Source organism: Colletotrichum tamarilloi, assembly GCF_030869305.1.
Source record: "Colletotrichum tamarilloi strain Tom-12 chromosome Unknown Scaffold_1.1, whole genome shotgun sequence".
Lineage (NCBI taxonomy): Eukaryota > Fungi > Ascomycota > Sordariomycetes > Glomerellales > Glomerellaceae > Colletotrichum > Colletotrichum tamarilloi.
The window spans coordinates 1311036-1851244 of record NW_026849384.1 but is presented as its reverse complement, the minus strand read 5'-3'; the positions used below and the strand labels follow the sequence as shown (position 1 = coordinate 1851244).

General features: G+C 52.2%; 167 protein-coding genes across 167 annotated transcripts in view, besides 1 other annotated feature; 90 read left to right on the top strand and 77 right to left on the bottom strand.

Moving 5' to 3' along the window:
* The window catches only part of CTAM01_00605 (vacuolar protein sorting/targeting protein PEP1), a gene marked incomplete at both ends in the record, with an annotated part of 4589 nt that extends 407 nt beyond the window's left edge, over positions 1-4182 (bottom strand). The window contains 2 exons of the mRNA XM_060516656.1: positions 1-230; positions 290-4182. The exon at positions 1-230 is cut by the window's left edge and continues 407 nt beyond it. Of these exons, the coding sequence (XP_060389282.1) occupies positions 1-230; positions 290-4182 (4123 nt within the window). The remainder of the gene's footprint in view (positions 231-289) is intronic.
* Positions 4183-6596: 2414 nt separating this feature from the next.
* Positions 6597-7205, bottom strand: CTAM01_00604 (uncharacterized protein; the record flags this gene model as incomplete). Its single annotated transcript, XM_060516655.1, has 1 exon — positions 6597-7205. The coding sequence occupies one exon, from the start codon at positions 7203-7205 to the stop codon at positions 6597-6599; it is 609 nt and encodes a 202-aa protein (XP_060389281.1).
* A 2526-nt stretch (positions 7206-9731) lies between these two features.
* On the top strand, positions 9732-13490 carry CTAM01_00603 (calcium-translocating P-type ATPase; the record flags this gene model as incomplete). The annotated part of the gene is made up of 4 exons (XM_060516654.1): positions 9732-10626; positions 10684-12524; positions 12575-12960; positions 13013-13490. The coding sequence occupies 4 exons, from the start codon at positions 9732-9734 to the stop codon at positions 13488-13490; spliced, it is 3600 nt and encodes a 1199-aa protein (XP_060389280.1).
* Positions 13491-13884: 394 nt separating this feature from the next.
* Positions 13885-14109, top strand: CTAM01_00602 (uncharacterized protein; the record flags this gene model as incomplete). The annotated part of the gene is made up of 1 exon (XM_060516653.1): positions 13885-14109. The coding sequence occupies one exon, from the start codon at positions 13885-13887 to the stop codon at positions 14107-14109; it is 225 nt and encodes a 74-aa protein (XP_060389279.1).
* A 219-nt stretch (positions 14110-14328) lies between these two features.
* On the top strand, positions 14329-14700 carry CTAM01_00601 (ubiquinol-cytochrome C reductase; the record flags this gene model as incomplete). Its single annotated transcript, XM_060516652.1, has 3 exons — positions 14329-14369; positions 14505-14553; positions 14641-14700. 3 exons carry the CDS (start codon positions 14329-14331, stop codon positions 14698-14700), a joined length of 150 nt encoding a protein of 49 aa, XP_060389278.1.
* Positions 14701-15342: 642 nt separating this feature from the next.
* CTAM01_00600 (endoribonuclease L-PSP) lies at positions 15343-16108 on the bottom strand (the record flags this gene model as incomplete). Its single annotated transcript, XM_060516651.1, has 4 exons — positions 15343-15459; positions 15574-15813; positions 15857-15870; positions 15952-16108. 4 exons carry the CDS (start codon positions 16106-16108, stop codon positions 15343-15345), a joined length of 528 nt encoding a protein of 175 aa, XP_060389277.1.
* Positions 16109-17744: 1636 nt separating this feature from the next.
* CTAM01_00599 (dolichyl-phosphate-mannose-protein mannosyltransferase) lies at positions 17745-20240 on the top strand (the record flags this gene model as incomplete). The annotated part of the gene is made up of 3 exons (XM_060516650.1): positions 17745-18002; positions 18122-19757; positions 19813-20240. 3 exons carry the CDS (start codon positions 17745-17747, stop codon positions 20238-20240), a joined length of 2322 nt encoding a protein of 773 aa, XP_060389276.1.
* Positions 20241-21164: 924 nt separating this feature from the next.
* CTAM01_00598 (uncharacterized protein) lies at positions 21165-22560 on the top strand (the record flags this gene model as incomplete). Its single annotated transcript, XM_060516649.1, has 2 exons — positions 21165-21758; positions 21868-22560. 2 exons carry the CDS (start codon positions 21165-21167, stop codon positions 22558-22560), a joined length of 1287 nt encoding a protein of 428 aa, XP_060389275.1.
* A 624-nt stretch (positions 22561-23184) lies between these two features.
* CTAM01_00597 (uncharacterized protein) lies at positions 23185-26403 on the bottom strand (the record flags this gene model as incomplete). The annotated part of the gene is made up of 1 exon (XM_060516648.1): positions 23185-26403. One exon carries the CDS (start codon positions 26401-26403, stop codon positions 23185-23187), a length of 3219 nt encoding a protein of 1072 aa, XP_060389274.1.
* Positions 26404-27838: 1435 nt separating this feature from the next.
* CTAM01_00596 (uncharacterized protein) lies at positions 27839-29143 on the top strand (the record flags this gene model as incomplete). Its single annotated transcript, XM_060516647.1, has 1 exon — positions 27839-29143. One exon carries the CDS (start codon positions 27839-27841, stop codon positions 29141-29143), a length of 1305 nt encoding a protein of 434 aa, XP_060389273.1.
* A 2535-nt stretch (positions 29144-31678) lies between these two features.
* CTAM01_00595 (uncharacterized protein) lies at positions 31679-32073 on the bottom strand (the record flags this gene model as incomplete). Its single annotated transcript, XM_060516646.1, has 2 exons — positions 31679-31902; positions 31944-32073. The coding sequence occupies 2 exons, from the start codon at positions 32071-32073 to the stop codon at positions 31679-31681; spliced, it is 354 nt and encodes a 117-aa protein (XP_060389272.1).
* A 27-nt stretch (positions 32074-32100) lies between these two features.
* Positions 32101-32397, top strand: CTAM01_00594 (uncharacterized protein; the record flags this gene model as incomplete). Its single annotated transcript, XM_060516645.1, has 1 exon — positions 32101-32397. One exon carries the CDS (start codon positions 32101-32103, stop codon positions 32395-32397), a length of 297 nt encoding a protein of 98 aa, XP_060389271.1.
* A 1954-nt stretch (positions 32398-34351) lies between these two features.
* CTAM01_00593 (uncharacterized protein) lies at positions 34352-36763 on the top strand (the record flags this gene model as incomplete). Its single annotated transcript, XM_060516644.1, has 3 exons — positions 34352-35095; positions 35156-35382; positions 35434-36763. 3 exons carry the CDS (start codon positions 34352-34354, stop codon positions 36761-36763), a joined length of 2301 nt encoding a protein of 766 aa, XP_060389270.1.
* A 2759-nt stretch (positions 36764-39522) lies between these two features.
* On the bottom strand, positions 39523-42901 carry CTAM01_00592 (type III restriction enzyme; the record flags this gene model as incomplete). Its single annotated transcript, XM_060516643.1, has 2 exons — positions 39523-42639; positions 42698-42901. 2 exons carry the CDS (start codon positions 42899-42901, stop codon positions 39523-39525), a joined length of 3321 nt encoding a protein of 1106 aa, XP_060389269.1.
* Positions 42902-44264: 1363 nt separating this feature from the next.
* Positions 44265-46477, top strand: CTAM01_00591 (TAP domain-containing protein; the record flags this gene model as incomplete). Its single annotated transcript, XM_060516642.1, has 3 exons — positions 44265-44771; positions 44948-46387; positions 46442-46477. The coding sequence occupies 3 exons, from the start codon at positions 44265-44267 to the stop codon at positions 46475-46477; spliced, it is 1983 nt and encodes a 660-aa protein (XP_060389268.1).
* Positions 46478-53700: 7223 nt separating this feature from the next.
* On the top strand, positions 53701-56046 carry CTAM01_00590 (pre-mRNA splicing factor CLF1; the record flags this gene model as incomplete). Its single annotated transcript, XM_060516641.1, has 1 exon — positions 53701-56046. The coding sequence occupies one exon, from the start codon at positions 53701-53703 to the stop codon at positions 56044-56046; it is 2346 nt and encodes a 781-aa protein (XP_060389267.1).
* A 1535-nt stretch (positions 56047-57581) lies between these two features.
* CTAM01_00589 (uncharacterized protein) lies at positions 57582-59523 on the bottom strand (the record flags this gene model as incomplete). The annotated part of the gene is made up of 2 exons (XM_060516640.1): positions 57582-58313; positions 58852-59523. The coding sequence occupies 2 exons, from the start codon at positions 59521-59523 to the stop codon at positions 57582-57584; spliced, it is 1404 nt and encodes a 467-aa protein (XP_060389266.1).
* A 365-nt stretch (positions 59524-59888) lies between these two features.
* Positions 59889-61219, bottom strand: CTAM01_00588 (uncharacterized protein; the record flags this gene model as incomplete). Its single annotated transcript, XM_060516639.1, has 2 exons — positions 59889-60917; positions 60998-61219. 2 exons carry the CDS (start codon positions 61217-61219, stop codon positions 59889-59891), a joined length of 1251 nt encoding a protein of 416 aa, XP_060389265.1.
* Positions 61220-62076: 857 nt separating this feature from the next.
* Positions 62077-62533, top strand: CTAM01_00587 (LSM domain-containing protein; the record flags this gene model as incomplete). Its single annotated transcript, XM_060516638.1, has 2 exons — positions 62077-62104; positions 62178-62533. The coding sequence occupies 2 exons, from the start codon at positions 62077-62079 to the stop codon at positions 62531-62533; spliced, it is 384 nt and encodes a 127-aa protein (XP_060389264.1).
* A 455-nt stretch (positions 62534-62988) lies between these two features.
* On the bottom strand, positions 62989-64481 carry CTAM01_00586 (inosine-uridine preferring nucleoside hydrolase; the record flags this gene model as incomplete). The annotated part of the gene is made up of 4 exons (XM_060516637.1): positions 62989-63980; positions 64039-64208; positions 64270-64372; positions 64442-64481. The coding sequence occupies 4 exons, from the start codon at positions 64479-64481 to the stop codon at positions 62989-62991; spliced, it is 1305 nt and encodes a 434-aa protein (XP_060389263.1).
* Positions 64482-66854: 2373 nt separating this feature from the next.
* On the top strand, positions 66855-68090 carry CTAM01_00585 (uncharacterized protein; the record flags this gene model as incomplete). The annotated part of the gene is made up of 1 exon (XM_060516636.1): positions 66855-68090. One exon carries the CDS (start codon positions 66855-66857, stop codon positions 68088-68090), a length of 1236 nt encoding a protein of 411 aa, XP_060389262.1.
* Positions 68091-72078: 3988 nt separating this feature from the next.
* On the bottom strand, positions 72079-73218 carry CTAM01_00584 (uncharacterized protein; the record flags this gene model as incomplete). Its single annotated transcript, XM_060516635.1, has 1 exon — positions 72079-73218. The coding sequence occupies one exon, from the start codon at positions 73216-73218 to the stop codon at positions 72079-72081; it is 1140 nt and encodes a 379-aa protein (XP_060389261.1).
* Positions 73219-75388: 2170 nt separating this feature from the next.
* CTAM01_00583 (uncharacterized protein) lies at positions 75389-76687 on the top strand (the record flags this gene model as incomplete). The annotated part of the gene is made up of 1 exon (XM_060516634.1): positions 75389-76687. The coding sequence occupies one exon, from the start codon at positions 75389-75391 to the stop codon at positions 76685-76687; it is 1299 nt and encodes a 432-aa protein (XP_060389260.1).
* A 631-nt stretch (positions 76688-77318) lies between these two features.
* Positions 77319-78089, bottom strand: CTAM01_00582 (uncharacterized protein; the record flags this gene model as incomplete). Its single annotated transcript, XM_060516633.1, has 1 exon — positions 77319-78089. One exon carries the CDS (start codon positions 78087-78089, stop codon positions 77319-77321), a length of 771 nt encoding a protein of 256 aa, XP_060389259.1.
* A 979-nt stretch (positions 78090-79068) lies between these two features.
* Positions 79069-80856, top strand: CTAM01_00581 (rhomboid family protein; the record flags this gene model as incomplete). The annotated part of the gene is made up of 1 exon (XM_060516632.1): positions 79069-80856. The coding sequence occupies one exon, from the start codon at positions 79069-79071 to the stop codon at positions 80854-80856; it is 1788 nt and encodes a 595-aa protein (XP_060389258.1).
* A 455-nt stretch (positions 80857-81311) lies between these two features.
* On the bottom strand, positions 81312-84631 carry CTAM01_00580 (mitochondrial protein cyt-4; the record flags this gene model as incomplete). The annotated part of the gene is made up of 2 exons (XM_060516631.1): positions 81312-84413; positions 84491-84631. 2 exons carry the CDS (start codon positions 84629-84631, stop codon positions 81312-81314), a joined length of 3243 nt encoding a protein of 1080 aa, XP_060389257.1.
* Positions 84632-88253: 3622 nt separating this feature from the next.
* On the bottom strand, positions 88254-90188 carry CTAM01_00579 (mucin; the record flags this gene model as incomplete). The annotated part of the gene is made up of 2 exons (XM_060516630.1): positions 88254-89772; positions 90175-90188. The coding sequence occupies 2 exons, from the start codon at positions 90186-90188 to the stop codon at positions 88254-88256; spliced, it is 1533 nt and encodes a 510-aa protein (XP_060389256.1).
* A 1219-nt stretch (positions 90189-91407) lies between these two features.
* On the bottom strand, positions 91408-94313 carry CTAM01_00578 (uncharacterized protein; the record flags this gene model as incomplete). The annotated part of the gene is made up of 5 exons (XM_060516629.1): positions 91408-91446; positions 91831-92073; positions 92792-93232; positions 93677-94013; positions 94180-94313. 5 exons carry the CDS (start codon positions 94311-94313, stop codon positions 91408-91410), a joined length of 1194 nt encoding a protein of 397 aa, XP_060389255.1.
* Positions 94314-99202: 4889 nt separating this feature from the next.
* On the top strand, positions 99203-99871 carry CTAM01_00577 (uncharacterized protein; the record flags this gene model as incomplete). Its single annotated transcript, XM_060516628.1, has 1 exon — positions 99203-99871. A coding segment is annotated over one exon (669 nt), but the record flags the coding sequence as incomplete, so codon positions are not given.
* A 4160-nt stretch (positions 99872-104031) lies between these two features.
* On the bottom strand, positions 104032-105785 carry CTAM01_00576 (L-lysine 2,3-aminomutase; the record flags this gene model as incomplete). The annotated part of the gene is made up of 5 exons (XM_060516627.1): positions 104032-104364; positions 104417-104967; positions 105041-105228; positions 105283-105449; positions 105519-105785. 5 exons carry the CDS (start codon positions 105783-105785, stop codon positions 104032-104034), a joined length of 1506 nt encoding a protein of 501 aa, XP_060389253.1.
* Positions 105786-107486: 1701 nt separating this feature from the next.
* CTAM01_00575 (uncharacterized protein) lies at positions 107487-109518 on the top strand (the record flags this gene model as incomplete). The annotated part of the gene is made up of 6 exons (XM_060516626.1): positions 107487-107590; positions 107710-108185; positions 108252-108560; positions 108625-108724; positions 108800-109067; positions 109375-109518. 6 exons carry the CDS (start codon positions 107487-107489, stop codon positions 109516-109518), a joined length of 1401 nt encoding a protein of 466 aa, XP_060389252.1.
* Positions 109519-109844: 326 nt separating this feature from the next.
* Positions 109845-110045, top strand: CTAM01_00574 (uncharacterized protein; the record flags this gene model as incomplete). Its single annotated transcript, XM_060516625.1, has 1 exon — positions 109845-110045. One exon carries the CDS (start codon positions 109845-109847, stop codon positions 110043-110045), a length of 201 nt encoding a protein of 66 aa, XP_060389251.1.
* A 1613-nt stretch (positions 110046-111658) lies between these two features.
* On the bottom strand, positions 111659-111967 carry CTAM01_00573 (uncharacterized protein; the record flags this gene model as incomplete). Its single annotated transcript, XM_060516624.1, has 1 exon — positions 111659-111967. One exon carries the CDS (start codon positions 111965-111967, stop codon positions 111659-111661), a length of 309 nt encoding a protein of 102 aa, XP_060389250.1.
* A 564-nt stretch (positions 111968-112531) lies between these two features.
* Positions 112532-113188, top strand: CTAM01_00572 (uncharacterized protein; the record flags this gene model as incomplete). Its single annotated transcript, XM_060516623.1, has 1 exon — positions 112532-113188. One exon carries the CDS (start codon positions 112532-112534, stop codon positions 113186-113188), a length of 657 nt encoding a protein of 218 aa, XP_060389249.1.
* A 2429-nt stretch (positions 113189-115617) lies between these two features.
* On the bottom strand, positions 115618-118226 carry CTAM01_00571 (exocyst complex component Sec10; the record flags this gene model as incomplete). The annotated part of the gene is made up of 2 exons (XM_060516622.1): positions 115618-117974; positions 118031-118226. The coding sequence occupies 2 exons, from the start codon at positions 118224-118226 to the stop codon at positions 115618-115620; spliced, it is 2553 nt and encodes an 850-aa protein (XP_060389248.1).
* Positions 118227-119600: 1374 nt separating this feature from the next.
* Positions 119601-121003, top strand: CTAM01_00570 (uncharacterized protein; the record flags this gene model as incomplete). Its single annotated transcript, XM_060516621.1, has 3 exons — positions 119601-119761; positions 119816-120334; positions 120424-121003. The coding sequence occupies 3 exons, from the start codon at positions 119601-119603 to the stop codon at positions 121001-121003; spliced, it is 1260 nt and encodes a 419-aa protein (XP_060389247.1).
* Positions 121004-128707: 7704 nt separating this feature from the next.
* On the top strand, positions 128708-132325 carry CTAM01_00569 (choriogenin Hminor; the record flags this gene model as incomplete). Its single annotated transcript, XM_060516620.1, has 2 exons — positions 128708-130048; positions 130106-132325. The coding sequence occupies 2 exons, from the start codon at positions 128708-128710 to the stop codon at positions 132323-132325; spliced, it is 3561 nt and encodes a 1186-aa protein (XP_060389246.1).
* A 1204-nt stretch (positions 132326-133529) lies between these two features.
* On the bottom strand, positions 133530-135320 carry CTAM01_00568 (uncharacterized protein; the record flags this gene model as incomplete). Its single annotated transcript, XM_060516619.1, has 2 exons — positions 133530-135135; positions 135205-135320. The coding sequence occupies 2 exons, from the start codon at positions 135318-135320 to the stop codon at positions 133530-133532; spliced, it is 1722 nt and encodes a 573-aa protein (XP_060389245.1).
* Positions 135321-137522: 2202 nt separating this feature from the next.
* Positions 137523-139646, top strand: CTAM01_00567 (uncharacterized protein; the record flags this gene model as incomplete). The annotated part of the gene is made up of 1 exon (XM_060516618.1): positions 137523-139646. One exon carries the CDS (start codon positions 137523-137525, stop codon positions 139644-139646), a length of 2124 nt encoding a protein of 707 aa, XP_060389244.1.
* A 1779-nt stretch (positions 139647-141425) lies between these two features.
* Positions 141426-142041, bottom strand: CTAM01_00566 (uncharacterized protein; the record flags this gene model as incomplete). Its single annotated transcript, XM_060516617.1, has 2 exons — positions 141426-141775; positions 141906-142041. The coding sequence occupies 2 exons, from the start codon at positions 142039-142041 to the stop codon at positions 141426-141428; spliced, it is 486 nt and encodes a 161-aa protein (XP_060389243.1).
* Positions 142042-145721: 3680 nt separating this feature from the next.
* CTAM01_00565 (Di-trans,poly-cis-decaprenylcistransferase) lies at positions 145722-146829 on the top strand (the record flags this gene model as incomplete). Its single annotated transcript, XM_060516616.1, has 3 exons — positions 145722-145805; positions 145870-146281; positions 146339-146829. The coding sequence occupies 3 exons, from the start codon at positions 145722-145724 to the stop codon at positions 146827-146829; spliced, it is 987 nt and encodes a 328-aa protein (XP_060389242.1).
* A 37-nt stretch (positions 146830-146866) lies between these two features.
* CTAM01_00564 (2OG-Fe(II)oxygenase superfamily protein) lies at positions 146867-148053 on the bottom strand (the record flags this gene model as incomplete). Its single annotated transcript, XM_060516615.1, has 3 exons — positions 146867-147503; positions 147554-147816; positions 147883-148053. The coding sequence occupies 3 exons, from the start codon at positions 148051-148053 to the stop codon at positions 146867-146869; spliced, it is 1071 nt and encodes a 356-aa protein (XP_060389241.1).
* A 317-nt stretch (positions 148054-148370) lies between these two features.
* Positions 148371-150010, top strand: CTAM01_00563 (Met-10+ like-protein; the record flags this gene model as incomplete). The annotated part of the gene is made up of 5 exons (XM_060516614.1): positions 148371-148406; positions 148476-148731; positions 148791-148892; positions 148947-149024; positions 149073-150010. The coding sequence occupies 5 exons, from the start codon at positions 148371-148373 to the stop codon at positions 150008-150010; spliced, it is 1410 nt and encodes a 469-aa protein (XP_060389240.1).
* A 423-nt stretch (positions 150011-150433) lies between these two features.
* CTAM01_00562 (uncharacterized protein) lies at positions 150434-151087 on the top strand (the record flags this gene model as incomplete). The annotated part of the gene is made up of 1 exon (XM_060516613.1): positions 150434-151087. One exon carries the CDS (start codon positions 150434-150436, stop codon positions 151085-151087), a length of 654 nt encoding a protein of 217 aa, XP_060389239.1.
* A 12417-nt stretch (positions 151088-163504) lies between these two features.
* CTAM01_00561 (uncharacterized protein) lies at positions 163505-164333 on the bottom strand (the record flags this gene model as incomplete). Its single annotated transcript, XM_060516612.1, has 2 exons — positions 163505-163765; positions 163836-164333. Coding segments are annotated over 2 exons (759 nt in total), but the record flags the coding sequence as incomplete, so codon positions are not given.
* Positions 164334-170170: 5837 nt separating this feature from the next.
* CTAM01_00560 (protein phosphatase type 1 complex subunit Hex2/Reg1) lies at positions 170171-171947 on the top strand (the record flags this gene model as incomplete). Its single annotated transcript, XM_060516611.1, has 2 exons — positions 170171-170868; positions 170915-171947. The coding sequence occupies 2 exons, from the start codon at positions 170171-170173 to the stop codon at positions 171945-171947; spliced, it is 1731 nt and encodes a 576-aa protein (XP_060389237.1).
* An 8735-nt stretch (positions 171948-180682) lies between these two features.
* On the bottom strand, positions 180683-183316 carry CTAM01_00559 (Rad17 cell cycle checkpoint protein; the record flags this gene model as incomplete). Its single annotated transcript, XM_060516610.1, has 1 exon — positions 180683-183316. The coding sequence occupies one exon, from the start codon at positions 183314-183316 to the stop codon at positions 180683-180685; it is 2634 nt and encodes an 877-aa protein (XP_060389236.1).
* An 845-nt stretch (positions 183317-184161) lies between these two features.
* CTAM01_00558 (uncharacterized protein) lies at positions 184162-185531 on the bottom strand (the record flags this gene model as incomplete). The annotated part of the gene is made up of 3 exons (XM_060516609.1): positions 184162-184301; positions 184357-184989; positions 185042-185531. 3 exons carry the CDS (start codon positions 185529-185531, stop codon positions 184162-184164), a joined length of 1263 nt encoding a protein of 420 aa, XP_060389235.1.
* Positions 185532-186785: 1254 nt separating this feature from the next.
* Positions 186786-188799, top strand: CTAM01_00557 (uncharacterized protein; the record flags this gene model as incomplete). The annotated part of the gene is made up of 4 exons (XM_060516608.1): positions 186786-187629; positions 187680-188038; positions 188117-188573; positions 188630-188799. Coding segments are annotated over 4 exons (1830 nt in total), but the record flags the coding sequence as incomplete, so codon positions are not given.
* A 113-nt stretch (positions 188800-188912) lies between these two features.
* CTAM01_00556 (extracellular alkaline serine protease) lies at positions 188913-191871 on the bottom strand (the record flags this gene model as incomplete). The annotated part of the gene is made up of 6 exons (XM_060516607.1): positions 188913-189545; positions 189590-189911; positions 189974-190012; positions 190062-190757; positions 191297-191559; positions 191635-191871. 6 exons carry the CDS (start codon positions 191869-191871, stop codon positions 188913-188915), a joined length of 2190 nt encoding a protein of 729 aa, XP_060389233.1.
* An 806-nt stretch (positions 191872-192677) lies between these two features.
* CTAM01_00555 (uncharacterized protein) lies at positions 192678-193232 on the bottom strand (the record flags this gene model as incomplete). Its single annotated transcript, XM_060516606.1, has 1 exon — positions 192678-193232. The coding sequence occupies one exon, from the start codon at positions 193230-193232 to the stop codon at positions 192678-192680; it is 555 nt and encodes a 184-aa protein (XP_060389232.1).
* A 724-nt stretch (positions 193233-193956) lies between these two features.
* CTAM01_00554 (uncharacterized protein) lies at positions 193957-197130 on the top strand (the record flags this gene model as incomplete). Its single annotated transcript, XM_060516605.1, has 5 exons — positions 193957-194792; positions 195761-195978; positions 196053-196408; positions 196483-196951; positions 197030-197130. 5 exons carry the CDS (start codon positions 193957-193959, stop codon positions 197128-197130), a joined length of 1980 nt encoding a protein of 659 aa, XP_060389231.1.
* An 883-nt stretch (positions 197131-198013) lies between these two features.
* CTAM01_00553 (membrane dipeptidase) lies at positions 198014-199489 on the top strand (the record flags this gene model as incomplete). Its single annotated transcript, XM_060516604.1, has 5 exons — positions 198014-198221; positions 198285-198513; positions 198593-198635; positions 198688-198808; positions 198891-199489. The coding sequence occupies 5 exons, from the start codon at positions 198014-198016 to the stop codon at positions 199487-199489; spliced, it is 1200 nt and encodes a 399-aa protein (XP_060389230.1).
* A 583-nt stretch (positions 199490-200072) lies between these two features.
* CTAM01_00552 (major facilitator superfamily transporter) lies at positions 200073-201711 on the top strand (the record flags this gene model as incomplete). Its single annotated transcript, XM_060516603.1, has 4 exons — positions 200073-200951; positions 201004-201107; positions 201160-201649; positions 201700-201711. 4 exons carry the CDS (start codon positions 200073-200075, stop codon positions 201709-201711), a joined length of 1485 nt encoding a protein of 494 aa, XP_060389229.1.
* Positions 201712-201853: 142 nt separating this feature from the next.
* CTAM01_00551 (uncharacterized protein) lies at positions 201854-203798 on the bottom strand (the record flags this gene model as incomplete). The annotated part of the gene is made up of 2 exons (XM_060516602.1): positions 201854-203679; positions 203741-203798. The coding sequence occupies 2 exons, from the start codon at positions 203796-203798 to the stop codon at positions 201854-201856; spliced, it is 1884 nt and encodes a 627-aa protein (XP_060389228.1).
* A 1479-nt stretch (positions 203799-205277) lies between these two features.
* CTAM01_00550 (Ppx/GppA phosphatase) lies at positions 205278-207578 on the bottom strand (the record flags this gene model as incomplete). Its single annotated transcript, XM_060516601.1, has 3 exons — positions 205278-205473; positions 205565-207127; positions 207472-207578. 3 exons carry the CDS (start codon positions 207576-207578, stop codon positions 205278-205280), a joined length of 1866 nt encoding a protein of 621 aa, XP_060389227.1.
* A 2613-nt stretch (positions 207579-210191) lies between these two features.
* On the bottom strand, positions 210192-211581 carry CTAM01_00549 (uncharacterized protein; the record flags this gene model as incomplete). Its single annotated transcript, XM_060516600.1, has 2 exons — positions 210192-211192; positions 211257-211581. 2 exons carry the CDS (start codon positions 211579-211581, stop codon positions 210192-210194), a joined length of 1326 nt encoding a protein of 441 aa, XP_060389226.1.
* A 3700-nt stretch (positions 211582-215281) lies between these two features.
* On the bottom strand, positions 215282-216508 carry CTAM01_00548 (uncharacterized protein; the record flags this gene model as incomplete). Its single annotated transcript, XM_060516599.1, has 4 exons — positions 215282-215549; positions 215664-215691; positions 215850-215988; positions 216209-216508. The coding sequence occupies 4 exons, from the start codon at positions 216506-216508 to the stop codon at positions 215282-215284; spliced, it is 735 nt and encodes a 244-aa protein (XP_060389225.1).
* Positions 216509-217315: 807 nt separating this feature from the next.
* On the top strand, positions 217316-219265 carry CTAM01_00547 (uncharacterized protein; the record flags this gene model as incomplete). Its single annotated transcript, XM_060516598.1, has 1 exon — positions 217316-219265. The coding sequence occupies one exon, from the start codon at positions 217316-217318 to the stop codon at positions 219263-219265; it is 1950 nt and encodes a 649-aa protein (XP_060389224.1).
* Positions 219266-221855: 2590 nt separating this feature from the next.
* On the bottom strand, positions 221856-222407 carry CTAM01_00546 (uncharacterized protein; the record flags this gene model as incomplete). Its single annotated transcript, XM_060516597.1, has 1 exon — positions 221856-222407. One exon carries the CDS (start codon positions 222405-222407, stop codon positions 221856-221858), a length of 552 nt encoding a protein of 183 aa, XP_060389223.1.
* Positions 222408-224786: 2379 nt separating this feature from the next.
* CTAM01_00545 (uncharacterized protein) lies at positions 224787-225046 on the top strand (the record flags this gene model as incomplete). Its single annotated transcript, XM_060516596.1, has 2 exons — positions 224787-224881; positions 224944-225046. The coding sequence occupies 2 exons, from the start codon at positions 224787-224789 to the stop codon at positions 225044-225046; spliced, it is 198 nt and encodes a 65-aa protein (XP_060389222.1).
* A 996-nt stretch (positions 225047-226042) lies between these two features.
* CTAM01_00544 (uncharacterized protein) lies at positions 226043-226838 on the top strand (the record flags this gene model as incomplete). The annotated part of the gene is made up of 2 exons (XM_060516595.1): positions 226043-226283; positions 226429-226838. The coding sequence occupies 2 exons, from the start codon at positions 226043-226045 to the stop codon at positions 226836-226838; spliced, it is 651 nt and encodes a 216-aa protein (XP_060389221.1).
* Positions 226839-226969: 131 nt separating this feature from the next.
* On the bottom strand, positions 226970-228047 carry CTAM01_00543 (uncharacterized protein; the record flags this gene model as incomplete). The annotated part of the gene is made up of 2 exons (XM_060516594.1): positions 226970-227933; positions 227992-228047. The coding sequence occupies 2 exons, from the start codon at positions 228045-228047 to the stop codon at positions 226970-226972; spliced, it is 1020 nt and encodes a 339-aa protein (XP_060389220.1).
* A 1609-nt stretch (positions 228048-229656) lies between these two features.
* On the bottom strand, positions 229657-230067 carry CTAM01_00542 (uncharacterized protein; the record flags this gene model as incomplete). The annotated part of the gene is made up of 1 exon (XM_060516593.1): positions 229657-230067. One exon carries the CDS (start codon positions 230065-230067, stop codon positions 229657-229659), a length of 411 nt encoding a protein of 136 aa, XP_060389219.1.
* Positions 230068-232586: 2519 nt separating this feature from the next.
* Positions 232587-235080, top strand: CTAM01_00541 (5-methyltetrahydropteroyltriglutamate-homocysteine S-methyltransferase; the record flags this gene model as incomplete). The annotated part of the gene is made up of 3 exons (XM_060516592.1): positions 232587-232817; positions 232898-232999; positions 233107-235080. The coding sequence occupies 3 exons, from the start codon at positions 232587-232589 to the stop codon at positions 235078-235080; spliced, it is 2307 nt and encodes a 768-aa protein (XP_060389218.1).
* A 1692-nt stretch (positions 235081-236772) lies between these two features.
* On the top strand, positions 236773-238149 carry CTAM01_00540 (NADH:flavin oxidoreductase/NADH oxidase; the record flags this gene model as incomplete). The annotated part of the gene is made up of 2 exons (XM_060516591.1): positions 236773-237459; positions 237532-238149. The coding sequence occupies 2 exons, from the start codon at positions 236773-236775 to the stop codon at positions 238147-238149; spliced, it is 1305 nt and encodes a 434-aa protein (XP_060389217.1).
* Positions 238150-239424: 1275 nt separating this feature from the next.
* CTAM01_00539 (shikimate/quinate 5-dehydrogenase) lies at positions 239425-240561 on the bottom strand (the record flags this gene model as incomplete). The annotated part of the gene is made up of 1 exon (XM_060516590.1): positions 239425-240561. The coding sequence occupies one exon, from the start codon at positions 240559-240561 to the stop codon at positions 239425-239427; it is 1137 nt and encodes a 378-aa protein (XP_060389216.1).
* A 452-nt stretch (positions 240562-241013) lies between these two features.
* Positions 241014-241532, top strand: CTAM01_00538 (uncharacterized protein; the record flags this gene model as incomplete). The annotated part of the gene is made up of 1 exon (XM_060516589.1): positions 241014-241532. The coding sequence occupies one exon, from the start codon at positions 241014-241016 to the stop codon at positions 241530-241532; it is 519 nt and encodes a 172-aa protein (XP_060389215.1).
* A 355-nt stretch (positions 241533-241887) lies between these two features.
* Positions 241888-242418, top strand: CTAM01_00537 (uncharacterized protein; the record flags this gene model as incomplete). Its single annotated transcript, XM_060516588.1, has 1 exon — positions 241888-242418. The coding sequence occupies one exon, from the start codon at positions 241888-241890 to the stop codon at positions 242416-242418; it is 531 nt and encodes a 176-aa protein (XP_060389214.1).
* A 1174-nt stretch (positions 242419-243592) lies between these two features.
* On the top strand, positions 243593-245357 carry CTAM01_00536 (cytochrome P450; the record flags this gene model as incomplete). The annotated part of the gene is made up of 4 exons (XM_060516587.1): positions 243593-243667; positions 243757-244536; positions 244641-244955; positions 245025-245357. 4 exons carry the CDS (start codon positions 243593-243595, stop codon positions 245355-245357), a joined length of 1503 nt encoding a protein of 500 aa, XP_060389213.1.
* Positions 245358-247519: 2162 nt separating this feature from the next.
* CTAM01_00535 (uncharacterized protein) lies at positions 247520-249645 on the top strand (the record flags this gene model as incomplete). The annotated part of the gene is made up of 4 exons (XM_060516586.1): positions 247520-248197; positions 248260-248987; positions 249044-249380; positions 249445-249645. 4 exons carry the CDS (start codon positions 247520-247522, stop codon positions 249643-249645), a joined length of 1944 nt encoding a protein of 647 aa, XP_060389212.1.
* A 755-nt stretch (positions 249646-250400) lies between these two features.
* CTAM01_00534 (uncharacterized protein) lies at positions 250401-251901 on the top strand (the record flags this gene model as incomplete). The annotated part of the gene is made up of 9 exons (XM_060516585.1): positions 250401-250499; positions 250557-250586; positions 250647-250737; positions 250797-250838; positions 250889-251043; positions 251092-251129; positions 251190-251327; positions 251386-251805; positions 251856-251901. The coding sequence occupies 9 exons, from the start codon at positions 250401-250403 to the stop codon at positions 251899-251901; spliced, it is 1059 nt and encodes a 352-aa protein (XP_060389211.1).
* Positions 251902-253629: 1728 nt separating this feature from the next.
* On the top strand, positions 253630-254744 carry CTAM01_00533 (SURF4 family protein; the record flags this gene model as incomplete). Its single annotated transcript, XM_060516584.1, has 4 exons — positions 253630-253796; positions 253882-253994; positions 254054-254547; positions 254607-254744. 4 exons carry the CDS (start codon positions 253630-253632, stop codon positions 254742-254744), a joined length of 912 nt encoding a protein of 303 aa, XP_060389210.1.
* Positions 254745-255901: 1157 nt separating this feature from the next.
* On the top strand, positions 255902-257945 carry CTAM01_00532 (uncharacterized protein; the record flags this gene model as incomplete). Its single annotated transcript, XM_060516583.1, has 3 exons — positions 255902-256355; positions 256425-256463; positions 256528-257945. 3 exons carry the CDS (start codon positions 255902-255904, stop codon positions 257943-257945), a joined length of 1911 nt encoding a protein of 636 aa, XP_060389209.1.
* Positions 257946-258440: 495 nt separating this feature from the next.
* Positions 258441-259163, bottom strand: CTAM01_00531 (RNA recognition domain-containing protein; the record flags this gene model as incomplete). The annotated part of the gene is made up of 5 exons (XM_060516582.1): positions 258441-258592; positions 258653-258742; positions 258800-258927; positions 258992-259048; positions 259117-259163. 5 exons carry the CDS (start codon positions 259161-259163, stop codon positions 258441-258443), a joined length of 474 nt encoding a protein of 157 aa, XP_060389208.1.
* Positions 259164-261839: 2676 nt separating this feature from the next.
* On the top strand, positions 261840-263635 carry CTAM01_00530 (methyl-CpG binding domain-containing protein 4; the record flags this gene model as incomplete). The annotated part of the gene is made up of 2 exons (XM_060516581.1): positions 261840-262587; positions 262647-263635. 2 exons carry the CDS (start codon positions 261840-261842, stop codon positions 263633-263635), a joined length of 1737 nt encoding a protein of 578 aa, XP_060389207.1.
* Positions 263636-264671: 1036 nt separating this feature from the next.
* Positions 264672-265770, top strand: CTAM01_00529 (uncharacterized protein; the record flags this gene model as incomplete). Its single annotated transcript, XM_060516580.1, has 3 exons — positions 264672-264728; positions 264929-265405; positions 265489-265770. 3 exons carry the CDS (start codon positions 264672-264674, stop codon positions 265768-265770), a joined length of 816 nt encoding a protein of 271 aa, XP_060389206.1.
* A 3618-nt stretch (positions 265771-269388) lies between these two features.
* Positions 269389-269652, bottom strand: CTAM01_00528 (uncharacterized protein; the record flags this gene model as incomplete). The annotated part of the gene is made up of 1 exon (XM_060516579.1): positions 269389-269652. A coding segment is annotated over one exon (264 nt), but the record flags the coding sequence as incomplete, so codon positions are not given.
* An 842-nt stretch (positions 269653-270494) lies between these two features.
* Positions 270495-270629, top strand: CTAM01_00527 (uncharacterized protein; the record flags this gene model as incomplete). Its single annotated transcript, XM_060516578.1, has 1 exon — positions 270495-270629. One exon carries the CDS (start codon positions 270495-270497, stop codon positions 270627-270629), a length of 135 nt encoding a protein of 44 aa, XP_060389204.1.
* A 319-nt stretch (positions 270630-270948) lies between these two features.
* Positions 270949-272052, top strand: CTAM01_00526 (uncharacterized protein; the record flags this gene model as incomplete). The annotated part of the gene is made up of 2 exons (XM_060516577.1): positions 270949-271616; positions 271683-272052. The coding sequence occupies 2 exons, from the start codon at positions 270949-270951 to the stop codon at positions 272050-272052; spliced, it is 1038 nt and encodes a 345-aa protein (XP_060389203.1).
* A 1704-nt stretch (positions 272053-273756) lies between these two features.
* CTAM01_00525 (uncharacterized protein) lies at positions 273757-274410 on the top strand (the record flags this gene model as incomplete). Its single annotated transcript, XM_060516576.1, has 1 exon — positions 273757-274410. The coding sequence occupies one exon, from the start codon at positions 273757-273759 to the stop codon at positions 274408-274410; it is 654 nt and encodes a 217-aa protein (XP_060389202.1).
* A 2117-nt stretch (positions 274411-276527) lies between these two features.
* On the bottom strand, positions 276528-277064 carry CTAM01_00524 (uncharacterized protein; the record flags this gene model as incomplete). The annotated part of the gene is made up of 2 exons (XM_060516575.1): positions 276528-276962; positions 277023-277064. The coding sequence occupies 2 exons, from the start codon at positions 277062-277064 to the stop codon at positions 276528-276530; spliced, it is 477 nt and encodes a 158-aa protein (XP_060389201.1).
* Positions 277065-278039: 975 nt separating this feature from the next.
* Positions 278040-280622, bottom strand: CTAM01_00523 (uncharacterized protein; the record flags this gene model as incomplete). The annotated part of the gene is made up of 2 exons (XM_060516574.1): positions 278040-280059; positions 280114-280622. 2 exons carry the CDS (start codon positions 280620-280622, stop codon positions 278040-278042), a joined length of 2529 nt encoding a protein of 842 aa, XP_060389200.1.
* Positions 280623-281188: 566 nt separating this feature from the next.
* Positions 281189-281765, top strand: CTAM01_00522 (dpy-30 domain-containing protein; the record flags this gene model as incomplete). The annotated part of the gene is made up of 3 exons (XM_060516573.1): positions 281189-281326; positions 281385-281626; positions 281690-281765. The coding sequence occupies 3 exons, from the start codon at positions 281189-281191 to the stop codon at positions 281763-281765; spliced, it is 456 nt and encodes a 151-aa protein (XP_060389199.1).
* Positions 281766-282247: 482 nt separating this feature from the next.
* On the bottom strand, positions 282248-283017 carry CTAM01_00521 (ribosomal S13/S15 domain-containing protein; the record flags this gene model as incomplete). The annotated part of the gene is made up of 4 exons (XM_060516572.1): positions 282248-282421; positions 282505-282551; positions 282694-282726; positions 282816-283017. 4 exons carry the CDS (start codon positions 283015-283017, stop codon positions 282248-282250), a joined length of 456 nt encoding a protein of 151 aa, XP_060389198.1.
* A 1242-nt stretch (positions 283018-284259) lies between these two features.
* On the bottom strand, positions 284260-286209 carry CTAM01_00520 (U2 snRNP auxilliary factor; the record flags this gene model as incomplete). The annotated part of the gene is made up of 6 exons (XM_060516571.1): positions 284260-284286; positions 284339-284550; positions 284604-284865; positions 284919-286022; positions 286080-286108; positions 286185-286209. 6 exons carry the CDS (start codon positions 286207-286209, stop codon positions 284260-284262), a joined length of 1659 nt encoding a protein of 552 aa, XP_060389197.1.
* Positions 286210-287365: 1156 nt separating this feature from the next.
* On the bottom strand, positions 287366-287818 carry CTAM01_00519 (uncharacterized protein; the record flags this gene model as incomplete). The annotated part of the gene is made up of 1 exon (XM_060516570.1): positions 287366-287818. A coding segment is annotated over one exon (453 nt), but the record flags the coding sequence as incomplete, so codon positions are not given.
* Positions 287819-288920: 1102 nt separating this feature from the next.
* CTAM01_00518 (extracellular serine-rich protein) lies at positions 288921-290346 on the top strand (the record flags this gene model as incomplete). Its single annotated transcript, XM_060516569.1, has 5 exons — positions 288921-289109; positions 289164-289355; positions 289408-289512; positions 289568-290073; positions 290133-290346. 5 exons carry the CDS (start codon positions 288921-288923, stop codon positions 290344-290346), a joined length of 1206 nt encoding a protein of 401 aa, XP_060389195.1.
* A 1175-nt stretch (positions 290347-291521) lies between these two features.
* On the bottom strand, positions 291522-293794 carry CTAM01_00517 (uncharacterized protein; the record flags this gene model as incomplete). Its single annotated transcript, XM_060516568.1, has 5 exons — positions 291522-291713; positions 291774-292542; positions 292612-292762; positions 292856-293391; positions 293499-293794. 5 exons carry the CDS (start codon positions 293792-293794, stop codon positions 291522-291524), a joined length of 1944 nt encoding a protein of 647 aa, XP_060389194.1.
* A 659-nt stretch (positions 293795-294453) lies between these two features.
* Positions 294454-297155, bottom strand: CTAM01_00516 (beta-glucosidase; the record flags this gene model as incomplete). Its single annotated transcript, XM_060516567.1, has 3 exons — positions 294454-295089; positions 295152-297046; positions 297095-297155. 3 exons carry the CDS (start codon positions 297153-297155, stop codon positions 294454-294456), a joined length of 2592 nt encoding a protein of 863 aa, XP_060389193.1.
* Positions 297156-297920: 765 nt separating this feature from the next.
* CTAM01_00515 (uncharacterized protein) lies at positions 297921-298100 on the top strand (the record flags this gene model as incomplete). Its single annotated transcript, XM_060516566.1, has 1 exon — positions 297921-298100. One exon carries the CDS (start codon positions 297921-297923, stop codon positions 298098-298100), a length of 180 nt encoding a protein of 59 aa, XP_060389192.1.
* A 201-nt stretch (positions 298101-298301) lies between these two features.
* CTAM01_00514 (sugar transporter) lies at positions 298302-302095 on the top strand (the record flags this gene model as incomplete). Its single annotated transcript, XM_060516565.1, has 6 exons — positions 298302-298413; positions 298471-299262; positions 299392-299668; positions 299764-300133; positions 300687-301760; positions 302078-302095. 6 exons carry the CDS (start codon positions 298302-298304, stop codon positions 302093-302095), a joined length of 2643 nt encoding a protein of 880 aa, XP_060389191.1.
* A 491-nt stretch (positions 302096-302586) lies between these two features.
* Positions 302587-303418, bottom strand: CTAM01_00513 (uncharacterized protein; the record flags this gene model as incomplete). Its single annotated transcript, XM_060516564.1, has 2 exons — positions 302587-302940; positions 303008-303418. 2 exons carry the CDS (start codon positions 303416-303418, stop codon positions 302587-302589), a joined length of 765 nt encoding a protein of 254 aa, XP_060389190.1.
* An 840-nt stretch (positions 303419-304258) lies between these two features.
* CTAM01_00512 (TAM domain methyltransferase) lies at positions 304259-307488 on the top strand (the record flags this gene model as incomplete). Its single annotated transcript, XM_060516563.1, has 9 exons — positions 304259-304438; positions 304537-304576; positions 304785-304894; positions 304973-305220; positions 305285-305415; positions 305494-305820; positions 306249-306638; positions 306765-306969; positions 307029-307488. 9 exons carry the CDS (start codon positions 304259-304261, stop codon positions 307486-307488), a joined length of 2091 nt encoding a protein of 696 aa, XP_060389189.1.
* Positions 307489-309011: 1523 nt separating this feature from the next.
* Positions 309012-309203, top strand: CTAM01_00511 (uncharacterized protein; the record flags this gene model as incomplete). The annotated part of the gene is made up of 1 exon (XM_060516562.1): positions 309012-309203. One exon carries the CDS (start codon positions 309012-309014, stop codon positions 309201-309203), a length of 192 nt encoding a protein of 63 aa, XP_060389188.1.
* A 132-nt stretch (positions 309204-309335) lies between these two features.
* Positions 309336-309566, top strand: CTAM01_00510 (short-chain dehydrogenase; the record flags this gene model as incomplete). Its single annotated transcript, XM_060516561.1, has 1 exon — positions 309336-309566. One exon carries the CDS (start codon positions 309336-309338, stop codon positions 309564-309566), a length of 231 nt encoding a protein of 76 aa, XP_060389187.1.
* Positions 309567-311337: 1771 nt separating this feature from the next.
* On the bottom strand, positions 311338-312210 carry CTAM01_00509 (uncharacterized protein; the record flags this gene model as incomplete). Its single annotated transcript, XM_060516560.1, has 1 exon — positions 311338-312210. The coding sequence occupies one exon, from the start codon at positions 312208-312210 to the stop codon at positions 311338-311340; it is 873 nt and encodes a 290-aa protein (XP_060389186.1).
* A 1183-nt stretch (positions 312211-313393) lies between these two features.
* Positions 313394-315915, bottom strand: CTAM01_00508 (PA domain-containing protein; the record flags this gene model as incomplete). Its single annotated transcript, XM_060516559.1, has 3 exons — positions 313394-314188; positions 314262-314828; positions 314902-315915. The coding sequence occupies 3 exons, from the start codon at positions 315913-315915 to the stop codon at positions 313394-313396; spliced, it is 2376 nt and encodes a 791-aa protein (XP_060389185.1).
* Positions 315916-317116: 1201 nt separating this feature from the next.
* CTAM01_00507 (multicopper oxidase) lies at positions 317117-319778 on the bottom strand (the record flags this gene model as incomplete). Its single annotated transcript, XM_060516558.1, has 6 exons — positions 317117-317301; positions 317357-317540; positions 317676-317852; positions 317912-318709; positions 318761-318850; positions 318945-319778. 6 exons carry the CDS (start codon positions 319776-319778, stop codon positions 317117-317119), a joined length of 2268 nt encoding a protein of 755 aa, XP_060389184.1.
* Positions 319779-321942: 2164 nt separating this feature from the next.
* CTAM01_00506 (beta-lactamase) lies at positions 321943-323127 on the top strand (the record flags this gene model as incomplete). Its single annotated transcript, XM_060516557.1, has 1 exon — positions 321943-323127. One exon carries the CDS (start codon positions 321943-321945, stop codon positions 323125-323127), a length of 1185 nt encoding a protein of 394 aa, XP_060389183.1.
* A 1168-nt stretch (positions 323128-324295) lies between these two features.
* On the top strand, positions 324296-325827 carry CTAM01_00505 (uncharacterized protein; the record flags this gene model as incomplete). Its single annotated transcript, XM_060516556.1, has 6 exons — positions 324296-324531; positions 324602-324764; positions 324815-324901; positions 324956-325385; positions 325455-325502; positions 325562-325827. 6 exons carry the CDS (start codon positions 324296-324298, stop codon positions 325825-325827), a joined length of 1230 nt encoding a protein of 409 aa, XP_060389182.1.
* Positions 325828-326628: 801 nt separating this feature from the next.
* On the top strand, positions 326629-327885 carry CTAM01_00504 (uncharacterized protein; the record flags this gene model as incomplete). Its single annotated transcript, XM_060516555.1, has 1 exon — positions 326629-327885. The coding sequence occupies one exon, from the start codon at positions 326629-326631 to the stop codon at positions 327883-327885; it is 1257 nt and encodes a 418-aa protein (XP_060389181.1).
* Positions 327886-328438: 553 nt separating this feature from the next.
* CTAM01_00503 (acetyltransferase) lies at positions 328439-329146 on the bottom strand (the record flags this gene model as incomplete). The annotated part of the gene is made up of 1 exon (XM_060516554.1): positions 328439-329146. The coding sequence occupies one exon, from the start codon at positions 329144-329146 to the stop codon at positions 328439-328441; it is 708 nt and encodes a 235-aa protein (XP_060389180.1).
* An 891-nt stretch (positions 329147-330037) lies between these two features.
* Positions 330038-331510, bottom strand: CTAM01_00502 (GEgh16 protein; the record flags this gene model as incomplete). The annotated part of the gene is made up of 3 exons (XM_060516553.1): positions 330038-330888; positions 330979-331329; positions 331393-331510. The coding sequence occupies 3 exons, from the start codon at positions 331508-331510 to the stop codon at positions 330038-330040; spliced, it is 1320 nt and encodes a 439-aa protein (XP_060389179.1).
* Positions 331511-337078: 5568 nt separating this feature from the next.
* Positions 337079-338623, bottom strand: CTAM01_00501 (streptomycin biosynthesis protein StrI; the record flags this gene model as incomplete). Its single annotated transcript, XM_060516552.1, has 2 exons — positions 337079-337750; positions 338051-338623. The coding sequence occupies 2 exons, from the start codon at positions 338621-338623 to the stop codon at positions 337079-337081; spliced, it is 1245 nt and encodes a 414-aa protein (XP_060389178.1).
* A 437-nt stretch (positions 338624-339060) lies between these two features.
* Positions 339061-339414, top strand: CTAM01_00500 (uncharacterized protein; the record flags this gene model as incomplete). Its single annotated transcript, XM_060516551.1, has 1 exon — positions 339061-339414. The coding sequence occupies one exon, from the start codon at positions 339061-339063 to the stop codon at positions 339412-339414; it is 354 nt and encodes a 117-aa protein (XP_060389177.1).
* A 292-nt stretch (positions 339415-339706) lies between these two features.
* Positions 339707-341288, top strand: CTAM01_00499 (uncharacterized protein; the record flags this gene model as incomplete). The annotated part of the gene is made up of 3 exons (XM_060516550.1): positions 339707-339733; positions 339773-340838; positions 340885-341288. 3 exons carry the CDS (start codon positions 339707-339709, stop codon positions 341286-341288), a joined length of 1497 nt encoding a protein of 498 aa, XP_060389176.1.
* A 265-nt stretch (positions 341289-341553) lies between these two features.
* Positions 341554-342909, bottom strand: CTAM01_00498 (phosphotransferase enzyme family protein; the record flags this gene model as incomplete). The annotated part of the gene is made up of 3 exons (XM_060516549.1): positions 341554-341977; positions 342067-342686; positions 342811-342909. 3 exons carry the CDS (start codon positions 342907-342909, stop codon positions 341554-341556), a joined length of 1143 nt encoding a protein of 380 aa, XP_060389175.1.
* Positions 342910-344221: 1312 nt separating this feature from the next.
* On the bottom strand, positions 344222-344503 carry CTAM01_00497 (uncharacterized protein; the record flags this gene model as incomplete). The annotated part of the gene is made up of 1 exon (XM_060516548.1): positions 344222-344503. The coding sequence occupies one exon, from the start codon at positions 344501-344503 to the stop codon at positions 344222-344224; it is 282 nt and encodes a 93-aa protein (XP_060389174.1).
* Positions 344504-344667: 164 nt separating this feature from the next.
* Positions 344668-345576, bottom strand: CTAM01_00496 (CCAAT-binding transcription factor subunit B; the record flags this gene model as incomplete). The annotated part of the gene is made up of 1 exon (XM_060516547.1): positions 344668-345576. One exon carries the CDS (start codon positions 345574-345576, stop codon positions 344668-344670), a length of 909 nt encoding a protein of 302 aa, XP_060389173.1.
* A 920-nt stretch (positions 345577-346496) lies between these two features.
* CTAM01_00495 (uncharacterized protein) lies at positions 346497-346868 on the top strand (the record flags this gene model as incomplete). Its single annotated transcript, XM_060516546.1, has 1 exon — positions 346497-346868. The coding sequence occupies one exon, from the start codon at positions 346497-346499 to the stop codon at positions 346866-346868; it is 372 nt and encodes a 123-aa protein (XP_060389172.1).
* A 13756-nt stretch (positions 346869-360624) lies between these two features.
* On the top strand, positions 360625-362070 carry CTAM01_00494 (flavin-containing superfamily Amine oxidase; the record flags this gene model as incomplete). The annotated part of the gene is made up of 1 exon (XM_060516545.1): positions 360625-362070. The coding sequence occupies one exon, from the start codon at positions 360625-360627 to the stop codon at positions 362068-362070; it is 1446 nt and encodes a 481-aa protein (XP_060389171.1).
* Positions 362071-362342: 272 nt separating this feature from the next.
* On the bottom strand, positions 362343-364096 carry CTAM01_00493 (uncharacterized protein; the record flags this gene model as incomplete). The annotated part of the gene is made up of 6 exons (XM_060516544.1): positions 362343-362697; positions 362764-363382; positions 363468-363540; positions 363592-363766; positions 363840-363903; positions 363964-364096. The coding sequence occupies 6 exons, from the start codon at positions 364094-364096 to the stop codon at positions 362343-362345; spliced, it is 1419 nt and encodes a 472-aa protein (XP_060389170.1).
* Positions 364097-364786: 690 nt separating this feature from the next.
* On the bottom strand, positions 364787-366161 carry CTAM01_00492 (uncharacterized protein; the record flags this gene model as incomplete). The annotated part of the gene is made up of 4 exons (XM_060516543.1): positions 364787-365088; positions 365145-365374; positions 365424-365861; positions 365953-366161. The coding sequence occupies 4 exons, from the start codon at positions 366159-366161 to the stop codon at positions 364787-364789; spliced, it is 1179 nt and encodes a 392-aa protein (XP_060389169.1).
* Positions 366162-368484: 2323 nt separating this feature from the next.
* On the top strand, positions 368485-377344 carry CTAM01_00491 (uncharacterized protein; the record flags this gene model as incomplete). Its single annotated transcript, XM_060516542.1, has 5 exons — positions 368485-368676; positions 376539-376723; positions 376774-376842; positions 376897-376923; positions 376978-377344. The coding sequence occupies 5 exons, from the start codon at positions 368485-368487 to the stop codon at positions 377342-377344; spliced, it is 840 nt and encodes a 279-aa protein (XP_060389168.1).
* Positions 377345-377407: 63 nt separating this feature from the next.
* On the bottom strand, positions 377408-378269 carry CTAM01_00490 (short chain dehydrogenase; the record flags this gene model as incomplete). Its single annotated transcript, XM_060516541.1, has 2 exons — positions 377408-378132; positions 378239-378269. 2 exons carry the CDS (start codon positions 378267-378269, stop codon positions 377408-377410), a joined length of 756 nt encoding a protein of 251 aa, XP_060389167.1.
* Positions 378270-380249: 1980 nt separating this feature from the next.
* On the bottom strand, positions 380250-381134 carry CTAM01_00489 (TPR domain-containing protein; the record flags this gene model as incomplete). The annotated part of the gene is made up of 1 exon (XM_060516540.1): positions 380250-381134. One exon carries the CDS (start codon positions 381132-381134, stop codon positions 380250-380252), a length of 885 nt encoding a protein of 294 aa, XP_060389166.1.
* Positions 381135-381600: 466 nt separating this feature from the next.
* On the bottom strand, positions 381601-382068 carry CTAM01_00488 (uncharacterized protein; the record flags this gene model as incomplete). Its single annotated transcript, XM_060516539.1, has 1 exon — positions 381601-382068. One exon carries the CDS (start codon positions 382066-382068, stop codon positions 381601-381603), a length of 468 nt encoding a protein of 155 aa, XP_060389165.1.
* Positions 382069-382411: 343 nt separating this feature from the next.
* CTAM01_00487 (uncharacterized protein) lies at positions 382412-383233 on the top strand (the record flags this gene model as incomplete). The annotated part of the gene is made up of 2 exons (XM_060516538.1): positions 382412-382543; positions 382604-383233. The coding sequence occupies 2 exons, from the start codon at positions 382412-382414 to the stop codon at positions 383231-383233; spliced, it is 762 nt and encodes a 253-aa protein (XP_060389164.1).
* A 40-nt stretch (positions 383234-383273) lies between these two features.
* CTAM01_00486 (uncharacterized protein) lies at positions 383274-384233 on the bottom strand (the record flags this gene model as incomplete). Its single annotated transcript, XM_060516537.1, has 1 exon — positions 383274-384233. One exon carries the CDS (start codon positions 384231-384233, stop codon positions 383274-383276), a length of 960 nt encoding a protein of 319 aa, XP_060389163.1.
* A 730-nt stretch (positions 384234-384963) lies between these two features.
* Positions 384964-386241, bottom strand: CTAM01_00485 (uncharacterized protein; the record flags this gene model as incomplete). Its single annotated transcript, XM_060516536.1, has 1 exon — positions 384964-386241. The coding sequence occupies one exon, from the start codon at positions 386239-386241 to the stop codon at positions 384964-384966; it is 1278 nt and encodes a 425-aa protein (XP_060389162.1).
* A 720-nt stretch (positions 386242-386961) lies between these two features.
* CTAM01_00484 (uncharacterized protein) lies at positions 386962-390715 on the top strand (the record flags this gene model as incomplete). The annotated part of the gene is made up of 3 exons (XM_060516535.1): positions 386962-387963; positions 388060-388501; positions 388557-390715. 3 exons carry the CDS (start codon positions 386962-386964, stop codon positions 390713-390715), a joined length of 3603 nt encoding a protein of 1200 aa, XP_060389161.1.
* An 805-nt stretch (positions 390716-391520) lies between these two features.
* Positions 391521-393055, bottom strand: CTAM01_00483 (apurinic endonuclease; the record flags this gene model as incomplete). The annotated part of the gene is made up of 3 exons (XM_060516534.1): positions 391521-391960; positions 392028-392639; positions 392698-393055. The coding sequence occupies 3 exons, from the start codon at positions 393053-393055 to the stop codon at positions 391521-391523; spliced, it is 1410 nt and encodes a 469-aa protein (XP_060389160.1).
* A 627-nt stretch (positions 393056-393682) lies between these two features.
* On the bottom strand, positions 393683-395301 carry CTAM01_00482 (diacylglycerol acyltransferase; the record flags this gene model as incomplete). Its single annotated transcript, XM_060516533.1, has 2 exons — positions 393683-394993; positions 395056-395301. The coding sequence occupies 2 exons, from the start codon at positions 395299-395301 to the stop codon at positions 393683-393685; spliced, it is 1557 nt and encodes a 518-aa protein (XP_060389159.1).
* A 1650-nt stretch (positions 395302-396951) lies between these two features.
* Positions 396952-399227, top strand: CTAM01_00481 (kelch domain-containing protein; the record flags this gene model as incomplete). The annotated part of the gene is made up of 4 exons (XM_060516532.1): positions 396952-396999; positions 397078-398574; positions 398626-398895; positions 398952-399227. 4 exons carry the CDS (start codon positions 396952-396954, stop codon positions 399225-399227), a joined length of 2091 nt encoding a protein of 696 aa, XP_060389158.1.
* Positions 399228-399618: 391 nt separating this feature from the next.
* On the top strand, positions 399619-401317 carry CTAM01_00480 (WLM domain-containing protein; the record flags this gene model as incomplete). Its single annotated transcript, XM_060516531.1, has 3 exons — positions 399619-399751; positions 399801-399972; positions 400021-401317. The coding sequence occupies 3 exons, from the start codon at positions 399619-399621 to the stop codon at positions 401315-401317; spliced, it is 1602 nt and encodes a 533-aa protein (XP_060389157.1).
* Positions 401318-404152: 2835 nt separating this feature from the next.
* CTAM01_00479 (uncharacterized protein) lies at positions 404153-404716 on the top strand (the record flags this gene model as incomplete). Its single annotated transcript, XM_060516530.1, has 1 exon — positions 404153-404716. One exon carries the CDS (start codon positions 404153-404155, stop codon positions 404714-404716), a length of 564 nt encoding a protein of 187 aa, XP_060389156.1.
* A 280-nt stretch (positions 404717-404996) lies between these two features.
* Positions 404997-405634, top strand: CTAM01_00478 (uncharacterized protein; the record flags this gene model as incomplete). Its single annotated transcript, XM_060516529.1, has 2 exons — positions 404997-405187; positions 405328-405634. The coding sequence occupies 2 exons, from the start codon at positions 404997-404999 to the stop codon at positions 405632-405634; spliced, it is 498 nt and encodes a 165-aa protein (XP_060389155.1).
* A 545-nt stretch (positions 405635-406179) lies between these two features.
* CTAM01_00477 (HIT zinc finger) lies at positions 406180-407160 on the bottom strand (the record flags this gene model as incomplete). The annotated part of the gene is made up of 2 exons (XM_060516528.1): positions 406180-406790; positions 406896-407160. 2 exons carry the CDS (start codon positions 407158-407160, stop codon positions 406180-406182), a joined length of 876 nt encoding a protein of 291 aa, XP_060389154.1.
* A 912-nt stretch (positions 407161-408072) lies between these two features.
* CTAM01_00476 (uncharacterized protein) lies at positions 408073-408849 on the top strand (the record flags this gene model as incomplete). The annotated part of the gene is made up of 3 exons (XM_060516527.1): positions 408073-408221; positions 408378-408483; positions 408763-408849. 3 exons carry the CDS (start codon positions 408073-408075, stop codon positions 408847-408849), a joined length of 342 nt encoding a protein of 113 aa, XP_060389153.1.
* Positions 408850-410940: 2091 nt separating this feature from the next.
* Positions 410941-412663, bottom strand: CTAM01_00475 (protein disulfide-isomerase; the record flags this gene model as incomplete). The annotated part of the gene is made up of 2 exons (XM_060516526.1): positions 410941-412334; positions 412534-412663. The coding sequence occupies 2 exons, from the start codon at positions 412661-412663 to the stop codon at positions 410941-410943; spliced, it is 1524 nt and encodes a 507-aa protein (XP_060389152.1).
* Positions 412664-413768: 1105 nt separating this feature from the next.
* Positions 413769-414849, top strand: CTAM01_00474 (uncharacterized protein; the record flags this gene model as incomplete). The annotated part of the gene is made up of 2 exons (XM_060516525.1): positions 413769-414025; positions 414213-414849. The coding sequence occupies 2 exons, from the start codon at positions 413769-413771 to the stop codon at positions 414847-414849; spliced, it is 894 nt and encodes a 297-aa protein (XP_060389151.1).
* Positions 414850-415992: 1143 nt separating this feature from the next.
* On the top strand, positions 415993-419166 carry CTAM01_00473 (uncharacterized protein; the record flags this gene model as incomplete). Its single annotated transcript, XM_060516524.1, has 2 exons — positions 415993-416670; positions 416752-419166. 2 exons carry the CDS (start codon positions 415993-415995, stop codon positions 419164-419166), a joined length of 3093 nt encoding a protein of 1030 aa, XP_060389150.1.
* A 951-nt stretch (positions 419167-420117) lies between these two features.
* CTAM01_00472 (uncharacterized protein) lies at positions 420118-421386 on the top strand (the record flags this gene model as incomplete). Its single annotated transcript, XM_060516523.1, has 1 exon — positions 420118-421386. One exon carries the CDS (start codon positions 420118-420120, stop codon positions 421384-421386), a length of 1269 nt encoding a protein of 422 aa, XP_060389149.1.
* Positions 421387-421570: 184 nt separating this feature from the next.
* Positions 421571-423364, bottom strand: CTAM01_00471 (vacuolar fusion protein MON1; the record flags this gene model as incomplete). Its single annotated transcript, XM_060516522.1, has 1 exon — positions 421571-423364. The coding sequence occupies one exon, from the start codon at positions 423362-423364 to the stop codon at positions 421571-421573; it is 1794 nt and encodes a 597-aa protein (XP_060389148.1).
* Positions 423365-424572: 1208 nt separating this feature from the next.
* CTAM01_00470 (uncharacterized protein) lies at positions 424573-430492 on the top strand (the record flags this gene model as incomplete). The annotated part of the gene is made up of 6 exons (XM_060516521.1): positions 424573-424672; positions 424729-424856; positions 424923-427309; positions 427365-427609; positions 427658-429120; positions 429176-430492. 6 exons carry the CDS (start codon positions 424573-424575, stop codon positions 430490-430492), a joined length of 5640 nt encoding a protein of 1879 aa, XP_060389147.1.
* A 66-nt stretch (positions 430493-430558) lies between these two features.
* Positions 430559-431378, bottom strand: CTAM01_00469 (RNA cap guanine-N2 methyltransferase; the record flags this gene model as incomplete). The annotated part of the gene is made up of 2 exons (XM_060516520.1): positions 430559-431218; positions 431316-431378. 2 exons carry the CDS (start codon positions 431376-431378, stop codon positions 430559-430561), a joined length of 723 nt encoding a protein of 240 aa, XP_060389146.1.
* Positions 431379-431820: 442 nt separating this feature from the next.
* Positions 431821-432989, top strand: CTAM01_00468 (GRASP55/65 family protein; the record flags this gene model as incomplete). Its single annotated transcript, XM_060516519.1, has 2 exons — positions 431821-431985; positions 432060-432989. The coding sequence occupies 2 exons, from the start codon at positions 431821-431823 to the stop codon at positions 432987-432989; spliced, it is 1095 nt and encodes a 364-aa protein (XP_060389145.1).
* A 345-nt stretch (positions 432990-433334) lies between these two features.
* On the bottom strand, positions 433335-434320 carry CTAM01_00467 (DAD family protein; the record flags this gene model as incomplete). Its single annotated transcript, XM_060516518.1, has 4 exons — positions 433335-433401; positions 433489-433552; positions 433606-433663; positions 433832-434320. Coding segments are annotated over 4 exons (678 nt in total), but the record flags the coding sequence as incomplete, so codon positions are not given.
* Positions 434321-434772: 452 nt separating this feature from the next.
* Positions 434773-435307, top strand: CTAM01_00466 (uncharacterized protein; the record flags this gene model as incomplete). The annotated part of the gene is made up of 3 exons (XM_060516517.1): positions 434773-434775; positions 434836-434959; positions 435114-435307. The coding sequence occupies 3 exons, from the start codon at positions 434773-434775 to the stop codon at positions 435305-435307; spliced, it is 321 nt and encodes a 106-aa protein (XP_060389143.1).
* A 388-nt stretch (positions 435308-435695) lies between these two features.
* On the bottom strand, positions 435696-436122 carry CTAM01_00465 (uncharacterized protein; the record flags this gene model as incomplete). The annotated part of the gene is made up of 2 exons (XM_060516516.1): positions 435696-435913; positions 436089-436122. 2 exons carry the CDS (start codon positions 436120-436122, stop codon positions 435696-435698), a joined length of 252 nt encoding a protein of 83 aa, XP_060389142.1.
* A 521-nt stretch (positions 436123-436643) lies between these two features.
* CTAM01_00464 (prefoldin subunit) lies at positions 436644-437598 on the top strand (the record flags this gene model as incomplete). The annotated part of the gene is made up of 4 exons (XM_060516515.1): positions 436644-436677; positions 436782-436872; positions 437276-437468; positions 437566-437598. The coding sequence occupies 4 exons, from the start codon at positions 436644-436646 to the stop codon at positions 437596-437598; spliced, it is 351 nt and encodes a 116-aa protein (XP_060389141.1).
* Positions 437599-442084: 4486 nt separating this feature from the next.
* On the top strand, positions 442085-443189 carry CTAM01_00463 (histone-like transcription factor and archaeal histone; the record flags this gene model as incomplete). Its single annotated transcript, XM_060516514.1, has 4 exons — positions 442085-442241; positions 442576-442686; positions 442763-442890; positions 442977-443189. The coding sequence occupies 4 exons, from the start codon at positions 442085-442087 to the stop codon at positions 443187-443189; spliced, it is 609 nt and encodes a 202-aa protein (XP_060389140.1).
* A 1268-nt stretch (positions 443190-444457) lies between these two features.
* CTAM01_00462 (RNA polymerase I specific transcription initiation factor RRN3) lies at positions 444458-446518 on the top strand (the record flags this gene model as incomplete). The annotated part of the gene is made up of 1 exon (XM_060516513.1): positions 444458-446518. The coding sequence occupies one exon, from the start codon at positions 444458-444460 to the stop codon at positions 446516-446518; it is 2061 nt and encodes a 686-aa protein (XP_060389139.1).
* A 1351-nt stretch (positions 446519-447869) lies between these two features.
* CTAM01_00461 (uncharacterized protein) lies at positions 447870-450753 on the top strand (the record flags this gene model as incomplete). The annotated part of the gene is made up of 3 exons (XM_060516512.1): positions 447870-448167; positions 449410-450124; positions 450213-450753. 3 exons carry the CDS (start codon positions 447870-447872, stop codon positions 450751-450753), a joined length of 1554 nt encoding a protein of 517 aa, XP_060389138.1.
* Positions 450754-452681: 1928 nt separating this feature from the next.
* Positions 452682-456475, bottom strand: CTAM01_00460 (WSC domain-containing protein; the record flags this gene model as incomplete). Its single annotated transcript, XM_060516511.1, has 4 exons — positions 452682-455713; positions 455772-455908; positions 455965-456276; positions 456336-456475. 4 exons carry the CDS (start codon positions 456473-456475, stop codon positions 452682-452684), a joined length of 3621 nt encoding a protein of 1206 aa, XP_060389137.1.
* Positions 456476-459084: 2609 nt separating this feature from the next.
* On the bottom strand, positions 459085-459545 carry CTAM01_00459 (uncharacterized protein; the record flags this gene model as incomplete). The annotated part of the gene is made up of 2 exons (XM_060516510.1): positions 459085-459196; positions 459274-459545. Coding segments are annotated over 2 exons (384 nt in total), but the record flags the coding sequence as incomplete, so codon positions are not given.
* A 5358-nt stretch (positions 459546-464903) lies between these two features.
* Positions 464904-466135, bottom strand: CTAM01_00458 (uncharacterized protein; the record flags this gene model as incomplete). Its single annotated transcript, XM_060516509.1, has 2 exons — positions 464904-465374; positions 465458-466135. 2 exons carry the CDS (start codon positions 466133-466135, stop codon positions 464904-464906), a joined length of 1149 nt encoding a protein of 382 aa, XP_060389135.1.
* A 1415-nt stretch (positions 466136-467550) lies between these two features.
* Positions 467551-470717, bottom strand: CTAM01_00457 (carbon-nitrogen hydrolase; the record flags this gene model as incomplete). The annotated part of the gene is made up of 12 exons (XM_060516508.1): positions 467551-467678; positions 467752-467799; positions 467860-468103; positions 468258-468385; positions 468619-468632; positions 468686-468708; positions 468775-469250; positions 469316-469388; positions 469448-469957; positions 470032-470424; positions 470494-470571; positions 470664-470717. 12 exons carry the CDS (start codon positions 470715-470717, stop codon positions 467551-467553), a joined length of 2169 nt encoding a protein of 722 aa, XP_060389134.1.
* Positions 470718-471748: 1031 nt separating this feature from the next.
* CTAM01_00456 (Pex2/Pex12 amino terminal region) lies at positions 471749-472954 on the top strand (the record flags this gene model as incomplete). The annotated part of the gene is made up of 1 exon (XM_060516507.1): positions 471749-472954. One exon carries the CDS (start codon positions 471749-471751, stop codon positions 472952-472954), a length of 1206 nt encoding a protein of 401 aa, XP_060389133.1.
* Positions 472955-473846: 892 nt separating this feature from the next.
* CTAM01_00455 (LYAR-type C2HC zinc finger) lies at positions 473847-474983 on the bottom strand (the record flags this gene model as incomplete). The annotated part of the gene is made up of 1 exon (XM_060516506.1): positions 473847-474983. The coding sequence occupies one exon, from the start codon at positions 474981-474983 to the stop codon at positions 473847-473849; it is 1137 nt and encodes a 378-aa protein (XP_060389132.1).
* A 1397-nt stretch (positions 474984-476380) lies between these two features.
* CTAM01_00454 (uncharacterized protein) lies at positions 476381-476593 on the top strand (the record flags this gene model as incomplete). Its single annotated transcript, XM_060516505.1, has 1 exon — positions 476381-476593. The coding sequence occupies one exon, from the start codon at positions 476381-476383 to the stop codon at positions 476591-476593; it is 213 nt and encodes a 70-aa protein (XP_060389131.1).
* A 4990-nt stretch (positions 476594-481583) lies between these two features.
* On the top strand, positions 481584-483009 carry CTAM01_00453 (uncharacterized protein; the record flags this gene model as incomplete). The annotated part of the gene is made up of 4 exons (XM_060516504.1): positions 481584-481799; positions 481858-481901; positions 481995-482633; positions 482832-483009. The coding sequence occupies 4 exons, from the start codon at positions 481584-481586 to the stop codon at positions 483007-483009; spliced, it is 1077 nt and encodes a 358-aa protein (XP_060389130.1).
* Positions 483010-484548: 1539 nt separating this feature from the next.
* CTAM01_00452 (NF-X1 type zinc finger) lies at positions 484549-487981 on the bottom strand (the record flags this gene model as incomplete). The annotated part of the gene is made up of 2 exons (XM_060516503.1): positions 484549-485770; positions 485826-487981. 2 exons carry the CDS (start codon positions 487979-487981, stop codon positions 484549-484551), a joined length of 3378 nt encoding a protein of 1125 aa, XP_060389129.1.
* Positions 487982-490499: 2518 nt separating this feature from the next.
* CTAM01_00451 (TAM domain methyltransferase) lies at positions 490500-491292 on the top strand (the record flags this gene model as incomplete). Its single annotated transcript, XM_060516502.1, has 4 exons — positions 490500-490652; positions 490712-490749; positions 490815-490952; positions 491034-491292. The coding sequence occupies 4 exons, from the start codon at positions 490500-490502 to the stop codon at positions 491290-491292; spliced, it is 588 nt and encodes a 195-aa protein (XP_060389128.1).
* A 1494-nt stretch (positions 491293-492786) lies between these two features.
* CTAM01_00450 (TAM domain methyltransferase) lies at positions 492787-494426 on the top strand (the record flags this gene model as incomplete). The annotated part of the gene is made up of 10 exons (XM_060516501.1): positions 492787-492825; positions 492878-492910; positions 493017-493107; positions 493176-493217; positions 493278-493432; positions 493504-493541; positions 493604-493741; positions 493800-494048; positions 494118-494288; positions 494342-494426. The coding sequence occupies 10 exons, from the start codon at positions 492787-492789 to the stop codon at positions 494424-494426; spliced, it is 1041 nt and encodes a 346-aa protein (XP_060389127.1).
* Positions 494427-495752: 1326 nt separating this feature from the next.
* On the top strand, positions 495753-496874 carry CTAM01_00449 (sphingoid long-chain base transporter RSB1; the record flags this gene model as incomplete). Its single annotated transcript, XM_060516500.1, has 2 exons — positions 495753-496066; positions 496145-496874. 2 exons carry the CDS (start codon positions 495753-495755, stop codon positions 496872-496874), a joined length of 1044 nt encoding a protein of 347 aa, XP_060389126.1.
* A 951-nt stretch (positions 496875-497825) lies between these two features.
* On the top strand, positions 497826-498641 carry CTAM01_00448 (uncharacterized protein; the record flags this gene model as incomplete). Its single annotated transcript, XM_060516499.1, has 2 exons — positions 497826-498236; positions 498297-498641. The coding sequence occupies 2 exons, from the start codon at positions 497826-497828 to the stop codon at positions 498639-498641; spliced, it is 756 nt and encodes a 251-aa protein (XP_060389125.1).
* A 464-nt stretch (positions 498642-499105) lies between these two features.
* On the bottom strand, positions 499106-499435 carry CTAM01_00447 (uncharacterized protein; the record flags this gene model as incomplete). The annotated part of the gene is made up of 1 exon (XM_060516498.1): positions 499106-499435. One exon carries the CDS (start codon positions 499433-499435, stop codon positions 499106-499108), a length of 330 nt encoding a protein of 109 aa, XP_060389124.1.
* A 184-nt stretch (positions 499436-499619) lies between these two features.
* On the top strand, positions 499620-500110 carry CTAM01_00446 (tubulin-specific chaperone Rbl2; the record flags this gene model as incomplete). Its single annotated transcript, XM_060516497.1, has 2 exons — positions 499620-499799; positions 499913-500110. The coding sequence occupies 2 exons, from the start codon at positions 499620-499622 to the stop codon at positions 500108-500110; spliced, it is 378 nt and encodes a 125-aa protein (XP_060389123.1).
* Positions 500111-500277: 167 nt separating this feature from the next.
* CTAM01_00445 (tho complex subunit 7) lies at positions 500278-501342 on the bottom strand (the record flags this gene model as incomplete). The annotated part of the gene is made up of 1 exon (XM_060516496.1): positions 500278-501342. One exon carries the CDS (start codon positions 501340-501342, stop codon positions 500278-500280), a length of 1065 nt encoding a protein of 354 aa, XP_060389122.1.
* Positions 501343-501916: 574 nt separating this feature from the next.
* On the top strand, positions 501917-503563 carry CTAM01_00444 (uncharacterized protein; the record flags this gene model as incomplete). Its single annotated transcript, XM_060516495.1, has 4 exons — positions 501917-501968; positions 502040-502802; positions 502856-502908; positions 503031-503563. The coding sequence occupies 4 exons, from the start codon at positions 501917-501919 to the stop codon at positions 503561-503563; spliced, it is 1401 nt and encodes a 466-aa protein (XP_060389121.1).
* Positions 503564-504793: 1230 nt separating this feature from the next.
* Positions 504794-507197, top strand: CTAM01_00443 (uncharacterized protein; the record flags this gene model as incomplete). The annotated part of the gene is made up of 6 exons (XM_060516494.1): positions 504794-505518; positions 505731-505944; positions 506057-506090; positions 506175-506233; positions 506563-506627; positions 507146-507197. The coding sequence occupies 6 exons, from the start codon at positions 504794-504796 to the stop codon at positions 507195-507197; spliced, it is 1149 nt and encodes a 382-aa protein (XP_060389120.1).
* A 2562-nt stretch (positions 507198-509759) lies between these two features.
* Positions 509760-509825: a sequence feature (Short protein (CTAM01_00442, KAK1513046.1) was converted to a misc_feature.).
* A 3793-nt stretch (positions 509826-513618) lies between these two features.
* On the bottom strand, positions 513619-515501 carry CTAM01_00441 (bZIP transcription factor; the record flags this gene model as incomplete). The annotated part of the gene is made up of 2 exons (XM_060516493.1): positions 513619-514663; positions 514714-515501. The coding sequence occupies 2 exons, from the start codon at positions 515499-515501 to the stop codon at positions 513619-513621; spliced, it is 1833 nt and encodes a 610-aa protein (XP_060389119.1).
* Positions 515502-527592: 12091 nt separating this feature from the next.
* On the bottom strand, positions 527593-528843 carry CTAM01_00440 (Mob1/phocein family protein; the record flags this gene model as incomplete). The annotated part of the gene is made up of 3 exons (XM_060516492.1): positions 527593-528133; positions 528181-528292; positions 528342-528843. 3 exons carry the CDS (start codon positions 528841-528843, stop codon positions 527593-527595), a joined length of 1155 nt encoding a protein of 384 aa, XP_060389118.1.
* Positions 528844-531757: 2914 nt separating this feature from the next.
* Positions 531758-533015, top strand: CTAM01_00439 (uncharacterized protein; the record flags this gene model as incomplete). The annotated part of the gene is made up of 2 exons (XM_060516491.1): positions 531758-532012; positions 532062-533015. The coding sequence occupies 2 exons, from the start codon at positions 531758-531760 to the stop codon at positions 533013-533015; spliced, it is 1209 nt and encodes a 402-aa protein (XP_060389117.1).
* Positions 533016-534714: 1699 nt separating this feature from the next.
* CTAM01_00438 (patatin-like phospholipase) lies at positions 534715-536704 on the top strand (the record flags this gene model as incomplete). Its single annotated transcript, XM_060516490.1, has 4 exons — positions 534715-534774; positions 534910-535040; positions 535110-535926; positions 535982-536704. The coding sequence occupies 4 exons, from the start codon at positions 534715-534717 to the stop codon at positions 536702-536704; spliced, it is 1731 nt and encodes a 576-aa protein (XP_060389116.1).
* Positions 536705-540209: the final 3505 nt, after the last annotated feature.

Genomic DNA, 540209 nt, shown 5'->3' with positions numbered 1-540209 from the left:
TGCGCCGCCTCTCAAACTCCTCTTCCTTACCGGCACAGGCGTGGACGTTGGCCTGCTTGTCGAATTCTTGGCCTCCATCGCAGGTGGTGAGCGGGATTCTACGATAGCCGGTGGGTTCGTAGTATTCAACAGCATCGGGGTTTTCCTTGCACCACTGCTCAGCCGACATGGGAGATTTGCCCTCAACAAGACTGCACTGTTTGTGGCCATCCAACTCAAAGTTGTAGTCGCTGTGAATCAGTTGTTAGCCATAGTGCGTGCGAATACTAAGGTGTGGGGATGTGCTTACCATTCATAGTCGGCCCTGGTGCAAGTGCAGTTCTGGAGTTGGTAGAGATGCTGGACCTTGAGGTCATTGTAGCAGTTCGCTTCGTCTTTCTTGCGCAGGTACTTTGAAACGTGTCCAAAGAGGCAGTCATCGGGCTGCGATGGGTGCTTGGGCGACCACAGGTAGTAGTCAGAGTCACCGTTCTCGTCGTTCTTGCAGGGGCGGTCGCTCAAGCCAGTAAAGTCAACGTTGACAGAGAACATCTCGCCACCATCGTCCTTACACCAGATGAGGAAGTTTCGCGAGGCTCCGGAGCGGAGAGTTGAGATATCCAAGACAGTGACTTCTTTGTCGGTGAAGTCGAACGGTTTCCAGGTCTTGCCCTCATCCGTGGTGTACTGAATAGTCTTCGTCTTGACTGGGTTCTCGCGGCTGGCCCGCTGAACAAGGACAACAATGGATCCTTGGTCACCGTACTGCCAGGTCCAAGCACCCTTCTTGACGTTCTTCCAGGTAATGCCGGCATCAGTCGTCATGAAGGTATCGGCGTCCTTGACAGAGCCCAGATTCGGGCCCACGTTGCCGTAGCCAAACATGAGTCCAACCGCGGTAGCAGCGGAGAAGGTCTTCTTCTTATCCGCTCGCTCGGTATAATGATGAAGATGCAGCGCACACTTCTCATCGCCCTCACTGCTACTGCATGAGTAAGATTTGCCATCAATGTCAGCTTTTGGCGGAGGAAGGAAAGCCCACTGCGAGCCGTCGTTGTGAGAGATTTGGGTTTGGACCTTCTTCGGCTCGTTCTTCTTGTCCTTGTTAGCGACGGTGTTGATAAGTGCGACACCCTCGAGGCCGGTGATCTTCTCGAAATCCACATAGTATTCATCATTGCAGTTGACAGCCTGTGCGCTCATGACGTACGACGTTCCGTTCGAGTTGCTCTTGATGATGCTTCCCTGCCGGCGCCCCTCCGTAGTCTCGGTGGCCACGAACAAGTTCACAGCATGCGTGGAGCTGTCTAGTACTGTGTAGGCATTCTGGTGGCCCGGCTTGAAGTTGACGGGGAAGTGTGCTTCAGCATAGCTGACGCCGTCCAAGCTGGCAAGAGCACGGAGACCATTCTTTTCTTTGTCTTCTGCGGCAACGACGATGAACTCGGCCATGGTGGCAAAGTCCTTCACATCTGACTGATGGAACTGCTTGTCCTCATCGAAGAAGTCCTTGCTGGAGACGATGACCTTTGGGTTGTCCTTCTCATTGTCCTCGCGCTTGTGGGCAAGGCAAACAACTTGGCGCATATCGCGGAACTTGTAGGCCGAGTGACCGGTGAACTCGCACTTCTGAACGTAGCGCATGGCCGTCTTCCAATTATCACCGCGATCCCTGGAGATCGACGCCTCCTTGAAGCACTGGTCCTTGCCATCAATCTTCTCGCACTTCTCGCCTATCCAGATGAGCCAGTCCTTCTTGTCGGGGTGGAAGGAGAGAGGGTTGCTCGTTCCGGGCTTCGTGGGCGCTTCAAAAGAGTGGAAATGCTCCGCGCGATCGATTGTGTACAGGACCTTCTTGGAGTCGGTGGTAAAGAACACGGCGTCCTTGAAGTAGTAGTGGGGGTAGATGCCGCGCACTTCCTCGTCTTCAAGAATCTTGTCCCATGTCTTGCCGTGGTCTTTTGTTCGCCAAATCTGCTTGTCGGCTCGCATGCTGTTGCCGGCGTACTCGACCGGTCGGACGAGAATGGTCTCGTCAGCCTCAGTGCTCGAGTCGCCCCTCTCCAAGTAAATCTTTTCAAAGTCCTTCAGGTCTGTCTTGAAGACGTGCTGAACCGCTTTGATCTTGCCATCAGCAGGCGCACTGGGAGTGCCGCCAATGTCGGAGCACTTTCGCTCAACTTCATCATCCTTTTGCGCGCCGCTCTTACGCTTGCAAGTGTTTCCTGGGATCTTGCGCCAGCCTGATGAGCCCTTAAACGTGTCGTCCGGCTTGGCATTCTTGCAAGCATTGTCAGGCGCGACGATGGGGCCAACCTTCTTACAGTTGTCACCATCCTTGACGAAGTTGTAGTCGCACTCAAAGTCCGCATCCGTACACTCGCAGTCTTCGGTGACGGGAACGGGGTCCTTGAACTCCTGCTTCATGAAACAGTCGGCCGTCTTCTTGCGGCGGCGGTACGTCTGCTTGTGGCCCATCAGGCAGGTAGGCTTGCCATCGGCATCGGGGCGGGCGTGCCAGTCCTCCAGGTCGTCGTCCTTACATGTTCGCTCGTGCAGGCCCTCAAAGTCAATCGCAATGATATGGTACTTGGCATTATCGCCACCGGTCCGGCCAACGAGAAGGAACTTGAGACTAGTCGAGTCTTGTGTTGTTGTGATCAGCTCGGGCTTGATCTTCAGGTCATCCGGGAGCGAGGCTTTCTTCCAATTCTCGCCGTGATCCAAGGAGTATTGAATTTCTCCCACATCTTCCTTGTTGGAGTCCTTGACGGCTACCAGGATGGAGCCCTGGTCACCAAACTCGTACTTGTGAGGGCCATCGAGAGCCTTCTTCCAAGTGACACCCGCATCGTCGGACACGTAAACGTCTCCTTCGCCAAACTTGGTCAAAGCCTTGCCCTTGTTTCCAATTCCGAGAACAAGACCAGGGGCGGGGCTGGAAAACACCCTACCAACGTTGTCGAGATCAGTGACAGAATGCAGCTGCAGCTCATCGTCACCCGCCTTCAGGCCGTGGAAGTTTCGACCATCATCGAATGTGATCTTGGTGACAATTTGCTTCTCCTTTCTGGGGTCCTTCTCAACCTCTTCATAGTTCTTCACAGTGTTGACGATGAAGATGCCCTGCACACCTGTGATCTTCTCAAAGTCGACGTGACCACGGGAATTGCGGTTTGTGTGCTCAAGGTTCTCAATGAAGAAAGTGCCGTTGGAGTTACTTGTGAACATGACACCCATTGGGTTCGAAGGTCTTGTGTTCATGACGTCAATCTGGATACTGTAGTTGGTGCTTTCCAAGACGGTGTAAGCCTCCTGGTTGATCTTGTGCCCATGATCGGTGGGGAACATGGCGCGATGCCACTTGATGGTGTCGTCTGTGACGAAGAGGGCCATTTCATCCGTGTTTAGGGATGAAGTGGCAACCATCAAGTACTTCTTGACCACGGCCAAGTTGACGACACCCTGCACACCTCTGGTTGTATCCATGTTCGGCTCAAATTCTTGAATCTTGTTGTCAATCTTTTCGTAGTAATTGTCCGACGCAAAGAGCCGCTGGTCCTCCTTGAAAGGCGAGAAGCTGTCGCGGACAATGCAGAGAATCCGCTGCTTATCGAGGTCGTCCTTGCCAGTTGTGAAGAGATCCGAAGACTTGGCCCACCAGCATCCCGCAGTGTTGAACCTGAGGGGCTTCGCCTTGGACTTGAAGCCATCCGTTGTGTACATGGAGACTTCTTCGCAAAAGATGCCGGCGCAGTCCATGCCGTTGAAGATGATGCGATCCGGGTCGCCGGCGTGGAAATGGAGAATGTCCTCGCGGAAGGCACTGGTGCCGGCGACACTCTCCCACTTTTGCCATGATTTGCCTTTGTCCGAGGTCTTCCAGTGTTCTTTGCCTTCGGTGATTACGTAGGCGCGGCTCTTGTCGAATTCGTGCATCGTGAGCATGTAGGCCTTTTCGCCAGGAACGTCTGAGACCTTGTTCCACGACACGCCCGCATCGTCGGACCGATAAATGTTTCGTTCGGAGACATCGTGGTAGAGGATAGAGTCGGAGTCTTCGAAGTAATTCAGGTTGATGGGAGGATGCTTGATTGTGGTAACCTTGATTGTCGGCTCGTCCTTTGCTTGGACAGCTGCTGTCAAGGTTAAGACAGACAGCAGGATGCGCCACGGGGCGGCAGCCTGGCCCCTTAGCCTCATGTTCGGAGCTTCGTCTGGATATTGGTGATCATCAAAAAGAACAGGTTGTCAGAGGGAGTAAGGGTCGCCCAAAAGCAATAAGATTCGTCCCGAGACGGACGCGGGAAGACAGCAGGAGGGATCGTACGGGCCAGCCCAGCGGTAATTGACTTGGGTGATTAACGTGTCGGTTGGAAAGTCGTCGAAGTCAAACACATGTCCGGAGGGAAACGTCAGCGTAGGAGGTATGTTTCGCAGCACGCGAGTCGGGTGGCTAAGCTTCAGCTCCACCCTAGCTTTGACGCCACACCAGCGCATCAAAGAGTGTCGCTCGGCCCCCGGGTCCCCCCAATCAGGCAGTCAGGGTGCTCCCGGTGCGATGCCGACAGCTGTCTCCCTGGCCGCGCCCGGCTGCCTCGCCCCGCCACCCCTTGCCTTGTGCCTTTATATAGAATGCTTCCCATCCACCACTGCCAGAAGACAGAGATATCGGCATTACTTCAGCGTCGAATCGTGCTAATCGATATATCAGATAGCGACTTCATCGGTGGCTTCATCAGTTGCCTAATTAGACTTTCAATTGAAGTGTCTAGCTACTGGTATCCTTATTTCCGGCTCATCCGGAGGATGGTATGTGTTTGTACTACCCACTGTCAACAGCATCGATACTCTGCCGTTGGCCAAAAGATGAATGCGTCCCAAGCGTGATCTACAACTATTTCATATGTCTGATTACAGAAACCCCGAGCCAGTAGTCTTCTACTGCCGAATGAAGTCTTCAAGGCGACAGCTGAGGTTCATGAACGGGACTAATTTGCAACTCTCTTTCGAATACCTTGCTTGAAGCTATCCGTAAATGCGGTGGTAAGCCTCATGGGAGATTCTGAGACCAAAATCTGTCGCCTCCGTTCCCACGTATGTTATTATCGACGCGAGGAATGTTTCCATTTCTCCTAGGTTGGTGATAGAAAGCCATAATTACTAAGGTAGCAAATTTGTCTCGTCTGGAGATATTATCGAATGGCGAATCTCAATTTAATCATACACAGTATACAATAGCATCTTCTAAGCATCTTCAGAGACTAGCCGGGATCCACCTACCCGCTCGTCGTCAATATCGGGGCTTTCTTTTCTCGCATCTATCCATATCTTCAACGTAAATTTCGCAAATTCTGCGGGTGCATCGAGAACAAAACAAAGTTAGCAGCATCTTGATTACTAGTCACACCCAGCCTCACTCGTAGTCGAGTCCGGATCATGCACAACATCTCATCACCCTAAGGTAGGTCCAAGAGATTATTGAAAATAGTCTAACTCATTAAGGTACTTATTTGTTCTCGTTTCGAGAACGTTTCTATTCAAGCAAATGCCCTCGGGTGCTTGTCAGTATTGAAGGCTTACATTGCATCTCTCCTGGTGGAACCGAGCACCTGCAAACTCCACTTCTCCCGGAACAAATTACAAAGATGAACCCCCGGCCGAACCCCACGGCGCAAGCCGGATACGATCCGGAACAGATCCCTCTCCACCTGGAAGCCATGGGCTCCGATCGGCCTCCGGGAAAGATGACCGGGGTGATCAGGATCAGCCCCGGGATGAAGAAGAAGGCAAAGAGGCTTGACCTACTCCGTACGAGTCTCTGGTACGAAACACTTGGGCAGGAGATCTGGCCCCATCAATGCAGGTAGGCAATGCAACCTGGAGCCTCTATGCGAGATGGCTGAGACGTTTTGCCCCGCAAGATCAATGCGGTTGGGTTCCCGTTACCTGCATCAGCATTGGATCATGCAGATGGTGGTCAGGCGTGTGTGTTGGCTTGTTGGTGTTACCACTTCCTAGACAAAAATCACGTCCAGGTGCCATAGAAACTTGATTTGTGCGTGATGCAGTAGAGAGTTTTCTTTTCTTGGAAGTAGCGGGGGTTTATATAGGCAACTACCTTATATTCCACAACTCTCAAATCAGCTTTATCCATTTGCTGATGCACCATCGTCTCGCGTTACATGTTGGAAAGCACCTTTATGCCAATGGCCAGACGAAGTTATGCCCTGATTCCATCTCCCAAATTGCACATTCTTTGACTTTTAGAAAGCCCATACAGAGAAATGCAAGATCGGATCCGCCATCGTCACAAGAGGATCGGAGGTGGTCGATTGTCTTGAGACCGTGCATCATGCAACCCCCCGAACCAGGCAATCTCTTGTATCGAGCTTGTTGAAGACCAACTGATCCTATAACCGCTCTGTGGCTGCCGGCCGTTTCGAAAGCCCTATTTGAGAGTTTTCTTAGGGTAAGTGCACATCGTAGTGAGGCAGCCATTCGACGTGGGCGGTGTGCATAGTGCAAAGATGATGGCGGCCTGCCTTGTGCCCTGATTGATCGCATGGCAGAGCTGGTGTCGAGGTAAAAAGACCCCAGAAGCACTGATAAGCTGATTAATCCTTCGCATTGGACTCCCCGTCGGCCCCATTGGCAGTTTTGGGCTCTCCTTCGGCATCGAAACCCAAAGCATCCAGTTCGCGAATAAGCTCGTTGATTTTGATGACCTTGGCGATCTGCTCTGGCAGAAGCGTCCCCCCGCCTTCCTTCTTATCCTTGAGGTCCTTTGCCTGCTTCAGCTTCTTTCTAAGATTCCGAGCCTTCTTTTCTCTCTCGACTTCGGGGTCAACCTCTTCGGCCTTAGCAGCGTTACTATCGCCACCGATCTGCTTCGTATCGTCTCCTTCCTCCTCGCCGGAGGCTTTGGCTTTCTTCCGCGCTTCTCGACGCTTTGCATTCTTATTACTCGCGGCAGAGGAGGCGTCGGGCTTCTCTTCCTTCAGGCCTGTCGCTCCGGGAATTCCACCTCTTGTCGCGCGATCGCGGAACCCAGCGGCAGTGCGGTTCTTGTAGACTTCGACATCTTCAGGAGGGCGGTAGCCGGGGCGCACTTTGATGGCTTTGCGGACGCTGCCGTCTGCTCGCTTCGACTCGGGTATCTGGCGTTCGCCGGCATCATCCGTGATGATACCCGCATTAGAGGGCTTGGTAGGTTCGGAGGGCATGATGTCGAGGAACTCTGACAGCTCAGCAGAGCTGATCGCAGCAAGAAGCTACAAGCTGTCTGGTCGTGTTTGAGAAACTGCTCCAAACGAGAGCTTCGTATGTTCGTCGCAAGGCTGTGCCGTTCAGGCAGGCTTGGGGCGAGTGCTCACCGGCGGCCCAAAGCGTTCGGTGATGGCCTAGCACTTATGCGATGCGGCAGCTGGCAGCTTGAGGTCGGCACAGGGGGATGGCGGGGTATGTGCGTGCAGCCTGGCCGTTTCGCGGAAGGCCGGGGGAGCTGCAGACGTCGGGGCAACGTGATGATCTACCTCTGCGGATCGAGCAGAGATCGAATACAGGGCCGGCCGAAAGCCAGGTTTCGATGCGAAGCTACGGTCGACAGCTTTCACGTCGGGTTTGAATTGACTGGTGGGAGAGAAAGCGAGCGTGGAAGGTGAGGTCGAAACAACCCCTCCTGCGTCGCGCACTGACCATTCTGGGGTCTGAACCTTCTTTTAACAAACAACACGCTGATTGGTTCAAAGCACATGATCCACTCTGACGGATCCAGGAACACCAGACGAGAAGGTAACCAGCAAGGACAGCGCCTCACACACGCTGCCATCTTCCATCCCTACGAATACACTAAGAATACCGATAGTCCCGTCGGAGATCTGCCATTGCAGGCGAGCAAGGAAGAGGAGGTGAGAGGGAGATAGGCACCGGTCGGGCGACCATACACAGATTCCCTCACATTCTCCCGCATCGAGAGGGCTGGCGTAGGTAGGTAGTTGACTGATTTGGTCAGGATGACGCCACGTGTGTCGCATCTTTTGGACTGGTCAGACCTGCAGAAAGCCGGCGTTTCTTTCGGTGAGGAAGATCTGAGGGAGAAGACGGGAAGTACGGTGCTTTCTGTGCCATCCCATGTTAGCGAAAACCGACCCCTGTGCTGCCAGGTTTTTTACACTTCGGTTTGCCTGTCCAGCTGTGTGCTCTGTGCTGTCTCAAAACAATCAGGTCTTGGCAATTGTAATCATTGACAGGGTGGAATGTGGGCGACAGCGCACCAAGCCGTCCCGTCTGGCCATTGTAAGTCAGCTTCCTCATCACCCGTTTCAACCAGATTATCCTCCATTCGGGTTGCACCCGCTTTCTGAGTCTGAGGCGGTGGCTTCTGACCTTTAGCATTTGTTATCAACCGCTATCTAGACGCAAAGTATCAGCACTGCTTGCCCTGCCGACTGTGTGATTCCCATCAAGCCACCTCTCAACGCTCCCGCCGGCATAAAGGCGTGGATGAATGGCGCTTCCCTCATCGGGCAGCATGATGTAGACATACAACCATGGCTGAGAGGGAGTGGCACATGGCGCGCCCTCCCTCCTCATTGGGAAGAGCCAAACTTCAGACCATTCAGAATCAAGAAACGCTTACCGCCAAATTCAGTTGAGGGAGGCAAGGTAACTTTCTGAACCGCAATGCACTGCGCTTTGCGACACTCGCTGACGAAATGAGAGGGAGAATCGATATTAAGGGGAATTCTCTCAGTAACACTCCGTACCAAAATAACGGTCCATCTTCGTCTGTACAGGTGACTTGGCCAAGAAAACACAAGCTTCTTTCGACCAGTCAAGCTTTCTGGACTCAGTCCGCGTTCGCCAAGACTTAGGCGACATATTGGTCTCGCTCTCATCAAACCAGAAACCACTTGAAAGAGCAGCCAGCGAATGCGCTCGCGACAATCGTCAGAGCCCTGCACGCTCGTTCTTGGCATTGACCGTTCCATGGTCAGCTTCCTCCGAGCCTTTTGGTGGTCAACAGCAGCTTTCCATCGTCATTGTTCGTCCGATGATTGGTACAGCTTGCTTGATCTCCGGGGTGCCGCGGTTTATGCAGGGTAAAAGGTAGGCGTCGGGCTTTTATGAAAGATGTTGCGGCAGGTGAAATTGATGATGATGCTGTGGTTGCTTGAGTATAACCAGGTACAAGTTGGTCTTGCCAAGGATGTTGTACTGACCTAGTGGGCAAGGCAGACTGGAGGGACTGAACGTGCATTCATCTCTCTGTCCGTAGGGAGTACGGTAGACAATACCATCATCTCCCGCTCCTCTTTCTTCTGTTCATCTTGTTGCTCCCTCTTCATCTCTCCCCAAATCGCTGTGCACTTCTGTGGTGGTTGCTCCTTCCCTCACGTCTCAGAGGAGGCCTCCCAAAAGCATCACCGCGCCTTCTGTTGACTTTGGTACGCTACTGGTGAACTTCAGAGCTTCCGCACTCCATTCGACTCATTCAGCAAGCGCGACAACATTCACTCCTTCCGTACCTCACATTCACCGGTGCTGGCGAAATCTATTCGTCGCCTCGACTACCTTTTCATTACTAGTTTAGTGACTGTTGGGGTCAAACATCAACACCCTGCTTGGCCCAACACATCTTGTTTCGAGAGACAATTCTAGAATAATACCCGGCAGAAATCAACTCAAGCATCTGGATACTGCATCAATTCGAAGACCTCTCGCCATATCGCTTAGTCTTCATTGCCAATATGGCGGCCACCAACAAAGATGCCGAGAAAGGCGTCAATGTCTCGGATCAGGACGAAAAGAGTCAGCAACAACCACTTGATATCGAGACCAAGACAGCCAAGGATGAGAACCACCATGGATCCCGCAAGTTCTCACTGGATACGACAGATGCTCTGACTCCTGATCGCGGCACCGAAGACATGTTTAACACGAAAGATAACAACAAATTCGCTTTCGCCCCCGGTCATTTGAGCAAGCTCTTGAACCCAAAAAGTCACAACGCCTTTTATGCTCTCGGGGGCCTTGCTGGTCTAGAGAAGGGTCTGCAAACCAATCGCAAGACCGGCTTGGGTGTTGATGAAGACAAATTGGATCACGCCGTTTCGTTCGAAGAGGTGGCCCTCAAAGGCGTGCCCAAGTACGGAGCAGCTGGAAACACAGTCCCCCAGCCTGACCCAAAAGCGAAGAATGATATCCCCATCCCACCTCCACCAAGCGAGTACACCGGTGGCTTTTCGGATCGTAAGCATGCGTTTCGAGATAACAAGCTACCTGACAAGAAGCAAAAGTCATTTCTACAGATGGTGTGGATCGCCTACAACGACAAGGTGTTGATTTTGTTGTCGATTGCCGCCATTGTCTCTCTTGCGCTTGGCTTATACGAGACTTTTGGACAAAGCCATGCACCGGGCGAAGCTCGAGTCGAGTGGGTTGAGGGTGTTGCCATTATGGTTGCCATTGTTATCGTTGTCATGGTTGGCTCGATCAACGATTGGCGAATGCAGCAAAAGTTCAACACTCTCAACAAAAAGAATGACGATCGCACTGTCAAGGTCATCCGTTCTGGCAAGTCGGTGGAAATATCTGTCTACGACATTGTGGTTGGCGATGTCGTTCATCTCTCAACAGGCGACAGTAAGTGTTTATCGTTGAGACATCTGGTCGATCCCTGGCTAACGCATAGTTCTTTAGTGGTACCAGTTGACGGCATCTTCATTGAAGGTCATGGGGTCAAGTGCGACGAGTCATCGGCTACAGGCGAGTCTGATCTGCTCAAAAAGGTCGGCGCCGACGAAGTCTACGAGGCTCTTGACAAGATGGCAAAAGACAATGTCGATCATCCTGATATCGAGAAAATGGACCCCTTCATCATCTCCGGCAGCAAGATTCAAGAAGGCACTGGTACTTTCTTGGCCACTGCAGTTGGCGTCAATTCTTCATATGGCCGTATCACCATGTCTCTCAGAACCGAGCAAGAAGATACCCCATTGCAGAGAAAGCTCAACATTCTTGCAGATTGGATTGCGAAAGCTGGTTTTGCCGCAGCTTTGCTGTTGTTCATTGTCCTTTTCATCAAGTTCTGCGTTGGACTTCCCACAAACAATGGTACTCCTGAGCAGAAGGGTCAGCAATTCCTAAAGCTCTTCATCGTCTCTGTTACCGTTGTCGTTGTGGCTGTTCCCGAGGGACTGCCTCTAGCTGTTACTTTAGCGCTATCTTTTGCAACATCACGTATGATGAAAGACAATAATTTGGTGAGAGTTCTCAAGGCTTGCGAGACAATGGGCAACGCAACCACCATTTGCTCAGACAAGACGGGAACCCTCACGCAAAACAAGATGTCAGTTGTTGCCACGACCCTAGGTAAGAGTATCAGTTTTGGCGGTACCGATGCTCCTCTTGAGTCCTCAAGAGAAGAGAAGCCCAAGAACAGTACGTCGCCTTCCGACGAAACCCACGTCAACTCGGTTCGCAATGTTTCAGCTGGAGATTTTGCCAAAGACCTGAGCTCCGAGACAAAGCAACTCCTCATTCAAGGCAATGCTGTCAACTCCACTGCGTTCGAGGGAGACCAAGAAGGAGAGCACACTTTCATCGGGTCCAAGACTGAAGTTGCCCTTCTCACTTTCAGCCGGGATCAACTAGGAGCCGGACCTGTCGAAGAGGAGCGATCAAACGCAAACGTGGTTCAAGTTGTCCCCTTCGATTCGGCAGTCAAGTACATGGCTACTGTTGTCAAACTCTCGAACGGTAAATATAGGGCTTACGTCAAGGGAGCCTCTGAGATTCTCCTCGGAAAATGCACCAAGGTGTTGGACAACCCAAGTGGTTCCGAGCTCAACGTGGTCGACTTGACTTCGGAGGACAAGGATATGTTCGCGCAAACAATTGACTCGTACGCTGGCCAAACCCTTCGCACAATTGGCTCTTCCTTCCGAGACTTCGACTCCTGGCCACCAAAGGAAGCCGTCTCCGAGGAGGACTCGAGGAGTGCAGATTTTGAGAAGATTCACCAAGACATGACCCTCATTGCGATTTACGGTATCAAAGATCCCTTGAGACCTTCCGTCATCGATGCTATCAAGGACTGCAATCGCGCCGGTGTAGTGGTCCGCATGGTCACTGGAGACAACATCTTGACGGCAAGAGCAATCGCCAATGAATGTGGCATCTATCACCCCGAAGATGGTGGCATTGCCATGGAAGGTCCGACTTTCCGCAGGAAGACTGAGGAAGAGCTCAAGGACATTGTTCCCAAACTACAAGTTCTTGCGCGTTCCAGTCCAGAAGACAAGAGAATTCTTGTCCGAACTCTCAAAGATCTTGGTGAGACGGTTGCTGTGACTGGAGATGGCACGAATGACGCACCCGCGCTGAAGCTGTCAGATATTGGTTTTTCCATGGGCATTGCTGGCACCGAAGTTGCGAAAGAAGCATCTGGTATCATTCTGATGGATGACAACTTTGCTTCAATCGTCAAGGCCCTGATGTGGGGAAGAGCTGTGAATGACTCTGTAAAGAAGTTCTTGCAGGTAAGTTGCATGAGTGAAGTGATTAGACGGAATCCGCTAATAAGTCAAAGTTCCAACTGACCGTGAACGTTACCGCTGTTGTTTTGACATTTGTCTCTGCAGTCGCCAGCCCTACACAGGAGTCGGTTCTCAACGCCGTCCAACTGCTCTGGGTCAACTTGATCATGGACACATTTGCCGCGCTCGCGCTTGCCACGGACCCGCCGACTCGCAGTGTCCTGGACCGCAAGCCTGACCGAAAGTCTGCTTCACTTATCACGCTGAGGATGGCCAAGATGATTATGGGACAAGCAATTTTGCAGCTCGTGATCACCTTTGTCTTGAACTTTGCTGGACGCAGCCTTTTGGGCTATGGCACATCCGAAGATGATACCAAGAGTCTGAATACCCTCGTTTTCAACACATTTGTTTGGTTGCAGATTTTCAACGAACTGAAGTACGTAATTTATGGTGAAAAAGTTATGAATGATCAGCTAACTCTCTACTAGCAATCGCCGCCTAGATAACAGGTTCAACATTTTCGAAAACATCACCAAGAACTACTTCTTCATCGGAATCAACCTGATCATGATTGGTGGTCAGGTTCTCATCATTTTCAAGGGAGGTGAGGCATTCCAGATCCATGCTCTAAATGGCAAAGAATGGGGTCTCTCTATCGGCCTCGGCGCCATCTCTCTTCCTTGGGGAGCTTTCATCCGTCTCATTCCCGACGCGTGGGTGGCTTCATGTCTGCCATGGTTCATCCGCAAGAAGTGGGCGCCTGATACGATTTCGGAGAAGCGTCTCGAGGAGCATCGCAAGTTTACTGGCGGTCTCGAACCTCCTCTGCGGACACACACTGGACTCAGAGGCCGCAGAGCGCAGGAGCACATGCCGTTCCGCCAGCGGATGCACAATGTGAAGGTCCATGCCAAGGCGAAGATTGGCGGCCATGATCACAGCGTTTCGCCTATCAAGGAGGGTTAAGAATCAAGAATTTAGCAACAGCAGGCTCGTAATCATGTAATAGTAGTAATTAGTAACAACAACTCTTTTGATCGAGCTTCCGCGACTGGTCGTTTATCACTGCCAAACGTGTTTGGACGACCTACTTCAAATTTGTGTCGTATCAACTTAACAGTACCATAAAAACAGTTAAGGGGCAAACAAAATGAGCGTCAAATTTGTCGCACCGGAACGTCATATGAGTGCTCAAGGTAGATGTACAACAAAGCCGCAACTTGCAAGTGAATCGCAGTGTGGAAGGAGACCTGTGGCGTTTGGCGAATGTGGCTGGTGATGACAGCTGCGACATTCGATCCTTAGTCATCCAGCCTTTGATGGTTAAAGGGAAGGTGGATCGCAGAGCCAATCAGAGCCCATGTATTTCGGCAAAGCTAAGTGCTTCCCGGAACATCGCGAATTTCGTCAAGACTCCCAACACCATCCGATTCAACCCACTCTCCCCCCGAACGATCCATCGCCTCGCCGACCGCAACGAAGCACCACTTGTCACTACACGAGACGTGCGAACTTGACAGACGATAATTCACAATGGTATGTGCAACGGCCTGCGGGCACCTGTCGCGCTACCACAATTGGCTAATCGCTCACTTTTTTTTGTTTCTCTATAGGCCGCCGCTCGCCCCTTCTACACGCAAGTCTTTCCCTCTCTCTGCTTCCTGCAGCTTTCACCGACGACCGAGACCGAATATACTCAGCTTGAATGCTTGCGCGAATTGGATCTGGGACCTGAATGAGTAGACGAAGGGACGTATGTGCTAACTAGTGGTGGTACAGCGCTATCTTCAAGAACAACTTCTCCATGCTTGGCTTTGTCTTTGCGACGGGCTTCGCTTTCGAAATGTGAGATCACTCCCCTGCGATAATCCGTCTTGCTGGTGCCTTGGGCGAGGCCTCGGGGAGAGAAGAGGCCGATGGGTCCGGAGGTATCGGGGTAGTTGAGAGGGAATTACATGTGGGCTGACATTTGCGCTCTAGGGGCTTCAACGGCGCGATGAACAAGTACTGGGACTACCTTAACCGCGGCGTAAGTACTTCAATGGGCACAATTTAGGTGCAGGGTCACTATATGGTAGGCTGGGACTGTTCGCTGACAAGAGATTGAAACATGTAGCGCCAATGGAAGGACATCCGCCACAAGTACGTTGAGGCTGCCGATGACGACGAGGAATAGACGACGAAATCTACGACTGTACTGGGAGATCGAAATAGAGTGAACGAGGGGCCTTTTTTTCCTCTTTTCACAGCTTTGGCTTGGTGGAGGAGGGGGAAGTCCCTAGGTGGGCGTGTATTTTGTACCGATAGACGGAAGGGCGTGTAGAACATCAAGCTACCTTTCTGCATATTACTTGCATTCGAGGCTCTCCTTTTTGCTTTTTGTGAGGGATGACGTGAGGAGGATCTAGGAGGGTTAAGCGGATTGCAGGCTAATAATCCTGGCAGGTGTTGAGGTTTGATTGGGATGAGCTCTCCTGAGAGGTTCTGTATTGCAGCTGAGGTTCAGGGTGGTTTATGTAGCTACGAAGCTGCTTTTCCGGTAGGAGGTTCATCCAGCGTGTGAAGATATCACGGTCCACGGATCACGTATAGGTACTGCAAGGGAGAACTTACATACAGAACCATACTTTAAGCAATCATATGGGCAATTCTACAAGTCTCGTGCTCTTGTACACTCCATTGGGTACCTTGGGCGGTCACTCGAGCTGAACACGTCTAGATGGATGTTTCACTTGTTTTTTGTATTCATTATGATCTATAGAGACTGCTCACTTCCTTCACGGGCCGAGCTTTCTCCCGGAAAGGTACATCTTGCCATTCAAGGAAGGGCAATGCACTCAATCTCAACGTCAACGTTCTTGGGCAGAGTCTTGACGGCGACGCAGCTGCGGGCGGGCTTGTGGGTGAACCACTTCTCGTACTCGCCGTTCATCTCCTGTTCGTGATTGTTAGGGGCGGATTAAGATGGACAAACCAAGAGAAACAGCACAGAAAATTTTAAAGGTCAGGGGAAAATGGGGGAAGGGTAGGAGTGATGGAGGGAACTTACGGCAAAGTCGCCCATGTCAGCGAGGAAGATGTTGACCTTGACGACCTTCTCAATGGAGGAGCCGGCCTCAACGAGGACGGCCTTGAGGTTGGAGATGCACTGCTTGGTCTTGTCGGCGATGGAGCCCTCGACGAAGGTGCCCTCGGGGGTGAGGGGGATCTGGCCGGAGCAGTAGATGGCGGTGGGGGTCTTGATGGCCTGGGACTGTTGGGGGTTGATGATGGTTAGATTAGACTTTTTCTTCAAAAGAGTCCCATGATGGGAGAGTGTGGTGTTTCCATACGTAGGGGCCAAGAGCTATTCGAGTTGGTTTGTTAGCTAGTGTTACTTGGAGTCACCAGCTGGAGGTGAATAGGATGAGACTGAGAGAATACTCACCGGCCGGGGCGTTCTTAGTGAAGACGATGGATTGCTCAGACATCTTTGCTGTGTTGACGCTAAAGGGCTGAATATGGAATCTTGTGATGATGCGTGGTGTTGAGCGGACGGCGGCGCGGGATGAAAGTCTTGTGACGGATCTGAGGAGTGAGGACATTGGGAAGGGAAGGGGAAATGGACGAGAGAACTATCTATCGCGGGGTTATGAGCAATTGGGCAATTGGAGCAAAGCAGAGACGTAGCACTACGGAGTACACAGGTAAAGGTAGGGCGGACTGCGGCGAATTGAGGGTCTACATATAAAGTTGGAGCTTCACGATTGGATGGGCGGGCTTCGGGCGGGGTGCCGTTGGTGGCATGTGTGGTGCGGCACGCCCTCCGTTCTTCGGCGCTGGGCCCGGTGCGCGGATGGAGGGGTGGGTTCGTCGGCGCGGCCAGTTGCAGGTTGTGGCTTTCCAGCGCCCTGGATTGACAAGTCGACATGACATTGCATTGGTGCCTGTAAGCTTTGTTGAATACCATGTCTGTGGGATCTTGTTATTGGATATCTATCTGTAGTGTATCCGCCGCTGGCATATTCTTGAAGTTGTATTTCGACTAGGTATCTAGCATCTGTACATTCAGATACCTGGGCCAGGAATTATGGCATTGGCCACTGGCTAGGAAAGATTTCGAAGATATTGAATAGTTCCTGTCATACAGGACGATACTTGTTCCTGGGGAGCAGCTTGTTCTGCCTACGCGTACAATGTATCTCTTAAAGTGATTTTGTGTCGGAGATTCAGAGGCTCCACGAAGCATCATGGGATACTTATCTTATCGCAGCGGAAGGTGGGAAGAGGTGAGATGAGGTGAGGTGGGCTGGAGCTGCCCTTGCTCTCTACCGATTCTAAGGAGTCCACTTGTACTCCGTAGTCTCCCCAAGCCGCCCTTGGAACACTACTCCGAAATTGTTAGCGCAGCTCCATCCAATGGAATGAATTGAATGCCCAGCAAGAAACCAGAATGAGTGCGTGAATGCCTAGATGATTTTATTGATAGCTCTGTCACTTTGGCCAAGTGTCCAGTCCTCTTGGTGATCCCTGGAGAAAGAGATCAATCCCTGCCCCAAAAATTATCCCGTCCCCTAAGGTACCTTAGCCTCTGAGACTACGGATACTACCTACGGATAGGGCCATCTGGTCTTCGGGAAGGTTCAGTGTCAGTCTGCAGTCTGCACGTCGTCAGGGGGTCTCCCAAGTTTTTCCGCTCAAGTTCCCGGGGAAGACAATTAATCTTCCTTGTCCCTTTTTCTGCCGTCTCTCAATCTTCTTCTCCATTATCGTGAGAAGTCAATTCGGGCCCTCTCTTTTTCTCTTCCCTAGGCAACTTCTTCGCCTTCTTCTTCTTCTTCAAGTCATTCCTTAACGCGTCACCTTTTTATATTGCGTTCCCTTCCTTCTCTTCAACTTTTGACCAAACGTGACGTGAGGGCTGACGCGCTCCACTTTTCCTCATAGCGTGTAAGTTAGCTACAAGCCCCTGAGCTCGCTCCCTTACAGCTCCAAAGTACCGTACCTAGTGCGATACGTACCACTCATCGATTGGATCCAATCCAATCCCCTAGGGTCCCTCCAGTTGGAGCTATCTGTCCTTCTTCTGTGGTGAACCTGCCTGCCCCCCGAGGGATCAAATATTCCCAGCTCGCAAACATCTGGAACCCAAAACTTTTCAGCCTCAAGGCTTGGACTGACAAACCTTTTCCATCGCCGAGCAGCTCCTTCATCGAATCCCCCACGTCCACACCCCCCATCATGGCGTCGACGACTGCCACCCCGCAGGGCAGCGTTCGCCAGCGCAACAATGCGAAGCGGCCTACCACGCCCGCTGCCGGTGCAGCTGACGCCGTCGTCGAGTCGTTGAACAAGGCCGGTGCAAAGACCAAGCGCTCCGTCTCCCAGCCCGAGTACGGCGTCGGACTTCTCATCACCACCATTCTCGCCTTCGTCACCCGTTTCTGGGGCATTAGCCATCCCAATGAGGTCGTCTTTGACGAAGTTCACTTTGGCAAGGTACGTCGGATACTCATCTCCCAATGGAGGAAAGAAGAAAAGGGAAGAGAGGAAAACCCAGTACAGAATTAGAATCACCAGAACACATGATAGCTAACGAAGACTTCCCTCTACCACAGTTTGCCTCTTATTACCTCGAGAGAACCTACTTCTTCGATGTCCACCCTCCGTTCGGAAAGCTCCTCTTTGCCTTTATGGGATGGCTCGTTGGCTATGACGGACACTTCCACTTCGAGAATATTGGCGACTCTTACATCTCCAACAAGGTGCCCTATGTCGCCTTCCGAGCTCTGCCCGCCATTCTCGGCGCATTGACCGTCTCTGTCACCTACCTCATCATGTGGGAGTCTGGCTACAGCTTGCCCGCCTGCCTTTTGGCCGCCGGTCTTGTCTTGCTCGACAACGCTCACATTGGACAGACGCGTCTGATTCTTCTCGATGCTACCCTCGTCTTCGCCATGGCCTGCAGCTTGTTGTGCTATATCAAGTTCTACAAGCTGCGCCACGAGCCCTTCTCGCGCAAGTGGTGGAAGTGGCTGATCCTCACCGGATTCGCCCTGTCTGCCGATATCTCGACAAAGTACGTTGGACTCTTCGCCTTCGTCACCATTGGCTCCGCTGTGATTATCGATCTCTGGGGCCTGTTGGACATCAAGAGACCCGGCAGTGCCTTGAGTCTTCCCGACTTTGGCAAGCACTTTGCTGCTCGCGCCTTTGGCCTGATCATCATGCCCTTCCTCTTCTACCTCTTCTGGTTCCAGGTCCACTTCGCCGTCCTGACCCGATCCGGTCCTGGCGACGACTTCATGACTCCCGAGTTCCAGGAGACGCTGAGCGACAATGTCATGTTGGCCAACTCCTTGACCGTGGAGTACTACGACACCATCAGCATCCGCCACAAGGAGACCAAGACCTATCTGCACAGCCACGAGGACCACTACCCTCTGCGCTACGATGACGGCCGTGTTTCCAGTCAGGGCCAGCAGGTTACCGGCTACCCTTACAACGACACCAACAACTACTGGCAGATCATCCCCTTGGTTGACGACCAGAAGACAGGCAAGGCCGTCAAGAACAACGATGTTGTGCGCCTCAGGCACTTGGGTACCGATACCATGCTGCTGTCCCACGACGTCGCCTCGCCCTACTACCCTACGAACCAGGAGTTCACTACGGTGCCTTTGGCTGATGCGTACGGCGACCGTCTCAACGACACCCTCTTTGAGATCCGCGTCGAGAACGGCAAGCCTGGTCAGGAGTTCAAGAGTATCTCGAGTCACTTCAAGTTCATCCACAACCCCAGCAAGGTTGCCATGTGGACGCACACCACTCCTCTGCCCGAATGGGGCCACAAGCAGCAGGAAATCAACGGCAACAAGCAGTTGGCGCCGAGCTCCAATATCTGGTTTGTTGAGGACCTTCCCGCGATCCCCCTCGACTCTAAGAGACGCGAGAAGCCGGAGAAGGAGGTTAAGACCCTGCCCTTCTTCCGCAAGTGGTTCGAGCTTCAGCGCTCCATGTTCTGGCACAACAACCAGTTGACCAGCAGCCACCCGTACGCCAGCCACCCCTACCAGTGGCCCTTCCTGCTCCGCGGTGTCAGCTTCTGGACTCAGAACGACACCCGCCAGCAAATCTACTTCCTTGGTAACCCCATCGGCTGGTGGCTCGCCAGCAGTCTTTTGGCAGTCTTTGCCGGTATCATCGGCGCGGACCAGGTGTCACTTAGACGAGGCATTGACGCTCTTGACCACCGTAAGTACCGTGCGTATCCTTTTCTGTCTAGGACACCGTCGCTAATCATCAGCAGGTACCCGTTCGCGTCTGTACAACTCGACCGGCTTCTTCTTCCTTGCCTGGGCTACTCACTACTTCCCCTTCTATCTGATGGGCCGTCAACTCTTCCTTCACCACTACCTGCCGGCGCATTTGGCTTCCTGCTTGGTTGCTGGTGCTTTGTTGGAGTTCATCTTCACCGCCGAGCCCGCTCCCGAGGAGGGCTACGAAGTCATCAAGGGCAACAAGAAGGCCGAGGGACCTAAGAGACACATTTCGGCCCGCGAGCGATTCGCTGGTCAGAGTCTCGCTGGCGCCTGGATCGCTTGTGGCGTCATCCTTCTCATTGCCCTCGCCGGCTGGTACTTCTTCCTGCCCTTGACGTACGGATACCCTGGCCTCACGGTTGAGGAGGTTGTCCGTCGCAAGTGGCTCGGATACGACCTGCACTTTGCCAAATAAATGGCAAGCCGTTCACATCAAGACCCAACGCGGGATTGATGATACAGATACCTTTTTAGAAGATGTTGCCCCAGAAGTCAGACGGGCTCTCACATCCAACGACCCAGAGTGAACAGGTCAAGGGAACACAATGACCATAGAGTCCAGCAGAGGATTAAAATGGGGATGATTGGGGACGTCGAGTGTATTAGTAGTTTTCTTGAGTCCAAAGATATACTCCAGAGGACCTTTCTTCATGTGAAGCTGTGATGTTCCCGAGGTACAGATACCTATTGATGGCATTTCTATGCATAATCAGAGGAAAGCATCATTCAAGCTATGATATGCCTTGGTCAATGTTCCCTCATACTTGAGGTCGTGTCGGTCATCGTCCTTTGCAGGGGTGAGCTGTGTCGCAGCGACCAATCGCGTGGCTCCCCGTCTTCTCCAGGCTTCCAAAACGGACCCTGTCAGCCCTGCCGGGGCCCAATGACACCGGGCAAAATCAACTGCAGTAGTGACAGTACATAGTGACGGGACCCTTAGCTGATCCCTGCGGGAAAGCTACTTCGTATTACTGAGCACCTAGAGGTCCCCGCGGCCTCCAGGTGTTGCCTTACGTATTATCTTACGGATGATAATACAAGACTCTCGCTCGCCCGTCTTGGCCAGTGCAGGAAGGAGGGAGATCGACTTCCTACATCCGGGGGATTCCCTTTTTCTCTTCTCTTATATCGTTGAAGCTGGTTCAATGGCGTCCACGATACATCTCGCATTTTCGGTCTTTGCTCACTGACTTTATCGTGTACATCCTCTCGTCCTTCGGCCTCGTCTCCCGACGCCGATTCGCCCTCCGCTCGAACCACGACCCGAACCAACGACCACCGACGGTTAAGCTCGAGCGCAACGCCGCCGCTGAGCTCACCCCGAAAGAAAGAAAAAGCCATGGGCCTCCTCAACGGCATCCGCCTGAGCGCCCGCCGCCTCCTCCGCTCCCGCCCCTTCCGCAACCTCGCCCTCCTCGTAACCCTCTACGTCCTCCTCGACGCCCTCCGCTACCAGCGCCGCGTCACCTCGGCCCCGCGCCACGACCCCTCCCGCCCGCGGCGCGCGGAGCGCATCTACATTGCAGGAATGCACTACAACGACGCCTCCGTGATCCGGACACACTGGAATAAAGCTGTGCTAGACCTCGTCGAGGCGCTTGGGCGCGAGAATGTCTATGTGTCGGTGTACGAGAGCGGGAGCTGGGACGATACCAAGGCGGCGCTGAGGGAGCTGGACGGGGTGTTGGAGAAGAGGGGGGTCAGGAGGAATGTGGTGCTTGACGAGAGGACGCATGCGCAGGAGGTGGAAGATGTTCCTGCGGAGGGGGAGGAGAGGGAAGGGTGGATTACGACGCCGAGGGGGAAGAGGGAGATGAGGAGGATACCGTTTCTTGCGAGGCTGAGGAATTTGACGTTGCGGGATTTGTGGAAGTTGGGGGAGGAGGGGGAGATGTTTGATACGGTGCTCTTTTTGAATGATGTTGTGTTTACGGTAAGACTTGCGTCTCTCTTCCTTTTTGAATATGGGCAGCGAGCGGTAACACTGCGCATGTGAATCACCTCAAAGGCAAGAGCGGGGGAGCTAACATGGAAGACTCTAGACCGAAGACGTCCTCGCGCTGCTCGACACCAACGGCGGCATCTACGCCGCAGCCTGCTCCCTCGACTTCGCCCACCCGCCCTCCTACTACGACACCTTTGCGCTGCGCGACTCGGCGGGCCAAGCGACGCTGATGCAGCGGTGGCCGTACTTCCGCTCCGAGGCGAGCCGCGCCGCCATGATGGCCTACTCGGACGCCGTGCCCGTGCGGAGCTGCTGGAACGGGATCGTGGCGATGCCGGCGGCGCCGTTTTTGGCGAATCGGCGGGGCGCGGCTGGGGGTATCAAGAGGCTTGCGTTCCGCGGGGTGGACGATTCGTTGGCTGAGGAGGCGCATCTCGAGGCGAGCGAGTGTTGTCTCGTTCATGTGGACAATCCGTTGTCGGAGCAGTTGGGGGTGTTTGTGAATCCGAGGGTGAGGGTCGGGTATTCGCCTGCTGCGTACGAGGCTGTGAATCCGGGTGGTGGCAGGGGTTGTTGGCTTTCTGTGTGGAGGATTGTGGTTGGGGTTTGGGAGGGACGGGTGAGGCGGGTGTTGACGAGCGAGAGGGTTAAGGAGTGGGTTGTGAGGAAGAGGTTGAAGGAGTGGGAAGCTCGCGGTGGTGGTGACCAAAAGATGAGGAGCGAGAAGGGGGTTGATTGTTTGATAAATGAGGGGCAGGTGCTTGTGTACAATGGATGGGCTCACGTATGAAGTAAAGGATGGAGAGGATGGTGAGAAAGATAGAGAAGGAGAAAAAGATACCCATTGGATGTGTTATTTTCTGTAGATATATCATACCTTGTGACGTACAAAAATCAGTTACGCTCATGTCCCCTCCTGTTGGTTTTCTGGTCCGACTATTTTACACATATCAAATGAAGTGTTCTCAAAGACTGATTAAAGAAAAAGAGTTCACCACCGGTGTGGCTACATCTCTTGGTGCTCATGCTGGGATTCGAACTCGGATACTCTCGCTAAGCCTGTCGTCGAGTAGGCTGCTTGGCGTATAAATTGACTGTCGACCTTTAACCATTTCCACCACCCAGCCAGTTTGTCCTGACCTCCCGACCTAGAGAGGCGCCTGCTGTTGCTGGTGACGGGATTGGGATTGAGGCGGGGTATATACCTTTGGTCCTGTTGTATATTCAGAGTATTCCTATTTTCATTCTAAGATAGGTTAAGTAGGTATTATCGCCAAACCAACAAATGTTCCACCTGTGTTTATATTCGTATCCCTCCTTCCTTTCCTGTGGACTATAAGAAGATATCTCGCTTGAATTTCTCGATATAGGATGTGACAAGGTTTCGTCAATTTCTTGTTGGTCCCTCCTAACCTCACTCAATGATAACGTCCGACGTGCGAGCAACTACAGGCATCGCCCCAATCTCGGCGAAGAACCGTCGCAACTCGGGGTCCTCGTCTGTCTCTTTATTGACCAGAACAGCCGTCTTTGTCTCTTCGTCAGAGGCCTGGATTTCTCGAAAGTGATGGGACCTCTTGAGTGCGGGTTTCCTTTTGGGTATATTCAGCGGCTTCACGTGGAGCTCCGCTTCCGATTGTTCAAAAGTACAGTCCGTAGGTGGACCGTAGTTGTCATCCTCATCTTCTTCCTCGTCATCGTCAGAGAAGGTCATGAGGTCCTCGAAGGGTTGAGATGTCGTCGGTGCTGAGGCTACACCACCCTGGTCCTCCCAGGTCTGGTCTGCGGTGAATGCTTCGGGAGATAAGGGGCTAACGAGGTACGCCCCATCATCATCAACGACATTCTCTGTTCCCACCTCGTCTACAAGGCCGTCGATGTACGTTCCCTCTCCATACCCCTCATCCTCATCATCGTTCATCTGGTCGTCGCTATCCGCCCCGTTCTCTTCGTCGCCTATCTCACCTTCGTCATCAACACCAACACAACACCTCAATCCGCTCTCCCTTCCACTACGTCTGCCCTGGTCCCGAGTTCTCAACCTCGAGCCAAATTCCTCCTCCGGATCAGCAAGCAACTCCAGCAACGCCCCCTCCTCGTCGAGCAGATTACACTCCCTCGCGATACCCAACGCCCCAGACGCCGCAGCAGCAACGAGGCGCCCGCCTAACCCAGAGCTTACGACCCGCGGGACGTCGTTCATCTGCAGCACGTCGAGGAGCGAGATACCGTGCATGCTTAGCTCGTGAAGCTGCGTGGAGGTAAGGTACCCCCGCCGCTCTGCGTCCGCGGCGCGGAGTTTTCGAAAGGCGGGTAGGGCCGTGGAGGTTCGTCTGTGCGAAGGGTCCGTCGAGAATGACGGAGATGAAGGGGACGGGAGAGGGGAGTGAAGGTCTACCACGGCCAGCATGTCGTTGATAGCGTCTGCTGACCACTGTACGGAGCGGATGGCTTGTAGGAGGCGTGTGTACTCGCGCCTGCGCGGGTGGGAGGGGAAGTTTCGAGCGTAGTCTCCTGATCTGGGGGTTAGGGGTAGGGGCAGGATGGGTTCGACGAGGTCGGTTTGGGGTTCGAGGGGGTTTATGGAGGGGGAGGGGATGCAGTGGAGGACGAGGTAGCGGAGGATGTTTGCGTTGCGGGCAAGGTGGGTTTGGAGGGTGCTATAGGGGGTCGTTTGGGGGAGGGAGAGGCCGCGAGCGATTGTGGTGAGAGGGATGAGGGCGGATGGTGAGGAAGGGTGGTAAGGGGGAAGGAGGTCTTTGTCGGTTGTGGGAGAGAGGGGGGATCCGTGGTCGGGGTGGGATGTGGTTGCGTAGATGTCGAGGAGGTCATCTATCTCTTCTTCGTCTTCTTCGCCCTCGCTCGGGGAGGCTGGGGATGCCTTAGAGATCGGGGAGAGAGAGCCTGCGTTATCCGAGGAGTCTGAGGAGTAGACGGAGGAAGAGCGTCGCGGGGATGCAGGTGACTTTGGCTTTGATATCCAGTGTTCGTCTTCCACGGTGGTTGACTTGAAGAACTGGCTCGTACTCTCAAAGACTGTCCTCATGGGTGTGCTATCGAATTCACCAGCTTTCGTTGTCGTGAACCCATCTCCTTTCTCGGCCGCGTAGGATACCTCGGAAAAGGTGAGGGCTCTGGGGCTATGTTCCAACGAGTCTTTGCGGAGGGGGAACGTCAGCGGACTCTCTGATGCCGCGTTGAACTCTGCATTTGCCCTGGTAATGCTCATGACCAAAGCCTGGGGACAAACATCGGAGTAACTCGATCTCTCATTGTCGTCATACCAACCCAGTCCGGCGACGGGGCGAATAATCTCATGAGCAGGAGTCGGAGGGAGGTTCTCCTCTTCATCAGCATCGGCCTGCCACCCTTCAAATTCTCTAGAGAAGGAGCCCAGCATATCCCCAATCGAACGCTCATGTCCCTTGGAATACTCAGAGAAATCAAACAACACCTCCGCATCCGGCGTGGAGTTCGATTCTGCCTCGTTCGTCTGGTCATCACCAGTCCCATCGACGACATCCGCCCCCGAGATCAAGGGGTCCGGAACCGCCGCCTCTTCGACCATACTTCTCAAATCCTCAAAGTACAGCGACGGCAGATGAGGCTCACTGCCCTCGCCGTCAGAGGGGTCTTCTTCCGCGGTGGATGTCCCATCGCTGGAGTAGTCGACCAAAGTCATCTCCAATCCCTCCTCTCCCGCCGTCAAGGATCCTCCAGGCCCCTGGACCGTCGTCAAAGAGCCCGAGGCCGCGCCGTTCGTCGGATGCAACCGCAGTCCGTCTCTCATTACCACACCACACACTTCGAACGCAGGCATATCCTCTCCTATCTCCTTCTTTTGCGCCTCCGACCTGTGACGTTGAGCATTAGCACCTTCTTCTGCCTCGTGACCACACGGACGTGAAGACTCATCAACAGCCCATGACCAGCGCCGGCTGTGATCGTGGCGAATTACCTCTTCCGCTTCATCGCACTCCTCTTCAAGCTTCTCATCCTCTTCATCACGTCCGCCGCGCCCGCACTCGCACTCACGTCCACCGTCCCTCCAATCCCCAAACTCCTGCTCGTCGAAGTCGTCGTCATACTCCTCCCGAACCGCCGCCTTGTCCCGGCGACGGTCCTCTTCGGCGGCAGAGAGAACCCAGCCATCGTCGTATCGAGCGGTTCCTTTCCCCCCACTCCCGTAGACCGTCGTCGTGGTTCCGAACCGAACGTGTAGCGCGTCGTCGTCTGCGCTGAGGTACTTGAACTTCTGACTTGGCCTCACCCGCCGTTCAGCGTCTTCCGTCCGCCGGATGAGCTCGATGAGCGCCGCGGGGGACTCACCTCTGAGCAACAACTCCGTCTCCCTGACGCCCTGGGCCGGAGGGGCCGAGGGACGGTGTGTGGGTGACTGGGCGCCGCCGTATACGGAAGAATCGGGTGCGTCGTAGCTGTATGTGTCCTGTGGACAGTTGCGCTTGGACTCTCTATCTTCGTCTTCGTGGGTTTGATCGGTGGTGGGAGAGTAACACTCCGACGTCTTGGTCGTCGACGTCGTAGGGCGGTGACGGTATGGTTCGCGGGATGATCTCGAGGGCCTTCTTCTGTTGGACGTCCAGCGTCCAAGGGATGGCCATGTGAAGCCCATTGTTCCTCGAGATTCGGAAACTTAAATTATTCTCCCTAGCGATTGTTTTTGCGCGCCCAAAGGAAATGGAAATCTAGATAAGAAGTAGGAAAGAAGTCGAAGAAGGAAGCAATGGACTAGTCGACAAATGTAAGATGAAGCTGGGCTGACTCCTTTTTGACCTAGATGGAACTTAAGGAAGGGCCACTTTCTCTCCTTTTGGCCGCTACCTGATGCTCGAAAGAATGGTATCTGCCCTATAAAGAAGTAGCCTTTGACTGGCCCCTTGCTCGTCAGGCAAGGGGAGGAAGAAGCACCAGAGGCTGTCATGTCAAAGAAAAGGAGGCTTCCTCATGGTATTCTTTGACTTTTCCTTGTTCCTAAATGGGGACCTGTAAAACATCATTGGCCGTTGATTCGAGGGCCTGGAACAGCATGCAACGAACATGACAATGATGTTGTTGATTCTAATTCGATTCAGTATGATTTTGACGTCTGTCTTTGAAGAGTTAACAGTTTTGAAACATTCAGTTCTTCAGGAGAAAAGATGTCTTCTGGATTCCTCAATAATGATCCTCATAGTCATGGAAAGGGAGGGGAAAATATTGAATCCTAGCAAACATCAACGCCCGGACGTCCTTATCCGAGAACCCTTCTTGAACGGAGCAGAGTTTCCAGAAACAGAACAAGAAAAGTTTCCGGATGAAGATATCCCTTGTTTCGACAATTGGATGTAGACCGCACTGTCTTGACTGTTCTCGACGACGACGCCCAGCCAGTTGGCTACCTCGACGTATCTGCCTTATCTCCTTCGTATGTTGATTACCCTCAAAGAAACAAAAACCACTGAGGACGAGCGGGACCGCTTGCTCGTCTTCACCAGATGGGCCAGCATTAGAAACAAGGTGATGTGAGAAAGATGCCGCCGTCTAGCTCGGGATCATTACGAGTGCCTCTGTCTATCCAGAAGGAACCAATCCCAGCTGTCTGCCGAATTTTAGGGAAAGTGAACAACCTGGTTGTCGAGCATCACGAATGAGAAAACTGCAGCATTAGTTCCAAGACAAAGTCCTCATAAAAGCCACCTTCAAACTGTGTACCTAGCAGGGAAGAATAACATGAAAAAAAAACACGAGGCATTGTATTGTCCCGCCCTCTTTGTCCACAGCCCGAAATACCTCTCCTCGTCGATACAAAAGGCTCAAGTCGAAACCTCTCAAGAAGAGAGACAGACCGAGAGATAGAGAGTCTCTCAAGAAGCCAGTCGTATCAACCAGCCACGAATCGAAACCCAAAACCCCGTTTCCAGCCTCCAGGGGCTAAACCCTCAAAACTCAAGCAACCCAACCCCCCGAGATCGATTAAGACAGAGGTCTAGATGACATACGGTAGAGGTACGTCAAATTTCGAAATATCACCGGGGGTGGTTTCGTGCCCCAGAAGTCGAACGAGAAAGATGTGCTGGGAAAAGCAAATAATCTACACAGACTGCCACCACAGCGTCTTCGAAGACATAGACTGCGCAGACTACAAGACGCAACAGGCGCGCAAGCTCAACCCACACGACTCCAGCTTCACCTCCTCCTCCTCCGTCAACTCTGCCGGCTCTGCCCGCAATCATCATCATCATCAGCTCAACACCAGCAGCGCCAACAACGCCAAAAGAGCACGACGAACCCGCAACCCCCGCTCCCCGTGGATGTTCCTCCTCTGTCCCTGCTTTCCCTGCCCCTCCACCCCCTCCACGCCGCCACCGCCGCAAGCCCACGAAGAGCCCGGTGTCTGCCGCGGAAGGAAACGCTGCATGAGTCCCGTTGGGGGAAAGTGTCCCCGTTGCGTCCAGGACAAGGCCGTTGCGGCGATGCAGGCCGTTCCTCCGTCGACGCCGACGCTGGCGAGGACGCGGTATCAGCAGCAGAGGCGTCCGGAGTTGGGGGGGAATAATGGTATGAATGATACTTACGGTGTTCCAGGTGCTTCAGGAGATCGAAATCGGGGGCAGAAGGCCCCGCGGCGGGGGGATAATGTGCGTCGATATCAAGACTCCGGCGCTCCGGGCCAGCCGACGGGTGGTCACGAGGGGAACGGCACGAGGAGAGATGGGGGGAACGCTGACGGTAGAAGTGGCGGAGGAGGTGTTGCTGGTGCAGTTGAACATAGTTCAAGGGGTGGTAGATCTCCGACGTCGCCGTGGTTCAATAAGCGATTTCACGACGCTCGCGGGGAGGAAGCCAGCCAGCAGCAGCAGCATCGTCGAGGAGAGCAGCAAGGTGCCCAGCAAGCACATCTTCACCAGCGGCCTCAAGAGCAGCGGATCCCGGTAAGTCACGATGGACAACGACAGCAGCAACAGCAACATCAAGTGCAAAAGAGACCAAGTGGTCTTACATCGCCCCTTCCCACGCAGCCCGAGCCAATACCCTCATACGTCCGTGGATCTACTTTCCACCTCCTCCCCGCGCCCCTGAAAATCAAAAAGAAGAAAAGCAAACAAGAGACGTCCCCTCGTGCGGTAGAGGGGACGGCCGATATGTCCGAAGGGCTAACCCGTAGTTCGGCGAGCGTAGGCCGTCCTCTACAAGTGAACGCCACCCATCAAACAGGAGAACAACGGAGCAGCCGGGATCAGCAACAGGGAGACCACCGCGCAGTAGTCAGCAGCTCGGAGCCACGCATCACAGAAGCGAAATGTACCCCCGAGTTGCCACTGGAGGAGCTGATGGATGAGGTTGAGATGCTGTGGCGGAGGGTCCCCAATTAGGAGTAATGGTGAGCTTTAGCCGCGTGGCTGGTGAAGAGGGGGATGGGAAGCATTCCTCTGGTTGCAAAGTAGAGAAATAGAGTAGGTCATGTTTCCAGCGATCTGGCCATCCTTGTCCCAGCCGGCCATCGCCTCCCAAAGCAATCATACCTTAGTGTACCATGTCTGAGGGCCGCTGAGAGAAGGTTCAATTTGGGAGCCCATTGGGAATCTGACGTGCATAACTTGGGGACGAGTAAACTTTCAAAGGGTCTAGCGGAAGGAAACAAGCTCAAGGCAGAGAGAATAAACAACAACAATGTCACAACCCTCTTTCTTTTCATGTTGATACAGATTCGTGGCCTCTGTGTTAGTTCAATCAATGACTGGCTTGTCTGTTGTGCGTCAGGTGGAACGAACATGGTCTCAGGGAACGGGTGTGCCTGTCTGGTGTAGAACTGCATCGGTTCAAAGAAGCGAGTAACCGGTACGTATCGTATTGGCCTAACAAAGAAGAAGAAATGCTGATGCCTTGTTACGACGCGGTCGAAAGTCCTAGGAAGAAAAAAAGAGGTGGCCGCAATTAATCGGCGAAGCGGAGTTTGGTGATAGGCTGCTCTATTTCCGCAAAGCTGATTGGTGACGGAGGGACACCCATAGGGCTGACCGACGGGCAGACAGTTGGGGTCGGGATCGCTGATTCGTGACCGCCTACGTGTCGTCGATACACGACGGGCTTCTTGAGCCAATGGGATGGCGGCATAGGCTTTGCGGATGAACCGATACCCGTTGGAATGAGGGGGGTTCCTAACGAGTCCTAACTCTTGCGTTCTTTTTAGGGCCCCGGAATACGATACGGGGTACGGGATTCGGCGTGTTCAGGAACGGTCATGTAACGTGTAAGTGACGAGGCGGCTAAGTTATTGAGTAGGTACACAGGACGATGTGACGCCGCCTCTCTCCTGCGTTCGGGGTAAGTCATAGTGTGGACGGTGAGCCGGGAACCGATTTTGAGTCAAAAAGCTTGCTTGCTTTGAGTTTCTTGCTTCTTTCATCTGTCGGTATACAGCTTGGATTGGCTTGCGTTAAAGTTACTGGGACAGGTGGACAGCCACGCCAGCCCTATGTGTGGAGAGGAACCGGGAGGGTTGTGCGAGTGCGAGTGATGATGGTGGTGAGCAATTGGTTGACCAAGGTTCGTTTGAATGTGTTCCTGCGAGCAGACGCGCATCCGTCATGCGACTTTCCCTGCGCCAAAGTCCTGTGCAGCAAACAAGCATACACGACTGAGTACGAATCCCTGGGTACGGATTCGTTGGTGATATGCGCAACCGCGCAATCCAGCACCGTCAGAGCAACACGCCAAGCTTCAATCAACGCAAGCTAGGTGACGACTGACGGACGAGTCAAGACATGCAGGTCCATGTTATTGCTGTTCGTGCCCTAGATTTCCAGACTCCGACTGTCCCTGAACCCCGATTAGGTGAAATGCGAACGGTCGCTCGTGCGAAGCTGCGGGTTACGAGCTGTCAATGGCTCAGAATCCTCAACCTTCAAACTGTAACCCTGGTACCGCGTGCTCTGTACCGAACGTCATTCGGCCGACCCAGACCAGACTGGTGGGTGGGCTTTGCTTGGCTAATCAGACTGGGTGTGTAATCTTGGTGGGTGGGATGGAGAATCAGAGCGCCCGCTGGCCATTCCGACCCCTGCCTGTCCCGTGGTCTCTAGTGACAGGCCGGACGAAAATGCCGACCTTGACCGGAAGTTGAAGCAAAGCTTTTTGCCTGCTCCAGCGTTTTCTTCTCTCCTGGTCTGTGGATGCGCTGGCTTGATCGGCCCCCAACAGTAAGCAGAGGCCATGGCAGTTGGTCCGCAGTGGACCGTTTTCAATAAACTCCACATATCACGGACCACGAGTTGATGGAGACTGGTGATATCAGCAACGCGCGAGAAATGGTATCCGTACGGGCGCCAAGGGCGTCATTGGTCAATTTCCGCGTTGAGAGGTGACATAATGAAGAGGGTTGGTGTTGGTCTCAATTCAAACTGGACCCCGTCTGCCGTTTTGGGCAAACGCAAGGGGAGCCCTGATCTGCTGGTCGTTGAGAAGGCCTATCGCAAAGACGTAGGTACGCATCACAGTGGATGGCAGCATGGCATTGCTGCGACCTTGAGGGCCTGCGGAGGAGGCTGAGGGCCCTTTGAGACTCTGAGTGACAGAGGAGCGGAATTTGGAGTATGTAAGACAGCCAACAGTTCGCTTGGGAATGGTCCCAGGTTGGCGGAGAATGAAACGACCCAGTGGAAAGTCATGGATCGGGCTGGCGGGTGGAGATTGATGAGCGGGTTAGCTTTGGGACTTTGGTTCTGATGGGCTGATTTTGACGGGGGTAAGCGAGAGAGACTCAGAGCGAGGCCAAATTAAGTCTAATCCCTGACCCAGTTTCCGAGTGTAAAAAAGGTACCGTGCATGAGACTATGAGTCTTGTCCAGTCTTGCTCATGTCTTGGTTCTCATGAGGACTCTTAGCTTGCCGCCCTACCGTTAGCGGCCTCAAAGCCACGACCGGTGCAACAGGTGTGCAGGAGAGAGGGCCATAATAAGGTAGGTAGATAGCGAGCTATGCTGTGCTGTGGTGACTGGCGAGCTTGGCTGTGCAGATGCGTTTCTGGTCACTCGTATGTTAATCTGGACGAAAGCGTCCCGACTCCAAGGGCGCTGGTGAGGCTGGACAGCCAAATCGTTCCCTACATAGAGGTTTCGAGTGTATCCGTAGTCCGTACAGAGTACGAAGTACTGCGTAGGGAGGCACTGTCACCTGTGGACAACGGCGAGAGATGAGGATGCCCAATAGCCCACTTCAGCCCATCTTCAGCGGTGCATGTTGAAACTTGATCGAACCTTGCGATACGCCCCCATCTGTGGTCACGCCTTGCTGCCGTCTCCATTTGTGAAGTGACTCTGTGCAGAGGGAGATGTTCTGGCGCCCGTCCGGCTGGCGCACCCTGCTTTCGAATACAGTACCGGACCAGACCCTTGCGTTTCCCGCTTCTCGGGACCCATCAAGATTTGCGAGCTGGAGAAGGCAGCCGTCAATCCGATACATCGTTCTGACGGGTTGTACTTTGTACTATTTGGGGTTGGCAATGGGTTTGCGTTTCCCGCCCCTCGAATGGAGCATTCAGGGACGAGAGAATTCGTCTGCCTCCTGTGAGGTGCGCGGCGGTATGGAAGTTGGATGGGTGCAATGCACCATGGTGAGCTGTGCTTGAACTCCCAAGCTGGACCGCAATGACAAACAGCAGTAAATGTGACAAGCAGCAGCAGCAGCAGCAGCAACAACAACAACAACAACAGACACGGAGTCGGAGTCGGGGCCAAAGGCTGGTTGAGGTTCCATTGTTTTGCTGACAGCAGCGTCATTGGTAGCATAGGAATTGAGACGTCAAGTTGCAGTGCAAGGTGTTCATTTCTGACACCCAGTGACCCAGGGTAGCGAGGACAACTAGCATCTGGTGTTCCGGGTTGCCGTTACTCTGGCGGCTGGGTGTCTCTTAATGGGGCAGAGTATTGGTGATGGTATCATTGCTTCGAGGGAAGTGATGCGAGGTGATGAGAGGTAGTCGGTGCTAATCGTGTACTTTGATGCTTGATTCGGGGGGGCTGTGCTCATGGGGTTGTCCACCGCCGTGCAGTTTGAGCAGCGGGCAGCATAGCTGCGGTGACCCTAACAGCGGGTCTTTCCAATGTTCAGGTGGCCCGGATTGAGGTGCAGCCAACATTGTTTGGAACGAGTGGAGTTTTGGCTTGTTGCCGGCGGGCGGGCTTAACGGAAAATACTGGCGAGAAATCTTCATTTCCATGTTGGACGAATGATTGCTGGTGAAAAGGCGAGTCGATGGGACTCTGGGAGGTTGAGACCGAGGAGACCGAGGATGGGACTGTGGTGGAAGATGGCAGAATTGAGGACAGGATGTGGTTGATGGTACGAAGTACGTACCTAAGGTAGGGTAGGTACCTAGGTACATACCTACAGGTAAAGTGGTGGTGGTGGGGTTCAAGGTTGAAGGGCACCCTCGGTACGTATCTTTTTTGGTGACCGGGGGTTGGATCCTTCCTGATCCGCAAAGCCCAGACTCCGCCTCCACTGGGCCACGGCGACGATCTCCCATTGGCTAGTCGATTAGGCAGCAGCCTTTCGCCCCGGACGCTCTCTTCAGAGTTCTGGTCCGCTCAATTGTCGCTCCCGTTCAGCGCAGCGGCGCTCTCTCTCTCTCCACCGGTGCTCGTCTGGCTGCTGGACTTTCTCTCACTCTACTGCGTAAGGTGCTCAGTGCTGGGCTGCTTTTCTAATCAAACCTCGATGACCTTCGACCCCCGGTACACCAACAACCGCCTCTTCCTCGCTCACGACCACCACGCGCCTCTTCTCTCTCCTTCCACCCACCCTCAATCCTCGACCGAATCCTCTTCCTCCTCCTGCTTCTCTTCCTCCTTTTTTTGCTCTCCTCGATTTCTAGGATATCCAAGCCGCTTCCTCGACACCAAACCCAATCCCGTCTTGTCCCACTGAGGCCGCCGCACTTCAGTCCGCTTCTTCCTCGTCTCTTGCTCTTCCTCCCGGATACACATCATCCTCAAAGAATATCGCCCACGGCAAGCAGCTCAGACTATCTACGTCTGCTTTCTTCCATCCTCTGTGTGCATACGCCGACGCGTACGACAGCTGGGACGAAAAGGCGCATCATACTACATTGTCTTGCTCCTCTACCCGCAGACAGGACCCCTCAAAATCAGGCAGACTTCAACGGCCTCGCCTTAAATCCACTACTCGCCTGCTCTGCTCGCCTTTCGCCTCGTCTGGCCTTCCGTTGCCATCTCCCCATACCATCGACGTTATCGCCTTCGATACCATCTTTCATCTCGACGTAAGGCCCCGTCTCGTCCTATTCTTCCTCTTCCTCTCTCTCTCTCTCTCTCTCCCTCTTCATCCACTTTGTCCACACGATATCCGTCTCAAACATTTCCCGCCACCTCATCACATTGGCCAATCCTAAACCTTGGGCTTGCTCAAGAGGCTAGGACTACTACATCAGACCTACCAGTGAGGTCCTGGTCGTGACTCACACTCCGTGTCCTATTCAGCCCTACAACTCCATGAACCCTCAAGAGATCTAACACAACCTAGCCGACAGAGTTCTGGACACCCGTGTCATCACCGTCACCATGTCCGTCTCCGTCAACCCTCGACGCAGGACTCCGGTGACTCGCCCGGAGTCTCCTGCCGGCACTGGCCTCACTCTTAAGACCAACAGCCTCCGCAAGGGCGCTACCTTCCACTCTCCCACCAGTCCTACCTCTTCTATGGATGATGCCTTGACTGCTGCCCCTCCAAGCCTTCGACGCTCCCAGACCAACCTGGACGACGTTGTCGACGCCCACTGCCGCCGCATGGCCTTGATCGTCGACGACATTGACAAGTCCCTTGCCAACATCAACCTGGTCTCCCCCAAGACCAAGTCTTTCCGCGACGATAGTCTTCCCGTTCCCAGAGGCTTCCTCAACCTGCCCGTTGTCGACCCCGCCATGGCAAAGGAAAAGTCAAAGGAGACGGAACGTCGCATTCTGCGTCCCAGAACCCGCCGTTCCTCGAGACATCATGAATCAGACAGCGGACTCGGAACCTCTGTCGCCCCCACCACCGAGACAGAGCCTGCAACCACCGCATCAAAGAAGGCATCCGCCATCACAAGGTCCGCTGCCAACACTTCTTCTGCCACCATGGAGAAGCTTCCCGCCCTCAGCTCCAAGGCTGTCAACCGCATTCACGAGCACGTCCTCCGCCCACTCCGGGCCAAGCCTGCTCTCAAGGACTTTGAGCCGATTGTTCTTGACATCCCCAGACGCATTAGGGAGAAGGAGATCATCTGCCTGAGAGATCTCGAAAAGACCCTTATTTTCATGGCACCCGTAAGTCATTCACTAACTGAAACTGGAGTTTGGGCAATTACTTATCGATCGTTGATGAAGGAGAGGACCAAGACCGCCGCCTTGTACCTCGATTTCTGCCTGACGTCGATCCACTGCATTCAAGCAACCGTGGAATACCTAAGCGACCGAGAACAGACTCGACCAAACGACCGCCCTTACACTAACGGATACTTCATCGATCTCGTGGAACAGATTCGCCAGTACGCAGGACAACTTGCTGCCGCCAAGGAGACTGGATCAGACGCCGCTGAGATGGACGTCGACCCGTACGATATTCGTTCCCAATTGATCCCTCACTCAACTAACTTGTTCCGTAGGACCGACGAGATCAAGCTCTTCGGAGGCATCGCTGACAACGGCCGCCCTGCCGAGCTCATCCGTATTCGCAAGGATGGCAAGGCCATTTCAATGGCCACCGGCTTGGAGGTCGATTTGGATGACCCCAAGAGCCCCATTCAGATGAAGCGCTCATTGAGCCAGCAGTTGGAGGATGACGAGGAGATTATGCGTTCCATGGCTCGCCGCAAGAAGAACGCCAGCCCTGAGGAGCTTGCCCCCAAGAAGTGCCGTGAGCCCGGCTGCAACAAGGAGTTCAAGCGTCCTTGTGACCTGACCAAGCACGAGAAGACTCACTCTCGTCCTTGGAAGTGCCCCGTCACTTCATGCAAATACCACAACTATGGCTGGCCGACCGAGAAGGAGATGGATCGCCACCACAACGACAAGCACTCGTCGGCCCCGCCCATGTACGAGTGCTTGTACAAGCCCTGCCCATACAAGTCTAAGCGGGAGTCCAACTGCAAACAGCACATGGAGAAAGCCCATGGCTGGCAATACGTTCGCACCAAGACCAACGGCAAGAAGCCCTCGAGCGTTGCCGGCAGTGTCGCCCAATCCACCCCTCTTCTCAACCAAATGCCCACTCCCTCTACGAGCAGCGCCGCTACCCCGCCTGCTCCTTTGGACCAGGCTCAGCAGTTCAACTTCAACGACCCTCTCCTCGCTCCAATGCACCCCATCGGTCCTGTTGGCGACTTTGCTTCCCACATTGACGGCATGGAGTTCCCTTCCTACATCTCGGACGAGGAGTTTGACCAAATGGTTGGTCAGGGTGGGTTCGATGGACAGATGGATTTGGAGATGTCCCTGTCTCCTTCCGACCACAACACCCCTGCCACCGAAATCTCGACTGGGCCATACATTTACCAGGACGGCCCCGACTTCACGGTGAACGAGGATATCTACGGCGCACACGCCCAGATCCCCACCCCAGACAGAGCCGTCTTCGCTCAGAAGGAGCTGGACATGGCTTTCCCTATCTACCAGCCTGTTCCTGCTTGCCAGCCTCAGATTGTTCCTGCCCAGACTGCACCACATATCTCTCCTATTGGTCAGGGCAACGCAATGCTCTTTACGCCAAACTCGTTGGCCGAGGTTGACGAGGGTTTTGAGGACAACTACACCGGTGGTGGAAATGAATTCTGCGGCAACGACTTCCAGCTGTTCCCTGCCAACAACGTGACCAAGATGTACGAGCCACTCTTCGGCGAAGTGCCAAGTGCTGGCTTGGGTTACTCGCAAGCGTCACAGGATCCTTTCCAATCCATCGACTGGAACTTGGATTACCAAAACTTTCAAAGCCAGTAAATGTGTACTTGGGCTTGGTGCGTTGGAAACTTGTGACAAAAACGTTGATCTGGCACGGGGCCAGCTAATGATTTGATGACTGGATGGGATGGGCCTCACAAGAGGTTCGAGGAAGTCGGACGTTCGACTTTTCCTCTTTTGCGTACTTTGTATTATTGATCTCGCACATCTACGCTGCTTGCTCCAGGACTTGTCTTGTTTCTCATTTTTGATTCACATGAGATTGACGATAGAGAAGATGGTTTGGTGTAGTGGGATACGTGGTGGATGAGCAGCCAGACTTGAGAGTCTATGGTTTGAAACTCCGCGATTTGAGGATGAGGGTCTAGAGACATATCTCGCTCAATTTGATATGGCATTTTTGAAGCCACAAAAACAAAACCGTTTCCGAGTGCCCGTTGAGCAATGCCCTGAGATGACACACTGACTTGACTACCATTAGGTAGTCTCGTGTTCGCTGATGGATAGTTTGCTCTGGGTTCTCAGAGGCACAGAAAAAAAGACACCAACACCAAACACCAATAACAACGGCAAAAACATGGAGCAAAGGCACAGCAGCTCTACCTTGGGGAGTGAGACTTGGAAACGCAGTGTCCCGAAACTAATTCGGGCCTCCGCGGGGAGAGGGACATGAATGACGTGGTGGTTGTGGGAGTAGCTATGAGTCTTTGCGGCAAAGCCAAGTGTTGTCTCACCTACTTTCCTTTCCTCAACGTCAGAGGGGCGGGCATACGGGGGAAAGAGCCGGTTGTGGTATATTTGGCCTCGCCCCGGGGATCGGCTGGGAGACATTGACTACGAAGGAGGGATCTGAGGATGGATCTGCAATCTGAACACGAGGAAGGGCTCTGTTTTCCGGCTGAGTTATTTTGGAAAAGTATAGTTTGAGTCAATCTTTCCCTTGCACGGGGTTTGATGCTTGGTTGTTTGGAGGGACATCTTTGAAGGACATTTTGGAGGAACATTAGGTAGTTAGATAGATACCCCCCCATTTCCCCCCAAAAGTAGATAGGATCGAATCTCATTACTTATTGTGTGAGACATATGTGCTAGGTTCAGCTTTGATTGTGACTTTTTGAATGCAGTGAAATGTAGCGTAGGTAGGTAGGTGTGCTCTTGTCAGCATTGTGGCCGTTTGTGCCGTGTCCGTTGCCCGTTGGGCCGAATTCCGTCCGAGTCGGGGGGACTCTGGATTTAGTCCATGTGTCGAACGACGTAACAGCACTCAAGCTCTCCCGGGAGCACTATGCATACATGAAATGGTGCGAAGATCGCCTTTAGTATGCTGGCTTCTGAGAGTGTGTATACTGTCGTGAGCATAAGGTAGTTCCGGGGTGAAAGTAGTCGTTTCTGGAGCATGTTGCTGCCTTAGGTAAGCCGACCTTTCCCTGTGCGGTCCTCGCTCCAGCTCTCCACTGGCAGCTGCTGCCGCCGTTCAAGAGCTCCCGTCCCCGTGCCCCACCTCGTCACCTTCCATTTTCTCCCCCCCCCAAAAAACGCGGCTGCGAATTTTTCTTTCCAACAACTTCAACCTTCACCTTACCTCAACCTCGTGGTACCGTCGCCGGCCCGACAACTCAGCACCGACCTCGACGCGAGCGATACTTTTCTTTTCTCCTTTTTTAGACTATCATGCTGAATATGCAGTTTACCGTAAGTCTAACAGGTAAAAAGGTAAGCTCCATTCCCATTCCCTATTTCTTTCGAAATATCTCCTTCCCCCCCAAAGCAACCAAGCTTGGGGAGAGAGGGAACACGACCATGATATGATGAATCCATCAAAACCTTTTATACTCATAGGAAGAGCCGTCTGAGACGCCCCGAGCATCCCAAACAAAATCAGGAGGAGGGATTCCGGGGTGGGGAAGAAGAAGGGGGAGAAGAAAAAAGGAAGAGAGAAAGACGGGAAAGGAGAAGGAAGAACAGGAAGACCATGACGCAAATCTTTCGATCTTGAACTCGCCTCCATGCAAGCGCTGCCCGCCGGAACCAAATACTCCCCGACCAAAAGTACACCCTCCTTATTCCAAACCTTTGAGGCGCACTCTCCACTGGGAGCTCTGCGCCTTGTGGGGAGAAGTGGTCGTGCTGTTGGGTGTTTGTAGGAAAGGGGATGGTCGGGCAGCGTGGAGTGTTTCGTTTGGATTGGAAGAGTCGTGGTTTTTTTTCCCTCAGTATTCTTTCCTTTTCCTCTATTTCTCTTTTTCGGACTTTGGATTCCCTTGACTTTCCTCTTTCCTGGGTACTTTTTTTCTGGTTTTGGCTCCTCGGCTTCGCCTCTCGTGAGAACCTCCTATCTTAAAACTCCGGCGTTATTGGGGCCTGGGGAAGATTGCATCGTCACGTGCTGTCCTTGGGTTCTTGTCGGGGGGTTAGGGGGCGGCGGGGGGTGAGGTGGGAACGTTGTGCTTTTAAATCGGGTTTCTGACATTTACTGGTCCAAATTTGTCTTATTTTGCATTTGGCTTGCTTCTCAAGGGATTGCGTTACTGACTTGGCATCGTTAGGAAAGTTACGCGAGCGTCGTTGTTTAGACGTTGGATTGCAGGGTTGGGTATAGGATGTATGAGGGGTGTAGAGGTGGTATTATGGTCTGCAGAGGACCGAGGTAGGTCAGAGCGAGATCAATATATCTTCATTGAATCGTTATCCGTCCCTTGTGCTTGTGTCCTTGAGCTAGTGATGTCCCCTTACCGTCTTTGATACATTATGATCCGTACTCCGAGCATGAACAACTCTCAAGTGACCTAATGGCCACATCACTCGTCGCTATCACTGTCAAACACCGGCCGCCTCCTCTGCAGCCGTCCACCGCCCTGCGCTCGCGGAGTAGCATCCACTTCAGACCCATCATCCTCTGGATCCACGAAACCCAACATCTTCTTTCCCTTGCTGCTCATCAGCACGCCATCAAGGTCCGGCAACGAATCCACAGACTCCTGCGTCCCTGGAAACTCAGTCGGTACATAAAACGGCTGAGCAACTCCTTTGGGCTGTGGCCTTGCGGAAGAGATCACGATGGGACTCGTCGCGAGCGTCGATGACGTCGGCTGGATACTGGAGACGGGGTGGTCGTCCGAGACGACAAAGTCGAGCAGGTCGCCTCCGCTGTCTGAGCCGTCTGTCTCCATCGCGTCGCTGTCCCTGTCGCAGGCGTCGCCTAGTTCGTCGCTGTTGATGCCGCGGGCGACTCTCTTTGAAGCCTTCCTGCCTCGTCCTCTTCCTGCGGTCTTCTTTGGCGGGCGGCGGGGAGGCGATTCCTCGTCCATGGTCTCATCCATCTCGTCGTCGACTAGGGCTGAAGCGGATGCGAATGCTGCGGCGCGCTTTGTGGTCCCGGTCGATCGGCGTTTCTTTGGCGGTGACTCCTCGATAGGCTCGTCTTCGTCGGACGACACTGCCGTCGTGGCTTGCCCCAGAGGCCCAGGACCCGACGCTCCATCTTCTGTATCGCTCGCAAACGATGGCACGGGAATCTCCTCGTACCGGGTCGTGTCTTCCTCCCCGAAACGGCGCACCCAACGGTTTCTCTCATCTTGATTCTTGGCAAACTTCTGACATAACTTAACGTATCTTTTGGTACGCTGGCTGTGCTGAACCTTGCTGACCGGTCGAAGTCGGCGCTGGAGCAAGGGGTACGACGTCAGCTCCGGCATCTCTGTTTCTTCAATCTTTGTCCGACTGGCAGGTAGCGACCGGTACACCTTATCCAACTCGACCAGTTGCGCTTCTGTGAGCATGACCGAATCGAGCGAGGGCACGTCGGTGATGAAGTCAGCCTCCGCCGGCTGTTGCTCTTGCTCTTGCTTTTTGGGGCGGCCTCTTTTGGGCGCCGCACCGGGTTTGCCGATGGCAGACGCCTTCACGAAGCCCATCTCGACACCGTCGGGCATGTGGAACTTCTTGGGCGGCAGTTTCTTCCTCGCTCTTCCCTTCTTGGGCTCTGGGAGCGACGGGTTCTGCGTATTCTCGATGGGGATCTCAATATTCTGCATGTCCACCTCCGGGCGGATCTCCCGAGGTACGATGCGAGTGGAAAGGTCGTGACGGAAGTTAAACTTGCTCCCTTCGCAGATCAACTTTTGCATCTCCGCATAGTTGTCTTTCGACCTGGCAAAGGCATCCTCTTCCTTGCCCCTCATCAACAGTAGCACGATATTTCCAGCCCTCTTTCGGCCCGTTCTACCCATTCGTTGTAGCATACGAATAGGCGAGGACGAGGCGTCGTAGCAAACAATCAAATCGACTTGGCCAATGTCCAGTCCCTCTTCTCCGATGGACGTTGCGACCAGAACGTTGTATTCGCCATCTTTGAACTTTTGTATTGTCGCAATCTGTTCGGCCTGCTTCATGCCTGCGGATCGCTTCGAGTCGGCTTGTCCCACGAAGACAGTGGCTTTAATCAGCGGTTTGTGCACATTCAGTACCTTGACGATATCTTCGGCACTGTCTCTGTACTCGCTGAACACTATAATTCGAGTGGAAGTCGCACCGGCATCCATGAAATGATTTAGGACGGTGTCCTGGAGAGCGGCAAGCTTTGGGTGCCCGACGAAGCCGTCTAGGCGAAGCCACTTTTCCACCCTGGTCATCATCTCCTGGAAGCTCGAGTCGTTAACAATTTGCTTCTTGTATTTGGAGCCCTTTTCTCCCTTGTCCTCAATCTCGCTTCGAAATTCTTTGAGGTTTTCGTAAAAAGGCCTGATGCCATGAAAGTTGAGTAGTTTGATCGCGTGAGCCAAGCTTTGCAAGATACTGAAGATAGCCCTCATCATGAACTGTACCCCAGGGTTGGCTCTTCTGCCGACGTTGGCGAACCAATCTTGTTGCTGCTTCACCAGACCATATGTCGTAATCGCCATTGGATCTCTTCCGTAGTATATGTTTTGCTGGGTCAGCTTATCCATCAGCGGTTTCAGGGCTTTCGTAAATAGCTCCTTGATCTCGCACATCTCATCCGAGGGGTCGAGTACTACTTGCTCGACATTCCTCGAATGAACGTATTGACGAATATCGATCGAATCCTCTGTGCGGATCTCGATGTGGGATATTCCGAGATTGTCTATAATCTCTTGCACAGTCTCGACCTTGGACCCTGGTGTTGCTGTTAAGGCAAGTAGACGGAAGTATGGGTTGTATTGGCGTATCCTCTTCACCACTTTTGCGTACGCGTACTCGCCCGTTGCTCGATGAGCCTCATCAATTACCAAAAGTACAATGGATTTCGGATCTGCGTAGCCGTGTGAAATGTCGTTTTGAAGAGTTTGCGGCGTCATGAAAAACACCCGCTTTGACGCCCACTCGTCTACCCTGAGAGTGGGCGCCGTGTCGCCAGTGAGAAGAGTAGTCTCTGACCGGGGTATGCCCACAATATTGAAGCAAGCGTCGACTTGTTGAGCTACGAGAGGTTTCGTAGGCGCAACAAACACGATCTTTGCGTCCTTTGTCCAACGGTAGTAGTTGAGCATCACCGTTGCAGCAATAAACGTTTTGCCGAGACCTGTAGGTAGCGCGACGAGTGTATTGTTGAACAGACCGTTTTTGACGATACTGAACTGGTAATCTCTCGTGGCTCCTAGGTTGGTGGGATATATCCATGTCTTCATGGCCTCACGATTTATGGCGTGTTGAGAAGGGGCCTCCACTGGCTTGTCTCCTCGGTAGACACGACCAAAGCCTGGCTGCTGCGCCTGAGTTGAGGCATCATCTGCCACTCTGCCGCCTAGTAAAGTTGTCTGGCGAAAGTTTGATGATGAAGTGCGTGTTAGTCCGTTTCTGGCGAGTGGTGCAACAGGCTCCGGTGAAGAGGAGAATGCGTCTGAAGGCAAATCATCCAACTCGGTCCCGAGAGGCTGAACCACTGTCTTTGCCGTGTTCTGAAGTGATTATTAGCACATGCTTTTCTCGTGAAAGTCATTAAGCAAGCCAACTTACTCTTGGTCCCATATTTAGACCAGATGGTTGCGCATAACGTCCAGCGTTGGCCCGGCTATAAGATGGTGCCAGAGCTTGGGCAACAGACGAAGTTGTGCCATTATGTACATTGATGCCCGAGCTCGCAGGTATGACTTGGCTCTGACTGAGTGCCTCAACCAAATCCTCGTCTGCGAGATCGTCATCGTATTCGTCTGAAACCATTTCGCGAAAGAATGATTGGTACTCAATCAATCAGTCACTGAATCACCTTTGAGATGCGATCATAGTGCGGTCTATTTGTGAAATGGCGATCTCACGATGCTTGGGACTTTGGCGAGGATGTTCGTGAGATAGTCGATGCAGTAATCAAAGGCGCGGTGGCAACCTCTTTACGCCTAGTACATCACTTTCCGCCGTAGACGCGTCGTCGCGCGAAAGCGTATCTGAGTCACATGATCAAATGTGCTTATGTAATTGCAAATAGAGTTGAGAACTCAAGCTCCCCAGGGTCTCAGGCGGGGCAGAGGATGAGGTACCTGAGGTACTTTGGTGCCCGCCCTCCCCTGAGACCAATTCACAATGCTTTGTATTTATTCCCTCCCAGGTAAAGCTTCAACGAAGTGACACTCAGGCGTCATTCATTTTACTCCCATGAACTTTTGTCTTTATGATTGCCGTAGACTCATCAAAGGCTTCCTCTCGCTTATTCGCAATACTGCTGTGCCAATCATCGGCGGTGGGTAGCTGACACATGGGTGACCAAACAAGGAAAACCAGGTAGGCATGTTCGTCTACTTCCTGAAAGGAGCTTTCCCAAGGTCTCACTGAGTGACCGTTCCTTTGCGAAGCCGTACCTTACCACAGCTTCATAAGGTAGACCGGATAGGCAGCCGTGGAAAAGAAATCGACATCCAATGACTGCCTTGACATCCTGCTTGCCTAGGTGCCTGCCTTTCAATGATTATGTAAGGAGGTAAAGTATAAAGAGTGAGGCGCGTGGCTGGCCAAAACGTAAATCGGCTAGTCCGATTTGAGGGAGGTCGCATGCGACCGGAGCGTTCCTGCCTGTGTGCCTGCTGGAGGAGGTCTGTAGTGGGGCTGACCCAAACGTCACTGCTCTTCGCGACCGACGAATTTCTTCACTGCTTTCTCCGTCACCTCATCACTCACCCATAACCTGCGACACCACCCCTAAAACCGCGCATTCTTTGCAGAGACCCGCATCGACGGTTTTCTTACATTATTCTCTGTCGAGGGCTCAAAGCGATACCGATTTTACATACTCTATTTACGGCGGTCCACGAGTCTGCGCCTTGGCCCATCCGGCCTTTGTCTTCTGAAGCTGTCCGCGACACAGCGAAACACAACCGTCTTTCGCTTGACACCAATTCAGAGAAACCTTTGAGGCTTCGACAGGCTTTATTTGACTTCTCCGGAAGCGCGCTGTCATCTCGCTCTCGCTCAAACGTGTACCCTTCAGCGGAAAAAAAACAAGCGAAAACAACCTACGAACACTCTCTACCCTCGAACGTCCTCGACCTACAATCACCTCTAGCTACATCTTATTCATTGCACCACTCCAAAGATGGCGCCTCCAAGAGCTCCTCGCGGCACTCCATCGGGACCAGCACGCGAGGGTCGCAACTCCACATTGGGTGCCAAAACCTCGCGCGGCGGTGGAATCCAGAAGCGCAAAGGTGGCAGAACCCAAACCGACAGGGATGGAGATCTCGACATGGGAAGCGGCGCTGGAGCCAGCAGCACTCGCCGTTCAAACAACGTCAACAGAGGACCGTCGGACGATTCCAACAATTCGAGACCTCAACGATCGGCGAGATCCAACGGTCCGCCCACTAAACCCGGCTCGAAAGTACACCAGGCGATTGCTCGACACTTGGATACTGGCGATGGAAATGACCTGGTATCGAGAAGGAAAGGACAGGGACCTGGTCTCGTCTGGCTCAGTGTCAAGGGTTTGAAGGAGAGCAAAGCTGCGAGCAACAACGACGGTGGACTGCGGGATCTGATCATGTTTCTGGAGCGGAAAGCCACAACTCTGTCCGGTCGCAATAAAACGGTGCACATCAAGAAGGTATGTCGCGTTGCTGTGAGGCTTGGGGGAACTACATAGGGACGCCGAATGATCCAGCCTCGTTGAAACGCCAGTTACTCCGCGAAACGAGAAACAAATAGCTCATACCGGCTGCTTATGCCCCCTCCTAGTTGGGGTGAAGTTTATAAGCTACGAAAATCGCTAACATTCAATAGTCAAGTCTGAAGGGGGATTTGGTCAGCGTTGCGGCAAGCAAGGAAGATGCGGAAGAAATCTTGAAGGTCAACTCGTTTACATTTGCCGGTACTCAGCTGGAGATCACCGATAGTGACGGATCAATGGCCAAAGCAAATGAGGCATCTGCTGCCGCACAGGAAACAAAGCAAAAACTCCAAGGCATCATGTCACTCAGATACGATATGGAGAACAAGCTTCTGCGGCTTGACGCTCTGAACCAAGATGAAGGCTTGATCCAAATGGGAATGCTGGAATCCAAGGATAGAGCTGAGAAGCTCTTCAAGGTCATGATGAGAATCTGCGACGAACTGTTCAAAACAGCACAGGAAAAGATTGATGCAATTCACAGCATCAGCTTGGCCAACAACAACATCGACACAGTCGCGCAAGTCGAAGAGATGGCGGATACCTTCCCTGATCTCAAGAATCTTGATCTTAGCGGGAACCAGATCGACAACATCGCAGGCCTGTCAAGATGGAGATCGAAGCTCAAGAAGCTTGAGACTCTGTATCTGACAGGCAATCCGATTCCGATCGCGGATCCCAAAGTCGTGCTCGAGCTGTTGCACTTCTTCCCAAAGTTGCAAGTTCTGAACGGTGAGCAATTGACACCGGAACGAATTGCGGAACTCAAGGCAGCTGGCCGCCCGAAACCGATCCCTCAACGTGGGCCCGATTTCCGGGACGCCAACGGCATTGGAGAAGCCTTCCTGTTGGAATTCTTCCTTGGTTTCGACACCGACCGCACTGCTCTCCTTGCCAAGTACTACGACGACAACAGCCAATTTTCTCTCGCGGTCGACACGCGCGCCATTCGAGACGAGAACCAGCCGCAGCCGATGCCCTGGTCATCCTACATCAAGCAGTCTCGCAATCTGATGAAGATTACGACGCCGGCCGCCCGAGCTGCCAGGCTGATCACAGGCAGGGAGGCGATCTGGAATCTGTGGAACGACCTCCCGAAGACACAGCACCCAGACATCAAGACGGACATCAGCAAATACATCATGGACTGCCATCTCCTGCCTGGTCTTGCCGACCCTTCTGGCCAAACCCAAAGCGGCGTGGACGGCATGATCATCTCAGTACATGGTCAATTCGAAGAGTGCGACAAAGCTGGCAAGACAGGACTGAGAAGCTTCTCGCGCACATTCGTTCTGGGACCCGGACGCCCCAACACCAACCCGATCCGCGTCGTCAGCGACATGATTTCCCTCAGAGCCTTCAATCCCCTTCCGAACGTCTTTGTTGCCGAAGCCCAAGCACCGGCTCCGTCTGCTCAGGAGCAAGAACAGCGACAGGCCATGATCGTCGAGCTATCGAAGCAGACGACAATGACACCCACCTACTCGGAAATGTGCCTGTCCGATGTCGCATGGGATTTCACCAGAGCCTTGGCAGTCTTCCACGAGAAAAAGGTAAGAAACCCCGAAACCTGGAACATTCGAAAACCAATACTAAGCCTCGCGTAGTCTCAATTACCACCAGATGCCTTTGCCAGCGTTTAGAAAATGCTTTGCTCGTCCCCGTCATTCTGGGGGCCTTGAGGGGCCCGGAGGACATGGATGGATTAGGCAAGATCACGATGGGGCCGTACTAGTTGTGTACGACATCGGCCGTCTGGCCCACACGGGGCGAAATATTGAATAGAGAAAACCAAAAAGGAAGGGGGAAGAGAGGATAAAACTCCACACTCTTGTTGAAATGGCGAACAATATTGGGAAGGGGTCCTGGACAATCGTCCATGCTCGGAGGAAAGGAGGAATAGTCATTTACCCCAGGCGCGAGGTGGAACTAGATGGGAAAAATCCAGAGATCGACTTGGCGATGGATTTTGGGGACGTTCCCGAACGGCATTCGTACCAATATACACTTGGCCGCGAAAGAAGAAGCGAAGCGCATCATAGAGGCAGCGGCTTTTTGTTTTGGAGTTTAAGGAGATGATTGCCATTACAGTCGTAGGGTGGTGGAACTTGAGAAATACCATTGAGATTGCTCGCCTACCTAAATCGTTCAGCAAATCGCCTAGTTACAGTAACCGTGCTAACATTGTCGATTCGAGAGCAACGCGATTTGCAACTTGAATTCACTTTGCCAGTCGAAGACTAAACGTGGAGTAAAGAAAGGAATCACCTAGGCACACAGCATCAAAGACAAACGTCATTGATGGATTCCCTGGGCTATGGTGACATTTCGCACATAACAGATTCAGCATAGACCATACACCAAGAAAATGCATATTTAATTACAAGGCTGAAAGACTAATGATCAAAAGAAGACATCTTCCGAGTAAACCAATAGGAGCGACGGGGTATGAGGCGATAAAGGGCCGAGTGGGAATTCCCGCAGGCGCGCGCTGGCTATAATGACGGTCACGAGATGACGGAGGTGACGAGGAAGAGACATTCTGCCCTTTTGTTTTTTTTGAGTTTAATGAAGAGCGGCAAGGAAAGGTCAAGGGCAGGAAGATTTTGGTGATTAGTTCCAGTTGCGTTCGCCAGTGATGGCAGCGAGTGACATTCATGTTCATCTTTTGGGGTGGATAAGAACGAATCGGATCCGAAGAAGGAGTGAGTGTACGGATATGGAGTGAGACTTTCAATGAATGTGTGTGTCCGGAGTAGCACCGTTGTGTGTGGCTTGATGAATCGGTTCGTAGATGTGATCCCAATGTCCATATCTCGGGCGCTTACGCAGTGCCGATGGCATCTTTTTCGGTCGGCGCGAAGATCACATGCCCAAGGTCGTTCGTATTTCGGTCCACCGACGAGAGAGCGAGTGGATGGACAGAAGTGCTGGGCGTGCGCGAATCACAATTCGATCCTCGTGTCTTGGGGTCTGTGGCGATCCAGAAAGAGACGATTGATTGATTTGATTGATTGGGGGGCGTGTTCATGCTGGGAAGAGGCCGCTTTCTGAATGATGATGTGCATTCGCCCGTTTCCCGCTGCAGAGTTGACGTTGATGACTAAGGACAGGTGAAGTACTGTACGCAGTTAAGAGCAGTGCAGAATACCTACCTACCTTGGGGAGGAGGAAAGGAGAGTATCCGATTCGATGTCATGCAGCGTGCCGGGTGATCCCTTTCCACACCACAACTTTAGAAAGGGTGGTCCTGTCGTGCTGTTTGTGTGGCTGCCTGGGTGCTTCGTAATTACCACGGTAGAATCGCAGACGTACCACGGTGGGATGTGTAGCGCTTGGAGAGAGGCTCATTTGGATAGATTAGCTCAGCGTGCATGCAATTCGTGATGGGGAGACTATTTTTGCGCAGCCGCCCGGGAGGTGGAAATCGTTCACACTCTTTTGGCGCCTCGCGATTACCTATGAATACACTGGATATGGGAAAGCCTAGTTCTGCGATAGCGCCGGCCGAGACGTTGGCCGTTGAGCAGAAGAATGATAAGATGTCTTATTATTATGATTTTTGTCGGCATCTTCGGTTGTCACTGGTATGCGTAGTTTGGCGCACAATGTCTTGCATTTTTGCAAAGCATCGCCCGGGTCTCCACGCCGAACCAAGGAAGAAAGGCAAAAAGCCTGATTCAAGGATTTTAGAGTATTTGCCGGGCGGGAAGAAAGGGTTGAACGGGATAGGTCATTTACTGCGGTAGAAGGAGCACGTAAACGACAAGACTTGAGATGATTTATGCGGTAAGGTAGGTAATACGAGAAGCGAACTTCTGTGCGGGGTTTTGGCATGATGAGTGACAAGAGACGAGATGAGAGGAGGAGGGGTCGTTCATCGGATCGACTGTTTAGAAGACTTCAGACCGGTTCATCGTTGCCGGAAGGAAGGGCTGGCTTGTCTTGTCTTGTCTTGTCATTCTTTGCAGCAGCTGTCAGCGTGCTCGGATGCTTGGTGACAACTGCTGGCACTAACAAGCAAGTTCGAGTTTGGATGTTCCCGGGAGCAAGCGCCCGCGAGTACGGACGATTCGGAAAAGCCTGAGATGGGGAGCTGCGTACTGACAGGCACGCAGGCACGTTCCTTGGGTGATTGAGGGATGGATGGACCGGCAAAACCGTTGGAAGTTGATGAGATTTTTCTGAGAGAGCAGGAGGGGAGCCGTGGATTCGAGATTGATGAGTTTAACAACGCCCCCTTGCTCAGCCATTCTCTACGATACGCGTCCTCGCTAAACCAGGAGGTGCTTGGGTGGGGATGACCCGAGAAGGGCAGCTTCATCCTTCAAAGGTTTAAGCTGAATTTTGGGTTTTTTTTTTCAGTTCTTCTGGACCTGATGCGGCGAAGGCCTACCTTACTCGGTAGTCGGGCGCCCGGTTGGCCCCTCATTGAACATTCTTAGTCCTTCCTGCTAGGCTCCTTCCTCGAACGTTCCACAGAGACATCGTCTTGTGTCGCGTACAGTGGAATGGGCGAGGATCGTGGTCGGGTATGAGAAGAGATGGGGCCGGCGAAAATAGGGGAGGGGGAAGGAGTCACAGAGGGGAATTACAGAAACGAAGATTTTGATGTTTGGGAGGATCGTGAACCTACATCTCGTTGACGCATAGCTACGCACAAGAAGGGTTGATGTCATTGCCCCAAGCTGTGTGGACTCTCTGTCTTTATGCGACTCCCGCTTTGATCAAGATGAAGTCTTGCCTCTGATCGAGAGTGCGAACAGCGGATGGCTCCGGATGCTCGGGCGCCCGAGTCTATGGCACTCTGCTGCGTGGCGTTGGAGCCCAACCCAACGCGATTCGAGACTTTTCCTCCTCCCGATAATGCCGTGCCGGCTCGACGGTGGGCCGCGGACCTACCTCCATGGAATCTGGATGTAAGTAAGGGATGAGGATGGTGCATCGAAGCGAATAAGAAGGGCTCGAGCGATTCGGCCAGTGTGCCGTCCTCGCCTTTCCATTTTCTCTCAAATGCCTCGTGCCTTCCCGAATAGATACAGATATAAATTACAATAACGGCTTACCATGTGTACTAGAATGTGACCGATGCAGGTGGATGGGGTTCATTGGATATGCGGACATGCACACGGGGATGGATATATCGAGAAATGTTCCTAAAAAGGACACAGGCACTCTACTTGAGAGCAGGTCCCCCATGCCCCCATACCGGAATTGCCCCCTGGAAGACACAATTACAGGCGTCAAGCCTCACCTCAGCGCTGCAGTCTGCATCTGATAAGCTGAGAAGGCACACCGCAAGCAGGTGCTCGAAGCTCAGGCAGGGTGCTGAGCGAGCAAGTGAGTGGTGGCATTTCATCACCTCAACCAGAATGGAAAGGGTCGACATTTTGGTCCCCCCAATGAACTGGCTGCGGTTGCATCGTCAGCTGGTGGGCACTTGACGGGTTTTGGTCATGGTGGCTCAGGGGCATCGTCGGTTGCTGCAGGGGCTGACTTGCCTAGCGCGTTTCAGCCAGAATGCCATTGGACAGGCAGTACGTACTTTGCATCCGTCACCCGCAGCCGTTTCTCTGTACGTACCTTGCTGTATGTACCTTGCTGTACGTACTGCGCTGTACGTGGGCACCTACCTGAGGTACTCACCTTCTTCCACCTTACCTACCTACCTTATCCATCCATCTCTCTCTTTCGCGGACAATCTGGTAGTCTCGAATACCTCATCAATCTCAACTCCATCTCGAGCATGACAGAGTCAAAAAGATGCCAAGCCAGCCAAGACGGGGCATGGAAACGCCCACGTTTGCCCAGTGCAGCAACGGAAAAGACCAGAGGCCTGGCCATCCAGGCCCTACCCTGACGAGCATTCACCTACCGCGGCTTGCTGGCCTCCCCCCGGCCATCGGTAGCAGTGGGAATGGGAACTGAGGATTCCCTCTCCCACTCTCCTTGAAGGCGGCTTGGCGACCATGCCCGTTTGCTCATGTTATCGCCCTCTTTTCGGTCTTGCACTGCGTTTTTCGACTCCCCCAATCTCGGTGGACTGTCCCACGAGGTGCAAAACGGTAAGACGCAACATCAACGTGTGGCTATCTAGACTCTTTTTTCCAAGTTATTCTCTCGTCCTGGACGCCGGACCTGCTCGGATGCGGTGCCACGCTAGACCTCAATCTGGATGACCCGGGTAGTCACCGCGTCAATCTCCCTCGTCCACGGGCCCCAAAAGATCCAACAGCGGACGACATGCCGTTTTTTTATTGCTCCCAATTTGCGCTGCCGGCGTTCTCCCGTTGACTTTCAAGTTTCCCCAGCTTTCCCGGCCCATCCATCCACCGGACGGCGGAATAATCATTCAATTTGATGAAGGTTGTGCAGACAGAGACTGCTGTATGACGCCAGGCAGTCGGCCAGTTTTGTCCAAAATCTCGAACTTTCTGCCCACTGACAGTCTGCTACGGGCCTCTTATCCAAGTCACTCTTTTCTTTTTTGCTGCTGGTCTCTTTCCCGGTGGCCCTCCAGGGCTCCATCTCGCCGTGCCGTAGCAGGGCCGCAGGCGTCTCAATATGATTATTGAAGGCCGAGAACCGGGAGTAGGCGTCCACCTGGCGGCCCCTCGACCCATTTGGGGGCTCTCGGATCTGACAGTGCTTGTCGTCAATCGATGGTCTATTAGAAGGGGAAAGATCTTGATTGGGCCCATCTGGCATCATTGGGGCCTTCGACTCCTCCAAGGGATGGGCTGATGCCTCGTCTAGACAAGTAACGGGAGAACAGGCACATGGCATGAGAGATATCAATCTGAAGGAGCCAAGCCAACCAACGAAGCAACGAACGGACCGCTGTCAGTCAGCCGTCGTCTGGTGTGATCTGTCCGTCACTGCCAGTGCCCGTCCGTCCTCCCTCCCACTCAATCCTTGGACGCAAAGTCAAAGTCTGTCGAACCCCGGACGGACCACGGACCACGGACCACAAGCCTACGAGTGACGAGCAGCTTTGAAGTTTGAACATCCGGCACGAGGCCGAGGAAGAAGAAAACGAAGAGAGACAAACGACTGACTGCGGATGATTGACTGGCAGTTACAAGTTGCAACGGCTGACCTTTCTCTCCTTGCTTTACACTCACCGACGCGCGCGCGGCGTGCCTCTCTACTTGCTTTTACACCTGCACAACACAGGCTCGCATCAGCACACTCAGCAACGAGCATACTCAAGGCCCAGCACTAGTCACAGTTCAGGACTAGAGCGAGAGTAGGCTGGACGAGGTCCGCCCGTTGTCAACGTAGCGATTGACTGCTGGCCGTTCAACCGTTTGGCTGCTACCGGTCCATGTGTCTTAAAAGAGGACGAGACTTTCTGACTGAGAGTAGTAGAGTACCACCCGACTGGCGTCAAAGCCCCCTTCTCACCCAGGGCCACCCTCCACCTGTGTCCAGGAACGATGAAATTGGGCTTGCTGATAGGCTCGTCACCCGGCACCCCCTTTTCCCAATCTCGCGCTGGACCGCAAAAAAAGGGCACTAGGATCCAGCCTCAAGGGTAGCTGCGTCGTCGGCCTGTACCTGGGCGGCACCGCAGTGTCTCACCACCTGTCCAAGTATTCTTGGCTCGTCCTCTACTTTGGCGCTGGTGCCCGTGGATGTCCAGGAACCCCCTGGTCTGTCCTCCATTAGGTGGTTCCAATACCGTCTGATTCGTCCGTCGTCAGTCCAAGCCACCCCGGACCAAGGACCAGGACGTTCCTGGCAACCCCCGGTCACGATTTCCCAAATCCCTGCCTCGTGTTTCCTTCGCCTGCAACTTGGGCTGTACCTGGTCGACTCCTGCTGCGGGTTGCGGGTGCTGGTGCTGCTATTGCTGCTGGTGCTGCGCTCGACTGCTCTGAGAGAGAGAGTCGGACGAGGGTGAGCGAGGGTACCACTCTTTTCCATTCGCCTCTCTTCCTCTCTGGCTCTGCTGGTCTCTCCCTTGGTCTCCGTTTTCCTCTCTTCCTTCTCTCCTTCTGGTGCCGTGTGTGCATTTTTCGCTCTTTCGAGGTGGAATTGCTACTCATCGTCTGGAACGTTGAATCTCGCGAGATCGAAAGAACAGAAACAACACAGAGTCGCTCATTGCAATATCCTCTTCGATTCCTAGACGCGGCAATTTGCCCATCTTATCCCTCTTCCACCGAAATTCCCGACCCGACCGACACGAGCTGCAGTAATAGCCCGAGAGCGATACGACATCCACGACACACTCGCACACACACACAAACGAATCCGACCAACGACTACGAGCCACCCGCTTGGCCACACCCAAAACCTGCGACACCAAGGCCTTCAGGACTCGGGAGAACTAACAGCTTCTTGTTTCCCTTCTACCCAACCGTCCGACCTTTTTGTCCTGGCCTTCTTGTTTGTCTGGAACTAGCCGTCTGTCGAGAAACACCAGAAACTTTGTTCTGCAGATCAAACTCCGAGACAAGGGAACCACTTCCCGTCCACCTCGACCTCGACGGCTCAGTCTCTTCCTCCCTTAGGATCTCCGCTCAATTTTCATCTTCGCCTTCCCGTCGCGCGAGCTAAGGATCAGCCGACCGGACTCACTTCGATATTTCGACCGTTTGGAAGCCTCGAGGGCGCTGGCTGTTGCGTGTGGATTATTGGACCGTTGCTGAGTAGACCATCTGCCAGCAGTCATCTCACCGTCTGCGTCGGACCATCTTTTTTTCATTGTGAGGAACCGCATCAAAACCCAACAATTCTACAGGCATTTTAACGATATGCTGTAGACTACACGCAATCTACCCACTCAACCCCGAAACCCAGTTTATCTCGACGACAACATTCACTATTCATAAAAAACACAGCACAGGGCACGATCACGATGAAGCTCCCCGAGCCCAAAGTCGCTTTGGACAACATCTGTTCGGTCATTTACAACAACGTTCTTTACACATATTCCTCCGGTGCTTTCCAGTCGCTTTCGCTCGAAGAAGGAGCCCAATGGAAGACCTTGGCGCAAGGTGAGGCAGTGACAGGTGCTGTCTGCGTCGGCTCCAACCCCACCGATGCTAGCAAGGCCGGCTTGTACATTGTAGGAGGCAAGGGCACGTCAACAGATTATCATGGACTTCAAAAGTTCACCTACGCGACAGGAAAATGGGAGTCCATCTCACCACAGGACCACGTCACGCAGGACCGTCTTCTCCACGGAGCAACATACCTCCCTGGAACTGACCAGATTATCATGTACGGTGGCAGTCAGGATGGTTACTCTGGTCCTTCGACACAGACTTTTGTTGTCGGAGCATCCGCGCCTTACAGCACCCGAGCCTACGAATCATCAGCACCGCCTGTCGTAAATCCCATTGTTCTGACATGGTCCGACACACAAGCAGTTGTCATTGGAGGCAGCACGACAAACAGCAAGGTTATGCTCTTCAACCCCGATACGAAATGGACCGACTCGGGTGCCACCCTCGGGGAACCCTTGCTGAAGGACACGACTGCAATTCGCGCAATTATCATGAACGGAGACGACGGAAGCAAGAGTTTGTACACATTTGACCTTTCCGTTGCGCCAAACGTGGTCAAGCGCATGGTCCTCATCGACGCGGCGGGCGCACCTGTGACCAACTCCCAGGCAGTCTCGAAGGCGAAGGCGCGCAGCGTGGAGGGCGAGATTGAGAAGCGCGCATCTTTGACCCTGAGCGACTGGCCCGCTTACAACAGCACCCTGGCGCCTACAGGCACGCGATCCAACTACGCTGTTGCTCAGGGTTCTGATGGAACCGTCGTTTTCTCAGGAGGATCAGGTGCCGTCGACGATGTTCTCTGCATCTTCAACGCGCGCCAAAACAGCTGGGAGGATGCTGCCCAAAAGTTGAACGAGCAGGAGGTTCTCGCTACAAGCGAATCGACGAGCAGCACCACTGCGAGCTCAACCGCAACGAGCTCCAGCTCCAAATCTAGCACTTCGGCCAGCTCCATCTCTACACTTCCTGCGTCGGCGTCAGCCTCTGCCTCTGCGTCTGCCGCCGCGACTCTCTCCGCCTCTGCATCTTCATCTGCCAGCACCGAGACAGCTGCTGCTGCTGGGGCCCCCGCCGCAGTCAGTGCCAACGCTATACTTGGCATTGTCCTTGGTACCATTACCGGTATCATGATTCTCCTCGGCCTGATCCTCTTCTGCATCCGAAAGCGTCGTGGAAAGAACCAGCAAAACGTGGAGGGCGGCCAGGACCCGAGGGGCATGAGCCCTAGGGGCTTCCCCGATGAGAAGGCTGGACTTGGATACGGCAACGACGATTTCAACTCTGCTCCTCACTTCCGTGGTCATCAGCAACAAGACTCGGCCGGATCATTCTCCTCCATGGCGATTTTGATGGGCAAGGTCAATGGCAACGCACCCAAGTCTGCCGGTGTTGCTCGCAGTGGAAGCAAGCGTGATACATCCAACAGCTTCTTCAAGAGCACCATCGGTAAGCCCCTTCCCCAGATGAATGAGGCACCAGGCCTCGCACCCCCTTCCCGCGATGAAAAGGGTGTTTCGTTCGCCGCCGACGTGGTCGAGCCTCGCCCTACGCCGCGAGGAGCTCCGGTTGGTCGTGCTGGCGAGACGCGCAGAAGCTCTGGCTGGAACCGTTACTGGTCCGGCGGCAGCGCGCTCAACATTCTCGGATTCGGCAACTCTAAGCGTACAACCGTCGATTCCGAGACCTCTCACTACTCCAACACACCCAAAAACCGCATCACGCAAGACTCCGCTACCGTCCCTCCTCTGCACCTAATTACCCAGGACTTGTCCACTGTTCCGCCTATTCAGCACGATGGTCGGCCAGAACTGAGCCGTGTCGTCTCTGGCAGCCCGACGGTGTCAAACTACTCGAACCAGATTCCCTTCCGCGATGGAGTCTCTGGCAAGATCGAATCCCCCCGAAGACCCACGTCGAACGCATCTTCAGGGTACTCGAGCGGTATACCCGAGAGTGTTCGGGACACATGGGATCCTACCGGCCCCTCAAGGCCCTGGGGAGCGGACCGCGCTCCAAGCAGTGTTTATGCCGAGAGCCTTTACCCTACGTCACTAGCTCCAAGCCTCCCGCAAAGGCAAACGCAGACCAGTGCTCCCAACGGTGTTAGCCAACAGCCGCCCCTCGCCCTGGCAGCCACCTCTTCAGACATGAGCTGGTTGAACCTTGGCGAGATCAACAAACAAAATCGTCTCTAGGTTCAATCGACAAAAATGCCTTGAAGCCATGGCGGTGATGAGACACTAATGGCCATTGTGCGACACCTGCGAGCTCCGCTCACATCCATGGCGCTTCACGACACTCAAAATCATGATCCGTCCTTTTTTATACCCAGGTCTTTTCCGGAGCATCGTTTTCGGCGGGGGCCTCTGCATTCCAGCATAGACGGCTTAGAGCACTCAAAAGTCCACTCGTTACATCCCTCACACTTATCACCAAATCTCTCTCGCTACACACTCACAAACACGCACACCCACGTACTATCCCGCGCAAACTCACTCTCGATCCATCTCACTATCCGACGCGCACACTATTTTCATTACTCCAAAACACCTCATACGACCGCAGACATGGCATGTCTCCCGGGCGGCGTAATCACCTTCATCCGCTCGTGAACATGGTTTTCCGTTATCTCACGCTGTCTTTCGTTCTCTCAAATCTATCTCCTTTTCCTTTTCCATTCTCAGCATCATCTCTTCTGTACATTCCTCTTTTAGAGCGAGACCCGGGACAGGTCGTTCCCTTCGCAGTCAGTCATTTCCGTGATACCAATATCGCAGAGAACTCAAACACCAACAACACAACGCGCATGCCACGCTGTCTGGGTTGAATATGTAATTATCAATTTTTTGTTTACCATATCCAAAGGGGGTTAGGGGAGGCATTTCCATGGTGTTGAAGGGTTGTCAAACCAGGAGGGCAACTTGGTGAAATTTTGGCAGTGGTAGTTGTCTCTTCTTTTTCTGTTCGCCAGCTGTCGCCATTTCACATGTTTCCCCTTTCCCATACAGAGGGGATTGATGGCTGATGAATGGGAAATGGAAAAGAGGAGAATTAAGGAGCAATGGAGGGCGGCGGGGGGAGGAATGTTGTCGATTTAACCTGTTTTTATCTTTTTTTTGATGAAAAAGATGAAGGGAAAAAATGGCGGCGCGGAGGATTTATTGTATTATTCACATTGCAACTTGTAGGCTGTTGCACCAATTGATGGCTTGCCAAGTTACGAACAATGATGTTCCCCTTTTGCCTGTTTTGCATCGTGAGATGAGGATGTGCTTTGCTTGCCAACGGCCACTTGGTAAAATGCGATACGTTGGCTAAGGCAGGCGGACGGTGGTAATGAATGAACCATGCGGTTTGATTGAATCTTGGTTATTGAATAGCATAGATGGCATCGGGGGCCTGGTGAGGCTTGCGATGCGAACCTCATACAGCCTCCTTTGACGGGACGTATGATCGTTATACGGAGGGGTGGCCTCAGTTTGAGTTATGTCATTGGTTAAGCTATGTAAGAGAGTCTCAACTCTGGGCGGACGTTTCGTGGCCAAAATCTCGTAATTGGATGAGGTATCATTTGTGCCATGTTTGTTCGTAGCTTCAATTTCCATTTCTCTCTCTGGCTCCCTCTCTCGAGTACCTCACTCTCAAGTTCCAACGGCCATACCCCTACACCTCTGCCCTCGGCTCGACTCCCTGCCCCGAGCTCTACATCATCACGAGCTCACCACCGTGTCTATGAAAGGCTGGCTGGCTCCCACTTATCCAACAAGCCCACATTCCACCCTTTAAACACCCGCTCACTCGGTGGTAATAACCGACTACTCTGCTTCAACCCCTCCGCTGCGGCGACGATGGCCGGAAGAGGGAGGTTGACCTCTTGCACGTCGGACGTCATGGACTCGAGCATGTCGTCTGCTTCGGCTTGGGAGATTTCTTTGTACAGCAGTTTTATGGCTGCGCGTTTTGCGCGTTGGTGAGGAGAAGAAGAAGAAGAAGAAGAGGGGAAAGAAGAGGAGGCGTAGGTGATGTTGCTGTTGAGGATCCAGAGGTGCAGGGCAGGCGGTACGGCGTCGCCGCCATCGCCGGAGGAAGAAGAAGCCAGGTTCTGGGTGGATTGGAAGGCCGGGACGACGACTGATTTGGAGGAGCCTGAGCGGGAGAGGGTCGCGATGAGGGTCGCGGCTAGGCAGTCTGTGCTGGAGGGCAGTGCTGTCGCCGTGGCCGTGGGGTGTGATGTGCTTGTCTGGCATGACACTTGCCATTTTAGCAGAACGACGGAGGAGATGGCTACGTTGAAGAAGCCTAGGTGGGAGGCGCAGGCGGAGCAGGCAATGTTGAGCATCCGAGGGGGTGGTTCTGTGGGATCAGACGCAGAATCAGAGTCAGAGTCTCCTGCTCCTCCTCCAGCTAGGACTTCTGAGCTGGAGGATGCCGGGGGTGCGGCAGCTGATGATGGGAGAGAGAACTGGAGTGGAGAGAAGAAGTGTAAGTAAGGAGAGAAGAGTGAAGACGAAGAAGAAGAAGAGTGAAGACGAAGAAGAAGAAGAGTATACGGAACGGATCGTGACTGTATACGCGAAATGGATAAGGTATTCGTTCAATGTCCCTCGCTGTTTATCCCGGTGTCTCCGAGGCTCTGGACAACCCCAGTGAAAGCAAGAGGGCCAACCGTCTTTTGCGAACCCAAGCACAAGACCCGGAAACCATCTTACACACACGAGGGGGTGTAGAGGCTTCGGAGTTTTGCACTTTTGAAAGCACCCCCTGCGCAAGGGCAGGGACGACGGCGTACGTTTTGGATAGTTCATATAGGGGCGGAGTATCGGTGACCAGATCACTGAGTTGGTAGCGTGTTGCTGCCGACATGGCCTCCTTCTTGATGCCCCCGTGTTTTGAGGATACACGGTTATACGTATCGAATAGACGAATCCCAACATGATGTGTTGAAGATGCGAGTGACAAAACAGAGATGAAGAAAGAGAGAGAGAAAGATAGCCGCTTACCTTGAGACCAACACAATCAGCCTCGCAAAACAGAAACGACGTCAAATCTACCATGCCGACGCCAGGCTGCGCGGCAATGGACGAGTTGGCTCCGTACCCGCGCCTAGTCAGATGCTCGTGGTCATCCTTCTCCTTGCCCTCTCCGTTCACGCCGCCGTGCTCATGCTCATCCTCGCGATCCGTGCTAGGCTTATGACAGTGCCAGAAGTCCATCATCTCCGCCCAGTTCTCGCTCGGCAGATCCTTCCACTCCCCCGCTTTCCCGCCGGGTACGACGACCGCGGCGCAGCGTCTGCACGCGACGGCCGAGCCGGGGAGGAGGTCCCGCGCCGTCCAGGGGACGGGGTCATCTGCGAGGCTGGTACTGCCGCTGCGCGCCGCTGGGGAGTCTGCTAGCGGGAGACGCCATGATAGCGTTTGCGAGGCTGATGATGATGCTGACGGTGGTGGTGTGGGTAAGGCTGTGGGAGCTCCTGCGTGGGGGAGAACTTTCCCGGGCAGCGGGAATGAGGTTTCTGTGCCTGCGTGGTGGATGTGCAGCGTCTCGCCGTTGGGGGCGATGAGGGCTCTTGTTTGTCCTCCTGCTGGTGAGGAGAGGGTCACTGCGATGGAGAGCTGACGGATGTTTGTGAGGAGTTCTGCGTAGATGGTTGGTGTGTCGTGAGACGACATCGTGGGCAGCGGGAGGTGTGGTTGGGTCAAGGAAGTTTGGGGACGAGTTGGTTGGGTGAGGTCAGATTTAAGATGTGCTGGACTCGGAGTTGTCGCGCTAGGATTTTTGGCTCGCGACCCTGGCGGGGTGGAACTTAGTGCAGCTGGTGCCGGTTCAGCGGCCCCGTCCGTTTGAATTGGACAGCTCCCGCCACGGCATGACTTTTTGACTAATTACACACTTGTGATGCAGCTGAGTAGACTGTGTAACATCGAATTCCAGCAATGTACACTAACATGGGTATAACAAAGATTTTCTCATCGTATATTACATAAAAACACATCGCTATCCGGAACCCTTGAATCCCATCTACCTACAGAGTACTTCACGGGCGGCGAGATGATGCAGTTTGATACCGCTCATAGGCCGGCGCTGGCTCGTCCACCACATTGCCCGCGCGAGATTGACCACCCGTAGCCGCGCTCGCATCCGGTATTCCAATAGACGGACCGGTCACAACGTTTGGCTTTACCGGTGCACGCGTCGCGATCGGATCGGCCCTCGAGTAAACCGGCAACCAGATATCGCCATTCGCATCTGTCCTCCGGTAGTCTCCGCTATTGCGGTTCATGCGAAAGGAATTTAGTTCTGATCTTCGTCTCTGACCGCGCACGCGCATGAATGCCTCGAGACGCCTCATATAAGAATGATCTCTGTCGACTTGCGCTGGCACTTCCGCCTCCCTCGCTCTGCGTGCGTCATTAGTCCGCCCCATGTCTGACGGCTCCGACTCTGGCGGGTATCGGTCTGGCTTCCGTAGTCGTTTGCCAATTGCCGCTGCAACCGTATACATCGTAACCGCGAGGAAATGACTTACCGAGGCGATCCACGTGACGACGAGTGTCGAAGTACCGGCGCTGTGGTACTCGAAGACGCTCTCATATTGGGCGAGGATGCCGTCCGCCTCAAGGGCCGCACGGGTTGTGTTGGCCGAGGCGAAGAGCAGCGCCGCCCCCGCTAAAGTAAACGACACGGCCAGGAATCGATCACAGTTGGGTGCGCCCGGAACCGTGCTGACGAAGAAGTGCCAGGACCAGAGGCACGCTACAGCCACCATGAAAATGATGTAGGCGATGAACGCGTTCTTGGACGAAGTGACTTCGGACGCCGTCCCGAGGTCAATGCCTTGCGATTCCAGAGCCGGGAAGGTGCCCCTGCTTGACGAATAAGTCGAACCACCTCCTATTGCAAGAGCGACGTCGTCCATAATGTCATCGAGGTCGAAGGGGGCACCGGGAGCCCGGCGGATACATGCCTCTCGCCCTAGGTGCGAGTAGCAGTAGCTGCTTAGGTGCCAACTGAAGACCACCGTGGTCTCGTCGGCTGGCCATCGCCGGACATATGCCGCCGACCACTGTCATCCATTGTCAGTACAGGCATATGGAGACGGGAGTGGAAGAGAGGGCGGTCCTCCCGTCCTCGAGTGCGACTCACAGTAGCGAGGTGAGCCTCTCTGTTATTTAGACCTTTTGACGATCTCAAACCACTCGACTTATTCCATGCGCCGACGCATAGAAAGACGACGAGCGTCACTGTGAGTGCATCAAAGACCAATGCGCACAGAAATAGTAAGCGCCGTACCGCTCTCTCTTGAGTCTGGTTGAGCGTGTACTTCTTGCCCTGGCTAGGACTGTCATCTTGAGCAGATACGTTCATATCGAGGAAACGCGGTGATGCTGCTATACATCCTGACTCGGGAGGAAAGAGAATCGGACCGTCGCCTCTGCGAATAGTGAGATATATCTTTCGTCTGGAGACATGATTGAAAGTTTCCACTACACAGCGGTGAAGAGGCAATCACAGAGTCTTTAAGAGCGCAAAAACGAAATTCAGCCCAGTGCCACACCCGATTGAGCAGGTGATGTCGCTGCCGGGGTTCGTCGCCCAGTGAGTATGGCAGGCCGAGTAGGTTCATGCGGCACAGCAGTCTACCGAGCTTGATATTTCAGCCTGGGATCTTGGCAGCCATCCCCTTTTGAGGCCAGCAATCTCGGTACCATGGCGAATTGCCTTGACTTGTGAGGGCTGAGTGAGCGCCTGCTCGGCACTGGCGCCAACGGTGTGTTTCTGGACCATCATTGAGTAGGAGAAGGCGACCTGTTACGGGTTTCCATTGTTGCAGGTGGCAAGGAAACAATTCGATCACCCATGTTGGGCTGATTTGTAGCAATGAGCTGCGATGGCTTTGGTGCCAGCTAAGAGCTCGAGTGACATCTAACGGCTTGTTGAAAGGAAAGGACGAACGACCGGGAGTGCACAGACCAGACCTTGTCGTGCTTACCTTGGCCCAAAGTGGGCTAGCTTGAGAGCTCCAAGGTCCCTCTTCTCAGAATTCCCGAATTTCACCAGCCAAACTTCTGGATCCAACACTGCGATAATACCACTGGCGACAGTTCCGAGCACCCTCTGGTCAAATAAATCCAAGCAGCCGACGATCCAATTCTCCACACGAATACCTACCTCATCTCCATACAGAGTCTTCTGCACCTTCAGACCTCGACATCTCCGCAGCTATGGCAACCCTCGGAGGCTACCTCAACAGTACATCCCCCCAAAACCACCAACCTTGAGTGCTGCTTTCCCGATGACATACTGACCATCCTCTCCCTAACAGAGAAAGTCCTCATTGTGACGTCGGACTCACGAATCTTGGTGGGCACATTGGAAGCTGCGGATCAGTCCACGAACCTCGTAATACCCCTTCCCCTGCCCCCTTCACAACCCTCTCTCGAGTCTTCTGAGCTGCACCCAGCTAACACACATCTTGCGCCCCAGGTTCTCAGCAGTGCCCAAGAGCGAGTCATCCAAACCCCCGAGAGTGGCGAACCCTCTGTCGAAGTGCCCCTCGGCCTCTATCTCGTCCGAGGCGACAATGTCTGCACGATCGGCCTGGTAGACGAGGCGCTAGACGAGAGCATTGACTGGACCCAAGTCAAGGGTTCTGCTATTGGAGGAATCAAGCACGTATGAAAGCCACGCATACATACAGGAAAAGCAAAACAAGAGCAGAGAGATGGTTCTCGAGAATGAGAGTGACACACCGAGTCACGGGATGTTTGATTACGAGCGGGATACCCGAATGTTGGGAAGGACATGAGATTGCACTGCTGCCATTGAGACAGGCAGGCAGGCAGACAGGCGTGCGCGCATTTTCATGCACATATGCACATGCGCATGATCACACACCTACACACACAAAGAACAACGGCGTTTGCACATATTTGGGGGTTGCTATAGAATGATATTGGGTTTTCCTACGGGGTATGCGCCTGCCTTTCTTCTTCTATCCAGATCTCTCCTCTATGCTGCTACAGTCTCAAAACCATGTTTGTGCTGACACGAGACATCAACAACAAAAGAGCCCTCACGCCTACACACATAGAGAAGGTGGTGGCTGAAAATATACGTCCCTTGTCTCCTTATCTTTATCCGAAAACTCTCTTCATCAGGTCTGGGGCAAACAATTCCTCGCCGGGGGACTCAACCATCCTGTTGACCCTGTTGCCCCTGCTGGTGCTGAGCCAGCCGCCAGTGTCGCCGGGGACCTCGGCCAGGGTCAGGACGTCGACGGCATCGCCCGTCTCGCTGGCCTCGAGGGCGGCCTCGTTGTACTTGACGCGGAGTCTCCGGTCAATGACGTGCATACCGCGCGTCCACTGGCCCGTGGTCTCGATGCGGATGTCCTCCGGCTCCACGCTGGCCTTCCACTTGGGGTCGGACTGCGTCAGAAGGTACCAGACCGTCAAGGGGTCGTGCAAGGAGAGACCGGGCTCCTGTCCGTCGCCCTCCATCTCGATGATCTTGTCAAAGCACTTTGACATGAAGTGGTTGACCCACTGGCCGAGGGGGCTTCCGGACGCCACAATAGGCTTGATGGTCTCGGTGAAGTAGTTCTTGCGGAGCAGGTGCGGAGTCGTGATGTCGAGGGGAAACAGCGTCAGCTTGAGCTTCTTGGACAGCCTGGTCGGGTAAGGGGGCAGGGACGACTTCTTGTCCGAGATGGGCGGCATAGTGGAGCGCGGGGTCGGGGAGGTCAGGGCGAAGACGCGCGCGGCGGCGACGGCGTCGGCAACGGTGTTGAACTCGCCGTGCGGGGTGATGTTGCCCTCGACGTGGACGGCGCCGCCCATGACGCAGAGCTCCTTGACGCGGAGGAAGGTTTCCGGGTCCTCGGCGGCGGCGAGGGCGACGTTGGTCATGGGGCCGACGACGCAGATGGAGATGGTGTTGGGCTCGTTCTCCTTGAGGATGCGCAGGATCTCCTTGTGGGCGACCTGCTTGGCCGGGGTGAAGTACTGGTTAAAGGGCGAGGGGTCGTGGTCCACGTTCTTCTCGGTGTGGAAGAGGGACTGCCAGCGGTCGTCCGGGGAGAGGTGGGGGTGCTTCTCGTGGACGCCGTGAAGGCCGTCGAGTCCGTCTGGAGGAGAGTCAGGAGACGGAAGTTGGGAGAGGTTGAACCGAGGAGTGTGTCTTACGGAAGTAGTCGGCGGCCAGCTCGTCGTCTTCCAGAGCGTGCTCGGCACCGACTGATACGATGGGCTTGTAGGCCTTGAGGGACTCGAAGCCCTCGGGCTTTCCATTCTCCTTGCGCCATGCAATCTCCTTTTCCAAGACGTGGAAGAGGGCAACGACGTTCTTCAGGCAGCTTCATCGTAAACGATTAGACCAAGGGTTTCTTATGTTTATTTGCGCAGCATGAAACTCACCTCTGGAGAGGCACGTTGCCGTAGGTAACTGAGATCATCATGACCTCGAGCTCTTCAGGAGAGGCTGAAAGGGCCAGGAGCATGGCCATGACATCGTCAATGCCTGGCAAAGATGTGTAAGCTTACTTGCACATCACAGTACTTTTGGGGGGTTCGCTCATTGATATCTCACCTGGGTCGGAATCGATAATGACGCGGTTCTTGGGAGCCATGGCTGCGATGTTTGATTCAGAAGAAATCTCTTGAAATTGGGTTGAAAAGTGTTCAATGAAGACGAGAATGACTTCGTCTCAAATTACACAGTTGATTAAATCACTTAAGAAAGCTGGGGAAAACATTAGTGATATAGGAAACCAAATGTTGATGGGGGAGTGGTGGGGGGAAGCGGACATCTGCGGGCACGTGAGCTAAGCTTGAACGGAGGTGTCCGGTCTCCGCCTGTCTCCGGTGTAGATACCTTGAAATAAGCAACCCGGCGCCCCGGGAGATGTGATGTGGCCTTGACGGTGTGACTCCGTCGTTCCTGCCTTCTCGACGGGTCTTTTTTGTGTCAATAGGAAGGGCGTCGGTGTCGCATTGAGAAGTTGCCATAGTTGAGACGGGCGGGCGACCGAGCGGCCGAACCCCTCATCGTTAGAAGCGTCAAATGCGCCGCCGTCGAGGGGGATCGATGGTGGGGTTGTGGTTGTTGCGGTGCAAATGATGGAGAGAGACATGACACGCTAAGCCGTTTTGAGCCACCGAGATCCAGTTGTTGTCGATAAGCTTGAGGCAGGTCGCTGCGGGAAACCTTGGAAAATAGGGACTTTGGGGGACTTTGGGGGCATTGGGCACCTGAGGTAAGGTAGGCGGGTAAGCTGCCCCCAGCTCTTATCGGGAAAGCCAAGGGAAAGGAATCTGACATGCGGCAAGTTGCAACTCTGGACCTTGCAAACATTAGATGAGACGTGGGAAACGGAAGGGCCTCGGGAAGTTTACTTGGAGGGTACCTTACTCACGTGAACCTACCTAAGGAAAGCTGTCTGCAAAAAACCTATTTTTAATTCTACAATTTTTGCTTTTCGGTTCAACAGGCCGGGCCCGCGGGATATCAAGGTAACCTCCGAGTCCGACAAGTCTCCAATGACATTGTTTGGCAGTTGTCAATTGACTTGATGCCCTGACAGCAAGCACTGTGACCTTGACATCGTTCCGCCCAATCACGGAGAGTTCTTATGGAGGGAAGTCATCACAGTCACGTGTAAGTGACACCTTCCAGGTTGGTGATTGCTCCCTTGTCTTCCATCAGTCGTTGCCTCGCAAGCACGTGACCTGTCCCCAATTTTCAAGTTCTCCCGAGTCCGTGCTGACAGCCGAGCCCCAAAAGAAAAGGCGGGTCCACGTCCCTCAACCCCGTGGAAACGCGAAGCTGTCACTTTGGAGATGCAGGAAATTACCTAACAGCACCCTGGAGATAACCTCATCTACCTCCATTACCTACCCTTACCTCACCTACCTCCCTTGCTTAACTCAAGGAAAGAAACGTCAGATTGCTGAGAAGAGCAGCCGTACAGCAAGTAAGTACAATTTTCTCCTCAATTGTTCTTCTTCCTCGTCGCATCTCACATCACACACTCCCTCGTCTTGCCTTTCATCTTGCTGCTTCATCTGAGCTCGGCCAGCCAGAAACACATCCCTGGGGACCTGCGGCAAAAGAGGACACCAATCCTCATACGCAATACCCACTCCTGGAGACTCGGTCCCGACGCAGGTCAGGGTTTGGTGCAGTACCTTACAGATTGGATACCTGGAGCACATAGCAACACCGAGCAGCCGCAGCAGTAGCAGCAGGTTACCCGTGGGACCTCTCCAGCGGTCCAACCTATTCCCTAGGTCGGCTTTTGCATCCGTGGCATGAACCTCGGGCGCTTGCCTCAGCCAAAAACCCCCATTTGCTACTGGATCTAGCCTCTACACCTTGGACCTGCCCTGGACCACTGGCGGTACCGCAGGCACAGTTTGCTGAGAAGCCACCTGGTAACTTTTTTTTTTCGGCCTGTCTCTCCTTGCCAAGCTACCTGCATCTGAACACGACATCCAAGCCGTCTTTCAACCGCGTGGTCGAAACGCCTCCTCAATCGCCCTTCTTCCTTCTTCACTTTTACCCAATTCTTGTTGTTTCTCCCCTTCAACAAACCCACCAACCCCCCGAGCATCACCGCTCTCACCTTGCCTTTCATCCTCAAGCAACCCATCCATTGTTGCGTCCACATCTCCCCTTGCGCACCTTCCACCTGTATGTTCTCCGATCGGCGCTTGCCCCAGACATCTCGGATCATCTGCTCCCGTGTGCAGAGCTCAGCACAAATTGGACTCCATTGCTAACTTGTCCATTATCCAGTCATCCGAATCTCTCTCTCTCCACAACTTCTCCATCAGTGAGGCATCGAAGATACACCGTGACCCTCAACGGCACCCTGAGCACTTGCGGCCCTTGATCCGACAAACCGTGGTCTTTGCTGTTCTCAACTGCACCAAGTTGCATAATCTATCATACCCCTTAATACCCATCTGGTAGCGTTTCTGCGCCATCCACAATCGCAACAATGACAGTCTCCGACTTTCTCAACACCCAGACCGTGGGCGGTTACCTTGTCTGCTTCCTCGTCGCTGGTGGCTTGATCTACAACTACTCTGGCAACAAGAAGCCTGCGCAGATTGCCAAGACTGCCAAGGCATATGTTGAGCCCAAGAAGGACACCAACGCAAAGAAGCAGCGAAAGGCTGCCTTTGCTTCACAAAAGCCCGAGGAGAAGGCTTCCACGAGCGCAGTCGATCCCTCTAGCACATGGCTGAGCAATGACCCTAAGGAGGAAGTTGATAATGCCGATTTCGCCAAGAGGATGGCCAGTGTCAAGGAGGGCAAGAAGTTTGATGGCAAGTCTGCTGCTGATGCCAAGAAGAAGAAGACCAAGTCCGTCAAGCAATCGCGTGCTGCCGAGAAGAAGCCTGTCGAGGTCACCGAGGAGGAGGAGGAGCCCGCCGCTTCCTCTGCCCCCGCCGTCGAGGCTGTTGAGGAAGAGGAGGAGAGCTCCCCTGCCGCTTCCCCCGAGGTCACCCCTGCCGACCCCAGCGGCGTCAATGACATGCTCGAGCCCACCGCATCCGGCCCCTCCGTCCTCCGCCTGACCGGCACCGATAAGGAGAAGCCCAAGGCCAAGAAGCAGAAGGCCCCCGAGCAGGCTGAGACCAAGAAGCAGCGCCAGAACCGCCAAAAGGTTGAGGCCAAGAGAGCCGCCCGCGAGGAGGAGGAGAAGGAGCGCAAGGTCAAGCTCGAGAAGCAGCGCCGTACCGCTCGCGAGGCCGCCGGCATCCCCGCCAAGGATGGCTCCCAATTCATGGCCAGCGTCAACGGCAACAAGTCCGCCTGGACCGCCGGCTCCCCTAACGGTGCCTCTGCTACCAACGGCACCTCCACTGCTGTTCAGCCTCTCGACACCTTCGATGCTCCGGCTCAGAACGGCACCTCTGCTGCCGCTCCCGCCCAGACCTCCAACAACTGGATCTCTTCCCTTCCCTCTGAGGAGGAGCAGATCCAGCGCCTCAAGGAGGAGGACGAGTGGAACACTGTTCCCGCCAAGTCCAAGAAGTCCAAGAAGGAGAACCGCTCCCCTTCTCCCGAGGCTGCCAAGCCTGCCGCTGCCGCCGCTCCGGCTCCGGCTCGCCCCATCGCCCAGGCCGTTCAGAAGCCTGCCTCCAATGGCAAGGTTGCAAAGCCCGTCACGTCCAACTTTGGATCCTTCTCCGCCCTCAGCACCGAGGAGGAGGAGTGGGATGTCTAAGCGGTCACTACACCTACGATTGTCATTCTCCAGGATATTCCGCCCTCCCCAGATGCGCTCTTCTCAACTACACCATCGTCTCCGCGCCGTCTGGATGTCACTTGTTATTTTAACTGTACAATACTTCTTCCTGGAGTGCGGCACACCTCAAAAAACTCTCTCTCACACACATGCAATCCTTTTGACGCCATGAAGAAGACGCCAGCATTGGTTCGATCACGCTTCCGCGAGACGGCGGCCTCATCGAGTAAAGGCGACATGGCTTTGCTATCGCATACACGCAAACAAAAACGACCTCGGCCACGGCATGAGATCTTGGAGTTGGGGGATTACATTGGCCAGCGGGCTGAGTGATTTGCACATGCTTTTCTTTTTTTCTTCTTCTTCCTTTTCGGCCTCGAGACCAGCCAGCTATTGATGGAGGGGGGAAACGAAGGAGAGAGTGACGCAGGATCACGATGTATACGAGGAAGTTGAACAAAAGAGAGAATGGGTCTTGAGCGGGAAGAGGAACCAACAAAATATGAAACCTTTCCTTTAGGGCAGATTGGTTGGATCACATGGGAAATGGCCATGCCCCTACAGTCGTTGTGTGCTTTTTTCAGCACAGGTTCCCGCCAGATAACTTTTCAATGAGTCTTCTTTCCCACCAGTAAAAAAAAAAAAGACCACGTCCGTTTCCCAGGCAGTCGTGACTTGTCTATGACTTGTTTTGTTGTCATGTTACCGGGATGGTGCTGGATCAAGTGATGACATGGTAATGTGCATCATGTTATTTCTCCGCGTTTTTTTTTTTTTATGTTTTCTGCAGTGCACATGCTGGCGCTCCCCCACCTCGCTATTTCGTCACGATCTCTGCCCACTAAGAGGAGCCTTTATGCGTTGTAGTAGTTGGATCGTCCTTTGATCGAAGCTAGGAGGGTTGATCGTGGCCGGGGGTGTTGGTCGGGGGGCAGCATGTGAGAAGAGAAGTTGGAGTCGAGCGGGCTTTCCGTGTATTCCCCCGCTGGCTGACGATACCCACCGCCCGCGACCGCGACCCAAGGTACAGCGCATCTTTTGCTAGCGTTGGCGGAGGGATGGGAGAAGGTGATTTTGGGTTTTCTCTGGTACTTTTTTTTTTTTTTTTTTTTTTTTTTTTTTTTTTTTTTTTTTTTCCAAAAAATGGTGAAGGGGGGAACGAACGGTCGACAGATCTCGGGTGGTGGTGCACCTGAGTTTGTCGGGTTTGTGGAGTTGGGTTTTGGGGCCTTGACCGCTCTGTGGCTTACGATGTATCTGGTGGAGGAGAAGGAGGAAGAGGAGGGGGCGTGTGTGCGAGGGATGGCTTAGCTGCGATTCGGGTTCTAGACATGCATTCGCGTGAGTAGATAGGATGCTGGCAAGTGAGATGCGTGTTCTAGATAACGTGATGATCAAGAGCTCCCCATGTGGCCAGCTGGTTAGTTTGAAGCGGGATGTTGTTCCCGAGGCGGTGGGAAGGGGACATCGCGGCATCACGGGTTGACGGATAGACTCTGAACTTTCCAAGGACTTTGAGCTACTAATGTCGGGTAGCGAGTGCAGTGTAGTTGAGACCTTGGTACAGGTATGCTCGTGGGGGCGACTTGCTCTGCAGGACGAGACGACACGCAGAGGTGAGACATGCAGTTTTCACATGTTTTGTTCATGGCTACAAGTGGACGATGGGAAGAGAGGTTTGTTGGATCCCATCAAGAGGGAGAGAAACGGAGTAACGAAGCGATGGGGAGAACGGGAGGAGGCGCTTATGTCTCTTACGGTCTCCTGTCAGAATACGCTGCGAGTACAGCCCGGGTATGGAGAGTTGCTTGGATCAAAGTGTGCGAGAAGAGTAGAGGGCAGAGGATTGTGTGATGCGGATTCCGGCCCAGTTGACGTTTACGACTTGTGTGAGGCGTTATCCGTGTTGCTTACAATGGCCCGTTTTGTTGGCTGTGTGCGTTTCTCTGTCCTGATGTGTTATGGACCATAGTATTCAATAAGTCAAGCCGAGACGGATTGGGCTGGCGTCTTTACAAAGTCTTTAAGAGGAGGTTCTCTTTCTTCGGCGGAGGTGCTAGCAGAATGTCATGTTTCCCTAGCCGACCTTGGTGCGTGCCGTATGTGATCCAGACGAGGAAATATCAGTTGGTATTGTTAACGTGTTGGGATCGAATCGGACCTCTTCACACCCTCTTGGACAAGATCCGATAATCAAGGGAGTTTATTCGAAAGCCTTTCCCTACGAGAGAACACGAAAGTTACTCACGTTTATGCTGGTGGGGGTCTTCTTGCCTTGGTTGCTAGCTAGCCATTTGGAGGGCCGCCTCGAAAGGTTGATTTGACTTTTTCGAGGAGATGGTTGTCGTTCTGCCACATGATAGCTCCCGACGTCGGTGAAGTGGCATGGGAACGTATCCATGTCCGGTTGCCCATTGTGGAGGGGAGCACGGGTAACATTTACCTGATGGTTTTGCAGCACTGACAGTGGCAGTTCATCCGCGGGAATACTTACATCTCTGGCGGGATCTACTCCCTGCGGCCACGCTTGCGCATCCGCAGGCGATCAAAACAGTGGAGATTTCCCTATATCCTATAAAAGGACTCGGGTGTATCATACCGTAGTATTGTGGCGGACGGACGGTCGATCAAAAAGAAGCTACCGAGCGTTCGTTGCGCGTTTGCGTACGCATTGAAAGCAAATCAAGGGTCCAGCTGCCGTGCAACTCGTTGCACCCGTAGAAACCGGGTACGCGAGGAGAGTATCCGCAGTGGTAGGAGCTGGAGGGGCTGAGTCGAGTGAGGTGGAACATGAGAGGGGGACAACGGAGCATGATTATCGATAGGCGCAGTTGTTCGATAATATCCCTCTCAGCAAGGGACCCTCGACGAAATGCATTGGTAGTAACCACCGACACTGACGGTTAGGTTAGGTAGTTAGGTTAGGCTAGAAAGCGTGGCAGACATGAAGTAATCAACCATTGGCAGTCCACCAGACCTGTCAATCGGATCAAAAGCGGATCATCAGTAATGCCCAAAACCTCAAAGGGAGCCGGCCAAAGCTTGAGTTGCAAATGGCATTGAGAGCTGAGAAATCTATCAGACCATTGGCACTGCCCATGGATCAGGGAGTGCTACAGGCGGAGCCGACGGCGGCGACGGCGCGCGCGCAAGGAAAGGAGGTGAGAGCCGTCGAGGTTAAACCTCACCTAGCGCGCGAAACGCTGAGGCGTTTTGTGGTGTAGCCTGCCTCACAATGGTGCAGCGAGTGAGACAAGACTTGACAGAAGGATACGGAAGGCAGCGTGCGCAGGCAAACGTGCGCTAGGGACACCGACTCCCGAGGCTTAGCAGAGAGGGTTTAGACCGCCGCCCGTGGCCTTACGCCATGGTCAAGTTGAGAACAACCAGTGATCATTGCGGATTGGTCGTAGGAGGGGGGCTTGAGACATCAACGGTGCTGGCTGGACGAGGTGCCAGTCGCAAGTTGCCAATTTAGGGGATGCGGCGTCCGCGGCGTTGTTGGGCGGCGGAGGCCGTCTTGTCGGACTTTTCTGGTGGAAATGGGAGAACAAGATTGAACAATTTCGTTTTACGGGATATCGTGTTGTGGCAGTCCGGTTGATGGTTCGGGGTCCGGGTTACTGAGCTGAGCAGAAAAGTGAAATTAAGGCCGGACACTTCGACGCTTCCGGGTCAATTGTCCATGACTAAGTTGAAGTCGGTGGTAAATGATGACATATGGATCATGAACTGATTGCTCGCGCGATGGGCGCCATGGAGAAGAAATCCCCCTCTAGGAACCAATCCGTCATGACCAAAGGCGCGACGCGGCGCAGATTGGCCGAGTTGCAGATTCATGGAGCTCCGTCCCGCTTCCGGGCCCCCATAGCCTGTAGGCCGTGGTAGTACGGCGTAGGGTCGGGCTGGCAAGACTTGCGCGGCATTGGGCAATTGTTTGTCGGAGGGAGGGTTGCGGTAAATGGGTTCATAGTCGTGGTGTGTGGTGCATGTGCAGGTGCATGGTATTCAAGTTCGAACACTGGTCAATCTGGTTCCCCGAGCCTAGCACTCTCCCATTCCTTGAGGGGTCGGGTTGTCGTGGAGAGGGAGGGGAGCTCAACAGGGTCCATAGATGATAGTGGCATAGAGGGAGCGAATGATCCGACCTAGGTACCAGGTACATCGGCTCTCCCACCTCAGATAGCGTAGTGCGTAAAACAAGTGAAAGTCTTGGCCGATTGAGATCTTCCGTCCTTTCCTTGCGCCGCCCCGATATGAACGGACCTTTGCTGGTTGTTTGCAGTGCTCGTGGAGGACGATTTATCAAGAGGAATGACGAACAAGCCAGTTGCAGATGTTGAAGGCGCGCGACAAGACGGATCATCGGCCAAGATGGGACTGGCAGGCTTGAGGTGGTGCGTTGCGTTGGCAAGTCTACCTCGGTCCACGCGCGTCTTGGACAGAGACAGTCTGACTGACTGACATACTCAGAATTCGAGGATTCGGGCGAGAGGCGGTGGGAAACAGAGCACGTTGGACGAGGAATCGTTGCGGTGCAATGCAATGCGCTCCGTGGGGCAGCGGCACCTTTGTCTGTCCGACTTCCAAGGTTGTCCGTCTTGACCTTTGACTTGGCCGCCAGTGACGCGAGGTCGGGTAACCATGCGCAGCAAACAGGCACACTCGATTCGCATTTTGATTCGACTTGCATCGCGTGGGACAGCGGGCGATGGATGAACCAAACAGCGCACAGCAGCCAGACGCAGGCACGAGGCACAGAGCTGCCCCGGATTGGCGTTTCCTGGGTACTTGGCGTTTCCGGAGGGGGAAGGCGTACTAAGTACCTTGTTCTCGTTCTGGTCTGTTCAATTGCAGCCTTTGCAGGACGAGACGCAGCTTGGAACTGTGTAACCGTAGTGTGTACGTGTACAGCAGACGACGACGACGGTTCGCAGTGTTGTGAGTGTTGTGGAATGGAGGCGCATTTAGATGCATGGAGACGACGACGGGTCCGCCCAGGCGCCTCAGACAGGTCCAACTTCACACCATTGATTGCAATGATTGGCATGCCCAACTTAGATTGAGCCATATCTGGTAGGCCGGGCTGCGTGCGTGCTCGATCCATAGTCGGGGGTGTCACGGTGTCCAGGACCCATCCGCAGGCCGTGGAGCGCAATTTCTCGCGATCATCTGGCGTAAAGTGGACGTTCGTAAAGCGTCTGATGAAGATGCGCTCTGCAATCAAGCCAACGACTCAGGCGTTGGAATGAGATATGGTTGATACATTTTCCGACGCGTATCCAATGTTCCAAATAGCAGGGAGAAGGGTGACAGATAGGTCAGTAGAGTTTGAGGGATCCGAACTGTCGGATCCGATCAATTTGGATATCGGAGGTGGACTCAAAAGAGGAAGATGAGGAGAAGACGAAGAAGAATAGGGAAGAAGAGGACAGAGGGAGGCAGACAGAGGGAGGGGGTGTATGAGGTAGAGGTAGAGGTACATGCACCAGGTACGGAGTACACAGTACTTGTCTTGGCTTCGTGGCTTCCTCTTCCTCTCCCCTTACCCTTCTTTCGCAGGCTTGCCAGGCCCCCATGCCCCCCGTGTCCCTCTCTCAAATCGCTTCCCCCGGTTGCCGTCGAGAAACCCACAATTTCCCCCCAGTCCACGCCTCTAAACTAGTACACTGTACCTTGGACTCTCGGCCTCCATGCGACTGGTACCTCCACCCACTCCCCCCTTCATTGATTGCCCGATGGGAAAGAAGGAGGGAGAGGGAGGCCGAGGAGGAGGAACCTGCCCACCTGTATAGAGGAGAGACTGGGCGAGTGTGAAAGTAGGCGCTACTTACCTTGTCGTCCTTACCTTGCGCCTCCCTTTTTCGAAACGTCGTCTCTCTAAGCACCTCACTCACTTCAACTCCATTTCGCCTTCAATTCACCCGTCCAATTTTCCCTCACTTCTTTCCGCTCTCTTTCTTGTCTTTCCCCCCCCCCCCCCCCCCCCCCCCCCCCCCCCCCCCCCCCCCCCCCTCCCCCCTCTCCTCTTTCCCTCCCCCCCACCCCCCCCCCTCTCCCCCCTTTTCCCCCCCCCCCCCCCCCCCCTCTTTTCCCCCCCCCCCCCCCCCCCCCCTTCCCCCTCTTCTCCCTCTTGAATGTCCAGTGTGTCCGTGTCTCAATTCCTCGTCCCAAACCCGCCCGATACCGCCAATCGAATCCATCGTCATCCTTCCATGTGGTAGCGCAATAGCAAGAAACAGAGAGACAACCAGCACCCGATACACACTCTCGAGAGGAATATACCGCCATAGGCCAACGTCTTTTCGCCCACGCGACCCAAGCCTCCGAGCCACCCTCATCTTCAACCTCAATCATCTGGTCCTCCCTACTTTCTAAACAGTTCCGTCCGAGCCCGCCCGTCCATCCATCTTCATCCGCCACTCCGACCGCCGTCTTGCGCTACGGTCCTATTATCTCACCCCAAGGCCCAAGGTACTCTGCAACCTCTGCCTTTACTCGCCTACTGAGGTGCATTGCAAGTTTCTTTTTTAGTTCCTGCCAGCTGGATTGGACTGCAGACTGCACCGGTTGCTGTCACGCCTGCGCCTGTGCTTCTTCCTCTTACACGCACCCCCTTCGAGAATAGCACCCGCCCAGGACATCACTCAACCTTGAAACCTCACTCTGTCCTCCGTCCTCCCAACACCAAACGTCGATACTCCCAGTACCTCGAGGGGTCGCACAGGCCGAGCCGCTTTTAAAGCATTTCGCGCCCCCGTACCGAAACTGTGTCTTGGGCTCTGCGCCGGTGATTCACTTCAATGGCGCTTTAGACTTCCCAAGCTCCCTCTGGCGCTGGCACGCGGTCTTTTCCCTTCCCTGAGCAACTCATCTTAGGTTCAAAGGCGCCGTATCCTACCTTACCGTCCCGTTCCCGTACCTCACCTTATCCTCGCTACCTTGAACATCCGCTTGGCCTGTTTGGACCACCTTTCCTCCTCGTGGTCCCTGTCACTTTCCTCCCACTTGGACACTTATTTCCTCCCCGCGAACCACTCGATCCAACAAGTCGACACTCCGTCTATATCACCCCCTCGACACCCACAATCAACACACACACACACACACACACACACACACACACACACACACACACACACACACACACACACACCACCTACCTCTTCGAACACTCCCCGAATATATTCTTTGCCTTCCATGTGTGCTAGAAATACCGGGCACCGAATACACTCCAGACCCTCTCCCCACGCCGGGGTTACGGCCATACCGCAAACATGTCATTACCAGTCGCCATCCAGTCGGCGATTTTCTACTACCTCGCATGTACACCATGTAACGAGATGAAGGCTTTCCGAAAGGCCAAGAAGAAGGCCAAGGAGGATAGGGAGGTGAAGAGGAAAATAGAGATGGAGCAACCTGGACTGTACCGTCATCCGGACCCCTTTCACACAAACCCATTTTGGGCCGAAGAGATGGCAGCAGGACCACACCTACCCAAAAAGTCAACCAACAAGAATTCGAGCCAGAGAGGTCTGGCGAGTGCAGGCCGGACGAGCACAGCCGCGAGTTTTGGCGGAGCAAGCACCGTTGCCGAGAGTACTAGCCCTGCGACTCCGACAATAAGTGCCTCAACGGCTGGTCGAAAGCTGTCCGGCGAGGGTTGGAATAGAGAGCTGTACCAACGAGAGGATGAGGAGCTTTGGGGTCACAACTTCACCGGCATGGGTCACAAGCTGATGGACAACATCGCAAAGGCCGGAAACACGGCCGGACGCTACATGGAGGAGAAGTTGGGGCTGGAGAAGCCCATCACCGATGAGGACCGCGAGAACTTTTACCGTACACCGAGTAACCCGCCCGTCAACGAGTACCACCCGCCGATAGTAGGAAGCAAGCCCTCCCGTCCGGACGCTCTCAAGTGGATGCTACAGCCGCCGCCCCCTGCCAAGCTTATGGAGGGCCGCATCCCCGTCGCCAGAACCCAGAGCACCAGCACAGTTGGAAGCAGGAGAACAATGGCGTCTGAGGACACTCCTTTGGACAGGTTGGTCCGTGAAAAGGCGTTGAAGAAGAAATTGCGGCAACAGGGAGAGAAGCTGCCCTTGGAGGAGACACCTTCGGAATCGGAGTTGATCGACTCACTTATCGGCAGGCGGTCACGGCGGACAACGGTATCGAGCAGGGGAATGTCTAACCGTAGCCGCAGCCTTTCGCTAGATTCCGAAGTATCTTCAGACGGCGAGTTGGTGGAACGTCGGCGCATCGCCCGTGCTCGACGTGTTCCCATGACGCCCGAGGAGACCTCTTCAGACGAGGACGACTTTGTCCAGCACCGCACATGGGATTCGTTGGGAAAGTCGAGTCCTCCCCGACGGCCCAAGCTGGAGACCATTAAGAGCTCCCGCTCCAACTCCAGGCAGGCATTAAAGGCACGTCCCAACGGCACGAAGCCAGATGTTGCATCTAAGGACAACTCTGACGTCACGCCCAAAGCGTCTGCCAACCCTATCATCAACCGCACCGCGGATGAGAACACACCTACCACTGTCACCGCTACCACAACGGTATCATGATGTTGGACACCTGCCACGAACTAGGTCGAACAGACAGCCGACCAGAACACACTTTCTCTAGTTGTCTCTGGAATTCCCCGTCATCATTTGACGAGGGTTATTTACTGCATTATTTACTCCCAGAGAGGGGCATAGCGTTCATGGGAAGGAGCATTTGCATTTTTCGGAAATGGGATTCGGCATTGAGGCGTTAAGAGGCGTGCTGCCACAAAAGCAAGAGAGCAAGCATACGGTGGGCAATGGGATGTTTTCAAAAAATAGGGTCTGGGGTCTTTGGGTTGGTTTTGTTCAAAAGAGGACGAGATCCATGGCTTGTTTGATATTTCTTCATTTCATCTCTTCGTTTCCACATTTAACACATTTGGCCGCACACCAAGATGCGATGAAGCCTTTACTTCTTTGCTTTTACGCCCCTTTTTCTTTCCTTTCTTATTTTCCCTTTGTCATGGCATTACTGGCAAGTAGCACTAGGAACATGACGGGTATTATTGCTCTGTCCGAATTCTTGTGTGCCCCAACGTTGAATGATCTGATCCGTTTTCCTTTTCGTTTGATTCAACTCCATCGACGGTGACCAACGCCCCATATAACTGCGAACCTCGTATGCCATCCAGCCTCTTCTATCGTGCTCCTACAGATGCATTCCGCCGTCCTCGTCGTCATCGCCGAGACCTCTCATGCGCTCCTCCATGGCCCGCCGCAGTTCATCGTCTGTTAGGCGTCCACCTGTGCCGTTTGCTTGCTGAGTAGATTGGGTGGATTGCGTGGGGGGACCATCCATCGTGATGACACCGTTGCGTATCGTGCCCATCTGGAATGTACCGTCCATCCAAGCAGGGTGTGACGAGCTCGCCGCAGTAGTCGACGAGCCACCACCGCCACCACCGTTGGTCGCCGGCGCACCCTGACGTCCAGAGGCAATCCTATCCTCCTCCGCAGCCGCCGCACCAAGCCCGTTAGTCGCTGGGATCCCATTCCCATTAACACCGTTCGCGCCGGCGACCGACTCGCTCGTGATCCCCCTCCGATCCGCCGCCCCCTGGCCCGCCTCCTCCTCCTCGATCTCCTCTTTACTCTTAAACTCGTTCCACGAGTGTCCCCTGCCCTCGACCTCGTCGCGGATAATCTGGACGCGGTCGCGCATGCGGGCGATGACGACGTCGTTTTCGCGAATGGCTTCGACGCAGGTCGGGTCCGGGCCGTGCCCCGCCGAGGCGTCGGTTGCCGAGTCGAGGGTGGTGGCGTCACCTGCTGCGTAGGGGGCGAGCTGGGCGTTTGAGTATTCGAGGTGAAGGATGGAGTTGCGGATCTCGAGGGCTTTGAGGTGGAGGGTTGGGAGGGAGAGGTCGCGGAGGGCGGAGGCGAATTGGGTTGGGGATATTGGGCGGGTGTCTGCTGACATTTTGGGCGGTGTGTTGGTTTGACGGGTCGGGAAGGTTGAGTAATTTGGTTTTGGCGAGGTTTGGTATCCGGTTGTTTGCTGGCGAGTTTGCGACTTGGGTGTTTGGTCTCGTTGAGAAAGAGACTGAAGGTATCGGTGTGTGAACAAGAAAGGTAGATGAAGTTCTTGGGCAGCGGAAGAGACGGGAAGAAGGTGAAAGCGAATGAGAAACGACGCTGTTCACGAGTGGGGGATTGGACAGAAGGATGGACGGAGGGGGGACGATGACGATGTGCAGGCTTGGTGTTTGTAGAAGAAAGAGACGTCCTCCCAGGTAGATGCCGTGCAACGTCACCGCAGGTTTTCTGCCAGCTGGAGAGGTGAGGTAGCTTCCTTCCGAAGCTGAGCGCGGGGTGGGAAGGTGGTGGAAGGTGCAGTAGAAGGTTCCGGCGGTGGGGAATGAGCAGGGGGCGGTCAGGTACGGATACCTTGATGGAAAATGACGAAAGGGGGGAGTGCACTGGCAGGTAGGTAAGTTAGGTACTCCGTACCTTCCATTAGGTCTTACCGCCGACGGAGTTATCCGCTCGCCTCGTTATCGATTACGTGCCTTAGTTTCTGCGTGCTTACCAAAGCCCCGGGGATGGGCCGGAAACTGCCCTTCGCCGGCTGCCGCGGTCCCGATCCCCGTGGTCGGAACAGGTACCAAAGAATTTACGGGCTTCGATTGCGTCTTGGAGATTGAGCCACTGCGACAACGCCGCCCGCGCGCGACGACGACGAACGACCACCACCACTACCTCTACGAACCAGCGACAAAAGTGCGACGACAGCACTCACATTACGAGAGGTGGCATACGCCTACAGCATTTGCTAAAGGGAAACCTCTTCGTTGACAAGCAGCCGGCGCATTCATGAGTCTCTAGCTTTTTGGTGCGCTCCCGCGAAACGAGCAAAAAGAGACGGTTGCGTCGCCCACCCAGGGCGGCTCTAGGAAGCCATGAACGCCTCATTCGGCCTCGTTTCCTCGAGATCGTTCCTACACCTCGGCCTGCGCGCCGCGTGCCGTTCCGCGCCGAATACGACGAGCTGTTCGCCCGGGTCACGACTTCTTTCAATATGCACCATCACCTCCTGGCAGACGCCCGCCGCTACCCGGACGTACATATCGGGCCCCTCGCCCCTCCGCCGAAGACAATGGCCGTCGCTCAGCCTCGCCGCCACAACGGCCGGTAAGTCAACACAAAGATGGGCTTCCTCCTCCTCCGCATCATCATCATCACCACCCAAAACCGACTACAAGAACGAACCCCTGCTCCGCGAATACGTAGACCTCCCGCTCGACTACAAGGACAAACACGGCCTGCGGTTCAGGGAAGAGAACAAGGACCTCTCGGCGGCAGAAGTCAGAGCCGTCTTCGGCGCCTCACTCAAGCCCGCCGCCGCGAACCGGCTGCTGCGCATCATGCACGGCCGCCGCGTCGCCGGCACCCTCGAGGACCCCGCCTTCGCCATCAACACCGCCGCCTTCACCGCGCAGCAGCGCGACGCCGCGCTGGCGTACCTCCGCGAGAAGACGCCCGTCGACGAGGTCCTCAACGCGGGACTCCGGGCCGAGGACGAGCTTGCCGCGCTGGAGAAGGACCTCGCGGAGGAGGAGAGCAGTGCTGACGAGGGTGATGCTGCCTCGTCGACCGCCGGTTCTAAAACACCGTCCCTCCGCAAAGAAACGCCCGTCGTCAAACCGGACCCCGTATACGGCTACAGCGCCTTCGACGCCATCCGCGCAAAGAACCAAGCCAAAGCCGCCGAGGAAGAGGCCCGGCTCATCGCCGAGGCCGAGGCAAAGGGCATCGAGTACAACCCGGGCACGCTCTCCATCCCCATCAAGCGCCCGCCCATGACGCCGCGCATGGCGAAGTGGACGGAACAAGGCGCCGCCTCGGACCTCGCCGCTCCGCCCCCCCTCACGTTCGCCGAGCGCATTCTCCCCTCCGCGGCCGTCGTCTTGCTGCTCGTGGCTTCGCTGTCGGCGTTCGCGGCGGTGTACACCCCGCCCCGCGACGCCGACCGCCTGTTCCCCGAGGTGAGCGCCTCGACGGCAACGGTGGGCGCGCTGATCGCGCTCAACGTCCTCGTCTCGGTCGCGTGGCGCGTGCCGCCGCTGTGGCGGTTCCTGAACCGGTATTTCGTGCTCGTGCACGGCATGCCGCGGGCCGTGACGATGATTACGGCGAATTTCTCACACAGTTCCCTGGGCCATTTGGCGACGAACATGGTGGGGCTGTGGTTCATGGGCACCGCTTTGCACGACGAGGTCGGGCGGGCGAACTTCCTGGCGATTTACCTCGCCTCCGGCGCCGTCGGGTTCCTGGGCAGCTTGACGGCGTTTACGCTCCGCGGCTTGTTGACCGTCTCGACTGTGGGTGCGTCGGGCGCCGTGTTTGGCGTCGCGACGGCGTACTTTTGGATGCACCGGTTCGATTCGTTCAAGGTGCTGGGCTTCCCGCCGGATCCGATGAATGGGCCCCAAGGGTTGGGGTTCATTGCGCTGATTTTGGGTTTCCACATTTATGCGTTTTTCAGGCGGGGCAAGCAGACGATTGATCTGACGTCGCATCTGTTTGGTATGCTGGCCGGGTTGGTCGGGATTGAGTATGTGACGAGACGGAAGGCGGAGGGGGCGAGGGTGGATGGGTTGGAGAAGAAGAAGGCGAGGGGTGATCTTGTTGCTGATGCGCCGCCTCGCGATGGACAGGGTGACGGCGGGAATGATGCCAAGGCTTAAGAGAGAGTTAGGAGATACGTCTAGATGTTTTGCTCTCCGAGGAGGAACGGGAGGGTGAACTGTGTATAGTTACAGTCCTTTGTAGAACTCATGGGATATTAGATGGTTGACCCCTATTATCACCCCCTTTGTTGGGATATTCGAATTTTGAAAATTTGCATCGCGCTCGCAGACGAGTGGAGGGAACGTTCTTCTCGGGGTCTGAAATGAGACTAAATTTTCGTGTTGAGACCATGGCAATGTTATGCAGGTAGCCAACCTATTTCTATTTTCGATGGCCTGCTTCCCGACCCCATATGTCGGTCCAGTGTGTTCATGATTCCCAGCGTCATACTATCTTACAAAACTAAATCAAGTCCACGCCATGTTGTACAGTCGTTTTTGTCCTTCTTACAAGAGGAGAGTCCTCTCTAGGTGATGTTACAGGTTTTGCAAGGTTGTGCTGCCCGAGGCAATCAAGCAGGCATAGGAGTAGCCGCCGCCGCATCCCGAGCAGGCGTAGCATCCTTCTTAGCTGCCTTCTTCTTGTCGACCCGTCGTCGTCCCACGGGCTGACACCAAATCTGCATCGTCACGACATTGATGTCGGCAATCTCAACATCAATCACATCGTCAGCCTGCACGTCCGCGAGCCTACTATAGCCCTCCAGCCTAATCAGGTCCACCGAGGCGCCCAGGTTGTAGAAGGTGCTCAGCCGGCCCCTCAGTCCAAACGCGTAGACAGCATCAACGACGAATTTGAACGTCTTTGGCAGCGGCGCCTCGCCGAAGCGCCACGCGCGCAGTAGTGCCTGCGCCACCCAGTGCGTCGGGGCGTTCTTGTTGTCGACCTGCTTGATCTGGCGCTGGAGGGCGTGGAGCATCGGCAGCGCGTCGGAGAGGGAGCGGTGCGTCCAGGGAAGGATGGCGGCGGCATTCTCGTCGGACAAGAGCTCCTCACCGACGAGGGAGCGGCCCGTCTTGCGCTCGTGGGCGAGGGCGGCGTGGATCTGCCAGTGGACGACGAGGTCGTTGAAGCGGCGGATGGGACTGGTCGACTTTGCGTAAGCGTCGACGCCGACGGCGTAAAAGGGCGCCGGGCTGACCGAGAGCTCCGAGTTGCCGACGTAGACGAGGAGCCGGTGGATGTGCTCCGCGGGGATGGGTTTTCCTTCCGCCGACAGGGGATCGATGTGCTCACGGCGGTAGGCGGCGAGACCCTTTGCGTTTGTGACCGCGTCCGGCTGGGTGCTGTAGGGGACGGGGATGGCGCGGGCCTGGCACCACTTTGCGGCGACCTCGCCAGCCGTGTGCATGAGAGTCTCGACGAGGCGGTCGGCCTTGCTGTACGTGGACGTGTTGAACTCGATGAACGGATCACCCTGCCACGCCATCGACCTGGTCAGGTCATCGGCGTCGCCTTTGACGATGATATGGTTGAGAGACACCTTGGGGGAGTCGAACCTGGTCTCGAAAGGCGGCAGCTGTCCCTTCTCCACGCGGCGGTGCTTAAGGGCTTTGCACAGGCGATTGATGAGGAGAAGGTCATCCCTATCTTCCGGGGACAAATCCGCAGCAGTAGTGATACGCTTCACAGGCTTGGGCGGCGGGGGCGGCTTGCCCACGACAAAGGTCTTGCTGACGGTCTGTGTTTCAAGACCGGGCAGGATACCGGTGACTTCATGCTTGGGGATGTGCAAGATATTTTGCACAATGCCTGGTTCGACCTTGTAATCTAGGATGTTTCCTATCTCGTTGACTCTAGCGCTGAACGTCAAAGACGGTCGGCCGGGGTTTAGCGAGAACTCCTGCTCGAGATCCCGCGGCAGCATCTTTTGGTTGTACCCAGGCATGTACAAACTCGATGGCGCCTTTTCAAGTTGATGAGCGAGCGCGGACTTGGGGTCGATACGGGAGGCGGGGTCGGCAATGTGAATGTGAATCCAATATTCCCCCGGCTTCTCGGCCGCCTCGACAGAGAAGCCGTCATCCACATCGGCCGTCTGCTCAGGGTCCACACAAAAGATTGTCGTCTTTCCCCAGTCTCGCCTGTGACCCTCAGCGATATCAGGTCGGAGTGATTCGTTGACGTCCACGAGGGGTGTCTCCATGGTGGCGCCTCGCTGGACCGTAGTGCCCGCGAGCTTGTACTCGTAACGAGCTGGAATATCCCAGGGCGGAATCCAGCCGATCTCCTGAAGGAAAGTGAAGGCTGTCCAGTGCGCCACCCACTCAGAATCCTTGTAGCAGTCCGTCAGCTTGAGAATGGTGGAGCCCAGACTCTCGAGCTGTGATGGCTTCGGTACAATGCGATGGCACGCCCACAGCTCCATGAAGCGGATGTATTCGAGATCCTGCTTGCTCCATGTCGCGAGATTTGCCACCTCGTCGTTGCTGGGTCCGATCATGCCATGGGGCGTCCACTCTCGCCTCAGCCGGCTCGCCTGGATGACCCCACGGGCCTTGAGGATAAAAGAACCGAGACTATTCTGGCGGAGGAGGGAGAGGGATTGCGCCGGGTTTTCGCGCAGCGCGGCGCCCTCCACCAGTTCGCGGACCTGGTTCTCAACCTTGTTCAAAAGTTTGAGGTCGGATATGGACCTGACCTCGTAGATGTAGTTGCGCCTATGCCACTTCATATTGAGCGGGCGGAACCCCCATCCATCGCGGTTCAGGGCGGTATGCACAGCATACAGCTGATGAGGGAGGAACATGTCGCCCGCCTTTACGTGCTGAGGCAGAAGCTTATCCGCGATCTCCTCGAGGCTGAGGTACTGCCGCTCGTCCGTGGCCAAGTGTTTGCTCGCGAGGTCCAGGGTGAGCTGGGACTGGTAGAACGAGACGGAGTCCTGGTAGAATTTGATCAAGTCTCTCTGCAAATCGGCGGCGGTCCTGAGAGCGGCCGGCGTATGGTTGTGAAACAGCGCGTTGCGCCGCTCCTCCGTTTCGGGTTCCGCAGGCAAAATATCGGCAAGGGGCTTGAGTCTGTACGGGTCGATAAAGTTTTTGAGGATGAAGAGGGTGACAATATTGCGCTCTGGGACGAGTTCACCGGTGCTCATGTAAAAGTACTGTGAATTGTTGTGACGGCCAATACAGACCGCCAGGATGGGCAAGCGGCCGCTGTTGTATCTTGTCTCGACCAGGTCACCGGGTTTGAGAGCGAATGTAGATCCTCGCAGGTCCTGGAGATCATCGCTTTTGGACAAGTCGCGGTTTGTCTTGGTCTTGTCGTGCAGCTCGCCCTCTCGACCATTCATGAGTCCCAAAGCGCCAGGGAGCAGGTCAGGTCTGGTGAGGTAGTTCAACAGCGGCGTGTCCTGCGCGGGTAGGTCTTGAAGCAGACGCTTTGAGGGTGAGTAATTTGCGCTCTCCCATTCTCGGAGCCGCATTCTGATGTCCGACTTTTGGCGAATGTATTTCAATTCTTCTTTCGTGGCTGTGGTCGTAGGCTTGCGATACCCACCTCTGCCATTGCCATAGTTTCCACCACGAGCGTTTCCGCCCTGGTGGTCATAGTTCCCGCGATGATTACCGCCCTGGTTGCCGCTGTAGTAGGACCTTATACCCGCATATGACTGTAGATGAGTTCAGTGAGACTGAAAGATCCTGAGAAACATTTCATGAGGAAGCCCTCATCATGAGTAAGACGTACCCTTCTGGACTCTGTGGATGAGCCTGTCCCCAGCTGCTGGAGTGTTAGGGTGGATGGCAAGCCGCTGACGACTGATGATGATGACGGCCTAGATGAAAGACATCTCCAGCACACATATGGTCTGCCCGAGTTTCGCAACATTGCGGGCAATATTATGGCAATGCTGTGAGGGCATAGTGTTGAGCAACGTACCTCGCCACGACGTTCTGTTGCAGCGGCTCACCCAAAATTTCTGGTCCGCGCCACGAGGTGTCCACTTTTCGATCCACTTTCGCGCTATCACGTGACCGATCACCTTCAACTTGGTCTTCATTTAGCTTTGAAGAGTAAATTAAAGTAAGGTAAGTAACCCTAGCATGAACTATGAGTATTATCAACACATTAACGACGCTTTGGATCATAGAGAACCTGGAAGTTCAACTTGAACAAACATGAACAAGTAAAGCACCAGATGTCAATGGCGCAACGCACCGTCTCGTGGGCATAGATACATAAGGATATCGTCTTGGGGGGAATAGTGAGTTTATGCCCTTCATCGATAGTGACAGCAGTTTTGGGAAGCTGTTGGCAGAGGACATTCGGTATGGTCAGTGGATCCCTTCATAAACGGTATGCCCAAATGAGTAGTGGATCCCACCGATGGCTGTCTTCCGGCGCCGGTACCGGGATGCCCCACATCGGTACTTTCTCATCCGGTCATTTCATCCGGAGTGAGGCGGCATACTTGTGTTGCCTTGCCATGTTTGCCCTATTGTCCTTTCAACGACAAACTCATGCAGCGGCCGTAGATTTACACAATTCAGTCTTTGTCTCTCTGACTCATCGAAGAATCTAGGGATTGCCGTCCACCCGCGAGATCAACATTTGTCTAGGTCCTGACACAAATGATTAGAAACGGGGCCCTACGGAGTACATGCAGCTCACCATGTCCTTCTCGCCGTCCATTTCCATCCGTCTCGCCCACACGCAGGGTAATTAGGTTTACATCCTAGAAACTTGTACACAGCAGTGAGATCATCCTCCGAAAGTCCCTTTCATCGAACAATGTTTCAACCCGCAAAACTCCACATTACTCAAATCCTCGCCTGTTTCGATTTCCAAATCTCAACCCCCCACCCACCCACGAACCCCGAAACACATGAAGCCAGCAAGAAACAAAAACCGGAGAATCGTCGGAGAGGCGCACGTGGCTGGCTCATATGATTTACACATACAATGAGCATGTATTTCGGGTGTCCAAGCTGGACATTCAAATTTCGTCCAAAATCCATCCCTCATAAGGTACCTGCCTGCCTTAGGTAGTACGCTATGACTTCTTTCCCCAATCCTCGGCCCGAGCTCTCGTCTCAAAAGCTGCAGCAAAAAGCAACGTTATTTTCACCCAGTCTCTACGTACCGGGCACGTAGGTATCCGCTCAGCAGGGCCCTCGCTTTCTTCCTTGCTTTCTTCTTCATCTGAACCATTCGACGCGCTTGCACATAGTTTGCAAGTAATGGCTTTCCCCCCTCGGCTTGCACCTTCCTAACCACGAAATGAAGCCTGAACATCTAATCCCCTTCTAAAACGTCTTCTAGTGCCAAAAGCGTCTCTGAACTAATAATCAAGATTATGAGTTTATCAAACGGTGTTTCTAGCTTCGGTCATGGACCTCACCCAATCTCCCCCCTCCCGCTACTTTCCCAAACAAGGAAACAGAGCACAAGATGTGAATAAAAGTGCCGAGACAAGACAACATACCTAGTAGGGGGGCCTAACACAAACGCCCACCACGAACGGGTTTCAAGCCTCCACCTCACGCGCCAATCCCAACTTTACAAGAACCAGTGGGCGGGCTGACTCTGTGGCTCCGTGGCTGATCACCCAAATGGTACTCCCCCGCGGGAAATTTCACTCAAGGCGGGAAGGGGTGAAAGAGGTCTCAACGGAACACAACCTTCCCGAAGCCACCCTTTCCCCTCCTTGGAAAACGCAAACACACTGTGGTTTATTTCCAGAGAGTACGGAGTACGGAGTAGGCAGGGAAGACTTTGACATCATGCCATCCCGCGCGTGCTAGAGACCCAACGACAACACCATAGCCATACCAATGATACCATCCCTTTGCGCACAGTCCCCTCTCTCTCTGCCTGCCGCTTCCCTTTCCCCCTCCCTCTGACCAGCCTTTCCATATACGCGGTACGAAAGCACAAACCCCCCATTCACGCACATCGTCCATCTATCCGTACCACAGTATCCAACATCAAGGACGGCACTAACGTAGTGTGAAAAAAAATTGCCCCCGCCCCCTCTCTCCCGTAAACGTTTTTCCAACGAATGTTTGTAGCAATGATTGAAGCAAGGGACCAGACTAGAGAGGAAGAATCAGGGAAGGACAAGACAAAAAAAAAAGATCCGAGCGGCTCGCCATGACAACAAAGTGATCCCAGGGTTCATCCCATCATGACTCAACCACACTGACAACTTCAAAGTGCCAAGACGTCCAAACTCTTCCGTCAAAGTTCAATCCCGTTCCAAGTCTCCGGGGCCCCTTCAAAGTTCTGGAATCAATGTTCCAAAATGAAAATGGGCTGCTTGCCTTATCCTGCGTATCACTACGTCTGGTAATGAACTTCAGGTACCCTGTTATCAAGGAAAATCCAGACCTCGGCACTCCGTTCCAGAACATGCAATCCATATCACCACTATTCCCTGCTACGCCAGCCTACGCAGTAACCGCCTGTTTCGTTTCAAATGGCCCTATAACGACCACCATATTACTGTAATCCAAACCTCGGAACATCCGACGAAGGAAGGGAAGGAGGGGGTCCGACCGTTAGTAGGGCTTAAAAGCTAGTTGGCTATCAACCAGGTTCCTGGGTCAAGTCAGACTCTTGTCAGAGGCTCAGAGCCACGTTGACTGTTCACATAATCCGTATTCCCTAGGTACTACGTTTCCTACTCTACTCGATAGTGTACCAACCTTCACTTTGTAGTCATGATTTAGACGATCCATCAATCTGGTTCGAGACTCGTCCACTGTGCCGGTTGAGTGCCTATCATGCCCGTCAGAGTGACTGACACTTGGCACCTAGTCCCCCCTTCATCGTGCCGTGCTCACAGTAGGTAACACTGCATCCCCTCCCTTTGTGACACAAGGTGCATGTCACCAATGCAGCCCATCACTCCCTCGTGGCCATGCACCCACCACATGGGGAATCACTGGAGAGTTTGAGCGGACGTCGATTCTTTATGATTTCTTTTTTTTAATTGATTTGGCCTATTCTGTTGACGCTTTGCGCGTGAGTGCCTCCTCCCTTCTCCCACTTGACGATGCTACCCTATGCAACTCTTTGCTTCCCCCCCCCTTTTTAGGTAAAAGATCTGCCATCTCTCTAGACCTTTCTCTCCTCCAACGTATCCGTAATACTGAGTCAAATGTGACAGGCGGAAAGGGCGGTTAAAGGCCCTGATTCCTCTCCGACTACCACATTACCCCTTCCCCCCGGCCCCCATATGCTTCTTCTAACAGTGACTCCCAGCTCTAATACAATTACCCCAGAAAAGGTCGCTTTGGAAGAATTTTGTTGAGATAGGAAATAATAGACACTATGGAATTTCGGCAGTATACAGATTGAATGGGGGTATAAGAAACAGTGCTGTTTTCTAAGTTCATTATGCAGGTGTTGTTGTTTGCAATCTTGCTGCCTGTGTCTAACGGGCGTTTGGTAAGATTTGCGATTCGAGAGCATCGGGTCCGAGCATGGTCGAAAGGAATGGTGAGCGCTATGCCGGTCCTCGACGGACCTTATTCCAAAAGCGCTTCATGACGCCTCGGTCGTTGGCCTGAGCGTTTTCCTGGTCCATGGCCGCGAACTGACGTTCTATGCTCTCCTTTGACGACGCATCTCGGACGTACGTCGACGTCGGAAATTCGTCTCGTAGGCCGTTCGATTGGGATTTCCTGGGCGGTAATGGCTTCTGTTGCCAGCCGTACATTTGATCTTCGTGGGCTCGGAGGTCGGGTCGGGTGAGGGTCATGCGCAGTGTCATTTCTCTCGCCTCTGCCGGCATCCGTGCGTATTCCGTTGATGGTTTGGGTGAATGAAGCTGATCATTCTTGATGGGCGGCGGCCGAAGCGCTGTCATCTCCACTGTATGGGGTGTCTTGGGAGAATCCGAATCAAGGGATCCATCATCGCTGAAGATCGACGACCGATCGTCGGCGAGAAAGGTGCGGAGATTTTCTGACTCGTCCACCAACGCTGCCCTAGATTGTCGATGTTTCAATGGCTTGACGTCCTTGCTAGGCTTGGTGGTGATCATGGCTTCTTTTGAAGGAAACCCGAACTCGATGGCTTCGTCAAACTTTTGAGGGGAGGCCAGATATACTCGCAGCTTCAGCCGGGCCTCGGGATCTTGGTAGTGTGCAGCCTCCGGATCAAAGGCAGCTACAGTATCCTGGGGACTATGCTTTGGTGAAATCAGAGACAGCGCCCGTGATCTTCGCCGGCCGTGTCCCGGAGAGCTTGTCTGAGGGCTGACTGGAGAACTCGAAAACAATGGGGTCGTGGGATGGCTTGCGCCGGCGGGTGTCGTACCGGGGCGGTTGGTGGAGAGCGAGTTGCGGCCGAACGGTATCTTTGATATGGACAGGTGCCTACGAAACGACGGCCTGCGCTGTTTCGAGTTGGCTGGTAGATCCTCTCGCAAATTGGCATGGTAATCGTCGAGATGTAAACGCAGGTCTAGGTCGTCATCCTCCTCCAACCAACGGAAGCTGTCGTAAAAGGAGTCCCGCTTCTTCTGAGCTTCAAGGGGCTTCTTCTCTTCCGACTTGGGCATTTGTTTCCTCGTATCTTGGCTCGGCCGCCGAGACTCCATCGTCGAAGGTCTCACCGATAGAGTCGGACTCCACAACTCGTCTTGAACAATTAGGCTAGAGGCTCGTCTTCGAACTTTGTAGATGGCCTCATCAGCCGGGTCAAGGATGATGTCGTGTCTCCGGTTTCGAGAAGCAACAATCTGCTCTTCGGTAGTCAAGTGCCTCTTCCGAATCTTGTCGGGCAGTCGTACGTAGACGGAGGAGCTCGTCGAAGCGCGGAAGTTGGCACGTCGGGAAGGCCGTCTCTTGACACGGTCGGACACTTGGTCGGATGCAAGTCTGGCTTGACGTTCTTTACGGCGCTGCTTTAATGTCTTTGGTGTGGGTGCGGTGTCTGGACGATCAAAGTAGATGTCGATATGTGTGGATGGCGGAGTAGGGGCCGGAGCAAGACTGGCAAAGTGAAGACGTTCGAGGGAACTAAAGTACTGAAGAAGGATTTAGTAAGAGTTGTGAGTGAGATGAGGAAGAAAAAAAAGATACAAAGGCGTGGTCGGGAATGTAGATGGGGGCAAGAATGGAATTGAGAAACAAGGAGGATATGTAGTGTCTTAATGCAGGAACGAGCAGAGGGAGGGAGACGTCGTGTTTCCTCCACTTGCACTACTAAAAGTAGAGTATGGAGTATGGGACTGGAGCCAGAGACTGTGCTCGTCCGCACCGCACCGCACCTATGTCGTGTTGCGTCGTGTTGCGGTGGTGCTTATGAGCGGGACCTGCATTGCATCTGCTGAGGTGCATGACGGATGGAGCAGCTGCCGTACCATACTGAGGACAGGATGTACGAAGGTACAGAGACACGCAGACACAGGAAGGAATCACTTTGGAATGGACATTGGCTGGCCTGGAGCGGGTGCGATACCGCAGTCATCAAGCTGCAGTACCCATAGGCAGAGATACTTTGAGAGAGAGAGGAGCACTTGCTCGAATCAACTTTGAACGCCATCCCAATACATCGAGATCAGCGACGCTCGAACTCAATTCAGCCCCCCGGCCTTCAAGGGACAAGCTCGGGGTTCTGGGATTGGGATTGCTTCTACAGGCAATCTAGGAACAGCCCGGGAGCCGACCCATGACTTTGGACGCAAAGCTCCAAACCGTCAATTGAGACAGGAGGGGCGGCTGGGTGCCAGGGGGGGAGAAGACCGGAAGGCAAAGACAAGTACGTAGGAGGGAGCTATGGCGGTAGTTCCTTGACTTGCGTGGGAGAGTGAGTGAGGGAAAGTGAGGGAGAGAGCGTGAGAGAGTCCGTGATGCATGTCAAGTCAGGTCAGTGCATCAGCACCATGCTCAGCGTCAGTGCGGGTGCATGTGCCGTGCGTGCATAGTGACTATTCTCAAGGAGAGACGACAGACAAGACGACGCAGACACGGACGGCACACGCCATGCGGGAATAGCTCTAGAGTCCACGCCGCACCAAGTTCACCAAGAGCATTTGCGGCTTAGCTCGCTTGTCCGTTCAGCCAGCGGCACCACTTGGTGGCCCGGGTGGGTTCCATAGAATGTGGGAATTGGGATGTGCTGCCGACCAAAAGAGATAGGCCCGCCGTTGCAAATATGAGCAATGATGGGTGAGGAGGGAGTCCGAGGAGGATCGGGGGTTTGGACTGAGTGGACGAACGAGGGAATGGGGAGAGACATGACGGATGGTTGGGCCCAGTTTCTGCACTCGAGTGAGACATGTCGTTCGGGCTTGGGTTGCACAACGGCACGGGAACTGTTCATGGCTGAACTGGCAGGCCGGGGTACGTTGTGTGTGTGAAAGCGAGAGTGAGTGTAAGAGTGAGAGAGAGAGAGACATGAGAGAGACACGCCTCATGTTGTGCTGATAGTGCAACATCGAACTGTGCAGCACGTATGGGGGGAAGGCAAGCCGAATGAGACCCGACGGTGTAAAGACCAGACTTGACGAGCAACGAGTGATGAGATGATGAGATTGGACGACTTGGTCTTGGTGTTGATGATGGTGTTGTTGATGTTGTGATGACAATACACTCAACAACACGATGCGATTCGTCATATGCGAGTTCGTGAACGACTGCCGCCGCGTCGGTCTACATCGTGGCCTGCGCCCCCAATTCGCTCATCTTCAGCTATGTGCGGAAGGGGAGAACGCTCTCTTCAGCGGTTGGCAGCTATGCATATGCATGAGCATGAACGCAGATATGGACAGAAGAGGGAACCTTGTGCCACCCGCGCCTATGCCTTGTGCCTGACGCCAATGCTGACTGGCCGCCCCCCCCCCCCCCCGAGCGAATGAAGGTGATATTGGGAGCCGAGTGCATGAGGGTGTGGGGACGAAGATGCGAGTTGGGGGCAGAGAGAGATTGAAGAACGAGATGTGCTGGGTGTTGGTTGGACGGAAAGGTGATGATTGTGAGCTGCTTCCCGGGGGAGAGGGCCCGAAGCAGGCTGTTCTTTTCTCGGGTGCATGTCTCAGTGGACAGTTCACTTTCACTCTCGCTCTCCTCACTCACTCTCACTCGCTGTAAGTGTATCCTCTCCGCGGCGCCGATGCTGCAGTTGGGCAACGACTCGGCGAGCCAACCTGCATCGATGGGTACCTGAACGGCCCCCCAGCCGCGAGTCCCCGCTGCAGCTATACGGCGGAACTCGGGCGGCTGTGGTTGGCGAGGTGAAGGTACCCTGGACTTGGGTCGGAGACTCATTGGAGGAGACGAATAGCTCTGTCCAGGGTCGGTCTGGACCTTTCCAGCCAGCTAGCCAGCAGAAGAGCGAGCGGTGATGAGTGTGAGGTCAGACGGGCAGACAAAACTCTCGTCTCTCATCCTCATCCTCATCTCATTTCACTCCCTCGACTCGAACGCTCAGGAATCCGAAAAGAAGGCGGAGAGAAGGCGCCTCGACTCGCCTCGCCTCGCCCTCGTCTCCTTGTGACCGGCCGAGCGCACTTTCATCCGTGTCCCTGACAACTCTCCCTACTGCAGTCTGTGCCTCTATTTCTGCCCAGGGCTGGGCCAAATGGCCACGGGAAATACGCCCGTGCAGAGCAGAACAGGGCCGAGGACGAGAAAGAAACAAAATGAAGTGGAATAAAACAAAAACGGGCGCCGTAGTTCCGTCCTCAAATTTGAAGAGATGGCGTGTCTCTCGGCTCAAACTTCCTCGGCTGGGGGGAGGGGGGCTGGCTAGCTGGCTGCGCTAAGTAAAGCAACGAGAGACTCGGCACTTGCGAATAAAGGAATGCTGCCCATTGGGACGGCATATGGGAATGGCAGATATTTGGGGTTGATAGAAAAGTGCTCGAGCGAGGAGCCGTAAAGAGAAAGAGACAAAGTGCAAAGGCGGACAATTAGGAACGAAATAATCAGAAATAGAGAGCACCAGAGAAGACAAAGCGAAGTCTCGGTTGGGGATAAATCAGGTCCACAAAGAAAGGGGAAAACAAGATCACACAAATAAAATGTCTTTGCTCACCTTTCGCTGAATAGCTTCCGGCAACGCCTCGAATTCTTGCTTCGTCATCTGCGCCCCAAAGGGCCCTGACGATGAAGGCGACACCGGCGGAGGCGGCACAGTAATTGTTGCTGATCCGGTGGTATTGACCTTTGCCGGCTTCACAGCCATCGTCGCCGAGTTTGCGGCAGACACCGTCGTCGCCGTGGTCTTCTTGCTGCCGCTGCTGTTGCTCTTCTCGTGACTTTTGCCGCTCCTCAGTGTCGACGTCGTCGAGTTGGCGGTCGCGGTCGCGGTAGAGCCAGTGCCAGAGCGGGAACCCGACTCGGAGCTCGTCCGGGGAAAGTGAAAGTGCTGGTGGCTCCTCGACGAGTCGGGCCGCAAGTAGAGGTTATGATATGACGATGACGAAGGGGACTGTTTATGCTGTTGCTGGCTCTGTTGCTGTTGCTGCTGGTTGTGCTGGAGCAAACGCAGATCGGGCGAGCTGTACCCGTCGAGTCCGTGATGCAAATAGTTCCAGAGGCCGTGAGACCGGTCCACGCTATCTTCGCTGGTCCGTCCACCGGCCGCCGTCTCCGCTGTTGCTACTGCTGTCTTCTTGCCATTGCTCTTAGCGGCGTTGTTGTCACCTCCCCCAATGCTGAGGAAGCTGTTGGTAATGGTCGTTGGCGCCATTGTCGCCGTTGTCGTGGTGGCTGTCGATACCGATGTCGTTGTAAAAGTCAAATTTGTTGCTGTTGTCGTTGTCGATGACGAAAAGCTCGAGCGTGCGGAAGAGTAAAACGAAGTATTATTACGGATACTATTGGAAATAATGTCGGTGCTGGTGCTTCTGGTGGTTCTTGTTGATGAAAGATCTCTGTCGATCTCGTTCTCGTCGATCGGAAAGTGCGCAATGGGAACAGAAGAAGGAGACGAGTTATTAGACGAGCAAAGGATAAACTCGTCCGCGTCCGTATCCGTGTCGTCAAGGAAACTTATGAGCTCATGCTGGTCCACGCTGGCAACGCTCCCCATGTCCTTATCCATCGTTGCCGCCGCCCAGGGACGAGGGCGGTGCTGGCATAACTTGTCCTCCTCCATCTCCCCTGGTCCAAACCTACCAGTCGATGGTGACAATCGTGATGGGTCCCACGGCAGCGCACCCATCACGCCAGGTACGCGCGCCGGGGCAGCGAGAGCAATGCCAGCAAAGGCCTTCATTCGTCCACTTGCCCGCTCTTCTTGCTCTGCCCAGGACCTGGACGAGGTCGTCGATGACATCCACAAACTTTCCCCCAATCGCCTTGGATCCTGCTGGCTAATCCCCAGCAGCGCAGTCATGGTTGCTACACTTTGTACTCCGCTGTGAGGCACCAAGTCACCAAGGTCCAACGAGATACTGCCGGATCTGGTATTGAGCTGACCTCACAAAGTCCGGGAGTCCCTGCCAGCTGATGGGGGCCTTGTGCCTGTGCCTGGGATGCGTGAAGAGGGTCTTCCTCTTCCTGTTGGTTCCGGATCCACTGGGTGAAGAGGGAACCAGGGAGCAGGGGAACATGCAGCCGAACGGCGAATAGAGTGGTAGCGTAAAGGTAAGGTAAGAAAAAAGTATGGCTCAATCCACCAGCAGGGCTCCAGAGTCTGAGAGCTCAAGAGTCCAAAAAGAGGGTCGCTCTAAGGGACCGGGGTGAAACTCTCGAGAATGGTAGTGATAATGTTGATCACCAACACATTCGGGCATGACTTTGCAATAAAGGAAACATGAAGCATTGCCAACTTGGAGGACCTAGAAAGGGTTCATCCTGTATTTAGATGTCAATAGCACACATCGAGGACTTCGGCCAGACAGACACAGAGAGATTTGAGGTGTGACCTACATCATATATCTCGTATCCCAATGGTTGCTGCTGACCCGGAACGCCCGTCTCTTGGTTGACGAGACAAGGCCAGCACAGCAAATGAGCTTACAAGAGCTGCATGTAGCGAATTTCGCAAGCGCTTCGCGAAGCACACCAAACGCAATTTTAGCAGCAACCGGAAATCTTCAGCGGTTCTGCAGCTTGTCGAGACGGCAGCCAGTCCAAGAAAGTAAAATGCCTCGAGAGGGAGGGCTGCGTCGGTTTGTCATACGTTCGGGCTGTAGCACAACATTTCCGCTTCTCTGCATGTCTCGCCGTCCCGTGTCCCGAAGCAGTCAAGACCGTCGGTTCGTCAAGCTTTCACAATCATACCATTGTACAGTGATAGACAGCGTGACGGCTTCATCTCCTTACCCCGAGACTTTGTTTTATGGTGTGGTTGCACATGGATGCGGCGCCCGCAGATTGCCAGCCCTCCATCTCACTCTTGCAGGAACACACTCTACTGTGGTAGTCTCGGTCTCTGTCGAGTAACGGAAGCAAAACCAAACCACACATCCATCTTGTGAGTCTGTGCTACCTCGTCACTCTGCCCCCCTGCTTGTGTGCCTGAACATCATCATCCACCCCCGAATTTCACATCGTCCCATGTTCAGCCCCAATGCCGTATCGCGGAGTCCAGCCAAACCTTTTCCTATCTACCTCTTCCGCGACGTTAAGTTCAGACGGTCTTCTCTCGCATTCATCCTAGGAACTCTCTTTCTTTGATGGGGCAAATTGTAACCCTGTCAACACGGTACAGATAGACTCGCTGGAAAGTTACATTCACGAGAAATGTCGGGAGTCTCGAGAACGGGATTATGCCACCATCGGCGGCCCTGTTGTTTCCCTGCTGACGGGCGATCATTGGATAAGGTCGTTTAGTCGGTCGACAGAGCCTTATCAGCATGAACACATAAAGGCAGAGCTCCACGGGACAGCAAAGAAATATGGAATAAGAGAAAAGCATTGTGTATTTTTGTTTCACGGTTTCACCGACGTCGCGGAGGGGACAACCTTGGTTTGCGTAGCGGGAGCACTGATCAGAACCTGAACCTCAGCCCCTTTACGACTAGCTCGAACTTCGGGAAGCACAGAAAGTTTTTGCTTTTTCCTTCTTCCACTCTCGCATCTCTTTCCCTGTCGTGAGAATACGAAACCGGAGAAAAAAACACACAGCAGAGAGCCTGTAATTTATTCGAGGCAAGCCTTGCGCGACGTTGGACGCTTGAGTTAGTAAAGATGAGGAGGACCTTAGGGGAAAAGCCAAGACCAGCCGCACTGCACACTACATGAGGCTACGGACGTATGAAGGCAAGCTCTCGAGTGTCCGAGATGAACCGTCAGCAGAGGGCATTCTCGTGGCTTTCCGTCCAACAAGGCTGCGTGGCTACTTGAATCTAGACTTCTAGCCTTCTCTCTCGATTATCGCGGCCCCCACACTACGAGCCGTTGAATGGCTGTGCCCCCTTGCCGTGTTTGGTCACAAATGTCGTAGTCAGCTTCCAGATGCTTGCCTTTTCATCAGCAACACCCGACGGGCCAACGGCCGCCGCTCAGGTATATTATGTTCTAAGGACATTAAGTGATTGTCAGCTATGAGCGCTTACGGAGTTCATGCTCGACGCGAATGTGCCAGTAGGCATTGCGCGTTGCCGTTATAGAGCCCGCATGATATGGAGTGATGTGACGAGGTCCGTAAAGAAAAAGGGGAGCAACTAAGCAAGAAAGCAACCCTACTCCCTGGGGAGGGTTCCTCCGGGAAATACGGACGCAATGAAACCTTCCCTTTGGGCGATGATATCCTGCCACCACCTACCGCTATTCTACTACTAATTATAGCTATAGCTACTATATAACCGCTAGTCTTAAGTATATATATAAGCTAGGCTTTATATAATTAGTATTTAAACGGATTAAGCTAATTAGAGACTATTAATTAACTTATAGTTAATTAAATTATTTTAGTAAAAAGTATAATAATTAATAAATTAGCCTAATTAATTATTAATTACTTTATATAGCCCATAGCTTATAATTTAGTAACTTCTTTTACTTTAATCTTGTATTTTATTTTAACTTCGTATTTATTAATAAGTTTATTTATTTTACTTTTTATTATAAGATTAATATCGTAAAAATAATCCTTATTAGCTAGATCCTATAATATATTTAACTATATAAAATTATTAATTAATTAGGATTATAACTTTATAAGTATTAATAGCTAAGGAGCCCTTATAAAATTAATTATATTATTATTAACTATATTAATTATTATATTAATAATAGCTTATTAATACCCCTATTATATCTTTATACTAAGCTCGTATATATTAAAATTATATATAATCTCAAGGCCTTATTAAGTAAAAATAGCCTTACTTAGTACTAAAAGTATTATTAATAGTAATAGTATTAATATAAGTATTACTTTTATACGTTTAATAGCTTTTTTATACTTAAATATAAAGGGCTCTCGTTTAAAAAAAGTACTTAGATCGACCGCTAGCTTTTTTAATTTAAGTATTATAATACTTACTATAACTATTATAATACTTATTATAAAGCCTTATAAACGACCCTTACTTCGGATTTATAAAAAATTAAATAGGGGGGTAGAAATACTATTATTAATAATAAGCTCTAAGCATTACTAAAACTAATATAAGTAGATCTCTTTTAGTAATATTAAAATACTATTTTTAATATATTATTAAAGGATATAGTAATAAAGTAGCCTATAAGTAGTTTAAATTAAGTAGGGTATGTACTTTTTTAACGGCTTTTTATATAAACCTAAATTTAGTTATTTATTTAGTATACGGAGTTCTTATAAAAAGTACCTAAGAGTATCGTAATATATATATATACGTACCTTTTTTTAAAATAATTTTATAATAGTACTTAATACTTTAGCTTAGTAACGGGTTTAATAAGCGCTAATTATAGCTACTTAACTTATTTAAAAAATAACTAATTTATTAAATACGACTTTAAAATTACTTATATAGTAATAAATTCGTATTTTAATATTTATATATAAAGATTTAATAATTAACGTAATTAAGTAACTAAAATACCTAATTCGGTTAACCTAAATAAGTATAATTTTCTTATACTATAGCTTAAGCTAAGTATTAATAGTATAATTAACTACTATTATAAAGTACTTAGTAATCTTAAATTTAAATAATCGGTCGTAGTATATAGCTATTAATTTATTACGGAGGAGATTACCTTAATTTATAAGGAATTACTAAAAATAAGGGTTACGTATAACTATATTAGTCTTATTTTTTATAACCGGGCTAAAGTAGTACTAGGTCTTAGTTAATATATTAAAATTAATATACTAATAATAGAGTACGTATAGTACTACTTTAAATTAAGTATTATTATTAAAAGCGTTAAGTAAAATAATCTCGTAATCTATATACGTAACTTATAAAAGGGGAATATTATAGGCCTAGAATAATACTAATAACTAGTTAATAACCTAATAATAATTAGTTTTTTTCTTATTAAATAAAAAGTAGTTCGTAATTTAAAAAGTATAATTATTATTCGTAGCTCCGTAAATATTAAATAGTAGTATATTAAATCGATTAGTTTTATATATAAAATTTATTAATAAAATATCTAAATATTATTAAAATAGGGAAATCGTAGTAATAAATATAATAAATAAGCTCGTAATATAGCCCGCGTTATTACGTTAGAAACGGTACTAATACTTTATAAAATTATATAATTAGTTAAATAACTATTTAATAAAGGATCTACTATTTAATTTATTATAATAATAAGTAAATAGTATATTAAGTATATTATAAGCGATAATACTACTATAATCGCTACTTTTTAACTAAAAGCTTAAAAAAATTTAAATAAGTTAAATACCCTTATTTTATTAATTAATAATTTAGCCCTTCTTATTATATAATAGTACGTAATAATAATATATAAAAGTATTAGTATAGCTAAATAAGTAGTTATAATAGTTATAGAAGTTATTAATAACGGGATAGAAGAGCTAGTTATTATTTAAAAAGCTAGTAGCGATTTATTAATAATAGTTTATAAACGAGGTTAAGGATTTATAACGCTTATTTAAATAGGTTAACTTTACGAAGTATTATTATTTTTAATTATAATACGGGCTATAAATATAATAATAAGTAATAGTAATTAGTACTCTAATAGAGGGTTTATATTAAATAATTTAGATTATAAAGCTAGCTTTATAAGTAGCTTCGTTAAGTATTACTTTAGTTTTAAATAAGTTAAAAAAGCACTAATTATAAAATAAGTAATTATATTTTACGTAACTATATTTATTATAATTAATAGTATATTAATAAATAAAAAGATCGTTAATTTTATAATTATTCTCTTTTTATAGTATATTAACGTTAGGAATAGTTTTAATTAGTAATAGTAGTAGTAATAGTAACGGTAAGGTTAATAAAGTAGTAGTAGGTAAGTAGGTAGGTAGGTAGGTAAGTAGGTAGGTAAGTAAGTAGGTATAGGCAGCTGGGCTCCGTGGTCGGAGGTAGGGGCGGTCGTAGCCATAATTGGGGGCAGGATATCGGCAGGTGCTGGCAGGATATCATCGCCCTTCCCTTTCTCTCCTGCGTACCGATCGGCACCTCATTTTGGGGCTCTGAGGTCACAGTCACACCGACACGCCGGGCACAACTCCACGAGGGGAGGAGCCATACGGGTACAGAGGAATAGAGAACTAGAGTCTGGAGGGATACAAAACTTGCAAGATGCAATACGCGCCAAAAGGATGTGCGCCCCTCATTTCACCATCCGACGGAATTCGGCACTTCAGCAACGGTGGCAGAGACTCGAGAGAGGTTATGACGACGCCAGTCTTGCCTTGAACAAGCAACCATACGGGGGGACCTTCGACAGGCTCTTTTCGTACGATAGTTTGCATTGCCGGTGCAACCCCATCCGTGAGTCGCTTGGCTCTTCCGCCTGTGCGATCCCCCGATTCCACTTTTCCCGTCAACAGAACGCCTCCATTCTGGCTCATGAATCGTCCCTTCTTTTTTTGCCTTTTCTGCCTTTCGTCCCGCCGTTGGGTATTGACTCAAGGGGCTTTTTGAGACGAAATAGGATGGCTATATCGCAGATCTTATGGCTCTGGCTCATCCCAAACAGGACATGGCCAGCAGGCTCAGCAGCACACCGGATGAACCGTTGAAAAGCCCCACGCATAAGGTGAAAGTGGGAATATACCAAATGGAATAGCATAAAGTTGCTGGAGCCCACTGGTATGCAACTTTGAACCGCGAATCCTTCGCAATCAAGGAGACAAAGAAGAACTCCACGCCCATTACGACGCCGATCCCCGAAACAGTGGAGGCCCGTGATTCGCTTTTATGCAGCTACGAGCATCTCCTCGCGTTCCAGCAGTCTGGAAACAAGACTTATCTCGAGTATCGTCAATCTTTGCACATCATCGTCATCGGTGTAAAACCCTACTGTGCTTTCCACGATCCTAGCAGTTGAAGATGAACAGAGAAGGTTCAGGGTTGTCGAGAGCTAAATTTGGAGGGTTTCTTACAGCAAATATCGAGCAGGTTTTCTCTTCGTTGAAACACCAATTTACAACCTGGCCCCGGGGCTCGCAAAGGCCACGCACGACTCGGATTGTGAAGATTGGCGGGGCCCCTCGGCCGAGAACGAGTCAACGTCACCCTGTGCATCATCAATTTGACTCCTTTTTCTTCCCGTTTTTGGAAGTCTTTTTCTTCCCTTGCCTGCAGCCATGGCCCCCGTACGAGTACGGAATCATATGCTTTCTCCGTATATCGTCTCTCGGGTCCATCCTTTGACAAACACGTTGTCGCTTCGTCCATGATCACGAAACACACACAAAAAAATCAAAACATCGCTTTATTCCTCGCCCATGTTTCCGCGCGCAAGAGAGAGCCGAAAGACCCGATGAGGCCCCGTTGCTATCCTCATCCTAGCTCTGTTCTTCCTCCCAGACTCCTCCACAGCGCTAGACCCCCAGAGAATCGCGGGACCTATTCGCTTCCTGGGTTCTCCGTTTCAGCATCTAATTGTCGATAATTTGGGTTACTAGGTTGTTCGTAGGTCATCATCGAACGGAGCCTCATCTCTCCATGGCTGGCCTCCATCAGTCCCTGCAGAAATTCTTAGCGTGAAGGAGGAACGAGAGGCGAGTCTGGACCTTGGCGACGAAAGCAACGCTTGACCGCTTTCGTGATCGAAGCCTGTCTGTTCATCAACTGTTGATACAACGACAGAAGAACTGACAGAGATTCGCAATGTCCACACCGCAGGTTCGGCATCTTCCAGAATACCCACTGATGATCATGTCAACTCATCTGATCGATTGGCACTCGATTCGAAGAGAAACGATTCCCCTTCCCCCCTCGTTGCCCACCCGTTCCGCTATTTTCTCCAACTTCGGGTCTCCCGCACCGACGGTATGCCCGAGGGGAGGGCCTCACCGCATGCCTCGCTTGTCGACGAAGCCCGAAAAAACAAGCAAACATGCCCTCGCTGGCAAAGCAGGGTTCTTCAAGCAGGGTCTTCGGCACAAGTTGAATGATATCCTACTTTACTGGTCCCAGGGTGGTCGAGGGAAGGGGGGTTCCCTCGGTGTGTGCGCCTGTCTGACAGTCTGTACCGGCGGGCCTTTCGAAACCTGGCAAACTGCTTTTTTCTACGCGGCTTCTTCCCTGCCTATAAACGTGTGTTTCTTTACTTCTTCGCACCTGCTACGCGCATGCGGCATGTTTCGCGACTCTAACGGAAAAGCAACTGCGCAACGGGTCTATTCTTCACCGCCTACTCTCATTTTCAACGTGAGCTGCTCCCTCGAAGTTTGTCCTGTGGGTTCGTCCGTACGAGTGAAAATCCGCGTGGTACGAGATTGTCGCCATTCCACACGAAGTTCTTTGCCATGCTGCCTCGACGCGGAATAAGACATGTACACGGAAGTAATTAGCGCTTGAGTCGCACATATCTCTATTCTCTTTACGAATATTGTACTCCGTACTCTTCCGTTCCTTTTGGGAAAGAAAGCAATCAATGGCGAGTCATTGTGATGTCTGGTCGTACGAGGGCTTGAGCGCAGCTTCAGCCTTTTTCTTCAAACTAAGCTTCTCTCCGTTCCTAAAAGGGGCATCATTCGTTCGAAAAAGGCAATTGGTCCCCTTTCCTGTGGATTCGGAACATCGAAGTCAAAAAAAAGTGTCCGGTGGTCAGATGGATTGAAAATGTAGTAACCGAGGGGAGTCTGAGGAGGAGGTGAAGTTATCGACGAAACTGAGTCAAGTTTCTATGTGGCTTGTCGTCTTCCCCGTTGTCAAAGCCACTGCCACTCTCCAACGAAAACGTTCGGGATCTTTTCTGCTTCCCTCCTCTTTCTTAGCTCGCCGCCACGCGCCGATATTGCCTTCTTCGTCTTCCAAGATGCATGCGACTGGTCCATTTCGCTCAACGGCCGAGTTCCCGCCTAAAATATTGCAGCCAGAGAGAAGTCTAGAAACTAACAAAAGATCCAATGACCGTGGTTCTCGGCAGATCAGCAAGAAAATAAGATTCGCTGCGCTCGATTGTGCTCACAATGCTAAAGTCCCAGAACGGTGAGCGTGCATGTTCGTGCCAAACTCCATCCCACGAGCATAGTACTTTGTGCAATGGCCCTCTACCGTACCCATCGCCACTATGAACAGAGCTGGGGGCTTCCAGAACTATGCCAATGCAACGTCGCTAAAGGAAAAAAGAACACGACGAGTGAAGACGGAGAAAAGCCAATCTTAACCTCATCTCAGCTAACACCCCCGCCTTTTCTCATAGCCTCCGGGAATGTTACATCAGACATGGAACACAAATCTTTTGTTTGGGAGGGGGGGGACCGTTGGCGAACCATGGAAACCAATCTTCTGGGAAACGAGAAGACGGAAATAAACGTCAGGTGAGTGGGAAAAGTCCCGAGAGAAACCTCATTTCGTATATCCCTCCTCCAGGCTCCTTCACTGTCGACGGGTGCGAGTTCAGGGGGGGGGGGGGGCGGGGTGGCAATCCACGCGCCGCGACTAGACGTTACTATCCGTAGGACAACCCGGCCTACCAATGAAATTGCATTATTACTCCGTTCACTTTGAATCTGATTCTACGCCCTTGTAGGATGGAAGAGGAGCTGCACGTCATTTGTTGACGTTGTCTTGGTATGTCTCTCAGTCTGTCACCGTGTGGGCTGTTCTTGCGTGTTTGGAATGCAGCAGGAGAGGGGGTGACATGCCAGGAGGCTGTTTCACGCAGGCAGCAAACAAATCGAAGGTGTCTACTAGAATATTGAGAGAAAACTTCATTCTGCAGGGGTGTAGTAGAAGGTCTCAAGACATGAGAAACTCGCGATACACTAAAGTAGTTACGTAGTACTACTCCTCGAACATGACTGTTATCTCTTCCGCTGCTCCCTTCCTTCCTTGAGAAATATCTCTGAATAAAAGAGAGATAGTTTCCAGGCTGCCGTACCCGTCTTTCCTGCTCTTCTACCCATCTGATATGAAGTCGCAACACTTTACCCCTCTTTCATCACACCGATTGCCCATCATGGCAATGAGGCTGCAGGACAAACCAACAGCATATGCTTGACGTCCTATTAGGAAATCTCACCTTGGCAGCCTTCAGCCGCCAAACAACAGCTTAGACTGAGAGGGTGTGAGGCCCCTGACAAGCAAACATCAATGTTGCCCTTCTCTCTCCAGACACTGTGTCCGGCTCAGTTCAGATCGTCCTTCAGGAGCGCATGATATGACTGTCATCGTACCGGGCGGTTCCTTTCTACACAATAGCAAAACTTCCGAATGGAACGATATCAAGGTTTCACAACATGAGACTATCAGATCAGCTCTGGGCACTCTGCTCTTTATATATATATATAGACGTATGAGATGGTTGAAACCTCTCCCATCAGAAAACTTTTCACCTCTCCATGGTCATTATAGCACTGCCCAGCCATCAACATCCGTCTCTCGTCACACACGGTGATCACACTGGCCTTACATAAGCCTATACGCGGTCTGCAACCAATCGCCGGCTTCTTTGTAACCACAACCAACAGTGGCAGTCACCAGCCATGCAGTTGAAGACCAGAACGGCCATTGGGTCTGGTGCCGGGATTTGATACGTTGTATGAACAAGGAAAGGAACGCCTCAATCCCGCCAAGCTGTGGACAAGGGCCCTCATCCGTATCCCGCGTATGCCACCTCTTTCCCACTCATAAGATGTCGTAGCAGAGCTGATAGATACTCTAGATGACCGTCATGTCCATAGTTTCGGAAGTTATATTGAGCCGACTCGCAGAGTCTGGACCGGACTCAACCAATGTGTCGGGACGCCCCATCCAGAAAATCGGTTGGTTGGGTCTCGGGAAGAGAGTCGACAGGGTCGTAGTACTCGTACACCTTGTTTTCCTTGTCACGGCCCGTCACTGCAGGTGCCACATACGTTGATATACCCGTCTTGCGGTCGTATGATCTATGAGTGCTTGCCAAGCGCTTGCCACCGCCTCCAGGGAGATCCACTACAAACTGCGGCATCACGAAACCAGCAATCGAACCCCTGATCTTGGACTCCAAGTCGAGAATCGTTTGCAGAGGCGTTCGCAAGTGCTCCACCATCTTGACCATATCACACTGATAGACATAGTACTAGTCCCGTCAGTCCTGCACAACAGGCATCTCAGGGAGGGGGTTACCTTACCGGGAGTATGTTATTATTCGCCAACTTGCGGATGAGCATTGACATGGTGCCTGCATCATCGTTGACCCCGCGGAGTAGCACGGTCTGGTTTCGCACCACGACCCCGGCTTCGAAGAGCTTCTGGCTAGCTTCCTCACTGACCCAGGAGATCTCATTGGGGTGGTTGAAGTGGGTGTGCAGCGCCACCGCCTTGCCAGCCCTCCTTGCCTTGTTGGACACCGAGACAAGGGCATCTACCCAAGTATCGTTGGGATCAAGAATGCGAGTCGGGCAAACGGCAAGTCCCTTTGAGGCAAACCGGAAGCGACGTATGTTGGGCATCGAGATCAGTCTGTCACCAATCAGTTCGATTTGGTGAGGCGCCAAGTAATACGAGTCGCCTCCAGAGACTACAATGTCCTGTAGATCCGGTGTATTCTCGATGTACTGGAACACCTTCTCCCATCTGGCAAGGATGGGCTTGAACGAATGCTTGTCGACGGTTTCGGTGTTGGCTCCTACTGCGTAGGAGCGAGTGCAAAACATGCAGTATGTCGGACAGACGGACACGGCTTCGGAGAGATTGATGTTAGCCAATACATCAAGGAGGGTCGTGCTTGGCATATGTCTGTTGGTAGAGCTTACGGAGAAACAAAGCCTTATCTGGGTACCGATGGACCAGACCAGGGACTGGTGAATCGGCCTCTTCGTGCAGAGAATCAAGTGTCAGCCGCGGATGATCCGGTACCATCGATGACTGAGTCGGGATGAACTGGCGAAAGATGGGATCGTTGCGAGGGTCAGTCCAGTCGATACGACTGAGAACATACGGGCTGTGGCAACTCGAATTAGCACCTCCGCCTGATATCGACTAATATTCAACCCACGTAAGCCGAACAGACATGGTTGCCTTCTTGATTCCTGCGAGGACGTCGTTGACAAGCTCGTTCCGAGGCTCCATTTCACTGCTGGAACCACGGACAGGGATGTAATCGGGCAAGGTCGCATCAAGAAAGCCTCGCAGCTTCGGAAGTCTTTCGACCATGTTTCTACTCTGAACATGGGGGCGGTGTCAGAATGCAATAGGAAACTCAATTGAGGAGGGAGAGACCTGTCAACTTACGCTCCAACGATAACTCAGGAAGTCCTCTGTGGATATATCTTGCCACCATGGGATCCTGCGCCAGAACTCGTCTCGTCTGCCTCGGTCTGATGTTGATACGTCTTCAACATGATCGTGGTACATTGGTTCTTCGATAACCGTTTCAGAGGCCGCGGCTTGAGCTGCCTGCAAACGAGATGGAGTGGCAATCCAGCGAGCTCCTTGGCCACGCTGTGTTGCCTGGATAAAGCGAGCCGCTGCCCGAACCGGTATACACAACGACAACATTATTGTGTTAAAGTTTTCCTAGTCTTGGGGGCACGTTGGGCAGCCAAAGCCCCAGGGAACGGTCGCCGTTCCGTGGGCGTTGCGGAAATATTCGGCCGTGCCTAACAGCAAGCCGTAACGAGACGGTTGAAATGACCTAGGCTTGGCCAATATGCGGGTTATCACTGCCAGCGTCTTGTCGTATGACTACGGTCAGCACGAGAGGTTGTGGAATAGTGCGTTGGTGGAAGTTCGATGCAGCGAGTCGGAACTGACAGATGGAAAAAGGTGTTGTAATCATCAGATAAGAAATCTCTGAGAGATATCCCGATGCAGGACGGGACGAGGGAGGGGGAGGTAGTGGAGGTGTTGGCATATTTCACTCCTGCAAGAACTGTCTCGACATATGGCCAGATTGGAAAGAACAGAGGGCGTTTCGATCTACCGCCGTCCATAACCGTTGGTGAACAACCAACAGTGTGGCAGGGGGCGGAAGGCAAACACCAAGATCAGCCTTCAGCAAACAGGTTACACGGAGAATTTTCCTTCAACGGAATGGGTATCTACCAGCTCAACGGAAAGTCACGGCCAGGTCCTCCTTCTTTTGATGAACTTCCTGTTCAGCCAACTAAAGGCGACTCGGAAGGTAGGTACTGTACCCAGGAGTAAGCAGACTGTTTGCTATGACTTCTCGGAAAGCGCAACACAACCTCGTCTTGTGTAACCTTCCTCTACTTCGCCATAACTCGGGGTATCTTTTACTAACGGTTTTACTTCCGATGACTAGGAAGTTGCTACGCAGGGTGGCAGTCTAGCTGTGCATTCAGTCACAGTAGCTCGAGGCATGATGGCGGCAACCCCTTACTACACTTCCCCGCGGCGCTTGAGGCGAGAGGTACCACCACTACCTTGCATTATTGCCACGTCTCGCGCAAGTGATATGCCCATGAAATCACGCCTATACACGCATTCATCTGCGCAATATCCAAATCGAGCTGCATTTGCATATATCCTGGCTTGGTCCACTCTCCCTCATCGTCAAACGCTGACTTCCTATTAGCTACCGAGTGTCTGGTCACACATGCTAGTCCTTTGTCTAGCATCTCACCTCCGAGAAAAATCCCTCGAGAGCCAGCGGTTGGCGCCCTAGAAACTCTCCACAAACCCAAGACAATGCAGTGCCGGCTGAGCTGCTGTTGTTGCACACCGACTTCCGTATATCATGCACTCGAAACGAATGTCCTGGCCAAGTACACCATGCTATGATACTGGCCTTTGTCTAACAGCATGAGTCCAGTTACATTGCATGGGATATACCAACTACCTCTCTCAACGAGTCAAGGCTAGGTCTCCTGTGATACTTCTAAACTACAACAAACGTTCGGTTGGACCAGGTGTGGGCCCTTGCCTGGGCTTCCCGCTGATCCAACCTTGGAGTTGCCGGACTTACGCCAACAGCAAATTGCATTCCCAAGCTTGGTCTGAGTGAAATCAGGTGGAAAGTGTCCGGGGATTGCCCGTAGCTGTGTTGGTTTACAGCTTACAAAGAAAGAGATGGCACGGCTGAACATAGTGTTAAAGAAGCCCGTTACCCTTGATCCAACCCTCATGAAGCTTATGTGCCAGACTGGTGTATCTACTGTTGTCGTCTCTCTCTGAAGAACAGGAGGGAAAAAAAGACAGAAAAGAACCATCAGATATTATCAAGTACCTACCACAGCCATGGCCGTGTCTAGACCAAGTCAGCTCGATCAGCGTACAGCATCAGTGTCTCAGGTAGCGGCCGGTCCAAACATGGATGTCGAGGAAACCACACGCTCCAGGGCGTGTGGCATGCCGTCACTCCGCCATAAAACAGGCATAGGGCATGTTCATGGACCCCTCAGCTCTCCTCCTTGTTTCTTCTAGCGGACCTGACTGACCTGACTTACGTCCCTTTGAGCAGATTGCCGTCGCTGCGACCCGTTTCTCACTCCAGCCCCGTTGCCATAACCCGACGCCCGACGTTGCCCCAGACTCAGCAGCCTTCGACGGTACATCATGCCTCTAACGACCAGGTCAAGGTGCTATCAAGAGAGCCCGTAGACGGTGGATGGAGGGCTTGGTCCGTTCTTGTAGGATCAACGGCGTTTATGATCCCGACGTTCGGTCTAATGACAACCGTGGGCATCTTTCAGGTGTATTGGAAGGAAAACCAGCTTGCTCCGTGGTCTAACACGGACATATCCTGGATTATATCCATCTTTGGGTTTCTATCTGTTCTACTCTGCGGCCCCTTTGGCATCCTGTTCGACACGTTCGGGCCCCGATGGCTCGTGACCCCCGCAACAATTGTGTACAGCGCGGCCTTCCTGGGCGTCGCCTTCAGCAGTCAATACTGGCAATTCATGGTCTGCTTCTGTGCTGCCGGTATAAGTGCAGGTAGGTTCTTTGTCCATCTCGGGCAAAGCGTAACTGTCAAGAATTATCCTAACATTACGGACGTAGCGGCTTTGACCACCACTGCGCTAGCCGTTATTAATCATTGGTTCGACGACAAGAAGGGACTGGCCATGGGCATTTGCACCATGGGTGGAGGACTGGGTGGGGTGATCTTCTCCGTGGTGCTTCGGTTCACCACGAAGAACTTCGAGTGGACGACGGCAAGCCTCATCCACTTTGCCATAATTTGCGCCTTTTTATCCCTCGGGTGCGCCTTGACGAGGCCCAGAGTACTCAAGGCTCGCAAAGGAAAGATGTGGGACTTTGCCTGCTTCAGGCGTTGGAAGTTTGTCCTCTTCACCTTCAGCGTATGCGGTATGGCAGCTGTACCACACCAACTTTATCAAGTATCAGTAGCCCTAATGCAATGTGATGGCAGGCTTCGAGTTGGTGCTGTTCGTAGCGTGGGGTCTCCTGCCCACGTATGCCAGAATAGTCAAGCTCGGCGATGTATTCTACTTGATCCTTGTCTTCAGTGTGTAAGTTCACCACCCCCTTTAATCGCCGTGGAATCTCAGGGCCGGCGCTTGGTTCTTCAGCTTATGCTTTCTCAGGGGGTCTTCCTTCGGCAGGATTGTTCCTGGATATTTCACCGATAAAATAGGCCCCTTCAATGTGACTATACTCATGACAATATTCACAGAGGCGGTCATGCTTGTGTTGTGGCTAGCGTTCGGAGACACATCCGCGCCTACGCTCTATGCCGTGGCCTTTTGTCTTGGATTCGGTACCGGTAGCTTTGTGTCGACGGCTGCTACATGTCTCGGACGACTCTGCGACCCGCAAGACAGTGGCACATACATCGGCTGCTGCTATGCTGTTGTGAGTCTGGCAACCTTGGTCGGCAACCCAGCCAGTCAGGCTGTCCTAGGAGACGGTGAGGGCAGCCGCCCTCGCTTGATGATTGTCTTTCTTGCGATAGTCCTCGCAATGGCGCTTGCGAGTTGCTGCTTTGTCCGGTGGTTGTGTACGAAACGCAGCTGGAAATGGTTGGCAAAGGTGTGATTCGAAAAAAAATTGTTGACACCATACAACCGTCCACGAGCACGAGGGCCGAAAATTCCTTTCTTATTTATAACTGGGGTCGGCAAGGATCTCCTCAGACTGACGATGGAGGATGACTGGGTAGACCGGCAGTCTTGGCTATCCCGGTGAGGCACTGTTCCAACGTGGTTGGCTGACGACAGCGTTGACTATCTGGCTCAAGGAGCGCCTCATGCAGCCCTCGTCGAAAATGACTTGCAGGATCGGACCAAAGGTTGCAGGACGATGACCGCCCAACGCAAAGCGGTTACGAGATCGTATGATAACAGAAGAGTGAAGCTGGTCAGAGCCAACGGAATGACATACACCGCAACTTGAACTGTTTTGGGACACTTTCATGTTTTACTCCCTTAGTAACCTTGATTTCATATACTTACTTACCTTATTTGACCCAAGGGGTTTAGCCAAACTTTCACATCATAGGAATGTGTCCTCGAATCATGTTCGCGCAATGGCTTGATAGTACATTAGGCCCAAGCATGGCGGCCTCCCCTGCTTGTCATCGACTTACCCGGCTGGCAACGGCACAGTGCCTTTCTTGACATACTTACCGTGATGACCATTTCGCCTACATGGGTCGAAGATCTGAATATGCAAGTTATCAGACGTGCGTATCCACAATCCCACGGGGAAAGTGTCCGGAATATCCGCCACGCCTTCCAAGGCCAAGGAGACATTGTACAACCAACGGGGCTCGACGGGCCAAGACCGGGTATAAGCCAGCTTACCCCGTTTTTTCACAGTTTGACAACTTGAAAACTATCATTAGGGACTTTGTGAGCGTCGTGGATGAGTGCGGCGAGGAGTCGAATTGGCTGTAGGTGGTTGAGGCTGCTGGTCGATACAAAGGGTAAGATTTCCAGTGGAACGGGTGGATTCCATTACAGTATAGAACGTCCTACTGCGCAAATCACTTGTGAGTCCAACTAAAACCGAAACTGTAGCTCGAGGTCCAACTAGGAGCCGTTGGGGAGTCCCGTCGCCATGGCTCTTGGAACGAGCCTTGACCAGTTGTGGTCTGCCATGGAGACCGCGAGACGAGGTCCGCATCAAGAAATCCGGTAAAATCAGACTCACAACCACTGAAAGTTATCCAAAGGGAAGTTAACGCGACTACAGATTTAGACTAACGTAAGACTAAGGTACGCTTCACCAACAACCGGGGTTTGAGTAAGACTATCGAAAAGATTCGGCCAGTCGCGGAAAATGTGTCCCGCCTTTGAGGTGAATAGGGTGGGAAAGAAGGATTTTGTGAGGGCATGGGAAGACCCAGGGGTGGCAGACTAGTGAGTGAACCCAGTCGCGGACACGGGGTTTTCCGTTGTTGACTTGAGGAGTCCATGCCGGAGTCGGCAGCCTTGGACAATGAAAGTACAGATAGGTTTCGAAGACGTCAACGCCGACTCCTATCTGCCGTTGCCATTCCTGGGCATTTTTCCCAAAAAGAAAGCAGATCGTCACTGCTACGTTCCCGTTCGGGCGCTTATTCCCATGCCCGCTGCGCCGCGAGCTTGCGAGGTGGGACATACGACCCATCCGTTCTCCGGACGCTGTGTGACATTGTACGACGTGGCAACTTGTGGGGGATCAATGGGCGAGACAAAGGTCATATATTCGTACCGTCGATAGGCCCCCGTATGAAGGCGGAATTTGCACTTCGTCGCTTACATCACAACGAAGTGGACCGCCGAGAAGGCTGCTGGCCGTCAGTTGATGTTCCATTGAGATAACACTGGGCCGGCTTGGAATAGGAAGTTCGGTGAGCGGTCCGAGTCATTGTTGTAGGTATGTCTTGCACCAAAAAAGAGCCCTCGGTGGGATGATACATAGGGGGGGCCTGGCTCGAGATTGGGATTGACGAAAGGAACACAGGGGCGCGAGGCGTTCGGACGAGACCAGATCCGCGAGACGCGGTTCCTCTGCAAACGGCCAAGCCACACCCGTTGGAATGGAAAGAAAAGCAATCCCAGGGCTTTGCACCGGCTCGATTTCTTGATCCTGCCAGGGCGGTGGTTTCGGCGCGGCCCGTTAGCCCAAGTTTTTTGGGGAGGGGGAAACGACGTGATCGACTGTCCTTGTTATTCTGGATCAGAAATGTCACGATCGAGAAACTAGTCAAAACCTTAAACAGCGGTCGACGTTTTTGACTCTGACGCTCCGTCATGACATTTCTGATTCTATTTGGGATAACAAGGTACTCAGAGAGCGCCACTTTGCTATACCGAATCCGCTTCGATATGGAGACCGGGTGTCCAAGCTCGAAGACATGCTGGATTCCGCCCTCTGGCCCCCCCTTTGGAAAGTGGACAAATACCTGTTGCTTATCTCGCGTGCCAAGGCGAGATGAATGTCTGATTTGAAGTGTAAACTTACAAGGGGGGCAGAAGAGCCGAGACGGTGACGCAGAGGTTAACGGATCGGGAAGACCTGGTCGAAGCCCCTATTGTGAATATTGAGATGTGAGCACCACGAAGGCCCGGGGAAGATCTCGGAGGGTCCTCGGTGTGCTCTCCCGTCCACGAAGATGGGACACGTTTTCTTGGTCTCACTACGTGCTCACCGTCAGACTGCGTCCTGCAGGCCAGAGACATCAGATCAGGTCGGCGGGCGGGCGCCGACGTGACATCTCGAGCATCGTAGCGCGACTTCTGTAGTCTAGCCCCGGAGATCATAGTCATTGTTTCGGCCGTAAGGGCCCTGGAGAAGTTCGAGAGTGTTGTAATAGCGTTCAAGGGTGGTCGACAGCTAGACCAAAACCATCTTGACCGAGGGAGGAGACAAACAAGGCCCGAGAAAGCCCTGTGGGGGTCGCTCAGCTGCCACGTTCAGGTCGCTACGAACCGCGGCATTTATACACGGATGTTTCACTGGGTAGCTGTTTATGGACACATTCGCGTGTGAGGATAGCTACATATAGTATGCCTCCTCCGTCACCAATCGCGGCTAGAGGTTCTGCAACAATGTGTAGGAAGGGCCATTGCCATGCTCGAGTGCCTTTGCCGAAACATGTTTCTCCGCCTTGTTGGACTGTTTCCTTCCGTTTACTTGTCTCTGTCAGAAAAGATCTTTTATGAGTCGCCGGGATGTATGTGGAGGATGCTACTGGCACAAAGGAACGCAGCTATATTGGTCTGCATTCCCCGAGATGGATGCCAATTACGTCCTAAGTTCAAACCAACCTATCCGGCAGGCGACAATGCTAGCGCAATACGACCGAAATCCTGTTCCTCTCCTCGGGGTACATGAAAGAAAGTAATCACGATGCTCGTCACTTATGGTATCTTAGCACACGCGTTGGAGGCATGCCCCCTGAAGTGCTCTCTGTTGTGTGCCTGGGTTCCGCCACCACCCAAGGCGGCCAAAATGAGGGGTTCGAACTCAACCATCCAATACACATGAGGAGCACCAGCTGGATCTTCTGCAAAGTCATCATTAGAATCTGGAGGTGTGCGTTACCACCCCTGTCATGCCGCCTGTCACATTCATGGCACTTGTCGGCTCGGCGAGCCTTGTCACGGCGCCCTCCTCATCGCTGGCCGTACCCCCGATTCTCTCGACAGGATAGGAGAAGAGCTGGAAATGCCATAATTGAACTGTCCCGTCCCCAGCACCCTTATGTCCCTTGGACACGACTCTTAGCAGTGAAGCTAAATGAAAAGGAAACAGTGAAGGATCTTCTTCAGAGGGGTCACTTCTCCGCTAAACCGGTCTGCTGGGCGACAGCAAGGATCACGTTCCCTCCCGAAGCTCTTTCCCTTTCGCAAAAATTCCGAGACTCTGTCTCTCGAATATGTTCTGGGTGTGTTACACATGGTCCCGAGTCCCTGGGTAAGGCCCGTGGGAGGTTTGGCTTCGTTTGTGAACCTTCAACCTCAGGAGGTAAGAAGCCTCCGAGTTGAATAAACAGGGCTTTCGGACCACGACCTATCTGAAGTTGACTTCTTGTGCATCGTAGCCTCCAGTCGTTTCTCGTCGTTATAGAAGTTGGCCAACGCTGCATTTACACTACCACGTAGCGCCTGGGAACTACGTAGAACGCCTCCTTCTATCCGCATAGCCCGGGCTTTCACAATACCGGTACTCCTTTGGCATTATATCCGCTGCATATAGTCGCTAGGTAGTCTCGGGTGTAAGCAGTGCCGTATGTACCTTTCGTGATACTGGACATTTGTGTACTTTATGGCAATGCTTTGATGACCGCTCACCCAACCGCCTGAAAGGCAGTTGCCTCTCTGACTCTTAGCATTCTGCCCTGATTCAAACACACTAGAGCCATGCTTCGGCCTTGTTTAGCTACTTCTTCAACATATTTCACATGTTTCGTCAGTAGCCAGAGGAGGTATCTCATATAATATACGAATACGGAGCTTTCACTAGGTCATACATGGGTTCCTGCTCGAGTAAGGCCTGCCCGACTCTCCGCTAGCCCCCTTCAAAGACCTCCTCAGGCTGAGAATGACACTTGCCAAACGAGTATCCAGGCACCTCTTTAGCTTTCCCATACCCTGAGACGGCTCCCCTACAACTAAACTACTTGCTTCTTTCGCGCCCCGAAATTGCGCTTCCACATTCCCTTTATATTCCTCAACCCAGATTCTCAGGATGCTAAATCGGATTCTTCGGGTTCCAAAAGAGTTCCTCTACTGTAATCATCAAACCAGACCCTCGGATCGTTGGGGTAGATTCTCAAACTCTTATACCAGAGTACTGTCAGTCAAACCTTCACTATAACCGAACGCTACTCCGTGAACTCGCCAACAGTGTCCTCAAGCGCAGTCATGACCTATGACACGGTGATTCAGCAGTAGGTAGAGCGCTACCTTCGACGTGGTAATTGGAGACACTGACACTCTGACGGGGCAATTGCAAAGGATTTAGGCTGCGCCAGTCGGACTGCCACTTTCAGATGTACGTAGGTGACGGATCTCAGAGTAAGCATCGGCTTCCAATTCCTAAACACACCTGTGAGATGCATCACAGTACTGCTACAACGACTAGCTGCCCGTCGACCGTCTGCGAATGTCGATCTTCCTTGAGTTCACAGGCTCCAAGTACCAGGAGAACCGGGCTGACGGCCACGCAAAGCCTGTGTTGGGCAAATTATCAACTTAGTAGTCAATGCAGGTGGATGATGAACTATGGAAGTTTATTTCCAGGCTATGGAACTCAACTTTGCCACGAAGTCACCATGAAGAAAGATACTATCAATCTACTGGAGATGCTCGTGGGTTGTCTACGCTTAGGACTCAGTCGAACCCTACGACAAGCTGCATCGTGGCACTATAAGCGGCACTGTAGAGGACTTTAAGATTTGAGACAACTGAACATAGTTCAGTGAGCGTCTACTTGACGTTGTCAGAGTTCAAAGATCCCCTTCTTCCCCTGAAACGTACTCTGGCCCGGGATATTAACCACCTAGCCTCGGCCCGGGGGGAAGCCTTACGAGCCCCCCACAAACGACCACCAGTACTATGCACAAAACCCCCGATTGTATTGCATGGTCCCTGATGGCGACTGGCTTTTGTGAACTATCCCTGGTTCTCATAGCGAATGCAAGGCAGACAATGCCTCTTCCGGCTTTGGAATACAAATTTCCTCAAATGCAGTACAAACCCCAAACTCTCCCCCCTGCGATATCCTCAGAGAAACCATCACCACCCCTAATCGACGGCAACAAACAGACACCACATGTTCGACGATATAACATCATCAAAAAAACCGTTGTGAAACCAAACGGCCCAAAAAAACGGCGCCACACCGTTGGCGCTTACGGCCGTAGACTCCTGTCCGTGTGGGCGCGCAAAGCTTAAAAGTCGCAAGTGCGACGACGCCGTCCAAGTCTCGAGACGACGCTAGACTGCCGGCCTAATGGCAGCATATTGGTCAGTGAACGAACAGGAAGATTTTTTTTTTTCTTTTAAAAAAAAAGCACCTGCCTAAATCCAAACTTGTGAGCACTTAGCTCGACTAAAGGTGCTCTTAGACTCTTCCTGGCCCCAAGCTAACAACGGAGAATTATTTGTCAATTCCTTAGCTTGACTAACGGGTATCTCCGTAAGATCGGGCAGGTTGTCATGGCGCGCGCGCTTGCGAGATCTCGCTGCCTTTTCCATAGTCGGCGATTCTTGCGCTCGCGTTCCCGAGTCTGTAGGTACGTGACCTCGGACCGGCGGTCGGTGACAACAAGTCAAGATCGTTCAGCAGGGCTTGTGCACATTGAAACCTGGTATCATATTCGATCATTAATAAGACAGCACATGCGTCAATCTCCCCAACTACCCCGGCAATGCCCCTTTTCCCAAACCTTGACCACTAAACCCCCTATTTCTCAAAGCCCAGCCAATACACTTTGGATGCCAACGCTACTAGCATCGTCGCGACGTTGCACAAATGCCTTGAAGTCGGCCTTGGTAAGCTTCTTGCCCTGGCCAGAGGGGCCCGCCGCGAGCGTGCGAGACTTCTCCCTTAGCGCCTCGGGTCCGACAATGAAGAGGGAGCCAATATCAGTGAGAAGCTCGGCCGAGGTTTCTACGTCCGGTGCGAGCGACCACTCCTTGAGAGTGGAAGAGTACTTGGACAGATCCTGCGCGACCATGAGTCCACCCGTAGCATTGACCTGGAACTTTTTGAAGTGGTCAAAGAGCAGAGCCAGGACGGCGAGTGCGACCTCGGAGCTCCAGACCTCCAAGTTCTGGCCGTCCACAGCCTGGGCGGCGTGCTTGGAGACGCGGGAGAGAAACTGGCTCATTTGTAAACAGGTGGGCGTCTGAAGTGAATCCAGATCTGCGTCGCGAGGACGGAAGTCAAACTTCTTCTGACTGGAAAGAGAGCGCGTGACCCAGTTGGTAACGACATCGATGGAGCTGCGCATCACGGCGTTCGTCTTGCGCTCAATGCCGTCAATGGCGGATTTTGTCTGCGTGGACATGCTGCGGCGGACTGTCGTGTTGGATTCGGCCAGCTTGATCAGCACAGTAGTAATGAAGCGTTCCATGATACTAGTGATGGTCACCGCGGGACGGATTGAAGGGAGGTAGCTCAAGTCTGGTTCCGACTTGATATTTTCCTGAGAAGTCGCCTGGTCGAGCGCGGCGTCCAAAGCCGTCTCCACATAGACGCGACCCATTGTTGTGAGCAAAAGGTTTAGGAGAACGTTGACGTCCTTTGGTGTATCGGCGGGAGAGCCAAGTTCTAGGGTTCTTCGGACGGATTCCGCGAGCCACTTCATCATTCTCTTGGCATTCGCTATGCTCAGAATGCCGTCTTCTTCTGACACCTCAACGTCGTTTTTGTTGTCATTGTTGTCTTGTATTCCTGCAACACGAAGCATCATAGCCTTCTGAGTGGCTGTTAACTCAGAGGAGTCGAGGCGCTCGAGATATGCATCCTTGGCCGACGATAGCATTTGTGAACTCTGTTGTGCAAGTGAGGCCATGAAGCCAGTCGGTGCCTTCTTTCTCTTGGAGTGGTATGTTGTGAATTTGAAGAGCAACGAGTTGTACGTTTCCTCGAGACTCTTCCTCTCTCGGTCAATGTATGAATTACCAACAAGGTAGGGAACGAAAAGCTCCTCCATCTGCTGGTCCAGTGTCTGGGAGATTTGGGGGGAAGCCGGTTCCGGATGTTCGGTAAGGCCGTGTGATTTGAGGTCTTCGATCAAAGAACTGATGTATGTCCTCGATGAGTGCAGTGATCTGAGGAACGCCAAGGAAGAGATTTCGTTGGCCTTGTCCAGCACCATCTCGAGCCTTTGTTGAACAGACTGCTGGAACACTCGCTGAATGAATTTGATCAAAACAGTCTCGTAAAAAGGGAAGGCGCGCTTGATGATGAAGGATTCCTCCTGCATGACGAGTTTGACCTCGTCAACGAGAGATTGTAGGCTGGCTTCGACGCCAGGTGGTTCAGAATCGGGATCTGCAATCTGTTCCCATGTGTCGCCGTCCAACATAACTTCATCCGAAATCAATTGGTCTCTGTCGATGAAGAACTGGTGCTGATTTACAAAGGTCGCGATGACGCTGGAGCCACCGTTGAAGTCGTACAGGACCTTGGAGCACTCCATCATGTCGTCGAAGTTTTGCCGTCGGTAACTGCTGTTGAACTGCTTGAGAAGCTCCTGCTCCAAAGACTCGGAGAACTTCTCGAGTAGTTCTCTCGTGTTGTGCACGCGATTTGTTCCCGTGACGCCGTTCGTAACGCCGTTTCCTCGGAACCCGTTTGTACCATTCGTCTGACCCCAAGAGGTCGGGTCTAGCCGCTGACTGATTCGCATGAGCTGTCGGGAGATTACTGCGCATCGTACCTTGTTCTCGGCTCCTCCCTGTCTCTGGATCTCCTCTAATGACGTGAGCTGGCCCGTCTCGCTAACCTCAATCCAGCATTGGATGAGGAAGTTGGCATCCTGGGCTCGCCTCCGTTTTCTGTCCAGCTCTTCAAGCTTCTCTCCAATCTGCACAGCAATATTACCGCCTGCTTCTTGTCTCGCACTTCTGTCGCCGTTTGTCGCGGATTGGTTTAATGATAGATCGAGTGCTTCGAAGGAGGCCATGGACTGGTCGAGCTTTCGACCGAGGGTATCGAGTGTTTGATCATGCTGGGCTTCGGCCCTTCGTACATTGGACTGGAGTTCCGATTCCTTCTCCTGGAGTTCTTCGGACAACGATCCAAGCTGCGACAGCGCATCTGCAGAGAGGGGTTAGTGAGGAAGGCACGAGACGAAGGGAACGAAGCTGCCATACTCTCAAAGGTGCGAATGAGTGGCTTGGGGTCAAAGGCGGGTTGCGATGGACCTGATCGGCGGTTCGCAGGCACGGCATTCTCGGCAAGAGTGTCGACGAATTCGCGGACCACGAAGTCCTGGTTCGAGAAGTCCTCGAGGGTGAAGCTGGGCCCTTGAGGGAAGAGGGACTTGGCCCCAGAAGGGGCCCGTTCCATGTTGGCGGTCGGGCAGAAAGCGAATTTACTTGTGCAGGTTCAATAGAATGGCAATTTGCTACATGGCTCTTGAGTCTTGGTATTGTGTAATCGGATTGTCGTCGGCAGCTTGTCGCTCAATGTGTGGTATCGCGGTCGAGGTTGTGTGTTTCGGGAGCACGGGTATCCGCGTTGCTGCTCCCAGCGAGTGACGAACTGTCTGTCCCTTGCTTGAGCTTGGGCCACTGCAAGTCACTGCCCCGCCTTTGTTGGTCTGTGTGTACTTGAACTCGACGGTGTCACGTGATGGAAGTCACCACCAAAAATGGTGATTATCAAGGGTCCTTTCTTTACTACGTAGATATTCAAACGAGCAATTCAACGAGACTGCCCAGGCTAGTTCCTCCCACCGGCTTATTAGGCACATCTGCGGATGTATCCCGAGGCAGAGAAAACATACCTAGTATGAACATCAACTCTCGATATCCTGGGGAGCTGATGCCCTCTTTAACGCAGGACCTCAATCAGTGGCAAGCTGGTAAACCTCTGATTTGATTGCTCCGGCCCTCACGACTCTGTTGGAGGCTTCTATATACTCAATTGGGGCCTTGAAGTGCCTTGTGATACTCCAAAAACTCACTGCCGACTAGGTGTTGTCTAACAATCGCCGTCTCAAGATGACTTGACACAAGACCCTTTGCTAGATTGAAATGCCCATCATCCCTGTACACCTCACTCCCGTCTTCGGGAGGCTCAGAGGCATTTACCAAGATACAGATGGGCTCTACCTCCGCGCAACGTTGCTCTCTACCTGCCTGCCAAGCAAGCAACGGGCAGACATAGGCAGCAGGTGGGGCCCTGTCTAATAGTTCGCCCTTAGTCTCATCGCATAGACATATAAGTCTCCCACGACATCTTCACATCCTTAACTTCGACAGCATCATCTTTTATCTTCCTTATTTCACATATGTAATTTGCCTTCACTCTCTAGTCGCCATGGCCGTGGAACACAAGCCAGTCGAGGAGACAGACCGCCTTAGTCTCCTGCCAACAGAGCTCCTCATAGACATCATCGAGCATGTAGACGTCGCTTCTCACCTGAACTTTGCCTGTACCTGAAAGAAGATCGCCAAGTGTTCAGCCGGAGTTCTTCGCCGTCACAGAGAAACCCATGATAAGTACGGCGTCATCTCAGACCTCCAGCCGGCGACTATACCCACATTGTTGCGAAATGTTGTCATGCACAAGGACCCTTGGATCACATGACACATACGCTCACTCGAGATATGGGGTAGCCGAAGGTTTTGGGAAGACTGGCTTTGGCCGCGAGAACGTTTTGACGAAGATGCGCAGCCGTTGGAGTGGACGCTGGAAGATAAGGAGCGGGCGGAGTACATGCGGCTTTTCAAGGATATACTTCATCCGGATTTTGACGATACGTGTGTGGCCGATCAACAACTCGACGAGGGTTACGATGGAATCCTCAAGATCTTACTTATGGCTATATGCCCTCACCTGAGTAGTGTGAAATACATTCTGCGCGACGAGGGCACCAGGTGAGCCTGAACCTAGGATCTGCACATAGCTACGTTCTAACGCATCTGGTTTAGAGATGACAGCCTCAAATGGCTCACTTCGCTCATCGAAATGAGCCACCTTACCGGATCCTGGGCACCAGGGCTACGCGCTCTTCGTGAGGTCTCCATCGGAGTGCGCTCCGGAACTTGGCTAGACTACGACCGTAAGGTCAATCATCGCCCTGATCTCCTAGCAAGTGTACTTAGGCTCCCCAGCATCGATACCGTCTACTTCCACGGCGTCTACGATCGGGATGGCGATCGTATCAATGACTTAGCCCGCGGCCTGACACGCGGCTGCTCAAGCGTACAGCACCTGTTTATCGACGGCGGAGAGTTTTTGAGTCCAGGGTTCTGCTCAGCCCTCCTCAACGCCCCTCGCTCCCTCAAAACCCTCCGCCTCCGCGGCAACGTTGGAGGTGATCAGGACTGCTGGCACGAGATCGACAGATTCCTGCTCAATGCACGCAACGCCCAGGCTGGATCTCTTGAGAGTATCATGCTCTACGGAGCGTGGGGGATGGAAACTGCTCGCAAATCCGGCTGTGACCTGTATCACCTCCATTTGCTCGAACTCAACACATTCCACACCTCCGGCATGTCTGGCTCGACAACTCCGACCTTCTCAAGCAGGCGGACAGCTACGATATGTACACGATACCAGACCTATGGCAAACGCCCACCGAAGCAGCGCTAGAGTGGATTATCTCCCGCCTCCCCGCGTCGATGGAGGTTCTCTTCTTAGGTAAATCGGCGGAGCAAAGTGACACAGAAAAGACAAAGGATCTCCTCATCGGCCTTCTCAAGTCGGACAGGTTCCCAAACTTCAAGGCACTATTCATTGAGGATGACGTGGTCCGACGAAATCGGTGCGGCCGGGCGCGTTGCTCCAACCACGAGCCGCCCAACAATCTTTACTTCCAGCGCCTCATAGCCGTGGGCGAGAAGCACGGGGTCGACGTGGATTGTACGGCTAGCGGGCCCAGGAAGAGGATTCACAGCGACGAGAATATCGGGTTCCCTGCTGGCCCGGATTACGCGGCCGCGCTGAAGTCTTTGCCCTTGGACTCCTCGATCCATGGTTCCGGCGCGCGAGAGTTCAATGTGTTTGCGGGCGAGTGGCAGCTTAAGGGGTGCGGTAACTGTGGCGAATGCGAGAAGTGTTTCCAGGCGTACTCTGAGGAGAGTTGGAAGGCGAGAGGGAAAGGAATCGAGACATGAATTGAAGATTGAGCTGCATGCTCAAATATGTTGTCTCTCAATTATCCTTCCTTGGGTGTGTAATCATAGTCCTCGTTCTGTCACTTGATCAGCTCTAGAATTCGTCATCTGGCGACTTTGGAGGAATATAAAACCGCGCATCCATCACTGAGTCGAGTTTGGTTCACTCTAACCGTGCCATCCATTAGTTGTTCGATGATCTTTGCAGAGATAGGGAGTTCTCATCGTGTCTTCACATAGCCCTTACAAACGAGCGTCAATACAACCTACATTTTGCCCCTAGCCACTTAGCTTCGCTTTCCTCTGTATATCATGTTCAGCATAAGCGCTCTAGTGCGTTCAGAGAGTGTGTTTGTCTGAGTTCGGTTGAATATGGCTTCTTCCCTCGGATCAAAACGACCTGGTGGTTTCAGGGTACTTTGCTGCTTTCTCGCGGGACTCCTGATCTATTTGGCCTCGGATGACAGCCGAAGACATTATTGCCTGCTCAATCAACTTTTTTCACACAACCATACCATATTTATATCCCTTCGTATGATGACGGAGGCTTAGTTCTCTCGTGGCGGTGTTCCTTAAGCTCTGGTGCGTGTTTGACATCGAGCCATCTAATTGCTTTACCTACTTCGGGTTCTTTCCTATAAACTTAGACTTCCTCAAATAAAAAGACGTCACACTACAAGAACTTGTAGGAGACTTGTCAAGACCACAATTACAGTATACGTAGCTTCCATTGCGCGGACTGGAGTACGACGTCTGTGCTAGACCGGACAGTAACATCAACTCGTTCAAAGCTCCCTGAAGGTGACATACAATGTACGCTTCCTGGGTAACACATGTGAATGTATATATGGCTAATATCCAGTACCTGTCCCTGATAATCCGCTCTTACTACTTCTGCCGTACGCATCGCCACGTCAGCATCACCCCCTGGCCAAGGCGATGACAAACTCATTGTAATGTTATTAAGATGCATCTTGAAAACCCAGAGGCATCGTCTTACCCCAGACATACTTCATCTCATCAAAAGGACACTCTTGGCTTGTCGACAGCCTACAGAGAGACAGCAGCTGTTGTTGCAATTCGCGTTTGTTGACGTATACTGAATTTTGAGGACAATAACTCACTCATGCCTCCATGACTGAAGGCAAGGATCCTCTCCCATCCATATCCCCTCGCAACCAACAGACTACTTCTGGACTGTGTTATAGAAAGACCGTGTACATCATGCTCCTGAATTCAAAACCGACCCCACTGTATAGTCATTAGCTGTGTACTCACGGACTGTCTGTAGAGAGAAACGCGTTTCAAGGAAGCCTTGGTTGAGCTTCAGGGTAACATCGGTATAAGTCAGATTGCAAAAGAGGAAAGCATGTGCCTTACACGCTGGGTATGGCCATTCAGTCTCGCAACCATGGAATTGGCAGAGGGTGCAGTGCAGGCAAGTAGCCCACGCCCACCCTGAGAGGTGAACCTATGAGACTCTGGCAGCACTTCAATAATTCATCCACGGATAGTCGTGACAGTCATGAAGCGGACTTCGCTGGGGTCAAGGCTTGTCACGTCATGCTTAAGCCTCTCTAGGTTTCGCAACCCCTTGGGCCGTATATAGTGCTAAGCCGCGGAATGTAAACATGGTCAACCTCGCCAAGCTCGATACCCACCTGAATAGGAACTCTAACGATGGCTTCCCGTGTGGCCTGAGCCGCAAGCGGGCTGCAGTTTGCTATGTACGGGGGTTGACTGACGCGGCTAGCTATCAATCGCCATCAGCCGAGTTGGGTATGTCTCCAGACTGTATAAGACAAGTCTCGGTGCCGGAAAGCTTCAACGGAGGGGTACCATCCCCACCGGAGAAGGCACGGCCTCGAGCGGGCGGACCCCTTGACTGCAGTACATAGACGATTGCGCAAGTTTCCCTTAACGACATGCCAATGCAACGTACTTGGGCCACTCCCCAAGGGTGACTCAGCGAGACGACAGAAAGAAAAATCTGTCGAGGTCCATTGTAAACATGGCGAAAGCCAGACCGTGCGGATCGGCTCAGCCCTGCGAAGACGACGCAACCGGAGTCGTCAGCGCGGCCGGTGACTAGAGTAGCATTCTGCCTCTCTCTCGCAGGACCCGAGCTCCGACGGCGGGGACGACGTTGGCCGAGTCGCGCCGGAGTGTGGGGATGGCACTGCAATGTTGATCCAAGATTGGAATGGTTCCGGGTTCTACGGCTAGCACCACAACGCGGTCCCTGAAAAAACAGGAGCCACCCCTTTTGAGTGCGAAAAATGAAAAGGGTCACCCCTTGTTCCCATCCACTTTTGCAGAGTAAGGTGAGGATCCAGAAATGCGGCGCCGCATTGAAAGATTTGGAGATGAAGTGATCGGATGTCAAGTCGGATTTGGGGGCTCATGCCCGGAGCCTCATCAAATGCGGCCAACACGCCTCACCGTGTTGTGGTACTTTTTTGAGGCACGACTCGTTGACTTGCCTAGTATGAGCACCAGACGTCAGCTGCCTGCAAGATTCGTTCTAAAAACGTAGGTAGGACGCGATGACGGGCAGCAGAGGAGTTGACCGCCGTCGCGGGGAGCATTAGGGAGCGAAAATGGACCCAAAATATCCGAACTGTAGGACGAAAGGGGTGGCTCGGAATCCCAAGAATGCCGGGATCGGCGCTAGAACAAGTCGCAAAGACGTATTTCTAGATCGACATTGGAAAAAAAAAAAAAAAAAGGCGTGGACTGGCAGACTAGGCTCGTAGACGGTGAGGTGTGCGTTGTTCTGTCTCGGTCTCTCGGAACGGCCTAGCTAGCCGTCAGCTGGTGAGAGCACGTTGCCAAATGGCGAGATCTGAACGGGCCGGTCGTCCTCTTCGCTTTGCTTCTCTTTGTGCCTTTCTCGAATCCCAAGAAGTGTGCAAAGGTGGCTGTGCTAGGTCCGGCTATGAGGGACGAGGCGGGCAAGCGCGGCGGGCAGGTGGGAGGATGAACCGAAAGCGGGTTGATGTGCCGCGGCCTCGGGCTGGAGTGGACCACTGGAATGGAATGGGTGTGGACTGTGGATGAGATGATGCGTGGGACGGGGCGCAACTGGGGAAGGGAGGCGCCGCGAAGCTATTTTTACCCAAAGCTTCTTGTGATTGTTTCTCAGGGTGGTTGTTGGTTGTTGGGTTTTGTTTTGTGGGTAGGACGAAGCCTTCTTTGTGCACTTTGTACGTATGTCCGTAGAGTGCTACAGTTCGGGTTCCCTTCCTGGGCCGTCCTGCTGGGAAGGCCAAAACCTTGTGTCCGGATCGAGTAAGTAGGTTGACTTGTGGGAGTTGCACTGTTGCACGGTCTGATGGGACGCCGCGTATACAGTTTCCCTCTTTGTCGGGCCACCTGCTAGCCTCGACGGCTTTCGTGTTCGATGGCTTGAGCAAGGGGGTCGGTGATGAGTGAAACCCGTCCGGCAAATTGACCGGGCCCGGCCTGTTTGGTCCACGCTGCTGTTGTGGTTGTGATTTTTACTCGTACTATTGTTGCTGTCAGTCAAGAGTAGTTGGTTAGATAGATGCACCAACGTAAAGTTGCGCCGGATGCTAGCGAATGGCGCACGAGAAAGAAAAAAAAAAAGCTGGATGATCCGTGGCCAAAGGGAGGGAGGGTGAAAAGTGCACGTTGCTGCAGGAACTGAGCTGCAAACAGATGCGATGATCGAGAGGGCGTAATCACAATGCTGAGAGACGAGATCCAGGTCAGCAGGATCAGACGGAAGAGCAAGATCGGCACCACGTCGTCCAATGGTTGGTGTCAAAGTACGTAAAGGGTGTTGTGTATGCAGCATGATACATCAAGAAGAAAGCCTCGAAAATCATGTGAGAAACCGGATGACGAGAGACGCTGAACGAGCTGTCCTTCAGCCAGGCGCGATGTTTGTTTAATTCCCATCACGCCACCAGGAGTGCAGGTGCCGACATTGGATGAAGGTGGGAAAGTACCTTAAGTGTTGGATGGCGAACATGTTCCTTTCTAGGCAGAACTTCAGTGCTAGGAACCTGGGAAGGATGAGAAAAGGACGAAAGCCAATTGTACGTATCTGCGTTGATGAGACGGAAGGAACCATCAACGTCAGACGTGGCAGGACCCGAGCTGACCTCTATGCCTTCCCGCTCAAATGTACAGAGTACGTCAGGCTTAGAAGAGAAGGCGTCAGATGCAAAGTGGCAGTTCCAACTTCCAAATCGACTCACGAGTCACATAGCTGCTTTTCGATTTCCAATTCACCCATTCATTTATCCTCAGACATGGAATAAATGACCGTGTTCAATTTGACCTCAGCTGGGAAGAGACAACCCCGCGGCGCGCCTTACCACCAGCTTGCCTGCCCTGCCCTGCCAACCAGACCGTCTAATAGACTTCAGTCAACAGAGAGACAGTCAGCTTGCTGTGGTGAGATCTGGAGTACATGATGTTCCAGAGGGAGAAGAAATGTCTGTCTGATCTTCGGCCTGGCATGCTCGGCTTTACAGCACTTTCCCTTCCAATCAAGCAAATCACAACCTTGGTTGACACGGTTTGGTTGTTTCTTGATCTTCCCCTCCCCTGACTCTCTCCAACATCATACATGGCAGACGGCTAATGGTGATTCAGGTACCTATCTGTAGGCTTGCAGACGCCAATGAGCCATTTGCTTGGGTCCAATAAGCCAAGAGAGCCGCTGTCCGGGGGTCATCCGAGCCCAGTGGCATTAACATTTGGATTGAGGGGAAAGTTTCAAGTACATGCCCCGTCACCAGCAGCAACTAAGAATAAGCAAGGTTGTGGGCAACATGAACACAGCCAACGTCTATCGTTCTGCCTATTCTCCGAGAGTTTGCGATACATTGGAGCATGAGAATAGCGAAACAGAAGCCAGAACAACAGACACACAAAGCATGAGGAAATAGGCTCCGTTTCGTACGCCGCAAAGCACGCGTCCATTCGGCAGTCCGGGCTTTTCATTGCAACGGTATGCGACGCCTGGGAAAGGGCACTGGCAGGACCCCGTGTTTCCGGTTTCTCGGGGTCGGGTCCAATCGCAGGTCTGGCTGCAACCCTGAGCTGGGCCAGCGTAGCACCGGACTTCGACCTCTTGACTTTGGAGAGTCTGGAATCTGCAGGAAGGAAAGAAAACCCCGAAGAGTATGCATCACAAGACGCACACATACACAAACACAACTATTGACACTATTCGTACACAGCAAGTACAAAGAAACGCAGCGCTCATGTGGCCCGACCCGGTTTCGGTATCGCCTCAACTTATACTACTGGATCCCGTACAGATATGTAGGTGCGAATTCATTGCAGCACAGTCCAGTTGTCCCATACGAACTGCCCAATTTCACACACAAGGTGGTACAGATTCGGTCGCACCCACACTCTCACCTGAATAAAGGGAGAGTTTCCAATTCTCGCACACAATCACAGGCGTGCTCCTCCGTATACGAAGTGGAAAGGCAAGGGCTTTCTCCGCCAAAGAGATGGAACCGGGCAAGATGAGTGATGATGCGCGAGGGGCGAAGAAGATCAAAAAAAAATCAACGGGCCCATCGTAATTGCATGGCGCTACCTCCACGACCACCGTCGATGCCGGCGCCCAGCTCGCAGTTCCGGGAGTTGAGGGACCACCCCAGGCTAGCCCATGCTGGGCTAATGCAAGAATGAGCCTGCCCTGGGCTTTGCAGGTTTGCAGGTTTGCAGCTTGGTGAATTGAGATGAGATGAGCCTGAGCTGAGCCGAGCTGGAGGAAGTGAGGGACATGGGGCTTGATGAGATGGAGCAGACGTTCCCCCTTCATTCAGAGAGTCCTGAAAAGTTCTGGATGAGAGAGTCCTGACTCCTGAGTCTGTCGTGAATTCTCATTTGGAGCAAGCCCAGCCTCAAACGGCGACACGTCCTCTTTGCCCGCCGGCCCCAGATCTGTCGATCGAAATTGCGATTACTGTTACATGGCTTTCCGCCGTTGACCCGTCGTAACTGCTTGCGGCCCCTTTTACCCTACCTTACCGTCCAAGGTACTTTACGATGTATTTCTTAGAGACCACCCGACCTCATGTGAGTGGTGACTTTTTATTTTGGTGTGCATTCTTTTCATCCGTCCAAGTCTGCTGTCTCCACCCTAGTCCTCAAAAACGTCATCCCTCAGTCGGATGAGTGACCGTCTCCCTACCTCACACACCAAGAACGCCACGCAAAGGCTGGTCTTGGGGGCCCTCAATACGTGTACCGTGAAATGGAAGGAGGGACCTGGACTCAAGGAGGGAGGGAAGGAGGGATGAAGGTACAAAGGTACAAGATGGAAGTACGTACCGTTTTGGAGGAGGGATGAACGGAGGATGTGAGGTGAGCCAAGTGGGTCCTGCCGCATGCACAGTGCTCCAAAGGGACGAAGAACCGCCAACGTTGCTGCTGCGGATTTACCGCGTGGGACCCATCGCAAAAATCACCAACCTGGAAGGAACTCTGAAAGTGAATGGAAGTGGCACAGCAGAAGAAAGAGAAGGAGAAAGAGGCACTGGTCGGGGCTTCCCTTACCGTCGTGCTGTAGGAATAGGTAGTGTAAGGTACCTTGCGCGGTACGGAGTACGGGATGTGCCATCCACATCCGTCGCCCATGATCAGACTCCCCCAGAAAAAAGAGAAGGAAAGAGAAGAAAGAGGGACTTGAAGAAGGTACCTTCCAACTGCCTTGCTCCGTATGAATAAGGTAAGGTACCTCAAAAATCAGAACGCCTTACGTACCCTGTCCCTACCAGCACCGTTTTCTCTCCTAGCTTTGGCCTTGCGTTCTTGTTCTGTTTTCCTCACCTCACCAACTTACGTACTCTTCACTTTCGACCAGCTCTGCTAAACACGTAACGGCCCCGTTTCCCATCGACCGCCAGCAACAACGGCTGAGGAAAAAGCGCAGCACTTGCACAGCACAACGCGCCATCCCGAGCAAAGCCTCACACGGGCAGACATATCCGTACAGACAGACAACTGGATCTAACCTGACCTGACCTGACTTGACCAGCACCAGGTAAACCTCCACTCTCTCGACACCCCTCCCCTCGTCAACCCGAGCCCGTCGTCCCCTCTTCTCGCCCTCATCCTCGTCGTGTCTCTCTTCCTGGTCCCGTCCTGTCTTGCAATACCGACCTTAACGACCTTAACTCGCTCACTCTGTGTATCCGCACCATCCCAGAAACTTTCTTTCCAGGGATCCGGTGTCTTGTGTCTTACCTCTTACACTAGACCCCGAGCAATGTTCATGGTCTAGGTGGCTCGTACATGGATGGGCTCGTGCACGCCATTCCATTCCATATTCCCACTCTTCTCTCTACGTCTCTCACAAGGAACTAGGTCTCAGTCCCGCAGTCGCCGTCTCTTGGCTTGTCCTCCCGCCCTTTGTTTGTATTCATAATAGCCGCCTCCGCCCGCCGTTTCCTCCTGCTACCTGGAAGTCTGCTTTGCTATTTCTGGTCTGGACTGAACTGTTTGTTTCCATTCCTGCTGCTTGCGCAAAGAAACGGGAGAGAAGAAAAAAAGACTAGCTAGTTGTTGGTTGCGAGATCGCTCCTTCAGCTCCTACCTTACTGTACTACCACCATACGTTTCTCCTACTTGCGCCGCAGCGAGGTGACATTCACGCCAGATCCAGACAAGGACTAGACTTAGCAAGACTGAAAGACGGCTCGGCTACTCATTATGCCCAGCATGACGTCGAGTAAGTTGTCGGTCTCTCGCGCCTCTCTTAAGTCTTCTTTAAGCCATTTCTCCTTCTCTTCTTCACAAGTCAACCTCACCAACCCCGTCTCGCCCAAATCACGTCGCGAAAGGCATCACAGCGTATCCGAGCCTGTACACGACCAAGCTACCCACGGAGACGCCGCCGTCGTCAACGCCAACGGTTACACGTCCTCCCGCCCGCAGCGTCCCGCATCCCCGAAACGATCACAGACCGATACTACCGTCAACTCACCAACGACAGCTGCGAAAATCAATGCCGGAACTCTTAACGTGACGCTTGAAGAGAAGGAGAAGCCCTCCGAGCCAGTGCTCGCTCCCACTCGACCTCCCAACAACAGAAAGTCCCGGTCCTGGGGCAACCGTCTGTCTGCACTGTTTCCCTCGCTCATCATCCAACCCACAGATCAACCTCAGACTCAATCACCGCCTGCCCAGCCTCAGCTGCAGCAACAACACCAAGTACCGATTCACCGCAAGCCGCTGCCCGACGATACTCCTCCCGCCTCGTCTCCCTCCGACAGCGCACCTTCTTACCACACAGCTGAGCATCCCACCGTGAGACCTGTGACGAGCTCCGGCCTGGGTCTGGGAATTGCTCCTACTGCATCTGAATCCCTCGACCCACCTCCTCCGGCTGCTCCCTCTGATGCACCGCCTCCTATTCCTAGAAAAATCGCCCCCGCACCTCTAGACTCTTCAACAATATCATCCCCCGCTGCCGATCAGCCTCTGGTCTCTCCTCCTCAACCTCCAACACCTACAACACCAAATATGATGGCCGCACCGTTGCCGCCTTCTGAGGCGCCTCCGCCAATTCCCGCCAAGCTGCGCAAGGAGAAGAACTTGCCAACGCCTCCTGCAGTATCACACAACAACGATGCTCCTTCGCCAAGAGCTGTCTCCCACCCAGAGGCAACCTCGCCGGCGAAACTCAAGAAAGAAAATGCCACCGAGCCTAGGAAGCGAAGCAGCTCCTTCCTCGAGAATCGCAAATCCGCATTCCCCATGCTGGGCGTTCGCGCGCCTTCACCAGATGCACGGGGCAGAAGCACCTCTGCACACCCACCCGGAGCCAGAACCGACACCGGAAGCTCACATCACACCGGGTCGAACGAGAGCCACAGCCCGACCCGCGACGAGAGACGTGGACGCTTGCGCAGATCTTGGCTGCCAGGTGGCGGAAGATCAAGGTCAAACTCTCACGACGTTTCCGCGGCTATAAAGAACTCACAGGCGTGGGTCTTGTCGCCTGATACGCCTGGCGAGTACAACACTTCATTCTTGCTGAATGCTGAAAAGGTAAGCTTCTTGCCGCGTGCCCCATCACATCGGACGGAGAGACTGATTTACCTGCAGGTCCCGGAGTTGTGGAACGAAAACGGCAATGTCTACGTTTACCTTCAACCCAGAAGCAGTAATGCCGGACCTTCGTTCAAGGTTCCGAGCTTCTCTATCATCAACTCAGTCATCTTCAACGAGCTTATTCAAGCTGAAATGTCTTCGCCATCGGGACGGAGCCGGGGTAGGAGTTTTGGTGGTAGTCTGTCCGTCGATGATGCGCTGGTCCGGGCAACCATTTCCGGGTCCGGCTCTCCTCCTGCAGAGGACCCAGACAGCCCCGGCGAAGGCGAATTGAAGTTGTATCTGCCGGCAACGCCCCCACAGTACACGCAACCCGGAAACGGCCTCGCCGCGCCGGGACCCCAGCTTCGTGCCGAAGTCGACCGCGCAATTGCAATTCGCAACCTCTTTGCGTTCCTGACCGGCCAGCCTCTGGTGGCCACCAAGGCGCACCCCACCACCTTTGCCGCCTTCCTGCAGATCTCCAAGTTGCTGAAGGAGTATGGCTTCACGAACGCGGACGGGCAGTCTTTTGGCGAGGCCGTCGACTTGAGCTTCGGTTTCTTTATGGAACAATTATCGCTTGCAGATGTTCGTCACAGCCGCGAGAAGACGCTCGAGTCGTTGATTCTGGGTGAGAGCATTAAGTCAATGGACTTATACAACGAGGCTTTTGCGCACGCCGTCGGCAAGTACACTGCCATTCTCGACCTGAGCTCTCCTCTGTTCGAGCAGGTATCACTGTACACCAGACAAAGACTGGAGCGCGCACATCTAGATCTCGTCAACCGCCAACACAATGTCAACATCAGACTGGAGCGCTTCGAGTTTCCCTCATTGTTCGCAGGTATCGCCAGCTCTACGTCAGACCCCGGGCTCAAGGCTGTCCGCTTCAAGGTATGGGAGAAGTACTTCAATAAGATGAAGCAGTTCGTCATGGGCTACTACAAGACCAACTTTGGTGCCTGGCCCCCGAAGGCTAGCAGCAAGAAGAACCCGTTCTCTGAGAGCGGTCTCAACCGTTTGGTGTTGAAGGCGCTTTACTCCGACATGACCGCTCTTTACGATCTTTTGGTCGATCGTGAAAACATCACCACCAGAGTGATGGATGGAAATACCGATGAAGGTTCTGCCAAGTCAACGGATCCCCTCTCAATTATCAACCTGCGCAAGATGCTCACCGAGTTCGACAACTCTACGCCTCCCGTACTACCGCCGATTCCTTTCGATGTTCCCAAGTTGCCCACAATGACGTCCATTCTTGCTACTTACGACAACTTGTCAGCCAAGGAGCAGGCCAAGTTTGACAGAAAGATTAAGGAACACGAGTTGACGCTGGTCATTCAGAAAGCGTACAATTGGGACGCCAACAGCGTTAACATTCCCTTCCTCATGGAGTTCAAGGAGTTTGAGCAGCATGAGGCAAAGGGAAAGAATGCGGCAGACCTCGCCGATCAGCGCATCGGCTACTGGCTCTTCCTCTACGTCGTCATCCAGTCGCTGCCCATGCTCGTGGTCGACGCGCCCAACCTCAAGTTCAACGAGGGCGTTGAGTACTTCCTCTGTGAGCCGCCTATGGGTAACCTCCCTTGGGTTGAAGATGCTCGCCAGGTCCGCAAGATGTGGTACGAAGTTTCTGGCGGCAATGGCTATGTCGAGCTCTCGGCCGACAGTGTGTTGTTCAGTGTCGAGGCTGTCTACCACCGCAGCCACTGCTGGCTCGCGGCCAAGGAGTGGGAAGGGCTGTCCGGCGCGGACGCCCCACCCCCACAAGACGCTGGCATGTCTCCTCTGGAACCGCCCCGGCCAGTTTTCCCTGGTCCGGATGGCATTGTCGGCAGCCCCCCGGCCCTCGGAACAAGTGGCACCCCACCCACACCTGGGTCTCCACAGTCCCATCTCCGGCCGCGTAATGCTTCGCCAGGCGGACGTCAGCTTGGCAGCCGCAACGCCGCGCACCGTTCCAGCATGATCTTCGGCCTCGAGCCCGTTCCGTTCGATGAGGGCCTGCCTGGCGACCGTAACTCGCGCGTCGGTAGCGCACGAAGCAGCTCGGCCGGCTCCCGTCCTCTGAGCATGGTTATGCCGCGCTCGCCCTCTGCCACAAACCTGCGCAACATGTCTGTTGACCACACTCACGATCCCGCCACGTCCACCATGACCTTTGACGACATTCTCGGAGGCGGAGGCGAGGATAAGAAGACAACCAAGAAGAAGAAGGGCAAGTTCTTCTAAGCGACTTACTACTTGCGATAAGGTCTTTCATCCTCGTTATATGGGATGAGAGACCTGTATTTATACCCTCATAATACTGTGTGCGTACGCGTTTGGTTAGGCAAGATTTTCTTGGCCTTCACGCACGGTCGATACCTGCATTTCCACCAAGCTATTACGGGTGCTTGTTGATTTGAATCTGCATAAAAAGAAAAGGAGAACACAGCGGCATTTACGATTACGTCCATTAAGGGGAGATTTGGTCGGCTGACTGCCTCGAGAGGCTTTCAGCATCAAAAAAAAAGCAGTTTTGTGTAGTTTGCGTTGGTTGCTTCATGGATATGACACCCCCCTAAAAAAGAGTCTTTCACATTTGGAGATTAGCGGCCTCAACAAGATGATGGCAACCCTCCTTTTTCCATAGATCGATAATGATATCTGCCTCAGTGGATAGAGGCGTGGAGGAGGTTTATGAATACAGAGTCTTTTGACCAAGTCACGTCCTGAAGCTTTGCACTGCGAAATATGTGAGATTCCGGCAGCATCGGTGGGACATGTGGTCGTGAAGTATGACGGCAGTCAACTGGCAATGACGGCTGAGCAGCTCTAACGCTTCTTGACGTATTGCTGCCATGTTGACAGGTCCTCAATATGGAATCCCACCATTGCCGCTGGAGGCTTTTGTTCTAGCAGCACCAGCAACGTATGAAGGAGAGGCCGAATGAGAGTGATATACGCCCGTGATTATTGAGCCGACTGTTGGTTATTGAGAAATTCTTCCATTTCTTTGTAAGACCTCCATCTCTCTTCAACCAGCGGGATCATCTTCTGAGTGTTCTGGTTGGAATATGCGCCGCGTTGGAAGTGGAGAGAAGGGAGGTTCGTCATGTGAGTAGAGTCGGCTTATGTCCTCTTCGTTGTGATAGGAAACCTATTTACTACTGGATCGACAGTTTCTGCGTGAAGGCAGAATGCCTCACTCCCGTTATCTCAGGAGAACCATTCCTGCTGTATCCCATACGAAGAATCAAACCTTTAAGAGCTTGACGGCTTTGACGTCTACCTACTTTTACTTATTTCCTTGAGTCGAGATGGAGTGATTCAAGACGGAGCGAACGCATCTCCTGAAGTCACAGATTACTCACTCGATGTAATACTGGAGACACATCAAGACCAATGAACATCTGGCTGCCACAACATTCATTTAACTCATCTATTACCCCCCTCAAGGGAGATTAATCCTATACTTCAAGTCATCCGGGCTCACGCTCGTAGGATCCTCCACCTGCTTAATCCACACGACAGACTTATCCTCATACACAACCTCGACATCAAACATGTGCTGCGACTCCCGCTCGCCGACCTGCTTGACAATAGTCTGGTTCGCCTCCTTGTAGCTCTCCAGCATGCTCAGCCACGTCTGCGTGTCCCACAGCCCGTCGCGGCGCGGGTACTCCCGGAACAGCCTCATCGCGTCGGCCCGCACCGTCTCGTCCATGCAGAGCATCGTCGCCGCGCCGAGGGGCCACGTTGGGCTGTTGCTGTCCATTGTGAACATCTCGCCCGAGGCGCTGAGTAGGCGCTGCTGGAGCTCGAGGAATTCCTTGCTCAGGTCGACGTAGAGCCGGAAGCTGGGCGTCATGGCCGCGAGCTCGTCCGTGTCGCAGTAGTTTGCCGTCCGGATCGGGATCGATAGGTAGGTGGAGTGGATGCGCAGGCCCAGGACCTTGAGGTACTCTCTCGTATCGCACTTTGCTTCTTCTCCTTCTTTCGCCTGATTCTCCCTCTTCTCCTGCGCTGCTTCGAGGAGGGGCGAGAAGCGCGCGCGCCAGGCTTGGACGTAGCGATCGTGCGCTTTCACTTGCTCCGGGTTGATGGGCAAGCTGACGTTGGGCGGGAAGGACGGCGCTTTGTTGCCCGTGCCCTCGACGCGGAAGCCGATGATGAGGGGCGCGTGGTGGATTACGTGGTGCTGGGTGACCTCCCACCAGCGGTGCGCCTCGTCGAGCGAGTCGAAGGTGTCGGGCATCTCGTCGACGGCGTAGCGCGAGGTACCTTGGCCGCGACAGCACCAGGGCACCTGCTTCTCCGTCTCCTTTGGGTGGTCGCCGTTGTGGCTCCAGGACTGCAGCGTCAGGCGCTGGAAGTTTGTGGCGATGGCGTCGACTAAGGGATCACGACGGGATGACTCCTTCGTCGTCTTCACCTTTTTTGAGCGGCGCTTCTCGTACTGGTCGAGGATGTTGTACCCGTGGTTGAGGTGCGTTAGCGCGGACCTCCTGTCGCCGTGGAGGGCCTCGAACATGACGAAGAGGAGGCACGTCATGAGGACGCTGGGGAAGGTCTCCTCCGTGGGCGGAGATTTGACGGTCAGCTGCAGCGCGCGGTTGTAGTACTCGAGCGCGTCGGCGAAGTAGGGGCCTTTACCCGTGAGACGCTCCTCTCGGGTGCCGCTGCCGAGGGCGGCGGCGCCGATGGCGAAGGCGGCGTTGCGGACGGCCAGGTCGGAGCGGGCTATCTGCGGGATGGTCTCGGTGATGAGCTGGGAGGGGAAGACGAGGGTGTCTGCGGCGAAGGAGAGCCATTGGTCAAAGTGGTCCTTTTGGAGCTGCGTCGTGAAGACGAGGCTCTGGTAGCTCGGCTCGACGGAGAAGGGGGAGGAGGAGGTGGAGCTGCCGTTGGGGCTGGTGGTTGCGATGAGCTGTTTTGAGGCTGCGCCGGGAGGGGAGGAAGCGTTTGGCGATTTGGGTTTGTACCCCTCACATTCCACCCGTCGCTTGAGACAGTTTTGACATGACGGCTTTGTCTCGTCGCATTTTATCCTGCGCCGTCTGGGCGAAATTGTGTCAGTAGGATGAGAGGAGATGAGAATCCGATTCGATGTGCATGAGTTGACTTACTTGCATGTGACGCATCCCGTCCGGACTTTGGGCTTACTAGCCCTGGTAGTAGGCCCGGCGTTGTGAGGCCAGTTCTCGAGCGCAAAGGTGAGAATCTGGGGACCGGGAGAGGGCATCAGGGCCGGAGTTTGGTTTGGGCCTTTGTTGTAAGTAAGAGGCTGAGAAAGTGAGAAGACAAAAGTGCCTTCAGGGAAGGGATTATTGGGGTTTCCGGGTACTCGGGTCTCGGAGACTGTGTGTTTCCCGCTATAATGTTTTTGTACAGATGCGAGGTCGTCGAGTTGTAGTCTCTCGCATTTCTAGAACCGGAACACTTGGCGGGCAGCAGTAGCGGTTATTACACAAGATTTGATGCTGCTGTACTTCTTCTTTCTCTTTCTTTGTTGCAACTTTGTAAGCGCTCAAAGGAAACGAAGGAACGATGTATTATTGCTGCCTAAAAACGCTTTTACATCAATCCGTAGTAACCCTGCTCTATCTCTTAAAAGGAATGGGCAGAAAAAAAAAAGAAGAAGAGAAGAAGAAGGTAGGATGAATCCTTCTGCAAGTCAACAAGTTGAGAGTTGGTCTTGTCAGGCAAGTTGACAGAATGGGAACTTGTCAGGAAGGGGGGGTTCGTGGAGGATAAAACGTGGGGCGTTATCTCCGAGCTATGAAGTCAAAAACAATGTGAGGAGAACTTCGACCAGAAGGAAATCGAGGAATTGGAAACATCGGGAAATGCGCACCGCCACCCGTTAGCACGAGTTGGCGGCATGGCACGCATGGGTGCCAGGAGTTCAGACCCCTTGGCTGGGTGCAACATGGGGGGGTTGTTTGGTTGTCAAAGTCAATCAAAAGCCGCCCTGGGTCCGGGGGGGTTGAGCCAGGCAGCAGTGAATCGTGAATCGATGACGGCTAGATCACGGAATCATAATCATTACATAACATCGGTCAAGGACATCGATGAGTTCACAACATTCTAAGCGCTGGCTGGACAATTGTAGAAACTATCCTATTGAAAGCCTCGAAGCCTTTTGGGGGCCGTGGCTGTGTCGCACATGGTTCCTGACTGCGCCGCCGTTGAAAGACGTGGTCTGGCAAAAGTCTAGAACTACCAGCTAAGGTAAGGTCGGCAAACGTTGATCGGATAACTACGCCGCCCCGCGTGGGTGTCAGATCGCTGGGTGTCTGTGTGACACGTTCAACGTGCAAGTTGCCGCGCGCGGAGGGGGGAAGAAGATGGAGGGGGAGGGGCAGCCCCCCCCCCCCCGGCCGTCCGCGATCCCAGGCTGTCCCCAGCGAACTCCATAACGTCGCCGACTCGGTGACCAGAAACCCTCGTCGGTAGGTTTAAATGGACAGCTCCGGCTCCGAAGTGTGGACGAGGAACGGAAGCTAACAGCCCTGTGGGATTTCCAACCGTTACGGATACAGGGCTGTGGGCTGGTCCTTGGTCGATGGTGTGCTTCCTCATTGGAGGGGAGTGGGTATGCGGTCATCTTAAACCACCCGAAGGATTCTGAACCTTTTCCGTCCTCTTCATGAGAAACCTATCACAACCGCAAGGTTTAAGGCTGAACAGAAGGGCTTGAACCTGATTCCGTGCCCCTTGCCCCGAGTAATATGCCCCTTTTGAGACAGTTGGGCAATCAACGACCTGGCTGTTCTTCGCCAGAACTAACTTGGAATGGATCGGGCTTGTTCGAATGTCAGTTGATCATTGGGCTCCTCCCGAAACTTAGTATCATTCGATGTTGAACAGCCCATGCCCTCGACTCTTGATGCCATCGAGCCCCATTTCATGCTGATTCTTCGAACTAACTCCGCGATAAGGATCTTGATGATTGCCGTCATTTCCATCTTTGAGTGGTAGAAAGTTGGGGAGAAGCCTGAAGTCTGCGGCATTAGGTTTTTGCACCAATGAACCAGTGTGCACCGTGGATAGGGGCCACGTCTGAAAATTTCTCACAATCCTTAAGCGTCGTTGGTCTTAAATGATGTGGACTTTTTCAAGATAAGAATGTCCAGTTTTCCAGGCAGATAAAGTTGAAGAATCCTTTCCTAGCCCAAAGCTGTCTTGGATACACAGATCGGTACATTAAAGGAGGCATGGGTGTGCGGGATACGAAGCGTGACGGGACCTATCTAGTGAAGGGGAATATGTGTTTTTCGGACAATGGGAGAACCTCCAGTTTATTGCCAGTTGGGCACTGGTCAGAAGCAAAGAACTCGTGGAAAATTTAGGCATCGCATCAGTTGTCGACGGAAGAGTGACTTCGTACTGCGAATGCTGCCAAGTCCAGTTATCTTCTCAGTCATACTATTGAGTGCCTAACATGCAACGACAACGAGACAATGAGGCCACGGACCTGCACAATGATCTTGTTCGAAAGTACAAGAAACATGGCACTGTCATCAATGAAATCTGGAGAGATTTTGGTGTAGGCCAGCGTGCGAAGTGTGTGAAGGCCGGAGCAATGGAGGGTGTCTTGCTCAGACACTCGGGGGACACTACCCTGGGCGATAACTACAAGATTTTTCCCGAATGGAATTTACGCGACTTGACTGAACGGCCCGAACATTTTCTGAGCATGCTAGAGCACCGCATCGAGAAAACGCCTATGGAGCAGTACTGTTACGGGCTTAACGGTGGTAAGGGTGATGCTGCTATCGTTCAGGAGAGCATGCGGACGCAAAGTCTACGTCCGCCTGCATCTGAAAAGGACTGGTACATGCTGTTTTCCGACGGAGAATGGTACGGTTGCAGTGTTTATCTGCCCGAAAAAGACGAGAAATCGTTAAGCGGGCTTGTCCCGGCCATCAGAGCGGGACTTGTGCGACCAAGTGATATCGGCCAGCTGATCTTAAAACGTCAAGTCACCTTGCTGCGATCACTCAACATCCTCATTGACGATATCTTGGATCAGGGCTCGAAGACGCGGAGTAACGCCCAGCGCCCTAAGAAGCCAGAGGAGATAACCACTGCGGCATTCTCAAAATTGAGCATCTCACAATCCCCCGCCAGGCTTTCTCTGGCCGATCTCGTCAACGCTGCCTGTGATCAGGCGGCTTTATTCAAGGAACGCATAGAGCTCTGCTCAGAGCCGGCTGTTCTTGCACACGGCGTGAGTTTCTGGTTCTGCAGCCGGCCAGAGATCCTCCCAGACGAGAAAGGACGTCGTTTGCCGGTGGTTTCCGACAAGTATGTCAGTGCCAGCGTCTTCGACGCTGTCCATAACGCCGTCAAGGCGGCTGTCCTGTGGAATTACATGCATCAGCTCCTCGGGCGTTTCGAAAGCTTGAACCAAGACAAAGCCCACCGGACTATCCTGCTACAGGAGATAGCCAACGCCGCCCAGCTCGCTTACGTCTCCGCCCAGGCCTTACTCAAGCGGCATATTCAGTCGCATTCGGGCAGCAAGTGGTACAAGCGAATGTCCAATACGCACGACAGCATTGGGAACGCGCGCGTGACGCTCAAAGGCAACCCAGGCGACTTGACACGAAGCGACCCTCAACTTCACTATATGCTGCGTCTTTGCCATCCTGATACCACTGCAACCAAGGCCGTCGAATGGCTGAAGAAGTTGGGTGATCTTCACCAAGCTCATCCCGAAGAGCGAGAGAAACTGGCCGAGAGCGAGTTCGAGTCTCTTTGTGATCTGGCCACCACAGTCGCCTTCATGCAAGATGTGACCAGTACAATCTCGACGCCAGCTCCATCCCGCAAAAAGGGGCAATTGTTCGTCTCCAGGTCCCAAGAGCTGGAGAAAGAATTGAACGAGCTCAAGACAGGCATTGATCTGAGGGACTTTGCCGTCCCCATCGACAACCTTCTAGAGCCGGGAATGACCGCCGAAGCTCTAGAGAACCTTAACCAGTTTATGATTGACAATGCCGGTGCCAAGCTTGGTGTGCTTTACGAAGATCTTGTTTTCGAATGCTTCTCCGACCTTGAGAATCAGTATGAACAGTACAAGGTCAAGATCGGCCAAGGCCAAAAGGAGTGGACGCCACTTCCGGTGCCTGCCCCCGAGCCGCGAGAAACTTTGGTAGAGCAGCGGAAGCAGAAGGAAAAGACTCGTCCAGCCCACGTATCTGCCTTTGAGGTCGGTCCTGAGGCAAACGTGTCGACTACAGAACCGGTCATTGAAAAACAGACTTTTGAAGTCTCACCGGCGACTGCCGAGGTATTCAACGCCCTCTTCAAGAAGTCAGAGTCCCGAGGTGCGGTGAACTGGACAGGTTTTGAAGGCGCTATGGCCGAGATCGGGTTTTCGGTCCTGCCCAAGTACGGCTCGGTTTTCACTTTCATGCCGCCAGATAGTATGGCAGTAAAGAGGCCGTTCACCATCCACCGGCCTCATAAGTCTCAGATTGAAGGGTACATGACGCTGGTGTACTCTCGGCGGCTCGCGAGGGCGTACGGATGGGATGAGAAGACATTTTCAGTTGCGTGAACAAATTTGCGATGTTCATCGCAAGGAACATGGGAATGTCAAGAGTGCGTAGAACTGGCTGGGTTTGGCTTTTAAAGAATGACTCACTTTCTTGTTTGGCATTACGATGTGAGGCAACTAGTGACGATAATATGATCACTATGGGATGATCCGGGGCACCAGAAAGGATTGGGTGATTGGTACGAGGTCGGATGAAGGTCGAGAAAGCCAAGGGATGTTGACCCTGTGGTTTCCCAGACTCAATGTTCAAAATTGCCAGACTTCGCCTGACATCGTTTTCCCTCTGGCTGCTGCGAGCATGGTGCCTTCGGATTTAAGATAATCTCAGACCCTGTTTCATTCCGCCTGAGTACCAACTGTGAATAAGGGCCGTACCATGCCTGATCAAAAGGTGTCATCGTGGAAGGACAAGGCAGCATTCGCGCCATTTGAGATAGCCACCCAAAACGCAGCAGAGCGATCTAGTATTCGCAAGCGCAAGCAATCATTTTCGAATACCGTCACAAGAGTGGTTAATTCTTGCACCAAGGATGCGAAGTCGACTGATCCACGTCAATTGGTCAATTGCCGGCGTTGCATCGTTGTCGATGTTCAACCCAACCACCAATGGTCGGTGACGTCAATTGAGGTCTGGGTAAAGTCGAGTGTCACGTGCAATATTGATCTAAAATTGGTATAGCGCTGGCGGGCCGCTCACGAAATGCGGGTCTTATGGCCTGTGCGACCGAGCCCGCGTGTGGGGTGCAGGTCTAGCGCCGAGCGCCGATATCCCCGAGCGGCCTCCTTCGGAACTCCGATGCGCACAATGTTGTGAAGTTCACACGTTGTCCAAATTGTGGCCAACGAACATGAAACTTAGCCAGCAGATAGAGCTCGGTCAGGGCTTTATAACCGTCCCATTCCCAACATGGGATTGTACAATTTTCGCTCTGGCGAGTTTACATGCCACCAGCGAGGTTGGTGTTCCGTTTCTTCCTCATGACACTGGACAAGCCAGAGCACACAATGAAAAGAGGTTCGCGTCGCCTGGAGGCAGTGTAATACCAGGGACACTGTGAGAGGAGCCGTGTGCAAGCACAGAGGGCTTCTCTCGAGGTACAAAAATAGGAATAATCACGATTGGTCTCCTTAGAGACCTTTCAGAGATTAAACTGAAAAGAACAGATACTACACTTGATCTAAGCCAAAAGGCAAAGAGAGCTAAAGAAGAAAGAGAGAAAACAAGCAAAGGACGGCGACAGACGGCGCTTATATAGAAATCTGCTGGGCGGTGTTCCGAGGCGCGGCTGGGGCGAGGCGGCAGAATGTGCGGGGACACGAGTCATTTCGGGCGGGGAGAAACCTTAGACCGCGTGGATACGTGCGGAAATTGGCTGCAGATGTGTCCAATGAGCTTGTTGAACCATAGACGGCCACCTGTTTGTCTGGGTCAACTTTCCGGTGAGTTACGTGAAAACATCCACCACGAACAGACGGTGAGGCTCGACGACGACAACCATTGGCTTACTGACTTCTGAGGTCCACTGTCTTTTGGTTTACCTTGTTGACCGACTGGTCCATTGAGGTCTATGGAGTCTGGTAACCAACCAGAGTCTGGTTGGCGGTGGAAAGTGTGACAAACAGACTTCGGGGTTTCACAATGTTATGCCAGCATGGTCTATGCATATATGCAGCAGCTTACTTGTGACTTGCACAAATTATTGTATAACTCAGTTGCCTAGTACTTCACCGAACTCACCGTCGCAAGAACACGACAAGGTGGGCGGGGATGGGTGTTTGTCACGAGATATGGATGTGGTTAATGCTGCCCACATTGAGTGGGCCCGCTTTTTGTGACAGTGTTCGAGTGTATTTCCAACGACCGACCTGCCGGATCCAGTAAGTGCTTCCAAGTCGTGAGATCTCCTTGATCCGGTCAATCGGAATCTTCAACTTGGTCAAGTTCTGCTTCACCACCTTGGTGATGTTGACCGATCCCTGCATCGTGGAGATGACCTTGTCGTGCGCAGTAACCGTCCGCTCCGAAAGGTCCCGGTCGTTCATGAAGCGAACAGACGATCGCACAGTTTCCGCTAGCGCGGTGCCCTCGGCGTCAGGTTCGGAGAAGGAGTCGACTTCGTGTGCACACTCTGGCCCGTTACTCGGTGTCCACCATGCCCATCATCAACCAAAGACTGGACGAATCCTCTAGATGTCTCTCGAAGCTGGGTTTGGCTTCATTCTAGCAATGATATATAGCACGTACCGTCGCGTAATTACCACCGAAACTCTGCGGGACAACTGGCCCGTAACAGCCGTGTTGGCGATCAAGCGGCTGCCTGCCCTCATCCGAGGACCGTCCGTAATCCTCCTTAATAGCTTCCACTCTGTTTACCTGAGTCTCTGGAAAGGACATTGATCTATGAGATGAAGGTGAAGACTAATATTTGTCCGGCTTTGCGTAATCGTTTTGCCGCGCGGGCGCGATCATACGGTCGGTTGCATACTCAACGCCTGCTTCGATGACTTTTTCAAAAATAGTAATACACTCTTGGGATCTAAAGTCTTTAAAGTCTAACACGTTAGCATCTTTAGTCTTTATCTCTCCCCAAGGCCCAGGTATATTATTAAAGGAATACACAGAAAGGGGATAAGAGCAATAGTATTAGTAACGACGATAGTAAGAGAGATAGTAATAATAATACTAAGAGAAATAGTAATAACGATAATAAGAGAAATAATAATAATAGTAGTAATAAGAAAAGTAATAATAATAATTAAAGATATAATAAAAATAATAATAAGAGAAGTAGCGATATAAATATATAAGGTAGTAAATAGTTATTAATTCAATTTATTATATTATATACGTGCTCTAAAATTATATAGAGCCCTATAAGACTAGTTAAGTAAACTAATAGTCCCGATATAACTATAACTCGATATCTTGCTAACTGATAACGAGTTATAGAACAGTCTACTTAAAGATATTATTTGCGTATTGTGTCCTGCGCGAGAACTCGGAATCCTTATAGTCGTCGGGGTAGAAGAGACCGACCACGTAATCGCTACCGCGGTGCCATCACTCGACAGAAGGGTCCTGGTGGGGGCTATAGAGGAGGCGAGTCTTGCTTAGCTCATGCCAAACCGTCCCTGTGACTTCGATCATGTGGCTAACCTCACTGGTCATCAGGTCAAAAGTCAATGCAGGCACACCCTAGAAAGCTGAAGCTTCCCGATCGCATGTCGAGCGGATGTTTCAAATGCGGCCTTGTATAAGTCGAAGGTACCTCGAAAAGAAGGGACTTCTGCTTTCGTATCGAATAACTCAGAGTGCTGTACGCTATCTTCAGTGCTCTTCTGACTTTGACGACTTCCAACTGGCCACCGCACCAACTATCTCTCTTCTACGAACCATCCAAGTTGACGTCCGCCTCACACGCGTAAGTACTTACCTTCACAAGCCAATAATCGCGGCTTGAGTCTACGGGGGCTCTGAAATACGCTTGAGGGAAGGAGATCTCCAGTGTCCCGGAATTCTGTGTCAATCCCCGACCTTGGTCTTCTTCAGACAGATTCCTCCTACAGAGTCCTAGTCAGAGTGGTTGAGAATCGAGTTAGACGTCACTCTCACGATGCCTGTCATGTTCCAACTGTCCTCAATACCACTAATATGATGCCTCTCTCGAGGTTTGTTGGGATTGTCTTGGTCCTTGTGGTTCGGATTATTATTCTCCAGGGGACACAAACTCATCTATATTCACTCGGAAGTCTGTTCAGATGAATGCATTTTGGAAGAGCCCGCGAGGCCTTGACCTTTCAATCTCATATGAACCACCTATGGCTAGCGTTTCTTAACAGGCGCTGTAAGCAGTCTCGACCGTGCCTGCTACGCCAGGTACTCGCAACTTGCATCGAACCATTCGTCCAAGACATGCAGTGTTGTCGATGTTCAGTCTCCCCTAGTGTCTCGGCAAAGGCTACCTCGGAGTCATGGAGTTTGCGAGAGTGACGCTTGTTGACCTGGCTTGGAATCTGGATCTTGTGTTGCCGTTCAAATACTCTTCCTGAACAGATGTGAAACAACTTTGGCGGTGAAACTGGCCTTTATCCACTTCTCCCACTGCACCTATACCAACTGACGCAGAAAGTATCGCCCGATCCGATTGAGAATCAAGAGACGAGATCACCGGCACCGAAAGTCAGTGCCATGAACCCCATGTGGACCGGCCAGTGACGGCCGACAAACACATTGATACTCTTGAGGTTCTTTCCTCTATCTTTTGAAAGGCTTAGATGATGTTTTGCCTGCAGAAATATAAGCCAAAGTCTGCGTTCACCGTAACGTCTGCATCTATTCAGAAACAATCTTTCTAGCAAGCTCGCCCATCTATGTGATAACTGTACAGCTGTCGCCGAGTTCGTCTTAACTGGGTTGGCTTGTCTCCGCCCTCAACCTTTGGCTTCCGTTTGGGTACTTGCAGACCATTGAGTCATCTAAAATGATAAGCATCAATGTGATCTTCTGCAGTTGTGCTATAACCATCCAACATAGCTTGAAGGGATGTCTCTATTCGGCTAATTATCTTTAGGATTTTGGGCCTCTACTTCTACGATATTCCAGACCCATCTGCTTGTAACATCACATCGTAGCGTATTGCTGCGTTTTAAGCATGGGCTGTTGGGTGGTAATATCTCTAGGCGATCTAGAGGTTCTTAGTCGTGGTTATCTATAACTAGAGTAATAAGATAAGTAAAAAGGAACCGAAAAACCAGCTGGCCTTTACGGCTTCGTCTTTACTATCCTCATCCTAACTCCCTATATCTCTACTATACCCTCTTTAATATTTATATTAATAGTAAATTCGTCCTCTAAACTACTTAAAATAGATTAGAATATATAAACACTCGAGACCTTACTATTTAACGCTTTATACTTTTATATTATATTATACTTTTCTTTTTAAATATTATTTATATTATTATCCTCTTTTTCTTTATCGCTAGCCCTTTTACATCTTCCTCTTTTATATATTCCGGAATATATACTATGAAAACACTGAGAGATAAGATAATTAATATCTTATTATAGTGATTAAAAATTTAAGAAATAGACGAACTAGAACTAGAGTAAATTAGGAGAGGACGAGAGATCTTAAGAGGAAAGCAGAACTATTTTTTAGAACGGCTCATTCTCTAAATAATCCAACGGGGATTATATAAAGATTCAATGCTTTGCGCAAGGCCAGGTTAACAACAAGGCTAGTTCTTTTATAAAAATTCATCAAACTGCCCTTCCCTTAAAAAGGGTATTCCCTTCTCAGCGCCTTACGAGGTGAAGCTAATAGCGGTCTGGGATCCTTTATCAGTAGCCAGTGTCGTTATTCTGGATTTCTGGATCATCTTCCACAGCATTTTTACACGTTCATTGAGTCGAGAAAACCATTTCGAGGAGACAGCGATGGCACCGGGATGCCCGTTCAAGAACGGCCCCGGCGTCCCGAAAGTGTGCCCAACTTTTATGGGTCAACCGGAGCTTGTACCGGCCGCTGCCACCGGGTGGCTGGAGTTCCTGGACCTTGCCCAATTCGGACGGGATACGTATCTTTTCTCGCCCTGCCATGTGCACCACGGAAGAGAAAAATTGGGGAAAGAACACCTCAGCTGAGCCCTCAGCCACGGGCAGCTTTGCTGGACGTAGCGGCGCAGCATCCACCAGGAATCCACCAGCCCAACCAATGTGCCAATGTCGTATTACCGCGTTGCATGTCTGTACTCTCTGAGGTGGGAATCCATGGCAGCCGCCGAACCGAACTGACTCTGGGCGACAAGACCAAACTTCGACAAGTTTCCTTCGCCCAAAGCCGTCGTCATCCTGCCAAGAAACGAATGGCAAACTGCGAGCGCACGCCGCGTACGACGTAAACCTATTCATATATTCCACTCAGCGCATAGCTAGTTTCGCGCCAACTTCTACATTGGCCTTTTCCCTCCCTCCGCTCAACAGATTTCCCAAGCATCCCGCCTTGCAGCTACACGCCCACAACCGCGCTTCCCGACTGATCGCGCCGAGAGACACCACCAAGAATCACCAGCATGCCCAGCACGAGGGTCCGCAAGGTCTACAGGACCGACGATGTCGTGGACCTCAAGGATGAAGAAAAGGAGCAACTGCTCGAGGTACGTTGAGCTACTCGCAATTTTTCCAAAGCTTGACCGTTAGCTGACAGCTCTACCCCTCCAGAGCTACCTCCCAGACGGCCCACCCCAAGACGCACGACGACAATGGCGCGACGATGATATTCCTCCCAAGGGCAGGTTCGGCCTGAGACGCGCCCTTCGCTCGAAGGTACACCTTGCGATTTACACAGTTCTCCACGCCATTTTCTCTTTGTACATTCGGATACGACAAGCATGGCATCTCGTGTGCTACCACATATCCTCCATCATGTTCTACCACCACCGAACCCCGGAATATATCGAGCGGGATGTTGTTGGTCTGAAGAAGAAGCCGAAACATCTCAGCGTCATTTTAAAGCGCGAACCAAGTGGGAGACACGGGGCTGAGTTGGAGAGATTGGTCGCTGAAGCGGCCGAGATTGCCGTATGGTGCGTCTGCGCCAAGATTCCCGTCTTGACGGTGTACGAGCGGACAGGTAAGCTGCTGATTCTACGTGTATATCCCATCACCCTGCTGACTTTTCCTCCCCCAGGTCTTCTTAAGCACTACCTTCCTCACCTGCAACAATCGATTATCCAGAAGTCGCGATCCTACTTCGGTAGACACCAGCCAGCTTTGACCGTGGCCATGCCGCACGCCGACGACGTCCTCGAGTCCCCAGCCCATAGAGATTTCGCGCGCAACGACCCACGTCACCTCAAGGTTCTCTTCATCTCCGCCGAGGATGGGCGGGCGTCCATGGTTGATCTCACTCGCACCTTGACCGAGATGTCACAAAAGGGCAAGCTCCACCCCCGTGACATCAGCACAGATCTGATCGATGCGGAGCTGTCGGAGGGAATCATGCCGGAACCCGATCTGCTCATTTCCTTCGGTCCTTACGTCGACCTCGATGGCTACCCGCCTTGGCCCATTCGCCTCACAGAGATCTTCTGCTTGCCGGATAACCAGGGTGTCGGATATCAAGTCTTTTTAAGAGCGCTGCTCAACTTTTCCAGCGCACAGTTCCGCAAAGGCAAATAGAGAGGTGTTTGGGTTGCGTATACCCCCATGAAAGATGTCATGACGTTCCCTTGAGCTGGTCTTTGGCGGAAGATACCCGCATTTCCCGCATCGTTTTGTCCCACCGATAGACAGGTCCGGTTCCGACGTTGTAGTTGTAGTAATTATCAGTTCCTTCCTTCACCATCGCTCGCCTGAATGTGATGTTGATTCTCCCGCCATCCTCCGCATTCTTGCCCGTTCGCTTGGGTATCGAGTGAAGCCAATTCGACTGAGTGCGTCCGCGCATGAGGATCATGTCACCGCTGGCTAATGGCAACTTGATTTGTTTGGGCTGCGGTCTATCCGGATGCTCATTGTCTGGGGGTATCGGCTTGTGCTTCATGAGGAAATCCCTCCTCGCGCCGAGGGAGAAGGAGGCGATGGCTGGATCCGGACCAAGAAACCTCTCATCGTCGCTGTGGAAGGAGATGCTATCCGTGCCTGAAGCATAATAGTTGACGAGACAGAAGTTGAACTTGCAGTCTGTGGCGGTCTCGGCTGAGCGACGGAGGTCATCTAGACATTTGGGGATTGGCCGCGGTGGGTATCTCTGGTACAGTTTGTCAACGACTTTGAAGCCGGACTTCCTGTCTATGACGGAGCCATCGTCGTCGAATCGGGATGTGTCGTCCAAGCCAAATACTGTGGTGTACCTATCCATGTGAGTTGGTTTCATACCTCCAAACATAAACCTTCTGCTTACCGTGGCGTGCGAATGTGGGTTTGGAAGCCGCCTCTCTTAATATCATACTCCACTCGATAGAATGGCAATTCGGACCGAAGAAACTCAAAGAGATCTTTAGCCATGTACGACGGAATGTAAGGCTCAAAGTACACCAGGTCGAGGTCTGGTTGGTCATTCATGTCTTTGCCTGGACGGGCAGGGAGTGACGAGAGCTCTTTACTGATGCTTGTGGGAAGCTCTGAGATAGGTATGGGATAATTGGCGTGAGTGGACTGGCCGACCTGATACTCATGAATTTCTGTTAGTGGTGAATTCTAGAAATGTATTTGAGCCGCAACGAGACATACGTTTTCGCTTGACTCATCTTCCTTACGCGGCTTCTTCACAGATGGCGTGAAGAAGGAGTCCAGAGTTCGCTTCTTCGACATGATATATGAAGGGCTTCCAGACAATGAGAAGTGTCGTGTAAGTTGAGGGCGAGCTTGGATGAACCGGCGCCCGTTGAGCAGTAGCCACATGCAAATGATGGCTCTAACCAATAAGCAGCAGCCGGGATCCCAGTCTGAAAGACCCTTAACTCTGCAAATGAATCTTAACAAGACACATACTCTACAACTAATACGAAAGCTGATGTGACCAGTCCCTCACATTCCTCTCAGACATGCCTGTCGACCAATCATCAATGACGCTTAGATCACGAAGCTCCAGTGACATCATCCTGTGGCGTCCAGGCCCCACTCCAGCACCCGCCGATCCTCAGCCTCGCCAATACGCCACATCTGGGACCCCTGCCCCTCAGCCCTAGACGGAGGTTTTTCCTCAGCCTTGCCCCTCCATGACTGTGCCCGATTATCGACTCATCAACATGGCGGTAAGTCGAGACCCCTGCACGGCCGACCAGCCTTAGTACTTTGAATATTGTACTAATATCATCGTGAAGGACTCGAATTCCGATATGATTAGCCTCCGCGCGCCTCTTGCCCGCGCGGCTACTATCCTTGACCGTTCCCTCTTTTCTAAAAAGTTGGAACTCGCTGCCGCCACGGTCAAGGACCCCCGCAACATCTCAAAGTACCGCAAACAGCTGGAAAAGGGAAATGAGCTTCTTAGACTTGACCGTCTGGATTCATGCAGAACTGATCCCAAGTCATCAAATTTGAAATGCCTTTTGTTGCGACCTGGCGTGAAAGCTGATAGTGTGTACCCCGCTTATGCTTGCTACATGTCTTGAGCCTGTGACTGACCCAGAACTCAGCACCGACGACATGGGGTCCTGTCTTCCAGGAGGGTATCAAGACTGGAGAGCTGGATGTGGTTCCTTACGAGCTGCAGCTCGACTATGACTACTGGAGCTACCGTGAGTGCGGTTTGTACGGAACAAAAAATGTGACTTTGCTAACCCCTGACGAAGTTGATGTGATGACATCCATCTTGCCTGAGGAACTTCACGTAGAGATCCCAGTCGGGTTCAATACGGCTGGACATGTTGGTACGTCGCCCGAAGTGAAGCCGTGAAACCAGCCACTGACCCTCACAGCGCACCTCAACCTTAAGGAACAGTACCTCCCTTATAAAAAGATCATCGCAGAGGTTATCCTCGACAAGAACCCCAAAATCACCACCGTTATCAACAAGGTGGATGATGTCGGCGGCAACTCTGTGTTCAGGACCTTTGCCTACGAGGTTCTCTGTGGACCCGAGGATATGAACGTCGAAGTCAAGGAGAACGATTGTGTCTTCCAATTCGACTATTCCAAGGTGTACTGGAACAGCAAGCTCGAGCCCGAACACACTAGGCTCATTGGCATGTTCAAACCGGGAGAAGTTGTCGTCGATGTTATGGCGGGTATTGGACCGTTCGCCGTGCCGGCAGGAAGGAAGGGTGTTTTCGTCTTCGCCAACGACATGAACCCCGAAAGCTACAAGTACTTGAACGCAGCTGTCCAGAAGAACAAGGTCCAGCAGTATGTCCGTCCATACAACATGGACGGCCGCAAATTCATCCAGGAGGCCGTTCACCAAGTCTACGACGCTTCTAAGAAGGGAGAGGGCGCTGTCATCAAGCCCAAGCAATCGAGAAGCAAACCTCAGAACCCCCCTCCTCAGCCGAAGCACATCCCAATCCCTCCTACAATCTCGCACTTCGTCATGAACCTACCAGCTTCGGCTTACACCTTTGTGAACCACTACAAGGGCATCTACAGTGGACACGAGGAGCTCTTCGAACCTCACACGTCTGCGAAGCTACCCATGGTTCACGTCCACTGCTTCGCCCTCAAGAGCGACGACGAGGTACCCCTGAATGACATCCTCGAACGTATATACGCCGAGATCGGCGTCAGGTTCAAGCTTGGAGACGCGGATAAGCAAGGGGAAATGACCATTTACAACGTGCGGGACGTTGCTCCGAAGAAGCGCATGTTTTGCGCGAGCTTCCGTATTCCTCCTGAGGTCGCCTTCGCGAAGGAAAGCTGAGATTCGCCCGCTCGGTTTACAGAATCGCCGTCCCCGCAGGCATAGTTCGATGTCACTGTCACCGAGATGGACATGTCGATGCCGGCTTGGTGACACAACTTCTCAGTGACACCTTAACCCGGGGGACACCTCTTTCATTCACGCCACACGGGAAGCCTCACCATCCTCCACGACCGTGACCGATATCCCATCCACGCCGTCCAGGCCTTTACCAACCCCGCCTCGCTTCGCCCAACTTGCAGCCGGTGTAAGGCTGACAAAGCTCTCAGCAAAGAGCTTCCCCGGCGCCTCTCGTATATCTGGTGTACCTAGATGGAGGACTTACCTGATCGGCCGTCGTGCATGAGAGGGGGCTGGTCAACAGAGATAACGTACGGCCACCTGACGGTGTCGTGACGGGAAACCTTGGCCATCCTTCATTAAATGCGGAGAGTGAGGAGTCTGCGAAGTGAAGAGAAAAGAAAGAACAACAGGAGATGGCGGAGGAGGAGGAGGAGGAGGATGAGGCAGGTCCACCTTGTCTCGACCCTCTGTGTCGCGGCGACTACAGCTTCGATACCGACCAATACCGATCTCCAATCGCACATTCCTATATCTGCTCCTCGATATACATGCAATCATGACTACTTGCATTCATCCCAGTTGTGCATATGCGCGCCCCATCCCCCTTCATCTATGAACCCTGGTGGTAGTGGTGGGTTGTCGTTGTCGTCGAACGCCGGAAACCACCACAACGTCCAGCATGTGATACCGCCAGCGCAATCCCGCCCAGTCCAAGGGTTCGGCGTGGTCGAACCGTCGAAGGGACAGCCCCTACCTCACCTAGACCGAGCCTCCATCTCGCGACGCCGCGCGACGCCGTGCGACCCCATCTTCGAGACGACCCCAGTCCCGCCCAGCCGAAGGTCAAGGTGCAGCATCCCGTTCGTCCCCCGCCCCGTATCGCCCCCCTTCTTCTTCTTCTTTTTCTTCTTCATCAAGTCAGGGCTTGGTACAGCTACATCCACACGAAACGCGTCTTCATCATCTGTCCTTCTTTTCGCCTGGTTTTCAGGCGTCGCAGCGGCTGCACCATGACATGTAGATGATGACGAGGGGTTTTGCTCCGGTGAAGCGGGGGCGGCGCCCAGAGGAGAGCATGGCAGGGCCTAGAACGCGAAGGGACTCGGCACCTCTGTGGTTGTCCCATCCCGCCGCCACCACCTTCAACCACCTCCTGCAACCTGTCAAAGCTGTATGTGTATGTGCATGTCTTGTGCGTGTGTGCTTCCTCTTGTCGACTTTGCGACAATCCGGGGATATGTCTCAATGGGCTGTTGGTGGTGTGTTTTGCGCACCGCGAATCCAATATCCCGTCAATCCCTCCAATTCCCGCCAAACATCATGAACAACGTCCTCAGTATACACCACATCCCAGCCTTGAGCATCCACATCATACATCTATCACTATTTACTAAATCCCGTCGCAGCGGCAGCGGACCCGCGCCCTGCCGCGGCGCCGCGCCGTTGATGGGCCCAGAGTGCCCCCCCCTTACCCCCAGCCAGCCTCTCGGGGAGCAGGCGGAAGGGGAAGGCAGGGAACCATTCCTGGCTCGGGCGATAGGTATTACTCAGAAGCCAAAATGATGTTGCCATTTCCCGAACCAAGATTCCCGTTGAGTTGTGAGAACGTCATCTAGTCCGGGAAAACCCACACTCCCTATCGCGCTCATCATTGAGCGGCTTCTCTCTCCACGGGCCCCCAGTGTTTGAGCTCTCATCCAACCGTATAATTTCTCGTCGCAATGTCTATATCGGTTTGCATAGATACTGTGGGTACTCCCATCGTATGCATGATATGGGGTAGGGTCTTTGGGAGATAGGGAATAGAGAGACGGCGTTCGTCTCTGCGTGTAAACATATGTAAAAAAGACTGGGAAAATGGAGCATGGGTACGAGGCATGGCGTGCATGCTGTACGTTGTACGCCCGTAGAACGCATGCCGCGACGTTGCAGTATTCCCTGGGGTCAGCAACGCCAGCGAAGCACATGTGCATGTAGATGTATGGGTGTGGATGTTGTGTGAGGTTCAGCATACTCCCCCTCCAAAGATCCCTTACAGTACAGGTATAGATACCCTTCGTGCCTTCGCCAACTCTTACGCCATACAAGGATACCTAAGACGCATGTATTGGCCCAGATAACCTGGACAAGTAACATTCCGGAGCGCCATGAAAGGTTCCAATTGACCAACGTATAGACATGGTTACACAAAGTGAAGAGCTGTGCCTAGAAATGGGAGCTCCGTCTGCGCCAGCTCGCGCAGGAGAGGCACCCTCCCCTCCCCGCTATTTCACCTGCCGTCATGCGAGGCGAGTTTCGGGACTATGGGTGTTGGGCATGATGATGTGCGTAAACGGCTGAATGACACATCTTGAGCTCGGAAAATGAAATTCAACTTCAATATCGCCCTGGATTGTTAGTTCGACCCAGTTCGGTTGTTATGGAGACAGGGCGTGTGTCTACACAAATTACGAGACTATCTCTGCAGAGCCTCTTGAATCCTGGCATCGATCGATAAAGTCGACAAGTAACAACTCCATGTAGCTAGTTCCTCTATGGGTAGACCCTCCTCTACTATGGAGAGATACGTGGTAAAAATTCCCGAAGAGAATTGCCCTGTCAGATTGACACAGTTGGTTGGTTTTGCTGATCTGACTCTTGCAGCAAGTATTGTAGATCAAGTCTTAGTGTACTGTGTACACCACATCACACTCACAAACCAACGAATTGGGCAATCCGAAATCGAAGCAGATGTTCAGAACCCGATAGCTATCTGTAGGTCACTAAAAATCACCTGATCATCTCGCGCTCAATTTTGTTTTCCCACGGGGAAAAAGGCAAGAACTCCGCTTCTGTCTCCATTCCCCAGTCTCTGGGGCGCGGCAGCGGCTCAATCACGTAAAAGCCAAGAAACCCCCCTCCGTCTGCGTCAACCAAGTGAAGTCCGAGTCTCTTTATTCGTGGTTAGTGGAGAAGTACTGGAAGCGGGCGGGGGGATAGAAGAACCACAACTGAAGTTGGTCTCATCCCCCAAACCAAGCCCAGCGTGTAAGCCAAACGCGCGCCGGCGCAAGGTACAAGAATAAAACCACGCATAGAACGAAACATCAACGCCTCAGCGCCTTGATCGACGATCTACTCTTAGACTAAGACTGAAATCTGATTAACTTGAGCCTAGCATCCGCTGTTTCTCTCCGTTTCTCTCTGTATTCGTATGTGTGTGTACGTGTCTTACATTTCTATAGTTCGTACACCCTCAAACGGGCGTACTCGTGGTGTAATTAGCTTAGCGCCTAAAACCTCGCCAGTCCTAAGAATACACACAACACGTTCACGGCGAACCTCCGTTATGATATCCGTATCGGCCCTCCTTTTCCCTCGGGAACAACAAACCAGCGATGGGGATAAAGGAGCAAAACAACTGATCACTGACTGGTCGACGGCCCCCTCGACGGACCACGAAAATAAAACGGGGGCGGCGGCCCGCCTCTCCAATGCGTGCGTCCCCTTGCGCCCTTTTCCTTTGAAATTCGGCCGCCGTACCACCGTGAAAAACTCCGGCTCTCGTGGGAAAAGCTCCGCAAACGGGGGGCGAAAGAGAAACGAACCCGGAGGCGGAGGCGCCATTTTCACGCGCTTCCACTGGATGCTACTGGGCTAGGTTCCGAACTGCTTGGGTATGCTTAGTGAAATGTTCAAGCCCGGACGAAGCCCGTCGCAGAGGGGAGGAAGAAAAATCTCCTCTCTATCGGCCGGGAATACACCTGAGGCTTGTCCGTACCCTGAGGCTTGAGACAGCCAACCCCTTCCCGTGCTACCCACCACATCACGATGCTATCTAGGTATCCATCCTTCGCCTGGCAGAGATGTGAGCCGTCGAATTCGACAAATACGCCCGCCAGAGCCGCCCTTCGCTTGCGGCAGGCACAGATAAGCGTCGTGATCCGCGACAGAGCCGCCGAGAACGAGGAGCAAGCCGATTCAGCACACGCCTCGTTCGCCTCATGCATCCCACCATCTGGGTGCGCTATCACACTATCTGGCAAATACTTTATCCAGCGAGCCTCATTGAGGCTCGGGTGTGTGTGAGTGTGTGTGTGGAAACTAACTAACCTACCTGCCAACCCCCATCCCAAAGACGACATGGCCGGCCTGGCTGGCCGGCCGTACTCATTGACTGACTGATCAAAAGTCCTCGCGATAAACGTCCCGTCACTTGTCAGCTCGCTATTCCTGACGCAAATGACATCTTTTCGCTCTCAGTCCTGCTTTCGTTTTGCCCTCTGCTTTTGCACCCTGCTCCAACCTCCGAATCCTCCTTTCATCGCCCCGATCATGAACCAACAGAAAAAAGTGCTACACCTGTCCAAGCTTTATCAAAAACATAATAATCTATCCGTACCCCCTCCCTCCATCTTCCTCTATCCCGCAGTTGCCTAGCTTCTCCCACCTTATCGGAAGTCCTCCGGTGAAAGCTCCGTAACCTGTTGACGTGGGTAGTTCTAGACCACACCCCTCGCATAACCCAAAACGATCCCAACTTTTCATCACGTCTTGCTCGGTCTACTCTCCGTGCCCTGAGAGTAGGTAGGAGGAGGCGGGGGAAAAGTAAACATGACGTCTGGTTTCCCCTCCTCCTTTCCCTCCTCCTCCTCCTCCAGACCGGAGACAGAAAGACAGAGCCTCATAGCGGTAGGTAGAGACGGTCCCAAAAGGTTGACAAAACCCAATAAGCCCGTCTTCAACCGCACCCGGCCGCCCTGCTCTGCCCCGCGAGGCACGTCCTCTGTCCCAGCATTGCGAACAACATACCGATACCTTACCTTACCTTACCTTACCTTACCTTACCTTACCTACAACACCGGCACCCCTTCCCCGGTTCCCCGGTTTGTAAGCAAAAGCGCACGTACGCCCTTTACCCATCATCTGTTGCAAGATCGTGGGAAAATGGCCCATGCCCTGCTGCAACCCAGGAACAGCACAGATGATCATATACATCATACACACACCCCTTTGACTCTTTTTTCGTCCTTCTCATCGTCTAAAGGAATTGAATTAGGTAAATAGTTGCCCGTAGCTTCCCCCGACCTGTCCGGTCAGCCGCGCTGCCGGTTGTACCTGGCTAGCCCTAGTTCAGACTTGTAGAGTCCAGTTGTAGTTCAGCAAGGCCTTTCCCTGGTCGAGTTGAGTCCAATTCCTATACCGGAAACTCTGTGTCCAATACGATACATAGTACTCAACACACTCCGCGTTCCTTGTTGAGAAGCTATTGGCGACGATAATCCCATCTTCCTCCCTTACCCCGGATGCCGGCCACCGCGGAAGTCTGGATTCATTGCCGGTGGCGCGGGGAAGCAACGGCACCTTGGCAGGGGTAACTCCATGATGATGTACTGTCATGCTGCTGCTGACCTGCCTTCAAAACGCCGTGTTCAACATGGAGACAAGTTTGGGCCTGCGATCACGAACGGGGGCTAGGGTATGCGCGTAGGAGTTATCAAGGCTCATATCACATCGGCGTTTGCGTCGAGGTGCGCATAGCTCTTGGACCTAGACCGAGCCGCAAGCCGCTGGGCAAAACCCATCGTCTCCCGGCCAAGCCTCCTCATACGGAACTTCTGGGTTGGAATGCGAGCTTGCTCACCCTTTGCGAGGCGTCGCGAACGGCCTGGGTCAGTGAACGCCAAAAAAAACAAATTCTGCCCACGTCCCTGAATGAAAGCTGTGTAACGTGTATACCTATGCGAAGGTTCCCCGCGGAGAAGAGAGGAAAAGAAGCTCGACGTCAAATGAAGAGAGCTTCCGCAGCTTAGGTCTTGGCTCGAACTTGAACTCGTTCGTTTTTCTTTTCTTTTTTCTTTTACTGGCTCGTCGTATGAAGTAGGTACACGCATTCAATAAGCCCTTGTCGAATTATACGATGAAAGCTTCCCTTTTCCCCGCGTTTTGCAACTCACATAGTTTTGTGTCTTGTCATCTATAGACTTTCTTCTCTTGCGGAAACGTGGCAAAAAAACCGTTTGGTTCTTGCGCCGTACAGAAGTATCAGACATTTCTTTTTGGTATCTGCACGTCTGCAGGTAAAAGTATGTAAGCTCACCCTCAAAGGCTCAACCCCGCGTCGTCGCGCCACCCCAAGTCGGTGACAAACAGGCATCCGGAAGGGGGAACCTCAGGAACCCCTGTCCCTGCTTGACTTTGTGGTATATCACCGACCCCAGAAAGTATCTTATTGGTTCCAATGAGAACAGATCTCAAACACGTAAGATTCCCCCAACGTCTGGGGAAGAATGGGGAAGAGAAGAAGACCGAAAGACGTATTGGGTCGGGATTGCTCGGGCCAGCGTTGGGGCGTGCGACTGAATTTCCGCTTACCACCACCACAGCCCATCGGATAGGGAACGAACGATGAGACGGGTATGCCCGGAGCAAGATTCCTGCGTGCGAATACGGCGCACAGTCCGAGATGCAATACCTGGAAAGAGAGGAGACGAGAGGGGGTGTGTGTGTGTGTGCAAGTTCCAGATGTTTTGAACCGCCCGGTTCCAGGCTGAGCAAACCTGACGGATGCAAGCTGAAGTAAAGAAACGCGGGGAAGCAGCATCAGCAGTTCCGGTTGAGCTTTGAGCTTCAGCGGCGGCACGCACTGCAGTCAGCAAGCAAAGCATTGTCGTTGTTTGACGACTGCGAATAGCCCGCTTGGGGAATGCTCACTCGAACGGAAAGACTCGGCTCTTGTATGGGGTCTTTCCACCGGCCCGTCCGAGAGTTTACGGTCCGCCTCCGGTCATTCAATCGGCTCTCCTCCGTCCAGAAGCCTAGGTAGCTCCCGTCCATAGGCAACCCTGGTAGTTGGCCTCCCGAACCTCTTTTCGGGCCAGCGGGCTTAGGAGGCCTGCCTCCCCACCTACCGCAAACGCGCTCCTTCCTGGATGGCGAAATTGTAGGCGTCTGCAATAACTTTCTTAGTGTCAGCCGCGAATGAGGCCTACTGAGCGTCACATTTCAGTAAGTTACACTTCAATGTGATGAGCTCCAGCCAATCGTCACTGGCCCGCTTTGTCCAGGTAGCATGCCCCAAGGACCATCGTAATCTTCTCTCTCGGCCGGCACGAGTGGATGCGGATGATATGGCGTAATATCCCAAAGATAAGCCGACTTCGGCCTCGAAGCTCGCAAACAGACCGCAGCCTGTCGACAACCTTTGAGGTATCGTGACGTGCACTCTCGTTGCAACGCAGGATTCTCTCTCCTCTGGGACCAGATGAACGCCCTGCGAGTTGATCACCAAGACTGGATAGCCCGTACGTATTTACGCTATAGACTAGGTTTCTGGGCGGGAGGGGTCCCGGCCATCTCCCGAACACGGTCGAGGCCGTCACACCGCAGATACTTCTCGGGTGTGCGGCAGAAGGGGCTCGGCCTTGGTCCAAACAGGTAGGAGGTAGTGGTGTACTATGGAAGCCTCTTTCGCAGGCAACCAGCCAGGCAGCCAACAGCGATGAGGTTTCCCTGGGCGACTGATATCGGGTTACCAGATGAGGATATTACGGGGCGTGTCAGCTTGCAGCCGGGGAAAGGGCGGGAGTGCAGATCTTCCCCGTACCCAAAGTGACGTGAAGGGATTCGGCGGAGTCAACTTGCATCAACTTTGCCAGGTGGAGAAGGGGCAGGAGTCCAACGTTGTCGCATAGCCCGTGGAAAACTCACCAAGTCGCCGAATCATCAAAATGTTGCGATGGGTATGAGGTGGGCGACGACGTGTGGCCGATGTGTGCGTCAGCCAGTTATCATGGCTTCGGATTGACACTAATATTCAGGAAGTTTGAGGTGAACCTCCTTCGCCCACCAGAGTGCTTAAGCGAGGTAGCCCGTATCTCGCGTCTTCGGGCTGAAAGATACGCATGCCGGATCGTCAGTCTTCGTGGGGGGTGTTGTTGGTTTCGGGATATTTGTGATCTTCACGATAACGATATTGATACACATGAGGGACCCCAGGACTGTGACATGTGTCTGCAGACGGAGCTGCCGCAGGGCTGCGGCGCCTACGTTCTCGTTCTCCCGGACATGTTGCTGAAAACACAAAGAGGCAACAAGGCCTCCAAGGAGGAGGACAACCAACCCCACCCGCGCACGTAAGAAGCCGAGGGCCCTCCGAGCTTTTCACCTCCAGCTGCCTGATCTGATTGTTTGCAGACGTCAGTTCACAGCTTGGTGTTGTTGGCGGTCGCGCAGGTTGCGTGGTTCCAGAGATCCTAGGCATTCCGAAAGACCTCGCGAGGCTATAAGTGACGAGAGCGGAAGTGCACCCCCACCGAGATCCATAGAATGATTGAATCGAGCCACAGTGCTGACCTGTGAACGACTTGCAACGAAGGGGGCGCAGGAGTAGTGGCGTGGCTTGTTCGTGTTTTTCAACGATAGAAACACCATCGCCGACAGATCTAGACTTCGATTGGGTGAACAGTCATCCAGATGGGCGTCTGTAGACTGTAGGTAGCGTGGGAGTGGGGGGCATTCCACACACAGAGAGGCATCTCGTTGCAGACTCTGGATGCAAGAGGCTGTCCTCCCCGACGAGATGGGGGTTGCGGGCAGGGGTGACAGCCCTTGCACGTTTACCAGGATTCTCTGCATCGTGGGTAGCATTCTGTCAAGTCAACAACTTGAGAAGCACCGCATCGAAAGTGCCTCAATGTGACGAGTCACAATATAGAAGACCTAGATCTTTGGGAAGCGCGCACCTAGGTGTGCTAGGCCAAACTCATGAACCACCACTCAACCGTCGTCGAAGACGTGCAGGACGCCTTGGCCGACGAGCGGCGTCAGTTCCAAGCTGCATGTCGTCTCAGGATTCACTTAGCCCTTTTGGTTGCACCAACCTGTTGCAGAGCTGTATCTTCCCACGGACTGTCTTTGCTACAACCATTTGATAACACGACGGACATCGAAATGGAACAAATAGAGGAGTCAATGACGCGAGAGATTTCCGTTGTCTGTACTGCATCAGTCACCTTGCGGAGTTCAGTTCGGCAAGCGTAATAAGATAAACCTCGTCGGCTTGCTCTTTCTTCTATGTGACCCTTTTGCCGGGCGAATGGACAACTGATGATACGAATGAGAACCACCTCATAGGATGGTGATCCGCTGTTCTTTGAGTCTTCCGGAACTAGGTCCTCGGTCTGCTGTCCGGTGCGGGAGGCAAGGCCGGCTTTGGCACGATGCCGGTCAACACCAATTCGTACTTTGGCCCTTGCCAAGCCTAGACTTGTTGGAGGACTTGGCATGGCCTTCACAATGTTCGCATTCGTTCAGCCTCTCTGTGACAATGACTGCGCTCCGTCTGCCACGCGGAGCTGTTACGTCGCGGTCCAGTAAGCACCTTGTCAAAACTCCCAGCATCAATGCCTCGACTCGGATGAAGTTTGGACTCTTGGGTAATTCAAACCCACTGAGCTGTGGTGAGGCATTATACGGTAGACACTCGACCGAGTTACTGCACTTGCGCCGATCAGGGTCCTAACTCTCATGTGCCCTACACCCTGAAGAAAGTTTCGACGAAGCGAACTCTCTCGCCAGTGCGGCTTAGCGGTAGAATCCGGGTCTATTCACTGTGTCCACCGCACGACGGCCGCGCCCGGACCTTGGGCGGTGCGGCTTGGAGGGTCGGCGCGGGCCCTGTCGCCCCGGATCGTACAAGAGAGGAATGCTGAACAAGCTCAGGTTTCTCAAGTACACAGTAGCTGCTTTTACTCGTTGCTGGCGACGTGATCAGTGCTACTTGATCGATGGGGGAGAATTGTGTTTCCGTCCCAATGAGAAAGTTGAAAGTCGTTTACTGGATTGAGGTCCCAGCAGACGGGCACTGCTGAGACGTCTTCTGTGCGAGAGGTGGCTGGCAGTCGTACGGCATGGACCGTTGACTGTTCGAGATGGCTAACAGCATGGGACAGCATAAAAAAGATTGCGAACGGCACTTAGGTACTTCCTGGTTCTGACATCTTGCAGCCGTTTGTTGTCGTCCTTATCTCGTCTCTGGCACCCACACACCCCACTGTTGCCATACTTTCCCAGCCGGGACGAGGTTGGCGACCTGACTCTTAATAAACAGCAACTATGCATATCAGCCGGTTGATAAGGAAAATGGTGGCGGATGGTTTTCTCCGTTGCTAGGTTCGCCTTCGAGTCTCCGGCAGCATCCCGCCATTGCGTCTTTAGTATGGGAATATGAGCTAGTGTGGCTTGCGTCCAACTGCAAGGTCGCATAGCTTCGATTACCTGGCGCTGCCACTGGCTGGGCGGGGCTGATGAGGTGACAGTGCAAGATATTGGCGTCGCTTTGAATGCCCGAGAGACAAAATAGCTTTGCGATGAGGATGCAAAATGACTGGCTGAATAGCTGACTATCCCATTGTCCCGGTCATGCATCGTAGAATGGTTTACTCCGTTCCAAGGTTTTGAACAGAGGCTGTCCGCAAATCTGCATATGCAGTCAAGGTACACGTTGTTAGGATGCCTACAGGCCGGTTCTCAGTAAAGAGAAGAAGCGTCATGTGTCACAGCGGAATATACAGCTGTGTGTAGTCAGGATGTTGTGAACTCTGTCCTCCGTCGCGTCGACCTGCAGCGCTGCATTCTTTCGAGCGCCTGGGCAAGGCCTTGAATGAGGCACGGTTTGAAACATGCGCCTTCGATTGGACGACTCAAGCCGTAGCCGGCGAGGCACGGAGAAGAGAGTGTCTAGCAAGGTATAGTATGGCAAGCCAGGCCAAGGCAGGACAACGACCAGGCAAAACAGGCCAAACAGAGTAGTAAGCTGTACGAATCTGCAGCCGGTATTGCTTCTTCTGTAAGTTTGCGGAGAGAAGGAGGAAAGCCTCGTGGGTTTGATGCGCACGACAAGCAACCGCCATCGAATGGCCTCTGCTCCAAAGGTTCGTGTTTGGCCGACGGGCAATGCTTCTAGTGCGGAGTGTGGGGTTGCTTCAGATGGTGGAGGAAGAAACCGGAGAAGCTGGCAGATGGGGAGGATGAGGAAGACAAGTGTCGGACGATGCCGGGTCGGGTGTGTGCGTAGACAGACCGAGGACAAGGGGAAGAAGTCAAACTGTAATCGTCAACGTATTGGCAACTTGCGTGTTAGTGTTACTCATATAAGATTCGCTATACCTGTGGCAGATGATGCACTGGCTGTTAAGACATGTATGCCCAGATTTACAGCATGGTAGGTTCAACGTAGTCGCTCTCCAGCCCGCGCATTTCATCGCATCATAGGAAATGAATGGATAGGTATTCGGAGAAACGAGGGAACAGACAGCCAGGGTCTCTTCTGTCTGAGCGACTCGTGGTCTAGACCGATCTGCCAAAGCGTCTTAGTAGACTACTGTAGCTGGCACCGTCCCTGCTCTGAAGGGCTACCGTGTTTTCCGACCGAGTTTGAAGGAGCTCCGCCCGCTGTTCAGGGCGGTAATGAGCAGTTCGTCCAGCGAGAAACAGGCGCCAAATAGTTGCTGCTCCATACAGGCCTCCCATCGGTATCTTCAGTGTGCAGCATATTGTTGGAAGGCAGCCTATCCTATCCTGCGAGACACTGAGAGAAAGAGAACGACGGGGCGAAAGAAGCAAATCCAAGGAACTCCAAGGCGAAGCTCCACCGGTTGGCGCTCCAGGAACTGCAACGACCACTTTCATGAGAGCGATACTGAGCTGCATGGCTACAAACGGACGCGTCGAAGGAGAGTGATTAGCTAGGGAAAAGCCTAAGGATACTGGAGATTGAGAAGCCCGTTCAACCCGACGAATGGACTGGCGTGTCTGGTTGATGCCGAAGAGCCGCGGATAGTCTCCTCCAGCTATCAGCTTTGGAATCCTATAGCACTACTACTGTGCGACTGGTAAAACATCTAATATCTGTAAACTGAGCCCGTCAGTTCGTAGTTGTCGAGACCCTCGAGGGTGAACGAGGCATAGATTCTTGGTGTGTGATTTGCTGTCCGCGGGGGATCTTCAAAGCCAAGCCAAGCCGGCTCAACTCTCCCCATCTCTTCCCTGTGGAGTCCGATCCATCCACTGAGAGATAGTCAGGGACCATTGCTTTCAACTGCGTCGAAATGGCGTCTTTCCCATTCGCCCACTATTTCTTTCAGACTCTGGATGCGTCAATTCGTTCTCGCCAGCAGGTTCCGTGGCCGTAACAGTGACACGCGAGATGCTACGACAAGAATAGCCTACGTTTCATGAGACATCTCTTCTGACTCTAACCTCAGCCTAGCTCGGCGTGATTCAGGTCTTGTTGGAGTTGCGATCGAATGAAATACCGTCCCCTATTGGTTAGCAGCTAGTGCATTGTCTGCAATGACCCTGCTTTTGGCTTCAGTCTGGTCTCCTCCTCGCGCCGTGCTCCGTGGTGCTCACAACTTACACCTTCCGTGCATGACATGCCTTTCCCAGGCTCAAGGGGAATGGCTGTTGGTGGCACTGACCAAGTTGACTTTGCGTATACCCCAGAGTGTTCATCCATGTGTTTGCGTGTGCCCAAATCCTGGAGTGCCACTAGACACAGCCAGAGACACAGATAGGCTCGCTGCCTACATGATTGTAGACTTTGTTGAAAACTGGGGAAGCCAAGGTAGGGCGTGTGTTGTCATCCGCAGCAGCACAAAGCACCAACTCGCTGAACCGAGAGTCTCTTATTATGATGCGTCCAGGTCGATATCATTTCATACGACCTTAGGAACCGTGGTTGGAGCAAGCCAATTGCACGTAGCTTAGGCAACGTTAAACCCACGCCTTGTAGTCCTAGTAGGTACTGTATATAGAGTCGCGACTTTCCAAGGGTCAATCTTGCCGCATGGCCCTCGCTCTTTGCCTCTGGCCGCTGTCCGTATTCCGTACTACTACCTACTTCAGCTCCACAACGGCCGCCGGAGGGGCGAGGTATGCGTAAGAAAAGAGCGAAAAGAATGCAATTTCATGGCCAATGATTGGGCTTGTTGAAGGTGAGCGAGGTAAACCAGTTCGCGCCAAGGGGATTGCCTAGCAATCACTACGCTCCCTAGCGGCCGGAAGGAAAAGCAGAGTGCAGTGGTGCGTTGGATGTTGCGCAGCTAACGTCTAGTTGCAGTTCCCTCTTGCGTAAGGTCCCTCCACAAAAGGAACGAAGTTCAAAGAGGCTGGATCTTAGTCTCGCCATTCTTGTGACGAAAGTTAACGCCAGGCCAGGCGGGGTAAAGACTTTGGCGTAACCATGGAGCGTTCCGCCTGTGATAACGATCTAGGTCGAAGCGACTACTATCAGCATAGTGGCCGGCGGATCTGACGTACTGGGAACTGGGGGGAAATCCGGGTTACATTAACCAAGCTTCCAAGTCGTAGGTCGACAGAATTTGTCTGATATGTGCAGAGGTCGCTACTATGCTTGCTTTTGTTGCCTTTTCAGATGTTCCCCAGTTGTTAGTAACTTTGTTTGGTTGGAGACATGGACCCTGAAGTTTGAATAGCCAGCCACCAGGGGGTGGACCAGCCGCTGAGTCCCCAACAAAATGTCGATCGATGTTGACGGTCGGCGAGGGGAAGCCTGAAGTTGGCGCTACCTGTTACCATCGTACATGGCGAACGTCTGATATTGGCAGCCAACGAATTCACATTGGCGGTCAGGGCCCGATGAAGCTGGAGCTGGCGATCAGTGAGCTTGGAGGGATAGCTGACGCACGACTACACGTCAATGGCTAGGAAGGCCATGCTTCCTCGCCTGGTGGCCTGCCATCGCGGCAAAAGAGCATACCAAAACGCAGTTCCGTACGCTCCCCTCACTGCAGGGCTCGAAGCTAGGACCGGGCGTGCTCATAGTGCACAAGGCGTAGTGCATACAGTAGGACCGAGGAATCGAGATAGAGCATCGAGATGACTGTGGTTTATGGCGAGGAGCATTCACTTGGTCGCCGATTCTGAAAGCAATGATGCCACAACCCAACACTGAGGACCATATGATATCACCATACTGGCTGTGTGCGTGTTGTCTTTCCTTCCATGCTGTGGTGGTGTCAGATCGAAAGGCCACGACCAGCTGAGCCGTGACAAGGGAAAGATAAGCAGGGCGGCTACAGTGAGCAGAAGATGCTAAGTAAACGCCCTGGCATGCCTGAAGGGCCGGACCCGACAATGCGTAAGAATACAGCAGAGGTGCATTGCGTTCTTGTGAGCTGGGAGATGCTGATGGCGTAAGGTTAGGAGAAGAAACGAAGCGAGACAGCCAAACTTCCGAGGCCCCAGAAACCGTGGAGCCTATTGATGGGGTCTCCGTGGGGGAACGTATGGAGCCCAGAGGAGAGACGCATTGAACCTGCGGACATTCGGCTGTGATGTACCACCGAGTGTAGTCGCCTGGCTACCTTATGCAACGAGACTCGAGGTGATGCAGCTACTCGGCGGTCGTTCCGAAGCGGATGGATGGACGGTGAAGATGGAAACTTGAAGGTATATGGTTGTTTTCGAGCATTGAGCGATTGCCTACCTTGACATGATGCCTTCCTTGTTGGCTACAGAGTACTTTGTATTAGCAGTTGCAAGTCCCCCGAAAAGCCAGGTACGACCTGTGGCGTCGATGGGGTCTTGCCCACGCGAGTTGACGACATTGTCAATGTGCGTCGCCGCTGGCCCTGTTCAGTGTTGGCTGTTGCCATCTCCCTGGGAAAGAAAGAAAGGGGCCCTGCGCGTAATTGTTAGCGAGGTACGGCTTGCCCCGCAATGTCCAAGTCCATGGCACGCTAAATTACAGAGCCGAGTGACCAGACCGTCAGCCCGGGGAAAGGTTCCGGTCATGCGCAAGTCTCCATCTGTGGCCAGCCACGGCCAGGGCCTTCATCATCCGGCGAAATTGCGGGACAGTTTGGACTTTCTGGTTCCGATACACGCCCCCACGTGATCCGGTACGTTCAGCTTGCCCTCGCCTTACTAAGACCCTGTACGTACCCCTCCTACCTTGGACGGCCTGTCCGAAAGACACACAGCGCAGGAAGGAGGCTCTGGATTTGGATCTTCGCCTGCTCCTTGCTCGACATCAGGGCAGAGTTGCATCTTCTATTCTAATTCAATTCTAATCCAACACCATGCCTTCGAACACGCTGCATGCCGAGCATAGGCACTCTGTCTTGCTCTACTTGCCTGGGGCAATGATCCACGATCGATGCCAGCTAATGTCATTCGTATCCAACATCTCTGCCGCTGACTGGAACCTCCAGGCGGGATCAGCACGAGAAAACCCCCGACTTGCATAGGTATCCGAGCTTTACAAACTGCATCCATAATCCTGGGGCCAAACTTCAAGAGCGAAAGGGAGGAAAAGAAGTATTCCTGCAAACGCGCCCTATGTCTAATACTAGCGCATCATAAAACCCTTGGGGTTTCCTCGCACCATATTTGTCACCTTTGATATCACCTCTCGGCCTCTTCGGTCGTTCCTTTTCCTACTCGCCTGTTGTCGCCAGAGCATCCATTCCAGGCCTGTCTTGGAATCCCCATCTCGGGCCAGATGGTCTTTCGGCCTGAGCGGCCATCCCTCCCGGTAACGACGGCGGCGACTTGATTCTCCCGGGATCGGCACGGACCCTGAAGATTGTTACGCGGACTTGTACGGAAAACGAGAATCATACGGGCGAGACATAAGGACATCAACCATCTTGGCCCCGCCCTTCGGAGAGGTTTCGAGGGTGAGGGCGGGGATCACAGCGTCAGTGGGTGCAGCAACGTGGGATCTGACCGGGGCGAGAGCGCGACAGATGGGGGAAAATTCTTTGCGAAAATAATTTTCGACTCCATTCGCCCTCACGCCTAGGGTCCAGCCGAAGGTCCCCCCTTGCCGTTTGGGACCACAGTCGCCTTGTCAATTTCGAGCCTGCCGAAAGGCAGCCAAGAAGGCCCATTGCTTCCCTCGCTTGAGGCTTGCCTAGCCAGCCCTGGGCCAGACTCGGACTGGTTCGGGGCTTGGGGCTGGGGAGCTGGCCCTGCTCGAACCCTCAGACATTGAGGCGTCCGACCATCCGAGGATCACAACTTGGCCCAGGTCACTGGATATTGCCATTGCCATTATCCCACTTGCGCCATCGTCACTGTAGCGGTTTTTGGCTTCATCACGAGGTCTCACTGTGCTCAGGCCTCGTCAAGACCTAGTGCATTCCAGCCAAGAGAAATTCGAATCAAATGCCTCTGTACTGCTTACTGCAGAGATACACGCTGGTATCCGCCGTTGTAACCTGCAAACCGCTGCCATCGGTCAACCGCCTGGGGCCATGCAGACAGCTATTGGCGTTTGCAATTGCGTTTGTTCCCTCGAGAAAACGAATTTGTGTTATGCACACACAAAAGTCGATGTATCCAACATGGTTCGACAAAACGACAAACGTCCCCACGTTGACGTCTTTGTGCCAGGAGTACAAAAGTGAGACGGGCGTTCATGACCTGAATATGGCTAAAGATCAGAGACCATCAGAGACCCAGAAACCTGAAGATCACTGGGTATATCACTCCTCTGACCGTCATTCCTTCACCCATCGATTCTTGGGTACCCCATTTAGTACCCTTGGCTGGGTAGGTATGTGTCGTCTCGTCACTTGCGCCAGTAATGTTTTATGCTGGCACTGTCGGATGCGAATGCGCCAACACAGTCATGCTCTCATTGGCACAACATCCGCGACGAGCCTGTCTCGCTTTCTCTTCGTCCAATGTATCGTGACATTCCGGGATTAATACAACCTCCACTTCCCCAGGACCGCCAGGACCGCCTTACCTGCCGGACGCATTTCGTATGCTCATCTGTCTGGCTACAGTGTTGGACGAGTGTCCACCACACAGTCTCTCACCTCCTGGCGGTAACGGACAGTCCACGCTCATTCTCAAGTCCGTTCCGGTGGCCTCGTTCACTAGACACTGGCATGCATTCATTTATTGCGTAGGTCTTCGATTTACCTGGTTGTCGTACCTGCGTATCCGTGGCCGGGATGGATTCGTTCTTGCGAGGGCTTTTGTCCCTGCTGAGACCGTCGTCGTCTCTGGAGCATGGTTTACTACCTGAGTGACGTTGGTCCATATCCCTCGAATGGCTTTATCCTGCTTTGCCCCGGATCATCCTCCATGTCTCTTGTTTATTATCCCGGTCGCCGCTACAGACGGCGTGGAGGGGGTGCTCAATCGCTGCTCGCTATCAGTCCGTGCTTGAGGCTTTGAGCTCTGTCTATCCCTTGTGTCCCGGGGAGGGTGAATCCAACTTGAGGCCTATGTCTCTCTATTCCGCCTTTGGAGTGTGCCCTTGAACATCCTGTGTATCTGTAATGAGGAAGCCCCCCATCTTCCCGCCTCCGCATCTACTCACATCGCCTAGTTGGCTCCTTGCGGATTCCATCTCTGCTTCGATGACCTTTTCCGGGTCCTGTTAGCCAATCAATCGAGCACTCGCTGGACGCCGCATTCGCCGCCTCGCCGTTTTGTGTCTTGTTCTCATTCAATTATACATGCCTGAATTTGGATGTAGGAGTTTTGATCCAAGAGACACAGATATTTAGACATTATGCATCCCCCTCACGGCCCCTTTCCGTAGCCAAGTTTCCCCTCCCTTCATTATCATCATCATCACCACCAGTATCACCATCACCAGCATCATCGCATTGCTGGACAAGGCCTGACGAATAGACATTGAGGTAGGTACCGGTGTGTTTATTGCTCGCTGTCTCCTGCACCTTGGATCTCTCTACCCCGATACCCTCCCACTTTCACCCCAGTTGTCGGTCTGGCTGCAAGCTGCCACACTTGCATCTCTGGTGTGTGCATTGGCTTGCAGGGGTCTGATAAACGCTTGCGCAGCGCAGCATAGCGTTGCGCTGCGTTGCGCCCCTACTTTGTTACTGTACACCTGCGCCTCTCTACCTTTCTCTTGCTGTCTCTCTCTCTCTCTTTCTCGCACGGCTTCTGTGCTTTCCATTGCCCTGAATTTCCTCGGTATTATACATACCTGCCTCCTCTACGGGCCCAATATATACCGGTATATTCACTCTGTACTTGCATCCGTCATTCCGGCCACTCTGCCTACCTGACGTAAAGCCTGCGTGCGTACGTCCATTCACTGCTACCCATCCACTTCCATGTATCTCGTCCTTGCTAAGTGGCTACAAGACTGAGAGAGAGAGTCGTTGTCCCACTTGCTCCTACATACCGGTATTCCGAGATAGACCACAGTAGATAGGCACTTTGACGGGATACAAGAGTACGTATCGCTAGGTCCATCTATTTGTAAGGAACTACCTTGTACGTGAAGTACTCGGTGGCGTGCCGGACTATGGCAAAGTACCTCTTTTCGCATCGCAACTGCACCGCACATTCACCTGTTTTGCTTGTTGCTTTCTTGCTGCTAATGGTAGTGCCCTGATCCCTCCTCCCCAGTCCACGTCCACGTCGCAGTCCCATCCACATTGTTCATCCCCGGGCCCCAGAGCATCTCGCAAGTCTCCAGATGTTTCTCCTCAGGTTCCTGCTGCCCATCTCTTCGTCACTTTCCCCAGTTTCCCGGTGTATGTATGTCTGTCTGTTCATATGGTTTAGCAGAGTGAGGTCCAATACCATCTGGTGAAGCCTTCATTCACCTCTCTCGATCAACCATCACTTTACTTTCTATCCGCTCTCTCTCCATCTCCGAGTCTTAACAGTGACTGCTTGCCTTCAAGCCCGGGTCCAGTCCTCGCTACTTCTCCACACAGACGAGGACTGCCCCTGTCACCCCTTGGACTCCTTGCCCACCATCACCCTTGCTTGCACCATCGAGGCCTTTCCCGAATAACCAGACGCAAAGGCAAAAAAAAAACTGTGTCTGCCACACACCCCGGAGCGTCGTCTCCCACGCCCCTCACTCTCAGAGTCCTCTCTTCTCCCTCCTCGCTCTACCTTTCTGCATTCTGACCCCCTCCTCATTGACTTGGACCCCCCCTCATCTTCCATCTTATCAGTACGCAGTACGTCTGCGCCTCTAGCGTACAATACGGATACTGGTACCTACCTACCTACCTCCTCGTCTTCACGCCCCCCTCCCCGGTCCATATCCTGCCCTGACCTGGCGTACGTCTGCGTGAGTGGTGTCCGTACCTATGGACTCCCACTCTTTCTCCTACCTTTTTCCCTCTCTCTCCTCCTAATCCACTGAGAGACTCCACTGGGGCGGGCAAAAGAACGAGACCTGCAATCAGCCTCCGGGGCTCGAACGTGCCGGTTGTCGTTCCAGTTTCTCGATCCGCTTCCCTACCCAGTATTTTACTTTTTTACCTTTTTTTTCTCTTCCCCTACCCTGCCTCTGGCTATCCAGCAGCCCAAACTCTCCATACACCACGGATTACATTTACCTACCCTTTTCCATCCGTCCACCCATCCCTTCTTCCCTTCACACCTCGGGTGTTCTTCTTGTCCTCACTCTCCACCTACCCGACTCGAGACTCGAGCAAATATACAAACCACCTCCCTCCCGCTTCCTCCCGCTGCCGTCCGCGACTCGCCTGGTATTCACGTTCTCGTTTGTGTTTCCAAACTTGCAGCGACATCATCTACTTCAGCCATCGTCTCTTCTCGAAACCGTCGTCACTGACCCTCACGCGTGTGTACCCTCAGTCCAAGCCAGCGCCAGCCAGTTTTGCTCTTCCGTTTCGCCCTACCTGATCCACGACTCCTCCGCCTTTTCCACTGGCGAATCCCCCGCGCATCGCTCCAGTCACCGCCTTTGTTTCTTGGGACGCCACCGCGCTAGGTCCTGAGCCACCAAAAACCTGCACGGTACAACCAACGGCCTGGTGTGGGAGGAATAAGAAAAAGGGACCGTCATCCCCCCGGACAAAACAGCCCCCTCTCCGTCCTGCGTAGCCGTCGCCCCGATTACCGACTCTTTGGTCCACGATCTACGACCTGCTGCTATCACCTCTTTCTCACCCATCTACAACAACAACAACAACAACAACAACAACAACACCAACACCACATCCGACGACCTCAGCTTCTACTTGGATACTTATGATCGATCTTTCTCGCCTTTGTACTGAATTAGCGGCGATCAGGAACTAACGTTCCTCAATTCGCCCAAACACCTCTACGATGGCAGTCGTTTTATCTTCAGAGGAGAATACCTACTTCTCCTCGTCTAACCTGCGACGTTCGCACTCACAACCAAAGTTCGTCACAAAACAAGCAAGCTTCCACTCTGCTCCCGCCCCTAGCCATATCAGCGACGTTTTTGCGGACGCCAAGGTGTATCCCGACTCAGCACCGTCTTCTGCCCCCTCATCTCCCAGGACCATTCACGCCGAGTCTACCGACCTCTCTTGCTCCTCAACACCAGCCAGCAATGTCTCCATTGCATCCGACTGCGACGACACGTTAGAACTTGCGGTGCACGCCAACGACCACTTTGTCATCCCCCACTATGGAGAGTCTGGCTACTTTGACCAGGTTGAAGACCTTGAAGCACCAACAAGTCCCCGGACTGGAGACTCGTACACTGTCTCACCCGTCGACAACGACACCGAAGGAAACACATCAAGGCCCAACACTCCAGAGTTCATTTTGGATGTAGAACACGCTGAGGACGATACCGCTGTCCGAGCACAACCCTCGCGTCACGTTGACTATCTCTCGCACAACTGGAAAGAGGAGGATATTTGGTCATCATGGAAGTTCATTGTGTCCCGAAGATCCGAATACAGCAACGCGGCTCGCTTAGAAAACGCATCTTGGAGGACCTGGATGAAGGCAAAGAACCACCTGAAAACCGTCTCCCCCGAGACCCTGAACTGGTAGGTGCCGTGGAAGCGTAAATCAGTCCAAACTAACTCTTGGCAGGCTCAAGGACTGTGATGTCACCTGGCTTTATGGACCCTTGCAGACAGGTCCAAACACTTTGAACCCCATCACTACCGACCCCAACAGCGCTAGGCTTACTAAGAACAACTCGTTTGTAAACAAAAAGCCAATCCTCAAGAAGAGGAGTATGTCGGAAGTCATGCTGCAGAGGTCATTATCCGCGTCCTCTCTGCTAAAGCAAGCTGCCGCGGCAGTCCAGGCTCAAGAAAAGGACGGACGCAGACGTCTTGCTCGACCAACACTGGAGCGAGCCACCACAGACTACGTCACGTTTCCATTTTCATCGAGGAGGCTGAGCCGTGAGAGCTCCAACCTGTGCCCGTCAAGTACATCATCCGGCATCATCTCGCCGTGCAGTGAAAAGAAGCACATTCATTTCAACGAGCAGGTGTCTCAGTGTATCGCAGTTGACATCAAGGGCGACGATGACGATGATGACGCCGACACCGAGCGCTACGACAACAGCGATTCTGACGAAGGAGCTATCATGATGAAGAGATCACGAACAAAGAAGAAGGCACCCTTGCTCAGAAGGAAGTCGTCCAAGGCTTCCGCAGCTGTTGAGGGCAAGACGATTGCGATGTTGCCATCAACCACTCTCAAGTATCGCGAAGATACTCCCGAGCCACAAGAAACAGCAATGAAGCACAGCACATCGTATAGAAGCCCCATTATGTCGCCATCCTCTTCTCAAGAAACTCTTCGACCCTCCAAGGGCTCCGGCAAGTTTTTCTTTGATGACGATGACGATGAAGAGGAGGAGGCCGTTTCCATGGGTTGGCAGTCACCGACAAAACCCGACGACAAGTCTACGGGCTTACAACGATCATCGTCCACCAACAGTCTGAACGCCGAACCAGCTGGCATGCGTCGGACCTCGTCAGGTATGTTCATGCCATATGAAGAGGGGGAATCATCTTCCAACGAAGGAATCATCGGCCGGGTCATTGATACAGTTAATACAGCCCGGGATATTGCTCATGTCATTTGGAACGTGGGCTGGAGGAAGTAAAGAGCTCAGTCAAGATGGTTGTGAGCTTGGGTTTTTCTTGCTCGACTCCAGCGAAACTCAATCGGCACGTCGTTCTTGGTAGTCGGTGTACGATACGGGGAAAAGCAGATGCATCTATCCTCATGCATCTGCGAGAAGTTTGTGGGATTTCATCTCTTGAAGCATCCACGAGGATGTAATCAGGCCAACGCAGATGGCCCAAGGACGACTTTGGTCCAAATCACATCATCACACACGGGGAGCATCATCATGCAGCGCGTCGACGGCTCCATCACATTTGGTCGCGAGCCCCATGAGGAATGGCACATGGTGGGATACCGGCGCTTAGGCCTGCGAATCATGGTAATGGAATAGTCAATGCTCTCACTATCATGGCAACAAGGAATGTTGCGTGGGGGTTTAATGACGATACACGGAATATGCTTGTAACAATCATTCTTGGGGAAATCTTGGGTACCAGTTGGTCTTCACCAACAAGGCCTGGCACGCGAATTGGGTCCAGGTATTGGGTTTCAGCAATGGCGCAATGGGGGAAAGATGGACGGGAAACAAAAGAAAATGGCTCGTTTCACAATAAGAGTTGGCTGGGTCTCATCAGAGTGTGGTGCAGTCGGGTTTGGCTTGTTTCTGGCACTCATAACTTGCGCCGTGGAGAAAGGTGGAAACTTGGGGGCCGCGGTGTAGCTACGAACTTGGCGTCGACTCCCGCAATGCAGGTCTTGTCCATATCGGGCTCGGCGTGCCTTGCGTGGAGATGTCGAGCATTCTTGGCGGCTTCGGCTTGCAGCAAGCAAAACCCCCCATGGGTATCAAGGGATGAGGCAGTGGGAAAGTGGCGTACAATTGTGTATCGCCGAGGGGAGCGGAACACACATGGATGAGACCTGGATCCAATGTATATAGAAAGGTGGGAAAAGGCTCGAGCAAATGAACTCGCCGTGGCAAAGGTGCCAAAATTTACACGATTTGACACTATTTGCTCTCGTCTCCCGTGATGATTTCCTGCATACTCACATCATGACCACGAGAGTGATTGTACTTGTGCTTGTTCATTTGTATACCTGTCCCAGCCGTTGACCTCGTGGTTTACGTATATCATTCCGCCAAATGTCTCCCAGTCTCTCCAATGTCTCAGTATATTTGCTTTTTCCCATGACCATCTCTGGGAAGCAAGGGATGGGATTGGGATGGATTGGTAGCTAGGTATCGGGCTTGACCGCCATGGAGGCAAGGAACATTAACGCCTCTTGCTGCTGGGGTGTTGTGCGAGGGTGTGTTTATTTGATTCGAATCTGGATGGGAGAGAATAGGTATATTGGATTTTCTTTCTTTTGTTACGGGATGACGTGCTTCTAGATTATTCGTATTTACGGATATAATCGTGGGCTTTTTGTCACTCTAGCTTTCTCTCTACCGTATGCTCTGGACCTCCTCGGCTACTCGTTTGTGTATCTGGGGTCATTTGTCTTGGTATGTATTTGGCTTCCCGCGGCCGGCCGGGTGATGGACCGCGCGGGAAACCCTGAGGAGGACCTCTACGGACGGGACGGGGAGACGGGGAGGACGGGGAGAAGGTAAGCTAGATGGCTAGCTAAGGGCCTAGGTGTGCCTGAGCCTTGGGAAGGGGGAAGCATAAGGCCGAAGTGGGTTTACCTGGGTGAGGTGTTGGAATGCGGCTGATGGGGTCTGGATGATGAGGCTCCCTTGAACCCCTGCGGAGATCCCTATCTCTTCAGTCCACACTTCTATAGATATCGGGGTGTGATAGCCATCTGCTAATTTTACCGCATCTTTTGATATTTGGGAGAAATCTACAGACGTGTTGTGAGATTTGATCCGTTTAGGCTGCTTACGTTGGAACTCAAAGATCCATCGGCTCCTTCCGGGGGTGTTACAAGTGTTGCTTGCTAGGTTAATGGTGGTGATGGTGGTGGTGACGGTGACGAGAGAGGTGTGGGAAGCGTGATATAGGTGGCTGATGATGTAAACGCCATTCTCTGCGCGCTGACCGGGGAGGGGGGAGCTTGAGGAAGGCAGTCACGGTACGGGCCTAAACATCGATACCACATGTTTATTTTTCTTATTTACAAGTTTGTGGCTTTTTTACCCTTCCCGCGTGCAGTAAGATAGGTTTTCTGTAAGCAGAAAAAGATGTTCAGGGTCCAATACGTGGCTCAAAGTTACCTTGCGCCATCTCGTCGTTCGGGGCGTTTTTACCACAGTTTGTGGGCTTTTTCGGTTGCTGTCAGTGTTTTACGTACGACATTGCATATCCTTTGCTTTTTCTTTGATTTTCTTTCACGGTGTTTGCCCCAGCTTCCATTGATTTCCCCCCTTTGGACTTTTGGGGAACATGCAGCGCCCTGAATCGTCGTGTTCATGCAGGCTTATCTGACGATATGCGTGTCACTATACTCCGCGTCTATCTAGCCTTTTCCGCGCCCTTCTTTTTCACTTTCGGTTTCCGTTCAGTTTTGTGCTGAAGTGTGTAAAGTGGGAAACGGGAAAGTTCACGTCTTATCTCATGAATCGGGGTGTTTGAGTAAGGGTCCATCTCAGATTACGCGCGGAGAATCCTGGGGAGAGGGGGGGGAATGGGGGCAGGGGAGGTAGCCAATGCTACATTGATCGGACGATTCCATCTACCCTCTCTTGTCTTCTTTCTTTTTTTACCTCGGTGATTTTGAACGATTTTAGGTTGCGGGTTGCACCGATATTTGAGGGACCAACGCGGAGCGGCGATCCGCAGTGGTACTCTCACACTCAAGGTCACCGGGCAGGCTCGCGGCAGGCCGTGGCGAGGTGAATGGAGGAAAAAGCGAGGATCCATGTGGCGAGTTGGCGATGATATGCACGATGAGAGCATGATACCGAAACGGAACGGTAATCGGGAGGACGCGGAGTTTTTGGCACCCACCCACCAACACCCCCACCGAAAATCAGGGTCCTGGAGCGCAGGGGACTGCAAGGTCAGAATGCACACACGTAACAGGGGGAAACAAACAGGGGATAGGACTGGAGTTATTGTCTGGAGACGTGTTTCTGTTTCTGGTGGAAGAGGATGAGCTTCGTGCGGAGGTGGAGGTGGCAAAAAAAAAACGGAACCTGGAAATCGAGGAAGAAGAGGGCGAATACCCAACTCGCATTGGCAGTGGTTCCGCTTGTCAAGTTGGACCCGTGTCGATCACCCCCTTCGAGGCCGGAGAGAAACCCGCTTTTTGGGCGTGGGTTTTTTTTTTACTTACATGCCGCGTATGCTGCTTCTGCTTACGTACATGTTGCAGCGACGATCTCGGGAGTTCCAGAAGAGGTGATTGTGGTAGGTACACTTAAGTGGCTAGATAGGTGGAGGCCTGGACAGAGGCTTCTCGTACGCCCTTCTTACAGCGCATTGAGTATCGTGGTCCTAGGTATCTTACTGCGGTGCCCTGAGATACCCTTCCCTCGGTGAATGGATGCCGAGCAAAAGGGCTCGGACTAGGCAACTCAACTGACTACTTACCACCCCCGTGCCGATCACCCTCCGCGGTGCCGAGTCTAGTCAGCGAAGCGTGGTTGGGGAAAAAAAGGCCGTCTGCCGGACCGCATGGTGGTAAGTGGCTGAGCCGGGAAACGGGGTGCGTACTCGCGCTGTGTGCAGTGTTAGTCTTATCCCGCTGGCGAGATGCATCAAGAACACGTATGTTGGTGTAACGAGGCACGGAGCTAGTTTGAATTATCGATGGAAAGGAGGCAAGTATAGCGAGCCAAGCGAGTGAATGAGATAGCTGCGTATCAGCTACGGATAGACGGGTCCGAGATATGTGCGCTGACGCAGAAGGGCTGGAGGCCGACGGGCGAGCAATGGAGGGTATGTTCACCTACATTGGAGAGATAGTCAATGGCGCAGCCAGGCGTGGGGGCCCCCATGGGGCCGTGCTACGGTTCCATGGCGGCTAGGCGGCTCTGGAAGGGCTTGGAGAATTCCTTGGTGGAAAGGGGTGGGTGTGAGAAGTGGCTGTTTATAACTCTGGGCGATTCCAAGTACACCTGGGCGATTCAGCTATGTGTAGGTCTAGCAAAGCAGCTAGGGGAAAGTTTCTCACATCTAGAGCGACCTGAGGAGGGAGACCTGGAAGGAGTCTGAGGGTGTGGTTGAGACGACGGGATGGCGTGTGCTTGTGTGGTGGTGGTTTCTGTTATCATGGTCCTTCTGGGGAATTCGAGTGTGTAACACATACGCCCGTAGCTTTATCTTGGACAATAGGGATTGGACGAGGTGAGCCATTGGCCAATGAGAGTACTGAGAAGGAAAGCGTGCCCGTTCGGTGCGTCGTACACACTCTGTCGGGACGGATGGTGTGCTGTTCGAAGTTGGATGACCTAGTAGGAGGGAGCCGCAATGTTCTAAGACTTGGTTTGGTTTCGATGGCATCGGCGCCGGGCGTGTGGACATCAAGAGACACCTTGTTTCCCTGGTTGTGGAGAATGACCTGGATTGTTTACTTCATATCTTGGGGAAATGGGGCGTGAGGATGGGTTCTGGATGAAGACATGGCTTGACGCCCCTCAAAGTTTGGGGGCCCTTATCTCACGGATACGCTACGTTACCATGCCCTATGTCTGAGCTTGCAAATGTCTCCCACTCCCTTGCTTGACCCTTCTCCACGGGGAGAGGCGGAGAGAACGTGGAGATGGGAAGAAGTTTGGGGGTGGGTGGGATCAGTGAGACATTGATCTGGGTTTGGGCTTTTGGTGGCTAATCGCGTGTTCCACCCGTTTGTCCAGCGACGTCTGTGATTGTGTTTCTGTGCAACCCAACACGAGGGGTGAAAGGGGTGTGTGGCGTGAATTTGTGACGGTCTTTCGTAATTATAAGGGATGATGATGGAATCTGCGTGAACTTGATTTTCTGCCCTGAGCAGAGAGACTCGAGGAGTCAAGATTGACGACAGGCGTGTTTGTGTTGATCATCAATCTTGAGTGTTTATCCGTCAGTAATGTCTGTGTGAAACAACGCCCTTTAGGCGGTGATAAGGTGGTGGTATCTAGTGGTGCTTGCATAGCTGTATGCATCGATGCCGACGGAGTTCGACCTTGGGAGAAAGGGCGCAACCTGGAAGTGGATAGGAGATTCCCATCCTGTAACAGTCGACGGCGTGTGAGGTTCGGTGACTGACTAGACGCTCGCATGTGTTCCCAAGTCATGGCTTACAAAGTGGTTGTCGTGTCGTACTTGCCTTTGATAGAAAATTGTTAGAGACACCGACAGTTTCGAGTAGGCATTTCTCACATGCGATTGAGAGTTGAGAGAACCCTGCAATCTTGATATAGAGGTTGGTATATGTAGCACTACTGACTCGAGGCTAACTAACGCTCCTGCCGCCGCGCGAGCGGAACCGTTGCATCAGTTACCCGGGATGCAGAGCATTTACGAGATGGAGGGCTACTTGATAAGTAGCCGCAGCTAAGGATGATGGAGCCTCACTAGGGTTGACGAGGCCAAGGAGGTAATGCTCTCCATTGGAGATGGAGACGATAAGACCGATTTCATAGCGTCTTGGGGGTCCAAGTCTGGAACTCAATGACGCTACTTTCTACCAGGAAATTTGTGGGCAAAATGGTAATATGTGATGTCGAACTTCGATGTTCAAGACTTTGACGTTCCAGGCTTGAGTCTTCACATACAGGGAGTGTTTGTGTTGGTGAGATGGCAACTATCTACTCTTGATTTTGGACACGCCTGGCCAGGCAGCAATCCAAACCTTCGTCCGGATTCTTATTTAGACTGCGTCAGAACGTAAACAAGAAACTAGGGCAATTGGTTGAAGAGATTGTGTGTGGTGCTCAAGCAGCAACTCAAGCTAATGGCCCGTCCCTGTTAAGGCTACCTACTTGGCGTTGAATGTGCCTGCCACAGTACGTAGTGGGATTAATCTCACGACATTTTGGTATTCAACGCCATTGTAATTAGTACTGTTGCTTGTACGTTCATTACCAGGGATATTCAACGTTGGTAACAAGGTTTAAACGGTAGGCTCCTCGGTGACCCGAATTGAAGAGAGTGGTTGCTTCAACCACTCGCTTTTGTCTTGTTCAAACAACAGGAAACTAATAATTGAGTCGAACAATCAGATATTGTAAGGTTCTCATTGTACTTGGTAGACTCAAATCCATAGTCACTTACCGATCCACAGGACACAGATGCGGGCGCGGTTGTTTGGAAATGACTTGCGATTCCTCTGATCTGAGAATAGAAGGATCTGGCTACATTTCTTCGGCCATCACGCAAGCTAGCCCTCACATAATACAGGGAGTACTTGGGGCCAACTGCTGGGTTGACTAGGACATATTGGAATTTACAAATACCACAAGGCCCTTACGTACTTTGTAGTAGAGCTCGAGGACGATATCTCAAGACAGGAAACTCAACAGTGCTTTAAAAGTATATCATTAGTGCTGAAAACACATGAAAACTCCGCCCCCCCCCCCCCTGAACGCTATTCGAGACGCGTCGCGAAGAAAACCCGGCTTATCATGGTGTTGGATCTAAAGATGTCGTGTGCTAAGTATTTATATATAAAGGAGCAAGAGCTACATTAGGAAGTCGAGCCTTTGGTATTACGAGGCGCAACAGACGCAGAAACCTATGATTCTTCCACGCCTTGTCATTAGAAACTTGTCGTGAGAAACATGCTAGAGACTAAACAGAGGAGTCAACGGGTAGCGACTCTGGTGTCTTCATACCAAACAGCCTGTCCAATTCTAGCCTATCACCTTTGCTAGAGTATTCTAATTGTAATAAACTTAAGAAAACAAGAATCAGGGTACTCTGACAGTGGCCGTTTGAGGAGAAATAGAGAAGAAAGAAATCTCCAGAGGAGAACTGAGGGGGATTCTGCTTGTGACAATGGGCATTCGAGCAGCAATGAGTTGCCTTTTTTGGCAAGCATAAGGGGGCCGATATAGAGGCCTCCAGTTTTAGCTTGAACTTACAACTATTTTATAATGTGGTACTCTGGGAACATATTTGTCTCGTACACGTCATAACGTGGGGTTGGAGCAGGGCTCACAACCAAGTTTCATCAAACGTGGTTTGAAGGCGCCCGTTGAGTAGTAGCCAGCCGTATGCAACTGAAAGCTCTGACCATAATCGCTTCGCGACATGCACGTCTCTTGGACCTACAAGAACCGAGAATGCGGTCGGTGGTGGATTTGATATCTTGAGGCCGTTATTGCGATAATTATACTGCCAGTGCTGGCATTCCTGTCTTCGATACCTCAGTTTGAGGGTCAAACACAGGCGTACACTGTTTAACCGAGTACGAGATGCAACGTGGGTAGTTTCCTTCTGAATGATACGAGACGATGGAGTGCTGTTCATTACTCTGAACCTCCTAACCAACGCTACCTCAAGAATAGCCATGTCCTCCTCCATGCGCGGCAGAGGCGGATATGATCCAGAGGAAGGGATCAGGAGGATGTACACGGCATGCAACCCAAGACGTGGCTTTTGCATGGCAAATGCTTTCGCTTCATTCTACGAATATCTTTATGCTATCAAGACGGTTTCCGAGCGCCATAGCTGGAGCCGGCTATGTATCGACACATTTTGGCGGCAGTACAACTAAGGAGCTCCACGTTGATGTCTCGAAGAATCTGGAGCACTAGTGTTCACATGAGCACGCCTACCAATCATGAACTGAGGGGATCATTATAAGCAGAGTGGCGAGCTATTTAACAGCATTAACTCGTTCTTGACTCACAAGTTCGAGTGCAGTCACAAACAACGACGGCCTCACAAGACACGGATACACCATCACCGTCATGGGGCGAGTCCAGCTCAAAAGAGCATCTTCATTAGTCTGATCGTCGGCAACTGGCTCCTTCTGCCTTGGCTATTTACGTTATCTAGTAGCACTTACGAGATGCCATTTATGGCAGAACTTGTACTTCTTACTCCCACAGGCCATTGGGCTGGTTGTGGCAGAGGCACCATATGTTTCCGAATATTCACTGGATTCCATTGCCTTCGAATTAGCGGTGGGCAACATGAAATACATCTCGCACCTACACATCTGCCCCAGATCACCTCCTTCTAACTCCGTTCTCTCTTTCTAAGTATTCCAGCCTGAATACTATCAACGAGCGAAGCTAAGTTAAGGGATGAGGGTCTATGTAGGTAGGTGGGAGATGCTGAGGTATCGATGTAGACTTGTTTCCTTGGCGGAAAACCCGTTAAACAGACATTTCATCCTGCTTCAAAACAGGGACAACTATGTACCGAAACGTCCACAAGATGACACTGGCTTGCCCCCCTTCACTAGAAGAGCAGTCAGCAGCCGCCTTTTAAAGGAGTTCCTTGGGCACTACGGTCTTACCTCTCAGAATCGGTGCAGTCAGCAGCCCGTTGGCTAAACAGTAGTCTCGAACAAGAAAGAGCCTGGCGGTTGTGGAGGGACACTGACCACACATTGTGGAAAGACCAGTCTCTCGGCCACAACATTGCATAGGCGAGAACGTGATGATCGAGACATGGTTCAACCTTTATAGTTTCCTCTACAGAGACACCATTTCCCTATAGTGTCCCCATCCCACGTAGAAGCCTCATTCTCTCAAAACCATTACACGCAACCCCTGTTTTCCCACACCAAGAAGAACTCCTCGCCAGCCCAGCCAGAAACACTCTTTGTCCCCGGAGCGTATTTGTACAAATCTAGAACCATCTCTCTTCCTCCACCTCGCACAGACAACCGTTAATCATCCTCAATATCGTCATCACTAATGACCAAATTCTGCACCGCCAACCCAGCCACAGACCCGTCGCCCTTATGCCGGAACGCAGACCCCTTCTTTCGAGGTGAAGCCTCCTCCGAAGGCATATCAGTAGCCCACGCGTCACCCGTCATCACGCCATCATTCTCCTGCGCGTCCTCAGCCTCAGCTTCATCATCGTCTCCCGTCTGCGGACCAATGCCCTGGAACGACACAACCTTTTCAAGATCCTTGAGCTTGAATGAATGCAGCGTCGACTTGCGCCCGCGGACGATGGAAGCCATGTACGGCAGACGCTCGAGTAGCATCTCCCTACGAGCCGAGCTGCCGAGAGAAAGCAACGGCACCGATGTCGCGCTCCCGTCCGTCTTTGACAAAGTTTCCCGGGTTGACTTGGGCTTCGACTGGTGATTGGCCATCCAGCTACCCATATCCGCCTGCTTAGGTCTTCGAAACGCGCTGGCGCCCTCCGTGAGACTCTTGCGCGGCGCACTTTCTTCACCCTTCATGAGCTTCGTCGACCAGACGTCAACAAGGCCCTCAAACTCCTCCTTCGTCCGCCACAGCTTGAGACTGGTCGGGTAAAACATCTTGAAGGCGTCCGCGCCCTTTGCACCGGTCGAGGCCTTGCGCTTGACGGGCGACGGTAACGAGAAGAGCATCCCACGGACGGCGACGTGGAAGGCAATTTCATCCTGCCGAAGGACATGGCTTCCCGAGTCCTTGCCAAAGTTGGAAACGCCCCTGCCGCCGAAGAAGGAGTCCCATGACGGGAGGAGCAAGTCGCTCTCGGATAGGTATTCTATACATCCGTTGACGTAATCCAGGGGTGTCGACGCGTCGAAGGGGGGCACATTCTCGCAGGAGAACATGTAGTTCTCGTGAAGAGCAGAGATGAAGGTCTGTGTATCTGTACCGGTTTCATCCACCAACGTATCAACCGATACCTCCGATGGCTTCGGGCGGGAGTGATGCGCGAGGTAGCTCGGTAAGTGTTCAGCTGGGTTCGTCGTTGAGGGCGCTTCCTCCCTCTTGTTGTAGACCACTTTTCCAACCGCGTGAAAAATACCAAGACTCGCCTCGCGCTGAGAAATGAGCTCCAAGGTATCTTCTTCTCCTTTTGTAAGAGAGATGCCCGCCTTGGCGCCCTTGGACTGCTTGCTCAAGGCAACCTTGGCTCCCCAATCCGCGTCTTGATCACCCTTCAAACACATGAATTCCAGAGAAGAGATTGCACTGCGGATATCCCCTATCTCGCCCAGGCGTTTCAGCACTTGAGGTCCTGGCGTGCGCTTCCTCCCGGATTTGCGTGCTTCTTTCATCACGGTCAAATCCAGGGCTTTCGCGAGCAGGGTTGGCGCAACGGCATTGAACTCGATGACCCGTGTCCCAGGGTGCCGCAAGATCTCGGGGCCAAGCAGTCGGTGGGCAGTGAAGCTATCTGCCGAGGCTGATGTTGTGGTCAGTAGTGTCTCTGAGATGACCAAGACGACAGGCGTGATGGGCTCATTGGCAGATCGCCGCCCGTAATTTGAGAGCGAGGGCATGTTCGACGCCAAATACTCCACGAGGGTGTTTCGAAAGGAGGTCAAGGCTGTCGAAGACCTTGAAAAAGTGTTGGGAAACTCTTCCACGAGGATGATCTTCCCTGACAAGTCGGATTTCGTGCTTGCAGGACGTGGTGCCTCGGTCATCAGATCAGTATCCAGCTGGCCAAACTTCCCGCCTCTGCCCAGAAATTCCTGGAACTGCGCGGAAGCTGATGTGTACCCAAGATGTGCGCCAAGTGCACCAGTTGGATTCCTCCACTCCAGGAGCTCGTAGCCCATGTCCCTAGCCAGAAGTCGCATGGTGGTAGTCTTTCCCGAACCCGCAGCACCCTTGAGAATCAGAAGCCGCTGGCGCATCCGTCCGGCGAGGACATCTTCTAACCACTTCCTCACGTCCGAGACCTTCCTCTTGTGTACCGCCAGCTCGTCCAAATTTATAGGCCCAAAGCGTTCCGACCAAGGTCGCAAATCGTCGTCGAGAGCAGCCGGTTTATTCGGGCGCGGAGGCTTGAGAAACCTCTGGCTTGATGCCAGACCTGCTGATGACGAGACAGGAGTATTATCTCGAAAGCGTTTTCGTGCATTCTGCCCGACAATGCTAGAGGTGCTAGCTTTCTGCTCTGCAACATCATCGTCCTCGGATATCGGGTCGCTTATTATGTCGTCGATAGGTATCGTCCTCGACGAAGCAGCTGGCCTTGCACTGGATTTCGATGCCTGCTTGGAGAACAACGTCATGAGGTTTCCATTGCGGCCCTTCTCTTCCACCTTGACGCGCTTCGTTGGCTTGCCCTTGGCCTTCTCGGGGCTGGTACTCGGGCTCTTTGTGTTCTTATTTGCTGGACCATTGCGTGATTGGAGCATAGCTGGCGCCGCGGTGGTTCGACGCTTATCGGGTATACGACTTTGTGGTTTCGTTGGACTGGGAGATGCAGTCGTGCCTCGCGTATCTGATTTGGAGGGTGAGGAAAGGAGGAAATTCGTGAGCGTATTCGTCTTGGGTAGGTCTTCCTCATCGTCCGACTCGACGACGTTGCGCCTTCTTCGTTTGGCTGGCGGAGCCATTGGGCGAGATAGTGGTAAAGAAGCTCAACATGAGCGCATGTTCTCTGCAGGTTTGCAGGCCGACTGACGCGTCCGAGGGTTTCCCTTCGCAATTCGGGGATGTTGAGGGCGCGGGCAGGCTGTGAATAATCTGCAAGAAAGAATGACCAAGCATGCAACCTACCTCTCTGCCTACCTTTTGGTGGGCGGCTAAAGCACAGCTGCATCCTCGTCATTTCGGAGCCTCGCCAATCTGGATCTGGCCCCCACTTTGATGCACTTTACAGCGGGTGGACACTGACTTGTCGCTAACTCACCTGGTCTTGTCGGTACCTGGCGGGAGCCATGCCTGCCACCTTTAGTGGCAGGCTTACACCTCAAAGCTCATATCCGATGCTCTCACCTAGGCTTAGGATACGAAAAGCAAAAGGCAGACACGTTTCGGCGAATTCGATATGGCTAGAATGAGTATTATACATCACTCAAGCTTGCTTCCTGACCACCATCCTTCAACTGATGACAGAACTAGCTAATCTTTGGAAATATAATTATAGTGAGTGCGGAAGGCCTCAGGAACTGAGACCGGATGCCTCACTAAATGGAGCGAGACCTTCGCCTACGAACAATGAGGCTCCCACACGACGGCGTCAATCGAGGAGGAAAAGTAGATAGACACACAACAAGTCTGAGTTGAAAGATTTGACATATTGACAATTTCATTACACATTCAAAGTCATTTCCATGCTATATACCCACATGTTGTACAGTAGAGCTAGATTAAAGACAGTCCAAGCTAAGTGAATCCAGCTTGTTCCCAGTTATGTGCCACGCATCAGGACAATTTCGTTTCCCAAAGCATGTTTGCTTCAATAGTAACCTCCAGACTTCAGGTCAGCAGCTCCAAATTTCCACCCACGGAAGTTGTCGACAAATGTTAGAGCAGCCGCCAGGTACCGCTCGTGTACGTCACCCCAGGTCCTAGAAGCCTCTTTCATGGCGCGAATCGCTGAGAAGCTGTCAGTCCCTGCATACTAGAGCTTGAGCGTAGTGACAGTACTGACCTTTAACATAGTGGGCGTCGGTGGCCCATTGAGAGTTCAGAGCTTCGTGCTCAACATGCCCCCAGTGACGTTGCTTTAAATCCGTCTCTACATTGTCGGGGTCGATCTTTGGCCGCGACAGGGAAATATAAACACCGAGTACGAGCAACCACCACTCCCTTACTAAGCTTATGTGAAACTTGGCCGGAATGACCGGGAGGAGAATTCGGACGGCGTGGCTCGTTGTGAGGAGATGCACTGTGAAGAAGTTGTATCCGTGGGTGCCGCGGGGTATGGTTGCGACGAGAAGCGCAACCGCGAGCTCCTGTGACTCTTCGAACTGCTTCACCGGATCTGTGATGGTCCAGGCATTCCAGTATTCCAGGACAACGTCTTCATGCTTTGCAAACAAGACGTCGAGGTTGCCCAAGGATGGTTCCTTGAACAGTCCATCGAGTCGCTTGTCATCTGCGACCTTGTGAATCAGCTCGAACGTCGACTTTGAGCTGAATGGCGACGGCTTCGTGTATTTCTTTTCGTCGAGGTATTGGTGGAAGAAATTGTACTGCGTGGCAGCCAATGCTAGTGCCTCAATTGCGATCTCCTTGGAATTCATCTCGTAAGCGTATCCGAGGTGGATGAGGGGGTGGCCAACTACATGAGGGGTCAGCAAATGTACTTCGTCATTCCTCCATGCAATACGCACGACCACCAATAAGCCCATGGACCAGAGGCTCGTCGCCCGTGAACATGAACTCGTCGACGACCTTCTTCCACTCGTAGGAGTTATTCGCCAAAGAGTCCTCAAAGAAGTCGACATAAGCCCTCTGGTATGTCTTGTCGCCGAGGAGGTCTCTCCAGTCATCGTCGGTGACCTCGGCGGGAGACTCCTTCCATGGCTCGAGCTCCTTCGCTTCGGCTTCGTAGATATTCTGGAGCTGGCGGTCGTTCGCACCCAGCAGATACGCAGACGAAAGGACGTGTGCTGTGTGGTTGTCGAACTGGAGGTTGTGGTAGATTATGGAGTGGTTGACGTGGTTGGCCCTCAACAGGTGCTTGAGGCATCTCGCTCGCCGGTCGTGGTCAGTCTCGACATCGTGAACTTCGACAGGGGGGATGTTGATGGTTTGCGCCTTTTCGCCGTCTGAGACGAAGAGGTTGACGATTGGAACGTAAGAGAGAAGACTGGGCGCCATTTTTGCAAGTGAGACCTTCAAGAAGTTCCCATTGTTGGAGGAGGGAGAAGTATTGCGACAGAGCTGCAGATGCAAATTGCCGTTAAAGACATGGCGCGACCCTCCGAGAAGCGTTGGGAAAGTGACGTTTGATGGGTTTGACTGAGTGGGGCCATTGTATGCAGGGAAGTGCGGGCACGTCCTCTTTTTGCAGGGACCGTCCCACCTCGGCGCACTTTAAAGTGCCCACCGCGCCCACGCCCAAGCCGCTGGACACTGGCACCTTCAACTTCTCAACCCCGCCATTCCCGGGCGGCTGCCCCGCTAATTATCGGTCGTCCGGGAACGGAACGCCAGCAAAGGCATTCCTTCCGAGGGCCCTTTCCGGAGCTGCCTCTTCAGTATATCAATTTTCTCAGTGATCCTCCTGATACCTATTGAGACACAAGTTAGTCTCGTACAGAGCTGTTCAAACCTTGTTCTATAAGAATTGCTGAGCTTTAGAACCCTGCCTCAAAGCTCAACACAAGTATAGTGCTCTCGTCACTCGTCGTTGCCATCACCATCAAGAAGGAGGATAGAGCAACGTTCGTAAGTCCTAAGTCAGAAGCTACCATGGTGAGAGAATAAAACACACAGTTCACAATCTTCGTCTGAGATGACAGAAAGCCCTGTGACATCGCCAAGTGTGCTGCATGCCGGGCAATACACAGGGGGGGTGTAGCTGAAGGTAGCACGCGGCTGCCATCGTTCCATGTAGAGACACAGAGAGTCTTGCAAATGAAACCTATCGAGACAAGATAAATAATCACATATCCCTCATGGTCTAGGTAATTGGTTCTCACATGGTCGACCTCGACATGGTCTTCCTCCATATTTCATCCCAGTTTGTCAAAACAAAGGCTCGAGGTCATCCATGCTCTTGGGTGAACATGAACTGCACCATCCTCCAGACACGCATTCACGCTGTCCGGCGCTTACTGGTCATCTTCAGCTGCGATTCCCGGCTTATGTAACGCCGGCCGGGGAGCCATAGGTAGACCAGTCTACGCTGCGCGCATGAACGGTTGCAATTCTCGGTCAAACATGGGTGTCTGATTGGTATTCCGTTTTTACGGGGCTTATGTGAATTGGCCAATAGCGTGTACAGTTGTCACCGAAATCTACAACACCATGGCTCGCGATACATGGGATTGAAGAGCCTCAGCACGAGATGGTCTATAAACTATTGAGGATGTAGCAAAACCCCTCACAAAACTTAGAAACAACACATCCCGGGGATCACATTACAGCTGTCAAATCCTGCAATCCTTGCCAAACACTGGGTCTCTGAAATTACCCTTCTGCAAGACCTATCCAGTCACATCGACTTACATGACCGAAATGGAGGTTGGGAGTGATATCCACATCTTCTTGGGCACCTACCCGAGGAGGTCGGCAAACAGCCCAGCATCTTTCTATGTCACACCTAGGCTTGCTCGAGGCGGTCAAGAAGTCTTTTCAAATGAACAAAGGCCTCAAGAGACCTACTTCGAGGAGGCGACCTGGGCCCAGTACATTGGGGACACTTCCAGCTCTTCAGGACTCTCCTCAGATGACGGCCGAGTGTCCGAGATGTTCCCTACCTATCCAGCCTCCGTTGGCACCCGCTCCATTACGGACGACTCTTCCTCTGTTCACACCCCGGAACCTGTAACGCCCAACGATGAACCGGCTTCCATTCTATCCAGCTCCCCATCCTCTCTCGAGGTTCAACTACATGGTCAGGGATCCTACGGCGACCTTAGCCGGCTGCGTGGATACGACGACAAGTTGACTACGCCGCACTACGATCCAACTCAGAATCCTCCCAGATCTCTGACTCTTCAGGTCGATGCCCCTACACGCGTTACCAAGAAGTCAGCAGCCTCCAGACAACGGGTTGTCAAAGATGTCAGAAAGGTTAATCAAGTGAGAGGGACTGGAGCTTGCCTGAAATGCCGAATCCAGAAGGTACCCTGCTCGACTACTGATCCGTGTGGTACATGCACAACCTTCAGCAACAAGGAACAATCTGCTGAGGTCTGTTGTATCCGGGGAGATTTGAGCACCGTTGCCAAGGAGTGTTCCTCCAGGAGATGTGAGCCGTGGTACTTCCAGCTTGATATACTCAAACCTGACCTATTCTAGTCACTTGCTTGGCTCAAAAGGAAGACCGCGCTGTTAATGATACACTGAGACAAGCACGGCCTGAGTTCCGAGGGCCGGTCTTTCACGGGCAGATTCTCTTTGAGAAGGACTACAGTAAAGCTTCGATCCCTGCAGCCTTGAGGAATTACTATTGCACAGCACCTAATCACGGCGGTTGCACCTTTTCGAGAGATCATCCCAATCCCGCATTGTCGCAGGAACAGCTCGTCAAGTGGGCCGAACGCCAGGTTTTGCCAGAAGATCATAGGACATTCGAAGGTGGCATTGAATCGTTCATCAGACACTACTCCAAGCCTTCCCAATGCAGCCGCTACAGCGTTGTTAGTCATCGGCCCCAGGTATGAACTGAATGTTTGCATGAACGTCTCCTTACTATATGCAGGCGTCCGAGAGTGGCCACCTCTAACAGCTTCCAGATGCAGCTTTTGCAAAAGGTACATACCTTCAAGTCAATGTACAAAGTATATCGGACGCCAAATTTCTACTTCGCGCCATCGGACAATAGTCCAATTACCGAGCTGTCATTCTCAGCACAAGCTCAGATGAGAGGCGTCGCCAAGTCCGCTCTGGAAGCATCTGAACGAGATATTCTCGCCGAATTAGACAAGTATCTGAAGAACAAAATGGAGATCAACGACAGGCCAGCTGTCTGGGCTGCGTTGTGGCAAATGATGCTCATCTATCGAGACTTGCTCAAGAACATACGGTCATGGCATACCGCCAATAATGCCGAGTCTCTTCTTAATGCCATGGCGGTCTTCTACGGAAGTTCTTTTCGCACATCAGCAGCGTTAAGAATGACTCTGGATAAGACCAGTTACGGAGAGATTGCCAATTCATTTGAAAATGCCTTGAGCCTCCGCGATACCTTCTGTGAGCATACTCAGATTACCTGTCACCGTTGAGTCAACAAGTCTAATCTCCACCAGATCGACAGATTACTGCAGGCGTGAACGTTATTGATCAGCGTCTCAAGACTCTAGTTGTAGATCCAGAGATGAAGGTTCTCAAACGAAGGCAACCCAAAAAGTCGGTCGGTGGTAAACGCTCCGCTGCTGGAGAACAAGACGATGAAGACGATGTTATGGGAGGTTGTTGATAATGGCTTTAGTTTCTTTATCACCACCTATGGCTATCGGAATGCTGTCTTTACTGAAATTTGACTAGCGAGCGTAACACGATTGAAGTTTATGGACATTGAATCCACCTCGTCTAACAAGATTCCAATGCTCGGATGATTGTGATGCGAAGGTCTTCCCGTGCTTCAACTTTATCGACTGTCTCATGACGCAATCTCTGAGAAAGAATTTTCCATGGTGCTATGCAGTGATAGCCATTGTCCTTATCTTGCGCCATGGCCGAGAAGACTGCAGACATACCCTCTACTGTGCGGATCTTGTCAGCGCAGGAAATCAATCCACTAGCATGTTCGTGGCGAACAAACTCGAGGATCTGCCCTGCGATTGCTGCCGCAATCATGGCAGAAAAAGATGTTCCACTGAGCTTGAAAGGTTCATTAGATAAAGCAGGTATTGGTAGCTCGACATCTTCGCCGAGTACTGCAAAGTTGTGTTTTGCGTGCGGCGATGGCGAAGGGTTGAAGTCGCAATTTGCTCGGATACCAGCTGTCGTAGAAAACATACAGAATAGTTTCAGACTGGTGTAAAGACGGGCTGGAAAGGCAATATCCCTGATGTTGCCAAAGTTGGATGCTGCTGCAAAGATGAGAACTTTTGCATTGCGAGCATCATTGATGGCAAGCTCCAGATCTGTGTTTGCCGCGTCGAAACCCGAAGGCATAACGATGATGTCGGCTTTCCAGATAGTTCGAGCATGATCAATCGCCTTCTTCGTCAGCCACGAGCATTCGAAAGTTAGGCTTTACTCACCTGTGCCATTAGACTGGCTGTATTGTCGGAAGCATTTTGTCCCTCAAATACTCTTCCAACATAGATATCTGCGGACGTGTATATCCTTTTAATCAAGGCAACCGCGCAGGTCCCATGATTCGTGTTGTCCTGGTAATTGAACCCGTTGACCGAAATGAAGTCTTTGTAACTCGTGGTGAGGCTACTTAGTTCACTTCGAACTCCAGTGTCCAGTATTACAATCCTCGATGGCTGAGAACTAGAATTCTGGGATATAGGACTCCGAATAACTCGGTCGAATATGTCGAACTCTTCGAACCAATGATTTGATGACAAAGTACCGCTACATCACCAGCTGTTAGCTTCTACTTCATTATTTCATCGGCCAGGGCATCATACCTTGACATAGGACCGTAGGCGAGCGATGAAGGCAGAGAGGAAGCACTAGCTCGTTAGCTCCTTAAGACAATCGAACTCGGGAAAAACAACGAACCTGAGATGAGGTATGTTGGGATAACCTTGCGGTGAATCCCAATTGGCCTGACTGCTCGAAACAATGAGCCTTGCGCCATGCCGGTCATCAGATGCTCTGCCAAGAGACATCAGTGTTCGACTTGACGTAGGAGGATTCAGAATGACTGGATTTATGTCATCAAAGTCGGGATCTTTGAGCCAACAGTCATTGTAACAAGAATGGAGAACGTTGACGATGCGCTCCTCTATTGCGTGGCGGAGGCCCTCGTCATCATCTTCATATTCCCGAAAACTGTGTATGTCAAGACAACGCTCTACTACGTCTGCAAAGGGAGGAAAGAACTCGTTCTCCGCTCTCTTCTCTGCAAGTACTCTTGTTCCAACAATAAGATCCGTATTCGCGTGTGGTCTGCCGTCAATTTGCACATCACTGGGTAGTCTGAGGGTCTCTATACCAACACCGAGCCCTATTTCGAGAAGCATAGTGCCTAGAGCAAGAATCTTGGGGAAACGATGCGCCATCGCGGGGTTCTTTGGCATCGTGCGGCCGTTGAATTGTGTTGAGAGGAAAGGCTCATTGACGTAGATGCCAGCGAGTTTTGCCGCCCGCTCTTCGAACATGAAATGGACATCGCTCTTGGTCCATGGGTTACGCATCCAGTCGGACCCATATAGTTGCCAGAAAGACTGTGCTAGCACGTAAGATAGCAAGACTCTACGTGATAGATTCAGCTTTGCCCCATGACAGGTCACCAGGTCGTGGAGAGAGATGCTGGACTCGTGGAGAAGGAACCCATTAGAGAACTGCTGCATAGGCTGCATGAACAAACGTCCATCGCCTAGTGCTTCAAACCTCAACTGGCATTGGTTTCTGCATGTTATGAGTTGACAGAAGGTTTGCTTAGAAACCGCTATAGCATTTTGCACCTTGGGTGTAGAAGATGGATCATCCGCAAGTCTAGCTCCACTGCAAATAATGTCAACACATGGCGACTACGATCTTAAGTCAATAGTCAAGGCATTGCGCACCTGGTTCTCGGGATTAAAATTTGCACATCCTGCCATTGGGACAGGGTGAGATGGTCCTGTCGATGCGGGTGGTCCAAAAAGAAAAGTCGGAATTTCATAGCATCAGGGGGTTCGCCATGTGAGCCACACCGCCGAAGCTGAAGATTTGCCGTAATATGGCCCGCTGTATTGTCCTGAGAACACAGACATATAGGGGATAGCGTTCTGTGTAGCGCCCTGATGTACCCTTGACAGTCCCATCGTTGTTGCACCTTCAATTCCTTCCCGTCAGGCTTGACCTTGAGAAACTCGATCACCCGACTTGGTTGTTTTGATTTATGGATTCGGGCCAAACTTGAAAGGAACTTGTTTTGTCTTCGAAGGTTCTTGTACGCGGCCAAGTCGCACATAGCCTTGCGGAAGTCATGTCTGGCTTCCTCCCAATCTTGCAGGATCTTGTATTGGCTGAGATCGTCTGTTTCGACGGAAACCTGGAAACTCCTAGGGTACTAGAGCGCAAGTCTTCGTCAGTCCCTTGGGTGTTACGTAAATGGTTCAAGTCAAGCTCAGCACTATGAACTTACTCTGCCCAGTTTCTCTAGGATCGCTAAAAGCTTCAGAACGCGGTCGACGTTCTTTGGCTCCTCGAGTCCTCTCGCCTCCTTGAGCCACTCAGCCACGGAAACGAGCTCAGCACTCAAATTGCTCAGGAATGCTTTCGGAGCCTTGCTACCCTTTATGAGTTCTGAAACTGTATCGTAGACATTTCGCAGGCCGCGGTGTGCGAGTTGATTCGCATCGTATTCCGGTGTAGAGACCATTACTGCTATTGCGGTGAGTGGTGACTGCGATCATGACATGTTGAGAAAGTCGGGCAAGCGGTGACTAGACAAATGATCCCCCAAGGACCTCCTTCAAACCTCGTGATTTGAGGTGACCAAATTCTGATTGGTGCATGCATGTTCATTGGCGAATGAGGTGACTGTATGTTGTGCGGGCACAGGATAGATATCGAGGCTGACAATGACTAGCGAGGTCTGCAAATTTTCGAGACATGAGAGACGGAGGCTTCTTCGGGCTCTCGGAAATACACTAGGAACACTTAAGACGCTCTTCCCGAGGTATGTACAGGCGCCCCATGGCAGGGCGAGGCAAAGCGAGTAAATGAGTAGATATGACGAGAGTTCTGAAGCATATCTAGTACAGCCAGTTTCCCAACATAGACTTCCAGCACCTCAATCACCGGACGTTAGCAGACCATCATGGTTAAGAACAAAAACGTCGTCGTTAATGTTCACGAGGCATGGACGCATGTCAAGCCCTTCGTCTCGCAATGCTTGGGTGACCTCATCGCCAATGTCCCCTCCATTGTTCCGTCTTCCAAATGTCGCGCCACGTGAAAGTGTTTCAAATGACCACTTCCGATCAATAAAACCTTTGGATATTTTCGCTAAGCGAACTGCCCATACGAAGTCGGTCGATCTGTGTGTCGACGATAGCATGGCGTTGTCCTTTGAGCAGCCAACTTGAAAGCCCACTTCAGCGATTCCAAGTGGAGCCTCGCTATTCGTACGTAAGGTCAGTCCTGAGCCGATTTGCTGCTCAAGATAGGCTGTCTGGCAACTACTCACATCCCTGGCCCCCCAACTATCTTCTTGGTTGCAGTTTGAGAAACCCCGATAGAGGCGCCTCGCGCTATGGCAATCCCTGTAATCATGAACAGCGTCGATGTCTTCAGCCAACCTTGCTTCTTGAGATGGTCGAGAACTTCGGTTGTACCGACGCTTTCCTCGACGAAATTATTGGTTGGTTGAACAATGAACGTCTCGAGAGCCTCGAATTCCCAGTGTTTTCTGACACTCATCTCGAAAGCAAGCCCGGCATCCAGCTTAATCGTCACCCCGGCAGCCGCAGCGATGGGCGCGCCGGCTGTCGCGGAAACCTCTGCACCGCGGCCAGTGTGTATCTGCCAGTTTAGTCCCCACCCCTTGCTCGAGTGGATCGGCATGTTCGGCGGGATGTCGAGCGGCCCGTCCCGGTTGATGACATTGTCGAGATGTCGGAGGTCAGTTATCAGGTGTCCTAGACAAACCGGGCCTCGTGAAGGGCCGAATCCGTTCTTGGGGATTTCCGGTGGGGGATAGTGCGTCTGTGAGAGGACGAACCAACATTTCGACCCCATCCTGATCAAAGTGTACCGACATAGATTCACGCTCCCAGATCTTGGCCAAACTTTGAAATAGTATTACCAGGCAGGACCCTCCTCTCTGACTTTACGACTATTTGCCAAGAACAACAATGTGTTACACCATGCAGCCTCGAAGTCACGTTACAGGTCTATCAATCTCACGCTATTCGCTCAATTAGCGAGCAGCCTGATACGTCTCTCTGCCACTGAGCTGCCGGGCATGGACATCAGCTGCCTACTCTATCTTTAAGACAACATCTTTCTGACATTGTAGCTCTCGAGACTTGTTAGCAAAGCAAGAAAACACTGCCAAGTCATCGCCGAGATTGAGAGTCTTGCCTTCGCGTTCTCTTTATCATGACATCCGACCATAGCCCGTCCCCTTTCTCTCTCCACGATTCAGACATTCGTTGTCGTACAGTCTCATGTCGGGAATTATTCGCCAGCCGTCGTTCTTCAATACCAGATGTGTCAGACGTGGACTGGTTCGAATATCGCGAGGCCGAATTCAACCTCTGGTGTAAAGTAATGAAAGCGGACCAGATGGGCAAATCATCGCTAGAACATCGGGTCCGCGATCACGCCAATGTTCGTCAGTTGTATCAGGATCTGTTGGACGGCTTGTTTGAATCGCTCAGTGATCTCTTGAAATTGGGTGCGTCGATATACTTTGTAGGCAGCTTTCTTACTGATCTTGCTAGCTCGCTTGAAGCCATCAATGATTGCTGAATGTGCTGGTATGCGCGAGCATGGCGAGGCAGACGACGAAGCTAGCTCCTCCAGCGGCGATTCCGAAGATGGCAGTGAGATAGTTTGCCAACAGAACGACATAGATAAGCATGAAGTTGAGTACCACATGTTCTATGTCAAAGCCACAATAGCACGGCTCATCGACTTATCGACCAAAATTCGGCAATCTGGCAACAAGTATCGCTATCACAAGGCTGATGCATCACTCAAAGAAGGGGACTTCATTGAATACGTACAATCTTGGAAGAGCAGTATACTTGGCAGTAGCTTGGAAAAAGCGACTGCTGCCGTGCCTTACCAGACAGGAGCAATCGCCGACTTCCTTCACGAAAGTAGATTGACGACAGTACAACGACGCTTGATACGTGCAAACCTCCTTCGTCGGAATAGAATACAATTTATTCGGGAGTCTACCGAAGACCACGAGGCCACCATTGAGGCAAGTATTGCGGAAACGGCAATGGAGTTTGAACCGCAGCCTACACAACTGGAGACCGTGGATCGCGAGTTTGAGGCCGAGTCTCAGGCTTTACCCGACAACGACATGCCCGTCCAAGCAAGTTCTAAGATTGTCCCTTCGGCATCGCATACAGCCACGCACATAGGTTCGCAATTTGACCTATCAATCTTTCTCGAAGAGGAAACATCGCCGTCTGTTGTGACCCGGGCCACTCGGATAGGCGGTCGAGATGACTTAGAGTACCCGAAATGTCCCAAGCCATCCACCGTCAGCAGTCTCCTGACTTGTCCTTACTGCGCCAATGTACTGCCAGAGAAATGCCTCATGAGTCAGTCACTCTGGAGGTAAGTAAGACTCAAGTCTGGAAACCTTACGATTCCCGGAACTTCGCCATCGAAGTCCTGACTTTTTCCAGAAACCATGTAGCCAACGATATTCTACCCTACTCCTGTTACTACGAGAATTGCGCCATGCCCGATCTCATGTGGTCTAATTCTGACGAGCTGATGGAACATCTGAATGAATACCACTCTCAAGTCGAATGGACGTGCCCATGGTGTACTTCGGATCTCAACAGCAAACATCTCACTAATTTCAGCAGTGGGGAAGCTTGGGAAACGCACGCGATTGAACAACACCAAACCGTTGCAGCTTCCATCGACCTATCGTCTCTTTCTGAGATCTGTCAGCGAAGAACGCTGAAGCCTGTATCGTGTCCTTTGTGTACACATGGCAATGACCACACTCAGCTAGCCGACGACGATCATATCCTCTGGCATATACATGAGTTCGCGCTCAAATGTTTTCCATGGGAAGACACTACTGAAGAAGATGGTGACGACCAAAGCATGATTGATGTTGACTTGGAACTAGTCAAAGGAAGAACTGACGACTTAGTGCTCTCTTCCCTAGAAGACGGCAATGCATCATTGCTGGATAAGCCGATATGTCACTCCGACAGTTCAGACTCAGATGTGCCACATCTCCACACCGACAAGAGCATAAGACAAACGGAAAACGCAGCTGAGTCCACAATTCGAAGGACTGGTCCAGAAATCTTCGAGTTTCGCTATGGAGCTTGCCCTCCTACTGGAGCCGAACCAACCCCTTCATCCCCTAGTGGAAGACAACCTCCGTCTGTTTCTGGAGGTCAGCCTCCGTCCCCTCTATATCGAGGACAACAAAACTATCTTGAATCAGAGCTTGGGTTTGCCACGGAAATCAGGAGTTTCATAGACAACTTCTCAGGGAAACTACCAGTACCATCATTGCCAAATGTGAGCTCCTTTTCTAACGGGGCCTCTTGGTACAGGCATCCCCTATTCCGGTCATCGAGCCAAAACTCGGACAATTCGACAGCCAACCGGATCCGGACCGTCGGGCCTTGCATGAGATGCCGTATTCAAAGGATTCCATGTACTGCGGAGGGCGTTTGTGATCGGTGTGTCAAGGCCCATCCGCAGAAACCTGAGAGCTCCTGCTTTAGGGACGACTTGATCGTGATCGCAAACAACTTGGCCCATCTGCGCTGTGAGTTCACGACCATCATTAATGGAATACCTTCAGCGTGAATCTCCTCTAGTCCACAAGCTAATTCGCCTCAGTCAGTGGGCTAGACAGGAATGAGGAGATTGAGGTCAAGAAGTTTCTCAGAACCATCCGACCTCAATACTTAGAGGAAATCTTCAAGGGAGCAGTAGTCTTTACCCCTGGACCGCCCTTTCAGCTTCCCACCACATTGCGAAACTACCAATGTCTAGACGACATGTCTCGACAGATTCAGTCAGGTTGTATGTTTTCCAGAGAGCATGGTGGTGTTCCCTCATATCAGGACCTCGTCAGATGGACAGAGCAAATGATTCTGCCCGAGGACCGCGATACCTTCGAAGGGAGCATCGAAAACTTCATCAATATGTACTCCTCGCCTATGAGGTCGAGTTCATACATCAGACGGCCACAGGTATGGCGCAGCATATATTGAACTCTAGGTTGTTCCCAGTGCTGACTGTATTGCAGATACAACTCCTGGATCAGGTCCACAGCATGAAATGCATGTACAAGATCTGTTGTCAAGACGACTTCATTTTCATTCGCGAAGATACTGGAGCGGTGGAACGTCTTCCCTTGCCTGCCAAGGCAGAATTGAGAGTCATCGCCCGCATGGCTCTCGAGGCAGCCGAGAGAGATACCCTCAATGCACTCGACAACCTCAAAGCCGCTGCGACTAGAGTTCCCGAACAAGATTTGCCTGCTCTCTGGGCCACCTTGTGGCAGCTGATGTTCATCTACCGAGACCTCCTCAGGAACAGGGCACCGCGAGACAACGACGCGGGAGCTCTCCTCAACGCGGTGGCCATCTTTTACGCAGCCCACTTCAGGACTTCAGCCTCACTTGGCAAGCTGTCTTTGGACAGCCTGCAACGTCATTGGGGACCTGGCGAGACTCAGCAGGCGCAGCTGTCTGGTGCGTTTGACCATGCTCTGAGTCTTCGCGATACTCTCCGTAGGTCTACTACCCATGCTTTTTGAGTCTGCGAGCTGTCACTAATAGAATGGCGGCTAGACCGAACAATCGCAGCAGGTATTGACGAGATCGACCATCGCCTCAAGGCATTGGTTGTTGATCCCGAGATGAAAGTGCTGGGACGACGTACGAATAAGAAAACGAGCGGTGGCAAGTGACTTGCTGCACCGCTCAAGTGAAGTGTGAAAGTGAGACTGTGGAAGCCCGAGGGGCCCTGTCTTCTGATGACGTTATGAATACCCACGAAGATTATGATGTACGACACGAATGATTGATTCTCCTTTATTTCTCTCGATTATAGCGCACCTTTATGCTGGCCTTTTTCTTTAATATGTAGGATTGGCTGGTGCCTTGGTTCATGGGAGTTTTGCGTTCATACGATGCCAGGGACCTGGTCTCTGAAGTGCGATGGCGTTCAGCTGGTCTTTTGAATCTGACGTTTGGATTCCTCCCCTTCAAAGGCCTTGCTAGGAAACAAGCCAATAATCAATCCATTGGTCTGAAATAGAAATGATTCTCAATCCGAGAACCAGAAGCTTATTTCGTCCCATTTTAGCACGCGAAGCTATTCTCTTTCACAGTCTGGATGGCAAGTGACGTGGGCTCACGATCATTCGTCGACCCGGGATCTTGGAGCCCAGAAGTCAGCTTCATTGGCATCAGCGGGTTCCATTCTCAAGATAAGCCCCAACTTAGCTCTTATCTGGGTCCGAACCAGCGGGGTCAAGGAAGACCCTGGGTCTTATTATCCGAGCATTCAAACGTGACTCCCCGCGATGGTATGGCGGCCAAATCAAACGTCGGGGTCATATCTATGGGTCCCTTCCTTTTGCGCGGCAAACCCACACTCTGAGTCTCTAGCAATAGTTGACCGAGGAAACGCAGGCACCAAGACTAAACTGAAACGAACCTCACCTTAATGAGCTCCGCGCATAACTTGTTTCTCAACTACTAGTACCTTATCGAATCCTCTCATCAGATCAATCGCGTGTTGGGGTTGGCAACAATTCCTAATTGACCACCAAACCTAGCATTAACACAATGGCATCGTCAGACCATCCCTATCAGAAGCTTGACATTGACGAGCGAGTTAAGCGTGTTCTTCTCAGGACGCCGCTCATCGATGGCCACAATGACCTGCCTCAGCAACCGCGGGCATGCTTTCACGGCAAGATTCACAACAATCCGAAATTCGACTTCGCAAATGGATTTGAGAGGGGAATGACGGATATCCCCCGACTGAGAGAGGGTGAGTTGCTAGATCCTGTCTCGTTTTACCCCCGTAGATCTATATGACTTACACGACATAAAGGTGCCGTCGGAGGCCAATTCTGGTCTATTTGCGTCCCTTGTCTCAGGTCCGCGGAGAACTTTTCGACAGCAGAGTACTCGGACATGGCGCGCGACGCCATTGAGCAGATTGATATGACGCTTCGGCTTGTTGAGTCGTACCCGGAGACGTTTGAATTGGTGAATGGACCAAATGATGTGAAGAAGATTTACGAGTCTGGGAGGATAGCTTGCTCCATCGGTATTGAAGGGTGCGTGTTCAATTTGAGGAGTTGAGAGAGGCTCACGAGAGACTGACCAGATTGGTAGATTACACATGGCTGGCAACAGTATTGGTATTATCAGAGCATTTTACCGCCTGGGCGTCAGATATGTAAGTTGGAAATGCTTAGAGATGCTGGTAGTTTTGGTACTGATTTTGCTAGTGCACTTTCACTCATGTCTGCAACAATGCATTCGCCGATAGCTCAACATCCAAAGTCGGCGCTGTGCACGGCGGACTCTCTAAGCTGGGACGTGCTGCATTGATCGAGATGAACAGATTAGGTGAGCAAGACAGTTCGGTCAAACAAGCAGCCCGCTCACCAGCCCTTCGCAGGAATGATTGTAGACATCTCCCACGTCTCAGAAGACTGCGCCAAGCAAGTCCTCGAGCAGACCCGCGCACCAATCATGTTCTCCCACTCCAACGTCAAGGGCGTCTTTGACTGTCCCCGCAACGTCCCGGACCACATCCTAGACATGGTCCCAGCCAACGGTGGTATCGTGATGGTAACCTTTGTCCCGGAGCACGTCACTACACGTCGACGGGACGCCAAGATGGACATGGTTCTCGACCACTTGTTCTACATTGCCGAGCGTATCGGCTGGGATCACGTTGGTCTCGGCTCCGACTTTGACGGTATCGCATCTGTCATCCCCGGCTTGGAAGACGTCAAGTGCTACCCGAGACTCCTCAAGGCTATTCTTGATAGGGGCGCGACTGAGGAGCAGCTTGCTAAGGTCGCTGGTGAAAATATCTTGAGAGTGTGGCGTGGTGTTGAGAAGGTTAGGGATGAGATGAAGGCTGAAGGGGTCTTGCCGGTTGAGGATGTGTGGGAAGATCGGACTTGGTGGAGGTATGATGGGTACTACCAGATGCCGGATCCTGATCCTGAGGATAAGCTGGGCTTGGACTGGTATGGTGTTCCGCCTCCGGATGAGGGCTTGTATCTGGACGACAAATAGGACTAAAAACTATCCAATGAAATTTCATGAAATGATCCTCTTGAATTGAAAAATTGCATGATTACTGCTTCGCAAGTATACTGTACGGATGATGCGAGTAATCCATGTAAGGTTCACGGTTCATCATATCGCCCCAAATTCTGAGCTTATAATCCCACTGAAGCCGACTCCTGGTGACTGATACCTGATACTGTCTTGATACCTAGTTGGACTGTCTCGACGCCTCCGGAAAAAAAAAAAGGTCTATAAAATCGCAAACTACCCATTCTCGGAAGCACGGCTGGTCGCTGCAACATTATGCGCGGGGTAGCATCTGCACAAGTCATGGCCGCGGATGACTTCAACCGTGATAAGACTTTTCCGCGGGAAGCAATAACACCCCCCCAGTGGTGCCACCGGCTCTTATCTGCTGCGTCTCGGAGGCATACCGAATCATTAACAACATATCTGTAGATCCGGCACTCACGTCGCCGATGATCCTATATAGCTAGATGTTCTTTAGATTTAGATGCAGTCTGGCGACCTGCAGTGCAGCGGCCGAAACACCCTCTCTTCTCTCTCCCAAGATCCGACTCAGCGAACCATGAAGACGGAAATGACTCCCAAAGAGGAGCTCATGGCCTCCGAGCCAACAAAGCCCCTCGACCTCCTCGACGCAGCCGAAGGTGAAGTAATCGACCCGGAAGAGAGCTCCGCGCTCCTCCGACGCCTCGACTTTCGCCTCATGCCGCTCCTTTGCATCACCTACGCCCTGCAGTCCATCGACCGCACGACACTGAGCTACGCCGCCGTCTTTGGCATCCGCGAGGACATTGGCCTCACCGGTTCCGAGTTCTCCTGGGCCGGCGCGCTGCTGTACCTGGGCTACCTCTTCTGGGAGTTCCCTACAAACGTGCTGCTGCAGAAACTGCCCATAAACACCTTCATGTCGGCCACCGTGGTGTTGTGGGGCGCCGTGCTCATGTGCCACGCCGCGTCGCATAATTTTGCTGGGCTTGCGGCGACGCGGACATTTCTGGGTGCGTTCGAGGCTTCGATCAACCCGGGTACGATGTTGCTTTTCTCTATGTACTATTCGAGAAAGGAGCAACCTGTTCGTATGGGCATCTGGATCGGGTCTGCGGGTCTGGGGTACATCACGGCCGGTATCGTGACGTTCGGGATTGGGCATGTGCAGGGGTCTATCGCGAGCTGGCGGATTCTGTTTCTGTTTTGGGGCGCCATTACGGTGGCGTGGGGGATTCTCATGCTCATCTTTCTTCCTGGCTCGCCATTGACGACGAAGTTTCTATCAGAAAAGGAGAAAGCGATGGTTATTAGTCGCGTCAAGGCGAACGGTACGGGAGTCGAGAACAAGAAGTTCAAGTGGCCCCAGTTCAGGGAGGCCATGATGGACTTGAAGACATGGCTTCTGTTTTTGTTTGCTGTGGCGAGTAACACTCCCAATGGCGGATTGACGACGGTGAGTTGTGGTCAGATATTACCTTGGAGACTGTAAACTGACATAACGATAGTTCCAAGGTCTTGTAATCAGGGGCATGGGCTTCTCGACGCTTCAGACTACTCTCATCCAGATGCCTTCGGGAGCGGTCCAGCTCATTCTGTGTCCCCTGGCATGGTGAGCAAGCCGTAAATCTTCAGCTTCCTGATTCCCAGCTAACGTAACGCAGCTTCTTCGCTTCCTACTACCCAAACGCTCGCATAGCCATCATGCTTACCTGTCTCGCCCCCTTCCTTGCTGGTATCCTCGGCCTCTGGCTCATTGATCAATCCAACCCCTATGGCCGCCTCGCCTGTCTCTGGATCTCCTTCGCCTACACGGCGACCTGGACGCTGTCCATGTCTGTCGCCACGGCCAACACCGCGGGCCACACCAAGAAGATAACAACAAACGCAATGCTTCTGATCGGGTACTGTCTCGGGAACTTTGTCGGTCCCTTCTTCTTCAAGGCAGAGCAGGCGCCGCGGTACCCCCTGGGCGTCGCGATGATGATCTTCTGCGTTGGTATGCAGATCGCATGCCTGTGTGGCCTCTGGTGTCTGTTGTGGGTTAGAAATCGGTCTAGGAGGGCGGAACACGCGACGTCGGAGGAGAATGAGCAGCAGGCTTATGAGCGTGGGCTCCTGGACGAGACAGACTTGCAGAACAAGTACTTCAAGGTTCGTTGGCATCCCTTTGTTGAACCTGAGCCTTCACTAACATATTCTAGTACGTGTATTGATATCTGTGGCACCTCGAGAAACACGTGCTATGTAAGAGTCCCGCTCTCCCTATGAGAAAAACACTAGATTTGATGAAATAGACTGAGGTACAGTTATGAACGATCCCAACTCTCGCGAGTTTAGTAAAGTGACAACATCAGCTTAACATAAGTCGATAGTCCGTAAACAGTGATTTGATCCGATTGAGAGCTCGCCATGCATTACCCCCTGCACATAGCATTCACTCACTAGACGATATCTGTCATACCTCCCTGATAGAGCGAAGGTGGCTGAATCGTCAACGTCGCCATTGTTATTCCCCTGCTCACTGTTATTTTTCATTGGTCGTAAAACGAGCGGCATGAATCCTGAGCAGAGGATCCAGACCTCGTCTCCCTCTTTCGTGTCGTGTGTTCCGACGCCAAAGCGACCTCCACACGTGAGAAAGATGTTCATGACTCTGGATTGCAGCCACATTAGCATCGTTACTTTCTTCTTCATGCCAAACTCTTCGGGCGCTGATAGATCGAGCAGATACTCCCTAGCTTTCTCCATGCCATTCCACATCTCAGAAAACTCTGCGATGGCTGCTTTTGTAAACAATGGCCTATCCAGCCTTCGGAACTCACTGAAAGCATCTTCTTCCACGTGCCGTTTCCATGTCTTGATGAGATTTCGGAGGGTGTAAGAATAATCAAAGCGGTGGCCAGGGCCCGAGGAGACTTCGGCTGGTGACATGATTGTTCTCACAAGCGTACCGACGAAATATCCACGTAGTCTGAGGCGCCGCCCGTCGCGCGAAACGAGGTCTTGATAGTGTAGTTTAGGAACGCCGCGTGAGGCATTGAATTGGAAGCTTAAGCCGATAATCTGGATAAATGGACGTGACTTTCTGTGTTGTGCCGCCTCTTGGCGACGCCAATCCAGAACCCAAGATGGTTCTTCCAACGGCATCTCGCTCTGCCGGCGTCCCATGAGTGGGAGTAATGACCGACAAGATTGGATAAGATCCACCGTGACGCGGCTGTATACCTCAACGCAGTCAATATTGTAGTTACTTGAATTCGTGTTCGTTAAAGCTGCTGTAATGAACGGTAGTAGAGCGAAGATCTTGTCGCGTGGGTCTAAAGCTTGGTGGTCGCAGGTCATCCAAAGGAAGCTAAGACTAGCTACACCACCCATCGTTGTCTGTGGCCTTGATTTGGATAGTGTTCTCGCCATCGAGAGTAGTTGTGCTGTTGACAATAGCGTGAACATTGCCTCGGCATTACCCTTGTAACTGTAAGTTGTCCATTCACGTCCTGCTGGTTTCACGTTCCAAAAGTTTTCACGGAACTTTATCAGAGACGACCGAGAGATCGTGAGGGGGCCCCAGAGAAACATTGCCGTGTGAGGAGCGACGCACTCTTGGACTGTCCATATTCGCCGCCACCACTGACATTTGGCCAGGCTTCGAAAGGTGAGATCAATTTTCATCAACCCTTCAGCCGTCGAAAAGCCGTTGTCTTCCCTTTCCAAGTCTGTATCGTCGAAGAATTCGATGTAGTTCAAGCCGTAGCGAGCAATGTCTAAGCTCAGTTCCCCGTCGAGGAGGTCAACCTCACCCAACCAGAGAAAGCAATTATTGCATTTGCTGTAGATATCGAACATCATGTCGACCTGCACGCGCTTCTCTTCGTGATCGTCCTGATTGATGCATAACGCGTCGGCCCACACAGCAAGGTATTCTTGCTCGGATCTGATGCGCCATAGGACCGAGAACAGCGATGTCGTGATTTTGAAGTCTTTCCCGTCCACTGTGATGACCTTTGTATCCGAGGCATCGCCCCAAACGTATGATATACACTGATAATCAGGCCCGTCGTCGAGAGTAGCCACACTGAATACCCCTTGGATCGGACTCTCTTGTGTCCCTGGCCAGAGGGTGAACAGTCGTACTTGTCTTGCTGGGTCCTGGAGGAGCGGGCGCGCACCCGGTTCGTTTTTGTCTATAGGTCACGCAAAAAGTTAGCCAATGTGCCATGTAGAAAAGGGTTTAACTCATATTACCTAGGTGATGGATAGCATCCTGAACCCCGGATAGAGAGAGCTGGCCCGGATCCGCCATGATGTCCAAATCATCTGCTTCTCGCGAGATGTGTGAAGGCTGGAGATTTGGTTGCTCTACACAAGTGAGGGGGGACTATCTAAGGTAGGGTACCTGCTAGGCAGCAGGTGTGGTGAAATGGTACTGCCCAGTCATGTTCTTCATTTCAGATATTATTGCCACTGCTCATTGGCCCTCTTCGCGCCGTTGAGTTGGAGGGCGCTTCGCCGTCAGTTACATGGAATCGCAAGGCTGTGCCGAACCTCTGCATACGGCCGCGGAGCGGGTCGCGGTGGAAGTGGACACCTCGGCTTCCCCGTCTTGTCCGGCACCACCACAACCGGCACCGGAACCAGCACGGACGGCGGTCGCCGCGCTTCCCACCCCATCCCTCCGCATCCTCCCATTATGACATCGCCGTCCATGTCAAACACCCAGCTACTGCGCATTTCCACGTTCAGTATGTCTATCATGATCACATCCCCGTCTGCATCAATCCACCACGGCGGCACGGGCGGCACTACTGCCACCGCCCTCGGTCGTGGTTTTGGGTGTACTGGTCTACTCTGTACTACCGCTGTGGGCGGTGGAGGGCGAGGTTCGGGCAGTCTTTCAGTTGAAGCTTTGGGGTGAGGTTTGGTTTCGATTTGGTGGCGGAGCAGTTCCGTCCTGAGAGAGGGGTTGTGTACCATTGATTATGCCGCAGATAGAAGAGAAATCTGTGCATCGTTGAGGAGTCTTTGCGATAACTGAGATGCCTGCTCTTAAGGGAGTGAAAATCTTTCTGGCAGCCTTGGTGAATGGAACAGACGCTCGACGCCGATACATATCATCAAAAACAACCCGGCCTTGACTTGAATGAGAATGTTGGGGGTTGAGGTTAAAAGGTGCACTGAATCACTGGTAACAAAGGAACGAGTTCATGAACAGCTGCTCCAAATGCTTGGAACATTTCTCAAAGGAAGGAAACATAGAACTCGACCAGAAACACTTGTATTTATGGCACTCTTCTTTATGACTGCAACCAAGTTGACTGGGCTGTGTGGCCAAAATGATTGCGTGCTACTGCCAGCCAGGCGTACGGCACCACTACAACCGCCGGCGTTACACAGATAACGTAGAAGCCATTGTGAAATCACTAGCATTTAATCAGGAGAAAAACCAGGGCTGATCAACAAAATTAGAATGGGTGGTTAAGTCAAGACAATTGGGCTCTCCTCAGAAAGAGCAGATGTTTCGTTAACCCCCTTTTACTGCACCAGCCTAGAAACGAAACGTCATGGCCACATACGGAGAAGTCATCATGCTCAGAGATCATAAGTAGAAGTCCCATCATCGACGTGATATAAACGGTGCCATTAGCAAGGCCTTAAATGGGAGCGATATCAGTTGCCAGGAGCGAGGTGAAGTCAACGGCCAAGTTGAGGGGGGTATCTTTCATAAGATTCATCGACTCGTCAAAAACAACCCAAAACAACGGACAAACAACACTATTAACTACTACTTCATTTCCACAATCTTGACCGAAACCTTCTTGTCCGGCTTCGTCCCGTCCTTGCGCTTCTTGCCAACATTCGCCAACCGACCCATGACATCCGCAGGATCGATGCCGACTGCCGCGCCGGGTGCAACGTGGACGGTCAAATCGATGCTCGCCCTCTTTTTCTCGGGGTCCGACGTCTGCGTAGCTTCGAATCTATGTGATAATGTCAGTATTGTTCCACTTATTAGTCGATGGCTCTCGACATGCTCCAATATCGAGGAAGGAGGGGTCGTAACACACATACCTCAAAGTCGACTCAAGCTCCTCGACACTGGTAGGCCACGCCGGCACAAGATCAACCATGACAGCCGCCACAGCACCAAGATACTCTGCCCAAAACACGCTCTCCAGCTTCGCCTCCGCGACGAGACCCCTCAGGTTCCCGTACAGCTGCGCATCAATCGGGCCCAAGTTCGACCCCCACCGCGCGCACACCGTCAGGCCAAGCACCGCTCTCGCGAGGTGCGTCAGCCCAGGCGCGCTAGGGTCCCGCGTAACAGCCTCGTGGAGCGCATACGACGCATTCGCATCGTCGTCCTCGCCCTGGTGAATCCAAACCTGCCTCGCAAAAAGCGGTCCCAGGCCCAGCGAGAAGACCGTCGGCGTCCGCGATACGTCAACATTCTTCGGCACGGCGCCGTATAGCGTCCTCAGGATTGCCTGCGCAACAGCCAAGTCCCCACCACTACCTGCGCCCCCGCTCTCCTCGTGGCCCTGGATCGGAAAGCCGGCGAGCGCCTCGAGCGGGTTGCTCTCCCGCACGCTCTTGGGCAGCTTCATCAGCAGCGCGCCGTCGCGGTTGGAGCCGCCGCAGAAGGTGACGGTGCGCAGGTGCGGTACCGTGCGGATGAAGGCCTCGACGACCTCGATGATGGCGGGGAACTGCTGCCGCCTGCGCTTCGACATGCCGTAGATTTTCCCCTCGTGCTCGCGGTTGACACGCCGCATCTTGTCCGTCTGCTTGAAGAAGTCGCCCGTGACGGTGTAGGTGCCCACCGAGGGGATCGGGTACGGCTGGATCGGGTCGTTGTGCTGGAGCATGCAGCCGTAGCCGCGGAAGCCGCCGCCGCAGAGGTAGGCGTCAATGCCGCCGAGTACCACGCTGCTGCCGTTCGTGGTGGCGGCGGTGGTGGTGGAGGAGGAGTGGGCGGCCTCGTGATCCGCCTTTGCTTGCGCGAGCGCGGGGAACTTGTCGCACAACTTTGCAAAGGCGCCCTGCATGCTCGCGTTGAGTTTCTGCTTCTCCTGGATGCGTACTTCCTCCGACTGCCCCTCGAGGATGCGAATCAGCCTCGCGGCGCCGAACGGCATGCTCTCACCCGCCTTGGCGGCGGCGACCTCGTAGTCTGGTAGCCGCGTGTCGACCCAGGTCATCTGCACGGAGCCACCGCCGAGGTCAAGGAACAGGCCGCCGCGGGCAACGTCGACGAAGGCAGACCGCGATCCCATGACGGCGCCGAAGAGAGTCTCGACCTCGGGGGCCAAGACATGGACGCCAATGTCGGCGGCCTCGCGGATGGCTGTCAGCATGTCGCGGGCGTTTGCGGCGCGGCGCATGGCCTCCGTGGCGAGTACGGAGAAGTGGGCGGGCGGAACGCCATAGGAGACGGCGATGCGACGGAAGCGGGCTAGGGTCTTTGCGACCTGGGTGATTGTTTCCGGGGGGAAGGTGAGGGGCTCAGAGGCGGCGGTGGAGGCGGAGTTGAGGGCGTCAAAGAGGGAGATGCCGGCGCGTTCGCGGTAGATGGGCCGGAGGAGGCGGGTTTGTGGAGGAGTGAGGTCCGAGATGGAGAAGCGGATGCCGTTGCTATTTGGTGGGGCCGGTGGCTCGGGTCAGTATTTGAGACCGGTGTTTTGTTCTTGTCATGGTGCATTTATTTTTAGGAGAAGCGGGAACTAAAGACGTGGTCCGGCTGACGTTGCCCGCCGCCATGGTGTGTCAATGAGAAAGAGATGTGTGCTCCTTGAGAATTGAGGCTCAAAAGCACAGGCAGAGACAGACAAGACAGGCTTTCCCCAGATTTTGCTCATCGGCGAGGCAATCCTGGAGGGCGATCCGGCAGAAACAGAAGGAAAAAGAAATTCTCGACATAAACGAATCTGTGCGGATAGTTGCACCGAAGAGGGAAACAAAAAAGCTTAGGTACTGACCTGCCCATATCAACAATCGCATATAGGTGATTGGAGCCTGCGGGGTCCCATCTTGGCAGCAGCTCCTCAAAGTTGTCAAGCGTGATGATGTCAGCGCTGGTAGCCATGGCCGGCAGCGGGAGGCGCGAAGCCGATAGTCTTTTGATCGGAGGGGAGGGGGAGGGGGAGGGGGAGGGGAGCTGGGGGCGGAAAAGGGTAGAGTGAGTGAGGTAAGGTAACGTAGAGTAAGAGAAAAGAGAGCGGATGGTTGGGTGGTATCTTTGCTCAAAGTAGGCGCTGTGCAGAGGGATTTCCGCGGATGTCGGCAACCAAAATTTGCCTTTATTGCTTTTTTTCTTCTCGGTACGAAAGGTGTGTGTACGGAGTACAGAGTATGTATCAGAAAGGATTCGAACGCTCTTTTCTCGGTTCTTGTCTGTGGGGGGGAGAGAGAGGAGTGCCGAGCCGGGGCGAGAAGGATTATATAATGTAGCAGGTAGGTAAGTTTGCAAAAGTACCAAAAGATGCGAACGGCTGGCTGAGTGACGGAAGGCGAGACACGGAGAGACAGAGAGCTGAGAGTGGTTCAGTGTGTCCGTACGGTAAGGTAGGTCGTCAGTCTGCTGGAATTCGGGGAGAGTGAGGTGAGGATGAGTGAGTATTAAGAGTGAAGGTGAGAGTGACTGAGTGAGAGAAAGGATTGGAAGAGGAGAGAGGCGCATGTGAGGGGGGGGGGGGGGGGAAGGGGGGGAAGGGGGGGGGGGGAGGGGGGGGGGGGTGGGAGAGGAGGGGGGGGGGGGGGGGGGGGGGGGGGGGGGGAGGGGGGGGGGGGGGGGGGGGGGGGGGGGGGGGGGGGGGGGGGGGGGGAACGACGGGGAAGGCAGCGATGAAAACGGAGCGTGTTGCGCGTGTGGATTTATTGCCATGGGCAGCGGCACATTTCTCTCACTTCCCGTCTCTCACTCTCTCATTCAGTGAGGTGAGTGAGTGAGTGGCATGCGTTTTGGAATTGGAGCCCCGGAAACCTGGAAAACCTCAGCTGCGAGTCTGACCAGAAGACGCAGCCTGTGTCTCTAGACTAACCTACTGTGTAGTAATGCGTAATATTCATACCTGGTCCGTATCATGCAGCTCACGACAGCTACTTACAGTGCTACGTTAGTTTGAGGCGGCCACGTGAAGATGAGCAACGCAAGGGGACGATCCAGAAAGCAACTTCACTCACTTTGTGCCTTCACAGAAGCAAGCAGCAAAAAAAAAAAAAAAGCCCGCAAGGATCCATGGATCTCCTTGAGATGGATACCAAGCTCTGGGTCTACACGGAGCTAGCAACGCTGAGCCTACATCCGCGAGAAGACCCCCCTGGGCACGCTGCGCAACTAATACACAGTAGTAGGAACCATTTCGTCCCATTTTGACTTCACCCCTCATCTTTCTCCCCCTCCCCCACCTGCCTCATCCATCTCACGACATATCCTCAACCAGGTTTACGCAAAATACGAACCAACAATCAACGCAACTGGAACGAAGTCATGTTTTCTTTCACTAATGGCCCAATTCGTGCTCCTCCATCATGATATTTCACACATCTAGAACGGTCCTGGCCCCAGAGCCGAGAAGCGTCAGGCGGGTCACGTAGTCGCGTGACGGCGGGGGTTACCACTGCCTTGACTGACATGACGGGGGTCTGGAGCACTGGGCTACGCAAGAGGGACGCACCTCTACTGCAGTTGGATGCATCGCTTCATGCGGGTCAGCAGCCGTGGTCGCCGCTTGCCTGCCGTTTCCTTGCCTGTCTTTTTCACCTGTCAGTCATTGACGGCTCGCTTGACGAACGTCGAACGAGGGGTAATAGGTGATGTGAGGTCGCGTGGCGGGGTCCCTCGCGAATAATTGGCACGGGGGCGGCTTGTCTGCTCTGCTTCATACCATGGCAAGTATGGTTACACAAACATTGCCGTGTCCCTTCACACGAGTCAATGAGTGAACTGAACAAGCCAATACGTTTGCCTGGACAACCTGAACTCTAGCAGCCGTCTTTTCCCTCTCCCTTTTCAAGCAGACCCTGCTCATGCTATCTAGCAGTCGACATTTATCCTTACCGTACTATGCAATCATCGGCATGAGAAGGACAAGTATTTGACCGAAATGAGGGGTTCAAACCCGGACCCGAAGCGACTCGTCGTTTGCAGTTTGGATGCACCGGACGGAAAATCGAGATGGCTCGGCCAACGTCGGGTTGAAAAAAAAAAAAAAAGCCTGGGTAGGTGAAGCTCACCACACTAAAGCCGGATATGCAGGTGAACCAACACCTAATGATGCCATCCAACCATTGATCAAACTTGACAATAACGACCTCTTGACAACTTACAAAAGCAGTCGTTCGCCGAATATTAATGAAGAGCTGTAAGGACCATATGATATCGGGCTGCGAGAAGGAACCAACGGCGTGATTTGAGACGAAGAACATCACAGTGTAGCGGGCTTGTAGACATGTGCACACACATCCCAAGACGACATCTGACATGAGACTGATATGATATCCCTTGCATTGTAGATGGGGTAAATGACAGAAACGCCCGTAGACCACCACTATCCATAAGCGTCCAGACATCTTTGTTTAGATGTTCGCGAGCTGCCGCCATATTGTTTGTTAAAATCCTCGTTTCCATTGGTCCCCTTCACGTCCCGCCAAAACGCACTTAGCATTAATGCTTTCCCCTCCCTTGTCCGTCAACACCTCACGGCCATACCGTCGCCCTCATGGCGTACGCGTTCTCGTGCCGTCCGTACAGCGTGGTATACTCGTCCTTCCACGAAATCGTCTCGCCAGGCTCAAGCGGCACGCCAATGGGACCCTGCCCAAAGGCGTACGACCGCCGCAGCGCAAGGTTCCACGCGAAGCTGCTCGCGCTGACGCCCGCCACCATGCCGGCGCGCAGCATGATCTCGTAGTCGACCAGTCCACGCTGGTCCCACGTCAGCGCCTCCAGCGCCTCCTGCTCCTCGTCGTCTAAGATATCCGTCTTGGTGACGACCGTGACGTTGAAGTCCTCGGCACGGTTGACAAACGCCGTGATGTTGGTCTCGGTGGCGCCCGAGGCCAGGAACGCGACGCTCGACTCCGACTCGGAGAGGTAGTGCAGGTAGTTGGCTGCCTGCGTCGTGTAGTCTGGGAACCTCTCGTTGACGTCCTCTTCGGTGCGTAGATGGACGCCCACGAAGCTCGACGGGTGGTACCGCGTCCGCGGGTCGAGATTAAGTTGGAAGCGGGACTCGAGGCTGAAGAGCGCCGAGGCCGCGAGGCACCGGGCATCCGGGCGGATGCGAAGCATGCGTCCGAACGAAGAGGCCACGGGCGCTTTGTCACGTGCCGTCGGCCACGTCCACAGGGTATGTTTGAGATGGGTGCGGAAGGGGTATACCCTTTCTGCGGGGGGTGACTTCTCGTTGATGAAGTCGTGGAATTGCTTGTTCCAGTCCGAGGGCTCGGCTAGGACGGTGCCGTTGACCCAGTTGCTGTTCGTATCCGCGATACTAAACTGGAGGGCCTCGAAAACTTCCGGCACGTCGTACAGGTCGTTCATCGACCCGTGTACTCTCATCTGAGGACAATACGTCTGGAGAACGTGGTTGAGGTGGGCTGCGTCGAAGTAGTAGTCGAGAGGCACGGCGGGCCGTCCATTAATGTTCTTGATGTCGTCTTCTGAACGAGGTATGATCTCGGGTAGGATCAACTCCGCTGGCATCGATTAGTTTGAAATCATCATCCAGAAACCCGCATTCTATCCAAGGGACATGCTTACCTCCTGCCTCGATCGCAAAGCGAATGCAGTGCAAGTGGGCATTCCGCACTTCACCAATCCCTCCTGGTGCTGCATCGCAGCCCATCATCAATCCCTTTGTCCATTTCTTGCTGGCACACAGGCCTTGGATAGCCGCGCCGTCAAAGCGTCCGTCAACTTCGTGCTCAAGGAAATCTTTGATGAATAGCTCCCTTTGATTGCGGAACTTGCGGGTGATTGTCTGTACATGCTGCCGTGATATTCCCAAGTACCATACTGACCAGAGAATAAGGAGCATCGGCCCCACGAGCTTCATGAGCTGGGATAAAGATGTCGAGCCGAGCATGATGGGCTAATCGATGCAGTTGGAGCTGCTGCCGTGATGAGAAGAGTTGAGGAAACCATCTCGCTGATGAAGAGGCGGAAGAGGCGACTCTCTCAAAGGAAAGACGCCCAGCCAGCTATCGAGGGCGAAACGAGTGGAATGGAAAGCTTCGCGCCTGGCTGAACGAGCCAGAAATGTGGCGTTTCTCAGTCGTTCTCGGAATGGCATGGCGTTGATCGACAGCTATTAAAGGGATAGAATTGGCGATAGCGCGCTCGACAGGCTGCTAGTCCGAGATGCCATCTTTACCGACGTTCTTCAGCAGTCTCGCAATGCCCCTGGATCTTCTGTCCCTTTCTGAGCGTCATGGTATTTTGTAAGATGCCGAATAAGTGAGAACTCTGGCAATCGCAGGTTGCAGAGAGGTACTGATTCGACATGTCCTTTATCGAGCGATGAACACAGAGTATCGTGGGATTCGCGTTCGGCGCACGCTAACAGGAACATGCGACGAGAAACGCTATTTCTCTGTGGCGGTAGTGAGGTCTGTAGTCGAGTTTAAGTGAATAATGGCTGCCGCCTGACCAGCTTTGAGGCTGAAATAGAATAGGCCGCGAACTTTCATGGCTTAGTTTTCCTACTGCCGCTGATCTCAAGTGTTGCCCCTTGTCGGTTCGTCTCACGACCAGGAATCACTACCTACATAGTCTTGAGGGTCAATGAGACAGCCTGGCGACTTAGTCGTACCTGTTTCATCATCACGGGCACCGAAGCGTGATTTCGGATGGCAGATAGTAGTGAAGACACGGCCCAGGCACAACCCGTTGTGCATTGGTGGCCAAGCTTACACTGAATGTTTCCGTCTGATCACGTCGTTGAATTATCGCAATGCTCGCGACGTCGGCCTAGACCAGGGGATTTGGCGCACCACAACACAGCATCCCCGGGTTCGTGCTGCTTGGATCTCGCAGCGGACAACCGAACCGGTGCCACGCAGAGTGCCAAGACTGTCTGGTAGACTATGTTTTGATTGGGCCAGCGCAAAGTCCAAGGTCTTCTAGCCTCTAGGTTTGACGTTGCACCGAAGCCGTTGACAGTTGTTCAGTTCCCTCTGGGGTCGCCGTTTCGTTTGACTCGGACGGTTTGATCGTCTGGACGGGAACGACTTTAGCCTGACCTTTTCTGTGCATGCCGCGGTACACCACCTACTGCACACAGAACTCGGATGAAAGTCAAGATTTTGAGCCGCGGTGAACTTGAATACTGGTGATCAAGGTATATGAACTCATCTTGTCTTGCCGTAGTGTCTTCGAAAGCCAATGTCCCCAGACATAGGACGAGAGAGAAAACATGGACACTGCATGAAAAGCCCGCCGTTCTTGCAATAACGCACCTCTGCGGATCCCGAAGCGTTCAGCTGCAGCGTCGCAGTAGACTCGCTGATCCCGGGGCGGGCCTCCTGTCATTTCTCCGGCCAGAGATTGGTGGCCCATGGTTTTGAGCTCATGAAGGGTGCAGAGCCCATGATACTCGGCGCACTAGAAGAAGCCTTGCTTGCAGTTGACCATGCCCTGCCCATAGGTATGTATGATAAGAGTGTTGGAGAGTATCGACCAGGCCATAGATACCCGTGCTGATACTCTTGCCGCCCCTAAGAACCTTACCTAGACGGGCTCACCGCATCCCAAACCCCATCGTCGTGCAGGGCCAGGCAGGCATTCGCAGCTGTCGAACGCGCCATGTTGTGCTTCGATTGGCTCGAGGGCCAAGTGTAGCGATTGCAAGCTTTAGGGGCAGAAGTATAGCAGCACAGTACAACAAAACACAACACACAACGCGACGCAGCATACGGTGATGCTATTCGTGTGTTTCGCGCCAGCCGCGGGACTTGTTCGTATCATCCATCAGTGGCCACCCCTACCCAGCATCGTACATGGATTTGGGTACAATAGACTTGGGAGAGAGCCTGTTCCCCAGCCTCTGCTTCTATGCCGGCGCCGTTGTAAGAGTGTGTGCAAGCTGATGTTAGTCTCGGCCAGGATTCATTTGCCTCAGGTATCTGTAATCGTCCGTCGTATTGCAGCTTGGACATTGGTGAAAAAGTCATGGAATGAAAAGTCTTTCCCGAGTAGCTCCCAGCTAACGATTGCCCCTGGCACAAAGGATGGGAGTCAGAGCCGACGGCGAAGAGCGACGGAGTACGGAGGAGAGATCGGGCCCCTTATTCATGATTCAGTCAATGGGTCAAGAGTTGGCGGTAGTTGTTGGCCCTTGGAAAGTTGTAATTAGGTAGCATGGAAGTGAGCAAAGTTGGGAACTCTCGTCTGTTCGTGTTCTGTTCCCCGCTCCTCCCGCACAGCCGCTTTCTGCTCGGTGATCCTGGCATCGCATCTTCATGCACTTTGTGGTGCGGCAGGTCCAGACTCTGGGACTTCAGCTGGCAGATTCCCGTTCATGGATGATGGAGCAAGGAAAGACCGATCGGGGGGAGGAACAGACGAGGAGGTGCCTTCTCCTTCCAGGTGGTGGTGGACCAAGAGGCAAGTGCCAACCATAACTGCCAAGAGCACATCGAGCAGGCCCAGCAGATGGTGCCCTGGTGGGTCTGACTGGCCAATGAAAATTCATACATACCAGGCGAGTATCCACTTTAGCGAGTGAGTTGACCCACTCAACGCGAAAAGACGCGTTTAGCCGCGTCTTGAACGCGTCGCTTCCGCACTTCACAAGTTCACATCTGGGCCGTCGACCATCGGCCATCGGATGTCTGATTTTTTTCCTCCCCTTCCTCTCAGCACTCCAAGTCGTGAAAGTTCCCACAGCTCTCGCACGGATCGCACTCAAATCAGTTTCATCCGTCGTCTCTTTTTTCTTGGAACACTCCACGCACTCCTCGCCCCCACCCATGCGCCGCCGCTTCTCTCTCTCTCTCAACTTGGGTTGGACGGACGTCACCGCCCACAATTGTCAATTTGTGATGCCAATGAGTCGCTTCCCGCCCGTCACACTCACCTTGATTTTCACCGGCCAAATCCAACGCTTTACCTCGTGCTCACCTACTATCCGTACGCCGTACTCAAACTCCTAATTACCGGCTCAACCAAGGTTGACAGCCCATCTAAGAATATTACTTCAACAACACGACCAGGCCGTGTGTTCGCTCACTTATCCGACTTTCGTCACGTCTTACACTCTCCTCCGTCATCGTTGCCACATTCGAGCCAACTAGCACTCTTTTGAGGACGCTTTCTCGTTCATTGGCCATCATCCAGTCTTCATCTTCGACCATCCCCAACACTCGTTATCCACTTTGTGGCTTGCTCAACGCTCAATCGCTGCACTTCGAGGTTCTGTTCGTCCCAAGAACGACACTCCCGGCAGACATTAATTAAGCCTGCTGGCTGCAGACGCAGAAACCAGCCTCCCTTCTTTCCCTGCCCCGGTCGCAGACGACCAAGCGCAAACCGCCGCACAGGCTGTGGCCAGGAGAACCACCATCCGCAAGTTCGCACCAACAAGCACCGCAGACGCAGGGCAAACGCGCCCTACCCAAGACGAGATAGCGAGCACGAAGCTTCTGCACGCACATCCAGCTTCGGCAGCATCGTCTGGTTTCTTGTCTCACTGCCCCACAAACCGAGCGGCCTGATCGTCTCGACCGTCTCTCTGTGAGTCTCTTTGAGGCTTGCCATTGTCTATCCGGACTCCCAGTCTGCTTTGTTCATTCGACTGTCGTCTCGTCCGTTGCATCAGCCCGTCTACGATTGAGCCCTGCTAGTCGTGGCTTGAGCTTTTCGTTCGCGGCATCTGCTACATCCTCTGCGTCGTCCGACACCCAAGAAAGACCAGTCGTCTCGTTGGTGTTATTGAGTTCTCCGTCACCAAGCATACCTACTACGGTGACCTGCATCGGCTGCTTGTCTTGGCCAACCCAATACCTAGTCCGGCGCGCTTCCCAGACTTCACGCGCGGCGTACCTTGCTTTGCAGCTGGCGAACGAACGAATCGACCAACGGGAGCCCGATGCTATTGCTTTGCTTTGCTTCCATCGCTCCTTTCGGACTCTGCACCCTCGTCGTTCGCTGCTCCATCATTCGCCGTACCTGCACTCCTGTCGTGTCCATCGAATAGCTACACCAAACGAACGACACAGTGTATCTGGAGTACATACGACTACTGCAGTCGCCAAACCCCATTTCATACGCCGCCACCCATTTCGCTCAAACTTCAAAGTAGCTTCTTCTCCAGGATTCCTTGCGAAGAAGAGAGATCGAGTTTGGACAACTTACAAGCCACGACTTCAACCGGGCCCAGTCCCAGTGGCAGACGGGGCAGGCGATCCTCAGTCTCCTCCTTCAACAAGGCGCTTCCTACCTTGCGCATCTCACCGCACATTGCATCCTCAGGGTCTCTCGGCGCAAAACGAGACTACGCTCACCCTAGACTCCACTCTGCCACATGCGCTGGCGAGCTTCTGGACCTGTCTCGAGCCGCTACTGGTGTGTCCGTCAGTCACAAACGCTCCACTGTCACTCGCCTTGGACGGCTTGACTAGGTTCCCTTGGGTTTAGCCTAGGTGGGGGATTCTAGCGTGCTCAACCGCTGTGCGACTGCAACCCGTGGACCTTGGACGCCCTCCCCCGGTCACCACGCTCTGCTGCTGCACCGACTGCAACTGCAGGACTGCACGGGGGTTCAAGCGAGCAGTGTGTGAAGTTTGGTTCACCTCAACTTTGGCTTGGTGAGGTACTTTTCGGTGTTCGAGGGCCTGTGGACCTTTTTCACTGCAACCCTCAGGCACGAGCACAGGCTCAGGCGCAGGCACAGGTCTCTTCCCATTCGTACCTATCCTGCCAGGACCAGAGGTGTTCTCTGTTCTCCCGCCCTGTCCCGGCTCCTCGAGCAAGGTTCGCGCCACCCGCTCTTTCTTCTCCACCCCGCCCACCATCGCTGGACCTTGCCATACATACCACACCGGTCCGCCTCAGCCCAAGCCTGTCCGAACTTCCTCCTCCCACCTTTCTCTTCAACCACAGTCGTTCCTTTTCGCAAACACCAGCCGTCCTCCGGTGGTGGGGGTTGCGCGCTTTCGATTTTCCCCCGATAAGCCCATACCTAATCACGAGCCATTCACCAGTAAACAAGACGAAGAATTATTACGTCCGTCTGGCTCGTCGCGACGACCTATTTCCTTGACCCTACCTATCTACAGTATTGCGACGACGATTCCCGGACGTCCAGACGATCCATCCACGAATATCATAACACGAAGCGACACTTGCGACGACATTTACCACGATTACCAAGACAACGTTTTCTTTTTCTCTATTCCATTCGACCAATGTTTTGACGAGAAAGCGGTGTTGAATCGCACGATCCTCGAATCCAGCCGAGGCCGTCGCATACCTGATTGCAATTGACTGAGCGCTCCATACCAGCTACAGGATCTACATTGGTTGAGCAGTACACGACCTAGGTAGTGTGTTGGACATATTTTGTGTTGCACACTAAATATCGCGCCCATTCTGTGCGACAGCCGTTGAGGTCAATCAAAGCCCTTTGAGGCTCAGGGACGTTACCACGCGCTCAAATACCACTTTATCTCAAATTTGCCACCACAAGAACAATTGGAGGACCACGTCGCCTTTGTTCTCGGAGAGACGTTCACCAAACGGCTTAGAAATCGCGAGGCCTACCTGCCGCCAGCATTTTTCCAAGAGGTCGCGACATTCCTCGCCTCCTTAACTCCGCTAACATGAACCCTCAACATTCCGGAGCGGCGACACTGCCCAAAGGCTTTCGTTTCCATGACCCGGATCAGCAAAACCCCAAAACACCGGAGCCTTCCGCTATGGACGAGGAGCTTCAGCCTCCATCGCCGCCGCGTCCGCGATTGAGACTGAAAAGGCGCGTCGCATCCAACTTGAACGCTCCAACGACGCACTTCCTCGCGTCAGTTGCTGCCGCCGACGTTCCGATTCCCAGCATCGAAGAGCCCGAGTCGGCTGGGCCGGACACGCAAACACGATTTTCCAGCATGACGTACCCGGTTATTCACAATCTCAATGACTTGAACGAGCTCGCCTTACATAAACTTCGCGGAAGGCGTTTTTCTCCACCCAAGACGCCAGCACCTGGCGCCGCTCCCTCACTATCCCCTAGACGGTATCCAAACTGGTCCATCGACTCTGCCTTCAGTAGCGGCGAGTCTACCCCGGAGTGCGAGTCCAGCCGGCCATCTACCGCACGGTCCACGCAAACCAGCGCTTCCCTCTTCAGTCGCTTCTCCCTAGCATCAGAAGACCTGCAGTGCATCAGCCCAGAGACTGACGCGTCGGATCACGTCAAACACTCATTCTTCGACGCAGTTGAAGAACCTACCGAACCCTCATCCAAACCAAAGGCAAAGAGGAGAAAGGCCCCGTGGACGAAGGCAATGAGTGACCACCTCTGGGCTACCTACCTTACTTATTTACAGGACCCCAAGGTCACGCCGTTCCGTACCGCTAAAAGTGGCGTGCCGCCTCACGGGGTTTGTCTTCGCGTTGCGAGGGAAGCGAAGCGAAGCTGGAGAGGCCCCAAGGGGGGAAGAAAGTCTCTCAACCCCAAGAGCGGAAGCAGCACTCCTACTATCGAGACCTGCACCTTTCTCCAGTGGCCGCACACTTGCGCTTCCACCCGAGCTCACTTGAGAGATTTGTGTAAGCTCAAAGCCGCTTCATCATCGGCCCGCACCAGCAAGTTCCTCGCCAACAGCCCGACACCTTTCGGCAGAACGGCGGCGCGTTTCTGGAACCGAAGATCCACACCGGCCCGTTCCCCGTCCGTCTTCTCAGCTCACGATATGTCCATGTCGCTTACTCTGAGCACTTCAGAAGCCATGCAACCACTGGGTCCTCTGGCGCAACTTACCAAGTCGGAACCCGAACCTCCTGCTCAAGAATCAATGACTGAGCCGTTCCCACTATTCCCCATGGAGTTTTCTAAGGTGGATGCTCCTCTCGAAGACCGCCCACGACTGGGGACACCTTTCATGGCCAACAGCTACGGGCCCAGCTCAACTGGTGCGCTGGCTGCTGCTGTCTCTTCAGTACCTCAAAGACAGAACCAAAGTCTTGGCCACAGGCGCACGTTGCAGTCGCCGGCGCGTCTGACCAGAAGTCGATCGAACACGCAAAAGCGAGTTGGACGACCCAGACAAGCATCTCATGAACCGCGCAAGACCAAACGACCTAGTCTCGTTTCCGACCTCTGGACTGAGCCGATGCCTTCTGAGACCCTACCCAAGACACCGGTTAAACCAGAAGTCGAATTTAGTTCCACGGATAGGAACTCACACGACGACCTTTTTGTACCTCGTACAAGTCTCAGTGGGCTCTTCACAGCCCCAATGCAGATACCTGCGTCCAGGCTTCCCAACCTGCCTGATCCCTTTTTGGCTGCGCCAACCGCACCTCCTGCGAGGCTCGGATCACCGTTCCCTGGAACCAAGACTAGCTTTTCTTTCCCGAATCGTTTCACACAGCCAGAAGAGTTTGATCATGACACTATTCGCCCGTTTGCCACGATCCAGCAACAAGCCAGCGGGGATGGTGGCTCTGCTCCTCCTCGTAAGCTGGCTGACCGCTTGGCTTACATTGACGAACGCCTTCGCAACTTTAGACGCCGAGACAGCAATCGCCGCCGGTCTGAATCACCTTTCTAGTGAAACATTTTCTTTGTACATGTTGCTACGCCCGTTACTCTCACGACTTATGAGTCCATGCGAGTTATCTGCTCGATACCCCTGTGGAGATACTCCTGCAAGGACATACCCTTCGACTGGTACATAGACGACAGCACGCTTTGATGATGGCCCCGATATTTCCTTACTTCACTTCTTACGGACACATTTGCTTCACATATCGAGAGGAAGATACCCTTCCTGGCTTGGAGGACTACTTAATGGCCACTTTGCTTGAGATGGTTTGCGATGTGGATGACATCTCCTTTGTCTTTGTTCACAGCTGTCGGTTCTCCGCAGCCCGGCTTCTTATTGACGATGGACATGATGAAACGACATTCGGCAAGGACGTCGGATATTTTATGTACGTATTGACGACCGGGCCTCGTATGGGGTTCCGGGGCGTTGCTTGGGTGAGAAACTCACTTCGAAGATGAGGCATTCAATTGGAACAGAAAAGTAAAAAAAAAAAAAACTCGGTGAAGAGGAAGACAAAATAGTCGTTTCTAGACAAATGGATGTGAGGCATTACTCTCTTTCCACAGTATTGCGCCTGACGTCAGGTGACGCGAGTTCTTACCGAAGCTGCCTTGCTTTTTGACGTATCTTTGATTGATGATCTCGAATAGCTTCCCATACGACATGGAGACGTTTTCGAAACTGACCCTATGCGGGGGAGGCGGGGGAAATACGAGATGTCTTGTCCCTCACCTCGAGCCAAGACGCCAGAGGAGTGATGGATTGACGCTATGTGAAGTGGGCGACGCCCCTGGAGTGACTGAAAGCAGCCAGACATTTTGACGAACGCAATGTTGGATCCGTAAGAAGTCCATTGCGCTGTTTGGCTGTCTGAAGGACTGGAGGGTGGAGATATTCTTGGCCTCTATACCTTGTGATTTGAAGACAGTAGAGAATGAGTTCAGAAGTAGAGGGAGGAGGGAGACAAGCGATGGACGGAATGGTGTCTGTTGCCTTGCAATTTGATGAGGAGGTTTGTTGGTGAGAGGAAACGGACATCATGACTGGCGGGGTGGAAGGATTTTGGCCAAAGTTTCGAGAATGCTTCTCGGGGCCGAATTATCCAGCCGAGATTCACGTGCCGTTCGTGTCTGGGCGGTACCTGGAGCATGCGTGAGTCGGGGAATGTGCGTTCGGATTGAGGTACGGGATATGGTGCGGGTGCTCGGTGATGAGATGCCGATGTTTCGTTTCAAGGGGGGCTTGATGATACATACTGGGCCGATTTCCGAAGGTATCGTGAGAGGCACTCACTCGATTGGAGGAGATTTGATATTGGGACGCGAACTAGGAGCTGTACATGAAATTTGATATCGGACTCTTGTGAGATTTCGATGGTCGGTTGAGGAATGTGGATTGAGAAACGGTGTGGTTCTACACGAGGAAGAGGATGGTCATTTGCGTTCCTTCAATGTCGGGGATTGACCATGGCACATCTTGCAAAGGAGAAGGTGCTTGCTTCACTGCGTCTCGGCCGGGTGTCCCGTGCTGGAATTCCCCAATGGTTCATCGTGAGAGCTGCCCAGTCCCCTGCGTGCTTTAGGCATGTCCCGGCGTCCCGATGTCCCGGGGAATGTGAAAGGGAAACGAGTGCATTCGGATCTCCGGCGAGCCTTTATTTTCCTTGGATACTTTTCAACGAGTCTCTCTTACCTTTGGGGGTTTTCGAGGCTATGCCTTGCAGAAAGCCTGCGTTGGTCGCGGAAAATCTGGTGGCAATCATCTCATCGCCTTCGCTTTCGCATTTGGAAAAAGTAGTGTCTTCCCCTCCCTCGTGGAGGAAAGTTGTTGGAATGTCGGTAAACTTTGAAAGGGCCGTTCCTATAGCTCCTCCACGTGTTCGGGCTGGCTGTGTGGCTGCCTCCAAAGGCCTCCTCCCCCTTCGTCTCGGCTTGCTTCAATAAGGCCCTTGGTTTCATTTCGTACAATCCTGGGCTGGAGGAATTTCGTAGGAACGAGGGAGTGCGCTCTGGAGATACTCATGTAATGATATTGCTGCTCATTATTAACATGGCCGCAGTCTGTGGCAGATGAAGAATTTGAACCACTACTTTCAGAGGTCGTAAGTGTACCGAGTGGAAAGGAATACACCGCCTGCGCTTACAATGCGGGACCCGAACGATCCGGACTATGCGAGCGCCCCGGCGTCCGAGGCTCGGGTCCCAAATGGTCCTGACGGCCCAAGTACCCTCCGACATTTTGCTACTCCTTTTAAGAGCTCCAAGGTATCTATCTGCAGTGCCCCGCGCGCGCGCGCGCGTCCAAACACGCCTGACAAACGTCTTCAATGGGAAATGGCGTCGGTGATGGGATACCTCCCCCTCTCATAGGCTTTTAAGCTTCGAGACAGACAGGTCCGCCAGGCTGGCATTGGCAGCTCCGGGGGAACAAGAAGAAACGCACCGTCTTGGGCGCTAGCTCACACGCACCGGCGACGGACTCGATCCTCGCTCGTGAAATGTGTAAATGAGCGATGGTATGCTTTTCTCAGAGCACGGCTTGCTTCTTTTGGCCCCAGTTGCTTAAGTTGTGTTTGCTCGATCTGTCCATTTGGTCACTTGGCCGCCACGATCAAGTCAAGGATGTGATTATTACGTGCTGCCTGGTCTTGAGAGATGGTCAGAGAGCGCGCTAGAGCTCTTCCTCTTTCCCCAGACTTTGCATTGGCACATGATGTCGAGATCTGCAGAGCTTTAGTGTCATGGTTTGATGTACCCAGCCAACTAGCCGCACGCGTGAGACTAACTGAGAGCTGCATGATTTCTACTCTTCTCGCTAAATTCTGACAGGGCAGATCACTGCATTGCTTATTGGATCCCCAAAGATGCTTTCGTCGGGCGGGTTTACATGCCGTCTGTCTCTCTCGATCGGTGCCAGCGTCACAATGTCCCGGCCGCAGCCAGACGGATCTCTTGCAAGAGACTGCGCCGCTTCTCCAATTCACACTTTCCATGCTCAAGTCCTTTTCTTGACTCCACTCCCCGGATGCCACCGGAGAGGCCCAGCAACGTTGTCCTCCAAGTGGTACGCCCGGCTTTGGTGCTGCTGACGGCGGCGGCGTGGACCACGCGAGGAGGCAGAGGATTGGGGAACGGAAGACGGACATATCGGCCGGTGACTAGGTATGCAGTGCGTTCATACCGGCAACAATGGACTTTGTCTCTCTTCCGATCCCCTGTTGCTACCTGACGGATCTCCCTGGGTTTGGATCGAGTCGCGGCTCGGCGCAGCAGTCGGGCGAAGAGAAAGATGTCATTGGCGTTCCGAGACTATGTTCCGTCGCGCATCTGTCTGGCCTGTCTGCTACTTGCTCTTCCTTCATCCAATCCAAAGACTTGCATTATCCGAGGCCTACTCCGGAATGGAAGAGTCGCGCTTTAAAACAGGACGTTAGACTGGCGGGGCTAACATTCCGAACCACTCAGGCGCAAACGCTCCCTAGCACTTGCGCATGCGCTGGTTCCATAGAATGCTGGCCGATGAGGTAACCTAGCCTCCAAGATATCCCGTCGTAAACATCGCGGTGTCAAACATTCTTGTACCCAAAATCTCACGACCTTTTGGACACAACACCCAATTCTTAAGAATACCCGCCTTCAAACGAGGGGCATAATTGGGACATGGGCCGGAAGAGAGACGGGGGGCTTCAGGTCCAGGGAATACGAAAATAAAATGATCTCCGTGCTATTTTAGCTCGGGATTCCCACAACTCTCTCTGCCTGTCCACTCTGACATGGAATGAAGGAATCCGCCATCCCGCGTAAACTACCCTAACTCCAAGGGCTAAAGAAGTGAAGAAGAAAGATCGTCCCTACTTTCGCACGCTATGCTCGTATTTACCGCTGAGAAATGCCCACCGTCTAGCCCCATAAGGCCAACGAAAAGCTCATTTCCCAATGCCCGAAAAAGGCCTCCCAAAAAGTTGGGGAAGACCTCTTTCTACGGATGGATACTAGGGCCTTTTCAGCTAGGTAAGGGGACTCTGCGTTTGCAAGCGAACCAGCGTCCGTTCAGATCCAGGCAATTTCGCAGAATAAGGTGAATCCATACGGCACGCGACGTAAGTTCCCAACTTGGGCGGTCCTATCTTCGTCCGGACGGAAAGCCTCTGCGCCGGCGGAGGACGATGGGGGATGAGAGAGGAGAGACGTGAAGGGCCCGGCGGGTCAATGTACGCAGACGGCCGACGGAGACAGGGGACTAGCGCAAGCGCATCTTCTCCGTTCGTCAAAGTGCTTACTGCGTGAGGAGCCGACTGATCTGCCAGACATTGCGATGCGTCTTCCAGTCTTGATAATTCAATTGACGCTGTGAAACTTCCCCCGATAGATTTGTTGTAAATGGTTCATGCATCAACACGTCTGTAGCCCTTGTCGAGTGCTTAAGAGGATGGGCGCACCCAAGATCCCCGACCCCAGGAGGATGGGAAGACGTGTGGGTTCATCCAACCTACAGCTCGGGTCTGTCGCGTGCGCGCAACCCGGCGCGCGCGTGTAAGTGCGCCGTCCGCGCATGCAAGCCAGAACCCTGCGCTGACAGTCACCCAGTCCCGAGGGAAACACAAAAAGGGAAACGAACGTAGGGGCAGGGAGGACGGGTAGGATCCGTCATGACGGTATTGACCCGGCGAAAGCCAAGACTCTCTCTCCCCAAGAAAAGATATCCCACGAGCTACCCTAATTTGGCACCTTAATTCAAATTCAGGCTCTGCCCTTGTCTGCACGCGTCGAAGCTGGGATTAGGGGCTGATGGGGGGCCCTGGAGCTTTCGCTGCGCAAAAGGAACAAGAAGACGATTTTCTTGGCTCGGAATGGCTCCAGGGCTGAGCCTCTCTCTGTGTCTTCCTAATTCCTGTGTTCCTCTCGTGCTGCTTTCTCCTTCGATCGTCAGTCAGCCTAGCTTTTTGGTCATCCCTTGCCTGATAATGTAGCATTCATCCGGGGGTGATTCAAGGTACCCATAAATGCACCACCGCATCCGTCGACAGGTTTATCTCTTCCGGTACGACGACCAATATGTATTCAAGTTCCTGTATCGAATACAAAGTCGTCCAATGTCTGTCAGAGACATTTCATAGTCCCACCGGTGTAAAACCAAAACCAAAACCAAACCAAACACTGGCAGTAATACCACGAACCTTCCACGAACTTGACACAACCCGTGGTCCGAACGAGCCAAAAACCTTGTCCTAAACAGGAAAATTGAGAACAAGAAACTGGAAACGGCCAGCACCGAGCAAGCTGGGTGTGAATCCGAAGAAACCACTCTATCCGTACAGCTCCAATCCCGGCAGGTAACAATCGCGGGCTAATACCTAGGTAATACCTCTCGATCCAAAGGTCTGCCTTACACCGCACTAAAACAAAAAGTGTCGTCTGCCTAAAAAGCTGTGCACCCGCGCCTCTCCGTCCCCCGACTCCCCCGGGCACCCCCTTGCTCGCCGGGCCTTAACATTCTGACATTGTACCGCAATAAGGTCAGTCCAATGTCACTTTTTCCCTGGGCTCTTTGCCCCATGCCCCCTCCCCTCCGTGGCACGAACCGAACCACGCCTCGTTCGTTTCTTTCCTACTTAGGTAAGGGATATCGAACACAAATGTTCCGGGAACGGGGGGAATTCACTAGGTATTCAGTAATCCCATCATCATCTGCATCATCGCCCCTTGCGTACCTTACAGAAAGAAAATAAGGAAGGAGGGGGGTCATCGGGGGTTAGGAAGGGGGGGAAACTGCAAGGGATGCTGATGACGGACGGTGGAACCTGAGCTTGCGCCTGGGAGGTACGGGAACCAAAACAGGGGATACACAGCAAAGGAGACAGACATGCGGATACAAGAGATAGAAACACAATCGAAAGCAAAGTCGCTAAAACTCGCTCTACCAGCGTCAGCGCCGTCGCGGGGGAAGCACCAAAACGCAAACCAAAGAGAAGCCCAAAGCGGCGCCAGACCCGGGTGTCACAAGCCCGCTCGGGAATTGGGGGGGGGGGGGGGAAGGGGGAAGAGAAACGTATAATACCTCGCTAACTTGGACACTTTAAACACCGTAGAGTCCAGTGTGTACGGAGTACTTCGTACCTCAGAGGTCTGATGACCCGGACAAGCAGAAAAACAAGAGCGAGACCAAGCTTTTTTGCAACCAGAGGGTTCTGAGCAGCACCAAAAAGCTTCCCTTTCTACCTAACCCCTGTACCACACCACCACCACCACCACCACCACCAAGAACGCCCGGCTGCCTACATGGTACCTAACCCAGATCAGAGCACAAAAGTCAAAGTCGGGATTGGGTACGTCCAGAGTATAATATCGTGTCAGACCGCACCACCCGTTCCCCTCCTTCCCCTTCCTCCCGTCCTTTTGAACCTGAATCTTGGCTTTATTCTTATCCTTCTCGTCATCCTCTTGAACTGCTCTTGTGCTCCCTTCCATAACACGACATAACGACGACGACGGTTGTGTTTCCACTGGTGCTCGGATAGTGTGTACTCGACTTACATCCCACCTCCACGGATAACCTGGATCCCTTCCTCAGATCACCGCCGATCATCCAACCAACCGATACTCTCTCACCTACTCGGTACACCGGTTTAACTTTCTATTACCGGCTCGTCGGAAACAGTCACAGCTTAAAATAGGGAATCGAAAGAAGAAAAAAAGTCCAGCAAAAAGACATCTAGTGTCTTCTTTTTATTTGGAAAAAAGTAATCCAGGATATTCATCCCCCCCTACTGGGTAGTTGAATATGTACATTCAAAAAAATATGGCTCGTCCCAGCATCATCGTCTCCATGCTTGTCCTCTCGCTCTCCGGAACCGCGTTCGGCAGACCGAGCTTCTTCGGCAAACAGCAACAACACGACGCAATGACGGATTGCGCGCGCGTCGATGCCCCGACCTCCTTGACCTGGCTTTTGCAAGATCAACCCTTCGAACAGGAGGATCCGTCCGCCTTTTTCTACGTCAACCAAGATATTGACGCGTCAGGTAGGACTTCTTCTTTTTTTGGTGCTTTTTTTGAAATTTCTTGTCTTTTTTGGGTTGGCAACTATGCCTCTCTGGTGTATAGTTTCCCTGACAAAGGAGATTCTCAATGAATGAATGAATGTACTCAAACGGTTCTCTTTTATAGGAAACAAGGCGAACAGAGTCGCACAACTCGTCACCTTTGGCGGCGTCCAGGGACAACAGGAATCGACAGAGTGCCGCCTCCTCTTCACCATGCCCGAGGACTCGGAGAGCTGGGAGCTGATCCAGCGCGAGGGCGCCACCACGATGCGCGTCTTCCGCGTCCCCAGCTACGAAGGGGACGATTCCGTACGACAGAAGCAGAATCTTCTGGGCACCGTCCTGGTCAAGCCTGGAACGCAGTCCATCGACCTCGGCCAGTGCGACGGCAGCGGTAGTTTCGTTTTCGAGCTTGCCGACGCGGGACGCAGTCGCGTCGCTTTCCGCCAGGCATCGAAGCCGAAAGACGGCTTTGGGGTCTTCATGGCTCATGGATGCCCGGTCCCTAGAAGGACCGAGTCCGAGGACTTGTGAAGAGGAAGAGGTGATTTCGAATGACGAGTTGAAGAATTAGAATTTTGGTGTGTGTCTTTGATGAGTTTGGTTTTCCGCCGAACTAGACGGGCACCCTCCACCCGTGGAGGTTGGCGATGTTCACGGTCCCTCTAAAACACCTGCGCGGTGTAAGGCATCCGTTCTCGGCGGAAAGGTGGTTGTGGTATCCGCATGTCGCGACGGGAATGGCCACGGCTTGGTTCTGGGGCGACCTCCATCACCAACGGCACAAGTAGAAAGTTATCCAGCTCCCTGCTGGCCGTGGTGTGAGGACATCTACGCTCGCCGACGGCAGCCCGATGGCTGTGGAACGAACATTGCCGGAAACCGAACTGGCGCTCTTCGTTACGAAGCTTATTAGCCGGGATGCGCAGTTGAGGGTTCTTGATGCGTGTGTCCAGCTTGCTCGACTTCATCTTGCGCAGGTGCGAGGTGAACTCGGTTGCGAAGTCGGGAAAGCGCTCAAACATTTCCTGAAACCTTTCGAGCCCGCCATCGTCCTTCACGATCGATGACGAACCTCCAGCAACGGACCAGGCCACCATCGCTACGGTCCACCTCCGAATTCGCATCGAAGACTCGGCATCGCACTGGCCGTAAACGTATTGGACGAAGCGAGGTGTGACATCCCAGTCGCAGCGGAGGTAGATGTCTTGCAAGGCATCAATCGCAAGATCTTGCAGGTGATGCAGATCGAGCCGAGCAGCGAAGATGTGAAGGCGAACCAGAGCCCAGTGAAGTCGTTGGCACGGTACGCCAGGGGCATCACTGACGAGAGTGATCATCTCGTCGAGGTGTCTGCGGAAGCCGTCTCTTTGATGCAGCCAAACTACGAAGAGCTCGAACATGGAGGCGGATTCGTTGGGAAGGCGGATAGTCGACTTTTGTTGCGGTAACCATACCGGCACTGGTGTCTGGTTCGGCGTCACCTTGACGCCGGCTGGTGTAGCGTCCAGCTGATCCTCGAAGAAAGGGGCAGCGTTGCTGAGCTTCTGCTTGTTGATACGGAACTCCTTCATCTTCTCGCCTCGACCGACGAATACGCGCGCTAGGTTATCATCTTCGTGTGATGATCTGTGAAAGAGAAGATTAGATCAGGTTGAGGGACATTGACGTATTGCAGGAGACGTACATATTAGACGCTGATGGTCTGTGGAAGATGCCCTGTGGTCTAGTCATGGGTGCCATTGTGAAGATAGTGTTCCAGCACTTGGTATAAGAGCCAGCTCTGGATGAGAAAGTAAAGTAGATGAAAGTACTAAAGAATTTGAAGAATCCAGAAAACCCAGAGCACACGAATAATGAAAGGCCGTTGACTTCGTTTGTTACTTTCACTCTCCCAGAGAGCTTGAGAAGAGAAAAGAGAGAGCACACCAGAACTAGTCCTAGATGGATCTGAGGACGCTCTTCATTATCAATTGCTCCAAGTCTGGATGCAACTTTGGCAGGGTAGAGGCGCCGCAGATATGGGGAACTACACGGTCACACACGAGCTTCCCTAACACCATGGCCCCTGTGTCGTCTGCCAAGTGCAGTGTATGAATAAGCTTATACGTGATAATCGATGTTAAGCCAGTTTCAGAAAGGAGGGTATAAGGGTGTGGCTGGCTTGGTGCTCAGCCGGGGCTTTGCTGGGGCTTGTCGGGAGTTGCTGGGACTCTTGCTGCATCCTCAGCTTAACAGAACGCTGATATGGGGCAGCGATTCACGTCAAAGACGAGATGATGCTGCTTGGGATGGTAGGGGTGTTGGTTTCAAACGTCATTGTCAAACGCACTGAGTGCATTGGTGTGGGAGTCGTGCCGCGCGAAGTGCTCCCTCAACTGCCTCAGGCGACAGGGTTGTTGGCTGTGTTCTCGTGGGACACGGCTGTAGCGGAAGCTTGGGGCATCTTAGCCGTGGCTGATATAGGACCGGGGTGCGGTGCTTGGATGCAGTTCTTGACGTTCCCGCCGAGCCCTGTCATGAACTGTCTCGTCTGTGCAGGCGATCTCCTGCTCCCACCTGGTTCGGAGTTGCAATCAAAGGTTTGGCGAGATTTTTTTTTGGTAAGTCAAGGTGCTCGATAATCTCTCAATCTACCCTCAGACAGTGCAACGATGGTTTCTTGATCTCCTATTTCTGGTGGCGTCGTCCTTTTTTTATATACACGGCAAAAAAAGGCAGTTCAACTGATGCCTTGGGATGAGCGTCTTGTGTCGGATGAAAACATGAGGCGTCTTGAATCGTCGTTTCCTTGTCGGTTGTGGCCAGTAAACAAGCTAGACAAGCCCACAAGAAGGATCATGCTTCGGTGCCACCCACTATCCCGGACTGTCGCGCGGGGAATACTCGCTCTGGCAGGCTCATCGCGATTGCTTAAACCTGTTGAACTCGGCTAGTGATCATGGCTGAAGGCATCGCCAGCCAGCGTCATTGCGAAGGGGGACACTTCAATGCTCTAAAGCACTAGCTCTCGTAGCTGGCATTGACGGCATTCCAAGCTCGAGGAATCAAAAGATGACTGCGCCGCCGCGTTGTTGCATTCCAAGACCCAAGTGTCCGTCTGATGCTGCTTGGATCGTCGAGGCAGTGCAACGCGGGCGGGAAAATCCTGCTGCTCATGGAGGAGAAAGACGGGATGCTAAGGTCCGGGCACCTATATCGCTACCATGGGACGTTTGGTTTCAGTCGTGGAGTTGAGAGTCTGGAAGAGGTTATGGAAAAAGTGAAGGCCCGTATAATACGAGGTGCAGAGTCGGAGACTTGAAACTGGGTCTCGGCCGGATTCGACGCTAGGCGACCCGCGAAAAAGAGTCTAAAAAGTCTCCTTGAGCCCGCTGCCCTTGGTAAGGGGGCCAAGGAGGCTTGCTTGGTCGAGCACAGGGCATATTGTGGCCGGGCCGGGCGGCAGCGTTGGAGGCGGTGCCCATTGAAAAGCCCGGTCATTCTCAACCTGCAATATCGGCGCGTGCTGGCTCCGATGTACGGGTATGGAGAGGTGGGGTTGGCGGTAGGGGTTTGAGAACTCGAGATTCGAGAATGAGACCCCGACCCGTAACAAGAGGAAGAACCGGGAGCCAGGGTTGTTTGCTGGGAAGGTTTTGCGCGGATTTTTCTGCGTGCTCCATGCTTCCAGTCTCCTACTCCAGTGTGCTCCAACCTGCTCCAGTGAAAAGAGTCTATTGTGTAGAGGCAGGCCGTAGACCCCGTTGGCAGTCGGTGCCATTCGTGCCAGTCACCCAGAGGTCCCAGACTGACTAACGGGATCCTGGATCTTTTTTTGCCGCCGATCACGCCATTGCGGACTGCCCCAGAATCGAAAAATGCGTTTATGGCGGCCGTGTGAAGGCCCCACGCCGCTCTGATGTTAGCGGATGAGCAGTGTTGGTGATCACGAAAGAGTCGACGTCGGAAGCTTCAACTGCTTCCACGACTATCAAGCGAGCGACATGACTGTTGGTCCAGACTGGCATAGTCTGTCTTGAATCTTGGTGCATCGAGGGAGGCCATTATAAGAAGCGGTGACGAGTGGCGGCTGATTCACTATTGGCTACCGTTGTCGAGAAAAAAGAAACAATGCGAGAGCTAGAACGGCTTCGAGGCGGTCTCGACGTTTGACCTGCAATTGCCGTCATGGCCTCAGTTGAAGGAGGAAAGGCTCGTCCAATCGAGGGAGACAGTTGACGCGTGAGAGTGAGACATTGATTGACAGAAGCAGACGACTCAGGAATGCAACCTGCATCAGTTTCTCAACAGAGCAAGACAAGGTGACAACTCAGCGCAGCTAGTGAAGCCGCGAGAGTCAAGAAGGGGTCGTCAACAACGGTGAGGATGTCCATGGAATCCGAGGCGGAGGTTCCTGAAGCGCGCAGAGCTCAACACGCTTGAGTAAGGTCACCCTAGCACGTCTCCGACAAGCAGCTTCAAGCAAGGGGAAGAAAAAAAAGGTGCGGCGGCTCCAGTAAGGCGGTGGATTGAGCAAATGAAAAGAGAAGCTAGCGACAGAAATGGGACCAGGCAAGCTCGAGTGGGTTACTTTCGTACCTGAGGCAAAGCGTCGAGCGCGCACGTGCCGCGGGCAGCATCGAGCACGATAAGCCCAAGGCGTTACTTGTAAGGTAAGAAGATGAGAAAACGTTCTTTCCCTCAGGCTCGAATTCCTATACGTACCTACGAATATTCTCAACTTCTCACGACAGATAGGCAGGCACGCAGGCTGGAGGTGCATTCCCCGACTGCCCACACCGCCCTTCCATATCGAGGCAGGTCCCCTGCGTTCCTGCCGCACTCAAGTAGGATTCATCCAATAGGGAAACGTCTGCCCCTCCTTCTTGAGTTTCCTTTCCTCGCAGGTTCCCGTCTGTTGTTTTGACTTTGGGTTGCTACCTATTCTCACATTTGCCAAACTCGTCATGCACATGGACAATCTCAAGTTGCCTTTTGCCCTGCCCTAAAGCGCCTACCTTACCTTAGGCAATGTTGGAGTTGTCGTGTCATGCATCAACAGGCACGTACAGCCAGTAGTCTCAGATTCTAGACCATTCGGGCCATTATCCTCAGGCACACCGACGCAGTGGGTGAACAAGCGAGGGAGGCACGGCACGTCACGTCAGCTTGCAAAATGGAAGGCAGAAGAAGATGATAATCATTCAACGCAACGCAAAGTGACGGTGACAACTCGGGTCCATCTTACTGTGTACGTTGCCTCTCAGGTGTGGAACTGAGGGGCACTAACAGAGAACAATGGGTGGCTCGTGTGTTTCCGCCGGGAACTCCCAGTCAAAAACGATAGCTACTGATAGCTCACGGTAGGGTAGTGACATTGTTCAATTGTTGTACCCCGCCATCAGCAGCCCAGAAATGTTTCTTGCTTGGGTGGATGCGTCCAAAGACCTTTCCCCAATCGAGTCTCCAGCTTCACGCCACGCTGCATTCTCAGGGCGTGTCAGAGGGCAGTATCTCAAGGGCAATCTGCGACAACCCCTCCTTCCCTTCCAAAACTACCCCACCTTAACGCTAAGGGACCATGGTGGGAAAAGAATTCTCGCCTCATTTTTTTTTCTTTCCTGGGCAAGCACCAGGCATACGCAATGGAGGGGTAGGTAGGAACGACCATGATACCACCATTGACCGTACTAGGAAGAGGAGGGAGGAGCTTAGGAACTTAGGAAGGAAGGAAATCGAGGGAGAGGCATAAGCAGAAAATTCGTAAACCAAGCAGATAGAGACAAAATCACCGGGTCAATGGCTGGTCGTAGGGTATCCGTAGTGTACCTTATGTCTCCGTAAGGTCTCCGTATGGTGGGAAAAGGGAAATGGGAAATCCCAAAGGGAACCAAAGGGAAACAGAAGATCCAAAGCCGACTTCGCTCTCAATTGACTGGACCCGGGACCCGTCACCCCAGCCACTGAGCTTCCATTGCTGTGCTGTTGCTCCCCTCCTCATCTTCCGCGTACCTTCGCACGCAATTGCCCAATTCACCGACCGACTCGGCCACCTACCTGGTAGAGTTTTTTTTTTTTTTTCTCACCCTCCTCGCCTGTCCGTCCGACTACTTCTATTAACCCCTCCTCCGCCTTCTTCCCATCCGTTTCACTCTTCCCTTCTTCCTCCTCCCCTCCTCAACCGACCTGTCTTCCAAATTCTTTCTTCCTTACCTTGCTTCTTGTCGGCGAGGTAATTTTACACAACGCACATTTCAGTCACATTTGAATACTTTGCACAGACAAGCAACAGCATTCAAGATGGTTCAGTCATCGGTCCTTGGTTTCCCCCGCATGGGTGTGAACCGTGACCTCAAGAAGGCCAACGAGGCCTACTGGGGCGGCAAGCTCTCCCGCGATGAGCTCCTCGCTGAGGGCAAGAGACTTCGTCTTGCTCACTGGCAGATCCAGAAGGATGCCGGTGTCGACATCATCCCCAGCAACGACTTTGCTCACTACGACCACGTCCTCGACCACATTCAGCTCTTCAACGTACGTGACTCACGTCCCCCCCCTCCCCCCTCCATCCATGACCAATACCACATAGAATCACAAGCTTACGAAACAAACAGGCTGTCCCTCCCCGTTATGCCGAGACCAAGCTCGAGCCCATTGACGAGTACTTCGCCATGGGCCGTGGCCACCAGAAGGATGGCATCGACGTTCCCTCTCTGGTAAGCCCCGCCCCCGCCCCCGCTCAAACAATTGAGCTGTTGGCAAAAACCGACACAGAAAAAAATCCAAAAAAGCTTGGACCATGTGCTAATGGGTCCATCAACAGGAAATGGTCAAGTGGTTTGACTCCAACTACCACTACGTTAAGCCTACCCTTCAGGATGGCCAGACCTTCAAGCTCGCTTCCGACCCCAAGCCCGTTCGCGAGTTCAACGAGGCCAAGGCCGCTGGCATCACCACCCGCCCCGTCCTTCTCGGACCCGTCTCCTTCCTCCACCTCGGCAAGCCCGACCGTGGCCAGTCCGTTGACCCCATCTCCCTCCTCGACAAGCTCGTCCCCGTCTACGTCGAGCTCCTGAAGCAGCTCAAGGCTGCCGGTGCCGAGACCGTCCAGATTGACGAGCCTATCCTGGTCTACGACCTTCCCCAGAAGTCCAAGGACGCCTTCAAGCCCGCCTACGAGCAGCTTGTTGGTGCTGGCCTCCCCAACCTTGTCCTGGCCACCTACTTCGGTGACATCGTCCACAACTTCGATGTTCTCCCCGCTATCAGCAATGTCTACGGTCTCCACGTCGACCTTGTCCGCAACCCCGAGCAGCTCGGCCCCGTCCTCGAGAAGCTCGGCCCCAAGCAGATCTTCTCTGCCGGTGTCGTCGACGGCCGTAACATCTGGAAGACCAACTTCCAGCGTGCCATTGACACCGTCAAGCAGGCCATCGCCAAGGTTGGCGAGGACCGTGTCATCGTCTCCACCTCCAGCTCCCTCCTCCACACCCCCCACACTCTCGCCTCCGAGAAGAAGCTCCCCGAGGAGGTCTACCGCTGGTTCTCCTTCGCCTCCGAGAAGGCCTCTGAGGTTGCCACCATTGCCAAGGCCATCACCGATGCTGCCTCTGTCCAGGCCAAGCTCGATGAGAACGCCAAGGACATCCAGTCCCGCGCCACCTCAGCCCGCACCAACGACCCCAACGTCAAGAAGCGCCAGTCTGAGGTCACTGAGGCCATGCACAACCGCAAGTCTGAGTTCCCTACCCGTATTGAGGCTCAGCGCAAGCACCTGAAGCTTCCCCTCTTCCCCACCACCACCATCGGCTCCTTCCCCCAGACCAAGGAGATCCGTATCCAGCGCAACAAGTTCACCAAGGGCGAGATCACTGCCCAGGAGTACGAGAAGTTCATCGAGAAGGAGATTGAGGAGACCATCAAGATCCAGAACGAGCTTGACCTGGACGTCCTCGTCCACGGTGAGCCCGAGCGTAACGACATGGTTCAGTACTTCGGTGAGCGCATGGACGGTTACGTCTTCACCACCCACGCCTGGGTCCAGTCTTACGGCTCTCGCTGCGTCCGTCCCCCCATCGTTGTTGGTGATATCTCTCGCCGCAACAACGAGCCCATGACCGTCAAGGAGTCCAAGTACGCCGCTGCCAACTCTGCTCGCCCCATGAAGGGCATGCTTACTGGCCCCATCACCTGCTTGCGCTGGTCTTTCCCCCGTGACGACGTTCACCAGTCCGTCCAGGCCCAGCAGCTTGCTCTGGCCCTCCGTGACGAGGTCGTCGACCTTGAGGCCGCTGGCATCTACGTCATCCAGGTCGATGAGCCCGCCCTCCGTGAGGGTCTCCCCCTCCGCACCGGCTCCGAGCGTGAGGCTTACCTCAAGTGGGCCGTCGACTCCTTCAAGCTGTCGACCGCCGGTGTTGAGGACTCCACCCAGATCCACTCCCACTTCTGCTACTCCGAGTTCCAGGACTTCTTCCACGCCATTGCCGCGCTGGATGCCGATGTCCTGTCCATCGAGAACAGCAAGTCTGACGCCAAGCTCCTCCGTGTCTTCGAGGACAAGGCCTACCCCCGCCACATTGGACCTGGTGTCTACGACATCCACTCCCCCCGTGTTCCCTCAGAGGAGGAGATCAAGACCCGCATCGAGGAGATGCTTAACAACGGTCTTCGCCCTGAGCAGCTCTGGATTAACCCCGACTGCGGTCTGAAGACCCGCCAGTGGGCTGAGACCAAGGCCGCCCTGGTCAACATGGTCAACGCTGCCAAGTACTTCCGCCAGAAGTACTCCAACTAAGTTTGGGCAGTTGATGCGGTGTACATGAGTGTGATTTAGGTGTTGGGTGGGATCGATAAGTCTTTTCAACAGACAATGACGTGGCAATACCCGCGGGGATGACCGGAAAAACAGGGGAAGGTTACGGGCAAATTCAACATAGGCGTTCTTTTTTCAACACATCTCCACGGCGTTTTGCAAGCGGGTTTGGGACTCAGGGAAAAGTAAGGAATTCAACAGATACCGCTTTCAGGGATGGGTCCTGAACGGATATAGACTCAAAGAGCCCCTTAACGGGCCATGGTCTAATGTAGTATGTTCATGAATACATGAAATTGCAAGGTTCAAACACTTGGTCTCGTCGCACTCTCGTGTTTGGTGATTGTGTAAGACAGCAGAAGGAATGTGGTACAATTGAAGCCATTCCAACGGATGAACACTGTGCTACCGAGTTTTGGGGTCGTTGACCGGTTGGTGGGTGACATGAGCAAGGGACGTCGGTTTTACCTACAGGCATAAGCATTCGGATGCGACCTGGGGCGCCGTACTCGGTCGCGTGTCCTAGTCAATAGTGACACTTAACCAAGTTGAAACCCCCGCTGCCGGGTGAGCTAGTCTTTGCAGAAGGCTTCGAGAAAGAAACGGCGCTTCATTAACTAGAAACTCGGTTCGCAACTTGGCGAGGACCGGTAAAGGGAGAGGAATAGAGGGGTAGGTAGGTTGGACCATTGGGGTGGTGTTGGACGGCTGCCGATTCGGTGCCACGGAGAGGAAGGCGGGGGGGGGGGGGGGGGGGGGGGGGGGGGGGGGGGGGGGGGGGGGGGGGGGGGGGGGGGGGGGGGGGGGGGGGGGGGGGGGGGGGGGGGGGGGGGGGGGGGGGGGGGGGGGGGGGGGGGGGGGGGGTGGGCAAGTCGGAATGACGCCACTCGGGGTGGACCCACTCCGAACAGAGGCCGTTTTCAATTCAAACTTATTCCCGTTCAACAGGAAGGAGCGAGGTAAGGACCTGCAGAGTGCAACAGGACTGACGCATGGCATTCTGCAATTACTCAGCAAGCATAAGATGGCTTCATTGAGGAAAGAGCAATCTACCTACTAAATTTCAATCGCCGTTCAGAAGGTGGGCTTTAGGGCGTCTTGATAGGGCGTTTCGTCGGATAAGGTAGGAAGCACCGCAGGCTTTGAGATGGACGCACTTTAGACCGCGCTGATAAATCGACTTTGTTGCTAAACGTATTGCTTCGATAGACACCCCCACTGTCCTGGAGCATTGAGCCTAGAGATAGAGGTTTCGATCCAATAGCCGTTTGATTTGTTGCTCGCCATGCTCCATTTCGCCTTCTAGATGCCGAGGTGTTTGTTACCAACCGACCTTACCCTGCCCACTACCCGCATCGACAGCTTTACAAATCAGGACAAGTCTCACTCGACTGCTGTGACGACACGGAATATAGGTTCCCGGGGTTCGATCCGGCGCTTTTAGCCTTGTAGATAAAACCCCTTGACGACCCTTCTCAGATCTATCTTCCTGCCCGCTTGCCTGTCAACAGTTCATCAACTCGAAACCACTGGCCAAACGTCCCACCCCCTCCGCTTCAAACGAAGCATCGCCAGAAAACGCCGCAAAACACGGCACCTTATCCCCGCATAATCACCCTCGTCTCTGGTCTCCTCTACGCAGGCAAAAGAACATTAACCCCCCGGACGACAACCATGACCGGCACCGCCAACAAGGCCGCCCCAGGCGTGCCGTTTTACACCCCGGCCCAGGAGCCCCCCGCCGGCACCCCCGTCGACGCCCCCGCCGCCCCGACGCTCTTCCAACCCCTCCAGATCCGCGACCTGACCCTCAACAACCGCATCTGGGTCTCGCCCATGTGCCAGTACTCCGCGGACAATGGCCACATGACGGACTACCACCTCGTCCACCTGGGCCAGTTCGCCCTGCACGGCGCGGCGCTGACCATCATCGAGGCCACGGGTGTCGAGGCCCGCGGCCGCATCTCCCCCGAGGACGTCGGTTTGTGGCAGGACTCCCAGGTCGCGCCGCTGAAGCGCGTGGTTGATTTTATTCACTCGCAGAACCAGGCTGTGGGTATTCAGCTTGCTCACGCCGGTCGCAAGGCGAGCACGTTGGCGCCGTGGATTACGGAGACCAAGGGCAAAGCTCTTGCGCTGGAGAGCGAGGGCGGGTGGCCCGATGACTGTGTTGCGCCGAGCTCGATTCCGTTTACCGAAGGATGGGCTACGCCGCGGGAGTTGACTCTCGAGGAAATTCAGGGTGTGGTGAAAGCCTTTGCTGAGTCTGCTAAGAGGGCTGTCGAGGCGGGTGTCGATGTCATTGAGATTCACGGCGCGCACGGCTACCTGATTACGCAGTTCCTCTCTCCTCTGACCAACGTAAGTTCTGACCCCCTCTTGACCCTCCCATAATGATACAATGCGTCGCAGAAAATCCTAACATAACTCCAGCAACGCACCGACAAGTACGGTGGCAGCTTCGAGAACCGCACCCGCATCCTCTTCGAAGTCATCAAGGCCGTCCGCGACGTCATCCCATCCGGCATGCCGCTCTTCCTGCGCATCTCGGCGACAGAATGGATGGAGTACGACGGCAAGCCCTCGTGGGTGGTAGAGGACTCCATCAAGCTCGCCAAGCTCCTCCCCGAAGCCGGCGTCGACTTGCTGGACGTCTCCTCCGGCGGCAACAACGAGGCGCAAAAGATTGAGATCTCGCCGTATTACCAGGTCAGCATCGCGGGCAAGATCCGCGAGGCGCTGGCCGCGGAGGGTAAGAAGCTGTTCATCGGCGCCGTGGGCATGATTTCGAGTGGCGAGATGGCGCGGAGCATCGTGCAGGCCCGGGGCTCTGGTTCTGCGGAGGCGAATGGGCATAACGGTGTTGATCAGGGCAACGCGGCGACGTTGGAGGTTGACGAGGAGCATGGGCAGGTGACGCAGGCGGACGCGGTGTTTGTGGCGAGGCAGTTTTTGCGGGAGCCGAATTTCGTGTACAAGATTGCGGACGAGATTGGGGTGAGGATCAAGTGGGCGAATCAGTACCACCGGGCGCCGCGGAGGAAGCATTGACTACATGGTCGGAAGAAGGAGGGCGCGAGGCTCTGATACGAAAAGGAGATGGTGATGATGATGCAAGTGGGTGTAGAAAAGAGACGAAGATGAAGCGATAGTAGTCTGCGTAGAACCCAGATGAAGACAGACAGATAGATCACAACCTCGGGGTGGAAAGAGAAGCATCCAGTAGATGGATGCTGAGTGTCAAAGATGGCCAGACTTTTCAGAGTCCTGGAATAGATTTTGAGTAATGTATATGTTTCCACGTGCTTGACTCTGACACGTCTGATGAATCTTGGGCCCATCTCCCTCTGACATTTTTATCCTAGCGGTTGATAAACAGATTACCCGTGCGAGGGAGATTCGACACGTGGATAGAATCTTGTTAGAGTATTAAGAAGTCGGAGTTGATTTGATCTACTTGATCAGAGTGGCGGGCATTTTGAGACGACCTTGTTCCGACGGCTAATGGCGACGAAAAAATCATCTCTGTTGATACAGTGACTATTTCTGGCATAAGAACCTCTTTTCGTCAAGATATCATATCGTACGTTCATCTTCTTTCACGGGTTATCATATTGCCTTTGTTCGGTTACGAATACGTGACTAATGATCGTCCGTATTTAATAAAGACGACTAGTATAAATATATCTTATTTATTCTTATAGCTCTTTAATTTCAGCATGTGTTTACTCATCTCGCCTACACGATTCATTAACGAATACGTTGACGAGAACCGCTTATGCCTAATAGAGAGGAGAGGGTGTAGCTAAGTGAACAACCAGGTACATTATGTAAGAGGCTTTCTCCCTTTGGTCACCAGGGGAATCAAAAATAATCAGGAGGCCCATTCGTGGATGGTCACATCGCAGACGCGATTGTGGCACTCTCGGTATCTGAGCCGTCGGTGGTTCCGATCTGGACTCAAAATTATGTGATAGTCTAGGACGTTGTATGATGGACTCTGGTACCTTCCTTATGCCCGGCAATTGAAGAAGCATTGTCTCCAATGAGTTGTGGCTGGCTTTTACGTTCGCTCGTTGACCAATAGGCTTTTTCTTGTATAGTTACTTGGCCCACACCTCTGGCTTCTCATTATCTTGACTCCTTGGTAGGAGAGCCGATTGATAGCCTGGACGAGATGAGCAAAACATGGCAAGAACGTATCTAACGTCACGGAGGGGGTCAGGTAGTTGGAGACTGAAGCTCACCACCACGATTACAGTAGCGGAACTTGAAGTGCACTACGGAGTATTTGAGACTCTATTGTATTTGATATCTGAAAACAACTTAGAACTCTGGCAATATCGTGCCAACCTTGTGCTTCGCCGCCAACTCGAGAATGACCTTGCCCAGAGACAAGTCCATGATGCCAATACCGACACTCTTGTACACAATCAACCCTTTCTCAAGCCACTCCCGCAGCAACCCCGCCTCACCCTCATCCGCCTTGCGAAGCTTATCAGTAAACTCACCCACCTCGACAATCTTCTCAGCGGGGATCTTGGCCTCCACCAGCTCGCCAGCCTCCAAGAAACACGCCTCGCGACTGTCCACGAAGATGACGCCGTCCTTCTTGGCCCCGCCTTCCGTAGAAGTGAAGGCTCCGAGGGACGTGTCAACAACAGCGCGGAGGAAATCCGGGTCGAGCTCCTTCATGTTGAGCTTGTACGATCCGATGGCCGAGATGTACCGCGTCTTGGCCGAGCCGCGCTCCGAGGTCAACCACTCGGCCGGGAATATGCGCTGCGTAGACGGCGTGGTGCAGAAGATGACGTCGCTTTCCTCGACGGCGGATCGCAGTTCGGCGTTGCCTGACGCGCTGTCCGGTGTCGCTTCGATGACGGTGAAGGTCACCGAGTCGGTGTTGCCCACTCCGCTGGCCTTGCTCATGGCCTGGAGCCGCTGAATGAGCTTCGCCGGGCGCTCCTTTGAGCGGTTCACGATGGTGATGGTCTTGATGTCCTGCCCGCGGAGGACGAGTGCTAGTCGAAGATGCCACAGCGCCTGCTTACCTGCGCCAAAGACTACGATGTTTGCCGTCGCCTGGCGGTACCTGTACAGCAGGATAGAGCCGAGCGAGGTGCGGAACGCCGTGAGTTCTTCGGCGTTGATGATCCCTACAGCTTTTCCGGTGCCGTCGCAGATCGTGAGGACGCAGCGGAGGTCGGTGGTCGCAGAGTTGGGCGGCGGGAGGCCCACGATCTTGACGGACATGCCGCCTTCCATTGTGGCCGGCATGAAGAGGCCGGTGGTGCCGTCGGGCCTGACGACCGCGGCGCGGTGGGGCTGGTACTGCGCTTCGGGGCCGACGGAGTAGGAGAGGAATGCGTCGGTGAGAACGTCTGACATGAGAGCCACGTCTTCTGGGCCGAAGCCCTGGAAGAGCTGCTTCACGTTGTTGTCTGACAAGACTGTGAAGGCCATGTTGGTTGCGGATGCGATGAACTGTCAATGAGTGATGGCTTGAGAATTCGAGAAGAGAGTAACTCTTTCTGATGGTCCTCTGTTCGAACGAAATCTCTGAACTATTTCCTGTTAGAAAGAAAGAACTGAAAAGGCCTTGGGTGAAGTGGTACGAGTCTCGGTGCGGACGGAAGTAAGCCGGTGACGCTCCGATAGTTTTGTACTGTGGGGATCCCGATCGGTCCCCTGTCTCCGTGGCCCGATCTCGGATGCCTCGCCTCGGCGCCTCGGCGTGGCCCCCTTTCGGGATGACTTGCCGGTTCGAATGAATAAGGTAAGCCGCTTCTGCCCGCAAGTTGCAGCATCGCGTTCAATGCGAAAAGTCTGTGAAAATAAGCACCATCGGACAAACCATCCGACGTAATCATTCCCTCGTCTTTGCGTCTCGAGAATAGTCACTCAGGCGTTTCTTAATGTCTTGCTGTCGAACTCTCCGTCATGCAAGCCACCCGATGAGGCAAAAAGCCACAGGAGTGCATGTGAGTTACACAACAACGGTTTTCGATCAGGCCGTCTTTCCAGTAACAGAACAGGGAGCTGCCAAGCCTATAAACTACGCCGAGCTCTTGACAGAAGAGGGCAACACTTCGCTGTATGTAGGGCATCGTCATAGTCAGGTCATTTTATATCTCATCGAATCAAGCTGGCTTCAAGCCGCACTTGCTTCGCCGTGCCGGCAGGTGGGGGTATCATTCGGAGCCGACTTGCGCCAGGGCCGATGCAAGATGGACGATCAGTTGACAGGCTTAGGCTGGCTGGCATTGACATCTTGCATCGTGTCGGTTATCGCAGACCCCCTTCCCTCGCGCGTTACTCACGAGTTCCTGCCCAAGAGAAGGAATAAAGGAGCTCTTCGGCAGGATATTGCGAGGTTGTTTGAGAGCTCAGCAAAGATGGCTGTGTTTATTCCGGCAGCAGTCAGGTTGTATTAAGATATGCTGGCTTCAACGGAAGAAATCAAATGTGAGTTGGGCATTCTCTATTCAATGGGCCAGGTGCCTTCTGTTACATTGAGACTTCGAGTCAGGAATGTGTGAAGTTCCTCGGCGTCAAGTATGTTGGACGAAGCAAAATCTCATACTAGAACACCGAAGTGTAGTTCGGCCGCTTTGAGAGTTCTTTGGCAGATGAAACGAACGTCCCTATGTTGAGCCCAATGATCGGACCACTAATTACTGCCCATTCAACCCTCCCACACCCTCACGTTGATGAGGGGGGAACAATACGCGACCACCACACCATCTCGCAAAGCGTCAGAAAAAGCTGCCTTTGCCTAACACTCCGCCGATGGTACGGAGATATAGCTATCCTCCACCGGTTCGGGGGAATGAAATTGTCAGCAGATTAGCATTTGTCACATCCGCCGTCCGCCTTCTGATGATATCTGACTGTACAATCGCTCCGGAGAAGGCATCCAAAAGCCGGCGCCGAAACAGTAAGCAAAAGCAGCCGTGCCCTCGCCGCCCATCCGGCGGCGCAGCAAAGAGAAACGGCGGACTTCCAGAGACCAAGGTTCAAGAAAAAGTCGGGGGACCGCGAGGTCTTCGGCAGGTTTTTGGCCCCCAACCCCACCAAAATCTCAGAGAAGATATCCGCCTTCTGTGTCACCGTGCCATGGTTTGCAAGTTCATCCCCGCCCGTTGCGGACTTGAGGCGGGCCAAGACGCGGACAATGGACGAAGAGCGAAAACGGGCGAGCAGCAGGGATGCCGCTTCTCGGGGCCCGGGACAACGCCATATGCCCGCTCATCTGCCCGTTCGAACCAGAGAGCGCAGAGGTGCATAGGCGGGACTGCGCGTGCGTGTTGTCGCTTCTGAGACAATCTCTGCACTCTTGGAAACAATGGAAACACTACTGCGGTGCAACGTCCAACGTCGAAGCATGGCAACGTCGTGCATATCCGTGTCGCTGTATGTCAACTTGTCAAGAGAAAAAAAACCTGTCAGTGCCTCGAAAAGTTCTTGGACGGTCGACTAACATCTTAGACTGACTTCATACCCCGGCAAACGCTGCCGGTCCAGATCCCCGTGCCAAGATGAACTTGGTGGCCCACAGACCATTGACTCCAGTAACTCAACTTGAGCCCCAGTGCCCCAGAATTGTCAGTGTCATAGAGTTTACGAGTCTCGGAGCCGAACTGCCCTCTTCAGAAAGAGACGACTTGTCATGACACTCATCGTAAAACCATGGGGGGCAACAGTAACACGATGCGGGAAGGATCAGGCATACCCGTTTCTCACCCGCCCCTCCCTGCAACACGTCGACTGCCGACAGGTTCCCTGGCGGGAACGACATGGCCTTCCAAGCCTCTTCTCGTCCTCAAAAAGAGTGGACGAATAATAAGTTCCGACGAGTAAGGTTGGCTTCCCAGTGGTAGATTGTAGATGGGCACTAGTCGATCACCCATGCCGGGGAACTATGACGCGCGGCGGGCCGTGGTCGCTGGCGCTGATATTAGCCTGCCTCGCATTCGTGTGAGTGCGTAGCGAAGATGGCCCTCTCGCGTACTGACAGGCGCGGAGGTTGCCCATTCACCATTGTACATTGAGCGTCTCGTTGCATTATGCAAGACGGTCTCTTGACGGCTCCGCGTGGGGAGGGAGGGGGAAGGGGGAAAAAGAAAGAACCTGCGCCTTGTTTGAAGTTTTGCCTGCCAATGGCCTGGCCTGCGGATACCATGCACTGCCAATGACCGGTAAGTGTATAGTAAACATTGTGACGTTGTAATCTGTAGGGATTTGAGGGCCATACTGTCATGTCGTACTCCCATACTTTGGAGTCCATATCGATGAAGACGGTCCGAGTGGCATATAAGAATCCCCACTGCCCTCCGCGTTTGAGACCTTGAGAAGACTCTATCACCATACTCTACTACTATTCTTGCAGAAATCTCCTATAGAAAGCAGCGGCTAAAACCGATTCGTTCTCGGCAGGTTGCGTGCCGACGTCTCTTCTCTTCTAGACACACAACATAGAAACAGCGCACCCAAGATGCTGTCAGATATTCAACCCGGGAGCTCCAGGCTCTCGCCTTTTATCCTATGGCCTCTAGTAGTAATCTCACTCGTAAGTCGACATATCCTTGAGTATGCTAATCTCATAGCCTATCTTTTCCTCTACCACCACAGAGTTGAGCAGGTTCCTAACAGTCTCAGGTTGTCATCGGCCTCCTCCTTCAAATCATCTACAACGTAACATTCCACCCTCTCTGCAAATACCCAGGCCCCAAATTATGGGCCGCTACCCGTATCCCCTACGCATTGATGGGCGCCCGCGGCCAGACGCACAAGGAGATTCTCGCTCTCCATCAGTACTACGATGCCGAGATCATACGCGTCTCGCCTAACGAGCTCTCCTTCCAGCACCCAGACGCGATGAAGGAGATTATGGGCCACCGCAAGGGCAAGACCGAAGAGAACGCCAAAGACCCGGACTTCACCGACAAGAACCACATGGACATCATCTCGGCCAACCGCGAGGACCACTCCCGCTACCGCCGCATCCTGTCGAACGGCTTCTCCGCCAAGAGCATGCAGGAGCAGCAGCCTATCATCAAGAGCTACATTGACCTCCTGATCGAGCGACTCCACGGTATCTGCAGCAAGGGCCCTGTTGATGTCGTGGCGTGGTACAACTACACCACCTTTGACATTATTGGTGATCTCGCTTTTGGACAGTCTTTCGGATGCCTTGACAAGTCTGACTACCACCCCTGGGTCAAGCTGATTTTCACCAACATCAAGATGATTTGTTATGTCAACATTGCCAGGGGCTTCAAGGTCCTTGAACCTATCCTCAAGGCCTTTATCCCCAAGGAAGTCATGAAGAAAGGCATGTCTCACAGGTTGTTCGTCCGTGAAAAGGTCGACCAGAGAGTATCTCTCGGCACATCGCGGCCTGACTTTGCGGAAACCATGCTGAAGAAGGGAGCTCAGGTGAGTGCATACTCCATTAATTGTCTCTGGATACATACCTTGGCACAGACGAGCAAGCGATTCCACCTTATTCGGTTCTCGAAAGCTGACCCGACATCTTCTAGCCAATGAACATGCCAGAGATGTACGAGAACGCAAATGTTCTCATCGTCGCCGGCTCCGAGACAACAGCGACAGCCCTGTCTGGCTGCACATACCTCCTTCTCACCAACCCGGACAAGCTGGCTAAGCTGCAAAAGGAGATCAGGACCTCGTTCCAGAACGAAGATGAGATTGACCTCCTCAGCACCGCCAAGCTCGAGTACCTCCACGCCGTCCTCGAGGAGACTCTGCGGTCTTACCCTCCTGTTCCCGTCGCTCTGCCGCGTATCACGCCGCCCTCCGGACAAGAGATTCTTGGGCAATGGATCCCTGGAAATGTGCGTTCCCAGAAGCACCCTCCTCCTTTCCCCTCCTCAACCAAGCTAACACCCACATCTCCCCTCCAGACCACAATCGGCGTCGCTCATTGGGCCCTCTACCACAACGAAAAGATATTCTCTAAGCCTTTTGAATTCCACCCGGAGCGCTGGCTCGGAGACCCGGCCTTCGCCGAAGACCACCTCGAGGCCCTCAAGCCCTTCCACATCGGGCCCCGCAACTGCCTGGGCATGAACCTCGCCTACGCGGAGATGAAGATGATTCTCGCCAAGGTCATGTGGAACTTTGACCTCCAGCTGGCTGCTCAGAGCAAAAATTGGATCGACCACGACGTCTACCTTCTCTACAACAAGCCGCCACTGATGGTGCACTTGACGCCGGCGGTTAAGGCTGCAGAGTAAGCGGGGGCGAAGGATGGTTGATGGGTGCGTGATTTTGTGTGTGGCATTTGGAAGCCTTGCTTTTTCCTTTTACCTTGTTGAAGGCCCAAGACATGGTGTTTGGTTTGGAGGCTGTTTTGGGTCGGTTAAACTCAGATATAGACCAGGTCAAGTAGCAAACTACTTTCCTTCTTTCGGGTCTTTCCAACGTAATATGTGACAGATGATCTCAGTAGCTACAAGTTGTTTCCACTTACCTTACGTTTCTCTGCCTTCTTAGAAAAAGGCCAGATATTGTGCCGGAGCCCTCTCATGGACCAGACGCATCGTCTGGGACTTTCAGGAGTTCGCACCGCATTGTTTATAAAGACCTTCACCCTGGAGAGAACTCATAGCCCTGGCATAAAGTCCGGAAGAAGCACGACCAGAGGTATGCAAGACGGCTGAAAGTCGATAAATCGTAACTGAATACTGCCACCTCTTCCTTCCATACCTGAGTAATCTACAAGATGCAATACCCCGAAAGTCACGGAGTACTTAATACACCAATGGGCTTTGCCCTTGGACAGAGAATATCATCAAGGTGATGGAAGATCTGAAGTCTGAAGCCTGAGGGCCAAAACTGGTCGCGGTTATCCTCATCGCCGCGTCTCAGTGGAATATTTGAATTCCGTTACTTTGCGCCAGCGAAACATCACATGCCGGGAGTTGGTGCATGCTAGTGAAGCTCGCTCCCAACATGAATAGTCTTATCAGAACGACATCGTTCAACCTTAAGGATACGCCCAATTGATACAAGATATCTACCGCACCGTCTCAAAGACACTGTACCAATTACTTGATAGTAGACTGCCATTTATTCTAACCATATTAAGCTGTGAAGTTGCCAGGCCTATGGGGAGCAATCTCCTGCCCAAAAACATTTCGTGGACTTTGCCGGAGACCTTGAACTTGATCTCATCACAATCACACGGCCGCTTCGAAGGAGTGCGATCAACAAACTGCATGCATACAGTGAAAATCTAGGCCGAGACAACCAATGGCCAAAAGGTCGAAATGCCTCAGACTTATATGATAGATTTGTCGATGCTGTCTACCACCAATTAAAGCTCACTTCGAGAAGCGGTCTGCGCGCCATCAGTGCTTGGCTTGCTTCAGCCGCTGCCGGTACCCCGCAACGCGACGCATGCGACAGGACGGCCCGTCCCGTATCCAAAAAGAGCTTCAAGCTGGAGGAATTGCTGCTTCCTAGATCCTCTATACGTTGGAATGCCCTTATTTCTCGAGCCTCTCCCGTTTCTTCCACGAGTGGCTGAGCTGATGTGAGACGGGTCTCACTTCTCTGGCAGGAGGAAAACTTCTATCTACGTTAACCCCTCGTCCCCTTCACCCTTGCGGCCGGCAGTTGAGAAAACTGGTAAGTCGGGATATATTCTCTCATAGTATGTTGATATACAGTATCTCCCGGGGGCAGACATGCAAATACCACGTTATCGTCTTGAGGCTACATTAAACCTAGCCCTGGATCAGTTCATTCGCCTGTGTACAACCAGAGATTATGAATCATCTGCGATGGAGGATCTAGAAGAGGAAAAAAAGGCAGGCCGAGGAGTCAAGGCGTGTTTTGTGAGAAGAGCCTGGGTCCTCAACAGCCAGGAGCAGAGCAAGGGAATGGCTACTGACCGCCACTCGTTTCTCAGCTCACATCGCCTGTTCCAGGTCATATCTTCTAGGCCTCTTCACTTGCCCAAACACGGCAAATTCGTTCCTCACCACTTCAGCCGTAAACTTGACTGACGATCATCTGCAAAGAGATACCTTACTCCGAAGGTCTCGCTCTTCTACCCTTACCACCGTTGACACAAAAGAGAAGACAGGAATCAAGTGCTGGAGTCGCTGACGCGTGTCTCTCCTGTTAGCACATGGGAGCGGTGAGTTGGCCATGATTGTACCTCATTAGAAGAAGGCTATCTCAAGTGATGAATGATGAATCAAAAATCGTGAGGGGTAACAAGACACTCCGAGCCTGGAGTACATATAGAGACGGCGTTGAGGGTATAAACATGCCTTTCTCTCCCAGTATCGTAAGTCACAAACATCGAACCTCACATCCTCATCTTCTACTCCAAACTTCGTCTTCAAATCGGAACATCAAGTCAAATCTTGGCCCAATCTCATTCATCATGGCACCTGGAACCTATCCCATCACTGGACTTCCTGTACCGTCTGGTCAAGAACCGCCGCAACGGCAAGAGATCACGGCCTGGAGTAACAAGCTTGAAAACGCCATCCAAGTGTCGCTGTTCATACAAGCTCTGAACATCTTTCAATCCATGGACCCGTCTGACAAGTTATCCTACTACCAAGTGGCCGGCATTCATGGTTTACCAGCCCAGTCATGGGATACTGACCCAGCCCCAAACAAGAAGCAGAAGTTACCCATCACCACCACGCCCCAGTTCTACTGCCCACATGGATCTCTGATTTTCCCTACCTGGCACCGGGCCTACCTCGCCCTATACGAACAACTACTCAGCGGGATCATGACAGACAAAATTCTCCCACTTATTGCGGACAAGACCGTGCAAGACATATGGGCCCTCGAGATCACGCGCTGGCGCCTGCCATACTGGGACTGGGCCATGCCTCAGACATATATTGGAACATGCGGGGTGCCTGAAATTGTTTCCCTTCAGGAGATCGAAATTGTCTCTCCAAATGGCATTGCGAAGCAGAAGGTACAGAATCCATTGTACATGTTTACAACCGGAGTCATCAGCGCCCTCAAGGGAATACCGACTGCCATGGACGACGAGACGGCGTTTGGCATCTGGAGAATTAGGGGCAAACAGTCTAAACCGGTAAGTCGAACATACTCATCGATATTTGGAAATGATAACATGAGACTTATTGGGATGTTCAGTTTGATGCTTGCTCGGGGACTAGTCGTTATGGAATCACCAATAAGCACACCCCGACAACGCAAGAAGCTCTGGGCATTGAGAACAACGCCTCAGTCGCCGAGGCTCTACAGACACCCGATTGGAACTCTATGGAGGAACACAAGCTCGATCCCAACATGACGGGCTCTCTTCAGGACCAAGTTCATCGTCTCTTGACTGCGGGGTACTTCCCGGACTACGCCACTTTCGCTACTACAGAATACGGCAACCCCAAGCTCTCACCCCCGCCTGCTACTGGCTGGTTGTCTCTCGAGTTCCTTCACAATTGCATCCACGTCTGGACCGGCGGAGATGACGCGAAAACAGGCATGGGTCACATGGCTTTCCTCGCGGTTGCCGCCTTCGACCCTATCTTTTGGTTGCATCATTCCAACGTTGACCGACAGCTGGCAATTTTCCAGGCACTCAACCCGACTCATTGGTTTGATGGGGGCTCTCCAACTAAGGACGAAACGTCGACAGGTCCTCTTCACCCATTCCATTCTGATACCAACGGCACCCTCATTACCTCCGAAAACGTGAAGGCCACCACAACCTACGGCTATACTTACGATGATCTCAGCGCCCCCCCTGCTACATTGCAGAAGACCATCAACGAGAAGTACGGCGTTCTCCGGAAGCATCTTCACGCGAACCGAACACTGGCAGGGAAAACAAATGACTATGTCATCAATGTCCAGTACGACAGGTAAGCGCTCCAGACATCTTTCGCATCACGGCCGCTACTAAGCATTTTGTGACAAGATTTGCCCTTAATGGCCGAAGCTACGCAGTTCATTTTTTCGTTAAAGGAGATGTACCAAGCAGTCCCTCCGAGTATCGGGCCGCTCTCAACCATGTTGGTAGCATTCACACTTTCTCGACGGACTACTGGACTGCCGGCAACACCAATGGGGTGGATTGCCAGAATTGCCAGGGTCAGCAGGCTGAGGGGGTCGTGGCAAAGGCTCAAGTTCCCATCACCTTGGAACTATTGTTCCGGGCCGTGAGTGATGGCAACGCGTGGGCGGACCTAACATCTCTCGAGCCCGACCATATCGAGAAGTATCTCGAGCAGCACCTGAAATGGGTTGTTGTTGCTGTAAGTCCTTCCATCTTCGAGACCCCGGGCATCACACCTTGTTGCTTACCAAATTTCGGCACAGGTGCCAGGAGAAGTTATTCAGACGGAGAACCTTCCGGGTCTCAAAGTCGTGGTTCACGCAGGACAGTCCGAACACCCGGAGGACACGACTCAACCGTCCAAGTTCCATAGCTATAGGCCCATGTGGAGCGTCACGCATGGCAAGACCGGTGGAGCTCGCCGAGAGGACAATGTCGTGCATGCTGATGAGGCCCGAAACTAGATCCGGGGAGGCCGGAGAAGTCAGGACGGGAGTGTGGCGCGGAAGCAGTCATGCTTCGTCATGCTTGCTACAGCGGTCACACAATCGGCACGGTGATCTGGGATTCCGTAATGATTGTCTCCGGTTCGGTCGTCTGAGATCCACCATCCGAAGCGGAAGCCGGAGCGGCTCCGGCACTTGAGGTATCGTGAGGCGTGGCTTCCGACACCGGGCAATAAAGCAGCATTATTCTTCATTATTTACTGAAATAAATGAAGCATTTATTAACCCAGGGTTTTCGTAAATTGAAAACCAGGTCTTCGGCCTATGAAATGATAACCAATCCAATAGCAGTTTCTCTTCCTTGGTGCATACTCAGACACGTGAGGTACACCGGCAGTTGGTCGTAAATCAAGAACTAACTTCTGTCTATTTTTGCTGATCTGTCTGAAGAAAATCCACTTGGTTCGTATCGTCCCGCGAGCGGATTGGTAGGACCGTTCAAGGACAGGGTCTCGAGTCATGGAGTCGGGCACTGCGACAGTGGCATCCGGGGTAAGGATTCGCTGTTGCTTACGGGTTGTTGGTCACCGACTTCTCGCTGTCACATTGATACGAATAGTCTTGAGTTGAAAATAAAGAGGGGTATTTGAAAGCTACGGAGAGTCTCTGTTGCGGTTTGATGTATTTACTCAATGAATCAAACTTTATTCCTGGGCATGAAAACTGCGTGAGTGAGCGAAAAGCAAACCTGAAACCTTCACAGAATCGTTGTCATGCCTTCGCCCAGAAGGAGCCCTGCGTCATCGAGTCCCGCTCAGCCTCAGTCGCCTCAAGACCATACTGAGAATGAAGCGGTACTGGCTGCAGAGGAGGTGATGAGATCCAACCTGTTGTTGGCAGTGTAGATATACTGATATGAGAACCTGCAGGCTGCCGATGATGCCACATCGGATTACGGAGTACGATGACTTGGCACTGCCTCAAATATCTGTCAGACATGCTGATGATAGATAATGTAGGGTACCGCATCGTCAACGACGAGTGTGAGCGCCTCCATCCTCGACTATAGGAAGGAGAACGGCAGGACATATCATCGGTACAAAGATGGGAGTAAGAGCCTTGCTCCGTCGAGACACCTTACAGTGTACAGGCTTCTGACGGACGTCTAGAATATAGCTATCCTAACGACGAGAGAGAGAACGACAGACTGGGTGAGTCTTCATCGCTGTGAAACGTCCAGAGCGGCTTCTCACGTAGGTAGACTTGCAGCACAAACTGTGGCTCCTTACCTTCGACAACCGCCTGGGTACCGCACCGCCAAATGACCCAGATTTTCCCGTCAATCGAGTTCTTGACGTCGGTACTGGAACCGGATTGTGGGCTATCGAGTTTGGCGATGAACACCCGGAAGCTGAAGTAAGCCCAAAACAGTCTTTGATCAAAACACCAACTGACGCATTCCAGGTTCTGGGCATCGATCTTTCAGCTGCTCAACCGGAGTTGTGAGTGTTCCCTGATCTACGCCGTTAGGTGAAGCTGTGATTATGAATTGACCATCTCAGCGTACCCCCGAATGTGAAGTTCGAGATTGACGATATCGAAGAACCATGGACGTTTTCGAGGCCGTTCGACTATATTCATAGTCGTCTAATGACATCCAGTCTCGCAGACTGGAAGAAATATCTGCAAAACTGTTACGAGTGAGCGGAACAGTGTCCGTATAGTCAGGAGATCAGACCAGTCAACTAACGCCTTCAGTAACCTCGCACCCGGCGGCTACCTCGAGCTGAACGAGATGGACCTAATCCCAACCTCGGACGACGGAACCCTCACCGACGATCTCGCTTTCACCAAGTCCCTGAGACTCCTAGGTGAAGCCATGGGGAAGCTGGGTCGTCCGTATCAGGACATACCGGAACTCAAAGACATGATGGTCGAGATCGGGTTCCGCGACGTCGTCCTAGAGAGGTACAAGTGGCCGACCAACTCCTGGCCGCGGCATCACAAGTACAAGGAGCTCGGCGTCTGGCAGAACGAGAACTTGACTGCAGGTATGGAGGGCTTCATCATGGCGCCCTTCACGCGGATCCACGGGTGGTCGAGAGAGGCGATCCTCGTTTTTCTCGTCGATGTGCGGAAGGACATCAACGATCGAAATATTCACGCGTACTTTTCAGTGTGAGTTTGACGGCTCTGAAGCTCCGAGGGGATTCGCTGACTGAAATTAGGTATTCTGTATGGGGAAGGAAGCCGGCGGTGAATGAGGGAGGTTGAGTTTTGATGGAGGTTCTCATGACTTGCAGTTTCGTTCAGTTTCGGCAGGCTTTGTGCGAATGGCACTCACCCATCAGAAGTGGGTGAGCTGTTTGGATGGTTCCCCGTGCCTTTCAGTCCGCCTTGTTCTCAGAACATCTCATTCCGCGTGTAAATACCTCGCAGTATCTTCTGCCCATCATTTCTCAATTGCAAACTGGCCAGGTCATGTGTTCTGCTGAGAAACGAAGCCCGGGCGTGGTTTAAGATTCATGCTTGACTGACTCGCCTCACTATGCCATTAAGATGTGCGCCCTCTTCTAACCGAAAGATCCGACGAACCTCCGGCTCGATTGTAGTTCGAATATTAACAAGTATACGGACACTGGCATGAAGATGAAGAGGGCAGTTGGTGAGAACATGCAGCTAAGGCTCTAAGCTGTGATCGTTGATAACAGCTTTCCGCGAGAAGCCACCAACCAGTAAAGGAAGGTTGCAAGTGAGGCAAGGGATGGCCTGCCAATCAGGTGATGGAAGCTCAGAGCTTCAAGCAAGGTAAAAGTTGACAACTCACCACCTTCAAGTCCCTTGCCTGAGAGCTCTTTGGTCTGTATTGTGTCTCGTGCAGTATCAAGATATGAAGCCACCACTCACTCTTTGCAGGAAGTTGAGGGTTCGTATTCACCATGAACGGAATCCACGCTCGCAACCAATGTAAAACACACGGAGGCTAAAAGCGGGTTGAAGCTGGAGCTACCCAGGTACTCAGAGAAAAGAGGGAAAAAAAGAATTAGGCGTTCGTGCCGAATTCAGGGACAAAGCCGTGCAGGGGCCAACCGCCCACACGCAGTAGTTTAGAACGGGCAAGCGGCAAGGCCTCAGTGGCTCAAACGGATGGATGGTTGCAGTCCACCGCCTGCGGATACGTACCTCGAACCGTAAACTCGTGGGCGGGCACATTGAAGCTTGAAGGTGAGGTGGCTGTTAATAAGGTGCAAATATAGTGGAGGTTACTGCTGGTGCCGCTGGAGACGGAGGCTCTCAATTGTGTGTGAGATGTGTGTGACCGGTACTTCTTCCCCTCTTGAGTACCTGCCCGGGAGCGGGCGAGCACGGCAAATATCCATGTACCGAAGAGAGGTGCAGGTACATCCCAGCGACCTACCCGTTCTGGGTGCTCTGGTCTAAAAAGTGGGTACCTCGGACCTCTGAGCACTGAGCAGCCATCGCGGGAGGCTCGAAAGGACACATTGTACCAAATCTGAAGTCATCCACGCCATTCAGGCCAGCTTGCCCTCCGGTTTCTCCATTTCGTTCCCTTCGACACTCAAAAGTCGCTCCCCTTCTTTTTCGACACACCAAACCAAAGACCCTCCACAGCTTACGGCTCTGCCACGACAACTCTTCTCCCAAGAGCGCCAACGGTCTACCTTTGTCAATCCTTTCCTCTACCTCTCTGTCTTTCTCCTTCGTCGCAAACCCTCCCACCCCCAATTACCTTTGCCGAAACGTCAAGGTCAAGGCCAGCCCTCGGATCTCAACTGCGGTCAACCCTCTTTTTTTTCGCCTCACGGTTTAGAACCTCGTCTCTCCACCAGCAAACTCCGTCATCTTCAACGACCACAACGACGACTCGAAAGAAATAAAGTCGCCAGATCGAACAGCTGGTCTGTCTGTACCTTTTTGTGCAACAGCCACATCTACCTCTCCCACGACCTCACTCCCTCCGTCGATCTCCCGCTCCCCACGATGGCTCAACAGAGAGGCCCTTCCTACGGCTTGGGTGCCGGTGGCCCCTCCGCCTCTTTCGGCGGTCCCAGTGGTGACAGCTCCGAGTCCAGCCCCTTGGATATGATCCGTCAACAGACAAGCAAGATTGAAGACATGTTGGACACTCTCAGCGAGCCAATCAAGCCGTGAGTTGGAACCTCGGCATCTTGACAGGGAGCTGTCGGATCGCTCGCCATCGCGTGAGCCATGTTGGCTAACATTGCTCGACAGTTACCTGCCCGCCATTGGTCGCTTCCTGATCGTCGTCACCTTCCTCGAAGATGCTCTAAGAATCATTACGCAATGGAGCGACCAGCTCCTGTACCTTCACGATTACCGCCACAGTATGTCTGCAATGCTAACAATATCTGCGCCAAGAATTGGATATGCTAACCTTGTACAGTTCCCTCGGGCATCACCCACCTGTTCCTCATCGTTAACGTTCTCGCCATGGTCGCATGCTCCACTCTCGTCATTATCCGCAAGTACTCCGACTACGCGGTCGCCGGCCTTATGGGCGTCGTCGTCACGCAGGCTCTGGGATACGGCCTGATCTTCGACCTTAACTTCTTCCTTCGCAACCTGTCAGTCATTGGTGGTCTTCTCATGGTCCTCTCCGATTCGTGGGTTCGCAAGACCAAGGCTTTTGCTGGTTTGCCCCAGCTTGACGAGAAGGACCGCAAGATGTACTTCCAGCTTGCTGGCCGTGTCCTGCTCATCTTCCTTTTCGTCGGCTTTGTCTTCAGCGGCTCCTGGTCCGTCTGGCGCATCATCACCTCCCTGGTTGGCTTCGTTGCTTGCGTCATGGTTGTTGTCGGTTTCAAGGCCAAGTTCAGCGCCACTCTCCTGGTCCTGATTCTCAGCATTTTCAACATCCTTGTGAACAACTTCTGGACTGTAAGCTTTTCCAAACGCCAACTTCCAATGCCCTACGTGTGTATGCTAATGATTTGTAGCTCCACGAGCACCACCCCCACAAGGATTTCGCCAAGTACGATTTCTTCCAGATCCTCTCTATTGTCGGCGGTCTTCTGCTGCTCGTCAACGCTGGACCTGGACAGTTCTCCATCGACGAGAAGAAGAAGGTCTACTAGGAGAAGAACTCCTGAGGAGGAAAAACACAAAAGCCCAGTTTCGGAAGGGCTGATCTCATACCTTTGGGGAAAAGAAAGACAGAAGACGATCAATATCATCTAGTCGCTTTCTTGGCATTACGAACGGCATTCAAAAGGCTTGCAACCTTGTTCCCGCACTGCAGTTGCATTTTTTTGGGCGTTGGGTCAACGGGATCCCATCGCCGCATATATGATGGGTAGACACAGAAAGGATTCAATAGTGGGAAAAGGACAGTTTAAGCAGCGCGCTTAGGAAATGGAGAAGATATATTCAAGTTCATACAAGTCTCTGCATCCGCTTTCACCTCGTGTCTACTGCTCAATGTCTTGCTGAAGGTCTGTCAAATAGTCTACCAGCTGGAGCTTGAGAACTTGTGGACTGTTGACCCCTAATCCTGGTCGAAGGCGTCCTCCAAGCTCCGGCACTAAGGCGAAGAAGGGGGCTGGAATTGGCTACTCGGTCGAAGTGACTTGCATCAAAGGGTGGCTACAACAATGAGGGGAACACAACCGTTCGGGTAGACTCTTTGCGATTGGGTGAGATTTGATGTGGATCATATGCAGGTCTTCAACGACCCCTCTAGGAACCCGTATGCAGGATGTCGAGGGACTGGCTTCATATGTTCCCGTTGCTTACCTTGTTCCTTTTCAACTATCCTCATTTGTTTTTCATGACCATCCAAATCTTTGTTTGTCAAGCCTCGGTTTGGATGGGTCCAGCTGAAATTTAGGACTCACTCGGTTTGCCTTGGATTTTGCTCATTTCAGCTCCAGATTGGACCACGCCGTGGGATACCTCGATACCGTACCTTCGTTGAAGAAAGCGGTGTAACCTCACTCTGACCCCTCCTCTCCGTGTTCCCACGTTGAGAGATCGTTGGCCCATTCTCAACGTAATACGACGATTTCGACTTCAACAATCGTATGCAGGAATTCGGAAATAACCTACCTCAGAGACGACACCCAAAGTCCTTTCTTTTACATTCGAAAACTCAGGAAAGATCACCTAGCACCAAAAGAAAAAAAGACACAAACCAACCCCTTCACCCAGAAAAAAAGCAGAGAACTATTACCCAATATCTGACGGGGGGGAAACCCAAGGAAAATCTCCAACAACTTCCTATTCCCTCGCAAACATGGCCGAGGCAATAGGCACAGCAATAGGCGTGGTAGGTTTCCTAGGCCAGCTCTTTGACGGCTGCGTCAAGGCCTACGGCTACTTCTCCGCGGCCGCCAACCTCGACGCCGACTCGCAGCGGCTGCTGTGTAAAGTGCGCATCGAGGAGATGCGCCTCGTCGTCTGGGGCCGCGGGTGGGGCGTCGCCGAGGGCCGGCTGGAGGCGCACCTGAACGGGTTCAGTCGCGAGGCGGGCGATCCGCGGATGGCTGGGTTGGCGGAGGGGATTATGAGGGAGTTGCACGCTACTGTTACGGACTTTGGGAGGTTGAGGGAGAGGTATGGGTTTGTGGAGGATGGTAGTGAGCGGGGGAAGATCGGGACGAGTAATGGTGATGGTGAGAAGGGAGGGGAGGGGAAGAAGAGGGATTGGAGGAGGGAGATTTCGAGGAGGGCGAAGTGGGTTATTGCTGGTATGTTTATCCCTATTGATATCTTGTTGTGTGCATGTTTCCAGGTCGCTAATCAATGTGTGACGAAAGACAAGGAAAAGTTCACAAACCTATTGACGGACTTGAAATGTGAGCTCCTAATATCTACACTATCCACGCCACACTCATTCCCAACTAACACCCAAAACACCAGACTTCAACGACGGCCTAGAACAACTCTTCCCGCCCCGCCTCCTCCCCTCCCTCCACCGCTCCTGGCGCCACTCCCTCCTCGACTCGGCCCGCCGCGACGTAGCCCAGCTCGCCCTCCTCGAGTCCTCCTCCGCAGACTCCTACCCGCAGCTCACCGCCTCCGCCAACCTCAAAAAGCTGCGCATCAACCTCGACGCCGAACCCCAGGCCTCCTTCCGCCCGACCTTCGCCTTCCGCATCCCCCGTACGGACCTCGATCTCAGCTCGTCCTCGCCAACGACGACGCCGTTGCTCTCGCCGCCGTTACCAACATCCCCCACCCCCGGAGCCGGTACCAAACGCCGCAACTCCTCCACCGCAAAACAAGCCTCATCACCCTCCTCATCCTCCCTGAACCTCCTCTCCCTAACATCAACAAACACAACCCGCACCCACGCAACACACACAACCCACGGCCCAGTCCTCGTGGAATGGGTCGAATACGACCCCTCCTCGCCCGACGAACGCTTCCTCCACCTCCGCCGCCTCGACGACCTTGCCCGCATGATGCACTCGGCCTCCTCCAACCACCCGGACCTACACACGATAGACTGCGTAGGCTATACCGACGACACGAATAACGCCCGCTACGGCCTCGTCTACCGCTGTCCCATGCTCGCTCAACCATCTTTACCTTCGGACTCCCTGCCCACAAAGACCAAACCCAGGACCAAGGCCACCACCGACACCGGAGCAGCAGCAGCAGCAGAGTCACCACAGCCACAACCAGCAACATCCCACTCAACCCTCCACACCCTAATCTCCTCCCCAGACCTCAAAACTCCAGACCTAGACGACCGCATAACCCTCGCATCAACCCTCGCCTGCGCCCTCTGGTCCCTCCACTCCCTAGACTGGCTCCACAAGTCCCTCTGCAGCGCAAACATCCTCTTCTTCCCCTCCGCCGCCTCCCTCGCAGCAACCCGCGCCACCATCGTCTCCGCCGCCGTCGTCCCAGATATCGGATCACCGTACCTTGCCGGTTTCGATGCCTCACGCCCAGACTTTGACGCCGAGATGAGCGTCAATCCGCGGAACCCTAGCATCCTCGACCTCCACAGAGATCCGCGTTCGCTGGGCACTGGCCTCGGGAGGAAGCAGTACTGCAAGAGCTATGATGTGTACAGCCTGGGCCTAGTGCTGTTGGAGATTGGGCTGTGGAAGGTGCTGCAAACATACTACAAGCCGCATTACTCAGCGGAGAAGTGGAGGGATAGGGTCATTTTGCCAGTCTTGGTTCCAGGATTGGGTAGCAAGACCGGAAAGCTGTACAAGCAGGTGGTTGAAACGTGTCTGACAGCCAATGATGACATGTCCAGCAGTGAGGCTGGGCAACTCATGGAATGGGTGGTCACAACGTTGGAAAGCATACGCACATAGGACCCTAGATATTGACTATGACATCAGCGAAAGTCAGCTCGTGTAGTCCAATGGTGCCAGGACACAAGGGGAGGAGGAACACGAGGCCGGCGCCTCGGTTGTCATGCATTCTTTGATAGCAACTTGTAGTGTGTGAAGAGTGTCGAAGGATGGTGATCCACAAGCAAAGGTGATACGCCCCCCTCCGTTTCCCAAATCAGCAAAAAGGAAAGAAAAAATGATATAAAACAACACCGCCAAGGACCGTCGAGTTGTTTGACTGACTTCGTCCACGGACGGCTCAATCCGGTTTCCTGTCCCCTAATCGCCCCTGCCATCGCACAAGATTCATATCAGGTCGTGATACTCTCCAGGAGAGGTTGAGTGAGTTTTCGGGCGTTTGCCAAGCCAAAACCAGCGAACAAGAAAAGTTGCGCGTCTCTGCACCGTAAGAACCCCCGACCAGAACAAGGCTTGAAATTTTTGACGGGTCATGTTTTACAACGACCCACCACCTCAAGCGCAAGTCTGGGCCTTGGGGAGCACTCCGTCGGCGAATCGTACACCGGTTCTGGGTGCGCGCCCGGTGATGGTCGGCTTGCCCTTTCTGAGGATCGTCTTCTGATCCGGAGAAGTGGTTCGTTTAGATGAAGAAGAAATAGACGGGCCTGCAGACGAGGTAGGTGTCTGGAGGCGTGCCGCAGACCCGTCGGATTGTCAATCGATACCGTGCTGTGTCTTGAGCTGCGCTAAACGAGCCTGGCGAGCCTCGAGGTCCTCTTTTGACTTGAGCATCTTCTCTGGCTGGTGATACAGAACTAGTCATCGAGTTAGTATGGATCCACAATTGTTGAAGATGATCGACAAAGACATACCGATGAGGTATCGGTTCTGGAAGTTGAAGCCGTTTAGCTTGTCGCAAGCTTGCTTCGCATCCATTACGTCTTCATAGACAACGAAGGCGGTACCCTTGGTGCCGCTTGCAATGCCCTGACGGACCTGTCTGTAGTAGGGGTCAGTAATGATGTCGAGGAAGGCGGTGTTTGTCATCGACGGGAGGTGCGTACCGAATTGGGCCGAATTTTCCGAACAGGTCGAACAACTCCTCTGGAGTTACGTTGTAGCTATGTCGGTGTCAGTCATTGATGCTGACCGTCGCGTGGGTCATTGTCGAAGGATTGGTAAGGCTTACCTCAAGTTCTTCACGAACAGAGCTCTGTACGACAACCAGTCAGCCATGTCTGTCCCATCAAGTGGCACGCCGACCAGGGTAGGTAGATATCAATCGAACGGAGCACGGAATAGTAGGATCGAGGTAGGTAGTAGGCGAGGCCGGACGGAGGTGGTCGGCATGGGCCGTGGGGTGACCTTGGCCGGCGGCCGGAAGTCGTGTGCGGCCAAGGCAGGGAAAAGATGCAAAGATATACCAGCCTAGCAAGTAGGCAGATTCGCGACTGGAAGAAATCGGACTTACCGGTTGACTTCTGGGGCTAATTTACCGCCGCGACTACTCATCTCTCGATGCTCGGATGACGCTGAGAGTGTTCGATTCGGGTTGGTGAACGCTCGTGAAAAGGACAAGGACGCGCTGGGGGGGTGTGTGGTGAGGGATGGACGGATGTTGGGATAGGATCTGGAAGTTCTTAGGAACAGCGAAAATGGGGAGTAGGCAGTAAATGAGGCGACCGGCTGGCGGGAGGCAAGGATTGGGCGAATGCGTCCACGTGACATGGTTGGCCCCACAGACCGTCACGCGGTGGACCACTCATCATGCGTTCCCCGTCATGGAAGGAGTGGACGCACCAAGACACTTTGTACTGGGACAGTGCAGCAGGCACGGCAGGCCACACCTGCACGCAGATAGGTTGCGCTGGGGAACGGCACACTGCACACCGTAGGTACTGGGTACGTACCCGCTTCGGCTTTCCGCAGACGTGGCACCCGGCGAGCAGACACGCAGAGTGCGAAAGACGAAAGGCGCACCCGGGGCACCGAACGCCTATCTCGGTCTCCGCTCACTAAAACAACGCTCGCCGGATAGACTTTGGCTGGCTCATGTCACTGCCACCCTCGATGTCACTAGGGTAATTGAGTAAATCTGGAGGAAAACTCGCGCACTTTTGCCATCTCGATAATGTCTCCGCTGATGGTGGCCAGGCACCTCAAAAGATTGGAATGCCATTTGCTGGTATGCTGGCAAGCTTGGTGGTGTAGGTGCCGCATGCTAACGTCTTGATGTTTCCAGCGGGAATGGTTGCCGGCCTCGACTGGACTTGCCCAGTTTGAGGCACCTCTGCATTCCCCGAGAACTTACAGGAAGTCAAAATACCTTGGAGACGGACGTTGGATTCGTCCAAAGCAACACCTTGGATACCAGTACCTACCACCACCACCACCACTCCGAGGAGACACCTTGACACCGCACCGCTGGGCACCGTTTGGAAAAGCTACCGGAGCTTGAGCACGCCATACACTTACTGTAATCAATGCGAATATTTACGCTCACCATGGAACACGCTCGAGCAGACGATTCTCATGCACTGGTTCCTGAGGATCGCCGTCGCCCATTCCAAGTAAATCAGTCACTCCAGCAAAAAAGGTCGATGAGTGGACCTTTGTACAAGTCACAAGACTGGGTCCCAGATTGCGTAACTTGATCAATGCGATAACAGTCTGCCAACCAGGTTATCTCTGCTATCGCAAAATCTGGGGAAAGCGAGGAGGCTCTGGGTGAGGCACCCCTGTGGACAACCAACTGTTCGAGAAGGGGGACTTGGAACTTGGACAATTGCTGCTAGCATTGCTAGGCGTCTTGGCTGAGCCATGTATCCGTGCCTGATTGTGGTGGGCGATCTCCAATAAGCTGGGCCGACCTGGTTTATCACCAAGGCCCTCTGCAGCAATGACAGGCCACGAACACTCCCCTTCATGTTATGCCCAGCACCACGGCACCCAGGTACCTACCACATGGTACCTAAGGTAAGGTAAGGTAAGGTAAGGTAAGGTAGTATGTAACTCTATGTATATGAGGCCGGGTGTTGTTGGTCAGCGATCTGGATAAATCCAGACAATAAGACCGTCATCAAGCATTCAAGTCCATGGCTTTCACGCGGATGCCGCCGTTTTATGAGCTCCCGTTTCTTTCATCGGCAGCCCAATTGTTTCAATCCATTCGCCTTCAGCCAGCGGCCGGTTGGTGTTTCTATTTTCCTACCCAAGGTACGGAGTAGACTCAGCGTCAAAGCCAACCAAGCCTCCCGGGTGGCAGGCTATGACGCTGAAAGGGAAAAAAGGGGACCTGGCACGCCAGGGGATCCGCATGAGGCTAAACAACCACACCTCCAGCAGGTTTTTGTTCTGCGTTGTAGAAACGCTCTCCTGAAAACAGACCCGACTTCACCTCATCAGCGCCGTTGCTGTTGCAAAGGTATTCCTTAACGACAGACGGAATAGTCACCCCTCCTTCGCACCTGCCTTGCCGTGTTTCTTCCCCTGCACCTGCCGCAATCAATTGTTTTGTCCTTTGACGCTGCAGTTGAATGCCATTGACCACCCGCAGCACACACAAAATGGCGTCCTCAACGGTCCCTAGGCCTCACTTCAAAGGCAACTGAAGAAATTCAACCCCTTTAGATCACCATTGACGTCGGCCCCCGGACTCTCAAGTCAACCTCAGGTGCTTCTTCCTCAACTTTAGTCCACTGCCCTCTACCTCAGACCTTTCTCCGGAACAATTCACTTCCTTCCCAAAATACATCTCGCAACCTCGAAAAAAACCCCATTTCTTCTCACTCCATCACTCAATCTATCACTCACACCACTCGCCCACCCACCCAAACTTTCACACCTACACACAAACCTCACATCACAATATCCGGTTCATTCGTCTGCGTCAGTCCATCCACATCATCAGCAATGGCGCATGCACTAGCAGACGACGTTCCCGAAACCGACAAGCCATTCTTGCTTGATGTCCTTGCTGCACCCGGCACCCCCTGGGACGAGAAGCTGGCCATCTACGACGTCGGTCTGTTCAGCGGATACGAGGATTGGAACCTGATGCTCGAGAGTGCGGCCTCATTGAAGGAGCAGAGCCCGGCTAGATCCCCTCTCGATGCACAAGATCTCCTAGCCTTCGTCCCGCGGGTGAAAGAAGCCACGCTAGCCGCCGACAAGCTGCGTCAGGGTTGGGCAGCGACTGACCAGTCCATCAAAAAATTAGCCACGCTTCTGCTGGTTCATCGATCAGGCACCGTTGCTGCTCCCCAACCTGCTGTCATCAAACGAGAGCGAGTGATCAAGCGAGAGGGCGTCTCCAGGCGCGGACGGGACGATGAGGAGGAGATCGAAGATGAGGATGCCCAACCCAACAACCAACGAGTCAAGCGACGCAAAGTCGCATCCAAATCATCCACATCCCACTATTTCGCGCCACCCGCGGCCGAACAATCGCCACGCATCCAGCCAGAACAGCCATCTTCATCTTCATCTCCATCACCGCTCGCTTCCGACGAAGCTCGAGCCTACACACCGGCAGTCCTCCGTAACGGAATTGCCACACCTAATATCACGCCTCGCAAACAGTCTCTTGAGAATGAGGCCCCGAATGACACCACCGGGAATTCTCCGAAGGAATCGATCAGCGAGGCCCAGAACGCCGCTTGTGCGGCTAGCGGAGTGAATGGTGACGATGCCGGCGATTTAAAAGCCAGCGGCCCGCAGACAGCCAGGGATCTTCGGGCAGAGGCACCATCCTGGCCATCCCCGCCAAGCAGTCCGTCTCCGATGAACTCGTCCGAATTATTGTCCCCCGAGGACTTGAGCCGGATCAAGTCGGAGAATTAGGTCTTTCCGGCCCATCGCCGAGGCGGAAGACGGCCGTCAAATCTCCCTTCTTCAATCTGCCATCACCAGCCAAACAGTCTCCTAAGTCGAAACGCGGCGCTGGTCTTGTATCAACGGTCCCCTTTCCGCGACTGACGGCACCAAAGTTTGGTCTCATTCAAGAAGAGTTTGCTCACGAGCCGTTTTGGCTGCTTGTGGTAGTGACCTTCCTTGTCAAAACAGCTGGGACGCTGGCCATCCCAACGTTTTACAAGGTCAAGGAACGCTTCCCAACACCCGAGGCCTTGGCCGATCCAGAGGCGACACCGACCATCATGAGCATGATTCGCCATCTGGGGCTTTCAGTTGTGCGAACAGCAGCGATACAGAGGTATGCTCGAGTTTGGCTCGAAACTCCCCCGACAAGGGGTATCGTTTATAGAGTGAAGAATTACGACAAGAGAGATATTGAGGCGAGCGCACTTCGACCCGACAGCGATTCTGAGCAATGCTTGACTGAGCTTCCTACGACGGAAGATGCCGACGATGCCTGGGAAATGGGTCGTTTCACGCAAGGCAAATACGCCTTGGACAGCTGGCGAATATTCTGTCGGGATGAGCTTTTGGGACGGGCCGACGACTGGAACGGCAAAGGCGTAGCGCCCAATTTTCAACCCGAGTGGATGAGAGTGCGACCCGATGACAAGGAGCTTCGGGCGTGTCTCCGATGGATGTGGATGCGTGAAGGATGGGAATGGGATCCTGTCACGGGCGAGAAGACAGTTCTTCGAGATGAGATGCGAAGGGCTGTGGATGAAGAGCGCGTGGGATATGATGATACGGGAGGTTTGAAGATTCTTGACGAGCCGCGATTAGCTTCGAGATGAGGCGTCTTTTGATTATATTCGTCGAGGATCTCATGATGGGGTTCAGCCGTGGGCTGGAAATGATGATATTTGGCTTGATACCCGCACCGCAGAGGGTGCAGCGCTTACAGCATAGGATTGCGACCATACATGCCCGCCAGAAGACGGGCCTTTTCAGTATATCATAGTGGCTATGGGCATTAGATTCCAGACCCAACGGGCTATAATGAAGTTTCTGAATACTACTCCAGTCATGACTTGTGCAACATCCAATGTTTACGCCACCATCCCAGCTCCTCACCGTTGAGTTACCTTTTTTCAGCTGTGTCAGTCTGACTGTCAGCCTATCAAGATTTATGTTTGTCCCCCAGGCGGTCCTCTTCGTGGCATGACATTGCTGAGTTTTCCCGATCGCCTTGCGAAGCCAAAATCTTGTCTTACACGTCGTTGCAACCACACGTTGCCTGAACGCGCACCTGAGAGGATGCCACGTTTATCATCTCCCTCGATTCGCCGACGTGGCCGGTGGATATCCACGACGAGTTCGCGGGCTCTGTGCATGAAGTCAGAACATCATGAGGATCAGAAGTGAATGTCAAAACATCTCATGTGGTTGGCACGTCGTCCAACAAGGCAGGCGTACCTCGGTGAAACTGGAAGGCGCCCACAGGTGAGGTGCAAGGTGCCCCGCATCGCCCTTGCTGAGGTTGCTGCAGGCGAGCGCGGGCCCTGTACGGCTTCTGCACCGGGTGCCTTAGCGCTGAGACCCCACCCTCTCACAGCGCATCCAGCACCGGAGCGGATGTCACCCGCATCAGAGCAGTGGAGGGGGAGCGCTCGGCAGGAATGGGGGAGGGGACCTAGGATTGCCCGTGAAAGTGGAGGGTACAAAAGGCAATCGCGAGACTGGATCGTACCTCCCCCCTCCTTCCCCACGTCTTGAGCGATCGCGTGGTTTTGTTCTTGAAGCCACCTTCGTTTCGTCAACGCATTTCTTCTTCTTCTCGCATCATCCTCACTTCCACGACATCTTGTCGGAGGTTCAGTCTATCTCGCGATGGGGTCACAAATTGATTCACAAGACGAGTTCACGGTGCTCGTCACTGGCTTCGGCGTACGTTTTTCTACATCTCCACCAGGCTCCCGTTCTATTCCCCGACTGCCCCTCCTTTCCTACCCCGCCATGCCCGCCACGCCGTAACTACTGTCCATCGCATCACAACCGACGACGGACGACGCGCATGGCTCCGCGAGAACAAGCATCCTCATTTCACGAAAGTAGTACCTTCTCAGCTAACAATCCCTTCATCGCAGCCTTTCAAAGCCCAATACCCCGTAAATCCCTCCTGGGAAATCGCCCACTCTCTACCAGCATACCTCCCGCCCCTCCGCGCCAAGAACCCAAAAGATCACCACTCTTCAACCTCCCCCTCCACTTCGTCCTCCTCTCGGCCCCTCCCACCCGTCCGCATCCTCGTCCACCCGGAAGCCATTCGCGTAAACTACCAAAACGTCCGCCGCCTGGTACCCCAGCTATGGGACCCGGCAGTTCATCCGCGCATAGACGCGACCGTACACATCGGCATGGCGGGACCGCGGCTGTTCTACTCGATTGAGCGCCGCGGTCACCGGGACGGCTACGCTTTCCCTGACGTGGACGGGAAGAAGCTCGAGGACGAGGATCGGCGAAGGGAGGAGGGCGAGAATTGGGTGTGGTACGGCATGCCGTCTGAGATTGAGACGGGATTGGATCTGGCTGATGTGTTGGAGCGGTGGAAGGATCATAGCCCGGTAAGTCTCCGTCCACGACTACGAATTGGTGCAGTCCAGAGGTGAGGTGGGGACTGGAAGACGAGTGCTAATCTCTTGCGCAGGAAGGATCCGATCTCCGTATATCCGAAGACGCGGGACACTACCTCTGCGACTTCATCTACTTTTCCAGCCTAGCGCATCTGTGGAAGGCACAGAAGCACCGCAGAGTGACGTTCCTCCACGTCCCGTCCGACGCATCCGAGGCGTCCGTATCCAGAGGTACCGAATTGGCGATACAGCTGATCCGGTCTATTGCCGAGAGCGAGCTGAGTCGCAGACGTAAAGGAGGCGAGGAGGAAGTCGTGGGTAAGGATGATAAGATTGCGGTTGAGCTACGGGTATGATATTTGTGATCGGCAACTATGATTTCTAACGAGCATTATGAACCACGGTTGGGCAGGATACACATGTCGAGTACCTAGGCAGGCGGCAGGGCACCAGGGATAAGAGGGGGGCATTGGGATGCATGACGGATCTAGCCTGGAGTTCTTTGTGCTATTTACGTCTATATGATTCAGCTGATTCAGTAAGATCTGACACGTATCACAGCAGCGTGGTTGCATAGCTCTTGATCGCTGTTCCATCTCCTCGTGACCGGTATCGGTTCAAGATGCAGGACGACACGCCCGCTTGATTTCTTATTGGGTCAAAATCGAAATACCTGAGCGCTGTTATACCAGAGGGTACTCACTTGTATAGAATAGGCGTGAATGTAAGCACGTCTTTCTAGATCTCGCTCGTCAACTCCTACGATGAAGACGGAATGATCTTGTATGGCTTAACGATACACTCCATCATAGACAGCAGCTTGACGTCGAGCTTGTCCCTGAGTACGAGGGCCTACCTTCTGCCCTGGAAAGCACTTCATTAGCTAAAGTTGATAACCAGAAGGCATTTTTCCACGGTTGACGGAAATGTTTGTCGTAATAGCTTGGAGACGTTCTAATAGAGTATTAAGCAATCAAGATAGGGAGGTAATGTTAGTCAGATGGAAGGTGATATGGGCTGGGTATGCGGTACTTCCTTGCCCGGCCCATACCACCTATCTCCTTCCACTTCGGAGATGTGGATGGCCGCCTACTTCCTCCTTCTCCTACAATCTCAGGTACAGAAACAGCATAATGTAAAACATTACGTTTTGCCTCGGCCTACAGGATACCCTGCTAATATATACACTAATATCGTGGAACGGTATAAGCTACTCTACACAGTGACATAAGAAGTTATCGACACTTGAAGTTAGTAGAACATGTTAAAAGGGACAAAAAAGCAAAAGCTCAGGTGCTCAGTCCGTAAATCGAACTGAGACCCTACGAAACCCTCCATTCGTTGACTTCTCGAGATTTCATACCAAGTTCTGTTACTAACGGACCAGGGCGTTATACCGCTCGACCATAGGGATCGATTGGGCTTGGTTGAGGTAGGAGCGACCTCAACCTGGATGTAAAGCATGCGCCCTGCCTGGAGGTCGCATGGAATCGTCAGTTGTGCCAGAATGTTGAACAATACTCTCACCCACGCACGGTATAAGTGCGCCTCGTTCCTTCCATATTAATCACACCTCCCTGGCTCAGATTGTAGCCTGCGCCTCGCGTCCCCCAGACGAGAACCGATGCACCTTCATATCCATAACACCGACAACGCATAATTAGATCCTGTAAGTGAAGATATAATACACCTGATCAATCCCAAAACGGCTTCCTCGGAGCCATATTACTAATATATCCAGACTTCTGCATACTAGCCGCCGCCTATGTTAGCTCCGACACGGCCTCTAGTGGCCACTCAATGTCAACACCACCCAATGGAAGACCGAGGACTACCGTCACGCCGCCAGCTTCACAACAGCCTGTAGACTAGACGACAGCACTCTGAACATTGCCCACAGTCGCGACAACGCGTAGCCGAGAAATCACAAGGGTGCCATTCAAGGGGCCGTCGCCTACTGACGTAGCATCGGCGTCGGGGAGGCGCATGGAGGGATGTTGTGCGCGTGTAATTTCCAGGCCAATGTTGATGGATTCCACCCAGGAAAGTATCTCACCTCACGAAGACGCATTGGTGGGGATAGGAGTCGCTGTTGGGAGGGTTTGACCTCTGCATCGTCGGCGAGGACGTTTTGTAGGAAATATATGGTGAAATGTAAAGAGATACTGACCCGCGAGATCAAGATGGAAAGGCTCCAGTAGGTTAGAAAGAAAATAGTGGCGAGGATGATGAACGAGATCGATACCAATGCCGCTTATGTGCCCCCATTATACCTGCTTTGATGTAAAGTGTTTTTGGCGTCTCCACGATGAACAGTCTCGAAAGCCATCTCACAAGATGAAGTAGATATTCCACGATCACGAAGACATCACAGAGATACCAAAAGTAGCTTGCAGCTTAATGACCAAGATATTATAGTGTTTGACGAGGCCTCACATCTCACGACAACCTCATGCGAACCTTAGCTCCATCACAATCTAGTGCTGAACCACACATGTGAACGCCTAAGGATGTTCTAAACGAAGATTTTACCATTTCCCAATCATCAAGTTATTGCATCGAAAGCGGGAATGTCAGCACTCGGCCTCGCGTCGCGCAAAAGACACGTATCTCAACCCTCCGTTCACAGCGACGCCAGAAAATGGCATGATGGTGGACACCTGAACCTGCTACTTCCGGGTTCTTCATATTCATTCAGCAATCAGGAGAAAGGCCCATCCCGTGATCAGACCACACCCCCTAAGTTTCATTAAAGAAGGTCCGCAAGAATGAGTGAGATTATTCCTCGCCTGTGTTTGTGGACGTTCTTCAAAGACTGAGCTCAGTCGAGCTGAACAATTCATGTCCACGCCCTAGGGTGGTAGCGTACGAAGAGAGGCCATTTTTCGTACGATACTGGCCAGAAGGCACCCTGGCCAGTTCCAAAATGCAAGGGATCCTGCGGTAGGTTCATTCTGCTCCCAGTCTGGCAGAGGTGATTCGCCAATAACCAGTGCCAGACTTCGTCGCTTATATAAAACAGGCATTGTAGGGAACGGAAAGACACTCCTCAACCAGAGCACCAAATCAGCAGATTCCGTTGACCACCATGGGCCCGGAGTTTGTTGATCTTGGCAGACCAAAGCCTTTGAGGGAATCTTCGGTCTTCATTATTATCTAGCCTAGGAAGCATGATTCAGTCTCCGCAGACTATATACTGCCTGGCTCTAGATGCACTTCAGGGCGTATTCTGACACGTAACAACAGGCGGTTGAAGAAGGAAGGGCGGGAAGAGTGTAAATTTATGTGACGGAACTGACACGCGATTTATTCTTATAATTAAGTATTATGGCCGATTCCCATGTCTTACGGTGAGACTGAAATTTCCGGGGACATTGCGGTGGCTTGCTGCTTCGGTTCATTGCTTTTGGACATATAGGTCGACGTTTATATATGCGTACACATCACGGAGATGAATCAAACAGAGCCCCTAAGTCCAAGCAAATAATGAACTCGCGCTCAATCAAAGTAGAATCCACAAGATCTCGGCCAGAAGCATTACAATCACCTTGGTCGCAAGCTCGGGGGTGTAGCTAGTCCCTAGCCACGTCTCTTTCGCACCGCTTACTCGCACCGCTTGTGTCTCAGGAGCGACCGAGGTCGCTATGAGAACAAACTGGCTGGGTGGTGGAATGGTCCAAGGTCAACAATATCACGCTCACAGCCTACTCGACGACAGGCTACGAGTTCGAGTTCGATTTCCAGCATGAGCACCAAGAAATGTGGCCTGCCAAGGTGAACTCATTTTTTTCTCTCTCTTGAGCCTGGCTGCCTCGCTAGGTAAGGGGAATCCTCCGCGATACTGATGAGTCCGTTCAATGCCATACACAGATAGCACTTAGATATGAATAGTCCCGGCCAGCAAAACAGGCCAGCGGCTCACGATGGCATCACGTCCTATCGAGGAACAAGGCCAGCCAATCCCGTGACGCTTGTTATTGCATCTGAGGCGCGAATGCTGCTCTGATCTGTTTGATGAGCGTCGCGACGTTGGAGATGGCGACTAAGGTAGACTCTGGTGCGCGAGGACGTACCTTGATCAACGTGCCTTCGAGGATATCAGAGGAATCATTGGCTTTTGAAGGAACTAGAAAACCTGATTCAATCTCTGGCTCTGCTGTCTGAAATTTTCGATGCTGAATTATCGCGCGGCAAATGAACGGATTACTAGCAACGCCGAGGGCGTGGCAAGAGAAGAGCTTGATCGTCGTCTTCAGGGGCGTCTACGCAGTCTTACAAGGCAAGTGAACAGTCTCTTTCGATCGATTGCATAACATATTAAGCGCGATCCTTCAGGCCGAGGGCCCTGAGATGGACGACCCAGGGCACACAGGAGCGACAAGTCAGAGAGCAATTGGTCTTTCAAGATCAAGATTCAACCTGTTTGGATCCTCCACGTCGCGTCTATCATCGAAGCCCAACGGAAGGATTCGCAAGACGCCATAGACGCACAAACACAACACACCGCTTGCGTGGACCAACACGAGTTGAATGTGCCTCAGGGCAGCAGTTGACGAGATTGTGTGGCTGCATAGTGAGCATGGGCGGCGAGATAAAAAACTGACTCCAAAAGTTTGCGGCGCGCAAGCTGGCGTGGATCTGGCAAATGAGACGCCGGGGAGCTTGCAGGAAACAGGCGCGAAGGATTCGATCTCCTTTGAGCCAGCGAATAGAACAGGCCACGGACTGGCGCTTATCACCAGAATTATGAATCTAGACCATCCACAAACAGGGAGTCTAGAGTCGGCAGATGATGAAGTGGGCAAAATGGTCGGCGAGCAGGATGGCAGACGGAATCGGGGTCTGGGAGGTTGGGAGAGGTGACCCGGTCCATGATGTCTTGACACGGAGACGGTGGTGGTGAGGGTCGACGACCGGGCCGCGGCCCAAAATTGTACTGGCTGGAGGCGCGCGCTGTATGACAGCCGGGTACGGACTGGGGCCGGAGCAGAGCCCCCCCAAGTGTATCGGAGACAGGTAGAAGAGATGGCCGGCCACGTACCCGCTCCTCACAGTTGATGCTTGGGGGTAAATTGCGTGCATGGGTCTGCAATTCTCCGGGTCGCTGACGGCCAACGGCGTGGTGGCAGCCAGGTCCAATGGCCGGCATGCTTCATATGGCGCGCGCTCTGGGATCTGGCGAGATCTGGTTGCTGGGCCATGTGGCTGGAAATAGGACGTATGGTGGTCCTTTGATGGAGAGCGCTTGAGAAGAGAGGGAAAGATAGGCTCAAATCGATCGAGGGAGTGTCGAGAGTCGAGACGCCGAACGGTGCCGCGCGCGGAGTGAAGCAGGAATTGAACTTCAAAAAACGAATTTCAATTATTTGTTTTTGTTTTCGTCTTGACTTTGGGCGACCAAGTCGATGTCAAGCAGGTCGCGAATGGAGGCAGGCGCTTGACAGATGGATCGTGAGGCCGAGTACCTTAGACAAGAAACTCGTATGGATGGACTGCCCGCTGGATAAAACGGTGGCTCAATCCGGTCGACAGTGATGCTGAAAAAAAAAAAAAGAAGGAAGCTCGTGATCATTCAGCTCTTCCTTCCCTTTCCCTTCTCATCACTCGAAAGCCCCCAAACCAAGAAGTCGAGAGCCAAGCGCTTTCCTTCCTTCCTTCCAACACCAACCAACACCGACACCAGAACCAACAAGGCAATCACACTCGGCTCACACCCTTGTTTCCTTCCTCATTGCAAAATTCTTGTCCTCCTCTCGGGTCCAGGTCTCTTGCCTCACACCACAGACCGAGGCATCTTCACCTTGACATCCACCTCATCTCAGATCATCAGGTGCACTCATCATCCACTGGTTGCATCCTGCTTCCCCTGTTCAGCTGTCACTCCCGTCCGTATTCATTGCGGCATCAATCAGCTCCGGCGCCTTCTCTCGGCCCCACTGTCATCACGAGGTCTGACGACGCTTGACGACGTCTGTTTGTCGTCTTTGCCTCTCGATTCCTCTCTTGCCCACCCCGGCTTCATCGTCATCGGACCGAGACGTCTTTTCTTGTGTCCCGTCTTTGTTAGCTTCGAATCTTCCGGACCATCCAACGAGATTCTTGCTCCGCCTCGCCACTCATCACTATCGGGACCGGTTCTCGACACATCTTCCCGGCAGAAGACTCATCTGCAAGATCTGGTGGACGACGTGGGGATTTACAGGTGAGAAAGCGCCCTCGGCCAGCGTCCAATCACCAGTCATAGACACACAGCACTAAGAATAGCCAGCTCGACCGCGGAACACCCTCCGGACGGCTGCCCCGGCCGACTCTTGTCTTCCCACTGCAATTCCACCTCTTTGACTGGCTACAGTGCTTCTCTGCTAGCGCCCATAAGCAGCCCCGTTGGACCCAGCGACGGACAGCCCGCAACTGCACGACACCTCACCGCGAGCCTCCTCCGAGAGCCAATCACGCCTCTGTATCAGCCTTTCAGACCAGAAATCGAGGCCTCTCCACGCCGGGTCACTGCCTTCTTGATTCTTGCTAGCTCAGGTAGCTTCGCATTCGAGTTACTCGCGCTCTACGATCGCTTGTCTCTGCTTCTCTACGGCATTCTGTCTCTGTCCCTGTTGCCTCTCCTACCATCCACCGCCTGAGCTGGCTTTGCATCCCTCTCTCCACTTACACGGCGCATCACCTCCACCCAGTGCTGCGAGTCTTTGTAGCCTCCGCTTTTGGGACGATACTAGATACCTATCTACTGGACGACTACGAGTTACAGGTGCCGGTTACCTTTGATAGCCAACCAATCCCAATCGACGAGACATCCGTACAAAGCAACATCGTCATTGCACTACGCCACTACCTGAGCCTGCCTTAGCTGACTTGCTACCCGACACCCGACTAATACCTTGGACCAAGGCTCATCCAATAATCACACATTCATCACATTTACCGGGCGAGAGGCCACGAGGCATCCACGATCGCGCGACGGGACAAACGGTGATCCCAGCCATCCGCCGAACGCCAACCGCTTCCTCAAACCAAGCCACTCCCATTGGCTTGTCGTCTTTAGACGCAAACAACCGGAACAAAAAAAAAAAAGACCAGCCAGTCTACCTTATTCCATCACAGCCAACGGCAGCTTCGGGCACCGCAGCAAAGCACGGGACGAAGGCCAACCGCTGTGTAGGTCACAACCCAGAACAAAATTTGCCCGCTTTCTTTTGGCGTGCAACGAGCCGGTTCGTCCCAAGAAGGGACGCCAATAGAGGCAAATTAATTGCTGCGGCAGCAGTTCATCGACCCCTTGTCCGCTTTGGCTCTTTCACTGCCCTGACAGGCCCCGTTCCCGTCTCTGTCCAGTCTCTCTGTTTCGCTGTCTCCTGCAGCAGGCTCAGCACGCACTAAGGCAGTGAACACCACACACCACACGCGCCCGCGCAACGAATCAGACCGTCGTCTGTTGAAGCTCCACGACCAATCCCAGCTCATCCACCCACTGCTTCCCTGCCGCTTTAGAGAGACCCCGGTCAACCTCAGTCTCTCTCGACTCCCGCGTCCGCTCCTCTCGATTACTGTCCCGTCCTCCCCACCACCACGCTCTCGCTCTTGTTCGTGTCAACCGCTCTCCTCGACGCTCCCGCCGCGCGCCACTGCTTTCCTCTCGTTGGACCATCTGTATCCGCTGTCACCAACACATCACGACTCCTCTTCACCTCACAGAATCCTTCACGCGCTACCGCAGCCTTTTGGTGCAGGCTCTACATCCTCTCTGTTGTTTGTTTCTCTTCAGGCCATCCACCCCTCCCCCTCGTCCGCGGCATCTCATCACCAGACGCCCCCTTCTTCACCCCTCTCACAACTCTGCCCCTCCCTTGTCCAGCCTGCCGACCTGGAAAGACTGACATTTTGTCTGCCTGCTTGTCTTCCCGCCCAAACTCGAAACCCATTCCTGGCGAATAGCACTGGCTTGTTATTGCCCACCTATTCAAGCCCCCAGCAACCCCAGACCAGACTTCCGGGAGCACATCAGCTTCCTAAAACCTTCCATTCTCCTTGCCGCCGTCAGAGCTTGACCTCGCACTGCATCTTTCCGGCTCACTTACACTACGACCGCACACATACACAAGCGCCCACCGCATTCTCTTCGAAATAATATAACGTCCACCCACCCTCGCAACTACCGGTCTCCTCTCTCCCTTCTCTCCCCAGGCGACTTGTCTCTGCAGCTCGTAGGCAGCCTGACTTCCTCCTCTCTCACCACGTCAGAGTCATTTAGTTGACTGGACATATCTCTCCACGCACACATTCGCTACTACCTCACTCTTCTCCCGCCTCTCCTTCCGCCTCAAGCCATCATGCCCGTCAACAGACCCAAGTTAGCCCAGCTGGCCACGCCCGTCACCAGCACTTTCCCCTCGGAAAATATGTTCTCGGCTTCGACTCCGCTCTCTGCCAGACCCATGTCTTGCAAGGACCTTCCCATCAAGACACCCATTAGCCCGCCAACCGCCTACACGGATTTCCTCAAGGCCATGTCTCTCAACTCACCGGCTGCTTTCAAGCCATCAACCTCTGGCGAGACTACTCCCGAGTCCACGCCGGACTCGTTGCCTTCCACCGCCACCAGCGAGCAGACCGATATCTCTTGCAAGTGTGAACACGAGCATAAAGCTCCGGCTACGGCACCGGCCATCCCGCCAAGCCCATTCACACATCTGCCAATGTCAGCACCTCCCACCGGTGCGAATTCTTTTCCGAGCCTCAAGATCCCGCCCTCTCCAGCAGTATCGCACCTGGACTCACCAATGAGCGCACGGTCACCCTTCAGCGCCAGATCGGTTCACTCAGTATTCGATTGGGACGCAGCACTCAAGGCCAAGAGGTTGAATGATTCAAAGAAGCCCTCGAGAACTAGCGTGCGTCACATCCGCGAGGTGGTCACGCGGACAGTAACTTACACGCCGAGGATGAACCCCGCGCCAAAGGGGAAGAGGAGGAAGGTGGAATGAACAACTGGACCAAAGCAAACGCATCCACTTTAACCTAACACAACATCGGCACTACATATCGCGATCTATCTTCTTTTTTGTTCCACCTACCTTCACCATCACCATCACCTCAACAACGTTACCTTCAGCAAAAACGCAGTACCATTTGACGACCTAGGCCTAGCGCCACAAAAAAGAGAAGCAAGACATGTGATGAAGCAGGCTCTTCCCACGCAGGGACTTAACCACGATATGACTTAACGGAAGCAACTTGGCGCACACAAGCTGGCGCATACCATGATATGGAGGCAAACATGAGGGTGAAATCACTGATTGGTTCATCTCAAGGAATATGTTGCGAAAGAGAGAAGGGAAATGGTTGGTCTTTTGTTTCGAATCATCTACCGGTCCTCGATTGGGACCGGGCCAAACGGAGTTCTTTGGCGTCTCTACGATGCTCATGTTCGATACCAGAAACTATTTGGGTGGGCGGACTTGATTATCTGAATGGGGGAGAAAGTTTGAATGCGTCTTGGAATTTTTGGAAGACGATGAAGGAGATCTCCCTGGGGTGGGCAAGATACCTACTATACAGCGAGCCAGGTAGCCTAATATCAGCATCCTGTGTATATCTTAACCTTACTAAATTGCGTCTCTCGAGGACAACTCTCGCACCGCAAGAGCGATTGTGACGAATCATTGTGTATGTGTCTGTGTTTATTTGTTTATCGTTGCACCGTGGGCATCCTCGTGCAGCGCGGCCGCATCAGCGGCCGCCAGCATCGTGGGTTTGTTATGGTCCCGCGCTTTAGCGGGGAGGGGGAGAAGAGGTCGCGATGGCCGGCCGGGTGGAGTTGACGAGGAAACGGGTAGATTTCTTATGATCTTCAGAGGTAAAAATATCTTGTTCCAAGATCTTGCTCCAGTTCCTCGCGGACATGGCGTCGAACCCACGTATGGTGATTCCAAGTAAAGAGCCGTGACCACGTTCTCGGAGATCCACTCATCGAATATTTGCTCTCAATCGTGTGACTGGGCGTCATAATTGACCATCTGACCGTAGTTTGTCTTCAATTTCAGCTGGCTGGCCGCTGTACCCTTCTTTCCCCCCGCCTCGGTTTCCGCTGAGGAGATGGGGGATGCCATCCCGTCCGCCTTATCCTGCCCTTCACCTCATCATACCCATACAATCCCGTCACACTTTGGGTTTGGTACGCTCTCTCTTGAACAGCCGAGTTGTATACCCCTCCCCATCAGATGGGAAACCACGCCAAGCAGGGGGATGCGATGACGGATCGATGTAATAGCCGTCGATCTTCAGTGATCCAATATGAGGGAAAACATTGGAAAGCGGTGCAATCGAACCGGAGGGGAGGGGGGCAACCACCCGGCAGAAGGTAGGCTAGATGGGGTTGGAATGGGGGGTGATGGTTCGGCGGTGATGCGTCAAGTCCCGGCCGGAGAGCGGGCATCACATCACAGCACTATAGATGCTGCTCCTGCCACCGTCGCTGCTGATGTTGCTGGCGCCGGGGCGTCATCATCCTCCTCCCGCTGCTAGTCGTGGCTTGGTGTTGCAGTCGTGATGGGCAATGCGGTGATGACTGAAGTGTAGAAAGGCGCACCCATGTCTTCCCAAATTCGTTTCTTACTGCCCCCTCCCCTCCTCCGTGGTCCGCTTAACCTTTTCGTCGCCTTTTGGGGAATAGACCACGGCTGATGAGGTCCATGATTGCCTCACACTCACACAGATACGCACATGCACTCCCCAAGGTGTGCATGTTGCGTGTGTGATTTTGTTTCCTTTCTTTTAGTTGGCTTTTGTCCCAGAAGGCATCTCTTGCAGGTTCGCGGTTGAGATCCAAGGAACACTGCGTTTCGGAGACCGCCAAGGGACAGAGTCAACAGCTCAGACGCAGTCAAGGGCTTGTCGTCAAGCCAAAGAAAAGTACCAAGCAGGCGAAACGTCCAGTCAGAAAGAAGTCGAGAAAAGGACCAGTAAAAGCGGCCTGAGGCGCCTTGCCAGATCCGGCCATGGTACGACCCAGCATCCCGGGCACTGCATGGGGGTGGGTGGTCGCGTACGGAGCGAAGCCGTGGAGGACCCCCAGTCACCTCACTTTGCTAAGCGCCTGTCCTCAGAATGGCCGGGGTCTTGATTGGTTCGACGGCGGGAATGACAGGGGTTCCGCGGTGTCCCGGTTCCCGTCAGGACCATCACCAACGGTCGGCGGGGAGGCAGCGGATTGGTCGAGGTTTAAGCGCCGGCGTGCTGGTGTGGGGATCATGGTGGGCGCGGCCAGACGAAGCGTCTGTGACTTTTGGTTTTTTGACCCTTGACGCAGAGTCACTCGTCGCAAAGAGCTCGGTCGCAAGTCAAGCTGCTCCCACAGAGCTGGAACCTTCTGACCTTCTGCTTCGAAAATGGGCATGGGTGGTTCAGCAGTGAGGTTCAGCAATGAGCAGAGACGAAAAGAATTGGGATGGGGGTTTGCGCTCTCTCGAGGGAAGATGCCGGTAATGTTCCGTTGCTGGGAACAGTGAATCCCATATTGGTTGGTTGCTATCGACTTCTGTCATCTGGCGGTGAAGAAGGTCGATAAATCATAGAGACATGAAATGGCACTACGTACGGAGTCGTCGTCCCGTACATTAGCAGCATGTTTAGGACGCATGTCTGGACCACATTAGCACACGCACGCAGTAAACGAGACGCCAGACCAACCGCGAGTGTGACGACCTCCACCCCCAAAGATGCGACATCAGTAGCGCGAGGAGGGGCAAAGATCGAGACTGCTGCAAGCCTTGGGAAAGAGTGCCTGTGGTGCTGCGTCTTCCAATCTCGGTGAGAATGTGAAATTTCATTGCCTGTCTGGCCTCCGATGACCCAGTACAACGCAGGGTTCCGTTCAACCTCGTCAACCAAAGTACTGACCTTTGACGATTTTGCGTGATTGGCTGCATGTGATTCATAAAAATCTCCGACCCAAAACGAGCCCTGCCTGCCGGTTGTCGCCTCTGACTGGATGTCTCGAATTCTGATACCAGATTTAGCCTCCCCCCGGCGCCACGACTTGAAAACCCTGGTAATGCTGAAACTGGAGCCAAGTCTTTCAACAGTTTGTCAAATGATCAGATTGAAACAGGACTGTAAATCACCAATCATGGATAAGCGATTGGTTGTTCGAGGTGCTGTAGTTCCTTGACTGGTGATCAGAAAACAGCTTAGGTGCAGCTTTTAGTGGCAACTCGGCCGTTTCATAATCTTCTTTCGTCGTTCTTTGCTTCCATGGGTTCAAAGTGATTGCGGATCGCTGAAGATCAAAATCCTATTTTTGGCCTCGCCATATGTCGTACTTCGGCTCCCCGCCCTTGAGATGAGCTCGGCTGATCCGGCGCATAGGAACCAGGCACCGCGAGCCATTTCCAATTTCAAGTAATCTTGACCTCGAAGCTGGCATGTTTTGCTCATGGACTGGCACCCAGCGTGGTCGAAGATATTGCCATATCTCCCGGGTTCGGGAAGCGCTGAGATTTCAGAGCAATCTCCACTCCCTGTAACACCACGCCATATCCTAGAAGGATACCCATAAGAGCGAATCAAGAAATCTTTCGACATGGAGGGATCCTCGAGAACTCTGAAGGCGTCTTCAGTCAACAGTTTTGACTTCCTTGGCCACGGCGTTACAAAGGACAACCTTCACACCTGCACCCGTGAGAACATGGATCCATAGTCTCTGAGTGTCACTGAGACGGTCATTGGCGCTTTTGACCTCGGCGAACATACATTCCTTTTTCGGCTCCGTCCGCCAGAGGATCAAGTCGGGCAGACCTCCGCCCCGCTGTCGGTACTCCTGTGCCATCACCTTGCAGAGAGTGGCCAGTGCGCTACCATCGAAGCACCTGACCAGCTCCACAAGATCCTCAACGTCGTAGTCCCAATTGAGGCCGATAACACAAGTTCGTCGTTCGCGCTCTCTGGCATCGACCTTGCGGATGATGGTTTCCGCACCGCCGTTGCCTATCTCGACTAGTCGGTGATTAATCTCGGACAGCCGCGTCGGATAGAATGAATCCGTATGGAGGTCCAAGGGGCAAGTCTGATAAGCTGTCTGAAATACATTTGAGATGTAGAGGAACAGAATGTCGTAGAAAAGATAGGCGAAAAGTGTGCGAACGATGCCTCCCTCGGCGTGGTATCCTTTATAGCCCTTGCTTCGGTACCAACTCAGGCACATCTCTTCGACGCTGCATTCGCCACCTTCCTCTAGTTCATCGACCCAAATCGTCTTCGTACTTGCTTGTCGGCCATTTCTGCCTTGGCGGTCTTCTTTGATCACCTGGATGCCCTCAACAGTATGCTCTAGTGGCTTTTGGAGACGAACGTGGCCAAAGTCGTGCTGAAGTCGTCGTGGGATGCGGAGCTGTTTCTCGAGCTTGAGCAGACGCTTCTGCAAATCGTAATGGTAGATCAGATGGCACTCATTGTCCTCTAGCGCTGTCTCGCAAGTCGTCGCTGCAATTCGTTTCCAATGCTTCTTCTGAATATCGGGATCGGGAGACACTGCGTTGGCATCTAGTGCATACATGTAGTGTTCCTCTAAGAGAGCCTTTCGTTGATACCAACTGCCTCGCCTAGCAGGATGGAACAGGTGCTGGTAGAGAAGTTCAGTGAGAATAGAGTGTTCGCGTTCGTAATCCTTTAACTTCCCAAACACATATGCTGCCTTGTGGACAATGCGCGTGTAGGAATGAACAGGGGTGAACCTTCTCAAGTAGGCGCCTTCACCTTCTTCGTATAATCGCTTTTCCTTGTCTTGCTCTTCTGTTAAAAGTGTTTTCCACCGAGGGTAGACACGATCAAAGACATCCACAACCTTGCGAAGACCTGCCTCACCCGGCGAGCCATTGAACTCCAGGATCTGATCGACCTCGGCTTCGACACGAACTGCTGACTCGAACTCGAGAACATGTCTTCGAGAAGCAAAAATGTTCGTACTTCGGCAGACAATGTACTCTGGGTAATTCCGGCGTGCGATGCTAGCAAGAATAATGGCCGTCAGAGACTTCTCAGTCCATTCTGTCGACCGGTAGAAGACCAGGTGCACCCTCTCGAAGAGTTTATATGTCAGTGGCGATAGCCTGATGCAAGGGCCTGTGATGATCCTGATCTTTTCTAGAAAGTGTTGCGTCTGGTTCGAGTCTTGCCTGCTGAGAAGCGGTGGAGTATCGTGGCGATCTCGCATTAGACCTCGAGCAGTCTGGGACTCGCCGCTGCCAGACCGTTGTAGCCCATGAGCAAAGAGCCCGGTCTGCTGATAGCCTGTTCGGCACAGCGCTTTCACCAAGTCGGCTTTGTTGCGTCCCTGGAATTTGGCCTCTTTAGCAAGATCCTTTAGTTCGTCTAGGCTTAGCAATGAAGACGCCTCTTCGATGGTCGTGATGTGTTCCTCAGAAGCATCGGCAAATGTGAAAGTGCCGTCTAAACTAAACTCTTCCAGGTCAATGCCTTCGACAGGATTGCTGCATGCGGGAGCATCAGGCTCGGGAAGATCTCTGACTTTCTGCAGAGACGCAATGGCAGCTTCAGGATCCGAAACATCACTGTAGTATCCCAGCCGGTCTTGACGGTGCCAAGCGGAAGTCTTGCGCAAGAACAAGCGCACATATCTACGCAAGCCATCAGTCCAGAAGAGCAATGCGATGGAATTAGGACAAACTCACAGGTACTGGGCTTCGTAGCCCAACGATTTCCATTGCTCGAATACGTTACACTCCTTGGCGTCAAACAAATGGGATTCATCTGCCAAGACAGTATCCAAGGCGAGGTTGAACGCATCCACGTAGATGGAGCTCTTGCCCCTTACCCACTTTCGTTCAGGCGCGACGGCTGTTTCGTCTTCAGGGGCGCTGACTTGAGAGCTCCTCATCAATTCATATTCCTCGATCGCCTCTTTGTCCAACTGGATGGGTGGCAAAGTGCTCTCGATGTCAGTCTGCCGTGTGTGGTGCTTGACGTCGTCGTCTGCGTCAGATACATCATTGACTGTCAGGCCTGAGGTATCAGCCTCATCGGTTTCAGACTTGATATTGTCATCATCGTCACAATCGCTGTCCTGAATTTCGACCTTGGCCTTCTTTGCGGGCCTCTCACCGAGCGGCGAGGGTCTCGTTGGAGATCTTGAAGAAGGCTGTGATCTCGGGCGTGGGAGCCGCTGTACGAAGGCGTCCATAGTGCGAATTGATCAATAGTGACATCGTAGAGAGACGGCTCTTGATGAGGTCAACCAGCGTAGTTTGTAAAGATCATCAATGGGGTTTGCCTTGGTGGCGTCATGTGCAATGGAGACGCGAAGGAAACAGGCTGCCGTAGGAGGGAAAGCGCCTTTGAACGCGAGATCAGGTGACCCCGCGTAAATGAGCTCTGATTCTTCTGGCCCACCACAACCACAGCTTCTTCGTCAGACCCTCCCGACTGTCGCAACTTCCCCCGCAGTCAATTGACAACTTCCTCGACCTCAAAATACTATTGGAGCTCCGGAACGATCGTTCTTTCTCCAATCGATTCACTCCAATAGTTCATCGCCTTGGTGTGTCTTGTTGCTTTGAAAACTTCGTCTTTGCGCACCTTGCCTTTGCCGTCGCAAACTTCACAACTTCCGATAACCAACAAATCGCAAGTACCTATCCTTACTAGTTAACGAATCTTGCCTTCGACACCTGCTCTATTTCCAATCGGGCGTTTGCGCCATAGCACAAAATCAACCAATCGTCTTTATCGCATCTTCCATCCTTCACAATGTCCAACCCAGCAGAGCCTGTTACCCAGGAAGCCACTGCGCCTGCAGATTCTACGTTTGCTCCTGCGCCTGCTACCACGATGGCCGATGCTGCTAGCCTCGACATCCCTATGGCTGATGCTGGCGAACCTGCTTCAGTATGATCTTGAGAATGTCATGCGCTCGTCTCAGGCTTCGCTAATCTCAATATTACAGTCCCCCGTCCCGATCCCGCAGGCCGCCCCGAGCGCCCCCAGTCCTGCTCCTGGCCGAACCGGTACTCCCAACCGCAATGTCAATGGTGAGGCTAGCTCTCGTGCTGGCTCAGTTCATCCCGACACCAATGCGACGAACTTCCCCAACCGCGCGGTAGAGCATGGCGACAATGCCCGCATGTACATCAACAACCACGTCACCGCTGCTCTGCTCGAGGGCATGAAGATTATCAGCAAGAACCAGTAAGGACTGCTCCTACTATGGTCATAACCTATGGTACGAAGGCTAATCGCGCTGTGTTCTAGGCCTGCTAATCCTCTTCACGTCTTGGGCAACTTCCTTCTCGAGGAGTCCCGTCGTAGAAACGAGCCTTCTGCCTGAGCTGCTGGGCGAGCTTTCTTTTGCTATCACACCACAAGGCGATATACAGGCTTGGATGGCATAATCATTTGGGACAATGGGCTCTTGATTTGGTTGGCATGAAGCTGGGCGTTTAGGAAGCAGAAAAGTCTTTGCAATAGCTACTTTGGGCATTATGCTTCAAGGTCATGACGATATGAATGATACCCAGTTCATAAAACTTTTGATTCCTCGTAGTAGCCCTTTAAACACTCATAGACGTTGGTGTTGCCTTGGAAGAATTTCCTCATTTTTGTTTGGTTTATGTCTACTTCTTTCGAGTGACATGCAGGGAAACTTTTACTCCTCCTCCGCGGCGTGAGAAATCCCCGCGCGGCCACCGGGCCTAGAGAGCTGGCATCAGAGCTCTAAATGCACTTTCCTAATACCCCAACTCCATGACCAGAATCCACCGCGTCATGCGACGACCAATCCATTCGTTCGTGATAGCGGTTAAAGGGCGCTTAAGAGACGATGGTGGAGGCGGTGGCGGACTCGTATCTCCAGGTAGGGGGGAGGACACCGACGGTCTTGTAGTAGCGGGCGAGACGGTGGATACGGGACTCGATGAGAATGAGGCGGAACTTGGAGTCCTTGTCCTTGCGGTTGCGCTCAAGGTGCTTGCGGACGGCAACAGCCTGTATCACCCAATTGGTTAGCTATTCACCCGCGTCTTCCTCCGAACAGATAGAGACGACCGTCTCCGGCGCCAACGGCTTACCTTCTTGATGAGCATGTAAAGGTCCTCAGGGATATCGGGAGCGAGGCCTGTTCATCATATCTCTCTGTCAGCCTAGACCAAGCAGAGGCGCATTAAATGCAGTAAAGAGGATTGCTCCTCGCGGACAGTTTTGATAATCTTTCGACATCGAAGTCGCCGCTTGGTGTGTTCATATAACTGGGATCGTACCGCTGGACTTAAGGATGCGAAGGATACGGTTGCCTGTAGTGAGCGAAAATAGTCAGTTGCGGAATTCTCCTTCTTTTGTGATTCTCCTGCAGAGACTTTGGGAGATTTCGATTTCGACATACCGGTGACAACGCGGACCTGGGCAACGCCGTGGGAGTCACGGAGAATGACACCGATCTGGGAAGGGGTAGCGCCCTTCTTGGCCAGCTTGCAGATCTGGTCAACGACCTGCTCGGGGGTGGTCTTGAGCCACGAAGGGGGGTTGCGGCTGTAGGGAATCGCCGAGGCGGAGATACCCTTTCCCTTGGAGTGAAGACGGCCCATTTTGACGGTGGTTTGTGGTGTTGTCGGCTGGAGTCGAGGGGGTCAGTCGGTCGGTCGCTGGTCGGATTTGAAAAGGGAAGGGAAAAAAGTTCACGATCAATTGCGATATGTTTGAGCGGGCTGCCGGTCGGCGTGGACGGGGTGGATTGTGCGGGCGGGAGAACCTCGCTTAATTAGGGCAGCTGCTTGAGTGCAGTGCTCCTTCCTCCTGCTGGGCCCAGCTGGCTTCAACGACGAGCTCGCAGCCTACCATCCTTGTCCCGTCTGGGCTTGGTCTGGAAAATTTTGGAGGACCCGCTACTGGGCCGGATTTACGGGGCCAAGCAGCCTCACCTTGGTCCGTGCACTCTTTTGCTTACCTCAAGCTTCGTGAGCTCAAGATTTTTCTTCTTGCTCCCTCAATCTCAACTCTTTGAGAGATGGACAGATCAGATACATCGCCGCTGAGTGCTGCTTCGCGGTGCCTCTCTACATCCTTCCCCCCAGGTAAGAATCGCTCACGTATGCTCCTCGTTTACCCCCTATGCATCAAATGATGATCCTCCATTATTACTTTTTTCTGGTACCTCTTATTTTAAAGTCTTCGGGCTTAATGAATGAACAGGACTTCTGATACTGCACCTTTTCTCTCTCAATTTCAATCATTCGAATTCTGAACGGAAAGCTAACAAGCTGTAAAGGTCTACACTTGGAACAGATTCTGGTCTTCATTGACGCCTCAAGTGAAGCGCATCAGAATATCATACACACAGAGTCAACCTTGATAACGCGTAACCCCTGGATAGATAGCAAATCAAAACATGAGCAAAAGAATGGTTCCAACTCCTGTGACTCGAAGTGACTGAAGAACGCTGTAGGCCTAGACGTTTTGGAGTCGAAAATAACACAACCTCTGAACTTCGACACCTACCAAACATATGGAAGTGTTCCATTGATGCAAATACAATTACGCAGGTATAATCAACGCCTTTAACCATGGTTTTCAGTCGAAAGTTTTTATAGAACACCCCTAATTTTCCTCCACCGCGCCGGCTTGAAGCCGCCACAAGTCATCTGCAATTTTGCGACTTGGTGGGTGCTCCCGTCCCTGTCGCCTGAGGCCCGCATCGCGGAATTATGATACAGCATTTTCGATGGTTACAAGGCTGTCAGAATATGATCGGCCTAAATTTCCCTTTTCCGCCGAGCCTTGCCTTTTTGGTGATGTTATCTCGCTGTTCCTTGTGCCCAATGTGAAAATGGTTACCAGGCACCGACTTCGAAGTTTTCCTGCAGCAGAGTCAGTAATTGTCTCGCAATGCCATCCTGGGGCTCTTCTTACCTCGGGGAAGTAGGTGGTAACAACAGTACGATCCGCAAACTTGCGTCCTGCGAGTGCTTGGAGCGCTTTCTTGGATGACTCCTTGGTCTCGAACTTGACGAAAATCTTGCCAACACCAGCAGATTGTCTGCTGCCTCCCACGGGACGAGGAATCTTGATATCCAGCACGTTACCAAACTTTGCACACTCTTCCTGAACGTCCTCTTTGATTTCTGCAGACTGTCAGTATGTGTGCACAAGACCAGAACTAGATGTTGACGCCTACCCTCATAATCGTCAGGGTCCATCAACTCCTCTGGAGTAACCATGTTCAGAAGTTGCAGAACACGGGTTTCCTCAGAGTCAGTTGAGGTCGTTCCAGCCAGCATAGACATAGCTGCAACTCCCATTTCCACCCCAGCAACTTGAGTTACGCCGACACTGGCCTTCTGAACCTTGAGCTTCTTGTCTCCAAGATCCATACCGTTGAGGCCTTGAATGGCGACGTCCGTAGCTGCTGGATCAACGTACTCGCAGAAAGCAATTCCCTGCAAGGATAGTTAGTATGGTACGTATGATGGCCAAATGCGACTCAGCTTACCCGAGACTCTTCTGTGCTTCTATCACGAACAAGCACAAACGCCTTGAGCTCGCCAAACGATACCAAAAGCTCCGATACTTGCTCGTCTGACAGGTAAGGAGGCATGTTCACAACGCTAATCTTGTTAGGGGTGTCGATCACCGTGTTGGAAACGACACCCGGCTCATATGGGACGTCGTCAACCACCGCGGGAACGATGTAATCCTTCGGGCGACGAATCACAAGGCCTTGGCTACCGGCGGCGCCATTCGTGGCATCGTCGGCCTCCATCGAAATGCCATCGAGAGCGAGGGCTACGGTGGCCTCGGAAGCGTTTCTGAACTCAACTACGGCGAAGGAGTTGTCCTTCGAAACTTGGCAGCTGGTGCAGGGGTCGGTGCTCTCAATGATGTTAAGGCCGTTCAGCTGCAAATTGAAGAAGTTCTGGAGGGTTTCTTCGGTTGTGGATGGGGGAAGGTTGTTGATGAGCAGACGCTTGGCCTGGCGCGAGTTGCTCGGCTTCAGCGCAGCGCTGTTAACTTGGCCACCTGGCTGGTTCATGATGGCTTGAAGCTTGCTGGGATCCATGGGTTGCTGGCGAGGAGCCCCGGGCAGAGGGAACATGCCTGACAGCTTGGCTTGTTCAGCAGTGACATTCTCATAGCCGGGGGGTTTGATATCCCACTGAGTCAAACGTCGCTTGCGCTCCAATACTGATGTGATGTTTGTCAGATCAGGTGTAGGCTCTCTCTTCTTGGGAGGTGGCGTCGCGCTGCGTTGGCGTTGCTGTTGTTGTTCACGGCGGCCAAATCCGGCATCCTCATTTCTGTCTCGTCCGCCTCGGCGTCGGTCGTCGTACGGGTCGCGATCTCTCCGCGGGCGATCGTCGTCGTCTCTTCTGGCATCGCGTCTGGAGGATCCGCGGTCGCGATCCCACTCTCGATCTCCACCGCGCCTCTCGCGCCCAGAGTATCTATCCTCACGCTCACGCTCACGATGGCTGCGACTTGTCGCGTAACTGTCCTCATCCTCGCGACGTCTGGAGCTTCGGTCGTAGGGGGAACGGGAACGTCTTCGGTCTCTGTGTCTGTCTCTATCGCCACCGCGTCTATCATCGCGCTCTCTCTGTATCAAGCGTCAGCTTTGGGTGCAGGTACTTCATCATGACTGATGGACACATACCGGATAGTCGCGAGATCCCTTTCCTCGACCTTTTCCCCCAAAAGGCGTTTGTTAGACACAGAGGCACCGGTACAGACGGGTCTGTTAGACATCGTGCAGACTTACCACGGGAATAGCCGTCGCCGTTCATGATTGCGATTGCACGTGGCGTGTTAAGGCTAATCGTAAATGATGGTCAACCCAGGCTAGAGAAGGCAATTGGCGATGGAGTTGAAGATTGCCGCGTGAGGCAGAGGCGCAGTCGTCCAGTCCACAGGCGCGAGGCTGGAACTTTTTTCCCTGAAGAGGTCAAGCTCTGAAACTGTACTATGATTGGCCAAGAGCTTTGATCAAAGTGGATCTGTCCAGACCTCTGGGCCCGCTTGAGGTGCTTCCTTCCGCGCTAAGGTGATCCCTGGTCGAAGTGCGTTAGTCAGCAGATACTATCCAGTATCAACAGCCTCGGACACTGGTGATTTCTTTTCGTCGATTTTGATCTTCAGGATGTAACATGATCTGGCCTGGATATTCTCAGAGGATTAGACTATTGGTCTCAGTACGTTTCAAAATATCTCCTTTCTAGACACCGCTCCGCGCATACTGCATCTACTTCCGAGATTCATCTCCGCAGATGACCTGGATCTTATCAGTCGCTATCAACTCCTGATGGAAATCGACTCCTGAGAGCGAATCCACTCGATCGTTTTTCTTCGACGTCTGCTTCTCTTCATGGGAAGCCTGCTCACCAACCTCCTGACTCGCTTCTTCCGCTCTCATTGCCCACGCCTGGTGTAAGAGTTAATGAAGAAGCAACCACCATTTAACCATTGCATTACCTTCAAATTTCTTCTCGAAGATTCACTGCGCATGCGACTGATCTCAAACTTTGCTACCTCCGGTCCCTACGCACCCAAGTTGCGCGTACCAAAGAGTCTCGGAATACCGTCAGCCGCTGCGCGTCAGGGAGCTGGTCTGTGCGGCAGCTGTGCTCTCGCCCAAGCAAAGTCCTTTACGCGCTTTGCCTCCAACAGCTTCTATGTCAAGGAGCCAGAAACTAAGGCATGGCTTTGGTATCGAATTTGCTATCAGTCACGGACATGGTTTGTTGAAATCGGGAAGCTCTTTTGGAAATATGCTTCACCGTGCCGAGCCCAGCGTTACTAGGGTTTCTCACAGTGAGATGACCCCAACCATGCGAGTTCTCCATCTCGACACTCCTCAAGTATAGACTCAGTCAAAAGTTTGTTCTTCAGCTTGGTGTCTGCTTCCAGGCTTCATAACACGGCTCAGCCATGCAGTCAGCAATTTCAAACATCACAAGCCACCACTTCTGATTTTGAGTCTGGTTGTCCCGCACCTCGGCTCGCGGCTTTCACCTTGGACATCGTGTTAGTGTCTATGGAAGACACCCGCTCAAAGAGAATCCGAAACCAAGGGAGGATGGCCAGCTGTTCTTCCAAACATTGTCTCGTTCTCAGCCCTGGATGTGTTCCCCAGAGCCCGATGCTCGCCGCTAGTGCAACACTAGGACCCTGACAATGTCTTAGCGCCTGCATTGTCCGGACACAACTCGTCTTAATCGGTACGTCAGTTGTGTCTTCGGTCTCTTTCCAGGATAAATCTTGCTGTATCACCGCAGCAAAGCCGTTTGACTGGTAGTCTTTGAGATGGGCGCTGCACCAAGTTTCATCGACAGTCAAGGGATATTGGTATGTGGATGTTATAAAGGTGAGCAGCGCAGCCACTCCAGCAGCCTCTTTTCAGATATCTATTCATAGTGCAAAGTTTCAGACCTTCTTCGTCTAGTCCAGCTTATTGCGTCCTACCACATAAGTCACTAGACCAGACTCACAGCAAGTAGCTCGGCGAGGAACCTCACTTATGCGTGGTTCTGCTTTCCCAAACGGCTCTCCCTGTAGGACAAACGCCACCAAACATTGCCCAGGTGAGAGCCGGTCGAGCGCATTCAGAGTCTGGGCTAGGGCAGCAAACATGTATGAAGCCGCCGGCTCCCATAGTGTGATAAATGACCTTCATGTTCTTCAAGTGGTCTTTTACGACAGTTCGCCTCATTCATCCTTTCTTCTAGCGATAGCTGTCCTTTGCGTATGATCGTCTATGACACTGGCTCAAGCCAATCCAGCTCGGCCATCTGCCCCGTATCACATCCTGAAATCGAGTATTTCTCTGGGTTTCGTCAAATGATTTATCTGCCGTGTTGGTCTGAATACTTCAAGTATCACAAGGAAATCGCACATTACATTTTCACTCATGGGTATGCCATATTCGGCACTTCGCACGTGTGCCTCACGATGGCAAACGTCTCAATATCCTTGCGAGTCTTTGTCTCCTCTCTGTTTCCTCTCAGTCCGTTAGCGACGATAGAAGGGCGTAGTGAGGGAGCCCCTTGCTCTGAAGACTCGTCTCGTCGATCGACATTCAATAAAGGCTGTTTTGAAGGCGCGACCATTATTCAAGACTCATGGCTGCATAGATATCCGCCACTTTCCTTTCTTCCGGTTACCAGGCCTGGAGCATAGTCAAACCGAGAGCTGTAAAGCAGCCTCTGCCATGTGGGCACCAAACCAACGGGTCTTTCATGCATGCTTTGGGCGGAGTTCTCGAGCAGGATGCAGACTGATGGTCTCAGCCATCGGGCCCGAGTCCTCCGCTCCAGCCCCATCGTCAGCCCGGCCCGGCGTGTACATGGGGATGTTTGCCGCAATAAGTATTGCCATTGGGCCTTCACACGTTACATTCCCCCTCTTCCTTCGAGCTGTCCTCTCTTCTGGTATCATTCCCGTTACCATTGCTTGGTCCCAATCTCAATCCTGTGATTGAACAACATAGCTTCCTGATAAAATGCGGTATTTCACGTTGGGAGTAGCCGCTCTAGCGGGCCTGGTGAATGCTCAGGTGCTGCCGACAATAACTATCTCGCCTTTCCTCACCTCTACAACATCTAGCTCCACGACTACTGGGACACCAGTGGTAGCCTCCGCAACGGCTTCTGCTGCCGCTGCGCAAACGCATACTATTGCCGTCGGAGCGGTAAGTGACTGGATCCCCCCAAAAACCGCTTCAAATTAGCTGAGCTCTTGGTAGTCTGGATTTGCATTTTCACCCGCGAAGACGGAAGCCAACGTCGGCGATACCATCGAATGGATCTTCTATCCCGATGCTCACTCGGTTATCCGCGCCGAGTTTGGATTTCCTTGCACGCCATACGAGTACATCGACATTGGCCGCGAGGGCTTCTACAGCGGAAACCAGTCGGTCAAGGCCATCACGAATGATGTCAGTATGGCCCATGGGAATCAGGCGGGCCATGGGGAATAACATGATTCAGATGCCACGATACAGAGTTCGCGTCAATGACACCCTTCCGATCTTCTACTACTGTGGTGCTCCCGGTTCATGCTACAAAGAGAAGATGATCGGTGTAATCAACGAGGTAAGGCACACCAACAAGAATGCCAAAAGATTCATGTATACTCACAAAGTCTCAGAACTCGACCCAGACCCTCGACAAACAGCTCGAGGCAGCCCTCCCACTGACCACCCAGATTCTCCCTGGTGAACCCTTCCCGACTGAATCAGATGCACCAAAGGCAACCAGCGGCGGCTCCAACAACGGCGCCGTCATCAACAACTACCATCACAGTGTGAGCGGCGGCCAAATTGCCGGTATCGTGATCGGCTCTCTAGCTTTCCTCTTCCTGGGAGGCCTATTGGTATACCTGTGCGGCCGACGAGGCGGCATCAACCGCGCGTATAAGAGAACCTCTACCGCATACCAGGCACCTCCCACTGCTCCATCCCAGCCCGTGGTGGCGGAGCTCAATTACTCGATGCAAACCAAGAGTCCATCAACTCAAGGATGGAGAAATAGTCACTACAGCAACTTCAGCGGCCCCTACCGTGACCACGCCACTCCGACGGCCCAATTCTCCCCTCAACTGAGCCCCCAACCTACCGGATTCACACATCCTGTTAACGGCATGCAGACCTACTAGTAAGTATCTTCGAATCTTGCTGCTGTTTTAGTATTTTGCTAACCTAGGCCGGTCCCAGCGATCACCGGATCTCGTCTGTAGCTCCTAGCGTCGTCGTCGAAGCCCCAGATAACCAGGCGACGACTCCTGCTGCGGCCCCTCCTGCACCCGCCGCTGCGCCAGTCGAGCTGCCAACGGCGAGGGACTTGGGTAATTCTCCGCCACCCAGATACATGCCACGTTTCTCATTCGCAGAGCAGGAAAGTGAATATCGACCATCGATAAAGGAGTGATCTGTTGAAGAGGAGGAGGGCCGGGAAGTTAGTAGAAAATGATGAGCGGCAAGCTCGCTCAGTAAGGCGTTGGTGGTATGATGACTTGATATATGTCTTGTATTCGTTGGAAGGATGAGCCCTGGCCCTTGTTTAATCAGCCAGCTCTCCATTTTCGTACTAAATGGTTTGAATAGCGTCTATCGAGGATGAACGATATCCAGACCACGAACCCAATGTTTCTTCCCAAATTTTAGTCTTCTCAGTCCACAGTCGTTGTGATTCAAGTGACGAAGTCCCAACGGGTCTGGAAGCGCAGTTCGACAACGTATAAAGAAGCCGAGGTTGCCAAGTTGTGGCTTATTGACATGGCGATTCAGATAGCTCAAGCCAGAGGGGCCAGGGACTTAGATCAAGCCATTTCATTGGTGGCAGAGCCCACTTGGTCTCTTCGGGAAAAACTTGGGGAAAAGGAAAAATTCCCTTCAAAGTTTCATACTTCCCAGGCTTTCAACCCAAGTCCTCGATTGCACTCAGAAACTTTCCACTTTCATTGTATAATTTGTTTCGAGCATACTCTCGCGCCTTTGTTCCGAGCAAAGCTGTGGCGCCAAGCTGGCAAACCGCCCACCACAACAAACATTGCTTCCGCCTGGGCGCCCGGAAACTCGAGCAAACACGGAGGAAACAGGGAGACACGCAAGATAGACCCGCAACCGAGCGGTTTCCGGCGCAACCCAGGACCCGTAACTCAGTTGGTTAGAGTGTGATGCTTATACTTCGTGATCACCACGGCAGTATGCTTCTTCAAAGTCGAGAGTTCGAACCTCTCCGGGTTCAAATCTTTTGATTGTTTTGCCTTTATTCAAGACATACTCACTCCTTGTGAATGGGCTATTTACTTTTGGCCTCAAGGAATCGTGCCGGCAAGTTTTGGGCCTGTTTTGCTGCGTTGAAGGTGTAGCGATGCACCATGCAACACTGTAAGCCGCTAAGGTACTGTCGCTTGAGGAAGCCAACTACCAGTGACGCATAACATCACCACATACGATCTGATCATTTCAATACGATTCTGCTTTGAAACAGGATTAATGCCGTTTATATGCGACCCTCATTGGTAATTCGTGGCAGCGTTCCATAATCCGACACAGTCATCATTTTGACTTGTCGATGCCGAAATGCTGTAGACCACCCTGTCAAATTGCAGGCTCCCGGTCTATGTCGATCCAGCTTTTAAGACTATTTGTGTTCACAATTTCACTTCGATCGAGCCGTGATAATGCGCGAGTGAAGTCCCGCATGTACTCCACCGCACGACGGGCAGGCCGTTCATGGGCTTCGAACGGACAGTTGAGTAGTGTTACAGCCACATCGCGGACCTTGTACGCCTGGAGAGATGTGATTAGAGACTGAACTTTGCACAAGCTGGGATCGAGCGTTGAGCATACCAGGTAGAGTCCGTTTGGTTCCAGGTGAACATATGGAATACTGTGTAGCAAGTGCAGCATTTGACGGCAAATGTCCTCACGCTCAGCCCAGTTCGCTTTCAGGGCGGTCGACACTTCCTCACGTCCAGTTGTCGAGGGGTTGGCAATCGCGCTCTCTTGAGTGACACCGTCGACTTGTTCCAGCAGCAAGCTCTGCAACCACAGATGCGTGACATGGATGTTAGCTCTCATGATCTCGGCTTGGCCCTGAAGCACTTGTGAGTAGGATCCGGCCTCCGGGACACGGCTATAGTCTGCCGGGCTGCCATAGCTCGACGCGGCAGCTGTAGCTCTTTCATCGTCAAACCGCGGCGTGCTGGGGGCCGCATCGGTACCCCTATCGTTGGAAGCCCATTGCCGCATGGGGCCCGGAACGTCGTCGAGCATGTATCTCATCTCTTGGAGAAGATCGCGCATGCGTGCGAGACGGGCGGCGGGGGTGCGACGGAGCTCACATTCGCAGCCCAATGTGGCTATGGCTTCTTGGAGACCCTTGTGGAACACCCTGGAATGGATGATGAAGCCGCTGGTGAGTGTGAACATGGCTCGGGGTTCCTGCGCATGTGCGGATGGTGTTCCATGCGATGCCATTGGAGAGACGGGGTCTAGGATCCTGTCTCTGAAGATATGTTCATCGTCGATGTCGAGGGGCATGAGAGCGTCGTAGTTGACCTCGCGTAGCTCACCAGGCCCAAAGTATGTCAGCCGTTCCCAGCGTCCTGCTTGAACTCTGGTATGCCTGGTAGTTGTTAGTCTTTCATGATCGAAGTGGTATACTAGGGATGAGACTTTGGCTTACGCGTAGCCATAGAAGAGCATCCAGAAGGCCTTCTTCCGTAACTGGGTCTCGATGCAGTTGAGACCCTCATACTCGGAAATGCGATGCAGCCCAAGAAGTCGCGAAACTTGCAAGTACTCTACATCGAACATCCGGCTCCGGTTGACCTGACCTGTTTGAAAGCAGGCGACGGAAAGGACATAACACACCGCCCATTTCCGATGGTTAATGTGGTCCCAGTAGTTTGCAGTCCGTTGTCGAGTACATATCTCCGCGCAACAATTGATCATTGCAGTTCTATTTTCAAAGCGCATCGCAGCTTCGGGGTCAACTGCCCTATAGTCGCGGAAGCGCGACGGCAACAACCCGACAGTGAGCGCGGCTAAACTCATGAGGACAGCAAAGAAGTCCGGATCGGTTATGTCCCGATTTGTGGCCAGATCATGACGGAAACTGGGCCGATGGACCACAGGCACCAGCGGGTAGACCAAGTCGAGGTAATCTGCCATCAAGATGTGTATAAGTGCTCTTGAGCACAACTCATCTGTTGGGAACCCAACGCCGGCTACCGAGGGCGATTCCGTCTGGGCCGGAGCTGCGGCACGCGGAGATGGGCCATGAAGGGCAGAATGAGGCGGGCCATAGGGAGACCTGGCTTGTGAAGGTCTTGATGGAGGAGTCTGACCTGACAAGACGAGGACAGGCTCAATGCTCACTGCAGGCTCAGGAACTTGTTGAGATTGCTGCTCGACAGTCTCTACATGATGAGTCTCCGCTTCATTGGGAAGCTCACTCTCGCTCCTATCAGACATTGATGGGAGACGTTTCCTGCCAAGCCAGTAAGTGAGTGACTCTGGGTAGAATTTACACACAGAACGAAAACCCCCTGCTACCCCGGATCTTCATACCTTCGTTTAGGTCCCCGCGGCCTCGTGGGCACCAGGAAGCTGCATGGTATGCCGAGTCTGCAGCAATCACGACACTGCGTCGGAGACGGCCCCTCAGCATGGGGCGAAGACCCGTCAAAGTGGCATTTTCTTCTCCGAGCACGACAAGCGTCGCACGCTCTGCTGGCGATGCTCGATCTCACCGCTGCCGTCGACGATAAGCCTGTAGTCTCATCTGGCGTTTTGCTAGCAGCCCTTCGAATCGCAGTTGGCGAGACGCTGACGGACGCAGCCTGAGTGCTCGAGCGACGGCGCATGCTGGTGGAATTCGGACCGATAGGGATGGTGGTGCCGCACCCATCCTGCCGGGATTTCTGGAAAACGTGGAGAGGGAAAATGAGGGGGAGAAATGTGAAGAATGCGGAGAAATGGGATGAAAGGGGGTTGACATGCTCCCTTTTAGTGTTATTTGATCCCAACGCTAATTCATGGTAAATGGGACTTGATGGAGGCGCGTTGTGGCCCCGGCCGATAAATCCCGGGGTCCCCAGCGGATTTCCCACTCTCGAATGGGGTTAGACATGGGATGGCAGCTTTGCGCGTGATCGGAAGATGTTTTACCACCAGGGATGACTCGGGCAACGCCCGAAGTTTGTTGATGGGTGATCGCGGCGAAAGGCCGACAATTTCTGAGATTAGATCCGTCAAGTGGGATGGCACGACTCAAATTAGCATACGGAGGTTCTCGAGTGGAACCTTTAACGTGAAGTTCTACGAAGAAATCTGCAAATCACCAAGATTACTCAGAAGGCACATCCCCCTGCCAACTGCTTTGATCGTCACCAGTTATATTCAACATTGAAATGTGCTCTCATGAGCAGAACATGCGTTATGAGGCGTTTCTAATCATCGTCTCAACGCACGATGTCTAATATCCCATCCACTTATGTACAAATGCATATCTAAGTCTATTCGTCTACGCCCGCAATCCCTTCCATGTCCTCGACTTCTCCACCTTGACTGTCTTCTCGAGGAACTCTCCACGGCTGCTGGTTCCCACGAGAATGCCGTAAGAGCCGGCATCGCTACGCCAACAGTCTTCCATCTCGCTCCAGTAGCTCGTCGCACGCAGAACATCCAAAGAGATCTCTGCCGTGGCGCTGGCTCCAGCTTCCAGCGTGACCTTTGCGAAGCCCTTCATCTCCTTCTTGGGACGGGTTATGGTATCGCGAGTTGTGCTGGTCAATGGCGTGCGCGCCGCCGGTGTGACGTAGACCTGAACGACCTCAGAGCCGGCACGAGAGCCAGTGTTGGCAACCTTGACGCGGACGGTGAGGCTATCCGCCTCTTGAACCGTGATTGTGTTGTTGCCATTGGCGTGGCCATTCGTCTGGGCCGACGCATCAGACACCTCGAGATCGGAAACCTCGAATGTCGTGTAGGAAAGGCCATGTCCGAAGGGGAACAGGGGCTCAATGTCGAGCGTGTCATACCAGCGGTAGCCGACGTAAACATCTTCACTATACAAGCAACGGCCATTATCTGAGCGGAAGCTTAGTGCTGCGGGGTTGTCTTGTACTCGGCGCGGCATTGTAAGGGGAAGCTTTCCGGCCTGCGATGTAGCTTGTTAGTAGGGTAACTTCACGCTCTCCGATAGTACCTGAGATAACTTACCGGGTTGACCTCTCCAAAGAGTACATCCGCAATGCCGTTACCAGACTCGTTGCCACCAAACCAAGCATGCAGGACGGCACCGGCCTGGTCGATCCAAGGCATGGAGACCGGCGTACCGCTCTGAACGACAACAGCCGTGTTAGGGTTCGCCGCCAGCACAGCAGCAACAAGCTCGTCGGTGCCAGGAGGCAGAGCCATCGTCGTCCGATCGAATCCTTCAGACTCCCATTCGCCGCTCAGACCGGTGCACACAACGACCTGGTCGACGCTCTTGGCGACCTCCACGGCCTCTTGGATCGCGGTAGCAGGCTCGAGCTTAGGGCAGCCGCTGAAGCGGACGCCGACCTGGCCAAAGTCAACGGTGCCGGAGGCCTTGACCTTGCTGGTGGCCGAGCAGCCGAAGCGCACCAAGACGCGGTAGCTTCGTCCGGCTTCCAGGTGCATAGTGCCCGTCTCCTCGACCGTACCGCAGCCGAGGAAACTGCTGCCCAGGCGCTGGTTCTCCACATTGGAGACGACCAGCTTGCCGTCGATGAAGAGTTCGCCGGTGCCATGAACTGACAGGCCAAAGTCCCACTCTCCTGATCGCTCGGGGACGAGTGTGCCCTCAGTCTCGGCCCACCAGATGGGGTTGAGGTCGGCATTCTCGTAGTCGACGAACCAGATGTTGGCATCGTCGAGGACGCGCTCCTCGAGGGGTGTCCGGCTGTCGGCTGAGCTGGCGGTGTCCTTGGGTGGGGGGTCGTTGTAGATGCGGAGCACGAAACCCCTTTGCTTCCCGTTTGGTGTTTTGAGAGCCTTGCCAAGGAGAGGCAGAGACTGATGACCGTAGGCACCTTGTGAGAAAACGACGTCGCTTGCGAGGGACTTCACGCCCTCCAGAGGAGTGACGGTGTTATAGGCTCTGAGTCCGGCGCTACCACCGCCGCAGTAGGTCGCAATGTTCGCGTTGGGCCCGATGACGGCGATCTTCTTGTTCTTGTCAAAAGGAAGGATGCTTCTCTCATTCTTCAGGAGTACCAAGGACTTAGCGGCTGCTTCGCGCAGGAGCGCAATGTGCTCTGGTGTGTTCGCCTCGGTTTCCGGAGCGCTGGGTGGGATGGAGGTGTTCTCGAGGCCCTGCTTGACCAGCTTCAGGACGTTTCGCACCGCCGAGTCGAGCTCTGATCGCTTGACCTTGTTAGACATGATGGCGTGGGAGAGGGCTCCGGCGCGCCATCTGCTAGGGCCTGGCATCTCGAGGTCGAGGCCTGCCTTGATGGCCTCAGATGTGCTGTAGGTACCGAACCAGTCGCTCATGACCAGTCCGTCCCATTTCCACTCGTCCCGCAGGATATCCTGCAAGATCTTCTTGCTCTCCGCCGCATGGACACCGTTGACCTGGTTGTAGGCGGTCATGATCGCGCGGGGCTTGCCCATCTCAATGGCGATCATGAAGGGAAGCAGGTAGATCTCGCGCATGGCACGGTCGGTCACAATGGCGTTGACAGCCATACGCTCGCTTTCGAGATCGTTGCACACAAAGTGCTTCAGCGTGGCTGACACGCCTGACTCTTGGACTCCATTAACGTAGTTGCCGGCGAGGATGCCAGACAATACCGGATCCTCGGAGTAGGACTCGAAACCACGTCCGCCCAGGGGCCCACGCTGGGTGTTGATTGTAGGGCCAAGCAGGACATGGGCGCCCTTTGCGTGAGCTTCGTCCGACAGTAGGCGGCCGAGCCTTTGGACCAGCTCGACATCGAATGTTGCGCCAATGGCAGTTCCGCACGGAAGGCACGCGGAAGGTGTGCTGTCGAAGAAATGTGTACCGCGAACGCCGTTGGGGCCGTCAGAGAGACGGATCGGCTTGATTCCCAAGCGCTCGACTGTTGCAGTGTGCCACCAGCCAACGCCTTTTTCTAGTTAGAATTGAGCTCGAGTGATAGTTTTTGGTAACTGACCAGCCGTGAGTGAGATCTTCTCCTCCAGCGTGAGCTGTTCAAGAAGTGCTTCGACATCCATGATGAGACGTGTGACAGGAAGCTGGTCTTTGGAAACAGTTCAGACGGCGAAGAGACAGGTAAATTCCAACAACAAGATCCGAAATTCGTCTGAAAAAGAACAGAGTAGACACCAGCAATTGATCAAGGGAGAAACTGAGCCGATCGACGGGCGCTTCTCTTTATTCCGAGAGTCCAGAGCCAACGCGGGGAGCCCCAGGTCTCCAGCATGGTCTCTGTGTCTCCCCTCGACCGCGGGGTTCTGATCCACACGTCGGGCATAAAGAATCGCATTCCGAAGACCATGACGTAGTCACACTTGAATCAGTGAGTATTCTGGGTCTTTACCGTCCACTTTACTGCTTCAGAGTCGCGTGGATGGTGAGCCGACGCGCCGGCAATCTGGTCACGATGGGGAAACGGTTTCGAAGGCGGAGAAATAGAAGAGATGGTCTGAAAGCCGGCCTCAACTGCCACGGCTTAGTGGGGTGAGGCACAGGGCATTGTTTGGTCTAAGCAGCTTCAGCTATGGAAAGGCCAACGTTAGCCAAGACCACATTTCTCCGCCTCAGTGTTAATCCCCTTAGTCTCCTGACTCTTGAAGACCTCAACTCTGACTATTCCCGTCACATCAAAGCATGAACTGACTCAATTCTCCGCCCCCGTGTCCTCCTTTCTCCAGACCAACCTTACGACCTTACGACTACTTCGTAAACCACTTTTACCATTGTTTGTCAAGTGGGTCGTATGGGCCCCCGCGACGGCCTGCATTGGAAGCGTTTTCTCCATGGGGCGTGACACTGGAGAGTTCTGGCCCCTCCCCAATCCCCCATCCGACCCAAATCTGCGTTCCGGACGAACACGCGACGACCGGGGCATCGGGATGCCATGCTCCACCTCCTCGGTTTTTTTTCGTATGCAAATCGCAAGCCAGATTCCGACTTGCTTCCCCTGTTGTCACTTGTGAAGGGAGTATCGATTGTATATAGACCTTGCTTGCTTCCCCCCCGGACTGTGTGATGTGACCCTGCTTCACGGCGCTCGCAGGCTCTAAAGAGTCCAGACAACTTGACGACAACATCTTTGAGAGTTTCTCTTTGTATCCGGAAACTTCTGCCTCTGATCCTTTTGCCAGCCTCTCTTGCGACCCTGATAACCCAACGTCAACATGGGTAAACCTGTCGAGGACCTGGCCGTGATCCCCGGCGATGACCTCCCTTGGTGGAAGCACGCCCACTTGCGGAAGCTCAATTTCATCACCTTGTCTATGGTGTTGTTCTGTGTGTAAACTCGGCTCAACAAACAGTGGCCTGTTGTAGCTAACTTTGACTTTCCAGCTTCTGCCAACGGTTACGATGGATCCATCATGGGCGGTCTCCTCGCCCTTCCTCGATGGAACGCCTTTACGCACAACCCCTCCGGCGCATACCTTGGTTGGATTACAGGTATCTACTGGCTCGGGAACGGTATAGCTTTCCCCATCGCCGCCATGTGCTCCAACCGTTGGGGTCGCAAGCCTGGCATCTATGTCGGATACTTGTTCCTGGTTCTCGGTGTCGTCATGCAAACGGCAGCCCAAAACGAAGCAACCTTCACCTACTCCCGTCTCTTCATCGGTATCGCCGCCTCGTGGCTCGGAAACTCGGCTCCTCTCTTGATCAACGAGATCGCCCACCCGAAGCAACGATCCATCGCCAATGCCCTATTCATGGTCGGCTGGTACTTTGGCGGTACGCTCTGCGGTTGGGTCACTTTTGCCTGCCGTGACATTGCCTCGGACTGGTGCTGGCGTATTCCCGTCGTTCTTCAGATTGTCCTTCCCTTCGTTGCCTTGCCCGGCTTCCTCTTGTCGCCTGAGAGTCCTCGTTGGCTGATTAGTGTTGGACGCGTCGAGGAGGCCACCGAGATTCTGGCTACTCACCATGCAGGTGGTAACAGAAACGATCCCTTGGTAACCTACCAGGTTGTTGAGATCCAGGCCACCATTACCGCAGAAAAGGAGGCTTCTTCCAGCGCTTCGTATATGGATATGATCAAGACACCAGGAAACCGTCATCGCCTCTTTATCTCTGTTACTCTCGGTATCTACGCCCAATGGGCTGGTAATGGCGTGGTGTCATACTATCTCCGTGAGTTTTGACCGATAACATCGCATTCCTTGTCTCGATAGCTAACATCTGCCTAGCTCGTACGATATCCCACCCTTTCGACACCTTTCTATAGGTTGTGTCAATCTGACTTTGCTAACATTTGTCTAGTCATCCTGAACTCGATTGGAGTCACATCAGTCACGAACCAGACCTTGATTTCGGCTTGCCTGAACGTCTGGAACCTGCTGTGGGCAATCGCTGCCGCCACCAGCGTCGACAAGCTGGGTCGCCGTTTCCTGTTCTTGACTTCTGCCAGCGTCATGTTGGTGAGCTTCATCATCATTACTGGCCTCAGTGGTTCTTTCGCCACGACCCAGTCATCGGCCATCGGATCCTCGGTCATCCCATTCTTGTTCATCTTCTTTGCTGGATACGACATCGCCATGTAAGTCTATGTCTTCTGAGCCCCTATAGGGCGATTCCCGAACTCGCAAGAACTGGGCGGTCTTCTCATGAGAACACTCACTTACATGAAACTAGGACCCCCTTCCTCACGGCCTACCCTTGCGAGATTTGGCAGTTCAGCCTTCGATCCCGAGGTCTCACCGTCACCTGGTGCTCAACCGTCATCGCTATCTTCATCAACACCTTTGTGAACCCCATTGCACTGGAGGCTATTCACTGGAAGTACTACATTGTATTCATCGTGATGCTTGCTCTTCTTTGGATCACCGTCTTCTTCGCCTACCCCGAGACTCGCGGACACACCCTGGAGCAAATGGCTGTCATCTTTGACGGTGATGATGCTGCGGTTCCTCCTGCGGCTGCTGTGAGCGAGAAGACTGAGGCTTTGGTTACTCATGGAGATGATGAGGATAAGAGACAGTACCAGAGCGATGCTGAACACAGAGTTTGAGGCATTGCAATTCGCAAAGCAAGGAGCGTTGAAGCTTCCAAGTAAATACCCATTTCGCATTAAGTATCGTAAAAGTACTATGTAATGCATCTAATCCAAAGATTCACCGTCACATTTGTCTCTCATAGGCAGCTTTGCAATGTGTTTTGGTGTTACCCCCTGATATTGGTTCATGGTGTAAGTTCGATATTGGGTTCCCGGCCCATATTCTGATCTTCACCCTGTTGACGAGTAGAGAGCAAGTAGCTGTGACAGTCAGAAAGAATGGAGAACACACAAGCTATTGTGCCAATTATGGTAAGTGACTATTGGCTTGGATGCAGCGTGACAAGCGACGCTATTGGTGCATCATGCATGTTACCTGCATGACTAGGATTCACGACAATCAGCTAGGCCCTCAAAGTCAGGCACCCGGCCCAAGCGGCATGACCGTTGATTATCGTACGTGTTCCACGTACTTTCCAGGGCTACTCTGCTACTCTTTGACAGAAAGCTCTACGACGAACACGATATCTAAAGCATACTTACAGGTCACCAAAAATTCCAGGTAGCAGATTCACCACGCAGCATGTCAATCCGGCTCATCGAAACGGAGACTCTCCAGTTGAGGCTCTTTACCGCCAATTTAGCACCAGCTTATGCTATTCTCTCGCATACATGGGTCGACAATGAGGAGGTCTGCTTCCAGGAATTCACGCAAATTAGTGAAACACCAGATCACAAGGCATCGCGAAAGTCTGGCTATAAGAAGATCGTGGCAACATGCCTCGAAGCCAAGGCCAACGGCATATCGTACGCATGGATCGACACCTGCTGCATCGACAAGACGAGTAGCGCCGAGCTCGGCGAGGCGATTAACTCCATGTTCGGCTGGTATCGTGATGCCAAGGTATGCTACGCCTTTCTCTCAGACTGGCCAGCCGCCGGTGATAGGGGGGAGTCTACCGACGATGCTTTGAAGGACTGCAGATGGTTCACCCGCGGCTGGTGTCTCCAGGAACTCATTGCGCCCAAGGTCCTCCGATTCTACGACGAGAAGTGGAACTTCCGAGGACACAGGTCAGACTTCAGGGGCGCCATCTCTAGAATCACGCGGGTGGATGCGGACGTGCTAGGGGACTGCACACTACTTGATTCGAAGCCGGTGGCGCGCAGGATGTCATGGGCATCGAGACGGACTACAACGATGGTTGAGGATATTGCCTACTGTCTCATTGGAATCTTCGACGTCAACATGCCGATGCTATATGGCGAGGGCGACAGGGCATTCCTTCGCCTGCAGGAGGAGATCATCCGGCGTTCAAACGACATTTCCATATTCTGCCACGCGCCGCTGCGCCCTGAATCAACGACAAAATTTGATGGGGAAGAAAAGATGCCGCAAGATCTTTCAGACCTTTATTTCTGCGGCATGCTCGCCAAGTCTCCAGAAGCATTTTCTGAATCCAACAGTATCTCGCGTATTAGAGGGACGTTGCTGGACGGACGAGAGTTTTCCATGACCAATCGCGGGATCCGATTCGGCCGGCGACGGTTTTTCGAGGTTCCGGAGATTAACTGCCTGGGAATGAAGCTTGACTACGCTGCTTCGCCAAATTGCAAGAACCCAGAGATATTCAATGTTTTTCTTCGAAAAGTCGGCCCGAATCTATTCTCAAGGGTACTGCCTATGGCAGCAAAGTATCGATACACGCGTGTGGAATTGGATGACGCCCGGAGAACTATGTTGGTAGAGGAAGACGCCTGCGTGATCTCCAGAGTGACACCGTCTATTCAGAGGCAGATACAAGAGTCCGTCACCAGGAGAGTAGATGTATATCTACAGATATTACAGAATCACGAAGAGCATCTCAAGTTGCAAGTTGTGGAGGGCTTTCCCCGAGATCGTTGGGATAGTCTGAACAGCAAGTTTCTAATTCCTAAGGACGCGCCATATAGAACGAGCCTGCGGCTTAGAATAACTTTGGGGCAAAACCACACTGATGTGTATCTCACCTGTGGTATTCCAAGCACCGGTGGAAGGGACGGACGCAAACAGCCATGGACTGCATTCTCTACCTCTGATTGTAGACAGTTGTGGTACAGCGGCAACTGGGGAGATGATGATGAAAGTCAGATGGCACAAGAAACTGCCCAGTACCTTACAAGCAACATGAAGGCATTACTCAAGGCTCGGATCTGTCAGGAACCTAGGAACATATGGGGTTCCATGCCATTCACGTGCAAAATAGACGCTTATCTGGCGCTGTAATTTGGCCGAGGGCAAGTTCGACTTCTTCTTGCATCTTCCACCTGGGAAGTAGCGAAGTTGACTTGCCGGATGAATATCTGCTGTCTGATAGCATCGATAAAACAGTCTTCCTGGCATCTGATTCATAGTCCACATGAAGTCCGGCTACTTGCATGCATCACTACTCACTTTTAACTTGCAAGATGTACTATTTCAACTATCTCAAGCCCTCTGTCTTTGCGACAGCCGTTTTAGCAGCTTGCTGCAGAGCATCCCCAAGGTCCTTGGGCATACTGAGGAACGGTGAGTGGCTGGCCGAAAGGCTAGCTGTGAAGGAGCTGGGAGAAAATTGAGAAGCCATCATGATCTGCAGATCAAGCGGTATGGCTTGGTCATCCTCAGCAAAGATGTAACCCATCTCAAATCCTTCGTTCCAAGGTTCGAAGCCGGATTTGTCTTGAAAGGTCTTGAAAGGCTGAGGACGCAGGGCCTCGACGGCCTTGGCGGCGAGAGCGGGCTCGACATCGGCATAGAATACGGAGATCGGATCGAGAGGTGAGATAAAGCCGTCCTAAGAGGTAAGAGTGATGAGCTATTGTCTCTGACTTTCCGGAACCTGCATATGAATGTTGTCCCACCTTGACGTCCCACCAGGGCACTGAGCCCGCGCCGTCGGAAAGAGCTGACCCGGCACCGATGGCAAAAGAGGTCATGTACACGACCATGAGAACGCCGCCAGTCTTGCTCTGCGCAACTCGATCTTTGTAGTTAAAACCCTCTACCGCGTTCGCAGTAGGGACACCGCCATAGGAATGCGCAACCACGACAACCTCACGCCCGTCGTCGATGAGCTTCTGCAGCTCGGTGCGGACGGCTGCCGTGTCTTGTTCCAATCCCACGTTCACATCGGTGCTACCCACGCCGGCCAGTGCAACCGTTTCAGTACTGAACCCCCGGCCGTGGAGGTCATCGCGCAAAAGGTCGAAAGACCATGGACGATGCCAGGCGCCCGGTACCAGAAGGAAAGTGGGAGGCGTACGAGAACTCATTGCGTCGATGATAGTTGCGGTCTCGAGGAGTTGATTCAGATTGAAGAGGGTCCCGCTGAAGTTGATGGTGAGTGAGAGTGAGAACTGAGATGAGGAAGCTTGATCGGGTAAGAGACCTTGATCAGGGGAACACCATGTTACTTATTATTTCATTGAGCCGGGAATCGAATTTGGAAGGTGTTCATCCCCTGTTTCTTTAGCAGGCGGGATATGAACCAGAGACCGGCGATATTGGGGCGCATTTACGTCCAGATGGGCCCTATTTCGTGGGAATTGAGCTAGGGCACCTGGTAAGTCTTAGCTTGGTTGTGTTGGTTGGTGACTTGGAGTGGATATCGCACGACTCAAGCAAGCTACAGTGACATTTCCAGGGCAGCCCAAAACATGCCATTTTTTCGCACTACGGCCGACTCTTAGGGCCCTTGTCACAATTCCCTTCAAGTCCAATTGGTGATACTTGACGAGTAAGACGAATGCCAACCAGTCGTTATGTGGACCGGTGGGTTGATGTTCCAACGGATAGTGTAATAGGTAATCGGTGGTCCCAGGTTATGCCCGGATCGTGGAGAAATCAATCTCGATTTTGTACCTGGCGGCCCCAGTTTCCGGGCGCAAGAACCAGGGCCAAGAGCCTAGTTCTGTTGCATCTTACTGTTATGAATCGAAACGAGTTATTGGCCAGCATGGAACGGCAAGTCTCGGTTTCCGGCTGGTCACACATAAACATGGCCATTGTCTGGCTCAGGCGCCCAAAAAAAAAGTCTGAAAGTCTAACCTGACAGATGTCTGTTCTTTCTTTTCCAGCCCAAGCACGGAATTCTTCAAAGAGCCGAAGGCAAGATGGCCTCTCTGCCAGTTCCGGATGGCATAGATCTCAGCGAGTCCAGAGTTGCCAGCATCATTGGTGCTCTCAGTTGCACGTGGGCACTCGCAGCCATCGCAGTTGCGCTTCGGTTTCTTGCCCGACGAATACAATCCAATAAGCTTTGGTTGGAGGACTGGCTGATCACTGTTTCCTTGGTATGCAACGAAAATCCGTGCCTTTTGGAATTTTTAATTTCTATTTTGCGATAAAAGTGCACGAAGGCAACGCATGTTCGCTGACAATTCAATTTTAGACCGCAGCAGCTGTGCACGTTTTTATAAGCATAGGATACAGTAAGTCAACTCCATGAAGTTTGAAATCACAGTCCAATCATTAAGAGCCTGAATTCTACTACATTCCAATACTGGTAATCTGATTCTTTTGTAGTGATACCGAATGGTACCGGTAAACACATTTGGGTAGCGCCAACCTCGGCGACAAGAGCGTGGGCAATTGGTCTTTTCGTATCAGAAGTAGCGTACACAGTGACGTTATCAACAGTCAAGTGGTCGACATTGGCGCTCTACTGGCGAATATTCAATGCCCGTAAAAGCATCAGGTATTACATCTGGGCTATGGCCGGCATCGTCTTAGCTTGGTTCATTGCTGTTGTATGTTGAAAGACCTCGACTCCGAATGCAGTCTAGGTGTTTGAAGATCTCTGGGAACTTCACTAACAAAGCTCGCAGATTCTCGTTACGATCTTCCAATGTCTCCCTGTTCATGCCTTTTGGGCACGCTACGACACAGTCAACCCCCTGTCGTCTGATCAGTACACATGCGGTGTTGATGTCAAGATGTTCTTCAAGGGAAACTCTATTCCCAATATTATAACGGATGCACTAGTTGTATTGTTACCTATCCCCTATGTGTGGAAGCTACAGCTGCACAAAGCACAGAAGTTCGCCCTTGCAGGTATTTTTGCGCTCGGCACTTTGTGAGTAAATTAGCAGTCTGCAAAATCTTCAGGAGAAACAACAGCTGCTGACGAATTTGAACAGCGTTACTGTCGTCTCCATGGCCCGGTTAAATGTGATTCTTTCAGTTGACCTCACGTCACCTGACATTACTTGGAATTTCATCGACACCATTATCTGGACTAATGTCGAAGCTAACACAGCTATCATCTGCGGTAGGTCCTCTCGCCTCACAGTCAGCCCAAAAAACTTTACAATGGGATTCAGCTAATACATAATTTGTCATGAACTAGCCTGTCTCCCATGCCTGAAACCGATCCTCAACCTCGCGCTGAATGGCAGACTGAAATCTTCGATCAGACGAAGTGGCCAGAACTCTGGCGGACAATACATACTCAATGACCGTACGAAGCCCAGCACTACAAATGGAAGCAGTTACCTAGGAGGCTCTGGTACTGGGGCGATGCGGAAAGGGGTTGGCGGCGGCGGTGCCGAGGACGAGCGCCCCTTTACTCGACTGAGTGAACGTGACTCTGAGCCAAGTATCGATATCGCCAATGATGACGGTGGCAGTGGACATGGAAGTTTGAGCAAAGCGGGAGTAACGATAAATACTCAAGGTGCGAGCGGGAAGCCAGCTTCATAATTATCGTCACATTCAGCTTCAGTTGAAATTTTTAGTAAAGATTTGCATGGCAAGCCTGTTTCCTGAGAGAAATGCTACTACGTGTAAGACGAGTTGCTCAATCAATGTCTCACAACGTATGTCCAACGAACTTCATTTGGTCTGGTGGGTTCGATGTCATCCCCATACCAGATGGATACAGGGTATTGGTCATGATCCTTGCTCTGATGTGAGCCCCAGTAGGAGGACCCAATCGAAGTTATCGAACGACAAAAATGGGGCGATAATGTTCCAGGCATGTCTGTTGGTTTGCATGCTGGACATTATTCCCCTCACTTCAACATCCCTTGCGTTGAGCGAGATATCCTGAACAGACTCTATGTCTGAACCCTTTCCCACAACCCACAACTCACAATATGGCAGAAGGGCGCGTCGGCGAGGCAGCCGCTGTGGAAGCGACCCCTGAAGTTCCCCCGACAACTGAAAATGCCGGAAATGCTACTCAACCAATAGCACCGGTATCACCGGCTGCTGTCGCATCGTCACCGGCCGCGCCAGTGTCACCAGCTGCAGCGATTGTGGCTGAAGAAGATCCAGACCCATCCACTGATGGATACGAGACTGGCAGCGACGGCAGTTCCAATGCCTCGACTTCACTGTCTTCGAGCGTTCGTGACTATGAATGGGAGAATAAGCGTCGCTACCACAAATTCAAGCAAGGCCGATACCTGTGTCCAAACGATGAGCCTGAGCAGGATCGCGAGGACATGAAGCACGCTTTGGTGGTTCACATATGCGACGGAGATCTACACAGTGCGCCTCTAGATAATCCGCAAAAAATTCTTGATATTGGTACTGGTACTGGCATTTGGGCGATCGATAGTACGTGAAGAGACTTCTCTACTGTATACAGAACCGCATTACCTGACTAGATGAAAGTGGGCGACAACTATCCAGAAGCAGATATCGACGGGATCGACCTGAGCCCTATCCAACCCGGCTTTGTACCACCGAATGTCAGGTTCCTGGTCGACGATGCGGAGGCAGACTGGCTGTATCCGGACAACTCAGTTGATTTAATTCACCTGCGGCACATGGCTCCTTTCATCAAAGACTGGCCTAGGCTTCTGCGTCAGGCATATAGGTTAGTAACCATCCGTCATAGAGACAAGTTATTACAAGAAATTGTGCTCATAATAGCAGGGTACTAAAGCCGGGCGGGTGGATCGAGCTGCAAGAGCTGAGATGGAGATTCGCTTGCGACGATGACACGATGGGTCCTGACTACACCCCAACCAAGATGGCGAACCTTATCGAAGAAGGTCTCGGTAAGTTCGGCTTCGAGCTCTACGCATCGGAGACCAACCCGGAGCGTCTCAGGGCTGGTGGTTTCGTGACGCAGGTTCACGATATTAAGAAGGTGCCATTGGGGAGGTGGCCCAAAGATGACAACCTGAAAACCATTGGCTTGTATTCTCAGGCGGTGTTGTTCGACGGACTACAGGCTATTACGATGGGTCCCCTGACGAGAGGGCTGGGCTGGACTCCAGAGGAGGTCGAAGTGTTACTGATGCAGGTACGGAAAGACCTCAGGAATGCGGCTTTCCATACTTATGTTTACTATCACGCTTTGTCTGGACAGAAGCCGGTGGAAGGAGCCTGAGAGTTGAGAGACTCTCAGTGAAGGGTCTGTGGTTCAATTCACATATTTGTATTTACTTCGAACTCAGCGCTGTATCGCCTACAGCCAGATCGAAACTTCGAAAGTGATGGTAACTGAGAGCGCCGGAACCATCGGCTGTTGCCCCTGCCGGGATTAAGCGTTCACTAATGACCAAACCGCAGACACAAGATTCATTGATATAGTATTGATCTTACATGCATCATTCGTCATGAGTCTGATCAAAATTGTGCTTCGCAGCTCAAGCTATTTCAACATATTTTTGATGGTATATAAAAACAGACTAAGTACCTTACGTATTGAACGTTCTGCATGTCTAGCCTTACCTCTTAGAGGCGAAATTATGAATTCCTTTCGCCCATCACTGCATCGAATTCAAGTAAGTACCGGCCTTATTCAAATGCAAAAAAACAGATTCAGTGTAAGGTAAGTGAAGTCAAGTCGTGCTTTGACTTCAACAAAGCGACAGCTAAGGTACTAGCTAAAGTAGCCATACTCCACGACTTCACCCATGTTCAGGAAGAACTGTAGAAGTGCACCAAATCGTAATGACTGAACATCCAGGTCATATTTTCTCGCTTCCAGCTGCCCCAGCTCTTCACAAGAATACAACATTGAGTGCTGAGATGCGGACCGCAAGTCGTTCCAATTGGTGTAAGTGCTTACACCCTTGCCAAAACTAGGTATTTAGCTGTGCTGGACCCTGTCGTGATAGTGTCCATGTGGAGTGCTTACACTCTTTTCAAACACTTATTGGAACATTGAACCACTAGGAATCAATTTCATTTGCGTTTACAACTCGTTCGACATTACTTCCCGCCCCTGGAGTAGGGCTAGACCCGACTTCCCGATCTTAGAGGGGATGGATCGTAATTAAGTACAAACCCCGAAAGCATCAAGAGAGGATATATTTCCAATTGTCCACGTGTAGACGCGTTGCTTCGGCGAGTTGTAGTCCATTGAGTACCTCGAGTGTCCCTATTTTGATGTATGGGATTCCGTTTAGCTTTTGATCCGAGAATTGCCTTCTAGCTAAGTATATAAGGTAAGAGAGGTCTCCCCACCAAAAGCAGAATTTCCAAGTTGGTCATCGTCATACCGATTTGAAATTCTAGTCCAAACTGATTCACCGTCATCAATATCGGCACCATGCCCTCCAAAGCTGGCTTCGACGGGTTGACCTCAGCCACATGAATTGCTGATGCGTACTCTAGAAGCATCACAGGCAAGACTGTTATCGTTACCATCGTCTCACCGGATGGTCTTGCTCTGGCTACTGCTTCTGCCTTTGCTTCGCAGCGTCCGGAGCGCCTCATTCTGGCGGGCCGATCACCGGAAAGGGTCAGGCCTCAATCGCCACTTTGAAAGCATCCTACGCAGACGTCCAGTATGATGCTCTCATCATGAAACTGTCGTCTGTAGCACCAGTACGCGCTGCTGCCATCAAGACCAATAAAGACAGGAGAGTTCCTACGGCTGGAATTGTTGTCAATAACGCGGGAGTGATGGCCCTTCCGGACCTTCAACTTTTCAAAGTTGGCATCGAAATGACATTTGCCACCAATCACGTCGGCCACTTCCCCCTCACGTACCGCATCCTGCCAAAGATTATAAAGGCAGTAGAGATATCTCCCATACCTACTAAAGATATCAATATCAGCTCCTACGGACACCAAGTCTCGCCGGTTCAGTTCTAAGACATCAACTCAGCAAGATTCCTGAAGAAATTTCCGAAGAAGAACTTCTGATCTTAAGAAGGAAGCTTCTTGACGGGCCAAGATTGGTCCGACAAGTCTTACGTTGGTTTCCTGTCATACGGCCAGTCCAAGATGGCCAACATTCTATACTCGATGTCACTTACTCAGACGCTGGATGCCAAGTATTGCATCGGATCCTACGCTATCCATCCCGGCGCAGTCACCACAAACATCAATCGTCACGCCAAACCGGAGGAGATTGAGCAGGCACTTAAGAGGGTCAGGGAACTTGGATTCGAGGCTCCTGCTAAGACACCAGATCAAAGCGCCAACTCCTCAGTTCTCTCTGCCGTAAATCCTTAATTACCGAGCGCGGACCTTTCGAGCCTTGGATCAAAGGGCTTTTACATGACTGACTACAAGCTTGATGACGAGCACTGCGCTGGATTTGCGAGAAACCTAGAGTATGCTGACAAGCTCCGGGCGCTGAGTGAAGAATTCAATGTTGATCAAAGAAAAGTTTGATGTCTGGATACTTTACTTAAGGGAGGATACTTGCGCTACGCGTGTCGAACGAGATCTCTTAGTCAACTTCTCAAATTACCAGGCGACTTAGGGATATCAACAAACGCTATCTTTGAATGGTTCATCCCGTTCCAGGGCATGCAACTTTTACATGTGGGGAGAGCAGCATCGATCAAGGCGGCGGATTCAGCAGAGGCCCATGGAATTAGCAATCTATCAATTAGGTTATGGCTTGAAAGTCAAGCTACGTTGCCGTGTAGAACCATTAGTGCACGCAGTTAAACACGAGATTCTGGATGTTGCTTGATATAACTTGGTACTCATGAATGGAGTCAATGCTCTTAACGTGGGCTTGACAGCCCATCCAGATTAGCATCGGATTGACTTTTTACCGACTGCTTAGGAAGGTCTCAAAATATATAAACATCTTGTTGCCACAATTTCAGGTTCAAGTGGACGCCATCGAATACGATCAATGACGATATTTTCAATTCAGAAAGGCCTCGTCAGTATTGCCCACCTGAAGTGGATCATGAATAAGTACCCTTCTCATGAACAGGCCTGAAACAAGATTGAATAATCTGTTGTTCGGTCGGATGAGAGAGGGTCCAACATATTTGCGAAGCTTTCATGGCATTTTGTGCAATTTCAACTATATAGGGATTTGTTATGAGTTTTGCTATTGGGGCAGTACTATTTGGCTATTGGGGCAGTAACCCACTTTTTACACCAATGAGGGCCTGCTATCTAAACTCTAAATGTTTTGGCCCCGCTACACCTACCCACGGGCTACCCAGCAGATGTGCGCCGTAATTACATAAGGCAGCTACGGGCACGTACGGTCGCAATTACCTACGGTCGCAATTACCCACGGTCGCAATTTCCTATAGTCGTAATTACCTACTTAATTACCTATTTAATTATCTTTTTTAATAAGCAAACGTAATCGTGGGCAATTGTAACCGTACGTGCCCGCAGCTACCTTACGTAATTACGACCGTGGGCATTCGCAACCGTGGGCAATTACAACCGTGGGCATTCGCAACCATGGGCAATTACAACCGTAAGCAATTACGACCGTAGGTAATTACGCTAGGTAGCCCGTGGGCACGTATAGCGGGTACGGGTATGGAGTGATGGCCCGAGCTCTGTAGCTGTAAGCCCTCATTGGTGTAAAAAGTGGGTTACTGCCCCAATAGCCAAATAGTACTGCCCCAATAGCAAAACTCTTTGTTATAGGCTTATTGATTTTATGTACCTGAATGAGATAGGTTCCGAATAAATTCCCAACGAGACAAAGCGGATTTATATGTACATTTTGAATGGAAGTCAATTCTACTGAACCGTGAAGATAAATAATCCAACCACCACCGGCGAAAGGCTCATCTCGCGTACAAGCAACTCCCAAACTCCCTCTGTCTAGAATGGTATCTCTTAGCCCAACCGCTATACAAATATGTACAAAATGAAAAAAGAATTTAAGTTTCAGAAATGCCAAAGGTTGGCTAAAACAACGCTGTTGCCGAGCTGAAAAGCCGCCACATTTGATGACGGCATTTCAGCCCAGGTAGAATGTATAAATGTGTGTGTGTGGGGCAACGCCGGACCCTCAGACTATTGCCCAAGATGCGGCCAAGATCAACACGAGCGCCGAGGACTTGGTGACAAGGCCGCCGAGCAACTTGGCACCCGCATCGCTGGTCTTGACCGCATTGCAAGATAACGCTGAAAGCTTTCCCTCGGGGTCAGGCCAGGTCCCGTTCTGGCAATTTGCACGAGTGAGCATCGCCGCCTTGACCTGCGTCTCTAGAGCCGCGTCCATCTTGATTTCACAGGCCTCAGAAGTGGGCTCCTTGTCCGATACCACGGGGCAGATATCGCCATAGTCATGGCTGTTGCCTGTAATTTGGAAACTACCGACAAAGTCGGGACAGGAAGTCGTGTCGACAAGAGAGGGGATCTGTCCGTTGGGATCAGTTGTGAAGAAGGCGGTGCCGTTGTACGAGACGTCGTAGACTTTTGATGACGGGCCCTCGCCAGTGACGTTCTTTGGACAAGCGCTGAACATGGTCGCCGTGTATCGTAGGCGAAACTCCCGCTGCGTCGCGTTGACAAGGTCTCTCCGGGAAGCGTCGATGATGGTATACGTGTCAGCGGTTTTGTTCTTGGCCTCGGTTTGCCAGACGCCCGAACTGAAGAGCTGCCCTGTGTCCGCATCGTTGATATCGGTGTACCCCGTGAGATCCCACTTCACCCAAAAGTTGTAAAAGTTCTTTTCGTCGGACTCTGGCCAGAGCTTCGAGGCGTTTTGAACGGCGAAGACGAAGGGAAAAGGCCAGACGGGCTTGTAGGTGCTGCCATTGCGCGGGAAGATAAGGTCTACTTCGACGGAGGTCGTGGGCGTCGTTGTTATCGTCGCCGCAGAGCTGAAACCCGTTAAAAACGTCAGCAGCTGCAGCGAGCGGCTGAGTGAGACGTGCATGGCCAATTCTTTTGATGTGTGATGTGATTTGTCTTTCAGCTTTCAAAGAAAAAGTGACATGCCGTTGGGGGAACACAAGTTCAGATAAGGGACCCAAAAACGCGGGAATGTCGTCCTTCGGGAAGTAAATATAGATCGTCCAGGCACCCCGAGTTGCCCAAGGGGGCTGATCGTCATTTACATGACATGTCACCACCGGGCTGCGGCACGGCCGCACCGGGGGTGGAAACTGGGGCCAGGGTTACCCGGGATGGGTTGCTGAAGTTTACGAAGCCAACCTTTCCGATTTTCCGTGTCAAGAAAACTTAATTGAGAAGCGGAGTGATTATGAGTGGACAAGACCGCCGTGTTTGCGGGTTTTCGAACAAAGATCCAATTTCAAACTAGAGACTCGGCGAAGAGCCTCTGGCGCCATCAGCTAAAGCCCAAAGTACCTAGTTTAGTGTTAAATAACTCGTTTTTGGCTTTTTTATCGCAAAGCTTGGTCACGATATCAAGAGAGTGAGTAAGGCAGAGCTTTTTTATTGGTTGCGATTGCATCACCAGTAAGCCTACGCAGGGGTCGCAAGCCACGCGTAGTTAGCGTGTAAGTCGGTGCTCGTATCGGGCGTTCGATATGTCCATCTTACCCTTGACGGTTCGTTCCTTTTGCCTATCCGTCATTTGTCTAAAGCTGATCCCGCGAATCCTTCACTCCGTTGACAGCCTTCACAATAGTGACAATACTGAAGTTGATCCTTCAATTATCGCTAGCGCCAAGGCGTACATGGTCTAGTGCTGACCCTACCAAGCAACACGGCCACACTTGATGTGGCCAAGATACGGGACTTTGGCTCGTGTGCCTGACGGTTTGGCGGAATTCCATTGCCAGCCTAGAGGAAAAGAAATCACAAAGTGTCGAATACCAGATTACGTCAACAACGAAGGATTTTGGGTTTGAGATTAACAAAATGAATTGAGTTCAGCTACAGGCATTGTGCCTGAATGCGGCTCTACAAAGCCCCGCGAGCAATCTTCTCGCTTTTCTCGCTTTTCCCAAAGACCCACAGCTCGAAAAGATAACTCGACCGCCCACAAGGCTACTTCCTCCAGATTTGAAGAAAACATACAAACAAAGAAAGCTAAAAAGGCTTCGACGAAGGTTCTGCAACGGCGCGACAACAATGTCTCACGTCTACAGGAATTAAGCGGCATCTGGAGCCGGAATGCCCCACACAAACGACAGTGCGCTGCCCACAACGTGGGTTCCGTCAGACCACGCGAGTCTGCCCCAGGAAGTAGCGTCGGCGGTGGGCGGGGAGCTCATCGTGACGGTGAGCTCGAACGTCTTCTTCTCTCCAGCCGCCTCAAAAGTGAGAGTCTCGGGCGTCACAAAGGCCTTGACCAAGTCAGCGTCGTTGAGAGAAATGTCGGCCTTGTACGTGCCGGCACCTCCGACGTTGGTCACGGTGCGCTTGAAGGTGGCGGTGTAGGATCCGCCCGAGGCAGCTGCGCTATCATAAAGAGCAGAAAAGGAGGGGTAGTTGAGGTCGTAGACGCTGTAGGTCTGGTTGGATGCGCAGGTGAAGTTGCTTCTGGTGATAGCGGTCGTGAAGGCGACGGTCGAGTTGACGGCGCAGAGCCAAGGGAGGTAGTCGGTGGGCGCGATGTCGTAAACGAGACCCGGGTTCAGGGCGGCGACGGGGTCCACGTGGCCGTTTCCGTAGAGGAAAGGGGTCGCGGCCTTGGAGTCGGAGGAGTCCAGGAGAGGGGTCTTGGCACCCTTGGTGTTGGTGTAGGCGGTTGTCATCATGGCTGAGCGGATGGCGGCCGGGCTCCATTCCGGACGGCGGGCCATGATCCAGGTTGCCAGACCGCTCAGGTGAGGGCACGACATGCTCGTACCCGAGATGACGTTCTGGTCGACTTTGCGGGTATCAATGTCAAGACCGGTAGGTCCAGTGCCGGCCCAGGCTGCCAGGATGGAAACACCAGGTCCCTGTCATTGTGTTAGTCTATTGACAATCATACACAGCCTCCCTCACAACTTGACGTTGTTGCTCGTAACGTACCGTGATATCCGGCTTCAGGAGCTGCGGGACGATGTAGTTCGGGCCGCGCGAGCTGAAAGCCGCCATAAGCGGAGCCGGGACTCCGAGTCTAGTGCCCTCAAAGTCCAAAATAGCCGTGCCGTTACCGGTCTTTGCGTAGGCCTCCACCTCGGCTCCATCTGAGGCAGTAAGGTGCAGGGCAGGCAGGATATGGGCGTCGGCAATCAGCTCGTCACCGTTAGCGGGTGCATTCACGAGGACCATACCGCGACCACCGGCAGCCTTGACGACGCCACCCTTCTCGGTTCTGCCGTTGTTTCCGCGCACGCAGACGACGACCTTGCCAGCAACCTTGGCGGGGTCAAGGCTGTCTGCCAGGCATAGGTTGGCGTTGGTGACGTTACCCTTGCCCGCCTGGCTTGCGTGGACGAGAGGAAGTAACTCGCCAGCCTGGAGAGGCGTGATATCCGTGACGGAACCATTGCTGTAGAGAGAGAAGCCGGTGTAGTTCTTGCCGTTGCCGAGGGTAACATGAGCAGGGAAGTCACGGTCAAGCGTGCTTGCGGCGACGGTCAGAGCCCAAGGGGCCTACCAGAGTGTTAACAAACCACACCAATGGAGTGAAGCGAGAAAGGAGAATGGAAGCGCGAGAGATACTTACAAGGTTGGCAACAGTGCCTGCTCCCGGACCAGAGTTACCGGCAGACATGGCGACGAAGATACCCTTCTGGACGGCAGCGAACGCACCGAGTGCTGAACCATCATCCTCGCTGAAGGAGGGCTGATCGGGGCCAAGAGAAAGAGACATGACGTTGACGCCATCCTCAATGGCCTTATCCATGGCCGCGAGGATGTCAGAGTTGAAGCAGCCCTCCTTCCAGCAGACCTTGTACATGGCGACACGGGCGAACTCGGCCATACCTCGAGCTGTACCGGAGGCCTGACCGAAAAGGCTAGCGTTCGGTACGGCGGCTCCGGCTGAGGTGGACGAAGTGTGCGTACCATGTCCGTCGTCGTCTCGGGGGGATTGGTACTCTCCGGTCCAGTTGAAGGAGCCCGTGTCGTTGGTGACGGCGGCGACGTATCCCTTGTAAAAGGCCCTCGCGCCAACGAGCTTCTTGTTGCAGCTGGTGGCCGGGAAGTCCTCGCTGATCTCACACTCGCCCTTCCAGTTGGCAGGGATGGGCGGCATGCCGTCATCCTTGTAGCTGGGGTTCTCGGGCCAGACGCCCGTATCGAAGATGCCGACGATGAGGTTGGACTCTGGGTTGGTGCCGTTGTAGTCGTCTCTCTCGTCCAGGTAGTTGCCGACGTCGAGCCCGCGCCCAAGGAGCGAGGCATCGTCGATGCCTAGAAAGTTCGGGGTTCTGCTGGTGTGAAGGCGGTAGGCCTTGTCAAGAGTGACAGACAGGACGTCGTCCCGGTCTCTCAGGGCGTCAGCTTGGCCATCTGTGATCTTGGCGGCGTATCCGTTGACCGTGTTCTCATAGTGGTAGAGCACGTTGGCAGGATCGGCGGAAACGGAGATGAGGGAAGAGTCGAACAGATCTCTGCGTCGGAGACCGGAGGCCCCGGTGTGCTTCATCTGGACGATAAACGTCTTGCGAAGCTCAGCACCATAGGCGGCCCCCGCGAAGAGGGTGCCCAAGAGGAGGGTGAGAGAAGTCTTTGCCATTGCTGCGGTATTGTCAACTCAATCTGGAGTTGAGTCCTTGGCGTATGGAGGAGATCTTGACGCTGGAGACAGGACGTCGTTGCATTCCACATGCCAACCGAACAGCTCTATATACTCCAATGTGACATAGCTCCCACGGACGGTGAATTGCTTCCCCATGTCAGGGGCGGAATGAACAAGACCGTGGCACCACATCGGCGGGATCTAGCCCTTGAGGGTCTCGCAATCTGCACCAGTAAACTTCTCGTACCTGACGATCTCGCAAATAAGCGAAGCCGACATGCAGTGACCAGTCCCAGGAACACTGTTCGTCTGCACGTGTATCCGTTAGCGACCTACCCTTTGCGACCTAAGGGCCGGGATAAGAAAGCTTGAGATAATGTAACCCAGGGGTTTATTATTGTTCTGATTGGCTAGAGACTCCGCAACTTGCGGCAGTCTACCAACACTCAAATAGAGTGCCAGGCAACCTTAATCCTAGGAACTAATGTTCGTCCGACGTTGCCGACTGTTGAAGATTTGCGCTAATCAACCAAGAAAGTTTAGCATAACGTTGCCCACCCCGGCTGGGAAATTGCCATGTAGCATCCCGCAGAAACCGGTCCATTGTCACACCCGAATCTCGGTGCTTGGTACAAGACCGCAGAGCTCCAGGTGGTAGGACGGGCGCTGCAGCCTGGAGTCAATGCAAAGGTTCCGTCGGCATACGTGATTTCTAGATGCGGGGGAGTCCTTTTACTTCACGATCGATCCAACGACGAGCGGAATTTCACTAGCGGCGGTTATTCTGTCGTGTTTTTGGTTATTTTAACACACAAGTCCACTCAGTAAAGTTCAGGTCAACTTCTTCCGGTAGCTTTTCGCTAACCAAATGCCATCATATCTGATAAATTGAAAAGTGCTCAGTCTCACTGGCCTTCCTCTTCTGGCATTACGTTTTTGATGACTGTCGGAACGATTACTGATTGGTCGCAAATGGCAATTATCATGCGGCTCTGCCGGCGCCGAAGACCTACGACGGGGCCGCCATTTAATGAAGCTATCTTGAATTGGTAAAATCATCGTTACGCTGGACGATAGCCTTTCAAAACCTCAGTAGCTGCACAAGTGTATCGGGTTCAGTACATCCAGTGTCTAAATGTGTACTCAAGTATTTACTTCTATCAACAGCTCTTGTCACAACCAATCTAATTTACATACATCAAAGGGTCCGAGGCGGTTTAGGCGCCCCAGTCTTAACGGGCTGTGCGAGAGGAGCACCAGATTGTGCCTTGGCCATGGGGCAGAATTTCTTCTTGATGGCACCGGCATCACCGTTGGCGTCCAATGTGCCCAGCATGCCCGCGAGCTCGCCCATTCGCTGAGCGATGGAAACGAACATACCAGCTGCGGCAATGTTAGTTCATATTTTGAGCTATGGGAAAGTAAGTGGATGACCGACCTTCAGCGTGCCACAGATAATGGCAATGGAACGCCCAAACACCCGGATTGTCTGCTGTTATGCGGATTACCAGGTGTGAGTATCCTGGGATTGTGATCGTGTCACGGCGCATTGGGTTGTCAAAGTTCCATGTAGTCTTGCTGGCTCCGAAAAGGCCATTGCCCCAACCAATGACTTGGAAGTTCTGGCCTGTCTATAGATTAGCACGTTGGCGGAGAGTAGAGGGAAGTTTGTAAGTAAGTACCACTAAATAAACGGTCAGTCATAGGTTCAGAGTGGATGGTCGTGAAGCAACTTACTGCAAATGCCAAGGATGAACCATCATAGCGTCTGAGTTGACTACGATTTGGGCAGCTTTATCGTCTCGGGACACCAAGACGAACTGATCCTTTCCGAAGTCTAGTTTCGGCTGCGGCGAGTTCAGGTTCTCTGGTGTGATGTCCTGCTGCATGACCTTCCATAGCGAGGCATCGTCGGTCAAAGGTGTATACAGAGTCTAATCACTGTCAGCAGGGTATTATTCAGCAGAACAGCCAAGAGGTTCTTTCAACTCACATCATTGATGTGTGTACGAACGACATCGTTGACGCGCTCCTGCTTGAACGTGAAATAATGGTAATTCCTGTCGCCAACGTCGTAGGCCGGCCTGCTTCTGACAGGCTTTGGAAGGTTGTGTGGCAAATCCTCGCACCTGTCTCCCCATGGCTCCTTGCCTACGCCGGGGTTCGAGTTGGCGTTAAGATCCCACGCCTTGCCAATCGGCGGGACGCCAAGATCCGTCTCGTCATACGATAGGATGGCGGTGGCCCCAAAAGGTGTGCCGTGCATCATGCCCGCCTTATGGTTCTTGTGGGACATGTGGAAGCACCGCACCGCGGCGTCGGCACGAATCAGGTAGTTTCCGGCAGTCTGGTTGGCGTGGACGAGGACGGAGTAGCGTTGACCGGGATTCATATACACACGGGATGTGGCGATTGGAGCGACCTCGACGCCGTCAATCTCGACGATTTGCAGAGGGTGGTCGTCAATCGTAACAAAGATGGGGGTCGATGTGCCGTGGTTGATGAGACGCAAACGAGCTGTTGAGCCACTCTTGACCCGTGTATTGAAGAGGGAACCCCATGTGCACTTGGGGGGAGGCGCACCATCTCTCGGGGTGTTATGGCTTCCCATGTTCACCATGTTGTGGCCGCTATGGTCCTCGCCTGACTTGGCCTTGTTTGAATCATGGCCTTCAATGCTGGAGCAGTTGAATGTGTTCTTGCCATTGATGATGACATTGTCAGGAGGAGGCTCTCTACCGGGCTTCTTAGGGGCCCAAGGTGGATTGGCGCTTAGGTACTGGGTGAGGAGCTAGAAACCTGTGAGAACCGAATGAGAGTGATAGAGGCCGAGTCAACTCACAGTGCCTCCATACTCATGAAAGAGATCTCCGACCATCACAATCTTGTCATCATCCACAGGGGGTATCTTTTCATCCGGATCGTGGATGATCTACATTGTAGAAGAGCATGTTAGTATCGTCAAGCGCTCACAGGCCAAGGCTTCACCAGCGATGTCTCATGAAGTAGTATGAGAGAAACCTTACCAATGGCCCAAAGAGTCCGTCAGTGACTTGGACTGAAACATGAGCGTGCCACCAGAACGTGCCCCGCTGGTCGGTGACATTGAATTCGTAAGTGAAGCTCTCGCCGGCAGGAATGGCACACTGGCTGACGCCAAAGACACCGTCCATCCAGACCGACTTTCTCTGGTCAATGCCGTGCCAGTGAATCGTGGTACTCTCCTTCAACATCTGGTTGTGCACCGTGACACGGATGGTGTCTCCCGTGTTTGCCTCAATGAGAGGGCCGGGAGATTGTCCGTTGACGAGGATCATTGACTTCTCAAAGCCATCGGGCGAGTGCTGCTGCCGCGTGATGTTGAACACATACTCCCGCATCGACGTCGCATTCGACACCTGGAATCCTGTCTGCAGATTAAACTGCTGATCAGGCGTCAAATTCACTTGCGGTGTTTGCGTAGGGACAAGAGACGAAGTCGTTGTTGGCGTTATCGTCGTCGTGAGTTCCGGCACTGGGTCCGCCGGTGGTGGTGGTGGTGGCGGCGGCGGCGGCGGGGGGCTTTCTTCATGATTATCCTCATCGTGGGCCGGTTCGGCCGGCCGGTCCTTGGTCTGTACATTGAAGAATTGGGCGAAAATGAAAGGAATGAGTGTCAGGATAGACACGCAAGTGAGTACCATGATCCATCGAAACGTCTTCTTGTGGCCCGCATAGCGTCGGTAGTGGCCCTTCTCGCTGTAGTCGGCTGAGTCGGGAAGCAGGCGATCCTCCACGTCAGTCTCCGACGACGATCTGACGCCTAGCATGGGGTCTTGCTCGTCGCGCGTCCCGTCCCGCGGGACCAGGCCAGAGCTCATGGTTGCTGCGCTAATGAGGGAGGGTATACAAATATGACGGCTCAAAAAATATACACAACGAACCTGGGTTCGCTATCAGAAAGAGAGAAAATAATCAGACCCAACAGCAAGACAGACACCCCGGGTTTCTAGCAATTGATGTTCGCCATACAACCTTCGCTGCGTGGGTTGATAAGAAACACGAGAAAACGAGGAACCACGTGGTAAAAGGGGCAAACGGCTAGGATAAAGGAAAAAGCCACCACTAAGATGCAACGGGTATCCTCTCTTTTTGCTTGTATCCGGTCGGCGAGATATTCGGCGAAACGGGGTGATGGACTCCTGGATATATCATCCGTGAAAAGACAAGAGATAGGCCCCGGCGCTTAGCAGCTCGGTAATTGCAACTCTTCTTTAGCTCTTCCGGACCTCTGGAAATTTTCCTATGGAAATTTTGACGCTATGAAACGCGAAACTGCGATCCAAACTATGCGGAAACTTTCAGCCAATTGGACATTTACAAACCTTCCAACCACAGTTCGTTGATCGACTTGCGTCGCCTTGTCAGACAAGTGGTGTTTTCATGTGCATTCCCAATCAAGCTATCTTCCAATCTCTTAAGCGACACTCCGCCTCTCTACGAAGACTTTCCAGTTGAGAATATGCGTCTAATAGAGGGGAGGTTTCGAGGTGCCAAGTTTCCGGTGGGTTCAGGGGCCCGTGTTCGGGAAAGTCTGACCACTATCGTTCGCTAAACAAACAGCCTCTCAATACGACGCCCAGAATCATCCCGTCTTGAGTTCCGGTGCATCGGAATAGGTGTTTCAAATACACGGTGTTCGCCTGCTGGCCCTTCCTTCAAGACCTACTGTCACGGTTATGTGAATCACAAGAAATCTTCGATCGCACTCCAAGTCTGGGATAGACTTTCTCTGTATGACCAAGAAGTATCAGGGTGTGACCCCCGCAGCTTCAATCGTCTCCCCGGCGATGGTCCCCTGATTGACAGGAGTGATCGGCGAACTGCTGTCCACTGTGTATGCCGGGATTGAATCGCTTGTTACTGGTTTAAGTGCATAAAATCCAGCCAAGCCAGGGGCCTGCCAACTTGAGCTATGTTCTTAACTATCATCTGGCACACCCCAGAATTGATGGGTAACGGGCAATCGACACAGACTCTTTACATCGAACTTATTGGGTTCGATACATCCGTACTCATGAGATAGGGTGTTAAAAAGGCTTGGAACAGCGAAGGTCTAAGTGGGCCTCATGATACCATCTACTCCAGCACTGCTCTCTCACTATTTAATTTCGCTCCTCTATCAAGTCGGGGCCAAAAGAGAACACATGGAAGCTGATGTTGCAGAAGCCCATCACCCCACATCACTTACTAGGTACCTAGACTGACTGATTGTTGTGTGAGAGTGCACCAAGTTAAACCGATATGGCAACTGTTGTCAACTCCTAATTTATACTTACCAACTAGGGTACTGTTCAGTCGCTACACAACCAAAATGTTGCCTTACTGAGAAGCTGATTGTTGAGCACAAGGGTTCAATTGACAGCCTGTACCTGAGAAACATGACCAAGAAACCCCCCTCAGGCCTGCAGTCCTGTGCTTGTTGGACAATGCCAAAGGAACTTTCGTATAGACCTCGGCCCTCACCAAATTCTGGACGGATTCTTCAGAGGGTGTTGCATCGGCCGTAATGCCTAACATGGACTTAGTTGGTTGACATGGATACACTCGTCACAGTCGTTGGAGTAGGACCGGACGCAGAACATCAATTGAGCATGGTCCGTCTTCCGATCCCCACGGTCCAAAAGGGAATTCGCCAACCATCATCCACGGGCCCGTACGGAATGAAACGTCGCTAAGGAGGGGCAAGTGGGAGACCGAACGCTCAACAAGTCCGCTCCACGTTCCCGCAGGATCCTCCGCAGTTCGCGACGACTTGTCGATCACTCATGAGGTTTCTATCAAGGGCAACGGCAACCAACTCCGCAATGTGGCCATGAGTAATGTTCCTTATATATGTATATATATATATAAGTCCGTTCTCGCTCATGCGCCTCTTTAGATCGCACACTCTCAAACTAGTTCACTTGACTTTTCGGACTTTCTTGACGATACCCGACGCACCCTACTTATCAACATCGAAATCAGTAATATCATAATACGAGAATGGCCGAGACACACGGAACATGCGAGGCCAAGTTCCAGGGCGTTCGCGATAAGTTCAGTGAACTCTTGGGATCTGGAGTCGAGCTCGGTGCATGTCTCACTGTCACCATCGACGGCGAGGACGTTGTCAACTTGTGGGGAGGTTACGCTGACGCCAATCGCACCCGCCCCTGGAAGGAGGACACCATCGTCAACGTTTTCTCCACAACAAAAACCATTTGCGCGCTCGCAGGCCTCATTCTCATCAACGAGGGCGAGATTTCGCCCTATGACAAAGTCTCAAAATACTGGCCCGAGTTCGCAGCCAACGGCAAGGAGAATGTCGAGGTCCGCCATCTTCTGTCCCACAGCTCGGGTGTGGCGGCGTTCGAAGACCCCATTACCCTCCAAGAGATGTCCGACTCATATGAGGAGGTCATTTCCAGGCTCGAAAAGCAGCCGGCCCGCTGGGAGCCCGGAACGAAGTCTGGATATCACGCCTGGACCTACGGCTACTTGATCGGAGAGCTGGTGCGCCGAAAGACGGGACTGACTCTCACGGAGTTCGTCTCTCAAAGGATCGCAGGGCCCCTTGGTGCCGATATGCAAATCGGAGCAAAGGAGAAAGATTGGCCTCGCGTCGCAGAGCTGATTCCCCCGCCGGCCCCTCCAGCCCACATTATGCCTGAACAAGACGAGGACCCCGACTCTCTGAAGCACAAGATGCTCCATCCGTTCCCGGATCCTAGCTTCGCAAACACTGAGCCGTGGAAGAAGGCTGAGATTGCCGCAGCAAACGGCCACGGCAACAGCAAGGCTTTGGCGATGATTTGGTCCAAGTACCTTACGATTGGTGATGAGAGCAAGAGACTCTTGTCTCAGAAGACGATCGACCTTATCTACAACGAGCAGACGTACGGTCCCGATCTGTGCATGGGATTCCCCGTTCGCTACGGAATCGGCATGGGTCTCAGAGGCAATGGCAACACGCCGGTGGACTCCTGGTTCCCGGAAGGGAAGATCTGCTTCTGGGGTGGCTGGGGTGGATCGATGCTCATCAATGATCTTGATCGTCGGATCACCATTGCCTATGCGATGAACAAGATGTCGCTTGGTTCTGCAGGCAACGAGGCTGTGTATGCCTACGTTGCTGAAATTTACAAGGCACTGGGCGTTCCCTTAGGAACCCCTAACGCTCAAGCCTAAGGTCTCTTGTGATGGGTTTGGGTAGAGGGGATTCGTGGATAATAATGTCATTTATTGTCGCCAGTATAGCTAAGAAAACTCGCTATATTGGACACTAAACGCAAATTGCTCCTTCATTATTATGGATCCAATGCATTGAACTCTACCCAAAAGTGGTCTCGAACGCGACTGGACTTCAAAATACCAGTTTACAACAATTTACAACAATCTATATACGTGTGCTATTGGAAGCCAGCTACAAAAGACTACAATTTTGGGAAATTGTGAACCATAAGCTATAGTCGTGCTATTGCAACACCAATTTCCGACTCAACTTCATCAATGAACAGCTTTTGGGATCAATCTGCTCCTTCATGGCATCACCCTGGTTTCAGCGTTGGCAAATATATCATTCCATTCAACAGCTGAAGTCTACTTGTCATACGGACATACTTTGTGATCTCAAAAGCCCCATGCCTGATGCCATTGTCTGTAGCTGTCTTGTGTAAGTAACTACTCAAGTGAATGTTAAGTTACGTCACATGAAATCCGTACATCACATCATCTTTTAGATGTTCAAATAGCATAACGGGGTACATACTTACTTCAAGGTCGGGTTTTGTCGTTGGCTCGACCAATCTGTCCTCTTTCTCGATATCCTCGACGAAACGAGCAACTCCGGCCCACGGCTACATGCCTCGAACCGGATAAAATGCTTCGTAGCGAAGCACACCGACTGACTAGTTGTTGACATGCTCCCATGCTAAAATTACACAAACATATCTGGGGTCCGGACCCCGGACCCCTGTGGGGTAGGGCTGGCCGTATCTGTGATATCCCAGCGGTTCGTTGCCGAAGATATTCGCTGGGCACTAAGTGCTGTGGCAATGCTACATGCCTGCATTACTGCTTATTTCATTGCATATCTAGGGCGAAAAAGCCCACCACTGCATGTCAAAATGGAAGCAATGTCACCAATGGCCCGTAGACTCGGCCCCGGGGTTCCCTTCTGACCCTTGGCTGCATTAGCAAATTCATCGTGGGCAGTCATGTCGGACTCGCACATATCTTTACGGGTGTCCGCGTCTCAATGCACTTTCCTTTCTCCTCTCTCTACTGTATAGCCAGGCAGGAATCTTGCCAATTTACTTGTTAAGTTCCTTGATCGCATCGATCGCCAATTTTCAGTATGCGCCTTTTGGATCTGAGCCTTATTGCCCTGCAAGCCAGCGCGCTCGGTTTGGCTAGTCCAGTTTCCCGCTCAGCAGAGTCCGACATAGATCTTGCAACTACCGAAAGGCTCCAACAGCTTGCGAGCTTGGCCCAGACTGCCTTTGACAAGACAAAGTCGGAGGTCGAGGGCAGTGAAACTACAAAGCGCAGCAGCGCATGCTCTTGGCATGATGTTCGTGTCCGGAGAGAGTGGTATGGTCTTGCCTTCCATCGTCAAAGCATTGTCCCTGTAGTTCGTTCTGCTTACATTACGATTTCTTAGGGGCACGCTGAGCAAATCTGAGAAGCTTGACTACATCAATGCCGTCAAGTGTCTTCAGTCCAGGCCGGCTCGCACACCCGCTTCACAGTCTTCTGGGGCTAAGACTAGGTTCGATGACTTTGTCGCAACCCACATCAACCAAACTCTCACCATACACTACACTGTCCGTATTATGAGATAAGACTATATTGTTAAGATAACTGACCGTAGCAGGGTAACTTCCTATCCTGGCATCGATATTTCACATGGCAGTATGAGGAGGCTCTGCGCAACGAGTGTGGCTACAAGGGCACTCAACCCGTGAGTACCTCAACTCATGGTTACGTCAGTATCCTTACTAACCTAATACAATAGTACTGGGACTGGTCCAAGACCGCGATCACAGGCTTGGAGACCTCTCCAATCTTCGACGGGAGCGAGACCTCCATGTCTGGAAATGGTGATTTTGTCCCAGGGCGAGAGCCCATCCGTCTCGGTGGCCAAAATGGTCTGCCGATCATCGAACTTCCAGTCGGTACAGGCGGAGGCTGCGTAAACTCTGGGCCCTTCAAGAATATGACAGTCAACCTTGGCCCCGCTGCCCTTGACCTGCCCGGAGGTATCTCCGAGGCTAATCCTAACGGGCCCTTGACATATAACCCCCGCTGTCTCAAACGCGATTTGACAACTGAGGTCAACCTCTTGTACGCCAACGTGACTGCTGTGCTGTCCAACATTCTCCAGCCTCAGAACGTGTACGACTTCCAGATGCAGATGCAGGGTGTGCCAGGCTCTGGTAACATTGGTAAGCTTGAGAAATTTCGATAGACATTCGATGCAGGCAGGAAAAATGCTGACATGACTTTCTTAATAGGCATCCACGGTGGTGGTCATTACTCCCTTGGAGGAGATCCCGGAAGAGGTCAGACACACGAAATTCCAGCAGGCTGAACGGTGCTAACTTCTGACTGTAATGAGTAGACGTTTTTACTTCCCCAGGAGATCCTGTTTTCTATCTCCACCATTCGATGATTGATCGAGTATGGTGGATGTGGCAGATGCTTTCACCGCAGGAGCGTCAATATGGCGCCACTGCTCTCAGCGGAACCAACACATTCCTGGATCAACCCCCCAGTGCCAACACAACCATGGATGATGTGCTCCAGTATGGCTGGGCTGGGGAGTCCCTCAAGATTTGGGACGCCATGAGCACCGTTGCAGGTCCATTCTGCTATGTGTACCTATGAATGGAAGTTCCACAACGGGGAGGATTGCTTCACATATTTGTGTGCGGATAATGGCAACTGTAGCTTCGATTATAGTTAAATTTCGCTTCTCCTACGTATCATATATCTCAAAGTATGACGTTAAGATGAATCGCCGATTGTTATGGAGGAAGGACTTCACCACCACCTCGCAAAGCCGCGCCGGCCTGTCTCCGGTGCGGAATCGAGCAGATCTCCCGAAGGCCGCAATCCGAAGAGGACCCCCACTTCGGGGTCATTCCGGGGAATCGACCCGTAGTCCAGCCGATTGAACTTACTTGATCACTCAAGTCAGCCCTGTGCTGCTAGCCGATGTCTTTCAAGTAGGTATGCATGGCGCTCCAGACGATGACGCGAATATGCTCAATGCGGATAGTGCCGCCGCGGTTAGCACGGCACAGCTTGCATCAGGATTGAGGCGCCAAACCTAGCGTCATGTACACGCGGAAGCTCCCTCGGGGGGATACGTCTTGGCAAATGCTTGATTCACCCGACTGAGAACTCGGTATGCAGAACACATGAACGTCTCTGAGAGCACGTCTTACTGTGTTTGAGGCGCCAGAATTCTCTCTTTCCAGGACGATGTTCACTTTCTCCCAAATATGATGTATCGCTAGGCGCAGCCACCTCGAAACTCAGACACATTAGGACGAATCTGGGCTAGCAAACGTCAGAGTACTTAAAAGAAGCGTTCGCCAAACCAGAGATTCCAGAGGTATCAAAGCATCTCGCTGTATTCATTAAGCCAACTAAGTCAAGTCGATTGTTGGTTCTCACAACATCATGCGTGTCCTTATCAGCGGAGCAGGCATCGCCGGTCCAACGCTGGCTTGGTTTCTGGCCAGGACCGGTGCGCGTGTCACAGTCGTTGAGAAGTGCAAGTCGATTCCTACCTACGGCCATAACGTCGACGTCAACCACAGCGCTATCACCGTCTTGAAGACGATGGGCCTCATTGATCAACTTCGACGCTTCAACACAACAGAAAAAGGAACACAATTCATCGATCCGCAGGGGCGGCCGTTTGCTCCCTTTCCTGTCAAGCAGGGCTCTTCCGCAAGCCCTACCTCGGAATTTGAGATCCTTCGAGGGGACTTGGCTGCAGTGTTGTACGAAGCCACGAAGACCCATCCCAACATCAAGTACCTCTTCGGCACTACCGCCAGCAAAGTCATATCCAACGACGACGCCAATGTCAAAGTCGAGCTGAGCAACGGAGAAGTACAAGAGTACGACTTGTTGGTCGCAGCAGATGGCCAGTGGTCAAAGGTACGAAAGCAAGTCTTTCCCCAGGAAAGCATCACCGTCATCGACAAGAACATGTACGTAGCCTACGCCGCTATTCCTCGCCTCCCCGAGGACAACGACTGGTGGAATATCTACCAGGCCCTGGGATCGAGGATCATCACCACTAGGCCCGACCCGCACGGCACCATACGGGCCATGTTCACGCACATGCCCTGCGACGGCGCGCAGAAGACGGCGTGGCAGGAGGCCGCACGAGGCGATAAGAAGCTCCAAATGGAGCTCGTGAGGCGGGAGTTCCTAGACGCCGGGTGGCAGACGCCCCGGATCATGGACGCCATGGCGCAGGCGGAAGATTACTACTTCCAGGACCTGAAGCAGATCAAGATGAAGAAGTGGTCCAGCTCCCGTGTCATCTGCCTGGGAGATGCGGCCTTTGCACCGACGCCCCTCTCGGGCATGGGAACTACACTGGCCATCATCGGAGGTTACATGCTTGCTGGCGAGCTCACCAAACTCACACCCGGAGAGCATCCTTCCAGGGCATTCGAAGCTTACGAGGCTGCGTTTCGCCCCTACGTCGAGGAGACTCAGAGCGTTCCGTGGTTCTTCCCAGGAGTCGCGCATCCGGTCACGGCATGGCAGAGGTGGTTGCTAGGAACGGTTGTGTCGACGATGTCCAGAGTTGTTGCGATGCCTTGGGTGGCTAAGAGATTCTTTGATGATACGAACAATGATGATTCGGAGTTTCCACTGCCGGCATATCCTCTTCTAGACGATGAGAAGCTAAAATGAGACAGGTTGGCGACGGTATCCAAGAGGCGGGGCAGTGGGGGCAGTGGTGCACTTGGTACTAGATGAACAGTTTGGGGAGGAAACATGGTCATGGCTAGTCTTGGGCAAAGACAAATCCGTTTCGCTAAGCATGTTGAAGAGTCGATTCATAGGTTTATTCATAATTTTACTTACAAATTCATTTGCAACTTGACCTTTGTTGACAATTTTTCAGAGAAAACATTCATAGACTTGTTAGTAATTCTACGGAGTATAACTAAGAGAAAGGGAGAAAGTGAAGGTACTATGTCGACCTCACTTTACCTTATGGTGGGCAGGAGCGTTAGCTATGAGCAAGAGAATGCAAGACCATCTGCTCAAGAAATCAGTCATATTAGTTGCTTGCGAGGTTGAATCGGTGAACCGCCTGTCGACCCCTTTAAGCCTTGTTTATAGAGGATCTCCCGGCGAGGCAAAAGACCGAGTCCGTATCGCATGACCTCGTTGGTATAAGATATTGCCTCTTCGGGTAAAGAATATATGAAGCAAATTCTAAGCAAGAGGCTCATTTATTTCACAACGACCACTTTCCGCTCTTCCTTAAATCCCCCCTCGACTTGCTCCACGTCGAGGGATCAATCTTGTAAATCCACCCAATGTTCTTCTCACCATAACTGACAGTACCCTTCGTCTCCAACCCACCCAAACCCATAGATCTCATAACCGCTCTCCAGGGCTCATTCTCAAGCTCAGTCTCGACGCGTACAACACCACAGCCGAGCCCCTCGACAGCAAACTCGACTTGGCCACACAACACCTCTCTGCCGTAGCCCTTTCCCCAGTAACGCTGATCGAGGACCACCCCAAAGTCGGTAAGATACGGCGTGATAAGGCGGCGAGCCTCCCCAGTAACACCATCTTCCGCAGCATCCTCACCTCCTTCTTGCCCATCTTCATCCCGCTTCCTCCTCAGCGCAACATCACACGTTTCCCCCTCTGCAGTCTCAAAACAATTGAACCCGCCACACCCAATCAACTCGCCCGTCTCCCGAATCGTAATCATCAAGATAGCCTTCTTCCCAGACGCGTAATCCGGTCCCCACCTCTCGATGCGGCCGCGTATGATCTCGGGAGAGATGTCCGTCTGCGCACCTCCAAAAGGGTGGTTCTCGGGCGTCGAGAGGAGGCGGCAAAGAGCCTCTGCATCGCTCGCGACGGCGCTGCGGATGATGAGCCGTGGGGTTGTAATTTTGTAAGCGGCTTGAGGGAATGGGGCAGTCATTGTCGCTGGGGTTTTGCGTGGCTTGGTGCTTTTCTTGGAAAATGAAGGTATGGAAAGTTGAGGAGGCACGTTGGGGAACGTCTTAGGCGATGCAGATAATTGCTGGCCGTTTGCTAGATGGCAGCACGCTCTGCAGGTCAAATAGAAACCTCTTGTCCGTGACTGTCTGGATCAAGCGAGTTGACCTGCACTTCAGATTCACACGCGAAGAGCAAGAGGGAAGATCTGAAGGTGATTTTGATGCCCGGAAATGACTAGGATGACTATCTCACACCTTATTTCGAAGAGAGGAGGGGAATCCTCTGGTCTACGTAAGTACCTTTGCTTGCCCTATCAACGTTGATGGGTCTGTCAGACGTTCAATCCGGACCTTTTGTTCGCTTATCCTTCATCCCTGTCCTGGCTTTGGCCTCACTCAGCAGTGATGCATGAGATGAGCCGTGAGTGAGACCGGGGATAAGGAGTTGGATTGACCTTCTTAGTGAATGCATGAGTGGTCTCCAGAGTTTATGAGTAGGATTGTCCACCAATAAGTCAATACTCATACTATCTGTAAGTAAAATGTGGCTGACTAGGGACAAAGACATCGAACAGTGATTACGGGCAAAGAAGCTGAAGAATTACGGTGTTCGAGAAGTAGATAACCGACAAATTTCTACCATTTTATCAACTTTACACGGCTCAATATAAATTTCCGCTAACTAACAACTAAAATATCATCTCCTCTTCCGTCTTTAATGGTGAACGGTCCATCGACGTAGAAATGAGAAACAGCTTCCAAGAAAGGCCTGCTCACACAACATGAAGCTCAAACCAAGGAGGAGGAAGTATCCTGCGGGGCGGCTCGCTGCCACCCCCAGTCCACCCCACCCCCTCCACCTTGCGTAACAATTAGGCGGCGCGGCGGCGAAGGTTCCTCCTGGCCCAGCGCGTGCGGAGCACGGCATCTGGTGTCTCGTCACGCTTATTGTTGTTGCCGTTCTGCTGGTTCTGGCGGTTACCGTTGCCCTTTCCAACAGTTGCCAGAGGCAGTGCGTTGTTTCCGTTGGCATTGGCATTGGCATTAGCATTGGCATTACCATTGTTGCCGCCGTTCTGGGCGTTGGTGTTGGCACCGCCGTTGTTGTTCTTGCCCCGGGTCCGTCCGTTGCCTCCGTTGTTGCCCGTGTTAGCATTGGTGTTTCCGGTATTAGCATTGGTGTTTCCGGCGTTGGCGTTGTTGTTGCCAGCGTTGGCATTGTTGTTGCCAGCGTTGGCGTTGTTGTTGCCAGCGTTGGCGTTGTTGCCGCCGGCCGCAGCACCGCCGTTGTTGGCGTTGTTGTTGCCATTGCGGTTGCCCTTGCCCTTCTGTCTTCCGTTACCATTGCCGGCGTTGGCATTGCCATTGTTGTTGTTGTTGTTGTTGTTTCCGTTGTTGTTATTGTTGTTGCCAGTGTTGGCGCCGGAGCCGGCAGGGCCGGCAGCCTGCTGAGTGGCATTGTTGCCGAGGAGTTCCTTGATGGCAGTAACACCCTGATCGTCCTGAGTCTTGGCTTCCTGGTTCGACTTGACGGCGGCAGGGAGGTCGACAATGTTCTGCTGGACCTGCTTCAGGACACCGTCAAGGGTCTGGGCGGTGGGAATGTTGGCAGGGGTGTTCTGCTTGGGCTTCGTGTCCGTCTGCTGAACAGCGAAGCAGCCGCCAAAGGGACCCTTTGCGTTATCGTTGAAGCAGCGGACGGTGCAGACATCACCGGTGGAGGCTATCAGCAAGTTTGTTAGTCATCGGCAAACTTGAAGCGCGGCGGAGATTCCTATGGCGACGGCCATAGAGGAATATGGAGTTGACGTACCTCCTACGCAAGCCAAGTCATCTGGCATCGTGACCTTGAGCTTGATCTGTCCGCTCTGGGCTCCTGCCTCTTGCACCTGAAGCTTCGTCTGACCCGTGGCACCGTTGGCGTTGCTAGTCAAGTCAAGATCGCAGCTGTACGGTCCGGCGCCGTCCGCGCTGACTTGGGCGATGGTGACGTCGACGTTAGACCCCTTTGTGACCTTCGTGACGGTGTTGTTGCCCAGCTGAGCCTCTGTGGTCTCGCCGATATCGATGTTGCCCGCGAGGATGGTTCGGCCGCACTCGTTGACGACATTGTCCACAATCTCCTTCTGGTTGATGATGTTTGCATCCGCCTTGTTTGCATCGACTGGAAGCATTTGTCAACGATTCGTCCTAGAATTTGCGCATCTCGTATCATAAAAGTGCATACCTAGAAGACCTGGACTAGCAGGGCCGTTGGGGCCTTGCGCGGCAAGAATGACACCTTGGGCCTGGGCCATCGCCAACATGGCGGCAGCGGCCAACGCTCTCATCATGGGGGAAGACATGGCTGTGAGAGGAGACAGGTGGACCGAAAAGAAAAGGTAAACAGAAGTCAAAATTGGATTAGTAGCGAAAGGAAGTTAAAAAACAATGTGTCCAGCACCGCGTTGATGGAAGGGAAAGAAACGAAAGAGGTTTGGTTATGGCCTCTCTCAAGAAAAGAACAGACCGGCTGGGAGTGTGAAAAGGAAGAGAAGGGAAGGAAAAACCAAGAAGAGGTCGAACTCAAGGAAAGTGTGAGCGAGCGATCCAAACGGGAAGAGCACAGGGAATCCTGCGTTTTACCCGATGTGCGAGGCCTATTAAGTTTTATACATGCCTGCTTCCTATTTCCTCTTTTTGGTCTTACCCCCTTTGGCGATGACAAGAGGAGTTACTTCAAGGGTAGAGCTTGTTTCGACAAGGGGTCACAGACGTTGAGGATGGGAGGATGGGCGATGGGGCTTGTTGGAAAAGATGAGAGCATGTTTGTGTAAGCGCTGCTCAGCTGGTGTTGAGCCGATGGGCAAGAGTGAGAGCCAGGTGGGAGAGAAGAAGCAACAGGACCGGGGGTAGGAGGGAGTGGAAGAGCCCCCCAGAATGGACCACATGGGCATGAGAGCAACAGACTTTCAGGAACCGTGAACGTTGTGCCTGTGCCTTGTGCCTAAACTATCCAGTCTTTCTGCAGACTGCGGCTCTTCCTGCCCGTGTTTCCTCAAAGGTTCTGGGCAGGCTGGGTAAGGCAGGCGAGGGACCCCGGGCTAGCACAGATCCCCTCCGCGGCTCCGACGATCTTCTGGAACGGATGCCGTCGCGTGGGTGGAGATGTCAGGTGGGGACGGGGGCGTTACGCGGGTTATAGACTCGTGGAGACTCTTGGAGGCTGCGCTGAAGTCTCGAGGTCGCCCATTCGAAGACAAGGACCAAGACCGAGTCTTCTCCGTGGGGGCATGGCTGTGTCGCCCAATGTCTGCGTCCTTGCTAGCCACGCCTAGTGACTGGTCAAGGGGCGGATAGGGCAACGAGAGCGACAGGGGGGGCGACCATCCCGTCATGTCGGCCGGGGATGCATCGATTATGGGCAGATGTTGAGCTGGGAGTCCAGACGAAGACGGGGCTGCAACCGCGTTTCAGGCTTTTGAAGATGGGCCATGATGGGTTATAACGCTGCGCCCACGAGAGAGTGGATGAGAAGGAGAGGGATCATTACCAGTCGCAATGGAGAAAAGTTGAAGCACAGTCTGGATCCGTCCTTCTCCATCGTCCCCCCCCCCCCCTTTCTTCTCTCCATCATGGCGGTCCAGAAGGTGTCGCGGCGGCGAACCTCCGATGGCAGCTTTTCGTTCCCGCCCGAAGGAAAGAAAAGTTCAGATGGGCCCGCACTCTGAGACGAATTCGTAACGCACGGGAGTCCAATGACAGGTTTTCTTGCGGCGACGCTTCAGGCTTGAGCGTTCGAGATGTTGACTGAGGGGGTATTTAGACTTGATGATGCTCCACGATATTCTTGTCTTCGGGAACAAATATGTTCGGCTGCCGGACCACTTCTCCCTTCTCTTGTCGTTGCAACCTTGGTGGGAGTCGAGAGGCTAGCTGATGTTGGGCGCCCTGTAGATCCGGGATTGGCGTCGGGAAGTCTCCCCCGACACTGCTCTGCACAAGCTTTGTCAGCCCCGGAGACCAGGCCGAAGAGGACGATCCTCAAGGGATTTCCTGTAGTTTCCGGGCTTTGAGACGTGCTTCGGAATTAAGGTACAGCAACAGAGTTGAATTAGGGGCAAGCAATAAATTGAAGCGGGAGCTGCCATATTGAGGTGGGGAGAGTTAATCGGCCTAGTGTCACTCTTGTTGGAGCATGCCAGAGAGGTCCGTTCCAACTTCCAGGGCATTTTGTCCTTCGCAAGCAGTAACTTACTAAGCGTTACCAAGTTACAAGCGCAGCGAACTCGCATATCATGGCCGCTTCAGGGTTGCCCGGGCAAAAGGGAAACGCTAGGTCCAGCACCACTACCACCCACAACCGTCGTCATCGCACGACTTTGAAACAAGCACCCGGCCACTGTTTGACCCATCCAACGATTAAGGAAGGGAATGTCCCGCTGTCTTGCCAATTGATGACTGACTTGGTGGGGAGACAAAGTTCAACGGCTCTGACTGGGGTAGAGGTTTAAATACCACGGGCCGGCACACTCAAAGACCCAAAATACCTACGCAGCGTTCCTCTCGTTGGACTGCCAAAAACTCTCGCCTTCTTCCCCTTGAAAATGAGAGGGTTTCCACACCCAACCATCTTATGTGGACTGCGCCATGAAAGACTCTGGGGATGCTTTCTGTGTGAGATATGAGGACTTTTGTGACTCCATAATTCCTGTCGCTCCTGCATACTGGCGTCTCCTTGCTATTAGTGCAGCACGTGGTCGATGCGGGCTGTTATTAAGTGCACTCCTCGAGATCCCTCCTACCTTACTTCAGTCCTCTCATCTCCTTCGGGCGAACGGCTCATTCCTCTTGGCATACGTGAACTGCTCAAAATTCAGAGGACTTTGCACTGAAGCTGACTGTAGACTTTATCAAGCTTATTGAGAGATGAACATGTCCCTCACTGATGAGACTGTTGAACCTCACTACGTCTGGTGCCACTGCTTTAAACTGTCATAAGTCAAAGCACCCACTTATAGGCCCCCCCCCCCCTTTTGGGCCCCCTAACAAACATAGTATTAAAACATCGCTACTAACTATACTTAATTAATTAACTATCTTTTACTATTATAATAATATAGTTATTATTCTCCCTAAGTAATTCGACCCTTACGAATTAATTAAGACTAACTAAATAGTTATTAAAGTCTTCTTAAGCCTTTTATATATCCTAAATACTTATAAACTTAGTATTTAGGTTTATTAATATACTTTTCTTTTTTTTAAGCCTTATATACTTAATTTTTATTTTTAAAAATCGAATTTAGTACTAAGATATAGCTAAGTAATAAGCTTATTTATTAAATACCTTTTTTATTTTTTAAATAGTAGTTATTAAGTATTATTATTTAAACTAAGTTTTATAAATAGCTTTAAATAGTTACTAAGCTCGCTAGTTTTTTTAGGAGTTAATTAGTTAATAATAAAAGTTATTAATACTTAGTTAAATAGTTTATTAGTATTATTAGTCGTTTATTTAGTTTTTATACCCTTTTTAAATAGTATAACTTATATAAATAAGATTATTAAGTTAAAAAATAGCTTAGTTATATTAAGTAGTTATAATTTAGTTATTTTTTATTTATTTTATATATTTAATAATATTAGATTAGTTAAATAAGTAAATTAGTAATAGCTTAAGAAATACTACTTTTTAATAATAATAAAATTATTTATTATATCCTCTTTACTAAGCTCCTTTTTATAATAAGATTTAATAAGATTAAAAATAGCTATATTTAATAACTAGAGAATATAGGAAGTATATAGTAATAAAAATAATAAGTAAATATTATTTTTATAATATTCTTATATAAATTCTATTATTATATAATTCTTATACTTATTTAGTATTAATAATTAAAGCTAGCTTAGCTTATTAAGCCCCCTAATAAAGGGGGTCTTAGTTTATAATAAGAATACTTTTTTTTAATTATTAGAGGGTAGTTTCGTTAGTTATTTAGCTATTATTTATTATTATAAACTTCTAACTATCGTAAGAGTTAAATTAAAATAAAAACTATTATTATTATACTAACTTTTTTTTATAAATAACTAGTAGTTTAATAAATTTATTATTAATAGAGATATACTTAATAATCGTTACTTAAATACGTAAACTAAGCTCTTTTTTCTATATTATTATAGCTTTTATTATATTTAAAATTAGCTTATTAACTCTTTTACTTTTTATTATATTAATCTTATTTATATTATATTTATTAACTTATTTAATATTACTAATCTTTAGTATATTAAGTAATTTAAATTATAATTTAATTATATTAGTTATAATTTTATTAATATAATATAAATTTATTAAATAACTTTTTTAAACCCTTATTAATAAATTCTTTTTAATAAAAACGTTAATCTATCTCTTTTTAAGTAATTTAGTATCCCCCTAAAATATTAGAACTTACTTAGTAAATTTTTTAATTTATTAATAAGTTAGTATAATATTTAGGGTATACTAAATTCGAACTTACTAAGCTAGTTAGTTTTTTTATTATAAAAAAAGCCTCTAAAGGTTTATAAATACCCTTACCCTTATTTAGTAGCCTTTTTTATAATTCTAAAATATTATTTTAAGAATTTTAAACTTAACTAAGGCCCTCTTAATAAAAAGACCGTTTTTAATAATATTAAAAGCTTATTAAAGCTTATTTTCGGTATATAGGACTATTATATATTAATTAATAATTATGCTAAAAAGAAATATATTTAGACGATTTTTGTAATTATTGTGGTAGTTTATATATTAAGGGTAGGGTTTTAATCGGGGGGCTGGGTGGGATTTTGGGGGGGGCCCAAAAGGGGGGGGGGGGCCCATAAGTGGGTGCTTTGACTTACTGTGTAGAAATGGTGGCAGCATCCTGCGCATCAAACAACGGTAAGGAGGAAATGCGTTTTACAAGCTTCACATGCCTAATGTGGGATTCGCTCTGAGCAAAAAAAAAGTCGAGAGTCAATGCAGTCACGCTTCCAGCTTGCAGGTGTCGCCGAGGTCCCGTACATGGATGATCGTGGCCCGAATTATCCACGGACCAGAAACAACTTTGGTGCTCGCCATTTCTAACCAGAGAAAGAAGGAGTTATGTACGAATTGCCCGATGAGATGAAGTTTATTCCCCTTTTGGCACATACCATTGTCCACTCAAGTTGCCAGAGACACGATTAGCCACACGAGGATAGGCTTGAGCTACCTTGACTATTTCTGAGGTAGGAAACCCTATACTCGTCGATAAACCGAGTAAAGGTGCCGGGGCAGAGACCTACTTCAAATACATATTCCTGACAAACATGAGTTCTTTCAATTATTTAATCATTTAATCATAATCAAGCATCGTGGAAGGAGAACCTTCAGGTAGTCGAACTTCTTCAGCTTTATTTATTTAATGACAGTTATAATTTTATCGGCGAAAGGGAGTAGAGCGTTCTCTGAGAGTAAAACATTCTGCGAGCCCAGCCCCGTCGAATGTGTAATAATTTGTATTTGACAGCAGAGAGCAGCAATGCGTGACGTACTAAGTAAGTAACAGGTGAGTTGATTATCCCAACTCGGTTTTAACTTGCAATACGAGAAGCAGCAAGCACCAAGAATTGCTCAGTGGTCGCCGCGATACATTGTTGTATTTCTTTGGGCTTTTTACGCCATGCTTGATAATTCTCCGGCGGTAATATCAAAACCAGATCACTAGAGGTATGCCATTCTAGCACCTGCTGGCTAGTTGCAAGGTAAGGAAGGAATCCTTCAGTCGCTAGCCTAGTGAAGATATAAGTTTCTATCCTGCGTTGTTGCCGAAGGATACTAATTTACTGGGCTTTCATACATGAAGTCAACTTGATGGCAAGCCGGCATTTGTCCAGGGGTGGACATTATTCTGTTCAGCTCAAGCACGTTCACCGGCCAAGGAGACCATAGCATGGCTCATGAATGCTTCCTTCAACGTACAGCCAACATGTCTCGCTTGGGCCTGCTCCACGCTGAGCTCACCATTAATGACAGCCTCCACAGCCCGAGAGAAGTTGTTCATCAGACCGCCATCGCCACCTTCATGACCGCCAGAAGCTGTTGGCGGGATGAAGACTTTGGCTGCTCCCGGGTCCCGAAATCGATCAAAGGTATAGACTCGGATCTCGTTACTGTCGTACTGCATCTCTCCATGGGTGCCCGAGATCTTGCCTCGCCGCTTGGACTGGGCTTCGGTGAACGCCGCCATATGAAAAATCGCCGTCTTCGGACCGCGGTCGGTGAATTCCTCGTTGCCCACAGCGCCTGAGTCGTCATCCCAGGTCAGAGTGACAATTTGATCGTCAAGAACATCATTATCTGACTCCCAGACACAACGACCATACCACTGTTTAGACTCGATGATGTCCCTTGGTGTAGAGGCGTCGTAGTCTGTAGAGAGAACCTCTTCCAAGACGGCACGTCCATGATCTGTCCCCAATGTAGCAGTGATATCTTCTATGTCAGGAACAACAACACAAATAGGCCAATCTCGTTCTCCCTTGTCATAGAGCTTTTCGAGGTACAGTTTCTTGGCACTCCAATCACAGCTCTGTTCGTGAGGACAAGAGAAGCAGTTCGTGGCGTTTTCCGCTGCCTTGGGCTTTCGACGCTGGGTAAAGAGTGATAGGTTGCCAACTGAGGAAATCAGGCTGGGCATATGGGCCGGTTGACTAGAATCCGTTCTATAGCTGAGCAGCCACAGTAGAAAGTCGATATCATAGCAAGCCTTGCAAAGGAGTGTTGGCGCCGCAACTGACTCCTTTTGCCAGTTGCCTCGCACGTACGAATGTGAAAAATGGAATCAGCCAACTGGCTCTGTATGCTCCACAGATATAACCTCCCCGATCACCCTGTCTTCCAAGAGAAGTTTCCTCAAAAGCATGTTGTGAGGGCTGTATCGTAGAACATGACCGGTTGAAAAAATTGTTTCCGGTGTTGCACCGCCGAGGCTGACGTATATATCCTGGCAGTCCTGTAGAGATGTTGCAATCGGCTTCTCGCTCAAGACGTGAAGTTTGAGTGGTCCAAAGGCTTGCAGTATCTCTTTGTGTGTTTGGTCCTGAGTGCAGACAATGATACCATCAATACCCGCATAGACTTCCTCTCCAGAAGCTTCGGCTTGCCGTCGCTTACTCTCATAGTCGAGAAAGTCCTGCCACGAGTCGAAACTCTGGTCCTCTCGTGGTGCCCCGTCATCCCAAACATATTTCTTGCCAAACGAAATCCGTGTCGATTGTAAAGGTTCTGCAACCGCCGCAATGATGGCTGGCAGCCTCTCTCGTCGTACTGCAGAAGCGTAGGCGGTTCCGCGCCGGCCGGCTCCAATGATGAGAAATCGAGGCTTGCGATGGACGGCTGAGCTCAATGCTCTTCGCGCCGAAGCCGTCAATCTCTGCGAATCGGTGTCGTCTACCCCTTTCATGTCGAATTATTCATAGTTTGCAAGTGATTGGTGATGACACTTCAACCGCGAGTATTGTTAGGCAGTGGGAGTTTCAATATAGGAAGCCTTCTGCTGTGCCCCGATAACTGATGCAGCCTGCCGACTGATCAGGCCATGGGACCCAACAGACGACATGCTGCTTAAAGCATATTGGTGCCCGCTCTGTGTAACCGGCTAAAGTACCCGGCTTTATTACGCAGTAATATTGAATTTTCGCATGTTCGTAATGTCAGGCCGCGGCTCCATCCTCAGCCTCGTAGAGCACATCAAACTCACTTATCGTCTGGTCCGTTGTTTGTCTGAGGGGACTGCCAGTTCCATGTTGTTTCACTCAATCAAGCAGGTCTTTGTTCTTTGATTTTTCTTTTGCCAGAAGCGACCTTCAAATATATCTGGATTTGATAAGGTGGCCTGCAATGGCTTCATATGTCTACACCGAACTCCAAGCTACAATAGGTGACTTGAGGCTGGTCATCTTGCAGCCAGGCAGCTACCGCGACGAGTTGCGCTGCAACATTCTTCATTATCCACTTCTCGAGCCAAAAGAACCTTTCAAGGACGAAAGGCTGCCTGTGAGCGAATTGCAGAAAACTCTTCCAGATGGCTGGACGGTGGATCAAACTCTGGATGGGCGATACCTGTTCATGAGCCCACGCCACTCAGGAATCCCTAATTCTTGGAAACACCCAGATCCCGAATATGATTCGAAAGCATACGCCATGCCAGAGCATTCTGTGAGCGACATCTTTGCGTGGCACGTACCTCCATAAGAGGCCTTATCCTATTCCTGGGGAACTGCCAATGACCAAGAATTCGTTCACATTACCGACCCAGCCAGTACTCACAACACGCCAGCCTGGTTAAGGATCCGCAAAAATCTAGCTACTGCCCTGAGACATCTTAGATACGCGGATCAACCGCGCACATTGTGGATCGATGCCATCTGTATCAACCAAGCCAACGTTGAAGAGCGTGGGCGACAAGTCAAGCGGATGAGCCAGATTTACCCACTTTCCGAAAAGGTGATAATCTGGTTGGGCTCCGAGTTTGAGGATAGCAAACATGCGCTGGAGACCTTGGAGTATTTCAGTAAACAGGTGGAATATGTGATTTCTCATCGGTGGGGAGATGCCCCCAACGCCGAGCAGCTTGATTGGTGGCGAGACGACGTTCCTCTGCCCTGGAAGGACAGGACTTGGAAATCCATATCTTCGCTACTCCATCGACCATGGTTCGAGCGTGTCTGGGTTCTGCAGGAAGCTCTTTTGTGCGACCGTGTGGTGCTTCAATGCGGCCGAGACGCTATCGCCTGGGTCGATGTACGCAAGGCATTACTGGTGCTCCGACAGAAGTCAAGTCTGCTGCCAGACTGATATTAGGCGTCGTCTCTTCCCATATGCACGAGGCTTGATGGCACCGCCGCTCGCTTCATGTGAGCACCTGTTACTCTGGGCGCGGAATCAGCAATGCTCAGACCCTCGAGACAAGGTGTACGGAATTTTGGGCTTAATGGATCCCAGAATCGTAGCCAAGATCGAGGTGGACTATTCTTTCCCTCCTTGGAAGACATTTGCACAGCTCGTCTTAGCTGAACATGACGTCTACCAGAAATTGAACATGATCAATAATTGCGGCATAGCGACGCGTCCCGAGGGGTGCCCATCGTGGGTACCAAACCTGGAGCAACCAGTAGAAGGTGCCAACATAGGGTACTTGAGCATTCGAAGATTTTATGCTTCTGCACGCTCCAGTGCTGTGGTGAAGCTCATCGAGCCGGCTGACCATCTACAAGTCACCGGGAGACGCGTGGCCATCATCAGTCGTGTTAGCGATGACTTGAACGGCACATTCGTACAACTCATGGAAGTGGTCCGAGATTGGGCACCGAAAGATCCACAAAACGACATGTACGTCTCGGGAGGACTTTCTATGGATGCATATGTCGAAGTCCTTGTACGCGGTAGGACCAGCGACAGAGCTCTGGGGGATAATCCGCTTCCATCCATCCGGCGGCTTCGCGAGCTGTTGACATCGGCATTATCTAAAGACAAACTTGATGGTGAGGTAGCGCGGGCATTCAAAGATTGCTTCTTCGCGAACGAATGTCTCTTTGTTACCACGGAAGGGTACATGGGTGTCTCTGCGAGAGGCCTGCAAGAAGGCGAGTCCCCTCCATCTCAAGACTTACCTCTAAGGTAGTCAATCACTTTCGATCGTGTGAGGTTAACCTCTAGAACCAGGCGATCAAGTTGCTGTGATTCTTGGATGCGACTTCCCACTGATTCTACGGCCTGGAGATCCCGGCCGATACGAGGTCGTTGGGCCGTGTTTCGTTCATGGGCTAATGCTCGGCGAGGCCTTGAAGCCACCTTTAAAGCCGCCGTGGAAAGATGCGCTTCCCGTCACCAAAGGTTGGGCGATGCCGTATTTCATCAACACCGAGACGCGTGAGCTTATGAAGACCGATGTGAGGCTCGGTTCATTGCCTCTTGACTGGGAAGAGGTGGCGTCAATCGATCCCTTTTTGCCGCCCTTCGTGTTCAAGAACAAGAATGATGGGCGCATCAGTGTTAATGATCCAAGGATGTCGGTAGACGCTATACAGAAAAGGGGTATCGAACTAGAAACTCTAGTGTTGACATGATCCGGGGCAATGTCCTTGGATTTCCCTGGGTCACATCTAGAAACGTTGAAGTTAAGTATCAGTAATAGTAATAATAGTCTATGAACTCCACGTCTTGAGACCTTCTTGTCATATAGCTTATTGACTCACTCTGCCTTACGACATGTCATCAAGCACAATATACCCAAAGCACTTGCGGAGAAAACACCATGTCACAGCATCACCCAATCTCTTACATGATTCGCATCTACCCAAACGCTGGCTACATACACCGACCCATCCCACCTCACAACTTCGCCTTCCCCCCACTCTCAGCCTGACTCCTCCCAACAAGCTCCCAAGCAAACTCCGCCAACGGGCCCCTCGTAACAGCAAACCTCTTTGCCTGCTCACTGCTCGCCTGCCCCTGCGCCGCCCTCGCCGCGATGCCCTGACACACGCCCGCCAGCCGGAACAGGCTAAACGCCGCGCCCCACGACAGCTCCGCCGCGGGCGTCCACCCGCCGCCCACGGGCGAACCGGCGGGGGCCTGCGCCGCCTCGGCCGTGTACCACCCGACAATCTCCTCGATCGTCGGCAGACCCGGGGTAGCGCCGGGGAGGAAGCCGTCGTTGGCGTAGAGACCGCTTCCCGCGCGCGAAGCGGTGAAGTAAGGGTGGAGGAAGTTGCAGAGGTCGGAGAGGGGGTGGCCTACGGTGGACATTTCCCAGCTAGATTGTTGTCAGCCTTGAGACAAGTTCATAACTTGACTGGGGAAGAAGAGAACGAGAAAGAAGAACGGGGGGCAGGGAAGACATACTCCAGAATACCAATGACCCTCGGCTCCGTCTTGTGAAAAACGAGATTATCAATCTTGTAATCCCCATGAATCAACGTGCCCCGGTCCTTGGGCTGCCGACTCTTATCGCTAAAAAACGCAACCATCTCCCCAAAATGCGGCAAATCCCCAACCTTTTCCCCCGTCTCCAGATCCACCGCCGCCGCCTGGCTCTTGCAAATCGTAGTCCACGTCTGAATCTGCCGATCGTAGAACCCGCTCTTCTTGCCAAACGTCTGCAGGCCGACGTCCTCGGGCGCGACCCGGTGTAGCTTCGCCAGCGTCAGCGTCGCCGCCTTCCACAGCGCCTTGCGCTCCTCGGGTGAGGCGACCTCGGGCATGGCCGCGTCCTCGAGGATGCGCCCGTCGAGAAACTCCATGATGTAAAACGCGGTGCCGACGACTGACTCGTCCTCGCAGAGGCAGTAGGCCTTGGGGACCGGTACGTCAGTGGGCTCGAGGGCGTGGATTATGCGGTGCTCCCGCTCGACCTTGTGCGCGGCCTTGGAGAGAAGCTTTCCGGGGGGCTTCTTGCGCATCACGAAGCGCTTGTTCGTCGCGTCGGTGAGTTGGTATGTCGGGTTCGACTGGCCAAAGCCAAACTGTAATGTGTGGGAAAAGGCCAATGTCAATCGAGGAAAGGAACGTTCCTTCTAACCACGGGCAAAGAAAAGAACAAGGCATTGAAGAGGCAATGCTGGTACGGAAGGCGGGCCGTAGACGTACCTGTTTAATTTCCAGTGGCGTCTTGATCTGCGGCACATTCTTCTCGATATATCGTTCCAGCGCCTGCTGGTCGATTGGGTGTCGCACGCGTCCTGCCATCTTGTGCTGTGCCGTCCTTGGAGTGCGGAAAGACTGGGTTCTGAGCTCAAGGGTCGTGTCCGCTGCTGATTTCCAGTCGAGTATCGCGGATTGTAGTCGCAATTGGCTTAAATAGTACAGGTTCTCACTTCGTAGAGATACTTGTCGGATTAAACCGGCTGCCGATGAAGATATGTAGTCAGTCGAGGTCGTTGCAGGTCCGCCGATGCCGTCAAAGTTCTCGGTCGTAGAGAGGTGAATTTCGGGGTACAATATTAAGGTACCACCCACCTAGGCTGGCCGGCGCATCTCTGGTTCGGACCTTTGCCAGCCTCGGTTCGTCCCCCAGTGACGTTTTAGCGGGCACGCGGGGGTGAGCCGGGGCCTGGAATGCTATCCAAAACTCCATACAAGGTGGGCGGCCGAGAGAGCAATCTGATTGACTCCCCCAAAGCTGCCCCCAACCAGCACAAAGATGCCGAGGTCCACCGGCCTAAGGAGCCTCAGAGCTGTCTTAGCTTTAGGACTGTCCAGTCTCCAGAGCGGGGGAGACGGACGCACTTGGGGAACCTGCACCCGACTCAGCCCAGGGTCTCCTTCACAGATGGTCCTTGGGATGCAGCAGAATGCGGAGGTGGAGGCGGGCCTCGATAGCCGCACCCGACCGAGCCAGAGATCCAATCTGAACTAATGAAGCCAGCCATTCCGTTCCTTCATGCATGGCCCTGATCGAGGATACGTCGCCGCGGCCCCTTCATCTGCTGGCCCAAAAGCCTCGTTCCTGTGCTGCATGATCCATCTTGTGGGTACTTTGGAAAGAAGCCCATCCTAGCTCCGAATCCCTCCTTCACATAGAGTGTTAGTGTAAATCGTAGATAACATCCTCCTAGTCACCCTCAATGGCACGCATTTGCAGTAAAAAGACTAAAAGGTATAAATTGCTCAAAAAGTAATAAAAAAAAGTTCGTGAAATCCGTGTTTCTCTCCATACATACGAATCCGGCGACGGATTTTGCCAGGAAACCCAGTCTATCTCCATCAATCCAGCAAGTAAGAAGTGGTGAGGCAGATAAATATAAGCGTAGATATCATCTTCAATCATTCTCTTGTTCCCGTACATCAAACTCGCGGCACACCACTGGCTGGCGGCTTTTCGTTTTGGGTTTTTCTTTTCTCTTCGTTTCAACTCCCTGCTGAATCACGAAATATAAAATAAAAAAAAAGGAAGCCGTTGGTAGCCAGACCATCTGCCCAATTCCCACACTACCGACCATTCCCCAAGAAGAAGAATCCCTCGTCCAGGAAAAGAATTGTGACACGAAGTGAAGTCAAATCAAAAACAACAAGGAGAAGGGGGTAATCGAGTAAACACAAGAGGGGTATCCGTCGTTTCGAGTCGTCCATGCATTCTTCCCTCCCATTTCCCTTGCGGCCACCCGTCTAAACGGGCGCCATGCTGTTGCCAGTCGATAATGTGTATTAGCCGTGAAAGCGAAAAAAAAGAGGCGCGATAAAAAAAAAAGCCAATGACGACCGAAATGGCATCGGCTAGACCTGGCAGCCAGAGAGCAACGAGAGTCCTGTGTACCGGCCCGCATGCTGCGTATAAAGACATCTGGAAAACTCCAGCCCCTATAGACACATCCCGTACAAGCTCCCTCCTCTCCTTTGTAACCCCAATTCGAAAGAGTGGAGATGGCTACAAGTCGTCTCTGCAGACGGTCGTGACTTCGTGATCGAAATGCGCGACAAAACATGAACGAATAGTATGGCTGCGAATCAAGACTCGTCATCCTCCTCCTCGTCCTCTTCAGGAGTCTCGGATGCTTTCTTGGCCTTCTTGTTCGAGCTGGAGTCGTCAGCTTCCGATTTCCTCTTGGAGCCGGCTTTGGACTCGACAACGTCCTCGGGACCCTCGCCAGAGCCACCACCCTTCTCGCGCTCGATGGCGGCAACCTCCTCGGCAGTGAGGAAACGGCCTCCAGGTCCGCGAGGCCGGCGCATAGCATGGTTGTGCCTTGACTCGTGAAGGTATGGCTTGCGGCCCTTGGACGTCAGACGCAGCTGCTCCTCCAACTTTTGGCGTGCGACACGACGCTTGAGGATGCGATGGAACTGCTTAGCATTGACGTAGAGGGGCGATTCCTCGACACCACCGGCGGGCATCTCGGGTGATTGCGGGTGAGGCATAGCTTGAGCCTGAGCCATTTGCGGCGGCGCAACACCAGGTCGCGCGCCGACGTGATTCATCATACCCTGCGCCGTAGGTACTCCGGGGCTGGTGACTTGACTGAGGCGTCTCTGGCCCGGTAGCTGCGAAACGTTGTTCATCTGGGTGGGTGATCTAGGATCGCGACTCTCTTTCTTCGCTCCGCCCATTCGCGGCGAGGTTTGGGGCAAACTGGGGTCCGACTGCATGTAAGGGTAGTTGGATCCCGACGCAGCTGCAGTTGCCGCCATGGCGGCGGCTTGGATTTGAGGCATGCCATAATGCATTCCCTGCTGGGGGACGTTGTACTGTGGCTGGTACATGTTGTGTCCCTGTTGTTGAGAGGGTGATTGCTGTTGAGACAGGATAGGTGACGTCTGTACGCCGTGAGGAGAGGTGATGTTGTTTCCTGTGGTGGAGTTCGTGTATCCGGAGTGGGCGTTTTGAGGTTGTTGAGGATATTGTGCGTATTCCATCATACTGGGGTCAAGCTTGTTCGAGGGATGATCAAGCTATGCAATGAAGGCTATTGTCTTCGTCGCGTAGGGTATCGGAACCAATAAGAAGCCAGCTAAGTGGTGTAGCTTGACAGCAGCTTTGGCGCGGTTGAGAAAAACGTGACCGTGGGAAGGGAAAAAAAAGGGTATCACGGCTATGGGTCGCGAGTGACGAATGAGTTGCGACGAAAGCTGCCTTTCTCGTGAGGAGTGAGCTTTAAAATGACTGGGACGGCCCGTCTGCTTGGGTTGAGTTGGGCACACGGATTGGGAGCCGGCGGTGTCCTAGGGTCCTTTTTCCAGTGTATTGGGAGCGGAGGGGCTCAATCTATTGGTGATGCGTGGATGAGCTGGCAGTGGTGCGCGACGCAAGTGGCCAACCACGGCATATGCGGGCTGATGTAGTCGCGGGGCGGACGAGGTGGGTGGCTGAGCCTGGGGTCAGAATGACAGCCACGTGAGAGCGGCGAGAGTGTGTGGGTTCGACAGAGGCGGGCAGGTATGTCGAGGCTGCTACCGTACAAGGCGGAGGCGAGGCGGCGTCGGTTGTGTTGCTTCTAGCCGATCAAGGGCTCCTTGGTCCTGGGCTGGTCTACCGGCTGCACAGCGGGAGCGGGTAGGGCAAGAGTCGGCTTGTCCTTGTTCTTTTGGACGAAACAGGTCGGTCGGTGCCTTGAGTTCTCCAGAAATTAGAGACCGTTTAATCCTTTTCCACTTCGCGTCGTTAGATCTGTCCAACCAAGAATGTTAGTTTTCCTGTATATAAGCCAGAGCTCGGGATGATGCGACAAAGACAAGCAGATGGGGTGGGGTTCATGTTTCTCTCCTGGCGTCTCGGGCCACCACTTGATGCGCTGGCAGACCTCGCATGCATGACGGAATATGCAGAGACAAGGCCCACCATGCCAACCTACGCCGCGACACTTCCCCTTGATGCGGTTATGGTGGCGGCGCAGAGCCAAAAGACAGTCCGAGCTGCGTTGACAGAGCCCGTGCTTGCACCGGTGGAGGGGAAGGGGTGCCTGTACAGGGCGCTGTCGTGTATCGCTGCCACAAGTCAAGCTAAGCTCACTGAGCGCTTCGCAACAACGTCCATTCCACTAGGAGTGCACCTCGATGTAGTAGTAGTAGCAGGCATGAGAAACCTTTCCAATGCGCTGCTAGTGCTGGTGCTGCGTCGATATGCCGCCGAAGGGGTGCTTCGAGAAGTCGTAGAGGACTTGATGCGAAGCACAACAGTCGAGACAGCGGAACGTCAGAGGATGAGGAAGTGAAGACCCTCCCCCCTAAGGGTGACGCGAAGGCCCGCAGATGACAGGAAAGAGACAAATTGACGTGTACATAGTGAAGGGGAGGGGGGAGCACCGAGGGATGGGTGGTTACACCCCCGGAGAGCACGGGAAGAGTACGAGTGCTGGAGATGCTGAGGAAAATGTGATAATGAACAACGTACAATAAACGTACCACGAAAGTTGGAGATCTGGGTGTAATCGCCGATGAAAGCGATGTGCCGCGAAGGAGGTGTGAATGTTATGCGCCCTACTCAAGTCAGTAAGCATGTGTTGTCCGTCCCGGTTTCAAAGAACAATAGGTGCACACAAATCGTGTGTGTGAGGAATTGGGAGAAAAGAAAAGACAACAGCCAGGAGAGTATCCGTACTGGTTCTGTTCCAAGAATTCGTCAAGTTTTCTCCCTCTTCCACTTGGCAATGCCAGATAGATAGGTAGCCCGAGATATGAAGCGCCGAATTTGACAGAGGAGCCAAACTCGGATAGCGTACAAAATAGAAATGACCAGGCGGGATAGGGAAGGAAGATGGCGGCCGTCGTCAGGGACAAGGAAGCGCGCGTACAAGGCTGGACAGGAGGGGCGCCAAAGGACTTGAGTCGAGTGGCATGCGAAACGTACCTGGTTGGCTGAATTTTTGGCTTTGGGGGTGAAATTCTCGGGGATTGGCTCCTGGTCTAAGTCGAGACGAAGCTTTCTGATAGGCTTTTGACTCGAGTGTCACGATATGAGCTTGAAATCGCCTCCGAAGAAGCTATGACGCGTTGCGCGATAGAATGTTTGGCGGGAGGGCGAAAGTGCGACGCGGTTGGGCTGAGTGGCCTTTTGCTGTGGTCGCGGTGCGCTGCGCTGCGCTGATGCGATGCGTGCGGTCCGGAGCGCTGCGGTCAAACAGGCAGAGACGGGAAAAGATGCTCTTTTCCGCAGGTTGCTTCAGTCACCTGATGAGCGAGCAGTTGATATTGCTACTGGTGTTGGGCCAATAGACAAGATGCTTGGTCGCAGGATAGCGAGAAGATCAAAGTCGACGATGATAGGACCTCTCTGGGGGGATTCCAAGTCGCGAACAATTCACGACTGTTGGGTGAGTGGTGAGTGGTGAAATGTGAGTGGTGGTGTCAGGTCGGGGGAGACGTTTGGAGAGTTGAGGGAGGGACGTGAGTGGTCGCAAGAAAAAACCGAGCTGATTTGCTGGGTTTTGTGGGAGGGCGGGTTTTTTCTGGCTTTTGGCTCGTTGGATTCGCTGGAGCTTTTCCTTTTGGCGAACTGGGGCTCTTTGGCACTTTGTACGCCTGTTTCGGAGGGTCGAGAGGGTCGAGAGGGAAAAAAAACCAAGCAAAAGGTGCGTGGATCCTGAAGACACGAGTGTGAGTGTGTGGCGTCGGCGGAAGATGGGTCACCTTTTTTTTTCCCTCTTGCTGGGATCAGGTGGGCCTAAGGCTGCGAAGAGAAAGAGGGGGTGTGTTTAACAGAAACTGCGGTAGGAAAGACGGAAGGAGGGGAAAGGAAAGGGAAAAAGGCCAGGGCGAGGAAGGTGAGAAGGGCAAGGCAGCCAGGCAGAAGAGGGGTAGGGGGGGTGGGAAGTGGGAAGGGGGTATGGTTTGCTGACGTTGACGTCGCAGTGAGGGAAGGAAGGAGCAAAGCAGACACGGGCGGACTGGGAGAGGGTAAGGGCGGGAAGTGAGGAAGTGAAGTCTTGGGTAAAGCCGCACCGTGGTACTCCGAAGTGGTGGTGGTGGTGGTGGTGGTGGTGGTGGTGGTGGTCCAACCTACAGCAATGGAAGGTACGCACACACGCCCCCTCTCGCGTTGAGGTGTAATTATTTTCTTTCCACTTTCTCAGGACGTCGTCGCCAGTGCGAATGCACCACGCCAGACAGGAAGTTGGGCTGGCAATAAAAGTGGCAGAGTCGGTAGGCAGGGCCGGGCAGGGCAATGTTGCGTCACTGCTTTTCTTCCTTTCTCGATCTGAGTCGTCGAAATCTGCGTTGTCTGTCTTATTCTTGGGTTGCCTTCCCACCACCGTTTTCTGGCGGTGTGTGTAAGTGACCGTGAGGTGTGTAGAAGGAGGCAGGAAAGAAAAGGTGCGCGCGGGCGTTGTGCTCGGTGATGCGTTGCGTTGCCGCTGACGGCTTGCCTGTTTGCCTGCCTGCCTGTCGCGCTATGTTTCCCCCTCACTGTCACTTGCAGACCTTTTCTGCTTTTCTTCACGTCTGCTCTTTGGCGATTCTTCGCGCGCGTCTCTTTGCAGCTTTGCTAAGATGTCGTCCGCACAACGCGCCCTGGTTTCAAGATTGATAGAACGCCAAAATGCGGAGCGGATAGGCTTAGCTGATGATTGGCGACCGATTGATATGATGGTCGAGGGTCCAATGGAATGACACCAGCTTGGGCGACCCTGGTGTCTGTTTCCAAGTGCTGTTGAGGGACGAAAGCTGATTGAATGATTCGACTCGCTCGCTCTCTTGCTGTTTGCTCACCCTCTGTCTCGTTCTCCCGTCCTCTCTCTTTTTTTCTGCCTTCGCACCTTGTCACGTTTGGGTGGGTCGGGAAGAATTGATTGGTTGGGGCGGAGGAGGAGGTGGAAGACGAGGGAGAATTCTGGTCCATGATTTGAGGGGCGGGGACCATTAACCCCTTTAACATCTCTTACTGGCTGAATAAGCGGGTCTGGGTGGGACATTGGGTGTGGCTGGCGTCGCTGGCTTCGCTTCTGATTTGCTGTCATGACGTGATTCTGAGCTGGGTCTGCTATGCTCACACCTCTTTTTCTCCGACAGAGAGGAAGGAGGGGTGCGCTCTGGATGGATCTGTGGGAAGAAGCGGGTCTTTCCAGTAAGGCATCCAGTCATTTTCCCATTCTCCCGTCGCTCCTTCACTGCTTGTCGAATTTCCTGGCCTTGGTTTTTTATTTTATTTTATTTTTGAATTCATGTGCAAGAAAGTCAGGTGCAGAAGTAAGTATCTCCCATTGTCCTAGGAAGGTACCAGTGTTGTTACTGAGGATGGAGGTCCCTCTAGTTGACAAATTTCGTGCCGAACATCTCAATTGTTATCAACAAGTTAGCATCTTCCCGTGTGATTTTGATAGTGTCTGCTAGAAAGAAGTTTACATTCCCGAACGTGGCTCGTCGCCCTCTTCCGTTCATGGCGGCCTTTCTTTTCCCTCTAGGTTCCTCCGAGCGCTCAGCGTCTGCCTGTCAACCTCTTTGATTTTCTGCCCTGGTCCTCTAACTCTCGACTTTTCCGCATGGGGCAAAGTCTCCATCTGCCACGTTACTTCAGCACTTCCCTCTCTTAAAGCAAGGCTGCACACGCCAGCGACGACAGAAAACATGAGACGAGGAGGGACTCATCGTACCGCTGTCGCTCAATGCCCATCCCGACCTCCCGGCAGGATGACCACTTTTGGTCCATGCTGACCCAAGCTCCAGCTCCAACACGACACGCGATATGCGGTGCAGCGCTACAGATAGACAGACTGCACTCGTTATTCTCCCGAAGCTCCAAGTTCTAGAGCTGTTGAGGCGGACCCTACTGCACTGTACCTTGGGCTACCTCACCACGCCTCTCATCCGTGTCTTCCCATTTTCTCAGCCGTCGTTTCATAGCACGGCTGCGGTATGCGCGTACGGTATGGGTGACGCAACAAACCAGCCGGTCAGCGTCGGCACTGAAGCAAAAGGGCGATGATATCCTGCCACTACCTGCCGCTATTCTGCTACTAATTATAGCTGCGGCTACCACATGACTACTAGTCTCGGGTATATATATAAGCTAGGCTCTATATAATTAGTATTTAAACAGATTAAGCTAATTAGAGGCTATTAATTAACTTATAATTAATTAAATTATTTTAATAAAAAATATAATAATTAATAAATTAGCCTAATTAATTATTAATTACTTTATATAGCCTATAGCTCGTAATTCGGTAACTTTTTTTATTTTAATTTTATATTCTATTTTAGTTTCGTATTTATTAATAAGTTTATTTATTTTACTTTTTATTATAAAATTAATATTATAAAAGTAATCCTCGTTAATTAGATTTTATAGTACGTTTAACTACGTAAAATTACTAATTAATTAGGATTATAACTTTATAAGCGTTAATAACTAAGGAGCCCCTATAAGATTAATTATATTACTATTAACTATATTAATTACTACGTTAGTAATAGCTTATTAATACCCCCGCTATATTTCTATATTAAGCTTATATATATTAAAATTATATATAATCTCGAGGCCTCGTTAAGTAAAAGTAGCCTTACTTAGTACTAAAAGTATTATTAATAATAGTAATACTAGTATGGGTATTACTTTTACGTATTTAGTAGCTTTTTTATATTTAAATATAAAGGGCTCTCGTTTAGAAAAAGTACTTAGATTAACCGCTAGCTTTTTTAATTTAAGTATTATAATACCTATTATAATTATTATAATACCCGTTATAGAGCTTTATAAATAACCCTTACTTCGGACTTATAGGGAATTAAGTAGGGGGGTAGAGGTACTATTATTAGTAATAAGCTCTAAGCGTTACTAAAATTAGTATAAATAGATCTCTTTTAGTAATATTAGGGTACTATCCTTAATATATTACTAGAGAACGTAGTAATAAAGTAGCCTATAAGTAGTTTAAATTAAGTAGGGTATATACTCTCTTAACGGCTTTTTATATAAACTTAAATTTAATTATTTACTTAGCGTACGGAGTTTTTATAAGAGGTACTTAAGGGTATTATAATATATATACGTACGTACTTTTTTTTAAAATAATCCCGTAATAATACTTAATACCTTAGCTTAATAACGGGTTTAATAAGTACTAATTATAGTTACTTAACCTACTTAAAAAATAACTAATTTATTAAATATAGCTTTAAGGTCGCTCGTATAATAATAAATTTATATTTTAATATTTATATATAAGGATTTAATAATTAATATAATTAAGTAACTAAAGTACCTAATTTAGTTAACCTAAGTAAGTATAATTTTTTTATATTATGGCTTAAGCTAAGTATTAATAGCGTAATTAATTACTATTATAGGGTACTTAGTAAATTTAAATTTAAATAATTAATCGTAGTATATAATTATTAATTTATTATAAAAGAGATTATTTTAATTTATAAGGAATTATTAAAAGTAAGGGTTATATATAACTACGCTAGTCTTATTCTTTATAACTAGGCTAAAGTAGCGCCGGGTTTTAGTTAGTATATTAAAATTAACGTATTAGTAGTAGAGTACGTATAGTACTATTTTAAATTAAGTATTATTATTAAGGGTATTAAGTAGAGTAATTTTATGTAGTGGTTTTTTTTTTTAGTTTTATAGGTATAAAAAATCGACCTTAATAGGATCACGCTTTTAAGGGAAATTATATAATATAGTATACTTTTTAATTATATAATATGCGCAATATATTTTAAGTACGCGCTTAATATAATATAATGATTTTAATATAAAAACTACTATTTAATTCGGGATAGGTAAGCTACTCTCTTCGTTATGCAGCGGTACTGGCTAAAAAAGTCGACGGTAGAGGTCGGCCGTAATAGTTAGCTATAATGGTCGGCCGTAATGGTCGGCCGCAATGGTTAGAGGTGGCCCTTAACTATAGAGGTTTTGAACTTTAATGGCGACGTAGAGGTTTTTAGAGAAAGGGTTAAATAGGCTAATATCTACTGCTCGTACTAGAGCTCGCAAAGATTCTTTTTATCCTTATTGTTTCTAATATTGCCTAAAGCTGCTCTCTATTTAAACTAAATAAATTTACTAAATAAATTTACTAAACAAATTTACTAAATAAATTTACTAAATAAATTTACTAAATAAATTTACTAAATAAACTTATTAATATATAAACTATTACTCTACTCTTAGTATATAGTTAGTAATTAGTGGGTTAAAAATGCTTGTTAATAAGTTTGCCCCTTTTGGGCTGGGCGCCCTCTTTGGCTAGCTCGACGCTGTAGTTATTATAATTAATATAGGTATGCTTAAGAAGTAGTAAAGTACTTTCCGGGGGTACGGAATTTGGCTAGGTAATATTATAAGCGCTATAGATAGCTGGGTTAGTACGGATATTAGGATTTAGTATATTAACGCTGGCTTAGTTATAATAGTTACGATAGACGGGCTAGAGGTATATAGGGTTAGGGTAATAAGCCGGTGCTTTAAATAGCTCTTATGGGACCCCCTGGGTAACGATAATACTTATATAAAAGAATAGATTATGCTAGACCTAGCTGCCCACGCGGGCTAGTACTAAGAGGTCTTGTGCGCGTTGGAGTGGGTGAAGCTCGCCCTGTAGGTAGGCGGCGGAAGGTTGGGAGCTGTTTTGATTAGTAGTTAGGTATGGAGCGTAATATACCTAGTTTTCCCTAATACGTAATATACGGTACGGCCCCGGCGGATTGCTCTATCGGGGGGGTAGAGTAATTTTATAATCTATATACGTAATTTATAAAAAGGGAATATTATAGGCCCGGAATAATACTAATAACTAGTTAATAGCTTAATAATAATTAGTTTCTTTTTTATTAAATAAAAAGTAACTTATAACTTAAAAAGTATAACTATCGTTCGTAGCTCTATAAATATTAAATAGTAATATATTAAATTAATTAGTTTTATATATAGAATTTATTAATAAAATATCTAGATATTATTAAAGTAGGGAAATTATAGTAATAAGTATAATAAATAAGTTCGTAATATAGCCCGCGTCGTTGCGTTAAAAGTAGTACTAATACTTCGTAAAATTACGTAATTAGTTAAATAATTACTTAATAGGGGATCTACTACTTAATTCGTTATAGTAATAAGTAGCTAGTATATTAAGTATATTATAGGTAATAATACTATTATAATTACTACTTTCTAACTAGAAGTTTAAAAAGATTTAAATAGGTTAAATACCCTTATTTTATTAGTTAACGATTTAGCCCTTTTTATTATATAGTAATATATAATAATAATACGTAAAAGTATTAGTATAATTAAATAAGTAGTTATAATAGTTATAAAAATTATTAATAATAGGACGAAAGAGCTAGTTACTACTTAAAAAGCTAGTAACGATTTATTAATAGTAATTTATAAACGAAGTTAAGGATTTATAATATTTATTTAAATAAGTTAATTTTATAAAATATTATTATTTTTAATTATAACGTAAGTTATAAATATAATAATAAGTAATAGTAATTAGTACTTTAATAAAGAGTTTATATTAAATAATTTAGATTATAAAGCTAGCTTCGTAAATAGCCTCGTTAAATACTACTCTAGCCTTAGGTAGGCTAGAGAAGCGCTAGCTATAAAGTAAGTAGTCGTACTCTACGTAACTATATTCGTTATAATTAATAATATATTAATAAATAAAGGGATTATTAACTTCGTAATTATTCTCTTTTTATAATATATTAACGTTAGGAATAGTTTTAATTAGTAATAATAGTAGCGGTAGTAATAGTAAGGTTAATAAAGTAGTAATAAGTAAGTAGGTAGGTAAGTAAGTAAGTAGGTAGGTAAGTAGGTGGGTATAGGTAGCTAGGCTCCGTAGTCGGAGGCAGGGGCGGTCGCAGCCATAATTAGGGGCAGGATATCGGCAGGTGCTGGCAGGATATCATCGCCCAAGCGAAAACCTGATCCATCATCCAACACTCCGAGGAATGAAGCCGATCGACAGCTTGTGAGCTAGCACCTAGCAAGGCCTAAATTTAGTGACCGACGATTCACTCGGGCTGCGCATCTTCTGTCTTCTGCCTTCGACACTGCCAGGCTGCCTCATTTTCCTCGCCGCGACGGGTGCGGGAGTGGGACACGGACAGTACGAGCAAGGGGCACTTGAGCGGAGAGCAAGAAAAAAAAAGGAAGAGGCGGTGACGGCTGTTCTGCTCTGCCCAGTGCCGCCAACTAGGTACTCTGCTAGCCTCCCTCGGCTGTTGGCTTTGGAACGGTGAGGGGCAAAAGAAGGTCAGGTTGACGAGCGACGGGGAGGCTGGGAACGAGACGTCCTGACGACTCGGTTCATTCGAATTGAAATCCCCAAGGGTACTGCTGCCGGATGTGATATTGTTTCCAATGTCTGGTAGCATATTCAGGGTAGAAAGCCTCAACCTGAGTATTCTTGCCAGCGCTTAATTATCACAGGCCGGTTACGGTACTCTCATTTCAAACGACCGGGTAGAATTCCGAATCACTGTTTCCGGGTTTCATAGACCACGGCAAGATCACCAGCTGCTGGTACGAAATACCTACCGACACTGCTGGTGGTCCTGATGCGGACTGACGGTTTGCGCTGGTTGGTAGCTCGCCAGGGGATGGGCTCGAAGGCTGGAGCTCACACTGTCGATCGGCTGGGCTGGACTACACGGTATTGGTGCGAGCTGGGATGGTTCCCTGCAACTGTGACGCGACTCTGTGTCTCCGGGTTTCCTGTCCCAGCTCCGTCCGCGCCGCATCACACACCTTTCTTCTTTTCACGGCTTGGGGCAGCACAACGAGATATTGCGAGGGCCCACCTTCAGCCACTTTGGCCCCACGTGACACACACCGCATAATTTTCTGACGAAATATTTTTACGGCTCTGGATTTCTGAAGCAGCGCTTCCCTGACGAGGCGCTGTGCTCTGCAGGTACGTACCTGCATCCTGCGCTGCCTCTCACGGACTCCTCGCGTTCCTCACAGGCTCCCACCCTCCTCAAGCAACTCGAGCGGGGGAACTTTGGGGTGGCGCTCATAGAAGCTCAGAAGGCGGAAAGTGGTGCACCAATTCACAGCTCTACAGTATTCGTATGGATACAGACAACTTGCTTCAGTTCCCAAGGCTTTGGAACAAAGTAGGCAATAGCATGGATGAAAAAGCAACATATCGCAAGCACGACTATCGAAAAGACACCAACATCAAAGCTTGCCGACAACGGACTGCCATACAGATACACAACACAGCATACGCGGTTTAGCCCGTGTTTTCGTACCGCATCCAGTGCGAGGTCTCCGTCCCGAGTGACTCGGAGTCACGAAACCTGCATCCGGCCGCTCGGAGATAGCTACTTACAGAACTCTGACTGCAGCAAGGACATGCAGCCTGGGTATCAAAGGCTTGATGTCTGACGCGCTGACAGTCGCAGTGGGGTTGCCCGGGCGCATCGGTCGTTGCATTCGCTCAAGCAGCGGCTGCAAGTTGACAATAACGCGGGGAGTGAGTCTGAGAGACTGTACCTAGTCTGTGGCAGCTGGACAGACTACAGAGTACGGAGCACGAATATAACAGTACGGATATAGCCTGATAGGCAGACATCTGCTCACTCCTCATGTCTGCCCCGTGCTTGGAATGCTGCGCGAGGTCAGGTGCGCAGCTCCAGCAAGCGGCCGAAGTGAATCCGCCCGCGCTGGTGATCCCTCGTGGGCTGAGAGCCGAAAGTTGGAACGTCGCAACAGATCTCAACCATCTGTCCCTAGACGGAGAGCCTCCGCCTCGTCCTCGCACGCATCGAGTAGCGGGCGAACGTCGTGACGCGACAATGATAGGACCAGAATTCCCCTCGAACGGATTATTTGAGTGGTTGGAAACACATGATTTCTGCAGCTGCTTAATGGTCAGCTGTCTCTCTTGCACCATTCGAGTGGGCGAGAAAGCGTCACGCCTCTTCCAGGGTACACAGACATTGAGCCAGTCTGAGGGCAAAAGACCAGGGCTGAGGGACACACCGCACGCTGCCTACGCTAATCTGCCACTCCCGTCGCCCGGCATTTACTATTAACGTCTATCAATGCTCGATCTGGCGTGACAGGCTGACAACATCTCGGACGAGGGCCACCCTCAGTCTGGGAACGCCGAGCCTCCTTGATGTTACAGCTATCTAGACCAACGTTCTGGAGGCACATCTCCTTGCACTCCATGTGTTGCTTCATCCTCACCCCATGCTGATCCATCTGGAGCAGTCACGAACTGATACAGGAATCAGAGGCGCTTCGGACCCCTTTTCACGAAGCCGTGCGGTCACTGCGGTCTAGACTCTAACTGGAACCGAGCTTTGACATGGCTCACTTCTCAATGCTCACCCATCACGCTGGCGGTTATGCGACCCAGGTATCCGTACGTCCGTACTTTCGTACAGATACATACTACCTAACTTCTCCTAGTCGCCTTGCCAGCTTCAGTCGTATGTTTACGTTGGGTTCAGTTCTGGCTTTCTGCCTGAAGCGCCCAATTAGGCCATCGCCCAGCAGCAACACGATCCGCCAACCGAGTTGTTCCCATTGATCCGGCAGAAGAGACATGCGCCCCCATAGCTGAAGCTGGGGGTGGTCAACATCTCACGTTCGTGACCGAAGGACAGAAACGTGTATCCGTACTCTGGGAGAGGGCGGGCAGCATATCCTTTCCGCACGTTCTCGGACAAAAGTCGAGAAAACAGCGTTTGTCAATCAGTTTGGGAGAGAATCCGTGTCTTGCTTCCAAAGCGCAGGAGCACAGGACACAGACGTTCTCGCACGGAGGACGTCTGATGTCTACTGAATTCTATCTTGTTACGTCTATTGCGCAATCCCGTCCCAGGGCGCTCCCGCACGTCGTGCGATCGACATATGGCCCATCTTATTTTGTCACCAGGCTACAGTCTCCTTCGGCCTTCGCAGGCTCTGAATGACATGAATAGTACGTACGGATATTGGAACTCATGATTACTCTCAAATTTTCGCCAGACGCGGCTCAAAATCAGTAGCACCGTTACACAGTCAACACCTACGCGCCCGTACTATTTGTTCCATTTCCCGATTCTGCAATCAGCTACCCCTCCACCCCGGTCCCAAGAAGGGATCTCCCGCAGCTCTCTCGCGACGAATGAGGACCGTTTTCTCGACTTCTGCTTTCCTATTCGGCGCATCTCAAACCACTCTATCCTCAAAAGCTAGCACCACGCCACGACCCCCCCCCCCCCCCCCCCCCCCCCCCCCCCCCCCCCCCCCCCCCCCCGCCAGAATGGGGGCCCTCTTTCTTCCTCCTCTCTCCCCTCCGGCCGCAACCCCCCCCCCCCTCCCCCAAAACCACCCCCCCCCCCCCCCCCCCCCCCCCCCCCCCCCCCCCCCTTTCTTACAGTTTACTCGTCCACTGCGCTAACGAACCGGCTGTAGTGGATGGATGTCTCTTGTTCCTGGCGCTTGAACTGTCAATGACGCGGGGCGTCCCCAAGTAAGACTGGCGCGATCATCAACTGGCTGGTGAACGAGTGCGTCGACGCGTCGAATTTCAAGGTGTTCATGAAACCTGTAGTCACGATTTTCTTTGGTCATTTCGCGGCTCGGTGCACGTGAGGGTTGACGCTGCCGTTCGTCTTTACCGGATGCGCCGGCGAAGCTTGCTTTCGTGGATGGTTTACGAATGTCTGCGGCGCTTGCGAGGGACCATTCTGCCCCCGGTGAAAGGCTGCCAGACGATATCACGGGATACCACGGTGGCTGGCTATATCTTGTTCCAAGCCTCCGGGTGCCTTGGTCTCGGTCCATTGCTCCGTTATCCACCTTGAACGCCTACTACTGTGATGGTGACAGGTTTCGGATCGCAGATGGACATTGAGACGTTTAGTTGGACGAAGTCGACTAAGCTCTTAGGGATTGCCGCCGTCTCGTGATCGTAAAGTCGTACTCTTTCATCATACAAGCTTTTGTTTGCCAGGTTTTCTCTACGAATCAAGGACCGGCGACCGGGCTGCCGCTGCCAAGTTCTGATTTTCTACAGCGGGCCCGGGCTTCACGCCTATAGGCGACTGGGTTTCCCGGTACCCGGCCTGTTCCAATGACTTTACAAGCACCGTCGATCGGTCACTTGGCTTGCTTTTCTATTCAAGTTCCCGGCGATCTGCAAAATTAACAATCTAATCTTACCGCTTTGGCGTCGATTCCAAGCCAAGATTATCAGTCAGTAAATGAGGTAGTTGTAGGGGCAAAAAGGGAGCCGACCGCAAAAGATTTCCAAAACCGAGAATCGAACTCGGGGCTATGCCTAACCTCTCGCAGGAATGAGAGGGCATCATGTTGGCCACTACACCATATCGGATGTTGATGAAACTTTGAACGAATAGAATAATAAGTATGGTGAGTGGAATGACTGGAGAAGGCCCCGTTGGATGTGGAGATGTATGCGTGGATTCGGAGTGGTTGTATGGCTCCTCTTTGTGCCATCCGACTAGCTAGATGCCTGCGGGTTTCCGGTCAAAAGCGGGCGACTGCCCCGTTTGCGGGTTGGTTGAGCCTTTGACCTCTTTTTCGTAATGGACTTGGTTAATTTATCCTAGACCAAAGTACCTGGAGAGAACAGGTTACGCATTCGTGAAGTAGTTGAAAAGTTTGAATGTGAAAATACAGCCACTGTATAGACTATCGACTCGATCAGTTATGTGAAGACTGTGCTTCTTACTCACATTATACTCAATATTTGCGACTAGATCTTCGGGGTTATGATGCACATGTTCAACTTTTAGACATGACCTATGATGTGTTCCTCCACAGACCGATAGTGGGCTATCAATAAAATCTTCATACAAATCACCTGTAACTTTGAAAGTACCAGAGACAACTACTCACGCGTGTGCCAACTGAGGATGGAAGCAAAAACCATTGTCGAAATAGACTTCGCTGTCGAGAATTTAGAAAACACTCTAAGTTGCTGCAAAACTCTCGAACTCTCCGTCTCAGCTGTGTCATGTCCTATGCACGTTCTAAACGAGATGAAAAATTGTTGACAGAAGATATAGACGAGGTTAATCCAATGATAGCACTCACTCAATGCAACAGAATCATCTTTCAAACATGCGTCGGTCTGGTCGACTGGCGAAATCGTGGAAGTCGATTAACTCTGTTGATTGATCAGTTGCTTGATTTGTTTTGAGTGAAGTATTGAGTTTCAGTTGAATTGGAAGACAGACAAGACTCAAGATGGTTCACATCATGTCTTTACACCCAAAATATTAGATATTGAAAACACCGGGTGTTGCGATGACAAACTTGGTAAACCATCTATGGCAACAATGAACCAACGACACGAGAAGGGCGTTAAACCTCGCGATACTTTATATTCGATACCCGAACAGAACAGCCAGTACTCGGGTACGCGCGCGGCGAGCACACGCCAAGTCAACATGACAGCTCGGACTCCGTTTACGAAAATTGTAGCATGCCATTGAGGCTATATTGACAACCTTGCGTCAACACCGCTAGTCAAAGCTTAAACGGACTTGGTGGAGCCCGGGCAAGCCATTTGCACCGTTAACTGTCAAGGTCAAAGTTTCCTTCTAGATTAATAATAATCTCGTTCACTCTGCAGTCCGGCATTCTGCTCTCAACCCTTGAAAGCTAGTGCGCCCGTGGCTACCATCAGTGGTCACTTCGGGTGTCATGACACTTACACGGCAACCGGGGGCTGTGAAGGATGCGGAACTTTGCCTGGTTCGGCACTCGTAGACGCCCGCCATTTCGACGTCCGGGTCGTCCGGCCGTACCGGCAAAGGTTCTCTGGGAAGGTTCATGGCCCTGGACAATGTTCTGGTAGGAGTAAATTGATAAATACAACAGTTTGTCCCGAGGAATACGCTAAGATCCTGTTCTTCTTGACTTCCTTCCTCTACATGCCGCATAGCCAGCTAATCTCTAATACGGCGTGCGCTTGCTAATACCACTTAGTTCAACTACAGTCACTCCTTGTCCTAGTTCCCTTTCACATCATGAAGTTCAACCAGCTCGCCTCGCCCGCCTGGGCTCTCCTGCTGTCCCAAGCTGCAGCGAAGCCCTGCGCCGAGGCAAAGATCGACGTCGACGTTGCCATCATCGGCGGCGGCAGCGCCGGCATCCACGCCGCGATCCAGCTCAAGGACGCCGGCGCCAAGATCGCCGTCATCGAGAAGAAGTCGCAGATTGGCGGCCACGCCGAGACCTATATCAACCCGCAGACCAAGATTCCGGCCAACGTCGGCGTTGTCCTCCTCGAGAACAGGGAGATTGTCAGCAACTACTTCTCCCGCCTCAACGTCTCAACCATCAAGGCCAACCCTCTCACCAGCGCCACCGCCGGCGCCTCGAAAAGCTACGACTTCTCGCTCGGGTTTCCTATCCCTGCGCAAAACGCCTCGGCCTCGGCCGCGCAGCAGCAGGCACTCCAGGCCGCCGCGCAGGCCTACTCGACCAACGTGTTGGCCAAGTACCCCTGGATCGACCAGGGCTTCCTCGTTCCCGACCCTGTGCCGGAGGAACTTACGCTCCCCTTTGCGGAGCTCGCTCAAAAATACAACTTCACGGCGCTCCTGACCGTCATCGCCCAATTCAACTGGTGGACCGGAGACATCTCCACGATCCCGGCGCTGTACGGCATCAAGGGCCTCGGACCCGGTCTGCTCCAGAGTCTCTTTGGCGAGTTCATCCTCTCCGGCAACGGCGACACCAGGGCCCTGTACGACGCCGCCGCCGCGGAGCTCGGCGACAGCGTCCTTCTCAACTCCGACGTCCTTAAAGTGAAGCGCGACGTCAAGATCGACAAGGCCACCACCTCGGGCGTCACCGTCCTCGTACAGCAGCCAGGCCAACCCAAAAAGCTCATCCGCGCCCGCAAGCTTCTCATCGCCATCCCCCCTATCCTGGAGAACGTGGCAAAGTACGACCTCAGCTCGGACGAGCACGCCCTCTTCTCCAAGTTCTCCGCCCTCGGCTACTGGGCCGGCGTCGCCACGATCCCGGGCCTCAACACCAGCCTCACCAACGTCGGCGTCCAGACCCCCTTCAACCAGCCCGTCATCCCCGGCACGAACGGCTTCAACACGGCCGGGTCTCCCAATGACTTTCTCGTTGCCGTCGGCTTCCAGGATACGAACTACTCCGAGGCGGATGCCAAGGCCGTCCTCGTCAAGAACCTGGCTACGCTGGCTGCTGTCGGCGCCGTGCCCAAGGACGCGGCCCAGACGGTCACGTTCCCCTATGTTTCGGACCACAAGCCCTACAACGTCCGCGTCTCGACTGAGGAGATCAAGGGAGGGTTCTATGGCAAGTTGCTTGCTCTGGAGGGCGCGCGTAACACGTACTGGGCTGGCGCGACTTTCTCTGGTCATAACAGCGCGCTGGTTTGGTCATTCAACGAGGGGACGGTTCTGCCAGGCCTGAAGAAGGATCTTGGTCTGTGATGGAAATACGTCATTAATAACATGGCGAAGGAGACTGGAAGCTTGAAATGTGCATATTAGAGCCACGGCTGAAGGGCATCGGCCCCTAGCCTATATAGAATAATTATCTCAGGATCAGTTTCTGCGCCACTTTCAGTCTCTGATACTCCTTGCTGAAACCAGTGAGACGACAAGGGCGTTTGTAAATCCATCACCCCAGCTATGATGCAGGAGTCAATTGTGAACCTCCATAGGCTCTGGTCGACAGGGCGATCTAGAATTCGGAGCAAAGATCATGCTTTTGACCCGGAGTTGATTTGTATCTGCTCCGCGTCAGATTGCTCGGCTACGTTCACGTCCGAAATATCTGCGTCGCTGTCCCGGCCAGATACTTCACCTGGGAGTCGGTCCCTGACAAGGAGGGCAGCCCATGTAGTCGCTGGTGCTCCCACGTAGAATACGACTACAGATATGACCAAGTTCGTCATCAAAGAGGCGCTGCGAACAGAGCCGACGGCATACGCCAAAGCCGAACCCAATGATTCCCCAGAACGAAGGACACCCATCGACAGAGCAATGGTGTCCGCTTCAACGTCAAAGGTCCCGAGAGTCCAGTAGAGCCATACGCCGACAGTCTCATAGGCAATGCTAAGACCGCTTTATTAGTATTCGCCGTCATGGTTGCTTTGGAGGTCGCCGAGGAGAACTTCTTACCGGTAAAGGATGAAAATCGTTACTCCCTCGCCGAAGCTCTCACTGACCCAGTCGATTTCGCCAGGACTCTTTCTTGCCCATCTCTCCTGGACGACCAGATTCCAGATCCAAACCAGTGTGAAGAGAGCCAACAAGAAATACCAACTCCAACGTGCTTGGGTAGTTCTCTTCAAGTGCTTTGAATCAAGCCACCACCCTGCAAGAACGTTTGATATCGCACCGACAACAGCAATGATAAAACCCGCAAGAGTACGAGCGCGAACGGTGAAGTATGCAGCCATGTAGTTGCCTTGGTACGTGACGCCCCACTGCGCGGTGATGAAGGCCGGGATGAGAAGCAAGACCTCCCTCCGTTTGAACTGCGCGAGGAAGCCCCTGAATTGTGTCTTGAATGTGCGCTGAGAGCTGGCAAAGATGGGCTTCTTCCCGTCTTTGCGGATCAGCTTTTTGGGCGGTGCCAACAATAGTGAAAGTGGTAAACCTAAGCATTGAATTGCAACGAGAACCAGGTAAGTCGAAGGTGAGATGGCACCGGTTGTGTCGCTGTCTTTGTTGATGGCAAGTTGAATCGCGGTGGCGATGATGGAACCGAGCTTCCCAAGAGCCATCCAAATGCTGACTGTGCGAGAGATTAGCAATGATGGTACTCCTTTGAGGTCTGCGAATGTCCGGAGATGGGGTTACGTGGCTCTGGAAATACGTACTACAGACACCACGACGAGCAACTTCGGGATAGCCCACAGCTATTGCGGCTTCACCAGGCCAAAGTGCCGATGCCTACTTCAAGTCAGAGACCTATGACTGCCGCTGTGATGAGAGAGAACCTACTGAAATTCCACACGTAACAGCACCAAAGATCAGAAACCACTGCGTCCCCCAAATCGAGTTACAATAGAGCGCAGCGGAGTACGGGACATAGCCCAGAGTTCCGATGACGACAATCCACTTCATGCCAACCAAGTTCCCGACCATGCTCGCCAGCGGTGACAGCACAATCATGATACTAAGTCATTAGCAACACAGACACGATATCTATGGATCTCTGGAAAGACTGAGACTAAGTGAGAGTAACTTACACGAATGTGATGACGTTCACAGCATTGATGACGTATGGCTCAGCTTGACCACCAGCGCCCAAATCTTAAGAGATTGATCAGCAGTCACATACCGCAGTAAGAGTAACGCATTTGGCCAGCTTACTGTTCATTGCCGTCCATATTCCGGGTTGAGTGAAGCTGATGAGACCCAGCAAGACAGCTTGGAATATCGTTCCGCGAAAAACATCGTGAACCCTGCTTTTGGGCTTCAGCGCCCGAGGGCTGACTTCAGACATGTTAAGAGATCAGAGGAAAATGATACGTTTTGAGCTGATAACTCAGGAAGACATCTTCAAGGCTTGTTCTTTCTGTTTTTAAAAGCCTCTCAACCCCTACCCAGGCCAAATTCTCTGCGCGATAACGGCATTGCGCTATGGCAGGTCTTGATGGTACAACGCGCCAAGTGGATGCGATTCCGCGAAAAAGTAGCCTCAAGGCCCTCGAGAGCCGCATAGAAGTCTTCCATTCACTTTCCAATGCTACACAGTTCAGGCAAGAAAGTGGAAACTCGAAGATGATAATGCTGACCACATTGCTGCTAGGCAAGGGTGATTTTCCGAAATCTTTCCGATAGCTCGTCACGCCATAGCCCTAGTCAGATTGGGTCTCCTTTGGCTCCATTAGCGGACAAGAGAGTCATAGGTTGGCAGATGGTCAATTGAAAAGTGAGAGATTCTTCAGAATTTGGATCAAGTTGCGTCTAATGTTTCCCAAGTAAACTACCAGGATACTTCAACACGGCTTCACGAGCAACAGTACAGGCAACCTTAGCATGCTTATACGCAAGCGCAAATTCTGGCTCAGTCACACGAATTGAGATCTGCAATGAAAGAACTTTTTACATCAAAACCCTCATCACTCTGAACCACATGCCCGCTAGATGCACGTGTACTCCTCAAAAGTTTGAATGGTTATTCCTTATGCTTTCATAGATAGATGTAGCAGAACGGAGTGTCGTCAACAGTGTTCAGCAGCTCTTTGATAGGGCGATCTTGCGCCAAAACGCCCATCTCAACTATGTCCTCCTTCGTGGCGTCACGGCTCGGTGGCAGGTTGAGAATTGTGATAGTCCCAGCAATTTCAAAAGCCTCCCAGAGATGGAGGGCTTGCCAAATCCAGTAAACGCGGTCGACCATGGCATGATGGAGGAAGAAGGTCGGATCGGTCGGGGAGGAGTAGAGATCACTAGCATCTCCATTTGCGACGAAATGGCCTGAAGCGTGCATGCCTGCATTCGAAATGTTAGTCTCAACTATGGCTATCTCAGGAATTCGTTAAACATACCCAAGAAGCCATCCCAGAAGCGACCCTGGAGCTCATTCTGGAATGTTGAGATATTCTTAGAAGCTTGGCCAACGGTGACGTTAAGTAGGTTAGGGGTCGTCAACCAAGTAGACGCTGCGTATGAGCTCAAATCGCGGCGCAGGCAACGTGGGTTGTACTCCATGGGGCCATTGGGATTGGGGTCCAAGCCATCCATGCCGGGAGATACTGGACCAAGGTTGACAGTCATGCTATATCCTATTAGATGATGGCTTTCATGGAGTTAAGGATGCCGCTTACTTCACGAGAGGACCGCTAGTTACACAACCGCCGCCATTGCCAGACGGTATTGCAATCTCGCCATATGGCGAAGCACTGACGCTGCCATTGTGAGCAACGTAGGCGCCATCACCACTTAGACTGGTATCACTCCCATCGTAGACTGGTGACTTGCGCGGATCATCGATGTGAGCGAACCAATTCCAGTAGGGCTGAGCCCCCTTATAACCACACTCGGTCTTTAGAGCATTCTCATACGCCCAGGTAAAGTACCTATGCCATGTCAAGAAATTGCCTGTACCATGAATGGTCCGAGTCTGGTTGATATGGACGGCAACGAAGTCGTCATATCGGTTGCGGGCTCCTGGTGCGAAGGATGGGTCGGACTTGGAAGGAGACGCCAACATGCACTGGATGGCACTGATGTACTCCTTGCGCTCCGTGGTAGAGAAAGCAGCCCTGAGCCAAGATGTTAGATGTTTGTGCTAGGGCTAGCCACTCCGTCTCATAAAAGGACCTCGAAAGAATTATGAGGCAAGACACGACCTACCAATCCCTGCGAACGCTGGCGTTGAAGAGGTTGCACCCACGCTTGGAAATGGTCCCATTGGCTTCAGCCGCCTTCAAACTCTCCATGGCTTGAGCTTGCAGGTCTGCGAGCACATCTCCGGCGTCACGAGCCTCGAGAGGGGTGTCGAGGGGGGCGCCACAAGCGACGACCGCCAAGCTCAGGACGGCTGTGATCTTGACGGGAAGCATCGTAATCGGCTAAAGTCTGCTTTTGATGAAAGGGGGTTCCAGACGCAAGCTTCCGCTTTAGGGGGGGGGGGGGGATCTGCAAGGGCAGCGGAGCGAGGTAGGTGAGCAAAAGGAACAGAGAAACGTGGCATTCGAGAATGTGGGCGCTTCTATATACACCGAGACATGCTCCCACCGGTGAAGCATTCCCATCACTGCCGAATGTAATTTCAACATATTGATACCAGTCGACTTGGCGAGCGTGTTCATCGCCACCATTGACCAGATTCGTAGAGTTACTCATGTGTTGGTCAACAACTTGCATGTGGATGTTGGAAGGCCTACGGAAAGGCTCGTTTTCTCGGCACTTCGGTGTTGATATCTGAACTAGGCAAGTCGTCCTCGTTACTGACCCCTGCCATTTGGGTTTGAGCCCGCTTCTTGACATGGTGGGGTCTGAGGTCGACACTCGATCAACGAGCCGCCTGAAGGATGGAACTTGGAATTGCAGAAGAGAATAAAGGGCAACATTCCGAGGTGACTTTACTTCCTTGGAGCTCTTTAGCCGGAAAAGCTGCACGTAAATATAGCTGGTCTCTACGCTTAAATCTATAGAGATTCTCACCTTGTGTAGGCCTTTCCGTCAACCTCTCTCGCCTCCAATAAGTGTTCCTAACTCCGGAATACCAATCTCACCTCATGCAATAAGTCGGGCACGCCATTACTTTTACTCTCCCCACGGCCCACATGCACTTGACTCAGTTCGAGTGTAAGAAGAAGGCGTTGGAGGCGGAAGCATAGGCTCTCAAAGTTTCGAATATGCAACCAGTCCATAGCAGGGGCCGCTGAACTAAGGAAGCTTCGAAGATGTATTGCAACTTGTAAGTCTGCAATTTGCAACCAAGGCCCCGCCCCCGCTCGTCAGAATGTCACATCATATTAGCTCCAGCGTTCCAACCCATGCAGGGGCTCCACAGACTGTCAACATTAGATGTTAGTTCCAACGGACACACTAGGGGAGTTCGGGGAACATGCCCTACAACGGCCCGTATCACACCACTAAGCATGGATATAGTGCGCCAGGATCGGATATGCCTGCGGTTGCGGCTGCGGTTGAAGGCTGTCGACGAATGATTAGGCTCCTTTCATTCGTTAACCCTTGGCCCCCAAGCCTCCAATGCCCTGGCTCGACTAACATCCCGCTTTTGCTGAGAATCACTCACATAAAGGCCTTTACCCGCGATCACTGGGGAAAAGATCATCTAACGCGGTTCGTTTACCTCAAAGAGACTTTTAACAGTGGAGAAATTGCGTCTCTCGCCTTGAATCATGTTTATGCCAAGTTGAGCTCCCCTGATCTTTCGGACAATCGTACATCGCATAGGGAAATGGTATCGTACTTCTTGTTGACCGGGAGGCCGACGACTGACATGGGCCGGCCTGGATGGATTTTCAAAAGACCTGGCGACATATGGTGTAGGCAGATATACATGCAGCCAAGGCTGTAATACTTGGTGAAGGAAATGAACCTCACAGCCCAGCCTGAACGATTAGTTTTTGGACACAACCTCGCCACCGTCTCGCAGCCAAGGCTCCACTGATCCCAGCAAGTTGACGAAGAACACATCGGTAACGAGCACCACTTTGAATGTATCTTCCAAGTTAGATCGGACTTCTTCGATGATATGTTGCCCGGAGATAAATTCACCAAAGTGCGCTGTCAGCGAACTTGAAGAAAACGCCGTGAGAAAAATAAGTGAATTACTTTAAGAGTTTCTAACCTCACTCACCATTTCTATCTCAATTTGACTCAATCCACCAGAATCTTATACGCCTTACTCATTCAAGGGAAACGAAATATCCGGAGAACTTGGATGGCTGGGGGGCGGCACACCTTTCTGTGCCGCAGCTAAGCAGTTGACTGAAAACAGTGCAGGTTCCATCCCACCGGATGCCTGATTCTCGATGAAGACAGCTGCAGGAGTGAGCTCGCCACACCAGAGCCATGCTTACGAAAATTCCACACTCTGAAGAGGCAGGTGGACTTCAAACCCACTTGACACCTAAAGCGAATGGAACGTGACTGAACGAGCAACTCGCGTCCATTCACTTCCAACTTCGCGCACCAATCCTTGGTGTGAGACGGCCGTGCCACGCTTTTGGATCCTGCTTTGCTTCCTGCGTTCACAGATGGCAGACTTTTTGTAACATGCTGCATGTAAATATTCAGAATATGAACCCATGACTCGCTCTTCCATGCGGGCACAATATCTCTATCATCTATGTATTCGTTTCTCATCTGCCTGGTCTCAATGTACGTCTTGTTCAGCTATAACCGGCTATAATGTCTTCAGCTCCTCTACCTACCACGTCCTTTGACCCGGATTGGGCCAAGGAGAGCAATACCGCCATGATTGTCGGTGTAACTGGCGGCTTCCACGCCCTTGCTCTGCTTTTCGTTGGCCTCCGCATGTACACCCGTGCCGCCATCGTCAAGCTTATGGGGAGAGACGACTACGTCGCCATTGCATCCGTGGTACGTCTGCTTATGTTCGATTTTGGGTTCTAAGGGCTGAGAAATTTTGATATTGGAAGTTATGTGCCATGGCAGGCATGACAATCTTTTCAGTGCAATCCTTTTACGGTCTCGGGAAGCACACACTCACCATCCCTGCCGAGAATATGGTCATCATGAGAAAGTCAAGCTTCTTCCAGTCAATCATATCTTCCATCGCTGGTTTGGCATTGCTGAAAGTATCGATTGGCCTTTCTCTCCTCCGGCTTAGTAATAGTATTTAGTACTCGAGATGTCTTTAGGTATTAATCGGTAAGTACCTTACTATCGGATTAGAAGTCTAATTTAACCGCGGCATATAGCTAACTACGCAGGGGCTAATTAGGGGCCCTATTTATAATTATCATAGCTAGCCTAACCTATAATTAGAACCTCTTTTTTATACTTACGTAGAAATTTATATAATTTAATTAATTTTTTTATTAACCTATAGTTTAAATTAGCTATTTTATAATAAAGATATTAATACTAATTAGTAATTAAATTTTATTATTATAGATTAGTAAAATATTTTACTATATAAAAAAAACGACCTTTTAATACTATATAAAATAAGAGATTCGTACTAAGTAATTTTATAAAAATAAATAAAAAAGGAAGTAATTTTTAAATATTATATAAAATTAAGTAATCGTAGCCCTTTATTATTTATAAAAAGTCGACGTTTATTATATTAAACTACGTTAATTAATAGAACTACTTAAGTAACTAGTTTTTTACTATCTCTTTAAATAGCTTTTTTACTAAATAACTTTTCTATAGCTAGCCCATAATTAAAAATTAACTAGCTAAATTAATAAAAAAAAAATACTTACGTAGTAGCTACTTACCTAATTAATTAGTATAATAAACGAGCTCGATAGTATAATATAAAAAAATACTACGTAATTAAAAAAAAAGATTTTTAAATATAAATATTTTTAATAAGTATAATAAAAACTTATATAAGAATTATTAAGCTAAGAGATTTATAATATATAAAAAGGCCTAATATTATAAGGATTTTATAAATACAACTTTAAAGTTTATAATTTAAATAATCTCCTTATAACCCCCTTAATTACCCCCCGAGTATTATTTAGGAATATAATATAAAGGATAGTTTAATAAAAAAAAAAGAGATTTAAAAGTCCTAATAATATCGAATTAAAAATATTATAAATTTTAAAAATTAATTTAAAAAAAAAAGCGGCTATTTTAAAATAATTTTATAACCTTTTATTAAAATTATAATTAGCTTAAAAAAAGGCTAAAAAAATATAGCTTTAAAAAGAAAAAAAAAAAATCTTTTAGAGGGCTACTAAAGAGCTCCTTTTTTATATTAAGTTCTTAACGCGAGATTATTAATTTTAAAAAATTAAATAAATAATAAAAAGGATTATTAATAAGTAATAATTATTTAATAATAATTAAGTTATAAAAAAGATTATTTAAAAAATATAAAATAGGGTACTAAGAAACTATAAAAAAAAAGATTTTTAAAGTAATTAACCCTATTTAATATAAATAACGAAGTAGTAAGTATTTTTAATAAGTTTTTTAAATCCTCGATTTTATAAAAAAAAGAGCTTAACTTTACTAACTATACTTAATAACTTATTTAGTTCTTAATAACTTATCTAGCTCTTTTATGAGCTACTTAGTATCTATTTTTAACTATTTTTTTAAAATATTACTCTAAAAAAGGTAAGTTAAGGAAAAAAGTAATTTAGAAATTATAAAAAGTACGAGGCTTAGGAAGTTAAAAATATAAAAAATAATAAAAATTAGTAATTAATAAAAGATCCTAAGACTAATTATTACGTCTTTTTATAATAATATAAACGTTTATTATTATTATTAAAAAAGGAGCTATTAAAGCTTATTTTTTTATATTAAATAAAAAAGAGGATCTTAGTAAGTATAATAATTAGTAATTTAAAAAAGTAATAGTAATTATTAAAAATAATAAAAACGAGAATAATAGCGAAATAGTAAAAAAAAGCGGGAATTACTTAGACCTTAATAAATTCTTTAAGTAATAAAAATACGGATTTATTATAGCTAGTGCGCGGATTAGATATATTCTTATTAAAATTAAATACGCTAGTAATTATTAATATAGGTATAAATTAAAGTACGACTTTTAGTAAGTTAAGGTAAAGAAAAAAAAAAACCCCCCGATTTTAAATAGAATCCTAATTTTTTATAAATAAATAAATATTAACCTAGATTATTAAGGGATATAAATATATAGGATTGCGAATTAACTTAATAATAAGTAAATTAATACGGTATTAATTTATTTAACTAAGGTTTATAAAAAAAAAGGGCTATAGGGGCAACCCCTATTTTATAAAATTATAAATAACTTTAGTTACTAATTAGATAAATAGTTCGCGAGCGTAAGTTTAGGAATTATAAAAATAATTAATAAATTCTTTTATAAATAAAAAGTATTATTAATATAATTATAATTATAAGAACTATACGAAATCTTAGTAATAACGATTATAAAAAAGGAATTCGTATTATAAAACTAGGTATAGGTTAATAAAGCGTATAATTACTTTAATAAATTTAAAAAAAGGGTAAATAATCTAGATTTCCTTCTTATAATTATTAATAATAATCTATTATTATAAAAGGATATATAGAAATAAAATATAATATTAAACGTACGATAATTAATAATTTTACTTATTTTAATTTATAGCTCGTTGCTATTATTAATACGAAATTTAGTACTAATTAGCTAATAAAAAAAGAAGTAAATAACCTAAAGTTATTAATAATACGTAATAACGTAGGGATTATATAAAAATACTAAAAATATAATAATAAATATAAAATAATTTATAAATTTTAAAAAAATCTTTTTAAAAAAAAATTATATTTTAAGGAGAAGTACGAAGTTTTATAAAAAACCCTAATAATATTTTATAATTATTATAAAAAAGTTAGGATTAGGGAATATTAATATTATTTAGTAATTAATATCGTATTTATAAATAAAGCTTTTAATTATTATTACGAAGCGGTACATAATTTCGATTAGAACGATTTTCTTAGTATTATTAACGTAATCTAAAGCCGCTTCGAGACTTATAATAGGAATTTAAAGCTCCTATCTAAGCTATAAGTAATTTTTTTTATATTTATAACTAGAATAATAAAAAGAAAATTATAAATAAAAATCCTAAAAAAGCTTATTAATTAAATTAATAAACTAGTAAAAACCTAGCTAAATAAGAGGATTAACGAGCGGAAAGTTAGATATTTTTATATTATAATTTAGCATATATTAAAAATAAAAATAACCCTATATTAAGTACTTAAAAACTATAAAACGCTCTATTTAAAGCTAAGATTTAACTTTAATATTAAAATAAAAATACTGCGCTAAACTTATTTTTAAGAGTATAACGGCCCTTATTAATAGTATTAAGTTAACTAGATATATAATAAAAAAAAGAAAAAGACTAGGTATAGTAATTGCTAGTAAAGAGGCTTAGATTTATTAAATAAATAGAAATTTAATTCGCAAATAGTGTAATAAAAAAAATAATACTTTATTTATAAAACAAATAAATATTAATTAAGTAATTACTCCGAAAAATAGCGTACTAAATTATATAAATAATATAAAAAATTGAGGATAATAAATAATAAAACTAGCTCTTATTAGTTTAGTTAATTCCTTATTATATATAAGAATAAATTTAAAAATATAGAACTTAGTAATAGTAACTAAAGTAATAGTTTAAAATATTCGCTCTTCCTAAAAAATTCGGAAAATAAAGAAAATCTCGCCCCCTATATTAACGAATTAGATTATAATAAAATCGATAATATTAATTACTTATTTTTTATACCGTTAGCTTTTAGAGAATATATAAGGCTAAATAAATAAAAAGTAATAAAAACTCTTAATAAGCAAGTTTTTATTTATAAATAATAAGGGAAGGTCCCTTAAATAATAAATATAAAAATAAATAAAAGAACGAATTTAATAATATAAAATTCTATTTTCTTAACGCTTAAAGAAAAAATATTATTTCTATTAATATTAAAAAAAAAAGATAATACTAAGTAATTCTAAGGGTAATTAGAGGGGTCCTTTTTATATTACCTAAATTACTTAAATACTAAGCCTATATAAGCATTTTACATAAATAAAAAGTACGGCTTAAATAATTTTTATAAAATTATCCTAAATACTAAGGTATTATAATAATTAATAAAAAAAAAGGGGTAATTCTAAGTACTATAAAAAATCGTGCTAATAATACTTAATACGTTAATAATAGGTATTATAAGAATTAGCTTTAGCCTAGGTAAAGAAATTATCGCCCTAAGTATAATAAAAATAAAAACGTACTTCGGAACGATAACTTTTTATATTCTACTTATTAATACCCTATTTTTCCTATATTTAAAAAATATAAATTAATTAAGTATTATATTTAATAATACGAAGAATAGAATTTTTAGTAATAAGTATTTTAAAATAATCGAATAATAATAGAAGTACGCGTTTATAAAGCTTATTAATAATACGAAGTTAATTAATTACTTAACAGAAAATAAACTTAAATAACTATATTAAAAATTTAAGTACCTATCGGTTACGAGGCTATATAACTTCTTAAAGTAATTAAATAATAAGGATATTAAAATAGGGGTACTAAAATAATTAATAAAAATATACTATTAATACTAAATAAATACGCAGAGCCTACGTAAATTTAAATTTAAATTATATAATAAGCTTAACTTTAATTAAGAAATCGTTATTAATATTTTCTATTTAAATAGTTAACTAGTCCTATATATAATTAACGAGGTTATATTATTTTAAATAGGGTAATTCCTCTGGGATTTATAAATAAAAATAGTATAAGTAGCCCTATAAAAAAGCTTAATTAATATATACTAAAGACCGCTAAATAGTATTAAAACCGACGCTAAAACGAGTTTTAAATTAATAAAATTTAAAAAAAATATAATAGCTTATAGTATATAACTAAAAGTTGTACCCGTAAAAGCGTATTATAATATTAAAAAAATAAAAAGAGTATATTAATAATTAAAAAGGGCGTTTAGGATTATTAAAAAAAAAATCCCGATTTTATTAATAATAAATACCTCTAGATAGTACTTAAATACTATAATAATACTATAGGACCTAACGGTTTTATACTAATACTATTAGTATTTAGAGCATACTTAAGGATAACTTTAACCTCGCTATTATTATTAAATATAAACTAACGAACCTAAGTAATTAAAAAAATAATACGGGCGCTATATAAAATAAGTATAAAAAAATAAGTTAATAAAGTAATTATTATATATAATAGGCCCAATATAGGGGCTAATTTAAATATACCCCTAAATTCGGATATATAAGTTTAGTATAAAATTACTTAGTAATAAGCTAGGCTATATAAATTAATTTCTATTAATAAGCGTTTTTATATAGTTATAAAAGATTATAACTAACTATTTAAAATATTAATTACTATAATTAAACTATATTATATAGATCCTATTAAAGTAATTTCTAGCTTATAAAAAAAAAAGCTAGGGGAAATTATATAATTAATAATAAAGGTATAAGAAATTATCCTTAATAAAATTATTATAATAATATTAATAAATAACGAAGAAGAGGAAATTACTAAAAGGGTATTAATATTACTAATAAGACGTTATAAAAGACTATAATAGTAAGCCCTAACGTAGTAATTTATTATTAATAATAAGGTAATTAATACTTTTTATTTAATAAAAAAGAAAGCCGATTTCGAGCTAGTAATTAAACTACGTAAAAAAAGCATTATTATAATTATTAAAAAGCCGTATAAAGGATTAGATTTTATTAAAATAAATACTTTATATAATCGAGGGGTCTATTAATTTATTTTTTATAACCCTAAGAAATATAAAAGTCTCTATATATTTAAATTATAAATAGTACGTAAAATTAAGGGAAAAGGAACACTTTAACTATATAAAAAATCTAAGTATATAATTTAAGGGTACGGCGATGTTAAAAAGGCGACGCTACTTATTTAATTATTTATAGTATAGTGCTATAGCTAACGATTAATAATAATATTAATAGTATCGCTACGGAAAAAAGGATACGAAATTTAGAGCTATAATATTACTTAGGCCTATATTTAATTAGTTATAGGGCTTATAAAGAAAATCCTAGCTTACTTATTAAAAGAAATAGTTAGTAAGTACTTAAAAAGTACGATTATTAAAGTATTTAAACTATTATATAGGCTCGTAAAATCGGGTACTTATTAATAAGCTATATACTATGATTTTTATATTAATTAATTATTAATAATTATATTTACGTATAACTCATACTTATTAGTTTTTAAATAAAAAGGTAAATAATTTAGAATTATTAGAATATAGACCGATAATATATTAGGCCTATTTAATATTAACTTTATAAAAAAAAAAAATAAAGAGCTCTAAAAAACGGGCTTTATAATAAAATTAAAAAAGGTCCTTATAATAAATAACTTATTAACGTTTAATAATAAAATTCTTATAATTAAAAGAGAAACCGTCGTTTTTTAATAAAAAGGGTAAAATAAAAAAATTACTTTTGTTAACCTAAATATAATTAATATTAAAAAATAATATAAGGCTAAGCTTATATAAGGGGTATATATTATAAGTATATATTAGCCTAAGGTAATTTTTAACTATACTAAAGTAGTATAAGTTATAGAGCTAAACGAACGAGACGTCGAGGTATTTAATAAGTAGTTTAAATAATAATAAATAAATCTCAATCGAGGCCTTATTTATTACCTAATTAACCTCGTTATTAATAAACTCTATATCTTTATTAATAGGTTATTTATAAATAATAATAACCTTATTTCGTAATTAAAGTATATTATTATCTTAGTTAACGAGAGTATAAGCGAGAGCGAATTTATTATATATAATAATATAGTCTACTATTTATTAACTAAAAATAAGTAAATAATAAGAAGTATTTTAGTATTAAAAGTTTATAATATAATTAACGACGTTAACCTTACTTATATAATTTTAATAATACTAAAGAGGATTATTAATTAACTTAACTTCTTACTAATCTTAATAATTATTTATATTAATTCTTATTTATTATATAAATACCTTATTAAATTAAAAATAATAAAAGAAAAGAGGTTTATAATTAATATTATAGCCCTTAGGTAATTATATAAAAAATATAAGATCCTTAAAATACGTTAAATTAATAAGGACGATAACCTTATTAACGCTTTTATAAAAATAGTACTTAATAAGGGGTTAAAATAATTCGTAAATAATAAAAAAGTTAATATATAAATAAAAAAATAAGTTATATAAAAAAAAAAAAAAAAAAAGAAATAATTTAATAAATAGGCCCGAGGTTAAATTATACTTTTAATTATAATAAAAAAATTAATAAAAAAAAGAAAAAGTTAGTATTAAATTAAAAATCTAATTTAATTATAATATATAGCTAATTATATAAGGGCTAATTAGGGGCCCTATTTATAATTATTATAACTAGCCTAACTTATAGTTAGAACCTCCTTTTTATACTTACGTAGAAATTTATATAGTTTAATTAATCTCTTCGTTAACCTACGGTTCGAACTAGCTACCTTATAATAGGGATACTAACACTTACTAACTACCTTAAGCTATAAATAATCAGACCTTAGAGGTTACGCATGATTCCTTTCTAACTGCGATTAGTATTTGTGTCTGCCTATAGTTTCATGGCCTGGATGACGTTCTTCTTCTATTGCCAACCACTGGAAGGATATTAGGACAAGAGTTTGGAACCCAAATGTTATCCAATCACTCTCTTCATCAAATTTGGCTTGATCAACACTGTCTTCAACATCTTCACCGATGTATGCTTCGCTACGCTTCCTGTAAGCATCATTTGGACGTTGCAGATGAAACTGAGGACACGGATTTATCTTATCATTGTTCTCAGTCTCGGTTACTTGTATGTTGAACCCCGATTGAGGTGTTATTATCTTTACTAAGTGTCCATAGTGCGGTAGCTATGGGTGTCATCAAGTCAGTCTACCAAATAGCGTACGGGAAAGACATGGACAAGACTTTGTAAGTCGTGTACTGCTATCACCTCGCAAGTGTTCCCAACTGACAACTCCGAAGTTACCAAAGTATTCAATTCTGGGAATTGTGAGTTTACTTCTCGAATTATCATCTGCTTTGACTTACACTTGATTGTGACAGCTTACAACTCAACCTCGGAATTATCGCGGCTTGCGCACCATCTTTGAAACCTCTTGTCGGCCATGCCCTCAAGATTTCGTCGAGCGACCGCTATCACGGCGAATTATACGAGAATCGAAGACGGACCGGGACGAATACGTCGAAACGCCGCCAGGGCTACAGAGTTCACGACAGTCAAGTTGAATACGAGATGCATGGTCGTACTTTTGCTGGATCCTCTGAGGTACAGCGCAGTGCTGTAGATAACCTGCATCAAAGCCCATACGGAAAAGACGGCAGCAGGGGGTCTGGAAGCGATGATATGATCCTCCAGGATGATAAAGGACAAGGGATCATGCGGACCACAGAGATATCGATCAAGCGATGAGCTGGAAGCCCCGAGATCCTAGCGTTCAAATACTTTGATACCCACTTAATAATACTGGACTGATCACCACTGGAACTGTTTCCCATTCCTCTGGAGAAACTTGCCAACCTCACCATCTCTCTTCCCCTCAACAATCTCAAGAATGCCCTGCGCGCTGGTTTCCGAACTCTCGGCGCCTCCATCGATCCTGTTCTGCCTGTCGTCTTCACCCGACAGATTGGTGATGACCCAGCCAGGACAGAAGGCCCAAACTGTCGCGCCCCAGCTCTTGTAGGCCCACAACATATGGGCCGTCGCCATATTCAGGGCCGCCTTGGAGATGCGGTAGGCATCGGCGGGAACGTCGTAAAAGGCACCGCCTGGAGTCGTACGCTCGTGAAGAGAACCGAGACCACTCGTTACATTGATGATTCGCGCGTCCTTAGAGTTCTTGAGTAGCGGTATCAGGGCCTCGGTGAGGAGCAATGCGCTAGCTGCGTTGGTGTTGAAGGTGTCAATCAGCTCGGAGCGGCGATCCTTGGGTTGCATGATGACGATGCCGGCGTTGTTAACCAGGACGTCAAGGACGCCAAAGTCGGCGGTCAGCTTTTCAACTCCAGCCTTAATGGAGTCGTCGGAAGTGATGTCGAGCTGCAAGAGGCTCACGGTGCCGGCCGGCTTCCGGGCCTGGAGATCCTCCACAGCCTTGGCGCCCCGCTCCGCGCTCCTGGAGCCGACGACGACGTGGTTATCAGGGGATGCCGAGACCAAGGCCCAGGCGCTGTCGAAGCCAATGCCCTGGTTTGCACCTGAACATCGTTAACTCTCATTCTGATCGGTGGTTGACGCATGTCTTCTCTATTCGATGACCAAAGACTCTTGCCTCTTCGTTAGTGATCCAGGGTGGGAACTTACCAGTGATGAGGATGATCTTCTTGGAAGACATATTGAGATACTATGTTGGTGTGTGGATTACTGCGAGTAAGAACAATGATGTGCGGTGCTTGCCCTCTGTTATGGGTTTCAGTGATGAATACTTTTCAGTCGTACTTATAGACCCATGTCAAACAGAACCGTTGGACCTCTCCCGAATGCATTTCTCGGGATCGGCGAGGTATCGTTGTTCCTCCGTCCCGCGCGCGTTAAAGCCATAAAGTCCGGAATTAGAAATCTAAAGACAGGCGCACAGGCTGATTCGACTCCGAAGTATCAACGTTATGCACCAATCGTAAGTTGGTGGCGCTTATGTTTTGGGGGATGGTGATTCAGCATGCTCCTAGTGCGGCACATAGAGATATGCAGCTTATGCCAAGGAAGCGGATACTTTTCAGGCTCGGATATGTTTCTAAGCAGGGCAGGTTTCTATAGCATTCTCCGAATGGGATCTCTCTATGGCTTACGAAGATGGATCTTGATGTAATTCTGTAATTACATTGAGACAAAAAAATCTTGTGAAGACGGCCAATTTTTGGTGAGCGTGCGATGCCTCTGTGGAGGAAAGCCCCCCCAATTGCGGGGGATTTGTACATCGTGGAAACACAGAAACAGCGCTAATTTTGGTGTAACTCAGTCTGTAGGTCTTGCATGACGTACGTTTCAGAGAAAGATGACGGCCGGAAATAGGAGATAACCTCTATTGGAACTGTCGCAGTCCGTGAATTGGCGTCTGCGGGGGAGCTACGAACCGTTGGCAAAAACACTTCAAATTCAAGCGATTACACACCACTAACGAAGTTAGAAACTAAGATGGCGACTAGAAGAAAGGCCACCTTCAGTTCAAGCTCTAGCCACCTGTTCATACCTAGTGATGGGCGGATAAGGTAGTGCCCCGGACGCACGAGCTTCTAAGCATGTCACTGCATGTGTTTACTCTCTCATTTCGTTGCCCGATGGAGGTCAGAAACACATCTTCAGCGCCTCCTAGTCAGCACAACTACAAACAATCTTGCTCTTGCTTATGATAAGAGTCTGGGGCATTTGGTGACTGCGGGAAGATGTCTCACACAACATTTTCGGGAGATATCAGGCACCACGATGTGGACAGCCACTACTGCTACAGACCTTGATGAGCCATGTGGGCCAAATCCCGAAAGGCGGCAAGTATGCGAATGCGACAAAGGCAATAAGATGGCCGTGACAACCTCGAGACTGAACCCCGACAACTTTGACCCTCACCTTTACGTCAGGTAGCTCCAAGAACGTAGGCATCAGTTGGTACCCAAACTGGAAGGGAAAAAACGATACATGGGAAGGAAGAAAGAAAAAAATTGGTCCTTGTGGTGTTCGAGCTCACAAGCTACAGCTCGGTAGCTTTGCACTTCAGAATTAGGGGTATAACCAACTTAAGCTTCTGTGCAAGAGTCCCTTGTACTGCTGTTGAAAATGCCAGAGGTGAGCTTCCCTGTATCCCAGCCTGTAACGGTGGTCCTATATCTCGCGGGTATTCCATCACTGAATACTCTTTCCGCCAGTACGAGGACTAGGCTGAAGCCATTGACCGAGTTGCTTCATACCATCGCAAAGACTTTGGCGTCTCGGTGAATTAGCTCTTCGCCTCTACGACTCGTACACGAAGAAGCGAATCAATGCAATTTTCTCGTTATGGCAGAAGGTGTGAAGCTACTCGATTTTGAAAACCTTCAATAGAATACCAGCCTCGTGTGAATAAGCAGGGAGCTGGAGGCGTCGCCCATACAACTGGTCGAAAAGTCAGGTCTTGACGGAGCCTTCAGGTCAGTGGTCGATGGCAACTGATTCTGAGGTTCAAGATGAGTTTCCGAGTTTGTAGATAATTATTCAAGACCAGAGTGCATAATGATGCACCGAACGTAAGACGATAAATGTTGTTGGGTATCTCGAGACGCAGAACTTCGGAAATAAAGATCTGCTGCCTTTAGTCGACCATAACTACTTCGTTGTCCTAGACTCAAATCTCAACCCCCAGCGCTTGCACTGCTTCCAGAGTAGCAGCATAGAAAGGGCTGTCATCACCCACAGCCTCCTTCTCGAGTTGTAGGCCCTTCAACGCCAGCTCGCGTCCTTCCTCTCGCTTTCCCAAGTCAAACGCTTTGCGAGCGGTAGCGATATACATCGTCGAGACTTCCCGTCCGCGGATAGCCTCCGCCTCGTGAGCGTCCAAGAGCGCAAGCATCATCATGAACTCGTCCTCCGGATCCTCAGAAGCAGCTTCGGCGAAGAGCTCCAGCTTGCGCTGAATCTCCGCCCGGCGCACCTCGCCAGCTTCTGACGAGGTCGTCGGACTGCAGGCAGAGCATCCACAAGTGAAGCCGTACCCATCATGCAACGCGGTCTGTCGGGATTGCCGCAGGCCCAGATGTTCGTCGAGGTAGGAGATTGTGATTTCTTCTTCCGGCTCAATGTTTCTGGTAGCGTGAATGGTGAATGCGTTCAAGTCCTTGTTGAAGTTTCCTTGCGCGTTAGGGACACATGAGTGGTTCAAGCGCGCAACTTGAGGAAAGAGCGCTTGGGTCTGGTTGCCAATGTTGAAGTTGTTGTTCCGAAAGATATTGAGAATGGTGTGGTTAGACACTGTGTCTTGTGGGGCAGACTTGCTTCGCCATATTGACTCTAGCCAGCTGAAGACGCTTGACTTGCTGGGATTGGTTGATAATGAGAGTAATGAGTCCCGGCCAGTTGTTGAGAGAAGTTGGGCTTGTCGCAGGATCGAGTTGCTATCTGAGGATGTGATTGTGAGTAGAGCTTGGTCTGTGAGGATTCTTTGGCCTGTGAGAATTGGTCTCGAGGCAAAGACCCCGAGGCCTTTCCCGATTGCATGTCGAACAGTGAACATCTTAGCACGCTAGTAGGTTGGTTGTTTTTGCGAGTGATGTGTTGACATTGAAGGTTTGAGCGGCCCCTGACAGAGGAAAATATTCCGTGGCCTAAAGAGGCAAGGGGCGATTGCGGAGATTGCCGATTTCAAAGACATACCGGGACGCCAAAGGTTCTCGCGTCTCTTATCGCTAAAGTTTCACAGACCTGAGGTACTACTACTGAATAACATAGGTTCACCAATATCCTATGAGTATTCAACCATCAAGATTCGGCTCCTTTCAAGCTTGCACCCGCTCAAGCCCACTTGTCTCCAGTGTTAAATAGTATCAATCATCTCAATTATCTCCACTCAGTTGCCACTTGTCAAGCTACTGCTTGCTGGTTGTAAAACTATAGGCATGTAGCTTAGAGCACGTCTGATGGCAACTTATGTCTAGATAACCATGATCAGGCACAAATGGTTGATTATTTCTGGTGTTGGTTCATTCAATGTTGTCTAATTTGGGAAGGTGGAAAGCACTGTCTGCGAATATATCAGAGAACCGTGATGACTGTAGAACGACATGGCGGAATCTTGCCAAGTCTTCGAAAGTGAACGCATCCAACAAAGCCCCCGCGGACCGGTAGTCCCCGAGTGAGACGACCGTTTTTTGCAGATCGATCCAATGAATCGCACTACTTGCCGCCGAGTACGTTGGTCTATGTATGGGCTTGGCGTATGATTGTTCCATTAGCCGCCGCGACTCCTTGCAAGCGAGGCCTGCTAGATAGGGAGCCGGACCAACATGGTTCATGATGAGGGGCAGATGGCTCTTGTTGGCGTTGTTGGTTGCGGTTGCTTTACGATTCACAGCCCAAACGGATGGCACCGAAAGCGCTTCCGTCCATATCTGCAGTCGTAATTCTGGGGGCAAAGCTCCGAAATAAGTAAAGCGATGCGCTGCGTCCATGTTGTACCCCAAATGAAGAGCGGAAACGAAGGAAGCGTAATACTTGCTGTGCTAGCGTGACTTCGAAGGCGGAGAATGTGGGTTGTAGTCTGTAGATGACAAGTTGGCTGTGAGAGGTTGCCCAGCCGCCTGGCCATCTTCTTCAGCAGGCAGTGTCTCCACACGTCCGCGGTAAATACAGCGGCCTGGGTCAAATATCAAGACCCAACCAACTTGCTTGACCACTAACAATATTTACATACACATGCTGTTCAGGTCATACGTTGAATGGCCATGATCTCATCACACATCACCAATTTCCAAAGAACAAACTGGAGTCGCAGGCACTGTTCAATGATAAAAAATGCTCGGAATGTTTCGAACTTCAGAACACTTTGTAGAGTCGGTTTTCTCGGCCCTCAACGCATCAAAAACTCCCTGCGTACTCTGGGGACACTATCTGCTTAATGTCCACGGCGTGCCTTCAATCATAGGGGTAGGTGCATTCCGAGCATTTGCATTGGTGTCTTGAATACCAAGGCTAACAAACAGAAAGTCTATAGATTTTGTCGTCCAGGATAAAATGCTTTCGGTCGGCGCCGATGCTATTTCAGAATTACCCGAAATCGAGCAATGCCCCTCCGTGGAACTATGCTTTGCGAGCTCGCCTGAGCGCCGAACACCACCGCCTGCATTTCATGTGCACATCAAATCCTCGGAGCTCACCATAGGGTTATACCTACAGTCAGAAACACTATGGTTTTTACCAGACTTTGACGATTCCCTCTTAGCTTTCGAAGACAAGCAATCAGCGACATTTGCTCTTGCTCATAACCGAGATGTGCTTCCACCCTGGCGACCGGGTCGCGGATCTGGTGCTTTCAAATCTACCGACACCTCCATTGTCGTACCCAGATCTCACATACTGTTAGAGGCTTACCTGCGACTCTATGCTCGTGACTCAGGCAAGACAATGGGCTCCTTCGCCATGGCCATGATCGCCTACATGGAGGAATATGTTGACGACGACGGTTTGCTCGACTCGAAACAACTGCCGGAACCGCTGAAGTCATTTTACGACGAGCTTCGAGTCGGTGAAAAGCCACTCCGACAGTGGACAAAGGAATTCAAAGAAAGCCTTAATATTCCTGACGAAGAGTCTGAGGATGAGGATCTCTGGTACTGAAGGATCGGGCAGGTCATTGTAATGTTGATACTATCATTCTTCACCCTTTCACATTCGCGGGGCTATCTATCCTGTATATTGCCCTTGCAGTATTGAAGTATCCTTCATATTCAATAATGTCTTCCTCTCCTTCGGCTTCGTAATGATAGTGACCTCCAGCATTCTTTCCCAGTGGAGAGAACGCGTGCGTATGCTCAATCCTCAAGCCCATCTTGTTGCCCGGATCCGCAGAGTGCAATACGCATAGTCCCACAACGGGCGAATCGAAATCATGAAAGGTCAACCATTTCTCAACTTCCTTTCTATCCTTAAAAGGCAGATCGCTCTCAGCAGGGAAATCAGGCATGATGTGGTAAGTTGCCTTCCCTGCCTTCACAACAAAGGCTCCGCCGAGACTGATAGTTCTTTCATTGCCATATGCAGCATTCAGCCCTTTCCGGATACACTCGGTAAAGCTCTTTTCAGAACCCTTGCGGCCCTTTGCTGTAATCTTGAGGACCGGTCCTGGCTCGCCCAAGGAGCCGTACAAGTTGACCATGAGACCGCAGTCTACAGAAGGGCTCGTTCCAACGCTGACTTCTCCGGTGGTGCGTTTGATCTGGATGACTTGACTTTTGTTATCGACCTTGTCAAGACCCCCTTGCCAGCTAAGATTCGGCGCAAGCTCGCTATTCTGCCCGATGACATGGAAAGGACCGGCGCCGGCACCGATCAAGCTGCCCTTTTCAGGGCTCATTTCCATATTCTTGCCAATCTCTGGTATGGACCAGATGCTGTCAAGCCGGGGGCGGGGAAAGAGGTTCGGCTGGCCGCCAACATCTGCGATTTTTTCCTCCCCTGAGAGGCCCTCGGTCGCCAAGTGAAAAGGTGCTTTTCGCAGGTCGGGACAATTGACCACAGCCACTGATGCGTGCTTGTAGTTGGCGTCCAAGGGAGCTTTGAGTCGCTCGACTAACTCTTCCAGGCTCGGGGGCGATAGGAGGAACTTTTCGACACGCATCGTGAGAGTGTGAGGGGTAAAAAGTTCTTAGTTTTTTCCGAGAAGCTGGTTCTCGACGTTCGAGGTAAGTACGAATTGCTGCCTTATTTGAGTCGATAAGACGTTGGTATTATTACTAGAAGTGTAATGTACTTAGTAGAGGTATAGTCGAAGAGGTTATTGTTCGGCCCGTATGACGTGATGCAAGAACCCCGCTGTGCGGATCGGGAATGCCCCGGCAGTCGGTTCAGAGCTTTTTGAGTGCAGCCACGACACATGCACCTCAATTTGAATGGTTTTGGTGTCTGCAAGTTCAGGCGGCGTCTTCTGAGACTTTTGTTTTACTTGCTCTACCTTCTTCAATCTTTCCCTAAACTGCTGCAACCCAAGTAATATCATGTGCACGTCTCCATACATTATGTTTTGCTATAATAATAACAAAGACAAGATTTCTAGGGTATGTTTTCTGTTGAAAGAAATGTCTCACTTACGGCCAAACCAAACCTACCAATAGTGGGGGAAGAGAAATCCCTGAAGTCATGATAAACCCTCGTACAGGCTGGGAGTAACTTAGGTAGGCTACAGTAGTATTAAACCATAGAGCACTGAATCAAAGCACTAGACCTACGTTGTGGAAATAACGGCCGTATTCAACAAAACCTAAATTTCACTCAATTACTAATTATAGCTAAGTGACCACTGAAATTATGCCAAAACATATGCTCATAAAAACTTGTCCCATTCTCTGATGCTATCGCGTTAATGGACATGGAAATGTTGAGTGAGCGGAAATAAGCTCGAATAAAACTCCAGTCTTCGCAAACGCTTTCGAAATTTCATCAGAAGTATTGCCTCTGTCGTGTTCGTATGTTGGAGTCTTAACGGCTACCTTTCGGAGGCCAGGTAGTTGGCCGGCCAAGCATGATGATGCCAGACGAAGCAGCATCACAGTCAGACGTTCAGTGCTAGCATCTAACCTCTCATGAATCCAAGGACGAGAGCCTGGGGCCAAAGAGTACAGGCAGTATCTTGGGTCCGAGTACCAAATGTCATGGAGAGTCAATTGCGTGAGCTTGGGCGGCAGACGCGCAGTGATGTCTGCGTTTGCCATGTCTTCGGAACTTCTGAAGATGGTTGGTAATTCGGTCTCCAACACAGTCAGATCTTCCAAATCTGTGAGACATGTAAGACATGGTTCATCGGGGGTCCGAAGAGCTGAGAGGTCCCCATGTAACAGCGTAAGTCTCTGCAAACGCGGGCAGAGTGTTGAAAGCGTCGTCGATAGGTGAGTGGTGATCCCCGGGTGTGTGGTTTGCTGGAAACAAGGAGCGAAAAAGTGATAGTCAATCTCGATTTCGAGAACTCGAAGACCGGGGCACAGCTGGAGTAGTCGGCATAAATCGGGTCCGCGGATGGCAGTTTCGTGGAAACGAATTTGCTCCAAAGCAAAGGGTCCAGCCGCGGCGACTTGGGCGAGACCTCCCCATCTATCGTTGTCGTATCGCGTAAGAATCGAAGTGAGAGGAGGCAGGGCAAGCAGGCCAGTGAATATACGAGGAACCTCGGGAATGTTCATGAAGTACACCGCAGGGTCTTCCAGTTCCAAGTGCCGCAAATTGGGTAAGGTCCCCGGATGACCTGTCGCATTGCTATGAGTTGGTGTAAGCCGTTTCCGCAACCCCCTCTCACATTGCTCGGCTGACTCCCATATTACGCGTAATGTCAAATGTTGCACATGAACCCCAAGTTCAGGTGTTTCGATGAGGGACCGGATGAGAAGACCAGCGGCGTCTTTGGATTCATCCAGGTTGATATTAGAAAAGAGTTGAGAGTTGCAGAGAAGGTGAAATATTTGACAAGTTTGTGAAAGATTCGACAAGGTCCGGGTATCTCTAGCACCATCGTATCTGTCTCTCCTCAAAAGAGCGACGGAGTCGACGATGCAACGGATGAGCTCGTTGGGAAGGTCCAGCAGGCGTTTCTTCGGCATCAGCATTGACCCCGAAGTCGCCAGCGTTGAGTATTCCATGATGATGCTCCTCTACAACGCGTTCACAGCTCTTTAAGAGCTAGGTGCGAAGTGTATTGGCCGTTCAACATGTGAGAAGCATGCAGAAACCGGCTGTATTGCGATGAGCGAACTCGAATCTGTGACATCAAGTCGGGAAGAAGGGAGTGAATGGGGTGGCGTCATTCTGACTTTTTACTTCCATATTCGAAGAGGCTGGACAAGATAGGGGCACAAGGGCAGAACCGGCCACTAAGATCAGACGGACCGAGCGCTAGAAGAGGCCAAACGGAGGGCCGAGGTTTTTTTGACGCTAAAATCTTTTGTCATTATTAAATTCGCAAAACGGTTCAAGCTTTGTTACATGATGAGATTCTTCCTTTGTGTCGAAATGGATGACGTGGGAGTATTACATGGAAGTAGCATAACGGAATAAATGGAGGCGCACTGCTACTTCCTAATCTGGTAAGTACCGTTTGGATAACTGACGATGAGGGCACACCGAGCTCGGTGAAGAGCAAGCGATTACATAAGCGAAGTGAAGCCCACCGTTGTCCCAGCAACGCGCCACACGACCCACATGGCCGATCTGTTATCGTTATCAATAATCAACATCACAACACTGGGCATCCTTTTCTAACGCTACCCCATTTCGAACTTGAACATCGACAACCTAGACGCAGTACTCCAGCACCACATCACTCGGAGACGCGACGGCAACTTGCCGCGACGATACTAACCATGGCAGCCTCCGACGATCTCATCAACTTCGACGTTATTGAAGCACAGAAAGAAAACATCCAGGCGCTGCCCAGTGGTCGCTCCGCCAAAAAGCTGGCTCAGCTGTTCTCGCCCTCGCCTCTGCAGAAGCTGAACACACCGACACCCTCAGACACCAAAAATGTCAACGATTGCATTCGAATCGAGTACGAAGAGGAACTCCAAAACATCTCCGAGTCGGACGATCCTCTAGACATTTACGACCGTTATGTGCGATGGACCCTGGACGCATACCCCTCGGCGCAAGCAACACCGCAATCTCAGCTTCACACGCTCCTCGAGCGCGCAACTAAGACCTTCATTGGTTCATCACAATACAAGAACGATCCCAGATACCTCAAGATCTGGATTCTGTACATCCAATTCTTCGCCGACTCGCCGCGAGAAACCTTCCTCTTCCTGTCGCGACACAGCATCGGAGAGTCACTTGCCCTTTTCTACGAAGAATACGCCGCCTGGCTAGAGGGCGCTGGCAGATGGAGTCAAGCAGAGGAGGTGTACAAGCTCGGCATCGAGCGCGAGGCAAGACCAGTACAGCGCCTGATTCGCAAGTTCAAGGAGTTCGAGGAGAGACTTGCCCACCAGCCCGAGGCCGACAACGAGCCCTCATCGCCAGCACTTCCCACCGTGCGGCCCGCTTTGGCTGCAAAGATTGACCCCTTTGCTGCCGCCCGCGCTGCGGCCGCTGTAGCTGCGGACCCCCAGGCCCCTCGACCCAGCCAGGGCGTGAGCACAACGGCGGCGAAGCCTGGCAAGGCTAAGATGTCCATCTTCTCGGATGCCGACTCCGCGCCTCCTGCGTTGTCGTCGCGTGGACCAAGCTCGAAGGGATGGGATTCAATCGGCTCCCTGGGCGACCGGAAGAAGGAGAACGTAATGGAGCCCAAGCCGTGGGCAGGGGAGACATTGAAGGCTGGCGGGAAGAAGAGCACTGCTCCGAAGATGGCTATCTTCAAGGATACGGTAAGCACCAATTTACTTGAACTTCCCAATGCCTGGATGTTGATGATTATAGGACTAATGTTTGGCTTTATGGCGTTTCATGTAATTCAGTCTCAGTTGCAAGCAAAAGTGCAACCCAAAGCCCAATCACGATCATCACGAGCGCAAATGTCCAAGTCCCATATTACACTCGTGCCATCAAAGAATCAAACAGTAGTGAACCCCGTAAGCGGGAAGAAGGAGCGCATTTTTGTTAGCCTCGAGGCCCTCTATCCCACTCCCGAAGAACCTGGCTCAGAGCTTGGTTTTGAGGAAGTTTGGGCCATGAACCGAGGCTGGCTGGATGTCTCCTGGGACGACGTATCACTAACTGAAGAGATCCCTTCCGAGATGATGAGCGTTGAGCCTTCCTTGGTTGACGATCTCAGTCATTTAGTACGGGAGAAGATGGTTGTTCACACAGAAACCGTAGTTATGGATGAGAACGGAGCCATAGTCAAGAAAAAGGGGGGCAAGAGCAAGAAAAAGAAGACGATGGAGGTCAACGAGACTCAAATCAGTAAGCGGCTTCCATTTCCACAAGTTATGTCGTGTTCAAGCTGACATTTTGATAGTCAAAGCAAATCTAGACTCACCGTCTAGGCCGAAGCTGAAGAAGAGGAACACGGCTGAGCCAACGATGACGCTCCATACTCGTGCTGCTACGGATGAGATCTACGAGATTTTCAACCAACCCATTCAGTCTAATCCTCTGGATGATGAGGAAGAGGAGGAAGAAGACGAAGAGGAAGATAGTGACGAGGACGACGACTACGAGACAGATGGCGACTACACTGAGGTTGAGAACACCATGACTACTCGCCTGATTGAAAACGACAACGCCGTCGAAGAAGCTGACGAAGATGGCTCGGATGTCAAGAGTATCAGTGAATGGTCTGACTTCTCCACGCGCAAGCACGTCCCTGTTCTTGACGAGGACGGGACCCAAGCCGGTGTAGACGATACCCAAGCTTCCGACTTGATGAATCCGGACTACGCTGAGCGTACCGGTCCTCTACCAGATGAGCAGACTGCCTCCCAGGATGGCAGAGAATCAGGCGATGAGCAGGAGGCCGAAGAAGAGGAGGAAGGTGATGAGGATTACCCGCCAAGAACGAAGACTATTTTCGTTCCGATACCCCCAGAGGATTATGAGCCCAGGACACGACCGTTTAGGGATCCGGTCGAGATGGCCAATAACCGTCTCCCCTTCATGACTCCGATTACGGAGAGAACCGAATCTTCTCTTGCGTTTACAGAACGGAAGGCGAGGTACGAGACTCCGTCACGTGAGGAATATGAGTCCACTATCCATGAGGAGGACTCTGACATGGAAGAGCCGGGTAGCAGCCCATTGAGGGAAGTGCTGAGCGAAGTTCGACCTATCAAGATTGCGCAGCCCCTTCTCGGTAAAGCAAAGTCTGCTCCATCAAAGCCGACACCTCCCAAGGGACCAATCATCAAGGAGCTGCAATGCAACCCAGTAGATGAAGCTGTGAGGAATGAGATCCTCGCCAATATGCATCCTTCTCTCGACTCATACCCTGGATTCTACGACCATAGCCACGAGAAGTACGAAAAAGGCAATGAGATCCGCAAATTCGCTAAGGCCATGACGAAGGCAGCCAAGGGTGGAGATAGAGTTAGCAATGCTTGTGCCATGGTCACAATCGAGTTTCCCGATATTGCAACAGAATATACCATCAGGAAAGAGCTCGGTGCAGGCGCTTTTGCCCCAGTATATCTGGTTGAGAACCCGGACGCAGACCAAGAAGACGAGGACGAGAACGGGGTCGTGGCCATGGGCAAGGGCGCATTTGCCGTCAACCATCGGAGCCCTCTGGAAGCACTCAAGATGGAACTTCCTCCAACGCCCTGGGAGTTCCACATGATGCGTCTTGCCCACACGCGCCTGGGTCCTCGGCACCGCGTAGCCGCCTCTGTTTCTTACGCCCATGAGTTCCACCTCTACCAGGATGAGGGCTTCCTCTTCCTTCCCTATCACCCCCACGGCAGCGTCCTCGACGTTGTCAACTTCTTCCGCGCCGAGCCGTCTGCCGTCATGGACGAGCAGCTGGCCATGTTCTTCACCGTTGAACTGTTCCGCACCGTCGAGGCCCTACATGCCCACGGCGTCCTCCATGGCGACCTCAAAGTCGATAACTGCCTCCTCCGTCTCGACCACGGCGGCAACGACCAGCCTCTATCAACGCAATATAGCGCTACCGGCGCAGGCGGCTGGGACGCGCGGGGCGTGACCCTCATTGATTTCGGTCGCGGCATCGACATGCGCAACTTTGCGCCCGACGTGGGTTTCATCGCGGACTGGAAGACGAGCGCGCAAGACTGCGCCGAGATGCGCGAGGGTCGGCCGTGGACGTGGCAGATTGATTACCACGGCCTCGCTGGCATTGTCCACTGCCTGCTGTTTGGCAAGTACATTGACACGGTTCGCTGTGACCAGGGCGGGATCGGGGCAGGCGGGCGCAAGTACCGCGTCCGCGAGAGCCTCAAGCGGTACTGGCAGACGGAGATCTGGTCGGAGTGTTTCGATTTGTTGCTTAACCCGGGGTCATTTGTCGCCACGGAGGAGGGCGCTCGCATGCCAGTCCTCAAGAGCATGCGTAGCGTCAGGGAGAAGATGGAGGCTTGGTTGGAGGGTAACTGCGAAAGGGGTGTTGGGTTGAAGAGTCTTGTCGGTAAGGTCGAGGCTTTTGCCAAGGGCAGGAGGTGAGGAAGAGTATTGGCATGCCTATCTTGCGTACGGTTTGACGGAGGGGAGCGGCAGGTGGGCGTTCCGGGCTCTCTACAGGAGGAAGGAGATTATTTACGTCGGACTACTTATACCACTGGTGCGGTCTCTTTTTTGCCTTTCTGTTCTCCTAGACTCGGGTCGTAAAAGAATCCTATCACAATAGCGTCTATCTAATACATGTTATTATGTACACAAACAAACCAAAAAAAGAGTTCACCCCCCGGTGCTGAACTGGGGGCTACATCTCTTAGTGCTCATGCTGGGATTCGAATCCGGCCGGGTACTCTCGTATGCGCTGAGCCTGTCGTCGAGTAGGCTAGTTAGCGTAGAAAATTGATGTCGACCTTTAACCACTCCACCACCCAGCCAGTTTGACCTGACCCATCGACCTAAACAGGCGCCTGCTGGCTGGTGACTGGAATGAAGTTTGGGGGACCTATATGGGCATGTTGTCGTGATCGGATACAAGGCCTCCTCGAGCCTGAAGATTCCAGGGATAAGTCAAGTGTTTGGTGCCTGATTCATCAGACGAGAGATGGGTAGGACAGGTCCCATCACGAGGCCGAGGTCGACGAGCCCGCCTGATCGCAGAACTTCCTAGATACCTCGAACTCACCGTACATAGATCCCAGGGCCATGGAATATGTCACTGTGGCTATGTTGCCTCTTAGACTATTGTTCCGGGCTTATAATTGGATTTTACACGGCGAACCATCCAGTCGCTCATAAGGTAACAAGGTACATATTGATACACAGCCCAGACATCGAACCCAGTCCAGTCCTCTTACTCGCTCTCATCGTCACTCTCGACCTTCTTCTTCCTACCCTTCCCAGCCGCCGCGCCCTTCTTCGCGGCCCCCTTGGCCCCTTTGGTCCCCTTCTTGGCATCCTTTTCAGCCTTGCGGTCGACCTGGTCCTGTATCTTGTCCCTTTCGCCTGCGCCCTTCTTCTGCAGCTCCACCTCGAGCGCCTTGAACTCGTCGCTCTCGGCGTCCATGCCAATCATGCTCTCCAGGAGCTTGATCTCGTCTGCCCAGACCTTCTTGTCCTCGACGGTCTTACCGTTTGCGTCCTTGTGGTCGATGGGCGTCTCAAGGACCATGGGGAGATTCTGGAAGGCCTCGTGGTTGACGAGGCTGTGAAAGGCGCGGAGACCGAGGAAGCCTGTGCCGATGTTGGCGTGGAGGTCGCGGTGGGAGGCGAAGGGTGCCTTGCTGTCGTTGACTTTGTGCTGTCAGTAATGACGTTCTTACAGTACCGAGTGATCTGGACCAGGGCAGTTGAGACTTACGGTGGAACGCCTTGAGGTATTTATTACCAACGACTTCGTCAAACTCCTTCATCGTCTCATGGAACTTTTCCGGCGTCCGCAAGTCGTATCCTGCCGCAAAGGCATGGCAAGTGTCAATGCACACACCGACTCGCTCCTTGTCCTCGACCTTGTCAATGATTTGCTTCAAATCCTCAAACTTTGTACCAATGACATTGCCAGTGCCTGCCATGTTCTCCAACACTGTAATCACTTTCTTCGTCGCCTTGTGCGCGGTGTTGAGCTGCGCCGCGATGCGCCCGCACGCCTCCCCGCGAGCCTCCCCTCCAGTGTTGCCCGGGTGGAAGTTGTACAGCTTTATGCCCAACTGCTCGCACCGCTGAAGGTCATCTATGAAGCTCTTGTATGCCTGCTTCGCCTTATCGGCATCCACTTGGGCGAGGTTGACGAGGTATGAGCCGTGGGGAAGGACGTGTGCGGCGGCATCGTAATTATTTTCCTTTGCGAGGGATACGAATTGGTCTCTGGCATCGGCTGCCAGTGGAGGACTCTCCCACTTCCTTTGTGACTTGAGGAAGAGGGCAAAAGCATTGGCACCGATATTGACGGCATTCTGGATCGAGTTTTGTACACCTGTGGTAAGACTGTCAGCGCAAAGGATTGAGGATAAGGAGGCGTCGCGAATACTGACCGCCAGCGCCGCTGACGTGGGCACCAATGTACATCGCTCTCTTCAGCGAAGACACTGCTGTCCTGTCTGTCAATGGCATATCGTCCTCCTTCTTCGCCTTGCCCTTCGCTACTGTGGTCTTTCTCTTTTTCGCGGGCTTCTCTTCCTCTTCTTCAGCGCAGCTTCCGCAGGCCTCGTGCTCGTCTTCTGAGGACACCTTGCGCTTTGCTGGTGCTTTCTTGGCGGCGGCTACGGTTTTCGTCTTCGTTGCAGCGACTGTTGTGGTCTTAGCGCCGTTCGTCTTCGTGGTGGTCGTCTCTTCGACCTTGGTCTCGACGACTGCTTGCGCCTTTCTGCGTGCAGAGGTGCGTGGAGGCATTTTTTGGTTTCTCTTCTTCTCAATTCGCGCTGAGGTGAATGATCTTCGCAACAAGATGCGTATCTAGAAGGACCAATTCTCGAGAGATTGAAAGAAAGAGGGGGCAGATGGAGAAGTAGGAATCGGGTCTTCCAAAAAAAGCAAAGACTCGTCGTCGGCGGGCCAGTGATTGGCACGCGTCGAGATCCGCGTCATACATGCGCGATGTCAGGTGACATTGATGAGCAATTAAGTAGGTAACAGGGTAATGCAGCTGTACGGGTAGAGTCTGTGCTCGACCTGGCTGCTGTTCTCCGTACTTGACGCTTTGCCTTACTTGAATGAAATCTCCCAGTTTGACCGAGGTCATTCACAAACATTTCCATCGTCCCAGTATATTAAATTAGAACCAGTATGAATTTGATCATACTTTCAATTGAATACCGTAGTGTTTGCTAAAACTGCACCTAGCCATCCCGATGTATAGTGTACTTTGCTTACCCCTTTTCAACCCGAATACCCTCCAGGCGCCAAATTCAACCGCCGCTACCGTATTTTGACGTGAGTAAGACAAGAACGGAGTACCAAACTTAAAGAAAAGTTGCAAGGAAAAGGATATACTACTGCTCGCAGCTGTGCTATGCTACTTCAAGCAATGAACTGAAGCTCGGCCTTGCGCTCAGGTACGAACTGGTCTTTGTAAGTATCCCAAATCTTCTGAAGTTCAGCCATGTACAGGTCATGCAGCCGGTCAATATCCTCCTGGGTAGGTTGTGCTGTGGGTGACGTGGTGACCTTGATAGGCTTGCCAACCACAATGTTGAGCGGTCTGCGATACGGCATCATACCAACATCGTAGTTAAGAATTCCCCGGCCATGAAGAGCAGGGAGAGTAAACTTAAAGACGCGAAGCACAAACATCTGGAAGTTGTGCACCCAAGGATGGGTTTTCGGGCTGAGTTGGTCGTAGAGGTCATTCTCGCCAAAACCCAGCACGGGCACGAGGTCAGCTCCGGTCCGCAGCGCCATTTTGATAAAGCCCTTGCGTCCCTTCAGGATCAGTCTGAGAGTCCCGGGCTGAGCCTCGAGTGACTCCCTGGCACCACCCACAACAATGGTGACTGCACGTCCCATTCCCTCGCCATTGGCGCCGCCCTTGCTCAGCGTGTTCCAGATCGACTCCTTAGACACAGATCGAACGCCCATGAACAGGATGTAGTCGCGGTAAAAGGGGATTCGGAAGTTGTTGTCGAGTGTCAACAATGAGTTGGTGATCCCGGGGAACTTCTGGGCGAATCCGAGGGCATTGGTTGCAAATGCCGCGAAAGCACCGTGTGAGATGATTCCATGAGGGTGGTAGCCGAAAATGTACTTCCTTGTCGGTGGAAGATCGTGAGTCTTATGGAGCTCAGCAGGATAGTAATCAGCGAAGAATTTCCAAATGGGAAGCGATCGTAGCCATTCCGACCGTAGCTTCAAGTTGCCATTGGAGGCAACGCCAGAGAGTGACAGGTGAATGAGGTAAGGGACCAAGAGAGGCCAGGTAAAAGGGATTGCCGCGAGGAAAAAGAAGATTGAGACGAAGGTCAGAATGGATAGGCCGTGAAACAGAACCGCTCCGGTCTGGAGACGGCGCTGAAAGGGGACCTGAAGAGGTGCGAAGCGGATGCCTGCAGCCTTCAATCCGAAGCGATGGCTGTTCCTTCGGCCTTGTGCTGCGAGAGTGAGGCGTGGGTAGTTGTCGTCGCTCATTCCCTTAATGCTTGTTGACTCTGATCTGTCAACATCAAATCCATCGACGAGAGTCTCATCGGCGGTGCCCTCGCTACCAAAGCTCTTTTCAGGGTCAACAGCATTGCCATTGCTGTCGTTCTCCTCAGCCTTACTGCCGTTGCTTCTCGCCGAGGATGGGGATCGTCGATGGCCTCTGCTTGGGCTTTTCGGGGAATCGTCTAGGCCCTGTTGGAGAGAGCATGATCAATAAGATGGCACAGCAGCTACTTCAACCCATGTTGACTTACAGTGGCGCTGTACTCGTGACTGGACTCCTTTCTCTCAGCGGCAGGTCTCTCGGTATCATCAGGAGTCTGCTTGTCGTTGGTTGAGGACGCTGGTGGCCCAAGCTCTGGAGCTTCTGCTACAACGTTAATCTTGCTGTTCCCAGACTCAGCTGCCTGCGACGCGAGCTGAGGGTTGCTGAATTTCTTGACAGGTTGCCTCTTGGTCGGCGACTTGGAACGAGCTGCGGAACCCTTCTTGCGAGGCATGATGGCGGATGTTGAATGATGGCGGCTCGTATGTCGATATCGGCAACCCAGGTCCAGCTCTCGGTGGGAACGTGTACAAAGAGAAGATGCGGAGACCAAAGGCGTTTATAAAGCAGGTTGTCTCTTACCTGAAATGACAGCCACCTTGGTCCCGTCCCCAAAGTTAGACATGGTTGCGTCGGCGTCGGATGGCGGCAGGGCCGGACCTCGGACAGGCGTGCGGCGTGGGCGTAGGCTGGGAGCTCGGAGGAGACCTCCTTTGCTAATCGTAGACCCACGGCTTGATTCAGTAAGGGCGGTGGTTTGAGCAGAGATGATCGGAAACTTTTTGGCGCACAGGGTCCGAAGTCTATGAGGGAGCGGGCGAAGGAATGCACAAAGGGAGAGCGGAAAGGTTGTTTGGTGGCAGCTAGCCTGATGTTGCGAAACGAGGGCAGGTTGGGTGCATCACGCTGGGTGCGGATGAGAGAGAGGGACGTGGGTGTGCGTGGGAGCATCAGCAGCTAGCACCCCGGAGCTGCCGCCAATGACGATGACGTTACGGATTGGATCCCGTCCGCATACCGGCAAGCGGCTGCAGTCTACGACAGCCCCCCTGAGCACAGAAGGAGCTGTCTTTTGTGCATAAATTGTGCATAAACATACATAATATGCGAGATATGCACAACTCACGATATGTCGATAAGCACCCTAGTCAGGCTCCATCCCTTCTTCTCATCACCACCCAATCCCTAATTTGCATGTGATTATCAAGCTTTAAGAATGGCCTTATTCTTCTTACGAGAATCGGATCCCGATTGACTGGCGCGGTTTCCATTCAATTCATGAGAATTGGAGGCCGTCATAGAAACGATTCACCTTTCACGGAAGATACAACAAGGCTTCATGGGCTTGCATTAGATGCTCGGAAACGATCGACGCGACTGTCTCGAACATAGCGTCGTTGAGCTGTTGGTCTGAGACTTGCCTACCTAACTAAGACAAAGCTATGGGATAAGGAAGCACGGAAGAAAGCAAACGCGACGGGGTACCTTCGCATGTTCACGGACGCCTCCCTGGGACCTTGGCCAGAGCTCCTTTGCCATCCTCAACACTGGCGAAAAGCCTCAGTGGGGCTGGACCAGCCCAAACATGTGAAAATCACCAGCTGTCAATGCCATCTTGAAGGGCAGAGCCTCCAAAGAGACAGCGACCAGTCAGCTTCCGGCCCGTGCCAAGTCAATTGTCGAGGGATCGGGTGAACGGCAGGGGGAGCACGCGACATTTAAATCTACCACTGAGCCGGCAACGTGCATGCCGCATCAAGATTCAACATGCATGGATCGGTCTTCTGTTGTAAGAGAATCATTGTGAATGATCAATTGACCTCATGGCGTCGAACCCGGACCTGTGGCTTCGAATACTTGCAGGCTCGATATATCAATCCGCACTGTTCATTGCGCCCAAAATGCGCAAAGGCACAGTAGATGCGGAGAGATGATGACTGTATCGACCAATGCAAATTGCCCCTCCATGACTGGACTCAAATTTTCCCCAAGGAAGTGAACCCCACCATCATCATCCCACCATTCACCCCGCCGACGTCACAAACGTCAATATTTGAACTGATCTGTCCGCACGTCTCACGGCCCCCTACCCAAGTCTTTCACAATGGCCAAGGCTAAGAAGGGGAAAAGTGACGAGAAGGCAGCTAAGCTAGTACGTGTTCCACTGCCTCGTCTTCAAGGGCTCCCAAGAGCAAGCAGAGACACTGTGCCTAACTTTGATATGGAGTAGGCTGCAAAGAAGCAGAAGCAGGCCAACAAGGGCGAGAAGAAGGCAAAGACCAAGACTGCAAAACTCGAGGGGAGCGATGCCGAGGATGTTGACCTCGAGCAAGTGCTTGAGGAGTACAAGAAGCAGCAGGAGCAATTCCTCAAAGTCACGGAGACCGTGTGCGAGGGACCTCCCAAGGCCCGTTCTGCTTCCACCATTATGGCCTCGCCCTGTGACAGCAACAACTTGCTGCTCTTTGGTGGCGAGTACTTCAATGGCTCGCTCGCTCATTTCTTCAACGACCTGCACATCTACTACATCAACCGTGATGAGTGGAGGTGCGTGACGTCCCCGAACGCACCCTTGCCGCGCTCTGGACACGCGTGGACGAGGGCCTCAAACCCCAATCATGTCTACTTGTTCGGCGGAGAGTTCTCGTCGCCAAAGCAAGGGACGTTCCATCACTACTCAGACTTCTGGCGGTTGGAGCCTGCCACGAGAGAATGGACAAAGATTGAATGTAAGGGCAAGACGCCCCCCGCCAGGAGTGGTCACCGCATGACATACTGGAAGCAGTATATTATCTTGTTTGGTGGGTTCCAGGATACCTCAAACCAGACCAAGTATCTTGCCGATGTGTGGATCTTTGATACCCAAAACTTCTCCTGGCACAGCCCAACTCTGCCTCCTGCACAGTTGAAGCCTGATGCCCGGTCTTCTTTCACGTTTCTTCCTCACGAGCAAGGTGCCGTTCTCTATGGAGGTTATTCAAGAGTGAAGGCTACCGTAGCGGCCAACAAGCAGGCCAGGGGTTCAAGCCAAGGACAGAAGAACATCTTGAAGCCAATGGTTCACGATGACTGTTTCTTCCTGAGGATGTCTTTGCCGCCTGACGGATCGCCCCCGACAGCGCCTCCAGTCGTTCGCTGGGAACGGCGCAAGAAGCCTGCCAATGCTCCCAGCCCCAAGCGCGCAGGCGCCACCATGGCATGGCACAAGGGTCGTGGAATCCTTTTTGGAGGCGTGCACGATGTTGAGGATAGCGAAGAGGGCATGGACAGCGAGTTCTTCCGAGAGCTTTTTGCGTGGAACATTGAGAGGAACCGCTTCTTCCCGCTTGCCCTTCGCAAGGCCCGTCAACAAAAAAAGGCCAACCCGGCTGAGCAGCGTGGAGGCCGTCGTGCTCGTGCCCAGGATCGAGAGGAGGAACTCCTTCGTCAGCTGGCTGCCTTGGAGACTGGCAAGTCTTTGGAGGATGCCGACGACATGGAAATTGAGAAGAAGGAGGAGGAGCCCGATGAGGACGCAACCCCTATGAGAGAAATGCCGATCACGATGGAGCTGCCGCACCAACGGTTTAATGCTCAGTTGGCTGTGCAGGATGATGTGCTCTACATCTATGGCGGCACTTTCGAGGCCAAGGACCGCGAGTTCACGTTTGACGACTTGTACGCAGTGGATCTTGGCAAAATGGACGGCTGTAAAGAAATTTTCAACAGGCCTGTCGATGACTGGATCGTAAGTCAGACAACTTTTGGAGACGGGGTCTTTTCACTAATAGCATTTCAGGAGTCCGAGGACGAAGACGATGATGACGATGAAGATGACGATGAAGATGATGACGATGAGGAGGATGAAGAAGGCGACATCGAGATGGAAGAGGAGGACAAGAAGCCATTCTACACGCCGAGCAAGCGCAAGAAGAAGCAGGATGATGAGGCCTCTGTTGCCGGTTCCGAAACGACCAACGCAACCTCCTCGACTGCTCCTACGAGCGCGACAGAGGATGACGATACCGAGGCGGCCGAAACCGTCGATGACGGTCTCCCGCACCCAAGAGTAAGCCTTACCAGCGCCTATCTTCGGAAGCAACCATGCTAACTTACACATAACAGCCCTTCGAGACAAGACGTGACTTCTTCGTGCGCACCACGAACGAGTGGCAGGAGATTCTCATGACCAACCTTCGCTGGAAGAACATCCAGCCGGAGACGCTCGCCATCAAGGAGATCAAGGCCAAGGCCTTTGAGCTCAGTGAGGAGAAGTGGTGGGATTGCAGAGAGGAGATCACGGCGTTGGAAGAGGAGCAGGAGGCTGCTGGTATTAGTGAGGTTGTATCTCTTGCGGAGAGAGGCGATGCAGCTGCCGCCGGTGGCGCCAGAAGACGATGATCACTTCAGCAGAAAGATTCAAATAGTATTGGGACATAGAAACGCTGAATATGCCAATTTTTCATGGCAAAAACTTTACCCTTACTTGATCTTGTGTAAATCAGGTAGGCAGCCATCTCTTTGGAGCCTGGAAGGCGGCGAGAAAGATGTCACCGAATACTGGGAAAGTGGGGCACGTGACTGCGCGTCACTCCCGCTCTGCCGTCTTTTGCCCCTCGTCACGTCCTGGTCCAGTCTTAGACGCATCACTTCTTCCATCGAATATTCCACTCCAGATATCATTGATACCCAGAAAAGACTTGAAACTTTACGGAAAGATTGGTCAAGAAAGCAAACGATTCCACGGCTTTTACCTTTGGCATTTCAGTCCCGAATCCTTGTTAGTGCCAGTATGCCGATCGGCATCCAGCGGCTGAATGCGAAACGTTCGCATCCAAACGACCGGATCATCTTCATCAAGCCTCTGAAAGGCCGCGATGAAAAGATTGCCCAAGATTTTCTCGAAAGGATCGCCGCACAATGTTGTAAGTGGCTCTTGTTGCTATAGAGATGGGTCTGGCTGATCAGATTTAGTACCGATCATGAAAGAGCACCACCTTTCGGTGATGTCTCTAGAGCAGTATGAGTTCAACAGAGAGTTCGTAGGCAGGAATTTCAACGCTGGTGAAGTCATTCAACTAGTGCTCAAATCGCAATCAGGACGATGGCTACCATTTGAGTACGTTCAGATGGTGATGATGCACGAGTAAGTCTGCTGCAGTGTCCCCGATGATCCATAGCTGACGGGACAAAGGCTGGCACACTGCAAGCAAATGAATCATTCTAGAGCATTCTGGGCAGTCAGAAACAATTACGCCGAGCAGATGCGAGGGCTTTGGCATCGAGGGTACTCTGGCGAAGGCATCTGGGGTCGTGGTGCCCTGCTGGGGACGGGACAATTCCAACGCAACGTCGCGCTTCCCTCTGAACCGCTTCCGGAGCACCTGTGTGGCGGCACATATCGCTCCCGTGGACGCAAGAGGAAGATCAAGCCAAAGCTTTCCTACAAGGAGCAAAAGGAGCGCCGAATCCTCAAGAAGTTTGGTGCCAACGGCACCGCTCTGGGCGCTGATGAGGAGACAAAGGTCAAATTGGAAGGCGGCAAGCGCACGCTAGCGAAACCTCGCGTGGCTGGGAGTGCTCGTGGACGTGAACTGCGAGCCGCGGCGGCGCTCGCACGATTCGACCAGCCGAAAAAGGAGCCCGAAGAAGACATCAAAAACGAGGTTAAGGATGAGGATAGCGGCGAAAGCGAGTACGAGGACGATCCGGCGGACATCAAGAACGAAGACGCTGTCGACATCGATGGTATGGTGATCAAGGACGGCAAAGGCAGGGGCATGATCAAGGTCTGCGAAGACGAGAACTCCGATGACCAGGATGCCCAGAACGAGCTACAAGAGTTACAGGCGTCGGTGAAGCAATGGCGACAGACGCATCTCAAGTTCAAGCGCGAGCCCATGGACGAAGCTGAAGCTTCAAGTGTGCCGCCACCGAATCGAGTAGCAGAGTCATCACACAAGGAAGCACCGACGATCCGGAGACCAGAGCAAGAAGTTCCTTCGCGAGTCAAGGTCAAGGAGGAGCCGGATGACGATCAGGAGGCGCCAATTTTAGATATCGCGAGTGCAGCCCCCACAATCAAGAGAGAAGCGCGAGACGACCCCCGGTCAATAGCAACCCGTCATCCGATCTCGCCGCCCAGCGCACCATCCGCGGCGTCGCCATCGGCCGAGAGACAGAGGGTGACGGCAACGGCAACGGAGTCAGCGACGATGACAGCGTCAAAGTCTAATAGAGCTGCGGCCGCAGCGACAACGGCCGAAGATGGACGAGAGAGTGAGACCGGGTCCATCTGTGGAGTCTGCTCGTTTGCCAACTCTGCCCTGTCGATAACGTGCGCCGTCTGCTCCCACGTGCTGGACCCGGCAAGCGTACCGAACGCCTGGCGCTGCGAAGGCGCCGCGTGCCAGGAAAGCGAGTATCTTAATCCCGGCGACTTTGGAGTGTGCGGTGTCTGTGGGCAGAGCAAGCGAGAAAAGCAAGGCTGAGTTTGGGTTCACGACATGATAAGGTTAGGAGTGACACAGGACTTTTGCAGTCAAACGAGATGAGTTCGAGATAATGACAAATTGCGGCTATTGCTAATTGACCGTGGTACACCGTATACTCGCAAACAATTAGACAAGAAAAAGTATGTACGGATCTCTTGAGCAGGGAAAAAAGGAAGCAAACAAGTCAGGACTTTTAATGAGGCGATGAGCTCATGTTAATATCGAATCACTATCCGCACCCTCGTCAACTGACTAAGTGACGGGCCGCCGACGATAGACGGTAGGGCTCGTTCCTGGCGGTGCACAGCTTTTTGCGGTTGATTTGTTTTCCAGGAACGGATAGTTATTCTAGGAAACTTTTTCCCTCGCGCATTTCCCCTGCGCAGAAAAAGGGCAAGCGGGATTATACACTCAGCACGTACGCAATTTACGAAAATGGCTCTTATTCATTTACGACTGATATGTCAAGTTGTCAAGTAAAGTTTTGCTGGTGGGTTCGTCCAAAGAGTCAAGCCACCACGGTCCCATGCTGGCCACGGACAGGCTCAGCATGGGATGCCCCTTTGGCCACAAAGGTCGGGCCAGGGGGGGGACAATAACGACGAAACATGGAGAAAGAGCAGGCCAGGCAAGGCGGACAGCCGATCGATGGGGCCAGGGGGACCTTTTGAAGTGGGCTGTTGATCATGAACTACGGCTTCATCAACGCTGACTCTACGTACGGACACGAATAATACCTATCGCATTCGTTCAGTGGAAGTTGGCGATTCAAGACAGGTCATGGGATAGCGCGGCGGGTATGTCAGATATCTATCCGCGAATTTAGGCCCGTCGAGCAGAATGCATCGTCGAAATGTCATCATCAGCTCGGGGATCGCCAGAGCCAAGGGAAGACGCGGAGCCTCGCTTACTCGGCATCTGGGAAAAGGACCTGGACTGGAGATTTCGAGGAGTCCGAAGAAGGAAGGACAGAAAAATATGGTTAACGGACCCAAAGTCTGGGCAAACTCGCCAGAGTATCTGATAAACAACGAGATACACAGATGACTGACCAATAGTGCAATAGCATGAAGAACCAAAGACCCAAGACCACTATTCACCTTAGTACCAGCAGTAGCAGCAGCGGGTGCGGTTAGAAATGAATTGCACTCTGTGGCTATTCTCGGGGATCTTCTATATCGCTGCGCATCCTATTGACCGGCAGCAGCTTATCAAGATAGTTGAGACGAAAAGAGAAGCAAGCAACACCCGACCTCTGGCTGAGCTTAAGCTCCGGCTGGCCTTTTGCGGTGCAAGTGCATGCAAACGCATCATCACCGAACACCCAGCGTCCGTTGCCTTCTCCATCCTGCAGAACTGCAAACAAGCGCTTTTCAAGGTCTCTTTCTGCAGACGGAATAGTTATTCTCAGCCTATCGTCCATCGTTCACCACCAAAGATGCACTCCAGAAAGGGGAGGCGAGTCCGGGGCAACTGCACGACTGTGGTAGGTGGTATTCGCAGCCCATCCCTCCCCCCCAAAGTCGTGCTAGGCGTGGAGAGACGCGGGAATACCGGGATAGGGGTCCCCACCCGTCGAGTTTCAGAAGGCTTAAAATGGGCACCTATCGCCTAGGCCGAAAAGGACTACCGTTACTCGCGGGTTGCAGCAGTTTGCGAGAGAGTGCTCGAGTACCTACCGACAACCGCTACCGCACGAATGAGCCAAGGTCGCCTGCCGCTTTGGAGGGAAGGGGGGGCGTGGCTGGTGGCCTACTTTGAGTGCTGGGCCGCCGCTGGCCCCGTTTCACCTTGCGACTCCGGATGACCGCCGCCGTGTCAATTGGACGGCCAAGTGATCACCGAAACTTGTTCCTTCAAGAGATCCCATCCTTTTGGTTTTTTTCTGCTCTTCAGGGGGGACTTTGACTACCACCTTACCTTCTGTGCTTCTGTATTCTATGCTGCAGGCCAGTGTCCGATCATCCCTTGGGCTGCGTCCATCACCGTCCCATATTTGGCTGGCAGGGCATGATGGAATGACGATGCTTGGCTTTATCCGATGGAACGCTCCCCTCTCTCCCTTTCTCCCGCACTTTGGAGTTGATACCTATGTGGTGTTACCCTTGCAAACTCGCCCAGTATCGAATCTCATGCGCCCAGCGGCGGTCCTAAACAGCGAACCGGCGATCCGAGGGCGGGAACGACGCCCCATGTCCTGGACATCGAGCCACACCATTCTCATGGGAGTAAGAGAGCGCCATAGTAGAGGCCGACTGACTAAGAAATTGCATGGCCAGGAGAGAAGAAAAAGAGGCATTGGTTTCATCCGTTCACACAGCCATTCTGCTCTTGGCAGACTCTAAACACAGGCTTTGCTTTTAATGACACCTACTCTAATAATACTAAGGTTAGTAGGGAAGAACCCCCTCTTCAGACGACAGCGTCAGGGCCCCCGTCAGCCTTCAGGTACCAGAACGTGTCGGGCTCGAAGCTGTGCTACACCGACCGAGGTCGAGGGAACTCCCACATACAACGTCCGCTTGAGCGAGTCCCGAGTCTCGAGTCTCAACTCTGGTGAGCAAGTATTCAAGCAGGCGGTAAGGCGGACCATATCTGCAAAGGCACAAAAGCGATCCCGGCGCGAGTCTCTTTAGGTAGTGGAAAGTTCCTCCCAGTTTCACCCACCTCACCGGGCCGGCACCAGGCAAGAGGAGAGCCTGTGGCTATGGAGAGACGAAAGCACGCAACGCAATCCTCGCAACGCAAGCGACGTACGCAACCGCACAAACGTGACAAACGTCTGGTTCCGCGTCCCGCAGCCGGCGTCCCTCTTCTTCCTGCCTTTCGAAAATGGGAAGGAGAAATCAGGGATCCATATTGAAATGGGGCTCAGAGCTCCATACTGCGTACATCCAGAGGCGGTTACCAAGTTCAAGACCATTCTCTTGCGGATACAGTCAGCCAAGTTTCGCGCCACCCCTCCCCCCCTGGACCCTCGCTCTTCATTGCGACATGGGGAAGCCGGCTCTTGGATTTGCAAAAGACTGGGGTCCCAGGGTCCAGGGGGGTGGTGCAAGTGAAAGTGAGGAAGTTTACAGAAGTAATACCTTGCGGATGCAACCTAGTAATAGCTCACTGCCCAAAGTGCGCGCGGGAGAAGAAGGATTTCTGGGTTGTGAATATGGCGGCTTGCGAAACCTACTTAGTGGCTTGCTCGTCCTCCCTACTCTTTTCCTACTTCTCCTCCTCCTTCAGCTTGACTTGTTCGAAACTTGTTTCTCTTTCCACATTCGTTTCGAAAGAAACAATCCAGACAGTCTGTTGACAGTCACTTTCCTTCTTTTTCTTCAACCTTTGATGATCTGTGATCTGTTCCATTCTTTCTTCCAAGAAGCCCTCTTTGCTCCGTTCTAAACCAAACCTCGTCTCGACGACCAAACACACCAAAACTTACAAACCGAACTCACCCGAGATATCTCACGATCGACTTGCCAATACTACCCCAAAGATCACTCTCAACCTACAACGTATCGATCTACTCATCCCTCAAATAAAACGAACTCTCCGAAACGAAACTCTTCTTCCAGTCATCCCATATCCACGACTGAAAGCGATCAAAACCTCCAAATTTCACTTACACCAAAATCCTCTCTCACTCATCCTATCAAACTACCTACTCGCAACAACCGCAACCATGTTCTCCACGCTCATCCAGACCTTTGTCCTCCTCCTCACAGCCACCGCGGCCCTCGCCGCCCCGGCCGGAAGACACAACTGGCCCCGCTTCACCGTGCCCCAGCAGCACTTTGAGGTCCTCAGCATGCGCATGCAGGAGCCCGTGAACCCGGCCGCCATGGTGGAAGCCACCTGCGTCGACCGCAACGCGTACGTTTCCTTCCAATCTGACTTACACAAGAACCCTTTCCACTACATCCTCTCCTCTCTTCCACCGAAAACACATCAAGCACCTTTCACCCATCAACTTCAAACTACGAAAGAAACTTTTTGACTAACACCACGCTCAGTCACATCGTCTTCCATGACCAAAATGCAGCAGAACTCGCCATCTGCGGCGGTATTTCGGGCTCCGTCGACGCCTGCCACGGAAACCCCTCCACCACCGTCGGCCAAGCCGGCTCCGCCCGCTTCAGCCTCAAGACTACCGTCGAGGGCGCGCAGATCACCATCTCAAAGACAAAGTGGGAGCAGTGCGTCCGCGCCGCTCGCGACAAGTGCCCAACCGGCAGCCTCCGCGCAGTGTGCGCCGGCGGCGCGACGGTCGGCGACGTGGAGTTTACGCTCAAGAACTCGTTCAGCATGGACGACTTGTAAGAGAAAACTTCGAATGTGCGCTTCAGCTTTTGCGTTGTTCTGGGCGGTGGATGAGGGGATGCTTTGGTCGTGTCTGATGTGTTATCTCTCTCTCTTTTCTCCTTACTTTCTTCTCACAGAGGCTGTTTCTATCAGTTGATATGCCTCGTTTTTTCTTTCTTGCTGCGGGCATCTTCTGTGCCGTGGCTTCATGATTTTGATGAACAGGGTTCTGGGATCGGAGTTTGTCTGCCCTTTTTCAAGGGCAACATCTTCAACCGTATATATATATACAACGCGCTTGTAACAAACACATTCGCATCTGTACAAATTCCTCATAGGGGACGTTTGTCTTGAATCCAGACCCGTTGGCGATCAAAGCCATCCAATTCAAATCATCTTTTTCCATCCTTGTAAAACAAACTTGACAAAAGGGGGGTATCATAACGCCTAACCGTTCACCGTCCATGCTTATCCCATATCCAAAATATAATCGCAAGGTGTCAACGACAGCGGCATATTCACCAGCAAGCTTTGCTAAAACAGCCAACAAGTCCTTGATGCTCTCAAATGCCGTACCTCGTAAAACACTCCTCCCGATGCGTCTCAAGACAATCCAAAGCGCAAACCCTCGTCCCGCACTTCATACACTTCACCCGGCCCCAATACCCGCACACCTCGCAGAAACTCCGCTCGGGATACCGCGTATCGTCGTCGCCCCACTCGGCCCTCGCGTCCCAGAAACTCAGCATCGGCCGCGAAAGCAGCCACTTGAGCTCCTCGTCCGTCGGCATCGCAGGCACCCGCGACACGAGCAGCGGATCATCGTCGCCAGGATGCGGCGCCGGTCCCGGTTTATCGTAGGGCTTCAGCACCGGGTCTGTCGCCGTCGCCGAGTCCTCTTGCGCTTCTGCTGCCGGCGCGGGCGTCATCTCGACGTCTTCCGGTTCCGCTGGCGTCTTTGGCGTCGATGTCTTGGAGCGCTTGGCGGCGTTGCGCTTGGTGTGCTGGTTCGGATGGGGCGGTTTGTTGGCCGGTTTGGCTGTGTGCTGGTTCAGGTGCGGCGCGGGCGTGTTTCCGGCGTGCGAGAGGAGGGCGAGGTGGTCGTCGCAGTGGTTGTGGAAGGTCTTTTGGGACTGGAGGATTTTGCGAATTGCTGGCGTGCTCTTGTTCTGGCCTGTGATTCCGTTAAATCGTCGTTAGTTTGGCTGTCGCTTTGCGCTTCACTACGTCCGCGCCCTACAGCGTAGTGGGAGGCATGGGGTGATGGGGACAGACGTACCTCTCGAGGCCTTGGCCGGGATGGGTATCGAGGCATCACGACCACCGTCGCGGTCCAGCTGCTCGAGTTCCTTGCGGATCTTGGCTTCTTGGCGGACGGTGAGGTCTGAGGCGGTTGGGTTCGCCTTGCTTCGAGCGGCGCGCTTACGGTTCGCGGGCTGGAGGGCGGCGGCGGCCGGGTTAAGGCCTGTATCGGGAACGTAAGCCCATCCCGGGGCGTTTGTGACTTTGCTGCTGGCGAGCTCGTAGACACCAAAATTATTCATTTCGAGGTTGGAGATGTTACGGCAGGGTTTTTGGAGAGGGTGGAGGAGTGTGGTGGTTTGACTTGGAGCTCTCTGGGTTCTGGAGTCTCTGCGCCTGAACTTTTTTGTAGCGAATCAGAAGAGACGACGTTGAGTGGCTAATTATTGGCCAATGAGAATGTGTTGGTTACAGACGAGCACCTAGCGGAGAGCTTCCCCAGGTTGTAGGTTGAGACCTCGGTAACTAATACGTTATTTATATTCAAGCAATTGACACTCAGGTACACAATGAGTAACAAATTAATAATTCAACCAACTTTGAAAAGGATTCTAACGCCGTGACAAGTTTTCATACGCTCAGAAGCCGACAAGTGCCGAATGCGCCCATGAGCCGCATTCCCGAACCCCCTTCAGTGGATCATGAAGCCACTCCCCAGAGTCCCAGACAATCCCCAGCAAAAGCCGGCTGGTCGACCGCGCCATTCTGGCCAATAGGATACTCTTAATGGCGTCCCGGCTAATCCCGCCCTCTGTGCTCTCGCTGGTCCGGCGCAGGCGGAGGCGGTACCTGACTGAAGTACCTCACTGCAGCCGTGCAGCGCCGCAGCGCCGCCGTAGAGAGGTAAACGACGTAACACGGCTGGGACAGAGCTTCCACGTTCCCGCCCAAGTTAACCGCACCTCGCCCCCAAAGCACCGACCCGACCGACCTCATCGAACCTGGTCTACGCCATCTCCAAACCCCATAACTTCTACCACCACCACCACAAAACACAACATCACCAACGCGCAAGCCGACCGAGCTCCCTCCCCTCCTCATTTCCACACTCCGCGTCCAATTCCGACCGGGTCGCCTTCCATTCCTCCCGCCGACAGAGCAACCATCCTCCCTCTTTAACCGAGCTCCACGCACGACATCACCCGAAAACCACAATGGCCTCCCGCATCGTCACCCGCGCCCTCCCCCGCGCCTCCGGCCTCCCTCTCCGCGCCGCCCGCAACTTCCAGACCTCATCTCCCCTGCGCGACGCCGTCGCCGCGCCCCTGCCGGCCCGGAAACCCGTCGGTGCTTTCCGTGGAGGGTATGTCTTGAGCTTCTCTGCTCCGGAGGCAGCTGTCCTGCATCTCGTCCACGAGGCCAATTAGGTCTCGTGAGGGTTTTAGGATGCCGGCCACCACTTCATGACCATATGGAGAGAGATGATGATGTCTTTGCTAACGAATCAAACCTCAAATAGTCTGTTCGGTTTCTTCCTCGGCAGCTCCCTCGCCGGCGCCGGTGTATACTCCTACATCCTCCAAGAATACAAGACCTCCAACGAGCTCCTGACAGAGGACATTTACGTGCGTCATTACATCTCACTATCTACCTTCTTGCCTACCCCTCAAGGCTTTTCGCATCAATCAACCTGTCCTCTCCTACATCCTTAGCAGTGCTGGTTGTGGCGTCATTGACTGTCTTGTGCGCTGCACCGGAACGCTCCCCGGTGTGGTCTCGCTACAACGCGGCGCGACCATCCTCGCTTCTCCTGCTCTCTCAAAGTCCCAACAATGCCAATCATCGCTACTGCAGACCCTACATGATTCCACAATCAATGAGCTAACCAGACTGGATTACTTCAGGCACTCCAGGCCGCCGTTCAGCGCGTGACCAAGTACGTCGAGGTATTGGAAGAGAAGATGGACGCCATCGAGCGCAAGAGGAAGTAAACGAGATATCGCAGCGTTTAAAGGGGGGCAAGGAGGACGTGAGTGTAACGAGGACGCGAGATGCAGAGGGGGACGCCGTGGTAATGGAACGGTGAGGTTTTTCGAGGCGAAGTCAGCACAAAAAAAGCAGCACAGCACAATGGTTACGACCGGAATATTCCAAACAACGTCCGATTTCTTACTCTTTCCTGCGTGAGGTTCCTTCGATTCAGTGGTATGGTTTACGAAACATGCCGTGGAGATCGAGGTCGAGGAGCTCGTGTATATCAAAGACTGTAACAATATGCTTGTAGGGCGTGGGAGTTTCTGCAAGTACGTGTCTAAACGTGTCCCCTGAGAGTGACTTCTCTTTACAGTCGGGGTCGTGTTCACCAAGCCGCTCGCTCAAGCTCAAGGTACAACCGAGACAGCCACCCGAGCTGACGGCAGCCGAGAATCTGAGAATGGCCATGTCAAGGAGCGACCTTTCCATGATGTTAATAGCTCATCTCGACTTCAAGTCTACCGCCTTCGGATATAAGGCTCTGGCCCAGTGTGTTCAGATGCCCTCCCTCAAATAAATACGATGAGCAATTGTCTTCCATTCTTCCTTCTTCTTTGAAATCAATCTTGATGTTCCAACAATGACGAACAGCATTGAACACTCACCCTGCCATCTCTCATTGAACTTGCGCCATTCGAATCTTAATGTGGATTGGTATTCGTGAGTAACCCGACACTTGAATCGTGACGGGCTGGCGCAGCTTGAAGCATAAGACCTGTAGTTCCACTCCTTTCTGCCCTGCTCTCTCGTATCCATATCTTGACTTTCACGTTGTCTGGGTTTCACATGGAAAAATTGGCGAAGCGAATACGACTTGAAGCACCTTAATGAAAGCTCACGCAGAGAATACCTGATAATCTAATTTACCGTATCCCTCTGCCTCACTCTATGATCTCGAGTACGTACGTCCGCAGCAAACCAAATGGACGGTAACGAGTGTGATTAGCTGCTCTAAACTTGTAAGCATACCAGAGTCAAAAGCTAAGAGGGTAAGAAAAGCTTCCTGTGTGGCCCCGGATCATCTAAACGCAGATATACAGAGAGCATATGCGCATCACATTAAGATACTTGGAGGCTAACACATCGATTCAATGAGCTACAGATTGACGTTATGAAACGACCAGAGTGTGTGTACGACACCTCAAGAGCCGCTACCGCTTCGCATCTAGACCATATGCCTCCAACGTGGCTCGTCTTCAAGAAAGGCAAAAAGGCGTAGCGAAAACGCTACTCCAACCCTCCAAGGCACACGTCCTTTCCCTTCTCCCCGGAGCTCTTGTGATGCTTCACCACGATCAGCATAAAAGACTGGCACACGGAGAATCTTTGGTAGCAGTATGTTCACTACGGCTCAAAGTCTCCATTTCGCACAACCTAACCCCTGTCAATCTATGGCCAATACCACGCCTCAACACACTGCCGAGCAAAGGGCGAGGAAGCTCGGTGGAGCGAGTGACTTTTCGCTGGACATTTGAACCATTGCCTCTTGGTGACGGCTATCACCTCAATTGTCAAGGGACGTCAATCTTACTGCAGCCATTGATAAGGCAAATCTTCCAGAAGGGGACTTCTGTGTGTAATGAACGAGAACGATCGAGTCTTGCTGGAATGAGACATTCCTGTGAAGGCCAAGGGCAAAATAGTATCGGAAGTTGCGGCGTAAAAGAAGGCTATGCTGAGGAGCCTGTAAACCAGGACATCCAGGGAGTAGGGCGGAATTCTTGGTATAAGACTACCTTTTAGCCATTGTAAGGTCGGTGTAATGCGCGCCTCACGGTCCTTAGGTCGTGTTGCTCTGTGGTTCCCCAGGCCAAGTCAACAGACAATAGATTAATTCATGGAACCGTCAAAAGCCAAGTAGAGTTACCAAGGCTTCAGGTCACGATTCACGCAGTAGAAATAAGAAGTTTAGACATGTGCTCGAATTTCATAACGTTAATTTACCCGCAGACCATAATGCAAAGAGTCGACCTAACGCGCAAGAGGTATATAGTCCCTATCCCATGGGACGTCCCAAAGTGTCATTTCGTAGTGAACCCAGAATTCTTTTACAACTCGTCGTGAGCATCCTCCTTGGCCTTCTCGGTCTCCTTGGCCTTCTCAGCCTCCTTCTCGGTGGCAGCAGGGGCGGCCTGGCTCTCCTCGGCGCCCTCCTCCTTGACAGAGACCTCGGCCTTGTACTTGCCGTTCTCCTTGACGAACTCGATGAGGTCCTCAATGGAGCGGGAGCCGGAGTAGGTGACGGCAGCATCCTTGTTGCCTGCGGGGTAGAGCTTGATGGTGGGGAATCCCTGGATCTCATCGGGAACGTCGTTGGCAGTAGCGTCAACCTTGGCGATGACGACCTTGTCCTTGAACTCAGACTTCTGGTACAGCTCACCAAGCTCCTCGTACTTGGGGGCCAGAGCCTTGCAGTGACCACACCAGGGGGCGTAGAACTCAATCAGGACATCCTTCTTGTCATCAAGGACAACCTGCTCGTAGTTCTTGGCGACAACGACAGTGACGGGGCCGTCGTTGGACTCAGGGATGGGCTCGGACTTGATGCTGGGCTCCATCTTGCCGGAAGAGAACTCCTCAACGAACTTGGCGATCTCATCGTGGGTGATCTTCTTCTCCTGGTCAAAGGGGAACTTCTGGTTCTTGACGGTCTCCTGGATGGCGAAAGAGGGGAACTTGTCGGTGGCGAGGTTGAGGTTGCCGGCGTGAGCACCGAACGCCTTGGCGTCGATGGTAGCGAAGTTGATCTTGCCGCGGTACTTCTCAGCGATGGGCTTCAGGGCAGCGCCAAGCTCCTCACGCTCCTCGGGGGTCTCGGCGAAGATGTAGGCGAGGGGAAGGCCAGCGGACATGTAGCCGGAGTAGGTCTCGGGGCCGACCTCACCGATCAAGGGAGTGGCGGCGGTCTGGGCAAAGGTCTCAATGGCCTCAGCGTCGAACTTCTCAGTGAAGGTGGCCTTGCCCTCATCGAAAGACTTGTAGAGGACGATGGCAGGGGCCTTGATGCCCTCAGCCTCAGCAACAGCGGCGTCGTTGACGCCACCGAAGAGGTAGGTGTCGCGGAGCTTCTCGGCGACCTTGGTGAAGGTCTCGTTGGAGGCCTTGTCAGCGGCGTCGATGTAGGCGACGAGAACGACCTTGTCGGCGGTCTTGAACTCCTCAAGGGTGTCCTTGGTGAGGATGGAGACGGCGGGCAGGGACTGCTTCACCATGTAGGAGGTGATGGCAGCAGCCTTGCGCTGGCCAGAGTAGGGAGATACGTTGTCGGGGCCGCGGAAGACCTTGAGGGTGGGGTAGCCCTCAACGCCGTACTCCTGGCAGAGATCGGACTCCTCAGTGCAGTCGACCTTGACAAGCTTGATGTTCTTCTCCTTAAGGGAGGTGGCAGCCTCCTCGTACTCGGGAGCGAGAGCCTTGCAGTGACCGCACCAGGGAGCGAAGACTGGACGTCCACGATCAGTATTTATTCGACTCGAGGGTAGCTAGGCAATTTGGGGGGGGGGGGGGGGCCCCAGGGCGGTGGGGGGGGGGTGGGGGGGGGTGGGAGGCGCCGAGGGGGGGGAGTAGGGAGGGCGGACGAGTGTTGTTTCTGTGAGTGGGGGGGGGGGGGGGGGGGGGGGGGGGGGGGGGGGGGGACTCACACTCAGCGAGGACGAGGTCGTTGGTCTTGATGAAGTCGGCGAAGTCATCCTTCTTCAACTGGGCAACATCGGAGGCGGAAACCGCAGCAGCGGCGGCCAAAAGGCCAAGGGCAACACGCTTGCAGAACATCTTGATCTTGCGAGTAGGAGAAATGTTAGCTTTGGTACGAGCGATTGGTGATGCTATTGCGGAGAGTCTTGATGGTAGACAAATCGTAGAAAGAAGGATTGGGGCCTCTGTCCAGCTTCAGAAGAGGCAGAGCTGTGTAGATTTTGCGGTGGTGGCGACCGTCTGTTGCTACCTCATGCGCTCGATGAAGCTTGGTGATAGCTTGGGGAGTGAGTAGAATGTTGAGAGGAAGCTTACCTTTCTTTGATCTGAAGAATGAACAGTGAAGAAAGAAAGAAAAAAGTACACTCGTGGAGAAGGCGAGGCTGTCAAGTCTAACTTCAGACCGGAGTGAATGGGGAAGGCTTTGGTCTTAAGTAGAGGGTGGAAGAGGTTCTGGAGAAAGATTCCGGATTTCTAAAGGGCAATTGAGAACAGGTGTCCCTTTTTCCAGGAACCGCCCGTCAGCTCATGCATTCACTCAGGCGGCTGCAGTGTCTGTGGTGGATGAGTGGATGGGGGAACGCCCCTCTCCTCTTTTTGGGCTAAGTTCCTGTAAGTCTTTTCAACCGTAATCATGCAGGAGAAGTACATTAGCCGGCCAAGAGTATACTTACCCCAATCCACAGGCGAGCCCGTGCCTCCCAAGGTACCTTGCGGTTGTGAGGGGCAAACTCGCTTTCACTCCCCTCCCTTCCAGGCACTCCCCCCACCGTTCGACCGCTAGGAACACCAACTTACGGTGAATTGATAATCAAGCCAGGCTGACCAGCGGCGGTTTGAAAGTGAAGCTGAGCTAAGGTAGGAACGGCTATCCTTTTTTGCCGTGGAGAGTACCCGTAAGCTCAGTTTGCCATCGTTGTGTACCTGGGCCTTCTACATTGGCATTACGCTTATTTCTGCCTACACCAAAGTCCCCTCTCAAGTCTCCGCCAGTGCATGAAGAAGTTGCTAGAGCTCCACGATCCGATTGTCAGCAGTCTTCCGAGGCTGAGAGCCTCAAGCCGGGGGGCAAATGCGCTCGGAGGTCATTGTCTATGACAGCCCCCCTTTCCTTGCGTTCCACCTTATGCCTGGGCGGGTCTGAGACAGATAGGACATCGTTGATGGAGGAATGGCTTTCAACATGGCACAAGCACTGGCGATGGCACAGGCACCATGGACCTTGAGGCAGGCCAGACACGTCTTCTCTACGACCTCCATCCCATGTCCTCCCAGTTCCAGCCCGGACCAGCTCAGTGCGCGCCAGGCTCGGGTTGGTTCAATTGCGACGGAAGTATGTGGTGGTGGTGGTGGTGGTCTCATTCCTTTCCCGTTTGTGTCTCTTGGTCCTTCCTCTATGGCGAAAGGAATGCAACGCAGACACAGCCAACAATGGGGTCCGTATGTCTTGGAGGGCGGCAAGGTTTCCTAACGTCCCAAAGGACACATTTCCACGTTTTGCCGTGTACAAGTTACAACAAGCTCTTCGGTACATTTGGGGTTGCAAGCTTGTCCGTTCCAGCACAAGGATCACCCTCTTGCCATTGGATCTGGTCGTGGGATTCTAACGTCTCCACCACCCGCCAAGCTGCCCTGCCGGCTCGAGATCCATCGGCAATGCTACCGTGGAGCGGATCACTAAACCAGATCTGGCCAGTTTCGGCAGCTTCTTATTTGGTGCTTCGACTCGCAGTCCGACAAAAGAGTGGAGGTGGCTGCTGCGAGAAGCTCCAGCCACCCATTATTGCTCACGACACACGCTGCTCTACTGGATACCGTGGTCAAACCTCCCAGCCTCATTTCCAGGGTCCAACATGGAAATTATCGACGCAAACCATAATCGCACCTGCGATACTGCATCTGGACTTGCTGTGGGGTTTGAGTTGGGCGTTGCCGGCAACCACGGCAACACTTTCAAGCAACGGCATATCTATTCAGAAGAAGAGATAGGCACTTGGAAACCCATGAACTCGAACAGGAACACTCACATCGGCAAACGCATTTCGTTATTTCGCCTCTACGGAAGAACTCCCAGAATGCTACTCCGTCCTGCCCCTTTGCTTCGCCGCCTACAAAGTGGAACCGTGTCCCGAACAGCGCAGCGGCTGACATGCTCCGTGTCGCCCCAAACTCTCCATCTCATCTTTGCCTCCGACCCGGCCGCTCCGCCGCGAGTGGGGTTTTGTCGAAGAAGCTTTAAGAATCCGTCTCATGGTTTGTGCTAAGTAAATGGTTAGACAAGACACATGCTGGCTGGAGCGCCGTCGTCGGCATCGTATTCCAATTTCCGTATATTGTCTCGCGAACTATTTGTCGCGTCACTGATTCGTTCAACGATCAATGAGGCTGAAAAGCGAAAAGGACAGATGTCATTTATCTACCTTACCCAGCAAAGAACATGAGCATAGTGTTCTATTCGCATCGGTCTGTCGAATTTCGCCCAGGAAATTGCTCACCACATGAACCTACTGATCCTCAAGATGATTACCTAAACAGGCAAGTGCCACTACAGGGCAAGCCTACCTTAATCAAGTCATCGTGCCCTCAAAATTGCCAGGTTCAGCGACTCAACTGTTCATCACCCCTTCGATTTTCATGAGTTTAGATGCGTACAATCTACAAATAGACAGTCCAAAGCCTGTATGGTCGTTTCTCTGTCGTCCTCAGGCCTGGAAACTTCATCTACGCAGTACACATTGTGCACGGATGGCACATGACGATGAATGTCTAATGTAAGCTTCTAGGTTTAGTTCTGTCTTCTTACTTTTGCCGGCCTCAACTAGAAGGTAGGTTTGCTTGCAGGACTGGCAAGAGAAGGTCTATGGTTCCAGATGGACTCGAATAGCAGGCTGAATCGCCTTCCCTTTCAACATCTCATCTCGCTAGCCACGATCATGTCTAAATTTGAGCCGAATCCTCTGAGAACGCGACTTTTCACGTTGCAGTTTTAAGCAAAGGCCTTCTCCTCCTCCATACAAATAAGACTGGGGAAGGAGGCTCCCTATAAGACAAGATGAGGGACGTACTTGGAGGAGTGCCTTCCTTGTGGGTTCAAATCATCGCGAGGTAGGTGCTCTCTTGCGATGGCGAACCAGATGAGCATACCTGCGTTGACGGCATCGTCGTCCCTTCCTATTTTGACTTCGCAAAGGAGTCAAGGTCAACTGACGTCCACTCCGCTGCCGACTCTGCCAAAAATGTTTGCTCGACACAATGCCCAAACATGCCAGCCTGCCGGCCTCAACATAGCTTCATGTCGACTCTTTAGGATCTCTCTTTCAGTGACCGACGATTTTGCTGTGTCTGTTAAGTAGAGATACTTCATTTTACCATCTACCCGTGCCACGACCTGGTCAAAGTCTCTCCGAATGGAGAACATTCACGCTCAACGTCGCTCCGCCAGCCATGGCTCGCTTCGCAGCAGCTACAAGTCCCATGCTCGACCACCCATTGGATATGGTCTGCCGCGTCGACCGTTGAGAAGCGTGAACGAGAATGCTAGTTTACTTCCGTCGCCCGGTCCTCTTGAGAGCATGCTCAAGACCACAACGGAAACAGGCGACATAGGCATCTTCAGCATCAAGCCAATAGCTCCAGCGGCTACAACACACCAATGCGCAAGATCACGGACCGGACTCGATGTTAACACAATCTTCAGATCTGAGTCTCGTGCCAGCCATCGTACCATCTCTGGAGCCGGCCGCCGATGGAACAGCTCGGACAGAGACACCAATTCAGAAATCATCTCCATGTATGGCTCAGAAGGCCCTCCGTCCTCCTTCTCCAGCTCATTCTCCCCCAAAATCGATGGGCCGTACCAGCGTTCGTACTCCCTGACCACATGTGGTTCTCGGAAATTGTCCAGTAACAAGTCATCTGGTACTCTCCAAAGCCATTCGAGCAGCGGCATCTTGCAACGACCACGCTCCCCGTTTCCCTACCCAACTCGACTGAAACGCCCTGGCGTTCGGCCATCTTCGCCGGCTCTTACGGAGAATGGACTTGTTGACTACAGTAGGATGGTCGAAATAGATCGAATCTCATATGTAAGCACTCATGGCCCTCCACAAAGCGTAGCGTAACAGGAGCTCATTAGTTATCAGAGGACTGTGCATGGCTCGTATAAGCCAACCTTTCCACAACCGCAACGATTTGGCCCTCCCAATGCGTTTCGCGGCGGCATCAACCAATCCATGCCGTCTCTACCGCATTCCAGCTCTTTCGTGTCGCCCACTGGATCCGCTCTTGGGTATCGTGGGTACCATAACCCGTGGGGTAACGAGCTTGCGAGCAGACCACGACGACCATCCACGGATCATAGTGCGAGATCCTCAAGCCTGACTTCGGTCATTGAGATGTACTACAGATCACCCTCAAACTCGGAACCCAATCTGTCACGCACAATTCGCCCCGCAGGATCTTTCTACTACGACTACACCGAAGCTTTTGAAACCCCGGAACGCCAAACAGATCCTCGGGATTCTACCTTGGCGCTGCCTTTAGCTCCGATTCCTCAGCGAGCATCGAGCCTTATCAGAGCCTTAGTGCTTCGAGACGAAACGAAGGCTCGTCTGGATGCTGTCATCGACATATCTGTGAAGGACTCTAGCGATTCGTCCGGTGATGACTGTCGAGCCTTGGACAAGAAACCTGCCAATGACATCGAAACGTTACCTTCACAGCGCTTGAGCTCTAGAACCGCCCCTCCGACGCTGGAACAATTTCCGTTCGAAGTTGATGGGACATCGGCTTCTCGTCCTGTCGACGTTGATAACGATTTGAACATGTTTGTACCTTGTTCACAGACCGTCGATACTGCGGCTTTCCAGCGATCTCAAACGACTCCAAAGCCTCAAAACATCGGACGTAACGAAATCGACGATGAAGAAAATGCGGAAGGCTATGCTAATCCGTCTCGAGGCCATGAGCAAGGGAATGAAGGCCACACAACGAAAGCGGACGCTGATGCTTCCCATCCCGCTGTGGAACATGCAACGGAGGCACTGTCTGAATCCCATTTCAAGAGTGCGGACGAAACCATCCCAGGCCCCAACGAACCCAGTACGTTGCAACTAGAGCTGTTGAATCGGGATTGGCTATCCAGAAGAGCCCCGTCTCACAGTGGCCTCGCGGCGCTTCTCCGCTCGAGTTTACGCCATTCGGTTGAACCTGGCCTATCCGACCTTGCGGCATTGGTCTCGTCATTCGAGCGTATTGCCAAGTCACCGTTCATGAGCAAGGATGAAGACTCGACTGGACTTCACGAGGTCGATGTAGATGAGCCGAAAGATCTCAAAGCTGAAATGGAGCATCATCACCCCCTGGAGGGGGAAAATATGGTGAATGAGTCTGCCGCAAATGGCGCAACCCATCCTGACCTTCAGTGGAGGCCTTTCTTCAGAGGCCATCGCAGGAACCGAGCGCTTGCTCGAATCAGCACAGCAAGTCTCCGAAGTCATACAGCGCCACCAGCCTCCAAAGCGGACAATCTTCTCCTCTCCTCGACGCCAAGTCCTACGAACCGTTTCTTGAGTACAAGCAGCAGTGTCCCGCACTTGATGAAGGCATTGCCCTCCCTCCCCAAGGAAGCGCAAGCTCAACTGAGGCGAGTGTCAGGGGCATCTGGGGACGATTTGCGATTTCCAGTCAAGTTTTCACCCTTTCAGCTCGAAATCCTTGCAACTCCACGGTCGAGTCCTAGAATTACTGCACATTCCGATGTGGAAGACCATGAGTCTTTCCGAGCTAGCATTGAGCTCGAAGTCATCCAACCCAAAAGAGAGCACAAACCGGCGGATCATGATGCACCGAGTCCGAAAATGAAGGTGACTGTGGTTCCAAGCCCATCGAAGCGAAAACTTCGACTCAAAGCGTCTCGACTGGCCTTGGATGTGGAAACAATCCCGGAAGACCAGACCGGCACAGTCAGACGTCGCTCCAGTGTCAAACAGAGCATACTTGCCGACTTACCGGCTCACCAAGCCAAGGACTTTTTCACCCCAGTGCTCCATGAGGAACGTCAAGGCAGCATGGCTTACCGGCGAAAAGGAAGACGATATGTACAGCTCACACCAAGTGATGGGGAAAATCTACCGGCCCGTGTCTCTCCAACAGCAAGGTACTCCAGAGATGGGCACCTGCATGAACGTGACATCCCTCTGGCGCACCCAGTTGACACGAACCTCTATAGGTTGAGTGCGTCCACTGATGGATTTGACCTCAGCGATTCTCGAAGCTTCAGCTCTGATTTGACTTTTTTCCGGCCGAGGATCCTCAAGAAAAAGCTGTCGAATCTCAGACTTCGCATCACCAAATCATGTTTTAACCTTCGAGAGCGTGCAAACAAGCACATTGGCAGGCGACCCCAACCAACCGGTCTGGCCGGCTCGAAGAACTCTGACGCGACAGTTGTACATAGTGAATGGGCCACGGCCACCCCGGGTCATTCGAAGCAAGTACGAAGGAAGATGAAGAGATGGGTCCGGCAAGCTGTCTCCATCTGTGTCAAGGGCCGGCGAAACGAAAGCGAATTCAGTTCTTAACTGTCAAGGAGAAAATGTTGGAGTCATTATTATCGTCATTGGGTGCGTTTCTTGCTTTTGATTCTCAAGAACATCAACTCTTTGGGAAAAAGACTTATAGCTGTTTTTTGGAGGGGTATGAGCGAAGTGATGGACCCGGGCTAGAGTAGATGATACGTGCGGTTGGTTGGGACGTAATAGGTGATGGCGGGTTTGTTGAGAACGAGATATCGTGAAGTGGCTTGACCAGATCAGGGTCAGGTTCACAGAATGAATAAAATGCAATATGATTTAACACATTTCGTTGTGATTAGGAGGCGCTAAGCGAGAATTGGAGGGCTTGCATCATGATGCTGACCTTACCGTATCATGTATGGCCATGTTCGGGATACATGACGGAGGGGCTGATTGACCATGAAGGTTCTCATGGCTTCATGCCCGGCCATCACAAAACCGAGCTATCCCCACGGGAATCTATTGATGTGAAGGTTTCCTCGGTACATACTGTCCACGCGACCATCGCACATTCGTTAAGGTCCTCCACCATACCGCTCGTTCAACCGACACTCGTTAGAAACTATCGTGATACAAATCGAAAAGTCGTCTCTAGACTTGAACATTCGCTACGCATTGCCATTCGTTTCACCAATAGCTACACCTAGCTATACCTGTAGCTACATCAGCCTCACCATCGGGCATATCGGTAACTTCGTCAATAGCTTCATCATCGGCTTTACTATCCAACTCCTATCGACAGCTTCCTCGGCTCCACATATAGCTACATCAACATCCAGCTGTAGCTGAATCAGCCTTAAACATCAGCTCCTCCGACGGTTCTACGGGAAATATCACTACCAAGCTCCATCAAGCCTCGCCGACCGGACTCGGAGCGTAGCCCAGAAAAACCATTCCATTGACATTATCATTCCCCTTCTCTGACTCCAACAAAACAATCCCAAAAAAAGCCCGACAATGATCTCCTCCCTGTCAGAGATGAAGGACCTCAGGTCACCTCTAGACCGTCTCCCGCTGGTCATCCAACATCCTTCCTTCTTCGAGAATCCGACTCAACACCTCTCGTCGTCGCGTTCGTCTTCCGCGGCGGGGCACCATACTTGTCTTGACGGGGACCAACTCTTCCACCTGGAATATAAACCAAAGTACATCGTCAAGGATCGTCGCGCCGGCAATGGCGTGGATGCGGATGACACCATAGAGCGCAAGGATAGCGTCATGGCGGATATTGCCGACGCGGGTGACCCTCTCGATGACAAGACGTCTTTGTCTGTGTCACCGCAGTCATTGTCGTCGGTTTACTCGTCCGAGTCGGGCGGTGGTGGTGAAGAGCGGACCGAGGTGATGATGACGGTCCGCAAGTTGGTGAGGGAGTTTGATGAGGAGGGGGAGAGCAGTACCGCGCCCTCCGAGGAGGAGAAGAAGAAGGCCGAGGAGATGGAGACGGAGAAGCGTAAGAAGGAGAAGGAGATTCGGCAGAAGGAGGTGGAGAAGCAGCAGAAGAAGATGAACAAGAAGAGGAAGAAGAGAGACTCCGTGGCGTTGTTGTCTGGTAGTCCGTGGGGCGGCGACGCTCGATGGATGAATGGGCGACGAGGGGGCAGTAGGAATGGAGGCCACGATGCTCCCGGTATCTTTCTTCAACCCGAGGCTCCTCGGCGTTCGCCTCCGACGCCGATTGATCCCGTTGGCGTGTTCCCGCCCGAGCTGAAGAAGGGCAAAGAAGAGAGGAAGGCGAAGAAGGAAAAGAAAGAGGCTGAGAAGGAGGAGCTCCTGGTGCTGCCCAAGGTGCCGTGGTGCCACCAGAGCGGTGGGTGTCGCCAGAAGCGTGGACGCCGGAGGAGGAAGATGGCCGGGTTCGCGGCGCGGTCGGTCGATTTGCTGCGTCGGCTATTCGGCGGGAAGGGCAGGGAGAAGGAGGACAGGAAGGGGAAGGGGAAGGGGAGGGCGAGGTGTCGGATCTGTGGCGATGAGTTGGGGTTTGCGGTTGAGCTGGCGGAGTGGCAAGAGGATAGAGAGTTGGGTTCTGCTGCTGCTGCTGCTGCTGTCATGGGCAGGGAGTCATCGAGCGGCTCTTGTGGAAAAAAGTTGGAAGCGGACTCGGACAGGAAGGGCATGGATCGAATCGAGGCTGATATCACAGCGGTGGCGGAGTGTGAATCACGTTCGACGCTGGCGACTGTTCGGCTCACAAAGATCCCAGAGGCGTGGTGGACCACGATATAGATGGCTTTGACTGCAGAGTCATCTTTGTATTGATACCCAAGTAGCTTGTCGAGAGAATCTTTCTCTCTCAGTCAGCATGGCCACTGAGGGTCAGCTCCTGTAATTCCTAATAGCTAATAGCTAATCAGTCCAAGCGCATGAGCCGTACCCGAATATTCAAGGGGTCAACTCGTTTCTCTCTGGATCAGAATACGCCTCCGCCAATAATGAAGACCCGTTCCTCCTCGCGACGGGCCCACTGGATAACTTTGTTGGCGCCTTGGGTAAGTACGGCACGGCTCACGTTGGGGCCGGCTACGCAGTAAAATTCGAATATTGGTGTAATCCAGGCTAAAGAAGTAGCATCCTCGGAGACGGAATGTAGAACACGCATATGGGAGTGTTTCGCGTGGACGGCAGCGTGCAGTTGATGATATAGGCCCATGAGGCGGCGACGGGCCATCAGGGAGGAGAATACGGGGTCGAGGGCGGACATGCTGAACTGCACGTTCGCACGGGACTTGTAGAGGAAGTGCGATATTTGACCACCAGGAGCAATGTCTGTGGTTTTTGGCCGTCCAGCACGCGCCGCGGTCTGTATAAGTGAGAGATGGCCCGACTTGGCCAGAGAAGCCGCGACGTTATCACGCATTTGCTTAAGCTCAAAGAAGGACTCCTTGTCCGGGCTGATGAGGATGATGGCGAGTTCTTCATCCTTGTGTACCGGCGCCTCTTGCCCCGTGGCTTGCTCGCCGTCGACACCGTCGAAGAAGCTGACGTACATGTACAGGTAGCCGCGATTGTTGAAGGCCGGCAAGCACAGGGGAATCCAATTTTCTCCGCCGCCGGCTTTGATGCCACCCGATTCGAATAGCATATTGAAAATGAGTTGGAGGTCGCTTGGGTGCAGAGAGTGGCGACGCGGACGAATAACACTGACCAGTTTACCACCGGCTACAATCAAGCCGTACAGAAGCTTGTCTGTCCTCTGCTTGAGGAAGGCATTGTTGATGGCATGTCTCTGGGACTTGCGCAGCTTGAGACACTCCAAGGCGCCAAGCAGTGCTGATGGGGAGCCTTTCGTGAAATTATCGGCAAGGGACGAAATCAGGGGCTCAGTTCCTTCGAGTGGTTTTCGAAGATCGGACGATGGTCGATGGACAAAGATGTTTTTCAGCGTGGGCAAGGTCAGTGTCGACAGGATCTGCATGTACAGAGCCTCGAGTTGCGCTCGTAGCTGCGAGTCACTTTCGCCGAGCCGACTGATGGCCACGAAGTAGAGGGGCCCTTGCGTTGCAACAACAAATCGCGTAGTTCCAGCGGTGAAGCCGGACAAGGGGTTCTTAGCCCCTTCATAAAAAGATATGAGGGTTTGAATGACACCCATGGACGAGTTGATCAGCCCCAGGTCTCCGTGACGACTGTAGATGGGTTTGCCCGCCGATGAAAGGATCATGTAGTGCTTCAACTTTGCCTTCCACATGGTGACTCGATCTTCGTCTTTGAAACTCGTGTCGGCCTCGTCGGGTAGGCCGTCGAACTCGTGCTCGAACCCAGCCAGATTACGGGTTATGTTATCCATCCTTAAGGTTTCGAAGGGTGGCACAGTTGCCGATTGCGACCTGAGGAGGTTCCATGCCGGACTTCTCTTATTGAACTCCCCCATCAATAGGCTTGCGATGTCGTTGGGCGGCCGCAGGGTCGGGGAGAAGCTGGCGATACTCATAGAATCTTCGCCCTCACCCAGCGTCCTCGTTGGAGTAGCTTGTCCGCTCGAGGACTGTACTGGGGTTGAAACGGCCCTGCTGCCTGTGGTCGAGAAAGTGCCGCGCGAACCATCTGGGAAAGACAGGGTCTGGATATCGAGAGGTGTAATGGCGGTAGTCGCGGCTGCCATGGCCATTCTCGAATCTATCGAGTCGTTCGATTCCATCGACGGCCGTGGAGGCAGAGGGGGAGGTTGCTCCTCGCTGGGGCCGTTTTCGTGGTCCTCGCCCATGATTGCGATGGCGGGAGCATTTCAGCTAGGTGGTCGGGAAGTGGGAAGAAGCGCGGCGATGTTGCAGACTACCTAGAAGTAGAGTAGATTCTTGACTTTATCTGGAATTTGGGTCGCCAACCAGGTTCAAGAGGCCATGACTGGCATTCGAGACCTCACCTAGGGTAAAGGTAGGCTGGTAAGTTGAGAACGTGAGGTTTAAAGACGGCACGGGAAGAGGAGCGAAAGAGGAACCCGATGGGATAAGGACGAAAATCGTCCCAAGTTAGCGCAGACCTGCTGATGATGCGTAGGAGGGGCCGCCGAGATCTAGTGGTGCGGCAGCCTCTTCGTAAAGTGCCTTAGTGGGAACGGTCCGCTAATCAGAGCCTGTCTCGGCCCACTTGCTCGCCTGACCTGGGACCGGAGCTAGGCCAAATGCCCCCAGAGGAGGGAGCAACATGGGAATTTGCAAATCCCATGGCCGAGCGGAAACTCCCTTGCCGGAGAAAACATTCCGGACTTTGACAGCTTACTTCAGCAGATGCAATACACTGGCAGCTGATTATCTAGATAAAAGTAATGCCGTTTGCTGCACGAGGTTGTGTGTGCACTTGGTAAAAATGCAGGGGAATCTCAAGAATGATCAAGAACCAAGCCAAGGAAGGCAGGGACTGAACCATACTGTCGACCAGATCATTATGCATGCACACTACCTAGTAACTGATATGACCGGGCGCAATATACCAGTTTCCATCAAGTGTTTTGGCTCTAGTGCTGAAAGATGTGTCTCATATCGTGAGGCTCAGTGGTGGAGTGTCCAATCAAGGTGGAAAAGCGACAGAACGCATACAGCCCACAATTTCTAGGTGCACCCCAAATCCAATGCTCAATGACGTTGCGCTTTGTCCTATCTCGGCGTTGATGGAGAGTGTTGTGCCAGCCTCGCCAGGCGAGAACGGTCGCTAAACTAGTCTGCCCAATGGGAAGCTTGGGAGCTGTCAGGGTGCCACCCCACTGTACACCTGTCGTCTGGAAGGAGACATGGTAGCCTTTCGAGCTCAAGCAATACTGGGCTCTTTAAACCCTGTTCACGATCACTGCATGCGACGACTACCGACGCCAGCTTGATTCTCCAAGGCTAGGCAGCGATGCGATACCGTCCTTACAAGACCATAAGAACAGACTGATGTACTCACTCGTTCAATCAACGCCCATTCTCAGCAATCATGGCCCTTGAGCCTGGCTCTGGCCGTCGGTCTGTCTCCCCAGAGAGCTCAGGCCGCGAGTCTCCTCTTCCTCGTCAATGGAGAAACCAGCTCGGAGCTGGTAAGCGATTTGTCTTTGAATTTGGGAAGACTTTATGTATTGATTCAATGTGACAGAGGAAGCACCGACCAAGGACAAGCATTACCGCAAATACGCCTCTGGTGTTGAAAGGGCCCTTACTCTGTTTGAAACGGCCTTACAGGAATGGGCTGACTACATTTCCTTCCTGAATCGCCTCCTCAAGGTAAGAGTCTTTTTCACGATGGCGAACCGATGTCCAAAACGACGAGAGACTGATCGTACTCATCAGGCACTGCAAGCCCGACACCCGTCGGTCACGACTATCCCTTCGAAAGCCATCGTCGCGAAACGCCTGTCGCAATGTCTCAACCCCTCCCTCCCGTCCGGCGTGCACCAAAAAGCACTCGAAGTCTACAGCTACATATTCGCAACCATAGGCACTGATGGGCTATCCAAAGATTTACCATTGTACTTCCCTGGCCTGGCGTCGACTCTTTCGTTTGCCTCTCTATCCGTCCGATCCCCCTTTCTCGACATTCTTGAACGCCACTTTTTAGACATAGACCCCCGGTCTCTTCGGCCAGCCATGAAATCAGTTGTTCTGGCCCTTTTACCTGGCCTCGAGGACGAAACTAGCGAGGACTTTGAACGAACGTTGCGATTGATGGAGAGCTTCAAGACCGCGATCCGACCCGCAGGCAGCGACGAATTGGATGGACCACATTCATCAGGAGATGACTTTTTCTGGCAATGCTTCTTCTTGGCCTCTATCACAGGATCAAGTCGGAGAGCTGGGGCGCTAGCATACCTTGTGAGGAACCTGCCCAAATTAGGCGAAACCTCTTTACCAGGGAAACCAGGCAAGAATGGCGTCCAGGAAGACGAGCATTCGGCAAAACTCGCACACATGGTCACCTCTCCAGAACCTGGATTGCTTTTACGTTGCTTTGCTGCTGGGCTTGCAGACGAGCAACTCCTCATCCAGCGAGGATTCCTAGATCTCTTGGTCACCCACCTTCCCTTGCACTCCAAGGTGTTGCAGACGAATGTCAAACCAGGCGACTTGGAGCTTCTTTTGCGTGCGGCGGCTGGTGTTGTCATCCGGAGAGATATGAGTCTTAACCGAAGGCTTTGGGCATGGTTCCTAGGCCCGGACCCTGGACCCGGGGAAAGTGAGAGCGGTATCGAGTCTCCATCTTCCACGGACCATCATAACTCCTACTTTGCGTCTAAGACGAGTTACTTTGAAGACCATGGGCTCCAGCCTTTAACCAGGGCGCTATTGAGCATGATCAATGTCGACCGCGATTCGAGCCCAGCAGAGAGAGCGAGACCTTACAGAATATGCTTGTCGCTCATGGATCGATGGGAAATTGGCGGGCTGGTAGTTCCTGAGGTTTTCCTTCCGATTGTCAACAGCGTCCGGCAGTACAGAGACCATGCACCCAGCAAAGCTGACTTCAACGAAGTCTTCCGCAGCGCCAGCGTTTTCTTCGATGGTGTCGAGAGCGGTCTGATTTACGGCGAGATTGTCAGTCTCTTAGCGCAGGCTATAGGACCAGGAAACCTTGCAGAAAAAGAACGGCTCGACAAGTTGGATTTGGTCAATTTCATCCTGGCAAACTTCAATGTCCGCGAGGAGGAAATGATCACTATTCATGCGCCTCTTACAGCTCTCTCGATTATCTGCATGCTAGAGGACACGAGAGAAAGACAGCAGAACTCTCCCATAAAGTCGTCGCAAAAGACTGCCGACGAGGCATTGCACATTGCTCTAGCTGTGTTGGACCTTATTCCGGATCGAGCCTTCCCGTCTTCAGATGGCAGCAAGTCCAAGAGGACAATGGAGGCTGGTGTTCTGGCCTCACTTCCTGCCGTCGAACTTTTGAAACGAATCAAGGCATTCTATATCAACGAGCAAGGAAATCTCGATGCCGTCCATGTTCCACTCTCGCCTATCGAGGTTGGAGAATTGCTGTTGCAAAAGTCCGGCTTGCTGGTCTGCGAAGGATTGAAGAACCCCGAAGCAGGGTCCGAACTAGGCGCCAAAGGGAGGATTCTGACCGCCCTACTACTCAAAGTGCCGACTACGTACCAGCTTGACACGACGTCCCTCCTCTCTTGTCTTCACGAGCGTTTGAATCACACAAGCACATTATCTTTCACCTCCTTCAACTCAATTCTGTACCTCTCCGCCCATCTTTACTCTGCAGAGCGCATAGAGGTGCCAAACCTAACCGAACTTGTCACGCCACTCGTCCAACAAGCTTGGGAGTTTCTGTCAGCTTCAGAACCAAAGTACCACGTCGAGACTGTTAGATCATTGTGGCAGCTTCAGACTGCTCTCACATCACATAATCGAGATATAGAGGCTGCCTTGGCCAGCCTCATTATCGAGAATGACGTTCAGGGGTCCTTCGCATCACGTCCCGCCGATGCTGGCCGCAGGTTCAGCGTGCTTTGGTCTCATACGTTGCAGGATTCCAGTGCTGAAAGGCGAGGTTCAAAAACACCCATGACCGAGAAGCCTCCACAGATCCGGCTGGCTGGGTCAGAGAACTACGATGTCATGTTGACGCGACCTCTCTTTCTCATGCTCGATGCCCTTTTGGATGAACGAACCCAGTTGTTCATGACTGTCAAGGGATGGCTGAATAGTTTGGTTGGTATCGATAAGTAGGTTTGCCCGTCTTTAGAGGCATTGACCCAGAGTGTTTACTGACGACGATAGACTCTTCTTGCTTTTCGTGAGGAAGTTTTCTGCATTAAAATCCCTTAGAGCGAGTAACGAAATTGGATCGGCATCAACTTCGACCAATTCAACGACGTTCACGGCTGAAGACGATCTGGATCTTTGCCTTTACTACCTGAGAACTCTGTCGAATGTTTTCCGATGGGCGCCAGACGTGATCTGGGCTGTTTTGGCTTCTACAACGATCACCGTGGATGGCGGGCATCCGGATGTCGCGCAGATGAGTAAGTAGGAAATCCTGACTGAAGGTACCTGATGCTAACCCGTAACAGCTGGTCATGAAGGTGACATCTCAATGCAAGAGGTATTCATCCACGTTTGTCTACGGTGCATCGCTGGCAACAACGAACCTGCAGACGAAACCATCCGAGTCCGAGCAACTCAACTTCATCGCTATGCCTTGACCGTCATGCACCAAATTCTCCTGAACCCCTATGCGGAACCCCTGGGAAGCCTCCATCTCGAGAATGTTCTCATCGAGCGTCTCCTCCAATCGCTCGCTGGACCCGACCCCTATGTTCAGGTTCTTCTGCTGGACGTCGTGTTCGATGCACTGAAACTCCGAGACATCATCATTTCCGATGTACCTGCTTCTCCGTCATCGGAGAAGAGAAAGCTGAGTCTTGAACCGAGCAAGAGCCTTAGAGTATCGACACAGTCAGAGGCCAAGCCGACGTCACCGCCTCCCAACTTGCTCAAGTGTCTCCAGGCTGGCTTAAGCTCTCCCAGCAGTCGCAGTGTTCTCGACAGTTGGGTCAGCTTCTTGACGGAATGCTTACCGTTCTACTCCGACACCATCTTCCAGGTTCTCATTCCTCTTGTGGAGACTTTATGTAGACAAGTCTCCAACACTTTCAGTGACTTACAATCCATATTCCGAGACAACGGCAATTCAAAGAAGGATGACCGGAATGCGCCAGAGTCTACACTGATCTCGTTACTCAACGCTTTGGAGCAAGTACTGGCCCGGGCACACGAGCGACTTCTGATTGAAGAGGCCAGAACGCAAGTTGTGAAGGGTCCGGATCAGCAGCCATCGGGATTCTTTGGCACCATGGTATCCGGTGTCTTCACCTCGGATGCCCCACAAGCGCGGAGTGCCACCGCAAATGATAGACTCACGGTGCACCTTGCGTTCGCAGATGCTGTTCGCATTTGCTTCACAATTTGGTCCTGGGGCCAAGGGGGCGATATCAATGCTCAGGACTTGACATCTGTTTCGTCTTTCAACTACACATCTCTTCGAATGAGAAACCGGGCAAGACGACTGCTAGAGCACCTTTTCACAGCAGAGACCTTGGAGTGTCTCGAGACAGTCATCGAAATCTGGCGGGGCTCTATCAATATCACAACACCTGTACCGCAATCCGAAGTATTCAACCTCTTACCAGCGTTGGATGGTTCACGACCAAAGCACACTATCCCTGCCATCTTCAATGCTATTTACAGCAGAACGAACCCCGGGGCATTGGACGCTTCAAGAAAATCAACGTTGACAACATCTCTCCAAGACATTGACCTTGTCACATTCTTGGTTGAATATGCCCGCTCGCTGGAGGACGACGCAATGGACGAGATTTGGCTCGACTGCATGGCGTTCCTGCGTGATCTGCTCACAAATCCTTTCCCACACAGACAGACACTACCAAGTCTGTTGGAGTTCGCGGCTATCCTGGGCGAAAAGGTCGACAACACCAATTTCGGGGAGCAGCGGAAGATGAGACGCGAGCTTGGGGTAAGCATTATTACCTTAACACATGCTATAGAGAACATACTAACAAATAGGACAGGATCTATTCCTCCGGCTCCTAACGGCGATCTTCACAACCAAGCCCCTGACGTTCTCAGATACGGCCCCAAACGACAAGTCAGAAAAGAACCGCGACGGTGTTCGCCGCGCCCCCACGATTGTGCTGGTCAGTGTCCTCGATAGAGCCGAGGATGTGATCGCAATCTTGGCCTCAATCGTGCCGAACCTTCCCAAGATCCTAGTCGAAACGGACCGTGTGCTGTCCGCAGCCGGTACAATTTCAACAAATGTCATCAATCCAGCTTTCAGAGCGAAGGCATTCCCTGATACTGTGTCCAAGAACACACTTGTCTTACTACAAGAACTGTCCAGGCTACCCAATAACCAAAAAACGTGGAAGAAGGACGTTGGAGACGCGTTCAACGATGCTCGGTTCTTCAGCTCAAGCATTGAGCTCGTCCGAAGCGACTGGTTGCCGTTGCTTAGACAATGGACCGTCAGTGACAAGGAACGTATGCCTGAGCTGCTGACCCGCATGACTCCGCCCACCACGGCCGGCATCGTGTTTGGTGTTGGTGCCACTTCCGCTCGATTGGAGGCAGATCGGAAGACGCAGCTCAACCTTCGTCGCACTGCGTCGCTAGTCCTCGCAGCTACGGAGGACGCATTTGTCACAGAGCTTCCCATCATCACTGACAAAGTAGTGGAGCTTCTCGGCGCCACGGCGACGTCCTCGCCTTCCTCTACAACAAGAGCGGAGATCTTCATGCTTGTCCGCGCACTTGTGCTGAAGACCAGTGCTATCCACCTGGCTATGCTATGGCCGATTATCAACGCCGAACTTCATGCAGCCATCGCGTCTGTCGTGGCTGCCGATCACAGCACCGCATCTGATACCTACAACAACATCTCTATCCTACAAGCCTGCAAGTTGCTAGACCTGCTCATTTGCGTTGCGCCGGATGACTTCCAGCTTCATGAGTGGCTCTTCGTCACGGACACCATTGACGCTGTGTATCGATCCAGCAACTATCAGCCTGTTGCACTTGTCGATGAGCTTGCAGAGGAGCTTGGCACTATGGGTGTCAGCTCTTCGCTGGGTAGCAACCCTGCGGCGCACTTGGCCACGAGCAGCTCCCATAGACGACCACTGCTTGGACCTGGCGGCATCAATGATGAAGTGAGCATTGATAGAAAGGACGAGCTCGTGGGCAAGATCCTACGGCCGTTCTTTGGGCAGCTCAGTATCTACGCTTTCGAGTCGACGTACGCGATGGCGCCACTAGACCGGGAGTTTTGTGTTCAGGGGGTATTGAAGGATTTGTTCGATGAACGTAGCGTTGTCAAGGCGTTGTAAAAGCAGGTTTTGCTTGTGTTAGAGTGTGGCCCTTAGTGAAAGAGCTAGAACAAGAAGAAATGTTCATTACGGTTTTGATTGTGTTGTACTCAACGTTCCCGGTATGAATGCCACCATTGCCTTACTCGCCCCTTCCATGCAATACTGCACTACTTCAAGCTTCTCCCCCTCCGGGGCTAATTTCGCCACCTGTCTCAGATCACTTGTTCGAGGGAGATACAGCGCATGATCCATGGGTTTGCAGGCCTCGTGCAGGTCGTCCAGATTATACGGTTCCATCTTGCTCAGATCAAACACCTCGGCGGTCCGGTACCCCGGTCCACCCCAAGGCGGCGAAGCAAAGACCACCGTCTCGGCCATGTCCACCCTCAACTCCTCGCTCAGCTCCTCGGGGCTCTCCCTCAGCTTGCGGAGGTAGTCGAAGCAGTCCCCGTGGATCCAGGTGATGTACTCCGCGACCTCGTACAGCTCTGCGTTGTGCTGGGCGCACGCCAGGGTGGCGGCGTCGCGCTCGATGGAGATGACGCGGTCCCAGCGGGCCGAGAGGGCGAAGGCGATGGTGTTGCCGCCGGCGCCACCGAAGATGTCGACGAGGACGCGTTTTGAGGCGTCGGTGTGGTACATTTCGTTTGCTACTTGGTTTGCGACGGGTTCGGGGGTCACGCCGAACCAGGCGCTATCTGTGAGGTAGACGCCCTCGTCGTACCAGGAGAAGAGGGAGTAGCGCTGGGAAAAGTATCTAGATATCTGATTAGCTTCTGTTGCGATGTGATCTTTGATCGAAAGGAGAGGGTTTGGCTTGCTTTTGAAGATCCCAAGGCACTTCTGCTTTGGACTTGTAGTGATGGCACTCATCCGTTAGGGGGAGTCTGGTGGCCGCCTTCATTTTGGTGGTGATGCATAAGTGGAAGGTAAAGTCAATCCCAGTTCCCTTTGTTAACAGGAAGATTTCTATGGATTAAGAGTCTAGTTGATCAGACCCATCGAGACAATATCACATGTTGAGACTTATAAGAGAAAGTCGCCCAGTGATGGAAAATGAGATGAACGAGGCTGAAGCAAAAGGAAGCTAAAAAGTCAGGTCCCACTTGGTGACCCCACTAGTGTGGGAAGAAGCTTGGATCATCTGCAAGGCTGACGGGGGACCTTGGATGACAGCTTGTTCCAAGTAGGAACGAATGGAATGCTCGCAACGACAAACACCGAGTAAATAGCCACCACAGACCTCAATACTTACCGATCTCGAGCTTACATACCGAAATTCCCGTTCTCAACAAACACAACACGACACAAGAAGATAACTCAGCTCGAGCGTCGAGCGCATCACCATGTTCAATGCGCTGAACCGCTTCATGTCCCGCCTGGACGGGCAGCAACCAACCCAGCAGAATAACCAGGGCTCCTTCGGTTTCCAGGTGCTTCGCAACACGAATCTCGAACTCAACGTCGAGCCTTGGTTTGACTTCATCATCGGTATCAATGGCCGGCCCATCGTACGTAATCTTCGCGACCTAGTATACATCCCATCTCAGACACAAAACACTAACAAGCCGCCCCTCCACACCAGGACAACCCCGACCCAAGCCTCTTCGCCCAAGAAGTCCGCAACTGCGCAGGCGGCTCCGTCTCCCTAGGCCTCTGGTCCGCAAAGGGCCAACGCACTCGCGAGCTCCACGCCCTCGTCCCCCACGACACCGCCTCCCTCGGCCTCTCCCTGCAGTGGACCCCCCTCGCCGTCGCCGCCAACATCTGGCACGTCCTCGACGTGGCCGCAAACTCCCCCGCCGACGGCGCGGGCCTCCTCCCCTACGGCGACTACATTCTCGGCAGCCCCGAGGGCGCCCTCCACGGCGAGGGCGGGCTAAGCGAGCTCGTCGAGGACCATATCGGTCGCCCGCTGCGCCTGTACGTGTACAACAACGAGTACGACGTCACGCGCGAGGTGACGATCCAGCCGACGCGCGAGTGGGGTGGCGAAGGCGCGCTCGGGTGCGTGCTGGGCTACGGTGCGCTGCACAGGTTACCTGCGCCGCTGAACGAGCCCGTCGACGCGCCGGGCGAGATGATGTTCGACGCTGGCGGGGAGAAGGCCGACCCGGCCGCCGCGCTGTACGGGAACGCGGGCCCCGTAGGCGAGGTGCAGCAGAATCTTTTCTCGCCCGCCACGCCTGGTCTCGGCGCACCTCCTCCTCCTCCGACAGGGGGTGACTTCTTGGTCCCTGCGCAAATGATGGACGCGGGTGCCGCGGCGCCGCCGCCTCCTGCGGGCACGGCGACGACGAGGAAGAAGAAGGAGAGGCATCACGGCGGGAACAATAACTTTATGGACGACTACTTCAAGGAGGAGGAGAAGAAGAGCAGGGAGGCGGATAATGCGCCCAGCGGGAGGGGTACCCCTGTTGCGCCGCCTCCGAAGATGGGGGGACCGCCGCCGCCGCCTAGAGCTGGTTCGACAGGACCACCGAGGGATCAGCCTGCGGCCGGGGGTGCTGAGTGATAGAGAAGGGGTTGGGAAGCTGAGGCTGGTGGGTGGGTGTCAGGATTATAGAACTAGAAGTTTGGAGTCCACTGTGATGATGATTCCCAGAATTGCACTTTTTTTTTTTCTTCTCTGACATCTACCGTGCTGTGATGCAACGCCTGCTCAAATAATGTACATTGCTTTGTTCGTTCCGCATGCTCATGCGATTGTGATATTGTTGCGCTGATGCTTCATCACCAATTGGTCTATCCACCCTATTTCGAACCTCAGTCTTTGGCCTTGAGGACGGACACCCCCTTTTCTTGTCCTGACTGAAGATAAAAAAACTTGTCTCCTGTTCCTTCCATCTGGTACGTGCTCTTAGTTTATGAAGTTGACGCAGAAGAAGTGCAGAATCAGACTGCACGCGACGTAGTCGGCAAAAGCTCTGTCATTGTTGTGTTAGTCTCTGTAGTCGTTGTCTTCTGTTCGTGGTTTTTTGCGACTGAGGAGAGGGAGAAGGAAACTGGCATACCTCTCAGGTGATACGGAGGGGAAGTCGGACTTGTTGGCCTCGGTGGTCTGGATGCGCAAGGATGCTAGACGACTAAAGTTAGCGATTGTCAAGTGTGCTGCCATGATTTTGTCTTACCAGTGAGGACGAATTGGCCGACGGTGGCAGAGAAACCGGAGAGGAAGGCGTTGAAGGGCTGTTTCGCATCATGACGTTAGCAGTTGTTCTTCCGTAGGTTTCCATATGATAATCCACCAAGGTTCCTTCCTCAAGCCATAACTGTACAAATAATCCCCATCTGTGATTTCCAAGAGGCAAGAAGCCTCCAACCAATTGAGAGGGTAAGATGTAAGAAAAGACATACGTAGTTTCCAGCAACCACGCAGTACAAGAACTGCAGCGCGCCAACAACGACCAAGAAGGCCATGAAGACGTCAATCAGCTTGGTGCGCTGCGGCGTGCTCTTGACGTAGTGGTTGTAAATGTTGGCCAGGACCTGGTCCCAGTTCTGGGCGCCGCTGCCGCTGCCGGTGCTCTTGGGGGTCATGGTGATGGGTACGGCCTTGGGCTGCGAGGTCATCGTGCCCGGGATCGCGGCGGCGGCGGTCGGTCCCGCGGGCGAGGTGGGCGGCTCGGGGTGGTGGACTGCGGGAGCGGCAGTAGCAGGTGCTGCTTTTTGGGAGGAGGCGGTTCGCTTGGGCGCCATTATTGGGGATTTTGATCGTCGGAATCGGGGGGGATGGGAGGGGAGAGTTTGGCGGTACTTTGAGAGGAAATTCGGGGTTCGGGTGGGTGGTGAACCGAAGAGTTGAGGAAATGTCTCCTTCCAGATTGTCTCGATTGCTGCGTACGTACTGCGGTCACCAGTACAATTGAGAGCTGGGGGGGAGCTCTGGAGGACACGAAAGCTTGAAGCCACAGGGCGTCAGGTGATAGATGTGGCTGGTGTGGCCTTGTACGCATGAGCAAGAGCGTTGCCAAGCCACGAATCTGGGGTAGCAGTCCAGTGGTGGTCCCTGACGACTCCCGCTGCGGCGTGCCCCTGGGAAATGTCGTGATTAGTCAGGGTCACGTCGATGGATGAGATCATCCAGCAGCTTTCCCAGAAGCTGTTCCTTTTTTGAGTGGGTGGGAGGCCGAAGCTTTGACTTCCCGAGGCACCGAAGCAAGCAAACAACGGAACTTCCTCACCTCTGCTCACCAAGGAACTATCTTATTAATTCTCACTTCAATTCATCTCAATCGCAATCCGACATCGATTGAATTTGTATTCCCAGTAATTTCTCCCAAACAAATCACTCCAAAATGGTACGATGACTTGTCTCCTTCGCATAAGAACGTAAAGCTAACAAAAGACAACATGCGCAGTCCTCTGACCTCTCCGTCCCCTCCTTCGCCCTGGCCGTATTGACGGCCGGAGGCGGCATCGCCGGCTACGCCCGGACAAAGTCCGTCCCGTCCATCGTCGCCGGAGTCAGCGTCGGTCTTCTCTGTACGCATAATTCCACCGCGCCATCATCCCCTTTCCTACATCTCTCAACATCCCCCCTCCACCCGCTTCACAGCATCCATCTCCTGCCCCGCGTTGTCGCATAAGTAGCTTCAGTAGGTTGGCAACATGAGTGAGCTAACCCGAACTTACGCAGACGGCCTCGGCGGCTACCGCATCCAGAACCGCGAGCCCTACGGCGTCGAGCTGAGTCTGCTCGCCTCGGCGGTCCTCGGTGGCTCCGCCATCCCCCGCGCCATCCGCCTCCGCAAGCCCGTGCCGATCCTCCTCAGTGTGCTGTCTGTCTTTGGTCTCTTCACCTTTGGCAACGAGTTCCGTCGCACGTTGTGAAGGGAACGAGTGTTTGGGAGGAGTTGTAGGATTGCTGAAGGATGAGAAGAGTATGGGTGTTGTTTTGTAGGAATACAAATTATCCAAGAATTTTGTCGTATTTCTTTTTTGTCTCTGCTGACGTGAGAACATCGATCGAGTATAATCTATGGTACAATCTCTTGCTCCCTCATAGGATGCCCCAAACCATTAGATCGCTCATGTTATTTTTGGTATTCCGTCCCGACCCAGATGCCGTCGCCAAAAAATCAATGTAGTTGCGAGTGTTCGTAGTATAATACAATTCGTGTTTTTCCCCCTTGCTGCCGACCTGTCCACCAGTCGTCTAGGTCAGAAAAACGATTCGGTCGTTTGTCGGTCGTCTGCTTCTGTGATTTGGCTCCGCAGTCTAATCGAGACCGAGCGACTTGTTGAGCTCCTTTATCCGGTTCTCGCGCTCCTCCCTCTTGGCCCTCGCAGCAGCCCGGTTAGCCTCGGTGCGCCTTGCGCGCGCGCCGCGGAGGCACTCGCTGACCTTGTCCTTTGCGTCGTTGCAGCCACCGAGGGACTTGAACATGAAGCCCTTTGCGTGGCACTCTTCGAGGGCGACCATGATGTCTTCGCACTCTGTTTCGCAGGAGGAAAGCGGTTAGTATGGATGCTTTCTCGTGGTTGGTACGATATCCAGGGGGTAAAGGGGGGAGAATGTGGCAATGCGACGGGGTTTGAATGACCCAAAGGCGAGAGGGAGGAGGAGGGGCGCGGATGGAAATCATGACGGATGCATATGTTGGTGACTTACCGAAGTTGTCCTTGGTGTGCAGGTGAGGATGCATTTTTGATTTGGCTTCGTGGGTTGTTTACGGAATTGAGAAAGGTCAAGTCAAGGGAAGGGTTGTCAAACTGTCGTGGGAGGAAGAGTTTGTTCGCCGTCGGTGTTTGCTTTGTGATCACGATTGTAGATGCGCCAGAGGAAATTCCCGGTGAGTTTCCTATGCGATAGAAGATTGGGAATTGGCCTGCGAGGGATTGGATAAGACCACTTCGGTTCGGTGGGGCAGCAGGCGGCGCGCCGGGCTTTGTGCATTTTCGGGGTGTTCTCAGTCAGTCAGTCACCTGTGAGGTATCCGGAGAGAGCGCGGCAAAAGCTCGGGCCACATCGAATACCCTTCTAGAACTTCCATCCCACAGTTGGTCACTGCTCACGCGCGGTGGTGGAGGGGAGGGTCGATTACCTCAGGCTTGTCCGTTCGCTCCCTCACTGTAAGATTCATAGCCCTGCATTGTACCTACCTTACTTTCTTCAACGAGGTCTTATCAACCCCGGCCATTCATCTCTCATAGACTTGACTTCACGATGGCGGCCCAAGTGAGCCAGAAGAAGCAGCAAGGTTAGTTGACTCACTCGCCATTCCTCGACCGCCGAGGGGGGAAAGGAGATGTTACTCTTGGAAGAATAACCCCGCCATGGTTTTGCTAACCTGCTTTTTCCTAGACCTGCAAACGCAGTATGGCGTCTACAAGAACACCCTGCAACAGATTGCGCAAAAGATTGGCGATGTAGAGCAAGAAGCCGAAGAACACAAGTGCGTCTTTCTCTTCCTCTTCCGAGTCTTCCTTATCTTCACTTCATCTTATTCCCTCACGGCGCCTTCGCAATATTGAGAGACAGAGAAAGGCCGTCACCCATGCCCTGGATGAGATCGTGAACCCTGCGTCGTCCAAGGAAAGGGGTGGTATAGGCACATGATGGATTTTCTCTCCCTTTCTCGTTCTCAAACCGGAACTCACTCCGGCATGGCCCTCCGCCAACTGTTCGCCCTCATCACACCGCTCTTCACTCTTCATTCCTTCAGAAACTCAAATGACGAACCCTTGATGAACCCCCCCCCCCCCTCCCGCCTTCCCCCTCGTTCCCTCTCTCCCCGGCACACCGCCTCCCATGCAAAATGAACCATTCTTATTCTAACCTTGACTCGTTTTACACAGGCTCGTCCTAGAGACCCTGCAACCGCTATCCGAGGACCGGAAGTGCTTCCGCCTCATCAACGGGGTCCTCATGGAGCAGACGGTCAAGGACGTCATGCCCGCCCTGACGACCAACTCGGAAGGTCTGAAGAAGGTCCTGGAGGACCTTGTCAAGCAGTACAAGGCTAAACAGGACGAGCTGGAGAAGTGGAAGGTTCGTGTTGGATGCAAGAGACGTTGCTCCTTTTACTTTCCCCCTTGCTATGAGGTCACTGGGTTGTAAACGATTACTGACGAATGTGGAATGATAGAAGAAGAACAATGTTCAGGTTGTCCAGAACTGAGATTTAGGAACATTGGGTTTGGATCACCATAATGTTGGTCTGCGACGTTGACTTCGATAGTCTTTGTGCAACAGACTGATGACGACGGCCTTTCGGTCTGCTCGGTGCACATAGATCGACGGAACGGGTGATTTGGACGGGGAACAAAAGACAGCTTTTTCGTCGTGTGTTCTTGATCAGGCGTTCTAGTTGCGGCCTCTACTGAGAAGAGCACAAGGGACAGCAAAATCGTTATGCGAACATCAAAGGCGTCCAAAATGAGGCGGCATCGAATATACCCATGGGTTGATGCTACGATGAGGGGAGGAAGCCAACCCAGCAATACATCTCAGCCTCAGGAAAATAGAGACATGAAGACCACGCAGTGGCAGCAATGCGTTGTTCGACGTCGTAGACTTGTGAGACATTCAGAAGCAATAGGGATAACGGCGGTAACCGCGTTTCAGTGCCCAACAAGATCGTACTTGCAAAGGTCGTCAGACTGGCAGACCACTGAGAAAAGATCATTGGCACATCTGGCGATTCAAGATGGCTGGCTGAGATCGACCCAACTGGCGAGGCGTGCTTACTGGCTGCCTGTCATGCGGCCTAGTGACGAAAAGGTGTGCTGCGTGTGGCCTCTGACAACCTGACGGCAGTTCGCTCGCGTCTGAAAGCCTCCTTTTTCCGGGGCTACGAGACCAATGCCTACCTATTAGCTCACATCGTCTCTTTCGAAAGAATGACGCTAAACACTTGAAATTTGTCTGCCACTCGGGAGAGAAGGCACCACGGAGCGGAGGCGGACCGGCCCATGGTGACTGGCGACGAGTTGGAGCCTGGCCAGACGTCAGAAGCTTTACCGCGTGTGCGTATATGGAGCTTATCTGTCTAATGGGCAGAGGGCGGTCATCCGATTCGTAAAGTGCCAAGTGATGAAACGTGAGGTCTGCGGTGATCGACTGATGTTCCCGTTCTGAGGGTTCCTACAGCCGTGATATCATGCTTGGTCGAGCTAATGCCCAACGAGCGGCACGATTTGGCCCTGATCCGTGGTCAGCTGTGGGCTAAGTAGATGCGGGAGGCAACCAGTGGTCTGGATCCGCCTCGCTCTTCCATGGAGTTTCCTCATAGTCGCATGCGTCCTGTAGGTACAAGTACGAAATCGCATTTAGTAAGTGGGTTGGCAACATCATAGACAACCAAATACGGACATGGTCGCGGACACAAGCAGTGGATTATTGACGACCGCCTAGACCTAGTAATGCATGGCCGTACCCAGGCCTCGGATGATGTCGAGGAATGGTCATATTGAGTTGTAGACAGGGCGCAGGACTTGACAGTCGAAATTGACACAGCGACGACATTGCCCGATTCCCCGATGCTGGCGTCGGGCAGTTAAACAGCTTGATGGCTCACGCAGAGAGACCAGACCGGTACCCCTCGGCGCTGCTGTAAGAGACCAGGGTCGACACAAAATGTGGCTCTGAGTTGTCACCAGCTCTGGGGTGAGAAGCAGTGCAGCCAACACATGCAACCCTTTCGCCTGTGACATGAAATCACCCGCAACGGCGAGGGAAGGCCGAAGTGCGAACGGATACTGATACGGTATACATACTGCGTACCCCTCTCGCCATGATGAGTGGGAAAAGGAGGGGTAGGAACCGCATCATCCGGACTAGGGTCGTGGAAAACAAGAATGGAAGGTCAGCGCATCACTGCATCGCAGGAGTTTTTGGTGGTGGTCCTTCATTTTTGTTGCGGCAGGCATCGTCCAATCCGAGCCCAATCCAAATAAAGGGTTATTGGCTCCCGACAGAGCAGAGGAGCCCAACTTCGATGAGGGTGACTGGCTGAGTTGGCGGTTGTCTGTTGCAGCGCTGCATGCAGGGTCGGGCGTACTGTAAGGCGATGGGCCGCCGATTGGTGACCGGCGCCTCCTTGAGACAGATTGGAAGAATTTCTCCGCGACTTTCTTCCTCCTAAAGGTGGTAGTTGAGTTGCACGTCTGGCTGGTGTACCCAGGGCAACCAACGTCAACCGGGCTCTCTCTCGTCTCTTGCGAAGCGAAAGAGACATCATTGGACGTCATGTTGCGCAGCCTTGTGTGCGTGTATCTCGAATGGCCCATTCAAGAGGCCCCTCTTCAGAGTTATCCCGCCCGAAGAGGAAAGTAGCTGTACGAGCCAACCAAGGTGCACGTTTCGGCCCAAGCGGTCGTCATCCAGGGCGCTTGCTTAGGCTGCCGTCAGCCTTCTCGTGCCTGACACGGTCTGGTTGGGGGCGATGTTGAGAAATACAGCTGACAGGTTCGACGGCTTGTTTACTCCAGACGGTGCCATTGTCAAATCAGCCGGCGCCCTCGCCCTCCCACTCGGTCTTGTCGCAACGGATGAGCTACCCAAACTGCCACAAGTCGCACGGCCGATGAATCCACATCGGTATAAGTAACTATCGTGTTGCGCCAGCTGCATCTTTCTTTTTGATGACACCTGTTGAGGGCGATGGGCATGGGCCCGCGCGATAGAGCTTACCGATGCTCTTGAGCGGACGTCTTTGGTTTCCCCACCTCAAGATCAAAGGTATCATCAGCAGACTTGCAAGAACAGAAGCTCACATCATACTTCCGTCCCGTTATGTCGGTTGTGCTTCATGCACCCGCTTGGCGTCTGCCATGGGCCGGTGAAAGGCAAGGTAGCCGTGCTTGCTACCCTCCTCTGAGCTTAGTGAAGTGGCTTTGCGCAGCCCATCCGTACACCGCTCATATACGGGAGGACGGGCAGGATGACCAGCGTCCGTGTTGATACAGCATGAATGCATGCAATGACACATCAAATTTTGCTAGGCAGGAGTATCGGAAGGGATGGGAGAGGTAAGTATGAGTTGCCTTTCTTGTACCTTTCGTCGATCCCGTGGTGGTGCTGGTAGACGACGGATTCTTAGCTTCCGGAGGGTAGTTTTGATCTTTGATCTCGGATGCCTCGTGGTCTGACGGGGGGTTTTGCAGGGTCGAAGATGTCGTCAGACTGACAGACGCCCAAACTGACATCCGAGCGCGTGAGCTTGGTAAACCGTAAATAAAATGGAGTATGCGAAAACCAGTCGCAGCTTCCAGGTTCGGAGCGCATCCCCTCAGCCGCGTGGTGTTAGGGAAGAGGGTCAGATGGATGGGGGGTCCAGGTACCGCGCTAAACCTTGGAGGACGACATGGAGCTGACAGGTACTTGCAAATGTGGTGTTGAATGAATACATTTCAGAAGTACTCATCACGTTATCGATAAAACGGCTGGTGGGCAGCGCGACTTTGAGGGACTTTGGCCTTGTTATTGTGTTTAATGCGCCGGCCTCTTGTTGACCGCACCTTCATTGCCCACTTTCCCTCCATTTCTCCCTTCTGCACCAACCCCACGTTCTTGCAGCCATCAACAAGTACAGGTGTATCCTCCATTCAAGGCGCATTGTTAGGGTCTACTACGACCTCGATCGAACAACTCAGACACCCCAAATTCATGTAAGGAAAAGAATTCTACAACCCCTTGTCGACGGCACTTGCTGGCCCCTCTCCCATGTTTCCCCCCAACCACACACACCACACGCACACACAACCACACACAACGCGCGCGTTGAGTGCTTAGGTCCTTCACTGCTCGGCCTCTTCCCACTCCTCTCACGCCCCGTTTCCCGTCCCTCTCTCTCACTCTCCGTCCTGTTCGGGTCAAGCGAAGCTTTTCTCTGACGCGCTTTTGCAGCTGTTACCTTTTGATTCCCCTATCACGGCTCTCCCGTCCGGTCGACCGGTGTGTAACCATAGGTCGACTCTTTGCGCGCCCAAAGCTCCGCCAAAAGTTGCAACGACACGCGAAAATCCGTACTGTACCAGCAACGGACCGGCTGCCCACGCGCCTCTTCGACGCAGCGCTCCGCACCTCCGCCCCGAAAAGCTCACACAAGTACCTTACCTCTCTTCGCCTTGAGGATACCTGATTCGACCCAACTTCACCCACCCCCATCGCGACTCGCAAACCCCATCTACCTTCCGCCTTACAGGTCAAACCCGCGCCGAGCTTTGAGCACCAACCCGGAGGACTGCGCATATCCACAGCTGCAGCAGGGCGATCGAGAAACGTCTTTGCCAGTTCGACGCTACCCTCTCCTTGGACTAGACGTTGGCCATTCCTGTGGGACCCGCAAACGCAGCCACCCTCATCCCGCTTTTTTTCAAGTCTCTGTCGCCAAACTCAACTCGGGCAAGGCAGCATACAGGCCACCCCAGGAAGATCCGTCATAGCCTGAAGTCAAGACAGGGCCTGCCAGGGGATCGCGAGTAAAAGTAATCCTGTCCAGGACAGGATTGACGCACACTTTCTGCAGCTAAGCCGCCAGACTTGCAAGCCCTACGGACCTGCAACGTGTCAGGGAACACATCATCCTAAGCCCGTCGTGTGTGCGAGCTGCAAGAGCCCAAGCAAATTACAAGAACGCCAGCAGCCGCTGCAGGTAGCCAAATATGTCGGACTCCCCCCAATCTCCTCCCAAGGATGTCGACCAAGGTGTACAATCACCGGAAGAGGAACAAATGAACGAGGCTCAAGACCCACAGTCCGGTGGACTCACCTATGAGTTCGAGGTCAAGGAGCAGGACCGCTGGTTGCCCATAGCCAATGGTAAGCCAGATCCCCTTCCCCAACGAAATCAAGAAGCCGGCGACGACTACGACGACGACGATGCTTGACCTGAGGCTTTGTGTTTGCTTGCGGTTGCTATGACTATGGTCTGTGAACTGGATTGGCCGGTCTGCTTGCTTGCTCTCCGCTTCCACTCGCTGTTCTTTGACGTTGGTTGCGAAATAGTCAACCAAAACATCACCAAAGACGGCAGCGCAGGGCTAGAAGGGATCAATGTCTCACGAATCGTCACCAAAGTCGCCAGAAATAACAGGTGCTTCCGGCGGTGAGAAGTACGATGAACTTGACGCTAATATACGAAACTTTGCTCCAGTCGCCCGCATCATGAAGAATGCGCTCCCTGAAAACGCAAAGATCGCCAAGGAAGCGAAAGAATGCATGCAGGAATGCGTCAGCGAGTTCATCTCGTTCATCACGAGTGAGGGTAAGTGCAATTCCTAACCGCTGCTCTCCCCGAGTTTAGGGGCAACGAGACTGAAGAGATATCTGACCTATCACAGCCTCGGAGAAGTGTCATCAGGAGAAGAGAAAGACGGTTAACGGAGAAGACATTCTATTCGCCATGACTTCTTTGGGGTTCGAGAATTACGCAGAGGCCCTCAAGATCTACCTCTCGAAATACAGAGAAGTATGTATAGTCTATATTTCGGCTCAGAACTCTGCCGTCATCAACTTCTAAACAGGACTAATGAGCTCAACTGACGATTCCAGCAGCAATCCCAGTCCAACAGGGGAGAAACCTCCCACCGTCCAGGCAGCAGTGGCTACGGCGCCAACCCGCCAACCGGAGCAGGAAGTTTCCAAGCCGAGCCACAAAACAGCGTCCTCGGAGGCCAGCAAGGAGATGGCACCGCCGACGCTCAGGGCTACATGTACGGCGCGCAGACAGGGCACAATGGTACCGGCGGTGCCGACGGCTACCAGTAATGTGATTCACACCTGAGACGGCTGGATAGTGTTTTGAAAGGGCGATTTTATCTTTTTTTTTTCCCCCATCTCGACATATATGTACTAGTTGCGACTTGACGGCGACCAAGCCCGACGAATGAAGGACGCCTGGACATTTGTTCAAGTCTGTATAAGTACGGAGGCAGGGGGTCTCAGACTACCTGGCCATGGATGGAAACGGGGCACATGGTTGTATATGAGGGCCTCAGGAGTCAGATATGGGAAGGGGAGCGGAACGGTTAACCCAAAAGTGTGGAGTGGAGGGGGTTCGTCTTTTCTTTGACTCAATTGTCTATTTGATAGATTCCCCCCAATGGCGTTGCGATTCAGTAAGCCATGCTCAACCAATCAGTGGTTTTGAAGCATCGGCAGAGAGCAGTTCAGCAAGCATCGAAGCTTTTGGAAACGGACCCGGGCCGTATCTCCAAAGCACTGGTAGCTACAGCACTTCAGATAGCTTGTTATTCCACTTCCGTCGCGCAAACGAACGAGGCACATGGGCTCCATTGTCATCTAATGTTTGATCTTGTGCAGCGCGGTCAGGCTATAGCTGCTGGCTGCCTTGATCATCCAACTTCTTCATACTGTGAGGTGTGTAAAGTAGGCATCCAAGGTATGTTGAAATAGATATCCAATAAGAAGCTCAAAGGACGTCGTCATAGGCTTCAAGGTTCCCCAGTATCTTGGCCGCCACTTAGATTCCACCAAGCTCCCGTCATTGTTCCATTACCGAGAGTGCACGGTCCAGACGAATTCCAGGGGTCTTGAGTGCTCTGAAAGACTGAGCCTGGGGGCAGCCCACCAGCCCAAGTCCAGGTTGAACGAGGCACGTGCGCAGCCCCTCCAGTCTCAAAATTTTCCCCCCTTCGCAGCCAAACAGAACGGCGGGCAGCCCACTCGACGAAAAAAAGCGTCGGCGGCAGCTCACGCCGAACTAGAAACTTTACCAGGCAACCAACCGCCACCGTACCACGAAATAATTTCGGTCGGCCGACACAACAACGTCCAGAAACCAACACGTTCTTTCGAGGACAATAATTCGAAACGATTCCACATTGTCGCAAGAGAGCGAGACATGCATAACGACTTTCCCTGCAGATCCTCGCGCCACACAGTGACCCTTCAATGAGAATTGCCAACCGCCGACCACTGTGAAGATCTGACCTCGAGCCTGAGCCGCCGGAAGAAAGAGAGGGAAGACGAAGGCGAGAGCACAGAGCCTCGGCCACCACAAACAACCCATTCTCATGCGTCCTTTCACCCCCATCTCCAGACACCGGTCTGGTCCACCACCGAGAACGGCGACGCCCATAAAAAGCATCTTGCGTCAAACGACAGTCCTCGGCCGGAGGAAAGCTGACGAAATCGAGTTCGATGACCCGCCCTCGAGCCCGACAAAGAGGCGGAAAGTCCTCATCAACGAAATGAAAAACCGCGTCTTCGAGTTTGGCAGTCGCTCAATGGACGAGGTCAACTCGGAAGTGAGGAAGGCACTGGAGGAGCACCTCATGGGCGAGGACGAGGACTACGACATGCTCAAGGAGATTTTCGCCAACGACAAGCAGCGATACCTGCCACCCGTCGCCGGAGAAGATGAGGATACGCTCAAGCCCCAAGAGCTCAAGGGCTACGTTCTGGCGCTGACCAGCTGCGTGCCGCTGCTGAAGAACAAGGCTTGCAATGGCCTCGTGAAGACCGTCTTGCAGGTCTCGTGGTTGGGCCGCGACGAGGACTTCTTCAAGGTGTACATCCAGTTCCTGGCCGCTCTCGTCAGTGCCCAGGGATCCTATCTGACGCATGTCTTGTCCATGATCGTCGAAAAGTTCTCTCACTCTAGACAATCAGAGTGGAGCGTCGCCGATTTTCCCACCGTTAGCCGAGCAACGATGCGCGAAAGGCTACACACCGGCCTTCAGTACATTCTTCAAATGTTCCCCGCCGCCACACCTGTTCTCCGCGGCCTCCTCGAAACCAAGTTTCCCTTCGATGACGACCCGAAAAAAATGTTCGTTGCCTACGTCAACAACCTTCTGAGGTTGAAGGAATACGCGGGAGATTTGGACCTCGAAATTGTCGACGTGCTGCTGTCACGACTGGTTAAGATTGATGTCCAGATGCAGACGGATCTCGACGACCTCGACGACGACCTTACGGCATCAGTTGCCTACGCGCTCAGCAAGTCATTGGATACTGGCTCATGGGAGGGCGATGAGGAAGCTTCGGACGAGGACAGCGATGACGAGTCCGTTGACAGCGATGATTCCGACTTTGATGACAATGAAGAAAAGATTCGCGTGGTCAAGGGCAACGTTGAAAAGCTAGATGCTATCCTCGATACGCTGTTTGCCCACTACACACCCCTCTTCGAAAATCCCGATTCGGATCAAGCATGGGAGCGATATGCCTTGCTCGTTCAATCATTTGGAAAAATCGTGCTGCCAACGTACAAGTCCCGTCATACCCAGTTCCTCCTTTTCCACTTTGGCCAAATGTCAGCTCGCCTGCGCGACACCTTTGTCGGCAGCTTGATGCACATTTTTGGTTCGCAAAACCGACCGAGCTTTGTTCGTCAAGCAGCGGCAACATACCTTGCCGGATTCATGGCGCGAGGCGCCCACGTGCCGTCTGACCTGGTGCGCACAGTCTTTGCGCTGTTGCTCAAGCAGATGCAAATCTACCGCCTCAAGCACGACGCGGACGCCCGAGGACCAGATCTGAGAAGACACCAGATCTACTACGCACAAGTACAGGCCGCGCTGTACATGTTCTGCTTCCGCTGGCGCGACTTGATCGTGTCCACACCAGAATTTGTCGACCCAGAGGACCCCGCATCGTATCTTGGTCACGAGCTGGAATGGATGCAAGGGATGAGAGAAGAGCTCTCTGCCAGCGTATACTGCAAGATGAATCCTCTCAAGATCTGCGCACCGGCTATTGTCGAGGAGTTTGCGACACTATCACACAAGCTCGGTCTCATGTACATCTTCCCGCGTGTCGAGGAGAACAAGCGGATCAGACTGTCACAATTTGTATCAGACACCTACGGCACAGGCGGCGCACTCCGAGATACGGGCTCGGGAGCGCAAGACGAGGAAGCATACCAGCTTGACCCCTATTTCCCGTTCGACCCTTACCAGCTGCCCGTGAGCAAGCGGTGGGTCCAGAACGATTACGTACACTACCAGGCTATCCCGGGTCTTAATATGACGGCCGACAGTGACAGCGAAGACGACGACGAGGAGAACGTTCCGGAGACAGACGTTGAGGAAGACACTGCTACCGCCAGCGAGGACGAAGACGACGACTGAAGCGGGTTCCGTGAGTGAGGCGGGGCAGATCAAATGCATTCATACGGCGTTGGGTGGTCACAAAAAAGTAAAAGCGAATTTGGGCCAATTTGGCATTGATTACATGATTCCCGCAAGGCGTTTGGGGGTGAAGAAGACGACGAAGAGATTTGAGATGTTGGAAAGTGGTGGAAAGATTTCTGGAAGCAGATCATGTCGAAGATGTTAAAGAAGCAAAACTTCTGAACCGCTCTACGAATAGTGGGTGTGAGAAAGATGAGAAAGAGATACCTAGCTTTCGTCAACCCGCAACAAGGTCGCTGCCAGTATAATGAAAACCAAATCATTGTCAAGACTTGTTTCTCAGCGCTTCAGCCTTTCAGCCGCTACCATTCCTTTCGTTTCTCGCTGCCCTCCCTCATCAGTGACAAATCGTTGTAACAATTTGAATCTGATTTGAAAAGACGCAAAGGGATGGATGGATGTGCAGTACCTTAGTAAGATCTTATCAAGGCAACTCAAATTCTTAGATTCTATCGAGATTGCAGCTGAGGTGACACTGCCTCCCTCCCCCACGGTAAAATGGTACGGTGTTAGGCGCCAGGCACGTGAGGTGATCGGCCACTTGTCCCTCAATTGGATAAGCGCCGTCCCTCACCTCGCTTCCCTCTCCCCTCAGGCCTGTCGGTTAGTTCCCTTGGCATGCCACTGTGCCGCCCGGCAGACGGATGAACAAGCCCCAGAATCCCTGAGAATCCCGGGAGGAGGGGCGGTTTCCTGTGCTGTGTAGGTAGGTAGTGCTGTACTCCGTACGCTGCGGCGCTCCGGCGGTCCCTGCCAACAGCGAAGAAGTTTAGCTGGCTCTGGCGCTCTCTCTATCTCCATTCTCTGGGCCCTTTCCTCCTGCTCTTGCGGAGGTGCGCTGATGAAGAGGAGGAGAATGAGGGTCTCCTCTCCCCCCGAAGGCGGGCAGAAGAAAAGAAAAAGGCGCCCATGGGAATTTGGAATTCGCCCATCTTTAAGGCGGACGAAATCCTCTCACGGGCTGCCCCTTCCCATAGTTTTGAAAATCCGCTCCGAACCGGTGGGAACATTTCCACCTAATTATCTGCAAACGAGAGAGGGAAAAAACGTGACGACACTTTTTTTTGGTGAGCGATCGATCAAATCGGAAGTCATCGACACCAAACGTCACCCCGCTCATCGCACCTCTCATCTCATCACTCAACTCACCTCACGCACTCACTCACTCACTCACATCTCACCAATCCACCAAAGAACGCCGACCGACACCACACATCTCCCATCGTCGGCGGTGAAGTTGCAGCGCCCAGCTCATCTCAATTGCAATTCTTCACGGCGTGTCGCGGTAATGGCGGACAATCAGGTGCGGCTGCAGCACGAGGCTTCGGTGAGGGCGGGGGAGGGGCAGCACCTCAACCAACACCAGGGCCAGCAGCAGCAACGGCAGCAATATGACAGGTCAACGAGCGGCGACAGTCGAGCCGGCTTCGAGGAGTACTGGAGAGAAGAGAAGGAGAGCGAAAGGGCCGGGAGGGTGCAGTTCGTGAACGAGGGGCCGCCTTACCATCATCAATCGTCGTCGTCGCCGTTGGATCACCAATCGCAGCAGGTGTCGGGAGGAGGAGATCAGGAACTGCAGGGTTCTCGTGAGTAATTTGTGTTGTTTTCTTCATCCTGATGATGTTCGGTTTTGTAAAATTCTGTGTGTTGCAAAGTTGCGATGACAAGTGTCAGGAGTTGTCTTTCCCTTCATCCCGTCTTATCTTTGATTCCACATGCGCTCGTCCCATTTCTTATTTTTATTTTCCTATTCTCCTCCCGCCCGTTTTTGATTCACATATCCACCTCCCTCTCTCGGCCTTCATGATTCCACACACCTTCGTTGCTTGTTTTTTGGTGTTCCATACCTGTCCTTCCCTGTAACATCGTGGCCCGCCCGTTCGCCCGCCCGTCCCCGTCCCCGATCGACGAGTGCACCGCCAGGATCCTGGTGAATCGCATCCATCATGTTGGTGGTTTCAGTGACCTTGTGTGGAACCGGTCACCTTCCCCATAATCAGTGTCCATGGATGTCTCAGAGAGAAATACATGGGGATGAAGGGGACCAGAAGCCGACAATCCATGATCCAGAAGTGGTGGATGGCAGGATGGGAATAGGGATGGGGATGGGCTTTGTGAGTTATGCTATGTCAACCCCATGCCGGATTCCTCATGATTCCTCATCATCATGCCACCCACATCACACCCGAACCCTCTTGTGGCGTTAGGCCCCTTCCCGCCGCTAAGAAGTCCGAAGTTGGTGTGGTGGATTGGGGGGATCCGCGAACCGACCACAACCGCTGCTTGCTTGCTTGCTTGCTCGGCCTGCCCTACCAAACTAGCTATGCCCATGGGCCATTACCCAATGAACCACGTTTCCCATGTTGGTTTCTGGAAAAGCCGCACGAGCAATGCCGGGGGATGAGAGCTGGTGTCCTGGCATCTCTCCTTCCCGACTTGATTCCAACGTCTCCCGGCTCGACGGTTGCCCGATGCGGCACACACCGCTGGTCATGGACCCCCGCGAATCACGTCTAGACGAGGCTTGGCTCCTGGAATCATCCATTCCCTGTTCGGAGACTATCCTACCCGTACCTTAACCACCCTCACTTCACTTACATCCACACCTGGACCCATATACGAAATACCCATGCCACCTTTACGATCATCTACATTCCCAGATTCCTCATGTCTACGTCCAAGCTCCCGCCTTGGCTCCCATTCTCATATGCTTATATACTCTTTCCCTCCCTATTTCTTTCTCCCACGTGGGAAACCCATCACTTGAGAAAAATCATGCAACTCCAGACCAGACTAGAGAACTAATATAGTCCAACCCCCAACTCCAGCAGAATCAACAACACCCGGCCTCACGTCCGCAGAAAAGGCCAAAGAGAAGGCCAAGCTTCGCCGCCAGCAGGTCCGCAAGGCCCAGATCCAGCACCGCACCCGCAAGGCCAACTACATCAAGCAGCTCGAGCTCGACGTCTGCAAGTTCAGGGATATGATCGCCGCCGCCGAGAAGGAGGTCCTCGCCTTCCGCCGCGAGAACGAGAACATGAGGGGCGCCCTCACCGCAAGAGGATTCGCGGTACCTCCTGAAAGCGCAAAGGGCGAGAGCGTCGTCGTCAGCGAAGTGCGGATCCGCGGGTCGCAGGAGCCCGTGGCGGTGCCGGAAGGAGTGTCGATGGCGCCGGCGGTGGTCCAGCAGCAACAGCAGCAACAGCAGCAATTACCTGCCGTCCCGGCACAACGACAACTTTCCCAGCAGTCAGAGGACCAACAAGCACAGTACTCGGCGGCTGCTCCCCCGGGCGAAGAATCCCAGGTGGTGGCATATCAACCTCAGACGCTGGACTACGATCCGTATCCGCCGGTCGGCCTCTTTGCGGACGTCAACATGGGCGAGGTCACAGTCACGATGCGCAAGGACGACGCCCTCGGCACGCCGTGCTTCCAGATCTCGTCGCCGTCGGCCGCGATCACATATACCCAGTCCCAGCCGCCGTCAGCAGATCAGCTGTCTGCGGAACAGGAGATCATTGCCATCAACCTCATTCTCGCGTATGTTGCCACAAAAACTATCCCCCCCCCCCCCCTCCAGCAATCATCGTCGCTGTAATTTTACTAACTAACCTCTCTTTACACACAGCATGGAACACATCTGCTGGAACCACTTCCACCCCCGCCAATTCCCCGCCCACGGCGACACCTGCAAGGCCGCCTCGGGCCACACAATGATGGCCTCGACCCTCTGCATGTCCTCCGCCCCCGCCCGCGTCTACCGCACCATCCGCCGCGGCGAGGCCTCCACCGTCTCGCACACATGGCAAGCCGACACCGGCGCGGGATCCTCTCTATCTCTGAAGTCCCTGCTGGCCCTCGCCAAGACGCTGAACCCGGGCGACATCGAGCTCACACCCGTGCAGGCGTGGTTCGAGCTCGCGGCGCGGTACGGGGCCGCGGCGCTGATGCGCGGAAACGTGATTGAGGCGCTCAAGAGGGAGTTTAGCGGGGTGGTGGATTGTATTCACTTTGGGGCCATCATTGAGCGGGATGCGTTTGAGAGTGTGGTGGCGAGGGTTATGGAGCAGGTGGGCGTTCCGGAGCTGGAGTGGGAGATGGATGTTGATGAGGGGGCTGGTGTGCATGCTGGGGGTATGGTGTATGGTGCGCAGCAGATTACGGCTTGAAGGTGAGGGCTGAGAGGAGGCATTCACCCCCGTGACCTGGCATCTTGACTGCGGGAGTGGGAAGGCTTTCTTGAGAGTGCTGCGAGGTGTGGATTGCATATCGTCTACTGCGCCGAGGCGACTGATGAATTTACGACGGTTTCACGACTTTTACAAAAGGGAGAGAAGGGGATTTAGGCCGCATATTTTGCATCTCTAGACTGAAGACAGATCATGGATGAGATACATATCAACTGCACAGAGAACCATGGTCCCCTAGAAAGCAGGGGACTTCACAAAGACTACATATCAATTAAGCAAGCCTTCAGTTCGTTCAAGAGAGAGTCTCAAGTTTACTCTACACATATCCAGAGCCTCGTGTAAGTACACCTACCCATCGTCTGGTACGGAGCTGGCCAGCAGGGGCAAAGTGGCCTCATTCGGACGTTGACTCTGACTGGCCCCTGAGGAAAGAAAAAAAAAGATACAGGTCCCTGACCTATACCCTCCGGTAAACGTCGGTTCTCAAAGATCATTTAGTCCAAAAAAATATAAGAGACGAAGTGAAGTCAAACGGTTTGTCAACGGGGCGCTTGCCAAGCTTCACCATGATTGGGCGGGCAGGCGGGCTGACTGCTCCTCATGTGAGAAGGTGGAGATGTATGCAATGCATGTGGAATCTTCCTGTCTGTACCTTACACAATGTATCCGTACCTCTCCCTCTCTCCCGCCTCCTCATACCGAGCTCCTCGCCCAGCTCTCAGACGTGTCTACCGACTTTACCAAATAGTATATTCCCAAACGGTACGTAAACAAAACGAAATTATCTCTCCACATTGTCTCAGACCGTCTGGAAACAGCGAAGACGAAACTTGGCTAGCTGGCTGGATGTACGGATGTACCAGCCATGTATGTAATACGTCGATCCCTGCTTTGGGAATTTTTGGTCATCTTTTGGAATCATTGTTTCCCTTCTCCATTCACCGCTGTAACCTCAAATGCAGACACAGGGAAGGAAACCGGGGGGGAATCCATTGGGTGGAGAAAGGAAGACGGGGGGCCCTTCTTATGGAGTATCCGTTTCCACAATTCTTGTTGACGGAATCATACTACGTACATGGGAGTCTTTGTCAGATCCGAAGACATGCATGAATGAAAGAGAATCGAGACTCAGTCTAGAGATGGTGAGTGTATTATTATCTCCCCATGTAACTCGCTATAGTATGCAGGACGGAGACACTTTTCGGGATTCGGTCGTTCAGCTCTTTTTCTAGTGCGGTGAGTAGCGGTGAGTTGATCTTCCTCGTCCGTCGGGGTTTTGCTCCGATAAACGCTCCGTTTGACCACAATAACGTAGCACTAAGTCCTCAGACTAGCCTAACAGGAGTTGGAGGGGTCTAACTCAATGCCTAGCTTGCAAGATTCGGGCCAGATTCAGCCTCAATAGCAGCTCATTCCTTACAGAACTTCTATCAAGGTTGCATTTGATGGATGCCACAATTTATGCACTTTGTAGCCTGGGAACAAAGTCACGAGAGCACATCACATCCAACGGGGTGCCACACGATGGTGAATTTTAAATGATTATAATTATATACTAAAACTAGTCTGCAGAAATGCCAAGTGTGGCCTCGTCGTTGTAGGAGATTTACCCAAGTCCTTGATGGACATCGTCATGAGTATCTGTATTCCCTTTGAATAACGAAAATAAACTCCCAAATCATATTTCGCCATAGTGACTGTGTGTGTGTATGTCTGTATGTGATCAGACACGTGTTTTTATCCCTAGGTCTAAAAGAAAGAAGATGCCCGAGAGAAGGAGAGAAGAAGAGAAAGTTTGGGATATCGCTTGTGAAAATAGTCGGGTAAAATGAAAAGAGCTCCTGGGACACAAAGCTCAAGTCTAGTTGGGAATAAATGACGCTTTGAATGTTGGAAAGATGTGGCTTTTAGACACCAGGCACCTTGAAGCCGGAGACTTGGGGCCAGTTGCCCAGGCTGGCGGGATCGCCACCGATGCGGACATAGACACCGACAGCGGGAATGCCGCCGTCGAGGACGAAGAACTGGTACCAGCCCGGAGGGGCGATACCGGCGTTGGGAGGTGCTGTGACGGTGCAGGTGGTAGGCCCGCAGGTGACAGCGGGGAAGAGAGTGCGAGCACCCATCGAGTTACCGTGCGTCGATCCCACAGCACCGAGGAGGGAGACCGTGATGTCGCCGTTAAGGGGGGCGTGGCCAAGGCTGACAGAGATCTGCTGGCCGTAGGTCCAGTCCGTGTTGGCGATGGTGAAGGTAGGGCGAGTCTTGCCGGAGGTGAGGTAAGGAGGCTTGAAGACCTCGACACGGTACTCCTGGGGGTTGACGCCATCTTCGGGGTCAGAACCACTGACGAGAACGCGACCGTCAAGAAGAGTGATGGACTCAGAGTGGTAAAGGCGGGCAATGGTGGTGTTGGCCATGACTGTGATGCGCTGGCCAATCTTCTTCGAGGGGTCGTACAGAAGAGCATTGAGGTTGGGGTCGTTGGCGAGACCGAACCCAGCAACACCGTGCTGAGCACCGTTGTTGATGAGGTAAGTTCCATCAGGAAGGGGGGCAATGCAGGACATGACACGACGCGAGGGCATACGCTCAATCACCCACTTAGGGTTGGTGCCTTCGGGCTCAATGGAAACGCAGTTGTCCATGGCAGTAGCAGGACCCTCGGTAGAACCACCGCAGATGAGAACGCCAAGCGGGTCTGTGTAGGGAGCGTGCTGGGGAAGAAGAATACCAGTTCCCTCAAGAGGATAAGTGCGACCGCCCTTGGGGTTGTTGACAGCACCAGGGATGTTGGGGAGAATCGTCTTGGTGTTGAAGGTGACGTGGTCAAGAATTCTAGCCTCGTTCCAGTACGCAACGAAGATGTCCTTACTGGGGAGAACGGCAACGAAGGGATACAGGTTGTTGGGATCGGTGCGCGCGAGCCAATCCATGTACAAGGGCTTAGTGCCAGTGCTGGGTAGAAGCTCGATGGTGGGCACAGCGCGGCCGTTGGATCCCTCCTCACCACCGATGACGAAGATGGAACCGTTGGCCATGATCATAGCAGAGGGATACCAGCGGCCATCCTGCAGGCGGAGGTTGGTAACATCCTCCTGCCAGTCATTGGTGCCAGGGGTTCCAGGCTTGCCATCGGGCCAGTACAGGCGGACGCCGTAGGTAGAATCACCAGACCATCCACCAATGTTGAGCTGACGACCAGCCTTGTCAGGAAGGGTGATGCCGGCAGAGCAGAAGATGTCGGTCTTGACGTGCATCTCTCTCCAGGCTTTGCTGATATCCGGGACGAGGGAAAGGTCGAGCTCGTAAGCGCCGGTAGAGTTGGGCGGGCCAGTGCCGAACTTCTCGAGGAAGGAAACTTTGCCGGTGATGGTCTCCATCGTCATCAGGGGAATGGTCACACCGCCAATAAGGTTCTCGTAGACACCGGCACTGGCAGCATCGGTACCGAAGTTCCATGAGTAGAGAGGCGTAGTGCCAGTCCAGAAGTAGGTCGAGAGGCGAGCACCACCACCGCAGATGGAGCTGCGGTTTCCAGGGCAAACAATGTTGCACTCAGAGTCGTCGACAAAGGCGGCCTTCTGGGTGACGATGTTGGCAGGGTCACCACAGTAGCATTCTTCACCATACTCGAGTCCGGCTGCCATGTATCCGTACTCGGCGCACCTGTCCAAGCACATACCGGCCGTCATGGTACCGGGAAACAGGTTCTGCCAGTAGAAGGTACGCGGGTTAGGCTGAGCTCCGACATTGTCCTGAACACAGCCCTGGTAGGTCCAGCTTCCGTTGAAGCCGCTTCTCTGGGGAACGGGCGGAGCGTATGTCTGAGGAGTGCCCTTGGAGATGATGGTCATACGATTACCGCCACCGCACATTTCGGAGGCCTTACCTCCACAGGCAGTGTTGCAGGATGTCGGGTCAGATGCCACAGCACCGCCGTTGTAGATGGCGTTACCGCAGAAGCACTGAGTGTGATACTCGGCACCAGCGACAGTGTAACCGGCATCGGAACAGGCCTTGGCGCAGGAAGCGAGGGTCATTGCCGGGTCGTCTTGAAGCTGGTTGGGAAGAATGCGGCCTTTCAGGTTGTCGACCCAGCAGCCCTGGTTAGTCCAGCCAGTGGGGAACCCAGTGGCAGTGGGAGCTGCTGTAGAGCTGGTAGATGAAGCGGCACCAGTCACTGAGCCACTGACAGTTGAAGATGAAGCTGACGAGGATGAGGACGAAGACTGAGTTGCGCTTCCAATGGTGTAGACAGAAAGGCGATTGCCCTCTCCGCAGTACTGGAACTGGTTGCCCATGCACTTCATGGAGCACTGGCGAGACGGAGCAGCGACTGAGCCAGCGGCAAACGAGTTACCACACCAGCACTCGCGAGAGTATTCGACACCGAAGAAGGTGTTTCCATCGCAGAAAGCAGCACACTTCTCCAAAGTCATGTCGTCAGAAGCGGTTGTCTTCGCGCTGAGAGCACGGGCGTTGGTAGCTTCAGTCTGGCAGCCATACCACTTCCAAACACCGACAGTCGCGGGTTGACTGGGGCCAGTCGGGGTGGGGGTCGCGGAGCTGCTGGAGGAAGAACTGGAAGAGACAACAGTGCTGGAAGAAGATACAACACTGCTAGATGAGGAAACCACGCTGCTGGACGAGGAGACTGCGCTGCTGGACGAGGAGACTGCGCTGCTGGACGAGGAAATGACGCTGCTGGAAGAGGAAACAGCAGTGCTCGAGGAAGTGCTGGTGCTTGAGCTGGAGGTCGAAGCACCTGTTGGCGCAGGGGTAGATGTTGAGGTGGGAAGAGGCTTGTACTGGTGCTGGAAGTCGTAGACATTCAAACGGTTGGGGCCACCACAATACTCAGAAGAGTTGCCGTTGCAGAGCATGTTGCAGCCATCGACGGCAGGGGCACCGCCGTTGGAGATGGTGCTGCCACAGACTGGTAGCAAAAGTGTTAACGATTTACTATGAGAATCACAAGCGCAAGGAGAACTTACAGCATTCGCCAGAGTATTCGACACCAGCGAGGATGAAGTTAGCATTAGCGCAAGCAGCAGTGCACTTGGCAACGGTCATCTCGCCACCAGGAATGCTTCCGATTCCGTACGTAAGAGCACGGCCAGTGGTTCCCTCTCTATTGGTCTTGTCAATTGTGTGGTCTTGAAGTCGTCGAGGCAGTATTCAACTCACGAGTAGCACCCAATGCTGCTCCAGTCGCCAACACCGGGGTTGACAGAGGGGCCCAAAATGAGGGACGTCTGATATAACGACAGTCGGTTGGGGCCTCCACAAGGCTGAGTAGCGTTTCCGCTGCATGGCGTTGAGCAGTCGGCCTCGTTGGCGAGAACACCGTCCTTGGCCAAGGCATTACCGCAGTAGCATTCATTGTAGTACTCGGTACCAGCGTAGGAGAAACCCTTGTTGTAGCAGTACGTTGTGCAGGCATCGTTGCTCATCTGCCCATTTGCCGTGGTGGCATCAGAGATTGTTCGGCCGACATCGCTATTGTTTGGTCAGCACTTTGAGTTTTGTTCAGAAGCCTTTCTCACGGGTTATCATACACATAGCAGCCCTTGTAGGTGTAGCCGTGAGGGAGAGTTGCGGGAGGCGCCGCGCGTTTGTAAATGCCAGGTGGATAAGCGAGTGCATTAGCGAGAGAAGACGCAGAAAGAACAACGAAAGACAACTGTGTGGTCCTCATGGTGACAAGTGTGTGCCAAGAGGCAGAAACCAACACAAGATGTTGATACTAAGGAGTGTATAGAAGAGGTGAAGGGTGAAGAGGAAAGAGGGTCATGATGAAGCCGGGAATCATGAAGGTATATATGAATTTCGATTCACGGCATGGGCAATCTCATGTGGCAGCGAGTGGCCCAACACGAAGGAGCCCTAGGGAAACGGGTACGCGATAGACCCGACTAGGCTCCCGGCGACTTCTACCACCTCGAGAGAGAGGCGATACCCCCCTCGTGGGCCAGGGGTTCCCGGAAGGTTGCAACGGAACAGAGTCCAAGAAGGGGACTAGGGGTTGCCATACTCACATGGAGGGCTAGTACACAAGAGTATCAGTAAGGCTAACCGGGGAAGCCAGATGGGCGTAAGCTGTGCACTTGCAGCATGTAGTGTGGGATTAGCCTACGTGGTGGGCCGGGAGCTGACTTCTTGGTGCCAGGCTGGGATGATGGGAGAAGACCGAGGTTACTCGTAAGGGGTGGAAGAGAGAATTGGGACATTGTCAGGTTGCGAATCTGGTTTGAGGGCTGAAGACGATACACACGAGGCGAGAAACAATGAGAAAGAACTAGACGCTAGCCGTGAATAACCTCTCGACTCATTACGCCTGGGTAAGAAACCGTTAGCCGCCCTGGACCATCCCAGTGGTGCCGCTCTCGCTATTTCCATAGCTATGTCTGTGGCAGATAATATTGTCCGTCTCCTCCACTTAGGTGGGAAGGAGCGAAGCGCCTTGTGTGTGCGAGACGGCAAGAAGGGGGCAATATGGGAGAGGGGCGTTCTAAAGCCCAGAGTAGGAGGCTTCGTGGCTTCGGACTAAGGGACGGTTGTATGGCCAGACGAGAGGCAGAAAACGCCGGGCTCCCAGACCAGCTCTTGGCCCAAATGACAACCTTGAATATGTGGAGATTAAGCACCAGACGCAAGGAGATGGGCAGAAAAGACCAGACTGAAGGGTGCGTGCGCTGACTTTGTTGCAATTCGTTCAACTGGCAAGTGACGGAAAGATGTGTGTGTTGTGTTTTCTCCAAGATGCGCGCTTTGGGATCAGGGTCGTCGAGCAGACTAGCGCCAGAGGGGTTCGTACCCGCGGTACCTTGGGATGATGTGGGGTCTGATCATGCAGGGGCCACCCCAGTCAGCACTTGGCCATCTCTCTTTCCGGCAAGGGGGCAAGGAGCAGGGAACTGATGTTATTGCCATTCTAAGCCGTTGTATTCTTACCAAGTACCTTACCCAGGCAGCGACGAGAACGAGATACGAAGACGCTGTCGCCGTTGTAGATGCAAGGTTCTTTCCTACACAGTTTTGTGGCTGGAATACGAGTAAGAGACTTCAGGTCTGGTTGGCACCAAGACCCGAGGATATCCTTACTCATCCAGGATGTAGGGTGTTATTTGTGTTTGCTTGTGGTATCCATTGCCTCAAGGTGGGATCTTCGGTGAAGAAAACTCCGACATTCGCCGCGGTCCCATGAGCAGATCCTCTTGATCCCAACACCATGCCGGTCCATGATCTCGATACAGAATTACAGGGCAACAGTTACACGTCAAACATTCGGTCATGGAACTCCAAACTCACGAAGAATAGAGCAAAAATGGTCAGTGAAGGGTCTGGAACCACGACACCCGAGTAATTATTGCCCTGGCCAAGCTTGTTTCCTGAAGCACTACATGAGCCGCACCGCAAGCCATCTCGAATGCGGCTGAGAAGTAGTGCTGGTGACGATCCCACGCCTTTGATGTTGCTTGTTATTCTGGGCTCGGTATCCTAGAGATGGAAGATCTAAAACTCGAACTCCTCGTCTGCGACGTTGTGATCTACGAGCCGCATCCAAATTTGGAGCACGATAGCACCCGTTTCAATGACAAAGGATTTTCATCTAGAATGGGCCCGAGGCGTTGCGTCGGTGGAGCTCTGCCGTGGTTGACCAGACATCAATGTCATTGTGGGCTGTGAGAACAAAGGCCAGCAAGAATTACCGCTGTGGTACCGGATGCTTGGGAACTTGGTTTGCTGCCAAGAAGTGTCAAAGGAGGGAGCGAGGCTTTTCCTTCTCCATTGATTCGAGCAGTCGGCCGTAGTTCTCGTCCGAAGCCCAGCAACCGCTCTCTTGGCTTGAGATAGCCGGGAGGAAACCCCCGCCCAGAAAGTGTCTAATAACCGAGACCCGTTAAGCCATTGCGATGCGAGTTAGACAGTCGATGGCCAGTGCTTTTTGTATCAGTTTCTTGCCATCGGACGATACGAGATGTTAGTTGCTGACTTGCAGTAGATTGGACGAGTCAAGATGACTTGACTTTTCCCTTTGACTGGCATTTCGACCGGCGGCAACCAGGTCCCCTGACCCGTGGACCCCGTGGACTGTGGTGCGGATTCACGGAAGGAGGGACCCCTGCAACTCCACACTTGAAAGGTACCTCCCTAAGTACATTTCTGCATCTTCGATGCCCTGGTACCCTGTCATTCTGGTCACCTTAATCCAGATTAGGTTAAGTGGGTAACGTGGGATCGAATGCCCCTGGGCGAAAAGGGGGTGGATAGAGGAAGGCGTGAGATTGAGTTGCTGCTTCCAGTTCAGAGCCGTAATCCTGTGCCGCCTTCCTGCTGTTGAACATCCGTTGTATCCACGTTAATCTGATGCTGGCAACTGCCTTCTTGCCCAAAAGCGAGTGCCGCCGCCAAGTACCTATTCTAAACGATGGAAAGTAACAACCTGGAAGCTACCTATCTGAGGGAGGTACGGATGGACCTTTCCGTCCTCAACTTCCTTCCGTCAGCGGAATGGCAGTAAGGTACATCCCGAGGCCTAACACAGAAACGCCTAGTGTGTATCCGTCCCATTCTCCGAATCCTCCGGTAGCCACACCGTCCACAAACACAAGAATAAACTCGAATTGGACCACGTTACCAACGACACGGTAACGAGCCTCGTCCGTTGATATCAAACGTAAAGACGTACGCCGTAGTCGGATGCAGACAACTAAACCTAAAGCTAAACCTTTGGAGATATCCACACCGTTCGATATCACATCCCACTATTCAGTTCAGCCTTGAAACCCGGCGTGGGAAGTGTGTAACGGCCTACAGTTCGTGCAAGACATTGCAGCAAGTTTCTTTTTCAGTTTCGATCCAGCATACGACAAGGCGCTCCCCAGGCTCCTCACAAACGCCTGGAGATCTCTTTCCCCCGCTCTAGGCAGAATTCCCTGCTCTCAGCTACGGCTGGAGGGACAGTTCTTGATTCGACCTGGCCAACTCTCCCAAAGTTTCTCCACTTTAGCGCTGCAGGCCCAGATTGCCCGGTTCGTATGTGATCAACTCGCACCTGGTCGGGGCTTTGTGATCCGTACAATTTCCGCCATCATTTGCTGTCGTCGAGGCGCCCACACTCCGGAATAGCTGAGGCCACACAGGTGTCATTATTGACAAATGCTGACCACCACCTAGAAGACCTGCATTAGGATACTGCTCGCCGAGACAACCTTATCGGTCGGAAACTTGGCACTTGATCGATAAGGTACGTTCTCAGTCACGGCAAAAGATTGCGACCGATCTAGGGGTCAACAGTTGCGGAAGCGTTTACAAATCGAAAGATTCCACGATGCAGTCCTCTCTACGCTGATTTACCGTAACAGAAAAGCATGTACGTTAGACTGAATGTACTTGCGAAGAGCCACGAAACAACCAGCCGACATCGATGAAGCCACGAAGTAACTAAAGCTTGACGAACATCTCGACTGAACCGCCCCGCGGTTACTCGTCCGCCACTCACCCACAAACGAGTCCAACGACTCAGTTGCCGGGAAATGTCCCAAACGCTGATTAACTCTATTTGAGTCAACTAGCTACTTGGCTCGGCTCAATAGCGTCAGCCAAACCAGCAGCGCTGGGCGAGGCCAGCCTCGACAGCCCCGACAAGTCGCAAGCCACTTCCTGTGCCGCCTTACCTTTTTCTCTTCCGTCGATGATACAAACGCCTCATGCCTTTCTGCATGGCTCAAGAGCCTTCTCTCGAAAATGACTGCAGTGGATGCTTGGGCCTGTTCCTGAGGTTGCAATCTGATGTGGCGGCCAAGCCAACCAATGCCAAGCCGGCCTTTCTGTCAGATGCACAGGAGCTGACAATCATCGCAGCTGCACGTATGCATGTAATGCATGGCGATGTGACCTCAGAACCTCGTATACATACCACATTCTCAAAGATCGCGGGGTCTTGAATGGCCTCTTTGCCACGATGCAAGTGGGAGCTTTGGCCTAATTACACAGAGCTGGCCAAAGACTTTGGCGAGCAACCAAGATCGAAAATGTCCAGTCTTCATGACGGAATCAAGTAACACAACCAGCGCGCTTTCAATACACAGACTGTAATCTTTGACGTTGTTGACATGGATCGGAGAGATTCGTCCAAGCAAACCTGGAGAGGTTTCTCCGCCGCTCGTTAATGTCTCTGAACTTGTCTAGCCTTACACCAACTACCGCCAATACTCAAGTTTCTTCACGGCCGGCTTGAATCAGTCAAGGTCATGGACACTAGGTACCTTATGTGGTTATTGCCTGGAGAGCAGCTCAATCAACAGCCGAGTCCCAGTGGTTTGGGAAAGCACTCGGCGGCGTTGAAAGTGGCCAGCGCCACCCTTGCTGGTTCACATCGATGATCGAGGGCTTGAGATGTCGTCGCTCAAGACACTTGGACATCAAGTTGCGTTCTTTTCTCTATGTTCTGGGCCATCTTTGGCTTTCTTTACCTGCCGGTCAACGGCCGTGACTTCCATTTTGGGAACTAATGCTTGCCGATGCTGACGTGCTGCCTCCTAGCGATTACCGCCAAATATTGAACACCATGGGAGAAAATTCCTCTTGGGTCAACTTTTGCTTCCACAATGCATCTAGCGTTGGGATATGAGACGGCCATGGCCGACGTCCCCCGACATTTTAACATTAGGCCTACGCGGAACCCCGCCTTACTACGCCGATGCCTTATCTTTGAATTAAGGTCGGCTGGACGTTCCAAAAGAGTCTAATCAGACTCGTGGAATTTGGGAGCGGGATCTATCAGCTCCTCCCTTTGACCCCTGACTAGTGGCTCTATCCGCAAAGTTGTACTCTAGAACTGTTGGCACCGCTAGCCCAAACAATAGTCTGTTTCCTCCTCTCAGCTCTCCACACTACTCACTCGCATCTTCAGCCTTGACAACGCTGTTTGTTTTTCACCACATGAGAAACTCTTGCCACTGGCAAAATATCAAGGCTCAAGATCGACAGCAGCGATGAAGTGTGCAGTGTAGGTCGCATACTCTGACAGATGTGCAGGCCTCTTGGCAACAATCGGCTTTTGGCCCATCCGAACTCGACCTCTCGCACAGACTGCGGAGTTAAACAAGCCAGTTCTCATCCATAATCTCGCGAATTGAAGAGTTCGTCCGAAGAATGGTCCGCTTGCTAGGTGTCACCCGCGCCGCCCGAGCGGTCCTGAAGCTGAGATCTCGCCCACGGTCTCTTGCTTGATTGAGCCTCGAGAAGTGATGTGATCACGGACCTGCACTGGCGTCCTAATGGTCTGGATTCTCATTTCCACATTGCCAATCATTTGCACATCTTCAATGGACTCTTATTGGGCATTCTACGCAGGGGATCTCTATGGGCCACGACAGCCTGCTCTGCATCGATCTGCACTGCGCTGGCATCTTTGCCAAGAAGCACAAGCAGAAGCCATTTCTCTCGGCATGAGGTCTCTTGGTGATACCAAGCTTTGTGGCATCAGGCTGGGAGCTCTGTGCTGGCTTCAGGTGCGGGAAAAGCTTCGAGTTACGTGCGGGAATACATGGGAGCAGTTACTGGAATGCGCCACGATGATATTTGGATGCACTTCTTGGCACGTGTTCGTCGAACTTAAAGAGCGCATGATATCCCCGGTGATCACGCAGATCGTACGTGTGCGACAAGAGAAGAATATCGTCGGTTGACCAACTCCCACCGCCTTGTCCGACAAACAGGATTCCAAGTGTCACCATGGTACAAGGTGCTTGACCGCGACTTTAAAATAGCCGTCTTCAACGACACAAAACGAGTCCAAGACGCCAGCCTGAGACAAAAACGGATCATGTCGCGGGAAGCTCAGTCAGGCAATATGTGTCAGCCATCTTTTCGAGCCCCGATGTCTTGCCGGCTGTGACGGCTACGAAAGAATGGAACGCGATGCCCGACAGCCGCGTCTGCAGGTTATTACCTTTCAACAAACAAACCTTATTGCACCGTTGAACAACCCGCAGCCCTACCGATCTCGTCAGTTTGGGCGCCGTCACATCCGCGGAGGAGGAATTGGTCCCGATGACCACGGCCGAGTTACACAGATGTGCTGGTGGCCGGCCTATTTCGATATTGACAAGAAAGGCCCCGAGAGCTACTTACGCAAGTCCGCTACTGAGTGGAAACTATCTTTTAATTCGGCTCTGTCAAGAGGATGCATCGAAGAGGATTTCAAGGTGGTTTTGTAATACCGTCAGGCAAAGCAGCTGCCCGGAGCTACGTTACCTGCAGTAGGCGGCGGGCGGGCTTTGACGTTGGCGGGCCCATTTCAGGTTGCTGCGATTAAATCCTTATTTATTTTTTTCACCCGCAGCCGTTGCAGATCTGCTAACGTTCGAAAGGCCCCAGCGATGGTCTCGATCTCAATCTGCTAGCTACTACCGAAAATGACGCGAGCGAAAAGGTAAAGGGAACAGGCCCGCGTTTTCAAAGAAAGATCAACAACGTCGTCTTCAAAGTGGAAACGCGGAGTCCCCTTGCCTCTAGGAAACTGCAAGGGCCCACGATTGGGAAAAGGTTATTTCGTGTGCAGGGCTCTTTTTCTCTGAAGCTGTGTGAGACATTTCTGCTTGGAGCATCTCCCAGACCCAATTCGAGCATGGTCCGCTTGCCGATCTCGACTTTTCTTTTCCGGATTTCTGAGACAACTCGACCAGGGCCAATCGTCGATTATCGAGGTTTTACTAGTGCCGATTTCTTGAGGAGAGGACTTCGATTCATCGTCTGCTCATTCGTCGACATTTTTGCTTTTTGCTGAGACATTTGGACTTGGCAGGGAAGATACTGCAACTGGACGGACAACCCTGCGCTCTGGTAGATTTTCTCTCGCTATGTGGAGAATGTGATAGCTGGACTCGCCCAGCTACGACTTTCTCAATGTCGACTTGCTCGACTTGCCGCGGAATCCCTCTACCGAGACACAGAGTATCAAAATTGCCTTGAGGCTGGCGCAAGCCATCTGGAAGTGTTTTCTCCGACACTGGTTACCCCTCGTCCCGCTACAGATTCTTTCCTCCCTTTCTATTCGGAACCAGCGTGGGACTGGGAGCTTGCCTCGGGACTAATTCCTCCCTTGCCTTTGCATAGACAAAATAGGTAAGATGGGTTAGTCAAAGATTTTCATCGCTAGATGGTGCAAGAAGCAAAAAAATCCCGGCGGGAATTGAACACAGAAACAATCGTCAGCGCAGCAATGTCTTGTGTCTCCACTGACTTTGCTCGGGAGGATTGTGGAACGGATGACACCCGCAATTCTCTTTCGACGTCTTGTGACTATTTTGACAATAGTACTGTACTTTGGTGCTTTGAGTTATCGGGTTGCGAAGTCGACAGAAGTTTCATCTCAACATGTTCCGTATAGTCGAGGCGGCAATGTCTTTGCAACAACACTGGCCGTTTTCCTTCTTTCAGTGTAGTTTGTGAGAAGTAGTCGTATAGAGGTCATACTGAAATATCAATCGATATCGATTTCAATGAGTTGTACGGGTAACACATTGTGCTCGGATACGTGATCCCAGCGCGCATGGCCAAGGGGTTTCTCTCGCGTAGCCTGGGAATCTTGACAAATTTCATGTGGTTAGCATATGTCAGGATCTTAAGTCTGTCTAATTATCATGTCTTGATTATTCTAGTTTGAGTTGCTTCAGTGGACGACAAGTATCATTGTAAAGAGCGTACTGTTTGACTCTTCGGGTTCGAAACTATGTGCAGGTATCTGACATGGACAAACTTTTGTGATATTGGATTATCAGATGAAAGAGTGAAAAAGTTGGATCTCTACAACGTCAGTCCTAGCAGCCAATCGAGTCGAGTGCATATACTAAGAATGAGGTGCTTTCATGGAATTACCATTTATCAAAATGGCAACCGAAATTCAACATATTTGCTCTTCTAACATGAACACTTTGGTCATGAAAAGACTCACGAACCACATCTAACAACTTTGAGGAAATTTGACATCAGATAAGAAATATAGAAGATCTAGAGAAGGCAGGAGAATGGTGTAATATCCAACCAGCAGGAAATTTCCTCCCCTAAGGAAAGCATCCCATTGCCCCTTTTCCGAAAGCCTCGCAACTTTCCACCACTTATGCGCACGCAGCAGTCGCAGCAGCAGTGGAAGTAGCAGCCGGCGCACCACCGCTGAAAGCACCAGTACCGCTAGGCATTCCACCGCTGGGCATGTCACCACTCAGTCCACCATCCGACTCGCCCTCGACCGCGACACCACCCGCCTCGGTCAACTCGAAATCGTAGCTGGTCTCGTAGGAAGCAGAGCGGTTGACGCCGATCGTGATCCAGCCGAAGAGTCCGTCGGCGACGTCATCGCCCAGGTAGGCGTAGTCGAAGAAGGGGTCCGAGTCGGCGTTGGAGCCGAGCTGGCTCGTGACGACGTGGTCGTCAGCGTTGAGGGTCACGTCGACGGTGTTGAGGGTGTAGGGGTAGAGGGACTCGACCTCGGTGATGAGGTCTTGGTCCCAGAAGAGCTGGCCGATGTGGGCTGCGTGGGAGGAGGAGAGGGTGTTGTTCGGGAGGACTGTCGCGTCGAGGAAAGCGACCTGGTTTTGCGTGTGTTAGTATAAGATGCCCTCTGGTTGGGGAAAAGAGGTTGAGGATTTTGCTCTCTGGAGAGAGAACTAACCATGTGGTGATGCGTCGCGCGGCCATCATAGTGACCGGGGAACTTGGTCGTAAACTGCACCACACCATCGGCGTCCGTCTTTTGAATACCGCGAAGGAACGCCTTATCCAGGTTACTCGCGTCATTCACATCGCCGTTCATGGAACTCTGCACGCCAGAGTAGACGCCCGTAGCATTGCAGTTCCACAGATCCCAGTACAAATCCGTAATCGGCTCGCACGTCTCGACATCGATAAACTGCCCGTTGAGAACGACATCCACGCCCTCCTGGTCGGAGCGCAGGTCGGAGCGCAGGTGCTCCCCCTTTACCCAAAAGGGGCCAATCTCGCCCTCCGGGTCGAGAATGCAGGTGTGGTTGGAGCCAAAGAGGTCCGCGGACGCGGTGGAGGTGTCGATGCCGACGTGCGAGGAGGTGAGGTTGTGGCCTACGCCCGCGCTGTCGGTGGCGCGCTTGCGGATGGCGCGGTGGTAGGCGATGGCGTCGGCGCGGCGGACGAGGGCGCGGGCTTGGAGGTCGCGGTAGACCTTTGACGAGGAGCAGGCTTCGAGGCCGCGGCGGGCGAGGCCGTGGTGGGCGTGGCGGGAGGCGAGGAGGGAGGGGTGGGTTTCTTCGTGGTGGCCTGGGTGGGCGGTGCCGAGGAGGGCGGAGGTGAGGACGAGGAGGACGGCGGGATGCATTGTTCGTTGTTGTTGTCTTTGGGGGGAAAGAGTGGTGGTTTCGTTGTATAAGTGAGTGAGTAAGAGTCGTGAGACTGTGAAAGAGAGTACAGGTTTGGGAAAGATCTGTGTGATAGCTTATCAATGCTTGGATTGCTGATGTCTCATTCTTCTCTTCTCTCGTCGAGGGTGATTCGACGATCCTTATATACTTCCATCTGGTTCAAGAGGCCTCTCTCTCCTTTTCCGTTGTCTCCCACTTTGGCGATGCTTGCTTCTGCGTTGTTCGCCCAGTCGTCACCCGTCGTCGTCACGTACATCGTCACTACAATTCCGCTGCCGTCGAAGCAAAAGTTCATCCACTCCTCCAAAGTGGACTATGAGAACCTTGCCATGTTCCGGATGAACTCCCGCCACATAGGAAGCGAAAAACAAAAAGACACTGCCCTTTCCTGACGTTTGCAGATCTCCATGTTTCTCCCCCCCTTTCACAGAAAAGCATACGCACATAGCTATGGTCCACATCCTAAATCGACCTCACTGACTACCTTAACTTACACACCGCAGGACATGTTCAGACGGAGCCACGACCGTGTTGGCCAATAAGCTCACATGCTTAGCCATCACAACCACGCTTTCGAAGGGAGGACGGGGAGATGGGGACGGGAACAAACGTCACCCTGCCCCTTAGAAGTCTTGGCAGGAGGGCTGGACTGTGCAAGGAATCTCGCATCGTGAGAGCGTTACCGCGTACTCGAGAGCCTATTATTCAATCCCACCGTGTATATGAAGTACATGTTGACATGGGTTCCTCCCGGAGCCACCCACCCCACCTGGAGAGAATTACCATCTCAGAACCGCTGATTGGCCACATCGCACTTGATATGTTTGGGCAGTGATGGACTTTCCGGATCCGAAGTGAGGTAATAGTCGGATGGACAGCCGGCGCTCTGCCGGAGGCTTGTAGTCGGGAAATGTGGGGTAGACTATGGAAGGGCGGGAAGGGGGGAGCCAGCAGCCGGCATGTGGGAGCCGTGGCCCGTAACGAACAAGCTCTACAGAGGTGGTCCGTAGGAGAGTCCAAACAACGAATAGGGAGCCTCATTCCACGCGTCCTTCTGGTCATTATACTCTGTGATACAGTGTTCGGGGAATTTTGTTAGATTCGGGGTCCGACGATACCGCGGGATCCATGGAGTCTATGGGTGGTATGGACCCAGCATCTTGTTTCTAGCGCAATTCTTCTCTCCCTTAAGGAATCTGTTTCCACCTCGATCGCCGGAACGCTAGCCCTACGCTGTGGGTCGAGTGCGAGGACCCATAAGAATTACAGGGCCCCTCGTTCTCCATGCGGAACCATGCGGACTATGCCTCCATCATTCTCTACCTCAAGGCAGGGGGGGCTACGGACTGCGGACTACAGACTACGAATACACTTATGCCTTGGTCTTTGCCCTCCGCTTCTCAATCTTTGCAAGCTCCGCATCAATCTTTTTGAAACTCCAGCTCTTCCAGAAGGGGGGATACAAGAAGGGTCGGAGGTCGAACCTATTGTCGTCGGGTGCTATTATCGACCAGTCAGTGACTTACTAAACCGAGGGAAAAGAAAGAAACTGGGTTGCGATGTGCTGCCATACAGTAGTCATTGCAGTGAAGAGCCGGTGTAAGCGTCGTCATCTTGTGTCCTGTTCGCCAAAGTTAGAACAACCTAACAGCGATCGTCTCACAAGGCAGGAACAACTCACTATTGATGGCGTAAAAGTGGAAAAACTTCTTGACCTTATCGGCCGTCTGGCTAGGCTCGTACGCGGGAGCATCATCATCGGGACCACGCTTGCGGTCGACGCTCCAGTCGTGGACAAGGCGTTGGAACATGCCGTACGGGCCCAGCTTGTTCACCTTGCGGAGGCGGCCCATGATGGTCAGCTCTTGATAGGTCATGCCCATGTCCACCTCGTCGCTCTGTACATAGGTCTCTGAGATGGGTTCCTACAATGCGATTGTGATCACGTAAGTCAGGCTGTTTGTCCCCGCAAAGTCTTTTTCTTGTCAAGACAAGGGAGGATGCTGGCGCATGAGTTGAGCCGCAGCTCTTGCGCGTTCAGCGGGCGGGGCTTGAGGGGCTAGCGGGTATATCACGTACAAGCTCTGCGGTCGGGACCGCCGTTAGGAAGTCGTGGAGACACGGGATGTTGAAGTCCTTTTCGGCCCACGCGATGAAGCGTTTGAGGTCGGCTTTGTCGATGGAGCCAATCGGGTTGATATCCGCACCTAGATTTTGAGTGTCAGTCAGGCATGGAGTTAAGGTAGACTTCCTCCGATGCTGTAGAGTCGTCATGCAGTCCTTGCTCCCTTGCTAGTACTGGCAATGATACCAGGATGTAGGCAGGGAGTAGGATACCGGTACTGTTGAATAACACGCAGACGGACTAGTCCAGACTTCTCTTAAAGTGATGTGGGGTACTAGTTCCCGTGAATAGAATGTGGCGGATATGAAAGCTTACTGGAACAATCATATCTAGAAATTAGTTAGCATGAGTCACTCCCTGTCGTCAAATTTGGATCACTGACTTGGTAAAGTAGCCTCTGAGGGACTGTGGCAGTTGTTAGATGACAGCAAAGCGGGGATGTACGTGGGTATCAAAGCAAAGCAAACGCACCTCTCCGACATTTGCACTGCCCAAAACAAGCAGACCGCCACCGCCAGGTCGTCCGCGGGCCGTGGGAAGAAGCTGCCCAAACTCGTACGCGGTCACCATGCGGATTCTCGCCTGGATACACTGAAGCGTCAGATTCTCCTGGTTCGTCCCGCCCTCGACCTTGAACCTCGGCTCAAAGTTGAGCGCCGTGACGGCGAGGCTCTTTTGGGCGTTGTAGACGTCGTCAATGTCGAGGTTGATGTGGTAGCTGCCAATGGCTTCGGCGAGGTCCCTGGCGCGCTGACGCGTCTCGACGGAGCTCTGCGTTTTCATGCCCATGTAGATGGTTGAGAAGATTTGGTTGCAGAGGGCCTGGGGCGTCTTGGGGAGCACGCCTTCGCCGTCGTACTTTGCCAGGCGCTTGACGTCCTCGATTACCTGGGCGTTACCCTCCTCTACGGCCTTCATTACGATGCGACACATGGAGAAGACGATTGCTGTGAAAGGGGTGTCAGTGGCGACTGATTTCAGGGGTGACTGGCGAAGGGAGAGAAAGGCGTACTCGCTGTGGCGCAAGAGTCGATTCCTCCACTCAGGGGTACCAAGTAACCTGCAGTTCCGGATCTGCGGAGATACTAATAGGGGGAGTTGGGTCAGCCGGGCATATAGAAAAGGAGTACTTGGCCCAACTCACATCCCAGAGGTAGCAGCCAGCACATAGAGCAATCTCTTCCTCAACCGAGTAATACTTGGGCTTGATAGGGGGCGAAGGGGTGATCATGATATCCGCGTCCTCGTCCTCGGAGCTAAGCTCAAAAGCAGTCTGGATCCGCTGATACTTGGCATCAGATCGCGCAGCCTGGAGACCGCGAGAGATGGCCGAACGGTAGGCGCGAACTTCTTCAAGATCGACAGTGGCCGTGACGACCTCAACATCATTCAGGCTGAATTGCGACCCCTGGGCCACGACGTCTCCGTTGACCAAGATCATGGCGGAGCCGTCGTAGTACAGCCTGTCGCCGTCGCAACCCTGTTGATTGGCGTAGAGATAGACGCCGCCGCACTTGCGCGTGGCTTCCATGATGAGCTGGAGACGAGTGTCGAGCTTCTGCAGGGTGAAGTGTGAGCCGCTGGAGTTGGTGATGATCTCCACGCCGTCGAGGCTCATTGCGATGTGCGGGGCGTTGGGCGTGAAGAGCTCTTCCTGTGGGCGAGCATGTCAGCTCATTTTCCATGGACACCGAGCCAATGAACCGTCGTGGCCTCTGATGAACTTACACAGGTCTCTGCTCCAAAGCACGTATCGGGGGTGGAAACCACGGCGTCGCCAAAGATGACGTGGGTAGACCCCTGGATATCCTGGAGGATCCGGGGCAGATGGTACTCCTCCGTCTGTCTGGGATGCATCCAGGGCGTGAAGTGGCGCATCTCGCGGTAGTTACCATCGTTAGCGAGCCACATCTTGGGCCTGATCATGAGAATCTTGCCGTCGAGGCAGAGCACCCGGCAGTTGAAGCGCTGGTTGCGGTGCTGCACGGGCATACCGATGTCGAGGAGGATGTCGTGACAGGTCTCGTCGAGCAGGATGCGACGAAGCATCTCGAAACAGTGTAGGTAGAGGTCCTGCTCGAGGAGGTGGTCGAGACATCCGTAGCCGCATATCTCCAGTTCCTGCGGTGGTGTTAGACTCTAGCGCATCCTTGCAATGCTGTATCGTAGTTGGAGCTTCACAATACTTACGGGACCGACACGCAGGCGAGCTCCAGCTGCCTTTGCCTTTTGAATACTCTCAACAATTCGAGCGGCATTTCCTTCCCACTATATGTGATTCCAGTCAGCATCTGCCTCCTAAGCATAGATGAGGGGTCGTATGAATGGCACTTCATCTATGTTAGTTGCGGAAACCTTACGTCCAATGCCCACTGGTTCAGCGAACAAGTCGCAACAGTGATGAGATGTCCCATGTTGACCAGTTCGAGTTATCTGGACACAACGATGTGTTAGTTGTCGCCTTGAAGTTGACAAGAGACTTTGTGACGCATGATATCTTACCTTTAGTGCACCTGCACGAACTTGGCGGCAGTCAGTATAAGAGTAAATCACCGCGGGGTATGAGATGAGTCATCTAAAGGTCGGATGAATTCACTGAGCCTCTGTTTGTGGGGAAAAGCCTTCGAGAAGTTTTAAAAGTGCTTACAGTCTTGTCCCTGATGTTGAAAAGACCTCAATGCCCTTCTCAACCGACTTATTCGGAGAAGTCTCGGATAGGTGGAAGCTTAGGTCGGCTGGAGACGAACATGAGCTTTGAGCGGGAAGTGTTGAACCCCTCGTGCGCTATCGGATGTTAGCACCACGGCACCGGGTACCCGGCCGCCCTAACGCCGCTTATCTATCGTGGAGTAACTTCTCTCCAGACCTAGTCACCAATACGACAACTTTGTTCTCTTGTCTCGTGCAAATTTTATGAAAACCCTCAAATTATGATAAATAGTTAATCAATTGACTTGCTCAAGAAAAAGGCACCATCAAATCATCTAAAGCTGTTCATACGTCTCACATGAAGGACAAGAAGAGGAAGATACGCAGGGCGGCAGGGTATCTGCATCGAACCCCTGCCAGTACCCCCGGCCGTGGAACCCAAGCACTGACACTCCGGCGCCGCTGCGTTGGCTGCCACACATGCTGACCAGTGACAGACGCCGCTGACAATCGGCCGAGCTCTCCTCTCCTCCAAACCTGCCCCGGCACCCAAATCGCCTCGGCTCAAAAAACATCCCAACCACGGGCCCGGCTGTACCTAAACCTCACGACTTCACCAAGGTACTTTTACCAACTCCGCGATACCCTCAACGAGCAAACGCCTTTGCGACTCTGACCTCACCTCACTAAAAGCGCAAACGAAACCTCCCCTTCAAAACCCACGCAACACAACAATTGGATTCACAACACATCTCAACCGCGCGCACGCAGCGCAAATGCACAACACCTCTCCAAAATGACCTCCCCATCACCATCACAACCATCCTCCTCCTCCTCGCCATCGACCCTCCCCTCCTCGCCCTACCCCTACGCCTCCGCCCCAGACATCATCCGCGCCCACCAGAAAGACGCCTACTACAAAGGCCACCTCTCAAACACCCTTACCTCCCTCCACCGCCTCCTCCTCGGCGCCCGCTCCGCCCACTCGGCCACCGCCCTCCACAGGCTCCTCGCAGACACCCTCTACCTCGGCCTCACCACCCTCCCCGGAAACCGCACCCTCGGCGAGGAATACTGCGACCTCGTCCAGCTCCACGTCGGCGCCGCCGATAACGACACCGACGACCCCTCCGGCGCCCTACCGACCCTGGCCCGCCGCGCATCCTACATCGCGACATCAGTCCTCCTCCCCTACATCGCAGGCCGCGCCCTCCCCACCCTCCGCGCCCGCCTCCGAACCCTCCTCGAGCCGTCAACCCCTCCAAAATCCTCCTCCTCCTCAACAAAACACAAGACATCCAGAAAAGACGCAATAAAAGCCTACCTCGCCACGAACCTCCCCTCCCTAACCTCCGCGGCGCCCATCCACGCAGCGACCCTCGCAATCTTCTACTTCACGGGCACCTACTACGAGCTCGCCAAACGCGTCCTCGGCCTCCGCTACGTCTTCACCCGCCGCGTCCCCGACTCCCCCGACCGCGCGGGCTACGAGGTCCTCGGCGTCCTCCTCGTCGCCCAGCTCGCCGTGCAATCCTACCTGCACATCCGCTCCACAATCTCCGATGCCGCGGCGGCCGCCGCAGCAGCACGCACGCGGTCCAACAGTTCCTTGCTGGACGTCTCCCTCGACGCAAACGCCTACGCCGCAAACACGGGGCTCCTCCTCACGGAAACAGGAACACCGGGCGGCAACGGCGCAGGGGGCAGCAAAGTCGACATCTCGGCCGTCACGCACACGCCCGTGATCCCCTCAGCAGACGCCTCCGGCGAACCCGGCGCGCGCTTCGATTTAAGCGACGAAAAGACAATGGCCTACATTTCCGGCGCCGCGCAGCGGAAATGCACACTCTGTCTCGAGGAGCTCAAGGACCCGTCCGCCACGCAGTGCGGACACGTGTTTTGCTGGACGTGTATCGGGGACTGGGTGCGTGAGAAGCCAGAGTGTCCGCTGTGTAGACGGGAGGCTATGGTGCAGCATATTTTACCGTTGCGGATTGCTTGACTTCGAGACGATGGGCTGTGATGTGATTGTGATGTCAGGGGTGATAAGTTGTAGATATGATCATCATGTTGTAAAGTTTGGTTACATAGCACTTTCCCGGCCGACATCAATTTGATGGAGTGAGGAGGGGCGTTGTGGCATTTGTATACCTACGAAATTCTATTGATAATGGATACACGGCTCGAGAGGGGGGGATATCTCCGACGAACAACCACAATGGTTACAACATTTTGCGATTCCCAAGTTTGTGTACGAAGGCAAGAAGATGAACAAAGATATAAATATATATACCACAGAACTGATGCCACGCCAACTTCGACTCTCCCCTCTTTTCCTCTCTTCTTCTCCCCCATCATCATTAAATCTCCTTCAACACAGCCAGAGAGAAAACTAGACGAAAAGAAGAAGAAAATAACTTTCGAATTTGCCTATTCAAAGCCTCAATCGTTTTGTACACGCCCAAATGGCTCGGTGAAAGGCTCGAAGACCAGCTAAGAGCACGTGGGTGTGGGTTAAACGAAGAGTGCGACGATATCGGCATTTCAGAAGAAGCGGGAATCAGATAAAGGAGACCGACGCATCGACCCAAAAAAAAGTAGAGTAATATCCGATATTTCACGGCCAAAACCCCCTTGCCTTTCTCCCTTGGCCCCGTTTCCCATCCAGGGCCATTGATGGTTTCCGATCCATCTTGTAGGTATCATGTGCCAGAGTTGCCTAGCATGGGAATATGAAACAAGAAGATGAAAAAAAACGAAAAAAAGTAACAAAAATGACGCTCGATAACTCCGTTGTCCTTTATGAGTTTACCCCTTGGATATCCCGTCCGAGCCGTAGAGCGGCTAACCCCTCGAGAAGAACAGCATGATTGTGTACACATCGACCATCAGATTCAGGCCTGAAAAAGTACAATCTCGCCGCGGTCGTTACGCCTCATGCGCAGCGAGCGCCAAAGCTCCTTCTCTTCCGAAAGCTTGCCGAGGCCGTCCCCGGAGGAACTGCGCTCGCGGTGAAAGCGCTTGAGGGCTTTGTTCATGCTGCAGCCGCGCTCGCTCTCGGGGCCCTTGTTGATAAAAGACAGGAACAGGTCGGCGCGCGGGCGGTAGACCACCATCTGGCCCTCGTCGTCTCCGTCCTCGCCCTTCTTACTGTCGCGGGAACCGGGGCGGTACTCGATCAACTTGGGAGCTTTCTCGCCGTCTGATCGGTGGCGGCTGGATGAGGAGTGCTTCTTGGTGGATGAGGAGACCTTGCGCTTCTTGGTCTTGGACTTGGTGCCGTTCATGTTCAAGAGACCCATGAGGTTGCTGCCAATGCCGCCCTCCTTCTTGTGCTTGGAAGACTTGGTCTTCTTGAGCGGGCTGGCCGGTGACGGATCGGCAACGTCGCCTCCGGAGTAGTCTGGCGAAGGAGGGAAAACAGGGCGCGACATCATGCGGTTCAGACCGCCGGTTAGACCAGAGTGAGCCAAGGTTGTGGGAGGTGCGTCGACCATCATTTGGTCAGTGTCGACATGGAGACGCTTGCGCTTCTTATCCTTCTTTTCGCTTCCATCCTTCCTTCTCCGTTCGTGCTTGGAAGCCGGAGTCTCGAAGCCTTGAGGAATGGCGCCAGTGCCGTACTGTACGAGGGCGCGCGGGTCCTCATCGACCATTGCTCCCTCGTCGTCCAGATAGGCCTCGGCCTCGTACTCGTAGCGCACCAGCTGTGTCTCCTCATTCGGCTCCTTGGCACCTAGGGCAGACGCATTCGGCGTCGCTGAGGGGTCGAGAAAGTCGAAGACGTTGACGTGACCCTCGGCAGCCGAGGGAGGTGTTGGCGCTTCGGGGAGAAGGTCCGCGGGGGAGTTGGCATTGTCGCTGGCCTCATAGGGGAAAGTTTCGAACTCGGCATCGGGAACGTCCTCAACGTATGCGTGTTGAGCCATGTCGTGCTGAGGGGCAAACGCCTGGTTGTTGTTCGTCTTGCTCTTCTTGTTGTTGTTCTTTTCCTTGTAGAGAGCACCTTGGTATTTCTGGGCCTCGCTCATACAACTCTATTCGCCGCCCGAGTCAGTGCCATGGTTCATACAAGTGACTACAATAGCCAGTGGGAGCTGATGCTACTAACCGTGTGGCTGCGATATTCAGTTCCAGGAAAGTAGACCATGCAATCGATGCAGGTATAAGTGGCGCCTCGACAACGATTTCTGTGGGGATCGAGTTTCTTCTTGGTCATAACATCACCACAGTTCTGCGGTGAAGGAAGAAGGAGACAGGTCAGTTATGTTGCGCAGCAAGTATTCGAGAGGTTATTGGATTTTGTTGTGTTTAGAGAGGGGTGTATGGTAGGTGTTGTATGGATTTGGTCTGGGAGGCGAGGGAGGGACGGGACGAGACACTGGCTATTAAAGACAGCATCCAAAGGGGAAGTAGAGGGGGGTTTGTTTCTGTAGTTGGAGGGGTGTGTGTCTGCGATGTCTTGCCATGTGTGGTAGGTGTGGTAGGTGTGGTGTGAGGATGTGATGTCAGGCCCCCGAGTTTATAATAAGACGACATGGGGATCTTCGGAAGGGGGGGTGGGAGGGCAGGTATGTACGGAATGAGAGTAAAGGGGACCCTGGAAGACGGGATCATGGGGAAGGGAAATAGAAGGAAGAGAGAGATACGGAACGGGAGAAAGAGGGCGGCGACGGCTTACCTCACACGAAAAGGACACCATGGTGAAGGGAGCAACGCTGTATGATGATGTGTTGGTCTTGCGATGGGAGTGGCTATTGGGCGCGAGGGTTGGGCAGAGAACGGTTCTGACTGGGTCGCGGTTTTTGACGGAGGTGAAATGGGGGGTCGACGATATGGGAGGCGACGAGTGCGAGCGTCAGTTTCTCTTTGGTTGGCGGTTCTGGACGGTGGTGTAGGTATGTCGGTTTGTGGATTGGCAGGATGCAGAAGCAAGGACGTCGCCTTACTGGCCGGGCTGATGGGCTCGGGGGATCGTCGAGAAGTGGACTGCAATGCAAGCCGGGACGTGCCTTGTAACCAGGAGAGAGGGGACAGGGCAGAAGGAGACCAAGATGGAACTCTTTTTTCGGGAGGATTTGGGGAAGAGAGTCCAAGAGTCTGAGAGCTTTGAAAAGCGGAGTGGTGAGACTTTGGCAGTCCGTCGCGGCTGTGCGAGAAACTAGTGTAGCGGGTTTGATAGATACAGCCCGAGAGGTGGGTGTTGGTATGAGTGAGAGTGAGAGTGAGAGTGAGATGAGGTGCTTGGAGGCGCCACGAGGGGTCGTGAGTGTGTGTTTGTGGAGTGAGTGAGCTGGGGAATGAGAACGAGAATAGAGAGACAAAATGGCGAGATGGTGGGGTCTCTCAGTCTCTCGGCTTGGTCGGGGAAGTGAGTGAGCACTGAGAAGGAGAGCAAAAGGTTCAAACTTCAGAGTTCAGCTTTGAGATGTCAGGGGCTCCTCTCCGTGTTGGTTTCGCGTCTCAAATACGCAGCTGTGCCGTCGATCTCCAATGTTGGAATCCCTTATTTGGAGGGGTCCAAGGGGGCGTTTGGCCGGCAGGGGTGGCAGGGGGAATGGAGGGGCGAAGTGTGGTGTTTCGCGCTTCAGGTTTGTGTTGGAAAAGTAATAAAGAGAGACCGATGGCAGACTCGGACTGAGAGAGATGGAGAGCGTGTGAGTCTGAGTGACAGCGAGGAGGGAAAAAGTGTGACAAGGGACGGGCAGCAGGAACGCAACACAATTTTGTCTGTTCCCGAGAAGGAAGCAACTGATCCAGAAACGGTCCGTAGCAATGGAGCGGCAAGAGCGCAAGAAGCGACTAGTGACTGCAAAATTCCTGAACCTCCGCTGAGTGAGTTCAATTTGAGAAGGTTTGAGCTGAACTGGGGGCCCAGAGTTGGTTCGCGCGGGAGTGTTGTGTTGTGGTGGTTGTGGGATTTTGTTTTTTTGTTTTGGCGGGCAGAGAGGATGGGCGAGCTGATGGATGGTGGCGTGCCGAATCGAGGGGCAATGGCGCAGAGACTTTTGGTCCAAAAGTTACTCAAATGGCAGATGGCGGCCGTGCTGTGAATTATTGGATTAAATGCTGAGATTACTTTGATCTCTCTATCGTCCGAACCGAAAGAAAGCTTTGCGCGCGCCGAACAGCTGGATTCTTTGGGTCTACGGATGAAGTTGGGAGAAGGAAAAAATTATCAGGTAAGATAGAGATAAGCGTAGGTGGTTGAGAGAGAGCTGGCTGCACTGCAAATTCTACCTAACGCAAACAAAGTGGAATCGGCCGAAACTTTTCGCAGTGAACTTATTCTTTACTTTTTTCCCCTTCTTCCTTCTCCCACCACCCTGCCCTTTCGTCCCTTTCGGATTTGGGCCCCTCCTCAGATTCTTTTGCGCGTGGGGACTTGGGGACTGGAGACTGGACTGGAGTGCATCTCTCGGAGAGACTGACGGTCTGTCAGGTTGGGCAGCTTGACATATTGTTTCTAGTCACACGCCCATCCCCTCCACCGTTGACAGGCGGTATCCCAGGGGAACCAAGGTCATTCAGCATGTTCAATGGTCTCGAGTGGCCCATTGGATCCCAAACTCAGCTGATGCGCCTCTGTCATTGGCTTGGACTCTGATAGCAGATCATGTCCAGCAACCCAATCATGATCAATGAGTCCGGAACGGTGGGGGTGGTTACATCCGTCCGCCTCATTCCAGTCTTCTGCGAGACGACAGACGCTGGGCGAATCTGTATTCTGGAGGTGTTCACTGCGAACTGCTGTCCTTCACCCTAACTCCCTGATGGTGGTTGTGTAGGGCCGTAGGCACCCCATAAAGTCCCATCTCAATGCTGCGATGTCGCTGGAAAGTCTCTTCAGATTCTGCAGCTGTAGACCGCCCCCCATTTCTTCATAAGGCGAGACCAGGTGAAAATAGGAACGTGGATATGCAAAGCTAAGGGCCTACTTAGCCTGTGGGTTCACCGTATCGCCGCAAATCTGCTAACAACGGGACTCTAGCTGCTTCTGCCCTGAACCTACGCAGGCACCATCACTACCTCCCTCATCTCGCAGTGACACGTAGTACGCCATGCATCGCCGTTCGGCCTTATATCGTGAACTAGGAAGTGCGCGGCTTCGCATGGGTGCGGGCTTTGAAGTATTCGTATACTGCGGTAGACATCGCCAGTAAGGGAACCTGGAGCCGACATGGCGGGGCTGTTGATCTCGGGCGGTAGCGTAGTCTCGGGTCGCCAGAGATGGCCTGTCTTTCACTCTCCCCGTTCCCGCCCTGCCGCGGTTTCACGGGAGGTGATGAGAACCTTGCTTAGCAGACGACGACTCAGGGGCCGAGAAGTCCAAGAGAAGAGTTGGTGCTTCTGGCTCTGCTTCTATTCTGGGCATATTCGTAGAGTGAAGAGCTTCTGCATCTTCTTCCATGACCAGGGGTATCCAGCACGGCCACGGAAACCCCTTCAACCTGGCGTCTTGCTGCTGTTCTGACTCCTGCAGACAAGCAGCATCATGCAAGACCAGGCAAGGCCGGGGGTCGGACGAGACCGAAGTCACCAAACGACGAGTGCCCCTATCCGTCTAGAAGGCATTGGATGCTGCCGCGAATCAAAGGAGATGACGACGACAGTCCCAGAACAACGGAACGGCTGCTGCCGCCGCGTTGGGCCTTGACCTAGCATTTCCCACAGGGCCGTCACATCGCCCTCTGGTACATTGATTAGCGGGCTGCATGACGGGCCCCCAGTTGCAGTGCATCGCCAATTTGCCCAAACGAGATGCATTTTCAGCGCCCTCCAAAGCGCGCGTCTAAGTTGACGGAGGATTCAACGACCACCGCTTGTTACAAGTTGGTCAATGGCATCGGCGGCTGTGTGCTTGTAGCTTCCGCTGCTGCATGAACAACGGCTTGTGCAGGCAGTAGCTTTTCATGATCTTGCACCTTGGGGAAGCTCCGTGACTTTTGCTGGTTGTAATACGTTGTAGCGCCTGATCTTTACCAAATAAATGGATCGCTTGCCGCTTGCCGGAGATCCTTCGTCGTTGCTTTTGCTTTTCCCTTTGCGTTGGGGCGGTCTTCTGCGCACGCTCCTGGCCCCCGGCGTCTCTGGGCAGTAAAGTGATGCAAGTCATTGAATCGTGGGTTCCGACGTGATCGTGGTACTGTATCCGTAGAGGGGCCGAGATGTGGATGTTGGAATGACTTGCAGAGCTTTTGCACGGCATATCTGCTTGCTCTGCATGTAATGTGAGGCGGAAAAGAATGGGAAAGCCCAGGTCCAACGCTGCAGTCGCAGAGAGCCTTTCCATTCGCCAAGAACCATATCAAGTCGTTCCACGCCAGTACTCCGAATGGATAGACGGTACTCAACACCAAGGGCTCAAGGAGTCCGAAGCTCGCCGGAAGGACGCCAAGCTCCAACTGAAGCTCAGAGGTCAAAGTTGAACCTTGGATGGGGCCAAGACACGACCACTGAAACCCATACATAGTCGTCGGTATTCGGTATCCACCCGTACCTTGAGGTAGCCCAATATAAGTCGGGGGATTCTCACCTGTCTTTCTTGATTCTGGTATGGAATCTGGGTGTCCGGTGACTGGCACATCCGGACAGCTCGGGGTCCTCAACTGCTCTGGAATGAAAGACGTGCTCCCCCGCTGTTATGAATGACAATGTGCAATGAGCTGTGGGCTGTGAATGTACAGGATGTTGGTATACGTAAGGTAGACCGACAGTGCCTAGCATGAGGTGGTGAAGGGTGGATGTTAACAGAGTCCACTTCAAGCCACGAATGCCGCCGGTCGTTTTTCATCGGGAAGCTCCCATCACCGTCGCTGCTTCCCCTTTTCTTCCCGGGCTTTACCCAATCACCGGTTCCCGCTAGGTCATCCCACGGCGCACCTGGAGGTCCGAGATTAGCAGGGCAACTTCGTCTTCACTCCAAAAAATCCATTTATACTTTCATCTTCCATAGCAGGAGGATCAGGCCGACAGGTCACGCGTGCAAGCTACTTATGTAATGTAGGATTGCTTCCCGTCGCCAGCTAGTAGTGTACGGAGTAATAGTTCGACGCCAGAAAGCGGTGACATTCGCATTGATCGCCCCCCTGAGCTACTTTATCCTACTGTGTAAGTTCCAAGCTACCTTACAGCTACACCTCCCAAAGCTTGAAGAGGTGTAGGTAGGTAGACGGCTGTTGATGAAGCTTCATGCAGGGAGATCGAGTGGTGTTTATTGCTTCATGCTAGTCGCGTTTTACAAATAAACATAATGAAACCACACACGACCGCGAACACGTTTCCATCTCATAACCTATCAGGGAGCTCAATTCACGCTCACTTTTATGCTTCCGTCACTGCCTCTTTGACCGACCTAAGGACGGATATTAAAGCCATCATCTTCTCGGACGTAACTCAAAGTAGAAACGAATAGCGGATGTGGAAGTGACATCGGACTCGGCGCTTCGTTTCGTTTGCTAGCACCTTCGCAGTACCTATCAAGTTTGAACTACCCACCATCATTACCGATCGCATCGCATCGCATCGCATATCGTATCTCTTGACTCTCTCCCCATTCTCACATTGATTACCTCCGCCACTGAGCTCCATCCGGCAAGCCTTTGGCAAGTTGCAAATTGCGACCCTTGTTTGCCGTGCACCTCCGAAAGCAGCCCTGCGGCCTACCACCAAATCAGGTCACCTGCGGCATCAACAAGCCTCAGGAGACCCGCCGCAACTTCTTAGCCCCCTCCTGCCCCCAATATCATCCCACGATTCACCACCAAAGACTGGACACGACGGGGATTCCACAGAACAGCGGCATTGAACCGTCCGCAGCCACATCTCTTCAGTAGACAGCCATCGGCCATCCATCCCGGCCGCACGGCTGCCAGATCCCGCCCCAGCACAACTCCCTCCTGACCTGCATCATGCGGCCTTGCTAAAGACAAACCGCACCACCATCACGACTACGGATACCACCACCTCCAATCCTACCTCTCGCGTCGTCGATGCCATCCTCCACAGCACAGCTGGATATCGACCTTCCTGCGCATATACAGTACCTTAATCGCCTCCACACACACACAAACGACACTTTTGTGGATACTGACACATTTGACCATTCGACGAATACACAAATCAGCTCTCCGATCCTCGCTTTCGTTCCGGCTAGCAACCTCTTTTTCTCTTTCCCCCAGCCATGGTTCACCACCAAACACCCACCACCTCCGCTTCGTGCACGACCCCTTGTTCGTTCGTCCGTCCGTCCATCCTGCCCACACCTCAGTTGTCCAGAAAGAGAGCCCCGGACGGTCCCAGTACCAGGTCCAGGTCCGTAGTCGCCTCATGCCAACAATCGACTACGCCTAACACGCGTTCGGTACCCGCTACACTCTAGTCTGCCTACCGAGGTACCTATGCCCCGCTAGCATCGGCCTCCACCGCCTTCGCGACCAAGGGCCAAGGCAAGGCTACTCCGCTCTCTCCTGGACTCTGCACCGCTTCTCTCTCTTCGCTTCGGGCCTTACCTTCCCCATCAAACAGGCCCATTCCTTTCTGAGGACTCGCCGAACGGTCCAGCAGCAAATACGAATATAATCTTTCCTCCGCCTTTTTTCCTCTCGCCTTGCTCGCGACTCTTTCGAGCAATGTCCTCTTCCAATTCAGCATCGCCGTCCTCCAACAGTTACCTCGAGCAGACGGCGTCTATGCTCAGTACTGTTGGCGCGTACATGCGGCTACCAGCCATAGCCTCGACGGTATGGCCATTCCCGCCTCCTCGTCCTACGGGCTACCCATCTTCTCACACCGATATTTTAACCTTCCTGTCTGCAACCCCTCCTCTTGGGCCTGAGCCCGAGGTCGTGCCTCGATTGCCTCGCCTCGCTAGTGCTGCATGCTAACTCGTCTTCTCTTACCTAGGGTATCGCAGCTGTCTTGACTAGCCTCCTCTACTTCAAGCAAAAGTAGGTCCCTCCACCCCCAAATGTCCATGTGACGCTTCCTCATCCCACCCTCAGCGAACCGACCGACTGACTGATTGTGCTGTGCCGCTCCAGAGCTCTCATCTACCCCTCGCATATGCCCGCAAACTCTCGAACCGATGTCCCAAGACCCTCACAGTATGGCATCAAGGATTTCGAAGAACTCGTCATCCCCACAAACGACGGCGAGAAGCTGTCGGCTTTCTACATCCGCGGCCCGCGCGATGGGAAGAACTCCAATGTCACCATCCTGATGTTCCATGGTAACGCGGGTAACATTGGCCACCGCTTGCCAATCGCCCGCATGCTTATCAACTTTATCGGCTGCAACGTTTTCATGCTCGAGTACCGCGGCTACGGCCTATCAACAGGAGAACCCGACGAATCCGGCCTCTTCCTAGACGCGCAAACCGCCCTCAACTACCTTCGATCTCGCGCAGAGACGAGCAATCATAAGCTGATTGTTTACGGACAGAGCTTGGGCGGCGCTGTCAGCATCAAGCTGGTGTCGAAGAACCAAAAGGATGGGGATATTGCTGGCCTGATCTTGGAGAACACCTTCCTCTCCATGCGCAAGCTTATCCCTTCTGTGTTGCCACCAGCAAAGTACTTGACGCTTCTCTGCCACCAAGTCTGGCCAAGCGAATCAATCATCTCTAGCATCACATCCGTGCCGATCCTGTTTCTCTCTGGTCTCCAGGACGAAATCGTACCGTAAGTGTCATGCAACCCTTTCTTCCTGCTTCTTCTCCTACACCATATGATGATCGCAAGTCACCACCCACAAAATATGAGTCCTTCGGGACGCTTGATTTGAATTTTTACGACATAGAGTCTGATATTGGTTTTCTCTACACCGGCTTTTTTCGCGTGTCTCACATGTTGCCTCTTGTAGACTAACACATGTCTTAGACCCCGTCACATGCGCCAACTTTACGAACTCTCTGCCGCGCCCTCTAAAATTTGGAAGCCCTTGCCCGCAGGCGACCACAACTCGAGTGTTTTGGAAGAGGGTTACTTCGAAGCCATCTCGGACTTTCTTGGCAATGTCGCCGGCGTGACAAGCAAGGAGGAGAAGCAGCGCCTCTAGAAGGACCACTTGCTAACCGAGAAACGGTTCCAACAGCACGTGGCTCACATACTGGAGGCAGAGGCGGACCGCCAGTCCGTCTTCACTGGCGTGTCTCGCCGGCTCCACTGCAGGAGTCCATCCATGAAGGATAATGAGTTGATGTAATGCCCACCCCTTTATCGCGACCTGTGAAGGTGCCGATCACCTGGATACACTGCGGCAGCAAAAAGGAGGCATGGAACGGAGAAAACAGTACGTGGCGGCGGGTGATCTTCCTCTCTCAACACACCTTTTTTGGTCCTTCAAAGAATGATACCCCCCGCTCCCCATGACGGACCGGGATGCGACAGCATATCTTAGACGCAACATAAACATAATGAAGCAATGAGTACGAGCAGCCATGCAAAACCAGTCAAAATGTGAGATATGAAGTGAGGCGCCGGTGACATGCTGACCTGAACGGGGTATGGCCATGTCTCTCACCGTTAACAGGGGCTTGAGAACAAGGGATGCCAGGCGATGTAATTACTGTTCAGCAGACAACCTTGGTCCCCATGAGCAGCAGTGGGCTCTATCTACACAGTACAATGACAGGCCTTGGACTTCATTCCGTCCCATCTCCTTCCTGTCAATCTGCCGTCAGGCATCTGACAATCAATACCCAAAACTGGTTCGCCGCGGAAGTGGGCGCGTCGATCTGGCGGAATGATGCTCAACGGCAGGAGGTTATCACGATCGTCCGGAGCCGGGGTCAACCTTGCGCCCCGTCCATCCGCACCGGACAAGTACGGAGTAGATGGCCAGTCCCAAGCGGGGATATGCCCATGGCACCTTTTCCTGCCAGCGACGAGCCAGACTTTGTTGGAATTTGGGGGCAACATACGGGGACAGGATAGGACGCACCCGGGTTGGGGATGCTTGGGGTTCCGGGGCTGGGCTTGTTCGTCTATCCCGTTTTCCCCGTCGCTCGCGTATAGAGCTTGTGGGTTTTATGCACGTGTTTCTCTGACGTGGCAGAGAGCTGGACGGTTGGCGCTTGCTCTTTACTTTAATGTGAGGGATGTGAGATGTCGCGGGGGCCGTGGGGGAAAGGGAATGGAGGGGAGAAAGGATCCTTCTTGGCTTGTCACGATGGACGAATGCAGAGAAGGGGAGGGGATGCTCAGTTGTTGTAAATGGTGATAATCGCATCACGCCCTGCTCTGATATCACGATGCTCTTCATTTTGATGCCATGTCTTTCCGCTTGAGTCCTGACGTTCGATTTTCTGTATTTCATATTTTTCTTTTAAATAATACTATGCCATCCTGTTGTTGAGACCTCCCATCCCATGCGTCTATACCTCGTAACAAATCTTGGCCTTTCCGTCATCGACTTCCCCATTGTGTAGATACATCGCCAACACCACAAAGGAGGTGTGGAGAAGCAAGGCGAGCAACGCTGCAAGCTCCGCCACGCCAGGGCACCTCCTTGCTTGCATTCAAGATCGAGAGAGTCAAGAAGCTAACAACTTCCTTGGCCGAAGCAAGAGAAGCTTGTGAGGCGCCGCGGCGCGCCTCACTCATCGCTCTCGGCGGCCGCTTCCCAGTCATCGGCGACAGAGTCTTCGACGACCTTCTTGCGCGCCAGCTTGGAGAAGCTGACGAAGCCGCTGGCGGGACGCGCGTCGGCGGCGGGCTTGGGCGCAATGGTCCTACGCTGTGCCGCGGCGCGGCCGACGACGGCGTTCCAACCGCCGCTGCTGCCGTTTGCCGACGTTCCCTCGCGGCGGAGGACGTTGAGGTTCGCGTCGGCGTGGACCATTGTCACGGCTGCGGCGATGCCGTCCTTGGTTACGGTCCGCGCGACGAGGGGTTTCAGGGACGCGAGAGAGGACTCGATGGCCGAGGGGGTAGTGCCCCAGGAGGTGACGGGGACCGCGCGGATGAGGATTTCCTCTGACGGGAGGAAGGCGGTAGTGAAGGAAAGGGTGTTAAAGGCCTTTAGATGGTTGGCGAGGGCGGACTCGACCTCGTCAATGGTCAGGCCGAAGCGCGGAGCCGAGAGGAGTAGGGCGTTGAAGGGCTCTGGTGCCGACGCTGCGGCGGCCGCCGAAGACGATGCTGCAGCTGCGGCTGCTGCTGTCTTGGCTGCGTCGGTGCGAATCTTGACGCACTGAGCCAGTGTCTTCTTCGGTGCGGCGACGAAGCGCGGTGTCTTGAAGATGGAGACGTGACGGTGCGGCTCTGGGTCCTGGCTCTCCGAGTCGAAGCCGAAATCCTCGGCAAGAGCGTGCAAGAAGGCGCGCTGGAACGAGGGCATAGGCTTGAAGCGCAGACGCTTCTCGGAGGCTTCCGAGGCGAAGACGCGGAACTCACGCTCCTGGTTCTGGGCCCAGGTGTGAGAGAGCTCACGGAAGAGCTTGAGCGTCGTGTCCGAGTACGGAATGTGGTCGTCGTTGTGATCCGGATCGACATTGAGGGCGACAGCAAGGCGCTGGTTGCGCTGGAGGCGAAGGCACTCGTCGTCACACTTTAGGATGTCGCGATCCGGAGTTGGGTTGGTCTTGGTAGCCATACACTTCACCTCCTTCTTGCGGTGCTGACAGTCACAAGTGACAAAGGTCTTGCTCTGGCATGGTCGGTCTTCCTTGCATGGATAGGGGGCGTGGCATGAGTCCTGGCACGAGTGGTCGCAGGATCTGCGAGTCTTGCCGCAGGATTGGGCGCAATGAGAGCCAGGAATATCAGCGTCTTCGCATTCGCCAGGACGGTGACACTCCTTCCTACATGTGTGAGTTCTGTCATCTAGTCAGCACATGCGATGGATGCTGTAGTAGAGTCAATATCACTTACCCGCACTTGAGCTTCTTCCCACACGGCAGACCACAACGAGCCTCCTCCAGCCAGCAAGGCCGGTTCTTCATCCTCTGCTTGCCGCAGATGCACGCTTTCTCTACCAAGAAAGGACACTTGGGACAATCGACATCGTCGGGGTGGCAGTTATGCTTCACCGTGGGGTGGCCGCAAGGAGGTGCTCTTCTGCAGTCGAATCGGCATTCAGGAGGCCTGGTCCCGCACGGCTGTGGAGGTTGCAGGACAGTCCTGCCGCAGGCACAGCTGATCTCCTCGAAGACGGCTTCGAGGCAGCTTGGGCAGGGCCCAGCATGGCAGATTTGCGAGCACTGGTGAGTTCCACACTTCAGTGTCCTACCGCACACGCGGAGGCAGATGTGTTCCGCCTCAACCTCGTCCGGAGCCTGCTGCTGTCTATGCTTCCTCTTGGCGGCCTGTCTCTCCATTGCCTTCTTCTCCCCAGGACAGCAGCGCTCTCCACACTTGTGACGACTGCAGTTCAGCTGGGCCTGGCAGACCTTGAAACACATTGGAGTTGCAATCTCTCCCTGATGGCAGAGGGTCTTGCTCACAATGCGGGTGCATCGACAAGAAATGTCCTGCTTCTGGAAGCATGTGTTACAAGGACCGGTATGGCACGTGTCCATGCATTGGTGGCCGCAAGAAAGAATCTTGTCGCATGTCTTCTTGCAGTGAGGGATCTTGTCCTGACAAGACTGTCTTGGTTGTTCGAGAAGCTCTTCCAACGGTGTCTTGCCACAGGGGCAGTGAACAATAACATCTGGAGCCGACGGGCAGTGTGCCGGCACTTCGTCCTGCGAATGACAGGTCTTCTCACAATCGTGCAAACCACAGTCGTATTTCCTCCCACAAGTCGCTCCGCAGTCGAATGAGCCGTCGAACCAGCTATCCTCAGAAACATCCTTGGAATCCGAGCTGGAAACCTGGCCATAGTTAAATGACATCTGAAGGTCGTCGCGGCGATCGCAGGGAATCTCCTTGTGCTCTTTGCCACAGTAGCATCTTGCCTGTACAGGAATCTCGCAGCTACCACACAAGCCAGAGTGGCAAGGAGTAGCGCAGAAGTGCTCGCCGCAAGGTAGCAAGTCTCCGCAAATCTCTTTGCAACTCCATCCGTTTCCATAGTCTGTCTCGGTGCAACGCTTCGTCACTTCGTGTTTGCCACAGAAGCAAGACTGTGTTGGGCCCATGAGGGTGCATGGCGGGCATGGGCCGGCGTGGCATTCGAGAGGGCATGGATGCGGGCATGTTGCTCTGGGCTTTGAGCAAGTCTGTCCGCAAGAGTGGGGAGGAAGACCAGGAACATTTCGAGGGTTGATGTCCTTCCCGCACCAACAGTGGTAAGCGCTCGGCTCCTCAGTCAAACTAGAATTGCAGCCGGGGCAGCGCCAAGAGCGCGTGTCGTCGTCCTTCTTCAGTTGGCTCGTGAACCACTTCTTGACGCAAGACAAATGTAGCACCGTCCAGCACAGCCCGCAGGACCATACGCGAGATGGCCGCAATACTTCACTGGAGCAAATGACACACTCGTACTGGCCATTGCTGATGTCCTCATGGATGCGCGTGGGTAAATCTGCGGCTACAGATTTTGGTGCCAGTGGATACTGAGGCTTCTTTTGCTTCGGCGCAGGTTGTTTTCTGGTGATATCATTCAGCCCAAGTTTCAGGATTTGGTGAGAATGAACATACCCTCTGTGGACAACAGGCTGCCCAGGAACGAAGTCCGGGGCATCCGCACTCAGCCCCTGTGCATCCGACGCATTTGGATCCGCGGCAGTCGTAAGGCTGCCTCCAAATGTTCGCTGAGTTCCTGATACCGTACCACCGCGGACCGCTCCACCTCGCCGGCCGCCCCGATTACCGCCGCGGCCACGGCCCCTCCTCCCCGAGCTCGCTGGCTCGGATTCGGGTGCATTTTCGGTTGAGGCTTCGGGAGCCGGTGCTGGCTGTGCTTGATTCCGGGGCTGGGGGTTGGCATTCCTGCCGCCACCTCGCCGGCCACCACGGCCGTTGCCTCCTTCTCCTCTCCCTCTCCCTGATCTGCCTCGACGGCTTGGCTGAGAACTTCCTCCGGCTGACGAGCCCGCTTGAGTCTGCGTCTGGGTTTGGGTCTGCGTTGGACCAGCGTCCGACATGTCTGGTAATCTAACTAGGGTGATGATATGATGAGGAGTTGATGAAATTGTGATTGCGCTTTTTGAAATACAGCGTCTTCGAACAGGTGCTGCCAGATTAGGCAACGAAAGTGAATCAAGAGGCCTCGCGCTCTCGCAAGAAAAGGAGAACTTGAAAGGAATGAAAGTGAACAAAGATCTAGGATCCTACTTCCACTCGGTACCCGGACCTGGGGAGGCGACTTTAAAAGAGAATCCGCAGCAGAGAAAGGGCAAGACTCCGTTCGAGTGAAGTCGCTGGGGCGGACTTAAGCGTTCGGATGGGTGGACCCGCTAAAATATTGGGAGAAGGTCCCTTCCGGGCTTGGAGCCGACAGGTGTGGCGAGACTGCCACTCTTCGTCCGCTGTAAGGCTGACAAAACAAGCAGGAGGTCACCACCTACCGTACCGTAGGCAAAGCCCGGGCCAGTCACTATGAGTCACCATCAATCGTTCCTGCGGCTCGGCTCTGCCACCAGCTAAGACAAATCTTAAGTTTGACTCAATGATTGATTATATTGTGCAGACTGCGGTCATGTTTTGTGCAGCTTTAGACCGCTTTGGGATATGCACCGCTATCTTGACGCTGGTTGAAGATCTTATTTCGTTGCAAGGTAAATGGCCTCAGTGGATACGGTGCGTACCTACCTCTGCACCTTACACCTTGCACCTCACAAGTCGAAATTGAGTTGATACTTGTCTGGTTGCTCACTTGTCAAATGTAGAATTCTCAAGACACGGCGGTTCTCGAGACTTCGACAGTTCTCAGAGCGGGCTCACAGATCTAGATTATCTTTTCTTTTTGTATGTCGTCGCTCTGTTATACTCTCTGGACAACGGCTCCCGCGAAGCCCTTGATAGGTTTGTAAAACAGCTCAAGGCTTCAACCGCGTCGATGGTTTAGTGGTAAAATTCTCCGTTGCCATACAGCAGCGTCGGGGAGCCGGGGGTTCGATTCCCCCTCGACGCATCTTTTTGTTTTTGACCCATTTAGTCAGGTCAAAAGAGTGCTTGCTATCTTGTCAATAGGAGTCATGTTTATCGACCCTTGCCAGTAATATCTGTTTGGAGAGGCTGGTTAGCCGTATTTTCTTGATGCATGGGTGAGTGAGAAGGCAAACATCGTCATGATGTGAATGAACCGCGGCTTCAACCAGCTCCGCGTCTACTAGATCTGATTTCTGCTTCAATCCAGGATGCTACGCTTGAGCGGTACGTTGTTCGATACTTAAGGCGTGTGAATGACGTGGTCAGTATTGACATGGTCCTACTCGGTCAGTCGAAAACGTTCCGATGTCCTCAGTCGACTTACCTTAGATTATGACTGAAGAATTTACTAAATTTGAGGTGTCCAATGGAGTAGGCTTGTTCTCAGAGCCAGCAGTGAGCAGTAAATCAGGCGGCGCGTGGAAAGAAGAGCGTGTCCTGTCCATGTGTGCAGCACGCAAGAAACTTCACGAGACGGGACATAATTACAGACCATTATCAACTCTCACAATCGAAACCGCCTGACCGATGGGATGGATCTAGAATCTGGCAAACTCAACAGCACGACGGAATGGGAGGGGCAGATCGGGGGCCCAGGCCTGTCGCTATCTCTGTGCATCACGACGAAATCAGGTGAAGACTCCGGTCCCCTTGGCGCCCTCGCTTCTAGGGTTGCGCGGAGAGCCAGTATTCTGATTCGCCTGTGCCTTGGTCCATATCCACATGAGAATCCCTGTAAGTGAGCAGTGAAGGCAGCATCGCCGTCGACGTGCATGATGCAGGTTGGTTTGCTCTGTTGGTTTGGGGAGTTCCAAAGCCAAAGACGAAGATTGGAAATGATTGACCTCTCAGGCGTCTGTCCTTCGTCACAAACCCCCCAAGAAATTCCGTTCTCAACATTTCATCTATTTATACCTGTAATACATTTTTTAAACGAACATTCGTTAAGAGACCACCGGACGGTTCCTGATTGATCTTACAATATTTAGCGTCGCCGATGCTGCAGTATACAAGCAACTCCGCATCTCACATCATCCTTCTTGCTCAGTCTCCCGGGCACTCGCGATGTGGGAGACATATCAGGTCATCGCTGCCGATAATGGGGTATGGACTCCTCTCCATTGGTCTCATAAGAGATGTAAGACTGACGCAGAAGGGCAGCAAATAGACGAACGCTCTGAAATTGAGGTTAGCCTTGGCACATCGCCACACCCAAAGGCATGATTTTAAAGGCATGATTTTAATGGCATCGCAGAGCATCGCCTCATCTAGTATGAGCATCAGCCAATCGATCCTAGGATACCGAATCGAGAATGGCAGGACTTACCACCGATATAAAGATGGCAGTAAGCTAGCTTCCGTGTCTTCACATAGCACAATGGTGTATCAGCTCCCCGGTTGACAACTATGTGATCAGAATATGTACTCCCAAATGATGAGATAGAGAGCGACAGACTAGGTTTGCTTGACGGCTCACTCCTTTTCTGCAATCGCTTAACATACGAATTAGACATGCAGCACGAGATATTCACATATACAATCGGCGATAAACTGGGACGGGCCCCGCCATGCGACGAAGATGCCAAGATCGGGCGTGTCCTCGACGTGGGGACTGGTACCGGCATATGGGCCATCGACTTTGGCGAATTGCATCCTGAAGCTGAGGTATTTTAACCATTCATACATCTCTCATGGCCGGCTCCTTACCCAGACGCTGCAATCAGGTCTATGGTGTAGATCTTTCGCCCAACCAGCCAGAATAGTAAGAGAGCCAGCGGGTGTCAGATGACGGCGTCTCGTTGATACTGACATGTCCTTCGAATACAGTGTGCCGGAAAATGTGAGGTTTGAGATCGACGACGTGGACGAAGACTGGACATACTCAAAACCATTCGATTATATCCACAGTCGGTTCATGACAGGTGCCATTAACAACTGGAGAAAGTTTTTCGAATCCGCTTACGAGTAAGATTTCGCTCTCTTTTGCCCTTCTTCATTCCCTCGAGAACAGCGATGAGTAATGACAGCCTTCGCGTTGCTGAATAGCCATCTTAACCCCGGCGGGTGGTTCGAGGTCCAAGATGCCGACATCAACCCTCAGTCCGACGACGACACCTTTCCAAAGGACTGCGCATTAGCAGAATACGTACAACTCCTCCAATCTGGCGCCGAAGCCGCTGGCTGTTCCTACGTTGATATACCAGCGCTAGCGGGCCTCATGACCGAGGTTGGTTTCGTGGACGTCTCGATTCAGATGTACAAGTGGCCCATCAATGGGTGGCCAAAAGAAGATAGGTCAGTATAATGCACAAACGACGCCCCCAAAGCATCCATCTTTCACTAGCAAATGGACCTTTGTTAGGGCTCGAGTACTAAGGACGATATCAGGTATAAGAAATTAGGCCTCTGGACACAGGAGAACTTCAGCAGTGCTCTCCAGGGGTTATGTATGGCTCTTTTTACGCGCGTCCTTGGGTGGTCGAGAGCGAGGGTCGAGGGCTTCCTTATTAATGTGCGCCATGATGTGAGGAATAGGGATTTCCACGCTTACTTTCGAATGTGAGTTGCGAGCCAGCCCTCATGGTAGCCACTTTACGTCAGCTCACTAACGATTGTTTGCAAGATACTGCATCATAGGTCGAAAGCCGTAGAAGGGTGAATTAAAACACATCTGTTTGGATAGATATCACCAGCAAGAAGAAGACTGTGTGTATAGGAGGTATTACATTTACACAGCCGCAAGGCAAGACTTAACATTTCTTTCCTGCATTCAAGATAAACATTCTGCTTGCCTCATCTTCATGACTACAGTTCCAAAGACGTGAAAAGGTAGGCTACTGTGCGCCACAGAATTCCTGAAAGTTACGAATCTCGACACCTAGACTTTAGGAAAGATTGGCGTACTAATGGTCCGTTGACTCAAGATCAGGGGCATGCGACGCAATATGCGCAAACCAATACCGCAATGTCCCTAGAATACAACTTTTACCTGACAAAGTACCGAATCCTATGCGAATGGCTTTAATCTGAAAGCCGGCAATTGGACAGTGGGTTCAGAAAGGTTCGTTTGTAGCGAAAACAAGACTTGATTCCAATGACTTGCTGGAGGTGTTGGGAGTATATCCCGAGTTGTGTCCAGAGACAATATACATCAATGTGGCCCCCACGCGAAATGAACTTTGGCAATCGACCTGGACTTGCCTCAGCAATCATCGGAGGAGTTTCCCTCAGTAGACAGAGCTTCTCGTTTGGGTGCCCATGTTTATCTCAAATGCAGGCTGGTGGATTGGTGACTGTCCGGGCCGGGGGCCTCAGACGGGGCATCTGATCTGGTTGGCAAGGGGTCCGGGGAGCGCGGGATGTGTTCGTCCTCCTTCCACAAATTGCTTCCCGAGCAATCGCAAAAGTTGCGGCGGGTACAGAAACCGTGAACCCTCATTCGCTTGAGCGCTTTTGAGCTCCACATTGTGACGCGAAAGCAGGGGAAAGAGACATCTTGCCAGTCGCTGTTGGTTGCATGTCTTCAGGCCAAGGAAAGAGGGGTCGCAGATGCAGAGTTGACCGGTCAGGTCTCTCGTCACAAAAAGCAGAGACCTCCCCGTCAGGGTTTATCTTGCTTTCCGGGAGGTTTTTTTTCTTCTTTCATAGCCGGCGCCGAATTCAAACGTTATTCAAGTCTTTTGCCTCATTGTTGGGCCCAGAAACAAGCAATTCAAGAGATAGAACGTAGGCCCTTACTCCCACCGGAACCAACAAACCCTGTTACGGGACAGACTTTACGACCGATCACGACGCGACAATGGCTGAAGTTGACCACGAAGTCGAAATCGCCGCTGAGGTACTTCTTGGATTGTTCAATTCATGTGGTAGAGAAACTTAAATTCCTATAGGAATCCGATCACAGTGGATCTGAACTCGGTGAGGTATGTTGGATCGTAGGGCCCACAAGAACCATGCCTCCAGCCAGCATGATCGAGACAAGAGCGCGAAGAGTTTTGGTCTTTGAACTAATGCAGTTCAATCGCATAGAGCGTGGCATCTTCGACGACCAGTCTCAGTGCCTCCATTCTTGAATACCGGATTGAAAATGGCCGGACATATCACCGATACAAGGACGGAAGTGAGTTTAAACTTGCCAGATGACGAGACCCGAGGACTGAATGTACTAACCAATCTTTATCTAAACAGAGTATGGCATGCCTAACGACGAAACGGAGGCGGAACGGCTAGGTACGCTGCAGTGTTGCAAAGTTCCACTGCCGATTTGCTCTTTCTAACAGGTTGGTCTAGACTTCCAGCATGATATTTGCGTCTACACGTTCGACGATAGACTTGGAATGGCGCCGCCATGCGATGATACCGCAAAGGTCGGGCGAGTGCTTGACATTGGAGCTGGAACTGGAAGCTGGGCTATGGATTTCGGTGACTTACACCCTGAGTCCGAGGTACGCTGCAGCATGACCCATGTTTACCTCAATGAAGCGGGAAACAGCTTGAGATCTAACTTAATATTCAGGTACTGGGCGTTGACCTCTCGCCTGTGAGGGCGGATTTGTATGAGATTTCCTCGCTCTAAGCACATCAATTCTTTTTTTAAGCTAATGAAATGGTTACAGCGTACCTCCGAACGTCAGGTTCGAGGTTGACGATGTCGAGGAAGAGTGGACTTATTCTCAGCCTTTTGAGTATATCCACAGCCGATTTATGACCGCAGCTGTTGACGACTGGGATGTATTTATCAAGAGATGCTACGAGTGAGTTACGCAATTAGAGCTGTACTTTCTTTTGAGCTCCCTGTACTGATTGAAGTAGCAATCTTACCCCTGGTGGATACCTGGAACTTCAAGAAGCCGATGTCATGCCCAAGTCTGACGACGACCTCTTGCCCAAAGACTCTTCAATTGTCAAATACGTCAATATGTTGCATGAGGCTTCCGAAATTACGGGTCGCAAATTTATTGAGGCGCCTCCGCTGAAGAACAAGATGATTGAGGCTGGCTTCGTCGACGTTGAGCTCCGCGTCTTCAAGTGGCCTCACAACACCTGGCCCAAGGATGAGAGGTACCCCACTCACTGAAGCAGTGTGAACACACATGAGGAAAGAAGGACAAGGCTAATAGAACCGACTAGGTATAAGAAGCTCGGCTTATGGACGCAGGAGAACTTCGGCTCTGCGCTCGAAGCCTTGTGCATGGCCGCCTTCACCCGCGTGCTCGGCTGGACGCGCGACGAGGTCAACGTCTTCCTCATCGACGTTCGGAATGACCTCAAGAACAAGAGCTACCATGCGTATTGCCCGGTGTAAGTACCCTATTTTTATCATGCTGCTTCGGGGTGCTGATAAGAGAGAACAGCTACTGCATCACTGGTCGCAAGCCGGAGAAGGAAAAGACCCCGCCGGTTCCTCAGGAGGAGACGGAGGCAGAGGACGGAGCGTAATGATGATGCGAAGTCAGTGGCTCTCGGCTGCTGGCGGATTTCTGTAGTCCTAGGTAAAAGGAACCTCTTGGTTATTGAGAATATGCTTCTGTCCTACAGGCTACCCCCACGTGAAACGATTTGGATCTCTCGCAGCCGTTATGAATGAATCGATTGACGTAAAACATACAGCGAGATTCATACCAACAATCTGCCCCGCAGCTTTCGAGGCGAAACAACCTGTTGGCCTGACGTTGATCGGGAACCAGCGGCTATGAGAACCGATAGTAGGAATTCCGATTCATGACCGCGCGGTAATAATACCAACAAGGCCAAAGGCAATGCCAAGTTGGCAATCTTGACAGAAAGAATATTGAAGCCAATGTAGTGCTTGCATCCGGATGGGGGGCTGAGGCGGCAGGATGTTGGAGGACAAGCGCGCCAAGGGTAATTTAGATGCGCCGCAGTGGACTGCCACCAACACGACTGAGATGATGCCCTGGTCCATCTCCCGACGGTGCCTGCGGAGGCCCTGTCAAGTTAAGGTAGGCAGCCGTTCGAATCCCCTCGGAAAAGCAAAGTAACTTGGCGTTAGTGTTAGTTTCTTAAAAGCTTAAAGGAGCATGTCATTTCAAGCATTCGTGAAAGAGGAGAAAGGAGGAGACGCAAGATGAAGCTAGAACAAATATTGGACTAGGAAGCGCTTTGTGAACCGACACTGGGAACCGGTCCCCCGGCTCAGCCAACCCAGTCCCCGGGGTTACGGGTGCCTAGAAAGGTAGAAGCTCTAGCGGTTTGGCCCAGCGTGCTGTCTCTCATCCCCCCCGGCGTATCTCCGCTTTTCCGTGCGGTGCTGCGGTGAAAAGGCCCGGCGAAGTTCGCTGCGGCACTGCCACTTCCTGCTGTTTCCCCACCCGAAAATAAGCAGAGCACCCGCCAAACTTCTACCGCCGTTTCTAAACTTAGAACCTTTTGGCGGTAGGCAGGATGCAGACACGGCCACACTATGGACACTGCTATACCTGTCACCAACAAGCCTTGCCTGCCTTACCGACTATCTGGTAGATCTTGGAGGATCGTTGGGAGATTGTAATGTTATACTATCGGAACCTGTGTATTTGGAGCTCATGACCACGATGCTTGCTGCAGCATATAACCACGGTGGTACCGCCATCAACGATGTAGGTGGGTGTTGTTGCTGCACCTCCCATCCTCTAATACTCATCGACCTCGAACGAGTGTGATACTCGCTCTAAAGAGTCTAACTTGATGCCCGTCTCGATCTCATCTTGACACCAAAATCACTTACACCGACGCATCATCACCAACAACATCACACCGACCGGCATGACTTCATCACCCTGCACGCTCGCGACGTGCGACGTCTCCGACAGCCCGTACGGCTACCGCCCAGCACTAACAGGCAGCGCCGTCTTCGCCACCGTCTCGGCCCTCTGCCTCGTCGTCAACGGCGCCGTCGCCGCCCGCTCAACACAACGACACGCAACAACCCCCTTCTCCGTCATCGTGACCCTCGCCTGCGTGCTCGAGTTGCTCGGCTGGGTGGACCGCATAGCCGGCTGGAGCGATCCGTGGGCTGTGTACCCTCTCCTGCAGAGCAAGGCTCTGCTCACCATTGCCCCCATCTTTGTGACTTCAAGGTACGTCTAAGTTCTTCTGTGGAACCGTGCCAGTCTCTACAAAAATTCTGAATCCGATTCTGATTCTCTGTTTTGCAGTATCTACGTCTGCCTCGCACCAATGGTCCGGATACTAGGCACAGAACACTCCTTCATCAAGCCAGAGCTCTACACTACCATTCTCCTCCCGCTAGACGGCCTTGCCCTCCTCCTACAAATCGTAGGCCTCGGCATCGGCTTTCAAAACGTGCCGTACACCCTCTCACCCCAGGACTCGTACGCACCCAACGACGTGGGCGCGAAAATCGTCTTGGCTGGGCTGGCCGTCCAGTTCGCGACCCTAGTCGCCGCGGGCTTGTCCCTCGCCTTCATCCTCCTCCGCGCAGCCCGGTCCTACCACCAGTACGGCTACACCACCTTCCACCGAGACGTGGGCTACGTACCTCTGACGGGCCGCTTCCGCATCTTCGCCGGCGCGGTGCCGTCAGCCATGGTCGTCTTGTTCGGCAGGATGTGTTTCAGGGTCGCCGAGTACGCAGAGGGCTTTCGGGGCCCGCTGGCGAGGGGAGGCGGAGAGGGACTGTTTCTCGGTCTCGAGGGGTTTCTTATCGGGTACGCGCTCTTGGCGATCGTGGGGTGCCACCCAGCGTTGTTTCTAAAGGATGGGAAGATGGTTTCGAGGATCGAGTCTGAGCCGTTTGTCGGTATTGATGGTGTTGGGAGTACTGGTGGGAACGGCGATCACGAGAGGGATTTGGAGGAGCTCAGCAAGGTGTACCAGAGGCATCACGAGGAGGAGCAGAGGTTGTCGAGGTTTGAGCGTGCTTAAAGATGATACCCCCGTTTTAAAAGTAGCGTGCGTTGATAATATCTGGTTCATGATTAAGGAACCTAGTCGAATTTACAGTTTACATATTTTCACTCTGCTTTTGAATTTCTAAGACTTCCCGCTCATAATGGAAACTTGCAACATTTACCGCATGTCTTAATTATAAATCAAATGATCTGCAAACCGGCAGGAAGTCTCAGTAGCTCACGTAGGAGAATAGTTTAATCGCAGTGTCTAACATAAATGGCGGAACTGCAACTAGATTGCACACTGTGTCTCAGTAGGTTAGCGTCTACAAAGTGAGAGTCGGAAATCTTCACTCAGCATGTCAACAACAAAGTAGTTAGTCATTGCTACAATTAGTAGCTCAGTACATTTTATGAACATTTTCTACGTATAATCAAGTCTTTTGAACGAGGTTCGACAATTATGTAAGTCATCAACTGTACAAGCTTATAAACATGATGGAGCTCTAGTAAGCTCTCCAGACACGGTAGTATTGACAATGGGGTCTCGACTTCTCGGCTCGCACATACCTCGGCAACTGGGGTCAATTCCTCCATACAGAAAGTGTATCCGTCGTCTTATTCTGCAACTCGATCAACACGCATGCGGGAGGGGGCAGGTCTGACAGAACGACTTTACTCAGACCACAAAGTCCACACTTACTGGGACTTTGGGCGCTAACATGATTGGTCTCGAAACGCGATGCCCAAGATCGTCAATAGTGCTTACACGTTGAAAGATGACCGAGATCCACATCGGACGCCTCACCCGCCAAGGCAATATCACTCTGACTAAATAGACACGGAAATCCATATAAGATGCCAATTGCCATTGCGCAATGGAGCTCGTAGAAACATGAACTTTCATCTCTCTCGTAATCTACTCAGACTTGCTTTCCTCTGTTTGCATAGAAAAGTCTAGACCAAACCATAGCATCCTCCCACAATGTCCAGCAAACCCGTCATCGTACTCACCCCGGGAGCATGGCACTCGCCAGAGCACTTCCGAGACCTCCGCGACGAGCTACACACAAGAGGCTGGGAGACCCGCGGCGTGAGACATCACTCCGTCGGCTCTGAGCCGCCAAACAAGGGCTTATACGACGACGCGGCCGCCACCGCTGCCGTGCTGCAAGAGCTCGCCGAACAAGGTCGGCAGATCGTCCTGGTCGCTCATTCATACGGCGGTCTCGCGGCGGCCGAAGGCGCAAAAGGGTTTGGGATCAAACAGAGAGCCGCGGAGGGCAAGCCTGGCGGCGTAATTACACTTATGTACCTCGCTGCGTTCGTGGGGCAGAAAGGGCAGAGCATCTTGAGCATGACGGGCAATGTGTATCCCCCGTGGACGAGAGTAGAGGTAAGGAACCTTCTTCCCGGTTTCCTTCGAGAGTCTCGATGAGCTGACAACATACGTTAGGACGGCCGGATCCATATCGTGACCGCCGACGACCCCCTCTACGGAGACGTTCCTGCAGAGGCAAGGGAAAAGGCAAAGAGCTTGTTGAAGCATCATACGACCATCTCGTTCGAGGAGACAATAACGTACGAGCCCTGGCATGACATTACCTGTATGTACGTCGGCTGCGAGGACGACCAGGCGATTCCGTACTTTGCGCAGGAGCAGATGCAGCAGCTCCTGGGACCCGAGGCAACCAAGTTGAAGTTGAAGTCTTCGCACTCGCCGTTCCTTTCTGTTCTGTCCGAGACGGCTGATGCTGTTGAGCTTGCTGCGAAGAAGGGGTTGGAGGCTTTATCGGCTTAGACTACACAGCTTCGTTTCGCTGCGGTGGCATACTGTAGCTATGAGTGATGATGAATGAACTCATGTTATTCATCTCCAGTAAACCAGCGCAAAATATAGCCAGTCTGAAGATCAAAGTAGATGATATATGATGGCGCTTGTGCCGTGCTTGTTGCAGCCTTTGATCTAATTTAGATACAGGTTTGGTTGAAGGTTCGTTATAGGTAAGGTTGTCAGCGCAAAGACATCAAAACCATCTCCAAATGCATTCAACGCATGGGCTCCTTCGTACGCGACTATCAAACCCAGCCATGCCATTGTACGATTGTCGTCTCAACTTTACTCTAACATGTGGGAATTCATGTATTACTTTACTCAACTGAATACCAATTTCATTAACACGTGTATTTCTGAACGGGCAATAATTTGAGTGGCATGGAGGTTGTTGCCTAGGTTAGGTAACTGAATGTAGGGCACAATATCTCTCACATAATATATGAGCGTAATGTCCTGCACCCTAAGGGAATAGCTGGACCGGCATGCAGAGAGCAGTAGGCATCCATCAAAAAGGTGAGCGATATCCGCGGTGCCTTGAGAGATAGATGCCCACGAATGGTCGCCTGAAGAAGACGAGTTCCCCAAAATGGGTTGCTGAGATGAGGTAAGGTTGCCGGGATGCACCCCGCCGTGAAACCCCCACCAAAACCCTTTCCAAGGCACCAGCCTGAGTGCACCTTGACGTAGCCAGCCAAGCAGCAGGAACAGCCGGGATCCCGTGTAGTAAACAAAAGCAGGAAAGCAATCAGCCGAAGCATAGGAAGGTATGTAATTACAAGACTGACTACACTTCGACTTACCTTACTTCACCGAAAGACCCCATTCTCACGCATCACCACCGCAGAAGACTGAACCCCATTCATCGGATATAACTACAAACTTGAATCTTTCACCCCGCCGCTACTCAAAACTTCTTTAGCACCACCACACCAATAGACAACCATGGCGCCCCCCTCCCAGCTCACCGTCGCGACCCTCTCCGTCACCAGACTCCTCAAGGAGGAGATCTCGTACGAGAAGGAACTCATCCAGCAAAGAGGCAAGGTCACGACTCTGGAGAACGAGATCAAGGAAGGCAAGCCCGATGAGGACGGAAACCGGGAGTACATGCTCAAGCAGCTGGTAGGTTTTCCCATCCGTCACTTACCATCACCGCTGGAGTTCTCGCTCCTCCGAAGTATCAGTGATTCGTTTTTGCGTGTAACACCCCGGCTGACTGACTTTGGGGGGACTAGAAACTCGCGGTGGAGGAGACGCAAAAGGTGTTCCCCGAGCTGAGAACCCGCGTCGAGGACGCGACCGTCAAGCTGGAGGAGCAGATTGCTCTGGCTGAGAGCGGCGGTGCGTCGCCTGAGGAGCTGGAGACGGCGAGACTTGCACTCGCAAAGGGCAAGGAGGAGAAGACGTATCTCAAAGACGACGTCTCTGCTTAGAGTTATGATTATTTCTTTTTCCCTGCGTTCTGATATCAAAGATGAGAAGAGGTTCGGGATTGCGTTGTGTTAAGGACAGGCGAGCGTCAGAGGCAAGACAGCTGCCTGATTTAATGGGTATCTCAATTGAGGGACTATTCTAGGATCTTCCGAAGCACTTGATTTGTTTAGCTGTCCACCTCCATGCTCTCCGGTGCGTCCACTGTGATTTGAGGCGTATCGCCTCCCGAAGTAAGTTGGGTATCATGGCGGTCATCCATCTCAACGTCCTCTCCCTCTTCAATCTCGCCCTCATCATCATCTTGAGGCTGAGGAGTGCCATTCTGACTCGGGACGGCGCTGCCAGATCGCGAAAAGCCGCCCAGGCCACTCGCTCGAGGCTTGAGACCCTCAGATTGATCCTCCGACTGACCCTCGTGCGCCGACGCCGGTCTCGGCACGGCACCGCTGTCTGGGTGCGGCGTGACGTTGCCGCTAGAGACGTGCCGAGGCGTGTTGCCCCCTCTAGAAGCGTCGCCGTCCTCCTCGCCGTCTTCGTTCATGCCCTCCCGTCTCTCGACCTCCTCCTTCTCGTCGCGGATCTGTCTGCGCAGTTGCATGCCTTCATCCATAATTTTGCTGAACTGATCGCGTCGCTCCCGCCACGTCACCGCATAGGTCTCACTTTCCTTCTCCAGGTCGCGAATCTCCTCCTCGAGCTTCTTCAGGTTCGACTCCTGCTCCCCGCGCGGCCGCAGGCCCTTAGCCATGAGCGCGTTGGCGAGCTTGTCATACTCCTTACGTTGGGCAAGCGTCGCCCTGGCGCCATCCAGCTGTTCGCGCAGCCGCGCGTTGTTGTCTCGGACGTTTTGGCATTCCTCGAGAATGCGTTGCTGGTCAGCTTTGTAGCGTTCGCGCTCGCGTACATTCGCATCGAGGAGGAATTGCAGGCGGGCAATACTGCTATCGAATGCGGCGAAGTCGAGGGTGAGGTCGTCTTTGATCTGATCAATCTCTCGCAGGGTTTGAGCGGTCTTCGTCTCCTCCTTCACCTCAGTATCGGCGTCATTGTCGCCGTTTGCGCCTTCGGGCGGAGGGGTAGGTTGCTGTTTCGAGTGGGCATTTACAATCGTCGAGATGGATGTGAGCCGCTTGGTGATGCGCTTGAAGGGCTTCTCCTCGATGTTGACCAGTCGCGTTTTGTGCAACTCCTGCTCCTCCTTATCATCCAGAAGACCCCAAGTTGACGCCATTTCGCGGGATTGAACTAAGGAAAGCTGTATTGTGTCGCTTGTCGAATTGTAAAAGCTAGATGAGCTTCGACCCTGGGGCTGTGCTGTAGGAGGTCAATTCCTCGCTGGTCCTGCCAATCAGCTCAAGAACAATAAAGCCGTAGTTCTTCTGAGCTGAGTGTTGCAAGATAATGCGATTGATGTGAGCGACAAATCGGATACCACAGTTGACGATGATGAAAATGCAGGACTGAACTCAAAAGGAGCAGCTGTAGAGGAAAAGAAGCTCCAGGTCGTGCACCTTTCTTCTTTCACAGCCTTGCAGTAGCAGGCCAGCAGCCACACATGCCTTGCTTAGCGCAGATTGGTCAGCTACCTCTCAAGCCTTAAGCGCTGTGAAGTGGGTCACTGTCCCCTCTACCTGCCCAAGACAAGGAAACTCCGATCGCACTGTCAAAGCGTCTACCTTCCCAACATTCGGTGATCTCATCTTCGCAAAAACACACCAACTCCCTCAGGCGCAACAGCATTTCTTTGGTTGCAAAACTCAGAAACACCACAACAAAAAGACAGTACAACTCTGCAACACTAGGACATGCCATCTCAGGAAGAACAAGAACTGCTGGCCAGAATCGGCCAGCTTGCGGGTACGTAGTGCTTTTTCTGTAACCAGACACATGTGACAAGAGCGCGTATTCTCTAACGTAGTGGCAAACAGGCAAGATCAACCTTCACAAGGCCCAGCAAGCTGGCGTTCAATCGGTCCCAAGCAGCCAGGCTTCCTATCTTCGTCGTATGTTTAATCTTGAGACCGATAAAATCATCCTGCGCTTACACATCACAGACAACACTCACCGACATGGCGCCTTCCCCCACAAGCATCGAGTCCAGCCGTACCCCTCCACCCGAGGAGGCCCGACAGGTTTTCGGCATCGGTCCTTGGTGGTAAACAAAGATGGAACCCAAACACCTCCTTCCGATGCGTCGTCCCCGGCTGAGGGTTCTGTCTCGACCACTTCCTCAGGCGCTTGGATCTCGAAGAACACCCGCGGTCAGAGGTCGCTGATCAACTCGGCCGTTTATGACAAGACCAATGAAGCACACGTTAAGGCCATTGAGGCGTCGCGCCAACAGAAGATTCGTCAGCAGGACGCGCGCGAGCAACAACAGCTCGCCAGCCATTTCCAACGCTACAGCGGCAATGCAAGCGCACCGCATACTCCTACTAACCCGACAGCGACAGGTAATCACGAGATAGAGATTCAAGGCATTCGCTTCCGTGTCGCGAACAGCGGCAGCAAGCTCATCAAGGTGTCGGGTGCGTTACTACTACAGCCTTGCACAGCGGAGCAAACTTACAACGGTACAGGAGATCTACACCCAGTCAACGCTACCCCCAAAGTCGCCTTCGTTGGGGGTGTCAAATTTCATCGAAGCAAGACCGGTAATCTTTACCGTGACGGTGTGCTCAAAGCTCAACGGTATGAACCCTTCCCTCTTGGCCGACAATTGCTAACTTGAGTCGCTCCCCCAGCCAAACTGGCGTCAAAAAGGTCGACGTGCCTTGCAGCATGTTTTCGCTGACTGGTATTTTACTCACAATCTTATTCGATTGCCCACGCAATATCCGATCCGACAGATTTGGATGATTTCTTGCTCAAGTGGGTATGATATACCGGACTCCACTAACCACCATCATTTCATTTTAGGTTCATGTGCCAAGGGACCATCTTGTCGATACAAGCACGATGCTACGAAAGTTGCCATTTGCCGTGAGATGCTGCACAAGGGAACCTGCGCCAGTGGGGATTCTTGCGATCTGTCCCATGACTTGACGCCCCAGCGCATTCCGACTTGCGTTCACTTCGTCAAGGGCAATTGTGCCAACTCTACTTGTCCCTATGCTCATTCTAGTGTATCCTCAGGTGCTCTGGTCTGCCGTTCCTTTGGGATGTACGGCTACTGCGACAAGGGAGACGAATGCGAAGAGCGACACGTCTTCGAGTGCCCCGACTTCAGCAACACGGGCAAGTGTAAAACCAGGGGCTGCAAGCTCCTTCACCGCGAGAGGGCAAGCGTCCTTCGAAAACGGGCGGACGGCGACGAGATGGAGGATTTGTCGAGCGATGACGAGCCGGTCGACAGCGACGACGTGGACTCAGACGAAGTGGAGGAGTTTATCACCGATGGTGCTGGTGATGATACTGACTTCAAGGTTCAGAAAGATTATATCTCTTTCTGATTGTGATCTGATGCCACCTTGCCGAGGCCGAAAGGTCTCTTTTCACTACTAACATGCTTGCTATCCAGTCCTTGAAGGGGTCCAGACCAAGAAAGGCCTCGAGCCATTTGACGGCGGACATACTTCAAGGTTACGAAAACGATTGGGGAAGAAAACCACAAACTATACCCACAAAGGAAATGCAGAAACAGAGCATTGATACCAAGATACCAAGCACAAAGCAGAAAAGAATAGATAATCATGATAACGATTATGAACAAGAAGAAAAACAAGACCGAAAAGAAGTAGCAGAAATGGATAGAAATATACATTATGGAACACGAAAAGCAGAAGCGAAAATGTAATACATGGTATGAGCCGGGGAAAACAGAACGACATTTCAAGACTCTATGTCCTGTCGATGTTTGATGTCTCCTTGAGTCTCGGAAAACTTGATTCTAAAAAACATAGAATTCGTTGTCTACTATTAGTTTCATCAGTATGTGATATTGGGGAAGAATTCCCCATGTGGAAGAGTGACATTGGGCCAAGCATCATTTCCGCGTGCGGGCCGGCCCAACTGTTCGCGGGTGTCTCAACTAGATCAATTAAAATTTCCATTAGAATTTTACCCCGCCATTCCTCTCCCCTGTGGACTCCTGAAATCAGCGGTCATTCGATGACAATTCCTTGCGCTGACACACCACACAAACTTCAAGTTCCCACTGCCCAGAGACCCCTCTTGGCCCTTCTTCGCCCCCATTTCCAGTCGGAGCAGTCGGCGCCACTGTCCACATGTTGTCTTCTGATCAGCCCTCCTTTGTCCCCCTCGGACAGCGGGCTAGGGGAGCTTATTGCGAGGCGCTAATGGAGACCCGTCATTTGGCAGCCATATCGTGGTCGGATCGGGGGGCTTGCTGATCTGAGGCTGCTGCCGCTGCCTTGTGGGAGGATTCGCGTCTTTGAACAGCACCGCCATCTGCTCAGCCCCTTGGACTACACACTCTCTTCATCCTTTCCCGAAGCTGAGAATAGCACCAAGTCTGACAACACTGCCTGTCCTGCGTTGAACATAGGTCGTTGTTGGATTTTGACTCATGGATAATTGAACAATTGCTCTTTGCCAAAGACACCTTCTTTCTTGTCGCTATTTCTAATTTCCCGGCCCTCCTATTTCTAGACCTGACCTACCTAGTCCATGAGCTTCAAGCATACATGCTGGATCAGCACTAATTCTTTCCCGACGTCATCATGGGCATACGCGACGTTCTCAAGAAGAAGGAGAAACTCGACAACGGCGAGCACAGCAGCAAGGATGCAGTAGACAGGCTGGCGGCCCCCGAGTTCAAATTCATTCGATCAGACACACACACCCAAGAGGTCATCCACCCCCCGAGCGGACCCCCGGGCTTCGACGACGGCAAGGAACACTACCTGAACCCGAACGGCAACGATGGCGGCAGCGGCCAGAAGCCCCGGCGCAGCCTCGACGTCTTCTTCGGCAACAGCCGCTCGCGCAGCGCGTCCGCCTCCTCGCAGGCGAGCTCGACCTCCAACTCCCACTCGAACAACAATGGCAAGATTGGGAGACGGCTATCGGAGCGGCTGCACCTCAGCCGCTCGCCCGCCTCGTCAGAAAACGTCCCGCAGAACCTACCCGACATTGTGACCACGGCCGAGGGCGGCGAGGGGGACGAGCTGCAGTGGGAGAAGCGCGCGACCATGCTGGCTTCGGCGAATAAGAGCAGGCCCGCGACGCCGTTGGCGAACGACGCGGGCGGTGGAGGGGATATGACGAGAGGCAGGACGCAGGGCGCGGCGGTCTCGTCTCCGGCCATTGACGAGGATATCCAGGAGGCTATCCGGCTGCACGAGGCGGGAGACTTCGAGAACTCGACGGCCATGTTTGCCCGCTTGGCTGACCCGAAAGGGGCGAATAACACCCTGAGCCAGTTCCTATACGGTCTCTCTTTGAGGTGAGTTGCCTTCTGCCTTGCATGTGGACTGGTCTCGGCTACTACTCGGCACTTTTCCCGTACCTATAAGACGGGATCATGGCGCGGGGCGCGCCACGGCTCGCCGGGCGATCATGTTGCATCGTGGGGACTGGGAGGGCTTTGGGAGCATGACATTACAGGTGCCACGATACTTGGGCTATTTGGACGGATTTGCTGACAGGGTTTGATAGGCACGGATGGGGTTGCGAACCAGATCCAGAAGGGGCCATCAAGTATCTCTCGGCGGCGGCGTCGAATGCGGCAACCGTCGAGCAGATGGCGTTGAAGGCCGGGCTTAAAAAGGGTGGTGCTGCCAAGGGTGAGCTCGTTCTGGCCATATTCGAGTTGGCGAATTCCTTTCGACACGGCTGGGGCACAGCCAAGGACCCAATAGCGGCAAAGCAGGTGAGTTATCCCGTCCACAGACCAGAGGATGGGAGAGGGGGGCAAGGAATGCCTTTGAAAGCCCAAGGTGGATACGCCTCGAAGGTCTAGAACTGACATCTCGTCGTCATAGTACTATGAGACTGCGGCGAACCTTGGAGATACTGGTGAGTCTGCCATGATGATGCACTCCGAGGCGTTGAGGCCCAATGAATGTGTAGCGGTGCGCTAATCCGCCTTGCTCGTCTCAGATGCTATGAACGAGGTAGCCTGGTGCTATGTAGAAGGCTTCGGATGCAAAAAGGACAAGGTACGTTTGGTCACATATCACCCATCATTTCGAGCGGCATTGCGTCTACCGGGTCCTGCGACGTGAGGTCCAGAACTTGGTCTTTAGGGGCAGACAGCATCAGCCTCAGCAGCCTCAGGTATTGTGTGGCTTGCACTCAGCGAGACCACACAGGTCATGAGATGCGTGAGAGAGCACGCTGATACTGGTCGACGTCCTACTTGGGTTGTCAGCAACCTGCGTCGGTCCAGGTTGGGCATCAATACGGCGACCCTAAAAGACGGCCGCAAACAGGAACCCGCGCAGGACGCATGCTCAATGTCATCACATGAGGCTGACAACATGTCCAGTTTGCAGCAGCCCGTTACTACCGGTTGGCTGAAAAGAACGGCAACAAAACACTAGGCAATTCATGGTAAGTCGAGCCTGTTTGTTCATTCCTTTCTTTCTTATCCACTGGTTCGTTGAGGGGGGTTTTCCCCAGAGTTGGATTCGGCGCATGCATCACTGGAGAAGGGGGGGGGGGGGGGGGAGCTGCAGCTCCCTTGTCGCAGATGACTTGCGCGCTGCGGCATTGATAGGCTCCCAAGGCTTTGTTTTACTCTGCCTTCCCCCCAAAATGTGGGAGCTCGCCCTGTCATTCAAACTTGGATGACCGTCAGCTTTCCCGGAGCTGCACGCGGTTACCTGCCTCTGCAAGCCCTCCTGCGCTACGCCGCGTTCCCCAAAGCGCCCGCGAAGACTCGATGCTGTTTTCCGAGGCTGCGATTCGTCGCGATTACTCTTTGCCTGCCTGCCAGTTCACTTGCTCGCCTGTCCTTTCTCCCCCTATCGTTGCGTTCCTGACGCCATTACCCACACAATCTAGCACCACCCCGTTTGGCCAGAATTCCTCTGTGATACCCAAAGGCTAACCACCCGCGAACTCAATAGGATCTGGAAGGAAAAGTACGACCCAGATGCCGGCGACAAGAAGAAGAAGTAGAGATAAGGAGGCAGCAAGTCACGGAACAGAGGGGCCCAGTGTGTGCATGAAATGACTGAGCCACCGGTGACACGGCATCACATACTCGAAACGGGTGGCACGTTCCGATTCCGGTTCGGCAGTCCCGCTCAGCTTCTACCCGGCGGTTACACTTTCTCTCTCCCTGTCTTTTCCTGTCGCGGTTTCGCCCAACATGCGAGATCGTAACACGAGGCTTCGGCCGTTCCTTGGGCCATCCTGATTATGTGTCCGAAGCACAGCGACGGTGTCGAAAGGAGGGGGAGAGAGGAATGGGGACACAAAACATGGCTCTTTTGTCAGCCTTTCCCTTGATGAGTTCATGTTTTTGTCCCCTTACCCCTCTCCTGAGCGCCCTCACCTAGCGGGATAGGAGTACCACGGCGATCTCATCAGGCGGGACAAGGTGCGTACGGCGACAAATAGACACAGGTACTCCATGTGGGGAACGGCGATTTGTCGCCGTGCTCTACGCTGTGCGCCGTCGGACGGGCGAAACCTTTTGGTCTCGCGAGTGTGGGGAAAGCAGAGAAGCTGGCTCCCGGCGAGGCAGGGAAAGGGGTGGGGGGGGGGGGGGGAGCAAGCTGTTCTGGTCCTCTCGTGAAGCCTTTGCTTCGTCTTCAGTATTCGTTGGGATGGACTTGCAGGTTAAGCACCTGGGTTCTGTATGCGAGACACGGAGCTTGTGGCCATGTTGATGCCTATAGCAAGTTCCCGGCTGCCGTCGCAAAGGCTGGTACTGTCCTCTTGCTTTATTATTTTACTGTTCTACATACCCCGCATTATCACCACAGGGATTCATATTTTAAGAAAAAAAGCGATGCATTCTATTTAATGAGATCCCATCGACCGTCTATCTTGCGGGTAATGTGACTGATGACTGATGACGGAAGCCGGGTAGACGGGGCCACGGGGCACGGAGAACGGGTGCACCCGACCCGGGTATCTACACGGGAGGGAAAAGCACACCGTGCCTTTCGCCGGGCCGAACCATCATCTCAATTTTGTCCGAGTCTCGTTTGGGTTCCCCAAGGCGCCACGAACTTGCTTCTTTCAGCAGCATATAGAGGGCGCGGGGCTGTCAGGGCGGGGTGATACGCAGACGTTGCAAAATCGTAGCATCGTAACGTCAAACCCCTCTCGTTCTTTCTCTCCTTCTACTCTTCATAACTCTTTTGGCGCTGCCACTGTGAACAAGCTCATACAAACGTCATGGAGTTCCACGATGAACTACCACGATACCCTACCTCACTCACGCTACCTCCTCGCCCTCAGCCGCTCATCCGCCCCTTACTTCTTTCTCGCCTTTGTGTTTGTTCCTGCGGATCCCCTTTTACCTCAGGGGTACCTGTGTGGAGAGCCATACGAAGGGTATCGCTAAAGGGTTACACCGCGTTTCGTCCTCGAGAAACATATTGGTTGTAGTGAGTCACCAGGAGCCGATGAGACATGTCTTTGAACTTCCCCCGGTCTTTTCTGAATCTATGGGCGGTGTCTGAGAATGGGACCATGGAATAGATTACTTGAGGGTCCTCTGTCAAGATCTGGTGAGTTGAGGAGGTAGGTATGACCGTCTATACCAAGAACCGCCTGAGCAACCAGCAAAGACAGAACGACCAAATAAACGTACGACCGTCTGTATCCGTATTCACCGTCTATCGATTCCGCTTTTCTCAAAGTACAGACCAAGCCCAGCGAAACGGTGGCAGCGCTTGCATCTTACCTTGACTCAAGCGCTCAAAAGAAGCGAAGACGCGAGGCAAGCATGCATCGTCATTGACTTCCTCCCCGTTCTTTCGGAAACTCACACCTGAAACCGAACAGAAGAATCTTGGAGACTGCAGTAGAACGTGCCTTAGTGGGAAGTGGGAATGGCATGGGGGGTGATTTGCCATGCGCATCTCCTCTCCATCTCCGCGCAATCCAGATCCGACAAACTCACACGTGCCGCGCGCGTTCTTCTTGCATTAATTCTGCATGGGTGAAGATCGATCGGGTCCATCTTCCTTTTTTTCCCAAATTCTCCGCAAAGATTGAGGGAGTCACGGAGCAGCAGTTCATCTCGTCAAGCCCGCTTGCAGCAAAGGCGGGAAGAGAGAAATTTCTCTTGGGAGCTATGCTCATGAAGAGCTAGGTGCTAAGTAGGTGCAACGGCCCAATGAAAAGGTGCAACGTCAGCAATCCCGTCGACCGGACCTTCTAGATTACATCGCAAGACTCACCTTGGCTTCACCTTAGTTCCGCTTCGAGACGCGATGTCGGGAAAGGGGGGAAATTGGGGGGGAGATGATGTTCTCCTGCAAGAAAAGAGACGAACTGCTGCTTCCGTCTTCGCTTTCTCCTCCCATCCGAACTTTGCGCATCGCGGCGACGCAAGGCTAACTCATGGCTTGCATGATGTTCCCTCTTTCATCATCTTCTGCTCACCTGCTCCCGCGATGCGATAGCAGTAAGGAAGAAGCCGAGCGGACAATAGCGAAAGATCGGAAGAAATCCCCATCGCCACCAGACCGTTTCTGCACCTAACAGCACAAGTGCAATCTTCTAAAGGTGAGGATAAGGCCAGTAAGATGCGAGAAATCGCAGTGAGCAGAACCGTTTCGCCTCCATCCACACCTTGAGACTAATGTATTCACCGGTCCTTGACCTAGATCCTGACCTTGCCTTAGCATCTCTCGCCTCCGAGGAAAGTACGGTGAGACTAACATGGACCTTTTCACTCATCACCTCACGGCATTCTTCTGGCGTTTTCCTCCTTCTCTGTTGCACGTATACATGGGTACTCACAATTTGCGACTTACACGCCCTCCTCGCATGGTTCTCTGTATCACGCACTGCAACAGCAGCGGCGGTAGCGGCGGCGGTGGCCCTCGCTGCCTGCAGCTGGGTTTAGGAAGCATCATGCGAACTCATGCAGGACAAGGAGGTCGGCGTGCATGCGGGAATAGAGACATCCGTGGAATGAGAGACAGATAGATGACCTCTACATCAACGAACCCAGTGGAAAGAAGAACCACAATGTCCTGTCATCAGCTCAAACCCGTGACGGGCTCCCACCACTGCTTCCCCCGTGCCCTGCCTGCCTACCCACTGGGCAACTGCAACACATCTTGGCTCCCGTGAGCGCGAGCTCAAGCATGCGGCCTCGAGAGTGTCTGAGACACGCATACGAGCGACGACAGGTTGGGTGGGTGGGTGGTGTTTCCTCCCCTATTCTAGTGTGCCTCTGCGCACGATGGAGGTGATGAGTTCAGTGGAAAAGCCCACGCGAGGAACAGAGGGTTTATGTTTCTAGGCCTGTTATGTGTCTGCCTGTCGTCTTACGTTCCTATTTTGGAGGACGCCTAGATGGACCTGGTGCGACTCGTTGACATTTCACCACCATCATGACCACCACATGGGACATCTCACAATGCCAATGAAATACGGGAGAATCTCAGTTGTCCCTTCTTCGGAGTGCCTGACCTTATCTCACCTCACCTCTCCTTCCCTCTCACCCAAGTCCCCTTCCATGACACAAGTGAGCTCATCGGAAAAAGACAAGCTACTCTTGGCGTAAAGTCTCTAAGAAATCCTGGCAAAAAGCACCACCACCACCATCTGCATCCTTCCCACCCGCACCGCCCGAGTGACTACTCTAGCGTTGCGCGTACAAGTGTGGCTTGCCTCTCTCATTCACGGCACATCTTTCCGCAGCGTCTGTACCACCGCGCGAAACAAGGCAGTTCGGCGGCGCTACTCTGTAGTCTAGGTATACTTCTTCAGCCGGAAACAATACCATTCTTCTCCAAAAGCTCTCGGGTCTAAATTCTCAACCTAATGCAATTCACTTGCCCCAAGCTCCAAGCTCCAAGCTCTCTATGCTCACCCAAGCTCCCCTTTCCCAGCCACCCAGATTTATCCCCGCCTCCGCCTCCGCCTCCAGACTTACACACACATCTTCAGTCGGCCCTCAACTCACCTTAGGTACGGAGAGGTAGATTCTAACCAAAGCCCGCGAAAAAGTCCGTCTCTTTGAACCTGCATGTCACTAGTATAGAGGCAGCAGAGTATCTCAGCCCGTCCATCCCAGTCAACCCCCCCTTCGTTTGCACCCAGCTCTCACGCGCCGCCCCGAGCAGAATAAGCTGCATTATCAACCAATCCCACATCTCCAAAATCCCTCCCCCGTCCATCGTCGTGCCCTCCTCATGCGACCAACGCTAACGCCCGCATGTCTCCCTCCATTACCACCCCGATCCTCACATACTACTCTTGCTTTGCCTCAAGCAGAAGGGGGACATCTCGCACTATTCCCGGATTTCAAGAATGGATCATCCCGAAAGTGGAAACGAAACCTTGCTGGTAGGCAGGAAAATACCATGATGCAACTTTGGTCACTCACCCACTTCTCTCGCATCTCAGTGGTCAATATTCTTCAACACTAACGATCCCGAGAGTCGTTCCAAGACCAAAAAAAGACCTACCACTGACCAACGGAAACAAGTCACACTTCACACGCACACTTCGGAAACCGGGAACGATCGTGTACCCTCCCTCTCACCCTCCACTCTCCACACCTCGCATCGCCCAAGCCACAACCCCATCGGACCTTACAATGCCCATCTTATCACGTACACTCCCAAAACGAGAACCAATAGATGGCCTCATTCGCCTCTGCGTTCAACATGATTTCCCTGTGTACATCGTTTCGTTTCGTTCGTTCGTTCCCGTTGCCCCGCCCTTCCCTTGCTCGTCCTCCTCGCCGTCCATATCTAGGTCGTCACGCTTCCATCCTCGGCCCTCATTCCAAGTTTCCGGACCGGCGTTGGCTTGTTTGCTTTCGTAACTTCGCCCCTCCATTCCCATCCCCTCAACGAACTCTACCCCGAATACCTAACGAGCCACCCAGACCGAGGAGTGACCCAAAAACGTTGATCATCTTAGTAGAACCGTTGTTATATGACACGGTAACCCGCCATCGCCCCCCCTCGGCAGGGAACCCACCTATGTACCTAGGAACTTACACCACTATACTAGGTACTCAGCCTCTAGGCTTGGTCCGCATTGGGTGTTGCCTAGCCAGTTTCCTCCTCCCCCAAACGTTGACCGAGAATCCCTTCCCTCCCCATGCGTCAAAAAGGTTTCCTGCGCTCCTCGCGGATCGGATCAACCGATCAGCGACGCACGAGGGACGATGACTCCTTGCTAGTCTTTGACTTCAACCTCACCTGGAGCCGGGGGGTTCACAAGTAGCAAGGAACCTGCAAGTGTCATCTGTTCCCATGGTCGGCTGCTGCGCGTCACAACATGGTAAAAGCATAGATAGGCATATTTTCAAGGAATGGTGAGTAAGGCAATGGAGAATCCTTGGTATCTTTGTTGGAGATTTGCAAGTAGCTACATGAATAGAATGATCTCCCCCACGCCAAAGGAAAGGCGAGGGGGCAAAAACATGAAGAAGATGGGGGCCAACGGCAGGCTGTTTGACTGCTCATTACCCGAATATCCAAATGCTCTCTCTCTCTCCTACTGTCTGTCCTGGTGTTTGTGCGCGTGTGTGCCGGTACTAGTGTCGGTTTACGTCGCAATGAGATGTGCAGAAAATATCAAAAGAAAAAAAGGCTTTCGTAGAAGTAATGACGTGGTAAAAATTTCGTTTCGTTTGATTGTCATTGATCATGAGATTCGTTTCGACTCATTTCCGTTTCCACGTTTCGTCGCGAGACGCTTTCTCGTTTCTCGTCAACAATCTGCAACTTCGTGCGGTGCTGTCCATCTTTCCAGTCAAGGCCAAGAAAAGGAAATAAAAGGAAATAAAACAAAAGGAAAATCAGACAAAAGAACAAAAGCAACATGATTCCCAACCGAACACCACCTCCCTCTCCTTTCCTCCCTCTCCTGTGAGATGACGTCCCTCGTTGTGTGAGACCTGCTCTCCTCCGGTAACCCAAGATTCCATGTGACCACCCCTCCATTTCCAAGCCAACCCCGTTGCCCCCATTGTACAAACGTTGGAAAAGCTTGGCCGTCCCGTGTTCCCATGCTCTTCTCCCCCGTCCCTCCTTGCCTGAAAAGAGCAATAGATACCAAACTAGATATGTGAAATACAGAGATATCAGACTAAATCCAGAATGCTCGCTCGCTTGCTAGATACCGGAGGGAAATGGCGTCCCAAAATGAAAATCACAAAAATAAAGCGGTTGGAAAGTAAGTATGTCCGAAGAGCTTCGATCATTTGGCGGTGAAAAGAGGATTGTTTGGTGCGTGAGCAACAATGTCTGGGGTTTTGTCCGCGGGAGCGGTAGAAGTGTATGATGAGCTTCGGCTGAAAGGAAAAAAGATGTTTGGTAGAATGATATTTTGAGCTAAGAGTTGAGATTCGTTGATGTGATCATGGGATCGTAATTTTTTTTGGTCTTCGTTATTCGTTAGCGCCCGCTTTCGCGCTGTTGCTTTCGGACACCATTTTGGCAAAGTTCCTGACAACTTCGCTAGGGATCTGATCCCAAAGTAGTGATCTAGTGTAGACGTCGGCTGCGGATTGCTTGTTGGTCCGCATCGCTGAGAGGGCATCGGCAAGGTTCTTGCGTCCTTGGCTGGTGGTGCGCTCGGGGGCGTTGTTGAGGAAATCCTGCGAGCTGACGCCGTTGTACTGAGCAGCCGAAAGTCCAAAGAGTTGCTCATTTGCTTGTTCATCGGTAGGCTGGGTGAGAGAGTCGCCAAGCTGGCCGAGCATCGAAGGCGCGACACCGCCCATTGAGGTGTCACTCATAGGCATGGCCGAGTTGTCGACCCACGAGCCGCCGGAAGGCTGAGGAGCGAGAGCGTTCAGGGTGTTGGATGCACCGTTTACGCCGGCGTCCTTGAATACGTTCTCGAGGAGGGTGGCAGCTTCAGCGCGGACGTCCTCGGAGACCCGGGGAATGGCAGGGGTAGAGCGGCTGGACAGAACAAAGGCACCGACGAGGAAGAGCATGAAGAGAATACCACCCTGGGAGGAAGACTTCTCGGAATCGACGGGGAAGGAAACATCAGCCTTCTTGTTCGGAACCACCTGGAGTTCCTGCTTGACTTCCTGCTCCATGGGGTACTCGCCGAGGAAGTTGACGTTGTCCCAGCTGCCCGGCATGGTCATGCCGTCCATGTCGTCGTAGCCAGATACATAGTTGTTGTTGGCAGGAGCAGTCATGGCGGCGCTCTCGAGACGCTGGACGTGGTCGGTGAGGACGCTGACCTTCTTCCGGAGTTCGCCGGTTTCGATCGTGTGGGAGCGGATCATCTCCTCCTTCTCCATGGTGAGTGACTCGATGTACTCCTGGTTGAACTGCTTCTCTCTCAAAAGCTGCTCCATCTGTTTCCTCATGTCGGCCATCTCTTCCTCCAGATCGGTGAGCACAGCGGTGAATTGCTTCTTCTCATCTTCAAGCCGCTCGGTGTGTTGCTTCTTTCTCTGGCGAGAGTCAAGGCTGTTGCAATGTTAGTAAGTGGAATTGAAAGGAAGTGAGTGTGCACGTACGCTGCCTGGCGATTCCTCAGCAGTCGCTTTTGCTGCTTGAGCTCCTTGATCTCTTGCTCATCGGTGGACTGAGCGATGAGATGATCGATGTTGCTGAGATTGCGCTCGGCCGGGATATCGAAGCGAGCGTTCTTCTTGCGGATGCCGTCACCCCTTCGCATGTCGTTGTGTGAGCGGATGGTAGGGCTACCAGGGCGCATCTTCTTGGCCATAGATTCCGCCTGGCCGATCCATCCCTTCTGCGGTGAAGTTGGTATGGACTGGTTGCCTGATCCGATGGGTGCGAACATATTGATTTGACCGGTGGGGTTGGTGAAGGGCGTCTGGCCCGGGACGGGCCTTTGGAACATGGGAGCGCCATTGTCGTATTCAGCCGGCATGCCATCGAATTGCTGGAGGGGAGTGCAAGAGCCAGAAGTATTGCTCAGAGACCATCCGTTGCCTTGAGGGGCGAAAGGGGAAGGCTGAGCATGATCCAGGCGCATGAAGGGGTTGTTGTTGTGTTGCTGCTCGATGAAAGGGTTGTTGGATGGCACGGATTGCATATCGACTGACTGCCAGTCCTCCGTCTTTGGTGAGAAGAGAGAGCCGCCAACGGCGAAGGAATCTCTTCTGCTATCAACCATGGGAGGCGACATTTCCAGGCCCGAGTCGAGTGCGCTGTGATCCAAGATAGTTTCGTCGAGGATGCTGTGGTCCTCCTCTTCGTAGTACTTTTGCGCTTGTGTTGTGTCTACAGTCAAAGGTGTCGGTCTGTAGAAGGACGGCATCTGGTACGTTGAGACCATTTCTGGTTATGTGAAATCAGCAGTCGAGTGTGGACTGCGATGTTGTGCTGCGATGGCAATGGTGCCTATTTTTCTAATCTTGCGAGGGCGTGTTAGTCGAGTGCAGCGCAGCGGTGAGGACGGTTGGTGGCCCAGGGTTTATTTTTGGGTGTGAGTGAGATGTGGAGACGGGTGCTGCGCACTCTGAGAATTGCAGACGAGGGTATGGAGGAGTATGCGCTTGGGCTGCTGTGTATTGAGCGGCAAAGATGCATGTATTGCGCAGCGGAAACTTGCAGTCAGAGGCGAGAAGCGAGCTTTTTGTGCGAGACTCGTTCGGAGGGCCAAGCAAAACGTACGCGGGTTGAGTTGAGGGCAAGAAAGTAAGGGAAAAAGCAGAGGGCGGAGGTGGTCGAGCGGGATGAGTGATAAGAGAGGTTGGTGGGGATGGGATGAGAGGATGTGCGGGTGGAGGGTGGTCGGAAAGTTTTAAAGGGCAGTGCGTGCAGGACGAGGAGGTGGAACAACGGCTCTGAAGGGGAGAAACACACTCACAGGCTTTCGGGGAATCGGTTATTTCTTTTTGTTCGAGTGTTACGGCGCTGCGATGCACTCCAGATCTTGTAGCGAGGTGAAAAAGTAGCTGGTCTGGTCAGATACACAGGGCGGGGGAAAAGCCTTGAGTATGTGTGTGTGAGTCGAGTCGATGAAGCGGCGTAAATGAGCTGCGTCGAGAGTGAGACGACGTGGGGAAGAGGGATGATGGGACAATAATAAACAAATGTGTGTTGCAACGATAGGGAAACCGTCTGAAGGATGGGGTGCCGAAAGTATGTATATGTATGTAGGTATGTACGGTTGACGCTGGATGGGCGAGCGAGTGCGGATAGTGTCTGTATGAATGTGTGCGTGTGAGTACGCAGTAATGGTGTGTGTGTGTGTGGTGTGTGATCTCGTTTTCTTGGTGGGCGGGCAAGGTAGAGCTGGAGGAGGAAGAGGGAAGGTTTTGTATTTTCAACAGCAAAGGCGGCACTTCTGCGCGATTCCCGGGATGAGGTACCTGGTTAGAAACGGTGGCCGGGGGTGAGGTACTTTGCTTGGCTTCGAGAAGGATACGGTGGACATGGGACGGGGGGGAAGGAGGAGAGTCGTAGTAAGGCAATGTAAGGTCGCGGGTAGTGTGGAAGGTCAGGCTGGCCCGGGTCGAGATCCCAGTCCAGGGTTGGGAGGGCAGTGGGGAAAGAACAAGAGACTGAGGGAATCGGGATTTCACCTCAGACTGGCTACCTAGGGGAGCTTACGGAGGAAGAGGGTCACCACGGTACGGTACGGTAAGGTACGGACGGTACGGACGGCGCGAGAACAGCAAGGACGGGAGGGGAACGAGACGGAGACAGCAGAGTGGAGCTGGAGAGGCAGAGGAAGGAAGGAAGCACTCGTACCTACCTAGAATCTACGGATACCTTGGACTACGGTAGGAAAGAGCAGCCCGTTGCGGGTGGGATGCGATGCGCATTGGTGGGTGTGTGGTCACTTGTTTGTGGAGGGTGGCCGAGGATAGGGACGGGGTGGGTGTGTGGTCAACGGGCCCAGTCAGCAAGAGAGAACCAGGCAAGTTTTCTGGCGAGTGGGAGCGGCCATACTCTTCGGCGATTATAGGACGAGCAAGATAGAAGAGTGAGCCGAGGGGAAGAGGGAGAGAGAGAGCGAGATCATGATGCCAAGGCGAGATAAGTCCTCTTGTCCCTGTTCCCTTTAGGTAAGATACTTTCGGGGCTTCACGGTGAATACCTGCTAGCCCATATTCGTCTTGTAATTCTGTGTGCGGTAATAGTAAACCTTCTCGCATTGGCTTGTTAATACTATTCGGAAGCTCATCCGTAGCCAGTGTCTTTTCATAATGTCTTGTGGCGATGATTTGATCCAAATCTGGCGAAGCCGAGAGAGCCCTGAGAACGGCAAACGGATGGGCGCCACTTACTATTGCGACGGACAGACGGCGCCGTAGAATGCTTCCTTGGAACAAGACACGGACGAGACGTGGGGCGCGGACAGAGTGAGGGAGCATTGAGCAGGGGTTCCGTTTGGCTTTAGACCGCCTCGAACTCTCCTTCTCACCTCACAGACTCTATCAAACTTGATAGACTTGCTTGCCAGTGTCTACTGCCTTCTCTCGGTGCCCAAGACTCAAGAGAAGGCAACAGGCTAGGCGGGCTAAGGTATTGTTCGGTGTACTAAACTAGGGGCAATGTACCTGGAGGCCGAGAGGGACTGGTTTAGAAGAAGACCTGGGGCTTGCGAATTGCAAAGAGTCTGGGGATTGATAGGAACGCGGCGCGCGCGCTCAGGGCGGGCAGAAAAGGGCAAGATGCTAGCCAATACAGAGAAGAGATGGTCACGGAATGGAAGTTGAAAGGTGGACGATTGCTCAGAGCCAAAGCGAAACCCAACCCCACGTCCAGCCGATGTGCTCCGACTGGATTCTCTGTGCGCTCTCTCGGCCCAGTGGCTCACTGGCTGGGGCCATTTGGGGGGGGGGGGGGGCAAGTTGGGAAGTGTGGCCGGGTATGCGTCTGTCAGTGTAGGACCGCTGGGGGGGAACGACGGCGTCCGGCCGGCGAATGAGGTCAGAGGTGAGCAGGATGACAAGAGATTCAGAGTTCTGGGCCTTTTGGGTCGTGACCTCGATGCGCCGGGTCTGGGTGGACGGGGATCTTGCCGGAAGACAGGCGAGCGGCGGGCAGGTCTTGTCAAGGGAGAGGGAGACGACAATGAAAGGCCCGGTGGAGGGGTTTACGGCTCGACCGCAAGCCGGAACTGCCCAATAGAAGGCAGAAAACAAAAAGAAGTTTTTTTTTTTTTTTTTCCTAAAAAAGAAGCAGACGGATTGGAGGGACCTGAGGGAAGGGAAACTTGATGAGCGAAAATGGAATGGCGGTCACGGCTCGCAGACGGTGGGGGTTGGGCTTGCAGCTTGGGCCATTGTCCGTTCGGCAAATCATTGTTCAGTGGCTAAGGAAGCACCGAGAGAAGCAGAGAAGGTGGCGTAGGACGGCAGTGGACGGAGGGCTGAAGCCTGAACGGAAGGATACGGAATGAATCGACCGTTGGACAAGGGAGACGGGAGGATACCGTTATGCCCGAGATGTCGTTGAGGGTAAACGGTCAACGTGGGGAGGTGAGTGGACTCCTTCCACATCTTACTATCTCCTCAGGCACCACAATTCCTACCCTCATTTAGCGCTCTAACAAATAGCAAAACGGCCAAGGATGACGTACCTTCGTACCTTGATGGGCGAAGCCATGGTGATGACCAAAAACGGAAGGAAAGATACAAAGTCAAGAGGTGAGATGAGTCCTTTCAGTGGTGAGCACACGGTACACCCCAAAGGACCCTTGCGAACAACATGACGGCCCTGGCGGTTCTCGCTCCTTGCCTCCCGCATCCACTGGTTCAGACTGGACGAGAGCGGACTCGCGGAGAGGGCAGCTCCAACAGGTTGGGCATCGACGGCCGCTGTCTCTCGCGCGATAGGCTCACTTACTCTCATGTTATTGATACCCAAAGGGCCCAAGAATAACCCCCCAAACTTACCCCCCGAGACGTGACCTATGAAGCCCGTCGCAGCCCTCCTGCATCCACTAGCAAGCCACTGTTTCTCGTCTCCGGGTTCCTATTGCTCGGCTCTCAGTGGGGTGATCACACGGGTCTGGACACCGGCTACGAGGCAAAGGCGGTACACTGGGGGATTCACTGTGAAGCGTGGATGGAAATGGAAACCCTTCCTCCCGTTCCGTATCAGATCCCATGAGGATGATGCTATCGACTGTCATGTTCAGCTCTCCCCAGTAGTGCAGGCACGCCAGTGTCATTGCAGCCAAATCAGATAACGAGGCAAACCATGACAAGGCGAAGCACAACCTAATCGAAAGGAGCCACACTGAGCCAGGGAATCTGACCTAATCTAATATTGGCGACGATATCAGTACCTACCTTTGGGCTCAGAGATAGAGCATGACGAGTCCCCATTCAGAGTCGTATCGTCCAATATTCTCCAGATCATCTGGTCCGGGTCGCGACTCACCTGTTCAAGCCTCAACCACCAAAAAAAATGACACGAGAGATCCAGCAGGAAGACAATAGCCCCCTTCCGATCCGATCGATCACTCTGCCATCCTTGGCCGAAATGCCGTAGCCGTAGAATTTTTCTCTTTTGTTCCTAACCAACTTCCTTGTCTTAACTAGAATGCCCCGTTTGTTCTCCCGGGCCCGCGAGACACAATGCGCAATTGGCCAACCCCGTCCGTTGTGAAGTTGGGATGATGCTCGTACCCTCAGACGAAATTCTCAGCCACATCCCTGGAATACGGAAAGCCACCCATCGCCTATATTTCGGGCGCATCGACCGACGGATGAAAGTCAATTCTGACATCGGGAGGCACACAGGCGCAGAAAGGCCATACGGATAGAGGGGCAAGTTTGATACAACCAGGACAAAGGAGCAGGGGATCAAAAAGTCGGTGGCTGGGAAAACAACATCCGGGAAACCTCTCCAACGCCAGCCGGTGATGCCCAAGCAACAACGTCCAACACCGGCCAGCCACTCAGCCTGAAGAGACGCGTGAGCCACCAGCTCCACTGTGCTTCATGGCCGCATACACAGCGGCCCATCACCAACTTGAAGACCCTCATTCTGCTTTGTCGGTGTGCCACGGTGCTTGTTTCGGGCCTCGTGCCCAGAGCAGGTATGAATGGAACGAGGAGGTAGGTAGGCAAGGTGAGGAAGGTACCTCGAGGCCCGCTCTACGATATTGGAGGAACATCCGTCAATAAGGTACGTCTTCATCTCTCGTCACTTGGTGAGGTGTCCCAGAGGAGGAAGTGGTCTGGAGTAGACGAGGCCATTGTGTGTACGCAGTATGTGTTTGCTCCTCAATCCCCCGCCAGTGATTCATCACACGCGTTTCGCGTCCTGAAGCGCGCCAGACGACCGGATCAAGACCAGCGAGGTGCTCAAGGAGTCGCGACGTCACGGAGATGCATCGGCGACGTGAATCATGCGTGACTCCACTGATGGACCCCGGGGGACCACAATCTGGTGAATCTGCAAAGGCGAGATGCTGCACTCCCACATCCTCGCATTGAATCCGTATGGTGTAGCGAATGGAGGTGTGCTTGCTCTCTTTCCTCTTCCTACTTTACCGGCCTTACCTAATGTACGGATACCTGGATACTTACCAAGGTCGGCTGAGCTAAGAAATTCCTCCGTAGCTGCGTTTCCCATCTCAACCCGGCAAGTGGATCCCCCGCCGTCGTTGTCGTCGGCGTCGTCTCCTCACCTTCTGGAAAAACTCGGCCACCGCGAAAGCCGGAAGGAAGGAACCTGCCATGCCTGTGCACGCCTGGAAAGAATGGAAGGTGGGAAGAGGTCGGGTGGGCACCTGGCGACAATGGGAAACGCGATGGCGCCGTTTGAAAAGTGGAGCATACACTTAAACGACCCGTTAATGGACCGACGCCGTCCCCGTCATGAACCAATCGTCCAAGTGAGGCGAGCGGATTCCGCTACCAAGACGCGAACGAAACTTGCGACATCCACTGTTCACTCTCGATTGCTGTGAATCCCAAGTCCACTCTACTGCGTACGACTACCTCACCAACCAAAACTTGAACGGCCCTTGGCCAGATCGGTCCCCTATTGTCAGGTCAGCTCGGCTCTCTGTCAGTGGTTACTGGGAGAGAAACCCCTCGATGAGAACATCACCTACACGACAGCCGCGGATACCTGACCATGCCTCCGCCGTGCCTGAGGTACTTCGACTCTAGTCAACCCAAGTCCACGCCGAGGTCAGCAACCATGGGAGCTGGAGCCGAGCGCCGACTTCTCATACGCCGTCTCCCCTCGTTACCTCTCACGCGTTCCTGACGATGGAGCCCAACCTATGGCCTAGACCTGGCCAACTTCGGCCGACGACCCCTTCATCGTCTGAACGACTCCGGGTATACGACTTACAGCTTCAGACCGCCAAACCCGCCATTGGATGTGCTGCGTACGGTGTGCGACACACCTCTCTTCGACGGCATCCCATCCCAATACGCCCGACGCCCGCATCGTGCCTGTCACTTTCGACTCGGATTGTCCACACGGAAAGCTCCCCTGTCTCTTCAACATTGATCGCGTTGCCTCATCGTGCTTCTCATGCGCCTTGCATGAACAAGAGTCTCACATAGCCGTCATCTTGTTCCCCGGCCACGACCACAGCCCTTCATTTCCCAGAATGCCCACCGCCTCGCCCTTCTCTCCTGCCAAGTTCTTATTCTTGGAAGCCGGCGCGGCTGACATCGGAATCGTACCCAAACGTATGTTTTTGCCCGACCCAGCCTATCGGATCGAGATCACTTGCTCCTCTATCCTAAGACTCAGAAGAGCCTCTTCCATCGTATCCCTCCTCTTGGTGTGCCAAAGGGTGCTTCGGCAGGCAAGGAAGTCGTCTTACGGCAAGGGTGGTCATTTTCAAGCCGTTTGCCCTTTACCCAAGCACTTGGATAAGGCTTCATCTGGCGATTGTGGCTTACAAGTGAAGCCATGTGAGCCAGCCACCATTGACCAGGCTTTCAGCAAACATCCTGGAAAGGGTTGACCGCAGCCGATATACAATGATACCAGGAACTTTTTTTTCTTAACCGAGAAACTTGATTCAATTTTGTACCAGGTCTACGGCTGCCGACGAGAAGGAATATCTCATACAGCCACTCTTGGGACGGTTTCCTGACAGGGCTGACCCCAGCGGGGCATTTACGCTTCAGAGCACCCCTGTTCCCTGGATTTCTGGCTTAGATCCAAGACTGCCTCTCCGAATTAGCATCCCGGTGAGGATCCCCGGTCTCACTTCGCATTGAGAGCAATGGGTTCCCAGTGCAACATAGCGGCCAGTGTCGCGGACTAGCAAATTAATGACCAAGAACCTACGCGTCCTCTTCGATGATCGAAGAGTATGGAACAACTGGTCGTCCTTCTCGCGAAATCTCTTCAATTTGAGTCATAGACACATCCATCTCTGCCACCAGTTTTATTCTTTGTCGGTGAGCCCCAACCGGCAGCTTAAGCTTCTCATCCCCGGGATCCACTCCGGAGCTACCGTCAGAGTCTCTCCCTTGCCCTTCCAGCTTCAAAGTCGGAGATTGAGCATTAAGCGACGGATCCGACCCCCGTCGCTTGCCATGATGCGATGCCGCGGTCCACAGCTTTCGTTTCACTCTCCCGACGTCATTCCAGTATCCTGGGCCATCGGCTGTCTTTCATCCTCGCTGTTTCTTTCGTTCTGCGCCAGAAGAGAAATCACCAGAGTTGATGCGCAAGGTACTGCCCTATACCAGAAGCTTTGATAGAGCTGTATCCTGGCATTTCAACCTCCGGAGCTTGGATCATTCGGTTCCAGATTCCCTTTCATGCACACGCCCAGGGTTCCCGCCGTGTTGCAAACAAGTGACTTGAGACTGGTGGATTCGAGAGAGCTGCCGGAATCTCTCCCCGTCCACAAATTTGGGACGCCTCCATGGCGGTGAACAGAGGCCGTGCAGGCCACCATCCCACGCACGGCTATCATCCCGCTTTGTATATGGAAATCTTCAGAAGCAAAAACTTCGTCTCTAGAGCAATGACTCTTTGGAAATGAAAACTCTGCGCTCTGGGCGCCAGACGCAGTCAGAAGGTCATCCTATCAGTTGTCACGATGTTCTTGAAGAAAGGGTCCCGCAGGCTGCAGCAGCAATGCCTATCGCACTCCTTCAACCACCTCACTCTGTCACTTCTCAACTAACCTCCACACGCAAGCGGAAAGTTTATGGCGCATCGCAGAAACCCGCAGCGCATGCGTTATCGAGGTGGCCCCCAAACGGATCCAAGCGATCAAGATCCTGTGCTGCGACAGGCCGAATCGTTCACTGGCACCTCGGACCCTCCTTCAGTTTATACGATCGTCAAGACTCTCCGTCTGTCCGTTGCAGAGTCGGTCGCAAGACTCCGTCACCGAATTTTTGCCTATTGTCCATCACTAAGCAAAACCCAGGTTCCCCAACCTTGCGCACTGGTCTGCTTGCTTGCTTGTGTGCGCGAAACAGGGAACTGGGATCTCGTCTTAGGGTTCAAGTCCAGATGAGCGACAATGAGCCAACCCGGGAGTAAAGTTGGAACAAACTCTCAGCTCGGTTGACTTTACCCAGCCACTTCCATCATCTTCCTCGTCCCCTCCAGCCCCGAAGCTCCTGTTGGTTCTGCGGAAGTTCGAGATGTTGACTCATCGCTCCCTGCCCGAAGGGTTGGGCATGGTTGCTTCTTTCGTCCCACTTTTATCGTCCAGTCGTGCCTGGCAGACGCCTCCATCCCAGGTTGGCGGTGAAGCGTCCCCTTCCCGCTCCTTTTCGCTTCCTGCATATCCGGATTCGGACCCCTTGCTTGTACCGCCGCCGGGGGTGGGAGGTGATTGACATTTGGGACATTGAAAGACTAAAAACAGAATTGGTTCATTTCACAGTACTTTGGGGGGAGTTTCGCTGGCTCTTGAGGGGGAGCCACTCATCTGTACGTTTGACGGATATTCTGAAACGGAGCTACAGGATGCCTGTTGCATACACGCAAGCTTGCGCCGCACGCCGCACGCGGCGGGTAACTAGGTTTCCGGGCTGTCGTTCCCTTTGATTCACTGTGTAATATCTCTTAAGCTGCAGAGACACGGGATAATCTCCACTAGGTCAGTCATACGACTGAGACTCTGGGACAGTCACGGGCAACGATTTGTTCCCTCTTTGCGTCTCTCTGCCTGTCTCTCGGGCCACCGGGTGAGGCGGTCGATGGAGTCTTCTAAAATTAAAGGGATACGGAAGTTCGGTGCTTGGCGGCGGCGGTGACAGCCGTGAATACGTAGATGCGGATACTATTGCTGAGCTGTATTGCGATGACTCTTCTTTCGAACTTGGAAGAAGGGAATCGAGAAGGTTTGAGAATGTGTACGGAAGTATTCAGTATCACTCTCGCGTCTAGTAGACTGCTGTTGGCCAACTCGCAGTATCAGTACCGCGCGGGATGTGAATACCAATAAATTGATGATTCCAAATGGCGCCCATTGACGGGCAAGGGTTAAGAATATGAACAGAAGGGGGACGCTAGTAAGCCCAGTAGATCCCGGACTTTGCCTGAACAATGACGAAATTCCCGTCGGGGTCATGGAAGTTGGAAACACCTCCTTGACGTGAACTAGAAGGTGCGGGAGAAGGTTCGAAGCACAGCAGGTGCCAGTATCGGGTCGGCGCGCGCGAGAGGAAGAGAACCTCTGTGCGTTGTGGTTTGGCTAGACCTCCGGTTGATTGAAGTGCCGTGTTGGGTATTTTTAATTAGTTTGGGGGTTTCTGGGGGAAGGGGGTTAAAGCACATGGCGAGGTTTTGTGTCGTTGTGTCAGGATTTTCTATTCTATCATGGGGGAGCTTGTCGGAGGTTGAGATGATTGTGTATAACTTCTTGATTCCATGATCTGTGTGGGAGGACTATGTGGTCTTTGTCTCTGCTTAAGCTAGAGACACTGAGCTTGGTTGTAAAACCTGTCAGCTATTGAAGTCCCCGTTTCCCCCTCAGTTGTAAAATTGCATGGTTGTTCATAGAATATAAGGGATCTGGATATGAGTCATCGCTTTCGATTTGGCTGCTGTTGGCATGTTGCGGTACTATCCTCTTTGCCGACGTGAGAACAGACTATGTCAAAGCTATCTAGGTTTCCTTCGTTCCCGAGAGTTTTGTATACTCGGATGTCATGTAATAGAATTCTGTCTGCGTAAGCTCGTCGTCTGTGTGCGGATAGAGATCAGACGTCCGGAGCACTCTCTCTATATATATGTCGTCCGAACTTCAGACTTTTCAATCCCATAAACTCTGTAAATATGACATTGAGTAACTCGTTGATACGGACCGTCAATCTGGCGGGACGCGGATCCGGAACCGAGAGAGAAAGTGTAGTTGGCTTTCCGGTATGTTCTCAGTAACCTGTACTATGTGCTGGGTTGGGGCTTTGGTTCGAGTTCACGGAGGTATGGCGGGATAGCCTTGGAGAAATAGATACCAGCATCGGCTATCTTGTGCGTAGTACTACATAATTGAAAAAAGAACGATATGAATCTCATAGATCAAATGCTTCCTGGAATCTACATCGTGATAGCGTGCACATCGTGTCGAAGCCAGGATATCTATCCCTCTCAGAACAAAGCTTGAATACCTTCCAAATTCCCTCTTCACTTCTACTGTAACTTTTTCCGAAGCTCAGAAAGGAAGTCATGCCGAAGCCCAAAGTCTTCAAATGAGGTGTACAGATGGAAGACTGGGTGAGAAAGCCACCTCAGGTCCATCGTGGACTTGTACCATCGGTTTGAACTTTGAGGATGGCTTTGCCATCTAAAATACTTGGCAACACATTCTTAGCAGGAGGTTTGGCCGATGGGGGCAAGAGTAATTCCCACCAAACGCTTCTCAGTCCCCAGATATCCTGTTGTTGGAGGAGAAGAGGCTTGCTTAGTAGTAAGATGACTCGTTTGGGTTACCGTCGTGAAAACGGTATCATCGTCTGATGCTGATATGTAGGTTCCGTCACATTCTGTTCATTCACACTGGTCTTTCTTCCCCGCAGTTGACAAACAGACGTCTGATTGTCTCACGAGTCAAGCTCCACGAAAAGGACTCGACTACCATGTAGAAAGTAGGTTTATCTGTAAGCTTCAGTCTTTCTGAAGAGACATCGGATTGAAGTAGATGGACATGTAAGCTTGTGGATTCTCTCAGCTTTGACTTTCGAGCACGATAGAAAGAAAATGTCAGATATCCTACGCTAAGCTTCTTCGATATCGTCATCGAGTTTCTTCGGCTTTCTATTTTCGAAGAGCCTCATATGATAGAGTCGTGAGTAGGCACACATGGATCATTCAGTCTCCCAAATGGGCCAGACTGCTTACGCCTCTAATTAGTAGTCTACCGCTCGATTGACCTCAAATTTGAATCTCAGTAAATTTTGCCCTAGGCCTTCTACTTGAGAGGACATCACAGGGACGAGGAATAAAAAAATTGAAACTCATGAAGGATCCCGGAGGTAGTACCTACGCAAGCCGCCTCTTGGAGTCCTAACATGGGGGAGCGGGCCTGAAGGTGATCTAGACATACCAATATCCCGACTGCTCTGGATGGGATTTTATACAGATTGAGAAATTCTTTAGGTCTAGTGACTAGACGCTTCGCGAAGAGCAGGCATGCTCTGGTTGATACATTCTTCATGTATAATCCTTTAAATCCATGTGGATGTCGACGGACGAGCCAGAAGCCTCTTCGTCGGGCGTGAAGTAGATTTCAATGATACTCAGGACGACTCTCATTAAGGCTGTTTACGTACTTATATGTGAGAGGTCCACACACTCATGGAGACAGACTCACTACTCCATGTAGGCTCAAGGAGTCAACAGTGTGATGTTAATGAGCCATTTGCAGTCATGCTTTCGAATACGCCTAGTTGATTCACGGAAGGTCCGATCTGAGATCAAGTAGCTAGCCATCCAATCATCACTCGGTCAGTCAGGCTCAATGGAGCAAAGCAGGCAAGCATCCTTCTGTCAAGTCAAGTGTGATTTGTGTATGGAATCGTCGTCTACGAATAATTCCTCTTCCCTCCTCATGGCCGTTCCCCTGTGAGACGATTTGGCCGCCTCTCTTACGGGGTGTCTCAAGACCTTGCTTGGCCTCATAGCAAATCCGAAAACTCCAACATACAGCCCGTTTCTTTCTCTTTTCTCCCCGGGACTGCTGCAAATGCAATGCGTGCGTACGTGTGAAAAATGCGTTTCCTTATTGTTGTCGTGTTTGGCTCTGGAGGCCCCATTTGCTTCTTTTCCAGCCTTGACGAGCAAAGATTCCGGTGGTAAGAGCGCCGGCTACCCCCTAACCAGATGAGTCCAAAACGTTCCAAAAGACTCAAGCTTTCCAGAACTCAGGAATAGCCGAAAGACACAATGAAGCCGGCCATCATCTGTGGAGGTTCGGTGCCTCTAGCTGCCGTGCCTGGCTCGTCGCCGAAAGAAGTCTATCAAACGCCGGCAAGTTGCATCAGGCGCTCGCCAGCGCGGAGATTGGCATACTCGTAAGCCTTGGACTCGGGTGGAAAGGTGCCGTTGGCAGCCCAAAGGTCGATTAGCGGCTGCATGGGCTCGAGCTCATGAGGCTTGAGCATGTCGAGAGCAGTAGCGGTCAGGATGAAGTGGCTGAAGCAACTGTTGAGGGACTTCTCGAGGTTGAGGTGGTAGAAAGGCTCTGTGAAATGAGCCCAGTAGAGGTGAGAGTAGACGCGGAACATCTGGCGGAAGATGGTTTGGCAGACGTCAATGAAATTCTGCGGGAAACCTGATCGCTTGCCGATCCAGTCGGGCTCACCAGGGTTTGTGAGCTGTGAGAGGGGCGTGGTGGTGATGTTTGCGTTGTGCGCATACGAGACGCCCGAGGGGTCGGTCGGGAAGATGTTGGTGTCGTCAATCTTGCCTGAGATCCATCTCTGCATAAGAGTCATGTATTCGGCGGCAGGAAGCTCGACAGGCTCCCGACGGCTGTTAAGCCAAGTGAATGAGTGGTTCCTGAGAATTATTAGCTTGTGACAGGAAGAAGTGTCGGCGAACCTTACGCTCCGGCGGACATCCTGGGACACGTAGTGCCGTTGCAGATCGTCGAGCCATCTTCCTCCTTCTCGTGGAGAACACGAACGAAGTTCCAGAGGTTGCGGTAGTGCTCAACCACTGCGAAGAATCAGTAACCAGAGGTGTAGGAGTAAAAGTGGCTACGTACCTTGATGCGCGATCCACTCGCCCTGTTCGACCGTCTTGGGTCTCGCACTCAGAGTCATAAAGTTGCCCTTGACGATATGCTTGCCATAGTTGGAGTTCAGCCAGATGGGCATAGGCCGTGGCAGATGGTAGGAGCCGAGAAGGCCGTCGCCGTCGGACAAGCCACCCTGGTCGTCCATGCCAATGGAGTGGGCGAGCGAAGGAGAGTTGGGCAGAGGCGGGACTTTCGGAGCCAAGTTGGTGGATGACTGGCTTCCCTGAGAAACGGTCGGTGACGTAGGCTGACCAGCGGTTGAGGACGTTGGAGACTTGTTCGAGCCCGGCGGTTTGGCGGCTTGGCCCCGGAAGCGGGCGTTGCTATTCATCGGAGTCTGATTAGTCGATGGTATCTCACGACTGATAGAAGCACTGCAAAGCATAGAAAAATGTCCAGCAGGATAATGAACCCAACCACCAGACCAGGTACCCGAGGGAACCAGGCCATAAGGGTTTGCACCAGCCATGTTGTTTCTTGCTGAGTGAGACACAGCATCAGGGACTTCTGAGGGCTTCTTTTGGTAATGGAAGGGATGTCTGTCTGAGACCTGTGCCAACTAGGCCACAAGGCAGAGCTGGTGTTCTGAGAAGATGTTTTGGGAGTGTGGTTGTTTGACGAGTGTTTGTGTTTGATGAGATTTCTTGGAAGGAAAAGAGTTCAGGCTTGTTTTTGATTTTTGAAGTGTCGTGGCTCCTGGCAAGTAGGCTCATATTGCCCCGCTTGAGTGACAACAATGATATCCTGCCCTTGAGGGCCCGTTGCCGATGGAAATGGCCATGTCAGATAGATCATGTGCGTGAGACCCAGTCTAAGAAAGACGACGATCCGGGGATAGTGGAGCAGTGAAGGACTCAGATATATCTTGCAGTGACTTCTTTGTCGTAGAGGCGATGAAGTAACGCGAGGCTTCCGTCCTGGTCCAAGAAGCAATCGATTTTCTTCCTTTTCGAGATCCCTTTAGGACCCCCTCAAACAAAACATGCGTACGTTGAACGGCTTCCAGCCCAGCTCAGCTCACTTGACTGTTGGGCAAATGACTTCGGTACGATATGTCGACAGAAAATCATGACATTCCAGTTGTCGACGAGATCTCATGGCTATAGCCTCCTTTGTCTCCATTGCATGCGTGCTGTGTTTGCTGTCTCAATGTTGGCGGTTTCGAGTGTGGTTGGGTCCTTGCTGCCACCTGTCTCTCTCTTCCTTTCGAAGTTGAAGGTGCATTCTGCAGCCGAGCTGAAAAATTGGCAAAGGATGATACTGAGGCCGAAGGTAACCTGAGCATTCAGTCCCCGCTGATGCCTCACATGTTTCTGCTGTGATGGATGATCCCAAGCCTGGCATTTGGCCATGGCAGCAATGTCACACACAGCCGAGGTAGGTTATCCGATAGCCCCTCCTCATCAAAAGAACAAGTAGCCATCAGAAGTTCCCCAACTGTGCTGCTTGAATCCCCAGGGCTGGTTCGCCTCTTGATCTCGGATGTTTTGGCAATGCCTTCATGTGTGATAATGCACCCCATGTCTCGGCGGGTGATGGCCGGGCCGTGTTGCATGTACCAAAGTATGGGCTGCCGCGGCACTAGCCGAGGAACCAAACTTCACAGCTGTCTGCTGTGCAGCCACCGTAGATCGCCCGCTGGGTTCTCGGTCTTTCCATCATGCAGAGAACAGTGGGGGTAAGGGAGAGCAGAAGAAGCAATTCGCAAAATGGAAAAGGAACAGAATGGACAATGAAAGGCAACTCACATTCCTGAAAAGAGGTTCGACATGGTAGGAGGAGGTACCGCGGTGAGGGGGAATCGGAGGGGGTTATAAAGTTGGGTCGACCGGCGCACCTCCTGGGAAGACTTAAGAGGCTGGGACTATCGAGTTTCAGCTCTGCTGATTCGAGTTCAGTCCGTTTGATAATCGAAAATGATCGGATATCGAGCAAGGAGAGAGGGTTAAGCTGAAAAGGGGCGATTGAAGGTGAGCTTCTTCAGACTACGTTCGCTCCTGCATCCACGAGGAGTAGCGGCATAAGAAGCGCTAGACTTGAAGTGTCACATTAAGCGAGTGCACAGGCCCGATCCCCACAGCAATTGGGTCCGAATGGTCTTGCTCCATCGCCATTGGGCTCACGCTAGAGCAGTTGGGAGGGACGTTTCTCAGCCTCGTGTGGCGCACAAGAGGTTGGGGAGGTGAGCACTGAGCAAGCAGTCGCACAACTTGTACTCTGTAATTTCCTCAAGGGCGATGATATTCTGCCAGCACCTGCCGATATCCTGCCCCCAATTGTGGCTGCAACCGCCCCTGCCTCCGACTACGGAGCCTAGCTGCCCATACCTACCCACTTACTTACCCACTTACTTACCTACTTACCTACCTATTTATAATTACTATTTCGTTAACCTCGCCGTTACTACCACTACTATAGCCGTTAATTAAAGCTATTCTTAACGTTAATATATTATAAAAAGAAAATAATTATAAAATTAACGATCCCTTTATTTATTAGTATATTATTATTTATAATAAATACGGTTATATAAAATACGATTACTTATTTTATAATTAGCGCTTTTTTACTTTATTTAAGGCTAAAATAGTACTTAATAAGGCTATTTATAAACTAATAATTATAATTAAAAATAATAATATTTCGTAAAGTTAACCTACCTAAATAAGCGTTATAAATCCTTAACCTCGTTATAAATTATTATTAATAAATCGTTATTAACTTTTTAAGCGAGTTAATTAAGTAGCTAAGTAGCTAAGTAGCTAGGTAATTAGGCTAATTAGGCTAATTTAATAAAATCGTCGACTTAAGCTAATACGTTAACTTAAGCTAACGCGTTAATTACTATACTTTTTATTAAAATAATTTAAATTAATTACTAACTTCTAATTAGCTTAATCTATTTAAATACTAACTATGCAGAGCCTAGCTTATATATATACCCGAGACCGGCGGTCGTGTGGCGGCCGTAGTTATAGTTAGGGGCAGGATATCGGCAGGTGCTGGCAGAATATCATCGCCCTTCCTCAATAATAGGAGAAACAAGACGAGTTGGAGATATTACAAATTACCTCCACTGAGTCCCCTGAACAAGATCCACTGTAGCTGGAGCATGTGCCGAAGTCCCCGCTCGGCAGTTTTACACGTACAAAGTGGCTTCAAGCACGTGTGGCGGTGCTTCAGCCTCACTCAGGCTTGAACTGACCTCCAGGTGGGTCAGAATTTAGACAGGGATCTTTCAAGCCTCACGCTGCATCTTCCTCTGCGCGCAGGAGGAAAGAAGCTAGATCATCTACCTCTGTGTCAACCACACACGCTCAATTGACCGCCAATTTTCCAATACCGAACACGCTGCATCGCCTATCGCACGAATCAACGCCATCATGTCGGATTCCGAAGAATTGAACGAGCTTCCCGAGGATGAGGAGGAGGAGGATCTCTTCGGCGACGAGCCAGCAGACGATCTTCAGGAAGACAGAAGTCGCGCCGGTAGCATACGCGACGACGCATCCGACCGTGATGAGGGTGATGGCTACGGTAGAGATGACGAGGCCCCTTTGCCGACCGATTATGAGACGAAGGTCATCGAGGCCGTTGAAATGCAACGTCATCGCACTCCCAAGTCGAAAGACCAGAGAGTAAGTCATGGGAAGTTCGATGCACCTGACGTGCCCTGACAATCACCAGTTACGGTCTCTACGCGTCCCCAAGTTCATGAAGATCATTCCCACGATCTACGATCCCGAGACTTTCGAGCCTACCGAGCACGATATTGAAAATGCGAAAGCCGACGTACCCAAGGCCGACATCCGCGTTCGACGACAAGGGAACAAGCTGCAGAGCAACACCATGATTCACAGATGGAGCGACGGTTCTGTGACTATGACGGTCGGAGACGAACATTTTGAAGTCTCTACCAAGGCACTAGCCCCCGGACCTAACGAGCCATACTCTGAGCTTCAGGATGGACACTACTATGCTGCTGCGGCGGAGTTGACCAGCAACTTCCTCATGTTTGTTGGGCATGTCACCGATCAATACATTGTACGGCCCGGAAAGGAAGTGGCGGACGATGCGCTCGCTGCACTCGCCGAGCGCATGGCGTCGATATCGCAAAAGCCTCAGGAGAAGGACATGATCATCAACACCATTCAGGATCCCGAGCTGCGCAAGAGGCAAGCGGAGCAGGCAGAGAAAGAGCGCATGAAGATGCAAAGACGTCGCGAGACTCAGACCGCACGTATGGATGCTACCCGCGGCGGATTCGGTCGCAGTGGAGGCCTCTCCATTGGCGATCTTGAGGGTGGACGACGTGGCGTTGGTTCGCGCAAGAGAGGCATGCCTGGCGCGCCGAAGCAAAAAAGAAGACGTCCCGAGTATGACTCTGACGATGATCTGCCTTCTGGCGCCCGCAGAGGAGACGAATACGACATGGAGGACGACTTCATCGTGGCTAGTGATGACGAGGTCAGCGAGGTTGAACATGACGATGACGATGAGGAGCTCCTTGACGAGGCACCACGATCCAAGAAGCGTCGGGTTTCGGATGACGAAGACGCCGATGGAGATGATGATGACAACATGGAGCCAAGTGGCAGAGGAAGGCGCCGTCACGTTGTCGACGATGACGATTCGGAGTGAGGCGTTGAGAACGAGAAAATATGCTTGACTGCAGATTCAGGCTCGGTGGAGAGGATCAAAGTTTGTACTATACCACGGCATTTTCCTCTATGCAAGCTGCGCGCCGAGAGCGGCGACTACTATTACTACATACAAATTTATACTTGCCATGCGGAAGATGATCGTTTTCAATGTGTCTCGATATCCCGAATGAACCTAATCAGTACATGAGAGTCGCTTCGTGACAATTGTCCTCCGAGTTTTGGCCGTACTGAGACTGGCGCGAACAAGCGGCACGACACGTGCAGCGTTTGAGCTAAATCTTTTGTCATGGCTCTCAGACCGGACCGTTGGTAGCCAATTTGACTTTGTTGGGAGCTGCGCAAGTGGCACATCCGTCACTTACTGTGGCTCAATGATTTAGCGGACTCTACAGCCTGCAACCTGCTCTGATATGATTTTTTTGCTTTTTTCGAAAATGTGAACATCTCTCGGTGCTCACCCGAAATACAAGTACCTCGGGCGAATGACGTGAAGGGCCGTGGAGCATGCCCAGCTCCCTTGCACTGCCAAATTGCAAGCCATTATCACATGTCGAAGCTCTCCGCCAGGGATGAGGCATTGGGGTACTGGGGCGGGCGGCACGCATACCTAGCCAAGGAGCTGACAGAGCTTGCCTGCCCACCCCCAGCTTTATGTACAGCAGCTCGGGAAGCAGCGGCAGCGCAGGTGTGTGGGGTACCTTTGGGGTCTCGTGGTCAACATGAACCATGACATTATCCCACAGTTACACTGGGCAAATACAGCAACCACTCACTGTGGAGGGGATAATCCTGGGGGGATGAGGGGAAGGAAGCTGCTGCAGCCTGCCCCAGATCATCCGGCAGCATCAAAAGGGAAACATTGCAAATGGAAGTTGCTGTGGGAATTCGGCGGCAGATCCGGACCCTGCCTGCTACCCTGCCCTCCGTGCAGCAGGCCGCAAAACATAAGAGAGGTAATGTCCGTAACCCTTTTATTGCCGTGGGCCGAGCCAAACCACAGACACCTGTGACCTACGTGCCTACCTACCTTACCTATCCGCACCGAAACCTCACAGCTGTCTGGCTGTCATCGGCACGGTGGTTCGGGTCGAGTCAACAAGTACCTTTCCTTCTCCAATTTAGCATAGAACGAACTCACGGGCTTCGAGTCAACTCATCGTCCCTCCTCTCCCGCAGCCGCCGGACCGTTCGAAGACACGATTCTACCTTACTCTCGCATCCCTCTCCCTCTCCATCTTAGCGTCCACCATCCGCTCGCCCGCTCGTTCGTTCGACCGCACGCGCGCTTCTTCTTCTACCACTTGGTACTACTACGGCCCTTGGATCTCGATCAATCTTGTCAGAATCTGCGAAAGCCCACCTGCAACACCCAGGCTCGACGTCGCAAACTCACCGTCCTTCTCTCACTCTCTCTTTATCTCTGTATATTTATCCTTCTGCTTGATCTACAACCAAACCTCCCAACCTGTCTTGCCCGTCCAGCCCTCTCCCTAGGAACTGGAATGCAAACACCATCCTAATCAGAGACACGACGCTCGCCTCACACCACCCGCCCATAATGCCATAATTGCCATGAACACCCAATATCACTCGTCACTATCCTCATCAGCATTGCTACCCCCCGCCAGCTTGGGATCCTGCATGGTCTTCACCACCACAGTCGCCGTCGCGCAACCATGGGAGTAGTCGTTGCGCTCTGGCAAGTGGCCGTAGATGTGACACAATTCTGGCAACGGGTACGTATGGTCTTGTAGTTCTCCCCAGGGTATCCGTTGCATTTGCTCTGCTCGTTTGACACGAGCTTGTTCGCAACGGATACCTTAGCTTGATTAGCATGTGCTGCGGCTGACCTCGAATGCGCCCATCAACAGAAACTCCGCGATTGGTACACACGCAAGACCCCCATCGAACTATGGCTCGAACTACTTCGCCATGCCGAAGCCTTCGAAGACTGGGAAGAGGCGGCCCTGCATCTAGATAACCTGCTTGGACTGGACTTGTGGTGAGAAAAGACCCCCATCCAAATCGTGTTAGTGTCTCACAAACACATGCTAAAAGGCTTCATCAACAGGAGGAATAACCCAACGTCCAAGTACTACGATTACCGCCTAATCAACGAGCGCCTCAACTCCCTCATTACTGCGAGAGAAGATGGGAACCTGAACCAACTGGTCAACCTCCTTCGTTCCGGCCTGATTCGCAACTTGGGCAACATCACTGCCCCGACGCTTTACAACCGGTCCTTCGCTGGCACCAAGTATCTAATAGAGGAATACATAACGCAGATTGCTGAAGCGGTCGAGGATATCACCCACTTGCCGACAACGCCCGGGTCTGATCCTCATGGAGCACCTGTCGGACTGACAAACCAGATGAAGCTGGATTTTATCCATGATACAAGGCAGGCTTTCGGTAGGAGTACGCTCGTCCTGCAAGGCGGTGCCATATTCGGAGTATGTCATCTTGGTGTCGTGAAGGCGTTATTTCTTCGAGGTCTCCTGCCGCGGATCATCACCGGAACCGCGACGGGCGCTCTCATTGCCGCATTGGTGGCCATTCACACCGAAGAGGAGCTCCCCAACGTCCTCAAGGGAGAGGGTATTGACCTGTCTGCTTTTTCTGGGAAATCCAAGTCTGAAAAGGGCCCACAAAAGGAGCAGTCCTACGCAACGAGATGGAATACTCTTTTGCGGAGGCTAAAGAGATTCACTCGAGAAGGCTATTTCCTTGACGTCAAAGTGTTAGAGGACTGCGTGCGAGCCAACGTGGGTGACCTAACTTTCGAGGAAGCGTATAATCGGAGCAAGAGGGTGTTGAATATCACCGTTGCAACCGCCGATCAAGGCGGTGTACCAACGCTGCTCAACTACCTGACAGCACCCAACGTGGTGAGTACTTATTTTGTTCTTCAAAAGGAAGCGGCAGCATGCTGACATATACAAGCTTATCTGGACTGCCGCGGTCGCTTCGAATGCTTCCACTGCAACATTGTATGGTCACCGGGAAACCACAGTTCTCTGCAAAGATGCCCATGGCAACATCGTACCATGGGCACCCGCAAACACAATCGACTTCCACCACTGGACTCACGTATCTTATTCGGACCGCGAGTCACCCCTTTTGAGAATTGCCGAGCTGTTCAACGTAAACCACTTCATCGTCAGCCAGGCTCGGCCTTACCTTATTCCGTTCTTGCAGAGCGATATGCATGGCCCATCCCTCATGGAGACGCGTAATAGCACAACGTCCATTACAGCATTCCTAGCTCGTATGGTTGGGTTAGAGCTCAGGCACCGGCTGCGCCAGCTGGACACGTTACGCCTCCTTCCAGCAGGCATCCGGCGCTTCCTCGTCGACGAACAAGTGCCAGGCGCGTCCATGACGTTAGTCCCAGAAGTGACCGCTGGCGACTTTGTGCGCCTGCTCGAGACGCCGACTAGAGAAACGCTGGACTATTGGATATCGAGAGGGGAGCGGAGCGTGTGGCCTGCCGTTGCCGCGCTTCGCATCCGTTGCGCGGTTGAAAACGAGCTAGATAGGTCCTATCAAACCGTCCGAAGGTTGAAGGCGGGCGGGCTCAGGAGAAAGGGCTCAACGGCGGCGGCGGCATCGATGGACAATAATAGCAAGGAACGGAGAGCTAGCAGTCTCGGGGCCGCATATTGACAGCGTCGCCCGCAGGCAGAGTGTGGATCGCGGCTGGTCACAGGAAATGACAAGGGGGCTACAGCTACGATTTGAATAATCCGATATGATCCTGGTGCATGCAACGCCCACGTTGAGTGAAGACGCACGCAAGCTTACCCTCTCTGCGCAAGGCGTTTTGCAGTTGGGGGCGGGCTTATGTCCAGATACAAGCATGTTCTGGTTGGCCGTGGTGGGGCGGACGTGCAAGCTTCGACAAACGATACGGTGTTGTCGAGGGCATGCGGAATGCGCATCGGTAGTGATCGAGGGCAAGATGTTCTCGAAGCCTGCCTCTTTGGGCTGTCGGTCAGGCGTTGGAGGTGGGCTCCGCAAGGTGTAGGAGATGCAGGAGGTTCAGCTCGGCCGGGATGAGGGGAGGAGCGATAGGTGTTCATAGCTTTGTATGACGAAGAGACGCGTCCAGTGACGAGTCTGATGACCCAAATTCACGAGAGCCTTTTTTTTCTTGTTGCTATATCCATATCCTAACTACATGATGCCAAATCTGGAGACCGACGGGTGTGCACCTGATGAACCTACATGAAAAAGCAACAAGCATGAGCAAGGAGCGGGATCGTGAACGCCTTGCCGCGCGCCCTCGCCATGCAGGTGTTTGCATGCTCATTTATCCCTCATCAGAGTCGCAGTTGTCCCCCTTGGACGCTTGTGAGCCTTGCCAATGGTCCGGATGGCTAGGCGGAGGTTCCCCGTACAAGTCGTCATGCATGCCGCGGCCACACACCATAGGGTCAGCAAGCAGATACAGGTACGAGAGCGTGAGCAATTGGGATAAAGGGGTGGCAGGATGGCCAGTGAAGGAGGAAGTAAGTGACAGCCTGCTGCATGTCTTGGGCGGGCCCCGGCCGGCAAGGGTCCGGCGCAGAAGAGACCGGCACGCTAGAAGTCTTCTCGAAGGTCGTGGATGGGGCACATGAAAACCAACGCTAGGATTGGTGGCAGGGCTGGCGGCGATGGGCAGTAGTAACAGATTCGGGGATCCTAACGTTCTTGGCGCCGTTTTCCCTGGATGAATCGGCACCACAGCTCTCGAGACAGGCAGCAAGGATATGAAAATATTTCGCGCAGAGGTCACAGGAACGCAGATAGTGCGTGGACCTCCTCCTTCTCGAGCAGGGCGTTGGCTCTTCGCAGGGGGCTGGTTGGTGGTTGACGATCGACGTTCCTCAACCCTCATGCCGCCGTGGCTATCGTTGCATGCCAAGGAGTTCGGGGAAGTATTCCGGGCTGCTTGAAAGCATATCGAATTCAAGGGGCCGGGTCAGACACGTTGCCCCGTCTCTGGAGGCGTCACTTTGAGAGCAGCTGGACAAGCCGACAAGGTGGTCGCCCAAACGCCAAATACAGTGTTGCAACGTGTAGGACTCCCTCAGGAGTCCTGCATGCGTCCTGCTTTACAAATCGCTAAACGGGACAGAATCCAGGACTCGCGCCCGAGAATTGTGGCTCGGCGTCTCAAAGCTGCCGTTCGGTGCTGCCCGGCCTCTTTGCCGTCATGTGAGAAGGGGCACCTCGAAGATCTCTTTCCTGTAGCGGCCGGCGATGGGCCCCGTGCTTCTCTCGGGGGCTCCTGTTTACTCAACAATACTCCCTTGGGCCTTGGGTGCTATTGTGCATATAGCAGACTGATATAGCCTGGCTTTTCGTGTGGTTCGTGGTGTGTAAGCTTGCATGCTCTTCCTGCACCGGTCCTGCTCCCCATAGGCACGCTGCCGGCAAGACCGACTGCGGGGAACGGGGGAAATATTCAGCACAATGGTTGGCTGCCCGGATACTGCTGATGAAGGCCGGGGCAAACGTCTGGCGCTCGGGTTTAGTGTCGTGACGTCGACGGACCTTGTCTCTTTAGAGGTACATCCATCAAAGACAGCTGAAAGGTTGCCATTGTGTGTGCTGGCACTGCTGCTGATGCAATGCAGGACCAGTATGTTGGCAGGATGCTGATCGGAGTCCATGCCCGACGTCGGGCCCTGTGCGGTGACAGCCAGACTGCAAGACATCAGATGGCAGAGCGCCAAGAAATCGGAGCCAGGTGCAGAGTTGAGTCACAGCCCAAGTTCCGACGAAGATAGGTTACTCGGATGGCCTGATAAGTCGTCGCGGGACATGAGAGGTCCTAAATCGGCTGGCTGGCCGCCGGCACGTACCCAAGAGCACCTTAGGGGCAGATTCCGCGCGGAACAAAGATGTCACTGCTTCGCTAAACAGAGTTTCGGTGTCGATCCAATGACGCTGCTGGCCCGAGCATCTGGGGAATCCCAGGCCGCGAGTAACCGCGCCATACCAACAAGCTTAGGCAATGCCGTTACGATCTTGCTCGGTAATCTTGTACTCGTTGAGAGCGAGTGATTGGACCGGGGAGCTCCTATCTGGCCTTGAAGCCGGCGGAAGGTAATGGCGTGCGTGCCTATGTGATTTGAAGATGGAATTGGATAATGGTCCAAACGACAGGCTGTAGGGCAACGTCGTGTGCAATCATATTGCAGATGGCCGGCGGGCTGTGTGACACAGCGGCGGGAGATTGTCGAAAGGGAACGTATCGATTCGCGCGTCCCTTGCACCGAAAAGTTGATGGTGCCATGCTCGGGACTGGCTTGTGAGTGACCAAAAGGACGGGATGCTCTTGATGTTGTCCGATTTCCTTCCGCATGGGAGGCATGGCTCATCTCTTCGGTGAGAAAGCTTAGCTACAAGACCGTCATTTTGACGATCTTTCGAGAGCACATGGCCACTGCGGCGAGATGGTGCAAGCCAATTGACCACTGGTAGCAGACCCAGCGTGGGCAGTGCGCTGCAAAGCATTATTAGTTCAAGGTGGGGGAGGCACATTATGCTTGTTTCCAGGCAAGCCAGGTTGCTTGCGACATCGCCTCGGGATAAATCACCAGCAGCGAGCTGGCGGGGCTTGGCATTGATTCCCGTGAAAGACTCAAGAGGCGTTGAAGACGTTTGTAGAGAGTAGGTATCCGTGTCCGTAGGTATACTTGCACATCGTGTGGCTTGCGTCTAAGCCGGATTCGAGAACAGGGCGGACGGGTTGACAACGGTTCGTTGGGTTTCCCGTTTTGCATCGCTCAGATGGTCCATTGTGATTCTGGACCGCGAGAGCAAGAACCATGTCGAGGTTTGATGTTGACGGCGGCCAGGGATGTCATCTGTCATGTCTCACGACGAGCCCAGTCCCAGCAACTACGCGGGGTAACTCAATGGTCGGTCTCGAAAGAAGCTAGAACGCGACGACAAACATCAACATGTATCTGCTCCGAGAATGCGGGCGTCAAAGCGCGAAAACAAGAGCTGGTGTAGATATTGAGGTACTGTTCTCGGGCTACTAGCCAAATGCGAAAAACGAGGCGAGCAAAAAGCTCATGAACAGGGTAAGGTAGAAGGAGGAGACAAGTTCAATGTGTCAGAGCAGGTGTTGCGTAAGGTAGACTTGGGATGGCATTGGCATGCGCAGCAATAA